At 37.8% G+C, this 571,329-nt stretch overlaps 4 protein-coding genes and 2 long non-coding RNA genes across 20 annotated transcripts; 1 reads left to right on the forward strand and 5 right to left on the reverse strand.

The window, feature by feature from the left end:
• The first annotated feature begins 28,065 nt into the window (after positions 1-28,065).
• LOC107993834 (leucine-rich repeat-containing protein 24) lies at positions 28,066-342,743 on the forward strand. 9 transcript variants are annotated; one of them, XM_062076331.1, is made up of 10 exons: positions 28,066-28,085; positions 70,989-71,030; positions 111,586-111,646; positions 193,295-193,335; positions 221,184-221,249; positions 279,276-279,422; positions 318,931-318,995; positions 334,537-335,438; positions 336,525-337,047; positions 341,005-342,743. In XM_062076331.1, exons 8-10 carry the CDS (start codon positions 334,548-334,550, stop codon positions 341,871-341,873), a joined length of 2,283 nt encoding a protein of 760 aa, XP_061932315.1. In that variant the 5' UTR covers positions 28,066-28,085; positions 70,989-71,030; positions 111,586-111,646; positions 193,295-193,335; positions 221,184-221,249; positions 279,276-279,422; positions 318,931-318,995; positions 334,537-334,547; the 3' UTR covers positions 341,874-342,743. The 9 variants fall into 9 exon arrangements, with proteins under 9 accessions (XP_061932315.1, XP_061932313.1, XP_061932320.1 ...); XM_062076329.1 differs by lacking the exon at positions 221,184-221,249 and having other exon boundaries at positions 28,070-28,085; XM_062076332.1 differs by lacking the exons at positions 28,066-28,085; positions 70,989-71,030 and adding an exon at positions 98,778-98,859.
• On the reverse strand, positions 204,320-231,628 carry LOC133666263 (uncharacterized). The gene is made up of 3 exons (XR_009830191.1): positions 231,384-231,628; positions 230,736-230,895; positions 204,320-204,746 (listed from the first exon to the last, which is right to left on the reverse strand). It is a non-coding gene; the product is annotated as an uncharacterized LOC133666263 (long non-coding RNA).
• A 2,805-nt stretch (positions 342,744-345,548) lies between the features above and the next one.
• On the reverse strand, positions 345,549-357,357 carry LOC107993815 (xylosyl- and glucuronyltransferase LARGE1). 2 transcript variants are annotated; one of them, XM_017050437.3, is made up of 12 exons: positions 356,329-357,357; positions 355,689-355,840; positions 355,504-355,628; positions 354,647-354,830; positions 353,364-353,908; positions 353,134-353,283; positions 352,615-352,917; positions 352,236-352,432; positions 352,021-352,162; positions 351,815-351,945; positions 351,634-351,726; positions 345,549-351,424 (listed from the first exon to the last, which is right to left on the reverse strand). In XM_017050437.3, exons 2-12 carry the CDS (start codon positions 355,765-355,767, stop codon positions 351,295-351,297), a joined length of 2,079 nt encoding a protein of 692 aa, XP_016905926.1. In that variant the 5' UTR covers positions 355,768-355,840; positions 356,329-357,357; the 3' UTR covers positions 345,549-351,294. The 2 variants fall into 2 exon arrangements, with proteins under 2 accessions (XP_016905926.1, XP_016905927.1); XM_017050438.3 differs by lacking the exon at positions 345,549-351,424 and having other exon boundaries at positions 351,629-351,736.
• A 104-nt stretch (positions 357,358-357,461) lies between these two features.
• LOC107993825 (protein mesh) lies at positions 357,462-364,921 on the reverse strand. Of its 2 annotated transcripts, XM_062076326.1 has the most exons (16): positions 364,446-364,921; positions 363,566-363,807; positions 363,268-363,455; positions 362,701-363,016; positions 362,321-362,489; positions 361,982-362,242; positions 361,704-361,894; positions 361,489-361,634; positions 361,128-361,409; positions 360,585-361,054; positions 360,234-360,508; positions 359,883-360,157; positions 359,646-359,800; positions 359,373-359,555; positions 357,654-357,804; positions 357,462-357,577 (listed from the first exon to the last, which is right to left on the reverse strand). In XM_062076326.1, the coding sequence occupies exons 1-16, from the start codon at positions 364,837-364,839 to the stop codon at positions 357,487-357,489; spliced, it is 3,789 nt and encodes a 1,262-aa protein (XP_061932310.1). In that variant the 5' UTR covers positions 364,840-364,921; the 3' UTR covers positions 357,462-357,486. The 2 variants fall into 2 exon arrangements, with proteins under 2 accessions (XP_061932310.1, XP_016905938.2); XM_017050449.3 differs by lacking the exons at positions 357,462-357,577; positions 357,654-357,804 and adding an exon at positions 358,421-359,073.
• Positions 364,922-365,880: 959 nt separating this feature from the next.
• On the reverse strand, positions 365,881-369,034 carry LOC107993826 (CCR4-NOT transcription complex subunit 7). Of its 3 annotated transcripts, none has more exons than XM_017050452.3 (7): positions 368,823-369,034; positions 368,325-368,419; positions 367,091-367,276; positions 366,856-367,015; positions 366,494-366,770; positions 366,273-366,413; positions 365,881-366,190 (listed from the first exon to the last, which is right to left on the reverse strand). In XM_017050452.3, the coding sequence occupies exons 2-7, from the start codon at positions 368,338-368,340 to the stop codon at positions 366,062-366,064; spliced, it is 909 nt and encodes a 302-aa protein (XP_016905941.1). In that variant the 5' UTR covers positions 368,341-368,419; positions 368,823-369,034; the 3' UTR covers positions 365,881-366,061. The 3 variants fall into 3 exon arrangements, with proteins under 3 accessions (XP_016905941.1, XP_061932321.1, XP_061932322.1); XM_062076337.1 differs by lacking the exon at positions 368,823-369,034 and adding an exon at positions 367,839-368,055 and having other exon boundaries at positions 368,325-368,423; XM_062076338.1 differs by lacking the exons at positions 368,325-368,419; positions 368,823-369,034 and adding an exon at positions 367,885-368,037.
• Positions 369,035-496,882: 127,848 nt separating this feature from the next.
• Positions 496,883-526,748, reverse strand: LOC107995237 (uncharacterized). Of its 3 annotated transcripts, XR_009830192.1 has the most exons (5): positions 526,161-526,748; positions 521,078-521,250; positions 518,678-518,753; positions 517,525-517,875; positions 513,741-516,856 (listed from the first exon to the last, which is right to left on the reverse strand). It is a non-coding gene; the product is annotated as an uncharacterized LOC107995237 (long non-coding RNA). The 3 variants fall into 3 exon arrangements; XR_009830193.1 differs by lacking the exons at positions 513,741-516,856; positions 517,525-517,875; positions 518,678-518,753 and adding exons at positions 496,883-498,678; positions 498,759-498,922 and having other exon boundaries at positions 526,161-526,734; XR_009830194.1 differs by lacking the exons at positions 517,525-517,875; positions 518,678-518,753 and having other exon boundaries at positions 526,161-526,680.
• Between the last annotated feature and the right edge of the window lie 44,581 nt (positions 526,749-571,329).

A 571,329-nucleotide genomic window follows, 5' to 3' on the forward strand; every position in this document is an offset into this window, starting at 1 on the left:
CTAGTATCTCTTTATTTCACATTGGTAAATGGATAAAATAATAGACGTCAAAAATAGGTATTTTAATTCTACTCTTTAATTGTACTAATGATATCGAAATTTGGATTAAAATGATGGTCATGTCGGGAAAGTACAATATTATCCTTCCCGTCTGCATAAAATCAATTTATCCACCTATTTTTGATTTCGCCTATCGATTTCCTGTAGAATATAATGGCAATTTTTGGAAATTTTCGCACGATTCACCGCACGTTCGCCTCAATAATAACATTTCAACTACCATTTCACGGAAATTATTGTATATTGTTCATTTACGTTTATTGACATCTGATTGCTCATTGAGATTTTTATTGATATTTCGGATTTGAATCGAGGAATTGAACCGAAAATTTCGTTTATTTCGTTGATGTCCTATTATTCACCGTAAATTAAAATTACATTATTCAACAATGCGTGTATTCCATAAATTTTTTCTTTTCTTTTATTTTTCTTTTTCCTCCTATTTTTTTTTTTGTTCGAATATATTCGCGTTTGTTCGAATAATCCATACAAAATTAAAAACTAGTTTTTTTATATTTTTTTTTCCCCCATGACAATCAATAGGTCAGTTTTAACAACGTTGATCGTCAGTCGTACAATGGCAACCGATACAATAGCTCGAGCTCTGTATAACGATATAACGATTGCTTTGTTCCGATTTTATACGATTCAATTCATTCATACGATATACTAGTTTATTTAAATTATTAATAAAATAACATATCGCATCCATATTTTCATTCAAATATCAAACTCGATTCAACTTATCCAATCTCCAAGAGGGAGATTTTCATCCTCTGATTAACAATTTCACTAAACTTCCATTGTTTCAAATTTTTAAATTATTACACTCGTTACATTGTACGCTTAAAATAAGAGCCAAGAACGATTCGATCAATCCTCCACTCCTCGTCTTTGTCTGGAATTTAAAAAAATCAACGGCTGCCTCGTTCTTTATCCATTAAAATCAATGTGGAGGAATTACAAGTAGCGGGAAGGGTAGGTGTCGGCTAGACGATGTCTCGTCGGCCCATCTCTTCGTCGGCGCGGGGCGAATTTATGCATTGTAACGCGGTTGCGCGAGGCGAGAGCGTTTCAACGTTTGTTTATAGCAGCCAGACTACTTTCTTTTCCCGCCCTATCGTACCGCGCGCTTCTGCATGTATGCATCTCGTATCCGCGTGGATAAACAACCGAACAGCTTCCCAACGGAAAGCCATTGTTCAACCAGTTTATATACCCTCCCCCGTTATGCTTCTTTCCGACTTCCATAGGGAGGCGGCTCAGCTTTTTGAAGTTACGATTCCTCGTTGGGCACGCTTTCCGTTTTCCCGTTTTCGGAATTTCGAGGCGACCGTTCCAACTCCGCCGTCTCTGTTTGTCATGGTTTACAGGGCAAAAAAAAACACATACAGAGAACAAATACAAATGTGAAAATGGGTAAAAAAATATGGAGGATAGAAGGGGTAGGAAGGGGAGGATTTTTTTTCGCTCGATTCTTTCGAACAATATACTATGTATGGAATAAAAAAGAAGAAGAAGAACGGCGTACAGCGGTGATTAAAACGGTGGCAATTCATTGGATGGTTTTTACAATCGGGGAAACGCACGAAGATGAACGAGAAAGGAAATTTTTAGTCGCGGAAGAGGCTCCACTTCTTTCTTTCTTTCTTTTTTTCGCGCGACAATGTTATGTCTCGAGTCGAAATAGCTGTGTCTCGTCGGAGATGCTTGCTCATCGGTTTCCGCGAAGAGAATCAACCGAGTTTACATGGTTAGTACTGAAAAAAATATGAAGATAAATACGAAAGGGAGATCGTCGAGCCATTTATTTTCGTGTCTTCTTAAGCGTTTATTAATCGAGGAATCGAGAAGGTGTAATATTGTAGAGATTGAAAATATTAATTCGCAGAGTTTCCAATTTTGGCGAGGAAAATAATTCGATTGAATGAGTATCGATTTATTTATTTGCTTTGCTCTTTTTACGTCGCCTTACTTCATTTCCTTCTCCTCACTCGAGTTTAGTAATTATTGCTGCCTGGTATTCAGATCAAGATGAAACCCACTCTATAATTTTCTTTCGCGCGACCAATTTCACAATAAATAAAAAATTCCTGTTAATGAGGGGTTAACGTTTCATTCATCTTTCAAACTTCTACTATAATCTCTACGACATTACATACACGTGACGATGATTACAATTTTTTACCGAGTAAATCTCACAAAATTATATATAACATAATCAAGAGAGAACATTACTTATTATATTTTACACGAATATATATTATACTTTCATTCATACTTTCTCACCTCCGACCAAATACCAGCATGACTCGTCGCGTGACTCAACACATGTGGCGCAGCAGAATGTATCAAGATTTCGTGGCAATCTTCTTGTACGTACTTTCTTCCCATAAATAACGCTTGATTATACCGTCTTCTCGCCCTTTTTTTAAACCGTCGTTCTCAAAATTGGCCACCAAAATAAAAAAAAGAAAAAAAAAATTTCTTCTCGAAATTACTAAAGATTCGTCCAAAAGGAAACACTCTTTTACAGAATTCGTTCCATCTGTGGAACGAGAGGATCCGACAATTTAATTCCATTGTCTTTAAAAATACATAGGGAGCACAGGGCGTTCCTCTTCCACGTTGACGAACACGCGGGAGAAAACGGTTATTCGCGGGGTCATCAGTTCGAATGGGCGACAAAGGATGTCAAAGGGAGCTCTGGCTCCTAACGTTTTCAATTTTCCTCGACTGATGTACAATTTCCTCTGTAAAATCTCCAATAGTCGCTTTTGCATAGCTCCCAACGACGAGCCAAAGACGAACGCATTTTTGCGGCGAAACGACGCGACGCAATCGGGTATAACATTCTCGTTTTCGTTCTTGTTCTATTATTTTTCGAGAACGTTCTTTGTCCGTCAAAAACTCCGCCCTTTTCTTTCGAATATTTTCTTAAAAAACGAATCCAACTATCTCGTATAATTTTTCATCCCCTAAATCCTTTCCATTCTTTTTATAAAGACTTGACTATTATATAAGACTATTATAGATCCATGCTTTCTCGAAGGTATAAGGCAAGTTGATGCGCGAATTAAATTTGTTAATATCACTGGATGGAAGAAGTGTATATCGACTTTTTAAAATAGCGAGGAGACAAAGTGTTTGCAAATGAGCAAAATAATAGGACTCGAGGAGTGAAGATTTCAAAAGTCAAAACCGCGTTAATTATAATTCCGTCTAGACATGGTGCGTTTATAGAAACTATAAATTTTACGTTTATTGCCCCATTGCGCTCCATTTCTGGTCTAGCTCATTGCTGTTTCCACAGAACCTGTAATTTCTCAAATCAGTTCGAACTATTCCTGGGAATGATTTCATCTTTCGTAGGAAAACAGATAATCCATGCTCGATTCAGAATCTATTGAAAAACAGGAGATGTTGTACACGTGCGACCTTGGATGTTGCTGCGCCGATCAATCATTCAATTTCAAGATAGAAAAATAGGGAAATCATATTAAAAACTTAGATCTTACTTTTTCGAGTAAAACTTTAAAGAAGTTTACTCCAAGTTTTTTAGAAATTTCCTCTTAAAACAAGTGCAAGTTTAATATTCAATAAAAAACTTTACTGCTAATATCAATTGATTATGAATTCATCGGTATAATTTTTATTCCTCTTTTCCAATATTATATCACGGTAATATCCTTGTAATAATCAAGATTTCGACTACAAACCACGTAACAAGGAAAAATAAAATTTCAAACCCCTTCTCTTCGAGGAAATCTCTTCATTTCAACCGATCACACACAGAAAGAGGGTGGACTGCGTGGAAAACGCGTGCGCGAAATTACTAGCCGAATCTTCCTACGATCACGTGTCGGAAGATATTTCGAATGATTTATTTGGTAGAGCAGCCGTAACGGGCCGTGGCAGGCTAGCATTATGCGAGGGCGTATACGACTTCCAAGTTCCACGAGGATTCCGATATTTCCACTGCCTCGCGTGCGCCACCATCTCCCCCTTTATGCCGATTTTACGGAGCAGATGTTGTGTCGCCGTTCGCGACCACCGAGCCGATTGCTTTTTCCTAGGTTTTCAGCAACATGGAATACCTTGAATCGCGATCGCGACCATCGTCGATTTCTTTTAGACGGAAGCCGTGGAGATGTGTCTAAGTAGACTCCCGACTTGTAGACACGTTGAAATTCGTGACAGGAGGTTTTTAGTCGCGAGAGTAATATTGGAAAATATTTGGTGAAGTGCGTTTGCCCGTGACAGAGGTTAGAGTTGGATGAGTTTATTTTAGGAACGAGAAATATGAATATTGGGGTTGAAGTCTTTTGGTTAATAGGTGGAATATTTGAATAAGTATATGTAACGTGAATATTGGAGCGAGTGTTAACGATTGTTTGATTTAATTTGGGATTTAGAGTTTTTTGAGTGAAACGTGTTTGTTGATGTTTGAAGCGCGAATATTCAGTTCTTTCAATGATAAAGATTCTGATGGATAGTTTATTTATTCGTTGATCCTAAGTTTATATTTGTTTGAAATATAGTTGTTATTAATACAATGTATTTATTACATTGAATATTCATATTTCAAATCTTCCTCAACTATTCTTATCTTTTTAAATAGAAAGAGGAAAATTTCAGAGTAAAAAATTTCAACATTCTCTATATATTATTCAAATTTAATCTAGGGTTAATTTAAATCAATTTGGAATCCTCCATCTTCTAATCAAATCACAAAGTAACGAGAATCCAAGAAACCGTTTTTTTCATTCTACGAATTTTTATATATTAATGAAAACATACTCTTTCCTCGAAATTTCAAAAAGAGGACAAACTCTATGAACGTCCTATTTATGCAAAACAGGGAAAGACAGAGAATTTCGTCACGAATTCGTGTCGCCTCGAACAAAGTCTATCATTTCGCTTGTTCATCGTGCACGTCACATCCTCCTGACGAGCAGAGGTCCCTATTCGCAATGACACTGCGAAATTTCACTGTAGGTAATTATTATTACTTGCTACGTTGCTCGTTATTTCCACGTAAATTTACCCGTGCTAATTTTTTTCTTTATCGATAATTTTTTTTTTTTCTTTTTTTCTTTTTCACTCTTCATTTGAACGTTCATTGACTCGTTTATAGACTCCGTAATAGTGGGAACGAGATGGTCGGTGTAGAGATTCGCTAATTATGTGAGAGTTTAGGATCGTTTCTATGATGGACATCGAAGAAATCCGATAAAAGGATTCCATTAAATCGGGGGCTTTTTAATTCCACTCGGCTCGCTTTCAATGGATTTCCAACAATGTGTAATGCGAGCAGAAACGCGTTTTATTGGCTGGATATATACTCGATTGGTTAACAGGTAATTTACAGAGATCATTAGTTCCTTCCTAACGTTTTAATGTCGGTATGATTGAATCGTAATTAATTTTGAATGTTTTATCCCGGAGGGGTAAAGGGAAGGTAGAGTTATTTGTATCATTATAGAATAACGTGTTTTCAAGTTTGTTCGAATGTGTGTTTTAATTATAATAAACATCGTATAAATAAAATTTTTGATAACGAAATGCATAATTACGCGATATAAGCTTAATTTTTGCACAATTTATATTCTGAAATTTTACGAATTAATTAATTTTATACGTACCTGTATAATAATAACATAATGATAATAATAACTAATTATAATAATTAGTTGAAAAAATATAAATTATTTGATTTAACTTATATTATTTTTAATTCTCGGATAAAATATCGAAAATTTTTATTTCGGGCAGCCATTAATTTACGAATGAACTGTTTAGGAACTATTTTCAGCTGTCGGTTTAAGTGAACCGGCCTATATTTTAAGAAGAGAAACGGTTGTTCGTGCTCTTCTCTTCTATGATTTATTTCAAAGAAACGTTTTCAGCAGAAAAGCTGGTTTCCGAGGGCACGTATCACAATAGCACGTATTTTCGCGCCTATCTTCTTCAATTTTTCCGTTGCAACATGTGATATAATCTTCTCTTTCGAACGTATAATGTGCAATTTGCCGCTCCAGCGTTTTCTTTCATAAAGGGTGCCATTCATATTTTTCAAACGTTATTCAATTTTAATTCCACGATATGGGAATAATAATAAATGTGAACAATAAGAAAATCAAACAATCAATTTTAATAGGGTTTTACAAAATTAAAATATCTGTTGATAAATTTTAACCATATATGGATTAATATTTCCTTAGATAAGAGAATATTCACTTCTCCATACCATTTAATTTTTATTAATAATACTGAGAAAATTAAAATATAAGATAAGACATCTTGCACATCACCATACAAAAATATAACTCTTCCAATAAAATTTCTGAGTTCCTAGACAAAATCAATATTTCATTTTATTCCAATTTCACTTCATTCTCTCTTATTATATCTCACTCCTCTTATTATTTCATTCTCCTGAAAGAAAATTTGTCCAAATCTTTATTATAAATGTTAATATTATCGCCAACGTGATAACACAGTATAGTAGCGCATAATCTGCGTGAAAAATAAAAATTATCTCCATAGCTCCCCATTTTATCAGTCTTATCCATCAGAAACACACACTTTCCCATCTCAATGGTTTCGCGGCAAAATATGTAATAAACATGCAAAGAGTTAAGAGCTCCATCGACATCAAAGAGCCTCGACACTTGGAGATTTATACGACACTCGGTAGTATCTATCTCTCTCCATCATTGCGTGTACATTTTTTTTTTATTTTGACGTTTGCCCGCGTCGTTTCATTTTTTCTTTTTTTTTTTTTTTCCTCCATCGTTTCGTGCGCGTATCGTTTTATTTCTCGCGCGTTAATGGACAACGTGGGCGCGTTTCGTGGATAATGGACGGCGTCGCGCGGGTCATTAGGCGTCGGTAAATATCATGGAGAGAAAAGCGTCTCTTTCGCCCTTTCTTCGTTTCCTTGGCGAGATGAAAATCGTAGAGGCGATAATTGGCGCTTATCGACCGTTAGCACGATGTTCTTCCTTCTCCTCCCCTCTTCTTAGAGTGTTCCGAGTAAAAATTAGGTAGAAAATTTTATTACTTCTCTGATGGAATATTCCTCCGCGAGATGAAATGCGAATTATTTGCACAGATGTTAATGCGTTCGTGAAAGCATCTTCGAAAAGCATCGTCGATTTCAGTGGCCAAAATCAACATTAAACATTGATCGAGGTTTATTTATTAAGCAAATAATTGAAAGATGCTTCTGACTCGACACCGTCTTGATCCATCTCTCGCTTAACGCAAATCAATCACTTACTCCTGACTCAAATCGATATTTTTGTTTCAATTGTACAAATTTAATAAATAATCTACGCTATCGGTCCCTGGGATAAATTAGAATCTTAAATTTCTATATTCGAACTCTGCTCTGTTCCAACTCTGTTCTGTTCCTCGGAATTGTCAGCTAGCGCGGTAAAAATGTGAAACGACCGGTAACTTCATTGCACGTAAGTGACGACGTGAGAAAGTGTGGACGAGGAAAATCTTTACGATTCACCCCCTTTTAGAAGTTGGAATATTCTTGGCGAGAGAATGGACCATTTCACTGATGAGAATTACCGTCCCTGGATGTCTGCGAGGACCATTCGGAACTCTCTACTTCCCCAATGGAACGATAGTGATTGTTCTAACGTGAATTTTCGTCAATTAATCGCTCCTTCTCTCTTTCTCCCCCTCCGTCCTCGAATGAACGTGTCCCCTTGGTCGTGAGCCGAGACAGGAGAAGTGGAAATCCATTTAGTCATCCGGCTGATTGGATCGTGCGAAAGATTCGAATAGGGGTGGGGTGTATCGTGACGGATTTTACGTTTTCAGATGTCAATCAGATGCGTGGGGCGCGCCATGTTGTATGGCGCCACGCGCGTTGATTCACGGCGCGCATTGTCGACTTGGATCATGGGTGGAAAAATTAGAATGCGAATTGTTTTCGATGATTACGAGAGAGGAGAATTGTGAACGTAAGTTCTGGACTTCGAGCAAAGGCTCGTTCGTTTCGATAGAGTAGTTCATAGCGAAAAGATGATTATTTTATTATCATCCTCTTGTTTAAAGCGTAAAAGAGCTGGGGAGAATAATACCGTGGTATATCATCCGGCCGTTCTGAAGTACGAAAGAATTACGTGGGACGTAAAACACGCGAAAGATACGACGTCTTGAAAAACTCCCACGCGAGCGGCCATGAATCAGAATAATCGAAGAAGTTTGGCGGACTTTAATAACGTGCAAGTTCGCTTTAACCGGCGCGCTACGAGCTTTTCTCGCGAGAGAATCATCGAGAATCATTAGTGCGAGATGTGTAAAAAAGTGTGTCCACGAAAACACGGTCCAACGACATTTTTCACCATCGTTCCAAGGTCTTATAAAAGTTGTTATTATGGAGAATGAAGGAGGAGGATCGCTTTGAGCTTTCAGCTTGGTTGTATTAAGCCGTTTCGTCCGTTAAAACTCCATCTTCCTGCTAATACTCCCTCTCGAAACTCTGTCCTTAGATTCTTGCCTTTTAAAGTCTCGTGCTGATCCCTATCTTTAAGAATTCTCTCGTTTACGCGAATATCCTGTTCTCCACGCATTTTCTGTGTAATTCTGTGTACCTTCTCGGGGTGTTTGTGTTTCAAATGTTCATTCAAACGATTTCATTCGGTGACTTTATCGATGTATAAGTATTTTTATATTATTTTTAAATATCGTCTTATATACCACTTAAGATTAAGATGTTTAATTAAGTTTGAAGATTTTTGGAACATTAAAAATGGTAAAAATTTGGAAAATTTTAAGATTTTATATTATTCTCTTGTATGATCTCTTATATGATTCAAATTATTGTACTATAGCGATATTTTAATATACGCTAAAAGCTGCAAATTTATTAAATCCGACGTTTATATAGAAACTGACTTAGATTTTATAGATCGGTTCTATTTACGCTGTCGCCTCGTATCTTAGGATTACGTCTTGGGGATTTTCAGTACAAACTAATCTGTTTGAAATGGACGTTCGTTCCATCATAGAAACGTAACTGGAACATGTATTCCAAGTTCTTAATCGTTTATCTTTTACTTATCTCGATTCGAGATTTTAATAATCCGATTTCCTTCCCTTTTTACGATACAATTCACTTTAAGTTTTTCACTTCAAGTTATAGATTTAATCTCTGGATCTCGATATAACGATCAAAGTTTAGAATTCATGTCTAAAGAGTTCGACTTTCCTTCCAATATTAAATTCAGATTTCAATGTCATGAACTTCGGGTCTCGAGATCTTAGGCATCAAATCTCGAGTTTAAATTATGATAGATTAAGAAACTCCAACACTAAATATATCGAAAATCTCTTTGAATAAAGCGCCTCGCAAATCCAATTCCCCATAAGAGAATACTAGACGACTCTCGAATGTTATCGAGTAGTTCGATAATGATTCACAGTCTTCTCGAATCGATTAAGACTGTTTAAGATTGCAAAGTTTCGGTGGGGACCAAGAACAAGGAGCAGTACTTACCCCAATATATATATATATATATATATATATATATATATATATATATATATATATCAAACGTTCTCGAATCCTCTTAATGGTTCCTGTAGTCCCAACAGAGACGTTTCCATATTGTTTCCTCGAATCGCGCAATTCAATTTCAAGTTGATCAAGCCACACGAATAACAAATCGATTCGAGTCCAGGTTTTCCAAGTATCGAGATAAGATTTCAAATTTCAATTTTTTTGAAACACCCTATTCAACGCGCGTATTATTATATCTACGGTGAATAAAACCGGTTACGTTGTGTGCATAAAACGAGACAGTCGATTTATCAAACGAAAAATCTTCCTTGCTTCTCGATCATAAAGTGAACGAGAGAGAAAGAATGAACTCGTGAACAGTCGAAATTGTCACGTGTCACAGCGTCGAGGTGCGAGTTTTGCATCTCGACGTATCGTTGAACTCGAGCAAATTATCATCACTATGAAATTACAAGCGTGCTCGATGACGATGAATGTTTAAAGATAATAAAGAGGAAAATTGAATTGTTTACGTATATATTTCGAAACGAAGAGTATTGATAATCGAAGGGGAGCATTTTAACGTTTCACTTCATCTGTAATCTATTAATTAATTTTAACCAACACGCTCGCTCCAGATCTCAAAAATAAAATCAACTACTCTCCTGTTACGTTATACTAATATATCGACCGCCTCGTATTTTAATTAAAACTGGTGTCGATACCCCAGAAGAGTTCAAAGAACGCAAGTGTCCCCGAACCGTCTCTCGACGAACACGACTCCAGAAATAACTCCTCCTCCTCCTCCTCCTCCTTCTCTTATCTTCGTGACATTATTCCCTTTCAACGAGCTAATTAATACATTTCCCCTTCCCTCTCTCCCCCCTACTTTAATAACATCTCTCTTACGTAGCGTTACACACCGCGTTACACACTCGAGAACAATACGAAATTTCTCGATAATATCTCGATAATAATCGCAATATTCTATTCGGAAATAATCGATGGAAAAAATTCTAACTTTACAGTCCCTTTGTTCTCGAAACCAACTATCATTATCATCACCCTTCCCTTCTAGTACCTATAGACAGTTCTTCTCGCGAGAGAAATTACCACTGGCTTCCGGTTTATCGCTTATCCATTAAAAAACGGCATCACGTTCGAATAATAAATCACGAGCGGCCCACGTAAGCGGAGAGAGGCCGACCACTATTTTTCACGTGTATCTTCCATTAACCTCTTCCCACGGACGCGTGCAACCATCGAATCGTGTTTCCTTTTTGCAGGTACACGTGGCTCGCCGGATAATACTCCCGTCTCCGTGCATTGTCGCGGATTTTTGAAACAGGGCGAGAGACAAAATTCCTCGAAGAATTCTGCTAAAACGGGGCTGGATATTTTTTTTTTCCTTTCTTCCTCAGCGGGATTGTAATATTCGTCGCGGGAGGGGGAAGATTCGCAGAAGGTTCTTCTCAAGCTTGGCTTGAAAAATGTTTAGAAAGCTAGCGGGTGGAGTCGGTAGAAATGCGAACGAGAGGAACTCGAGAGGGTTGGTTACGTTTTGCGAATTTTTGCGTTGAAGAAATTATCATCCCTTCCTTCTTCCTTTTCCATCTCGAAGCGTGAGTAAAATGTACTATTTCCTTGCCTTTTATTGCGTGTCGAAAGTACGGTGAGATGTATTATTTTGGGAATAGGTGAAAATGTTGCCAGTCACGGTGTCGTCACGAAAAGCTGCTTGGTCACTCGATTTGGGCTTGAGTCTACCGTAATTAAACTCGCGTCGATCAATTGGCCGATACTTGTCGCATCGTACATGATTTAGTATTAACCTGCCAGGGAGAAGATTGCTTCTGTAATTTTTTCTTTTTTTAAACATCGTTTCTCTCGATTCCTTCCTTACACTCGACCTATGTATATTCGTCCAATTAAACGATCAATAGCGATTTTTATTAAACACTCTCTCGTTTCATCGAACGCAACAGGCATGAAACAATTCTAACAATTCTAACAATTCGTAACAAGCACGCCACACGTGCAACGTCGTCGAATGGATTCGACGCACGGCCATTCGATGCGAGCCGTGACGATTCGTCGTCGTTTTTCGCGAACGACACCGCGAATCGCGAATGCGAGAGACGGGAGAAGAACGAGAAAGAGAGAGAAAAGCTGGAAGTAGGCAGAGAGGAGGAGAGGGGAAAGATCGGCGGACGCGGTTTGAAATTTTCAACGTGCACGTCCACGCCAGCGCACAGTAACCGTGCGGCCAGTTACGGAATTATAATTGCTAATCACGATCGTTATTTGCCGCCACGGATTGAATTCGACCGCCGTAAATCAGCTCGAGGAGCAACGTGATTCCATCCGGCTCCGGTTCATCTGCTCCTTTTTTTCCCTCCCCCGTGGTTGTTCAATTTTCCGCCCTGTCCGGCGTGGAAAGAGGAAAAAGAAGACGGAGAAGAAGGAGGAGAGAAAAAAAGGAGGGGGGCCGGACAAGGTAAACAGGAACAAAAAACAAGTGGCCTCGGTTTTTTTCCGACTGAGGCTGTTGCATATTCATGAACAGCCCGCTCTGAATCGTCTAATGCCTAAAACTTGGAACTCCGAGTTCAATCGAATTGGAACTCGGTCTAATGATGGAATTATCTGCGTAGATGAATCGGTGTCGATATAATTGTTCGAGGATATGGATCATTGGTTTTGTTTCCAAATTATAGATACAACTCAGCGTTTCTTTTTCTTTTCTTTTCTTTTTTTTCTCTGTCGTATGAATCGTGAGAATTTCAATTCTAAAATATGAAATCAAAAAATAATTAATTTTATATTTACCTTTTTTCGTGTGCGAAATTAATAACTTTCAAGATATATCTGATAAATAAATTAGACGTAGATGTGAAATATCTTGGATGAGGACAATGTTGTAATCAGGAAAAAGTAGAGATTAGTAATGTAAAGTTAAAGGAAGATGATGGTACGTTGGGTAGGTAAAATATTAAATAAACGCTTGTCGTTTTCGATTAAATATCTAATTGTGTATTTCGAAAAGATATTTAGAAAATTTATTTATAAATTTTAAACGAAAATATTTGCGCATTCTTTTGTGTAACTCGATCTTATTTTCCCTTGATACGATCAATTTTTCAAATATTCCACATTACGTCGCGACATGCTTAAAAATTCCTCCTTCTACCACTTTATGCCATCTGAAGTTAATGTTTTATGATATAGCGATATAAAACGTTGGGTTATTGCTGAATTATTCGACGAAAACTCGTTATACGGAATTTCTACTATTTTATTTCGAACTTTTGCACGCGTAAAGTTTGACTATTTATTCGAACATCAAAATATAACTCATGCAAAAATAAATTTTTTTATGACATATTTGAATCTTTTATAATCTTTTTCTATTTTTGCAAAAACATTTGAAAATTGTTTTATGATTTTTCAATATGTTTCTATGAAATCCATTCTACGAGGAGAAAAAGAATGAATTAATTGAAAATTTATATCATATATTTAAAATAGTTTGAAGATGCGTTACGAAAATGAAAAATGTTTATGATATTTTTAATCGATGAAATTTTTATCTGAAATTCTGTTTTACGTTTATTTCCTTAGTAAAAATAGTTGAAAAGATATTCATACTCAATTTATTAAGAACAACTAATCAATAATAGTTGGATTCGATTTAAACGCTACAATTCAAATTTGGAAATTGAAAACGAGTTCTTCGATACTCGCTATATATTAGTCATCGAAGACTTTTAAATTATATATCAAACAATAAAATTAATCAATAGTTAGGTAATTTATTCACTAGTTAATTAACTCTTCTGTCAATATCTCAATATTGTTCAATTTATGGTTTCACTAATAATATCAGCACAATGAGAAGTTACAAATTATAGAATTATATATTATAGAATTTCGTTTACAATTTTACGAGTATATATTACCATAATATTATTCCAATGTGTTATTCCATATTTATAGTTTCGTTCATGATATCAGAATTCAGATTCAAAATTTTCCTATTAAAATTACCTCGGACGCTTTAAATAAAATTTAATTCAGAGAATTAAAATTTAATTAATATCTCGCATTTTGAAAGCATAAAATTTTACCCCCTTCCCTATTAATTATTTGATCTTATCTGCGTGAAATCAACAATTTATCAAACCTATATTATACCATACTAAATATTCTCTGCTTTTGAAAAAAAAAATTGAGACTCTCGATGACGTGAGGATTAAGATTGTACTTTTTTCAACAATTCTACCTAATACCATGTATCGCAAAGATCAAGAATATGTGTCGAGTGTAAGGTCCCGATTGTTTGCCTCCCAATCCCCAAATGTAAACCGTGTCCTCGTCGTTCCTCGAGAACGTTGAAGAGTCGGCGACACGACGACCGGTTACTATCGAAGTGTTTACCCTTATATCCCTCTATGTGCGTGTACGGGATACGCCATGAAAATGCTACACTCGCTAAAGATAGGAGGAACTGTTACCGAGAACCGTAAATTCGTCAGAATTGCTCACTCGTAAATTCGTGAGGCATTCGGAGAAAGGTTGAAATTTTTTGGAGTAGAAAGATATCGAGATATAAATCGAAATATACGATCCACGTTTCCCCGTTTAAACGATAAATTTTTATCCGCTTTTGGGCGTTTAAAACATATATTTCAATGACTCGTTGTAGCTAATTCCATTCAGAAGTTGAACGGTCAGTTTCGATAACTTGACGAAGTTATTCAGAATATAATAAAATATATACTTTCTTACGTCTCAATTACGTTAAATCGTTTTCTAATTGAAAGTAAAACTACCGTACACGATCAATTCTGAAAACTCTCGAGTCGCGCGATATTAATTAAACACATTCTACAACGGAAACTTCGAAGGGCAAATGAATTTGAACGAATTCGTAAAAAGCAGAACACCTCGAATCGGCGAGGCGACGCTTCTCGATGGAAACAACTGGAACAGCGTTATTAATCCAAAGATTTCATCGGCTCGAAGCGGGTATATAACTCGCGAATGCTTTGGCCGATATTAATTCGGAGGGAAAAGTGATGTGAATTTTGGTCACGTCGCAAAGCCACGATGGGACGGGTGTTCGACCCTCGTCGACAAGTTCCATTGAAACTGTAAATATCTTGCAGTGGAATTCGATGGTTCGCTTTGCGAAAGTAAATACGGTACGGTATGGCATAAATGTAATGGTTCCTTTGAAGTAGAAAGCCCTCGGAGCGAATTGCGCCCGGTCGTTGCCCGCGTCAAAAGTTCGTCAGCGTGTCCGCGCTGAGGCACAAAGGGGAGAGGGAGAAATAAAGAGAGAGGGATAAGAAGGAGGGAAGGTGGTAGGTACACACAACGTGTGCAGGAGGGGGCCGTTGCTCGCAAGAGTGGAAACACCGAGTGTGGTCACGACATTGCGGGACATTCGAGTGGGAACTGAACTTGATTCGATCGTGAAACGCGAAACAATCGGCCCGCATGCCCGATGAGTTGCGGTGGCTCAGGGATCGAAAGTACGTCCTGTCGATACCAAATTACCGCATTTTCAAACGGGACAGTCCCAATTTACGAGAATCGCCGCCGCTGTCTCGCTGTAACTCTCCCTGTCTCATGGTTTTGCGCCACGTCCGCGAGCTGGCTTCGATGTCTCTTCGACATTTGATCCGCTGTAAACGGACGTATAAACGTTGACATTGATTCGAAAGATTTTATTTTCTCTCCTTTGATTCTTCTTTTTTTCCCGTTAAATTTCTAATAACGATATTTCCTTTGTTTCGAGAGCAAGGTATACACCGCACGATCCCTAACAAACCGGATGTCCATTTTATAGGTAAACAATGAATCTTCCTCCCAAAATTTCTATATTTCATAGCTGCACTCTCAATGGAATCGCGAATCGCTTTCTTTCGAACGAGTTTCTTCACGTGTTGCACATATTCCCTTGAAACCGGTCATCCTTCGAATTTCCGCGACACCGATCAAGCAAAGCGAAGTAAACAATCCCCTAATCCAGGAGATACTCGGGGGGAGGGGGGTCGGATGCCCGTAATTAGTGAGATTCGAAGGGTGATATAGGTATTGGGCGCGTTGCCCGAAGGGGTCAAAGTAGATTTGCGTAGACGCGGATTTCACCCCCGGTCCGGAAGCGCATCCCCTCCCCCCTCCTACCGCTTTTGGCAGCCACCTCTGCCAACTATCACATTGATAATCCCGGCTAATGCCGAAGGAATAATTGAGCGATGCCGTTCCGCACGATCTCCGTTCCACGAACCCGGAATTCTATCCGGATGGGCCCTGTCGGTTCTGGTTTCGACATTCGGCCCGAATGTCGATGTTAAGCTCTCTCTCTCCCCCCCCACGTCCGTGTTTCCACGCCTGCCAACCCGCAGGCCTGATAGAATAACTAAGCATTGAGTTTCAACGACGACAAACAGTTACTCGGAAGTCAATTATTAGCCAGGGGGCGCGGTAACGCGCTCTTCATCCATCCATCCATCCATCCTCCTTCTCTGCTATCGCGTACACCGCTATACCCCCGCGCAAATAATCCCCGTCTGTGTTGGTTTTTACCCTCCGCGAGAGTGTGTACGCCGATGAAATTTTTAAAATCCGTCAAATTGAGGGAAATAGACGCCCCCCTCCTCCGTCTAATCACGCTCGTTACACGGTAATGACGAGCACGCCCCTCGTTTTAACTTTCGTGTCCCGTGTTTTTCATCCTCCAACGGAAGGATAATAAGCGCAATGGATAAGGGAACACGCGATCGAGTATACTTTACGGGCTGTGTGCATTCATTGGCTAGTCGGAATCGAGGAAACGAGGAAGGAGTAATGGTAATGGATAGTTTGAATAGCGGTTTCGACGGATTTTAATTAATGGAATTTTTTCGAAATGATTGGCAATTCGTATGTGCAAGTGTGGAGGAAGTAGTTAAGAAGCGATATTGGGAAAAATCAATTTTTATACTTTTTAGATTCAAACGAGTATTCATATCGGTTTATATTGTAAAAATACAGTGTACAGTGTCAATATTGAAAATTATTTTTTGGTTCTACCAGAACCATCTTTTGAAAGAAAGACGATAATTATTGATTTAATTTATATAATTTTCTTTTTTTTTTTTTAATTTCTTTTGAAATAAGAGATTTTCGTGCAGCGAATTCTATGATTTAAAAAGGTTTTCGCCTGTGCGAACAATGAATTTGATGCTATTAATATTTATAAAAATTTTCTGGGACAATAACGGCCGAGGATTAATTCTAATTACCAGAGAATCTCAAATGAACTCTTTATTAAATTATTCGTTTTTCGGTTCGCGTTAATATTTTTTGATATTATTTCGGTCAACGGGAGGAGGAAGGGAGAGAGAGAAAAAAAAGAAAAATGTATTTTCCTTCTACATAAACTCTCACATTTTTATACGGTTTGTTATGAAAGCAAATAATATCTGGTAGAAATATTTGCCCATATTTTATGGAGAACGAAAAGCAGAGAAGAGATGAAAACAGGAACTCGTGCAACGATAGCCAACTTTGTTTTAAATATCAGATGTTCGAAGTAATGTTGAATGTACATAAATAGAATAACAAAATGAGCACTTAATAAAGGAATCTCCAATTTGATACGCGTTGAACTCCAGCAAGTAGTACTATAACGTTTCCAGGCTTTTTTTTTACAGAAAAAATGCATTATAAAGTTTTAACGATGTTTAAAAACATTGGTTAAATACTTTTAAATTTAAATATATAAATATATATATATGCACATATTTCTTAATTTATAATTTCTTTTTATTTTTTATTTTTTTTAAGTTTTAAATGATTATTATAGAAACAATTCTCTCAAACTCTGATCAAGCATATTTCAATTCACATACACGCAGTACATAACACAATGAATTTCAATGAAAGTAAATTACACGTCCGCAATAAACTGTAAATTTTACGATACAAGTTGGAAGGAAAATTTTAAAACTAATATGTGGCAAACTAAACGATCCTTTTTCTACATCCACCAATATTTTTCCCAACTTAAACACTCATATCGAAACGATTAAAAACAATTATAATAACTTCGATATAAAAATTTTACGTTCTACTTCTCTCTCTTTTTTTTCTAAAATAACATTTTTAATCCAAAATATCAACATTCGTGACAACGAAATAAATATCACTCATTGTCTCTACTCGCTCTCCTCATACAAAAAAGATTTACGATGGAACAACAAACAGATAGACAGAAATACAATCAATATTCAAACATCACACCATTTATCACACTGACCACACACAATCGTTAATCGAAAACATGCTTTTTCCATGCTTTCTCGATGCTTAGAGGCATTCGAGACATATACTTTTTACGATTCCTCCTAATTCTACTCCCACGAAATACAACTGATAAAAAATTCGAAATATCCACGCAGACTTACCGCGCTTCCAAGTTACAAAATATAATCTGCAATCCAAAAAAAAAAGGAAAACGATCGACCACGCGTTAATTATGAAAACGCGAGCGTGCCCAGTAGTATCAGAGACGAATGCTTTTTTGAACGATGCTTAGTGCCCCCAGTCGCTCTCTTTCAATCCGGCCGATGAGCCCAATTGAATCGACGTTTCGAGCGTAATCCAGCTTTATTGGGGAGCGGCGACAAAGCAAAACTGGTTCGTATGCTCGCCTTAATCCCCACGGGCGTCAATGGCGTGAAAACTTGAACGGTTCGAGGCCGTGGCAGCCAGCGACGAAGCCGGCCACTCGATCCGTGGAAGGGGCTCGCGGCCATTCAGTAGTCGCTTTTAACGCTGAAAAGCGCCCCAAAGAAGAAAAGCGGCTGCACCCTCCTCCTCCTCCTCCCTCTCCATCCTCCTCCTTCTCCTTCTAAGGCTCGTTCGCTCGTGAAAGTGAGGCATGCCATCGGAAAGTGGACACTTCTCCCAAAGACTTGGAGAACATCAAGCGTCAAAGTGCTTGGACACATTTTCAGGAGGTAACCATTGGAAAATCTTGGAAAGTAGTACCGCCTATTCGGTATATATTTCTTCCCTTCGAAAGAGAAGATCGTCGTATAGCTCCGTATCCATCGAATCCGCTTGATATATTGTAGAAATGTATTTTGCTTTTTGAAACGTGAACTGTTTCACCGTTTCGAGAACTCGTTTTTAGATATAGATTAATGTTTAAGTTGTGCGTGACAATGGATGGGATATCTGAATCCAATGTTCCTTTCCTGACGTGTTTTTATAGATCATTTGTAGATCAAGAGAAATATACAATATGTAAAATAGGAGTTCAGATTCGCGTAAATGGATTTAATCATACATTCAGTTTATTTTTCGAATTACACAATTAGCCTGTTTGTTTCCATTCGTAACATAGGTTCGTATGATTGGAGTAACGATATGAACACAGATAATAGAAGTTCAATAGAGTATAATTGATCAAGCATCGACTTGGGATATCTATTTACATTAAACGTCGTCCGTTATAACGGATCCATTGCTATTTCTCCAAAAAGACGATTGAAAAAACCATTCAATCTACGTACAACAATAGAGTAGATTAATCGGTTATCTTGGGGAAAGGTCAGATATTTTCATATTTTTCCATCTCAGAGACAACGGATCGCTATTCGGTGGACCAATGATAATTTTCTATTCTCAAAGAAGGAAAGAAAGGAAGGAAGGAAGAGAGAGAGACAGAGTAATAGGGCGCCAAACGATCAGCACTTTCAACCGAGCTCCGGTAAGCTCCTTTTCTCTTGCAGCTTGTTCCTCTAATCCTTCGCTCTCTTCCTCCTCGCGCTCTATTCAACTTCCTCGAAATTCTTTCAGCAAAGCCTCCCCCCTCCTTTATCTCTTTCGACGATGTGCTCGACGTTTAAATACTTTGAGCATAGTTCTCTCGTATGAAGGGAGCCTCGAAGCGTAACTCTTTATCCTCCTCTTGTCTTTCACGTGAATGCCTGGACCGTGATTTTTAGTCGTGCATGCCGCGCCCTACTGCTCCCCCTCTCGATGCAACGACGACTCTGTTTCATATGTTAATTTGCTATTTCGAAAGAAATTTCGACGAATATTAGACTTTGAGGCGCCTCGAGATGCGATGGAGGATGAAACGTGTAGGATTCTTTTTTTATCATCCAAGAATTCATTTTTTGAAAGTATCAAGGAGGTACTAATGCGATTAATATTGCTGGGTTGTAGGATTATAATAGATGTTGCGCTTGGAATAGAAATTTTGTAATTTGTAAATACGATGGAAGATTATTGCTTATCTTTGATTCCGTGAGTATAGTTCAAAGAATTATGACAGGTCGCGGTTATTGACTTTTTAAATTGTCCCTCTTTTGATCTTGTTGTTACACCTTAAAATCTCTCTCGTGCCTTTATTCCGCAACGAAACCGTTTAAAAGCCTCTTTGGACATAATACATTCTCTCGGAAGTTTCATATCAACCTCTTTTTCTTTCCTTTATTTCTTTTTTTCTTTTTTTCATTATATTGTTAAAAGGAAAGATAAATACAGTAGATTCGAAATTGCGTGGAATTTGAATGCACTTCAGAAGAAACTTTGGGAAAAATTTCGAACAAAAAATTACATTTCTACTAACCTCGAATTATGTATGTATAAAACATTACGATTTTTGTAAAATAAAACTTGGGATTGATATTTTTAAAAATTGTCAAAGAATAAGTATCTCAAAGTGAAATTTTAACGTTTCTAAAAAATATATCAATTTTTTAATCTTTTGAAATTAATATATATTCTTTTTTTAGTATTACGAATATGAAGATTAAAAAAATTAGATATGTGTTTTAAATTTTAACTCTGTTTCGTCGTTCTACGTGGTAATGTGCGTAATAAATATTACTAAACGAAAATAACATTTTGTTGATAAACATCTCTATATTTTTACCAAAATATTAAATTCATAACATAAATTCATTTTACGATATTACGTGTATTTCGTATATAGCTAAAATATTTTTCATAACGGGCGATACGATAGATCGAAAAAAAAAAATCCATGAATAAATTAACTCTAGCATTTGATTGAAATCTCTTAAATATTTTTATCGAGATCGTTCACGAAATTTATTATATTGTTAAACATCACAATTTATTTCCGCACAATCCAATAAAAACATATCCATTAATATCCATAATTTCTTTCCCCAAAATTAATCCAAAGTTAATCGAGATAATTTAAATCAACTCATAAATCGATTAACTTTTCAGTTTAAACATCATCGGTGTATCACTCGAGCGAGTTATTCCAATCATCGAGTGAAAATTTTGTGGACAATGTATGGAACAATTTTTAACGGGGAATTATACCCAACATTTTTTATCTTAACGAGGCTTTGTTTCATTCTCGATCGAGTTGCATTGTAAACGCGATCGCTTTAATGGATAGCCCGCCGTATCGAGTCGATAATACATACTATCGTGTATACCTGTTTCGGCCTTCAAGTAGTTGTAATCCTCATTTCGCATATCGAATGAAGTTTTTAGTCACGCGCCGGTACCCGTTCCTCCGCGATGAATAAACTCGCTTAATTAAATTATGCATGAACGCACGCTCGTTTCTTTCCACTCGTTGGCGGGATTTTTTTAAACGAAATCGTATTAAATCGTTGAATCGCGTTTTCGGTTTTGCATCGTTGCTGGTTCTCCACCGTTGCACAACTCGTTTTGTACATTTGATGAAAACGTTCGAATTCCTAGCAATTTTTTAATCGGCGTTCTTTACAGTGACGATTAAAAAGTACGTATTTTAATAATTTTATGAACGCGAGTTTGTACACGTGTACGTATAATACGCATGTATATGGTTTATTTTTTTGCGACAGATGAGCGAGTACTCTTGTTGTGCTTATTACCGTGCGTATCGGATGAAAAAGTTAATTATGGATCGAGAGAAGAATAATCGTAAAGCGCTGAAGTGTAATTAGACGTTTTAGCGAAAAAGTTTTTTGGAATATTTAACGTTTAAACTGTCGACCTATATTCCTGTCCATGAAAGGATACGTATTACTTTTAAATGTAATATTTTTAAAAATAAATTAATATTAAAACGTATTAAATTTAAAAGCGTATAATTTTGTGTCTATCTATTATTTGAATCTCAATAGAATATTCTATTTAACATATCCAAATTTTTCGTTCGTTTATTAATCAATGCTATTAATTATTCCAATATGCTTAACTATTCAATTCAAAATAGTCTTATAGCTCTGTATAATTAATCATCAAACCTGATAAAATATTATTATTCCCTCAAGATACGTTTAACTCTCTTACACAAATTAACTCGAAAAAAAAATACTTTGAAAAAGAAATAACATCGTGATCGCCTCATGATAATTTCATTTTATTCCTATTCGAAGACCGAATATATAAAAGCCGTGATGTATGGTATGCTTGCCCCGAATCCGTGCGTGTAGCCCCCTTCTTTTTATCGCGATTTCGTAAAATTGGTAGGGTCAATGGCTCAGGGCAAGTTCGATTTTAAGCACCGTCGATCGCTCGGATTTTCACTGTGAAATAGAATATTGATCATAATGTCTCCATCCGATTCTATATAAATGTCTTACGATCCCATAACACGAATTCGTTCTGTGTTTTTCTCTATGGCCGCCGGTGATCTCCATGAAACGTTTATTGCCAAGTTAGAGAAATCTAAAGTACGATTATTCGAAAAATTTTTATTGAGCTTTTGGATACGATATTCTTTTATACGAACTTTTACACTTAGAGAAAAATATGGATTTGTTGAAGAGATAATCGTTAAATTCAATGACTTCGTATTGACAAAATCGCGATAAAAAGAGAAATTTCTATGAAGTAATTTAATTCGAAGATTGACATAGGGTATGTAACACCAGTTTTCTTCTATTGCTTTCTTACTTTTGTGCTTCACGTTCTTGCCAGATTACGTTCGATGGAAAAAAGAAAAATTTTACGAAATTTTTACGCTCCTCGTGTCTTTCATTTTGCTCAGCTATATTTCGTTCTCGTTTTTTCTTTCTTTCCTCTGATCCGTTCACGTACCTCCGCACTATCCAATCATCGTTCAATCACTGTTTTTCTATCATATACTCCTCTTCCTCTTCCTTTATACAGAATTTACAATAACAATAATCTATATAAAATTGAACACAATGCGAAGATTTAAGAATTATCGATGAGGGTAAATTTATTACGTTAGTTTCCAGTCTTTTTTGAGAGAAGAAAGAAGATTAAGAAGACAAATAAATTCAAAATAAAAAAAAAATCACGCGCACAATCTAATAATCACAAAATGAAAGGTATATTTCATCTAAAATTATTATTATTCGCGAAGAAGAAGAGTCAAAAAACTCAGAGATCGTAAAGAACGCTTTAAATTCCAATTCCAACAACATTACGAGGAACGTACCTACCGCATCGCGCAAAATGTGACCCAACTTCGCAATCATAATTCGCAAACGAAATTAAAACAGATGGCCTCTACATCAACTCTCATCCCTTTATCCTTTCCTCCCATTTGACACGAAGGTTTTTTCCCACTTGAGTCTGGAATCACCATACGTCTTACCATCATCTTCCGTCGAACAAAACGTCGCTACTCGTTCAAAGAGATTTGCCACGCTGTTAGTTCCGCTTAATTAGAACTCCCAGGTAATGGAACATCGGATCACGGAGGGGGGTGTGCATGTTGGAATTAGCGAACGAAAAGGAAAGAAAGAAAGAGAAAAAAGGAATATGAAAACGTAGAGCGTAGAGTGCGTGATGCCATTATTTTTCTCGCGATAATTAATTGTCATCTCTGGCAGCTGGAAATAAAAAAAGAAAAAAAGAGAAGAAGAAAGAAAGGGCGCGCACCACCTGTCGCGACGAGACGAGGCTTTATATTTCCAATATTATCTCGCCTGTAATTTCTCACCGACGACGATGCATGGTTCGTAATGTTCCTCGAGGTTAATCCTTTTTGCGAAATTATGATCTCCCCAGTCACGTTTAACCGCGGCCAATAGTTTCGTTCCGGAACTAGATGTAGCTCATTTCCAACCGGCTTTATCAACTGTCCAGAGGCGCGAAGATAAATCTGGGAACAGAGCCGGTTGGATGGCGTGTGTGCGCTGACTGGTGATTGGCCATCATGGATGTGAAAAGAAAGGGATGTCGGTGGAAATATCAGAGGAAAAAGGATAAGGATGTATGGATGTGCATGCATGGAAATTAATATTGAAGTAAGAGGAAAGAGATGAGACTGGTTAATGAAAGTTTAATGAAAGATAAGTAACTCGCGAATGTTTGAAATAGAATGTTTATGGAAATATATCTGTAAATTTTCTTGTTATTCTTGATTTAATTTATGTCCCTGTTATTGTGACAAGAAGTATTTTTGTGTAGAAGTATTTTTATAGGAAAAATGAATGTACGTGATCCAATGAATGTGATCAGATCCTAAGAGAATATTTTACGATTTGGCTAAAGAACTTGCAACAGCTTTCGTGGATCCAGAGAGCCATTAAGAATATAACGACGTTCATAACGAAATTGGCAAGAATTCTTTGGCAACTTTCCCAATATCTCAATTGTAATCGTTCTATCATCCACAATTTGCATCACTTTGCATCTCGTGCAATTCGATGATATCGTTACGTGAACCGATGAAGCATTAAAAACTATGCCGAGAAATCTCGATATTTTTACAAATAAAGGATGCACGCAATTCGAAACACAATTTTGAAAAATTTTAATTTCGTATCGATATTTTCAAGAACATACTTCGTTTCAACGGCAATTCAACTGCTGAATCTTATTTGGAATCATCAGTTTCGAGCATCAACAAATATCAGCAATAAAACTTTGATTTAATTGTAATGATACGAAATAATTGTTGGTGATGAAGCACGATCGTATAAATTTTCATTTCATCATCGTCCATCTCTGAAACGATTTTTATTATTTGAGAATGACGGAAATTGTTATCCATCGTAATCTTCCAGAAACGAGTTAACGGATCAAGATGGAAGCAGACTGTCCAAGACTGTCACGCTTAATCTCTCGTTTCTTTTTCGAATAACCGGAAACTCGGTATAGTGGAAGGAATTTCTGCAGGCGTCGTACCTTCTCGAAGAGTAATCCATTCTTAAAATAAGCCTATTCTGGTAACGAAACTCTGTTCTTCCATCTTATATACAACGTGTTATTTAATCAATATTTTTTACGAAAATTCAACGTAACATAATCAAGAATAATAACTTAATTATCTGGTCAAGATAAATGATTATTTTATATGCTTGAATTATATTTCAATTTCTATTTTGTATTTAAATAATGGAAATATTAGCCTCTATCCTTGAAACGTCAACGTACGATTTTTCGATCAAATATTCATAGAGCAATTTTGACATTTACAACTAAAAGGAGGAACCGACAGATCTCGAATGTAATTTCACTTGAATCAAAACAAACTTGTCATCTTATTATTATTGATCTGTTCCATTCCTTTAACTTCGTCATTCAAAATTCTCGCACACAATCAAACATACACACACAAATAGAAAACACATATTCAAACACATATTCAACCGTTTATTCATTTCGTATGAAATTTAATTCGAACCATTCGAACCAAATCTTCCAATTCCACGTTTCCAATTTATCAGCTTTGATCTACTATCGCTCCCGTTCACGCCATAAATTACCAGACACCCAGTATGCACGTACACATGCCAACGAAGACGTGCAGCCGGTCTCGAAGCCAGGGAATACAAGCAGCGCACGATCTCGCGAGGAATGCCACATAACCCCATTCCTCCGGTATCCACCAGCTGGTGGAGCTTGCGAGCATTAAAAATGGTAGAACCGCCACGGGCTAAAAGCTGCTCGCGATACGTGTCCATCTCTCTCTCTGTCTCTTCTTCTCCCTCTCTCCCTCTGTCTTCCTTCGTGATGCTAAATTGGGATATTCACGACGGCTTAATAGTCGGGCCCACGTGCCGTTCCACGAGGACGTGTTCATATATCTATACCCCTAGCTACGTGTAAATATACACACACACACAGACGTGTTAGTGCGGGAATAACGCGGAAACCTGACAGTGAGTGAAAGGGATAAGAGAAGAGAATAGGCAGGATGAGCGACGATGACGGGAAGACGGTGCCAATTCCGCGAGACGTTTACACGAAGGGTATGTGACGTGCGGGAGCCCCGTCGTGACGAATGATCTGTCAGGTGGTTACTTGGCCCCTCGTGCAACCCAAGGCTGCAACAGGGAACTGCAAGGGACGGAGGCTCGAGCGCGCCTCTTTTGAGACCGTGCCAAAAAACACGTAGCCCGTGAATGAAACGGGCGGAATCGCTGCAAATCATTCCGGCATTCCTCTTGCTTCGATAATTCACGCGCGACCGCGATACACCATCACGGATTTCGCGGCCGAAAAAAGCTGCAATTTCGAGTCTTTCGCTCGTATAATAAAAGGTTACATCGAGCGGGACATGTGATGGCGTGATGGCGGCCTGGTTGTAGAGGGCGCGCGAGTTGGACGGGGCGGGGGTTATATAAAAATGTTTATTGGCCGGACGAGGGCAAACAACGCGTTATTTTAACGTTTTTTTTCTTTTTTTCTTTTTTCTTTTTTTTTTTTTTTTTTCGTATGTTACCAGCGCGACGGGTCGGTGAAAAATTTATTCTCGGTGAAAAATATTGGATCGACGATGCGCGTGTTTTTATATAGGCCCTTGAAGGTATCAATAATGTCGCTCGGTTCGGTACTTGGCGCGTTAACGTGGTGGTCGATCAATTTTTTAAACGTCTGCCAAGCGCGTTACGATATTGAGCACGTTGACGAAAATTTACATTTGAAATATAAATGGAATGAATGCGAAATGAATGGTTTCAGCAATGATCTATAGTGGATGCAACTGGTATTTGGGATACGAGCGTATTACGAATCATTGTATTTTGTTCATTTTTATTATTAATTCGTCGAAATCAGTGTGTTTTGCACCAGTGTTGTACGACTTCGTCCCAATTGAATTAATTGTTATCCGTCAATATTGTATGTATACAATATCAATCAGAATTCACGTATTCACTTTCTTAAACGTATAAACGAACAAACGATGAAATTCTGATCTGATTGAACGTGTTTTAATCGAATAGAATATGGGATCGTACACGAACACCTTTCTGTTTTCTCCTATTTGCCTGGATATGCATACCGGAAGATCTTGCTCCCGCTTTCTAGAACTATACACAAAAATCATATTACACTCTGTTCCCTTCTCTCAGCTGAATCAGTCCGATGCACACTGGTAGAAATCACTCGAATGCGAATATCAGCTCGTAGCTGACCATTCGACCGATCTCTCTTCGTGGTATTCCTCGCACGTACATCAGAGAGGTACGATATTGTTAGGCGAATTCGTTTCATCTCCGGTTTTCTACCACTACACCCCCACGCTTCTCTGTTCTTTACGTTTTCTATTCTTCCTGCCAATAGAGCAAATTGCACCAGGGACTTTACCGAAAATGAGAGACACGCCGCTGAATTATTGCGTTGGAAATCAGAATTTCGAGTAGAAGATACATCGATACAACAGAGCTGGCCATGCGAATAAACTGAGCAACGGATCGATATGCCTAAACTTATCAAAATATTCCGGAAACGTATCATTTTATTTCCATCTTTTCCTAGATTTTTGTATTTTATTTTTCTTTTTTTTTTCTCGAGTTTACAACTCCTAATACTTCTCTATTTCTCGAAATATATTCTATTAAATAAAATATTTTAATTAAAAAATCTCAAACGTAATGAAAAGAACACTTAAAATAATTAACGAAGCATTGTATCGCCAATTGAAATTTCGCAGTATAGCAGAGAGCAACGAATCTAACACTTCCTGCGAAGACGTTCCACCATGGCGTTCATTGACTCGAGAGACAATCCTCGTCGATTGGCGCCGATGATTGACATTTGCTTAGCGAGCCATTCCAGATCGACGCGTAGCTGTATATCTTCGGGTACGATCGCTAATTGACTGGATTCTTGTCTGACACACGATTTGTCATCGTCGTTGACGCGATTCTCCATTGTCATCGATCGTTTCCTCGTACTTATTAAGCGATCCGCGGTTCGAGTGGAATTTTGATTCGCTTGTATAGAGATAATTGCATTCCCGTGATCGTGATTGTGAATAAACGATTATTTTTAACTTCGTAATAAGTTACGAAGTCGTTACGTAGTTTCCTCATTTTTAAGAAGAAGTTTTAATACGAATATTTCTTATTTCATGCGCGTTTTGTATTTCTTTTCTTTTTTTAGTTTGTTATTTACATTTAATATTATTGATATATTGAACAATATAATTAACTTTTATTATTTCTTCGTTGTTGTTGCAGGTATTCACTTCTAAGATTATTCGAAGCCTCCGAGCATTTTTAGGGAGATTATTCCAATATTTCAAAGGTTTAAAAATGTATGTAATATTAAATTTCTTTTTCTTTCTAATATATTTAAATTTTTTAACAATATTTATTGCACGAACGAAAAAGGAAGAATAATTATACAATTGATTCAGGAAAGAAGAATTTTTTATTTTTAAAAATTTTCTCTCTCGATCTTTTATTCTTGAAAATTTAAAATCTCTTTGAGCTTGTAACGTTTCTTAGCATACACTGTCTTTTGCGTATATCGCAACGAATTTTATTATGGATTTCAAGGATGCATCCGAGCGTGCTTTCCATTGACCACTGACCAAGATTTTTAAGTAGTCAACTGTTTAATCAAAAATTGAGAGAAATATTCTCTGGTCCGTATTCCAGTTCTGTACTTTCTGAGAAACTAGGTCTTTGATTCGCCTTCTACGTTAGTTTCTTCTATCAATATTTTATGTCAGTTTTTCGTGAGTCGAGCTCTTCCAACTTTTTTCTCTTTCTTCTGAAAAAAGTTAATCCGAATAATTTTTTTAATATCACAACCAATCTCATCAACAATCCAAGGATGTATCATAACGTCGACTATGACTACCAACTTTTTTTACTAAATCAAATAGAAATTGTTCTAATTCTAATTCAAACATCTCTAAATTACGCGTTTCTTCAAAATCTATCTTCTCAATCTAATACGATCGTTCAAACAAAATTTTAACTTAAAAGGTTGGAATAATTCGAGTAAAGTTTGCGAATTTAATAATTATTATAATACAATGTAAAGAATCCTCTCTTCTTCAAGTCTTCATCATCGATAAAATTTCCACAAAGGAGATAAAAATTTCTTTTATCTTTTTTTTTCTTTTTTTATATAATTTCTAAAACAAACCCATTGTACATGTATAACGTGACGATGAATTTTCACGTAGAAGTCTGTATTCAATACGAAGGCTGCAACTCGCGAACGTTAATGACCAGCGGAGCGCTTTTACTTTTCTCTCTTTCTTACGTTTATGGGCAGAAGTACAGCACGCAGAGGGAAGGAACGTTTGCAAATTGTTTGCGGTTTACCAAGCTGTATGTAGAACGGCCAATATCAACTCTGTGTATGCGCGATATTCCTTTCCCCGAGACCTGTGGCCACGCAGGCCGTAAGAGAACCAATATCTCGCCGAAACTCCTTTTCGCCGTGTGCCGTCCCATTTTCAACTCGAAACGCCGAAATGAACTTTTCTCCGTCCCGTTTCAAAGGATTTACCCTCCGAGCCGGGCCGAGTTTCGCGATGCTGGCTCCAGCCTAGGCTCTCTGGATCTCACCTCCACCACGATCTCACGCGCCACCACGTTAACAGCATCCGGGATGGTTCTTCTCTTGCGAATAACTTCGAACTCCGCGTGGCGTGACGCGTGTGTATGTATGTACCTTGCACACGTAATATGTACTCGTGTATGTGTGTGTGTGTACATACGCGCGTCAGCCATTCGGTCTTTAGTTCCGGTTCAAAGGTCAAAGCCTACCAACCCGCTGCCTCGCGGCCAGCAAGGAGATGCTCGAATACATTTTTTTCCACCTCTTCCCTTGTGTTTCCCTTTCGCCGATCTTCTCTTCGCTTTGCTTTCGCATTGGCCGGTGATCGTTTCGAAATATTCGATTCGAGGATAATATTGAAATCTATCCATCCGTTAGATCAATCTCGCAGTGGTAATTTTAAGATATCTTTATTATCTTTTCTTTCTTCTTTATAGGGAAATCGCAGGAGTAGTGCATCGTTGAAAGCAAAGAAAGAAAGAAAGTCACTACGTGGTTAGTCCGTATTATATAAAGCGTTGAGCCGATAGCGTCCGAATATTACCGATCCGATCCGAAGTCAAACACCGGGAGCTATAGGTGAAGAGTGTATATCCAATATTCGCCACGACGATTCTATCCGAACTTGCCCGATTCGTGCCGAGCTCGTGATCTCAGGATCCCCCCTGTATTTCCACTATTTGCATTCCAATCGAAACTTCTCCACGCGCACACGTGGAAATACGCTGTGAGAGACGAACGAAGGAAAAGGATTCGTGTATTCGCCAGGCATTGGTGAATTCGGCTCGATTCGACGAGAACGTATCGAGCGTGTGTTCTGTGTATCCTGTATAGGCGTGCGCGGATCGGTTGCGTGTTTTTACGAGGAGTATCCATTCGAAATGTCGCGCGAGGAGAAGCGCGGTGCGAACGGGGGAGGGGAGTATCGTGCACTCTACTTTATTACTTCTCTGGCATAATTTACTTTCGCCTCTCTTACTTGCACAGGCCACGAAATCGAATCCCCGGCGACGAGAGCGGGGAAACGAGAGTGACGATGTCAAGTGCTATGCGAGTAAATAACGTCCTCCCTCATTTTTCCATCTTTTCGATTCTCTCTTCTACCTTTGCGCGATTAATCGTTCTTGCGATCTTCCATTTTTGCATGTCGAGGTCGAGGGAGAAGATTTTGAACGACAAAAGAGAAAAAATTTTTCTTCGATATATATTATCGATAAATTTGAAACATTCTCCACATCCGGTTTGATTTAAACTTGGAACACTGAATTTTATCTATGGCAGAAAAGATTTTGAATGATATCGAAAATTTCGTATGATTGATAAAACGCGTTGTTCCTCACAATTTTTGAAAATAAAAATATCAAATTATTGCTCCATCCACCGCTTAATCTTGATCCAATTTCACGGTACGAGAAGTGAACATATAATAGGAAAAGAGAGAAATGAAATAACAATATCTTTTTCTTTCATCATAGATTAAAAAAAAAAGAAGCTGAAGAGAAATAGCCGACAACAATCGCGTAGTTCCCCAAGATTTCGCGGCCAGGTTTACAAACGGCCGTGATTTCGAGCGGAATGAAAGTAAACCCCGCCGAGTTGGCGAGTTTACAGAATTACTAGTTTCTACCGGTTCTAAATTTCCGACAACTGCTACAAGGTATCGAATAGTTGGCGAGTCGAGGAGCACACTGTTCGGCGAAGTTCGGTCATTGGTCGATGCGTTCGCTTCTAAAAAGTGATCTAAACCAACCTTCGGCATTCCGTTTCCCTCTCCATTTCCAACTATCTTACGAACATCGTGCCTCCTGAAACGTGAAAATTTCTCGAACGCTTACCTCCCGAAACTTTCCTACCAACTCTCTACCATTATTTACCATGCTTCACCATTTTCATGATTCCATTCCCTCGAAACAGACTTTCCATCGATTGATCATTCAAACGAATATTTTGTCTTCCGTGCTACTTTGCATAATCGACGGTCTATCCTGGCAAAGGGATGATAGACGGTGAGAGGGAAAAAGGGTGGAAAAAGGAGGCGACTTCAAAGAGTCGCGGTAGCCGCGTTAGCATATTTTTGACTCGGTCCTAGAGTTTCCATGCTTCTTTTTCGACACGTGTCCCATATGTTTTCGGTAATCTTGGTGGAAATAGGAGCACGCTCGGACCTTTGAAGGTATTTCATCTGTCAGTGGAGCGCGGTAATCGCCGAGGGAAGGGGTCATGTAGTCCGCGATTAAATGTTGTCAGAAATTTCTTTCTCTCGCTTACTTTAATTAAGTTCCACGAAATCGTATCACCGACCGTGTTAGTACGCGACGACATAATCATGTTCTTTGTCCGTGAAAAGGAAAAGGAACAAATCGTATATCGTTTCCAAATTTTTCCTTCTGTCCCTTCCGTGTCTTCTCATCTGCTTTAATTAATTCTTGACTGTTTTTTTGATACTTCATGCCTTTTGATACCTCTGTTTGTACTCGTACAAAATTTTAAATTCATAAGAAATAAGAAATTTTTATCGCTTGAAAAAAAAACATCCACGAAAATTTAATATTTTACCTATCAAAGAAGACTCGAAGTTCTCGTTACCTGTGTTGATTAAGGTCAGAATGGAAGCTCAAATGAAGATCATGGTCGAAGGTTAAGGTTAAATTAAAATTTTTTAAATTAAATCAAAATTGAAAGAGAATTGAAAAATGTGATAAGATTAGATGATAAAAAATTGAGTATCCTCGTAAATCAGAAATGAGGAACAAAGTTCATTGACCTCGAAGAAGTTCTGGTTTTATTATTTTTTATTTATTTTGATGGCCTAGAAAGTATTAAATAGAATCGACAAGGAGGAATAATTCAAGTCCAATACTCGTTACCGAGCAACTTTGGGTTTCCTAAATTTAATAATCTTATCTTCCATATGGATCAAGTTGTTGAAAAATTAAGCGCAACTTTGTAATTTTTTGATGAAGGAACGGAATATTTTTTTTATTTCGGAGACAATCTACTTTAAAGCCGTGAAATTTGAAAATTTCACGAAGAACGAGACTTGTTTTTAAACGAGATTCTTCAAGAATATGGAGTGAGAATATCGGAGATGCTTTAAAATTTAATTTTGAAACTACTTACAGTCAAATGGTAAATAAAAAAATATAGGAACGAAAAATTGTATTCAAATTTTTAATATATTGAATAATATATTATGTAGTATGAAAAGTCTTTTTTTTATTGAGAATTAATATTTTTAAATAAAAACAAACAAATAAAATATATTTTTATTTATATCTTTTTCAATTTGTTCATAAGTAAACTGTAAATATAAAATTGACTTATTCCATTCTCTCTTTCCATGTTAAATAAATAACAATTGATTTATTTTATCTCGTTTATTAAATTTTTCAGGATTCGGTGTGGGTCATAATATTCAATATCAATCGGTTATTTTTATTGCTTTGCAATAAAAAATTTAATCTACGTTAAAATTCGAGTAAAAAAAAATAATAATAATAAAATAAAAATATCTTATCTAATTTCAATTTTAAAATATGGATATTTCATAAAAATTTCAAAAAGGAATCATTCGATTCGAAACGAAATTTTTCCATTTTTCGATCGATCAATTCATCGTAAACATTATTTCTTCCATTCTTTTATTTGTTAACGATAAATTTTAAAAAAAAGAATTAATCTAATCGATTCGAACGAAGAAAAAATACGCGTCTAAAGGGAAACAAAGTCGATATATCCCCTGCATCGATAAAAAACGTCTCGTAGGATGCAACCGTACCAAGATACCAGGTTTAATCTCGGTTAGAAGCAAACTCGTTACTTTCATCCTCCCCATATCGCATCATTCGTCACAAGAATATTCTGGGTCACGAGTCGGACTTATATTTCGTTTCACGTTCAGACGGAAATTCGATTTCGATATCATGGAGGGAAGTTTCCGGTTGAAATTTTAATGCCGTCCCGCGCCACGAGGAGAAAGATGGATCGCCATCAAGCCTCATTTAAGTCCCGATTAAGAGGGGCTTTCTCGCGCGAGAAATCTCGTAATTCTCCAAAATTATTCGGGAAGAATAACACCGATGGTTTTCACAGGAGAATTTTTCGAGTCGAGCGCGAGCGGAATATGAAACATTCCACGGGCGGAAGCACGCAGGGAAGCGCAATTCCCGCGTGATTGACGCGCAAGTGGCGTTACAAACTTCCGTGGGTAATGTTAATTGAATTCGCGTTGTTGCGTTGTCGATTTTTCTTCCTCCTCTCCTCTCTCTGCCTCCCACTTTTTTTCAACTCGTTCCGTTCGTTTTTCTCGCGCGTGAAAAAGTTGTCACGGGAAATTTCATCGGGAAATTTCCCGTGAAAAACTATTCCATCGGGGACGGTATTCGTTCTTTTGTTCATTCGTAGAACGAAGCGAAAGTTGTTTCGTGGTAGGGGATAATAGTTGTGGAAACATCGGATGGAATGATCGATAAAATATCATTTTCTAATTTGAGGTTGGGTATTAAGTAGAAGTAGGAAGTTTGGCTCATCCGTAATACCGCTAAATTATGAAAGTTCTATGCGCAATATTCGTGGAAAGTTCTGCGAGAATCGTTACAAGTAAGAAACAGCTTCTTGACATATGCACTTCCGAACTAATATCCTGTGTTTAATTTCTTATCTTTGTTACTTGTCATTTTGTTACCCCTCTTACGAAAGTTATACATATTAATAGTCCATGTTTAATAACTTTGCCATTTATTTATTTTTCGCAAAGATATCGAAGAATTGAATATTTTATCGTATATATAAGATATGTAATAAATATTATAAAATAATGTAGAAGATACGAAAAGATTTTTTCATGAGGAAACGATAAAAAGATAATGGGGGACAATGGTGAAAAGAGTAGAAAAGAATTAAATGTATATAAAAATCTGAAATTAAATAACCATTGGAGAATATTTATCTAGATATTTTTTTTATGTTCGTGTCTTTTGGAGGGAATGTACTTTTCGACAAAATTCAGAGAAATAAAGATGAAATCGGAATACGAGTTATTCAGAAGTCAAACAAGTACATAAAACACTTCCCTTTGAAAATACAGGATTACTATTTAATCAGCTTAGCTCGAGGCTCTTATATCGCAGAAATATGATTATAAAGGTCATTAGCAGATAATACAAGGTTTTTTAAGAGATTTACGTCAATATTATTCCAAGTTCTACCACCGAGATGTATCATAGGTATTTGAATATATTCATAAATATTATATTAGATTTTATGTATATTCATTTACATTCTTGTTTGATACACACCACGATCAAAATCACTTAAAATTTGAAAAATATTTACAAGGTTCATAAAAATACAAATAGTATATATTTCGATGAAAACAACATTTAAATATTGTTTACGAATATTTAAGTATTCACTTGTATTAAAATAAAACGTAAACTGACGCTGTAACATTTAAAATTTCAATTGATACGTAAACCAGACGTGTAATTCTTTCGTATTCAACCTTCTTCAAAAAAATTTGAATTTCCATTTCTGAAAATTTATTATAAAAAAAATTTCGTCTCATGTGAATTTTATTTTAACCTGATTTTAAGTGTTAAAATATTCCAATCCATCAATACAGTCTATTAATTAAACTTCGAAACGAATTTGTTAAAATATCGAAAGTTATCCCTCTTATTCAAAAACGATAAACGTCGAAACCTATTTTACACATTTAAAAATATTTCGAAATATTTAAAATATATCTTACCAGTCTGTATAATCGCTAACAGAAAAGATCGAATCCATTATTTATTAAAATCATACTTATTTAATAAATGTCATACCTTTAACTTATACAAAATGCATCTCACATTACACATATATATGTATAAAACATATCTCATCAAAAGTATTTGCCAAGTGTATCTTCATCTAGCAATATTCGGTCATAGATAGCATCGAGGAATTTCTCAGTGGATTCGAGGGAAGCGGAAACGGCGAAGATCCGAAAGTTGAACCGAACTTTCAATATCATTGATCTCATCTATAAACCGGCGCATTTTCCTCTCTTTCTCTCTCTCTCTCCAGGCCGTGGCATATTTCTCCCTTTACTGCGGCCAGATTTCAGCCGGATACATTACTTCCTGTCGGAGATTATCCGTCGCCGGCTGCCACCACCACGTCTTTTACGTGGATCCCGACGAGGAGGGAAGCCTCCGCCTGAAATAAAAGTAACGGAGCCCGAGATTTTCTTGTCCGGATTCGTTTCCTCACGTTGATCACGCCGAGTGTAATTGCGTTTCCTCCCCTTGCGCGGAAAGGACGAGTCGTGTTTTCGCGAAACCGAAGATATAGAAGAAGGGGATGGCCCTTGAAGAAATTGATCCACGGTCATCTGTGTGCTCGCTCGATCGTGAATATTCTTTGCCTTTGGAATAAAAATATGCGGGGATACCTGGTGGAATGGTTCTGATGTTTGAAAGTCTGCGATATAAAAATTATGTGCAATCTTTTCTTTGTTATTTTTTTTTTCTAAGTCGAAAGTTCAGCGCATTGGAAAATGTATGACGAAAAAAAGGTATAACAATATTCGATGAGAAAATGGTATTTGATGTAGGGTTAATTTAGAAGTTTATAAAAGATAAGAGTTTTGAGAGATTATCTTCTATTTTGAATTAAGAAAATATATTAGATATTCTTATATTTTTGCTGCTAAGGTTTAACATTGTAGGACAAGTGAAGTATCAGGAATGATACTGCTTTAGGATTTTCAGCTTCTTAAAATCCTTAACTTGGTATTACCATAAAAGGCTGCCGTTCCATTTAAGAGGATAAAACGAACCTTATAATCTTTTTCACTTCCCGACTTTGTAATAAAATTTATTACTATCTATGATTATACGTTTTCCTCGAAATCATAAAATCGTATCGTCGATTTCTTGTTCCTAGTATTTAGAATATAATAGAGGTATTTCTAGTTGCAACATTCAGTAATTTATCCTCTACAAGGAAGCGTACTTTTTTCTTCAAAGTACAAACCACTCGAAAAATTTCAAGAAATAGTATACTCGCGTGAAAAACATTTCTTTTCGATCGTTTGTTATTTCAAATAATTATTCAAGATTACTATTACTTGCTTACATGACAAACAGATTCAAATTTCAACATTAAAAAACGATCCTTAAGAGAACCAGCGAAAATATTGTTCAACAAACATCAAAGTGTACAAACAAACGCAGATAAATAGAAAATTCTTCTTTCTAATTCATCAAAACATTTCACTTCTATTTATTTATATAACACCCCATAAAACGCAAATCAATCATACTTACTATGACTACCTCTACTTATATTCTTGCCACCTTATAATTACCGCCAAATTTGACGTAAAAATCGCTCGATCGATCACCGATTTCACTCTCGATCAAATTCCAATCTGGAAAGAAAATCTGCTCGCTCGAAACAGTCCGACAATTTGTCTTCGAGAAATGTCGCGATCAAATCGCCAGATTTCAACCCCGTCTTAGAAACTTTCAACGTAACCCACCGTGAAAACTTTCAATAAGAACGGCAAACTGGCCGTGGATTTCACGGCCACCGGAACCACTCTCTCGCGCGATCCTCTCACGAATCGAATTTCGTGACTCGCGACTTCCTCCACTCGCGTTTTTGATTCAACGCTCCGCGTCACCGATCGTCGCCTTTACCTCGCCCACCTTTTTATTCCCTCGAGTCCACCCTTAGCCGCCCCCTGGATTTATAGCGCTCTCCTATCGTGTGCCGATGTGTAGGAGGGCGGAGGTAAAAATAGCGGAACCCTGACTCGAGTGATACTTGGCGGAAGAAATAAGGTGAATTTGAGAAAGGGGATTGGCTTCTGCAGTGGCCATGAAGTGTTCGGGGAATTGGGGATGCAATTTGCATAGATCGTGACGGTGTCACGCGCTAGTTTGTTTGTACTGCATATTTTTCTAATATTATTTTTTCATTTTCTCTCTCTTCCTTTTTAAATTTGGAGAATGAAAGGGAGGAAAACGAATTTGAATTTTTAGAATTTTAAATTAAGATTGAAACGAGTTGGAAAGCTTTGTCGATATTAGATATTTTCGTAAATTTTTTGATTCCGAGGAGAAAGTTGAAGGGTGGATAAAGGTTTGAATTTTTAGAATTTAGTACGCGCAATGGTGATGTGAGAGAATTTATCGAGTAGATATTTTTATAAATTGTTAAATTTAGGAGGAGAAAATCGAGTGGAAGTAATTGGAATTTTTTGAAATAACAATAAATTTTTAACAAAAAGTGAACTTTCGATAGAATTTTGAGAATAAAAATAGTTAAATGATCGGAGCTTGATGTCATATTTTTTTATTATTTTTCTGTGACATAATAATTTCATGTTAAATTATATATATATATCCACAAGAACAATGTGCAAAATTTCGTTTTATTATTCTTTGCTATACGTCATCTTTTCTCGTGAAATCGTTTTCAAAACAGGGAATGGCTCTATATAACCTTGGTTGCTTTACCTTTCCATCTCAATAACTCGACGAAATCTGACAACTGAGTAAAATACTAAAATTGATGAAAACGTATAGTTCTACAAGCTGTATTTGAAAACAAAAACTTCAATGTGTCCCTTTTTTCTCAACTTTTTTATTTGAAAAGTATAAACTGTACTTTTCTTTTAATATATTTCCTTCTTTTTTTTCGTGTTATTGTATTCCAAGCGTATATAAAAATAATTGAAGCGAAGAAAATTGCAGAAAGAGGGTCATCTGTCATATCGTGTAGTACAATTCAAGTAGCAACCCCTCGAGGGATGAATTGATCTTGAAGAGATTATACTTATATTGTCTTTATTGACATTTCTTAGGTATATTATTTAAAACAAAAAAGATGGCATAAATCAAAAATATGTTACGAACATTTCAATCTTGAGGAAAAAATCTAAAGATTTTACGAATAATAAGAATAATTAATGTTAGATTAGTAATTATGAATGTATTAATTTTGAGATAAGTTTAACTTAAAAGCAAAGAAAAAAAGAAAAATAATGCAATATACACTATAGTTATAAAGGATCGAAAAAGATTAAAATGTTATTTGCAAAGATGGTTTTTGAATTCCAGTGTAGAATATATAGACTCTGCTAAGTGGCAATTAACTGAATGTGGGAAAAAAGGGTTAAAAAAGACAGACGATTGGATAGTGATAAAAATTTGTAGAGGAAGAAGATGGGATTGGCAGAAGGATGGAAATGGGAATAAATATTTGATTTATTGTGCAATGGTTACTTCGTTTATGTCGCAAAAAAGTTTAAGTAGATTTTCGATTAAATTTTTAACGTGATTGGTTTTTTTCCCGTACAAAGTTATCAATAATTTTAATCTCTCTTAATTATTAATAAAAATCAAATCAAAAGTATCGTGAAGAAAATTCTTTAAAAGATTTCAAACGTTCAAAGAAACAGGTTATTTCCCATTGCATATTGGTAAAAATATTAATTAACGCTTTCATATTAGACTTTCGCGAAGCAACAATTTATTTGTTTGAAAAAGTAAAACCTAAATGCCGTCTCGATATGCGAGGAGGCCGGACGGATGAGAGAAATTCGTGGTGGAAATTTAAAGAGACGTTCATTTATTTACTCTCTGAATCATCAGGGAAATAAAAGGAAAGAAATATCAATGATGGATCGAAGAGGGAAAAAAACCAGCCTATAATCTTAAGTTACATCTTAAAAATATTAAAAAGAACTTTCTATGCTCCTATTTTTTATTTGTCTATGGAAGTGACGGCTTGATTGGCCTAATTGGAAAAAGTAGTGAGTACAGAACGTTAAAAGAAACAGAAAGAGAAAAAAGTTGAGTACGATCAACGAAGTGATTCGAGATCCTTATCGAACGTTTCAACTTCAATCTCTCTCGTTGATTTTACTTACCATTTCCACCCATCAGTGTTAAATACCCTTTATCACGACACCTCGACCACCTATAAATTCTCCAATTTTCATCCAATTTAAATAGTAGATCTTCCTAATGAAGAACCGATTCACTGGTTCGAAACTGACGACGAATCGAAAAACTCTGCTCTCCTGGATTTACCAAGTTCAGTCTTCTCTCTCTCTCTCTTCCTTTTTTTTCGTTATTTCGCCCTGACCGCACGCCACGACTGCCCCTTCACCTCCGCATCCTCTCCGTCCGCGCTCTTCCCCAGGCTTTTCCGCTTTATTCCGCGAACCTCTAATGACGTTCTCGTTCAGTGGTCTGTTCCGTGCGCTTTCCTCTCCTCTGCCCCTCTGTCTCTCTTCCACAGAGACATCTAGTCTCTCCCTTCCTACTTCCGACTCTTCGCCTCTCCCCTTTACCCTCCCCCTCGCTCCTTCTTATTTCATCGGCGACATGGCCGCTGTGTTCCTTAACCTTTTGTTGCTGCCCTTCCAATTAATCTCCGCGAGAGGAGTAAAACGAAGCCGGAGGATTGCAAGCCACGCGAAGAAGATACCCCTCGCTATTTGATCCGTGATTCTTGGTTCTTTTTGGTGTGCTCGTTTGCCGATACTCCGCTCATCACCGGCCCACTATTCCGTCGCTTTGAACCGGAATAGTTTTCTCGTATTTCAAAAGGAACATTGAATTTTTCGGATAACTAATTTTTGTGATGAAATTTTTGTGCTCGTGCGCGATTAATTTCTGCGACGGGAGCGAGCACGTTTTTGAAAATTGTTGACTTTGGATGAAAAAAATTTCTCTCCGGAAACTCGATGATCGAAAATTAAATATTGAAGGTCGATTATTCGCGTGAGGATGAATGGTAGAATTGAAATAGGAGGTAATTCTACGTGAAAAAATAAATAGGGGGACAGAAAGAATAAGATTCTCTCGTTGGAAGTCTCGTTCCCAAGAAAATCGAATTTGAGAAGTTGTGGAGTGCATACGTCGATATGTAGATCCTACCGTAGTAAAGTAAAGTTTCAACGAGGATTTTGAAAAGGAAGAAGATACGAGTAAAAAAATCGTATTTTCGTTTTATCTCTGCTCTTGACCGGTTATATCCTACGTAATCATAGAATCAGAGGTTAATTGAATGAACCTTAAACGAGGACACTTCATTTTATATTTTCACAGGTAGAATCGTGAAACGCCTCATTTTCCATTCTCAAAAAACGAAAGAGAATAAATTTCAGCATCGCGTGGTGAAGCAAAATAAGGAAAGGAAAAAAAAAAGAAGTGAGATTCCACTGCGAATAAGTCCAATATCGTCGCAACGTAAAGGTCAATCTTTAATTTTAAATGCCCTTACATCCGGTTCCCTTTCTTTGCCGCCATTCTACACCGCCCTTTCCACTTTTTCTTTCTTCCCTCCTTCCTTCCTTCCTTCCTTTTTTTTTTTATTTTTATGACAAAATTGAATGTTTTCTCCTATGAAAGAAGGCTATGGCCCCAGAAAGATAATTCGTAATGCCGCTCGGCTCGGCCGCGTGAATAAGGCCGACGCTAAATACACGCGCTCATTAAACGCTCTTTCGTGGCGTTGCTCCATTTCGCGGACACACGATCTCAAAGGATCTCTTCTCGCGCGTGACCTCGCCCAGACTTCGTTTCCAGGGCCACGGAGGCCGGATTCAGAAGCCAGGGAATTTTTCCATTTAACCCGACAAACATCGTGAACGAAGATCTCGCGGCGCACGAGATCGCCCCCACTAACGATCGAAGTCACCTCCTCCGCCTAATGTTCTCCACCCCTTAGATTATTCACTCGACCCATAGCCGATGGACGATAACGGAGAATGGGCGTGTTGCATTGTAAAATGCGGGCAATCCTTGTGTTGATTCTGGATTTCACCACAGCGTTTTGAACTGTGTGTGTGTGTGTGTCTGTGGGATGAGGCAGTTGTATCGCGGTAAGTGGTGCTTCAACTCTGCGCGACGTAAACTTTGTGATACGTTCGGGACAGTTGAGTGGATGCTGTGTAATGTATACTCTGAATGCACTTTTGAAATTTATGGAAATAATAGTCGTGAAATTTATTTTTGGAAACGATGGAATAGGATGGGATGGTTGGGTTTGGATAGGGTTATGAAATTGGAATGTTGGATATGAGAAATTAAATTCCGTAAATTTTCTGTGTGAAAATAATATAATAATTGAGTTAATACGCTCCCCTCTCTTTTCTCTTTTTTGAACTGTTGAAACTGTTAAATATTATTTGGATTGGTGATAATGTGAGAACTATTGAACTTTTGAGCGTAAGTCACTTTCTGACTGTGCGATTCATAAATCTTTTGCATCCATTCATCCAAGCACACACGCTTCTTTGTACTTGTACGCTTCTTTCATCATAGCCGTGTAGCCGTTCCCGAAAAGCAGGCCCACTTAGAACCTCGGATGGCTACCTATTGTTCGCACCTCAACCACTCGTCTGAAACACTCCTTTTTCGCACCTCTAACACTTTAGACCAAGTGGGTGATGATGTAACCTCGAAATTAGGTTCAATGTCCTTTTCACGTTTAAAGAGTTGGATATCGTTGATGAAGAGAAGTGTCTCTCTCTCTCTCTCTTTTACCAAACGTATCTGCAAGTTTTCCAAACATTTATCCATCGTGCGTTAAATTGTTGCAAAGATCAAATTGTTGTAACTGTTCGCCTCGACAGGGGATGAACTTTGATCTTACCGAGATTAATTAGCCACTCAAAGTGACCTCTTCAACTTTAAACGACGTCGTCGGTGACTGTTTCATTAAAAATAGAGAGCGTGTAAGTACTTGCATGTTTGTACGCTCTGCCCTTAAAACAAACAGAAGGGAGAACAAACTCATAATGAAGAGTCAAGGAGACAAAGGATTTTGCTAAAGGATTTCATTCGTTCGATTTCTTTGAACGATCGATTCACTCTAAACGAGATTCCACTAAACTTGTCGATGCTTGTCGAGCTTATACGGGAAAAATTATAATTATTAACGTCGTTCGTACACGTATTATACACGTATTTCCAAAAAAAACTTTTCAAACTCGTAATTCTGACTCTGAATTCGAGTTTCAACTTTTTAACAACGTACCCAAGGGTCCAAATTAAAAAGCTTGCAACGAATTCTGTATCCGCAAATGTCGACAGGATCGAATGAAAAATAAAATTTTACTCTGCATCGATTTCTATAAAAAAAAAAAAACAAAAATTTCAAATCAAAAATTTCCTTCAAAGGATTTTTCCTTCAAATAGGTTCACGAAATTCGGTTATTTTCGATTATCCCGGACATCGCTTGTCACTTTCTATTCTTTCTTTCTCTCTCTCTCTCTCTCTCTCTTCGATCGAAACAATTTTTCCAACGAACGCGCAATTTACGATCGTGGAGAGATCGTAATGGGCAATTAGAAGGAAACGTGTGTACGCGCTCGGTCAAAAACACGATGGAAAATACGAAATTTCGCGTCGAATTTTAATCACGACATTTGGTTATTTTGATATTCATAAAGGGGCACTCGTTTCCATCAGGAATGTTCGTGGTCGTCGTTATTATCCGAAGAGAGAAAGGAAAAAAAAAAAAAAAAGAATCGATACGCGATAAAACGATGACGTTAAAATATGGGTATACGCGGAATTCTCTTCGTTTCATTTCACGGTCTTTCCACGCTTTCGTCGGTGTTTCAACGATGGCGACACGTCACGACATCTTACTATCAATCTCTTTAACCGAGGATCTCGAAAACGGTCATCTGCATTTTAAAGGGGTGAAATTTCAAATAAAGCCTGCAGAGATGGAATTTTCTTATTCGGAAAATTGTTTCCTTTGTGATGGAAATTATTTAATTGTTTTTTCTTTTACTTCTCTTCTTCTTCTTTATCTCACTTGTCAAATCGTGTTACATTCGGTATCAACTTCCTCTACAGTTGTGGACTCTTTATCGCAAATTACAATTTTAACAATTTTAGAAATATCTTCATCCTTGATTTTAAACGAATTTATTCGTAATGTTAGAAATAGATTGGGATGTAATCTTGTTACGTTTTGCGCGTGTCAGATTATTTTTGCTTCTTTGTTAACTTTATCAAATCTAGAAGATCTGTTTGTTTTTATGCTGAACTGACTCCAAACAAAACTCCAAAACTCAAACTTTTTTGTAACAGTTGCTTAGAATTTTTCGAGAGTGAAAAGTTTGTCAATGATATTTTACAATTTTTGGTGGTTATTGAATTAGAATTGGAATTAGAATACTAAATTTTTATGGAATTTTAATTTCTATTTCTAAATACTTTAAAGAATTTTTCACAAAATTAATCATATCGAAACGGGTATATCGTTAACTATAGAATTTTAGTTCGATCCACGAATCAAAGTTCTCGGATGATTATCCATCTTAGACGTTCGTTCGCACTAATTGTGCCCGACGTAGCTCAAACTTAGGTGATTAGACCAGAGATGTGCATTCTGTAAGATAGCAGAATTGTGCCTTTTCGACAACTGCGCCGAGGACAATTGGACACTTTACATGTCTTGTCAACGAGAAAGTCTCTTCTTCTACCAACTCATTTTTATCCTCTCTATGCGATCATTAGCATTTTACGCTTATTATTCAGGAATATAAGTCATGTCATCATTTTGACCAAAAGAGAACAAGAGAATGAAAATGAACGGTGGAGGAATTTGGGAGACTACCAGTGTAGTCTAATTTTTCTTTTATTACACGTGAAACATTTGATGAATGTGCTCGTATTGAAGATATAGCTTTGTCATCTAACAATTGTTAAATATTTTTAATAATAATATCTTTGGCTTCTTTTTTTGTATATTTTAATTATTATTAAAAATTATTATTAATTTGAAAAGATATTAGATAATAATCTGCATGATTCTTCTCAATATTTTTAAAAAACGTTGAACAAATTTTAAATAAAGTAGATAAAGATAAAATATGAACAATAGATCCAAGAATATATATTATTCGTAGTCTGTTGTAATTCGAATAATATCTTGGTTTAATAGAAAGAGACATTCAAGCTTGATGCTATCTGAAATTTCCTGCTGTAAGCCGTGTTTCTTTGGCCAGATAACGGCCTCAGCATCGGTGCATCCTTTAAATCCTTGATGAAACGCCTGGTCCAAGCGTAAGTACTTTCGTGGAAGCACGTGATTTCAGATAGCATCAACCCGCAAAGACCGAGAGAAGTTGTCAGGATGTTGTTTAGGAAGGTGATCAGACTTAAATGGTGGTCTCAAGTCGAAATTCCTGCACCTCTTCTAAGCTGTCCAAAATTTAGGGAAAAAATTAAATGTAACATCTCTTAACAACTTCTTATTTAAAAAAGAGAGAAATATCGAAACTTAAAAGATTATTTAATTTTCCTTTTAATATCCTTTTTAGATAGATTATGAAGAGAAAATAGAAACCCAAGAAAACTCTCGTTTTCTTCTAATCTATTCTCAGAATAATTCCAGGTTTTTTCTATTTAAAACAGTATGGTAATTAATAACAAAGTGGCTCAAAAGGATATTACAGGTGTACCCCGTTGGCAAGTCCAAGCCTCGATCTTGTTGACCAATGCACCAACAGAAACAAACAAGCATACTATTCAGCTCATTGTCGCCGAGTCCATGGCTATCTCGAATCAGACATCAATTCTGAACCCACCTGAGGGTAGTGGAGAACCAACATGGTCTTTGACCCAGAGAATGTGCGTTCCCCAATGCGTCCAGGAAACCTTTATGACGCCAAAGGATCATCCATGGCGAGAGCAAATTCCTTTCGCCAAAGCAGCTCTGATCACTTTATAGGAAGCCTAAAGCGTATCCATCAACAAATGAAGTTAGAACGTTCCTTCCATCGATTCATAGGAAAAGTACAGGTGTTCGAAATTGGTCCGAGCTATTCGATGAAAATTTTTATTACCGAAAATATCTATAATAAGAATTTAATATTTAATTTATAAAAAAGAAAGAAGGTGACTTTATAACTTTATAATCTTCGAAGATACTGTTATTTAAGAGTTTTCGGATGATACGAAGATTTCTTGCATTTTAAACGAAATTGAATTGGACTACTAACGAAAATATTATAATCAGTCGTAATAATTATGGGTATTATCAAATGTTTCATTCAATTTCTTGTTAACTCAAAGTTGAGACGGATTTCAGTGCGACAAAAAGTTTCTGTCGGAATAATTTAAAACTGGAAATAATTCATTCCGGAAAATTTCCTCGCTATTCCGGGCGCGAACCTCTGTCAAACTTTCGGCCAAAGTACACCATCGCCCATTTTCACCTGTTTTAATGAAACGGCGCCATCGAGTTTCTCTCTTTTCCAGTACACGCTACTCCAAATCCAGTATACTATCTTGATAATACGGTAGAAAGCTTTAACTAATGAATATTTCGATATTCGAACATTCAATAAACATTGAAAATATTTGTACGTCCACATCGATTGAAGAGAAAATCGTTGAATGAATTGTTGAAAAAATTAGAAAATTGAGAAAAAATTATTTATAAACTTACTTAACAGACATGTATTATATGCATTTTTATAATAAACTTTATTTTATGTCAATAAGATGAATATTTTTATCGCGTTTCATCAGATCCAGTTTCTTTATAACAGAATCGTCAGTTCACGAATCGTCTCTGTGCGTAATCAAATATTCATTAACAAAGATTTAAATATAAATGAAAATGCTTTATACATATTTGAGTAAAGGTACAATTTACGTCACTTACAGAAAAAAAAAAAATACAAGATCCTCGAGAAGAGAGAAATTTTTATACTTCATTAAGACATTAAACGAAGTGACAAGTTCATCTCCAACTTATGATATTTTCTATTACATACAATTCAAAATAGAATTCAAAGATGATATTTTATTCAATAAAACGACGACTGACAATCCTCGACACGTGACACTTTTTGTGGGCGTGCAATATTTAACGGCGGAAAGCATAAAAATGCATAATAAAACTTCACTCTTTAAAATCAATCAATCACGCGTCAATCCTCTCAGAAATATTCGTCTGCAAAAAAAAAAAAATATCCCTCACATCGCGATAATTCAACGTTCGCCCATTCGGCTAAAAAATCAAGCCCATTTCAACAACTATATCTCCATAGCCCATCCACGGGAATTAATTCGAAATATCGATCATTCGAATCGGTGGTCCATCTTTTCCCTCTCCCCCTCTTTTCCGATTTGCAACGGCGTTCCGTTTCCAACAGGAATGGAAATTACCACTTTCAGCCCTTTCGCCAACAATGCGCGGCCACCGGCGGCACAAAGAGCGCGAGAAGCATGAAATGGCGCGTTTGACGCGTTTAAAGGAGTTCAATTGGTTCTATCACGCTTCTAAGAGAGAGAGTGCACAAACGTCGAAGCGTCATTGTGGACGTCGAAGCGTCGAGAAGAACGAGATGTGTTCCCTTCCACTTCCTTTCCCTCTTTCTTTCTAAAGTATAAAGGGCGTGAAGTGGACGGAAAATTTAAGACGTGATTCTATGGAACGAATATGGAAATCGATATGCAGAAATTTTAAGATTTATTTATTGAATTATTTATTTATTAATTCGAACGATTTAATTTTTGTTCGTCACAAACGATGTACATGCGATGTTATATCTGGTACATTATAATTAGAGATTTTACAAATTGTTTTATTTTGAATCTGATGAAAAATTAAATTGGCTATGATTAATTATACAAGTATCAACCGATTCGATCGTTTGCATACAAATATTTGTTCCGTGATTCTTAAAATTACTCCTTAAATTTCTTATCTATTTCGTTGGAATATAATTCTCAGCTTGTAAATATCTCTTTCTGGCATATCCCTCGCGGAATTAACAACCAACGTTCACGGGCGAAATTAAATAACAAGGGGAGAGTAATGGCTGATACTATGGGTTATTAATAGCCGCTATAAAATCCATCCATTTTGTTTTCTTTCGCGAATTCTCGAATAAATAATGCCTGCACTTCAGACACTCTCAACTTTAGCATAGCTCGAAGAAAGGATGGATAAATGCTCGAAAATTGAGATTTAAATCGAGATATTTATAGAGTAATGGAAGTAAAAAATTAATTCAAATATGGATTCAAGAAAGTTTTTTTCTTCTTCTTTTCTGTATTATACACATTGTAGGAAGTGATTGAAAGAGAAAGAGAGCTGGAATTAAAAAATATATATATTCTTATGATGGCAATAGATTTTTTGTAATTACGTAACGTCTGTTTTGCAGTTATATAAGTATCTTGAAAATACCGAAGAATTTTATACGAATGATTGATAGAACGTTTTCAATTCCCCTTGATACGCAATTAAGCTTAACGATATCCCATTAACTGTTACTTCTCTCTTGCCTTCTTAATTAAGCTTCTAAGCAAAACAATCGTTACTTTTGTGCGACTTGGAACGCTCAACTACCAGCTTCGAGACGATTAATCTCTTTTCATAGAAGTTTGTTACTATATCGCATTTGTCATGGCTATTTTTTGCAATATGTAAAGAAATTGGCAGACTATTATTGATGATTGCCTACATTTAATCGCGAAGGATAATATTATAAAAATTGGAAATTTAATCGTTTCTTTTTACAATAACGATTGATGAAATCTATGTATGAAAAACTACGTAGATAATTACGCAGATAATCTTTTCATATTACACAGAATTTATTTTTTAATAATTTAGATTTCTTCTATTATTATTCTCTTTTGATATTTCAAACAAGGAAATTTCAAACGAAAAAATTGGATTCTATTTGAAAAACAAACGTAACGTATAATATTATTCTCCATCAATTCGATAATTGACAGATAAGAATAGTTTTATTGACGGAGCCAGTCTTCAAAACATCGTTCGTACAAAGAACGTTTTATGCGGTTTTGTCTCGCTTTGCCTCGACGAATCAACAGATTTTCCTTCCAAAGCAATCACATCCATTAATAGCTATTTCTGTGATATAAAACAAATCCAACGTTTCTGTATCGCAGAAACAGAAACTGAACGAGAAAATTTCTCTCTCTCTTTCTTTCTCTCTCTGAGTTCAGAAGCTTAGAAGCGCTTTAAAAACACACTGTGCTACTTTAAAACCTCTTTTTTTTACCTCATAATTTAATATTTCTTACAAATAAAATAATAATTTATCATATATATAATCTTCAATTTTGAAAAACGATCTCTTTCGTCAAACAAATTCATTCTTTTTTCGAAATTATAATCATTCTATGAGTATGAGATTCTCCGAGAGTTTCATTTTATTCTGTTCTAATTTTCTTCACATATTTAATATATTACATTCCTGACACACGATAGAAAATTTTATTCAAGAGAAGCTCGAATATCTGACCTCGTTATACACGAAAAAGATGGAAAATGATAACGACGATTTAAAATTCTCTATAGACCCGAGACACTCGACGGCCATCGTACAAATGATTTCTATTTCGGTCATACGGCTTCAGCAGCACTACCCCCTTGAAAAAGTTTATCGCCCACAAAGCGCCAATTATCGTGGGATGGAAATAATATAGCGGGATCGTGAAAGAGATATATGTTTCGGTGGCTGAAACGAAAGTTACGACAAAGTAGAAAATCGAATACTTTAGATCCGACTATTGCGTCTTTTATTTACTTCATATCCAATACATTTCTAAATCCCTGGTTCTAAATCTGGATGGAATGAAAATTGTTAAAAGTTATTGTAAACAATGAAATTCGAGTAGATAAATGACTATTGAAATTGAGTAAAAATTGCGTGGTGTAAATGTCCCTCCTTTTTTCTTTTTATCTCTGATTAGAGCTTTAACATCTTAAGTGTTTGATGCAATATGGCAATATTGGAGTAAAAGTTTGGATTTACGGATTGACTTTCTACAGGATTTTGAATAATTATTTCACAAAAATAATTGCCTTTATTTAATATAAACGCGGCCTGATACCAGAATCGTTTATCGAACTTAAAATTCTATCCCGAAAGCATAACGCACCCACGCATGCGCGATTCAAAGGCCTACATTACATAAACTGGCCGCGATATATTCCACAGCCAGCCATACATGGACAGCGTTGCACGGCGTTTGAAAAATATCGCCGGATGGAAATATTTCGAGGTGCACCCAGGTGCAGTTTTGGACTGAAACTGTCGAACGACCTCGACAGAGGCGATCCCCATCAGCTGCTCGTGGAATTGGTCCCCGGAATTTGATTAGCGCAACCGGTGTACGGATACCCTCGCTTCGAAGATTCTGACCACAGTTTCTCTGATATAGATGGTGATCATTGGATCGAAGTTGCGCCTCGAAACACATAGGAATCCAGGTAGACGGTCGTTGCATTCTAACGGCAATGCACCGGATCCATTCGGAAGGATAATATCGGTAGAGGAATAGCAGTATCGCGATATTGGTACCCTATTGGTTCCAGTTTCGCGCGTGATCATCGATCCTTTCGAAGGAATCGCTCTGTTGATATTGGCGTTATGTTTGTCTCGCTCGACGCATTGTTGCAGTCTCTGGTGTGATAATGGTAGCTGTATGTAATGGACAGATGAATTTGCGATTAATCATTCTATTTGGCGAGTGAAGAGAGATAGATTTGCGTGGAAAATATAAAAATTGCGGAGGTAAAGATATCGATTCCCATTCAGAATGTTTTCTGAATATCATAACTCATTCTGGAAATAAATCCACGAATCTATTTTTTTTTGGATGCTCGAATTTGTGATAAATGATTAGATTTTCTTCGTATTCCTTTGTTGATATTCCAAGATGAAAATATCTAATATCGTTTTCTTATTATATTGTCACGCTGGAAATGAGAGGAAATTTTATATTCTACTTATAGTCCATCGATAAAAGTGTACGAAAATAACGGGTCGGATCGGATTCTCAATGGTATCCGGTAACGCGTAAATATCGGAATTTTCGAAGTTTTATCGAATACGATCGCGAGATTGAATTTACACATTTTTTTTCTTATTCACGGTCCATGAATAACCAGCATCAAATCGTAATTAAATTAAATCATAATAAGCGATCTGACTTTCAAAGTTATCGGTTTGAACGGAGCTGACATAAATTCTCAATTCGAATCGTTCTTATACTTGGGGCGCAGAGTTTGTCAAGTAGTCTTACTAGAGAACTCGACCATGACTAGTTCGAAACCAGATATACTTCTTGGGTTCGTTCTCGATATTAATCAACCTCTTCTCGTTTTACAGCGGTACAAATATTTACACGTTTCAATTAATTTGTAGTGCAAGTTTTCCGGATTAAGTTGGCGCGTTTTCCTTCGAGAAGAATCGGGATTTGATTAATCGACATGTTAATTAAATGCTGTTTTAACGCATCCTCCGACTTCAGATATTAATCTTATTGCGTCTTAATTATTTACCCATTGCTATTCGACGTTATTTATCATCTTGCTTGAACTTTAACAGGATTCCTTTTTCTACAGTGTCAACTTTTAATTATTTGCACCGAGTTTTCAAAGGGTTTATTAAGTTTTAATTGAAATATATTGTTATGCGCATTCATAAAAATAAATGTCATGTCGTAATTCGTGATGTGGAAATGGGTCACAAAATCACAATTCATAATTTTATTATATTTTGTTTATAGTTTTCTCGTCGTTTATACTTATTTTATTTATTATTCATCCAGATATTTAATTTGGAAATATTCGTTTAATATTACTGTAAACCGTAATTTTAATCAAAATTGGATATTGCTAAAATTTTTATATATTTGTCATCAACATATGATAATAATTGTGATGTAGTTGAAAATGAATTGCTATTATTTGCTAATAATATTGAATTATCGGAAATGAAAGAAAATTTACCATATTTACATTCTTAATAAAACCATTTAATTGATCTCATGGGTATTTGTTGATGTATTGCATATTGATCTCTGTTTTATTGTAGATGAATAAAGTGAACAAAAACTTTTTTATAAGATATAAAAAAAGAAATGAATTTTTATCTTCTTCTTATATGTGAAAAATTTATGATAAATTTTTATTTTTCATCATTCAATTTTAATTATTTAATTATTCCACTTTTTTGAAGTAACTTGATCAAATTTTCATTCGAGTAATATACATAGCATAGATTAATACACAATGTAACAGTGTAAAATGGAAATTAAAAATGGAAATTAAAATTAAAAATTGAAAATAATTGATTATTCGAAAACTTCAAAGTTGAAAATAACTTTTCTCGTGGATAAAATTAGCATAAATAAAAAGCATTCGAAAATAAATATTCCTTCGACAAGTAGTATGATTTATTAATATAGTTAATAATTTGAAAAATATTATTTTTAATGATGTTGAAAATAAGAATAATTTTTATATTTCTACTGAAACACAGAATACGAAATATCTAAAATAAGAAATTTATTATTAGCTACAACATTTGGAATATTAACGAATGCTTAATAATAATATATCTAGTTCATATATCTAGCTTAATAGTAATATATCATAACATCTTGTGTGCAATGATGTAATCATTGTCAGTAAGAAAATGAAGATTAACGTTCAATTAAAATATTATATGATAAAATCATTATTACAATAAATTTCAATAATAATACTGATGAATTTATATCAATAATAATTAATATTAATAGTTTTGATTAAATGAATATATATATATAATTTTTATAACCAAAATATTTGTAATTGATAATGACATTTATAATATAGAATGATTATTATTCTAAAATTCTAAAATTATTTTAATACGAAAAAGAAATATTATTTTATTTTTGTATTAAAAAAAGAATTAAAAAATCTTATATCCCTTGGATATACAAAAGAATGATACGTGACGTGATAGTATTCACTCGACTTTAATATGTGTATCTAGATTGAATATCAAAGAAGAAACTTTTCTTATTTTAAAGAAGAGAAAAAAGTGAAAGGACGATCCTTTTAAATTCAAGATTTACGAAGTTCGATAACCTTATCAACTCTCTGTTAATATTTTTATAATGATACGAAGAGCTACACCAGTTTCAACCTAAATTTTCCATTTAACATTCATTTAATAATTAATCCATACCATTATCCTAGATTCTCAATATTGACAGAGTAAAAGTTAAAAGAGAATTCTTAAGCAGTTATATGAACGTGTAATGTTCTATAAATCCTACATTCGAAACAGCATTATTAAAACGATGACGAAGAAACGTAACGAGAAATGACAGATTGTTGTTGATTGGCAAAGAATAGAGAAAAAAAAGAACAAGAGGATAAAAAATAAATATATTCGCAAAATTTGTTCGGAGTTGATGTTTTAAACAATATATCCTATTTAAAAACGCGTTCCATACTTTTAATAATATACATTTTGCCGAATTCCGTGATTATTCGCGAGAAAATGCTCGAATTATTTAGTTTCATACATTTTCTCCACTGATGAAAAAAATAACACCGTGACACATCGTCAATCCTAATTTTCACATTGTATTTCTGAAATATGAGAGTAAATATTGTAAATACTTTTTCATGCTTTTTTTTTTGTTACTTCTCTGTTTGTTTTACAGGAATTCCGTTGTGTAACGTTGCACGAGTGACAAAGTAACGTTACCATTTTTTGTTTCGTCGTTTCTAGTCCGTTAAAACAGTGAAGTGATACGGCGAACTGGATTTTTTATTCTGGATTTTTTTTTTTTTTAGGAAAAATTCACGAATCGAAATGAAAATTTTTCTTTCTTATTCATGAGTAATTTTTTGCAAACAAATTATTAATGTCTTTTGCAATGGCTAACTCTATTTTTCTGATCGTGAAATAAATAATCATGCAAAGATTAATCAATATTATAATTTGAAAGAATAAAATCAAGGATTCATATTATCATATACATACTATTTTTCTTTTGTATCCTTGTGATATTAATTTGAATATTTTGAAGAATTTTTGATCATTCAATCCTATTCCTACTACATGATATGACTACAGATAATAATTCTCATTTCAAAAGATACACATACAGAACAATGAATACAAACTTTCCTCATCTAAATCCAAACTATTAAATCAGTTTCACAGTTTGAATGAACACATCAAACTTAACCATTTATCTATTAACAATACTGCAAATAAATAAATATCACTAAATCTCTAATTATAAATAATTTCAAATTGAAAAAATAAATTTGACGATGTTTAAAGCTTGAAAACTCTAATGTCAACAATCTATTTATCCTAACACATCACTTCGAATCATATTCCAGAAATCTTAGAAAAAACTTAGGTTCAATAAAAATTATTTAGTGATAGACTCCATTTTCCAAAAAAATTCCAAAACACATACATACATCAATAATTTAATTTTTCTCAAATCAATAATATCGATTTACTTCACCACACTAAATTACAATTCTCCACAAAATAATGTAAAACGTTATGAAATGTTACTTTTAATAATTCTCCATTTCTTTTTCTATCAACTTTCCCTGCTCTAGGCCCCGAAAGAAAACCGAAAACCGCTATCGCACCGATCAACCACAAGTTTCATAATGCTCGCCGCGACCGACACTATTATTCACACGTTCCTGGCACAATGCTTGCCGTGGTTGCGTGCAACGTGGAGAAAAACTTTCCCAATTTACTACGAATATAAAAATGAATCATACACGATCGTATACAACCCGTTCTCGACAGTTTCTCGCGTTAAACGTGATACATGTCGCGGCCAATGTATTAATTACAGCCTTTCAGTCAACGATAAGGTAATATCCGAACGAATATTTCAAACGTTTCCTCGTCGTGCAACGCTTTTCTCGATTTAAATGTTCCAACGTTTGTTTTTTCTTTTTCTTTTTTTCCCCAACCATTTCACGTTCCATTTTAAGTATGACTCGAAATCTCTATATTCAAGGGATTCAGAATCTAATTTATTTTTTTCTAATAAAAGGAGATTAATTATACGTATATTCTTTCGTGTAATTTTTGTGTAACATTTCGTATTTCGAAGGAGACGAATTTTAATTGAAAACTCAAAGCAGGCTGCTTGTATGATTGTCGTAATAATAATTAGATATGAACCATTGTGCACGTTTTTCTATCATTCGTAAGTTCTATCTTTGTGAATCCCATAAAGCAGGAGTGACGAGCTCTTTCTTCCTCTTTTCGCTCTCAGGAGGAGTCTCATTAATAATTACGTACACGATTAGTAATTCTCTTATTGTATTCTCTTATCAGACAGTCGATTCTCAATTCCAGCTTCTCTCTTTTCATCTTTACGTCACTTCAACTGTTACTTAATCCATTTCAATTTTTCATTAAAATACATATAATGACCGTTTTAAGATCTTCGCGGTCTTATATTTTTTTTTATTACTGTTCCATCATCATGAAGAATTTTTAAACAATTTTTATGAGAACACAAATTTTCCCCCAACTATCCGTTAAAAATTTACCTTACAAACAGAAGAATCATTTCCTCCTGTTTCATTTCCAAAGGAAACATTCCAACAAATCCATAAAATTACACTCGTGGATCAAAAAATTCTTTTGAAACGTGAAACTCGTTGCAAAAGAAAAAAAAAAATGCTGCGCATTCAAACTGGAATACCAGAGATTCGAATTCCGTCCATCTATCTCGCGATTTTTCCGTTTTATCGCGATATACATTAGTCAGTAATTTCAAGTTTCACAAGTTCCTTATGCAGTCGATTCGCGAACAGTGTCGAGTGAAATGGCGTGAAAATTTCCACGGGAAGCTCGTGAAAACGGTGAATGACGAATTAGGAAAAGCATTTTAGGGAAGGCAACCTTCATTGCCGGCCTCGTAACTCACTTCTTCCGTTTCTCCTAGTCTCCTTTCGCGCTGCAAATTACCCCTAATTCATTGTATCATCATAACTCAACAAACGCGCATCCGCTCCTTGAATTTTTTCTTTCTTTCGCCCTACATCGTTCAATTCCTTTCTTCATCTTTTATGATCCTCTATACGAGATTTACGTTTTCCTCGACGAGGAAAACATCTGTATACGAATTGTAAACCTTTTATGTTGCACTGTATTCCGTGGAGATTTAAGACGGCGTAACGGACGGCTTTATGTCGAAGCAGAGCCAACAGTGACCCTTTTTTTTCCCCTTTTTTTCGACATTGTTCGTCCTTACACGCATCGCCGCAAGTGTGTCACGAGTGATAGAATGCCCATTGACGGACTCCACGTTCAATGAAACGTTAATTTGCGATACGAATAGTTGTCTCTGTTGTTATTGTCTTCCTTTTTTTTTTTATCGCGATGATTGTTTCTCTGTTGCGATCTAACGATTGTTAGAGCTTGGTCGACGTTCGATGAATATACCTGTAGGATTAGGTAATTGACCCGACAGCTATGATTTATGACTTTATCGAATGAATCAAGTCGTTAGCGAATTGTTTGCTCTGTTTATTTGATGATTATATTAGTCGATTGTCGTTCAACATGGAACAGAATTATGTTTTCGTTCGTATAGATTCGATGGGTTAAATTAGATTAAAGGGAGTGCAATGGGATTAGGAAAGTTGAATTATTTTATTGCTAATACTGTAACACCTGTATAACCATTTCGTAAATTATAATTTTAGTAAATTTTTAAAAAATACTGTATTGATAAACATATTATATATACACATAAAAAGTTATTAGAATTTGAAATCTTTATTCCAATTCTATTTTTTTAAATCATCATTCATAAAAATTATCCGCATAAACGTGCGCATATATCATTAGAATTAAGATACACGATACGAGAAAAATAATTGACATAGTACATAAGATAAAAACCGACGTAAGAAGACTTATTAACAAGAAAAATAAATAAAACCGGTAATATGATCGATGTTAAGCTTCCCGTTTAATTTCTCTCGAAACAAGTGTCACTCGTTAACGACAGCAGCGTCACTCGCCCATAATTCCGCTTTCCGGTAACGGAATAATTTCCGGCTCGATATAAGCTTATCAATTGTTCCCGACGTTTATAACCTTTTTATAAGCCGGTAATACCCTCGGTTGTCAGGATGGTCGATATTCGTTAGAACACACACACACACACATATACCCTTTATCGTACACACGTTAAGAAGCGATCCTCGTTTTTACAAAGTATATCGATCGAACGACGAGAGAAACAATTTGGAGCGTGCATAATAAATTGCGCGCAAGAATGTGATCGATACCATCGCCGAGCTGGGTTCAGGGTATCAATAAATAAACAATGTAAGAGGGGCGTTAAAAATTCTCCAAGCAACGGTGACTCGCATCCCCTTTCCCCCGTGATCAAATTTTTAAGCAAGCCACTGGCTGCACCTTGGATATCGAGACTCTGAAATCTTCATGACTCTCGTTATCCTTTAATTGGTGGACGATTGGATTGAACGAAGGGGATTTATTTCTTTTAAAAAGAAATTTATTATACTGATTCATTTCTACATATTTTTGACGAGTTCTCAAAACGTGGTTTACACGGATTGTTTTATTTCGTATGATTAGGAGATATTATTACGAGTTCTAAACAATCTTGACAATTCGAATATCATTTCAATTTGAATTGCATTAGTCATACTAAGTTCCATTAGTCTTTTACGATGTATTTATTATTAGTACGCCCAGGCGTAGACCAAGTTTCGCGAGTTTTAACGTAATTTTAACTCGAGCATAGTTCGCCCCTCTCGAGCTCGGGGAGATGGGCCTTGAATAACGATTAAACGTTGACTACGATAATTCATCTTCGAGGGAATTACGCGAATCGCGAGTTGAATTTAATAAGCACATTTTCCTACTACGCTACGGAAAAAGAAAAAAAGAAAAAAGTCGAGAATATCCATCCACAACCGTGATCCGATATATCGTTAACCGATCCGTCAAAGGGATCAAAAATTATCAATTCCATTCGTCACAGAGAAATTCAATTAAAGAATATCCATAGGATTTGTCTTAACCACGCGTTCGAATCCGGTATCCGGATTCTGGTGATTCGACGATGGATCCGGTTGCGGATCCCGTTATCCCAGCGGAAATATATCCGCACGCGGCCAACAAATCGTCTAATCAAATAGATATATGAGTGATGGGGGCAGGGATGAGGCGAAATTGGTTCTCGGCCGCGAGTAAATCTCGGCCGCGTGTCAGGAATGAGACGACAATGGGGTGGCGGGGCGCGAACGCGGGGAGGGTGAAAGCGGAGGATCCGAGATCGATTCCCTTTGGGGATTTATGCGACTATTTTTTATCCTCGATACCTCGAACCTTGAGACGAGAAGAGGCACGGTTACTCCTTACGAATCTTTCATTTCTCCTTCTTCCCCTTCTTCACGAGGATCCTTGGATATTAATGCGACCAACGTAACTGAAAGTTCTTGCTAATTCATTCCGACGAGTCTCGTGAATCTTTTGAGATTGCATATACAAATTGTAGAAGTGTGAATTTATACATACAAAAATGAGGAGCAGAGGATAGAATTTTATCAAGATTTTTCTCTTCTTCTGAATAAATTAAATTTTAATTGTTACGATACTTGATGGATAAAGATTATCAATGTCTATGCTATTGATTTTTCGAGGACTCGATAGGTTGTTGAATTTTATAAATGGAAGATTTTAAAAATCATGATATATAGATGCAGAGGTTAAATTCTTACTTTTCAGATATATATAAATGGATTTGAATAATTTTGGATCTTTTTGAGGAGAGGGAGACAATGTTTCTTTTTACGTACAAAGAATCACTATTTGTTCTCTCGTAATATTTCCACACTTTGTACAAATATAACGAGTCGAAAAAAGTTGGGTTTATCTTTAGCACGCGGCTTCTTTCCAAATTAAAAATCAGAATGGCGAATGATCCTTGCAGACGATTCTCTTTCGTCTACCGTTTTCACTATTTCTGTTCGGAAATCTTTTCGATATCTTCTCTCCTATTTCTTTTTTGAATTTAATTTCAAATGACAGTTTTATATCTTTTTAAAGGTATATGTAAGGTATAGTGTTATCTAGAGTTTTTAAAAAAAAACAGGAAGAAGAATAATTAAAAACTCGAATAGAATAATTTACATATCGAAATAATCCAAGACGATTACGACTTTTCTCTTTTCACCCGACAAAAATTCTATATTTTTCAATACAACCCAAATTGTTCACCTGCGATACGTCAAACATATTACAAAAATACAATATTCGTCACAAGATATTGATGGAATAAATAAATGAACGAACGAATAATTAAAATTTGATCTAACAAAAATTCCATATCCACCGATATAATCCAAATTGCATCTCTGTCAAATATACGAAAATTTAATACGCATCGAAAAAAAAAAAAAAAAAAAGAAAGCAAGAAAAATGGAACATCCTACGTCCATATTTTGTGATTTTTCCACCCTTTAGTCCATTCGAATCATTCGCATAAAGAAATAATCGTAATCTCTCGCTTCGAAATGGAAGTCAGGCAGCAGTCTAGTCAAACCTCGTTACACAATATATCGAGAAACAAAAATAAAGAACGACAGGGTTAGTCGACGTTATATCCTTCCCTGTAACGTTCGTGACCCCTTTCCTCGGACGTGTGCACTTTCAATATTGAACTCCTCGGCCGACTTTCGTCGTTTCTTGTCCCCGATGCACACGAGACGTCCCATGGTCAATCCCCAACTACCCCACATGGCACATTGACAAGGATCTTGGTCGGATCCTGGTGAAGTTTTAACACGATCCATTCACGATCCAATGCTCCGTATAGAGAATTCGAAAATTTATGATCAGGATCGATTTATGATCCCCCGGCTTCCTCAACTTTCGATCCTTTTTAATTCTATACTTTATTTTGCAATTGCATTTTTTCAATCTTTTAAACCTGTTTTTCCTCTTTGATTGTCCATCGATATTTGGAAGTGTAAGGGATATTTTGAAAAAAATGGAAGAACCTTTTCGTAAATTTCTTTAATGTTTAATGTTTCTTTGGTAGATTTGAATCTTTCCAAAGAAATTATTATGTTTTATCGCATTGCATAATTCCTGTCCGTTATTCGAGATGATTATTTATTATTTTCAATATTTATTCGCCACACGTAATTGAATCGCACACACGTTTTCGTTTTTATTCGAAAGAAAAAATTGTTTTCGTCGCATGCACGCGTCACTATTTTTCTAGATTTTTGTAGTTATATTTCACATTTTATTTCTTTTTTTTTTTTACTTTTTTATTTTTTTTCTTTCGTTCAATCAAGCGAATTACACGAAAGGAACCAATGAAACAAAGGGCTCGATACGTTTCGTTACTGGAGGGTTCTTTTTTTTTTTTTTTTAAATTTTCAAGAGCAAATAACAACTTGGATAAAGTTGAAACACGAGGAAAAAAATTTTCATTACTGTTTGCAACGTATTTACAAAAACCAATTAGCAACGCTTCACGCATACCCATTGAAAAATTTATTTCGAAAAAAAATATCAACAATAATCCTCAACATGTTCATATAGCGTATGTCAATCACGAAGTGTCAATACATTTCGCGAAATAACGAATCTACGAAATATGGTACGCCGTATATCGTACACCGTAGCCGAACAAAACTGCGATAAAATAATTAAACTGCAAATTAAACGGCACTAAACGCGTAATTGGAAATTTGAGAAGATGAGCAACTCATTTATGTCCATTTGATCAACTAACTGTTAAATTTTCAGTCAGAATTTTTTCGGTATCGCTTTTATTATTATTGAATAAGATTTTAATAAGTACGAAAAAATTGAACTTGTCTATTTCTTACAGAATCTTAATTTTTTATCTTAAAATTTCTCTTCTCTTAAAAATTATTTTAATTTAAAAACAAAATAAATTTCATCTTGATTTTATTTGATATTTTAGACATCCCACATCCTCGATTAATTAAAAATATTAATTGCGTTACATTTAACAAAGACGATTATACATATTAGAAAGAATTAACAATAATTTCGTTCGTTATATTTCTTTATTTTTTCCAACACGTTGTAAAATTAATATAATCTTTTTAAATGACGAACGTATCAAGAAAACAAACTCAAAAATAAAAATGCTCATTTGCATGTATATTTTATTTTCCTCGATATTCCTTTCCTTTATTCTTCTTTTCAGATTCGAAATTCTGTCGAAAAATTGGCATTAAAAAATTTTACATCGCAATGATCACGCCCTATATTTCTTTCTTTCAATAAAAATTCTTATTACGTTCCGCCCAACTCATCATCCCAACAATAAAAACATCGAAAAGAGGTCAAACGATTCGATCTCGCGTTTTCAATTTGAAGCTTTGCCATCTGTATACATCTTTCTTGTAGAATCTGGCCACGAAGCAGGGAGAATGGCGTAACGCTTTTCGGTAAGAAATCTGCGAGAACCGCCACTTACTTTGAAATCGTTGCATCGAATACTCGTCGCTTATCGTTTATCGTCGCTTTTACAATCGAATTTACCATCTACATCTCTTTTAATGAGATTTTAATATACCTATTAATATACATCCCATGAAAGATAGAATAATATGCCATAAATATCGTACTTGAAAGCTACCTTCATTGTCCTATCTGTAATAAATCTATTACAAATAAAAATTTATCACTTGACAAGCTCGTCAAAACTTATCGATCTCATTTTATGCAATCGTAATTCCAACAAGTCAAATAAAACAAAATAAAATTTTCACAAATTTACGGAGAAGAAGAACAAGGACTATCTCTAATACATCCACTTCGAGCTCATACACTCGATCTCACCCTTTGCAACGACATCCATCCTCCGCCATCGAGTGTCAATCCTTGGGCGAATTCCGGAGGGGAGGAGTGCGGAAAGGACGGACAGGTTGAATTGGGCGGAATGATCGGGCATCGCGCAATTTGATGGAGTATCGGATACCGCTTAACAAACGGCAACTCGACGTTTCGATCAGATACAATTTTGGAATTCGGGATTCAAATTCGGCGGGGGCGAGACATAGAGCGTAGAGCGCGGGGGGTGTGGACGGGATTTATCACCCCGGGATCGGTGAAAACGAGCGTAACACCGCCACCGGTGTATAATTGCCCGTATATCGTTCGACCCATCGGTCGCCGCCTGATAAACGGAATCATCGATCGCATCCCCCCTCATTTTCCGCACGATTTTCGATTACCATTCGACGCGTTTACCGTCAATAGATAGATACGCGGATCGCGATGGACGAGCACGCATCCGTGTACGCGGGTCGAGGACGTTTGACAGCCGGTGGCGGCCGTTATATTGCTCTAGCTTTCGACCAACCCCCCCTCCGCCCTTCCTCCCCCTTCCTACACAACTTCCAAGTAGCCGAATGCGATCGAATGCGAAAAGTTTATGCACGACGATGCTCGTCTCTGCACGGCTGATACGTTTTTATGAGCGGTTTAAGTGTCATCCTCCTCGCCACTCGACGAGTAGCTCCCCGCTCTCCCCCGCTTTTCATCGTGTGTAACAGTTGCGACCGAGTTTATGATTCGAGGAGGGAAAGATCGCGTTCACGTGTCGATAAGTTTATTCTTAAGAATTTATGGTTATTGCATTCGGGGTCATTGAATTCGGAATTTGTCGGTTGGTCAGGATCGGATAGTAGATAGGGGGTGAGCGAGTTCATTCGAGATAGAAGAAAATAGAACTGATACGTTATTATATTTCATATCGGTTATTTTAAGTCGGTATACCAGTCACGAATTAACATCGATCCAATACGGAATATAAATTGTTATTATTTTTCTATAAAATAATTTCTATCTGATTTACGTTAATGTGACTCTCAGACTGTCATGTATTCTAATTAGGCAAGATTCTGGAATGATGAGTTCAAATTGAATTCCAGAAAATTCAAGATCCCAAAAACTTTTTATCCTAGGTATCTTAATTAATAGCTTAAGCAAAAATTTGGAAAAATAGTACAAATTTCGGATAGTCAAGCACCGGTTATTGTGTAACCAGCAAGAAAGTTAAGCTTCTCTAACGAGCCTCCGCTCATCGCGCCACCCCTATGACGGTATAACACGAAGATGAGATTTGTTTTCCCTTCGCGGGTAAGCTTCACGCGATACGCTTGTAATTTTTGCGCCGAAACGATGCAGTTGGGAAAGTTAAATGAAAAATTGTTTCCCCTCCCTCCTCCGTCCCGAACAATACCCGCCTTTTATAACATTATACGCTCGATAAGGAGCGTCCAACCCCCGTGGAAGAGCATACGTGCGTCGAATTTCGAATCTAACGTTACAAAGCTGAATCTGTATCGGGGAAAAGTTTCCACTTCTTTTAATTGGACCAGTTTCTATTAACGGCCCCTGCAAGTTTTCCCCAAGAATACTGGATCTCGGTCTTTGTAACGTTATGCTCTTTTCATTCTGAAACGTAACAAAATTTTCAGTTCATTTGATTATTATATTCACGTGGACGAGGAGGGGCGAGGGGGAGGAAAGTATAAAAATATACCTAAGGTAATAGCGTGGAGAGTAGTATTCTAAAAGTAGAGGGATATAATTAAGGTTCGTTTAGGGTGTCATAAATAATAACCAACAGTCATCCCGTTCCAATGTTTCTAAGTGATCGATCACTCTTTTGGGAAAATGTATTACGAAACAGGGCAAGGTAGAGGCACACGCGAGCCAGTTAAAGTTAAAGCTTTCGTTTCTTAAAGTCGATCTCGATGAGTTTTTCTCGAATACCATCGCAGGGCATAAAACCTATTTTCTATCACGCTTCGTCCACGGTGTGAGCGTAAATCCTCATTTTCCCCCCATTTTTAAAAGGCTAAAACAATAATGGTTGAATCTTGGGTGTATAACGGGGTTACAAAGGGGTTACGTTTATAATCAATCTCAATTTTCCTTCGACCCGAGATTTCAACGGAGAATGGTTTATTGCTTGGTAAATGACGGCGCGACCCGAATAACGGGCGATCCGCTCGAAGAATGCCGTATTGTCGACCGAAAATTCATAGAAATTTCCCCCATTTTTTCCTCCCCCACGCGTTTCTTTAGCCCCAGCTCCGGCCGAATTGCTTACGATGTCGAGTGTTTTCAATTTACCTTTCCATTCGCCTCTCCTCAAACTTTATAAAACAGTACTCCCTCACGATGACGAGAAGGCGTGTATCTTTAAGAGTACTCTCTTGCCATTTTGTCGAGTAGACGCTGAGGAGCGCATAAATTGAGGAAGGTCAATGATTCGCTACCGTGCAGGAAAGCATCGATTCGACGTTGAACATCTTCTTGGGTTGTGCTCGTTCAAGTTGCCACTTGGGTTTTCCAGGATTTCGTTGCTCCGATGTGTGTTTGCAACGGTGATCTATCGTTGATGGGAACGGCAAGAGAGAAAAATTAAATGGAGTAGAGGAGAAATTTTGCCCGTCTCGAATAAAATATTAAGATTTTTTAAGGACATAAAAAAAAAAAAAAGAAAAGAAGAAAAAGAAGAAAAAGATCGAGAGGGAAAAATATAATTATTCTGTTGAAAGGAAAAAAAATTATAAATAAGGTTTTATATTTATATATACATGGTAAATTTCATGATTATTAATAGATGAAAAGATGAAATTATAATTTTAGAAGGAATGAATCGTGCATAAAAAATATTACGATATACAATAATGGCATATGATTTGAACAACAATCAGATCACCACTCTAATATTTTATTTTATCTTATAATATAATACATTTGAAAATATATTTTGTATCCATTTATAAAGCATCAACTAAATTTCAGCTTATCCTTCATTATTTGAACAATAAAATCATGGCTTCATTTCTGTGAATATTTTTATAACACAATATATTTCGAATTATACTTTATATCTTTCTACAAAACGAATAAAGAATTGATTTTCTTTCGTCCTTTTCAATAATCCAGTCGAAACTTTCGATTTCTACAATATTCCTACTAATAAACTATTATTCCTCCATCGTGCATCCATGATTGACAACAAACATTACAGATTGTTATTTTTAAGAAAGAATGTAATGCATCTTTGTTGAATCAATATTGAATCCTGCGAAGATTGCAAATGGCCATAATTGAGTATTCGTGGATGTGATTAAGAAAATGGAATCTAAATTGACTATTGTTTATATTAAGCAAACGTTTTATGCATTTTTGTATTTGTAAATTTCATTTGTAACTCGATTAGAACAATTAACATCTTATTTTCATGACAAATGATTACATTTATAATTTAATAAAAATTTGAGAAAAGCTGAGAAAATCTTGGAAATGTATCTATATATATATCTTGTATCTTTATTGATTCGAATAGATATTTAAATGTCCTCATGGGATATATTATTTATTCGACAGACCGTTAATAATTATTTCCAGATGCTTTTATGTTATTATTACTGAAAACGCGTCAAGTAAATTCAGCAGATCGATCATACCTGGGGAACAAGAATTCACGGAAGAATTCCAATTAACGAAAAGTCAGTAAAGTTCAAGAATCCATCACCGTTCGACCTTGTGCATCTCGAAGATGAATTACGATACGTCGTTGGCCATCGATCAAGAGTAAACTTCCGAAGGCTCGATTGAACTTCAAACTTGGAAACTCTCTCCCTCTTCCCTTCTTAAACACAACTTGTGTGCACCAACACGGCTCCCCTTTAAACGCTGCAAAACTACTTTCAAAGGGATATTTGTCTCTCGGTGTACACTCGATAAACCTAAATCTCCGTTTGCCGCAATTACGATCCCCATTAATTTAACCAACCGCTGATCAAAATTCATAATGTAGTTAACATTTGATTAAAATTCACAATATATAGTTATAACATTGTTCCCTGCTGTACAGGATAATACTCGAGGAATTATCGGTGGATAATAATTGGTCGAATCTGCTTTGCTCCACTGTTTCCACGTTGGCTCATCTCGTCGTAAATCTCGTCGACGAGGACAATCGTTAGAAAGTTAATGGCCATGGAGGATCAAATTTTAGGGTAGGGTATTTACGGCTTGTGGAAGAATAGAAAGAAAACCGTGGGTCGAGGGGATGGACGATTAAATAAAACCTGGGTATATCGAATGGTCGAGCGAGAACGATTGTCTTTTATACAAATGGGGACTACGTGGAACGGACGTAAGTGACAGTTGATTGATTTCACTCGATCGAATAATGGGAGAATGTGCTGGGATTGCATTATCTGTTTCCTCGTTTATGGCGTGTGAAAAAAAATTTGCAAATTTGTTGGCGAAATATGAATAATTTCGAGATAAAAATATAAAAAGGCATCGTATTTGTTATAATATTCTGTAAAAAGTGTTCGTATAGAACTTTGTATAGAACTGTTTGTATTACACAGATATGGATTAATTCGATGTATATTTTGCATATGATTATTTCGATATATCGTTATTAATATAAAATTTATAATATATTTTTCAACGATTCGTTATTATTATCATTTCAATATTTTCATATTATTTCAAAATTTTAATATCGTGAAATGTGATATAAATGTAATATGAATATTATTTATCTGAAGTGTTTACTGAAAATGTTCAAGTAATAAACGGAAAGTTTAGAGTCGTTTAGATCTGTTATTATTATGTTTTTATTATTTTTTTAATGAAAATGTAATTTCTCACGGTAGTGGAAATAAAATACTGCGTCTTTGTTAGTACTTTATTGCGCTTACAATTAATCCCATGTAAAACGATGTCGCGTTACACGACACTTTAGAATTAAATTATCGTGTCGTAGGGGTGGGTTACGTGCACGGAAAGTAAAATAATTTCGTTAGTATCCTTCTTTGATATCGTTTACTGGTTGCATACTAGTCAAGATAAAGATATTTTCTAATAAAAATATGCAAATACGCGTGAAACAATTAACATGGACTCACTCGGATATTAATTTTAACCATTAATTTTCAAATTATTTTCTAATTCATTTAAAACGTTCGTGAAAAAAAAAGAATTCATAGCTCTTCGTGAATCATATTTTCTTTAAAACAACGATGAAACAGCCATTTTTTTTAAATTAAAATTGCATTTCATCTCGAAACACAAATATTCTCACCGTACTATTTTAATTACAATCGATTAACCAACAATTCCACTCAACAGTTCTTTTATTAAAAAAAAAAAGACTCAAAAAAAAAAATCAAGAATAATTTCCCCAGAATGAATAGTATCACCGAATTCTTCCCGCAGAATACCTATTTGCATGTGCCCTAGTACAACAACCCCATTCAGTCATTCTTAATACCGAATTTATTAGCCCGAACTTTATTATTACACAACGTGGCTTCGGTTACATTTTCAACAACCCTTTTATGCGGCCATTAAAGGGAAAATTACAGGCCGCGACAACCTGTCCCGTGTGCAACTTTACACCTTTCCAACATCGCGCAACGATCGCGTGCCCTGGTGCACTTAAAATATTGGTAAGAAGAAGAAGAAGAGAGAGACGTCGTATTTTCTTTTTGGCCGGTGTGACACTCATTAATCCACGCTCGTGGTCGCAAAATTATTTAGACGTTATGGCAGATAGAGACCGCTGTTACGGTCATCATCTCATCAAGAGATCTCGTTGAAGATAATTGTTTCGCATTTACATAGTTAGCCTTCATTGCAGGCCGAAATAACGTGGACGATTAACCCATCTGTGTAATTAAAGTCTTCGTGACAGGAGAATCTTTCAGCTCGGTTTTCCTTCTTTTTTTGTCGTAGTTCTTTTTTTTTTTATCGAATGATTAAAGTTTAACGATAATTTTTTGATAATAGCTGTTCTTCGTTCGTTGGGGAATAAGAAGTTTAATTTAAATTATTTAGTGTATAATTGAGTTTTATTTATCTAAATTGTGTATAAATACATTTTATTTAAATAAAATAAGTATGATAATAATTGAAATGGTATATAGACTGCTGAAATTATACAAGAAATGAAGTAATTTTAAATAGAAATTTATCTCATTTTTCAAATACGTTTCGCACAAAACCGTAAACATCCGCATATTCTATAAAAATATAAAATAATATATTCTCTTACATTCTTAGAAAAATATGATAGGTAGACGAAGGATTGAATTATTGACAAAAAAAAAAATATCACCAACGAAGGAAAAACAATTCTCACTCCTCACTCTTGTCTCGACAAATGTCAATAGGTCACTGAAAGACAATCTTCGACAATTCCCTTTCCTTTCTCATCAAAACTTAACTCGATAAAAAAAAAAAAAGAAGAAGAAGAAGAAGAAACACAAGACACTTCCACTCGAGCATCGTCATCTAACCGGTCGAAAATCCTTTTCACCCCGCAAACAGGGGATTGATTATCCCACGTCCAAAGACCAAGGAGCCATCTCGAGACTATCCCTCTAAACGCAATTAGAAGTCGCGAGATTGAGTCTTGATTTCGTTAGCCGAGGATCTTTCTTCCTGTTGTTTGCCTGCACGATAACAAGATTCCATAAAGATAACGCAAAGCATAGCTGTCTCCACAGGGAGAGAGAGAAAGAGACAGAGAGGGAAAGACCGTATTTTTCATTCTCCCCGGCCACGTGTTCATCTCCCCTCCCCTCCTTTTCCTCCACATTTCTGTCGGTCCGCGGAAAATTGGTTTTCAAGAAGAAGTAATCTCGAGCTCCAAAGAGGTCGAATGTCCCCGCGGACGAGTACCTAATGAAGTGTACGTGAGAAACAAGTCATCGTCTGGTAAGAAGACCCGCGGGATGGCGAGCAACAAGGGTGTTGCGGTGAGAATCTTGGGCCCGCTGGAAAAAGAAGTTCGGCCAAACTTTTCCACAACCCTCGGATCCGCACGTGTTACCCGGCGAAACGACTTTCGGTATCCCAACATTTTCTTTCGGGGGAATCGTCGGCCATTTTCGCAAGTTTCTTGCCCAAGTTTATCTATTTGTGAAACGCGAACGATGGAGGCCAACCTCGCTCCTAAAAAGATGGCTGATCACGTTTCATTAGGGATGGCTGGTATATCGTGTACGTTGAAAATCGTTTGCCAGGGTTAATGTCGGGGATAAGAGAGAGAAGTTTCGTTTTTGTGTTTCGAAGTGGTTGGCCTTTATTTCTTCTGTTTTTTTATACATTGGAAGGTTTTAAGATCGAGACAAGTTTTCGTGCGATTGAATTGGATCGAAAGATAATGAGAGAGAACTATATTGAGTTTTCTGGTTAATTTATTAAATTTTTCAGAAAATTTTCCATCTTCGGATTGATATATATATATATATAAAATTAAATTCATGTATTCTGAATGTTTGAATTTAATTTTAAAAATTTTCGTACGTTTAAAAAGAAACTTATGATACGTGCATACCTGTAGAATAGGGTATTAAGAGAGAATTTTGTCGCCATCCCCAGAATTTGCACGATACTTTGCACCATATTATATAGCTTACCTTGCCGCTGCATTCTCGGGCGTTAAAATTGATGCATCAAGAAAAGTAAGTACGTGTAATAAAATGTTGAAGAGAATGGCCACATCTATAAACCTTATAAGGGCGAGTCTCTGTCTTTTTAATATGAAATAAAGAAAATAAAATTGAAGTAATTTTCCATAACATTTTTTTTCCCCCCCATCAATTTTGATGAATTACGATAATTTATTTTCAAAATGCATTTTCCTGTTAAAAACATAAAAATAAAACATATAAACGTATACTGCATTTTAAAATACCGTGACATTTCGAGATAAAATTGTTCATTGAACATTGAAAAATGTAATGAAAAATAAATGACGTTTTCATTTCATTATTTATAAAACATTTTCGCTTTCGAATATGCATTTTCAGATAAAATATTCAATGAATCGCGTGACCTCATCGTTGTCAAACTACTGATTCATCAGATGCAACAAGCTGTAATATTACAGAGACATTGTGACACCCCCTTCAAATGGACACGAGTTCCATTCCTCGAATATCCCCGAACAATGCTAACTATAACACCCAAGGTTATGAAAGCCTCTAAAACCTCAAATGACACTTACGTTGGGTCACCCCCCTATGAAACTTATATACCGGATGGGTAAGGGCCCCCGTCGAGCTCTCGTGAGGGTCAAGTACCAAAACTCACCCCACTTATCACAATAACAGACCATGGTAAGCTCTAACAAATGAACGTTTCAATCCTTTGATATTCTCATTGAAAATAGAATTTGTAACGCCGTTGGTGGCAGAATGATGGATCGTTTCGAACGTTTCGACCCGTCAAGAGCGAACAATATTAAAAAAAAAGAAAAAAAAAACTGGAATACTGGACGGTGGATTTCTTCAGTTTTATTATTCTTGTATTATACCAGGGAATAATCGCAACATATCACGAGGAATGATGATTAGCGTGCACAGTATCATTCGTGACGTAAAACATTTTAAACCCGCGAATTTCATTATTTCACCTCATCAAAAAACCCACGAACGCTAGATTAAAACGCGATGATGTTCGACTAACCGGCGCAAAAGAGTTGCAAGAGTTTTTTTCCAGGGGTTCAGCGAAAATTGCAGAAAGCCGAGAAAACCTTAAAAACAAGAGGCGGGTAATCACGCGAGTATCGTAAAACCAGTGCCGGTGCGGTTACGCCCGCCACTTTTTCATCCCCGTGTACATTAAAAGAACGCGATGGCCACATGGTTTTTCGCGATCCCGGTCCGCGTTAACAAATCTCTAATTACCGACCGTTCTTTCGACGGCTCTTCTTCGAAATCGTCGTAATACTTTTCATGCTAATTAACCCACTCGTGGCCGTGACCTGCCTCGCCACAGAAAATTCTCGATCGTTACGTTACGTTCGCGTTTACTTTGCTTTACTTTTCCAAGAACGAAAAATAAAAAAGAAGAAAAGAAATGGAGAGAGAAGAAGACACGTTATTCAACAATTCGTTACGGCCCACGATACCTTTGTTCCACGGCGCGTCCCTGTTCCCGCCAACTTCCGGTTTGCAAACTTTAGCTACGTGCGCGCCATAAAACCGGCGAGCCGAACAAAAAGCGACGTTGCGAAACCCTCTTGTCCCCCTTCCAATCCCTTGGTTGCAAGGACCGCCACTCGAAAGTAAATCCAACATGGTGAACAGTGGAACGTGATAAATGCACCACTTCACCGACCGATGATTACCGATGTTGCATACGTGAGAGTTGGCGATAATTAAGCCGGCGTATACGGTTTCGAGTGGCTCGCGAAGCTTCTTCTCTTCTTTCGTTTTTGCAGCTGTTTGATTAACAGCGAGCGAAGATCGAGAACAGGGAGGAAGGAAACCGGGATCATTGATGGAAACGTTTACGCATGGGATGTTTTCTAATTATCTGGTACGCTTCGAAAAAAAGAAAAAAAAAATTGCGTGTTCACGCTTCTAGAATCGATCTTACGAGAGATTAATACTCGGTTAATATTATGCATGGTGTAACGTAGAATTATAAAATTACGTAGAACTTATCGCGATATTTATATCTCATTAATATTAATCGAATTCATGTGAACTCGATAATGGCTCATACATACAAAGATTAATCGATGAATAATAAAATAATAATAATAAAATAGCATGGAATAACGATTAATTGTCTTTTAAGAAACGAAACGAAATTGAGAAATTGTAGAAAGTTTTCGTTTATCGAAGAGTTGTTTAATTGTTGCTCCGTACATTTTCCTCCGAGAAAATTTTAAAAAAGGGATCTTTTTATTTCAGATTTCCATCACACGGGGGAACAAGAAGACCGAGATTCTCGAGGTAAGACGAGGTAGATCATTAACGAGTACGTGCGCGACTCTGATGTGCTTACGTGGCCTAATGACAGCGCTTTTGAAGAAACGTGCCGCGACTCGATTTAGACGTACTATCCTCGCCCATTTTAAAACAAAGGCGATCGTTCTCCGCGTGTAATTCGTCTCTCATATTTCGAAATAAATTTTTTTCCGTTCAAAACTCGGCTATCATATATCCACGTAAACGAAGAAATTAATTTTTCATCGTGCTTCCCCTCGGTAGTAATGCTAATTATTCAAAAAAAGAGAGAGAGAGAGAAAAGAAATAGCAAAAATCAAAATATCACTGTTATGTGCCACGAGTTGAAGTAACTCTGCCATTTTCGCGATGAAAACAAAATAGGGGAAGAACGGATAAAATATGACCAAAAAAGAAGCGAGAGAGAAAGAGAGAAACGAGAAAGAAAGAAAGAAGAAAAAGTGAAAATAAGGGAAACGAGATTGAAATGAAAATCTCCGATTCGAAAGAGCTTTTTATTTAGCTCGTTAATTGTAGTTGAAGCGAATTTCCTCACTCGGCGTCGAGATGGTCGGTTGGTTTAAATTTATTAATTTTTAATGGACCATAGCTGCCGGAAACCAAAAAACCAACTTCACCCTCTCTCTCTCTTTCTCCGCTCTTTCCAACCAGCTCTGTGTTTCTTTGAAGTTTTACCATTAGCCCGTGCTAGGATCTTGCTTTTGTTGTATCATGAAAAATAAAAGTAGTAAGTTTTCACCGAGGCAGGAGTAGAATTTAAAAAAAAGAGAGAAAAGACAAAAAGGGAAAAAAAAAAACATCCTAGACCCGGTTCCACGAGGAACGAGGAAGCCGTTTTCACGAGGAAAACCCTCGCAGACCCGATTCGAAGGCCTCGTCCTAAATGCGCGCTACCTCTCTTCGCGTACTCTCGTCTAATTGTTCGGTAAAAATGTCGGCGCCACGTTGCTTGCGCGGCCATTCGGCTAACCGGCAACGAACCCATTCAGATTGCTCGGTCATTCGCTGTGAATACCTTTGTTGCATTCTGTCGCGATAGAAGCGAGCGTTTCGTATGTTCCCTCGCCGGACAGATATTTGTTGAATGGTGTCCATTGTTGGCGAACTGGAATTTGGTTTTTATATCGATTCTCCTTGGATTATTTTTTTCCTTTCTTTGTTTTTCTTTTTTTTTTAAATATATTTATTCACCTTTCACCTTGTATCTTGGTGGTATTGCTTTATTTCGATTCGATCTCGCAGTCTTAACGCATTAAGAAATTAGCAGTAATCGAATATCATTCGTGCAATACTTTTCGCTTCGACATATAATTACTCGAACGATATATACGATCATACGAATCCACTTAATTATTATCGAGCATATACAATAACAATGATATCCATTAAATCAGCTTAGTGGAACCGGTCATTATGCTAATTAGAATAACAGAATCATTTTCACAGGGAATAATCAAATCAGCGAACGTAATAAATAATATCGCCGCTTAATTCTCGAAAAGCATACTTACATCCACGTCTCTATTGTTCCACGTTATTCTTCGTTCATTCAATCGCAATATATTCGATCAATTATTTTCACGCTTGCCCGTGAATCCGATATAAATATATTCGTATACGGTTACAACGAAATATCTTCCCGAGAAAGAACACGACTCGAATCCAAGAGGATACGAAGAAAAATCTCCTCCTCCTTGCGATAAGATCCTCGACGCGTGCCATCCTATCCCCATACTTCACAAAAATCCGTCAAGATATTGCGCACCATCCACAGAGGCTAATTGCCTCGTTTGTATCTTGTCCTCGGCGGAATGCCGGAGAACGCAAGGAGAATATCTCGAATAAAATCGTCTGTCTGTCTAGCTGGCCGGAGAAATAAGCCACTCGAGCTTCAATCTGTTCCAGTTTACAAGAACTGCGATGTTTCCGCTCCTTTTATTAAATCGCCCTCGCTTGCCCGTTGGAAAAAAGTATCGAAGAGGTGAAACCGGGAGAGCTACATCGCCTGTTTCGTGAATTTGGCTCTCGCTTGCCGAGAAGACGTTGAGAGTGCAAACTGAGAGAGAGAAAGAGAAAGAAAGAAAAACATTCACACGCATACATCCACTGTGTACGCGCGTGTGTACACAGATAGAGAGCGAAAGGGAGAAAAAGAGAGAGAGAGAGAGAGAGCGAGACTCGTTTCGTTTTTCCAATCTTTCCCCACCAGGATTTCTAGGTAGGAAGAATAGTCAGTCGTTTCACAGTGTTATCATACAACGTGGCCAACCTCCCCAAGTTTTAATGAATCGAAAGAAAAAGTTGGAGGCCGGCCATACCTCGGGCAAGGTTAATTTCATCCTTGTTGAAAGTTGGGGAAAAAGTGATGTAACGTCTTGAAGCATTTAATCGCCAGCCTCCCCCTATTTTACCTCGTCGGCTCCTAGGTTTCTTTCCTTTTATTTTGGATTACTTTGAGACCCGAGTAATCCCTTTAAGTCTGCCTCCCTCCCCGGTGTGCGCCCCCCGGAACAAAAATAGCCGATTTATTTTCCGAATTTAGCGAACACCAGGGCGGGGGAGAAAAGTGTGTTTTGCTTTCGGGGAGGAAGGAATTATTGAATCGCGAAGAACGTTTCAGCGGAAGGGGATGAGATTACATCGGATATGATCTTAGTAACGATTTTGATAAATTATTTAGTAAAGGATCGAGCTATTTTCAACGTTGATCTTTCTTCTTGATATTCTTTCTTTCTACTTTGGTTTAAAATAATCGTGAAATTTTAAGTTTAAGTTGTTGAAAATTCTTACTTCTCTTCTGAACAAAAATATTCGAGGTGAGAGAATTGACTTGATTTCCCTTCCTTTTTCTTTTCTTTCCTTTTTTTTTTTTTTAAATATTAGAATACGAAATTAGAGAAAAGATTTTTATATCATCTCGAATACTTTGGACTGATTCTATTATATTAGATTAATTACATTAGATTAATTAAAGACGAAGGAATAGCTGAGTAATAATTATCTTTGACTTCAAGAGAAGTTCTTACTTGATAAATCAATAATTAAGAAACTTCATGTTTGACCTCCTTTTATGATATTCCAGTTCACCGCTGCTCTATATTGTCACCCCTTTCAAAGATCGTATAATCAGCCTCGAACTTTTACACGTTTTCAAAAATATATCATCGTTAAATTTATACTTAAATCTAAATACAATCGTTGAAAATATTCCTTTTCCCGTTCGAACGAATTTATCATAATCCTTTCACGTCACAAACGACAAGGTAATCGTGCAACAGAGGGGAAGGAAAAAAAAAACAAGTTTCAAGTTTTCTCGCACGAATCACGCGGATTAGGGAAACTTTGTCCCTCTTTTGTAAACTGAAGAAACCGTTCCAGAAAGAAACTTGTTCGAACCGCGAAAAGTTCGAACGAGAAAGCGACAGACGGCGGTCGATCGAGCGGTTCGACACCGTTTATGGGAATAAATTTCAAAGTCGAACGTGCGTGTCGCGTACGCGCGCCAATTGGAGCGGAAGTGGCGCGGTACCAACGCGAAGGACCCGTGAATCTCTATCGAGAGTGGAAGTGGGTGATGCAGAAACAGGGGTGGCGTGTACGCGTTCGAGATTTATGGAACGGTGTGTAATTGACTTTCATTACGATGCAAATTGCCCCGGTCACGATACCACGCAAAATAACTGTCTAATTCTTCTTACGAGGAATCTCGTTCCTATATTTCTTTCTTCTTTCTTCTTTTTTTTTTTTTATAACTTCTTGCTTTTTTCTTCTGCTTTCCTCCGTTCGTCGGCGCAGAGAAGTGGCGCAATTAGACGCTATAACTTAGGAGAATTGTTGTATATAATACTGGAAGGTAATTACAGCGAATTGCTAGAGCTATATAAGTTTGTATTCCGAGAGAAATTTGAAAAAAGTTACGAGTTATATTAACTGGAATTGGATTCTCAGAGTCGGTAACGAAAAGTTTCGATCGTGAGATTTAGATAGATTTTAATCGATGGATAGTATGTGATACAATTGTCGATGATTCCTCAATTCGATATAATAGTTCAAGTCGTAATGTTATTACGTTTACTCTGGTGTTTCGCGAGAAGAAAGGGCAAAAACTTCCAATTTCCCTCAAATTTGTTCTGTTTGTACAACTTTTCTTATGCTCCGCTCGCAGATTGTCATTGTTAAATTACCATTAATAATTTAACGTAGAAGTAACGTATAGAAACGTGCACGAAACCTAATTTCGTGCATCAAAACACATTAAAGGGAGCATGGCAGACACGCTCCCTTTGTGGAACGGCAGCATTGCGCTGTCAATAAGCCCATGTAACCATCATGGCGTGTAAGATGCTTGTATTTTTACTTGGTGCTCGGAATATTTTTAACCGTCTGCCTGGCCAAGATATACGAGTGTTTGGCTGCCGTTTTTAAAGCCCTCGCGTTCTCTCCTGTCTCCAGAAGGAAGCAAGGCAATGTGGATCGTGCCGCGGAACGTCTGCTTCTTCGCTTTTTTAGATTAACTTCAGCTCGCACGGAAGACTCGGCGAGTACCTAGCCGGAAACGGGCTCGTCGGAGAAATTCTCGCGGCCTTTGAACACGTTTAAGCATTTTTACACCTGGAAACACCTTTTTGAACGATAATTGAACGGCGAGTTTTCTTATTGGCAGTTGTGGTAATAGTGGAGATTAGTGAAAAAAATTCTGTTTGCAATAAATATTTTCTCGACAATAAATGAAACATATTTATATTGCAAAGATTCCAGAATTGTTACCGATATTATAAAATATTATAAATATTAAATATTAAAATTCTATCAAATATTGATAATATATCTCTTAGAACTATTAGAAATTTTATGAAATTTTAATTCTTAAACGAATAACTCTATTATTACTCTAAGATTATTTATAGTTATTATATTTGTATACATATATTGGGTAAAATAATTAAAATGATTGTTACTTTGAAACTATAATCAACTTTCCAAACCACATTTTTAATCATTATAGATTAATTGTTCTTCTTGTTCAATTTATAAAAAATCAATTACAAAAAAAGATATATATATATATTCAAATTATTAGCCTACAATTTTTTGAAAAGATAAATAATTACGCGTAATAATCGAGTTCATAATCGCAAGATGCAAATTAAATCTTAAACGAAATGGAATCGCGCCATAGAGTTTCGAAAACGCAAAATGATGCGTCACCATTAATCGTAAAATGACTACGTCACAAGAGAATAAGTTCCAATTATTCGCGCAACAAAATCCTAGCGAAACATCGCCGCAAGAGAAACAGAGACAGAAGAGAGGCACAGAGAGGCGTGGAAAGTCTCCACGGGGCCGTAAACGATAATCCAACTGCGAATAATTTTAATTCGATCCCGCGCATTGGATTAGTTTCGGATTAAAACGCGTTTTAATCTTGCCAGGGCTTCCGCGGAAAATTTTACGATCCCTTCCCGCACGAAACCCTTCCCCCTTTCTTTTCGAGTCATTCGAAGCGTGATCCAGTTGAAAATGAAGCCAGAAGACCCGTGGAAAAATAAAAAGGCTCTCGATAAGCCTCGAGCGTGTTCCTCTTCTCTTCTCCTTTCTTTCTTTTTTTTTTTTTCTTCACCTTCTCCCAACCCCCATCGATACAATTAAGGAAGCGCGATAGATCCGAGTTCGAGTCGGAGGAAGAAATGAACTCTTTGACGATTAATTCGGCGGGATCAAAGGTGGAGGAACGGGTTTCTTATCGCTCGTTTCCGGGGAACGCCGTTTCCCTTTCGTGCGGCTCCAATTAACCGTGATTCCTTTCTCGGTCATGCGTGCGTATACGTTTAGGAAGTGGATAATCGTGGCCGGTAATTACGTTGCCGGCAATTTCGTTATTGAGAGAATTTATCGTTCATAACGAGCGTGAAGAGCAAAAATGACATGGGGATTAAATGGTAATTAATTGGATAAATTGGATATTTTCTTATTAAACTGTTTTAACAAGGGAAATTAAATGTATTAAATTGATCTCTAGATATCAGGATCCGATCAGATTTTGATTCACGATTTCTTCCAAGGTTACTTCCACTCTTTGTGTTCACCAATATTTTCTCGATTCTTTGGTTCTTTGATAGGTTAAAAATTTGCTCTATGTAAAAGTAAAATTGTAAATTATAAATATTGGGAATAAAGAAAAATATATACTATTTTCTGAAAATTGTATTTTACTTAACTCACTGACTTAACTTAATCTAATTTTGATCGTAACTTCAATACGACGTTCGTTCGCAAAGGGTTAAACATCATTCCAAGTTCATAGCGGATTGATTTGCATAAAATGGGAATGTATTAATTTATCGATAATCAATTAATCGTACGAGGGAATATTTGGAAAGCTGGAAATCGTATTCCATCGTGACACTATTGATTCTAGGTACTTCTAATGTCATTGAAATCAAAGACGTTCCTACGATCTCGGTCGTGCCACTCCTGATACCACCAAATCCGCCGATTACGAGTGGTAAATCCACACTAAATCCATACATATATACGTACGCTGCACACCCCAGTGTTGTATCGATTAATGCATTGTTTGCATACAGATGTAACATTCCCAACGCTATCAAATTCAAAGACGTTTGATGACTGTGACGTAGCGTTCACCACACCGATGGGTATTCCGATGTGCCCGTGATTACAAGGATAACCCTTCTGACGCCCACTAAATCCTCAAACGTTTGGTGACTGGAGTTACATATACGTACAATTTCAGACGCCTCAATGTCTGTCGACTGTCGCTATTCTCACACCGATCAACTTAACCGTATCCTTCCCGTACTCTCGTCGTAGCAGAGAAAATTCGAACTCGAATTTAATTTTCCTCATATTTTGTTCAATCTTTAAAACATTTTAAACTTACGATTATATTAATCTATTTTTCCATCTTAATATCATGAATATCAGATTCGCGAAAACTCTCAATATTTTCTGTTCCGATGCTTGCCATTGTATTCTCGAGTTCATCGTTGACGATAAAATACATACAGTTGAATAATAAAACGATAAAACTATTGATGTTGTCGTGCACCAAGTCAACAAACTTTTAGATAAATATTGAATTATAACATCACTAGTTCCTGCATTATAAAGCCTCGATAACATCTCACTATCGGCATGCATCTCGATCGCTATCACAGATGATAAACTCGTTACAAAGATGTTGCATCTTCTATATTCCCATTGATACATTGCTACTGACTTACGCCCTATTTCTTATCCCGACATCGTTATCCGCAATCAGCGTTAAGTAAGCATCCATAACCCATCCTATCAATATTCATCAACACGTAATACCGGTATCACCATCATCTCCGTACCGCACCGTATCCGAATAAGAAACCAAGGGGCAGAAACTTCCTCGACTCCTACCATGTCGTCCCATGAATATTCGATTATTAGCAACCGCCCCCTCCCTTAACCGTTTCTTCAGAATGCGTGAGAAAGAAGGATTCACGCGCGATTTATACGGCCGCTAAGAAGACCCGTTGAGAAATCTCCTCCGAGCATAGTTGATTATTTACTTAGGGATGGCGCGTCTCTCATAGGATAAGCCGCGAGCGATGTATCCTTTCTCGTGGTTATAAGGTATGCAATCAACGCGCGTTCGCCTATTCACGGTGGTGGTGTACAGCCCCGCTAGGAAATCCGGTTGGAAATTGGCACGGATTTTATACCGCGGATCGTATTACTCACGGACACGATTTTTCCCTACGAATTTTTCCACGATGGGAATTAATTTTTGCTTTGAAAAATTTCTTTCGGCCCTCGCTCGGAATTGATATTAATTTTGCTTGGGGAATTTCTTTCGGTCGGTGACAATTTTTTGTAGCCTTTGTAGGTTAGGACGAATTAATACCGCTTCGAAAAATTTCCTTCCTAATAAATTTCTCCCCTCAAAAAGCGCGAATCGGAATTAATTTCTTTCTGATTCTTCTTTCTCGTTGTTCGACTCGATTGAAAAAGAAAAAAAAGGAAAGAAAGGAGGAAAAATAAAGGTAGGAAGGATCGAATTACCTCGATGAATCGAGTTGGAATTTTCGGAGGATACGGAAAGGGGACGAAACACGTACAATAGGCAGGAAAATTGTAAATTTCGAGCCCTGCTTCGTTTATTCACCTCGACCGGCCATTCATATTTTCGCGACCTGTTATTTTTCAACAGCAACAATTCCATTCTCCTCGCGTGGGAATACAAAATTCCCGCGGAGTCTTTAACTTTGTACAACGGGTGTAGTACATATATACCCGGGACAAAGCGACGTTCACCGACGCTAATGTACAATAATTCATCACCGGCCCCCCTGACTTGGCTTCCGTAAGTTTTCAACGCGAAACGTTTCCACGCGACAAAAACTGGCAACTTTACAACATCAGGAGAAGGAGTCCAACGCTGGTCTCCAGTTGGTGTCGTCCAAAAGTTCTCGTTATACAATAAGAACGATGAAATTTTCCTCTATCGTTCCAGATCCCCCTTTGTTTTATCCCCCGATGAAAAACGAATTTCGGGGTGGATGGGGAGGGAAGGGATGGAAACGGGGTCGGGAAGAATCAGAGATCGCGTTTCAAATAATTTCGTTTATAACGCGACTTCCTCTTCAGAAGGAGCATTGATTGATTTTATGCTCTGTTTAATCGTGAGATTGCTCTCGTTGATGATTTATTCTGAATAAATTCTTCTAAATAATTTAGATAATTTAATGTTTCATTTTGTAGAATTTTTTAGAGAAAATTCTTGATATTCTTTTTTCCGAACTGAAATATCGAAGCAACCCAACTGTTCACTGAGCAGTTTTTTCTTTTTTTTTTATCCACCCTTAAGATATTAATTTTCTTCTTTACAAATTTGGATCGTTCGATCATCTTTTTGACCGGTTAATTAAATTATTCGCGAATAAGCGTACTTTTGGTAAAACGACACCGTGTTGTCTAAGTTTACAGAAACCATATAACCGAGACGAACGACTTTCATTTCGCCCCGTAGAAATTCCTCTCGCGCCTTCCTCTTCAATATCGCTTAACAGTTACCCGAAAAGCCATATAATCGTGGATATTGAGTGAAAAATTCGTCGAGGCGAGGGGAAACCCGTTGAAATTTTACACGAATACGTTTCTTTTTTGTTTCTTTTTGAATAATGACGCGAAATTGAAGTAGCTGAGCTCACCGATCTGTAAGCCGGTGCAAACAAAACGAAGCGAATTATCCGCATGAACGAGCAGTCGAGAAGCTACGAATTCGTTGATTTCGACATAATGCACGTTCGAACGGCCAATTGGAAAGTGTTAATTGCAGTTGAACCGGATTTCCGCCCGAGTTGTCATTTAACGAATTCATTCCTCCTAGATTCATCCCGTATTTTTCAATTTTACGGTTGACCTTTGCTATCTACGATCAAATAATTAGCCGTTAACGTTTGATCATACTTTTATGATTCCACGTTAAGCTAATTACAAAATTCTATTTTCTCCGTCTCCGTCTTAATTTTATCATTAGCCTAAAAAAATTACACTCTTCGTTCAAGGATTAACGTTGCACACGCGATCGTCGCTTTCATCAAATTCCATACGGTCACGCTATCAAACAATTTTTTTTTCTTTTTTCTTTTTTTTTTTTCCTCTTTTCCCCTCTTTCAATTCGATATTCCCCAACTCAAACAAAGAAACGAGGAGAACAAAAGCCCGTTTCATCGTTTAATTACCAAAAATCCATTGTCCCTCGGATACAATCCTCTCGGATACACCATTTCTATTTCTTTTTCTTTCTCTTTTTTTTCTAACCTTTCCAATCTAATTATCCAATCTCTTCCCCCGTATAACTTTCCCCTCCCCACGGTGTCGATTCTTGCGGATCTTGCAGACTTTCGATTTCCACGTCGTTAAACGCTTTATCGACCAACGAATAGCCATCACTCGGAAGGAAAGTGGCGAGGCGTCATCCCCTCATTTCGCGGTCGGCTTTTCTTTCCTATGATAGCACATCCGCCTAAGTAACGACGCCCCGGCCACGTCCTATGAATATTGACGATCGAGGGTGGTCGACCGATTCATATCCTTGTTTCTAATCGACTCTCTCCCTCTCTCCGTGACTCTTCATTTTTCATCCCCTATCAACGGAACAAAAAAGTTCGCCATCAACCCGACCCAACCTGCCCCCTATCCCGTTACTTAACCTCCCTTCTCAGCTCCCATTCTCAACAACACACACGCCTGTTTAAAACCTACTCTCTCGTCCTTCTCTCTAACGATCAGACGCATCAGCCTATCTGCTATCCAATAAACGTAAACGCGAACGATGAACGATACCCCCTTCCGGTTCCTCTTCATCCCTTTTATATATATATATTTATCCTTTATCCAGGAAGACGGTTTTCTTATATATCAGTGTGTGGTATGTGATATAGTACACGCGACACACAAGGACATAGCTCGATATTTCTACTCATCGCAGTGCGATTAGGTTCCAGAGTGTTTATCATCCTTATCGGTTCTATTCGGCCGGCACGTACGATAACGTCGTCTCTTTCGTTTCCGTATGGTGGAATTCGATGAAAGGTAAGCCACGTTGCGTGCTCGCCGGTGAAAGAATTGGGAACCTCGGCGGCTTCCTTCGAAACAAGGGGGAGGGAGTTTTGCCATCGAATCGACGCGATATATCACGATGTGTCTGCACGCGGTGTCCTCTCCGTGTGTTTGTCCTCTTTGACTCGGTTCAAGCTAGGTTAAGTGACCATTAGGAAGAATGAATGATTAATGACGGGGAGAGAAGAAAGGATCGGTGTTGCTTTTTGGAAACACGCTCTCTGCGAAATCTGTTCGATCGTTTTTATCTTTTAAATCTTCTTTTGAGGTAATTCTCAATGCATATTCGAGCAATTTTTTTTTTAAAAACCGAGGTGATTGGAATGTAGAAAAGGGACACATCTCCGATTTTTTAGTACCTCTGATCAGTATTTAGAAATGAAGTTTGTCTTTTTCTACGTAATCATCCCAAAATCGATCGATATAATTTTATAAGTGAAATGGATATTCGCATGGATGCACGACAGGATCAACGTAAAAATCTGGGAATAAATGGAGGCTTGAATCGACACGCTCGCGTGTCGCCTCGTCGTTCTTGGATTTAAAAAAACGAACTTCGTAACCGACTCCACTTGCCGTTTTATTGGGATCAGGATCTCGACACGCGATCTCTGGATCCGTTTATCTTAAACAGACGAGCAATAAAATCGTCGTTTCGTATTTCGAGATAAAGAGTATATACATACGTGTGATTAATACGCGTGATTGGAAGGGCTGTCTCGTTCTTCTACCTGGATGGCGTGCCACATATTGTTTCACGGTGTTACTCTTTAGGAAGATGCACACGCGCCCTAATCTCCAGCCTAATCTTGTTTCCGATATTTCGACCGCGCTGATCAAACAGATCTGATCCCTATACGGGATTATCGAAGATAAGGGTTAACGGTTCTCAACTATGATTATGTGAGTTGTAATGGAATGATAAGTGGTGAATAATTGAATGACTATTGGTTTCTCGTTAGCGGTGATCCGAAATCGAAGAGATAAATCGATCGAACAAATTAATTTTGAAAGACATTTGATTGGAATTAATTTGAAAATTAATAATTTTTGGTAGTAATGTCGACTTTGTGAATATTTTATTAATTTTAATTATTTTTAAGTCCAAGATTTGATTGAATTTCGCAATGTTTAAGAATGCGATTTAATATTTACTGTTAATACTGTTATTCGAATAAAGCGTTCAATTTCTTTTTTTTAAAAGACATTCGGAACGTAAATAAAATCTGGGAAAGAATGCATCAAGGTTTTGCTGTTTCTTGTTAATCCTTTTTTACTATGAGCGAATTCCTTCCAGGAATTTCCAGGTAGGTCATTCCAGGGATCAGATTGCATACCTGAAGATGACTGGCTTTGTTCAGTTTAGTCTTGTCGCTATACAAGTTAAATAATAATCGAATAATTATATTTGCCTTCAAAATTTTTTAAATAAATCTACTTGCATTTTAAGATATTCCTCCTCGATGATTCCAATTTTTTTTTCCAAAATTTTCAAAAGCACACAATTTAAAAAATAAATCATGGAAAATGATTTATGTAGATCGATCGAAGAATTTCGAAGCAAGCAAATATAGCGACGATGATGCATAATAAGACGATTCGTCGTGAATTTTCATTTCATCCCATTGAAATACTTTAAAAGATTTAATAAGCGAATACCTCGTTAGATTTCGTATTCATATTAACGTTTGATTGACAGACGCTTCATCTCGATCATTTATCGACAACGTGGATAAGTCCGGGCTTTATATGGTTAACGTGACGTACTCGCCAGCCTTTCTAGCCTGTGTGAAAACCGACCGACTTCGCTGACCCGGATCCTTTGTGGCCGTACATCAAATTCCCTCGAATTGGTCTGACAAAATTTAATATAGTACCCCAGTATAGTTGAATTCGTTTTGGCTGCTCTATCATCCGCAAGAAAAAGATGTATATATACTCGTCGCGTCGTTGTGCGCGGAATTGGGGCAAAATTGAATTTAGGCCACAGAGAATAAATAAATAAAAATAATAGAAATGTTACATTTCTCTTTCCATGCAAAATTTTAACAATTAATTTGAAACGTTAAATAGAAATAATTTTTATTATTTCTATTTATTTGTTATAATAAATTTAATAAATATCTTCTTTAATATTTCTTGACAATATATTCTATTCAACCACTATCTCTTCAAATTTCAATGAAATACAATCTTGTCTACCTAATTAAAAATATAAACTTAATATTACGAACAGTTATCCTTCGTTGAATCTTATTTTTTCTTTATCGACGGTACGGAAATATTAAAACTTGTTTACATTACAAAATTGTTTTATAATATTCTCCTTATTTCCCTTCACCTTTCATTTGATACAAGGAAGTAGAAGGAGAATCGATGAAACGGGGCTCCTCTGACAGAGCGAGATGCGTTGTTATTCTTAGCGGATCGAAGCTCTAGTAATTGATGTTGCTGGATAGGTGTGGTAAATTGCGTTACTTCGGTTAAGATAACATCGAGTGTTTGTTGATATTGTCGGTTTATTGATGGAAACATGCCCTGATTGCGTGTTGTCACTCCCCGTTTGGAAAAATAAATATTGCGGGAAGATTTAAATGGCAACACGTAATGGCACTTTGCGAAAATTTATGTATAGTTATTAAAAAAGTTACGAACGATATAAACCTATCCTCGTACGATTTATTTTCTCTCTTTTTTTCTTTCCTTTTTTTTTTTTTTTAATAAAATATTTGACGAAAAAACATATTCACGTTTAATTTCGAATCGAAACAAGAATTAAAATCATAGATATTTGAAATTCCGCAAACTTTTTGACCATATGATTCGCGTAACGTGGTTTTCCACGTACGATGTAACTTATAACCCCATATTTTATAACCGTACACTGTATTTATCGTGTTCAAACGTTTCTCTAGCACCGACATATCGACGATATTCGCGAAAAAAAGGTAGATCGTTTCGAGCAGCATAACTCGTGATATTTATCGATCGATAGGTTTCTACTCGTTTCTGCCCTCAGTACTCTCAATGAAAATAAGTGTTCCGCCAATACGAGCAATACGTGCCTGGAACTAGCGATGAATGGCCCTTTTCGAATCGTGAAACGCTCGTACGGAGTTCTCGTCGTTATTAACCGAGGCATTAGTAACAGCTCGATTTAATTGTACTTGCGCTTAATGACGGAAGGGAAATATAAATATCGTGCGAGATGTAAAGAAAAAAGAAAAAAAAAAAATTGTGAAATCGATGCTAACGCTTGTAAATTGAGGAATCACTTTCACGATGAAATAACGCATGCGTATCATTTATCGTGATATTATTACCGAGGCGACCGCGTTTTAATTCCGCTCTATCCACTAGGAAATGAATAAATATCGTATGAATTTAAATCGTGCCTGCACCGCCGTTGATAAATTGTTATTTTGCGCGCGGAAAAAGCTTCGAATGAGGTAATACGAGATAATTACTTGTGTTAATAGTTCATTAAACAGTGACAAGTTTTAATTTTATTTTTGCCTTGGGCAAAAAAAAAAAAAAAATCAATATCGCACTTCGTTTGAATATATGTATATCCCTGGCCCAGAAATACTGCGTTGAGTCGTGTATGTATATAAAAAAAAAAAAAAAAAAAAAATTCATTTCAATTAAAATTAATAAGCCATATGGGTGAGATATTTCAATTTCGCGAGCTGGTATTCGAAGCTGGCGGATATAAACATTGTTTCAATTTTAACTGGCGAACTTTCGATAAAATTTTCGGGGGAGGGGAAAAAATAATTATGCGCATAGCAATGCTCGATGGTCGTTAAAATTAATACTAAAAATACCGGCGATTAACTATTTTTCCTCTCACGCTGGATTGAAAAAAAGAAGAGTACGTAATGAAAGGAGGAGGGAAAAATACTCGTCCACACTTTCTCGTGAAAATTCGTGAAAAATTTAAACAAATTCCGAATAAATTTCGTGGGGAAGGGACAAGCGAACTATCTCGATAATTTCCTATTAAACACGATATAATAAATCACACTTATGGAAACGAAAGTTTTATTTTTAATTTATTGCAAAAATCAATTTCGAATTTTTATCTTTCTATCTAATTGTTTTATATTTAGAATAAATATAAATATATATATATTCAATCTCTCAATTTGTCATAACAATAACTCAACTCAAAAATCACAATTTCGATCGTGTCTTGATTAATAAATATTAACCATGAGAAAAATCTTAAATCAAAATATCAAGATTGGAAATAACTTAAAAATTGCGAAAATTTCGAATTGGATCATCAAACGATGTCATTATATTTACGTATCAACTTGAATAAAGAAACGGAATCTTCTCGAATCGAAGTCAATGATGCAAGTTGGAAATATTGGCATCGAATGCATTAGAAAAATGATCCATTATCGTGAAAAACGCGGAGATTTCGCGATGGACGTTGATATAAAGGACGATGTCCTCTTCTCTGCCTTTTCGAACAGGCGATAGTCTATATATAAGTGATTTATCGTGAATCTTGTTGAAAATCTTGTCTCCTTTTTTATTATTGATATCGTTTTGCATGGCCAATCTGCAGGGAGAATGTGTCGCATATGCGGTAGAATTTGCATTCGATGCACTTCGGTTACAAAATGAGAGCGGAGAATGCAAATCGGACGATCCACCGCCTCCATGATTGGAGTTTTTATTTCTCGACCTCTGCAATTTCGTTTTCACCCGAAAAAACGGAAGTGAATTAATAGTTGTTAAAGGATAAATTGAACGAAATCTTTTGGATCTTCGAATTTTTCGTAGACCGATCATGGATTTTTGAATGTTCGACGATCGAAATTTTAATTCGATAAAGTTTGTCGCGAAAATAAACGTTTGGTCGCTCGAGCAATTATTAATTTAAAAACGAAAAGAAAGAAAAAAGAAAAAAACGATAGCACGACTTTGTTTTAATCCTATATATGGCGTTGCCTATATTTTCCGTTTTCATTTCCGATAAATGGAAAGACTCGTTTCGATATTTTGAAAAAAAAATTTTGATATAAAATTGGAACGAGAAATTAGCATATTAATGACGATACTGATAAATTATTCTCGGAAAGCTCTTCGTAATTCATTTATATTTCCATATTTATCTCTTCGTGTGTCGATATACGGAAAAAAAATTTTAATCTAAAATTGAAAGAAGGCGGAAAAAATTAAAATGTTAATTTTAACGCATAACGTATAGCCATAAAGGATTAATAATAACGCGTATGCATACGCAACTATGGCAATTAAAAAAAAATCGAGTCATTATTTGCTGTTTCCAAACGAGAAAGAGAGAAAAAAATATGATAACTTTCGGATCAACGTGATACAGAGCATTATAAAATATCACTAGATGTTTTCATCGATATACTACTACGATATACTGCAGATATTGATATGTATTTTTTCAAAAATTAAATTGGAACCGATAATTTGGGGTTTTTTGTTTTTAAAAAAACATACCTACAAAATTACATTCTAAAATTGATTCCTTCAAGCTTTTCAATTAAAAAAAAAAAAAAAAAAAAGAAGACGCATCGAAATTTGTAGCAATTTGTAAGAAGAAAATAGCTCGTAATATCTATATACGCGCCCCACCCTGCACGTTTCATTTTCATTATTAAAAGAGATAAAGGTTCGAGAAGATATATCGCGACATTTCGTGTTAATGGCTCGAAACGATACGCCACGTCAAAGATAGTGAGAATGATAACGAGGTAGCCATTGGGCTGTAGACACAGTTCACAAGTTTTCACCGACCAAGGGAACTTAGATTTCTCGTTTATGGGGGGAGGGTTTAACAACGTGTCGTGTTTAAACAGCTGTCACGTGTTTGACTTTTTGTTGGCTGACCCGATCAAATAAACGTTCCCGATGGTTTCCATATCTAATCGTATTATCGTTGTTTACGCTGTGTAAACGTTCGACAGGATAAATTCGCGCCATTTTTTTTTATCGAACATTTTTCGAACTGACCTTTACCGGGCTTAACTCGATGGGATGTGTGATATAGCGTAAGGATATGGACGTCACGGATTTGTGTCCATATAATGGTCCATATCGATTTTCAAAAGCAAATTTTCACAGACTTTTAGAATTTTTATGTTCGCCGTGTTCTTCTCGTTATTAGATGTTATTATCGGTTAGAATTTATTTTATTATTCGTGAAAATTATTCTTTTCTTAAAAAAAAAAGAATTTTTTTCATACGCAGTTCGTGAGAATTGGAAATTGGAAGCTAGGAGAAAGGAAAAATATAATTCTGAAGACGTTTTACGCATTTCTTACTTTTTGTATTATTCTTTAATTTGAAATTTTATAAATAATTATAGAGAACGTTAAGGAATCTTCGATTGAATGAATTTCCTTCGTTTCTCATTTTAAATGCTTGATTGATGAAAGATAAGATTCTACAAATGAATTCACAATCAGTAGTGCAGTAATCGGAAGAAATTCACGATGACCCAAATAGTTCAATTAAAGCAATCATCCAAGCCGATCCGAGGAACGATTTCTCAGCAATTTCTTTTTATTAATCCCTAATTATAATTCATTTAAGTAATAACATTTTAACAAATTGAATTTCATAAAGATATTTTTCCACTACACGTACAATTATCATTAAAGACTTCCATTCCATCGAATCGACCAAATTATTTTTATTTTACAATTTCCTTGAAATAGTATTTTCAAAAAAGATCTATCGAAAAATAACAAAACATATAAAATCCAAAAATTCTCTTCAAAATATTACAGCGAACAACACGAGTTTAAAATTTCTTAAATATATTTTAAAGAGAATAATAAGCAAAATTAAGAAACTACCTAAATAAATATAAATATAAAGTAACTAAAAAAAAAAAAAATGAAAATAACTCTTTCACCATTCCTATCTGCACTTACACGATTTATTCATCCAACCGAATTTCGACATCGCCCACCATCGCATAAAAATCACAACATTCCCCCCTTCACCAACAATTACACGGTGCATTTAACTCGTCAAAGACGAGCACCACGTAGCCAGGAAATATGCAAGCGCAATAAAAGTACAAGTGTCTCAACCGGAAATGCGCGTCGCCCGCGGTAACTCGAACGATTTACATCCGAAATATCTCACGACTCCAACTGCCTCCACCCTCCACTCCGGTATTATTATTATTATTATTATTATTATTATTATTACGAGAGAAGAAGCGTTGGCCACTACACAATTGCAAACACGACGTCTCGCAATATTCGAAAGCGGGATTCGGTTTCACCGCGTGGAAAACTCGATTAACGGGGATTCGTTCGCATCGAAAAGGGGGTGGAAACCTATGACGAGTGTGTTGTCGAGTTCCTTATGCATGGGAACTAATTTCATCGGTCATTGTAACAAGCTGAAATGATCGAGGTCACGTATATCGACTCAAGATAGATGTAACATTAGAACGTATCGCGTGTTTTGTCGCTCTACGATCCCATTCGGGGGAATAAGTGGAATTTGAATGTGAAAACGATATAGCGAGACACGTGGATTCGAAGCTGAGATCGAGACGATTTGTGAATCAATGGTGATCAAATGGATATATAATAGTTTTATAATTTTGGAAACGAGGAATTAGAGAATGAAAAAGTTGAAAAGTATTTTTCTTTAGATCAGAGAGTATGAAGTGGCCAGAAATAAAGGAAAATGGTGGGAATTATTTTTTATAAGAAATGAGAATATTATTGCCACTTTATTGACGATTCATGAAAGAAAGTTACACGAAACTTTTTGTTAATAACTAAATTATTAAAGTTTGAATGTGTACGAGATAATATTTAATTACCACAGATACAAGAAAGTATATTATTTTTAAATCTGGGGAAAAATATAGAGTAATATCTGTATACATCTCTTGGATAAATTTCTTTCTTAATGTTCTTAAGAAAATGAGATTAAAATCTGGAATAATTTATCCGTAAACAATTTCTTCTTCTTCTTCTTCTTCTTCTCTTCAATCAGACTAAAATGTTTCGCGAGAGATGCGTTATTGATCACAGTTCTTCCAAATTAGCACGATTTGTATCGTTACGTCAAAAGTTTTCGCAATTCAATCGCGCGTCTCTGACTTCATTGATTAAGCCCCGTTAACTAAAGAGCATAGACGCGAATAAAATCACGAGCTCGATCGATAGACCCTGTTCCCGTTGCGATTTGTTTTAAAGGAGTTGGAAAAGAAACGAGCTGTTTCTTGTCTCGAGTGAACTCTCGATACGGATGATTAATCGACCGTAAGGAAAGCGAGGTGTAAAATTATTTTATTTAAATTAGCAACGCGTTTCCCAACGGTAATTGAATTTATCGGAACAACAGCTGAAGGATTCGATGCTTGTTTAGTCGTTTCAAGAGAAATTTCCTTACCTTCTGGAACAGTAGGGTAAACTATAAATTAACGGCAACTCGTAGCCATGTAACTTTGATCGTTTCTTTTTCTAATTTTTACGTGTCTTTATCTTTCTTACGAAACAATTGCATTTACATTTTTTATTTTTTTTTTAAAAACGATCAGAAATTTTAAACAAAGTGTCAAGGTCCCCACTGATTTTGCAATCCATTTTCCTTTTCAAGGATATTTCAAAATCTTTCGCATATTTTTGTCAAATATTTTAAGATATACTCGGAGATAATGAAAATTATAGAGGAAAATATCCGCAAGAAGGTTAATGACGGTTGCCCTACATCGTAAATCGACGATTGCGTATTTTCTGCTCCACAGGAGACAACTAATTAACAAAGTATCATGCCGTTAGCCAAGCTGTAATTAATTTACGGGTCGTCGATTAATTTAACTGGCGTAAAACAATATTCCAACGTTTGTCGTTTGAGATTCGAGTGGGAATATCGTTTGACAACGATGGTATACAGTTTCGAATTACGGACAGAACTCTGTAGACTCGGGAAGAGAGAGAGAAATCGAGGCGATTGTATTTGTTCGAAAATAACTCTTTGCGATCCGTTATTTCGATCGAAGAATTGATAACGGCGATTGATTAACAAGGAATAATAACAAATGTTCGTATCACGTCAAAACAATATCTGGAAAATGGTCGAGGATGATCAATCCGTGAAAATTATCTGATTCGGTCTCGATCGTACGCACAATTTAATTTTTTCTAAATTTTTCACGATCGATGGAAAGAAGTGGATGATGATCAACGAATGCTTTCCGTTTGTTCGTTAAAATTCGATCCGTTAAAAATACACGAACGAATAATATTCGAAACGGTACAATACTCATAAGTTATGAATATACGAGAGAGTTCTTTCGCTAATATTTTTCAATTTCTTTTTTTTTTTTTTTTTGGATTTGAAATTCCCTTTACGTTCAGAAAAATCGATTATAATTATTCATTTTTTAAACGTTGCATTAATGCATTAAATAACCATCTTATCTATAGCGTTGTACGATATTCTGTTACAGTATTCATACACGGATATAGAACGAAAGATTTTTTATCCATTTTGAAATTAGTTATTATTTTTTTTTTGTTTATTTTTATGCGTTACTCGCGTTACTAGATTCGTCATAAAAATGCTTGCTCTCGATTTTCGAAATATTAATCTTTATGAAAAAAAAAATCCTCCTCTACATCAGGTAACAATCTCAAATCCTTCGTCTTATTTTCCAAGATTATTAAAAGAAAATTATCAAATCGATCGGTACTTCTTTCCTTATCGAAAAAGAAAGTATAAAAATTCTCACTTCCACCAACAACCCTTAAGATTATTGAAAATCTCCACGAAAACAGACTACCGCGCACAGAACACACGCACGCGTCAAGCCAATTTCGTTTCTCAACGTATCACCGCCGTTCCACGCGGCGTACATTTCATGTTCACCGTCAATTTTCGCCCCTCCTCCCCCCTTCTTTTCCTCACACACCACGTCATCTCGACACGATTCGCGTGCATCATATTTAAATTATAACGGAAACGATATTTATATACCGGTTTTTGGCGATCGCACCACGCGCACAAAACGAAAATATTAATATATCCCCGGTTTATCGACCGTTTAAAATCGGCCGAGAGCGCACCGAGGCAAAAATGTTTTGCGCCCGGGGCCGTTATTTTTCACGGCCGTGGAACACGTCCGTGGAAGTTTAATTTCGCGCTCTTTCGGAAAAGACCGATAGAGCGCCTCGGGTCCGTTCAAAGTAACACTGCGAGATTAATTGTCGTGTGTCGTCCTCTTGTTTTTTTCTCTTTTCCCCCTCTTCCTCCCCTCCTCCCTTTTTTCTTCCTTCCGCGTATTTTTATCCGCGCTTGCGCGAATTTTCTCCACGTTGTTTTTCCTCCCCTTTCGTTCTTTCTTTCTCTCTCTCCCTCTCTCTCTTTTTTTTTCTTTTAATTTCCCCTATCCGTTTCGAGTTTCGTTTTTTGTTTCATCTCGACGATGTAAATATTGAATGAAATTGAGCGTCGGGATTTACGTCGCGTGGCGCTCCTCCCGTAACGAGTGTTTATTTTCGCGTTCCTGTCCGTTCTTCCTCCGTAAATAATACGTTTTTATTGCGTGCTCGTTGCAAATAGGGTGAAAGACAGAGAGAGAGGGAGAGAGAAAGAAGGAGGAAGGAGAGAAAAAAAGAGAGCCTTAATGAAGTGTTGCGGGTGCTCGTAATGCAACACGATTAAACCGTGAAAGGGAAACGTGTTTATGCGCAGCTTGCCGTGAAACGAGAGAGCCCAGTGATGTTTCGAGGGTGTCAATTCGAGACGATAGGTGAAAAACAGTTAGACAAAACCGCGTCAATGTTTGGTAATTCTTATATATAGTTCTTGGGAAATGGAAAAATTAATTTACATTTTATATTCCATCTAAATATCCTTTTCACTTCGTCGAAAAAACAGGATAATGAGTGGAAGAGAGTTTGAACAATCGTCTCTGAAAATTAAAGAAATTATACACATATGCCGTGGATCAATTTCTGGTCAATCATCCTCAACCTTTGCCACGAATCGAGCACTTTCAAGGAAGAATGTTTCGTAATTTTTATCGTTCTTGGGAAATGGAAAAAAATAATTTACTCTTTATAGCTTGATTCCAAATGTCCTTTTTTATTTCCTCGAAAAAAACAGGATAACGAGTGAAAGAGAGTTTGAACAAAGTTCGTCGGTGAAAATTAAAGAAATTTTCAAATCAAGCACTTTTAAAAGAAAAATCTCGATTCCCATCAAGGTCAAGAACAACAATGGTAACAACGACAGGGAACCCTCGTCGAAAAATCAGCCGGTAGGCGGTGTTTGCAAGGGAGATTACACGCACGCAGTGTCGGGGGTTCGCGATGCGGGCCACCCCTCGTAAATATTCATTTAATCTGATCTAATCTATACGAACATATTCTGCGCCTCGTGTAATTGTCGGCGAAATTGCAAATCGATATCTAAATGGGCCGAGCCACCCCCCTAGATATTGTGCTTTACAGCCATTGGGCGAACGTGTTCCTTCTGCCTGTGGCCGCCTTTCCGAGAGAGAAAGTCCTTCAGGGTGACGAGCAACTTACGTGGCCCCCCTGCGTCTAACCCTTTTATATCCGTGACACCCCCTAACTTTCGTCCGTGTTTTCCACAGGAGTGGCGCACCGACCAACCCGAATAACACGCGTTCTACCCTTTTGCGTACACAGCCACCCCTATCCTCGATTAAGCGGGTTCGTATCACGGCCTTGTCCCGAGTTGACGAGCCGTTGATTGACGGTGTCTGAGGGAAGCTACGGATTGCGAGATGACTTGGAAAACATTTTCGTAGTCTACGCGTGAAATTTGATTCGATTCGGGGTTATGGAATTGGTTCAGGTTTGAGATCGACGACGAAAATTTAATATATTATAATTATTTTTATTTACGGATTAATCGTTTCGTTGGTTATTAGATTTATTGGAGAAGCCGAGGCGGGAAATGGAAGTATCAGGAAGATTTTTTGGCTTCGGGGTTTAGAAAATTTTAGAGATAAAAATGGACTTCCGTGTTGGATCTTGATGATAGGGCATTTTATTCGATATGGCAGAGGTAAATAACTAAAGTGAGGATTTTTCCAAGGGTTCTTTGTGTCCCATTTGTCGTTTTCATTCTTTTGTTTGGCTCGTTTTTCTTGGCCCTTTTTTCGTCGATTTGTTGGTCCTTTTGGTTTGATCGAGTTTGGTTGGCCGAGCGAATGCAGAGGAGAGGGATTTTAGTTGTAAATTGGAAACACGATACATGGTCGGGGGAGACAAAAGGAACAAGGGGATCGAATTGAAAATGGTATTTAGTCACGACGTTCCGACAACCGTGTCCTAACAATCTCCCTTTTTCCACGATACTTTGTCCATTCATATATACAGGGTGTCTCGAAACAAAGTGTCTTTATTTGTCGAAAGTTTTTTTCATTTACTCGCGTGAACCTGTTGCTCTATTATTTCAAAATTAGAGAAGATATAATTTAATGATATAATTTATTAAACGATTTTAATAAAAAGAACATTGCATAATTTTCATTTATCGTTTTAAATTAACGGTATCTTTCAAAGGAGGATCGAGATTTTAATTTTAAATTAATATTAAACCTTTGAGCAAAGGAATATGAAAAAAATGAGATATATTTATCAATTATACACGCTTTGCCATCTATCAAATCAGAATAACGATCAAATTCCATTATATTTATTTATAGCTTGCATCATTTAAATATTCATCGCGGATTATACGCGTTTCAACGAAAATTAGATAGGAACAAACAGAAATTGGATTAAACAATGATATAGTCTTCGAACATAATTATGTATATCGATACAATATACTCATAATCAAATATTTCGAACAATTGGAAACAAACCTATTTTCACACTTTATCATTATTGTCGTTTTATCGAATACGTATTTACGTATTCATAAATTCGATAAAATATCAACGAAGCGAGGAAAGAATCCGAAAAGAATCTTCTCGTATCGATTTGCTTATCGATCGATCAATGAATCAATAGGTTCATTGTAATTATTTATAGTCGTGAAATCGTTACTAATCCAAAAATAGACAATTTATATTTCGATACGTTTGCAGCATAGTTTCGTACAATGGAAGTAGCATGGTATATCTATGACAGAATACAACTTTATTATATTGTTGTTTCCAATAGTGTGACTGTATCGATGATTCACGATTTTGTTTTTGTTTACTAGATAGCCTTCCAACTTACCTTTTCTAACTTTCCATCCAAAAAAATTATTGTGATATCGAATTGCACGAACGATAACCAGAATCAGGAGTAATAAATATTAAAATAGAATAGCATAAAAGTGAAATATTATCGCGATCAATTATTATCACTGTTCATTTTTTCTTTTTTGCGAGATGAAAAGAGATGAAGGAAACAAGAAAGGTAAAATACCCTGTTTTGAATCTACCGAAGAGCTCATCAAAAACGTATTATCGATTATCAGTATAATTGTACAAGTATAACGTTATTATCGAATAAATGTTTTCAAGATTCGAATCTAAAATATACATGGTAACTAAAGATACCAAGGAAATAAACATGTTTTTCGTATATTGCTACTCAATATCCGCCTTCCAACCAAGAGCTTCCACGACTCGAACTACTGTGATGACGGTGCTCGGAAAATAAACACGTTTTTCGTTCTTACGGCTCGCGTGACACACGTTGCAACTCAATATCCGCTTTTCGAACCAGACACCCTATGTGCACAGTGGACGTTTTCGATCGTTTCGGTGCGTGTTAGGTCCCAAACTGTGCGTGCCTTGTACACACCGACCGCTGTAATGGATTTTAACCCCCTTTCCACCCTAGAGTTGGCGCGTGTATCCAACTAATCTTCAATAAATCTTCGAAACCGTGTCGATCCGTTTACGATCCGAAAAGAGTGCATCGAAGAATTTTTTCATCCTCGTAAAAATCCTTCTCCTCCTTCCTTCTCTGTCCTTTCTTTCTCTTACTTTTCTTCAATCAACGAAAGTAAAAAGAGGAGCGATCGATATCGAGTTAAATATGAAAGAAAAAGAAAAATCGAGCTTTCCAGTTTAGACGATGCCACGATAAACTATATATGTTTTATTGTGTAACCAGAATCTAACAAAGAAAAAGAGGAAAGAGTGGATTTGTTGTAATATCGCGTAAGAAGAGCCTTTTTCCTCCCCTGGGATATAGTTCTGATAACAACTCGGTAATTAGATAGAGCACTCGAATAGTGATCCTCAATTGTTAATACTGTTGGTATAATATCGATTCGAGGGAAACAGAGGCGAGCAAAATATGTTTCCCTTCTTTTAATTAATCAAATCGAAACACCGTTCTAATTCCGATTTTGCATCTTATCCAGAGAGAATTACTGGACATTTCGTCTCTGTTACATACTCCACCCTCATTTGTTCCTGTCACACGTAACAAAGCGCCACACGTCGATCCCCCTGCCTAATGTCAATAACATATATATTACACACCAGAATTATAATACACCGCCGAAACTAGAGCTCTCTGCGTATTATATACATACACACACATATATATATATATACATATCTTATCAAAAGGATCGCATCGCGATCGATAATATAACGAACAAGCAAGGAACAGCAAGAATCATCGAATTCTTCGGGAGATCCTTCGTGGCTCGATTAAAATTTACGGTTAATTTATGGTGCCGTGGCCACGATTAACTGCGTGATATCTAACGTCAATCCAACGTGTTGTTGATATAGTATATCGTGTGCACGATGACCGTGGTAACTCGTAACGCGGCTGCAAATGGCAGCAGCGGAAGGAGGAGAGGTTGGAAGACGAGGGACAGAAGATACAGTTGGAAAAGGGAGAGAAAATAGAGAGAGAGAGGGATCTTTCGCAGACACACCTGTGTACTTGCACGTAGGGAACGTGATTTGTACACAGGCTAGAAGGGGGAAAGAGATCGATTGGATGGAGAGTTGGCCGGGTCCGTTTTCAAGGATTTCCTCGATTGGTATTCCAACGATTTTTATCCACTCGTGCTAACCGATCTGATCCATTCGTGAAGGGGAGGGGAGGGGTCTGCCGCAAATTAGCATTTTACGAGCGACCGTCGGCACACCATACCCTGTGGGGACAATGGAGGGCCGCGTTAAATTCGCCGGAAAGAAAAGCGGAGAGGTGAAAGGGAGAGAGAGAGAATCCATTATCTGGATTGAGGAAAGCCTGATACTGTCGGCTGTTTTATGCAAAACAAGACGTAAAATGCCGGATGCAAATGTCAGGATTCGGAACCCATCCGAAAACGCGGATGGACCTAGGTGGATGGCGGAGGAAATGATGGGTTAACTCTCCACTTATTGCCAAACAGCGTTTTTCGCAGGGTTCACGAAATTTAATAGATCGTAGTAGCATCTTTTCCTCTCTGTCCTTCGCTTTAAGTTAATAACGTTTGTAGACATGTATCGATTTAAATAATTGATCCACGTTAATATTCTATGGATAATTCTGTTGAGAATCTAAAATTTGTCTCACAAATTGAACTGTGTTCCTATGATCTTTATAGAATTCTGTATTACTTTTTAACTATACTTAAATTCGTTTTATAATATTGATTAAGCGTTTGACGATTCTTCGATTATAGATAAATTTTAAAATTTTAAGAATTTAAGAACGAAAGTGACACGAGTTTCTGCAATCGATTTCAGTTGCGTTTAACTTTTAAAGGAGATTAGCCTGTTGCAATTAAATTTGTTTATTCGAGGTCAATTTCCAATTTGATTTCACTCGGTTCAACGAAATTATCCCGTTTCGTTCCGTTTCTGTTTGAATTAAAAAATTATTACAAAAATTTGCACCCAAAATGGTGTCATTCTTCTCATTGTATTGTTTCGAAATTTATTAACCGTTGATCCAGTATCGCCATTTGAGTTTGACGATCGAATCGGTAAGGGAATGTTTAGACACGAGAAATTTTATTTGTACGAACTCGTGAATACGATGTGATAGCGCTGTGAAAAAGTGTATTATTATGGAAATTGCGTGGATTAATAAGCGTGTAAATGACGAAGCCCTGCAGGCCAGCCAAAATAACCAGAAATCTCACGACACAATTTAATTCCCAGTTACTCTCTGATAATTAAACAAATTCTAAACTACAGGGGGTAGAAAAATAAATATTTCAACAAAAATAAGATCCATAAGTAAATATTTGCCCGTGAAAAAATATTTAAAATGATGTTATTTTATCCCAACAAGGTTCGATCGGTTAAATCTTTCGCGCGGCGTTTCAATCTACAAAATCGCATCTCCCTGAAAAACTTACAAATCCAATTTTTCTTACAAACACCTACATTTAATAATCTACAGCCAGGATTCGACGAGGCAATATCGAATTGCTGCTTCGACGAGCGTAAACATTCGCACAAACGATGATGTAGGGGACAGAGAATGCGTTTCCATTTCGAAATTCGTTTCGCTGAAGGCATTTTTGCAACATTCTCCTCCCCTCTCCCTTTACGAAATTTCTTCTCACATCATTCGTTAATTCTGCTTCGAACGATCTGTCCACATCGTACACATCGCGCGATAAAATTCGAAGTTGTTCGAGCGTTGCACGAAGCTCCGTCGCGAAAACAATCTATTGCATCGAAAACATCGAACGTGGCCGATGTATTCGAAGTGAGAATTTTAGCATATTCGCATATTCTTTTCGTTGGTCCATCGTGATCGTATTTTCGTATTGAACTTACGATATTCCAAGAACATTGCACCTTTCATCAGCGCAAAAGTATTATTCTCTTCTGATACTGTTATTAATTAATTGATGAAAATAGTTCAAGGGAATTTTTTAAATTATCGAATTAAATCATTATCGATTGTCCCATCCACGCTACTTGTCCCGTATCGTCTGGAAGAACGAACTGCACAAGTTCATTTATAAAACACCGATCCTCTTTGTTCTCCCCTTTCTTATTACCACCTATGCCATTGTTACGATCAAACGTTAACAGTCACCGTTTAAAAAGCGGTACAGCCTTCTTGCGTTATAATTTATTCTCTTTTCCAGTGTCGGGAATAAGCGAGGCAAAAAACGTCTTGGCGAAAAAAGAGAGGCGGGGTGAACGAGAGAACGGCAAGAAAGATTTCAACGAGCGGCCGTGGATAAAATCTTGAATAACGCTCTCGGTCGCTTAAAACAACAGGTAGATTTATCCTCGAAAAATATTTCCTCTGTTTCAATATTTTAAAAATTCCCTTTCTTCGAACAATCGAATCAACCATCGCGTCAATTATGAGGGGAAAAAAAAAAAATAAAAATTGTGAAATCACGGGTGAATATACGTTTGAACGATTAATTTCGATGTGTCTTGAACGTTTTTCATCCTGAGGCGTAATAAATTATCCCGATCTGTGAAAGACGTTTGTCAGACGAGATATCTGATTGGAAAGAACGATGGTTAATATATTTTTTCTTTTATGGATTTAAACCTAGCGGGTTCAAGTGACAGGATTTTTAAAATAATTGGATATATTTAAGGAAGCTTTGAATGAAATGGAATATTAAAATAACGTAGAGTATATGTACGTACAAATTGGAAAAATAAATTGTCTTCGTATTTTAAATCTCAAGATAAGGAATGTCGAATATGCACAGTTTCAGGAATAATAAGAGAATGATAAGAGAAATATCTTTGATTATTTGTCTATCATTTGTTCGCCAATCGCTCGAAAATCCTATATTTTCTACAAAATTTGATATAGCATATATCTTTTCGATACATAATATCGTTAAATATTATTGGAGAAACAATCCATCGCATCATGAAATTGAACGCCAATGAGACTTGTGTCGGGAAGAAGGGGAAAAGAAAAAAAATGTTCGATCTCCTCTCCTATACCGATTATCCGGCATAAAACTCGAATGAGAAAGGTGGCTATTCCACGAGTTAAATGTGCCATAAGTAATGCATCTCCGATGGAATGTGTAAGCTGGAAAGGGATTACCTTCCCATCCGATGAATTTTATTCTCAGATATCGAATACGCGTGCATAATCTCAGAAATCGTAAACGTCGATATGAGGCTCGAAACTTTGAACTTTCCTCGTCGAAATTACTGTTACTTTTCACAATTTTATCGACTCATCCTTACGTCGTTTCAATCCCATTGATTAGAATTTTAGAACCAGATTTTATTTGTTGGATCATCGAATTATTTTATATCCTGAGATATTCTTATAGAAATTTTATCTTATTATTTTAAAATTTTTAAAATTCAATTCAGAATGGAGGGAAGAAGTTTATTCATAATAAATAAGAGGAATGAAATGAAAACTTCGAGTTTCTAGCTTCACGCTTAAAAAAAAGAAAAAAGAAAAGAAAAAAGAAATCCTCACTTCGCTATGCACACTCGAAGAATCTCGAGAAACCCTCGAAGAATCACCTCGATCCTATTCACACCTTATTCGTTTACTCACTTCAGAATACCCTCGCCGTCTTCTCAGACATTACCAAGAGAAACAGACGGACCGTAGCACGCGACAATCTCGAGAAGCCTTATCTCAGACGTCGTGAGCGCGTGAGGGTGAGTTTTACGTTTCGAACGTAATGCCTGCTAGATCCCATTTACCCTACACATATCTGTACAACACGGAATTCTCGTGAATCCTATTGATTCGAAGCTTCGAATTGCGACACCTGGAACAGATCGTTAGCTTCTTTCTCCAAGATTTAGAGGCGCTTCGTCTTCTTAGTCGAAGCTTCATCGATTTATTCATTTCTTCAACGATCGATCACGAGGAAAGTCGAAATAATGAATTATTTTTCTTCTTCTTCGATATCATTATTTTAAACATAGTCAGTTATGCAAAAATATTTCAAAATTATGTCCTGTTAAAATATATCGTTTACATAAATGTCCCAATTAACCCATTCTTAATTCTTCGATATCGTAATTCGAACGTTTACAATTTTAAAATAAATTTAAAATTCCATCCATGTTATTTCGATTCGGATACTACGCTGCTCTCAAGGCGAGGTACACCTCGCGCATCTTTTAACCTACGTATTATTCTCCTTTTCCTTTTTTTCTCCTCTCTTTTTTTCATTATTAACGAGTCCCGGGATGATATATCATCCGGGGCAAAATTGGCCGCAAAACAAGGAAACCTTCTTGGAAACCCGCATTTAGCAACGCGCGACGAGCAGCCGCCTGTCACCCGGCGATATACGACCGCCATTGGATTTTGCTTGTGCAATAACGCAAAGTCGCGGGAATATTTCTCGTCCTACTTGACACGTGATAGAATCGGCCGAGATGAAAAATTGCGTCTCGTCCCGCCGCGTATGTAACGCGTGCGCGTGTGTGCACGTCGATGGTTGTATGCACGCATCAACCCTTCCCCCTCGAATCGAACACCGTGGACGGGGGTTGGAAAGCCGACCGACACGATGGAAAGTTAATTGCGCGTGAAACGACCCGGCTCGTGACTTGGCTGCTGCCCTTCCATGTATCCACGCACGAACTCGAAGAAACTCGTCGGCGAATATTTTCATTCCAGGTATCTCGCGTGGATGAAAAAAGCGGCGAGATAGGGGCCGGTAGCCGTTTGTTATGCGGTGGCCGTTTTATCAATTGAGTTATTTAGGGGGGCTTTCTCTTGAAAGGGGAGGTTACGGACCCGAGGGAGCGTTGCTCGGATCGAATTGGGCTTAAATCGTGGGAGGGGGGAGATAAGTGGATGGATGTGTATTGGGGATATTTATTGCCTGCAATTACGTCGATTTCTTTGTCGATACTGCCGTTTAAATTCGCGAGTACGCGATTCTGAGGGAAATGAAAATACACGCTGGGCGGATATTTATTGTTCGAGGGTTGTGTTGAATTTTTTTTCGATAATGTTGTTGGATTGTCGAATATTTGTGAATATTGGAGTAAAGAATAAGAGTAATCGTTGTAAGTAAGCGGTGCAGATAATAAGAGGGGATGGATTTTATAAAAATTCCACGTGTTACGTGTATACTTTGAATTTAAAAACCGAGTAATCTATTTCTTTCTTTCATCTTCTTCTTTTTCTCATACACAGAAACTGCAACATTAATTACATGAAATCTAAATTTAAAACCGAAGAAGAAGGATTTTTTATGTTAATTCGCTTTCGGTTTTTACCTCAATACGGGAAAAATAAATTGTTTCCAGAAAAGGGATGAATTAATTAAAATTAATTAAAATCTACTGTTACAATTTAATTCATTTTTTTTTTGTGAGATATACCATTAATGTACCTTTTACCACATTGTGATAATAATTCAAAGCATTTCCTCTGTGGCTAATAATCCTGTGAAAGGGATATGAAGCTAATCTTTGCGTTAATTTATACCGCGTTAAAGTAAAACCCTTTTCATCTTCGTTTCGTCTTTTAATGCAATCAAAAGGAACAACCGCGGATACGTTTAAATTAAATATTAAATTAAATATCATTAAGGAAATGTAAAACAAATTTCGTGAAATAATTTTCATTTATCTACATGTATTTGGAAAAAATATTTATACAAGTATCTTCCACTTTAAAATTCTTACTTTGGTCGATATTTTTATTCTTGCAAAATTTTATTCTACGAAATATAATTCTAAAGAAAATCATCGCCACGAATTACGAGTTTACTATCGCCCCTTAAACCAACAAAATTTCTCTTCCAACTTGGTCAGCGATTTCCAGAGACCAAATGGAAGATTCGCGCGGAGACGAACAAGTTCTAGGATTCGAGGATGAAAAATCCTCGATTTCCAAGGTATCGAGCCAACGCTTCTTCGTTTCGAGGCGACATTTATCGAACGGGTATCGACAAGTCGAGTCCAATATAGGAACATAACTGATTTTTCGTGTAAGCACAATGGAAAAAAGCAAAAAGAGGTTGGCATAGATTTTGGATTCGTCAGAAAGGAATCAAGATGAAAGTAATTAAACGAGAGACAGCTAAGAGGACAAAGGCACGTAAAAATGAACAAAAGGAACCATTGCCTCTGAAATGCTTCTTTCCCAAAAAACATTTGAATTTCGAATATATTTGTAATTCGTCCATTCATCTATAGATTATCTAATCTCGAAAAAGAATCGTTTTCGTAAGAAATGTTTTATCATTACAAATATTTTAGTAACGTGCTTGATTAATGTAGATGAATGGCAAGAACAATCGATTAATCATTGAACATTATTCTTATTGATGAACGTAAGGCTGGTACAATTGAAATAAACGAATTATCATGTCATGGGAATTGTTTCAAGTTTTCGTATTGTCTTTAGAAAAAGCGTTTGTTTCGAGGATTCGCATAGAGGATAAAAGTCACCACTACTATTCTTCGATTATTCCTCGACTATTCCTTTCGTCACCACGTTTCTGCTTTAACTTTGTTTCCAGCCGCGAAACCACGCTATTAAAACGAGCCATCCTTCGACTATGGCTTCTTCCTCTTTCTCTTCGATAGGATTTAACATTATAGCGAGAAACACGAAGGAAGATCGAGGCAAGGAAGAATAAAGATAATAACGAGGGATAATAAAGTCTTTTCACGAGAATTTGTAATGGTGATGACGATGATGAAGTGTTACAGTCTTGCGAATTTTTCACGTATCGTAAAATATTTTTGAAAATCCATTCGACATATTTTTACCTCTCACAGATAATTTTTACAATCAAAATAAATTGCACGTATATTCGTAGACGAATCGGTAAATCAAAAGGTATCCTCTTTCGACCCCCTACTTCGTGCACCGTCCAGTGTATTGTTCCCCAATTCGTCTCTCATATTCTATAACGCTCCATCGAAAGTGTCACCAGGGAAAATCATATTACACTTACGAGGAAGTCGTTATAGCGCGTCGAATATGTCAAGACTCGATAATAAATAACCTCCCCTATAAACTATAACGATTAGGGTGAGTTAACGAGAGCTAAATCTAAACACCATTGCCTCGAGACTGAAGATGAGACCGTATCATATATACACAATTTTTGACAGACTTTCTTATTTTTCCAATTATTTATTTAACACGCAAACTTCTGACAAAATTGATATTAATTTTTATTCGAACGATAATTATCTAATTATTTCGCACGATTGTGATTAACAATTCTAACGTTAATCAGTCTCTTTTTTTATTATATTTATTCAGACGTAATGCTTATTTAATACTTTCTTTCTATTGCCATGACACTTCCACTCCATGTAACCGTGATTCACTGCGATTACAGTAAAAAGTAGAGAGGAAAAAAAAAAGGAATTGCAAGTAGAAAGATACGAGTGAGATTCTTACAGTGGTAATGTCTTCCCATTAATGGTATTCCTTGGAACGATCGTGAAATCCCGGAAGAAAGAGACCGAGGCCAAACTTCCGCGAAAGTTGTCGCGCAAGAAGGCTTGAACAGCGTGCTAAAGGGGGATCTTCTTCCCTCTCCCTCCTTCCTGATTGTTTCTATGTTAATGTTATGGAATCGTGGTGGAAACGATTGTTCGGTGAATCCAAATGAAATCACTGAAATCATCGTTGGTAACAGGCAACGTTTCAACGGTAATTGTATCAATTATAACACATTTGCGGGTTGTAATATTGGAGTAATTAGGATTTTGTAATCAAATAATCGTAGTTCTTTCTTCTCTCGCTTTTTCTCTCTTTTTCGTGGCTTAAGGAAGATTGATGCCTCGTGAAATGCAAATGCACGTTTAATATCGTTTATCTTCGATCTAAATGGAAAATTTTCTCAATTTCAATGAAAAAAGGAAAAGAAGAAAAGCGCTTTGATTTCTTAATATCAGTTCTTTCCTTTCATTTTTTTTTATTATCTCACTTCATCGTTTATCTTCACGCAACCTCTGAATGAAACCACTATTCCCATTCGAGTCCAGGATCGAAGCAAATTGATCAAATCTAGGTTATCCTTACGTGGATGGCGACAACGCCATCTTTGTTCGCCGTTTCTCCGCTCACAATGGCCACTCTATCCCGTCTTGCCCGCTACATCCATCAAAAGTGAATTGCACAATCATGTTACGCCGTAACTTGTAAGTACGCTCGCATTTACGCTCGCCCTGTTTCCTCAGTTGGGAATATTCACGAATTAGATTAGCATTCAGCCGCGCAGTAAACGTGATAGCCTAATCGAATGTCGGTGCGTGCTCGAGATAACTTCGAGGAACACGTGCAAGAATTTCCTGATATCTTCAAAGATTCATCTTATCATCTTATTGCTCGAATCTTTATAAATACAAAAGAAAGGGAAAATATATATATATAATAGATGAAGGAAGATAAAAAGGTAAAGGTAGACCTTTCTTTTTTTTTTTTTTTTTGTTTCTCAAACAAGAGATAAGCGAGAACGTTTTCCCTTTCTACGGATTGCATTTCAGAGATTAGCCGAGCTTTGCTCCGTCGCCAAGTTTTGTTGCTGGACGAGAAGTTTGGAAAATAAAAAATTGAGGCACTTTCGTTGGAAATTCGAAAAATTAAAACTGAAAGAGGGGGGAAACAGCGAGGGGGAAAGTTTCGTTACCCGGCGAGATTGTTTCTTTCCGTTCTTTCGATCCGCTTTTGGATTGGATCGAAATGATTCGCGATGCAAGTTAATCCCGGGAGCAAGAGAAATTGGGATTTAATTTTCAATTTGAAAACAATATTACAAACCTGTAATGCGGGAGATCGAGAAACTTTCTTTAAAGTTCTTCTGGTCCATCCTTTATTTAGCGAGAGAGAGAGAGAGAAAGAGGGGAGGGAGAGGAGGCTTACTGGTTAAACGTTTCATTCCCTTTTTTTTTTTAGTTTTGTGCTTCTTCCGCGGTCATACCTAAGTTTCTACATTTTAATGGATTCTACTAACGAAGATGCTTCTCTTCCTTTCCGACTCTTTGCCATTAATCAATGTTTAAGTTCTCGTTGATGAGTCTCGCTTTAGATTTTTTTTTTCTTTTGTTTTTATTAAAACTGGAAGATGTATCTATAGAAGATGGATTCGAGATTGGTTTGTTAGAAGTTATTTTAATTTAAATTTTTAATAATTCCACGTAAAGTTGTTAGGTCGATTCTAAAGTAATTTTAATTCCATGAAAGTTTAATTAATCGAGTCAAGATCAAGCGATTAATTTTTAATATAAATATTCTTTTTCTGTCGCAAAATATTACGTATACAACAATATTCTCGTTTTTTTTTTATTTATTCAGTAGAAAGTCAAAGTTCTTTTTCCCCAATTCCATCGAGAAAAGAATCTACAAATTTATTTCTTCGAAAATGTTCTATATTCTTCTCCATCGAAAAAGAATCAATAATCCTACCATCTACGATCCTAGATAAAAGACACGAAAATCTAATCAGAAAGGCTAAGAAATAAAATATAAACATACCGAGGAACGAAAGTAAGGGATATCATATATATTTCCTTCTTTCGAAAGAAAGAAAACTCGTCGAAGAAAGAATATATCGAACAGAGCCAATTTTGAACATTATCTTTGCAAAGAAGACATATTTTGTCGCTGAATTATAATAATATACCTCGACTTTTCTCATACATGCTCGGCTCCAATAACGTTTAATAACTTAAACTCTTCCTCAGGATCGAATCTCTATTCGACGAGGAAGGAGTTGGAATTAAAGCTGATGTCCCTGGAGTTATCGAACGACACTTTGTGCCATACGTAGCGACGAATCAAAAAACAAGTCTGGAAACACGTAAAAAACTTGATACCCCCCCATAAGAAGTTTTCTCATTCGCCGAACGTTTCTCCATGTCATGAACCGCGTCCGTTAAAATTATGTTACTTCTCTCTCCTAGCAGTGGCACGAAGACACCTCTAGATACGAGCTCAAACGGAACGAACAACAACAGAGAGGGAAAAAGTGAGAAAGAGAAGGAGGAAGGAACGGAAGAAGCAAGTTTCCGGTATCGATCGACGCAACGGCAAACCCGCACGAGAGAGGAATAGAACGTCAAGTCTCTTCGGTTAGCTCGCATAAATCATTGGCTCGATTGTTAAGCGAAAAGAAAAGTCGAAGAGAAGAACGATTATAATTTCGCCTGGTGAACTCGTAACCCTGTGTTCGTAAGAATCTACCTAAGAATCGATCGAGAGTTTGGATCATTGAAAGATTGGATACGGAGTCGTGAGATTCAGAATCGATAATTAAATAAGAAATATCGATGGAAGTGAAAAGTGGCAAACGCGAGATGAGAATAGAATCGTCTAATCAATTGTATTTATAATTTCACCTGGATCTTCAAAATGATGTTCAAAAATTCTCGATCAAAGTCTGAATCATTTAAGGTTTGACTATCATACGTAAAATCGGATTAAAAGGATGAAGAATCGTACGAAAGAAGAATGGAACGCGAAATATCTGCAGATAGATCACGAAAATTATTCCCATGTCGTGGAAAAATCCTTCAACTCGAAGTTGAGGCTTCAAGAGAGAGTTAACTGTGTCGGGTTAACTGTGAGATTTAAGCGTGAACCGTACCATAAGTTAAAAAGAACGATCAACAGGGGTGACGAGATAAAAGACGTGGAAATAGAATAAAAGATGAAGGAGCGATTTGGAGGCGATCGCCGGCGTCAGGTGTTCCTAGGATATATGTATACAATTCTCATGAAGGTTGGTCTGAGTTTTAAAGCAGGCTAGAGGAAGAGGGAGGTCTGAGCTAGGTTGCAGCTGCGGCTGCTCCAACTGTCGAGTGGATCAACCGTTCCCCTGGTGTAATAACGAGCAGAGGGAGGAAACCGGGTCACGATGCCCTCAGAAATTAAACGTAACAACCGCTGTAAAGGCGTAAGACGCGAATGATTACACGGGGTGGGATTAATTCTCGTCGAAGAATCAGACATGCTCGATAAGAATGTGTCGAGAAGGTGTTTCCTTGAATGCGTTTGTAACGAAGTCGGTTCGTCTCTGATGAAACTTTGTAAACGAATCATAATTGTTGCTTCTGACTCGAGTCAAGAATGTTTTCTCTTCTTCTTCGTTCTTTTCTTTAAAGATTTACAAACGATTCTTCCTCTTCTAACTGTTCGTTATTGTTGCAAGCGAAAGTTTCAAGTTGAAGTTGATTATTCTTGATTGTTCCTTTGATGGATATTGGTATTCAAAATTGCTCAATTGATAAAGGAGGATTAATAAAGGAACATTCGAATGGTTGAAAAATTGGCAAGTTTTTCAATTTCCAGAGATTTCCTTCTCGCTACTCTTTTTTATCCAAACACGAGAGAAACTCCTTCGTATTTGCCTCAACAGTATTCGTACACATACTCTTTTGCACAATAGAAAATCTACAATGCAAAGTCCATCTCTAGCATTCTGCACCCCAGGAACGATCGATAATACCGGACAGAGTCAAAGCTCGAGATCGAACACCACTTACGTATTACAATCGAGTAGCCAATGATACATGGATTCTTTTACGGTTTTGGATCAGCGTTACACTCTTTTGGCAGCGTGCCCATCTCAATGGCGCTTCCATAAGTCTCCTCGAGGAGCGGAACCTCCTCCTCGATACCACCACTCTCGCATACGATTCCTGATGTCGTGACTGTGATAACCAGCGCCGAAATTTTTCAACTCCTGCTGAATTGGAATATAAATCGCCGTCCGTTTCCGCTGGTGACGACCACACCAGCTCGATTAACCGTGCCTGTCACGCGCTGCACCACGATTGCTACCTGGCAATTGCTAAACTGGATGTTATACTCGAGATTATTGCGAATGTTTGAATACAAGAATCTCTTCCTTTTTTTCTCGGTTCAATTAATCGTGGTTGGACAGTTTAGTGAATTCTTTTCGTTAAAAACGTGTCGTGTCTCTATACTGTAATATCCTTGCCTTTAACAGTGCGCGATGGAGGATGAGAAGATGAGAAATAGTAATCGCGATAATTTAATGCGAAGGAATTTTTTTTAGTTTCTTCATTCTCGATATCAATATATTTTCGTATTGTTCGCAATTAAAATGAAAATAATTTGTAAAATTCAATGGGCGCACAACATCAATCTGTTAATTATCATAAATATCATTCACGATTATTAATAATTGATATTAAATTGTAGAAAGGATTTAATTATGGTTATTCAGTTACATTAATGAAATTAAAAATTTAAAATTATTAACGTAACAACGTATTGGACAATTATAAATATTTAAACAGATTATTTTAATTCCTGATTATCAAATCTGAGTTTCAAATAACGTGCATATTTTATCAATAAATCCTGCATACGTGACAAAAATATTTCGATCATATCATCCGATTTATCACAATATATTTCTCGTTCTCTCTTTATTTTTAAACTGACTAAAAAATAAAAAACAAAAAAAAAAAACAAGCCTTTCCTCCATGATCATAAAATGAGAGATCTCCGTCCCACGGGGGTCAAAGTACAAAGAAAATTGACCGCCGAATCAGTATTCACCAGCGATAGAAATTAATTCCTGATCGATCACTATTTCACCGCAAGAATTTTAATAAGGTGGAAGTTTACCTCATCGATATTTTCTCTACACATATATCAATCTTCAACCAGACGAAAATATCATCGTTTCGTTCCTCTTCCTCGAAACAAAAAAAAAAAAAAAAAAAACCGAAGAAATATTATTTCTCTTTTCTTTATTTATTTATTTATTACGACATAACGTGAAATAAAAACGTCTCGTCAAAGACTTCCTTTTTTTTCCGCTCCTCATTCAAATGATTCTCTATATACGTATCCTTGCTCGAGGCGTGCCTGCTCCTCGCACATAATAATCTAGACGAGATAAAACATGGCTTTCGTTGCGTTCCACGTTGGAGAAAATACCGTTCCGGTTTGCGGGAAAGATGTTTCCGTCCGTCTGCAAAGAATATTTCCTTCGTGTACACGGAGCGTTCCGACGAAACCGTGAAACGATGGGTCGTTCAGTAGGAAACTAGTTTACATTGTTCTCCGAATTCACCTTCGTGGAAACAAAATACAACGATAATCGCGACTAAATATTTAAAGACGCGCTGTTTTCTGTTTGATTTATAATCGTTAAAATATGTTCATATTTTAGACTCACCTAAGTTCACTTTTTTTATTTTTTGATGAAATGAACAGTTTTTTTTTTCAACGAAATGATCATGATCAGAACACGTAGTAGATCGGGTATGGTAATATCTTTTTCATCGAGACGTCATTTTAAGGGAGTGAAAATCGAAATGGTTGATGAATTTTAATGAATTTTCGTCCCTTTAAATATAATTTTGTAATGGTGTCGAACAGAGCGAAATTTTAAATTAAAAATTCTTCAGAACGTAATGGTTCTATCACCGTGCTGTGAAATAAAATATAATTGATAACTGATTTCATCCCCTGAAAGAGATTCCTCGTTGCTCTACATGCAATCTATTATGTTCTACATATGTATAAAAAAGTTTCGTTAAAATCAGAATTTTCGAGTTAAGTGAATTTCTCTGTAAAATAGTATTCGAATACTTTCATGAGCTATTGGATATTAATTTAGAAGCTTTATTTTTTCTTTTTTTTTTTGGTTGGATTTGCGATGAAATTTTTTTTCTTTTTTATATGTACATAATAAATGGAATTTATATTTCTTAATATTTTTTGATAGTAACGCTCTTTCAAAATTCTCTTCTACCATTTATTCTTAAGAGAACTTATCTCTAAATATACATTTATGCATACAAAAATAAAGATGTAAATGTTACAAATTATTCAACCAGAATTCTAATTTCCATGTATCATTGCTATGCTACTTGTTTCAAAATATTACGAATTTGTCTATTTCTTTCACTCTTTTTTTTATTACTTATTGTTTTTATTTTTAATCTTATTTATAATTTTTGCTGTGAATTTTAATTTAACAGAGCACAACTCTTTAAAAAAATTAAACATTTTTTATTTTAATTTCATATAATCTTTTTCTAAAATGATTGTATCTAATTTCAACAATTTCTTTCGAACAAAGAATTTTCGATATGGATATTGCTACATTTTTTGTTTTCACACAGAACAAAACATTATTCTTTAAATAACGAATTAACTCAGCTATTCATATAAAAAAATGTATAGCGCACAATAGAATAGAAATCGATGTTATTCTGAATATAAAGCATACAAAAGGCAAACTAATCAACCAATCCATCTAGACATTTAGTTTTTGAAAAATTAATCCCTTACAATTTTTATATTTCACTTTCAATCAAACTGTTTCATTTCGATCTAAACTTTGAAATAAAATTTAAAAAAAAAAATCACAATATTAAGATTTAGAAAACTTACTTATCAATCTTATCTCGGAAAAATGATTCAAAGAACCGTTAGTTAATCGTTACAAAAATCTAAAAATCACACAACTTGTCGTTGAAATTAGAACTTTTTCAAAAAATGGTTGATCAGGTTCAGCCAGCCGAGTGCCTTTTCCACGCCCTAAATCATTTCAATGGGACCATCGATGAACGAAGCCACGGGACACCCTGTACACCGGATTTATTTTCCATCGTGTGTCGAATCGCTGAATCTAACCGTGGCTCGAAATCCAGTAGACAAAGAGGAGGCGCGGCTGGAAGGGATAGATCTGGAAACGCGAAAAATTCCCAACTTTTGAATCAAGTGTGATCAAAAAACGAATTCACGCGAGATATCGAGTGATCACACTGTGAACACGAGTTAACTTCGAACCGTTGTACGTCAATTATAAGCGAAAGAGAATAGAAAACAGAAAACGGGGGGAAAGGGGAAATGTATCCAGTCAACGTATTGGGCGCTGAATGAAAAAAAAAAAAAAAGAAAGAAAGAAAGAAGCGAAAAAAGGGTGAATTATTAACGGTTACGCGTTTCGAGGAAAATTACATCGACGATTCGCACTAAATAGATGATTATCGATACTTTTTTTAATTATATTTTTTTTATTCCAGGTGTTTTTGCTCGAGTATCGCGACGCTTATGCTCACTCGGTTCGAAATCGTGCATCGCGAGGTAAGTCATTTTTTTAATTTTATGAAATATAATCTATTTTTTGAATTTTCTTTTTGAATTTTTTCTTCGAAGATATTTTTTCGATATTGTTTGAAATCAAATTGTGATACGTACAAGAGAATATTTTATATAATATTTTATAATATCACGAGGGAGGATATCCAATATCGAACAATTACAGTCATTGCTAAGAAAACTTGAGCACTCTTAGTTAGCCTGGAAAACCACGTGGATCCACTCCCATGAGAAATAGGGTTTCCTTGCTGTGCCAACAGAAGCATCGATGTCTCATGCCGCAACCCCTTGTGTTCCTAATTAGCCACAAAATTTGTTTGTAACTCAAACGATCGATCGTTGCATAATTTCGCCGTTAATACATCCGTTGATCAAAGATCGCCCGTGTAATTTAACCCTTTTGTTAACCAAAGCTCGGCGAACGTCGCTCACCGCGCTTAAAGGATAATTATGGCCATCCGTCAAAATCTCACGTTAATTTAACAACTCTAATTGCTTGTAGCATAATTCGATATTCCTCGATGATTAAATTTATTAAACGCATAATATAATGTTCCCGTGATACAAACATTTCTGCATGATGCTTAAATATAAATTTTACTTGGTTTCTTCTAATGTTAAAAAAAAAATATATATCGCAAATTTGAATATATAAACATAATATGTATAAACATAAAGAAGAAATTAGGGGGGAATGTTTAAATTTCGATGTATAAAATCGAGCGAATTACCGATTAAAGTAACAACATACAAACAATTTAACGATGCAACATCTCGTGAAGATTTTCTACCCGCGAGACTTTCATTTCCCAGTCCCGCGGAATAAATATTCCATTGATGCACTCGTCGGGACTCACTGTCAATTCGGTGGCCTCTCAAACAATATTTATTTAGCCAGTATCGATTTCGTTGGCATGATATTGGTTTCCCGTACCGTTGCTCTCTCTCTCTCTCTCTCTTTCTGTATTTTCGTGCGCTAAATTTCTGGCCCCTCCCCGCCGTTCGTTTTCACCTATATCCATCGCTATTTCTTCCACAGTCGATCAAAAAACGCGCCTCGGAGGCAAACTAATTTATAAACATTCAAGATTCGAATCGTCATGTTTTCCCGTGCGATCGACTTAATATGGAGAGGGGAAAAAAATTTTTTTTCACCGAGATAAAAAGAAAATATCGAAGGAGAGTAAGAGAGAGAGGGGGGAAGGGGGATAACAAAATCAAAATATAGAAACGTCAAGAATGTTGGGAGGAGAGATGAAAGCTGTTTCCGAGTGCACAATGCTATTTCCGGCACAATGATGGATTCAATTTTCGATAGCGAATATATTCGACTGGATGGATACGATATTATCTTCCGGAACATCGAAAGACTAGTTGCTTGTCTTGCGTTTAAATTCATATAACGTATGGATTAATTTTCTTATTATTAACATTATCGATTAATTAATTATCAATGTGTAACTAAAATATATATTTTTCTTTTACGTGTTATCCTGTTGTACTTGTTATGTAAATTTCCGTGACGAAAATGGAGTAATTTTCAGAGAAGGTTTATTCATGTAAATTGTAGAATGCAAATATTCCACTATAACGGTAAATGTTGACTCGAGTAAATTTGAATACGAGTTCGAAGTAATTGTATACAGATGAACGAGGTATCGATGTATTTGACTTACAAAATATAAGTGATGAAACCCGATGTGTTAAGCGGTTTATCCTTTGAATATGTTTCTTTTAAACTTTTTAAAAAAAAAAAAAAAAGGAAAAAATTTATCGATCCACACATTTTCACACCTCGTAAATATATTTCTCAAAAAATGTTTTAAAACGTTTCATCAAAGGTAATCTTTTTACGACGCAGCAAAAAAAGATTTCATAACCCTCTATCTCTCCCTCTTTCTCTCTCTCGCTTCCTCGCTCTCTCCACGTACTCTATAAAACCGCTATAATATTAAAACAACCTCCCCGATAACGTTGAAAAATATAATTATACCAGCCAGATTTCCCAGAATGATCGCAATATATTTAAAAATTTGCCAAGCTTGCCATCTCAATTTTAGTTGCACTTCTCGCGTTGCACCTATCCCGGTTATCATCGTTGACACGCAAATAACGACGCGGGAGTTAGCGGTTTTAATTAACGATATTAACGCATCCCGTCGTGTGTACTCGGAAACGCAGTACACGCAGAGAGCTCATTTGTGCACCGATAAAGCGAAAACGCGAGACCACGTCGTATTTGTTCCGCTTTATTTCCGTGCAAAGATGTCGACTGATATAGTAAATGTAATCTAAAATTTTCGAAATTAATCTTAGATTTTTATCGAACACACGTGCGTGTCACGCGAGATTTTTTTTTAACGTAGTTCTCTCGTATACGTACTAAACCGCCAGATAGCGTTGTTGTGCACGCAAGATGGCGTACGATCTGCTTGAGAGAATTCGAGTTTATAGATATAGAGGCGAGGTTTGATTGTTTGCCAATAAAACACGTTCGAATCGAGGTTTCGTTCTAATAAATGAGGAATAATAGGTGTCACTGGGGGATCGTCACGCGAGACTCTAACGATTTTATCGGCATATCGGGGGAGAACAATGTAGGCATTCCGCTCGATTACGATCTCGTAACAAAACAGTGGCGTTCGTCTTCGTTAAGCACGATTCTAGCTATTATTATTCTATTCGACGATAAGACGAATATCATTGTATCATTTGTTATATATATATATATATATTTACACAATTTCAAGTAATTAGTGTATAAATGTTACAAGTAAAAGATTATTTCTTATAAATAATCCTACCCAGTTACGATTCGATTAAATCTTTTAAAAAATTAAAAATTAGTATTTACATATAAACAAATTTTATTTTAAAATTGTTAAGGAATCTTTCTATCAGAATTTCAAATATTTTAAATATTTTGTATTATATAATATCTATTAATGTATTCAAATACTCTATGATTTTAAAGCATGGATGTACGTAAGTATGCGTCATACCCTTTCGTTTGATATGATTACGATGTGATTATACTTATGGCTGATTATACCCATGTGTTATTGCCAGGTAATACGCGTATAGAGAGAAATTCATACGGTCGAGGCGCAGTTTCGTCGAATCGACGAACCTCTCGAATCGGATTCCAGGGATTAATTACGGGAGAAAGGTGTATTATAAGAGTGATCATGAAATAATCCAATTTATTATTGCCTATTTATGTACATACATTCATGTACTATGTAGGATACTATGTAATATTTTTTCGAGACTAGTGTACCATAATACCGATACGAGGGTACATCTTCAATATATTGCACGATGAAGCAACGCATTTGCATAACGATCGTCGCTATGGGAAACCAAACTATGCATCGTAAATAATACAGGTTGGATTCAGATGCAATATCTATGAAGTGCACGTTAATTGTCACGAGTGAAATCGATGCAATGTTTTTTTTACCATCGAAGAGTGTTTCGCAATAAAATAGTTTCAAAATTGAAATTTTAGAAAAATTTATCTCCAAAGCATTGAACAAATAAAATATAAATTAAATTACGGTTATCAAATTTTACAGAAATTGTTTATAAAAAATATTTGAAATCTAAAATACACATTGAACACGAGTGACCTGAAACACACAGAATTCTAATTGACAGTTGACACGCATCATATGAATTTTTCCAAGAAAATAAAAAAAAAAGTTTCCATTTCGTTGCATTTTGCGTTTTATAATATACGTTTCTTTTACTTATATATAAAAAAAAAAAAAATCAATATCCATCACCGAGAATCCTCTTCGATTTTTCATATTGAATGTATTACGACGGTAACAAACTTTCTCTCTATTTACACTTTTCTGTCACAGATATAAATCCGTTGTAGACAGACGTAGCACAAGAACGTAGTAAAGAAGGAGTCGCATTAATCGAAAGAAATATCCAGGATACATGGGCTTTCCATTTGGGCAAAGCGTTAAACGTCACGCGTCCTTCTATCAATCGTGCTTCGTCAGTTCGATTATCCCTTGTGTCATTCGATGTGATCTGCGAGCGTTTATGCGTCTGTCCGTCAGATAGGTTTCTCCCTCTGATTGGCTGTAAATAATCGCTTTCACGTCACGATGGTTCCTCGGCCGTGCATCATCCCTCGACATCCAAGATATTACAGTCGTTTCGATACCTCCAATTTTTCGGATAAATTATCCTTTTCCTTTTCTTTCCCATTTTGTCACAGGGGAAACAGCAGATACGTTAAGCGCACGAAAATCTGTGCCACCGTTTATTCAGAGGAATCTTTTGCGACAACCCCGTTTTATTCCCTTTATTTAGATATAGGAAAGGGAAAGGATCGATAGAATCGATACCTTTCTTTTTATAATTTTATATAAAAAAAATGATCGCTCGCTTATTGAATTTTGATGCATCTCCCCGATTATTTTCGATTCAATCATATTTTTCTGGCGAAATATAGAATAAAACAATGTTCTTATTTAAATTTTGGACTGATTAAAAATTATTCGATATTGGTCTTATTTACGTAATTTTAAATATCTTGGATATAATATAGGATATTAAATTTTAGAAAAAAAACCTATGGAAAGACTTTGCTTTTTATATATTTTTTTATTTAAATTTCATTGAACTCAGCTTTCGAAGGAAAAGAATCGCGAGCAATTATTATCGCAATCGGGCCACCGATCTGGTAAAAACAGGAAGTTCGCATTTCGACATTCTCTACACAAGAAGGAGAAAGATGAAATCGTTTTATTAAATTCGTACAAACTATTTCACTTCGTTACGTTCAGATTAATTGGAGATAATTGGGTGATCGAGGACATCGAAATTGGAATGCGAGAGGGTAGAAACGGTGATCTGGCCGAGTTTGCTTCGCTCGAAACGAGTTGCTTGTGCAGTGTATGCAACGAATCCGAGAGCGCAACGATTATCCGTTACACGGTTAATTGTTTCGTGATACTGATAAGTTCGTTGCTGCTTAGATGCACTCAACGATCGTTCTGTGTTACGGAGAGTACTGGGGAGAATCGTTTTAGAGATAGAGCTCTGGTAGTTTCCTGCTTCTAGTTGATCATTCTCTTCGACGTTAAGAATATTAAGGAAACTCATTGAAATAAATTTTTCTTGAAATAACTGTTGATTATTCTTAACATTCCCAAGATATAGTTAATAATTATATCCATGAGCATTTTAATTTTGTTTAAAATCCTTTGAATATAAAATATGTACTCATACAAACTATCAAATTTTAATAATAATATTATATTCACATTCAATGATGATTATGCAATTAATCTAATCAATTAAAATTGTCTATCTAAAATTAAAACTAGATATTATCTGAAGAAAACTTCTACGTAACGATTCAATAATTTTATCACGTCACACGTGAACATCTATCTTAGCTTATATAATCTAATCCTTTCATACTAAAAATATTCTCTCTGTAATCATCTTGCTCCCTAATCTTTCTCGAAATATTACTCACCCATCGTACCGACTATGGGATTTCCATGTAGTCTCAAAGCTACAGGACACCCGTCTTTCAACAACCCCCTTCGACAACACGAGACTGTTGTTTCCTCGATGATTTTGTTCTCTTCCTTCGCCACTCGTTTTACCCAACACGTGAATAAATGGCGCATTTTGGATTTCCTTCTCTCTCTCTCTCTCTCTCTTTCATCTTCCGCTGCTCTTTCCACTTTGTCATCTTAACGCAGCCGTTAAGAGAGGGTGGATGCAACGAGGCCAGGCTTTATATCCGCGGCCAGATAAGAGCGTGGAGGATGCGAAGATTTACATGGACAGTGTGAAATGCAAGCATGCAGGAATGCTTGGATTTTTCGCCACCCGGAAACAAGGGTCGCGCGCGCGGCTGTTCCGATGAGCTGCGTGCTCGTGGAAAAAGAAAGAGCCACGGGAGATTTATCCACGTTAACGTCCCTTCCGCCGCCATGTTGGATCTGTTCTTTACGGCTTGTTCCGTAACTTTAAACGTGATGCTCCGGCTTTCTTGCATTTGATAAAAGATTCCCCTTTACATTTTTGACTATGATTTCTGGGATTGTGTCGTGCTTTCTTTTTTTCCTCGCGTTAAGATAAATTTTACAGTCTTACGATAATAAGTGTAATTAGGGGATTTTGAGGGGATAACATAATAATGAATTATATTTATATATTATTTTTTTTTAATAATATAATGGCATGGACCATAATGCATAGAAATTGGAAAGGAATTGAAAAATCAGTTATGATTTTCAAGATTTTTTCAATTTGTAACAAAAATATGGAAATATATTGGTAATTGAAAAACAATTTTTATTAATGTATCATTAAAAATAGACATATAATTCTTGTATTGTGTGTATATTGGGAATTATAGTTGTAATTGGATTTGCTAGAGTTTTATATGTTTAGAGTTACTTTAAGAATTAACAAGAATAATATAGCATACTACATATATAATATTTCTCAAAATAAGTCTTGAAATGCGTAAATGTTTCAAAGTAATTTATTATTCATATAGATTTATTCGTTACTTCATTATTTTTTAATCATAAATCTATAATTGATTACTTGAGCGATTGACATTAAATTTTGAACAAATAATAAACGTGAAGTGAATGCCAAACGATATAATTTACAAAATAATTCGTCAATGAACGAATACGATTCTTATTGAAGAATCCAATAATATAAAATATATAATATTCGTATTCGCGAATACTGAGTTTCTTTTTCTAGATCAATTTCCATTTATTCGCATTATTTCAAACAAAAAGGAAATTAAAATCGAAATAAATACTTCCAAGGAAGTCGTATTCAAAAGATTAATTTATAGATATCACATGCACAAATAATACATCGCTACATCGACATGCAATAATCCAGTAATACACGTTTCTTAAAAAGAAACAAAGTACGGATCGTAATCCGTATATTACGAACATTTTGCATCCGCCTCGTTATCAATAAAGCAACGGACACGCTAAAAGCGCAAACTAGGTCTTCGACCTAGATTCTTGGTGATTCACCGTGAAATACGAAACTTTTGCACACGATAGCCTATGTCAGCATCAAAGGATATATGGATTCGATCGGGTAATCAGCAACGATTGGCACGATGAATCCGTAGTGCATAAATGTATCGCACTCGTGTATTCGTCATTAGTATAAAGAGATTTTCTTTTCTTTTTTTTTAAATTTAACTTTGTCGAATAACACAGCGAAGCGTAACGGTATTTATATTTCTCGATTCTTCCATTTATTTCTTGAAACGTGCAAATTTATTTTATATCTAATCTTTGGAAGATTTAAAGATTTCGAAAAAATATATAATTCAAATTGCATGTTAAATATTCGCGATATATAAATTAAATGAGAAAAATAAATCGAACAATTTGGTTAAATTCCATGGAGAATAAGTCGATAAAAAATTTCTATTCCATATCCGCAAATCTAGTGCGTCTACGTTCAATAAAATTCTTAAAATTTTATGAATAAATTAATAATAAAAAAAAATTCTGTTTTACGTTCGTAATCTACTTCTCTATCCATAATGTTCATCGTTAGTCACAGTTTCATCGATTACACGATACATACATAAATACCATTAATTACAGACCGCTTCGTATATCATCGAAATCCGAATGATTTGCATCGATGCAAATGATAGGCAGCGATTACAATAATGCAAATAATATCTAGCGTTACTATTTTCTCCAGGCATACCACGTAGGCGTCGTAACCTGTCACCTCATTGTTATTTGTAGATTAATTGCACTATAGCTCCATGCGTATATTACGAACATGTAATATTTAACGTTAATTAAATCGAGGGTATAATTTCAATTCGAACGAGAAATAATTAATAGTATAAAAAAGAGTTTTATAGACGATATAGATCGAAATCTATTCTTTTACAAGTGGCACCTTCCCTCGCTATTTTTATTTTAATTCGCCTACTATAGAGTTGATCACAAAAATCTTATAGAACAATTTATTTTTTGAAGGAAGACTCTCCAAATTTTTATCACTTTCTCAAATACAATTTCCTATGAAATATTTTCCCCACAGCAGGCTAACAAAAGCGTTAAATATATTCAAATATATTTATAATTTAAAATTTGACTTTCATTATGAAATTAAAAAGAAACGAAGATAATACTCAAATTCGAAATGATATTTCATTAATAAAAAAAAATTGCTCCATAATCTAAATACTAACAACATTAACACAACGAAGAATTATTTTCAATTATTCATAATTGTTCATGTTCGAATGGAATCAAAATTTCATCGAATCTATCGTCTCAAAACTTCTCGACAAAAATTTTAGAACGAAATCAAGTACACTGAAGATATTTAATAACCATGTCGTCATTCGTTACTTCGTTTCGGTGAAATTATCCCGACAAAACTTAGAGGAATTCTCCCGTATATACGAGCGCCCTGTTATTAATTCCATTAAATTGACTCGGCCACACGTTTGCGCTCCGCTTAGATTATTTATGACGAGGACCAAGGGATGCCCCCGTATCAGCGGTCGGTAGGGAATCTCATTCGTGTCCGAAATTAGGAAAACAGTAGCTCTGTAATTTCCGGTCGTTGGCCAAACACCGGCGCACACACACTCTTCGCGCGGTTTCAATTTCGCGTACGCCCTCGTCTTATATAGCTCACGCGGTCTCGTATCATTTGCATACAATTAGCCTTATCCAAATTATTTTCGTCCGTACATTTCTCTAATTTTTATTACGTCGTGTTTGCAAGGAGAGGCAATTCTCTCCTTGCGTGTCTCTTATTATTTTGTTTTTTTGTAGTTTCGAAAACATCCATGTAAAAAGATTATTATCCATCATGTCTGATAATTAACGATAATTAATGATAATTACACGTTGGAAATATTAATGATGATAAAAGAGATTTTTGAGAGATTATTTGTCATATCTATTTATGAAGTATAGATTTATTTTTCCTAACCAGTATTTTTCTGATTTATCGAACGATAGATAGAATAAATTTCGTTTCATTCACGCACCCGATAATTGAATAATTATGCATGTAAATACAGACGATAAATATATCATAGAACGTAAATTCACGTCATATACTCTAGGGATTACGTTGCAAACCCCCATTAATATTCTCGCAGCCAATACACGTACATTATAATCGGAAATAAATTTTTATTTCTAAATCTCGAATATTTAAATACATTCCGTGCAATATATTGCCAAGCAGAATAAAAGGAAGATCTCGAAACGATCTTCCTCGCCGAATCCCTCGATACCTTAACGATGTTAGGTATCGTTGCGAGACAAAACATCGATGAAACTCTGATCCGAAACTCGGAAATCGCGACCAATTATACCCGGTTTCGGAATTTACGGTTCGGAATGGCGGCGATAGAAGCGGGGTGGGGGAGGTCACGCGGAGTTAAAACGCGTTCGGAAAATTAACAGCCCGTGGCCGGGTAGTTTATGCACGGGGGCGAAATCGCATTCCGCCCGAAAGTAACATTATTCGAGGCGAATAATGCTTTCGTTTCCGAGAGAAACGTTACAAGCATAATGCACTGCATCATTTGCCTGGGATTCGACCCGTATTTAGCGGTTGCCCTCCCGGCACACATCGGGTTTCCGATTTTTCATTTCCCCAACACGGGAGTTTCAACCTTTAAAAACGTTTACCCCCGATTATTCCCGAATGAACGGTGGATAGCCAATGAATCCAGCCCCAGTAAATACGATCCCTCGCTCCGGGGCCCTCCAACCGACCCCTCCCATAAAAATACACGCGTAGCACGCGTGTTAACGGATCGCTTGTCCCGCGGATTTCGTTTGGAACCCGTATGGAACGAGCGTTTTCGACGATGGAGAGCGCCGCTAATTTAATCGCACCTTAACTCTTTCCCGGAATCGACGCGTCACTCGCAGCTGTGCGCAATTTACGTTTAGTAAAAGTAAGGAATTACCCCACTCCCGGACGGTATAATTAATCCTTGGGATAGAGGGGAAAGCGTCTTAAAGATCCTTGCCGCTCCTCCTCCCCCTCTCGTTGGAATGCGGCCATTTTCGTTACGAGGCGGATGTTGAAACGTTAAAAGCTCGCCGAATAAGCGTCTAAAGCGTCTTCGTCTCTGTGCCTGCGAGTTCTTCATTAAGGTGCAACCTCTAATCTTGCGGCAACGCGAAACGTGGCCGGAAACGTCGCCACTCTATTTCCAGGGACGAGGATATTCTCAAGGTAGCCACGAGGTGGCAATTACCACGTGTTTCGGCGATCCGATGGTGGCGCCGCCACCGAGTTAACCAACCCGGGACGAAATACTTGTGAAGTTAGGTTGGATTGCCGGCAAGCTTTCTGACTGTAGTTACACCGGTGAGGCTGTATTACGGAAGGGACTGTCTGGGCAAATTCTCGAAATACCTGCCAGCTGCCACGGTCAAACGTCAAAGCGGGCTTCCTGTCGCTGCTTCCTTCTCTCCTCTGACCCACTCTCCCCAACTGTCTATTCCAGAGAGTGAACCACTCTCTCTCTCTCTCTCTCTTTCTCTCTTTGGCCTCACTATATTGCATCCTGTGTAAAATCGCGATTCGAAAATATAGGCAAGTGTGAAGATGCGAAAATGGGAAATTTATCTTGGAGGAAATTGATCGATATTATTAAGTTGTAATTTTAGTTCTATATATCTATTTTCTTTTTCTTTATCTGATTTTCTTATTTCTCTATGATTTTTTTATTGACATTTTTATTATATTTTCGAGGATCGTTTTATTCTAAAATTCGTGGTTTAATGTTGAGTAAATTAAAGATTCGTATTTGTTTGTTATTTGATATACAATTATAATTTGATATGAAATATTGATTATTAGGCGAATTCGAATGGAGAAAACAATTCTTAGGATAAAAGTAATCGAATAACAAACTACTGTTTCGGATTTTTCATACGGATTTGGAGAAATTATAAAAAGATTTTACGAATGAATCCGGTTATAATTTCTAGAAATTCGATAAAGACTCATATAACTTGACAATGCGAATTTAATTTTCATCTAGCATCGACTTTCATTTTACGGTGTTCGAAATAGATCGAGTTGTGATTTTCATTTGATTTTAAACTTTGTATATTTTTATACAAGTTGTATATCTTAAAATTTGGAAAATCATTTAAACATTATTTTAAATTTGAAAAACATTGCTGCTCGATACAGAGAATTTCATTTAATATCGAGTTCATAGGTTTGCTTGGGTCAAGAAAGTTCAAGCGATACGGATCACGGATCCAGGAAATGTAGGATCCAGGTGGATGCCACGATCCAAATTCTACTCTGCGCTTGTTGATGTCGTTTATAGAAAAGATTCCAGGTGGTCACGGTTGTGAATGCGAACAACGGAGGAATTGGAGTGAATGATGAAATTGCCGGTTACTCGGTTGCTTTGAGCCACATGACAAGACCTGGTGAATGTTTGGGATAACTCAATAGGACCGGTGATTGGCCCAAGTAAATAGTAAACATCTGTTCGAGGTGAGACACGAGGCAAGGATTTAATTAAATCACGCCACATTGATCCAGAAATACTTTGTTCGATATTGTTTGCAATGTTTCTTATTGTTATTACGAAGTGGAAAAAAGATAAAAAGAAAAAGGAAAGAAGAATGATTATTAGTTGAATCTCTGTTGGAAAAGTTAAACTGATTTAGAATTTCTCCTAAAAAGAGACCTATTTTAAAGTACTTACCAAACTCTGACCAGTGCATACGCTTAATAATATATATCATGGTAAATGTGACGGTGAAAAAGTTTCCGGGGAAACAAAGTTTTGTAGGATATGTGAGAGGAGTTTCTGTGTTTTCGTGCATTCGAACCATGTCTAAATCAAACGAGTTATGATATAGTTTATCTTTTATTTTGTGTCGTAGTACTTCAAATATTAATCTGGAGTCCTTTTTTTTCTCGTAGACTCGAGAGAATATTTAGAAACTTTAATTTTTTTTTAATCAAATACCTTTTTTTCGAAATATTACGTTTAATCACATAATTAAATTCAACCGCTTTTCATTCTCGTTTCCGATTTAGAAAATCTCTGAACTTTCAGTTAAACTTTCAGTTAAACTCTCAGAATAGATATGATACGTTCGTCGATCTAGTTCCCAAATAAAATTGCACGAACAAAGGAAAGGGATAATTTCGAGTGACACGGTCAGGTTAGCAGAAAAGTGTTGGTGAATTTGATATTCGAGTCGCGTTTGTACGATTGGCAGTTCGGCAGCATAATTTAATCTCGTTAGTATTGGCCTCCTAGTGCTTGAACATTGTCGTCACTGTTGCACTCGACGTTAAATTCGTCAATCTAATCGGAAGCGGTTTACACTCGCGTATTGTGCAGTCTAAGGTCTTTTTGAACGATTCTCTCGTCAATTTCCTTCCTAGATTTTATTTTATTTTATTTTCTTTTCATGAACCAAAGAAGAAAATACATTCCACTTCGGTTAATCGCATAGCCTTTCGGTTCATTTCTTTGTATATTCTCTTTTATACTTTTCTTCCTCGCCATTTTACTACGATCTTGATTTTTGCACCCTTCTTTGCATTTTTTCCACAGCTTTCTTTATATTTCTCTTTTAACTTTTAACGGTTAATCCCTCCTTTTTTTTTTGCATCGTTGTTTTATTCATCCTCTATTTGTCTTGGATCTCGAATATTTTTGCTATTTTATCTTTTCATTCTTGCTTTTTTTTTTTTCGTTACTTCGCCGTATTACGTTCTTCCTTTCTTTTCGTTTTTTCCTCTCTCTTCCATCTCGAGCTTTCCCTTCCTCATTTTCTTCTGATACGCTTTTGTCTCGGGATAAAAAAAAATTTGTTTGCTGCGAATATTAACTTTGCATGTAGATATACTTTGCTTTCCAAAAGAAGAGTCTAAAGAAGAGAGACAAAAGCTGCGTTGAAAGTTCCAGTATTTTTTTTAGTATATTTTAAATACAACGAAAAGAAGAAAGAAAGTACATCCCACAGTTTCCTGATTCTTTAAAAAACAAAAAAAATTTCTTCTTGTACCAAAACCTTTTGCCCTCCTCCCTTTCTTTCTTCATCGTTCCTCCTATATATATATATATATATATATATATATATATATATATATATATATATATACTCATTTTTCTCCCCCTCTTTTTCACATTGACCTTATCGAAACAAACGATATTCAGTTTCGCGAAAAATGTTCGAACGCTGTTCGAGGGCATCGCTTTAAATTGTTCGATCAGGGTACGCGTCGATGTTTTCCAGCCGAGGAATTTTTCCGGCCTCTCTCTCTCTCTCTCTCTCTCTCTCTCTCCTTGTCCTTTTCTCGAGAGCGACCGCCTCGTCCCATTTCTTTCATATCCCTCACCCTCGCGCGGTGGATTTCAAACGAGGCGTGATTAAAGATTATCCAGTTTGAACGGAGCGCCGAACTTTCCTCCACTCGTTCTTTTTCCAGAATTAACTAGCTAAGCTTAATAGATAGACAAGATTCCCTGTTCGTGTGATTCGTGAACGATCAAGTTTCGTTGCTATTTGTTTTGTAAACCGAGAGACGAATCGGGTTCTTTTAGATTCGTGTCGATGTTTTATATCCACTTTTTCTTCACTCTCGAGTTAAAACGAGTCGTCTAACAATTTTGAAATTTCAATCGTTTTCAGAAATCTGAAATCGGACAAGAATAATTTTCCAGTGGCGTTGATTCTAAAAGGATATATTACTCGATGTATTTGATGTTATGTTTTGGATAATCGAACGACAAAAACAAAGATTTAAATCGGAGAGACAAAAGTGTTCTTAGTGTTCTTTGACTATCTTGTTCGTATTAAAATAGGAGTAGTTTAATAAGAGTTCAACTTTATTGCAATTGTTTATGATAAATAAATTCTAAATTTTTATCATAGATATATCTAAATCCTTTTGCACGATAAGCAGATTTCTTCAATCATATTATCTATGATTTGAGTCTATCTTCTCTAATTAGAAGATTAAATATCTATAAAAAATATCATAATTTTGTATAAGAATTATATCTCTGTTATCGCGTGTAATTTTATTTTAAATGCATACACATGAAAAGACAAAAGAACGATGTACATAATGAAGTACCACATGGATAATAATACACGCTATATTTAACTCTTATTTTCTAACGACATATTACGCAGATTGTTTTCCAGCAATTAAATTATTTTCGACAAAAACGTCTAGGCCATCAATCAAATTATTATTCAATCAGAATTAACAATGCTTACAGTGACTTTGATCCAAGTAATTAAAAATATGCGAGGTCAGATCAGATCAATTAACGCGATCCTCTATCGCGTCGATTATCGTGAATAATTAATTCGTCCGTTTATTATAGCTCGAGAAATTATCAATTTCGTTCGATTCGCGAATTTTCCAGCTGCCAAAAGCAGCCACGAATATTTCTCGAGTATTTAGACGACGCCGAGTTCCTTCACTTGTCAAGCTAACTTTTGCCTCTCACCCTTTGATTATTCACGAAGAAAATTCACTGCCAACTCTGTCGAGGGATACTTTACAGGCGGTGTTCATTATTCAACCGCGAATTTCCGTTGTAATTATAGTAAGCAACTTACAATCTTGTATTATTTCGATACTCTTCTCGCTCCAATCTTCGTTCAAATTAATTCTATTCGGGTTCAAATTTTGCTTTTCGTATAACTTTGTATACTACAATTGTTCTTTTTTTTTTTACGATGTTTTGTATTACGGATCACGTCTAATTAATAAAAATTCTTCAATTTAGCAATTTGATCTAGTTTTCAAATACAATCATAAAAATATATCAATCATAGGGAAAAAGATTTTTCCCATTATACTCGATACTTTTTCTTTCTTAATAATAAATAACATTCCTTTTACAACACGTTGCATCATATTATATTCATTGATACGAATCCATATATTAGCCGAAACCAGCTCTCCTTCTCTCTCTTCTAAACACATTCGATCCTAATTATCGAATACTTTTACCTCCTTAATTATCTCCCATGGTGTTTCAAAGACACGATACACGTTCTCTCCTCATCTTTCGTCATCCACCGTAAAGCACAGGATTTCGAACAATTCGTCAAAGTTGCTCGACAGATAGAATTTCTCAACGATACTCAACGCAACGGATGAGAAGACACACGAGAAATCCTCGTAAGTTTCTCGTCGTGTATTTTATACAGAGGAACGTAATCGACCACCGTGACGCACGCTCAACAACGTTACACGTTTGTTCTACACAACGCGTAGACTTTCGTTCTGTAACAATATAAACCGTGATACCTGTAATATCCGTCACATCCGGATTACAGATCCGCAACATTATCCGGATAACGGGCGCATCCAACGCTTGTCTGACGGCGGATTACGAATGTACACCTATCCTCCCCCCATTAAATTGATATTATAATTCCTGGATGTTTCGAATGTCTCAGGTATACCTCACTTGTCGCATCCTCAACCGTGGCTGATGCACCGTGGCTTTGCGCGATGAAATTATCGCGAGGGGCGAATCTCGTTCCTCCTCCCCCGCGTAGAAACCATTTTCTGCTGGTAACTCTGATATTGTAATATTGAATTTTGATAGGTCGATGCTGTTCAATTTTGTTGATAAAACCCCAGCCAGGATATTTTGTGTATATATATATATATATACAGGTGTTTCATGAATACGTTATTCCTGATTTTTGAATACTATTTTCGGCGGTTGTGCGGAAACTTTCGAATTTTTTTTTTTTTTGATAAAAAAAGTGGTTTAGTCTATGAATAATGAAAATATTGTTTGTTGTAAGGATTATTTTCTACGGATTGAAATTAGTTATAATTTTCTTTCTTGAGGGAAAATTGGCTGTAATCGTATTCAATTTTTCGAGAATATTTCTGTTTTATATTTATGTAGAAAGAAATAAGATTTTTATGAATACTTTTACAACTAGGAGAAAAGTTCTGGGTTTTTAATAAGAAAGTAATAAGTTGTGATGTAATATTTGATTTTTTATGCATATTATCGGTATACACTTTATTAATTTCTGGCTATAATTGTGATTTTCTTTGCCATTTTACGGTGCTTGATTTCAAGCGGGTATTAAAATTTTAAGTCGAATGCCATAACGCTTCCAACACGTATACTTCAGGATCAACGGGGAAAGCATTTTGCATTAATTTATGATATACTCTGAGATTTCGTGCTGTGGTTGATAATCATCGTGAAGGATGTTATTAATTTTAGAAATTACGGCGATATTTATACACAACACGGTATAAGCTGGAGCATAAAAATAAAAATAATTTCTGCTTGTAATTGATGCTTTCGCCATTTGAAAAATTATTATTTCAAATAATTATAATACTCACTTCCAAAGTGTGAGATATATTATTACGTGATCGTAAATTTTTCTCAATTTTATTCTAAAATGAATATAATACTTTTTGCAAAATATATTTTTAAATAATAAAAATAATCATAAAGCTCGATCAAGTTTTCTTTCAATTTCACTCGTTATAATTATTCAACTCTATAATTTCACACAATTCGACGAATACCATTTTTCTGCTCTGAAATATCTCTTCACTTACATGTTGATTCAGATAAAAATACCCCTCGAAAATATCTTCTCTCGCATCTTAAATCAACCACCATTCGAATTAATATCTGCAAATCACGCAACTTTCATTATTCTTCGAACGAAACCTTTCGAAGAATACAAAATCCTTTCGTTCAGAAGTTAACAAATCCACGTCGAACAGAATTATAGTCCAAACTCTCGGATGCTTGGTAAAAAATTCATTGGCCCAAGACATCGTCGTGATCGCACAATCACGTGACATTATTCCCAGGGAGACGAAGAGTAACGTCGACTTGCATGAGAAATGGCGGTCCAAAAGCGTGACATTCTTCTTTCCATTAACACCGCTAAGACCCTTGGGTCATTTTGATCCGATCGTGTTTTTCTTTCGTTGAAAAATTTCCTAACTTCGAGAAAACTTTTAAAAAAAGTCTCTTTCTCTCTCTCTTTTTTTTCTTTACGCGATTTTTAATTTTAAGAGAATTTTTGCAACAATAAAACAACTTTCGAAAAAATTGTTACAATTAAAATGTCCATGAAACAATTTGCTCCATTCTTTCGTAGAAGAATTTTAAACTTTTTATTAAAAATTGTCAAATAATATACATTCGTTCACTGTTTTCACATTCAAATTCTCCTTCCTAATCTTTTATACGTAAAATTTGAAACTTCTTCCATCGTTTCCATCGTTTCTGATGTTTCTCTCGTCGAACGATAATCAATCAAGAGGATATTTGTTTCGCGCTTATTTTATACGAACCATTATGATTTTAGGTCACAGTACAACGAGTTTCGATTTGAGTTTAATCATCTATGCATTTGGTAACCCATTATGCGAGAACAATACGCGCACGCGAATTCGCTTTCGTATTTGCTTTTTGAGTGATATTCGATGCGAGTTCTCCGAGCCTGTTCATCGATCAAGCTGCTCGTCGATCGCTTGTGTATCGTTCGTGAATTGAATCCATAGATTGAGAAAGTTAAATGGGATTGAGGGTGGAATTGGCACATGCATGTTTTTATTTTAAAGTGGAGAATATATATTTATCATGCACTTTATATCAGGCACTGTTTTCTCTTAATAAATCTTTGTGAACAATTTTATTTTTCTATTTTTGCCACGTTCTTTAATCAATTTTCGTCATTTTAAACATATTTTTAATTTTTATAAGCTTGCAAAAGTTAAGAAAGTCAAGAAACTCAGTTATTTCAGTTATTTAATAATATTATCCTTATTTTTTGGTATAAGAAGTTAGAATTTTATTTATTTGAACCAAACAAGGAATAAACTTAATTAATTAATTAAAATTCCCAATATCTATTTTTTGCACGAATAATAGGATAATTCACATTCACAGATATTTTTTCTTTTTTTTTTTTTTAATATTTTTCAAATCCAATCCTCAACCAACTTCATATTATCATATGCATATTTTTATTTCAATTCTTATTTTAGAACTACTCGTAATTCAAGCTTCACATTGATTATCTTAATCGATGGAAGCTGCCACTCGTGTAAACTCAATTAACTCTAAATCCTAAGTGTGCTGGTACTTGTGGTTAAATAATGTTATACAAGGAACACTTGTTGGTGCTTATCCTCAACCAGTTGCACAGCATTAAATTAGATCGTTACAATAATAACATTCTTCTCTTATACAACGTACAATAATAACAACGACATAATTTTCTTTATTATAATTTAACAAGATACGATAATATTTGAATAAAATTCAACCTTAATAATATTTTCTTTCATTTTTTTACGAGTACTTCAAAAATATCTGCAGCCATTCATTATTAATCCGAGATCCTTTATTAATTTGAGGTTTTCTATTAAGTAAAAAGTTTCTCGTAAAATTTTCATTCATTTTCAGAAAAATAAACGTTAATGTAACACCGAAATATTCCTTTTTAGCTATCAATCGTGATAACAAGATTAAAAAAAAATCAAGATTAGAAATAGAAAACAAATCAAGATTGATATATTCCTCCACTTTCGTAGCATCAGCGAGATGAAAGATGTAGTTAATCTGTTTCTTTCCCTCTCAACTCAGAATTTGATTCACTTCTCCGAATGCTCCAAAATGAAAACATATTGACATCCACATCTTCTTCAAACCTTTTCCTTTTACCAATAAAAAAACCAAAGGAGAATATCTTTGTCCTTTATTTACAAATCGATCTGACGTAAATAAAACGTTTCAATATTACAATATTATACGGCAAAAGAATTTGCATATTCAAGAAAATAATACAAATTCACCCACACACCTAATTATCCTCGCAGTGCATTGCTTAGATTAAAAAAAATCAATTCCTTTCCTAAAAAAATTAGAATCAGAATCCAAAGTAACCGATCAATCGATTCGATTACTATCTCTCAACTACGAATTCCGCTCCAATCCTTCCTCTCTGTTAAAAGTTGAGCCGATAACGCCTATTTTCGAGCACGTCTTCTCACTGCGAAAACCGGCACAAAGGGAGATCGTGCTCCGCTTTAAAGTCTGCTGTGAATTCGATGCTTATGAATTCACGATACATATTCCGAGGGGAGCCGGCCGAAAGAGCGAGAGGGCAGAATGCGGAAGGGAGAAGCAGAGGGGGAGACAGATAGAGGAGCAAGTTCGTAAGCTTTAATCGTTAGGGCCAGGGTATTACTACGCGATTCTCGAGTATGCGCTTCCTGGGAAAGCAGCGTAATCCCGATTTCATACTGTTGCATGTTTAACCTGCGTGCAGTGTTTAACGATGCCATCGATCGGGATAACACAGTCTGTTAACGAAGAACGATCGTGTCGCGAGGGTAAAATGCAAAACGATGCGTGTTTGAATAGGGACGAAGGCTCGATGCTCGATTATACGCAACTGTCGCGATTTTCGACACTTGGCGATTTCAGTTTGTCCACTGTGCGTTGTTTAACCATTTGGCTCGAGAGAGAGGAGAGGGCGAGAAAGGATGATGGCTCGTGTTTGATCCCTTCGGTTAAGGGATTCGTAGAATCGTAGGACGAAATGTACGTCTCGTTTTTATTTTCGAAAAATAAAGGTTTTTTGAAATTCGTTTTTTAAAGCAGTTCTGAGAATTGAAAGAAAGTTCAAGAAAGAAACAAGAATTGGTTGTTTGTAAGTTTCTGTTGTAAGATTCGATTATAAATTTGTTCGATTTGATTACACGATTGAATAATTTTGTAATGAAAATTTAAATTTATCACGAGGAGGAAATATCTTTCTACTTTTCTGGATTAGGCGAAAAAAATCGGTGAAAAAGGATCGAGATAAATGAATACGAATGATGAAATTTTAAAAATTACCCGAATACCCAACGAATTCTTTGAATTTTGGAATAATTTTTGGAAATTTGGAATCATAAAAGAACGAGTAATTGATATAGGGATTACATTGAAAAATTTTGGAATAATTTTTGGAAATTTGGAATCATAAAAAAATGAGTAATTGATATAGGGATTACATTGAAAAAATTACACGAAGATTCACAGATCCGTTTATTCTTCTTATAAATTCTAATATAATATACCGAGAATAATTACTGTCCATCAGATGAAATAATAATAATCGAAAAGTGAAAAATGGAAGTTATTTCATACAATGGGACGTCGATTATTCGAATATCTTATTATCCTTGTATCGATCGTATTATCCGAACAATAGTTCGCATCAAGGATAAGCTATTATGTTAGTCGACAATGTGCCGGAATATCGCTAATTTGCTACTTTGAATTTTTTAGAACGAAGAATAAAAGAAAATAATTTAGGCAAAAAATGCGTGATTGAACAATGAACAAAAATATGAAGAAAGGATTAAAACGTACGTATTCAATTATTCAATTTCGAAGGTGATAATTAGTTCATTGAATTCACTGCATTAACATTAGATATATCTTTAATATTTTCCATCGATGATATCGAAATATATACGTATAAATATTATTGGAAGATTAACAGATTAAATTTGTATTTAAAATTTGCTTGATACTTCCGATTGAATGTATAATTTAATTTATATTCCTTTGTTATAATTCATCACGAAATTTATTTAAAAGATAAAAGTGATATCTATCCTTTCGCGTAAAATATGAAAATCGAAAATCGAATATTAATTAATCAGCTATCATATTTGAGACGCCTTCGTGATAAATCATTTTTATCGGGCCTCTAAACAGATTCGTCTTTTTTTTTCTTTCCTTTTGAGGATATATATATATATCTTGAAACCTTCGAAACGAAATATGTCACTCTCCATCGATATTCCACGTCAAACTCGGCGCGAAAGAATAATTTTCCTCTGGCTCCAACTGTCAATGGAGATACACTCTTCCAAACAAGGTTACTTGTTTCACTTACGTGACTCAATCTGTGTGTTTCTTCCCGCAAAATGGATACGGTTTATCAAACATAACAATCGCCCCTCTGACATTCGTTGCGATGGAATCTCATTCAACGAATTAGATAACAGAGAGAGGAGTTAGGAAAAAGAGATGAAACGTTGTCACGTAGATTTCGCAAAGATTCTGACATAGAGTTTTGCGAATAGATTTCTAGAATAAACTTCGAATCCCACCTAAATTGATTTTCGTCAAAGTTTTATCAAACGATTTTCAATTTTACGATACCAACATTCCCATCGTTCTTTGTAAATCTTTGTAAATCATTTTCCCGAGATAAGTAGATATCAATCGAAGAACAAAAAATTTAAAATTTCCATTCACAAAAAGAGTTCAATTCAAATGATTTAAATTTACATTATCATAATCAGAAGCCAAAATTAATTTAACGGATTATTTTTATTTGACTTATTTTTATATTCAATGACTCGACAGAAATGAGTACTTTGGCTTTCGCATGATTCGACATGGTAGAAAACAGATTAAAAAAAAAAATTCGGATCGAAAATCGGATCAAGCGAAATCCGTAAAAAGGGAGATAGGACGATTGAAAAGGGAGTTTCGAAACGCGAAATTAAATAGGAGGCTAAGTGTAATCGGGTCGACCGGTTAATGCTCGTGACCCACCGGTCCTTTCCAAGCTTTGGATGGAAGCGGGTTTTCGGGCGCGGATAATCGGCGCGCTAATCTGGCGGTAAGCCAGACGCGATATTCCAGTTGTAACCACACCTCGCCATGCGCCATCAACTCCACCTAATCAAGACTTGGTTGGTTAAGGCCAAACCAACAGTCCGTCAAAGTGAATCCATAAGCCTTATAATTTTATGCTCGATCTTATCCTCTCTTTCTCCCTCTCCTCCTTCCTCTCTCTCTCTTTCTCTCTTTCTCTTCGTATTTTTCTTGACCGTGCCACGTTTCATGATTTATGGATACCCCTGGGAAACGAGATGCTGCTCCAGAATTCATATTTCAGACGTCGAGTGACGTCATCGATGTCGCCCAACTCGGGAAGATGAATATTCGGTTTCGAAGGAAAAATGAGGTTACGAGTGTTTGTAATACTTGGGATTTTTCAACGGAGGAATGAGCGTACGGAAATTTTGGGCGGGAAATTGTGTTAAATTATGGATCGTGTTGATCGATCGCTTAGTGTTCCTCGCGGGGGAAAGTTTCCCTGTTACTTCGAAACTCGCGTGGGAAATCTAATACGCGGTCCTTGATAGAATTTACAATGCAAAAAAATATACGTGTTGCATTCTTTTCCTCTCTCTCTCTCTCTCTAATAAAGAACGATTGTTAGAATATCAATTTTCTGGATCAAGTTGGATAGGCATTTTGACAATAACATTTAAAATAATGTCTAGAATTGTTGGTTTGGTCTCGACAAATCTTTGATACATTATGGATTTCTAATGAAATTGAGAGAGATTTCTTTCTCTCTTTCTACAAATTTATTTTTGATTAATTTATGTATTTTTAAGTTAACGTTGAAAAAAGATCGAGAAATCGTATTTACGATCGTTAGAAGACGAAAAGATATTCCGTTTTATTTATTTCCGATTCAGTCAGTCGAACGAGAGGACGATTTTCGTAAAATTAACGAGCGAAGCGAAGCAACATTTTTCACTGGGCTACAAATTTTGATAGACACAGGATTTTTCTCGCGACGAAGGCACCCTTTCGCGAGCACGATTTACGAGGTCGCTACCGGATGTAATGTACTCTAAAAAAAAAAAAGACCATAGCTTCAGTGCTCCCGGTATCTCAGTCTCATGAAAACTGCAAGTGGAATAAACTTGGGACTCTTATCCCTTTAATCACGAACTCTTCAGTAAAATAGAACATTTTATCCCCTGCAAGAAAAACTATAAATATTCCTAAGATATCAATACCGTTGCTTGCAAAGTTAAATTGTCGAATGATAATTTGAAGATGTAAGAACATTAATTTTAATCTTACTTCCAATTTAATGTACCAAAGTGATTTTAACAATATGAAATCGGCGAAAAATTATATCTATTTAAAACTATTTAATTACAAAATGATATATGCGAAAACAAAATCTTTACAAATCTTTTGGAAAAGAATCGACTTTATATAATTCAAATATTAATTCCATCTAAATATGAACGTAATGCGTATCATTTAATATAAATATTAAATCGAAAACTTGCACAGTAAATTCTCCAACTCTGCAAGAAATCCTCTTCAACAAAATGTTTCATTCGATTTAAGCAAAATTTGTCTGCAGATATAAAACTTGATAAAAATTAAACAAAAATGACAACTTTGATTAATTCTCGATCGAAAATTTTCGAATTTCCACGGAACAACTCTCGATAAAATTCGATCCCTCTTGAAACGGAATTCTTCGATCGTCCAAGCAAGAACTCTCCGCGCGTATACAGCACATACAATCGAGCGTACAAAAATGAAACTTGGACGGAATCAATTGTTAAATTTTTGAATTTGAACGGTCCATCGGGTTCGATCCTCTTTCGAGCAAAATTCCTCGATCCACAATCACGACGAGCAAGAACTCTACTTACGACGAGCGACCCCTGACCCCTTTTTCCGCGCATCTCGTGGATCGCCCGGCATTTTCGCATCGGCAACCGGCCATATTCCCTTCACGTATCCAACAGGTTCCAGACTTTTTTTCCCCGGGACGAGTTCCACGGATTCGTGGAACGCCACCCTCGAAAATTCCGGTGGCAAGTTTTTATTGTGCCGTTACGCTCCGCCAATTTTTAACTTTAACTCCTCGTATCGCTATCGACTTCGAGCTTCGAGTTGCCACTCTATCGATGCGAGATTTTTTTTTTTAACATTAATCGATCCAAGTAAATCGAAAGGATAACGATTTAATCTTCGATTCTCCCCCCTACAAAATATAAAACGATTTCCGTTGTTAATCTTGCTTCTCTTTATGAAATTGCGCATTTAAAACCTCGGATTTATTTATTTATTTTCGTACCGTATGCGAGAGTGTATACATGAATATATGTATACAAATGTATAGAGTTATGAATATTTTTATACTTTTTTATATTTATATTTTTGCAGACAATTTCTCGTATGGAACGTATACGTTGAAACAAGTGTTAAATATTCGAATTCTTTGAACGAGGAGGATCGAATCACGTTTTTTTCTGAAGAATCATTCGAGTATTCTCTTCTCTTTCGATAAGTGAATGGAGTAATTTCGGATTAATTAGATTTGCCAATTCGAAAATCGAATGAATTTACTTATCTTTTTCGTTCTGTACCCAATCTCACGATTCTTCGATTCCCTTCGAACAATCATCATGCAAAAATCTATACATTATCGATCAATTATTCAAAAAATTCGTTCCTCTTCGAGGAAACGGATGAGGAAAAAACGGTTCGATTGAGATTTGTCCCGTGGTTGCAGCACGCAACAACATCGTTACAACACGAGACACTCCTCGCTCGAGGAGGGTCGCGCATCGATGCATTGTTACGGAGAGCGCATCGTTACACCCATGTTCCCTCCGTGTTCCTCCGTATATATATACATCTTTGGCAAGCATCGTGACTCTCCAACCTCGTTGGATTTGTCGAAGCGTGCCTCCTCCTTTTTTTCTTTCTTCTTTTTTCGAACTTATCTCCTTTCGCCCCTTCAAAATCGGCCATGCGCTTTTTCGCGTCCCTTGTTGATAATTCGAAATTTCTTTTCGAAAAATCTTAAAATCTCGTCTTCTGCCGTGTTCGATACAATTGTGAGGAAAATGAGTCATATCCCAGTTGGAGAAAAATTGGTTGAGAAATTGTAAGCGAAAAGTTTAGAGAATTGTTTGTACTTCCGTTTGGAATGGAAAATATTCGACGGTCCTCGAATGTTCGAGAGGGGATATTAATTCGAATTATTTTAAAGATAGTTCTTCGAGCGGAGGAATTTGGAAACATCGTTGTTTTAATCTTTTTAAAAAGTCATTCCTAGGAATACAATTATATAATAGGAAGTTGTAATTCCATCTTATTGTTAGCGAATACCTCGGATTCCCCGTTAGAACGAAAAATAACAATGTAAAAATGTAGAAAACAATGTTTACTTATATTTATCCACTGGATACCCGTGGAACCAAGCAAGTGAATTCTTCTCGAATATGATATTTTACGTTACGACGACAAAAATGAAATTTTAATAAGAAGAAAATTTATTATTATTATTATTGTTGTTGTTATTATTATACAGAATCATTTCATATTCCGAATTTCATATTTTAAAAGTTTTTTGCACGATCGAATGCACGAGTTCGACGCACGATTTCACTTAATCATCCCGAATTAAATCCGAAAATAATTTTTTCTTCATTAAAGTTGATTCGAGTACGATATAAAAAAAGAAATATCGAAAAATTTTCATAAAAATACCGATACGTGATACGTGATGAATGAAAAATACATCGATCCGTGTTTTCACACAGTACGACGTGCTTCGCAATTTCGATGCAGGATACACATCTCATCCTCTTTTCCTTTTTTCCTTTTTTTTTTTTTTTTTTTTTTTTTAACCGCACGGATACCGTGTATATCAAATTTCGAGCAGAGGAGGAGGAAGCATATTCGCGCGCGAGACGAAATACTCTCGGCTTAACTCCCGTTGGCATCCGTACTTCGGTTGGGTTATTCGACGCCGTACCGGTGTACCAGTAACGGAAATTGCTAACGACGGTCTTAAGGATAATCAAAACCGTACACGCCGGTTATATCATCATCGTCGTCATCATCACCATCATCATCAAAAGCATGTACTCTCGCTTCCAGCCGCGAAATTATATTCGATCGATCTTAAAGGGATCTTGCGACAAAGTGATACCCACGCGTCAACGATAATTAATATCGGCAGGAATCGTCCTTAATTACACGATTATTACTTATTTTCTGCACGCTCGATCAAAAAAGTTTAAAGAATCAAATTTTGTGATTGAATTTTAAATTTTTAAGATTTTTAACGCGAAAAGATTTTTTTTTTTTTTCAATTTTTCACGTCGAGCCCGATTAATGAAAGGAATTAGGTGGATATTTATCGAATCGATCTCTTCGAATTCGAAATAATCATTCGAGTATCGAGTTTTCGTATCGATAGTTAGAAATAGTCGGATTTAAATATGAATTACGAATATGATGCCATCGAACGGATGTAGGTTACGCGATAAAATTTGATGACTGCGAAATGTTTCCAAATATTTGAACTGGGAAAAATTTAAAATTATCCGTTCATTTATTTATCGTGACAAATTTCAACCGATCCGTTGTTGATTTCCTAAATATTCGTAAATATCTGTAATTAATATTTGTTAGATGTTTATTATATATATTTTCATTTTCCTTTTTATATTTCTATGTATTTTATACATAAAATTTTAGTATTTTATTATATGCACATATATTATGCATATATTTTATGTATATTAGCTTCTTTATTTTATTTGCCATTATATATGTTCACCATCATTTATTCTGTTGAGAATAATAATAATAATAATAATAATAATAATAATAATAATAATAATAATAACAACAAGAACAACAACAACATACGAATTTACATATTATTAATAATAATATAATAATTATAATAAACCAGGAAATTACAATAACAATAATAACTGATAATTTACTGATTCCCCGTACTAAACATCATTTTTTCATTCAATATCAATTCATCTGATTAAACATCCAATCGACGAAACTCATTTAATTTTTCTAATTAAAAATTTTCTTTCGACTAAATCATCTTCCAATATGTACAATAATAATTTGTATTTTAATGTAAAATAATAATTTGTTTCTCCTATACTTTCTCAATACATTATCGAGAATGAATAAAAAATTATATAATTTTATTTACATTCATCTATTTCTCTTCCCTTGGTCTTGATTATATCACAATAATATATACGTTAATATAATACATTCAATCTCCAAATCATAGAATCTAAACACCTTTATATTTCGCCACATCTGCACAAAAAATAAAAAAAGAAGTCAATCAAACCATATAACATATATAACCTACATCTATCTATTTTTCGTTCCAATTTCCAAACCTCACGATCGAACATATTCACGTAACACCTATATACTCTTCTTCATTTCTCTTCGAAATCTCAGAATCCAGACTCTACTCTCCACCTTTACGTAAAAATAAAAAAAAAAAAATAAAAATCACATCGAACCATTCACAATGCAATACAATGTTTCTCTCCAAACCCGGCCATCGCATCTCTTCTCCTCCTCAAATTATATCCCCCTGGTTTAAAATCGTTCTTCACCAGGTCAGCCACGTCTCCTCGCCACTCGCCTCGTCGACAAGAAAAAAAATCGATGGGGGGGAGAATGGGCGGGCTCTTTGAAAGCGCGTTACCTTCTTCTTGCCTTATTCAACATGTCTGAGACGCGTTAAGTTTTCACCGTACACGGAACGAATGACGGCGCTCCGTTAACGTCGTCCTCGTACCCCTCCTCCGCCAACCCTTCTCGCCCCTCCTCACCAGGAGGTTCCTCCTCGTTCGAGAATCGTTGAAAGTTTCACGAGGATCGGTCTCTCACGTCGCCCCGTGTTTTACGCTTCCTTTTACGACGCCTTACAGCCGAGTAATCGCGTCCGAGAATTCGAATGCATTGTTAACGAGAAGCTTATTGAACGACTCCGGCTGTCTATTAGTGTATTAGCAGGACGGATTGCGCGCCTGTTACGTGCCTCCATTTACGAATAGGCGAAAACTTGGAATTAACAGAAGCACATTGCCCCTTTTTTGCAATTCAACTTATTTATTCTGTTAATTTGATTGGCTGGATTTGGAAATTTTGGCCAAAGGGGAACGTGTTTCGGGGGGTTGCTTTCGGAAATTGGGTCCTTGTCTTTGTTTGTTGAACAACTTCTTAGCTTTCAGTTTGTTGTTTAAGATTTTCTTTTTCTTTTTTCTTTTTTTTAATGGAATAATCGAGATCAATAAATATTGGAGTAGGAAAGGTTGGTCGATATCTGTTGTGAATTTTTAATATTGGTTATTATGTATAGCATTTTAATCTACGAATGCGAATATTTGAAAAATATCGCGAGTGGAAGAAATATAGTAGATGAATAAAGCTTTAATACCTTCTTGCATGGCACAACTCAGAATGTTGCCATGGCGTGCTATTGCAAAGCAGAGGTAGGTGAATGAAAATCGATTGAAATATCGACTAGTAAAGTTATAGAGCAGAGGAAAGAATGAAATTGGAGCTGATATAGTTCATATAATTTTTATAAATAAAGTATGGGTTTAAAGAGAGAAGTTTCTAACTAAATTTTACAATTTTTAAACTTTGTTAATGGATTCAGAAATAAAAAATAGAAATATAAAAGTTTTTAAATTTTGTTCTATGTTTTATATTCGATAGATTCCGTTTATTTAATAGATGTTCTGCTTTGGCAATTAACGAAGTAGTTAGTGACTCAGTGGTAACACCGGTTATGCGTTAATGACAACACATTACATCCTTATGAGAGTTTTCGAAATTGAACAGATTCGTGAATCGTGATTTTGCGTTTAAATCAAAATTATTAATTAGAAATACGAATTTCGAAAAATAAATAACATTTATATATCGTATATTATCGTAATAATATATTTTCATAGTTGCAATTTATTGTATAAAGTGTATAATTGTTTTCTTATTTAAGAGAAAATTCTTGTTCCAAGGAACAGCAAGTATGAAATTTTATAAGGAATAAAATTTCTTCGAATCGAATTCCATTATATATAAGCATTATTTTTTCTCTCTCATTTTACTGAGACGTTTAAAAAGCTTTCCAATAATCTTTTCGTAATAATTTTTCATAATAGAATCCACAATACAATTATACGAAATGAAAAATTAAATCTAGAAACAAATCAATTTCAGTTGGAACAATAAAAATAATTTATCTCTTTAACAGAAATTATTATTTTTAAATTAATTCGTTTTCTCTAATTAAAGAAAAATAATAATAATAAGTATTAACGTTTCTCTCGTTAACATTGATCGTTACAATAACATTGATCGTTAGAAAAAAATCACTTTTATCTCAAACACGCACACATACGAACACAAAAGGCATCGTAACGTCTTCGGCTATCGTTTAATCCAATTGAACAATTCTAACGTTGAGAGAATTTCGAGAACCGTGGATGAATCGACGCGGACGTAATAGGTTTAAACGCTCGACGACAATACTCGTCGGTGTGTTAGACCATTAAGAGGCTTTCGAAAGAAGTTGAACCGGCTTGGATCTAATTTAGCATCATTAATTACAATTGTCACTGTGGTCGTGGGAACGGTCAGCCCTGGGCGCACGTGACGAAAGCGCTTACTAGACTAGTAGTAACTTCTGTTGTTGGGAGCACAATAGGCCGAGCTAGTGGCACTGTGCATTAGTGTCGCAGTGTACGTACTTTTTAGAGGTGACGCTACTGAAAGACACAAGGGAATAATTGCCTGCTACTGGATGTGTACGTGCAATGAAATTGTAATTGCTCCACGCCATGTGCTCTTTTAAATAGTTTGCGTAAGCGTTGATCATTTTTTTTTTTTATTATTAAATCATTTTATATAAAAACCCATGCTTGTATCGCGAAAAATAAAAATTTTTCCACTCGAATTATTTCTAATTTATCAACATGCAGTTGGTAACAGTTATTAGTCTGAAAAGGGATGATTCTATGTAAGAAAGATAATTTAAAATTGTAGAATAAAATTCTTTCGCGTAGAAGCTTTGCTTTCGAGAAAATTGGCTTCAAACATACTTGATTATAATAATTAATAAATACGATTTGTTTCGATACTGGCGAGATAATATCATTAATTAATAATCCTTCAGAAACTTTGATACGATTTATTATAATTAGTTTTTCATTAAATCCATAGACTTTGTTCTTTTAATCATTGCTATTCTCCTTCATCCAACAAGAGGAATGATTTCGCCAGTTTAACATCCAATTGTTCTCTCCTCATTTTGGAATGTTAGAATTGTTATAATTCGTTTAAAACGTAAACCTTTGTTCTTAAAATTCTATCGCGATCACGATTCTAGAAACGTAGATGAAAATAGAAAACGATACAACTATTTTTCCTCGATTATTTCAACTGGAAAATTTTAATTTCACATCATCCTCTTTAATGATCCATTTTAATGTATTCGTACGCGTGTTCGTTATCGAGAATGTTTTACTATCCGTTCGTTAGAGTAATTAAACCGGAAGCAACAATCTAAACAACGTGTCGCTTCCAAATTGAGCGACCTTCCTTCCACACGTCGCATGTATATATGTATAACTCGCGACAGATTTCGTACTCGAGATTCTCTTTATCGTATCTTCAATCCCAGTGCGATCCCAGTGTCGTTCAATTCTCCCACGATCCTCTCCAATTTCTAGAAAATAATTTTCTTCGCCCGCCTCTTTACGAAACAGGGCCCCATTAATAATTCATACGTCGTTCATAAGTCTCGAGAAGATAATCCGCGTTTAACTTGGAAGCCACGATTCAATTTCCATTTCTTATTCATTGTTTCGCGGGATCGCGTTACTTTGTGTGCCAGAATCACGGAACTCGGTTTATTTCCGGGTTTTGACGTTCCTATTTTCCATCTCGACCAACTCGTGTTTTCCTAGCCGAGCTCAAGCATCAAGTCGATGGAAAAGATATAGCGAGGTTGTTTCGTTTGTTTGATTGTTTACATGTTTTCGGGATCGAAACGAGTAATTTGAGATGATAAGGAAATTGTAGTTGCATTTACAACTTTATTCTGAAACAGTCAATGTGTCAATGAATTGTATTCGATGGATTAAAAATCGAAGAGATACTGTAATGGGATGTTTGACGAAGTCATTAAAATTGAAGAAGAAAAATAAAAGAATTTAAAAAAATCTAAAAATTCTTCTTTCACGTGAAAAGTTCATTTCGTGTGAAAAGTGTATTTATTCGAAATTTTTTTCTCAAATAATAGCAATTGCTTTAAACGTAATGACACGATGTTTCAAGAAATAACATGATTTCTAAAAAAGATAAATAAGAAAATAACGAAACGCAAGTGAGTTTCCATTCACGGTAAGATTCAAGCCTATTAGATTCCATAAAATGCGTGCATACAATTCTAAACACTCTGTTACGTTAACAAATCTTATCGTTTAAATGATAATTTACAGCTTGGCTGTATCTCTTCCAATTGGACACCGAATCGAAGGAACACACATTCGACTCGAAAAGACATAGAAGGCGAAGAGTAAATTTCTTCCTCCCCCTCCCTCCTCCGTTCATTCCTTCGTTTCTTCCCTTTTGTAATCGTACAATTGCTGGTTAAGCAAACGCGAAAATGCACGGGAGTAAATTATGGCCGACGACTCGTTGAATTTGAACACGGGAAAACGCCGCAGTTGCGCTTTTTGCTTTTGCTGTGTTTCGCAGCACACAAACGTGAAATACCGTGCTAATTTTCGCCTTCGATTTCGTGGATGCCGTAGATGGATAAATGCAGTGAACTTTACGTATCTTTCTATAATTGAAAATTATTTATGAATTTTTGGAGGAGATCCTTCTGTGTTCAGAGGACCACGAAAGGTGTGTTCTTCATGGAGTTCGAAATTGAAATGCACGAATAAAGTTATTCAAATTGAATCTTTATTTATATTCTCCCGATTTGGATAAGTTTGTTATATTCAATTTTTGAAAAATATTCTTTAAAAATTGGTAACATGTGGAAAATGATGCCACACAATCGTTTAATTACCGTTTAATCTTTTGTATTATAATTGTTTCCGAAAATTCTTGAGAAAAATAAAATTGCCAAAAGCTTATATTGAGCATAAAGAGTTAACCAAAGATTTTGTAATGATTAGGAAAAAAGTCATCGAGTAAATTACAGTCTGACGATTCTCTCTATACGTAATCATCAAATATATTTTATATTATATTTTGCACTATGATTTCTTTAAAAAAAAAATCAGAATGCAATTATAGATATATATGGTTGATACTTCATTGCTAAAACGATGAAAAGAAAATGGAATTTATAGCTTTCTTCGATATTTGATTGCATATATCGAACCTGAACTTTAATTAACTCTTTGGATTAAATGGAAAGAGTAACGAATCTTGACGACACCAATTCCAACGATTGTAATGTATTTCATTCAGTAATCACGTTCCATTTGTAACAGATCGATTCAATTAACACAAATTCTGAAATATACCCTCGCCTTTTGACCTCCTAATTGCAAATCGACCAACGTTAAAATCTCGCAAATTCACAAAATAAGGTCAGTTGATACACATTGGTTTCGACGTAAGAAAAAACCCTGTCGTTCCAAATAAACACGTATTGTTTAATTTGTATTAAATTACGCGATTGCATGCGACTAATCCGTGTGTAATAAAAAACCGTGGAGATAAGTATTGTGCGGTATTCGAGCGGTCATTAAACGAAATTATCTTTAATGAGCGGATTTTCAAGTCCTTTCGTAAATATAAAACATTTATATAGATTCGTCAACGAATTATAAAAAACGCTCGTATTTTTCTTTTAACCATTAACAATTATATCCATCTTATTAATTTACATATCAAAGTCTCGATCTCATTTATTCAGTAATTTTCGTGATTCTGTAATACTCTTACCTGAGATATCTATATCTATATTAAACCAAAATTATTTACTTATGCGCAAAATAAAATTTTACGATTAAACAAACGAAGCTTGAATAAAGATTTCTCTTATTCTTTAAATACTTGCCACATTCCATAGATCTTTTTATAGATTTTTCAGAATCATTCCCTTCACGCACAATGCCCGTTCTAAAATTAAGAAAATTAAAAAAAGATCCACAGAAGCGTACCAACATTCTCCAAAAAATCCACCCCCAAACTCTCAAACAAATTTTCGTAACGATCTAATAATTTAATTTCCATTTACACGAAACTATCCCAAAACCTAAAGCTAATGCTGTTTCTCGTTTCCTTATATGTTTCTATCACTTCCTTTCCCTCTTGTTCCTTCTTCTGGGGATATCGAAACAAAAAACGGGTCCTCCAAAGATCGAATCCATGAATCGTTGTTCGTTTAAGATTTCAACAGGTTGCGATCGAACACGTTAACGAGAAGAGGAAAGGGGGCACGAAAAAGGGGAGAAGGAGTTGGAAACCGAAGGACGTTGCACCTGAGGGAGCCTGCTGGGTGAAATTTTCAATTCGAGCTTTAAAGGCTCGAGGGGCTCGCATAAATACGCGATGGCAGGGAAACGGGAGAGAAGGTGCGCCGCGCATACAAATTCCCTGCTCGTTGTCGCTTTCTCGTAATTACCGGCCAAGCAAAGTTGCCTTGCCCGTCCTCCCCCGCCATTTTTCGCGAGCAACTGGAGGGGGACGCACACGAAATTCCACGTTCCCTGCGTTATTTTGCTCCCAAAAATACTCCCGTTCCGTCTTCTTGTCGTACGAGCTCTCCCCCCTCTTCCTACGGTTCTCCTCGAGGGTGCTTTAAATTATGTAAGAAATAAACAGCACCGAATGCTGCCAACCAACTCTCGAGCCAGTATATTTTCGCAGTATATTCTCGGCGTTACGAAGCGTTTTCCGTGATTAAATCGTGCTCGTGTTTTGGCAGATTTTCAAGATTTTGTCTCGTGTTTCGAATTTCGCGCGTTCGTCAACCGATAGCTTTTCAGGGTATGGATAATGCGATTGTAATATTGACGGTGAATAGACAGAGATTATCGTGATAATATTAGTATAAATGTAGTTTGGTAGGCTGAGATGAATGGTGGGATATTTTTCGATTCGATATAAAAGTTGAAATAAGTGTTATAAATATGTACTAAGTTATGCAATTAATGTTAAATCTTGTAATGAAATATTTATCCAATTTATAATTTCAGGTTTAAACGAAATAATAAAATTTCTATACTATTTGAGAATTTTTCTCGTAATGTATAATGTAACATAACGTTATTATTAAAAATTAGATTAATGAATAGAAATAAATTTTCAAATTTTGTACGATTTAGAAATCAGGATGATTGATTTATAAATATTTAAAATTATTAAACGACCTTGTTGATTTATGAATGAGAATGTATACACAAATAGCATCGACGATATCCAATGTAGAATGAATCAGAAGTCTAGGTACGTTTTTTCTTCTTTTGTCTCGTTGAATTCTTTTAATGGAATTGCTTTTGCTCGGATTGGAACCGTTCCGTACAGCTATTAATCATTGTAATACGGCATTGAAAAACTAACATATGAAAGATTAATAGGGCAATGTCGGCTGAGTGTGCTTTTCGTCGAGAATGTTGTAATGCGGAAGGGTTATAAGATGCACGCAGAGGATTGGAGTTAAGGAAGAGTTATACCCTGCAGTTTGTGTTCTTTGGATATTTACTAATAGATGTATTTGCTGCTTCGAAGGGATGAATGTTCTTAAACAGATGTTTTGAAACAGTTTTCTTTTCTGTGAAATTAAATTTTTTAAATTTAGATAAAAGTTGAACGAGCAAGCGTTAATCGTGATATCCGCATAATTCTTAAAAAAATGTATCAATGATGTATGAGAAAAACTGATGAAAAAGATGTAGGTTTTATTAGAAGAGCCGAAGGATTTAAATTTAAACTCTACATTGTTGTCTTTTTGAAGTGGACGGTTCCAAGTGCGGGGAACGAATGTATGCTAAGTAAGTGGGAAAATATGATAAACTTGCAAAAACAGTAGATGGCGGAGACAGAATACACGAATGGCATGTTACACGATTCAAAGCTGAATGTTTCTGTTGATTTTTTAAACATTAACATACGAATCAAATTATACGATTTAAAATCGCGCGTACTAACGTGAATACCAAATAAAGATTACATATTTTCTCCAAAAAAAAACCTGATTTATATTCCATTATTATTTTTATAATCGATACATTCAATATTCATAAAATTTTACATAAAGAAGGAGTAAAAAAGAAAAGGAAAAGAATTTTTAATCAAGATCGGTTTAGCTATACTATGAAGCTTGAAGGAAAAGAATAAACAAAATTTCCTTCGAGTTACGTAGCTCCAAGAACCACACACAGATCTACTTAAGTATTAACTCTTAAAAATTCAGTAAGCTAGTTTCCAAGCGACCATATGGTATCCTTTAAAGTAAATCCGCTTAAAATGCTTCAAACCTTCGAACGTTCATATAGGAGATTCCAAAGACCCCGTATTACCGTGCAAATATTTATTATTAAATCTCTGATGGCGATATAACGAAGAATGAATTTCAATGACGATTAAACTAAGATTAATTCTATCTAGAGATTGAAACATCACCATTTCTTAGCGGGTAGAAATAAAATGAAATAGTAGAAATGAAACGCAACAAAGATGACGACGAATCTCTAGCGGAAATTGAAACGTGATTGCGTGTACAGATTTAATCACCGGATGATCTATGGATCTATATAAAAAATAAAAATTCCTAAAACTCTCGCACGACCGAGATAAAGAACAGTGGTTATCGAAATTCGATAGAATTTAATATGTCGGTAACGAGCAGGGCGAATTGGAATCTTACTTATTCTCGCAATGTATTACTCGAATAACAAATTTTGAAAAACTTGAACTCAATAATCTTAATTTATATATGTATACAGTAGCATTAATATCGTATTATAATGAGAAAAATATAAATTAGAGAGAAGAAAAATTTTAAGAATTAAAATAAAAATAGATATAGTTCTGATGTAATTAAATTTTTACAACAAATTTCCAATTATTGTTTTATGTTCATTCGAACAATCGCTGTTGTAACCCGTTCAGTAATATACGAATGCCATTTCGCATTTTTTAAATTTCGCGGGTAATAATTATCACGTTGAAAGATATCCCTCGTTCGAACATACGACTGATATTATTGTCGTTGTTTCTCTCGAATATTTGAAAAATATTTAGAATCAATATTCGGAAAATATTAGAAATTCGTTGAATTTATTTGTTTGATATTCGAGTTCGTAAAACTTGAGGATATCTATTGAATTTCGTTGGGAAAAAGTTAGATTAAATGTTGAAAATGGATTTTTCTTTCTCGTGTTTTTTCGTTGAATATTTCGAAATATGGATACGATGTGAATAAGAATATAATTTTTTTTGTAAATTGAAAATAAGAATTTTTTTTTTCTCTCTTAAACATTGCTCCAACTCAGAATTTTATTTAATTAATTTTACCGAGAAAAGATATGAAATATTGAATAAAATCTTAATTGAAAAAAAAGTATATAATTTAAAGAAACTGTTATATTTGATTCATATTTTATCCCGTATTTATCATCATTCTTGCGATTAGAATTAGAAAACGATCGATGTTTGATTCAATTATCGCTCGTTTCTAAAATTATTGCAAATTTCTCGCAGATATATATCATATATAATATTCTTGCAAAATTATAAACGACATAATGTACGTTTCAGTAACGATACAAACATAGGACATTCGATATTTTGCACGGTGAAAATTAGTTCGTCGAGCAACAGTTAGGAGTAAAATATATGGCCGTGCATTATAACATCGCAGAGAAACGATTGAATATCGAATGCACCGCGATTATTTTCGATCTTCCTTCTATTTCATCATTTCTCTTTGCTTTTAATTAATGAATTTCTGAACGAATTAATTAATTAACAAGATTTCCATTTTATCACACTTTGTGACCGTTCGTTATTATCGGAGCAATAGAATAATGAGAGAAAAAGAGTAAGAGAGAGAGAAAGGAAAAAAAAGGAATAAACGTTCGCGCGAATAAAACTCGTAAAAAGTGATGATATTTCCTATTTGCATGTCATTGTTTTCATCCATAGTCGATCGGATCTCGCTTTGAATAAGAATTTATCGCGTACAACCGTTTTTAAAAATCGGTTACAAAATATCGCAGTCGAGCGCAATAATCTGTTGAAATTATTCGTTATTGATCGTAACTCAATAATAGTATATCTTTCCCCGATATTTACAAATTAATAAATGTCCAATTAAAAGATAATAAAAAACGATAAGTAAATAGATTTATAATTGTTTACAGAGTGAAATTGCATAATAATTTAGTATTGAAAAAAGGGGGACGAAAAAAAGTCGAGCGTAAACAAAAGTGCAATAAAATGTAAACGAAAAATAAAAAATAAATAACATACAAGGAGAATGTGAAATGAAAATCAATGAAAATAATTTTTTTTTCAAATTTTCCCTACAAATCCCTATCATCTCTTATAATCTTTCTGTATAAACTCTTCAATTAACATCCCATAAAAATTTTATCTTCCATACAAAAATTGCATCTTTCGTTCCACACGCCGGAAGAAAGAAAATCCAATCGTGCATTTTCAATCTCTGAAATTGAATTATCCATATTATCGCACGATCCTTTAACCCCCAATTACCATTTCGCATCGTTCCAATCGCTCCCTCCTCCCCAACATTTCCAGTTCAAGATGTATCGCCATTTTCAATTGGATTACGTACACACGGCCCCCTGTACACAGGCAGAGAGAGCTCATTCCGATCAAGCGGATAGAGTGCGCCCCATATCTATCCGGTTCAAGCGGACTTTCCTCCGCTCTTGGTGTACGCGAGGAAGGGTAAGGATCAAGTGCCATTTCCTCGAGATTTAAACTAACAGCCGGTCAGGCAAGTGTCGTTTTCTCTTTTCAACGGAAACAACGCATACGTTTAAACAACTCGTAAATACAGAAGCAGAAAAGAGGGGGAGGGGAGATGAAGAATATAAGAATTTTCTTCTTCTACGTCGTTTATTTAATTTAACACAGGTCTGTTCACTTTCCTCGTTAATCGAACGACTCGAAGACACATTCGACGTTTGAGATAGTCGTTTTCGCGATCGAAAATCTCGTTCCAAAGCCTGGCTGGTCGTTCCTAGCGACGAACATTTGCGATAACGGATTCGAACAAAAATTCGGGCAATCAAACGAGGTTATTCGGGAATTAAAGTTTTCGTACGGGAATAATTAAATGTTTTTTCTCCATTTGTTCATCCACTTTGAATTTACGTTTAAATTAGATATTATTCCGTTTCTTCGTATATGAGAAATATATATAATATAAAATGCGCGCATTTATAAACTTTTTCTGGATATTTTTCGTCACGTTTGTACGTGATGTTGGCTAAGTTACTTAACTCAATGAACTGCATGTAATCAAACTCGAAGCTCGATTAATGTCGATAATCTAATATCCGTTTGATATCCGCTTGATCTATCCTGACTCCATCTGTCAGTATTGTCTCTCTAGAGACTAATGAATCTTAGGATTCGCTATCTACTCTCGAGCCCTCAGCCTATACCACAAGAATCCATTCCATTCGAAAATTCATATTGCAGTAATCAAGAATTGGATGGAATCGTTCCAGACTTTCTTTAATCCATGTTCTAATCAAAAATCTGCGCCAGACAGTTTTTAACTTTCCAGAGATTGATGCGCGTAAATCGAATGAAGTCGCGATTTCGAAAACAGCATGGAGGAGAGATTAGAGAGAGAGAGAGAGAAAGAGAGGGATGAAACGACGAGTTCGAACATGTGTACAACCCTTAGCGATGGATCGCGTATATCAGACCGCAAAATCAACTGACACGTTCCGCCATCGCGCCATCCATCTAGAATGCAAATCCTATCTTCGCTTCGTATTCGAACGGTGGAAAATGGCCGCTGAAAGCTGGACAAATACAGGAAGTTAAAGACCGAATCGAGCTACCGATTGGCGGAAATCAAGTGACAACGGGCCGCGCATCTCGACACTTGGCTCTCGAGCGAAAAACGTCAGCCGAATCGAGTCAGGTTGAACTGGATCTCGGTTAATACGCGTGATTTTTGTTTTTCTTCCTTGCCTCTCTCTCTCTCTCTCTCTCTCTCTCTTTCTCTCTATTTTCCTCTTCTTCTTTTCGTTCCATCCGAACTTGTGATCGAACCACTTCCTATATTCGCCATCGATCCATCGATTTTCTTCGGGTCGCGCGATGGAGAGCACGGAGAGTCGAGATTCGATTAACATTCGAGCCTGGAAAATAGCCAATGAAAGAGCGATAATTCGATTATCGGCAGAATCCGGAAATTTTCGGACGGGGAACGGGCCCGATAATGAAAAACAAATGGAAATTTAGGGGAAAGGGGATCTATTTTTAAAGATATTGAAACGATGTTTCGCGTTAATAAACGGACCCACAAGGGGTCATTCTTTGAATGAAGTGAAGTGAATTTGGTGAATAAAAATACGACGATAGAATGACGAGTATTTAGCTAATACTTGAGTTTACGGACGGACTTCGAATCTCGGGAAAAATATAGAACGAATTATAAATTAGATCGATTCCAATTCCAGTGAAATTCAATGATTTCTCGAACAGAGAATAATTAGCCAATTCACACGTAGAGTCTAATTAAATTGCCCCGTATGGAATGAATAATATTTCATAGATATTTAATTTTAAAAGAATTCACGCCGCGCCGATTAAGAGAGCATTAGTAACTTGTTTCTTTAGAAAAATCTTCAACAACACCTAGAAATATCGAGCACAAAACGATCTTTTCAGCCTCTCGTCGCGGCTTACATCGAATAATTCTCGGCCTTGAAATTCCTCCCTCCCCTCAAACAAAAGAGATAAATATCTTCAGAAACCTACTCGAATCCGTCCCGGCCAGACGAAGATAGGAAGCGCTGAGGTTAGAAAAAGGGAGGGGAAAAAAGAAAAAAGAAATCGTTGGAAAAGTTGGCGCGAAGAAGCTCGGCCAGATAAGCTATGGAAAAGGGAGAAGGAATGGGGAGAAAGCGTGCATTTAACGTGCTCGTGGAGAGAAGAAACGGAGAGAAAGCTCGGCCGATAATCTTCTCGTTTATATTACTTTACCGGCGCGCGAACTTCCTCTCCTCCACCACCCCTTTTCGCTCTTGCACCCGGCTCGATGGCGACGCAGCTTCGAAACGACAATAGTCTCCGGTTCTTTCATATTCCATGGACGAAACGAACCGCGGGATAGCGAGAGACCACCGGTGCTAATGAAATTTCTCTACCGTGGAACCGTTTTCTTTCGGCAAAAAGTGCTGGCCAATCCGCCATCTTGGGGAATGAACGCCACACGTGGTTTCCGTTTTTCGAATTTTTCGTTTCTTTTTTCTTTTTCGCCGCTGGGAGAACATTCTCGGTGCGTTTGAAGGTGAAACGGAATGGAAATTGGGAATTCGTGTTAATCCCTCGCAAAAATGTCATTTGTTACAAGATTATAAAAGAGATATACGTTTATAATCTACCAATTTTTTATATTTTCTTTAGTTAGTAGTTTCTTTAGTTTCTTTTTATATTCGACGCACAAGAAAAAGTATATAAGATAGTATTCTATAATATGTGTTTTTGAAATTCCATACAATCAACAAATATACTGAATTCCAATTAAATGATTAATTAAAGTATTTTATCGAATGTCGCTAAATTTATCGTCCTCGAATAAGTGGCGATAAGTCGTGAGAGGAAAAGGAAAATAGAAAAGGGGTAAGCTAGCGCGAGGCGAACGATCCATCGATCATATACCGATCGCTCTTGAGACGGGATTAATTTCCATGCCCCGTGTTACGGCCGTTCAACGCTTCTTAGATTCACAATGGCAGGGCTTCACTTCATAAATTCCGTGCACGCCGCTCTCCGAGGAAGAGTGCCGCTTCTCTCATTTTTCTCTTTCGCTTCTTCCACGACGTCGAGCGTTCGTGTTTTCATTTTCCTGGATTATCGAGAACTGATCGGATGAGGAAGTTATGAAGGGCACAGGTGTTCGAGATTAGGAAGCTTCTCACTCTCTTTCTCCCTATTTTTATCCGCCCAGTTACGCGATATCTTGTCGTCGATCCAGGGAAAATCCTCGTATATTCGCGTGTAATACGGGAAGAAAATTCATCGTTAATTTTATATATTATTATTATTATTATTTATTAATTTGTAATAAACTATTAATATCGTTCTTCGTCGGTCCACAAAACATTGTTCACAATATCATTAATATCATAGCAGAATATTGATAATCCGAATTTCATTATCCATTAACCAATTATTACGATGCAAAATAAATACACGTATTTGAACTAAAGCACATATGAAAATGTTTACGTTTCGGCAAATTACGTTTCAACGTCTAAAAATGATTCATTTAATGTTTCATAATGCTTTCTTATGAAACACATGGCAACTTGATACAAAGTCGAAAAATATTTAGAATTGAAGAGATTAATTGCATTTCTTTGGCAATAACTAACAACAATTAATTAGTAAGACTTGCATATTTTCGCAAAAATGTAAATTTAAAAAGCTTCTCTCCTAAAGAAAAACTTTTCTACTATTTTATTATTTATTCTAATATATTCTTTCGCGTGATAAACATTTATTGTTTAAAACTTGTTTCATGATGTATTCAAGTCAACTTCGTTCATCTCGATACTTACTCATTTTAAAACGAGACGATGCAATGTTTCTATTCAAATTCCAAAAACTGTTTCACGAAAGCATATTCAATGGCCGTACGTTATAATAGCTTATTTAATTTTTCAATCTCGCATTTGCATCGCGATAGTGACGATTCGACGGGGTGAACGAGAGTTATCACGCATGGAAGAAAGAGGCGGGTTCCTCATCGATCGGTGTGCTTGAAACCACCCCCGGTTCTCGCCGATTAAAGACCAAAGATTGGCGTTAACCGGCGTAATTAACTCGTCTTAACGAACTTACTATTACTGTGTTTATACGTTAACGCGCCGTGGAAAGGATTATTATTGGCGGAATGCCGGCTTTGAAACAGATAGAAAGGAATTGGATAAACGGCTCGCAGGGTTTGCAAAGTTGATCGCGCAACGAGGATTGCTCTCGCGAGGATCTTTATTAAAATTGAGAGGATTAATATGTAAGCATCGAGCTTTTTGCAATTTTCCCGATAAACATCGAACATTTTTATAAAAATATAAAAAGGATTATAAAAAGGAATAATAAAAGGATAGGAAGATTAAAAAGGATTCCGTTCGAAGATATTCGTTAGATAACGTAATAAAGTAAGGATTAATTTTGAAGATGTGAACATCAGGATCGATCCTACTTCGATAGTAGGAAATTGCTGTAAAGTTGAATTCAATTTTTTTGAGATATTCGAACACTTTTGAATGTAAAATTAAAAATTCGAATTGCGAGTTGCGGTGAAGAAGAATTGTAATATCCGAAATTAAATGTTCATCAACTTTGAATTTTCTTTTTTTTTTTTTTTTGTTCCCCGATTTTCTCTTCCCTGTGGAATAATCCTTTAAGTAAAAACAAAATTAACATTGTGGAAATAGGATAGGAAAATGTAATAACTTCCTGTAAAAGAATCTGTTTTCCATCTCTCTTCGATATTAAGTCATCTTGAAATTGTCAGAGTATATTCTTCTCCACAGGCAGTAGTATTTTAAATTACAATAATTAAAGACTTCAATAACAATGGAATTAATTCAACATTGTATAATTCTGCAAAAGCACGACCAACATCGACTTTCTTTTTTTTCCGACAACTTTTAATTACATTAAGATTCATTCAAACTGGTATCGTAAAAAGAACAACGTAAAAATATATTCTTCTAATTCTAGAAACAACCAACTCTATTAAACAAATATCACAAATAAAAATCCCTGCTTTCCACACTTTTCAAATATTCATAAATTCGAAACCAGTATTATACGATTCAAAGGAATCTTCTTCTTCTTCTTCTTCTTAAAAAAAAAGAAAGAAAGAAAGAAAGAAAAAAGAAAAAGATTCAACAAGAAGGAAAATTAAATTCAAAAGATAGAGAATCCAGTTTACTATTTTCACTATTTTCAGATATACGAACACCCGTGTGAAAGGGTTATGCAAATTCTATTTGTTCTCGAAAGAAAACGTCGCGAAAGAAGGGTGCATTACATTTCATTTATCCCCGTTTAAATTACCCCGCGCGAGAACTATCCCCGAGGCGTTATTCCCGTTCCAGGGCGACGAGCTGGAAGCAATTTTGGAACTTCTAAAAGAACCGAGAATTCTCTTTTTCCAAGAAAGGAAGAGAGGAAGATAGATAGATAAAGAGAAAGAGAAAAAGAGAGAGAGAGAAGGAAAGATATTTCTGAAAGAATTCGTAACACTCACCTCCCCTACTGTCTTTCGATTCTTTCGAAACTATACCGCGAAACAACACTTTTCCTTTGTGCGCTCGCTTGGAGATTGGAGGGAAAATGTGTCGTTCCTTCCTCCTTAATTCATTCGATTAAGACAGGAAAGGAGAATCGAGAGGAACGCGTGAAAAACAAGGATGATACGCGAATATGAAGGTGGAGCAAGGAGGATGGAAAGAATGAAAGAATCGCGCTAGAATAAAGGGGGGAAATCGTTATGGAGCACGATTTCTTTTTTTTCCTTTCGTTCCTCTCATTTTTATTTCCTTTTTGGAAACTCGCCGTGGTAATCGAGTGCTTCCAATCCCCGGAGTTTCCTCGAATTAGTCCAACCTCTTTGCGAAAGTCGTCGACTCGTAAATGGTTATTGTCGTGTACTCGGGGAAACCGAAACACCCTCCTCCTTCGAATCTAATTGTTCAATTTCGCCGTTTCGATGGCGGGATTTCACGAGGAATTTTTTTCCGGCTCGAAGAAGAAATTATCATCCGTATCTCAATTATCCATTTTCTTTCGTGAAACTTGTATAAACGATCGCGCTTATATGTAAGTCTTAAACTTTTATCGTGATTCGATAAACACAGGTAATTTGACAGAGAGGAGATATCTATAAATAGTTATAGCTTGTACATATATATATATATAGATATGTTTAAACTTTCAACTTTGTCACTTAGGACTGGCAAAGTTCAGGAGCATCTTCAAAATTTAAGACTAAAACGCTTCCGAGAGTTGAATCCGCGGAACTCAAAATACTTTCTTCTTAAATATTAACCGTGAACTACATTCAACTTCCTTCTTTGCCTCCGAGAATGTCCATCTTGAATCCCAAATGTTGGCAAAATAGAATCTCAATGAGAAATTTTCTTTTTAATCTTTTCTTTTTTTTTTTTTCTGGAATTTTTTACATCTCTCTGTATAAATCTTCGACACGGCGATCGTGTACACCCGATAGCGGAAATTATCGTTTCGTTCGAGCTTCAAGCTGAAAAATAGCGTCGTCATGACTTCGCGATGCATCGATCATCATTGAATTACGATCGAGAAGAGCTTATATTCCGTTTATAATTTCAAGCCTCGGTTATTCTTGAAATTCTTCGATTCGAAAATTCCTCTTCGGAATATAAATTATACATTTGATCGGAGAAATCGTTTCAATTAAAATTAAAAATTAATCAAAATGGATTCCGACTCATAAACGATCTCTATTTTCCGTCCAGAAGAATATTCATTTTCAGGGTAAATGAGATGCGAAATTGCCACGTCTCTCTTAAAATTATACCTCGATGATAAATCCTGAAAAGTGGTAACAGTAATCGTACTTACGTCATATAACTTTAAGTGAAACGAATATCGAGTTAACGCCGAGTTTCCACGAACGGTACAAATTCTAACGATTGATTAATTCGAAACGTAAACGTTTATCACGGGATGTAGCCAATTATACAACAGTCGTTCTGTAACGTGAATTTTCTCGCGTGCAACTCGTGTTCGTGGAGGAAAATGCAGTGAAATCGATAAGCGGCTCGAAATGCGATAGCGGAAGGTAGCATAGCACACGTGGTTGCACAGTAAACGTCAGAGTGGATGGTTTTTAATAATTCGTAACGCGGGTCGTTGCGTTTGAACGAAGATACGATATCGTACAGAGATTGCACGTCAAAGAGAGATGATGATGTGCAAACATTTAAATGCAAGAAATTTGGTATTACCTGTGCGAGTCGCATATTAAATGGCGAGAATTAGATCGGTTTAACCAGTTAAGAGAAATTGTTATTTTTCTTTTTCCTTGTTTCTTTTGAAAAGAAATCGAGATTAAATAAAAAATTGAGAAAATTAGATAAAAGTTACGATTCATTTCGTTCGTCTAACTTAATTAAGTCCTTGGTTTCTCAAGTGTTATCAGATATTAACAGGAATGATTAAATTCTTAAAAAGATTTCTTAATGAAATGGCAGAGACAGAGGAGATTATTTAATTAGAGAAATAACATTCCGTTGAATGTATACGCACATATTATATTTATCTTTTTCAGTATCTCGCTTGTATGCACAATAATACAGATTTGTTTGTCTAATAAAAGTTTTACTTCTTCTGCCGTTTATTGCAATTATCTCGCGTAATATCGTACGTGATAAAGCGCAAGTATGAAGAGTTTAGTAAATCAAATATTTTGTTATGCTCTTTCTTTCATTAAGAATAAATTTATCATTTTCCGAGCAGACGATTCTTCGAAATTCCCTTCGTTATTATTCTTTTATTCGTAAATCACGATCGATAAATACCATGTTGAAACTCTTCTTATTATTCTTTTCCACTTTTTCTAATAACCGTCTTATCTTGATCCGTCTCGTACAACCTCGCCTCGTCCAAATATAATCCTTCATACCTCGGATTAACCTCAGCGAAGTCGTCAACACCGTTACATCCTTGTCACACTCCATTACATCCATTCCGGTAAAGTAGAAGCAACTCATAAAAGTTTCATGCCCGAGTTAAAATATCTCACAATTAGCTACCATAATTGTATTCCAAGAACACCTTGCAGACGCGTACACACACACACACACACACACACACGGGGCTCCGCAGTCCGTTAACAAGTACTGCGAATGTGCAGTGGCGGTCGCGAGGGATGTACGTAATGAAGAAAGAGAAGGAAAAAGCAGGGGAAAGAAAAATGCAAGCGTAGAACGAAACGGAGGAAAAAGGGGAAAAAGGAGGAGGAAGAAACGGAAAAAAGAGAGAAGGAGAGAGAAGAAACGAAATGCGCCGGACTGCGGGTAGAGGAACCGGGGTAGAAAACTTGTCGCGTCTGATCCCTTCCGCTTTATACGGGGTGAAAACCGGGTCAAGAAAATGCGGGGGAAAAATTCGTCTCTGCCTACGTAGACGTAGATTTTCCTCCTGCTCGTGGAGGAGGAGTGGAAACTGGGCCGGCCGCCTCGTTATCGAATACTCACGTTCCATTTTCTTTTTCCGCTGTCAGTGTCGTAGGACACGGTCGATGGCGCAACGGGAAAAAAAAAAAAAAAAGAAAAAGAACTACTGGCTACACACTCGAAGTTGTTGAATACTTAGATAGAGAACTTCGATTCGAGGAATATTTTTTCTTCGAGAGAATACATGTTCCTCGAGAAATTGAAGGAACGAGAAAGAAGGCGGCTTAGAGGGGGTGGTAGTATGTAAGGAGTGGCGAGAAGGTTGGATGGAAAGCGGGTTGTTGGGATCTAGGAATCTAGAGGGGCCAAGTCTAACAAGACGTTGCGATTCGAGATAAGACAAGGTTTGCTTATGCCGTGGCTCTTCCTCGCGCCTTCAACCCAACAGCTTCATCACGCGCTTGATAAACGAGCTGGACGTTACCTAGAGCGTGGGAGGGGAAGGAAGAAGGCCAGCCGGTCGGTCTTCCTTGGCCTTCTTCCTTGGCCAAAGCAATAGAGAAACGTCGTGGCTCATGGTCAGCTCGAACCAGGCGTACACACCGGAGAACGGATCACGAGCTGGTGCACTACACCTACACCTACACCTAGCTTCCTCGATTCTCTTGCCCGGTTCATTCGACTCTGAATGTTATGCTCGATTCAGCATCTCCCCTCGTTCGACCGTGTGCACGCGCGCGGTTGTTGCATGCGGTTGCATGTCGGGATGCGCACCTCGAACGGGTGAATGATGGATCGAAGCGGGTATCCACTTGTATATCCAGCCAACCTCGCTCGGCTGCGGCACAGCCACCTCTGCAATGGCCATTCTGTCGTTATCGCCGCTGAGATAACGATACAGCTGAAAGCCGGCCGTTCTTCCTTGGCCTACGTCAGCCGAGAGATAGAGCATGCTCGCCTTGTGCATCCTCTCTTTCTCCTCGTCAAGCCCCACCCACGCTCCACGCCACGCCACCCATCCACCTCTCTCTCTCTCTCTCTCTGTCTCTCTTCTCCTTTTTTCTCCATTTATAGGCAGATGTAGCCTCCTCCTGCTAGCTGGTTCTTCTTTCGTCACATCGAACACGCGAGAGCAAGGTTCATCGAGAGTAGTTGATCGCATTGTTGTACGGGCAGAGGAATGCTCTTCTTTCGTCTCGAGTGAAAATCCATATCGCGTACGCGTGGTAGACATCATCCCTTCCCCTTTCCTCGTGTATGTGCAACCCCCGCCGACCTCTTTGGATGGCTTATCGCCTCCCCATCGCTCGCGTGGTTCGTGTGGCCTCGGGAAAAGACGTCCATTTCGAGCCTTATCACGCTTATCCGCAGGCTAGGCGGATCCTTCGCCTATTCTCCAACAAGCCCACCCTTTACCCTTCGCAACCTTACCCTTTCGAGCGATCGAATCGACACCTCTAGACGCATCCAACTTCATCCACTCGCGGTGCTTGGGTTTAATGGAGAAACGGGAGATGGGAGGAGGAATCGAGATCGACGATGAATATAGATTAATTTTGGTCGGTGTTTCATTTCTTTTTTTTTTTTCTTTTTCAATTTTAGACACGGAAATAAGAGGACTGGCGATGGAGGAAGCGTGGAAGGAAGGTTTATACGTTTTTACGTTGGAGGAAAATGATGATGGTGATGGTTATTTTCTTATCGAGGCGAAGAATCAATTTTGGTTTTTGGCAGGGTTTTTAAACAGTTTTAAAGATTTTTGAGATGTTTCTAATTATATTAAGTGCATAATCGATAACTTTATAGATTAATCACTGATATAACAGAAAGTAGTTTACGTAATGTAACCTCGTTGCTGAAGTATAATTACGTTAGGTATATGTCTCGATTATTCTATAGATTAATCACTTACCTATCAGAATATAGCGTAGAGAAATTAATTTAGTATTATCGATTTACCTTGGATCGCCTTTTCACTTTACCTCAAATTACAAAGGATATTTTAATAAATTCTACTGCATAATAATAACTTGCCAGTTTATGCGATATTACAGCCTGGTTGTAAAAAAAAAATCCGACAAATTTTACTATGAAATTATTTTTAAAAAATTAATAAAAATCGTGGAACGATTCGATACAATCTGTTCGAAATCGATTTCGTAACGTGGTTAAAATTGTCTTTGAGGTAAATTATTAAAATATTAATTCATCGATTCATCAATTTTTCGCTCGATCGATCTTTCTTTCTCTTTTTCCATATTCATTTCCACCGCGTTTCCATCGCGAATCGCTGCGTTTCCAACGTAATTGCGTCAAATCGTGTGGAATCGTGTTCGACGAGGTAGCGCGGCCGATAAAAAACGCAGACTTCAATAAATTCGCGCAATCCACGCGGGAAGAATTTAAACATCGGTTTTCAGGCGCGCAACGATGAACGGGTTAAGTAATGAGAAATTGTCATCAATCTCTAACTCATTGCGAATTTAAACGTTTAATCGAAACCGAGGCCAATGACTCGTGAACATTTACGAACGATTTTCATAAATGCATATATCTGGGCACATTTATTTCATTAGAGATCGTGCTGTTATCGTGCATTTTGCAACAATTTCACGGATCATTCGTTCATCATTGCTAGCTCATCGACGAATCTAGTTTTTGCTTGTGGATTTCGCGGACGAAATTAACATTTTACAGAAGTTACAGGCCAGGGATAGATATGCGGATTTATACGCGATGAATTATTCAACTAGTAAATAAAAAAATATTATATTATGTAAAACATATGCTAAATTATGTGAGATATATAAATGCGCACGATGCATATACCTTTGCGAAATATCGATAATTTTATTATATCGCAAAGTCGTAAATAAAACTTCAATTTTTCGTGTAAAAAAAAAAGAGGAGAAAGGCGAGAAGAAATTAAGAATGAAAAATTAAAAATCACGCTCAAAAAGTAAAGGAAAGCATGCCATTGAGATCTGTTTTCGTTTTTTCCCTACATCTTAATCAGTTGCCAAGATACAAGGACGTATTATAGTTAACATAGATTATGAATGGATCCAATGACCTACATTTTTTTTCCTGCGTTCTTTCGCGTACTATATTCTTCCAAGAATCGCGTCTTATCTGAAGTTTGGGTTAGGTCAGTGCAGTAAGAGATCCGACAAAGACGCAGATGGTAAACAATCAAATATTACTCTTTTCTTTACACGACGATATCTCGGAAACGAGAAATCGTATCGAGATAATTCGAAAAGCGTTTTAAAGAATAAAGTTCCAAGCATCTTTCGTTCAGAGGCCAAAAATTATTATCTTCGAAGTTATAATGGTTTAAAGTTTTCCTAATTTTAATAGAATTTAATCGAGTTTTAAGATAAAGTACACGATCGATGCGTTATTTTAGCTTGAAAATTTATAATGAATATTGACAAAAAATTGTATCGATAATAACAAGAACCTTGATAATCTATCGATGACTAGCCTTGAACGAATAAACTTGATCGCAACAAACTTCGAATAAATCGTCTACGTATTTCAACCTATTTTTCTGCATTTAAAGACCGATAATAAGCCGCAAACCCATCGACATGGAACGTTTTAATGAAACTATTATGGCGTTTCACCGGTCACCGATCGTCGGTTTACCAACGATAAAATAGTTAACCGTGACGCGTGATCACCGAGTTACGGTAGCGGCTGAAATTCGTCGCTTCCAATAATCGCCTCATTAATTTGTCCCTCGTAACAAATCCGTCTCCGCGTCGAGGTGTCGTTTTGCGGCAACCATAAATGGTTGTTGTTGTTAATGCACAAATTCGCGGCTACGCTCGCCCGAATTTTTTCGTTTAAATTTCGCCACGCGTGTTGCAAAGCGACTGACATCGACACACGGTGAAGATTAAAACGATTGAAAATTTTGAAAAATTTTCTTTTTACAAAAATTTTAAACAGAGTTTTAAATAGAGCAGATAGTGAAATTTATTATTAATCGAAAAATTAAACTGGAATTTTTGCAATATCGAGATATTTTTAATTTAATAGTAATAGAGGTTTGATATTCTAAATTTCATTTTAGATTTTAGATTTAAATTAATTAATTGGAAAATATAGGGATTGTTCAATCAATTTATTCGTGTTTTATTTTACTTTTTTTCTAAATCACAATTTTTTAAAGAGCTTAATGACAGATCAATCGCAGAGAATGATAATTTTTCAATCGCTAACTCTGTTTCGCACTATAATAGCTCTATCCACGATATAAAATTTAATCGCAATTCTCATCGCATAATACAATGTACACTGTTTCTATTAGAATTTCTTTTTCATTAAATTATCTTAATCTTACAATCGCATCTAATGATTCATGCAATTCAGAAGTAATTATTTAACCCCTTATCACAAGAATCTTTGCGTTAGAGAAATTATTAAATTGTTGGAAAATGATGGAAGACAATAACAAAATATGATTCAAAGAAATCATGTATCAGTTAAATATACAATTTACGTGATTTCCCATAATTGACCATTGTTTCAATTAAAATAATTGCAAAACGATAACAGAATTTCTGTTCTAATTTCGTCATGTCATTTTTCACCTCTGCTTTATCAAACATGCAACATTAACATATAATTTCTTGCATTACATTTCGTAGATTTCGTGTTATGAATCGTAAGAATATATATTGCTCCATAAAATTCTGTTTAATAATCTTTTTTTTGTAGTTAATATACATATCTTGTTTATATAATATCACTATGTTACGCAGATTACATATTTATAAACTTATTCAGAAAATAAATGGCCGAGGTTGATAATTGAAATGTTAAGTCATTATTTCTCGTAAAAATTCTAACTTTTCCATATATTTTTTCCACCTACCAATAAATTGAATAAAATAAATATTATTATTAACTTGGTATAAACAACAGCTTGACGATTCTTCGCTTGGATTCATTGAGATATCAACGAAAAACACGTAATTATTTACCGAGTCGATGATACATTACGAACGACTAGAGATAAAGTCCCGTTTTTTTCGTCGTTGAAAATTTCACGAGGCGTTTACGAAATAATCACGGTAAAACGGCATAAATATGAATGAGATTTATAAAGCTCCTACCACCGGCTAAACGGCGCGCGTCCTGTTTTCATTACGCGATCTCTCGCGACATTCGCGATATTTTTCTCGTTCGTCGAGTTGTTTTCAATGAGGGAAAAGTCGATACACCGGTTCCCGTGACATTTTTCATCGCGTTTATTGTTGCGTTTGCTTATTCATCGCTATCGATGCGATAGCGATTTTCTTTTCTCTCTCTCCCCCCCACCCCTCCCCTCTCCCGCCTCTTTTAATTTGCCTCACGCTCTCATTTATTTTTTAATCGGCTTCCCTCCTCCGAGAGAGGGAAGTGGGGTAAGCTCGTTTGTTCAATTGCTAACTCCGAGATAACGAACGTTCATCATTTAACGAGATGAATCAACCAGCTGAAAACGAGCCATGTTTTTCAGCGAACGCGATTTCGCATGTGATTTCATCGGTGAAGAATTTTTATCTCGCGGAGATGAAAGTAATTGGGATTTTTACCTATCCGCGTATAGAAAAGATTTTTCCTTTCTTTTTAATTTTGCGAATCTCGAATTGTTAATCCGCTCTGAGCTATGTTCGAATATTCGAATGTCTTTCTGGTTATTTCCCAATAGTTTCCAATCGTTTCAGTAAAGTTGTCAGTTTATGGAATCTGAGAAAAGATTTATTCTCTGCACGCTTTTTATTTGCAATTCGAATTCGTAGATCTTCGTTGCGAAGATCATCAGGAAATCAATTAGACTCAAGGACTTGGATCGTCAATGTCTCATTGGCATGATATCGTCTTTACATTTACAGGGATGGACTCTGTTTAACTGACCACCCTAATTACGATAGAGGGCCATGTTTATTGGCTTGTTCGCCTGATGTCTATCATCATACAAGACAATTTCACCAATCCAGGAATAAATTGTAAATCAGATACCGTACGCGATATTTTCTTACGTATTGATTAGAAAAAATTATCGAAGATTCATCTTTCGCTTGCAAATTTGTTCATGCTCGTTATTTATTGCCGATTATTACGATGAAATTGTTACTCGCTCCAAATGTATATATATATAATAAACGTGTTTTATAAAATTTTGCAAGTTCGTGGAAAAAATTGGGGAAATTATAAATTGCCCTGCTTTCTTGCACAGCAGAAAAAAGTTTAACGGTTCAGGTAGTTATTAAATTTAGACTTATCGAGTTCTGTTATCAAGCTCACTCTTTCAAGGATGGATAAAATTACTCTAATAGCCATATGAACCAGTTCTACGATTTACTTTTCCTAGAACGCTTTTCTTATTGCTACAGTTTTTTCCAAAGGAGGAACAGGAAATTCCACGTACGTATATGTATAATTCCCTTTCAGAGAGCATAAACGTATAACGTGTACTTTCTATTAAACAAATATATAATTTTCTCCTCATCCACCAATCTTTAATGCAGTTAAATTGTTTTGTGCGTATGAATGGAGAAGGAACATCGTGATTATAATTTTTTCGTTGAAAGATATGGATATAATTATCATAAATAAATTTTACTTTTTGATAAAATTTAACAACATTGTGAGCAAGATACAAACGATAAAATATAAATACAGTGATTTTCAATCAAGCTTTTTTTTTTAAAAATTCGCAATATGTCGAATCTATAAAAAGTTGACAAGTATCGCTTTTTGCCTATTAATTTTCCTCCAATTTATGCACATATTTTGATACTACTTTATGCAATGTTATCGTTGAAGAAAATTGATCGTTTATGCAAATAACTGTTCTTACTTGTACGTAGCATTGCAGAAAGTTTGCAGCATTATTTTTTCACTTATAAATTATTTGCAATGCAAATCTCGTACACTTGTTTAAATTGAACACGAAACATTATCAATCACTCTCAATCGTAAAAAAAGACTGTTTCACTTTTATAAGAAGGCATCAAACGCGTTAATTCAACAATTTCATGAGAAAAACAATCCTTATCGGTGTTCATCTCTTTCTGCAGGAAAAGGAAATTAAATCTTCTCATCTCTTTGTTCTGATTTTATCATGAATTTGCGGACGCCCACGATCAAAATTGATCATTTTCGACACGAATCTCAGACTCGTCCAAATATTATTTTATCAAGGATCGTGCGTCACTGCCCCCATTCGACGAACAGATTTCATACCTCGAATTACGTGTATCGAATCGGTTTGTCCATACCACTGTCCATTACGTCAAATACCATTGAATAATATCCTCTATAATATGTGTATATATATATTAAACAGATCCGGTATTTTCGCGTGTACGCTTAGACGTTTCACGTTGCGAAGATATTCGGCTCAGTTATGTTACGTATGAAACCGTGTCACTTCAAATTTGCGAAACGGCTCGTCTAAGATCCGACAGCCGAGAGAATTCGTAGGAAAACCGTACGGTGTGTGTTCATATCCGAATATCCAGCAGAGGAAAATTCCACGGGGAGAGGAAATCGTTTCATAACGTGTATGCTCTCCGATACGAATGCGGCCGATCTTGCGCGACCCGAAACGGTCAAATTAAACCGGATAACCGGCATTCTTGAAGGACAGTTTCTTGAAATTTACAAACGTTACGCACGGGTTTACTGAAGAATAGATTGAATGAAATTTTTCCAAAGATGGAATAAGAAATCTTGCAGAAGGGACGATAGAATGCGAATTCTTATAATATCGATCGGCACGTTCAATTTATAAACGATTAATAGAGGATTTTAGTCGAAAGACGGCCTACTTTACACCTCGCCAATCGACAAATCCGGAAAAAAATTCGATTCACCGAAAATTCAACACCCTTTAATCTTTCCAATATTCGCCCTCGGCATTAGGGAATCATTTGCCCGTATATGCAATACACGCGCACGCGTGTTCCAGCACACAAAAAATAATAAAACCCCGCGAGAAAAACCAATTACCCGTCCAACACGTCCGTAACTTTTCGAGCTATATTTGGGAATAAATCAACCGAGATCAAAATTCCTCTGTGACACACACACACACACACGCGTTTCGTACACAGGATCGAGCAGATCTTTAATTTCCCAAAGCAATATGGCGTCGTCGTCGTGTGGATACCCGATACGCGCCCTAATGGATCGTGATTTACACGATGGATCCGCGGTTTATCCATCTGTGCTTTCACGTATCGGCGGATCCCTTTCCTTCCTTCCGGTTTCACGCTCTATCGCCCCCCCTCCCCTTCCCCAAAACGGAAACGCGGCCGATATCGACGACAGTCGCGCCATTTTATTGCCCTCGATGCCTCTCTCGTACGCGAAATAAAACGCGGGAGGAAAAAAAGAGAAAAAAGAAAAAAAAAGAGCAGCTTGTTCGAACAGCTGTTAACGACAATTGCTTCCTCTCTCGCCGATGGATCGTAATTAGAAATGAGGGAAAACAAGTTCCGCCACGATTGCTGCTCGATCGTCGAGAATTAACCGCCGCGATACGCGCGCGATCCAGTTGGCGAGAGTTTCCTTTGAAGCTCGGAGAGTTTCGGAGGATTGAACAGTAGCCCGGATTGATAGCGAGGGGAGGGGGAAGGGATCCAAGTTCAATATGTACTCGCGATACCGAGTGAAATCTAATATAATGCGAAAGGTTCGTTTCGTGGAATTGGATTAATAGTTGCGCGGAATAGTGGTGTCCAATTGGACGAGTTTGTAAGATACTCGGATTGAATGCTTAAACAGATTGTTATTTACGGGTGGAGGGGGAAAATTTTTTAAAAAGGAATTCTTTTCGAAGAGGAATTCCTTTAATCGCTTACGTCGCGTGAACAAGTGGAAGAGAATCGTTTTGAATTTCGATAAAACGTTATTATATTTTTTTCATGAAGATAATTACACAAATTTTCCTCGTCAAATCGTACTTATCTCTCTTTTCCTTTCTGTTATATATATTTATCTTTCTAAATTAGGAATGAGAGAAAGATGAAAAAGCGAGAAAGGGTAAATTTAACCGAGGCATATTTTACTGATTGCGCTTGTACACATAAATCCACGCTCAAACCCATCGCTAGTTCATCATTATTGGAAAGGGACCGACAATTTACAGGGGCAGAGTGTCAATCGGATACCGGCGCTTAATTCGCTTTGATTCTTACCCTCTTGCGCGCGGCCAACCCCATTCGTCGGTGCAACCCTCGTGCGATCAACCCTCGCCATCGCGAATTTCATAACCTGGAAAGAGCAATCGGTCGAGTACGTTCGTAACCATTTTCTACCGTGACCCATTTAGATTTTTATTCGGGGGAACATCGCACACATACACGCGTGACGAAAGTTGTACGTAGATGCACGATTTTTCAACGCCTCTTTCGGCCATCCCGATTTTTATTTGCGGTCTGCGGTAAATCGGGGGAAAAAACTTTTGCAACGTTTGCCCGGTAATATTGGAATAATTTTAATGGCGTTAAAAATTTGTCAGATATGATTCCGAAAGTTCTCTAGAGGAAATTTTATTTCGATGTTTCTGACCCGATTTCAGCGATTTTTTTGACGACATTACATTTTCGTTCGAGATTATTTATTTTTAATCGAGCAAAGGTATGAGTAATGATGCACAGAGATAGATTTAAATTTATTTTCGTACTTGTTTTAATTGTATTAACGTTATAATTATGAAACAAATCCATTTAGGGGATTAAAAGTGCCGTAGGGCATTTCGTTTAATAATAAATAAGAGGGAGGATGTAATAAATCGAAAAATTGAATTTTTGGAAAATGTTAGTTCACGAAAATCAAACTCTCTCCTCTTTAAAAAAACAAGGAAAAAGTTTCAACATTTAATAAATAAGTATATTTTACGAGTGATAAGATTTAAAAAAATTTCACTGAATGAATTTCCATTTCAAAAATTGATGTAATGAAATTTTATAATCGAAGATATTCCTTAGATAATGAAATTAATTGTTGCGTGTAAGTAGAGACGAAAAAAAATGAAAAATTTTTAATAGTTCTAAATGAATTTTGAATTTTGAATTATAAAATCTTGAAAATTGTAAAACTTTTATTCATATACGATATGTGAATCTTATTTGCAATATATATTATATGTAAATTTTATAAAAGCAAATAAGAAAAAAAACTTTAATTCGAAAGAACAAGCTTAAAAATATCTTAATTCGTATTTCGTGTCTTAATATCGTTTCACATTATTATCGGTGTTATTAGAATAATTTCGAGGAGAAAAAATATTGATTTAACAATTTTCACTGATCAAAGGTACCAAATGTAGCTACATCTTTTATATTCATGAAATGGACCTATATAATCGCTTGATTTTAACATAAATTAACCAAAATAAAAATAAATAAACCAGATCACTCTTTAATAAAAATTCTCTTGAACAATCACGAAATAAAAAATCAGTATTATACCAGTTTTCAATTCTATTCAAATGTCTATTTATCTCCGCAAAATAAAAGTCAACAACTTGTAATCTCTTTATAAACGAAGAAACTTTCCATTCTGATAATACTAAAAAAATATCAAAACTCGTTCGAAACTCACACAAGAAATATACCCTCCCCGATAAAGGTGATTATAGTGCGTATTGACCGAACGGCACTTAAAAAAAAAAAAAAAAAAAGAAAGAAAGAAAAGAAAGAAAGAAAGAAAAAACAAAGAATATTTCTCGTCCCAAGAGTCAAAAAGTCGTTTGATCCACACGTGAAATCGCGGATAGAGAATTTTTTATATCCCACGTCAAAAATCTGAAAGGAAAATTTGAATATCGTCGGTCTCGTGCATAATTAAACCATGCACGCTCTCCCATCGAGGAGAGAGGTGAACGGTATACAGACCCGTATTCACGTGGCCAAATTAAGAGCTTTGACGTACAGAAAAGCTCACTTAGTACCGACTGACCAACTACTCTCGATTGCCCTCCAGTCGAGCACACTTTTTTCCCCAATAAACCGCATGGTACACGCGTGGCAAATGTAATGGCATAACAGCCTGTTAAATTGTGCGGTATTCGTTAAGCATGGAACAGATGCTTGTAAAAAGGATCAATTTGCGAAAGGATTGGTCAATTTTTCATGCGGAAAATAACCACGATCCGATGGAATAATACGAAAATCGTTTGAAAAGGGTGGAATAATACGAGCACGAGTTTTCAAAAGCGGTTTCAATTGTCGTTTTGAAAACTGTTCGATTCTAATTTTCGCGATTCGCCGAATTTAATGAATTTTTAATCGAAACTTTTTCCGGTTTTCGTTCGAAGAGGATAAATTTGGATTCTTTTTTTTTTTCCCCTTACTTGAATTTTTAACGTGTCCATTAAGCTTTGAAGTGCCGACGATTTAACATAATGTTGCAAATTGAAACGGATCAGTATTATTCTCATTTATTCTTCTACATAACAGTATATAATCCGAATAAATTTTTTCCAAAAAGAAATTTTCGATATAAAAATATCCGGTTCGATTATCAATTAAATATTTCTTAACTATATCTTAAAAACAAAACATTCCAATCCTAATTTTTGCTTTTACATTAATTTAAACGATAATTACTTAATCCACGTTTCCGTTTCCATTTTGTTTTCAAATACGATTCGCACGTTTTACACGCCCATTTAAACGATAATGATTTTAACAAGGATACGAAACAAGAGACGTGAAAAAAAAAACCGGATCCTGAATCGGCCGCCTTTTTCCACGAACCACGATTCACGACGGCCTCGCGATTCTAATTCGCCGTGGTCATTCGTGACGCGGGGGAAAATAGGTTGGATTTGAATAATAATTCTCTTACGTCCGCTTCACACTACAAATCCGTGCACGGACATGCAAATTTTCAGTAACTGTTTTAAAATTTGTGCCGTCGCGAACGGCTCGTAAAATTTTATACGTATTCGACCGATTCATCCCTCCCCTTATACCTCCCCCCCTATATAATATGTTAATGACGCATCGTTAAGCCTTAGCCTCACGTGAAACAACTTATTGATCTTCGCGAGAAACTCGATCATTTCCTCTCTGTGGTGGAAACGAAATAAAGAATGGAGAGGAAGAAATGTTATTAAACATTCGTAATTTCCGACGAGACGACAGAAATGATTCTGGAATTGGAAAAAATGACATAGATGATCGGAATTCTTTATAATACGAGTTCTCATTTCTGACTAACCTGTATCGTAAAATTTCATCTCGTCGAACGTGAGAGAGGGAAAAAGGAATCTTCAATTTACCCTCCCACAATAAACATCTCGAGCATCAATACCCCTCGCATCCTCGAAGAAACGCAGAAATAGAAATTAAACGCGCCCCTCCACCTCCACCTTCCGTCCATTCCGATCCATTTCGATTTTTCGTAACGCAGAAATAATTTTCAAACGCGACGAACGCACATTTTACGCACGTGCAAACTTCGCTTGGCTGTTTCTCCCTGCCAACAACGTCTCCATTACGTGGTGGATCCCCTCGACAATGGGACGGTTTTATTGTCGCGATCCGCAGTTTGGCAATCACGGTTCGGGTATCGGTGTCGCGGAGGAGGGAAGGAGGGGGACGGTACTAGCCTTTGTACAAACGTGGCCGATACGCGTGGTACACGCGTGCAACCGCGCCACCCTTTCGCCACCGTTTAACCGATCGATCCGGGTGAAATAGTTGTGCACCCCCGGTATGTGGGTCATCCGCTTAGAAAGCTTCCGTTTTCGAACCGTATCGCAAATTTCCCACCGTTCCAACGATTTTCACGCGCCGGTGTTTCGCTGGGTTTCTATTGGGGAGAGGGGAGGGAGATATTTTGTCTCCCTCGTGTCCTCGTTAATAAGGATGGCGAGATAAATGTTTGAAAGTGTTTCAACCCAATTAAAAAGTTCATCGAGATACTTTCGGATTTGTTAACTTCATTGAAAAAGGAGACTTTTTTTCTTTCCTTTTCGCAAAAATATTCTCATACATTCCCGATAATTGTGAAGTGAAGAATAATGAAATTCGTAATTTAAGTTAAGGGGGGAGAATGAATTTATGGTAATTATTTTTATAGCGTTTTTAAGAATTATATTCATTAGAATTTATTCAGAAATATATATTTATTCATTTCCCAGTCAGTTCCATATATTCTATTAATTTTATTTCTATTAGATTAATAATTTTGCCAATAAATTTCACTCTAGCAATTTTTCGTTCAAACCATTTGCCAAACAATTTGTCTCTTGGAGGCCCTCATCGAACGATCGACGAGCAAATGCAAACTTGACGAATCTTTTTCTCATTTTTTCCCTCCCCCAATCGATCGGCGTGCACGGAGACGAGAATAAAAAGTGGCTCTAACGTTTCCGACCTCGTCGCCAGCCGATGTTTGATTCCACGCGTCGAGGATTACCCCGGCGAGACTCGCACAGATCCTCGCCGTCTCGCGAACAAAACTCGACACGCATCCACAGCGGATCCACGAGAATCGAATTCAGGATTGGAAAGCGATATTTATTACAAGAGGGGCGCCATTTTTATCGTGCCACTCGGTAAAAGATTATCATCATACTCGAGGCGAATTCTATCCATCTCTTGGAAAAAGAAAAAAATACTTTTCTTCTGAAACTTTATCGTTTCCCCCTGTAACTTTTCGATTCGTTTTTATCATCGAGTGCACGGCTCGATGGCCATGGCGGGGTCGCGCGAGACCCGTTGTCTCGATTGAATCGTCTCGAAAAAATGGGTCACCGCGAAACAAGGTCGCCCTGCGGCCGTGAGATGGGACCGCTTAAAGAGGCGAGAGACGGTGATGGAGATCGAGCAATTCAATTAAACAGACAATGAATAACTTTTCCAAGTCGTAGCAATCAATTATAACTCGCAGTTTAACCCTATTATCGATACTTGTGTATATAAGTTATACATCTAATTATCGTTTCCATATTTCGATCAATATTCGGTTGAAAATATTATTGGAGAGCCTTCTTCTTCTTCTTCTTCTGTCATTCGTGATCTCTTTAAACGATTAAACTCGTCGGTTTTGGCCGGTGATGACCCGAAAGGGTGTGTCGCGGAATGTCAAATGTCGGTAGAAGATGGTTGTTCCACCATCGATGCCCTAATCGATATTTAATACTATTTACACGCGCGTTTCGTCGTTTCGGCCGGTGTCGTTGTTTCACTCGCAATCATTCCGCGATTTCCACCGTCCAATGACAATCAACATTTGCGCAAATGCTACGAATCAGCAACGTAGCCTGTGATATCGGGAAAATTGTTGCCTCCACGGTGAATGACAGGTTTCCGGTGTAGGTATAATTGTTTCATGAGGAGGAAAGAGAAAAAGAATCGCGCTATTCCTTTTTGCGAACGTCGTTTCGATGTCGTTTTGTTTCACTCGAAGGTAATTTCCGAATTTCGTGTAAACGTAATTTAATGGGCCAAGGATCGATGAAATAACAACAAGCTTTGGATCGATAAATAGGTGGAGGGGAGAGGGACGAATAGAGAAATAGAATTATTCGAATACGCGGAATATTTTCGCGGATAATCGTTTATCGTTTAAGCCGGGCTTTGAAATAATATCGCATCGTGTGATTTCCGTTGTTTTGACGTCGTATAGATTGGGACGTGGGATATGTTCGATAAGCTTCGATACAATAACTGCGTGTCCTGTAAATTAAACAAGATCTCCCGTGATAGCAGTTATGCAAAATGGTGGCAGCGTTTTTTGCGTATAAATTTGGAAAACGCGAGGAGGGGAAAAAAAAAAAAGAAAAATGAGAAAAATATTCATGTAAATTCATAGTTCATAATTCTGATTCAATTTCCCGCGCAACATGTGCGGGTTTATTTTTTATCCTGGATCCTGGATCCATGTTTATGACATATTAATCGTTAGTGAAAATGAAATATCTGCTTTGTTCCAATGTATTTTTGAAAAAAATTTTTTTTTATTTAACAACAATAATATCGTATATTACATTTATTTAAAAGAGAAATTCTGTTCGTCGATACACGATTATACGAAAACTTTTAAAATTCTAATTTTATTTACTTTGTTTATCCTTTATTCGTTCCATTCATTTCTAACTCGTAACAAGAAATATTATATCAATCAAGGAATTACTTACTTTTTATTTTTCATAGATTGAAATAAAAATTATTATAGAATATTCTCCTTCAATTATATTACATTATACTAAAAAAATCACCTTCTTTCTTATAAATAAAACTGAATGAAAACGAAGAATGATTTCTTTTTTTTTAAAGCAGCCATTCACCTTAATCCAAAGACCATTCTTTTTCTCGCCTACCCCTTGACCTTCGCCTCGTTAAATCCAGATTTATAGGATACCATTAATCCCCTCCCCGTCGAAGCTAGCAGCCACGTTCGCATGTTTCATGCTACGTTGAGTAATCAATTGGTTCGAGTATGATTAGCTCGTAAAGTTGTGTTACGGTAGCACCTTATCGCGGCGTCTCCGCGTTGTCTGTACGTCTGAGTACGTTTAACACTCGACTGGCGTAGAGATCTTAGTGTAATAATTGAGTTATAGCTCGAGTATAGATGTTGGTACATCGACGAGCCGAGGATAAGTCGACTGGCTAATGGAATTCAGTTGTACCTCGTTACGTGTTATTTACCTTCGACAACTTTGTCATCGACAAAGTTCCCTCCAACATATTATATTAATTATTCTTTCGTGTTCTCACATTTACGTGCAAAAAGTAAAAAAATAACGAATAAATAAAAGAATCGTAACAAATATCGCGCAAATAGTTCCAACGTCGAAAAGGAAATTTGAACGCGTAATTTTTTTATTTTAACTTTTTTCTCGAATTATTTCGAATTATTTCGCCACACTGACTGCAAAAAAGAATTAACACGAACGACTAAATACACCTCGAGCTCGTACACGAATTTCTGTTTCATTTCGCCTAGTCTCTTTTATATGCGTGCCACTCGAATGTAGAGAACCGTGCCTGAAGCAAATAACTGGCGGCGTAGCGAGTATCGATTGAAATTCACTGGAAGTAAAAAAACAAAAAGGAAAAAAGAAAAAAGGAATTTCATCCTATTCAGGGGAATGTTTCGTCGCGAATGATTCCTCGAGAGATCCACACGCGTAAATATCGTGCGTTGTGTTTTATCGTTCGTGTCCTTTTCGAATATTAAAACCGTTTATCGAGGCCCGCCCTCTATATTACTTTCTCTCGACGCGTAATACGGGTCTGGATAGATGAAATCGCTCGATGTATCCATATTTTCTCCTCTTATTCGTTTCCATCTTCGCCATTTTTTCCGGGATATGATTAAAAAGAAATCGAATTGGATTTAAATAATTCGAAGTAGAAAAATAAGGATATTCTGACAAAAATTTACAAAATGTACATTGCGTGTAAGAAAAAAAAAAGGACAGAAAATATCGAAAATATAGTATTCGTTTCGTATTTTGATCTTTATACCAAAATTTTCGATTCGATTTCTGATTTTTAATAATTTTTTGATAATTGAATTCTAAGTTTGGAATATTAATAAAAAAAACTATGTCGAACAACGGATTTGGAAGTTTTTTAACGACAAGATAACAAATTTTTAATCCCATGCATGAGTAAATCCAAATAAAAAAGAATCCAAACATTGATATAAGAGTTAAAAAATATAAATATTTATTTAAATTCTACGTCTCTAATCGCATCAATTCAATCATTTGAATTCGCAGTGATAAATTCTGCGTAAATAGAAGGCAAATTCCTTTTGAAATCACATTACGTTCCAGATTCAAAATTAGGAATTTCAAAAACTTTCTACATTCGCCGGATACACGCGCATCGAAGGAAGAAAATCAGCCAATTTCTCCGTCTATTTTAACTCCAGCTAGCTCGATCAGCACGAAGCAGATTGAAGTTGCGGCGAGGCCCGAGACCCGCGTACTTGTTCCACGCCCAATCCACCGGGCTGATTTTGAATTCACTTTCCAGACGAGATCGCGAGCCAATTCTTGACTCCCACCATCCCCTTTCCTCTTTGAAATACTTAATCAAAGCGGAAGAAAAGAGCGGGGCGAAAGGGCGAGAAGGATTGATGAAGGTTGAAACGATACGACTCCCCTAAGGTGATGATCAGCCGCCGATAAACTGAACAACGCTCGGCTACAACCCTCGAGAAACGAATCTATTATTCGACAAGGTAATTATACCGCTTTTAGGGAAGGTTTAAAAAGAAACATTTACCTTTCGCAAATTCTGCTTCGAGCTATTGATTTTACACATACAAACACGCACATCAACACATACACAGGCCGTTGCTCGCTTCACTTTTTCCATCGATACAATCCTATGATTACTTAACGAAACTCGTAAATGGGATGTGAGAGGTTCTTTTCACGGTATAATTAGTTGGACGGGGTAACGGAATGGAGGTTAGGTTTTTAACCAATTCGCCAATTTCGAGCATATTGGAACGAGGAATTTTTGTTAATTTTTTTTTTTTTTTTTTTTTTGGATTTTCACGAACAATTTTTTTTCACAATTTTCGAGAGAGAGAAAATAATAGGATATTCAATTTAATAACAGTTATTTCGCCCGAATTTTCTTTAACTTTGTTAAATATACGTCAGGCTGTGAGATATATTTGTTATTAAATAGTAGACCGAATGAAAATAAAATGGAAAAATGTTCGCGATATTTTTTCCCCCTCGATTATTGGAATGTTGTAAATCGATGTTTCGATAGATCGACATCCACGATGGAATGAAAATTGACGGAGGATGTAAATAGTAACTGAAATTTTAAACACGATAAAATGAAACATATGACACATTTACATGGATAAATTTCAACTCTCGCGCGATATCCTTCATCTCAAATTAATTGATAAATTTTTGCCTCGTTTTTCCAACGATTGCCAAAAATAAACCGTTTTGTTTTTCAAATTTTTCGATATATTTTCCGCGAATGTAACTTACCAGAAATTCAAAATGAAAAATCTTTCGTTTATCAAGAAAAGAAGAGAGTGAAAATATTCAATAAGATTTTTTTCTCCTACGTGTATTCCTCCTTTTCCTTTTTTCCTCTTCTTCCTGTTTCAAACATTCAATTGAATTGTGCCTTGTGATTTATAGAATATTGAATTTTTTTTTATTGTGTACGTTTGCTCTCTTGAATCATATGCACTTCATTTTAAAAAATGACGAACAATTCACAATTTATTTCACTCTATTTATCAGGAGAACGTTAAAAAGATTTATTACCTTTATGATTCGGGATTTACGTGTATTTTTATTCATTTGTTGACGCAGAAGGACTAAAATAAACAAACTACTTAATGACAAAATTCGATAGAATTTTTTGGGATAGCAAATCCGTTCTAATTGAATCCGTTATAGACAAAAAAAAAAACTTTACCAACAAACCAACACAACTGAGATTGAATTATCTTACAAAAATAGCCTCCGTCAAATAGCATCTTTACATCTATAAATAAATACAAAAAAATAAACAATAACTAATTACAAGAACAAATATCCTTAAACGATAATTAAAATTCCCTTTCCAAACTTTCAAATTTTTCCAAACCTTTGTAATTCGCCTTCATTACTCGATATTCTCTCACGAAACTTTTTTCAACCATTACTCTACTTCAAAGAAAATAATTCCTCCGTTATAACTTCTTATCGCAACTGATCAAACCTCTCTTTCTCTCTTCTCAATTCTCCCCCAGAATCAACCTCCCTACGCCCAAAATCTCGAGAACATTCGAGAATTCGATTCTTGGACTAAACGGCGATTTTCCATAGGGATCAGATGGTGCACGATGGCGCGCGTCCTATTCCATGGCGTCCCAACCCTCTCGTATCGATATTTATCGCGTTTAATACCAGGTGGCGCGGTTCACGTTAATTGCATGGCCCGATGCGGTCACGTGCTTACGTGTACAGTGATCGCATCGACGACCCCTGGGATAGTTCTCGTGAGAGGCGTGCAATCAGGGAACAGCAGGAGGAGGAAGAGCAGGAGAATCTCGCGGCGCCTTAATCCTTTCTGCCTCCGTTCCCGATAGAACAACACAGCTTGTGTAGTCCGGCGTACAATTAGCAGAGCGGTAGGAAGCTAGAGCGAGAGAGAAAGAGAGAAGGAGAGAGAAAGAGAGGGAGAGAGTTGACAGCTAAGCACCGTTCCGTTTAATATGTCTACTTAGCGGCCTCCTCTCCAAGTGCACGCCCGTGTGAACAAAGACGATCGATCACGGATCGGTTGTTAAGGGTGGAATGCGAGAAACCGAGGTGACGAAGTTTCCGTACAGATGGGACAGTTTTAGGGAGAGGAGGGGGGGAGTTGGGAAGGCAAATTGAAAATCGATGCTGGTGCACCGGTGCTCCTGTTGTTAGAGGAAGGGTTATCTTGGGTTAGGGTGGAATCACGTTGCTTCAAGAAATTCTCTTTATTTTGTATTTAACGTATATTTAACGTATCGACGTGATTCTCGAGATTTCTCGAGTTTCGTTGTTCTCGGTAAAAAGGATGGCGTTTGTGCATTCGGATAAATTTTTAATTGAATTCGATTGAGATTTCGTATAATTTTTTCGTACGATATGGAAAAATAGGAATAGATGAAACGTTCAAATATAAATACACGGTTTAATCATCGAATGATGGAAGTTTGCTTTGCGGGAGCAAAAGAAAAGGTCATCAAGAATCTGATCAAGAACCTATTCTGTGTTAAGATCGAGCGTGCAAATATTGGGATAAAAAAAAGGGACAAAAAAGATCGACCAAAATTAAAATGGAGTGCACACGGAACAGTGGAACGTTTTAAAGAAGCCCTTTAACCGGGACTCGAAAAACGGTGAGGATTAAAGGAGGAATTTTAAATCGAGGATCGCCGGGCAAGGTTGTGTCCTAATTGTGTTCTTTAATTCCTCGAGTTCTGAAAAAGACTTAGACTGACGTAATTAGCAAAGGAAAGGGGTTAAGTCTAATGAAACGGTGTAAAGGGGATGATGAACAACTTCAAGGGTTGATACGTCTGTTTACCTGCAGCTCGCTGCAAAGGTGTGTTGACCAATTCGATTCTCGTTCGTCACTCGTGTTCGTCCTCTTTGAATCTTCGTTGCTCATTGATTTTTCAATACTACGTATGTACGTGCTTTCACGATCGTTGGTACAAAGCTAGATAAATTTAATTTGTCGGTTAAAATTCTCAAGAGAATAATTCATTGACTCCTTGCAGATTTTTCTTCTTGGAGATTTAACGAAATGATTTTTCATTTTCTTCATTTTATGTATTTTCTTTCCCCGAAATTTATAAAACGAACGGCCTCAAAGTGTCGGCGAGTTATGAATTATGTAATTAAGGAAATTAAAGGAGAACTAGTGTTATTAAGGCGATTCGGTTTACAATAGGATTAAAAGCCAATCCTAATGGACGTTGATTTTAACACGTTCGAACAATGTTATTACAGGAATGTCTATTCAATATAACGTATGATGCATTATGTGTATTTCAGAGTGTTTGTAATAATATTTAGGAAGATATCAGGAAGATAATCTCGTATGATATCGAAGTATGATACCATGCATCTCGTATGATGTTAAAATTATGTATGTAACAGCATTGATAAAATAATTATTATTTTAAAATTACTCGTTAGCAAAAGAAAGAAAGTTTTACATTTTAAGAGAAAATAAAAAAGCGAACGATAAAATTTAACGTAACGTTTATAATCATTTTTATATCTCTTGTAATAATCTCTTGAACGAACTTCGAAACTATCGATAGATATTTTTATTTTGAATATATTTATGAAAAAAGAAAAAAAAAAGAAAGAGAAAGAAAAAAGGAAGGGCAAAAAAAAAAGTTACAATTATATATATATCTCGAAAAAGTTTCGAACCATAAATCCGAAAATTCACAGAATGTAATTTCAACGAATTCACATTTCACCAATCCCTTTATTGAAGCGTGCATACCACTCGATCGATCGAGGTGTATTGAAGCCACGATTTAACCGCGAAATTTAATAACGAATTTTTCTATTTTTCATTCGCGTTTAGCTCGTCCGTCACTTCTATTCTAGTATCAAAGAACCTATCTCGACAAGTATTCTCGAGCGGGAGGAACCAAATGAAAAAAATCAAAAAAAAAGAAAAAAAAAAAATAATCGATCCTCCTTGAAAAATCGAATTTTTCGTCGTCTATGGTACTCGACGGAGTATGCTAAATAAAAAAAGAATTAATCGTCCACAGATATATATCCACACACTCGCAGATATACTAGAATTCCCTCTATTTTCACGTGTTTACATCGCATTTACGCTCAACGATCGAGCACCACAAGCGACAAAAAAAAAAGCTTTCTCGATTTTTTTTTTTCAACACGGGTTAAACACGGGTTATGAATTTTTCAATAAATATGGAATTGCTCTGTTTGCGTTTTAACGTTTTATTTATTATGGATGCGCTCGTTAATTTTACATCGGGAAAAATTTTTTTTAGCCAATATTCGATATGTTCGTTCGTGTTAAATTGATACGCGGTAAAGTAAATGATGCGTTTGAAAAAATTCTCGCGTTTCACCAGTCTCCGTTTTCTTGGAAACATTTTAAATTATTCATTTCCCTATTGAATATATTATACGATGTATTATTATTCCTTTCTTCTGGAATTTATATAGGTTAAACACGATTGCATTTCATTCCCCCCCTCCCCTTTTTTTCTTTGTCAAACGAAGTGAGATTACATTTATGAATAATTATACAATAAGAGATATCGATAAGATATCTCGTAACTTGTGCGTGGAATAATTTTCACAATCGATGCATTTTTTACGACGTACGTATAATGCGGATTCGTATTCCCTTCCATTTTTATTTTCGATTAGAAGTCGCGAAAGTTTTCATTCTTTTTTTTTTTTTTTTCAATTTTTCAACGTGCCATTAAAAAAGATAGTGCCACGAAAGATAAAGATCGAAGCGTTTAAAAAAATAATTCACAGGGAAACGGAAGAATTGGAAGATCGATTGCAGCTAAAGATAAAATGGCGACTATCTTTCATTTTCGTTTCCGCTATGCACTTCAAAAGAATCGGGCTCTATTCGACGAAAAATTTTCTTGGCAAGAGATACACGGACATAAATTAAATTAAAACGATTTAACGTGATTAAGGGTACTACGCTTTTATCCCTTCGTCGATACCTCGTTACACAGTGTTCGCAGTGATACATGCCGGTACTTTTCTTAGAAAAAAGAATTTTCTTCGAAAAGTATAGTACAACTAAAAGCCAAAGCAAATCCGAGAGGAAACAAGAATTTAGAATTCTCCAATCTATATTTACCATTTATAATTATATTTCAAGATAATTCTTTCACCATATTTACCCACGTTTTTATATTAAAAAATAACGTCGTAGAATTTTTACAACCGATTTTCATATAACCGTGTTGTTTGCGCGCTAGGAAATAGTACAATTTTTAACTTCGTTATTTTTTCCATTCGTAGACGTATGCGTGTATGTATGATAAAGCAATACACATAGATAGAACAAATCTAACTAACGAAAATACAGATGATAAATTCGATTTGTTACGATTCGTCAGCGCGACATCTGTCGATGCATTTTTATAAAAATTACATTTTTTCCATCTTTCGTCGAATCGTGCACCCTCTCCTGGTATACTAATCACCATTTCAGAAGAACGTTGCGCGGCGATAACGCGGACACCGTGTATACAGATTATGTACAATACCAATTACAGGCTTTGCGTAATGCTAATGTAGTACGTAAATGGTGCGAGCTAATTACCAGCATCAATCCTACGCATAATACTAGGAACACCTTGTCTATACGTGATCATCGATAAATCATTAAATTGACATCGCTCTTCTGTCCAGATAAGTATTCATTCTTGCCATCTCTCACTATCGCGATCAATAAATTATCGAGCACGTACGTGCGCCTCATAAAATATTATAAAATGCACGAAGGAAAAATAAATGAATAAAAATAAAATTAAGAAAAAGATGGAAAAATAATGGATCCGTCCTCTTTATTTCTACGTCTTTAAGCCTCTCAGCTGGATTTACAGGGGAGTCGAGTCACGGATCGTTTAACGACGTTTTCAACTTGCGATGGACTTATTACGGGCGGAACACGTCACACCTTTATGAAATAACGTTGTTCAACCCATTCCCGGGACGACTATTCGCCTCGTCTCGGGGCGCGCATTAAATATTTACCGGGCGAAATATGTGTCAGACTTTCACGCGAGTTATTTTGCATTTCGAGCCACTTGTACCTCGCATCCCCTGTTTTTCACTCTTCGTTCCTTCTTGCCGCTTCTTCGGCTGTTTGTGCGCCCAGTCGCTCCTCTCTCGCCGGTAAAGCGAGGCTCGCTCTGCGTTCGGCTTGATAAGTTTAAATTAAATTTTCGTTCCCCCTTCTTGCGAAAAAATCATCCGATATTTATGTTTAAAACCGCTTCGTGGCCATTTATCCTATTCTTATCGATGTGATTCGTTTGATCGATAGTTTTGTGAACAGTTTTTTTTCTGTTCCTTTTTGTTTTCGAGATTTGAAGGAGATAAGATAATTGACGATTGATTTTCCTAGAGGAATTTTCGTATTTATGATGTATTTTCTCAACTTCTAGTTTCTAGATTTTTATGTTTTTCTAGAATATTAAAGGGAAGCGTGTCAAATACGAGACACGTTCGAATTGTATTTCATACTTGTCGCAATTACGAGCGTCTGCATACAGGGATAATTTGCATGGAGTGAAGGGGACGAAAAGAGTGGGAAAATGTTTGAAAATATCGCAAACAAATATATATGCTAACGAATCAGGCACACGGAATAACTAGGTAAATGCAATTGCTACTCCGAAATTCTCCTTTTTTCTTTTTTATTCGGAGTATACCATAAATTGCAATTTTCTGAGACTTTCTGTCATGCAGCCATACTCTAAATTGACTTTTTCACGAAATATATGCCCTCGTTTATTCTTCAGAGGCATATTCACACATGTATATTCATCAAAGCAAATTAGTTACCTCTTGAAATGTAAACGTGTCTATAAAAATATCGAACTATCATATTACTGAATTTACATCGTTTAATTAATTATTAATTTAATTATTAATTTTCCCATTGATATTCGATTAATAATTTGATATTTTGAATAAACCGCGTTTTTCTATAATACGTCTAACGGTATATTCTTTGATCATGGCTGATGTAACGGATATAAAATCTTTTTTATAAATCTTTATTTTCCCATTCAATTCTTATTCATTGTTGAAAAACATTTTTCCAATATCTCAAATATCTTCGAATAAATGTTTCTAATTCGTGTACACGAGGAAATCACATTTCTTCCAGAAAAAGAAAAAAAAATTTTGTTCAGAAAGGTTAACCCAATTCCAAAACCACTTATCACGACCACCGAAATTCTTCCCCGATTTTAAACTAGCGACGCCGTTAATTCTTCGAACATAAACGTCGCCCTAAAAATGCTAGAAGAATTCCAAGCATCCCGGCCGTTCCCGCGGCCGGCAAAACAGCCGGAATTCTATTTTGGGACAGAGTGCACAGTGTCGCATCGTATTGCATGCCTGAACTCCAAGCTTCTGAGCGAACTCGTGAATTAGAAATAACACAGGCGCGCCTAAGCAAGCCTATGACATCCAACGGGGGATATTTTAGCCGACCTTCTCGCCGCTACGACACACCGTCACGCCGCCCAAACTCCGGAAATTCAACTGCAAGATTGTGGGCATGGAAATCTCCAACCACCGTGTACCACCGTGCTGGAATTTCAAAGTGTTTTAACTAGGGTCGCGTCGTTTTAATATCGCTCGAACGATTAAAAGTTCACTTCATCATGCTCGCTTTAATTTCTTTTCGTTTCTAAATATTTCGTTTTTAAATATTATTTTAATCGTATTCGCGCGTTTCCCCGTATAAAACAGTGTAGAAATTTTATGGGAATTGAAAAAGATTTAGTAAAAGTAAAATTGTATTCAATCTTCAAAGTGAAATATTTAACCTGATCTCTGATCAGATTTCTTTAGTCACGTCCATTGGAAATGTACAAATTATATATCTCTTTGTTAACAATGAAAATTTTTGAAAAATATTGCTTGCAATTATCCTAAAATCAATTGACAGGTGGTTCTCTTATCTTTGAAGCACTCTCTATATATAAAACTCCAAATATTAAAAAAAAAAAAAAATACAAGGATAACTACAGTTCTCGAATGGTTATTCACAAATGAATGAAAATTTGTAGAATTTCGCAGTTTCACATGTCGACTTACGCATACGTTATTCGTTTCTATCGAGTAGTAGTACTTTCTGCAACTTGTATTTACCCAGGCGCTGTAAAATAAACGAACGTATATGGAATCGACGTCGAGCAACCACAGAATCGAAATTTACTCGTCACGGAGCACGTCAAAGGGATTCTAACGTTGATGGTGATAGACGTGCGCGGAATATTTGCGAATCGAGATTCGCGTATGCGTTATCGCTTTTGCTTTTTCCACGATCCTTGATTGAACGGGCCGATAAATAAAGGAACTTGCATTTCGCGTAGTAGAAACACGATCGTCGAAAATTGCTTTAATCCTAAGGGGTGACTGCTTGCTGCGAAACTTGTGTCTTTAAATCCAGAAGGAAACTGATTCGTTGAAATGTCACGGTATTCATCTGCAGCCCCGAGTTGGGAACAAAGAAGATTCGAGTGGAAACGTTAGGTTGTGTTGATTCGAGGGTAATGTCGATCTTTCGTCAAAAGTCGAAAGTTTCGAAAGACGTTTGTGCCCGTTACACGGTGCTGTGCAAATTTTAAGAGTTAATGGACGAATGGAAGAATGCTCTTGGAAACTAAAGTATTTAATTTTGGAAAAAGTTTATATTAATTTTAATGTACATTACGAATGTATTCCAATAATAATTCCAATATATAAATTATAATAATTTATTTATGGAATGATTGAAATGTTTCTTTTCTTTAACTGTAATCATTAATACTTAGGAATGATTTCATATGAACATATGATGTAGATTCGTCGAGGAAATGATTGAAGTTCAGTCTCAAATCATAAATGAATAGAGAGAGAGAGAGAGAGAGAGAGAGAGAGAGAGAGAGAGAGAGAGAGAGAGAGAGAGAGAGAGAGAGAGAGAGAGAGAGAGAGAGAGAGACAGATAATTTATTCAGGGATTGATATATATATATATATATATCCTCTTTCGAACAATTGACATCATTATGTAGATGTAGATCGAAATGGAAATTCTGCTCGCTAATTGCAAATATTCCGTTAATTTGAAACTATCTATGAAAATTAGTATCGTACCATCGAAATTAATTCCTATATATTTCCTATATATTTTCCTATATAATCTAGGTAGATTTCAGATTTAGACAGTGAAACGAAAATTCAAAAATAATTTCATAAATTTTACCAAAAGATCGAATCAAAGAATTTAAAAAGGGAAAATTCTAAAATTATTATCGTTGCTTACGTTCTGCACAAATTTCGTTTGATAATATACATATCTGCTGAAATATCAAGAAGAACAAATTGTCTAAAATCCGACGCTCTTTGTTGTAATATTAACCGTGTTGGTGAGCACGATATAGTGATATGCTTTTCTATAATAAACATTCCATCCAAGGTATATTGGCCTATCATTAAAGCAGCAAGCTTTTCCTCAAAGTTTACGCATAACACTGGATAGGATGTTCACGGGGAAATTTTGCAAGGAAAACTCCATGAAATACTCAATTTTCTTTGTAATAGAGTTAGCTGGCTCTAAATCTTTTTGTATTTAATAGAATTCGTCGATATTATATTCGTTGACACGTATATAACGATAGCCTTTTAAAATTTTCATAACGAATTTTAGGAAAACGGTGTATTAAAATTCAGTTGAATTATTTTCTTATAAAGATTTATTAATAATTCGAGTCTCAGTGATATTAATTTAAATTTAGACGTATCATCATATCGAAATGGAACATTGAACGTTCCATGATTGATGCGAAATTAAAATAATTAATATATAGTGGAAAATTAATACAAAATATGCGAATTAATATAAAATATTGCCTATATCAATTAAAATAAAAGGTATCGAGAAATGATTTAAAATTGTCAAAGACTATTTGTTCGAAGCGTTTTAATTAAATTCCATGGTATTGATCATCGGTGACCTATCGTTGCTATCAATCTATTAAGAAAATTCCTTCTGCCGAGTTGTCTGTTTCGTTCTCAATATTATTACAATTATGAAAGACTTTATATATATATATATAAAAATAGACAAAAAAAGAATAAAATCATAAAAATATTATTGTGCGAATTATATTAAAAATGATTATAATTAGAATATAATAAATAAATTGTATATTCTAATAGATAAATTAATTTTTCGATTAAATATTGTTAAAATTTAAATCGCTATTAATTAACTGTTCTTTGTGATTTGATTATATCTAATTAAGTTAAAAATTTCTGATCTATCAAATCTAAAAATCTAGAAAATCTCTGATGAGATATTAAGAATTTAATCTTCACATTCATCATTATAAGGATAAAGTAAAAATCATTGGATATTCAAAGCATTAAAAATTTTCAAAAAGTTTAAGATATTAGATCGAAGCTCAAAGTCGAGATTTAAAGAACTTTATAGTTTTATTTTTTGATATTGTCAAGAACTAAGTATCAAGTCTAACGATTATCAGATAAACGATAAACAAAACAAAACTTTCTCATTTCTATTTATAAAAGAATGATAATAAATGTTGAACAATCACTTCTACGAATTTATCTCTGATATACAAGAATTAATTAAACTATAAAGTTTTAATTCTGCTATTATTTTAGCAAATTGTAATTAATATAAAGTATTCGAAATTTAGATATAAAATATTTTTTAAGTATATCATTTATGCTACCTGGAAAATATAATTCACATTCTAATTAACAAAAATCTCTTAAAATTCTCTAATCTCTTAAATTTCTTCTCTCTCCGTTCCAAACATCCAAAGAACAACTAAAATTTTCAATCAATTAGAATATCCTTAAAAAACATTCACAAGACACGAGCGACATTATACCATTATTACAATTTCTATCAACCTTTAAAACAATCAATAACCATCAATCATCCCACTAATTGAATGTCCTCTAAAATTCTCGATTCCAGTCTAAAAAACGTTTCAACGTTTAAAATTTTCGGTCAAATGGAAAAACTCGTTTCCAGAAGACCGGATGGAACCGGCGTTTCTTCATCGGGTTTCAAGTTTCCTTCGCACGCAGCTATGTACAGAGAGAAAGAGAGAGAAAGAGAAAGAAAGAGAGAGAGCGCAATCGATCCAATGCTCGAGGCTCTCGCGGCCCACCGCCTCATTCTTCTCTCGAATCTTCACTCGAATCCAGTCCTCCATGCAATTTACGTCTCTCTGCACTTTGCGTGGACGGATATTCCAGCGAACTTCTTCTCCTCGACCAGAGGCTCTCTGCTACGTAACACGCCTACTCGTCGTGTAAAATAAAAGTTTCAGAGTGGAACCGGATGCCTCGTACGGATATCTGTATACGTTTATCCTCGTCGACGTTTTACAACGACCGGATCACTGCTGGCGAATAAACGTGTATCGCGATAAAAATGGTATTATATCTGCTTAGAGATATTTTTGAAACGCGAATATCAAGGGAGATGAGACTGCTCGTTTTTGAGTGTGTTTCGATCACCCTGGATCGTGTTTGAAGATCGAGTTTGAAGATCGTTGGCATAGGTCATTCCTATTTTTATAAAGGGCTACCGTTTACGAACACGTGCGGCTATCGGTGAATCGATGCATAACACGTGTACTCGCATCCCAAATTAATCTCAGTGGGAGATATGTGTTTGGTTAGAAGAAGATCAGTTTGGTATTTTTGTTATTTAGCGGGGAATGCCACGAGATTGCTTCTTGTTTTCATTGACTGGATTTTCATAGCACGCAGCAAGGATTTGTTTTCTATGTTAACAAAGTGATGCATGTGATCTTTGATTTATATAGTTTTTTTTTTAAACTCGTTTGAGGTTTATATCATCGTAAATCATGATCTTTATCCTCTCGATTATGCTACGTTTGCCTTTGGATTTTTAAGATCTTTATAAATGGAATTGAAAAGGATTTTAGAATAAGCGTTTGTCGAAAAATGATTAATGTTAGATAATATATATCTTGGAAAGAAATCGAATCTCAACGATTGACGAGAAAGTAATTTTAACGAGTAAATTCTGCTTAAGTTAACTTAGATTAACATAGATTATAACAAGTAAGTCGACATTTAAATAATTGATAATGAAATATCAAAATATTTGTAATTGCTCACTCGATGAATCATTAAAAGAAAAAAAAACGATCAAAAATAGGTCGTCCGATAAGGATTATTTTGATACATTCGAGATATAATTTTCATACGATAAGAAAAATATAGTATTTAAATTGTTACGATTAACATATTTTTTTCTTCGAGTGACACAATTCTAATTCTACGATAGTGTAAAAACTTTTAACCTCAAGAATCGTTATCTAAAAAAAAATCAAAAACTTTGATAAAAATTTCGAAAGAAAAATTTCAAAGCTTATCTTATTTATACCGTCATTGATTAATCTAATCTATTAGCTGTATTACGCGACGTTCAATCTTATACCACGTTTCCTTTCTTAAATACAACTGAACGATTGAATGAAGAATAAAGACAAAAAAAAATAGCGTTCCTAGAAAATACGTGTGCATCGCAGACAGCGTGAAAGCGTGGATAAGATAGAGTTTTCACAAATGATCGTGCTCAGTGACGGTGAACAGATAGAGGACAAATAGGAGAAACAGAAGGGAGGAGCAGAGGACCGGCCAAGTTTGCCAATTTCGCGGTGCGATTGAACCCGGGCGGATGTGCTCGGCAAGACGTGAGTAAGCCGCTTTATTACCAGCCGAGCGAAAGTTAAGCCAGCTTTTCAAACCCCTCTCGAATCTTTCTTCAAGTATCGATTAACTTCTCGACCGCGAAGGCTTAAAGCGCCTTCAACGCCTTCGACAACGCGCGCACAGCTCGGACAGCGCCGAAATTTTCGCAAGAATTCATTTCCTTTTGGAAGACTTTAATTTTTACTTAACCCGCGCAACCAATGTGTCGATAGATAAGTTGACAAAGCGATAGATAAGTGCCAAAGAGAATATTTCTCGTGCTTTCGAAAAGTTTCGTTCGAACGAACGAAACTTTGGAGCGCTTCCGTATCGTTGATCCAACAAGATTCTCGTATTATTCCGTTTGAACTTGAAAATGTAATATAATTTCGACTCGGCACGCAGAATTTTAATGAAAATCGCGCGTTACAATTCTCCACGCGTGTTTCAGGAAGAAGTTATTTCACTTCTTCTCGGTTGAACATTAATATTAAAGTGACACCTTCGATTTTAAATACGATATAAATTTTTATAGAAATTGTTGAAATATAAATTGAAATGCTGCTTCGAGAAACACATGACTTATATATATATATATAATCGAATGTTATCGTATGATAGAGTAAAAGATAACATCTGAGATAATATCCGCACCTATTAAGCAATTGCACAATCGTTACAAAATCGCAATTTGTAAATGTATACATATGTAATGCCAAACTGAAAGGGCAAAATAAACGTGAAGTAAAAATTGCACTTGGAAAGATTGGAGCGACGAGATATACGGTTTCAAAAACGTATGAACGCGCGATGGATCGATGGATCGGGACGTAATAATTTAGCAAAAAGGCGAGAAGATAGGAAAGGGTGGGCGACACCTAGGTGGAAGAGGCGAGGCGTCAACGACGTGCCGGAATCCAGAGAGTATTCGTCGAACGACCACCGATGAAAGGAGAAACTTCGATCGTTTATCACGCGCGTTTCGAAGCCGAAGTTTCGCCCCAAGTTAAACTGTTTGGACGAGCACGAGGCACGCGGATTATGGATCCAAATCGTCGATTGTTATCGTCCACGTCCTCCCCCACCTTACTTTAATCCCGCGCGTCTTTTCGACAAAGCTTCGAGACCCCGCGGTTCCCTCCGCAAACTCCATTCACAAACTCACGTTCCAACAACGAATTAAATTATACAATTCAATCAACACCGTTTTTTTTCTCCCCTTAATGGCCATTTTTCCTTTATTATCCGCCACTCGACGCTCTCCTCCGCGCTTCTTATCCTCCAGGAACACCTCTTCCCCCTTTTGAAACACCACTTCAGCTACCCCGTTCGAATCAATTGAACGAGTCGAAATGAGCGTCGAAATGATCGTGTTTTATTCAGCGCGTTCTTACTTCAATTCTATCTTTTGTCCTTTCATTGCCACTCCACGTTGGTGTTAGCGAGGTGCGAGCGCGAATATCGTTGAGTGCGAGGATTGTTCGATCGACTTTGAGATTCGATATTCATTGAATAAGAAGTAAATTAAATTCAAAGTGTAGTGAGAATGATTGTTAGAGGGGCGAATTTCTTGTAAAATAAGTGGATAAGAAATCTATATCCTATATTGAAATTTTTCGAATTCTCCCGATGTTTAAACAATGAGAAATACGATGACGATAAAAATTGTAACAATAAAAATTCCATAAAAATCTCTCTTATCAAGGCACGTCAATCTTGCTCTATTTCCTCTCGAAACTTTTTCTGTTTACGTCTTTACGCCTTCCTTTGCGTCGAAATATTTTTCCACGAGCAAACGTCGTTCAGCAAGGAAAGAATTCCTTGGAGGAGGGAAAGAATTCTAAGGCATAGCGGGTCGGCATAGCAATTAATCAAATCACGGAAGAGGCGTGACGCCGACTTTGAATATTCAGCGGGTCGAAAATCGCGTAAAAAAACGACGATACACGTACGTTTAATCAGTTGATGACTTTCTCCACGCACTCGAATCAACGTTGCCGCTTCGACCTTCGTGGCCTCGTTCCTTCCTTTCAAAGCTGACCCTCGTAGATAACGACGGCCTGTCCACGCCAGGAAATCGGTTACGACTTCCGATGAACGACGAAAATGCTCGATTCTCGAGTATTCGAATTAATCAATGATTAATTTTAAAGTGTTCGATGATGAAATTCATCATACTTTGCTTGATATTTTTTACCTTTACTTTAACTTGATGCATCAAAAATCTTGGAACGTGAGCAGAAAATGGATCGGCAATAATCTCGATTCGTTGCGAAATATCTAGATGGAAATTCCGATTCTTTCCAAAATTCGAGTTTTCTATAAATTAACGATGATTTTATACCATGTTTTTAACTAGTCGTAAATAATGGACGGATAAAAGTTTTGAAAAGAATTTTAGCAAAAAATATTATAACATTTTGATATGAGAGAAGATTTTTTTTTTAATTATCGCATATTCGATACGTTACGAGTAGATGATATTTCTGATATTCGATGATGTATACGAATGTTGTATTTTTTGGAACATCAATTAAAATGCTTTTGTATAAATTGATGAAATCACGGAGAATTGATATTGTTTAATTATTGTTTACGCGAATGATCGAATTTAACGAAACAATATCGGGATGCGGTAGTTATTTTGCAACAATAATAGTTTCTTGTATGCAATTAAATAGCGTGTATCGCAACTTGTCGACATAAATTTCCAATTATTAAAGCTATTTCGATATACCTGCATAAAATTTACATTCACATCTATGATAAATATAGATCGATGAATAATACGATTTCTGGAAATTCGCTGATAAAACAAATATATTAATTAATTTCCATGAAATTTCAACGATAAAACAGTTAATTTGAAAAAGTAAATTTTAACGGTTAGCACGGTTTAAACTCCAATTATAGTATCAAGTGCCGTTGCAAAAAGGACAATCCTTATTCGATTATCAAAGTTAAGCTGTATTAGCCGTACAGCTGAAATGGTCAACTATCCTCCTGAAATTCCGCTATTATTATAGTTATTCCAACAACCGCGACGATAATGTTATCACAATGAGTCTAATAAATCGAATAATTGTAATGAATTATCATATAATCCAGGTGATATTAGCATTTATAAAACGCAATATTCGAGTATTATTTCTTCATAATAAGCGTAAATTTTTTTTATCAATAATACATTTCTTTCTCATTGCGGAAACATCTATTTACAATTATGATAAAATAAAAGCGTATTTAAAACTCGAATTACGAGATCTTTCAAACGTGAAATATATATTTTTGGGATATATTTTCTTTGAACGTGAAATGGAAACGTAATTTCATTTGCGTGAATGGTTGCAATTAATAGTTTGATTTGGTTGAATTGTTTTGATATTTAATGTATCGAGAGAAATGTAAATATAATTTACATATAATTCTTCGATCAAATATATTATTTTAATTATTACTTAATTATTATTACCGGTATCGATATTTCGGTTTCCAATTCTTCTTTTTTTTTTCTAAAGATCATAAGTATAGAATTAAATAATATTGTTAATATTGAAATATTATAAATATTATGTAAAAATATTTATTTGATAAGAAAAGTTACGAATCTTTTTTCTTTCTTTCTCGTTTAATCCTTTATTAATATGAAATTCATATTATATCTTAATTTTCAATTGTGCATAGTTGGCAGGTGTGGCGCATGGCAAATAAAGATATAGCGCACTACGAGCAAAGTCTGCTCGCCTGCAAACAAAGAGAACATCCAAGTTCAAATATCGTGGTTATTAAAGTACACACCGTTCAAACGTGAAACGAACAGAACAATTTACAATCCTTTGATAAAGGATTGGAATTAATTTTATTTATTAATATTCACTCGTCGATCAGCATGGAAAGAGACAAATAAAAAAAATCAGATCGGTTAAAAAATTCAAATCAACGATTCTCGATAATTAAATCGTTCAACGCTCAAACGAACGATTCATCGGCGTTCAAGCCTCAATCTATCGATTCTCTCCCTTCCTCGAGCTTTCAAAGATCGTTTATACCAAGTATAAGAAGAATTCCTCGACAGACAAGCAATTTTCCCTTATCTTGCTTTGAGAAAGAAGTTAAATCTCCGATAACACTTCTTCTATGTACAACTTCTATATACCAATTCTTCGTAAAGCGAACATTAACGATATTGTGAGTGTTCTTCTTGTGAAGACTCCTTAAAGTGGAATTTCCTATAAACGTCAGTCATGTGTATCTAATCCAGACTTAGCCAACTTCTACACCGCAAACCGCTAATCACGAGTTCCAATCACTAATCTGTTCCCTCACTTACAAATAAGACAAAGAAATACTTATTTCATCTCTGATAATACCAATCCTTGATGATTTATATAAATATCAAAATCACGATCGGAAGAACAGAGCAATATAGACATTAAATTCAATGATTTATTCGCGTATTTTAAAACAATTGCATTCCTCCATTCTAAAAAAAGAAAAAACTAGAAATCGACATCCTTGCTCACATCCCAGTCGCTCTTCTTCTATCAAATCGCGCCGATCTTAATTACATAACCTCACAGTGGGGACGATGCGCGCGAAATTCGAGCGCTATCTACCGAGCAATTAAGCGGTGGTGAAGAACGGAGAGAAGCTATTAACTCGGGCCATCCTTGCACCTCTTCGACGAGGCCTCTCTCTGGTTTGTTGCTATACTTTCGCGATAATGGTGAATTAATAGAGTAACAGTTAAGGGGGGGAGGAAAGGGAAAAGTTTTCGATATCCGTCCTTCGCCATCTCCTTCGTCGTCTTCCTCGTTGTCGTCGCGAGGGAATGCGAACCGCGAGACGGTAGACGATTAATTAAGGAAACCGTTAACTGGAAGGGGGAGGGAGGGGAGGAGAAACCGACTTATCTGCGACGATTGGCTGCTAAGTTACCCAACGGAGCAAATGTTTCAGAGTTTCAATCAGCTTCCACCCCTCGGCCCCGCTCCGCACCACGTGGAATAGCTACTTTGCAGTCGTTGCCATAAGACGCTCTTGAATGCGATTATAATAAATTCTTCTTTGAAAGTTGCCGAAGCGCTCGAATCCGCTTTCGATGATAATGGATGAGAGGAGGGGGCGGGGTGCTCGGCTTCCTCGGATCCAGGGATTACGATTTGCGTGACAAACCTGGCAGATTTTTACCGAAGACGTTGGTTAAAGATCTTTAAAGGTGGGGGGATTTTTACAAGAATCCCTCGATGTGATTATTTCAATATCTGCATATGGATGTACGTAAATTTAAAAAATTAAGAATGGGAATTGAGAATTAGATACACGTGCATTCTTATTTTTCTATTCCTTGTTGCATGAAACGACGACTTTTATTCGGAAGCCGAATAACCCAAGCTAAAATATTTCAATTTGATCCATTATGATTGATAATATATCGAACATTAATAAACTGCATTTACATCTATCCATTTATTTTTCTTCTGTTCCAGATAATTGTATAAACTTGTTGTCGCGAGAAAACTTCATGCAGGTACGTGATACATACATCGAAACAAATTAATTCGCGATAAAGAATTACGAGCAAGCACAGCTTTTTAATTTTATTAAGAGAAACGCTTTACCAATAATAAAAAAAAATAACGGGAAATTTTTAATTTAAACTTCGACACTTCGTACAATGGATATTGCAAACCATGAATCTATCCTCGTAACGCTCTTAAAGGACGCCAAAGTAGACAGTGAAAAGTTTCGCGAAATAATTTTCACTTACTCCCGTTTCTATAATCTCCCTCCTCCCCCTGAAACTTGGCCGCGTTTTTATAAGTTTAACCCCGGGTATCCGTCTTCAATCTCGCTAATCCTATAAAAACTTTCGCCGAATAATCCCCCTCCCCCGACTCTCTATAGAAACGAACAATATGACCAAGTTAATATTATCACTTTATAAGCTTCGTGTTAACAAAGATCGCGGAAAGTAGAAAAATTTAAAAGTTTGTTCCGCCAACGATCGGTCGCCGCGTCGAATTCTAATTGTGGGCGAGATTGGAAGCGGCGGGGCGATAGAAAGACGATTATCCGATACGTAAACAAGAAGGGCGGGTTCGGATATTTTATTACCCGTCGTCTCCTTTATCGCGGTCTTAATAATAACCGTGACCGCGACAAAGGGGATCGTTTTTGAAAGCTTCACAGTCGGTGAAAACGCGTTGTCGTTAAAACAATTTGCAAAGTGAAAATCGTAATGAATAACGTATGAGCCGTGCCGGGCTGGTTTATTTCCGTGTCTCGATAACACGGTTCAATGACGCACCGCGCATTATTCCACGCATCAGTGAGAACGAATTAAAACTTTATCTCTCTCGAGCCACGCATATGCGGGGATATCCCGTGCGTTTTGCAAAGATATAATGTATTCGTTGCTGCGATTCGTTGTAATAAAAAATTATTTCCGCGCTATTGTATATGTATATACGTGGATGCTCCAAGTTAAAAATAAAATAATAAAAAATATTCTATTTGATTTTTAATATTCGAGTTTGAATTTAAAATTTTATGTTAAATTTTCATTAGAAGATTTTAAAATTCAGCCGGATTATTTGGTATATCAGCGTTCGAACAAGCTCTAAAGTTACAAATTTGTTATTAGAGAATTACTTAAAAAAAGGTGAATGACAAACATAAGTAAGGATTAATGTAAAAACAATGGACGATCGTGATTGAATCTACCCCAAGAAAATGGACGATGTTTCGAGATAAAAATGATTCGGTGAATGCTTGTCAAAACGTGATCGTACCTCGCGCAAGATCTGACGAATACTTCTGACATTTTTGAAAATGCGGTTTCCTTACGGTGCGCGATATTTTTGAGGAAATACGATCGAAATACGTGAATTATTCAAATATCGGTGGCGCTCTCTGTCGAGATATTCGACAAAGTGCCGAAAGCTATCGGATAAATATGAAAAAAGAAGAAGAAAAAAAGAAAAAAAAAGGATGGTACGGAAAAAGATGAAGGAAAAGAAACGAAGATTTATTTGCGGGTTCCCTTGATTATAGCGAGAGGACGAAGTTCGAGAGAAACGAAGCCGTTGATGCTGTATTCCATTGAACTTTCGTATCAAAGTGGAAAAGAATCGTCTGTTGGACTAACGATGCAGCCATAGCTGTTCCAAATCTCTCGGATTTATTGGAGAGAATATTTCCCCCGGAATACACAATCGTCGTCGAAATATAATAGATCTTCTAGCAGAATTGACTAAACGTTTGGATGCAATTATCTTTATATATAATAAAAAAAAAAATCTTAAAGTACTTTTACAGGCAAAAAAAAACTCAAAAGTATCTTATCATTTTATTTCTTATATTCAATCGCGATTATTACTAATAAACAGTCACCAATGAACATTTCAACGTTCGTATTTTCAAGAAAATATCATCCTACTTTGAACGAGACTCGAATTTTCCTTCCCTCCCTTCTCCCCCTCGTTCAAATTATACGTTTCGATTGTCGTAACGCGCAAATTTTTCCGACAAAGTTTACGAGCTACGTCCGTTCCACAGCTATACTTACCTGTAGCACAAAGTAGCATCGCTGCGAAGAAACCATTTCCAACTCCACTCTCATTACTCTGCCTATTCCCGTGTTCCTCTGCGCGTCGTTTCGCCCTTAATCCAGCTCGAATCTCATCGGTTCCCAGTCGTTTGCAGGCCGGTATCCCCCGTGTTCCGTGCCTCGTATATTTTCGTCGGCGACGTTTCTTATCTGTAAGGGGAACTGCACAGATTCGCGGCGGTAAACAATGCCTGAAGCCGTTTCACGGGTCAAGGAGCCGCGAACCGGCCAGGTGAGCACGTGCTCGAGAAAGTCACGTTTTCGCACGTGGGGAGGGGACAACACATTCATCATAAAAAGCTCGTTACAGCACCACTTGTTGTCCGAGCCTCAAGCCTTTCGACGTGTCTACTGTGCCACGAGTGAGTGGCTTCTCGCTCGTCTGAGTGGCGTCGTTTTCTACCTGGCAAATTGAGGATAAAATTGCTCGCGGTGGATCACTTCTTCCGTATCCTCGTTCCATCGCGTGCTGTTCTAAACGTTGTCGAGAGAGTTTTCTTTTCTTTATTCTCTCTCTCTCTCTTTTTCTTTCTCGCCCCTTTCATTTTCTCTCTCCACAATTTCGTTAGAGATTTTAGTCGACGATGGTACGATATATTTATGAATTGTTGTTTTTTCGCACGATACAACATTTGAATACGTTTTCAACATCCTCTCTTTATCTTTGTGACGTAAGAATATATATATATATATCGAAAGGTAAGAGGAAATTGTAGCGACGAATAAGTATAACAGCGGTCGGGAAAAAGTAACGCGAGCATAACTCACACGCGACGCCATAATGGGGGGATTCTAACGTGGGCTACTCGAAGGTCAATTCAGAAGCACTTAGCGCGCCACGAAACGGATCCACGGGTTGATAAATTGGACCCGAAAGAGCCAACATCTGTTCATGTTTCGAAACGAGTTCGAAAGTTCATCGCGAAGCAACGGCCTCTGCAACGGTACGTCGACCGGATCTGATCGTTCGTGCGTGCGGTTTCGCGTGAGAATCGAATTTTTTCCCCGCGAAACTAAGATTAATATTGGCCACAAACAGACGCGTACGGGATTTTTCCCCTTTTTTATCTTTTTCCTTGTTTTTCACTACACGAAAATTCAAGTGAAATTTGAGAAAATAGTTTTTTAAATTTTTAATTCTATAATACGATGGTATAAATTTTTTCATTTTGTTCTTGTCATTGATGTAACGTCGTTGTTGACGAGTATCGAAGAAAATTTAATATTTTGATATATTCTATAGTTAATCAAGACAATTATTTAAAAGTTGAATTTACAAGAATAACAAGATAAGAAACAAAAAGAGATTAAGTAGAAAGATTCGATTATTCGAACATAAATGAACGGTATAATAATTTTAATCAATACAACACATCGATCGATGAATTTCATTAAATGAATCATCGAACGACAATCAAAGAAGGTTTTTATACAAAGAAAGGCTTACTATAAATGTGAGGGAAAGAAAAAAGAATAACGATATTAAATCCAATCGAAACTTTGAAAAATTTTGGAAACACGTACACGATTTGATTAAATAGAAGTTTAGGTTTTAAACGAGAAAAACAATAAAAACGATGAAAAAGAATAATTGCACGATATTCGATACACTTTGCAAGATAAATCTACACGATTTATATCATTTCGACTAACTCTTGCCAATCATTGCACAACATTTGCCCGAACGTTCATTTCCAGTATACGAAAATGACGATAAAAAAAAAAAAAAATAAAAGTTGAATCAATATATCATCACATCCACCCTCCCCCTCGATGTTTTTCCCACACCCACCATACGATTCCCGATTTTCTCGTTTATTTACAACAGATATTAATATCTCTAATTATCAAGCAATCCGTTATTTACCCGACTTCGTATTATTTGCACGATTATATTTAATGAACAGTCGCGAAATATTGATTCGCTCGGTCATTTTCGACGTTACGCTCACGATTCTGTCCAAAGGCTTAAAAGGATCACAGTTCCAACGAATATCGGGTAAATAAACGAAATGGAAGAAGGAGAAATGAAAAAAAAAATATTGTCAATTTCGAAAGAAAAAAAAAAGGAAAAAAATAAAAATAGGATTAAAAGATAATAGAGATAGAAAGATTTACGAGAGGTAGACGATTCTAGGCGGATCGCGATCCCTCGCAGCTTTGAAATCAGTGGGGGATATACGCGTGGCCGTGGCAGTCGTAGACTGAGCTACGGTTTTTTTGTTTTTTTCTTTTTTCTTTCTTTCTTTCTTTTTTCTTTTTTTTTTTTACCATCCATTTTGCCAGCGCGACAGAACAGGCCACAGGCGAACTGAGCCACGCTGGATGGATATAAAATGGGTAACGCGGGTGGAACGATAACGCAGAGCCACGAACGCGTTCCATTTTGCCTGAATATCGAGTGGCGGGAGCGGGAGCAGTCGACTTCTCGATTGTGTGTTATTGGGTGCTTTCGACGCGCGTCCGATTTCCACCTGGGACGTCGAAAGGGAGAGGAGGAATGGGGAAAGAAAAAAAAAAAAGAGGAAAGAAAGGGGGAAGGAACTTTTCCCCTTACGCGTTCCCATTTTCGCGCAACGCGCTCGTGCTCGGAAACACGAAGGGAAAACGAGAGAAATAAGACGAAGTTTTCGAGTGGCCGACACACAACGCGAATTTCTATTCTTCGAGCTCGTACACTTCATACGGTCGTGTTATACGATGCGTATTTTTTTTTTCTTCTTGCCTTTTTCTTTTCTTCCTTTTTTTTTTGGAAATCTTTTACGGAACTGTTTCCTTTCCACCTTTGTTTCGTTGTTTTTTTGTCGAACGCGCTTTTATATGGCAGCTGTTGCGGTGTAAAAGTAATTTTAACAACGATACGCTGAAGCTCTATGCCTCGGTTGCCGGATTTTTGTTGGATCTAGTTAACAGATTTTGGTTTGAAACTTGTTCGTACGGATGAACGCGTCCAGTTTGGCTTCTGTAATATATGTTTATTTGTATCAAACTAATTCTAATTCCTTTAATAATAAAATTACTTGAAATATTGGACGCCGATACGATCGTCTTATTTCTTCATTACGCGATACTGAAATATCTTCTATTCTAAAAGATTTCCTTATTTTTCTAAAAATTACTTTCCCTACAATTTCACAAATAATCAATCAGTTTGGAACGCGATTAAATATATAAAAGCATCGTGTACGTATCAACCTAATAATTTAATCCATTAAAACTAGCCTCTAACCCTTTTCAATTATAGATGCAGGTCATTTATTTGATGTTGTACACGAGATTGATTTTCATCGGCCGACAATGTGCAGGCGTCTCGTCGGGTAAACCTTTTCGATAAATAAACGCGGGACAAGCGTGGCGACGACGTCGACAAGAGTGACTAGGCTGAAATTCGGGCCGAACGGGACAGAGATTTGACGTCAATGAGGAGGGAGGGGGAGGGGAAACAAAGTAAAGTGGAGCACACCGTTTCCTTTGGTCTTCCTCTCGTAAATTTTTATCGACTCGGTAAACTTTGACCCTTCGACTGTTCCACCGTATCCCCGAGGAAGCTTGATTAACCCGGCAGTGATCGCGCTTTAAATGGTAACCGTGGCAGGCTACGTCCACGTGGCCTCTTTTCCTCTTCCTTGTTATATCGGGTGTTTCGAAAATCGTGATAAAAAAAAAAAAGAAAAAAGAAAAATGAAAAAGAAAAAAAAGAATTCGTTTTCGAGAGGAAACGAATTGTGAAATTTTCTGTGCTGTTGAAAATACGGCGTATGTATAATCGATTTTTTTCGTAAATTAATAAATGTATCATAAATCATGATATTAATCGAAGAAAGGTGATTCTTAGTGCAAAAGGAAGTTAAAAATGTAGAATGATAATTGTCTCGTAAATGATTTTACTTAACTGTATATACAATTACGATGGATTATTGAAAATTTAAATTTTGAAAAAAACTATTTTTATTAAAATCGTACCATATATCCCGAAGATAAAATTAAAAAGCAACAAAGTTCATTTCAATAACAATATAAAATAATAATTAAAAAAAGAAAAAAAAAGGAAAGAAAAACTACACATATGCAGTTCTCGAGAGTCGACTTTAAAAATTCCCCCTCTCCCAGTCATTTCGGTATAAAATATTTTTCGTTTCAATTCCAAAGTGAATTTTCATAATTATTCCATCACGATAGAATCTAGACCCGAAAATTTTCAATCCTTTTAAAAAAAAAAATTCATCCCGGGACTCTCCACTCCCCCCGTGATCCCAATTGCGTTAATTCCATTTTTTCGATGCGAAAGAGAGATCCTGTTTAAAGGGATACACATAATGCATATATTTTTAGCGAATGCGGAGGCGACAGGTTCGAGCGCACGAACTCTCGATTCATTCCATCGGAGAATTTCATTATGCGCCGACGCCATTGCTCTATTTACATAATTTTAATGGATCACAGCGAGGGAATTGAAACACCTCGACGCAGGACAGGGGAGGGGAGGGGAAGCGACAGTTGAGAAGCACTGGAGCCGTGGAACAAAGATAAAGTAGCGAATGAAATGTTGGCGGGAATACAGTCGCGCCAAATTTGGAGAGGAAAATGAAATGTAAACTGGGACGCGGGGCGTTTATTTTCCCGTTCTTTCGCCTCGTCCTGCCGCCTCCTTTCCTTACCTTCTATCGCAGCTAAACACTAAAAACGAGCACGACAAAGAGGTCAGTTTTCGCGGATTAATTATTTATCCGGTTGCCTCATTGTCGGTCAGAACGCTGACGAGTGATCTCTTTCTCTCTCTCTCGCGTAAACCGCAAAACCGTGAAAGCATGCGCGATTAAACGAAGTATCTCTTTTGTGCACCGTGTCTGATAATGTATTTTGCATTTTGCAAGGGAGAGATTTTTATTTGATGAAAGGTGAAAGTTTTTCTATTGCATTCTTCGAATTTTGAATAGTCGAATATGATCCCTGATGGTTTCGTTTAAATTTTAAGAGCATTGTGTGGATCTGAGCTTTAACTTTACTTTAAACAATTGAGCGAATATTTTTTCCGCACAAATACGAGTTTTTTTTTTAACAAGAGCTTCGCAACATAATTTTCACGTAGTTACAATTATTCACGTATATTTTCATTAAAATGAACGAACATCTTAAAGCGCACGTGCTTCGTCAAGTGAACTTTAAATAAAATTGTCAAACTCGTTATACGAAATTCTGCAACGATTTTCTAGTTAAATTATCGATCCTGAAATAACGAGATGCGCGTTCCCGAAGTACGTTCGAAACTCTTGAGATGCAATTTCTTGCGAAAATCACGGCGACCATCGTGTCTGTCAGACGTGTAGTTTTGTTACTTTGATCGAATCTTTCAAAGTTAATCGAATGTTAATCAAATTAAAATATGTCAAATATATCGTTTAATAAAATAATCAAGTATAAAGGAGGATTCTCGATTCGTCGAATTCTCGACACTAAAAATTCCAGATTTCGTCAGGTTTTAATAGCTTTTCATCCCCTCTTCTCCCATCTACCTTCCTGTGTAAACTCGGCTCGGCACAATACACGAATTAACAAGAAAATCATCAAGAACGGCGATCAAAAGACCGTGGAATACGAGGTTGAATGCACGAAAGCAAGACAAATGATGTATGTGCACAAGAAGGAAGTATATCATTTTGGATAGAATTTTCAAAAATTCGTTTTTCTCCAAACTTTCGTATACTTTCCTTTTACGTTCCAAAATATCTCTTGTTACACTACACCTTTCTATACTGCGTCAAATTTGCACATATTTATCGCTTCGTGACACATTTGTTTGATGCCAATTTGACTGATCCGGATGCTCGAGAATCTAAGAACGAGATATCTTCGCAATTCCACCCGTTCGCGAATCCATCTCTTTAATCCTCGAATGACTTTTACGAGAATTGAGAGAGTTGTAATCTCTCTGATATTTTCTGATACGCTGACGCGAGATATGCTTAAATTGAAAATGAAAAGAAATTCGTGCGTCGAGAGAACGAGTGTCACGCTTTCTTTTTTCTTCACAATCGCGTTCAATCGCGTAAAAGAGAAAGGTATATAAACGGTGTAATTAACGAAGCGATCGATAGCTTCTTTCTAATTTCGACTACTTAATCTTTTTCGTGACTTTCTTGAACATCGATACGAGATCGCGGTTAATTTCAAACTTCTTCGAGCCATTCTTATCGCCAATTCGCGATGAGATAACGAAAACGGCCGCGAAAGCGTTCACGCACCGAAACCCACGATATTCCGTTGGCTGGGGCATAAATTAGTGATTCAAACCGGTCGAAGCATACTTTGGTCATTGCGGTATCGATTGTGACACGCACGCGATACGTGCATCGCACGCAACTGGAACTGGAAACTTTGTAAAAATGGCAGATTTCAATTAAATTTTTAATAACGATATATTAATAAAGTAATGAGTTCTTTATTGCGCGTGCACACGCATATGTATGAACAATAAAATAATAATAATAACGTTATTAATAAATACAATTATTAACGATCCGAACGATATCTCTTTCTCCGATCTTTTTTCCCCGATTTCTCGCGAAACACTGTGCATTTTTTTAAACAAACCTCGTCGTGGATACAAACGAAGGACGGAAAGCGAAAGAGGGAGGGGAGAAGAGAAATTAACTGGAAAAAGAAACGAACGACAAACGATGATGCTTTTCGCGGTAACAATCTGACACGGTCGTTCCTACACCATTGGCCCCGTTTCTATGTTCGCGGAAGCGAGCACAGACCGCCCGTGGATTTCCACACGACGGAGGAATGAGTAATGCCTAATTTGCATATTGCGTGTGACTTTGTCTTCGACGTAACACGAAGTTTATTAATAATGCAATGGACGCGATGCGAATATGCGAGAACGACGAGGACGCGTCGGTGGAACAGCCATCTTGTATTTCTTCCTTCCTTTTCCCCCCTCTATATCTCTCTCTCTATTCTTACTTATTTATCTCTTTTTTATATATTTTTTCTTGCGATTTTCAGTTCAGCAGCGGAGCAACGAGCGGAGAAAAAGGAAACTGTCCTTCATTTCGAGAAAATTCGAGCGGTTTTTTTTCTTAATTTTCCATTCCTCTCCGTGTTTTCTTCTCTCTTTTCATTTTCTGTGTTATTTGTTCATTAATCAGTGAAATTGGATTTCGTTAATATTAAGTTGTATAATATATGTATGATATATATATTTTTTTGTATAAGTTTTGAATAAAAGATACGAATAAAGTATCCTTCCATAATATTATACGTTGCAAATCCTTGTGTAAGGTCATGCACCACCGGATTCAAACTTAATATTGTAATGCTTCGCCCGGGAAATACGTGGCTGCAATGTTGGTTAAGAAGCTCCGCAGGAAGCTTTCAAAAAACAACTTACACGCTTGTATAACTAGTAACAGCAGAAAGTTACGAAAACCTTTCTTACAACAGGGTTCAAAGTGTAACTTTTGCCCTTACTAAAGTTTAACCTCTAATTTCATATTTTCTTCAATATCCCTCGATTTTCTGTTCTCATCATAAAAGTACACGATACGCATAATTAAATGAAAAGTTAAGAATAATATCAAAGAATGAGATATCACATGTTGACACTTTTTTTTTTTGATGTTTTTACAAATTCTTAAAATTATTTGACGCGAGAAATAAAGCTTTTTGATAAATCTTTTTAAATATTAGAATATTTGATACCAAGATCTCATCGACAGCGACATTAATATAATCGTTCAATTAATAGTATAAATTGATTAGTTTTAAATTTCAAAAATTAATTTCCATTATTTTTCCAAATTTTACGTGTATCGGCACAATAAAACTTTTTAAAATTCATCCGTTTAAATCTCGAAGATTTCTCGAATAAAATCGCGTTACATAGAATAATTCATCATCCCGAAAAGAGGGGCAATTTTACTTCCAGAGATGGAGATTTTCGATACAATATTACCAGCTGCACGAATAGCTAAGTTAATGGAAGAAAATAAAGGGTATAGCAGGAGATTTCAATAACCGATGAAATCTATCGGTTGATCCTTGCCTCGAAATACCTGTTTCATTCACCGAGTACAGTTACTTATTTCACGCGTCGACTCACCGCGACGTACGACCTCTTCGTTCGTTTCTTTTTTCCATGTTTGCGTCTCGTCACCGAGGTCGCGGTCATTCAGAGGCATTCAAACACGACTTTACGGTTCGTACGTTGCCTCGAGCGCCTTCGAAGCGTGTGTCAATTCGTACACGAACGACAACGTCGACTATGCTCAACGAGAGAGAAATAAGTCGCGAATATTTCGAAAATCGAGCCAGTTATTTGTTTTCTTTTCGCTTCGATCGATGCTTGGTTTTTCCATTCCTTCTATAAAAACGAGGATACGAGGCGAGAATTGTTTCTCTGTTATTTCCCTGATATTTCCACGATGGAATTCGGTTTTATTCTTATCCGATGTTTCGATGTTTCGAATAAATCTAAAGATACGTATGTATGGGACGTGTCGTTTTATCCGATAGAATAAAAAAAAATTTTGAGATATTCCCGAGAATTTGTTGTCATCTACCGGTGTTAGGATGCGTTGTAAAATTTTACGTAATAGCTGGTACGATATCGTTTATGGAAATCAGTATAATCCTTAGAATTTTACCTGCTTATTAGTGTAGAATTCTGAGAATTCGATAACGAGAGTGAATCAGACATCGATAATCAACGCAAACGTGACGTGTACACGTTGATACGTTAAACTTTAGACTCAGGAAGACAAAGATGGAGCGTAAGCTCATTGTTATCAATTGTTCACCTTGCGAAGGAAACACGATAAATCCAAACAGCTGATTAATCGTATTTCTAAATACCTTTTCTGTATCGATGATTATAAAGTGAATTATAATACAAATCTAAATGTAGATTCCAATTTCTTTGACCTCGATTTTACATTTTCTTTTAATACGATTAAAAAATATATTATTACTTTTAAATAGTAATAAATATATTTCTCTAAATAATAATAGAGTGACAGAAATATGTATCTTAAATATATATCTATCGCGTATTTTATGGTCATGATATATATTTATAGTTCGTTTATCGGATGGATTGCGTAATTGGATCCAGAATAAACGTACCTTTCACGTACTTTTCTCCGATGTGGGCATCAATCCACGTTGATCGAGCATATTGTGTCAGACACCGTGGCCTCTCGATCCCGATCATTTGTCTCGAGCAAACCGTCGTCGCCTCGACTCGTTTCCAATCTAGGAATAGGGATTGGATATTGGTTCGTGATCATTTCGAATCTTTCCACACTGGGAGTCCTCAATTTGTTCTTTAAAAATCAGAAAGATAAATCGTGATTTGTATACATCTGTTCTCATCTTGGAAAAAATATTTAAAAATTAAGAATTAATAATTTATCTTTCATTCTCGTGCGATAGAATCATCGTGATAATTTTTTAAATAAAGAAATTTTTTTTATTGAATATTTTCAATGCAATAAAAATAAAATACGTAGATATAAAATATCCTAGATAAGATCATGAGATACGGAATTTCTCAAGTTTGAAGGTATAGAAATTTTATAGAAAATATGTTCGATGTTTCTTTTCCTTTTACGCGAAAGATGTCTTCGGGACATTGTAAAATTAGTTTGCGCGAACAATTGAAGCGAAGAATACGTTATCGTGCTGATATTCAGCTCAAGAGTTGGTTAACAAGATTCGTAATATTTGCATATAACAACGAGCAGTAGTGTACAATCCGACTCTGTTGCATCTATAACTTGTTAATGTTGTATTCTCTCAGTTCTGTCTGCGGTATTTCGACATACTTTACTTAATATTGATTTTCTTTCCTCGACGTTAATTCTAGCTGAAATATGAGCGAATATGCCTTGGTTATTTATGAGATACGCACCACCATAAATATCCAATAAATATAACATTGTTATCTGATATTACAGATTTGAAACTTTTTCATCCAAAGATCAATTTTTATTAAAAAAAATGTATACATAGTTGTACTATATCTTTCATTTTTTTTGTTGTAGTCATAATATATTCAAATACAATTATATCGGCTAACAATTATTCCACTGCTAATAATTTCAGAATCTCTCTACTTTATAGTAATCATGCTGGATACTTTACGTGCCATGTGCCATGGGCAATATTGTAAATAAATACAAATTTCATCAAAATTAACCGAGCAAATTTCAATAAACTTGTTAAGCAAGATTTATCAAGCTTATGCATATACCTTAGCTAACTATTAGTTGTTCTAAGATGAGAGAGAGGACCATCGATTATAATCGGGTCTAATCTGCTTCGAAGCAATCTATTCATGAGTAGCATTATTAAACTTAATGTCCAAACACTTTAATCATTCCACGTTAATGAAATTAAAATCTAAATAAGAAATAATCCTTTGCCTTGTATTTAATTCTTTAATTACCTTCAACTTTCCAATAGAAAATTTATCGATTCTTCCTTTCATTATTATTAAACTGTTCGAAGGAAACTTATATTATTTTCTTCTATCTTATATACTTTTCACATCGAATTATTGGGTAATTAAGCATTCCTTTTATTATTCTTCTTCTTCTTTATTTCCACCTATTCTTTTCTCACCTATCTATCAACGCTCACGAATTCTTCAAATTTATAAATTAACAATTTCACACACTCGCTTCATTCATTAATATTAAAATGAAACCAATATCGAATTAACGAGAGAGATTGGACGACAATGATGGAACATGTTTAAAAGGTTGAAACCTCTCATAAATGCTTTTTTTTCAACCCGGGTAATAGATCGATCAATCTTCCCGAAAAAATCCTCTCGACCACTCTCGTGATAGAGTATCTCGAGACACGACGACTTAAAAATGAATCTCGTTTTTAAAGAATGTAAACTTGCCAGTTTTTATCTCTTTTCGCCGTTGGCTCCTTCCCTCGGCCACGTTTTATCTCTTCCGCTTTTCCCGAGGATTAATGGAGCACCTTCCGCTGGTACACTCGGATGGCGTACAACGTCAACGCACACGGGATGATTCGATCGTCGTAATGGAGTTCGATGTTCGTATGTTCAAGTTTCGGACAGTATATGGCTGTTAATTGGTTAATTAATTAACACGCGCAAACAAAGCAAACGCGCGCGCGCATCCTATTGCAACGGTATTTTAAACTAATTATCAGGCCCAACGTGTTCTATTGATCCGTCATTCGTGTATTATCGTGTGCTAAATATACGATAAACTATTATGCAAAGTTTTGATGCGCAAAATGCATCATTATCGTGAACATGGTTGAATATAACGATTGGATTTCGAAAGAAACTAATTCCTTTTGTTATCTTCTGGAATATAGAATAATTATTTATCCATAATTTTCATTTTCACTTTGGTAATATATCACAATATAAAGAAGATTTCGATTAATTTCAAATATAATATCTTTATAATATTCCTCTGTGTAGTATAATGCTGTACTACATTAAGTATTTTCATATATATGTATATATATTTATTTATTTAATCTAATTGAGGAGAAGGCGAACACGAGTAGTATTTGTTTATAAATCTGCACGATAACAGCTCGCAAATAATTCCAGTGACGTTGAAAATCGTCTTTGCAACGTTGTTGAAAGGGGGTTGGTAGATCTTCGAACGAAGAGCGTTAACTTCCGTCTTAAATGTCTTAAGTAGCAGCTCTAAGGTTTTGCCAGTGCTTGAACAATCGATAAACTTCAAATCAAGAGCGGATTCTTCGAATAATGCATAATACTCGATACTTGGAATAACGAATAATATCCTTCGCTATCATAAAGAAACCATTGAATTGTATAAAAATTATATAACTATTTAATAACAGGTAAATGCTTTATTCGATCGTGACGGAAAGAAAATACTTTATTCTTGTTGTAAAAGAGTCTTATTGTCTCGATAATTTTATGTAACGTATATTTAATGAAATAAAATTTAAAAAATCGATTCACGCAATTCTATAAATTAATCTGCGCGACGGAGATTAAGTAATATCGATACGAGAGATAAAATGATACAATGGTAATTTGTATCGATATATTTGTTTTAAAATTGATAAAATAAATATCCTTACGAATTTAGATTCCAGATTAATGAAATGTTGAAAGGAAATAATAATACTGTAGTAGTGATTCGTGTAGTCGTAAAGGTAAATAATGAATGTTAAATTAAATAATGTTAATTTAAATATAAAATATATTCGATAATTAAAAGATATAAGATAAAAGAGAAAAATCGCAGGGTTTTAAACAGAACATATGCATCATATGGATAAAATATTCACGCGATTAATAACAATTTGTATTTACTTACGAGTAAAGTAATATCATAAAAGAAGAATTATTGGTAAAAAGAAAGAAAAGGAAATTGGCTTCGAACTGAATTGCCGTGTAATAAGATATACTCGTCTTTGAGTCGTAAAATATTTATGGGTGGCTGTATGCCAACCCATTTTTCTACGAGTGCCACTTTGAGCATCTGTGTATTCTTCGATCCTCCTGTAAAATCGTGGCCGAATGACCAACAAAGAAATTCTTTATTACTAGAATCATCTCAGATTTGAGAGACGAACTTGAACGAGATATTAAACACAATTTAATCTACGAAAAATGCGTTATATCTTCCGTTAACACAAGTATTTCGATCTTATTTCCTTGACGTTCGAAAGAATTGATTTTTCTAAATATCTTAACGAAAATTCACAGTTTAAGGTGGCAAGATTGTTCCAAAATCAACTCTGTTGGTCGCATAAAGCTGACGTAGCTCCACAGGAACTCAAGTGTGGCAACCATCTATGGCTGACTCAGCGTCGCGTTCAATGTTAATTGCATTATTCCGTGCAAAAATTCGCTTTATTCCCTCCCCAAGTCCTTGCTTTCGTCGAAAGCAACATTTCAAGAAATCTCCCATTGATCGATATATATTTCAAAATACTCGATTAAACAAAAATCAGAAAAAAAAAATCAATATCACATCCCCAATAATACTGTTCCGTTTCTTCTTATCGATAAGCATCCCATTATTTTCGGTTCACGTTCTTTCTCTTCCATATGTATCGCAAACGTGGTATCGAAATGTGCATTGCATCGTACGACGATAAAGATGACTTCTCGTTCGAATTCAGAAGAAAAATTGTGTGTTCAACGAGAGCTGGTCGAGAGAAATATGAGGAGAGAAAGAGAGAGGAAAATGAAAGACAAAAGCGTTGGAAATGGACGATCGATATCAGGATGGAAACCTGTGTATAAGAGGGTTTGTAACGTCTAAATGAAACAACGAGGGGAAAAGAAAATTCGACCGTGTATCAAAGCTCGCGTCCCATACGTCTACCGCGTTTCTTTTCGATTTATCATCCCTGCTCCACCTGCCCTTTCTCCATCGCGAGAGAGGAGGTGCGAGAGTCGTTTCTCTTCGATGTTTCCCCTTCTCCTCCTCCCCGTTTTGACAAGAGAAATCTCGATGCATGATCGAAATACCGACGAGGCCAACGAGATTCGTTTTTCCTCGATAAAGACGAATGTGGATGACGAGGTATCGAGGTTTCTCCATATTATTTAGAGAGAATGTTCGGGATGATATCGTCCTTCCTTGTTAGAGTAGAGGAAGGGGCGAATCGATGATCGATAGAGAACGAGGAAGGAAATGAAATTTCATTTTGCACGACTTTCATTGTTGGCTACTATTTCCACCGAAACTTTATATCTCGAGATGTGTCGATATCCGAGTATTGGCAGGGCAATCACCGCCTAACCAACGTTATTCTTTTTTCTTTCTTTCTTTTTTTTTTGGCCGAGTAGAAACGTATGGATCGTGTCGAAAACTGTGTATACGAACCGGGCGATATCAAGAGCAATCGATCGATCGTGTTTTGATAGAAAATAGATTTGGATAATTAAGTGGTTCCCTTTTTTCTTTTTCTTTTTTCTTTTGGGGTCTTTTAATTTCGAGGATGACAATCTATTTCTTCTCTTCTCTTGATTATTTCTCTTTCGGATACGTTCTCGAATTAAATTTCTGCTCATTTCCGTTTAATTTTACTAGATATCAGTCAATTTTAATTTGGGGGAAATTTTATTTTCGAGGATAATGTAAATGTGCCAATGATATGTGGAAGCGTTAGACAGAAAATTGTGTGTAGTGGTTTCTAGCCTCTCTCGCGGCGCCAAATCAATCTTGTCATTTTATACAATGACTTCATTGCACGCGTCATTTTTATCAACGTAAATGTCCTCTATACGTTATCCCGAAAGCCTGTCAAATACAAATCGAGGGGATCGATGGTGTTTAAAGACTCGTGGCAGGTACAGGATGAAGAATGAAGGAAATTACACGTTCGTATTTTCACAGATATCGAAATTAAAAAACTGAGAAAAATCGTTAGTCCTATCAATAATAATAAACAAATACAATACACATTGCACGTTCTTCCACGTTCAACTTTCATCTCGCGACTTGTCCACGCGAGCCTCCACCCTTTCCTCCAAATTGTCCATCCTCAACCATCGAATCCATCCGCGTCTATTGCTATAAAAAAATAATCAGCGCGACACTTTCGATTTTACGCGGCATCCGACGTAATCACTCGAACGCGCACGCATCTGTCGCGTATGATCTTTTTTTTTTCATCCGCACGCGACCCATCGATAGCCCTTTCCACCCCCGGATGCCAACAAATCGGGGAATACACGGTCGAGTAGTTGGTCGAATTATCCGCGCCATGATCTCCAGGTTGGAAAGGGTATGCTTAACGCCGCTTATCTCCCGACAAGGTTCATATCGGTGCCAGGATCTAGGAGGCGGAGTCCGGAGCGATCGAGGAGCATTATCTTCGCTGTTCGCGCCTCATTCGTCACTGGTTTAATCCCGACTTTTCCAATTGTGCGGTGGGCATTATCGCGGACATCGATCGGCGGCAACGTAAATCAAGTCTTGTCGAAGAGAAAGAACAATTTTATGGCGTTATGAAAGATGCACATCTGTTTTCCAGTAATGGATGGTCGCGATAATAGAGATAACGTGGCGATACGAAAGTTCGCAACGATAAGATTCCTTGTGAAATTATTATATCATTCCAAGATATCGTGTAGGTTATTTCAACTTTGCAAAATAAAAATAAATTCGACGATAGGCGGAACAAAAATATTAATACGGATATATAAAGAATTTTAAAAATAATCTATCTTTAATAATCTGTCACGATAAAATATCAATGTAATCTTGAATCGATAAAGGTTAATAAAATGTCTTGATTAATAGTTTCAATGTATTCGTCATCTCCTGTATATAGCGTGAAGCGAGGTGGCTGGGTGCTCGAATCGATGCGAATCGGGGCAAGAGGTCGTACGAGTGGAAGATGGATACTTTAGTCAGACAGAACAAACGGAAGGAAAAGGCGAAGGGAGCGGATTCGAGGAAACGCATGCATCGTGAAAGGCAGCGGAGCGTGTCGAGTCGACACCGATCGCGTATCGATTTCCTCTCGCTTTATCTCGGTACAATCAATAACCGATTTTGACCGCGGCTTTTATTTGTCAATTTTCTACTTTCTAGCACCGTTAGAATATCGATCCTCGGATGGGTTATATATATATATGGATTCGAACTATTTACTCGATGTAGATGGTTTATGGTCGAGAGAATCGTAATAACTGTACAAGGAATTTTACCGCGACTTTTACAAGGGATGCTTCATAAAGTGTAATTATATATTTTTAACTCTTTTTTTTCTTTGAACCCTAACGATCATTTTGTTTCGTCGTAAAGAAAACGATAAAGATCTTTATCTTGATTTCCTGATGCATCCTACGTATACGCACGTTTGTGTTCGTTTTACGATTGTCAAATACTAATGCATGCTCGTCAAACGCCGCATGTTACTCGAATGCAAACGAGGCTCGAGTATTACGTAAATCGCACGCACGCGCGAAACTTTAGTACAATTTAATTGGCCAAGGTTCCACGAAGATAGAAGAATGAAATTACACCTCTTTCGATCCTTCTCCCAAGAGAATCGAGCGTACGATTCCGATCGATCGCTCTACAGAAAATTACGTGGTCCTTTGTCCGGCTAGGTGACTAGTTGTATTAGTTCTGACCGCGGAACAGACTTTGTATATTAATAAGCAACAACCGTTGTCGTGGAAATGTATTATTATGTACGTGTTATAAACGTGCGTGGAATACACAAATTCGCCACGGAATTATATATGTATATATATATATATGTATTAATTCAAACTTAACGTGAATTCGATTATGATAATCGTTACAAAAACAAGGAGAAAGAGCTTCTGCATTTGTTAATTTTTTTCACTATTTTTTGACTTCAATGTTTCAATAATTCCATCCTCTACATCGCTGCAAATTCTTACATTTGAGTTTTCTAGGTAACATTTCATTATTTTAATTGAACGATTGTTTGACGAAGTTATGGAGTGTTTTAAATCATAACATGTTCAATTGCAATCAATATACCTCCGATAGGTTTCATATTTTTTATTGCACGCTTGTTATTGCGCGAATCATAATCGCTCTATTATTGTTTTGTTGTTCTATATATGAATTTCAATTATTAAAATTACACAATAATTTTACGATAAATTATAAAACGTAGGAAATTATAAAATCTCGAAAGATAATGTACTCATATGGACGTGAATTTTTACAAATTCTTCCGTGTCGATAAAGAGAAATGGATTTTTCAATCGAGAGGCCACGAATCAATCGATACTTGGAAAAATTGGATTCGTTGAGAGACGTTGTTAGCTAAATGAGACGGGCGATTTGGTAAAATAAACGAGCCATCATTTCTATCCATGGTACCGTTATTTAAAGATTAAAATGTAAATACTCTTTCTGCGCACAGATTTCGAGAGAATCGATCGATACCGCGGCAAAGATGACTCGTCGACGAGCTATTCATACGCGAGGAATTACCAGGCATTTTTCAGCAACCTTGTAATTTATAATTTAACGAAACGGAAGTGGCGCAATGCATGTTACTCGTTGATGAAATTTTCAGAAAAGCGCATCCAGAGATTATTCCGAGCGGAGATTATAGTTGATTTATTATTAAAAAGGAATTACACGATGTGTCGTTAAAGATTTTATTTATCGATACAAACTCTTTCGATTTTTCTGTGTTTTCAATATTTTTTATTTCCATTTCTAATATTTTTCTAATATTTTTTATATTTTAAATCGATTTTATCTTCTTCGTCAACAAATTAGATTCGATCAACAATTAAAGAATATTAATGTTCGGAATATTGGAAAATAATGGAAAAAGTTTTCGCATGAAAATTTCTATATTTTAATAAGATTGATTTATCGTGCTATATATAGAAATCATTCTCTATATTATTAAAACTTCTTTAAAAAATTTTCAGCAATTAAATTAATAGCAGTATTTACTACTTTATTTTGAGACAGAAAGTAAAAGTGTCATTTTGCTTGTTATTTTATTTTAATGTACTCAGAGAATTAAAATTGAATAAATAAAAAATTTATATAGAGAATAGAAATATATTTTAAAAAAAGAAGAATATAAATGAAAAAGCAAACGATATTTTTAGCTTACTTTCTGAGTATACACATGTCTAGTTCAAATTGAATTTTCATGGCCATTCACCGTGCTGAATTTCACCAATGAATAGGTGATGGTATTTTTTGTCAAATTGAACAATTAATACACAACAGAGACTATTCGATGGTATATCAAATACAAAAATATAGAAAACAACCATCGAGATATATTGTTCGAAATATTATTCATATACAATTATTCCTTTCTGTTATATATTTTATTAAAAAATTTCATTTATTAAAATTAACACTTTTTAGCATTTTTTTTTTTTTTACATCTAACTTGTACTTTATTCAGAAAACGATTTTATTTATTAAAGAAAGAAATTTGAAAATTTCCTATTAAGTAATAATACCTCGAATAATACAGTATTGATAAAACCTTTTCATTAAAATATCAGAAAATAACGTTTCCATTATTCATAATTGAAAAAGGAAGAACAATCGGTCCTAAAAGCATCGAAATATACATCGACATATACAAAAATAATAGATAACATATATTCAAAAAAAAAAAAAAGAAAGAACCAAATAATAATAACTAAACAAATATCAATAAAAACGTATTAATTAACATCACTATAGCTGCATATATCGCGTTCCAATAAACTCGAGAAAACTTTTCTGAATTTCCAGACCAGATTCGTTATATTTTTGAAGTGGACATAATCGAGAAAGCGAAACGGTATAAGAAGAAAGAGAGAATACGGGGGGACGTGAGAACCACTGAACCGTAATAGAACGTGCTCTCTTCTCTCTGCAGGCCAGTGACCCGTGTGCTCACGGGACGCGAACCAGCCTCCTTATCAATTGTGTCATTATAAAGTTAACGATCTTGCTTGTAACAATGGCCAGCCCGTATTGAAAGTCTCATAATCCTTCGCCATCTTCTCTCTTCGCCGGATGTATCGTTCGTGTCGTTCGATTTCCCCCGGGCCGGAAGTCGGTGTTGCGATTCAGGACCCCGCCAAGTCCGACCGTTTCAAGCCCGTGATCAATTTTAAACTGAAGACAATGGCCTCTGTTGCGGAATCGCCGCGTCGTCGATTATCCCTCCGATAAATACCGATCGAACCGCATTTCCGCTAAGCTTCCACTTCGTCCATTTCCTTTTTTTTTCCCTCCCTTCCTTCCTTCCTTTCTTCCTCGAATATTTAAATTTTATTATTAGGAGTGTAAATGTTCATAATTTTTGAACATCTATCTAAATATATTGATACGTCGTTCTGCGATTCTATCATAATTATAGGTACCGTGGAGTATTTCTTTGAATTTGCGGGGGTGGATATCAAAATACGAGATGTATTCAAACTTTTCGGATTTTTTGTAATTTGTCATACGAGAGATTGCACGATGATGAACAGCATCGTTTAAAAATTTCGATCATATACTTTTTACAGGTTATTAACAGATAGAATTTTGTTACTGTTCCGCTCCTATTTGCCGCGCACGATTACGCTTAGCCATTGTTGCGTTTTGGAATTCAAGTTGGCGAGAAGATAAGAGACTCGCTAAAAGCAGAAGTTAATAGGTCAGGTTATCCTCTCTCTCTCTTTCTTCCCCTTTCTCTCTTTCTCTTTGTGCGCGTTAAACGGCGTGGCGTGATGGATACGTCTTTGAAAACTAACGCGTCATAATCATGACCCTCCAGTTTCCAGTTGTTAACCTTACTCTTTTGTTTTCGCTGTTTAACGAAACTCGCCGGTTGATTTTCAGCAAAGCACTTAGTTCTCGTTAAAAGTTCATTAATTTGATTCATCCATGAAACGCCCGTGCACGAGCAAGAAACCGCCAGAATATATACATATACTTCATTGTTGAAACGAGTCTTCGAGCTTCTTGCCCGGATTCCCTTTAGTTGGATCATTAACTGTTTAATAGTATCAGAGTTATGCTTGCATGTCGCTATTTTAATTAAACCCTTCTCGACGATAGCTTAATAAATTGTCTTCATTTTTCTTTTATTTCACAGAATTAAACGGTAAATCCGCGACGACAAATTTAAATTTCGTCGTGTCTTATATCGAGAATAGGAACAGATTTATTATATGTATTATAAACTGTATTATATTTTTCATTAACGTAATACTCTTAAATTATAGTACTCTCTTTCAATTATTACATATCAATGTATCCACTTTGTTCTCGAATCTCGTCTTCATTTAGATTTTCATTTAACGCAATATACATGGTTATCAAGAACAAATCATCGCTTCACTCCTCGCTAAAATTAACCCCATCAAACAGAATCGAGATTGTTCGTTCGTTCAACCGATAGAAATCACGCGCGAGTCACGTCATCCGTATTTTTACACTCTTACTTATATATCGTTCTGTCACAAACACGTATCGTTCGATGAATATCCTATATATTATAATACAATTACAATTGAATTTCCCATTGAGAGCGCGGCTTTTGAGTATATTTATCAAATAATCGCGGCTTTTATCGCGACAAGATTTGGCCACCATTATCCGAGCCACGATTCTCTTCGCCCTTGTCTACCCTCCGAGTTAGTAGCTCGTTCTCCGGGATGCAATCCGGCGTCGGGACGTCTATCCGACGGTCGCGATTTCAGCACGTATCCGCGGCTGCAAATTGCATTTTGCACGGGTGTAGCGCGATTATGTGCACGTGGCCCGGCCGTACAAAGGCGTATTCAGAGACCGCATTATGTGCCGGTCTCTTGCATCCGTCGACAACAGCGCCGTGTCGCTGGGACACGAACACGGGGACCAGTTCACGTGTCACACGGATGCACGCATCCGTGCATCCAGGCCTGCGCCGCGATGGGAGAGGGTTTCGAGCAGGGTTCCAATGGGTTTCCAAAACCGACCTTCTTTTGTTGCGTTTGGATTCGATACTTGTTGCTCGGCTTGCACGCCATCCTCCCGAGCAGCTGGCTCCGTTTATCGCGCAACGATCGAGCCACGGTTCCGTGAAATTGTGCGAGATGTTTGTGCCTTACGAGTTTGGGGATCGCGTCGATATTTAACTCAATCGCGCCATCTGGATCTGCGCTGCGGAATGGCAATGACAGGTCTCGTCGAGTTTGAAGTCATTTCGTATGCACAAGCTGTTGAGAAGATTTCTCTATTTCGTGGAATTTTCTGGCCTCTATTATTCGTGATGAAAGTTTAACGATTTTAGAGGATGAAATTTATTAGGGGAGGAAGTCGTAGTTAATAAAATGAAGGGTAAAAGATCCGCGTAATACTTCTTAACAATATTAATTTTACACAAGACTGAAAGGGATTTGTGTCTTTCGTCAACAAATTTTTTTTGTTTATAACTCTTTAATAAAAAACGGACGGGCAAAGACTTGTAAGACTCAAAAGAATTTCTTTAATAATATATATATATATAAAGATAAAAGCAATTGGAATATCCGAGATTATTATAATTTAAATTGGAAGAATATTAAAGGTATAAGTAAATTAAAATAATAATCCTTTTATATCTCTATATATGTCTACGAAAGAACGAACCAAAATTTTCTATTAATTTCTCATGTTGTAAATAATTTGCAACTTACTTGATTACGCTACGATGAATTGACCGAATCCGTATATATTTCATCGAACAATTCAAAGAATTTTGACAATTATAACTCCACTGTAAATCGACAAAAACATTAGAATATATAAGAAAACTTCGCTCGACTTGAGATACACGCGTGTTTCAATTTCTTCCAGTTAATATTTGTAAATTATACGCGCGTGATGTAACGTTATCCACAACGTTGCAGCTGCTCGAATCAAATATTTAAGTCGACCAGAGTGCTGAATGTCTGAACAGTCGCATTTTCGTTTCGCAAAAAAGAAAAAAAAAAAAAAAAGAAGAAGGCAGTCGTAAAAGTTGCTCGCGTCGTCGGAAACATGCATAATGCGGATTTAACCGCGTGCAAGCTTTTTAGAAAAGCGCGAAGGTGTCGCGTATCGATCCTCGACCCTCGCTCGTTCGAATTCAAATCAACGTCGAGGAAAATTGTAACTTCGTTCGTCGATTCGTGTTAAATTATCCTATCCGTTCGTCGAGTTGCTTTTCCGCCGGAACGAGCAACCCTCGAAGCACATGGACGTTTTAACGAGACCGGCCCCTCCCCTCCCTCGTTTCGATCCTCATTTCGAGATGTTTGGCGTCCATTAAAGACGTGAAAACAGTCGGTTCACGGAAATGTTTGCATTGTTAGTGGAGAAATTTCGTCGCGACGTCGTACTTCTTTCGTGTTCCTGTTTACGTTCATGGGATTTGCAGAAGCTTGATGTTAAGAAGGCGAATGGAATAAATATTGTGGAAGTTATACGATAGTTTTCTTCTTTCTTTTCGGCTTATTGGGAGGGAGATTTGAGATTTTGGATTTGAAGAACGTTATTGGTAAAGTTTTTAGAAGTTACCAGTGTCAATAAAGTAACTTACTAAAAGAAATAAAGTTGAAAGTTTTAGTAGTGGAACAAGTAAGGTGGAAATTGTGAAATTATCAAAATGTTTAAAAAAAGTTGATAATCTTGTGAATTATCGATTTGTATTGATTTTGTTGATTGATAAATATATATTTTAGGAAAGAATACGATTAGAAAAGAATCGTTTTAGCTTCTTTTGAGAAAAAAAAATATTTCACAGACAGGCAAGAACCAGTTTTAATCTTTTCAAACTCCGTTTCTAATTTTCTGTATAAAAGTTTCTTACTTTAACGTTGTTTGTTTTTAATCCATTAAGCATAGGAATTAAACTTCTTTTCCTTTACGTGTTTCCTTTTCCATTTTAACTTTCTTTCATAGAAGAAGTTAGAATCTGGTTAATGAATTTCATTGTGAGAAATCTTAACGTTGTCGGTATTATTGACAACACAAATTGCTACAATTGCTTTATACAGTTTTTTCTTCGAGTTCGTGAAAGTATTAAATCATCCTAACTTTCAATTCTAATTAGAAGATCTATTTAAAGATCGTGCAAATAAAACATTTACACTACAATGTCTAATAATGCTATACTGTAAATTTTTACAATTCCAGCCTCTAATTAAAATAGGAAGCCAAAATTGCGTATTGCGTTTATCAAGCAAATGAAGTTGCACACTCAAAATAATGACTACTCATTTGAGGTGCTCTCACGCATGTTCAAATAACGTTTAACGTCGAATTAAATCGGCACTTAATTATACGAATGATTTAAATATTTAATATTGCGATAAATCAATACAATATTTACACGTACTTATTCTCGCAAAATAAAAATTATAGCTTTTTTTTTAAAAAATTCAATAGCTAACTTTTGAATTAATTTACAAAACTACTTTTAATAAAAAAAATTTATCATCAAAGAATCTCATATTTTAATCTCAATTTCCAAAAGTGAAATAATTTAATTAGTCTCATCAATATTTATATATTTCGTTCTTTCAATCACTCGATCGAACGGAAAAACACACATGTGTACTATATTCAAACTATACATATCACCACCATTCTCCCTTAAAAACTCTCACCGGGATATTATCCTCGGTTGTCTCGCCTGTCAGTCGTTTCCACCTCTTTCTCGACGCTACATACCGCAAAGTCGCGCACACATCTCCCGTTTCCCCTCTCCGTAACCCCTCCTTCTGATCCCCGAGGTTAATTCCGTCGGTGTTCGTGCACGAATCGACATTTACATCGTTTCGCTCTTAACAGGGTACGCTCCGCCGTATTATTGGCCTCGCCGAAAAATAGAATTCGTTTGTATAAATCGCGGCTACGTTAACGCGTCCCGTTGTCCCGTTCGAAATAAAATCCGCGTTTTAAGCTGGCCGCGCATGCGCGCCAAGAGGAACGGGAAACAACGGTATATACGATCGAAGGAAGGAACGTGGAATCCGAGAATAAACGAACGGCAATATCGGTCGAACAAGTTGCTCTCCGCAGAAATTGAAAATCCGCATTCTATGCTCGCTCCGAGGATAAACGTTCCTTATTCGCAGCCATCGTTGATATACCTCGCACGTTGTCCGATCGTCGACGTCAGTGTTTACCGAGAAACGAAAGTCTTCGAGAATTCGGAGATGTTGGCAGCCTTGGAAAAATTCGCCTCGTAACTTCTCGTATCTGGCTTCCTCTCTCTCCCTCCTATTCATTCCGATTCGACGCGTTCTCTGTCCCCCTTTCGGTTATACTATGTCATTCGCTTTGATCTCGGGGTAGTCGCGAATATGCACACGCGAATTCACGCGCGTGCCTACACGCAACCGCATGTTCGAAGGGAAGATTGCAGAATTCGCGGAATTAGACGGCGCCGAGATATACGTCGAGGACGGCTTTGCGAGTTGCATGCACGATCGTGGTGTAAAGAGGCCCTTGGAGATGGTGCGAAATATGCGGAGTTTCGGAAGTTCTTGGATGGTTTATAGCTATGTAATGTATTTGGAAATTGGAAATGTGAAGGGGTATCGTTCAAATTGATATTTGAAAAATATTCGCTAAAAAATAACTAACGTTGATTATATTCTATCATTCTAAAAAAATTATGAACTTAACTTTTAACGTATAGCATAAGATTTTTATTATTAATACTAAATGTATAATAGTAAAGATTGGAGCAATTCTTAAATAATTCGTTCGAGATTATTCTATCAACTTTAAAAATAATTAAACCATTGACAAATGTATACTCTCTTGTTGAAATTGTTCTTTTGTAAAGAAACATTTTTACAATTTCTGTACCTAATTAATCTTATATTTTTTCGCGCGAATAAAATTAACTCTTCTCCAAAGTTTTCTAAAATAAAATATTAAAAATATAATAGATCGTTCGTAATATAACGTCGAGAATATAAATGATCTAATCCTCGTATTATAGAAAATATCTATTTCAAATCGCGCTTTCTATCAAATCTATTTGCTTCCAAACTCACTCGGCACAACTTTATTGCAAGCGAGCACGTTTGTGAATTCATGAGAACAACCGACGTAAGCGAATGAATGCATGGAACTGCCTGCTTTATCGCCGCATTATACGATCCTCGAAAAAAATCGCATTACTTACGAGATGACCTAATAATATTATCCTCGAGCTCTGGTTGAACAACGATCGGAATCGCGATGGAATAGGGCACGCAATATTCTCAAGCGTTTGCGGTAAGCGATCCGGTCTTCGAATGCATAGTAGATGTGTGTGTATTCGAGTAAATGGAATTAATGTTGTTATGGATTAGTGAGGAGCGGTTCTATCCGAAGAATTACGGGTATTTATTCGTTCGAAAATAATTAATTGAATTTGAATTTGTGAAGTGTATTGTGAAAAAATGATGATTGTTAATGCTTTTCTTTTGATTTTTTAGAATTAGAGTTATTGAAAATTTGAATGAAAATGGAAATTCCATTAAAAAATTTCACATATTATAATTTTAATAATCATAATGTAATTTTATAAAATTCTTCAAAATTAAATAATTCTAGAATTTTAATAATTTCTAAGATTATAATGGATTGCGTTACTGATAGTTGATGCATTAATTATTTTTCGGCATTTCTTAAATTCTTAATCTTTCGTCCTACAATTTTTTTAAAAAGTTCTTAAGCTCTTTGATAACTATTTAACGTTGAACGTTAGTTTGTTCGGTTTGGACAATAATTTGGATAATATTATATATATAATTTGCATTTAATAATACCTCTTGGTTTGAAGAATTCGAACTAAAGTTAGAGTTGAAATTAAATTTCGTTAAATACAAACCGTTCTTGGAAATTGTAATCCATTTTACGATTGCAAGAAAAAAAATCAAACTAACATTTTATATTATTCAATTGATATCGTATTATTATCGTCGTTAGAATAAGAGTAACTTAAAATCGAAAAAAATAACAAGATATATCTTTTCCCCTCTATTTTTGTTAATTATCCGTGCTAAATTTCCTTGAGATTTATATTTTTCACTAACTGGAATTCTCGCTTATTAAATCAATTAACAAAACCTTCTTCTTTTCTTCTTTTTAAAAACCTTCTTGAAATCTTTATTCAATATTGTTTTATGAAAAATAATTTCCGTGTTCTTAATAACGTTCCACGAACAAAACTTATTATTTCCGTGATTAAAATCTTAATAACAATAAAAATATATAATATAAATGATAATATTTATTTATGTCTTTTTCCTTTTCCAGGTTGGTACAATATTCGTCGCACAAATTTAGAACACAATTTTCCACGTTGTAACATTTCACAATTAGGTAAGCAGAAGTTTCTTCAAACATATAACAAATATGGTTTCTTCGATATTTCTTTTCTTTTTTTATCAGAATTTAATTTCGTTCAATTTCTCATAGACATTAAATCACGCGATTTCAAAGTATTTCCAACCGTGTATCTCGCAATTCATCGGAATATTCTTTCAAAACGATTCGATTAATTGCAGTAGTTAAAAAGGGAACGTGATTCGATCCACGGCATCATTTTCAACTCTTATACTCGCACAACTAGTTCTGTAAATTAGCTCGACAAAGGTAACACGACGATACACGCTCACTTTCTCATCATTTCCCTTTTATTTTTTTACGCATGATGCGTCAATTCAACGACGATAAAAAATTTTCACGCGTAAAAAGTTGGAAGCCGCGCGTCCTACCCAATTAGGAGGGTTAACGACGCCGGCCTATAACCGGGGCAAACAAAAATATCATTTTAAACGTTCCCGATATTGTGCGCATCGGCGCGTTTTATTTAATTAAAATTCTACAAATCACGCGCCAACCCCGTTCGCGCGCTCATCAACCCGTCTCTCTGCCCCTCCCCCTCTCTCATTACCAACCCTCTCTTTTTCCATCTCTTTGGATGCGTTAATTAAAACCGGCAGTAAGTTAATTGCGCGTTTTTTTCCACGATCGTTTTGACGAGAGGCGGCTCAGCGTCTCGAAAATTTCGAAGGCTCATCAAATTACACCCGTTAACGTTCCACCCGAATTTCACTTCATTTTCCATCTTCTTTTTTCTTTTTATCTATGTTTAAGATATCAAGATTGGACTTGTAAAGAAAAAAAAAAAGGTTTCGTTCTTGTGTAATTCTTGCGATGTTACGTTGAGGGTTGAGGTTTCTTCATTCGTTCGTTTAAACGATAAACCTCGATCAGATGAATTTATATTGAAATTAAAAATGTCAGAAATATGAAATAGATATTTGTATAAGTTGATGTTGAAGAATGACAGTATGTATAATCCGTGAAGATGGAAGATAAAGTTTTCTTTGTAACGTTTAATATTTGAAGATATTTCAATTGAGAAGTCTCGAAGGATAACCGGGGAGAATATAACAGAGCCGGGTTTCTTGACATTTGTCGCTATATTACGCGGAAGATGAGACTTGTAGTTGGTCTTTTGACATTCCGGTGTCTAACCTGATCTGAATTTCCAAGGGAGACTCTGAATACAGAGCCCTTTCCCCATCTCGTTCTTATTATCACGTGATATCGCCGGCCGCTTTCTTTGTACACTTTGTCTCACTATTTGCCAATATCAAACTTTCAGATCAATCGATCGAAACACTGCTTATTATTCACGAGCGAAATTTTGAATGCTTCTTCACACACGACTTAACAATAACAAAATCGAATTGCGTGAAAAAAATATTTCTTCATTCAATCCTTATCCTAAATTCACGAAAACCTCTTGAATACGTAAAAATCGATCGATCTCATTCAAACGCATCGTTTCGAAAAAAAAAAAAGAAACCCATTCAGCACGTCTCGAGCCGAAAGCATTCTCGTCTATCCTCTAATCGGCAGCGAGCGAATATTGCCGGAGACGTTGACGTATTTCGTTATTGAATATTAATCCTCGTCGGCTTATCAAACTGCCTGCTCTCGCGAAATACGAACGGGCTCGTTAACTTTTGAAATATCGACACAACCTCGACGCATTCGAAATCCTTTCTTCCATCGAAGAAGAATAGAAAAAGAAAAAAAGAAAAAGAAAAATAAAAAGATGGAGAAAAAAAATATATTCACTGGAGAAAAATACGATATTATTTGGATCGTTCATTTTTAACTATATACCCAACAAGGAAAATTGTGACGAATGAATAATAGGAGTGAAAAATTGATTTTTCGCTCCTTCCCTATTTTCCGCCATTTTGCTGCCCGGTGAAATCGGTGGATTAATCGATAACCGGCAAATATTTTCCTTTATTCGAGGTGAATCTGCCCGTTTGCTCGATTTAATTGATTTTAGGGAAGAAAACGCGCCTTCTCTTCTCTGGAATCTCGATTCTGTGACATTTTAACGCAGCCGGAATTATTCATGTCACGTAGCCCGCGTTTTATGCGGTATTGACGCCCTTTCCTTCGTTCCCTTTCCCCATCATCCATCTTCATTTTTCTTTCCCTGCGTATCTCCGTCTCTTTTCATCTTGGCAGGGGAAGAAATCCGCCCACCACGCGCTCTCCTCGTGAAAAAAAAGAAAGACAATGGCCGCGGTTTTATTCGTGTAATAGGGTGTAGCTCGTACTGTGGAGAGGGTTTGTTCGAGAAACGAGATATTGGATTCTCTTCTGATTAATTTTATCGTTCCGAGAAAATTTGCGGGCGTTAACGATAATGGAGTTGCTTCCAAAAACGACCAAAGTTATTACGTTGCGATACTTCATCCCCTGTTTCAAGGGGATTCGTTCTTTGTATTCTTTTCGAGGGACGATGTTTAGGTTTCGTTCTTTGTATTCTTTTTATATTGGTATGGACAGAAGATCGAACAAGAATGAAGAGATATATTTGAGATTTATACTGGGTTGATGATTTATAGATGCCAAAAATCTTAGGGTACTTTTTTGATTGTAAATTTTAATAGTACGTACTGTTTGTGAATAATATTTTTCATCGATATAAAAATCGTGGTTATTTCCAATATGTTTTTATTTTAACCCGACTAATAGATTCAATTAATGCATCTATTCCGGGTAAAAACTTGGAAAGAAATATTAATAATCGTTTTCGCAAATATTTGCAATATTTAAAGCTTCGTTATTTTATCATTTTTATCGTTTCATTCCTTCAGTATTATCGTATTATTTGTTGAATTTGTTAAATTGAGTTGAACGCTGCTTTCGATGCTTAATTAACCGTTAATTGATTTCTGTATTTACAGAGAATTAAACAAAGCGCTATTCATCATATAACATCTATCTAAAATATTCGAATAATATGAATTTAACGTTTCGAACTTATACGATTAACTTGCTCAAATTTTACATCGGTCATTTTAAAATTGATCGTCCACCTTACTCATCTTAATACAATGAAACTGCTCTATGAAAATATTTCATCACTTCATCGAGAACCGTGTTCGATCGAACACATTTAAAATTAAATTTAATTTTATTTAAATTCAAAAAATATAATATTATCGTATCACGTTCCAAATCCAAGTTTATCAAGTAATCAATTTAACAATCACACCCGATTGCCATTGAAATTCTTCTCGTTCACCGAGATAAACTCGACTTCCTCCCAAGATGGCAGGTAGCTGCGCAAACCGGAGAAAGTTTGGAAGAAAGGTGAGCAAATCTCGGTTCGGTCGTGCACGAAACTCGAAAATAACGCATCCTTCGTACTCGTTACCGTACCCGCCGTCAACTAATTACGACAAAAGGGAATATATGTTACGTTACAGGGATTATGAAACTTGTGTTGTACTTGCCTCCGTCAACTAATTGCGACATTCTAAGATATATAGATATCCACGCTTTCCACGAACGAACGAGTAAACCATCGCCCAGGCTTTCAGGCCAAGTTTCCAACAAGCGTTTTGTACACGAGTGTACACGTAACGGGGGTGCACGAACAACAGGAAAATACAGAGACAGTCTCGGTCTCTTGCACCTAATTTAAATGCGAACACGCCTCAAAGTAATGCTTTCCCGCGCCGCCTCGATAACACCGCCCTTGTCATCGGTTGTAGTTGCTTGTTCGGCAGCTGTACGACGCTTGGCGGAAACAAAGCTTGTCAAGGGCCTCGAAAAGTGGCTCGAGTAATTGGCAGGATTTAGTGGAAATTAAATAAATTCGAAATATTCTCTCGAGTTCGTTCGACGATATTTCTTGGAACAATGTTGTTTTATTTCTCGCGTATTTCCATTCCAACCGGATCGAGATTCTCTAAACGTTGGTTAGAGAGAACGAGATTAAAAGTTTAAGAAATGAAAAGCACCGTCTATCAATATATATCCTGCCGCTTCATTCATAAAAAATTTAAACGCTTCCAACGTTACGCTTTATACTACGTAAAACGCATGGCGCGGTGAGTAAAAAGCTGTGAGAAACAAAATACGACTGTGTGAAAGAAATAAGAGCAAAGAGGAAAGCGGAGCGTGCATGTTGTGTGCGGGTACATAAACGAAGAGGACTAAGACGAGGAATAAAAATTATTCTCGGGGAAAGAAATTTACGAAAAAAATGGTAAAAACACCCTATTGAATTACAGAGTTGCCTTGCCATTCTGGATATTTTAAACACGCGGAAGAAAAATTAAGAGAGAGAAATTAAACGTGATTAAAGCTAAGGGATAAAAATTATTTTCAAAATAAATTTTCGAAATAATTATAAAATAATATACCGAATTAACGAAATAACTTCTTTTATATTTCTTTCTACACATACACATATATTTCATCCACGTTTGTGGAAATCAAAAAGAGAAAACGTTAAATTAAACGTAAGTCAATAAATAAAAAATATTATCAAGAGAGGGAAAGAGAAATGAAAATTTACGAAATAAATATAAATCATAGAATAACGTATACGCATTTCCTTAACTTTTAATCATCCTTCGTGTTTCATACATAACCCCTCCCCCATCCCCTTTTGTATTTCTTTCACAACAAGGCAACTTGTATGAACCTACAGTTCCCATAACGAACTGCACTTTTAATCGTAGTTTTTTTCACCATCCTAACTCACCCCCTGCCCCCCCTACGCGAGTTACAAATGGTTTTCTAAGCACCGTCGGAGTGAAGTTACGCTTTAAGTATAAAAATTCTCATTACTCATGCACCGTCGGAATAATCCTGTGGCAATGTTTAAGCCGCAGGTTCTGGAAAACGTAATTCTTCCCAATGTACATACACGTGAATACGGCGCCGTCTGAAGAAGTTTTCCTGCTGGATATTTCCTTCCTACGTGCGAAACGCGAGAAGAAAATAAAAGCGATGGAACGAGATGTAATTTTTTTCCCCCGGATTTTTGAGAGGCCTCCAGTGAGGGAGATCTACGGAGATAGAAAGAAAGAAAGAAAGAAAGAAAGAGAGAGAGAGAGAGAGACGTGTACGAAAAAACCACCCTACGTTTTTTTCACGCCGAGAGGAATTCATTATGGTTCAACTACCACCATCTTGTCGCATTTCTTTCCTCCTATTATTTCCTCCTCTTCGTCTTCCCCTTCCTTTACACCATTTATTATTCTTCCATCTGGTTTTTACATGGTTATTAATTCGATATTTGTACTCGAAGCGATATATTTGTCGCGCGAAAAACAGTAATTAATGTTCGCGAAAAATAAAGCAGGGACGCGCTTAATTTCAGCTAATTTCATCTTTTTAAAAAGAAAGAAAGAAAAAAGATGTTACACCGTTCTCGTTCCCATTTAATTCTCGCTCTAATATCCCTATTCCCTGTACTCGCCTTTAAAAACCAACGTTTTAATTAAACTTTATTCTATCCATCATCTGTCTCTTTAAACAAACCGGGCTTACTTTTATTTCCTGGTTCGGTGTTACTTCTCGCTCTTAATTTCTCGCAAGCGATTCCTCCGTCGTCGAGGAATAATTTCCGATCATCCATGTAATAACTTTTGAACTCGATTTTATTATCTATGCGTTTTCTATGGAATTTAAGCATCCGCTTAAGCAGAAGAAAATTTAAAACACGAAACGCGCAGTTACCTCGGCTAAATATTTGCGACGACTCCCCTCTTCTTTTTTGCAATTCGATCGATAGGTCATGGAAATTTTACGATCGTTGTACCTTTTATTATCGCGACCACCGACCCCGTTTTACGAGGCCAAATCCAATTACCCACTGGCCGAACCGGTAGCAAGAGCCCCGTGTCCGACCCGATTAGCTCTCGCGTTTGCTTCTGTCGTTTACGAGATTATGTAAATCTGACCACGATCCAGCGGTAACGCTGCGGTAAAAGAGCGATTGAATTGTTTTTGGAAAGTTTTCGCGTCCCTGCCGCATATGGTTCCCATGTTCCGCTAAATAGGAAACGTTTAGGATTATAGAAGTTGATCGAGATGAAAACGAGTTTGACCGTTTCCTGTTTTCTTTTAACGAGCAATCTTAACAGGTAGTTAAAATTAATTGGAATATTTATTAAAATTATTAACAAGAGTTAAGGTTATTGTTCGTTTTTCTTCAATATATCGTGAAATATTCTTTTCACGCATGGAAATTTTGTAATTATAAAGCAACTCTACAAAAGCTTAATAGTGTCTGAATGTAAGACTTTCTCTCTGGATACTGTTACGTAAGAATTTTAAAAGCGGTATTAAATTCGAGAAATAAATCAATTTGAGTCAAAGGGGGATAAGTTGATTCGAAGTGTCGAGGAGTCCGGCCGTGATGACAAAGAAATTTGTTCCGAGAAATTAGTTCTGAAAAACGATTAAAGGAATCGAGGTCGTCAAAGGGTTTCAATTTTAAAGTTTGACTCGTTGCTCTCTTTCGTGGTATTGTATCAAAGTGGACAAGGAGACGATAATGAATCAATTATTATTAAAGTTTAGAAAACAATATTTAATTTTTTTTAAATGTCATAAAAATGTGAATAAAAATGTGAAATAGAAGTAATTTAAAATATTGTAAGATCCTTTCTGTAAGAATCATCGAATTTTATCATAAAAAAAATAAAAATAATATTTTAAGCACGACAATATTTTAAGACCACGACAAGATTAATTTTAATCAGTTATATCGACTATTGATAAACTTTGGATTTGAACGAAAATAAATTTCTTTTTGAAATTTATTTAACAACAGAGCCATCGAATTAATTTTTTTTCTTTCTATTTCTTTTTCCTTTTTTTTATTTCCCCTTTTCGAGGCACGAAAGCGCATTACAAACTTCGATTATTTTGTCTGAATCTCCGGAGGAAACATTATAATCCCTCGTACAGGAACCAGATTTTTTAATACAACGTAATCAAATATTAAACTCGGCGGAAGAGCCAATTGGGATTTCCCTGCGGAAGATAAACCGTCGGATATGAGAAAAAATCGGTGTTTGCCCGATCGATTTTGCGCATCCCAGTTATGTATTAACAGCGTCGATCGTTCCTCGAAATTGAATCCCTATTTCAATGTAAAAAAACGTTCCTTCCGATCGAACGCCACGTGTTCAATAGAAATTAAAGATACAGATACGGGAAATATTCCTTCCATGCGTTTTCCACCTATTGATCTTGCATTCAACCGTGCCCATTACCACCGATGGAAAATATTCCACGAAATACTGTTTCTCCCTGTGGAGGATGCCGATTCCCTCCTACTTGAGCGCAAAATTCACCTTTCCACGGCAACCATGCTCGCAATTCTTTTGTATTTCTTCTTATGACCGGGAATGGAATTGAATTTTTGGGGTAAAAGCTTATTCTCGATCGTGAAATTTCTATTGTATCACGCTTTTCATTGGCAGACCTTTTCGAGAAAAATGCCGTTCACTTTTTCGTTCATTTGATTTAAAATTATATTTCTGGATAATACCAATAAAGAGAATCTTATTGCTTGAAAATTTTAAGGATATGCAAAATTTAGTGAATAAATTTAGTAAATGAATTATTTTTATTTTGATTGTAATTTTGATATGTAATTTAATATTTAAAAGTAACCTATAGCGTAATTTAATCTACTATATTCGACGTTAAATTTTTTTCTTTCTGAAGTAACGTAGCGGGTATCATGAGGTAATTACTATTCACCATAATTGCAGTTAAAAGCAAGTTAATGTCCAAAACCGACTATCAACCTGCTACACCGACCTAACAAATTACTTTACGGCCATTCGAGTGGTTAATGTGGTCAACCTGATCAGTTAATATCACGAAACAATCCAACATTGTGGCAAAAATTCCAGAAAAAACTTTACGTAAGAATATAAAAATTATCTCTACAAAATTATCTCTACATTTACAGCAAAAATCGAATTAATAATTAATTTAAATTAATTATTAGGCACAATTCATCATCTATGAAGTAATATTGCACACGAAAAAAGTAAATTTTTAATCAAATCAGTGGCGAAAAGTCGATGAAAGAAAATCAAAACGAATGCAACAATGAAAATCAAAACATAACTAACGTCGCACGCTATTGTTTTAATCTTTCACATATGTCGATAGTACACAATGGAACGATGAAATATTTTTGCGTATGATGGTTGGAATTGAAATTCGAAGTGGTTGTAGCTCGTCATTCCACTACCTCTGACCACCGGTTTTCGAATCTTTAGGCTTTCAAGGTGGATGAACATAATTCGATTTCACAGTAGACCGATTCGTTTGTTGGATTTATATCGTTAACAATAAACCATTCATGAAAATTGAAGTAGAATCAAAAAGATCTGACCATTAATCATTTAAAAGGATTGATTGATAATCGTTCTGCTATTTTCAATATATATTAAATTCCTCTTGTTATCAAATTTATTCATTATATTAGTATCATTTTCTCTCATACATTCAATTAAAATTATTCAAGAAATATATATAATTCCTTTAATTAAAATAAACAAGTTTATTTTCAACAAGATATTTTTATAACTCAGATTACCAATTCGAATGTCCATCGAACTCGGTTAAGATGAAATCTAAAATTTACTACGTAACATCCTTTTATACTCCTTATACAAAATTCAAGATTATATTATTATTTCATCCTCGTTCGCAGAATGAAGGGATAAAGGAACGCGGAAAAGGAAAAGTCCGGCATTGCTGAATGCTTTCTGAAATCACGACTCGAAAGATTAATATTCTCGTTTCATCGCCTCTCTCTGTCTGAAGAGGTATTCAAAGATATCCAGCTAAGATTTCTCTTGGACTTCGCTACTCAATTAGAACTCGAGTAACTAACAACGGGGAGTTCCCTCGAAACGTGCTAGATTTCGTTACCTCGAATAAATGAAAACAACGTGAAACTCAGACGGACACAGAGAATCGGGTGAAAAGCGGAATAAAGGGAAAAGTAGGACGAGAAAAGGACTGGATGATCTCTTCATTTGATACTGCAATATCGAGTAGCCGACAGCAATTTTATAAACGCTACTTTTTTATGCGGTCAAATAACGCCGACTCGACACAATTTAACCAATTCACTGGCCTTTCCCCGATGAGAACGAAAATATAACGTCCGATTTCCGAGTTACTGTTCAATAAAACCCGAATACATGGAAAAAGGGGATGGAAGTAGATTGAAATATACAATTATACGGATGAATGGAATATTTTGATCGTATGGCTATTAAATTCGAAAGGGAATGATAGATTGAATGAATAGGTTAATAATATCTTTAAATTAAAAGATATGAGATTTTTTTAGTCGATAGAAATTGATTTTATAAATGTAAGAATTTTTATAACCTCACAAATATTACTACGTACAATAAAATATCTAAATCAAAATGGATTTATTGTATATAAGTAATATAAGTTTATAAAAGAAAAATTCAGTGTACGTACCCAATTAATTGTAATGAATCATCATCATTAACTATCTAATATAATCACCAAAAACTTTGAATGGTTGATAGTTTGTGAATATTCCTAGGCATGGAAATTAGTCTTTGTGGTTGCCTGTGCAATGAATTGCTGCAGGGATTCGCTCGAGAATATGAATATACTAAAAAAAGAAACAATAACAATAATCAGAATACGTCAAAGAAAAAAAATGAAACGAGAAGAAATAATGAAAGAAAAAAGAAAAAAAAATAAATTGAACGAAGAGAAAAGGTTATGATTCGTATTCAAAAGTTTTATTATTTGATAAATGCATAAATAATTAACAAATTTTATGTCTGCTCTTATATATTTGTTGGCATCGACATTCGAACACGTTTCTGCGTTCTATGGCGGTTAGATGTATGCATATTTTCAACGAATAGCATCGTTAAAACTGATGCGAAAATACCTGTCACGAGATGTTTGGGATTCAGAACGATTGAAATCAGAAGACCATAAATAGAAACAGAAAAATTATAGAACGATAATCAACAATTGTGAAATCATAATAACAGTACGCATTATGAAAAAAGCAAAAAATAACGGTCTTCGATAAGCTGTTACATTTACAAACGTTGAGTGTATCGCGCAAAGAAAAAAAAAACTAACCTGAATGTTTTTGAAGAGTGAGGAGATGGCTAAAACTGGTGGAAAACACAACGAGCAGAAAAGAGCGTGCGAAATGAACCATGAAATTAACGAATGGCTTCGAATTCATATCCGTGACTTCCATTTTGCCGGCCAATTAATTATTTAAAACGCTCGCACCGGTGAAAACAACACAACACTGTAGATACTCATATTCGCGCTTGCAAGATGGATGACAATTCTGTTTTCCACTTATTGTCGCTCGCGTCGACTTGTACATCTATGCGCAGTTGCTCTGCGCACACAAATTCCCGCCAAGAGTAGTGCTGTATTGCTGCGCAATTAGAGTGTTTATTTTTGTTAATATTATTCCGAAATATTGGATTATAAGTTATTATTATTGTTATTGTTATTAATCATCGATTATTGTTAATCATAAATCAGGGATTTACAGTTCAAAGTGAGTTCTGAATCATCAATAAACATAATAATATCGATATATAAGTGGTACTTCATATCTTAACTTTTGTGATGAAAAATCAATGAATATTATGTAAAAAAATTTTTGATGAATGTATATTATGAACTTTTCTTGATATTCTAAAAGTGTATTTATAGTGGATAATTATATGAAAATGAATGGCATATTTTTGGTAATAAATTTTCCTTCAATAATTGTATTGTACGTATATAGGTTATGTTACATATATACAATAATATATAAATATTACAGGATACTTGATTGATACATATGGATCATAGAAAATTAATTTTCCATGTTGCAGTACATAATACAAGATGTTAGAAGATTGCATACAAGGTATTTGAAATTTAATATTGAATTTCATATAAAATATCCAATATTCGATACTGTATATTTTGATAATTTCATATTTCTTATTGTTACTTTATATTCTCTGATGAGATGATTTAATTCTTATATCGTCTTGAATCAATTTATTGCGATATTTAAACTATATATAATTTCTTTCATCAAAGAGATACGTTTCACGATTTTAAAAGATATTAGATTTTATATAGATCACAGAAATCTTAAGAATCTTATTCAACAATATAGCTGTCAATATTAAAGTGAAAAACGTCTCGCCGCTTTTTACGTCTTTCAATAACTATACCATGTCGGGAAATTGAACTTTTAATAAGAAAGACGTGAAATGAGACATAGTCCTCATTGATCATACGATAGCGATTAATTAATAAAATTATTCACTAGAATTCCATCAATTTTATAAGCAGTATTATCAAAGATTTGGCGATTTAATGTTATAAAATTGAATGAATCTTATAGATATGATATAAAGTACGAATCATAACCTTTTTTCTTGAAAATATAGCTTCAACAATGATTTTATAGTATTCGATCTTTTTATCTCTTTAATTTTCAAGTTGTTACATTTTCTATTTCAATTATCATAAAAGTATAATATTTTTATGACATAAAATCTTTATTTGAAAAATAAGTAATCTCAAAAAAAAAATTGAAATATATCAAAGAGAATGTAATGTGAACTAAACCAAAAATAAATCTCCCGTTATATATGTATATTATTTATGCTTATTCGAATCTCTATCGATCGCGATTGACCGATGAATGAGGCAAAGATTTTGCAAATCGACGACAATCGTAGTTCAGGGATCCCGATGCTGGTTACCAGTTATAAAACAATAAACGGAGCGAGCAATTTCGTCCGTATGGACGTTCTGTTTTCCACGATTCAAAGCTAACGAGCGACGGATGCGAATCGACGCACTGCTATTTCAGATATTCAGTCGTACTGCAATCGACATTGTCAACGTCACGATAATATCCGATAAATAGAACGTGTTCAGTACTATTCTCGATTAAATTATCGATGGATAAATTATTATTTTAAAAAAATCTAATGTCTAATATCGAGTAGATATTCGGTATGTTATTATTGAGAATAATTTTTCAATTATATATTCTACATAGTAAAAATTTCTTTTATTTCAATCGTATATCTTATTGGAATATAACTGATGATTATTTTAGTACGAATCGATATCGTATAATTAATCGACACAGTTTCCTCTCTAATTCTGAAAGAATTATCTTTTTGAAGAACACATTTTCCAGTTTTATCTTACGAGTGAAATAAATTTCCTTTATTTTTTGTGAATCATACTTTATCTTTCGTTTTTCCATAATTTCTATAATGAAATACAAATCTAAAGAAGATTTATTTATAAAAGCTACGTATAATTAATATTCATCTATTAAAATTAAGTAAAATTCAACGCCTTTACAAATTTGATTTCTATTTTTCCTTTAGTTTTTCATTGTGTTCGCTTTTAGCCAGACGTTTCATAAACGAAACGCATTCAGAATCCATGAATCGGTTCTCTCTCTGAATGTTTCGCGAATGCACACGAGCCAAGATGAAAACGCTAAATTAAAAGTAAGATTGATCGTGCGTTCGTTGCGTATGTCCGTCAGTTTTGCGGACCGCTTTTCCAATCGAGCGATGAGGCCGATATTGCCTAAACACGGCCGTCCGTTTCCATCAGACCACGTGCCTTTCGATTGAAACTGCGCCGATGAATTGATTCCAGCCACTAAAAGCACTCAATTTGCACGGATAGAAAACAGGATCGCGTGTCCGTCTATCATAATTACGCATAACCACGTTAATAGGATGAATGGATTTTATCGAACTTGGAAATTAGGAATTTTAATTTGAGAAATTGAACGTGAACAATGATTTTTCTTGGTCATTTAAGGCTAATAGAAAATATCGAATTTATCATACTTTGTTATATTACGTATTCAATTTAAATAGAAATAAAATTATTTTAATAATTATTTCTCTCTGATAAATGTCCGTGTGGAATAAAATTTTGATGGTATCAGTGTGTCTCCGTATACAGAATAAACTACGGAAGAAAATTATTTTCGTTCGAAATTTCCATTCCAAATAAAATTATTTTAAAAGATTACTGGATATATTATAATTTCATTTTTGCATTTATATTATCCGTAGTAATATTTATTTGGTACATCGAAATTAGTCTATATTTTTCTATTTGCAGAATAAGTTTTATTATTTTGATATAATTCTGTAAAAATATCCATTGATAGAATTTTCTTAAGGAAATTGTTTAATTTCCAAAATATATCCAAAATATGTCAAATATAAAAATCGCACAATTTATTCATATTTTTCACTCGAGTTTTCCGATAAAATTCAATCTTCTGTCTATATTTCCATCGCTTCGTCATGCAGTTGAAATCCTCTTCTATCTTTCTTATCCTCTCCTATTTACCTGAACGCTTCGCTACAATGCAATGTTGCTTTGACTTTGAACCAAACCTTTTCCTTCCAATTTGTTTCATTCATCTTTTCAATGGTAGACCAACAAAATACCGGTGAACTATGAAATTCAAAAAGCAAATCTTTTAAGATTTATACCAAATGTGCGATATCACGAAACGCTTCGTGTACCATCACGGTCGCAACTTCTCAAGATGAAAAAGAAGAAAAAGAAAGAATAAAAATTAACATACAAAATATAAGTTATTATTCATGAATCTTTAAAATTACATTCCAACAGAATCTTAATCAAGATTCCAAAAGATTAACAATACATACATCTGTTATCTCGCAACATATCGGTAAATTTAAACCTCTGAGACGCTTAGTTCACAGTTTCTATGTAAATTCTCGAGTACAACAAAAGTTTTAAACTTGACGAAACACATTGCAAACAAGAGCGAAAATTAATCTTCCCAGACCATTTCCTCTTACAATTGATAAAATCCCAAAGTCCAAATTCCAATAAAGAAATAAAGTAACAATTTTTCGTCTGCAAAACGTTTTATTACAAAGGGTTTGCCTTTGGATTAGATTCAGAAATAGATTGTTCCAAGCAGTTTTCAAAGTGAACACGAAAATACTATCGTTGAATTTATTATCGAACACGTTCGATTGCCTTTGTGATAGGTAGTTACAGAAGGTCACCAGCACGAAGGAAGGGGCAAGAAGTATTCCTCTTCTTGGAATCGTTCAACTGCAGAGCGAAATTCAGTTTTCGCTCTCCAAAGGCTCGCCCCAACGTTTTCCTTTGTTTTCGTATAAATCGGTGTGTCGAAAAGTGTTCCATAGCGACGCCGGTAACAAATAGGACGAAGGCAGATGCATAAAGGTACACAAACGGTAAACGCATCTCGCGCGCGGAACACAATTTCGAATTGTTTGGAAAAAGGATCGACGGAAATAGCGCGACGTAAAACATCAGGGATGCCGTTCCATATCGAACATGATTTCCATTTTAACCGACTACAATTTCGTCTGGATAATAATTCTATGCGCGTATAATCTTCCCGCGAGGAAGATTTTTGATTTCAGATCGGAAATATACATATTTTGCTATTACGGTTTGTACGATATCGAAGTTGGAAAGCTGGTAAATTCGTTCCAATTCGCGTAATCGTAGTTATTCGCTCCACGTTATTTTTCGTCCTTTGTTCCAGCTAAAATGTCGAATAGTAGTTAAAACTTTTGATCGTAGAACGTAGACGGTAATCGTTTATTAATAAGTCGATATGAATTTTCGAGCATTTTAAAGAAACGACGATCTTTTGCACGAAATTTAAATGTTGTTAAAAATCAAAGATTCTTCCAAATCATCCTTTCTTCTCTTCTATTTTTGTGTTTCGTATATCGTAACAAAAGAATGATCGCAAACATATACGCGGTTATACACGTTACACGAGCATTAATAAATCATATCTCCCCTTTTGTAATCCCTTTCGAGCCGTATCATATTCTATCCAATTCTTCGTTGCTGTCAATAAAACGTAGACACGATTGGCAGAATGAAAAATTCGGAAAAAACTTTTAGACACACGACTCCGCGAGCTCTTTCATATGTTGATAAGAGATGATCAATAACCTTCTTTGACGTTTCACTCAACTTGTGAGATGACGATTCCATTTCTTCAAAGGGCAGAGGATATATAAACGATAGCTTTGACGAGTTCGCGTAACGTGGTTATCGAGTAGGAAGGGGCAAGGTTTAAAGTAACCCTCTGCTGAATAATATATCCGATTTCCGTGTGCTCCATCGTCAAAATATTTCACCATGTTTGCCCACTTCTCCTCTCCCCGTGTAATCACGCGTGAAAGGCTTTAGGAAACTTTTAACGCTTCCCCGTTTTCGAACGGTTTCCTTTTCGCCCATTCGATGCTCCCTACTCGTGTGTAAGTACATTAATATTAATGCCACGGGACTTGGATTGCTCATTCACTGGAATAAATCTGCTCCCTTAAAAAACTGGCGGTTGAAGAGAATAAAAACTTTTGCGCTCATCGAAATTTCTGAATCCTCTTGCGATCTCTTTATGCGAGATTTCTGTACCAAGATTTTTACATTTCGCTTATTCTGTTGTTCTGAATATTCGATGAAGGATATAAGAATTATTACATGTCTTGTTTTTACGTGTTTGTTACGTGGTATAACAATTAGACTTAACGTGCAATTAGTAGAATATTTTTTTTTCGAGCGATGATCGTTGGATGATCGTTCCTTCTTGCCAAGTTTAATCAAATCCCGTCGTATCCCGTTAAAATTCCATCGCACTGTTAGGCAATTTTATCTTATACGACAACGAAATAAGATAGCGGAGGAAGCTTTACAAGTTCCGGTGCTTAGCTTATGCGTCGAGGGATTAAGAGCTTGGAGTCAAACAAGAGGCCGTGCGTCGAAAGGAACTTAGGAGTTTAGGATTAGAAAGTTCACAATGAATAATAATTGATGACTAATCGGAATCGTAGGATCGTCGATCAATCGAACGCAATTACAATTACGAGAACAGTATAAATCGATTACGTAAACGATAGAAATAAACGCTTCGGTTAAGTTTCTATTATGATCTAAATCCAAAAAAATTTTAACTATTAAAATAAAGATAATAGTGTTCAGACTTCTTCAAATTTCGCACGAAAATACAATAAAAGGATTCGAGCATTAAACGCGTCTCGAACAAGCAAACTCTGAAACACGATTTGGCCAAATCCAAGGAGGATCGATCGGATCGCCTCGATTATGAACTCGGCTCCGACTCGAACGATTATTCCTGACAGGCTTTTGTCGTCTTTCGAGGATGGATATCCGCTAGTCCTGGACGCCAGTCCAGAGGTTTACGTCGGATGACGCGCGACCTCATATACGCGCCGAGGAATGCGACGTTGAATGGGCAGAATTAATGGGAACGACGGACTCCGTGGTAATAACCGAGGAGAGGATTGTTGCTCTCTTGATGAGTGGCCATTGCCGCTCGTCTTTCCAGAAGAATCGCCTCGTTCCTGCTTAAAAATCGTATTAATCCCGACGTGAAACAATGAGGGTGGCACACATGGACACGGGGAGGAAATTGGCTAATTGGGGGCCAAAAATTTTCGAACAGAAACCCGTGCTTCGAAGTTTCGTTGATAAGTTCGGGAAAATCCTTTAAGCGAACGAGGCACGCTGCGTACCAGGTGGAAGATTCTGGTTTCCTAGCTTTCGCAAGTGGGATTTTCTTGTGTGAAGTTTTCGGAAGTAGGATTTACTCGTATAGTTGGATACTACAGGGGCTTTCGCGTTACTTTTGGTCTAGGAGCTCCATCCATTGGATGGGAATGATCCAGTGGCCAGATGATGGAGATGTAGAGACTTTTTATTACATTAAACTCGGGAATAAGAATTTGTTGGTGTTCTGTTGTAAAAAGATAGATTTTTTTTTTTTTTGAATGAAAGTCAAGATCATTTCGTCTCCTTAAATTTTAATTGGATTTCACAAACTGTTGTTCGCGTAACAAGAGATTATTATATCTGTATTTTGTGAGTTATTTTTTTTAAATTCTTTTTAGGATATGGATCTTCTTTTTTTCTTTTTAGATTTTGTAATTTGATACTTGAGTTAATGAAATATTTTGATGCGGGAAACATTTTAATTTCCATGAATAGAAAAATTCATTTTTAATTCATTAATTCGTTTCTCTTCACTTCATTCACGATTAAGTAGTTTTAAAATTAATTTGAATAATTTAGTGGAATGAAATTTTTGATAAGGGTTGAAGAATTGGGGAATTTCCAATCTCCAGAAATAAAATTTTCTCTGCATCATTCACAATTAGAGAATTCTAGAGCCTGTCGTTTAAATAAAATAATTAAATTTAATTCTAACAAGAGAATTTTTGATAAGGGAAGAGAATTGATAATTTTCGGAAATAAAATTTTTCCTTGATTCTTATTATTCGGGATTAGTAAATTTCCAGAAACTGTACTTAAAGTTTATATACGTGAATCAAGAACCATTTTATCTTGGATTTCACCCAACTCTTTCAACATCTTGAGTGATTTATCGAGAAGGAAAACTGCTAATTAAACGATTCGATTCCTTCTGGGACGATTCTCAAACGATTGCCAAGTTTCTCGAACACTTCTCGAATCGTATCGATTGTCTTTTAAAAAAATTGCATGCTTTTTCATGGAACCAATTTTTTTCCTCTTTTTTCGTTTCTTTCAGAAATCCACGCGAAACTAACGAGAAAAATTTTACGAAGGTATGCGAAACGAGAATATTTTGAGGCAATTCGCGCATATATTTAAAACTTTTGTCGTATTAATAGAAAGAAATTATTCTACGTAAACGGCCGTAAATGGAATTTATCTCGTTTTGTTAGATCTTATCTTGATTCTTTAACGACGTCTCATAAAAAAGAATATGAAATGAAAATTAAAATTTTTGCGTATTACACAAAGATGATAAAACTTTTGAATAAAAACTTATTTATCTTCCCCCTCTACCTCTCCCTAAATGTTATGTAATCGGTAAATACTTGTAGTACTTTTCCACGTATTTTGAATATTTTTGTTTGCACATTTAAGTTTCGCATAAATATTTATGAATATCCCCAGTTTAACTACGATTTATCAAATGAATTAAATAAGCAGTTAATATTATTGAATATAAATGCATTGCGGCCCGTGTGAAATACGTTATCGTTAAGAGATTAATTATTTGTACAGAGTAATAATTCGTCGAAATAATAACTAATGCAGTATTGAATTATTATTTTTATAATAGTATTATATATATTATAAGGATTATGTAACATTTAATTAATAACATTATATTCATTTAAATGGTGAAAACGTTAAAACATCTCGAAAAGGAAATTATTTCACTAATGTAAAATCGTAAAACCAAGACAAATATAATAATTTTTTTTAAGTAATCGTCTTGCTCCACGGAACAAACTATGGTAAACAGTTTTTAACTAACTGCAAAACTCCAAAGTATCTTATCACGGTGTAATCTACTTTTCCTCAAAACCCTAATATAAAAATTAAACGAAGATAATATTAAGTAACAAGATTAATGAGAAAATATCAAAGACGTGGCAATATTAAAGAAACAAAATTCCAAATTAAAAGTTTCGATAATAATTGCAAATTACAGTAAAAATTTAAAAGAAGAACGAACAGTGAACCAATGCATTCAAATCAAATTCCATCGCATAACAAAAGCGAAGAAATATTCCCGAATCTGCAAACGCAATAAATATAATCCCCGTTCGTTAAATCCACTCTTTCGTGCAATTCACCGTGTTCCGGGTTCTTCAACTCCAAAACCACCGTTTCCCAGTCGTCGAAAATCGAGTCGATCGCGTAATAAGGTTAATGGCTCGATCCGGATCGAGCCTCGGAGTACTCCTTTCTTTTCCCTTCCATCCCACGAAATTGGACGTCGGAAATCGGGTTTAAGAGGCGCGCGCAACGTTTCACCGGTGCAGCGTCAATCGCGTGACATGTCGCTTTAATTATCCAACATCGTGGAGAGAACTTAGTTAAGAAATTAGACGTTTAAGAGAAACGCGGCATAGCTTAATCGTGTCCCGTAAACCGAATCGATCGATCCCTCAAACCGTTGATTAAATTGCACCGTTGTCAGCGTGACCGAGCTTCCGGATCTTGATAATTCTTTGTCTCTTTTCTCGGTATATCGTCTATAATCGTTCGATATCGGCAATATCTCAACGAGGCGAGGACCAAACTTTAATCTCCACTCGTTAAAATTATCGATCGGAAGGGATTCGTTGGGAGAGATCGGTGTGGAATACTAGATCCAGATGGCGTGGCGGAGATAAACGCGCTTAAGGCGAAAAGACGGGGGACGAGCACGAGTAGTAGGGTTAACAAATCGGTGTACATCGGCCTATCGGAAAGCCGTTCAGTGTAGGGGAATATATTGAGGCAGAGGAAGGGGGGGAAGGACCTCTGATCAATATGGAGACGATGTTACATTTGTAACCGGTTCATGATATTGCGCGACATGTTACGCTTGCCTTCGAAAATGGTAGATCGTTGATCTTGAAGGGTGATTTGAGGATAGATTTGGGTTTTTTCGGTGGAATGATATCTTGGATGGGGGAGGATATTTTCGGTCGATGGCCGTGATTTAATGCTCGTGGGAAAGAAGGGATTCGAGATCTTAAAGAATGATGCGGTTTAGAAAGTATCTTTGCAAATGTATCGAGTCGATTTTGTGGATAAAAAGAAAACGTGGTTTCGATAGATGGTTTGTCTTTTTTAAGATGTTGTTTCTGGACACTTTTATGTCTACTCCTATGGAAAACGGATATATTCGTTGTAATCAGACTAAAAGCTTTGGCTGTTTTCGAGGAGATGTTAGGCTTTTCGAAAGGTATCTCTTCAGCTATCCGATTTCTCCGTTATTTTTGGGTTATTATTTTGAATAATAAGATTTTATTGTAAATCTATTTCAATGATTTTTACGTTTAAAAATACTGTCTTTCGATTTATCCAAATTATCTACATTACATATACTTCGAAATCATAAATCAGAGAAAAAGGAGCGACCTGTGCTAAGTTCTTACGACAATATTACACACGTTCGAGGCTCTACAAACATTTCCAACTAATACGAACTTAGAAGAGCAAACAAATGAGACAAATAGAGATAAGAAGACGAACCTTTATCCATATTTATGATGCTTGTGAAGCGAAATTGGGAGTTAGAGAAAAGGTATACGTCACGCAGAAAAGTATCCGCGAAAAGTTAGTCCTTTGAATTGCAGTGGTGATCAGGATATCATAAATAACCATGCGAGGTTGGCGAGGCGAGGGGATAGCGTCGTCAATGTCTTTCGAACGAGTTCCCGTTGTTTGTTTCCTCGGAAAAGAAACTATGGGAACGTAAACTTTCTTCAAAGAGAGTCTAATGTTCCGGGGAAAGTGGGGAGGATCAACTACTTCCAAGCATTGATCTCTGCGAATGCGGAGTCGAGCGCTGAGTCAAACTCCTTCTTTCTTCGAGTAGATCTTTTTTTTTTTATTTTATTTTTCTTTGCACGAGGATCGAATTTAAAGAAATCCTTGTGCAAAAGTTCCAAATAAAAAAATAAAACATCATTTTCGATATAAGAAATGGAAATAACATTGAACAAAATCATTCTATATCGATTAGCGCTCCAAAGATGTCGAAAGTTTAGTCAACGAGATTTCTAGGTTTTATAGGTGAAGAGGCTATATAAGGGAATTTAAGAAATTACGCATACACGTGTGGCTTGACGTGCAATTTTGTAAATATTGAAAAATATCGAAGAATCGGCCATATCAGAAAGTGATCGAATTATCATAACAACCGAGGAAATTGTTTTTAGATGAATGTTACGTTTGCCGCGAGGGCAAACAGGAAATCTAGAATCGATCGAAACCGCAGGTGCAAAACTAGACGCATGATAACACGCGTGTACGTTCTTGAAACAACGGATACCAACGCCTGATGGCCGGTTGTTCGAGTTTTTCGATGGAACCGCAACCGTGTTGTCGCAGCATTGCGCAATAAAATCAATAAACGACGATTTGACAGCCGGCGGACTTTCTGCAGACCGGAATCGAGCTTTGATTTATTTGTTTATCCCAACGACAGACGGAACAAACGCTTTGGCACAATATCGCGTTGATATATTACAGTGTGATACCCTGTGGTATTTCGGCGTTTCACCACTACACACGAATATTATTTCAATTATACTTTGCTCCAACGATGCGCCATAACGAAAGCTGACGTTTCTATATATATAAAATTAATCAAAACTGGTAGCGATTTCTTTTCACGAATCGTGTTTATTTCCGAAAAGTATAATGGCACGTGATACTATTGTGTTCGGAAGCATATGGTTTCGGGATATCGTTGATTTTTCCTTCTATCTCTCTGGTAAATTGTAAATTATTTAAATTGCTGTTGGTTTTTTAATTATCTCGATTGTTAATTATCGCGTACAATTAACTCTGGATATCAAATATGGATTATGAATTATTATTGAATTAAATTTAGAAATTAATCTCGTATCGTATAGAAGCTTCTTCTATCTCGAACATTTTTAATGATTAATTTGAATCAGTAAAATATTTATTTCGGTTATAACGTTTAATTCGTTATTGAACGTTTAAATTTTCTTCGTGGATAATGCGAATTCTCTAGAATCTTTTGGACTTTAATGAAAAATTAATCCAAAATTTCAAAAATCTTGTAATATAATTGCTGATCAATTAATAAATTTCACTTAAACTCGACAAGTCACATATAAAAGTATAAATTTTTAGAGCCTCTTACTCTTTCTATTTCGATTCATTTACAAAATCGTTTCGAGACACCCTGTATATCGGTCCAAATAGGTGAGTTAGAGTCCATAATAAATACATATGCTCGAAAAGCAAACGCACATATTTCACTCGATTTCATGATTTTGCAATTTCACGCCCGAGGAAAAAAATCACCGGGTTATCCGTCAAAACGGTCGGTTTTCGATTTTTTTTTCCTTCGTTTTCTTCTTTTTTTTTTTTTCCTATGCACACTGGTTATCCATCCGCTAAAATATCATGGCACGAAGTACGTTTCTCGCCGGTTTATATTGCGGCGAGGTGTAACGGTACGCTCGGAAGTCGCATCGCATTTGTTATCTGTACGGACGAGATCCTTCGCGATTCGCGTAACACCAAACCGTTTGCTCCGGTTTCTCAAAAAAAGAAAAAAAAAAAAAACGGCGATCCATCAACCGTGAAAGCGTCGCGAACCCGACAAAATCAAGGATAAACAGAGAAACTCGAAATCTCTAAACCCAATTGCGTTCACGCTCACAGTTAATTAACAGGGGGCAAAGTTGAGTGGATATAATATTCACGATGGTTAAAAAAAATCGTCTCTGTTTGAGGTCGATTAAATTTTTATATTCGATGCAAAAGGAAAAAGGAAGAAGAAAAAAGTAACCCTGAAATTTCTTTTTATTTTATTACGATTTCGTGATGACAATTTCGAATTACTTTTAGACGAAATTATTCTGTTCTATCAGAGCGATAAACGTGTTGTATCTACGTGCATCTCCTGACTCGAGCGGAAGCCGTGTTCGAGATCATCTAAGGATCGCTCGCGTTTACCGATCCCAGTCGTTAATTTAACATCGGTATCCGGCAAACGTAACTTCCTGACGGAACGTGAATTAACTAATCGACCCAATCGTTTGCGCGATATTCTCTGAAATCTCTGATTTCGTATCTTTGATTACGATGATCGTTGAACGTACAAATCGATCGAGTTTCTAGATCTGAAAGGGAAAATTTCCCTCTAAGATTTATTTATTTTCGTATCGCTCAATAACTTTATTCTATCCTATAATTATATCCTTGTAATCGAGTTATTGCAAACCGAAATAAATGTTTGCTCAATTAACAACAATATCAAATTTTGCGTATCATTAATATCGATACCACGCGACAAATTGACCGCCAAATTTCCCCACCCATAATTTTCTCACTTCCTATATTTGCGTGTTGACTTCCCGATTCGCTAATAATTTTATCCAACCTATAATATATCAAAGTCGATACGTGGCTGCATTAAACGGTGGCACTTTAAACCGAATCAATTTCCCATGATCCATTTGAAGAGTATTTACCGCGCCCGTTCTAATAAATATCACCGGGACCGACAATTACGCGTATTCCATTAGCGAGAACCATAAATTCTTCAGATTAAACCCCTCCATAAATCGAGCTCCTCCAAGCGGATCTCTTTTGTTCCATCTAATTGCTTCACACATTCGCACCGACTCGCGAGAGTCTTTCTCTCTCTCAAATTCGATAGATGGGTGAACGAGCCAGACCCACCACCCCCGCACAGTTGCTGAAGCTTCCCCCGTACGAACACTCGTGAGAGGGCGAATAAGATATTTACATCGGCACATTCTACTACTCGCGTTCACAGCTCTGTCCGTGCGGTTATCTGGCTGTGGTTGGCCTTCTTGAAAGCTGGATAACTACCGACCAGTTCGAAACTAAACGACCAAGTTTCCGGGACACTGGTGATCCCCTGGCCAACCAACTCTCATTTCCTAGCGCGACAAAGTAATCTTCGTCGGAGGGGGAAGTGGAATTAAAGGGAAGTTATAATTAAACACGTATTGGAAAGAGAGAGAGGATGCACAGAGAGGGGAGGGATATAATAATCGGTTTCGCTCTTTTCAACAAGAGTCCTTCTTCACGAGGGCTCTTCTCGTCGAAGATCATCAGCTTTTGTGCGATTCAATGTTTTTCCGGGACCCGTTTGTCGCCACTGAACTTCTCTCTTCTCCGCTTCCTTAGACGTCTTATCTGCCGGACTCCTAAGGTCCCTTTCTCTTTTCCGCTTCTTCTCTTTGTCCGCGTTTCTTTCAACCCCCACTCTCGCTCCTCTTTCTCTTTCCCTTATCTCCGCTTGTCGTTCACCGCCCACCCCCTCCACCAGCTTCCTCTCCCTCTCTCTCTCTCCGTTATGTTTCCTCAGTTATTTCAACCTCCGCCTCCCGAGGCAATTCCCTTTCCGCCCGCCGCGTTCCTTCTCACCCCCTTCTCTCCCTCCCATCCAACGACGTTTCGCGTCGTCTATCACTTTTCTTCCGCGTCTGGCAACCCTTTGTTCCCCATCCACCAGTCATCCACCGGTGCTTCTTTCCCTTGGAACGTGCCGCGATTCCCGCTACGAATTTCGATCACAAACTTTCGACAATCTAATTATTCATTGCGAAAAGAACAAAAGAGTGTTCGTTCCTTTTCAGAGAGTTGTGGAAACGATTAGCCGAAAAGGGATCGCGTTGAACAGGGGGCAAGAAAGAAGTAGCAAGACACGACGAATGAACGAATAGATTCCCGTCAAGAGAAAGAACATAGCGAGTTCCTTTCTCTCTTCCTCCCTTTCCCCAATTTTTCAACACATCGATCATCGACCACGATCACGAGTTTACTTCTCAAATCGATCTTAATTTCCAATCACCTAGAATCGTCGAGTCGATATTCTGAAATCAAATTCGTCGCCCTACGATAACGAGATGAGTCGGCAATTAAAAAAGGATCGCCTCGAGGAACGGAGATCGTTCGAGGGCCGCGTTACACGTTAATTTAGGAAGTAAGAGTCAAGCGGGTCGACAAAAGCCGCAGTCGAGGGAGCAGCACGCTCGAGAGACCGTGGCCCAGCTTTGGCCGATTGCCCGTGTCTTTAGCCCCCTTCCATCCCTCCCCGTTATCCACAGGCTGAGCCTCGTCGTTTCTCAAGGGGCCGGATGCTACGATGCGACGTTTAGACGGAAGGGACGTGACGTTAAATGGGTACACCTAATATCCAGCAACCGGGCTGAATTATACGACAGTCCTTACCGCTCATTTAGTATTCCGCGAAGATAATTTCACGTGAATCCATTAGGCAGCGTGCGCGAGCAGGCGTTAAGTTTCACCCTTTCCATTCAGTCATAGGCGGGCGGATGCTGCAGGAAACGCGGCCGAACGAGGAGGGGCGGGAGAGGAGCGTATTGTCGCGATGATCCGCATCCTCCGTCCGTCACCTCTGTCTGAGGAGTTATTACAACCATTCGTGATTTAACGGAGGGTTGATTATTGAAAGAATTCACGAAGTCGGCCGATCGAAGAGTTTTAATTGAGGAATTAAATTTATTGTAGAAATTCGATGGTTTGCAATCCTTGAATTGTTTTTATAGTGGAGCTACTTGTATTTTTGGATGTTTTTCTTTTCGTTTTAATTTCGTTTGAATTATTGTAGAAGTAATTTTTTATCGAGCTTTTTTTAATAATCGAAAAGTTTGGTTGAAATTGTTCTAACGGCGTGCTGCTTTCTATTTTCATGACAGATGATAGATTATTTTTAAACGAGTATAAACGATTATACGTACGATTGTCCGGTATATTGTATTTTTAAATTTCTTAACGTAACAAGACAGCTTTATTTTCTGCCCGTGAGAATTTATGCAAGACACGGATGTTATTTACAATATCAGTATATAATTTGTCATATGAGGAAATTTGAAATGGTCTTCAATGGATTTATGCGCATAACTCGATATACTTTCTTTCGTGAAAGAATTTCATTCACTTTTTATAATTCATCTTGTAAAAACTTGTACTTTTTTGTGCTTTATAATATTTAACAAACATTGGAATCACATTGGATAAATGTTGAAATACTTGGTATTTATGGAGCGTATTTTAATAAGTTTTAATAATAAAACGAATACTTTTGATTGCACTAAAAATATTGAAACATGTTATAAAATATTTGCTTATAATAAACTGTGTTAATTAGCTTTTAATAAGGAAAAGAAAAAGTTTGCCAACTTTATATTTTAACTTCTTATTATCTACAGATAATCTTGTAAAATATAACAACGTAAAATAAGTAAAAATTTCCATAATGGCGAGAAACTAATTAGCCTTTTAATTAATTTAAGAAAAAGTCTGATAGTTCTATTCTACTTAATCGTTGTATGCATATTATTTCTAATATTGTTGAATAAACTATGGGTTTTAAATATTATACCAAGAGGAATATAAGAAAGAGACTTAATTAATTTTAACTTTGATACAAACATTCATCGTTTCATGTTTTTTTAATATCTTTTTGATTCATATTAATTTCAAAGATAAAATATTTTATAAAATTCTATCGGCATAAATTTTTTTTTATTTCTGTTTATATATCGCGCTTGTAAAAAGTAAATAAATGGAAATAAAGTGTAAAACTTTTCAGCATAGATAAAATATATGTAATATAAATATAAAAAAAACCTAATTTTAGGGATTGATATCGATAAAACTTACACGCCAAACTACCTATCGTGAAAATTGCATCATATTTTCCAAACATTTTCCACGCTCGTCCAACTTTGGTAATATCGAAAAATGAACAGCCTGGCGAAAATTTGCAAATTTTTGACTTTTCGATATAGTATGAAACTTTAATTTGACCAATTCGTAAAAATACGAAAAACATTCGAAAAAAATATCTTAATCCCCTTATTTTATTTTTATCCTGAACATTGAAAAATTGCAGATCAAGAGAACAAGATCCAAAGAGAATCAAGCCGTTCGTTGTAATTATTATCAATCTTTCTCTCTCTCTCTCTCTTTTTTTTTACTTTTATTAAACGATAATAACATTAAATTTGGTTTTTAAACGAGCTTAGTAAGCACTCTGCTTAGCTAAGGAAATTCCTATTCCGATATGACGATATGAATTTATCGAATCTTAGTTATTATATTATATCGTTAAATTGCATTTTAATGAGCACGATAGAAACTTGAGAGATACTATTCCAAGCATTTCCAATAGTTGTTTGTAATATGAGCCTATAATATATCGATGTGATAATAATAGAGCCGCGAAACAAAGGAACGTACACAGGTTTAATGTTGATAATAATCTTAGAAGACAATTTCGATCAAATTAAATTTAATTACCAATGGAAATAATCCTATAATAAATGAACCATTAGATATATGATTAATTTATTGATCTTAAGATATGAACCATATTTCGATTGAGAAAATGAATATAATTCATTCAATTTTCATTTACTTTATTAATTAAATTGAGATTGGCTTAAATTTTACTGTCAATTATCTGTCACAAATATTTAAATTTCTATTAAGAAATTTTATAGTTTGGTCGTATTAATATCTGCATCGAGAAAAATTTGTTTGTATTAATGCTAAAAATGGACAGAAAGAAATTATGAAATCAATCTATTTTTTTTTTTTTTTTTTTTATAATACATAATACATATTTCCATCGTGTTGTAATAAACGGCAAAACCTCAGCACTGCGATCAAGATTTATAGTCCGACAATAAATGCACGAGATCTCTAATTCAGATGCATTCAAACAAGCGCGCAGGTGTGCATTTAAGCAAAGACTTCTAGTCCCTACTTCTATCCCCGGTAAACCTCACTTATACCAAAACCGCACCAGCGATAGAGAACTTCCCAACACCCCAATTACTTCTTTCAATCCGACCTCCCTACTTCAATCTTGCCCAACAAAGAGTCGCAGCAATCTGTCTCTCATAGTGGACGCAAAAAACCTCGTCTCTACCCCTTCGAGGGGTAAAAAAAACCCTCGAAGCCTCCAGCATCGTATATACCTTGGCATCAACAGGTGTAGCCATCGAGGCTTGGAACGCGACTCTTTACAACTCCCGTGTGTGATCTCCGCTTAAAAGATCCCTTAATCGTCGATAAAGGCAGCTCTCCCCCTCCGTCTCCCTCGTTCCCTCTCACATTTCAGTTCAAGAATCGGCCCGATATCGGGATAAAGCCACTGTTGGAACGACATTCGATTGTCTTTCCTCTTCCCTGCATCCCCATCGTTGGCCGAGAGTTATATAGTGTATACGAATACGACGCAGATAAACTGCATAAAGCCCGTTTATGTGAAAGGAGAACCTTCTTCCCTCTTCGTGTCGGAACAACGGAAGCGACCGTGGAACGGAAAAGATCACGGAGAAAACGTGCACGATAAGTTTTTCGCTCCGTGTCCGGCCCCTTTCACGCTTCCGCGGAATCGAATGCGTGTTAAAGAGAATCCGGAAACGGATTCGTTATCCCCCCACCCCTGGATCAAACGAAATGCTCGTGTGGTCACGTGAGCACGCGCATGCGCGTTCACTTATCACGTTTCGACGATGAGATACATCGTCGTTTAGCGCAAGTAAGGGTATTTTTATAAGGGATGGTTTCAATTGCGATAAGATGAGGCAAAGATGTAACGTTTTTCGATTTAAAGAAGTTTAAGAAGTTAGATTCGCTTGATATAAAGAACACGTGTCTGAATTTTTAAATCTATCCAAAATATATCGAGTTTTCAAAAAATTTGGACGTACGAAATAATTTTCCATATATTAGGTTAACGTTCGATTCACAATTTTTCAAACTCGATATTCGGAAACGATTACGTTAAACGGAAAAACATTGTTCTCTTCTGAATTTTGCACAAAGAATCACTCCTTAAAACTCCGCCAAACTTCTGAGAGAGCTTTATATATGCTCAAAATGAATTTAATCGCGGCGTGTCTGGAATCGAAAGGGTCTGAACTCGAATCGTGCCAATGATCGTCTCATAGTGTATACGCGCTCACCGAAACTTTTATGCGCGGCCTCCAGCGAAATTGAATATTTGCTCGAAGCGCCGGTGGATTTGATTAACGCACAAAAGACCGCGTTAACCTTCGCTCTGCCGAGTATTAAAAGCGATCCAATGGTTAGCCTCTATGGCGATCGTTTTTGGAAAGATAGTCGGTGTAGCGTAACCGGTGTTCCCATTTTACGATCGATTTTCATGGTAGATTTGTCAGCTGGGATTTCGCGGTAGTGCTCTTTGATCGGTTGTTTCGAATTGGTAGCGTATCGTATGGCGGTATTTCGTGGGTGATTCTGGAGGTAATTTGCGGAAGGCAAAATGCTTGACTTTGATCTTGTGTGTAAACTTGTACTGCGTAGAATGTGTAGTAATGCAGTCGATGTAACTCGGTCGAGTTTTCGATGTTTATCACTTCTATGAAGTTGGTGGTTGCCTGGTATTGGAAGCTTGCGCCTGTGTAAATAAAGGTTGGGAGAATGGAAATGAGAAATGAGGGAGGCGAAGAATGCAAATGTATTTAAAGGATTCTTGTTGAATTATTAATAAATGCTATGGATTACAATGTTCGCGCCTCTCCTCCTCTTTAAAATTCGATCCCCTTCTTGTTGCCGAGTTTAATAGATTGTGCAAAGAAATTTCATTACCGTGTTTTCTCCCTTAAAAAATACACGGCTCTGCTTATTTATCTTTCTCGCCGCTTAATCTTCTATTTCCTCGAATCAATCCGCTTTTCATCGAGGAATGAACCGATGTGTCAATTCTGAATGCATCGTATTCGCGCTTAAAGGTAAATAAAAACTTTGTGGAAAACAACTTTACGACTTAATAACAAGAAGAAAAAACACCGCGTTATCAATAAACACGTCAATTCCTAATGGAACGTTCTTCATCGTTACAACTTCAATCGATCCTCATTAAATTCCTCATCGAACAACGTTCCTCGATCCACACTCAACGGTTCGTATCAAGTTTACCACCATACCTCAATTCCGGATACCTCAAACTTGCTGCCAGCAAACAAGCGGGAGAACGCAAACAAGCAGAGACTCTTCTCATTTCCCGATATTATCCCTCATCGAATCGATAATCCAATCTTATTCTTCAGAAACGTAACTTCGTGACTAAATTGCGCCTCCTTTTGCCTCCTCGCCACCTCCTCGTTTCGTCGCTATTCACAATTAGCATTCATAATTTGGTATTCATCCTCGATTGTGATTAACATTCATTGCTCGACGATCAAGAAAATCATCGCCCACGTCACGATTACGATTTCATTTCATGCTTGCCTCTGTCGAACGATAGAGACGAGATATTATTTCGTCCAGTTAACCAGTTATGGCCGGATTAATTCATCATCGAAACTGAACGCTCCCGTTAATATACACGTAACTCATTAAATCGTCACTCAGTCGCTGTTATTGCAATGTTATACACTGCTACGTCGTGGATAATCGAACGGATGATCCCGGAAAAAAAATTTGCTTAATCTGTTTTTCTAGTTAGGAGAATGTCGATGCGACTGTAACTCGTTCGTTCGTTTCCCTGACGTGTACCCAATTAATCGTGTAATTAAATTAATAAATTTTTCCAGTTTTTGCTGAATGTAATAAAAAGTTCTTTCCAAGTTAGAACGATCTATATATTTAATACGAAAGATAAGTTTGGTAAAATTATTTGTTACGTGCAATTTGATACGATCTATTTTTAGTCATACACGACAAGAAAGGATACATTTGTGATAAATTGCTAAGTAAATTTATTTGGAAACTAAGTCTTGTAATATTCCATAACGCATTAAGCTGAACTTTTAGGTTATTCAATATTGTGTGATGTAGCTCACATTGTAAGCTGTAAAATTTTCAGCCAGAGTTCAAAAGCAGGTCACCGAGCTACATTGTTCAGGATTACATTCACAGAGAATAAACAAAGAATCTTGTGTATTCTATCTTGTGTATTAAGAAAGATCGAACGAAACGATAGAGGATCCTCGATATAATAAATCCAAAGGAACTTATTTCTTGTTGAATAATTATGTATTTTGTTCGTATTTTCATATCGTATTCGAATTTATCAAGAGCAAAATCTTTTTCTGACTCGACGATTTCGAAGATAAATTTTACACGTCGTCACTTGTGTTGCGATTCCCGATTGCAAAGTGTTATTAACATTTGAAATACAGATTAACGCTGATGATTAATTAATGAAAACGTATCGAGTTTAGAGTCGAGATATTGGTCAACAAACTGCACACAGCTTTGTTACCAGAGAATTATCGATACACGATAGAACTGTTCGTGCCAAGCAACTTTATCGGATATCGGTGATTTCGTAGATGTGTGTACAAACTCTACGAATATCGAGAAATCACCAAGGGATAGTTGAATTTTAGTTAACGGTGCATGCAAATTCAACGATTGAACTGTTTGCAACTTGACCGTAAATTCTGTTTACATTAATATTTTGTCGCGAAGGAGAACAATTAAAAATTTTGTAAACAGAAGTCTACATTTTTTCGTTCTATATCTATATGATACGAAATTATAGAATAAAATTATAGAGAAATCTCACGATAAATAAATACGCGATGAAGGATAGAGTTATTATAGATTCAAACGGATGTTGGTAGATCAATTAGTTCAATGGATGAGTTGATTTTAGAAGTCAGTTCGTTCTCATATCTTTTCGAAACGTCGAACACGATATCTTGTGAGAATCGAAAAATCTCGTTCCGACTTATTTCCCCTCTTCTCGAGATTTCTTCTTTCTCGCGGAGGATCAATATTTTCCACCCGCTCCACCTAATTTCCTAGGTGTTCCAGTCCCTAAGAAAGTGACGTCTCGTTTATCCAGACCGAGGATATCTGTTAGAAAGATTGTTGGATGCCGTCTCGGAGATAAGTCGTGAGATTCGTTTGACATTTCCAGCGCAATCGATCCGAGCGAAGAAAATGAACTTAATAGAAGATAGATGATGAACACGTCACGTCAATCGTCAATCGTCACGTTCAGTTTGAATTTTGGCTTTGAATTGATCGGATCTTTAATCGACGAATAATTCAATTATTCGCTTTTATATACTTTCTTTCTCGATTAAATAAAATTGCTTTTCTATTATGTATTATTTTATATTGTGCTAATCTTTCGTTATATTGAATTAATACAATTACGTCGAGCAGCTTATAATCCAATATCTCTAAATATCTGCGAAATAATACGTAGGGGGGTTGGTCACGTCATCATCGAGATCCGAAAAGATCCGTTTCCGTGATAATAGGATAATAAGATAGCTCTCGATCAATTTCTCCATTATTGTCAACGTCCTCGATCTCTCTTCTGATCTACGCGACACACGCCTCGTGTTTTTTCGTGAAAGGGAAAAAAGCGAGGAGGAAACAGATATGAGGGACGTCTCGGGAAATTCAAAGAGGCCTGATCCGAGTTTCGACTGAGAGACGAACGGAGAAAGATGCACGGACAGATAAAAGGGAAGAGATAGGCGAGGGATAGAGAAAACGAGGGAGGAAATATCGGTGGGAAAAGAGGAGGTTGGGAACCGGTATCACCGTGGAAGATAGTGGCGCACCGCGGGAAATGGAGTACGCCAATGAAGAAGAATGGCCGCCAAATTCTCGACAGGTTCTTTATTACTTCTTCGCCTCGAGTTCGCCCCGCTTCGAGTGCTTTCAAAAAAAAGGAAGCGTTTCAGAGCCGGATCGATTCCGGCCGAATTTCTTCCGTCTGTCTGTCAGTCGGCCTCTCTGAAATCTTTTCTAAAAGCGTCAATCATCGCCCTACGATTCTTGTACGAAAATACAGTTTCGGTTTCGTCGCTCGTGTTGTAACAAATCCCGTTTAACCTGTCGATTTATGTCACAAACGCGATTTCGTTTCGTGAAAGAATTAGATGAAAATGGAAAATTCGCTTTCGAGATATGCATATTGAAATAGAAATTTATAAAAGTTAACAAACGAATTGATCGTTACTATATTTTTTATCTTTATCTTTGTTTGGTTCTTATGCAAACATATTGTAAAATTCATTGTTTATTTATGTACGAACATTGTCTGTTACTTTTTACTTCCAACATATTCGTACCCCAAAATAGGAGATAATGAGAGATAAGAAATACAAGTAAATTAGCAAACGATTAGTTTATATCGAAGCATATTAAACCGATCTTGAAAGGAAGCAAAACGATCTAATATTTCCCGTTTTTCCATCGAGACTCGACTATTTATTCCTTCGGTCATTATCTGTACATCCGGCTTGGCTCAACTAACCGGTGTGAATCAATAAAGGTTAACGCCGTGGGCGAACCAATTATATTTCAATACAGAACGAATTGCAGAAGCTGCGAGTCATTCCCTTACGTGTACCATCCATATTTCCAACACCCTTGCATCCCACTATCCTATTCTAAGCGAAGTTGCATTTAATTACACGAGGACAATATTGTTTCTACGTAAATTCTCTTCCCTTTGCAACACATGATATCGCTTTAAATAACCGCAGGCACCTTTTCTCCTACAATCGATCTACATACGTCGACCTATTCTCCCCTTCTCATCTCTCTCTCTCTCTTTCTGACACTTCGCACGGGTTCTTCTCTTCATCCCCTAAATTATCGTCCAACTCGTGACCGATTTTCTTTCCTTCTTTCTTTCTTCTTCTCTCTTTTTTTCATCGATAAACGTTGCATTATTATCAAGTTATTTAATTATTAAGAATTAAACTAGTGTCTAGCTGACCGACTTTCATTCTTTCCTTCTTTCATTCTTTTTTTTTTTCTCTCTCTCTTTTCCGACCGATGAACGTTACGTTATCGTCGAGTTGTTTAATTATTGCGGATTAAACTACTGACCCACTTTCGGTTTTCCTATTTTCTGCCTTTTATCTTTTCCTTTTATCGATAAAGAATGCTTTATTGTAGAATTTAGTTGTGGAGAAGTTGTAAAAAAAAAAAGTTTTGAATTCAAAAAATAATATTATTCGAGTCGAGAAATTTCACTCGTTCTCGAATGAGTTTAAAAATGATTAAATTCTTTTGTGTATAAATATGTTTAAGAAATGCGATCATGTTTAAATAAACATCCAATTATTTAATTCAACGTTCATATTATCATATTCATTTTCCTTTGTCACGGATTTTTCATTTCTTTATTATTACAACAATGCTTATAATTACTCGGCTTAAGTATTTGTTATGTACAAAAACTGAAAAGGCTTTCTTCTCGCAAAAGGATCTTCTATCTTTCCTCGAAATAATTAAACGTCTTTCACTTTGACTTTTGTTAATGATGATTGTGAAAATTAATGATATGAATATTGTTTCTCGTAAAATGATTTCTTCTCGAGAAATAAGAACGCAACAATGATACGACGTCATATTGAAAACCTTGGGTAAAAATAACGTCTTTGAATTATAAATAAACTTGGAATTTAAAGTGTAATTAGATCGTTCTCTTATATTTATAAAGTTAAGTAATATGAGTCAGTATGTAACAAATAATATTAATTAAAAATTATTTTATCGAAAATTTGATTTCTTTCTATTCGAAATCTCTCTATTTGAAAGTTTCTACAAAAGCGTTATCTACCTTTAATGGCTCGCTCATTGACTCGAAAAAACCGATCCAAGGACTTGGTCGGTCTTCGAGCTACAAAAATGAGCAATCTTGGGTTTTCTTGTCCCAAACTTGAGACGTCCTTAAGATGAAATCTGAGGCTAAAAATCAATGTTCTCCAACGTTCTTCTAGCATCGAGCACTCTTACTCTTGTAACGAGTTTCTCTGCAACGGTATTGGGACAGTTTGAAGAATTCGTATATAAAACTAAGATAAATTATGATAAATCGAAAAGGAACCGCGTTCACTTGATTCAATTCTACCTGCCACTGGCATCACGTACGTTCCTTTTCATTTGTTGAAAATATTTTAGACAGTATTTTGTGATTAATTATTATACCACTTCTAGGGAAATTCTAGAGTATTCGAACGACAAAACAATAACGTAAGATGTTGGCTACTACAATGGATATTTGCGTAATTTATGAACTTTTAACGCCTTTTTAAAGTCGTCTCGTTATATTCCTTTATTGCTCGTACAAAATTTAGAAGATTGATGGATGAATTCAATGAGAGATAAATGAATCTGCGATAAATGACAATCTTTGTAATTTAATTTTAATTTAGCCAATTCTTTGACGTTTTCAAGTGCAACATTTCGGTTTTTTTTATTGTCTTTGACGCCTCGAGTTTATTTAAAATTTCAGACGTTCGATTCTTTCCATTTTTTTTTAATTTTTGTCACAAATTAGAAATTAATTCAGAATGAAAAATTGAATTGTAAAATTCTAAAATCTCTCTTATTATTTTACTTTCTTACAATATTTCCAACATTTTGTCTAATTTTATTGTCGGTATGTTCAAAGATAAGCAAATTAGTGGGATATTTCATAGCTTCGATTTTCGAATTTCTCGTTTTATCGACGAAAATATTAATAAATATACGCATAAGAGCGAAAATTACGAGCAACTGTACAACTTGTTTGCAAACACGACATAATTTGTTTTGTCCCACGATCATAGTTGCTTGGAATACACACACGAATTCCGTGGACAAACTCTCAAATCCTCGCTCGTGATATAATTAAAAGCAATCACGTTACGAACATTCGTTCCCAGGAAAACGTATTCGATGTACTTTCGTAAACGAGTTGTGATCCAGTTCGTTTCTATCCAATTTCTGATCGCGAAAAGAAAAGAGAAATCTCCAAAAAAAAAAAAAAAGAAATACATTGCGACGTTCGTTGTTCAATTTTTATCGTTTTTCTAATTCTGATAACGATTTTATCATCTACAATTATAATTGCACGAAGATATTGCAATTCTTACAAATTAGATTTACAAAATAGAAATTAGAAATTAAAAATAGAGAAAGATTAAAAACTACTGCGTAATTCGTAGGATTCTAGAATTGTGTCCCGTATTCGATTTAATCGGGTTTCGACCTAGCTCTAATAATGAATAGTAATGAACGTTATCACGCGATCCTCATCTCACCTTCTGATGCGTATCAATTATTAATTTCAAACGTTTTCTTTCTTCGCTTTTTCGTTCGAATTATAATATCTTCCAAGTTGAGTCAATAATCGAATATTTTTTTCAAAGAGTTTTAAAGTGACAATGATAATTTATATACCAGAGATTCACAAATACGTCACCTATTTGAATTATTAATAACAGTTATACAAGACATGCATATTCAACAAATTTTCAATCTTGACTTTTTTGATGAAAGACAGATCTTTGTATTAAAAATTAGTATTTTTGATCGTTCTTAATCCATTGTATCGAGATTTTCCAAATACCCTTCGAACTAATTGCTTCTATCGATCGACTTTCTCTATAGATGAAAGAATTACCATTTTATCCGTTTTTTTATTCGTATATGGGATGCGCGTTGGATATCTTGGATCAGGTTTTTTTTTACTCGGGAACCAAGGGGAGAAGAGGGGGTGGGGGAGGGTTGGATGTGTTTTGCATTAACGATCGCAAGACAAACTTCCACTGCACGATCACTTCGAACCTGTAACGCAACACCTGCTACACGAACTTCAATACTCGTCTCGTGAGTTACTATACCGCTACTTCCGCTTTATTGCCACGATGAAGATGTTCTTAGTTTACGAGATCTCTAAGGCAAAGATAAGAAGAAGGATCCCGAATGCCACTTCGAGCGTTTAACGCGGAGGCAAATGTTGCGACATAGTTTAGGCGAGCAAGTTAGTTTCCTATTTCTCTTTAAATGGATGCATTAATGAGAATTCGTATCGTAAAGTGTAACATTCCTTCACCAAGAATTATGATCGCGCGTAACCATATCGATCAATCTTAAACCAGTGATTATAAATCTGGAAAATACAATCGATTTCAATCGAAGCGTGAATTTTACACGTGACTTGCATTTGTGCGTCGGAAAAGATTCTAAAAATTCTTCGTCCTTCTTTATTTTATTTATCTCTTGTTATCATTGCTCACAATACGATCCCTTCCCCCTAACTTATTGTAACTTACAAAAACGATCCCCTTTATCCGCGTTTCCACCCCCTCCTCCGACAACAATTCCACACCAATTCCAAACTTCCCATCCCACGATAGACCGATGCATTAATCCCCGGAAAGAAAAACTGAAAGCGAGTTCAGCTCGAACAAAGATCCCCCCCTCTCCGATATCGTTTCTTAGATCATCCGTTTCTAACAGCAACAAAGCGTCCACCCTCCCCTCCATCGTATCCCGGCCGCTGATCGGGGGGTAGTCGGGGATGGAGCGGCGTCAAAGGCCCGACTGAAAGTGTATTCCGATGTTGACGGTGGCGTTCCATCACTGTATGCTTCCGTTCGCTATTTCCGCCATCATCCATCCCCTTCCTTCTCCCACTTCGCCGGGGAGAACGTTCCTACGCGCAAACAATGCCCCACCGAGGGCTCTCTCTCCCCTTTCGTCAGATCGCCGGCGCAAAAATGAAAGAAATCCTCTTCTTTAAACTTGGAACAAAGTCGTCCTACATCCTACGGAATCCTTTTGTTCTATAATTGCGTGCTCGATTATGATAAGGGACATCAAACGGGGGAGGGAGGAGTCACCTTTTCTTCTTCCCCTCCTTTCCTTTTTTCTCCTCCTTCCTTTTCCTTTTTCTCACTCTTATTCCACTCTTATCTCAATAAGCGTTCTCTCTCTCGATCGCGTCGAAGAGAATGGAACGAGGATTCGAGTACGTGTTTTCCTTCTCTCTTTCTCCATTCCTTTTAACCCTCCCTCCCTTCCAGAGTTATATATCCGCGGATAAATGAGGCGAAAAAAAATCGGCGCGATTGGAAACGGTCGTAGAATGGAAATGAATTTCTTATCGTTTAGAGAATGGGGGGAGGGGAGTAGAAAAGTTGGACTAGTGATCGGGGACGCCATAACTTGGCCCCGCTTGCTGGCTCGTTCTCTTCGTTATTTACGTAACGTCTTCGACGAAGGTGAAATTTCCTGCCACGTCGAAACTCTATTTCGTTCGGTGATTTAAGGATCTCGATAAAAGGTTTAAGAAAAAACGAGGAAACGGCGATTTACATTCATAGTGCCAATGGCTGGCTGGCTCGTTAGCGAACGAGAGGTGAAATTTTATAAATTTTCTAGAATAGAAGCGATCTTTTTTTTTTTTAGATTTAGATTTAGATTTGAAGGTAAAGAAGGAGAAAATGTGATTCAAAGACGATGATCGGGGAAATCTGTTGTAACGACAAAAAAGCGATGAAATAAAGAATGTTTCCAGCCCACGCTCCTCACGGGCAACTTATCAACGTCAATAATTTGCATCTAATCTTAAAGTTGAACTCGAGGAACAAGAGAAGCAAGAAACACAATCGAGGAAGCTATGATCGAAACCTCAATGTGCAACTTTCTCTACATTGCTCAACTATTACTCCATGTATGGATAGAGAGATTATATCCATGAATAAGACCCGAGGGTTGTAACCTCTTCTTCAGTTTGACCGCACGTGTCGTTAATTTATGTCAATGGCTATTCGGAATAAGCACAAAAGAATAAATCATTATCTATAACATTTAGTTACTAAAACCTCGATAATTCTCTTCGCATTCGAATTTATTTCATTTCCTACGAATGATTCATCTACGTTACCACGCATTTTACCAAGCAATAAAATTATACAACGAGAATTCGAATCGAACGAAATGTCGTATAGAATGTTCATTTTTTTTTTTTTTTTTTTTTACTTTCGTGCAATTATTTATACGGATTATTTGATATCTACAGCAAGTATCGAACAATGGTTAAGACAGACTGGAAAATATTGCACGAATCAAGTTGCAAGCTTTGAAGATTCTTTATCCAACGTTGGATTTAGCCAAGAAATCTCGTGCCTTTGAGCAAAAAGGATTGCCAGGATTCGGGATAATCTGGAAATCTTTCTGTAAGTGTATAACGTTAAAATGAAATTGCGAGTATGTGGGAGGGGGGGAAGAAATATTACGACGGAAGGAAAAATATTGATTCGTTAGATATCCGATAAAATCGGTTTGGAAACGGCCCCCATGAATTCATCTTCCTTTTCGAGGAACAATTCTATATACGAATACGAATCGAGATAAAACTAGTATTGGACAACAAATTTTCGTATTCTCTTTGTAGAAATGGGTGGGGAAGAAAGAGGGAATACAATCGACCACGGGATAAACGCCCTTTGTACGTATAATGGTATATATCAAAAAACACAGAATGAGATTTTTGGGCTTTGAGAGAGATTTTTTTTTTTTTTTTAGAAAATGCAATTTAAATATTTGGACGGATTGTGAGCATATTATTAGATTAATCGAAAAACTTTTTCTTTTCGTGTAATAATTATTTTGATTAAAATAATTCTATTGATTAATTTAAAATATTTACTTTATTATTAATGATTATCGTCGATCTCGATCTAGCAATTTATTTTAAATTTTTCTTGTGATTTTCTTTTTAAATTAATCTGAAGAAATTTTGAAAAGGGATAACCAATCTATTAGATAAATAAATCTCGAAAATGAGTTTAAATTCTATCATGGAAAGGATATTAAAATACCGTAGAAAATGAATAAAAACGTTAATTAAATATTTTTTGCAATTTCTTCGAAAAAAAACGATATGAAATTTTAAAGATCTCAGTTTATCATAGATTTTATATTTAATAAAATTTATTTATTTATTTATTTTTCTTATTTTGGTTTATCTGACTTAATTTAATAGCTCAATCTCAATTTACATGCCAAAGATAACTCTTAAAAGCCGCGATAAACGGTTTAAAACAAGTATTTCAGGCTGTACAAGATCGATACGCTTTAACGTATCACAATCTTTCAAGCCTTATAAAATATTTTATAAATAAAATTTTATATAATGATTAATTTATATTGCCTTCAAAAATTTAAATTTTTTCTTTTCAACTTATCGTGAGAAGCATAATAATCTTACAGATTTTTTTGAACAAAATAAATTAATTGTAAAATTAAGATTTGCCATATCCATTCATTTTGTAATTATACAATATCCACGTGCCTTATATTTCTCTATTTTTCACTTCTTTATCTTCTATTTTTTCTAAATCGCTCCATCGAATTCGAATAATTTTCATCCTCAGTAAAATTCCATTCCATCGGAATTAAATTTTAATAAATTAACTTGTCTAATTGAATTCTTTCTTATCCACTCCATTTATACTTAGCTTAAACTCCTTAATATAAATAAATCTTCAATTTTATAAGAACAATTTTCAACAATCATTTCAACAAATTTACACTATCCAATGATGCACAATCCTCGTTTCTCCTCAAACTCCGATCCAAGATCTATCCATCGGCTTGAAAGAAAGAAAAAAGAAGAAAATCTCGTCGCTTTCACTTCATTCGCTCGAATTCCATCTCCCTTTTCATCGTAAACCAACTCCCCTAACCCTTTACCGCGCGGCCAACCCGTATCCCCCCGAGGGATCGCCTCGATGGACTCTCGTGGAAAAAATGCGTGAGCAACGTGACACGGGTGACCACGGATATCGATTCGATCTCGGTTCGACTAAATGCCTTTGGGAGAAGGCGAGGGGGGGAGTTCTGAACGACGGGGCCACGGTTAATTAATAAGCGCGCACCGGGACGGAACTAATTGCCTATCGTGTGTAACGGAGTCGTTGACAGGCTCGATAAGTCGTTGTCATCGTCGCGACCGTAAGGCGTGGGCGGCTCATTGAAAGAAGATCAATGCTGAGCGGGTCTTCGTTCCGGGATCTGTCCTCCGTCGGGGATAATTCGTTTCTGAAGCCAACGAGCGCCGGCTATTAAGTTCAATTGTCCACGATTAATTGGATCAGTTGTTCGTTTGTCCACGTTTGCGTATGCGTGAAGAGATATTATTTGATAAATTTCTTTAAGAGTTCGAATCGAACCACGAGCAATCGATATTCCTTATTCGAAGAAAAATTACCTAAAACGTCAGTGACTTTTAAAATAAATTTATGTGCTTGGAAAGTTAGAGAATTAGAATTTTAGTTAAAGAAAATATTTTACTTACTGTTATCGATTTAAGAGTAACAACTATATTAAGCATTGTGATTCATACGGCCTCGCATATTATCTGAAAAACATATTCATGAGTAGGTAGATGATTTAAAAAGGATTTCCCTTTCTGGTATTGAAATCCTCGGCCCATGTGTTGCCACCGCTTGCTCGTAAATCGTGATTCTTTTTGCAGCGAGAAAGTTTTTACGTCCATTTGTATCCCAAGAATCATTCAAACGCGGTTACGTTATACGAAAACCGTTGAACGGAACTGTCAAGCATTCGTAATTCTTCTCTGTCTCTCTCTCTCTCGTTCTCTCTCGTTCTTCATTCTCGGTCGAGAAAGAAAAGGGGATCTTTAACGCGTTTCTTTTATCGCGTCGAGAATTTCGAAACACTTGGTCGCAATCTTAGTCTCTGTAAAGAATCGAGACCTTTCTCGCGGAAATAAGGATTCTAAGAAATGATCCGTTGGATTCTTCGAACACGAGAGACGTTAAATTTATTAAAGGAGAATCCTTGAAAAAGAAAGTTGAGTTTCTGATGAGCAGATTGCAGAGCAAGGATTTACGAAGGATGATCGATTATCCGTTGCTAATTTTAAAGATTAATGGATAAAAATGAAGATTTTAATTTTTAATTTAAACATTCGCATTCGATCGAACGTACAGATAATTATTTATTTCTCAATTTCAAAGAATAAAACTCTTATTACGACATCGCAAATTTTTCAAATTTCTTGCCTTTTTTTTCACACATAATCTCAGTAAAAGTAAGTTGGAGTCGTCTGTCACTGATCTATATCTACATAGAATATTACGTATTCGTGCCTCGTTCTTCGCCCGAGAGTTAGTTACCCTCATCTATCCCAGCGTTCCCCAAAAGGCGAACTTTAAAGGTGTTCGATGGAAATATCGATGGAGACCGGTAACCGATCGCTTCGAAGCATCCATCCAGTCCGTAGAACCGTAATTATACCGGCTTGATCGAGTAACAAGTTGGAGCTGACACAGTGGAAGCGGAAGATTCGATTCGCCCCTTCTCCATCTCTCTCTCTCTCTCTCTTTCTCTCACGCGCGCGAAAACGGTGTAAAGGCAAAGGAGCCCTCAGGTTAGGATGCTTTATAAGAGTCATCAGGGTATCAGCATTCACTCAGGGAACCGCCATATTAAGCGACCGGCATGGCGCATACTTTCACACAATTGATTCGTTCCACGGGCCCCGTTCTTCTATATAAACCGTGAAATCGAACAGTGCCCTCGGCTGCGAGAACAATGGGAGGACTCTCTTTCTGCGATTTCTCTTCTCCCTCCTTCTCTCTCTTATTTTCCTCTTTAATTCTCTCTTCCTCCTCTTTTCCTTCTGCCAGAGGTTTTTCTCGTTCTCGTCTTTCTTTCTTTCTATTTTACTCGGTCGATCCCCTCGTTCGTTCTAACCTGTTCTCGCCTTTGTACCGAACATTTGCTAGGTTTGGTTTTCTTTTCTTCTAATCTCGCGCGCGTCAATGCTGACGGTCGCTTTGAACTTTTCCAATTTTCAGAGCGATGAGATTCAGAGCAGGAACAGAGCGGAGGAATTTCCGGATCTAATATACGGGAGATACGTAGCTTATCAGGGATTTGTTCGGATATCATTAGGGCATGTTGTCTTACGAATTACGGATGTGGTTTTTTATCATTTAATTATGGAGGAATGGAAAGAAATTTAAGACAAGGAAAGTGTATGAATTGGCAATCGTTCTAGATTTATGTAAATATTGCATATTACCTGAATGGTTAAATTAATAATCGCGTAACGGATTGGATGAAATTTACGATAAAATCTCATACATGTGTTAATAAACAAAAAAAGTAGGGCGATAGTAATTTACGCTAATTATGCACGCTAATTTTGTATTCATTGCACATCTTCTTTTTTATATGCTAATGTAATATCGTAAAATTTATAACTCAGAATATGTATATCTTAGGGGAGGTTAATTCCTGCCAACAATTTCATTTATGCGAAACAAAATTTAGTTCGGAAGTTTCAATCATAATTAGCCCGTAATTAATATTTGTATATGCACGTGTAGAACAACTTTTAACGAAAACACGGGAGAAGAAAAAAACAATAATAACCAGATAATTACGCGTAAATCGTGTATAACATTTTATTACTATCCTTAATTCGCACTGTCGAAAAATATAATCCAATTATTCTCGATACGTTAATTTCAACGCAATCATAATTTCATAAATGAACCTCGTTCGTTCAATACGTTGAATTTAACACATCCTGTAACACGACTGTATAATCCCTATAATTCTTCCAAAAAAAAAAAAAGGAAAAAAGAAAATATCTAATCATTCCCGTGATCCTTGTGACGGTCTAATAAATTATTTGGGGGCCGCGTTTACACGAATGCATAATTAACAAATCGAGCATGGAATTTGAATAATTTAAGCAGTTTGCCAGAATTTCAAACAAAGCTCGCCGTGTCACGCATACGAATTTAGCGAAGCAATAATTGCATCGGGGGAGGATTTGTTAATTGAATAGAAACGCGTCGCGTGGAAAGCACAAAAGCGAGTCGGTTAATGCTTTCACAGTGATTCGAGATCATCACAACGTGTATAACACTCGCGTGTTTATGTCGTTGTCCCTGTTATCGTTCCCCCGAATCGAATTCAATTTTTCGAAACGAAAGAAGAAATCGCCACGTTTGTCGGTGTTGTATCATTAACAGACAACGGTTACGTAAAATTCTTCGTTTCCACCGACATTATTATTCGCTCCCGGAGACAACAAACGCGGCTAATTACGCAACCACGCGAGCCGCTAATCGCACGTCCACAACACGACTTTTATTAACGATCATTTATTATTTTTTCCCCCCCTCCCCCCGTTTTGAAACGTGTCACGAACAATCGTTACTTTCATTATCGATCCTGCTTTATCCGGAAAGAAAAGGGTATGCAACGTTTCAACGTCAGTGTCGAAGCCGACCTGTCAGTTCGTGGTAATTAACGTGTTTATTTTCCCGATTGATCGAGGGAGGAAATGAGAAAGCTTTGGAAAAAGCAATGGAGAAATAAATTTGCTCCATTCCAATGGCGCACTGTCAATAAGAATAATGGTGGGATGGGATGACGTGTATGCACTTTTTCTAATTATAGGTAATAATCGAGAATTAAAAATTTAATCTTGCAAGATTTAACTCAAGGGATCAAGATGATTCTAAGTATATTTCTGTAATTGTTGGGACGAAATATTTTTTCAAATAATATTTTTCACCGCGTAACGCCGAGAAAAGTATACGAGGTACGAGGAAAAGTATAGTGGAAAATTCCAAGTTTATGTCACGCGACATTGAACGAGACTTAACCTGTGTCTCCTTCCATGTATCAAATTATTCTTTCTCTTTACAATCTCGCCATTTCGAGATTCCATTAAATATACACGACGCGAAAGAAGAGAATAAAAGGAAAAAAAGAAATTGTACGAAAAAGCGTGTTACATCCGGCTCTTTTTCGATGCGGTTGCATCGCGCGATAAAATAAACCGACTATTAACTACGCGCCATTTTATTACGCTCAGTCATCTATCACTTCTCGAGTAAAAAGAAGAAGAAAAAAAGAACCAAGGGCATAAAGTCGGAAGCTTTGTCCACGAGTTTTCGTCGTGTCTCTCTTCTTTAATGGTTATTCTTAACTTTCGGCCAGTTTTTTAAAATATGGAGTGACGAGAGTGTGAAACTTTTGATGGAATGAAAAACCGTCCTCAGTTCATTGACCTACAAATATTTCCAGATTTCACGAGTCTTTTAATAAATCTCGACGTAGAAACAAGTTCTTGCTTGTGGGATCGTTGCTTGTTGATCGTCGATAACGATCGAGCATAAAATTCGCTTGTGATGATGTAATTGAAGAATTCTAAGAATATCTTGACTGGTTAAGGCTAGATCCGTTAGGTTAGATAGTGTTGTGACTAGTAAGAAAGAATTTCTGGTATTGTTTGTTCGTCGAGCATAATACCGGTTTAAAGGATACATTATTCTGTAACGTTACAAGGATAATTTCAATGCTATTCATAAATTTAAATGTATGCTTCAATATCGACAGTCGCATCGAAACAGCTTAAATAAAAACTCGATAGAGTCAAATGCTAATTTATACGTATTACGTGTAATAATTGCAATAGTTACATTTCGCTTAAACGTTGATCCAATTAACTCTGAATTTTGATAATAACAAAAATATGGATAAACGAATCCTGGCCAATGAAAATTTAATCCAACAATTGTAATAAATTCAATTTTGTACCGTTGAAATCGAAACTTATCACAAATCTGAATTAGAATTCAGCATTAAACGATAAGGCATCGCGATCCGAATCTATTTCTTATATGTAACTCAATTTAGGCCTAATCTAGCAAAGCTTGGCCTAACTAGAGACCAATCCAAACTCGGCTCGGACCTAATTTCAGTTTAACACAGATCCAAACCAAACCCAACTCTAACTTATTTCAAACCCAATTTCAACCTAATCTAACCCCAAGTCAAACCTAACTCCAAATCCAATCCAAACACACGCACACGTGGAAAACCAACAACAGTACAACTTGTTGATCCTGTCTATTCACGCGTGAAGTAAGATTAAGATTGTAATTAGTGAACTCGAACGAGGGACGATACGTTTAATTTGAGAAAATTATGCTCGTGATTTAGGTAATAAATTCTACGCAAAGAAATATTTATATCGCATCGATAAAGGATACGTTATTATTTAATTTGACATTTGCAACGGGTGGAACGAATCTCCAATTAGATTCTATCTTTCTTTCGTTCGCAAAAAAAAAAAATAAATAAATAAATAAAAATTTATATTTGGACGATAAGATTTTCGCATCGAGGGTGAAATCCGATGAAAATTTAATTCCTCAACGTCCCGTTCTCTGCGGTTAACCTTGCACGATATTCACGGGCGGCGGCGAACGTGGCGCGTAAGCCACGAGAATGAATAGGTTTATACATGGCTGCATACTCTCTGATTGAGTCGATTCCTCGTAGCCCAGCCGTAGTGGCGGTGCACGCGTTCGCAAACATACGAGACGTATACAATTAGGCCAGCCCAATTATCGTGCATTCCATTCTACGGTCAATCGTGGCCGAGTTCGAGGCAATCGCCACGCTGTTCCTTCATAATCAACGAAACTCGGACCTCCCTTAGTTGTCTTCGTTATTCCCTACCCCTAATCGCCCGTTGTTGCAACACGTACCAAGTGTCTCACGCGTGAAGCGAAGAAGAATGTTTCAGAAACTGATTTCGCGTTGGTCGAGGTTCATTTGAAAGGATTACGTGTAAAATTTCACGTTCTAAATTATATTTATTACTGGAATTGGATCATACGTACGAAACGTTTCATAGGAAGAATATTTCAGAAACTAATTTTCGATATTTCGTATTAGAATGATAGCAATGATTACGGATGAATATTATCCTCGGATTCTGAAAAATATTTCTCATTTATTATTACATCCAGTAAACGTGTTTTTATACAGTATAAAGTGCAATTATCCTCGTCAATTGGACGGCCAAGACGGGATTAAAGCGATATAAATAAATGGAGTATTTAACATTCATAGACACGAGGTTTCCCCCTTCCCCTGTGTCCAAACGGAGTCCATTATCCGGCTTTGCGGGGATTTGGAAACATTTTCGACAGCGCGGTCGTCGTTACCTCACCCCTGGCTATGTGATGTTATTAATACAACACCTTTATGTTTCACGGATCGCGATGTGAAATATAATATAAAGGACGCGTTTACGTGTGTTTAATTCCGTACGTACGGCCAGCTATCGTTTGCATCAATACCCAGATATACCCGGCCATAATTTAATAACGGTAATCGCAGTTTGCCATGTACGATTAATTCCGCTAAAATGGCGCCGGCTATCTCTCGGCGCAATAATCATCGGAATCACGATTAGGGGTGGTTACCAGGGCTTATACGGACGATTACGCGCAACTTATTATTACGTGTAATAAAATGCGTCGCGTTTTCGCGTGCTCGACGTCTCCCTCGTCCCCAAGGGGAGAGGCTGCACCCTTTGAACGCTTGCGCCTTTGAAAAACACGTCGATCGATTATGTCGTTTAGTCGCCCCCCTCCCCATATTCCTTGAAAGTGGGTTGATTTCGTCGTTCGAACGAGTTTTCGCTTTGATCGATGGGAATGAGATATTTTTTTCGGGATAAACGTTTCCTCTCGAAACGTGTTATATTTACATATGATTCGTAGGACTTAATTTTTACGTTGTTTTCTTTCTTTTATCAAGGGATTAAAAATGATCGTAATGGAGGTAGAAATTAATCGTGTCTCTCTGGTTTTAATAAATTCTTGGAAAAGGAGTTGAGTTGTTTGTTGTTCGTTGTTATTCACAGAAGAAGCGTTAATTGGAGATTTTGTTGAAGCGGGGAGAATTGATTTTTTTTCCTTCATCGTTCCTTCCTGGCGATTCTCTTGCCAGTTCGTTGCATGCGTTGTTTCGAGTGTTTTCTGATACTGCACCGAACGAATGGTACTTGTAGATTCCTGTAAAATTTATCTGTATAATTAATAATACACAACTGTGAAAAGTCAAAGAATATCGATAATACGATGCAATATGTTTTTTTGTTTCTTTTTTTTTCTTTTTTCTTTTTATAATCGTTTCATGTTAACCGATTAGTCGAGCGGAGTATCGCAGTGAATAAATACCAATTTTAATTGCGATTGTGTTTCGCTTAACAGAAATGAACGTGTAAGCTGTAATTACTTGGAAAATCGAAGCGATTGGAATTTATATTCTTTAAATAGGATCGTTTCATCACGAACGCGCGCGATCGTGTTTCTCGATTAATCTAGTTAAAGTGCGACAAATACACGCGATTCCATTCCATGCTTATTTTCCGTTTGTCAATTATGAAACGATTAAATTTAATCTGTGGAAGATGCAATAAAATTTAAGCATACAATTATATGCGATACAAATGCATCGTATCGATTCATCGCGAAAGTGATAATTCGTCAATTAACGTATCTTTTTTATATCACTTCAATTAATCAAATAAAAAAAAAATTATCCTCCCTATGAAATATTAATACATTGATTGCCGCTAACGTGATATTACGTTTGAAATGAAACTAAGATAAACAATTATTCTACGTGCAATTATTCTAAGGAAAATTTTTTATAATTAATGATATTTTACAATTTTTATCCTTCATTAATTGCGAAATCTCGTTTTTGTTTTAGAATTTCGATAAAATGTTAATATAATTTCGTTACAAATTTACGAATTTATATCATCCTTCATTAATTGATCGATCGATCTTGAGAAAATTTTGATTCAATCGTTTTTGAAATCGAATGTACAAAAATATGTATCTACATATTTATATAATGTTAAATAATTCTATTTATCTTTTTTCGTTGGAAAAAAATCTCGGCCCGAGAGAATCGCAATTCAAATCAGAATCAGTAAACACAGAGAAGCGGGGAAGCTTCCTATCATACGTACGAAGCAACTACAAACGCGCGTGACTTCTCATCTACCTATAAACTTGATCCAATAATTCACAAAGTTCCTCCCCCTGGCAGCTCTCCTCAAAAATATCTGTATTCCCTGTATCCTCGTAAACTTAATCCTCGAGAAGTCTCGACAAAGATATCGTAAGGAAGTCACGTAACGTCAATCTAGCCCGTAATTTTATCATTCGACCGCCCTATTTCGTGGCCCTCCAATCCTTTACATTATTCATCGAACATATACTTACATATACACGCCAGTACATATGTATTCTATATCGAACTTCGATATCCACATAGAAGAGCGCTCAGTTATCCAGAAATTTAACCACTGATTCTTCTTCACGTGTCGTAATACATTGGCAATATTTTTATTGATTATCCAACCTCGTAATGATTTTCTTCCACTTATTTTAGCGTGTATATAAATACGTACAAATACGCGATGGTTTATTGTTTATTTACAATTAACCGATTTAAATGATTCAGCGATACGAATAAAAAATATTATTCGTAAAAACTAAAATTTCTCAAAAAGTGGATATATTCGTTAAATAAGCTACATAGGGTTTTAACGTATTTGCACATATTTATACGTATATTATGTCGCCAATAGCCAATTACACCTCGATCACCACTCGCAGCCGTTTTATCCGTTTCGTCGATTCAGTTCGATATATCTTCGAGCGTGCGTCTCGATATATACAGCTCGATTTACGACTGATCCCAGTCAGAATTTCATTTCAAGGAGTCGCGTCGGCCGTCCTCTGGGAGTCGTGGAACCCAAACGCAGACAGAGAGAAAGAAAGAGAGAAAAAGAGAATATGTGCGCCTCGCATCTGCGTGAGCCGACTTTTCGGCAAATTTAAAGGACCTCGCCCCTTCGTTCTGACAAATTTTCCGGGGCGATCATAAAAAATGATTTAGAGATGGGAGGGGAGGGGAAGGTGGAGCAGCCGCGCCTGGAAACGTGATAAAAATATATTACACGCAAGTGGAGAATCCGTAGAGAGGGTTGGCCACCCCGTGAACCATGCCCCTTTATCTATCGGACATCCACCGATCCGATTTCCGCGTGAACACTAAACTTTCCATGCATCAATCGAGATTAATGTCCTGGCCAAGCGACGCTATCCGTCTTCCGGTAGCGCGAGGGACACCTCTGGCGTCTCTTTTACATAATGTCTTGTTCCTTGAGCGACGCAAGATTTCGCACAAATCCCCTCCCCCTCGGCTGCGTCTTTAACCTTTGAAATATTGCTTTCCTTCTCGGTTTCGTTGAACCGCCATCTTACGGTGACGTGGATCATATTCCACGGTGAGGAATGATGGGATAGCTACGAATACCGGTTTCCTTCGTGCCTATTTTTCTTTTCCGGATTAACCGTTCACTGAGGAATCGATAAACTTGAGAATTTAAAGAATTTCTCTTCCCTAATATTTGCTTGAAATTGAAAAGTTTCCCTCGAATATTAAATTCTTTGTGTATCCGATGATATAAATAGATACGAGGCTTACGAATGATTTAGAGCTCGGTTCGGAATCGAATCTCTGAGATCAAGAACGATTGACAGAAAAAATGATGTAACTAATTTGAAGATATAAGGACAGCTTCGTCCAGTAACTGCAAATTTGTAATTACATCGTACGTTAGAACGTTATATCTCCAAGTTTAAACCTTCCGCAAATTCTCTCTCCACTCCCTCACTCGCGAACAACGTAACGTGATAATCTACCGATTCCACCTTCCTATCTTCCTACGTGTCTTCCTCCCTATCTCACGTACGACTAACTCCTCGAACCCGCTTATCCGTCCACGCAACTTACGGCGCCCCCCTTCAGCAACAAGTAAAATCCTCCATAAAATCCCGTGCGCCTTATTTCACACCGGCACCACCCCATCGCTTTAATCCGATATCTTTATCCGGACACGATCTACCTTTCGTTCGAAACCGTTTCGTTCGGTTCAAGTTTAAAATTCACTCGCACGTTCCATCCTTCCCTTCCTTCTCTTCGTGATTCGGCCTCTAAAGGTCCGATCCGCGGGAAACGGGTCACTGTCGTGGCTCGACACTCCAGCAAACCACGACAAGTGGAAGCGTGGCACGCGAGCCTCGTGACACATTGCGGGTATGCACAAGATGCGGGTACACGGTGCGTGGATATGGAATGGATCGATGGGGGAAGGGGATGTAGTGGGGGGAAATTGGGATGTATCGAGTTTGATCCGTGAAAGTGGAATCTGTCAAAGGTGGTGGTTATAATTGAAAATAATTCGGATCGATTCCTGCGTTTCGGGGGGTCTTCATTGTTGTCTCCATTGTCACGAAATTTTATATTTTAATGATAGGAATTATTTTCGTTTCTATAAAATGAATTTTTCTCCTGGAAATGAAATTGTATATTTGAGGATTGTTATATTTATCGATAATGCGCGTTACGATGTTCGCGATATTCGTGTTTAACTGATAGTTAAAATGTGGTTTTAGATTATATGGTTTTGTAGGGCAAGAAATAATTGTCGAATATAAATTGTTTTAATTTTACGTTATTAAATATTTTTATAATTATTAATTATTGGTATCGAATTCTCTGGTCTGTGAATTTTGTGTTCGAAATAATTATTTCCATCATCCAAGGATCTGTCAGAATTAAACGGGAATTAAAATAATAACAACAATGAAAATATTAAATTACGAAACTTAAACTGATTTTTTTAATAAGAATTGACAGAAAAAATTTTTATTAACTCGAGAATAAAATTTAATAATCATTTATTCAACAAGTTTCTAGGAAAACTACGAAATTTTCGAGCGTTCATATTAATAATTAAAATTCCATAAAATCCAATTATCATTTCATTCGACAAATTCCCTCCTCGAAGTCCGGCGCAATTTTTTTCCCCTCCCAACCCCCATTAAAACAGGAATACCAACTATCCCAGCCACTTGTATTAAGCAATCGACCGTGTATATCGCGTTACACCGAGATAAGCCGTTATACAGTCCGCTTCCGTGATGCGTTCCCTGTCATGCCTAACACGAGGTCGCTGCCGAGGGCATTTATTAGGGGTGAAAAAGGGAAACAGGATTCCCCGATCCATCGGGTCGTGTATCTCTTCGAGAGTGGAGCGTTGAATCCGGCGTTATGTCGCTATCACCAGCCGAGAAATATCTCGTAGTATACGTTGCGGATAAGAAAAGAAACGTTTCGTATGAAAGAATTACCAGATAAGAATGGGCGGCCCGAATCAGCGCTCGCCCCTTCCCAACCAGATATAAACGCTTGGAATTCTTTGTTGCATAGCGGCAGTTTTAGCGGCGTCAGATAACGCTAACCCATAGTAAATTCCGCTTCTTTGCCGCCCCTAAACACGCGCCTCTGGAATTTATTCGGCCCCGTTCCACCGTTTTAACCCCCGTCTTGTGTGTCAGCCAACTTAATTCGAACAGTGTTCTAAAGAGAGTAATTTATCTTACGCGCGTTATATTTATTTTGTTAATTTCGAACGGGGCTATGAGTTTGTATGAGTTGTATCGTTTCTAGAGGATATTTATTGCTCGTTAATTTTTCATGTTTTTTTAAATAAATGCCAAAAGCATTTTACGCTTATAAATTTTATAAAATTTCAACTTGCGATTACTTGTGATTAGATTAATCTTAAATTATTATTCTTTTGCAGATACGTGTTGCGGTATCGTAACATCATTTTAACTTTCATCGTGGAAATTTCTTTCTTTCTTTTTTTTTTTTTTATCGAGTATACTTTGATAATATGTTTCTCTAACACCGCGACGAAGTTTAATCAAAAGTCTCCAATAAAGTTTCTCATGAAATATTCGTGGAGCGATATAACAAACGATTCAATGATTCATCAAGTCGATATCGAATAGGTATTCATGGGTCGCGTGAATATTGCGTGGATCCCAAAAACGATTAAAAATCGTTCGTTTATTCGATTTTGAATTATTGAGTACGATCGAACGGGAAAAATTTGGCCCATTGATCGCGAAAAAAACCGATTACTCTGAAACGGGTTGATAAATAGCCCAAGATGTTGCTCTCTTCCGTTTGTTTTTCCATCGGAAACCATCCTATTATTATTGATGATTATTATTGATTTATAGAGAAATAAATGTCTTTGAATTATTACACGGTTTAATCTCACGGTTTAAACGATGTTCCGGCTCACTTCATACGTTGAGAAGATAAAACGCGAGGGGATTGTAAATTCATCGGGTACGATTCACGGAAGTAACACGTTATGAGCTAGGAAACGATTTATCGTTTGGCGTGAGCGCGTGGGTATGATGAATCCAAGGTGGAACAAGGTGTAAGTACTCAATAATATATTACTTGATCATTTGTAAAGAAATATATTTTACAATTATCTTTAATATATTGTTTTTGACGCGTGAACGAACATTTTCAATAAATGGAATCGTCAAAAGAAAATAAAAGATGATCGTTGAAAAAAAAATTGGAAAATTTCCAGATACTTTCCCGCCAATAAAATCTTCTTGATTTAATAAAGAAGAATAATTCTTAATTACTCGTCGATTCATTCTTAAATGAATGGGACAACAAATGAAAAATAAAAGTTTATTCGGGTTAACGAGAATTCGCGGGATATGATCAATTGTTCGAAAAGTTTCTACACCGTGGGAGGAGGACCACTTTTATAACTCAGTGAAGCTGAATCAATAATCGATCATTTAATCGATTTTTGTCGATTGTTCTTGCTATTTCTTTACGTTTGCATTTGAAACTTCTTCTCGTCGTATTTCTGCGATCCTTCGTTTTATCCCTTTGAATCCTCGAATTATTCGAATCATTTTCAATCGAAATTATCTTCGTGGAAAATTTATCCATTTAAAAAAATTTATTAACTTATAAATTTATTATATCATTTGTGTAAATTATTTAAATTTTCCGTTATCTAGAAAAACGAAACGAATTTTCAATTTTATCTAAATTGAAAAGGATATTTAATACCTCTTTTGATATCGAAAATTCAACTTGCATTGAAGACATATTTTAGAGACAAGATATGGATCTTAGTTTGATATATTCCGCGCCCCGATGAACCGAAATTTGGCGCGGCTGCAATTTTATGATTTTCAGGATCAGCGTTTTACAATTAACGACCGAGAACGTGCTTCACCTTTCAACGTTGCCCCTCTTAACGATCCAAGTTCGTTAATTCACTGTTTGTGACATAATCTGGATCCCACGAATATAAGAGAAATTTAATTACGTTTAACAAAATTGCAATACATCTTGCAAATACATCGACCAAAAATTATTTTTCAATTTTTCACAACTTTTATTTTTATTCTTCATATTATCTTATCACGTTATCGAATTTCAAAACTTTATCTCCAACGAATTTTCATTTACAACGCTCTACGAGCCATCTATAAAACTTAGATAATTTCATTTTCAACAATTTTTTAACTTTTCCTCATTTTCGAAAAAAAAATTAAGGAACATGAAAAATCGAATGAACGGTTTTACTAGCGAGAAACTTTCTCTAAAAATGATGGGATCGAGTTAAACACGAACCTATCTTCGATAATCTAAACAACCCACAAATTTGCACCTCCGTGTTGTTTCTTACGGTTGTACATTGTGGTTCAATAGCTTCTCGATGCTCGATACCGGCCTTCTAGATAACAAATGGCCATGAACCTCGTCGTCCCAGGTTATATCTTACTTCACGGTGGATGGGAGACAAAGCGTTTGATTATCGTTCCTCCTCCTATTATTACCTGACCCTTTCAAGAAAGATTTTTCTTTTAAAAGTTAATGCGATAATAATAATAATAATAATACAAAGACTGTAATTTGAAAAAAAAAGTGTTGGAAGATTTTTTATGTTTTAATTTTAGTAAATAAAATAAAGTATTTATAACATATCAATTAAAAATTATATAAAAATGTAAAAATTAAATTTTAAAAATTGGGGATGAATTGTTGGAGGGAATGGCAACAAGTAAAATATTAGCAAGATCGTGAAAAATTTCATTGTCGAGAAATTGTAGCGCGTAAAAAGTAATGAACGAAAAACGGGGAGAGGAAAGTTCAAAGAAGTTTAAACAAGTTTCATTCGAAATTAACTAGCTTTAGCCACTAATTATAATGGTTCTCGTAACGTGGCGCCCCTCAAACTTTTTGATTCTCTCGAGTCCCTTATATCGTTTTTATCAAACTTTTCGATATATAAAAAAAAAAAATTGCAAATTATCGCAATTATCATTCAATATTGAAAATAATGCAGAAATATAATCATCGTCTAAAATTGATAATTAATAACTATCCGATTAATTGCAACTATGAAACATTTATACTTTTATAAATTTCACACTCAACCAACTACAAACACATTTTTCTCAATCATTCCCCTAATCTCAACGTATCCTCACGTACAAAAGGATAAAAAAGGAGCCCCCTTTTGCGGATCATTGGCATAGCCGCAATCCAGACTAATTTACCAGGGACATTCTCGTTGGACCCTTATGAATCGTCGATTGTACATTTCCCATTGTGCCCATGCGACGCGTCGCCGTCCACGAGCCTTTCCACACGCACACCGCATCGGTGCTCAAGTATGGAAAAGAGTAAGATGCTTTCTCTGGCTAGGAGGAAGAAAGAAAAAAAAAGAAAGAAAGAAAAAAAGGGGAAGAAAGAACTGGTCGCGTAAAAGGTGTCGAGGGATGAGAGTGGTACCGCTTCAAGAAAGGGTTGTGTACTCCAAAGAATGCGATACATAACTTACGAGCACACGGTTGCACCTACGGCTGCTTCTACAGTCACCGACACAGGCTTCTACCCTTGTGTGCGCGTCGTCACCTTCGCGACGTCAATGAACCACCCCTTTTAAGGCTCGCCCCCTGTATATACCTCGCCCGCGTTTAGATAACAACCGTGCCACGCTTATACACGTCCCTTAAGTACGGTTTCGCGTATACAGTAAGTACAGCTCCGTCTAACCTTACCCTCGTCGCCCCTCGTTGTCATCAAGTACGCTGAATTTCGACCATAGCCGACCGTACCACTCCTCTCGTGTGTAGAGAGGAGTGTTCCAAGTCGGGTGATAATGTCGCGAAAATGAGACGAGAAGGAGGAAATATTTTTTTCGCCATTTCGGAATACATTTTTTTTTTTTTTTCAGAAAGAATCAAATTCAAAGATTCGACTGATTTGGGAAAGGAAAATTTCGATCGAGTGAAAGTGAAAAAATAAATTGGATTATTTTTGCGTGTACTTTATTTCTATTTAATCTCGATCCACTTCGAAGCAAAGGAATATCGTATTCTATGTATTTTTTTGTGGATTCAATCTTTGTATATAGATTTCGTCGCGTTGTATTCCTTTACTCTAAAATTGCGGAGCAGTTTCTTTTTCCGCAGCCATCGATGCATTTCGACAATTCTTTCTCCCGTATATATGTACACCATTTGGCTATGGAAGCCGCGAGCGAATTGAAAAGACTATGGAGAGAAGGAGGGAGGAGGAGAGGGAGGGTGGAATGCGCCATTCACTTAAGGGGCGCGTATACGACGATCTCGCATACGTTTCGACGAACGTGCGGTGAGATTTGAATGTCCGTTCTTCGAGGAATTGCGCAGATAACGTAGGTGATGATCGCATTCAGCATTTTTTTCGTGAATATTTTGAGATTACGCTTGTTTCTCGAGCTTGATTTTCCAAGCTTGAAAATAATTTCATTCGATACAATTTTTGGAAAGAAATGATCTGGTAAAATTATTATTCGCAAGTATTTATATAAATATCGTGGTGGTTTCGTGGTGAATTACATTCATAAAATTGCTCGCATTCGCACCGTGGAATAGAATAACGTCCGATTGATTCGTGCATTTTTCCCCTCCCCCTCCCGCTGACAGAGCTGATCGACTACCTTTCCATTCATTCATCCAGGCCAATGATAAACCATCGTAAATCAATCTTCTTTTTATCGTCAGCTTTCGTTCATTTTCCTCTGTATATCGATTTACTCGCAGTCGGTGCCCGATTGACCCCATATTCTCTTTTGTTACGTCTATCTGCCGTGCTCTTTGTGCAGCGTGACTATTTCAACATGGGTCGCTGCCATGCTCGCGCGACAGCTAATAACTTGCAGTTGCTGCCCGTTTTTTGCAACTGACAGTTCCAAATTTGTCAAAAACTTCTTTGTCCCCTGTTACATTTTTATGATTGCCTATTATTCCTTGTAACAGAAAAAGGAAAAATAAATCTGCAATTTGATTAGTTACATAACGTATTTATTATACATTCGATTATATATTGAATTTATATGATGAAAAATTGGCTGGGATATGACAATGACAATATTTATAAATATTTTTTATAAATGAAAAATTTTTTTCAAGGTAAATAAATTAATTTGATTTCCATTGCGTTGCGTTTCAACAGGTGGTGAAGAAATGATAATGCAAACTAAAAGTTTACACAAATTACACAAACAGGAATATTATTTGAATATTAGAAACTGTATATACTTTTAAATTAGGATATTAAAAAATTCAGCAGAATTATAATTTCTTTTTTAAATTTTTATTTTCGATTATCGTTATTAAAAAAAGAAGAGGGGAAGATTAAATCACTTTAGCCTTTATTCCTTCGTGCATGCATTATTTAACACGACGAAGACAAATATCAATGTTCGCAATTTCCCAAAAACCCGAAAAACCTGGCAACTGATGAACAATTTCACGGTTGGGCTGTAAATAAAGCCCTATTTCGCGCGTACCTTAAATCCAAATTAAAAGAGGTCCCCGCGGCTCGTTTCGCGGTCAGGCGCGAAACTTTTTAATCATGCACGACCACGGCCCCCGGCAAGTTTGGTCGAAGTCGCGGGAAATTAGTTCGGGCTGATTAAAGCGGAACGCGTTACAGGGTGCAATTAAAAGTGACGTGAAAAATGTATAGCCTGCGTTAATTATCGTTCGGTGACGCGTGGCCGTATCAGGAATTTAATAATGCGATTCGCGACAGGTCGATGTTACCTGACATTATACACACAGTGACTCGTGGGATTTTGCGCGGTACGCCTCAATGGGAAGAAAAATTCGAGATGTGAAAAGTTTTATTCTAAAATTCTATTCTATTCGTCGTGAAATAAAGTATAGATTTTAATAAGTTTGGTAAACAAACTTTGATCTCGAGATGATTTTTTTTTTAATAGTTCCAAGATCATTAAATTGGACAGTGTTGCGATTTATTTGTTGATCCTTGTTCATTAAAAAATTATTAATCTAATCGAGTCCAAATTCGATACATATAGCTTCAAATCGAAATTAAATCGAAATTTTGTTTTTAACCGATTTTTTAATTGGATTTGAACTGATTCTCTTAATCCGGCCAGCCACGTCAGCCTGTCCCTGTCAATAAACTTGATTAAAATTAACCTGACCCGACCTGATCTGAAAATTGTTTTAAAAAAAAGTTTTTGTTAATAACTTTTTAATGACCGCCAAAAATAAAATCTTCGCGACACACCGTTCCAAATGACTTTGATGTATTAAAAAAAATCTAAGAATAGTAGAATAAATAATTAATAACTTTTAACCAACGTATCGTGTTTTTAAAATTGAGGCTTAAAGTTTCTTTTTTCTTTTAAATTCAAAAATTACGATTTTCATCACACTCTTATACCCATCCGTATCGTAAAAGACTCGGTCCTGAACTGAGGCTGATTTAATAAAGAGCTATCCGTCTTTGGTGTTTCAGTGTCACGCGTACACGGGGATTGTCGGCATTCACGTCGTCGAGGAATCTTCGAGCCGGCGATCAGGAGCGACACATTGATGCGACGGCGATCGATCCGTGGACCAAGTGACGAGGCACCGACGCGCCGCCAAGGAAATCTCCACAGACGTGAGTAGATCTGTTACGGTAGATTTTCAATAGAAATATGTCAGTAGCAGAATAGGTATCTCGTTTTTTTTCGAATTTCGAAAGGGGAGGAGCACATGTGAATTTATATGCGCTCACTTGTCAAATATTGAATATTAAATATTTTGAGTGGTTTTATAAATCGAATTATAAGATGCAAGAATTTTGTAACGAATATTATTTAGATACTACCTTCTTTTTTTTTTTTGTAATTTTGACCAAAAGTAATAGAAATAATTCCGTTTAACGCGTAATCAACGTAAAATCATTTCTTTTCCAATAAATTTGACGAAGCATTTCCGCTAATTCCTTTTCTCTCTTCGATATAATTTCTCGATTAATTCGCTCGAATCATCCGTAAGAAGTAACTCTGAAAAATTAATTCAAAAATTCAAATAAGAAAACCTTCAAAAAATCTATTTAAGTACGAATTAATACGATTCCTTTAAATTTACTCCTACCTCGAGTTTGATTCAAATATTTTCATTGTATAGCAATTTCAAAGAAACATTCACAGTAATTATACTCAAGCTAGAAACCCTTGAGATTGATAATTCGATCTTTAAATATTCCCCTTCGAATTCCCCCGGTTATTTTAATCGATATTGAATTACGCTTAAGAGGGTAGCTACTGAATAGCCGCCGTTTCAACAATAATCCATTCGGTTACATTCCGTAAATTTAAATTTCAATCTCGAAAAGTTGAATCGACCGAAGGTTACGATGGTTATCGATTCGCTCAAAGTATCGTTTCCCCGAGCACGTCGGGATAGCCTTCATATAATTCTCCACTTTCTTGTAATTCCGCCATTCGTTACACGGCTCCATTTCGCCGGTGTGAACGTCGCGATGGCCACGGAACACGGTTATGAATCCGAATGTGAGCGCAAACGAGAACTGTGCGCTGCGGTGCACCGCAGCTTGCCCAGTAATTTCGTGCCACGCGTGTTCCCCGTATGCGGTGGGTAATGTAATCAACTCTTAACAACCCGTTTCTTTTCCCATTCCCCTGTATCGTACATTTCTGAAAAGATACTGTGGATATTTTTCGAACGATATTTCTTACATCGGATAACGGCTACGTTCAAGGAATGATCTGCGTTTAAATTTTGCGAGCAAAAAGTCACGAGAATAACGACGAATATCTCGATAAAAGTTCCTTTTCATCAATGATATAATTCTATTTTAAAAAAGGCACCAAATTAATGTTTTTTTTACATCTCAAAAGATCTCCATTATCGGATCACTTTCGAAGCACTTTCAACTTCGAACTTCGTTCTCTCGGAAAGAAAATGAAGGGAAACGGGGATATTGCAGTGCGAAACCGGTGAATGAGGATATCAGGCGGCCCTCTCTCGACGAGCTGAAAAGCTTATGGAGTGATCGAGGGCGCGAGACGTATGCACATGCGTGCGGTAATACGCACAGCGTGATTGCGTGTTGTGCGACTCGTGGACGCGTTTATTCTCCCGTTATGTTGATTACAATCCGGCCGCGTGTGTATCGGTCATATATGACCGATAACGCATCTGTCTCGCATGCCTGAGGGCGCCACGTGCGCGCCAAACCCATTTATTCAATTCCGATCGCGTAAATTTTCGCCCGTGCGAGAGCGAATATCCTCGCCGATTTTGTTGCGAAGGATGCGGTTTCCGGCCGGTATTCAGGCGAAGCAAAGTTGGCCATCATCGGTGGAAATTGAATGCATCGAACGGAAAGGGATCGCGACCAATATAACGCGAAACCGTGAATGTTATTTAATCGATTTGGGCAAACTCGTGGTAATTTCGCTCCGAGTCGAGCTATAAATCTTTTTATAAATCTTCTTTTCTCGTGCGGATTTCCTTTCCCCCCTCGAACAACCCAATTTTAATCCCATCGAAAATTGTATTTTCGCAAACTGTCGATCGATTCTCGTTTCAGCAAATTTGAAACTCGAAAATATTTGTCTACTGCTCGATAGAGATAGAGGGGAAGAAAGAGAGATCGAAGAAAGGAAGAAAAAATAGGAGAGGTAAAAAAAAAAAGAAAAAAGAGATAGCACCGAGTCATTGATCACGAAATAGAGGGAGAGTGTATCAAGGATTGAAAAGGGAACATCCGGTGACCCTGTTTCTCGAATCTTTTGATACGTAGCAGCGTGGATGAAACGGGTGGGATGAACCCCCCGTGGAAATACGGCAGTGGGTAAATGGGTTTCCCTTGAAAAAACGTACGACCAGGTGAAATCGACATTACAGGCCAGCCGACGGAGCCGGTTGTTAATCGCGATTATTCCGGTACCGGTATATCGATCTTCCAACGAGCCGATAGCTCGAGTTAATTGCGATTATTTCGTATTGGTACAGATCATTCACGTCGTGGTTGGTTGATAGCCGCAGCTAATAGCGATTACGTACCGCTACTACGTGCTGTTATCGATTCGTTTCGTTTCGCTGTCGACAAACCTGCTGACTCCATTTTGACGACGGTAGAATTGGGATAAGTGAGCCGAAGATTGGGCACGTTGCGCGAATTTTCACCGATAGTTTATAGATAGATGGGTCGAGAGGCGAAGGAGAAATATGGAACTATCGAATGGAATCTCTTGTCTAAAGATAGAACATTTTTAAAATAATAACTTGGACGAAATTTTGGAACACAAATTCGTGGAACAATCAAAATATTGCAGCTACCAATACATATGTATCTGGAAAAATTATATCACAAGAGTTATAATAGTATCGAGGCATCTAAGGATGTTGATTTTCAGTTTCTTGAAATTTTTTTATAAAACATATTTTGAGTATTCATTCGGATATTTGCTATTTTCGTAGTTCCGTTCGTTGTACGATATCGTTGTAAGTTACTGCAAATACGTTGGTGAAAATCAATCTGGGAAAATTCGGGTTGGACAAGAATTATTGGGACATAAAGATACGTATCATTCCGTAAATCAGGTCAAATACGTCATACGATTCCGCTGGAATCCTTTCTCGAATTTCCTACTATTCGAATTCGTTGTTAAATCGAATGATAAAACAAAAAGATTCGCGCCCATAAATCGTGCGGATAATTAACTTAACTCATCACTTACTGCATCGATTTCAAGTTCGAAGCAAAAAGTAAAATCGAAGCAACGACAAGCCTTCTTTTGAGATTCTTTCGAAATAAAAGACGAAGCTTCTTTTTTTTTTTTTTATTTTAACTCGTCAAGAAAGCCAATTCCACTTTTCCGGCAAGCGGCACGCACATTAAATTCTTTACGAACCCTGAGCACAACCGGTAATAGTTATCTCCGTCGCGGCTTTTATCCCCTTTTCTTTTGTTCGAAATTATATTTTCCGTGGTTAACGGCCAAACTGGATTTGCTGGTTGGACATCGACCGATATTTTTTTTCTTACCGTTCCACGGATAAAGGGTGAAAGCTACACTAAACTCGAGCCAATTTTACAAGTGCCGCTATAAACTTGTAAAAGCTTAATTCAATTCTACGACTGGAAACGGGGTCGGTGTAAGGATAAAATATTTACAGGTGACGACGCGTGTAACGTCGAAAAGTTTGCTTTTCTTTATATCTGAGGGGAGAGGGGTATTTATGCGATTGTGAACAAATTTTTACAACGTATAGAATATTAAGAGAAGCATCCAATGAGTTAAAATAACGTACAAACGCTAAGCAGGCTTTTGAAATGTATAGGCAAGTGTAGCTTTTATTGTACAGAAATTTCGAAACAGTGTGATCCGACTTCCACAATTATAGCTCTCGAATCGTCCGAAGTCGTCGAATCTCCTAGCCGAATTCTTTCGATTCCATTTCGTACGTATACTCTTCGCGTAGATTTCATTTTTCTGCAAAAATCCATAACTCGAGGATTAAACGATATTTACAATATTTATTTATTCATTGAGAAATGCGTATATTTAAAAGAAAATTGAAATTTATCGCGCGAAATTTTATTAACGATTCTATCTTTTATTTCCTTGTAAATCCCACGTGAAATTCCGCGTGCATTGTCTCTCGATATTCACATAGTCGCGAAGTAGCGTGTTTTTGTCATGGTCGTTGAGACCAGGAAACGGGTGCGCGTTCAATGGTCCATACTCGAACGCGTCTTCGTCGACGGATCGCAATGGAAATCCAGCGTGTCGACCGCGGGAAATGTCACCGATACTTTTGTTTATGATACCCGGACCACGGTATGAATCTTCGAGACACATCTCCAGAGATGTGTATATCTCTACGACCCGTTTTCTCGCGTAAATCTTCATTCGGCGAAAACGAGAGGGTGCGTGTATACGATTCCAGCTTAGAAATTCAGATAGTTAAACATTTTTTTTTCTCTATAAATTGTCAAATGATCAAAGATGTCATTCTGTGTACAGTATTAATATTTAATATGTAAAATAGTTTTCAATTCTTCTATCTTTTTAACGTATAAAAAAATATATATACGACGACGAGACGAAAAAGAAGATAATCAGCGATACATGGATCGTGTAACAACTTCATGGTCAAAACAATGAGGAGGACGTAATTGTCAACTGCTATGCGAAATATTTTGGGTGGATAGGATCTGTGTGGACAAACAGATGTTTGTAAATGCTGAATACGAAATCGTATATTTGCGAAATCAAGAGTGGTATTCAATGGAAGATTGAAGGGGGATCGTCGCAGTAAATAAACAACGGCTCCGTTTTCGTCGTACATCATTTGTGACGTTGGACGTCACTTGATGTCGGAGAAATTTATTTCTTTTTGTCGCTGGCCCGCGCCAACTGTTCCATTTGTCACGATCATCTTGAATACGAGTCTTAGTCCCCCTCCCTTTTTGCAAACGTGGAAGAAATTGTTTCGAATGGACAGTGTTGCGCAATGTACGATGATGATCGATGGAATCGTTTTCCTTTGAAATTGTATATCATTTTATTTTCCCGGCGATATATTAATCCTTGGCGGAACAAACAAAATGTTGTACGTTGATATTAGCTATTGTTGAAGGAGAGAAGGTGAAGGGCAATAATATCTTTAAAAAGATCTCTTTCGATATCTTGTTGAAACGATCGTGATATATTTGGACATCGTCTCGAGACGATATTCTTGAAACAATTTTAAAACATCTTCAAATTATCTTCAAAATACCCTTGAAACTTTTCTAAAATAACTCTTCTCGAAATATTTCTTAAAAACGATTCTGAAATATCTCTCGAGAGTATCGAGTATTTTATTTCTCCTTTCTCTCATTTTTCAAATCTACGTTTTAGTCAACGAATATCACTTTCGTTTTTCAAGATAAATTATCACGTTTCCAATCTTAATTTCCCATAATGAAATCCAATAAAAAAATTACCAATATTGAAGAATTAAAAATATTTACAATGCAAATATGAATGTTCTACAACGTGTATAATGTCGAATTAATCAACATGTTCTCGAAGAAGTTTAATCGGTCTTTCGTTTCGCGCTGACAGGAAGTGGAAAGGAGAGGGGAGGAAAGAAGGGACGGGCAGTTCGACGTGCAGACAGTCGGAGCAGATGCCCAAGGGCGAGAGGGAGACAGCTGTTGCAAATTCTAACGAGAAGACATAATCTCACGCTAGATCGACGCGTTTATCTCGAGTGTACAAAAGCGTGCGCGGTGCAATTTTTACCAATCGCCTAACCCTATTATCCAATCCTTTCCCCGTCCCATTTCTATTTTCGTCTTCTCGAATAACCTATTTTTTTTTTTTTTTAATAATTCCTAACGACTTTTATTTTTAACGAATCGATTAGAAAGAGAGAAGAAAAACTCAAGATTATATAAATTTAACGAGGATAGATTTCAAGGAGGAGGACTTTTTTTAACAAAGAACGTTCAATTATCTGAAAAATCTTAATAAAATCGAAAGTTTTAAAATTTATCCGATCTATTTATAATGAGAGAAACTTTACTTTTAAAAAAGATAAAATTAAATCCGCGATAAACAATTATTATTCTAAGATATCGCGCCTATTGTCGACGCTTTTATCCAAAGATATTTATTAAAAGACTTCGCATGTACCTGTCAAATCAACGCCGCCTGGCCTCCAAAATGTTAACACACCTTCCCGTGCCGTGCTCGAAATTTGATGCATGTGTGCACGTTAAGCTGGAAAAATGAGACTCGATAAGAAGTTTTCCATCGCGCGTCACCTTCGTTTACGAAACTTAATTCGAGAGATTCTCAAGGGTTCAAAGGGATCGGAGAGCGATGAAACGCGATGATAAAGTGGCACTGCACGGCGCAACTGTGTTCGATGATATTCGTACCGCGGACACGTTGGTTAAATGCCTCTGTTTGAAAAAAAAAAAAAAGAAAAAAGGAAAAAAGGCTGGGAACGCGTGCTAGCGGGACAGATTCGAATCTGTGGCGCGTTTACGAGGAGCGAAAACGCAAGGTCGTCGAACCGAACCGAATCGAATCGCGTTTCGCGCGTAAATCCGTCACGCGACTCCATTTTCTCGCCCCTTCATCGTCGAATGGAACTCTCTCGTGCGTTTCCATCGTCGAACGCGAGTGTCACTCGTTTGGATAAGATATCTCGATAATACATTCCTTATAATGTAACGTCACGTTGAACACGTTGTGATAATTCGAGAGTGAATCGAAGTTTTCAAGCGACATTTTTTTCCCTTTCTTTCTTTCTCTAATGTTTATTATTAATAGTTATTAATTATTATTATTAGTACTGTTGCGAAGACGAGAAGTGATTCGAAGTAACCGAATGAAAGTGTAATGAAAGTGAAATAGCAGTGAAAAAGAATAATTGTTGGTATACAAAGAAAATGTTATATTTAATCGGTGTTATTGTTAGTTTGATTACGTTATTTTGGGAATGTTGTAGTGTAGTTTTTTTCGAGCATGCATTTTTAAGAGTGTGTATTTATGTGATGCTGATTTTAACGTAGATCGGTAAGTAGGTTCGTTCGTGATCATGTTTTTTTGCAATAAATTTCGTTTATCTCGCTTCCTATCGGTCACTGGTCGTTATCATAATTGCCTTGATAAGATTTCGTCATTGAGCATGCACCGATGCGATGTTTGAACGAAAGGAAATGTTGTGAATTATTCATCGATTGGTGAACCGTGGATAATATATATCAGCTATAAAAGTTGCGGGGGATTTATTAAGTTTTCTCATGGAAATTTTTATGCTTTTACATATGAATTATAGATAAGGGGCGGTAAACGATATCAAATCAGCCGTAAAAAAAAATAATTTCTTACGAAGGGCAACATCCCTTTATTTCGCTCTTCTCTGCAAGAATTTTTAATTCTATTCGTTGTTGGAAAGAAAGATGGAAAAATTGTTTCGAAATTTTAATCGCGTCTTTAGATAACCGTGGAGGAAGATATAATAGATTAAATACGGACGAAAACGATCAAGCTTTTATATTAGCACTTATCAATTCAAATGTCCATCGTGCTCGTGACTCACTCACTTATAAATATCTCACCGGTGCTCCCACTATAATTCGTTTTTTATTGTGAGTGACAGTCATTTCCGAAAGTAAAACACGAGCTGAAAGAACCTGTCAACCGTTTGCGCAGCTTAATTTGTCGGATAGTTTTTCTCTCCTCCTCGATAAAAGATCAAGAATTATATAATAAAACTTTTATTATTCCCAATACTTATTCATTACAATTTCTCGATCAACGTATGAAAGTAATTCCATTTGAGAAACATTCGTCGCATTCTGTACGATGCATTAAACATACCACGCTATAACGTAACTATAATAAATTAATAATAAATCGGATAAAAATCATAAATTCGCGTGTATCACAAAAACGAAAAAATTCGCCAAAACCCGACGTTCAAATCGTCCACAACTCGTGGATATTCTTCTCCGTTTTTTCCACTTTTAACTTTTCCTCAAAACCAGTTGCTGGGCCGACACTGGCACTGTTTTTAATCCTGCCGCGCATCCGCAGAGATCCGTCTCAATTAGCGAGTGTTATTAAACCGGAACAAGGTTGAGCTCGCGTTACAAACTACAAGGAGAAACCGGAAATGATGGGATGGGTCAAGTTAGTTTCCGTAGAAGGTCGGGGGCAGAGAGAAACGGCGAGAAGGGATTAAAATAGAGCCAACCTTCGTACAAGCTGAGAGATAACACCTTGAAATTTCAGGGTTGCCGAATGGCTAATACGTAATGGCCCATATTCCTCATTGGACTTGGTAATAATTCTGACGATGTATTCCTCCACCGCGCGCAGTGTACGAGTGTGCAGTTCTAGCGGTCACTCGAGGAAGATGAAAGTTGTTAGGAAAGCTCGGGTGTGCCAGGACGAGGATGGAGGTTCATTAATTATGATAACAAAAGCGCGTTCCGCCGCAATTTTCAACTTGTTTCGGTCTATATCTATTGTAACTCGCGTATAATACAACATTATTATTTCGTTCCGTAATAGGTGGCGCGCACCACGAACGGCCGCAACCACCGACCGAGCCGACATCGAATGTCGCGCAGGTTGGAAAATGGGCTGGAATTAAATTTGTGGGAATTAAAAGCCGACAATGATGGAGAGTTGTAAATAGCGTTGGAATATTATCGGGCGAGGTTGGAATGGACGTTGATGGCCGCTTGTGGCCCCTCTTTGCCACGGTAATTTAACGATAACGGTGATTCATAAGGTATTAGAAGTTGCTCGATTTTCGTTTCGGACGACACGCCGTTTCGAAATCGATTTGCACAAGTTATGTATAATTTCCCCGTTCATTTTCCATTTTCCAATTTATGTTACTTGCTATGTACGCGTTTCCGCTGTAAAATGAATAAATTAACGTTCTTCGCAGTTTGCGGTTAATAGCGTTACTCGACGCGTCATTAGTTATACACGCGTCTATTAAATTTTGAAGAATGGTGAAAACCACAACTATACTGAAATAGTTATTCCACGTTTCAGTTATTCCACGATAGGTTAGCTCGACGATCAACGAAACTCGTTGAAATATAATTTCCACTTATTTTATTGAATAATGAAATTCTTAAAATTGTAATCCAAGTTTTTGGAAACTTCCATAGAAACCATGTTTGCGTAATACCATGCGTGAATTTGTACGATCAACTTCAACTCGTCCGACGTGCATATCTCTCCCTCGTGGTCGTAATTCAATCATTTATTATCTCGTTAACAAGCTCCTGAATTAACCTCGTCGGATGCTATATTAATACTACCAAAAGAATTGCGAAATTAGATCGCACGTTGAAAACCGCTCATCGCAGAATCCATCTCGTACGACGATCGATACGAAATTTTTTCCCGTCCATTCATCGATCTTTAAATACCCCTTCAAACTTGTCCACCGATTAACACGTTTTAAATCAAACGGTGACGCTCGAATTGGAATCGTAGAAACGTGAAAAGGCACGTCGAGAAGCGAACGATACCGTTCCCGTTGCAATTTCAAATTCCTCCCCTTCCGACATACCCTTACGTCCCATCCCTTACCGCTAATATCCGTAACTGTAATGCACGCCGTTCAACCCCCTTGTTCGGTTACTTTTATCTGTTTATCCAGCAAGTTGGCGAGTCGACGGGCACGAAAATTCGAGGCGAGCAACGGAACAGCACAATGAGGCCACACAACGTATACGTGAAATGTGTCGGCAGTAATTGCCACGGTAATTACAGTACGTCAGTTCGCCGACCACTGTCTGTGTAATACGAGTATAAACGCGGCTTCCTGCGTACATACGTTCTCTACCTCTCTCTCTCTCATTCTCTCTGTCTTTCTCTACTTTTCTCTGCCTCTCTCGTTCCCACGATCTTTCGTTGTTTGTATCCGGGGACGTTCGAAACGAGAGGGAAAAAACTTAACGACGACTCTTCCCCCCTCCCCTTCCAAAGATCGCAGAGCGACGAATATGATAATACCGTTGCTCTAATTCCTCCATCTCTGCTATCGAGAATTTTTAATTCTGAAAAACTTTATTCTCGGTAGATATTATTTGGAAATTTTTATTACGCGTATATATTAAAAGATTATTGCATGCAAGATGGATAGTTTTATATTAATAGGTTTTTTAAAAGTATTTTTAAAGTATGTATTTAATCCTCGCCTACCCTTCCTGTCAATTTGACATATCGCGATAAATGAGTTTGAAAGTTATTGATTGATCATACGAATTGACGAATAAAGAAAAAATTTACTTTTATTATTATTATTATTATTATTATTATTATTACGCGAGAAACGAATGGGAGAAAAATTAAAAATTGACAAAATCAGTCCTTAAAGATCATCCATCCAAAACTGTATTAATAATAATAACAATTAGAAAAGAAAAAGTTTACGGAAGATTGAATTCTTTCTTTTTTCATAAGAAATTGAAGCAAAAAGCCTGGGCCCCGCCACTATCGTTTACGTAGATTAAACGTAGCAATCGTGCAGGTTCCCCGATTCTGCGGAAAATACATTAGGAAGTTTGAAAGGAAGCCTAAGAAGGAAAAACTCGGATCCCCCGATACAAAAGGAACGTCGATTATCCGTAATGGAGTTCGGGGCTTGCGCGTTTCTTCTTCGAATAAAATGTACCTATCTATCTATCTACCTATCTACCCTGATAATCGGAAATCGAATAATCGAAACTCGATCGGAAATAATTTAACTTCCTACTTACGTTCCCACCACGTTTACTCCTGTTCGCGGATTACTTAAATAACTCATCTTATATAACGCGATCCATATCCGATAATTCGCCGGATATTCGACTTCTTAAATTACCCTTAAATACTTCCAATTATCTATCTTTGCATCTTCCACGATCCACTTTTTATAAAGCGGTTCATTTCGAAATTTCTTGACAATTAAAAATTGATAATATCGGCATCCATCCAGTTCGATAACAAATTTACGAGTCCAATCTCCCTCTCTCTTTCTCTCAATCTTCTTATAATCACTTTTAATTCCCCTCCAAGCTATTTTCCTTTCTAATTCCTTCTAATTCCTTCTGCCTCCTTATTGGCATTAATTTTCACAATTTACAGAAGGGGGAAATTCCACAGATTGCTCGTTAATAGAAGACCGCGAAAGAGGAGAAAAATCATGGAGAATTTGCTCTCTCTCAAAATATCTCAATCAAACAAATTCCACGAATCATTGACCGTTAAGAGCGCAGCCAGAATGCGCGACGCACAAGTCACGTTTATATCGCGATTATTCCCAAGTTTCGCGAATTTGACTAGGGAGATAATTCTAGGGAGGATTATCGAATCCGCGTAAGAACGAAGGTGGAATTTCCACGTTCGTTGGTTGATTCCAGTTTGATTAATCGGAACGAGGCGATAATTTCAGCCCGTGTGCGCTCGTCGTTTTACACCACGTTCGACGCCCACGGTTTTATTTATCGCCACGAGAAACCGTAACGTTAAAACGAATCGTCCGCGTGTGTACAGGCGGCGGCCCAGTAAATCATCGGCGCCGTAAACTATCGGGGCCGGGCCTCGCACGTGCGTGAGCATGAATTATATTATCTGCTGCTGGATCACCATTAACGGCTACGTACCTAAAGCAACCGCGATGATATTGTTGATGAGAAATTACGTAGCATCTGTCAAAGGGAAAAGTATTGTTGAGATTGATCGGCTTCCGTGATGTCGTCGCTCGATCGAACGACCTCTTCAACGAGGTTGAAGGATCCTGGAAGGATGACGATTAGATCGGTCGGAAGGGTCTTGTTGTTTTCGAGGAAGGAAGATGGGGAGGAATTGTTACGAATTACGAGAGATTTTTGCTCTTATTCGTGGTGTATCGCAAGATGTTTTTTTTGGAATCATCCTATTCTCTTTTTCGTTCGACTATTTTCATTTCCCAGGAAAATCGAGTTTGAAAATTCGTCGTGTAGTGTACTTGGCCAACTCCCAGAGCGGCAGCTAAGGTTCAAAGAAGAAGATCGAGGTATGAAAAATTTACTAGAATCGCCAATCTTCTATGATTGAATATTTCAAGTCGACTTCCTCCCCGACTTGATTCCAAATTCAAAGTTCTATGAAGAGAGAGATGTTGGCGCGTTGTGAAACATCTTGATTAAGAAAACTTTCTCTTAGTTGGCGGAAACTGTCTGTCGATTTCTCTACCCGAGTTGGCCAGGGAAACATTCGATTAATTAAGAAGAAATTTTCGATCGATCCGGGAAAAAGAAATAAAGTATTTAAAGTATTTAATAACGTGGTAAATAAATTTTAAGTAAATTTAAAATCTCTCTCTCTCCTGTGATTCGCCCGAATGTAAGACAATTTTTTCCACGATGCTCATTAATTTCAACGTTACAATTTTTTTTTCCTTTCCCTCCCCTCTCCCCTACTTATAAAGAGGCTAATTAAACGGTTTCATCCTTCATCAGCAGCGTTTTTAAAGAATGTAACATGGACGAGATTGCGCTGCTCTTTTTTTCGCCTGCTTCCGTTTATCAATCCACTTTGCCCGTCTTTATCCTGACAGTATCATAATTACCTCCATTGCAATTAGTTCCACCATGACCCCGGGAAGCTAGAGATCCTTGGTAAAACGCGAAGGCAAAAACATCGTAATGCATCGATCTTGAGAAAACATCGACGATCCGCTATACGTGCAACGTGATTCTCCATTTCCTTGTTAAATGACTTCAATTATTCACAAGAGAACCGTTTGAAATGCTACATTTAGATTACGATAAGATATCTTGACTTCTATCCTGAACTGTATTTCTACCTGTATCCTTATTCCCCAATTCGTGATACTATAAATTTTTGCAGTCGTATATATAAAGCGGGTATTAAATTATACGAAATATATATATTTATATTTATATATTAAATTTTTTTTAAAAATCAAGTAATATAAATCAAGAATCTTTTTATCGTTTATTTTCAATTCAGACAATTAAGTTGAATCAAAATTCTAAATTCTTCAAATGTAAATTAAAAATTTATATTTTAGAACCGATCGATTAAAATAATTATCCACCCACTTAACATATTTCTAACTTTCCAACTAAATAACTTATTATTTTTGCGTTGTAAGACGAGAAGAAAACAAGACTTCGTTACTCTTTTCTAAGTTAATTTAAAGAACGCTGCCATAATCTCGACAATTTTGACGATGAAATTTTCATCATTCATAAAAAAAAAAAAAAAGAAACATTGATTAAATATTTGAAGAAACCTTTCAAACCTTCCTTTCTTCCAACCAATTATTCCGATATTAAAAAAAAAATTTCCAAGCAGATGTCTAAACGTCGAGCAGAAAAACGATGAAATCGAAACTTACGAAAGACAGAGGCGGTATAATCGCGACTTAATTCGATCAAGGGCGAAAAGAATGGTTGGCGAGAGATTCGGTTAACGACTTTGGCAAACAACCGTGATCGGGAGGAGGGGAGGGAAGGATATGTTTAACGTATGCGAGGCGTGGAGCGATGCATCGAACGATAAGCCGGCCAGATTGGCGAAACGCGCGAAACGTCTGAGCCGTGGAAGAGGCGCGTGGTATTGCATGCGCGGGGCCGGCAATTGAACCCCCATCGACCTCTCGAAATCAGGTCCAATAGTGCTCTGGAAATGGCGAGCAAAGCGTTTCCATACGGGCTGTTGCGAAAACTTGTCGTTCCCCAGCGCAGCGAGGAACAAATTAATTGTCCCGCTATTAGAAAAGAGGCTATGTACGGAAGTTCCAAGTAATTTCCAAGTTTGAAGTTGCATCGAATTTTGTTTTAAGAATTCGAAGAAAACTTTGGCTCGGGAGTAAGTGGAGCGTGCATTAAAAATTCTAAATTTCAATTGTGTTTTCTAGATATAAATTAAGTCGTTCTTTGTAACTATATACATTGCGTAGAAAATTCTGAAAACTTTGGAACAAATTTGGAAATAGAATAGATTTATCGATATCTTTAATTCATTATCGAATTAAATCAATTATCGGAAGAATTTTTGTAACATAAGAATAGAAATATGCTTTAGTTTCCGTTTCAAAGTTAATAATAGTGTTTGTAAAATAATTTTTTTGAAAATGAAATAACAAGACGCTTCTTTTATTTTTATATTCGTCCCAATTACAATATTTAATCCAACGTGTAATCGCGAAAAGAGAAGGGAAATTTCGTCGAAACGAACACGTTTAACTAACGTCTTTGTTCATGGAAAGTTTAGCAATAAACTACATTGCAAATATGATCTGTTCTTTTTGATATTAAAATCGAACCGAAAGCGCGGATATTACTGTTACTTTATTCTGTAACGGTACGTACAGCATCTGTTAGGATATTAGCCTTAGTTGGAAATGACCTGAATAGTTTAATCCGACCGGTCGTCTAATAGGCGGAAGAAGACTCGAAAGACAGTTTAACGGATTAATTATGTTCTTTTCTCGCGTTTTATACGTGGTATCCTGTTACGGATAATTTTCAAAAATTCACACGATTTTTTTTTTCTTAAATTGATTTCGATTCGATCGATTCGATAATCTATATTCAATTCGTTCAGAAGTAAGTTCAAATTCTTTTATATTTGACGACGCTTCGTTATTTTCATTTATTTTTCGTCTAGAATGATCTATCATTCGACTGCGCCATGTGTCTAATCCCACGTATCCCAACATTTCCTTAAATGCCGATTCTACAAACAAATCCGACTGTTCCCTTCGGTGTAAGCTGTTCCAATATTGGCAGAGGGGATTATAAAAAGAGGCGGAGGGGGAAGGAATTCGAAGTAATATTCCACGATTTCAACCTCGTTTCAAGAAGTGGCAGGGATCCTCTCTGTTTCTTTAATTATTCGTTCCTTACACGTTCCTCCTCTTCCAGTTGAAAGTTATTAGCCCCAGCCGAAACGGATCGTCAACCAGCGAATTAAACCAGCGAGGGTAAAACTGGGGTAAGGCCGGGGGATTTAATAAAATTGCTCTCTCGATACGTGTTCGTAGCGGCGTGCAAATTAATTACGCTGAATTATTACGCTTCAAAATTGTGATAACAATAAAATGGCGCGCGTTGATTCAGCAATCGAGTCCTCCGCTTACGTTTTAAAATCCAATAACATATTATTAATTATCGTATCGGATGTGGTCCACCCGTGCGAGGATCCGCGTACCCCTGTTCATTATTACAGATTGTGCATCGGAAATCGCGAGCGGATGACTGCAATTACGATTTCATCCCTTCCGTTGCTCCTCCAAATTTGCACCGATAAATAACGCTACTTGGTTCGTAAAAATGTGAGCGGAATTCGGGTTTGACGGGTGAAAAAAAAAAAAGATTTGGGATAAACGGTTTTGTTATAATATTTACAAATATCGGTGAAGGAGGTAAATAGAATTTTTCTGGAAAAATCCTGTTCGTTCGAAAGTATTTCACATTAATCAGTCTGTGACACGCTCTCTGATTGAATATTATTGAACGATCGAAGACGAATTGATGGCGTGTATACGATTTTAATCATTTTCTTTCGATGTTTTTATACATTAATATTCGTCGAGCAATTAAGCTATTTATCTAGAGGTGGAAAGGCAAATGATAAATTGATTTCTATCTGCCAGGATAATTAGGATAATTTGTCACAGATTATGGATGTATAATTCTATAATTATGGATGTGGTGGTGTGATAGTAATGGAGCTTGAGACTATTGGACTTGAGTTAAGAAAGTTAATAAAATTATAGAGACGAGCAACAGAAAGAATAGAAAATCGCTGTGAAACGATCACCTGTTGTGTTTTCCCTTCTATAGATTCACAGAGATGGAGCTCTACTCGTGCACACAATACATCTTCGAGTCCTGTGCGCCTAAAAATTTGAACATCGAAAAAGCAAAAAAAAAAAAAAAAAAGAAAAAATTGGGATGAAAAACGTGAAAACGATCGTGCACTCGCGATATTAGCCATGGAAGGCGATCGTGGAACACGAGCCATTAGTTGCGAACGAGTTGCAGGCTTCGATATTGTTGGATGGAACGAAAGATATACGTGTGCCCCTCCACACGGCAATACGAGAATGCATAGAGTAAGAGAGAATCAGAATCAGGAGACGGGCGAATGCTTAAGCGATCATAAAAGCATCCATATCCTTCTCGTCCGCTTTTAAATTCTTTGGTACGCGAGAACACGCGATATTCTCGAAAGAACGCGTCTACTGCATAAAAGTTTGCTTGTTTTTTTTTTTTTTTTTTGTTTTTTCTTTCGCCATTGTCTTTCGGCCACGTGTATGGGAAAATATCGAGATATTCGTGGCGTAAAATGAGTGTGAGATCTGTATGCAGAGATCGGAAGAGGCATATCTGTTTGATACGCTTTCGATTGAACGACGAATTTTAGATGATTTTTACAGCGAGTAGAGAAAACAATATAATATAAAATGTAGAAAATATTGGTGATGTATGGTAGAATTTTAATAAATACCGTTTCGTATATTTCATACATTGTTTGCAATTTTCTTATCAATGATTATTACCGTTCGAAATATGGAAAAAAGAAGTGAAAATTCTTGGTAATTATTTTTAATTCTAAATATAATCGTGTAATATCCCAATTGATTTGATCGTAAAACAGATGCCTTCAAAGATTGACGCGTACTCGAACCGGATCACGCGATATTCGATAGCATGACAGGATTGAATAAATTTAACTCACGGGTCCGGTTTTTCGCTTCAAGCTCTCTGAAATTCTACCGGCTAACTATTTCTCAACCGTTCCCTCCTTTGTTCCCAACCGGCTCTCCATTCGCCGATAGCGAAGCTGGCTGAAAAAAAAAAAGAAAGGAAAAAGAAAAAAAAAAGGTAACCGGTAACCTTGACAGTCTAATGGAATTTCGATATTATACAGTATAGGTTTCATAGCCCGGCATACTCCATAATCTGGCCGGATGCATAACTACCCCCTCCCTCTCTCCTTCGACGTATCGAACTTTCGTTCAACTTTTCAGAATTTTACGAGATTAAATACTCGAGGCTCGGATCAATTGCTGCTTTTAACCTCTCCTTCTCCTCCTCCTCCTCCTCGAATATTAACCTTCCCCAAACTCTTTTTCCCCTTCCTTTATATACAGCACATACTCTTGCACGAGCGTATCTTCGTATGATCGACGCGAGACTCTTATCATCTCGATTTTATCGTCTCGAAGTACGAGGAGGATCAAAAAAGGGAAAGGAAGAAAAGAAAAAAGTGAGCACGCAAGGAGAGCGGAAAAAGATGAAAAACTTTTCGCGCCTCCAAGTGTTGCGCGCCCCTTTGTGTAGGCGGCCTCGACTTAAGTAGTATCTTTTCCAGCGAAGCGTTGAATGTAAACAGTACGTCCCGCGGCCGAGTATCTCTTTTTAAATTGCTTTGTGCTCTCATATTCACGCGCGCGTAAAGATCCTTGGTCGAGTGGTCGAGGGGGGGTTGTACGGCGCGAAGAAGAAAAAGCGCGGCGAGTTTCTTCTTCCTCGAGTGAAACGCTGTCGCTTTCTATTCGTAATAACGTAATAGTTTTCAATTTTCCACTCCCTTTCACTCTTCCGCCTAATTAACGAGAAAAAAGCTTTGGTGTGGCGAGCCGATGGAACCGAAATTCAAAAGTACGCACCACCAATCCTCCCCTTGACGCGACGTGTCCCATCGGCCGTGAAATAGGGAACGAAGGGAATGGAAAATTGCACGGTTTCGCGCGTCTCGTTTCGTTTCGGGGTTGAGGATCGCGTGACGTTTCGCATTTCAAACGTTCAACCGAATAAGATTAACGGGGAATAAATGTGGAATTTGCATTTCGTTGTCCGCCACCTTCCCGGTTACCAGCTACGGAATTCCTTGGGATGACTATACCTCGTTCGTCTTATTCCACCACGTGGTTAAGCTGATTCGATTATTCACGCTTGTCACCTTTTCGCGGTGAAACCTGTGGCGATACTTCCTTTCGCTTTTTTCCATTATTCGGGAAGGAAGGTGCTCAAACAAGCAATATTATGAATTTATTTATAAGAATTGTTGTTATTATGTATTTTTATCGATCGTTACGTTCAATTCTCAAAAATATGGGCAGAAAATAAAGTTTCCAGAGGATTGAAAACTTCGATTAAAAACAAAATTAATTCGAATTATCTAAAATAATCTTCCTTCCAATCTAAAAATTATTCAAGGTATCGAATACAAATCGTTCGAACTCGTTTCCTCCACCTTTCGACCGGTATTATATCTGCCCTGCCCTCCTTTTCTTCTGCCTCGCCCCTCAAACAGAGACCCTTATCCTTATTTGATTGCACTGTCGCTCTCTTCGACCGAAACGTCGAGGCGATGCGTTTCTGGTCTCGTCTCGGCCGAGTTTTCACGATTTATTTGCTCTGGGCGAGCACGTGCGTACACCCACGCGTGAGAAAAGTCGCGTGCCAGCCATGTGTCCTCGCGCGTCTCGTGCGCGATTTCAACTTTTCAACGCGGCTCGCTCGTAAACGGTGTGCCATAACGACTGTGTTATCTCGTCTCTGGAATATTAGGACGAACGTTCTAATCTCGTGAATAACGAATAAAAAGGAAAGGCGTAATCTTTGGGTAGGTCTTTGGTTAGGTAAAATGTGTTGTAGTAAATTTGATGTTCGTATCTCTGTTTGTTAAGTTCGAAGCCAATGTTGCGTCGATTAAAAATTAGAAATATCCTCTCCCGTAAAAAGTGTCGCGATTACCTCGAGTTGGAAGCTTGAATTTGTGACCATTGCGTATCATTATCTCAGCCAACTACTCGCAAGTAGCAAAACTTATTCCACGGAATTTAAGTTTGCATTTACTTGGCAATGTGGAATTAAACAATGATCTCACAATCGAGGAATTCATGAATTCATGGGTTGGAACAGGTTTCGTTGTTACACCATCGAAGGAATGCGGAATCCTTTGACCCCCTCGAATAGAATATTCCGCAATCTAGGATTCAGGTAATTCGAGGTTGGTATCTAATCTTAACTATCAGAAATACTAACGATTCCACGATCTTTGGATTATCTGACTTTTCACATTTCTTTTACGATTATTTCCATTTTGATTATCAATGGATACGTTACAAATTATAAAGATATTGTTATTTTTCCTTATTTATTCTCAGAATTTTCATTTCGTTTTCGCGCGAAAATGTCCGAATCCCAACACAAATAGTCAACGTCGATATTCAAATCAGACTTGAATCACACTTGAAACAAAGAGAAAAAAGAATAAAAATAAAAATAACGCATCTTATTCTATCACTCGATTATATCAATTAAAACAATCATTTTGTAAAGCAACTCTCGACCATTTATTCGAACAGACTTACTTAACCAATAGTTGGAATCATTGGACAAGAAGTCCTAAGGGTATTTCCGCGATTGTTCGAATTCCAATCGTTTGCAAAATGGCCATCGCGTGTCCATTCACGCGAGGAGGAGGATTCGAGTGGTAAGAACGCTTTTCACCTCGGTTCGGAATCCTAGAATCTCGGTGGACGCCAATTTCCACCATGATCCGGCCATTATCGGGGGAGGGGATAATGCGCGATTCGCATTCAAGCGCGATCGAACGTAGCGGGGCGGCAATTTCGAAAAGAGGCGGCGGAGCAGACGTGTGCGAGCAGCTCGTTGTAATTTCGAGCGAATTCTCTGTGGCGCGTAATAAACCCACTTACGGAAGACGATGCGACGCGCTGGCTATCGTGTGTCATCGTTCCGTGTCGCGTAATGGCCAGAAATAGCGCAGACAGTTTCCGTTCTGGCCGCATCTGTCGATCCAGAAGATTCGCTCGTTGAATCGTTTATTTTTCTCAACTCTCCCTTGTCTGCCAATTGAGCGTCTCTCTGCAGCAAATTTCATATCTTTTGTTTATGATACTTATTAAGGAAATCGTTTTTCCGATGAATACCTAATTTGGAGAAAAAAATGGTGCAAATAGTAGGAATGTGAATCTTACAAGGATCGAGATTCGAGCAATAGGACAAAAATAGAGAGAGAGAAAGAGAGAGAGAGTGTGAGGTAAGATTAAAAGAAATGACGATAAATAATTGTTTGGAAATTTTTTCAAATTTTTCAAGTTTTCCTTTCGAGGAGCCCTCCTTGGTCTTTTTTGGGATTAAATGTGCGTCACGTTTGCGTTAATTGTTTTACAGCGAGCGTTAATCAACTTTAATAAAGATCGCTACGTGTGAAACAAATTTTCTACTCGTCACACTAGGAAATTATAAATAATTTACGAGAGTCAACGAGTTTCGACACTGTTTTATGCGAACGTCGGATACATCGTGGATTATTATGTTAATATATTCATTCATTTACGTGTATATATATATATATTGTTTACCTTGGTTCGAGACGATTTGCGCTATCATGATTTATTCAATCGTTAAATGCTACAACTAATACTAATTATCGTTTCACGAATTAACCGCCGACGGATAATTTATTTAATTCGTTTTACCGATGTCCTCGTGGTACTATTGTGTCAGTTTCCGATAATTTCCCTGATTAATGTTCGGTTAGGATCTATTTAACCAACGACACGGAAGTCGATTTGTCTTTATTTCAAACGATACAACAACAGCATTGTTTAATTGCGTTCAAAATTATTTTATTTTATTTGCATATAGATCGTGTCTATATTTGAACAGTTGAAATTTCATCGTTTAATAAAATATCGCTCTTCCTATATTTTATTGCGTAGAGATTTTTAATTTGTATATTATTTTATTTTCATTAAAAAAAGAAATATCTGTATTGTTTGTTGTATCGTTGTTATCACCGAAGTTTTTTTTAATCAGTTTTTTTTTTTTAATTAAATGAATTTTACGAGGGAACGACGAATATGCGAGAAGAAGAGAGTTCATAGTGTAATTGTTACACGCTATTTTTAGGAAATTTAACGAAACTGTTTCGAAAAAGCAATTTAATCGAGAAATATACCGATGCTGGATAATAATTATAATATATATTTTAACGGAATGTAAGAATACGAATACAATTGTTTACTTTTTGAAAAAAAAAACTTTCTATTCCAAATAATACATATCGTATGAAATTTCAAATTGCAAAATTTCAAATTGCACTTTTCTAACCCGGACGGACCTCTTCATTTCTCCACACTTTCCCTCCCCCTGCGTGGATGTCGCGTCATGTCCCCGTCTAAAAATCAACAAAAGATATATATATATATATACCACCACTACTGGATAAACTTGCCATGGGACCACGGGCGCATGATTGACATGGTCATTAAGCCAAAGTTCAAACGCAGCCCAGAGACTCGACGCGAGATGCGTCCGTGCATCTCTCGGGCTGTGCGTGTGCATGATCGTCTGGAGGGGAGGGATGGACGATGGGTCAGAACGAGACTGCGAGCAGAGATGGAAAGGAGATGGTGGCGTTGAGCTGTACGAGCATATAAGCCACCAGCAGATCGGAGGATTGGATGGCCGGTGTCCGGAAAGGGGATGGGAGGAAGCAAGGGTGTTCTCGATATGATTAATGCTTAGCATGCGTGCTCATATCGTGCGGAGGACAGCTGTGAGTGACTTGGCCACTCCGCCCAAACGACGTCCGTTCGTGGAGGGATGCATCTGTGTGGCGCGCGCACGCTCGTACGCGCCACGCATCGCCCACGATCCGCGACGCCTCGCGATACTGTGTGTCCCGAATGTGCCCGGCGATGTTCGACACGTATTAACTCGTATTACACCGACGGTGGAAGGAGGGGTAGGGCGTTTCCCCCCTCCATCCGCCCAGAGCTTCTCCGTCAACCGCACTCACGCACTCACGCGCGATCAGCTTAGCGTGGCACGCACCGTCCCTGCGTTTCGTGCTTCTCCCCGAAGTGCTGCTTGTCTTTCCTTCTCTTCTCTTTGTTTCTCTTTGTCGCGTTGAGCGCCACGGCTCACGGGAGGGGTGTGGAGTACCGATTTAACGCGTCACCCGTTTACACGTTTGACGTCGAAAGGGGTCAGCGTGCCGTTAAAAAGCAACGTTTACGTACGCTGCTACTACCACTGTTGCCACCACTACTATTACTGCTACTACTAGTATCGGGCCGGCTGCTCGCTTCTCTCGTTAATCCCCCCTGTTTCCTGTCGGCGTACACACACAGGATATCTCCCTCCTGCTCCTTCGCGCGCCGTGTAAACTTTTGTCGAGGTTTCTCTCTTTCTCTCTCCTCCCCTTCCTCCTCTGTTGTTTTCCTTGCCTTTTTTTCTCTTCTCGATTTTCCCTCTGTTTTTTTTTGTTTTTGCAAGTTTGTTGGCTCTTTTCTCTTTCTCTCTCTCTTCGTTTCTTTTTTTCACACGCGTGTTTTTTTTCCGTTGAGAATAAAGCGGATGATTGAATACGGCGACGAAAGCGTCTCTGGATTCAGACGCTTGTTTGTGGTTTTGGATACGAACGAATTTTTTATTCGATCAATTTTTGTCAGAATGAGGGGTAGAATTTGAAACGAATGAGATTTGTTCTGGCTCGCTTCTCCTTTGGGATCCGTTTCAATTCACGCCGATGCGGTTTAAATTCTCCTTTGATGATCATCTTACTTTCGTAACGTTGAAAAGCGACTTTGCCTTCCTCCATTTTTTCCCTCGAAAATATTAAAACGCCTCGACTTTAAGTTCAACCCATGATCTCCTCCTGCGGACAAACTCCTTTCATTAATCACGCCAATGATCAATCCAGCGAAACGTTCGATTAATTCCTCCGAGTCGATTCATCCCCTCCATTGTTGTCGAGTATTTTGCATCGCGTCGTTACGCCTATAAATACGTAGATCGAACGTAGGGAGGAAGGAAGGCTGGCGTATTAATCGATATTACACTTGCATCAACTTCTCTGGGACAGGCGGATTTAAAACGGAATTCGCTTCGACCCGCTTTGGGGGTGGCGAGTTCGAAACGACAAACGAGGCTCGCTGTTTTGCCAACGCGTTCTCACGAGATTGTGTTGTGTTGGATGGAAAAATTGCGGCCGTAATTACGCTGCTGCTGCTGCTTGTTTTAACGGCGACGAGGAAAGAGAGAAAAAATGGTATCGATCCGTAATTCAAGGGTGCAGGTTGTTATACGGGATACAAAAGAAGAGTTTTAAGGCTATCAGGAGGTTATTACCTCTCCTCGTCGCCTTTTTTATGGAAGACGCGTCGTTATGGAATATGGAAATATGGAGCGTGAATATTTCGCGAAGAATAGGATAGCGTGATTGGTAAATATTTTGCAGGTGCGGATTGGTGAATTAAAAATGTGATGTAACGATAGATTATTGATTGAAATTATAATCAGAGACATGGAGCTTAAGTTGGAAATTTGTTAAATATTAGGTTCAATCATAAATGTTATCGATCGAATAAAGATTCTTTAAATGTGTCTTTCAGATTATGGAAAGTATTTTTTTTACTTCTTTTTTATCGTTCTGTGTTCATTCATTGAAATTACTCAATTTCAACTCGAGGCATATTTTTCTTTCAGAGAGATAAAGGGGTCATCAAGTTTTGTTTTTAATGCCACACTTTATATAAAGAATGATTACGGCAACTAGGCCAAGTTGTATAATTGAATAAGAAGAAAAGGAAAATTGGAAAGGAAAAAGTTTGCATAATTTAATAAGCTTAATCTTTCCGTGTCATCACTTTTTTTTATATATATTATATATATATATGTATGTGTGTATGTGTCTGTGTGTCTAATTGCTGGCTTTTCATTAAATAGAATTATTCCTTTGCATAAATCGATTTCTCGAATCGTTTGTGGTTTAAAAGATAACCATTTCAATATTAGAAATTATTTACTTGATATGAACATAAAATTTTAATTATTAATTTATTCTTCATTTCATTTAAATTCATTAAAATAACGAGGCATTCCAATTCTTCTGAGGAATTAGTCGACTATAAATTGATGATATTCGTTTAATCTAGCCTCTCGATAAAATTCTTCATTTTTCTGCAATTCTTAATAAAAATATTCTAAATTAATAAGCTAATTCAACGAGTCAAATTAATATTGGAACAATGAACGATTACGATATAAAGTAAAAATTTTATTTTTTATTAAATTTAATAAAATATAATCGCATAATTGTAATTATAATATACTATTAACTTCGTTTAAGAACTTTAACAAGTTTACAAAATTGATTAAAAAAATCATATATATATATATGATTTTGCTAAAATGAACAAAGTAAAATGTCATCCCTGAATTCTAAATTGATTTCAAGATGCAAAATAGCGTCGATCTTGGAGAAAGAGAAGCTCGGAATATTCTTAAACAAATTGATATCGCAGGCAAGTGCGGCAAGCACGATGGAATGGAATTCATACAATGTGTATTGTTCCATTGCCAGCATTTTGACACGGTTATCCGGTAGAATTATGTCATTAGGCTGGTGAAGTAGGCCATCTTTTTCAAGAGTATCCTCGAAACGATGCGCCATCTAGCGCTCTTACGCCGTCAACATAAACTACACACAAAATCCATTTAAGCGGGCTCGAGTAAAAAATTATTCGCAAAAACGGGAAGAGTTTCAAACACAAACGCGAGACACAAACAGCTCCAAGAGCTGGTTCACAATACGCTCTAGAATAATGGAAGAAGAAGTAGAAAAAAAAAGAAGAAGAAGAACGAAAGAAAGTTACGAGACAAAAAAAAGAAAAGAGAAGAAAAGAATTATTATTTTTTTCGTTCTCCGTGTATTCTTATCTTCGTTTTCGATCATTTCTCGCGTTTCGTTTCAAAGATCGATTCGAAAAAAAGATTTACAATTCCTTCGCGTGGAAATTGTTAAACCGTGCGATGTAACGATGGTTATGACGAAGACAAACGAAAACTGGCCCGATCATAACTCGAACGTAAAGTTGGAAGGATTTCGTGCAACGAGGAAAATTATTACCTCAAAACCGTTCGCGGTTACTGTGCTACTTTGTTTGTTATTAGCGATATCTTGAAGAAGTTCTCCATTTTCCGAGAAGAGGAGATCGATAGAAAGGTTTTCGACGAGTCAGCCTTATTTTGCGCGTGTTTTATTCCCTTCTTTTTTTTTCTTTTTTTTTTTTAAATGAGATTGAGTGATTGCTAAATAAAAATTCGTTTCTCCGATGTGGATATATAAATGGTATTACGAATAAAATACATATTGTGGAACGAGGAGCGATAAAATTTTATTAGTTCCGTGCGAATTTTTTCCTTTTTTTTTTATAGCAAGATATACAGATATATACACGATTTAGTAATTTATTTAGCTTGAATTTTATCCGTGAAAGAAAATTTATCTCTCTTAAAGAAGTGAAAAGATATTAAATCGGCATATCATTCGATTTCTTCGTAGAAATAATAATAATAATTTTTAAAATATAAAGTATTTTTATCTAATCAATCGTACGAAGCAGAATGAAGTCCTATTCATGTGCGCGCGATAAGAAATGAAACGAAGAAAAGCATAGTTGTACATCGTATATAACTCGTGGAAACTTTGAAAAATTATAACCGGTACTCTTTCGATCCATTCATCCCGTGATACGAATGAGGGGAAAAAGGACGAAAAAACACGCGACTTTGGTCATTCAATTCAACACTTCTCTGACGTACGTGCGTTGCAGTGATACTGGTATATAATTAAAAAAAGTCGATGATCAGTTTCGACTAATATCCGTTGTAAAGGTATTTTAGCGTCGGAATTGAAAAAAACGTTCGAACGGATTTTTCAATTCTACAATAACAATCCTTGAAATGATTTATAGATCGGCCAGTAAAATTGGAACGCGCGCGGTGGCGATAATAAATCTAATATGACAGATTTTTTGCGAAACGCATTTATAATATATTATTTTTCTTTTTTTTTTTTTATTTTGTTCGAATGGAAGAAATTTTCTTCGAAAAAAGGAACTCGATAAATTAAAAAAGCCTGGGTTATAAAAGGGATGAAGTTAATAGAGTTTGGAAATTGATTTTATATATATAATTTTTTAAAAGACAGTAATAACGTTTTGTGTCTTAACATCCTATAATCTTGTTATGTATCTTGTTGTGTATACCGACTATCAAAGAAATTAGAATAGAAGATTTCACAAAGAGCCACAAGAGATTATTGATCACGACGACAAATATTGACGATGCTTCCCGCGTTGTTACTTCCTGTATTTTCATTCCTTCGCGTATTTATAGTTGCTACGTGTAAAACAAAACAAAAAAAAAAAAAAGTAGAATATACGTAAAATCAAATATTTCTCTTACAAAACGTTTGAATAGTTTTTATACCAAAATCTAGTTTTAATATCTTTGAGTCCATTTAAGAACAATAAAGAATTTCCATAAATTTAGAGATGTTTAGAATACAGGATCTAAGAGTCGTGAGAACGAAAACTAGATTTCTCGATAATTTTGTCAGCGAAATGAAATTTCTTCCTCGAAATCGAAGCGGTCTCTCCTAGGTCTCTCCCCGTTATTTTCTACGCGACTGTTTCGACACACAACTCGATAAAACAAATAAACGATCGAGAACGTGACCGGAAATCGAATTCAACGAAATAAAAGCGACTTTCCTTACTGGATTAAACAGCGGGAACGACGAAAACCGAGCAATTCTAATTGCAAAAACAACTTGAACGTGTCGCGCGCGTGTATTTATACAATAATCCAATACACGTTGGTGGAGATATGTGTGTGTGTACACATCGGAAGAAGGAAGCATTGGAAACGTAGTTTTTGCGCGAAACACAAATTTGTTGGAACGGGGAAACATTAGATGCGAGGAGGGAAGAAAAGAAGAAAGAAATCTGTGCTTTCTCTGTCTTTCTTTTTATTTCCTCGGTTGCTTGCTAAAAAGATCTTAATTTAATGGCTTGTTTCTTTTAACGCCCTGTTGCCTACATTGTTTCTTTATTGCGTTAATGCGAGAAGAAAATGAGAGAAAATGCAGAAAGTTAGTAGTTGTGAAAGCTACTTTTATCCAATTTATTTAATTTTCTATTTATATATCGCCTAATAAGATAAAACCTCGAATGGAATTGTTTAGATCCATTTTAGATCCACTTCGAATATATTTTGAAATATTTTCAAAAAATTCAGGATACCCTGTACTTACGATAATAAAAATCTTTCAAAGTAATATTTTTTTTTCCGCCAATATTCGAACGAATATTCATCTTGCCTGCATTTCCAAAATATTCTCAAACGGTGAATAACTAAAAATAGAAAAAAAGTATGGAGGGAAATATTCAAAATTTCGACAGAGCATGTAACGAACTCGCAGCTTATTACTTACCATCGTTTGCATCGGATATATGGTAACTTTTACACGAGGGACAAATAACAACTCGCGAGTGCGCGAACATCAAAGCCGATTAAACGCTTTCAGCCGCGACACCATGTAAATTTACAGACGCACACAGATTGTAACATCGAAAACCGAATACGATCGGTAATACGCTATAGATGACACACAGAAACTTTACCATTGCACGGAAACTTGTTAATCCACCCATTTACATTCAATTCTAATTTTTATTCCGTTCTAAAAAGCTTCTTCTAAAAATCTTTGGAAAAAATGTAAAAATTTTTATCAGAAAGAAATGCAAGAAATTTTATTTCCTTGGAACACGATCCCGTTTGTACATAAAGGGGTTGAACCGAATTCTCGTCGAATTACGAATAATAATAATATAAGTATGTCGATATAGCGTGTCGTTTAATGCGCGATGACCTTAATTCTCGAGAGCACGCAATCGTGAAAGTGGAAAGAATGGGTGTAGAGGGCAGGTAGATAAATAAAATTTCGTGAACTACCCTAGTTGATGTCCGTGCGGATCTCATTCACCATCGCGTAGGTCTCTCGAGTCCAGGTATAAGTAGAAACAATAACCAATCAATTAACTATACTCCTACCTCTGCGTACTATCTACCTCTTCAAGGACCGAAGAAGGGAATTCCTACCATACCGAGTGTCTTTGGAAGATAGCCAGTTCGATCCTAACGGTGGTAACAAGAACACGCGTGCGTGCGTGGGTGTAGAGAATGCGAAAATTCTTCTAAAAATAGATTACGATGGTGCTCGAGAAAAATATTGAGTATAAACGGGATCGAAAATATTTTCGATGTCATTAATAATTCAATGCCTATTTGTCGTAAATAAATATAATATTCGCGTATTTATAAAGCTTATTTATCGAAAATTATTGATTTATCGGTTACGATACGCAAATTTGAACGAGTAGCAGCGTCGTACGCTGTGCAGATGTTGATTTCGAGTTGACATTTTTTTTCCTTTTCAATAACTAAAAATATATTTCGATACATGCACCGTTAGTTCCAAGGATTCGACGTTATACTTTCTTGTAACGCGATCCTCGAAAATCTGTGTACAAACTATGCAGCGTGCTGGCACAAATCCGGGTGGACGCGTGGTGTGGAATATCTGAATAATACAGTCGCGATATTGTGTTTAAATTGCGGCTATATCGCAGCGTCTGACTTCTATTTGAATATTTGACGCACGTGCCGCGTGTTTTCGTGTCTATATATATATCTATAACAAAATGTGTGGATAGTATAAATCAAATATAGAATGCACTATACATGACCAGTTGCAGAGGTTGACTTATGCTCCGTTTGGATGTTTGAATTGCGAATCTTTACGGATCGCCGGATCGCGTAAGTTAAACAAAAATATTTCTCTTGCTAATTCGTATTCCGAATAATAATAAATAATGATCAGATCTCGTATGCTCTCGTAAAGTAAGCTTGGGTCTTTCTTGTATTCCATTAGGCTTATTGAAAACGTTATTTCGTTAGTGTGAAAAAGTATGACGGCTCTGTAATAGAAGAGAAGTGTAAGATAAGTGGATTACAAAGAATCGAAGAGGAGGTAACGAGTGGGGCCAATTTTCCGATACTTCTAATTGACGTTCGTTTAAATCAATTAAAAAAAAAAAAAAAAAAAAAAGAAGGAGAAGAGGGAGAGAAAAAAGAGCTCTCCGTAGTAATTGGCTGAACCTTCTAAAATCTGATTTTAACCGCGCGAAAGTGGATGGAATAAAAATCGTTTCCGACGTTCTAACGAGTTTAATTATACTTTTTCCTATTCTTGTCCCGAAAAAAATAACTAATATTTATGGACCGATATTCGCAATATCCTCTTCGGGCGCGTTCATCGTCCCTCTTCCACTTTTTTTAAATATTATTTTAATCTCGACGGAATAATCTAATATGAACGAGATATGAAAATATCAGAAAATGAAAAAAATTTGATGAACGGTAAAAATATAAAAGTTCGATATTTTTGAAATAAAGAATCTATTTGAAAAAAAAAAGCGACTTGAAATATTATACGAATATTCGAATCAATTTAAATATTAATTCCCCTATGGTTTAATTTATTTTCCGAATCCGTTAAAAATATCTTTTTCATAGATATTACGAAAATTCTTATTTCATTCGTGTATTAATATAGATAATATAGGAAATATAATATAATGGTGATAAAAAAAATTGGAACTCATGGAACGAAAATCGTGATCGTTTTAAATTTAATTCGCTCGAATCTAACCATCGATTCCCTCGCAGATTGTACATATCGAAGGAAATTCTTCAAAGGGGTGTGCCATAACACGGAACCATTTAAATTACCCTTCTCGAGGAGCAAATCGCGTTAAAAACAGAGAAGCTTTTGATCCATTGCCAGTCCATCCACTCCCCTCCCCTATCCCTTCACGAGATACTCGAGATAAATTAAAAGCCTCGTATTAGGTATGAGATCTCGTTGAATGGAGAGAAAGGGAGGGAAAGTGGAGTAGGGCGAAGGTGGATAAGGTGGATAATCGAGGATATCATCGCGGTGATCGAATTCGATTTGCAACGTGCGAGGGTTGGGAAGCGGGCCAATTGAAAATAGTTCGATTTCAATCTAACCTCATCATCGGGGACTTCGATGCTCCTGAATAAACACCGACTTTTCCTCGCGCACGCGAATCAATTCAATGGAATAACCGAGGCGTGTTTAAGGGGGAGGGGGAATTCGAGCCGAGTAGAAAAGGACCACCATCGTTGAGCCCCTCTTATGGGTTGCCGGCGCGAAAATTCGAACTGGGAAAAATCGGGCGAGAAGAAAGGAAGCAAGTCAAGGGCCGTCGACTTTTCTATCCGGTTGAATAAAAAGCCGCGCGACAAGCAAACGAGATGGAAACTCGCCGCTTTCTTCTCGGCGTACGCCCGTATCGTATTCCGGTTTAGCCGCGAGGAAGGAACCGTTGGAAAATCTTGTTGCGCGTATCTATCGATAAAGCACCCACCCGACTTCTTACTCGATGCAAGAATTCTCTACGTCACTTCGAGAATTCTCACGCGATAAACTCACCCGTAATAATCCTGTATTTATCGAACAACCGGTTATCCTCTTATATCTTTTCTTTTTGGTTAACCATCGAATAGAGTTCTCCTCTTTTATCAATTTTTCGTTACGTTCGTAAGTACATACTTTTAAAATAAAGCAAAAGTTCGTTCGTCGTCACGATCATCATTTACTTAAAAAAGGAAGAATTATAATTGATCAAAATAAAGATTCTTGAAATTGTGATGACACGGAAAATATCAAAAAAAAAAAAAAAGAATACGTCTTATTAATTAAATTAAGAAAATTATTTCATATCAATTCTACTGACACGAAGATTAAACAGAAACGCAAAAAATGTGATCGTATATCTATGTATACGTATCGACGAAGACCAATGCAATAATTGTATATCAAAAAAAAAGAAAAAAAAGAAAAAAGAAAAATTGTAAAAACAAACAGAAACAAAAGGTACAAAACTATTATGGTCGATGTATTGTTTGGTGTCTAGCGATAGAAGCTCGCGCCATTAGACCGCGTTGTGTTTCGACTCCGACAAATATTTGCCAACGTTGTAACGGGAAGAGTGACATAGAACACTGGTGTGTGTACACAATGGAAAAACTAGACTTCGCGATATAGGGATCGATAACCATGACGGTTATTTATATCACGCTCGTTAATCCGTGGAGCGAATCCGATAATGCGTATAATTCGGGTAGATCGTTGCCAAGGTTGCTCGAATAACCGGCGCAAGATGGACGACGTCGAAAAGCGTGATGTCGTCCAATCTGCCAGGCTGACGGCACGAACATCTGTAACACGGCCGCGTTAGGAAGAGACATGTGAGATATACGGCGGGGTCTCTGTGATTGTCGTATGCCGTCCCAAAGCGAGGAAAAATCTGTTTTGAACGAAAATGGTTAAAGAGGAAAAATGGAGCGTGTTCGTTGAAAATTTTATCGGTTATCGTGTCAACGCGATACGGTGTCGTGGAATTATCGTCGTTCGGAATATTGGAAAGATGGTAGAATAAAACGATCAAGGAGGTGAACACGTGGAGGTTACGTGTCGTATTTTTACTTAGGATACGAGTTTATAATAATGAAGATAAGATAAAAGTTTTTTAAGTCGGATGGAAATTTATTTATGAACGAGTATTTAATACGATGTATTATAATAATTTTGTAGAATATGAGGAGAGCGATATAACGATTCCTATATTTTATTCTATTATTTGGGACGAAGGGAAAGTTTCAGTGGCGTACTGAAAATACATTGCACGTGTTAACTGATGAACGTGACTGAAACGTGAATGATCATATGAGTTTTGCAAAGAATAAAAGCGTCTACTATCAAAAGAGTTGCTTTTGCACAAAAGCTTTGTAATTTCCGTTTGCTTTACTTCGTCGAAAAGGCGCGAAGCATCACTGTTCAACACGAGATATTCACTAATCACTAGCTCTTTGGAAGACAGAACTTTTCATGCTTTCCAGACAACAGCGTTATGTCAAGCAATACTATTGTTCATTATCGTGCATTGAATACTTTTATATTTTTATTACGTCCTTAATTCTCGTATTTTTTTTTTTTTTTTTTGCGATAACACTTTAATTTCTGTATGCATTGCATTTTTATTGTTTATATATATGTATTCAATATAATTCTTTATAACAGAGGTATTTTTCTTCTTTGAGAGAATATTATGATTTACAAACATTATTTTGCCATTTTTAATGCCATGAACAGCATCGACAAATTCTTAAGTAGATAACGTAGTTGAGAAGTTATGGAGAAAGGAAATGAGAATTAAAAACTTTCCTCTGCTCAAAGCGAAGTCTATCAAACTTGTGTTTAATGAAGTAATTATATATTTTAATTAAAAATCTTCTTGGAAACTCAAAAAAATTCCAATACTACATTAATATTAATTCAGTACATCTTATATTCTTATTATAAATTTCTATATATAAATAATTTTACTTCCCAGTATAATAAAAATACTACGTAATAAAAATAAAAAACTTTTAACGCGTATGCAGTTAAGATAAAAATAAACATATGCAAATACATTCTTTCTATATCCGCTCTTTATAAATATTTTTCCCTAATCCCTTCCCATTACCAGTTGCTTATCCTCAAAAAGATTTATGCACACTCGGAATCGCAAGTTAACCTCTCCATACACGTCGGTCATTTTCCTCATCGTGCTCGAAAAATCTCCTCTGATCGCTGTCACACGGTCACGGCCAACGAGCACGACCACTCGAACATAAACATCTCACGATTTCTCATCCGGCGAATAACTAAACAGGGAGGAAAAAGCTCTTATTCTTCTCGTTTCCTAATGGTTATGGGTCTTGCGAGACTCCTGCGGCGCATAAGTATGCATTTCTACATCTTATTACACGTATAAAGTATCCGGTTTAACGTCGCGCTTTATTCTTCTTTAATTTTCCCCATTCGCTCTATCCTTCTTCTTCCGTCATCTTCTGAGAACCGCCGCTGGCGGCGCCACCATCTCCTTCTTATTATCCTTCCGCCACGTTTCGTTCGTTCCACGGTTTCGTTCGCTTTTGTTCCACGATAAGGAGCAACGGCTTGCTCCTCCTGACCTCTTTCTTTCCCTTTTCGAGCCGGCAGAAATAATTTAATTCGTATTACGGCCGTTACGGAGAAGGCAAGAAAAGCAGCGCGTTGCCGGCGCGTAGACGTTTCGCATTTGAAATCGAGAGAAAAAAGGGGGATCCCGCGTTAGGTTGGTTACCGGCCCAGCCTCTGCTGCCGCTGCTGGGAGGGGTGGGTGGCTCTTTTCACGCGGCGAAGAAATAGCCTGAAAGAAAAGGGAGCTGCGGTTCTTGCCTCGTTATAGACGTTGCAGACTGAGATGTTGAGAGAATTCCTTCTTGATGGAATATGTCGAAAATAGAAGATTTTTGAATGCGGCGGTAGGTTTCGTGGTGGTGCATTTCCGTGTATTTGTAAATGTGCCAACCGCAGCGATAAAGTTTTGTTCCATTGCTGCTCTGTATATGGGTTTTGTAGAAGTTGTAAGATACGAAGTCTTCGTTTCCTTTGAGCTAACTTAATTTTCAATTTTTCCTCCTTTGTTACTTACTATTCCTTTTCTTTTGCTTGCAGTTTAAAAGGGAGGCTCTGACAATAGAAAGCTAGCGTCATTGTTTGAAATTTTTATTGTAAAATATGTTATTGGAGAGAACGAGCACGAGTGCGAGATAGTGCAATTTCAAAAAATACATTTTAAGAATTGAAAAGAAATATTTGAAAGAGATATATGAATTTTTCGATACGATTATTTTATTCGTCGTTTAATAGTTATGATAGGAAATAGTTGTACGTTTATACATAGGAAATATCAAATGTGCAGAAATATGCAGAAATATCCAAAATAAACAAGTTTTTATTTAGATTGCATTTCTTTAGTTCTGTTTATGGAAATATGAATATGCACGAACATTTGCAGTGTAGTTATGAAACAAGCTACATATAGATTTTATCACTTTTTTATCGGTCATCAGATATTTAAATTTCTTTCAGAAAAAAAAAAGAAAAGTAAAAAATATCTATTTTTATCATTTATTGAATGCTCGATTCCTTTACCTATAATAATTGTCAAGCACTTTATTTCAAATTCAATTCCCCGTGAAATAGCACAGTTATAAAACAACTGAAACTAATATATATATATATAATAGAATGGAAATACCTTCGCATGACAATAATTGGTTTCATGATATCCATCGACGAAATTAATAAGAGAATTCGGAACAAGCTGTGTATCTTTTTCAATGACAGCCATTCTCGATAGTAAATCACGATAATTAATTATCAAGATGCAGCAAAACTGATGTTTTTGCTACAAAGAAAAAACGTATTCATGCTTAATTTTTCCATTTGATAACGAGAAATAATTTATTTAATTATTAATCGCGAAAAGATGAATCGAAATTTCTTTTCAATTAATAGTTATCTTTTTCGTATTTTCTTTTTTTGTGTATTCTTCTTTTATTGTGTGATGATATATTAGGAACTAAAAGTTGCTGAAATTGAATGGAAAAATTAAAGAATGAAAAAAAAGTATACAATAGATAAAAAAGGATGAAAATTGAAAATGAAAAAAAAAAAAAATTAATTTTCTCTTTATATTCATTTCAATTAAGTAATATCAAGGTATGTGTCTATATAAATAATGTCATTATGCGACTATATAATATTACTTTTTTATGCAAATGCACGATTATAAGAAAGCTTTGATCGAGCAACGCACGGTTGGACGATAATTATTAAAAATTATCAAAGTTCTACAAATGTTGATGAATCTTGAATAATTAATGATTCTAGGAAAATTACTAGAGAACGCTGAAGAGAAGTTGTGCGCTGCATTATACATATCGTATGTATAATAAAATCAGTGTGTTCAATGTGAATAACACATAAAATCACATCTTACAGTTTTCATTCTCGAATGATTAAAAATTCCATATTAAACGCAATTTTAATATCGAGTCGTTCGATCAATTTTTTCCCGCCCTCTATTAACATTCTTTGATCAATCAATCTGAATGTGCAAGATAAATTATGAAACTAATAGAAAGTCTTTATCGTCGTAAAATCTTCAATGTGAGAACGAATAGATTTTTTTAAGTTTAAAAAACATGAAAAATCATCAGATAAATCTTTCTTTTATGCTTAATAACATAAATTTATTTTAATAAACAAATAATATCTCGAAAACTTTATTCAAAATTAATTATTCATTTCAAAACTAATTTTTCGAATTTCGTATCGAATTCTTCAAAAATTTTCCACATCAATAAAATATTTCATTAAAATCGGTACAATCTTTCTCAGAATTCGATTTCTTACGAGTTTCGTAACAATTTATACAACGACGAAAAATATTTTCTTCGATATTTCATCGGGACGAAGAGATTCGACTTTAACTCTTCTTTTTTCCCGAAACACTCGGATTCCCCTAATCGTATATCTTTTTCTCCGCACCGCGTAGCAATCGAATTATAGGAGGCGCGTGTGAAATTTATCGAAGATGACAAGCTCCAGATGACAAATTAGATTACAACACGAGACAATGTATCAACGTGTCCCGAGCAAATGGCCGAACTTTTAGGGCGCGCACAATTGCCCATAAAGGCATGCAACCCGCCCAAACTCTCTCGACTTAAGAAATCTTTATCTTTTTTCCTCGTGCAAAAATGTTTTACAAGATTTAAATTTTTCATTTGATCGTAAGATTTATTCTTTCATCGGGGTGGAAAAGATGCAGCACGGTTATAAAATTTGGAAGAAGTTAAAGTTTACGAAAGTTTTAAGACGAAAATACGTAACTTGAGATATGTTTCTGAGATCATTTTTGAGCGAGTAAGATTTTTGCAAATGACTTTTTGCAAAGTCTGAGATGAGAGATACTTCTATAAACGTTTAACAGGATCGTTTGGATCATCGTCCCTTAACTTTAACGACTTTAAACTTACGACTACGATATATCGTTTCTACCTAACGATTTTAGTGAAGTTGATACAAACTTGGGAGAGAATGTTTGGAGAAAGCGGAGAGAAAAGTAAGGAAGAAGGAAAACGAAGTCTGTTTAAAAGAACTGGACAAATGAATGGTCAAGCCTAAGACAAAAGATTTATTTGGAGCGGAGAGAACATGTGGGGAGAAAGATTGCTGGAAATTTCGGTGATTGCTTAGGCGGAATAAACCGAGCGTGTCTGCGAAAAATATTTATGGCATGAGACATCTGGTTGACAGACGTTATGTTATGGATATTTTCCCTTGCACTTTGCCGAAATGATGGTCCTCAAGATTTTATGAAGTTTTGTCGCTTATGAAACCCTTCGTTGCTCAATTTTCTCTCCTCGATCTCGAGGATAGATCTTCTCGAGGATAAATAATCTTAAAAACACAAACGAGCGAAACGATTTGCGATTTATAGCGAATCGATGATTGAACGGTCGTATATATATGGCATATTAGCTTGGTTATTTTTTTTTCTGCGAGAGTATAAATAATTTTAATGAAGATTAACTGAAAATATACTTTTCATAATATATTAATTAAATTCTTTTATATGTTAATACTATTTAAATACACAAATATATATTCGAGGTATTCGAGGGAAAAGAATGGTCCCTCTCTTCCAATTCAGGGACACAAACGGCAGCAAGGAAAAAACTGCAATAAGAGTAGAAGTAATTCAAGCGTCCGTAAGGGAAACGTAAAGTATGCACCACTGCACGTCTTTAGAATATTAAACATTTTCGGTTTGGTATAGGTGTGCGTGCCTCTGGAACTTGGGTTTAGATTACTCTCGTAAAATTTGTCTCCTCGCTCCCCTTTTGATTTTGCCTTATAAACGAATGCTTTCGCCATTCCTTGAAAACAGTCGATTATAAGAAGAGGCGAGGGGTGAGGATCCTTGAAAGACCTCGAGTCTTTGCCAGCTCACGTCCAATCAGGCTCGATCGATAATTCTCAGATGGTATTCGTGATAGCGCATTCAATTAATACGGCTGCGAAAGTGGAAGCACTTTGTTATGACTTTGGACAATATCCGCGACTCTCCTATTGCATGTCGTACTATTGTACGGATTCTGGTGGATTATCGGTTGTGGAAGTTGAAGTGGTTGTAATTTAACGGTTCCAAAGTCTTGACGATAATTTCTGAGTTCATTTCTGATGGGAATTGGTGCTGATAAATTTTGGAGATTGAATTGAAATTCGATGGAATTGATGCTACTTTTTTTTTTTTTTTTTTAGGTGTTAAAATGTAGAATACAGAATAGAATTAGTGATACATTTTCTTTTCATTTTTTTTTTCGTAGAATGAAATTGAATTTATCGTAATTGGAAAAGCGTTCGAACGAATGTTAATTTCTATGTAATTCGATGGAGAAATTCGATAGATAAAACGAACACGTTTGTCAAACCGGCTAATTAGTATTAAATATTTGGGAAATTTTGTAGATATCATCGAAAAGAGTTATCCTATTCTGCTGTTAAAATATTTTATATTATAATTATTCGAAATATAATCTCATAAAGGATATTTACCTGAAAATATTTTATTTAATTTTTGTCTCTATATGTACATTTAATACAAATTTTACATTTTTGTTGAGTATTTGAATTTATAATTTTCATTTAAAGTAGTACGCGTAATTTCATAGGATATTTTAATTTAAAAAAAAGCATATAAAAATATTAATTTTATCGTATGAAAAAGGAAAAAGTCATTAAAGCACATAAATGAAAGTGTTCTCTTCCATTAATCATATTATTACATAAAAGGTGGATTAAAATGCAAGAAGTTTCTTATAATATAACGTGTTTAAAATTCACTCTAGCCGTATTAAGATAAAAGATAGCAGTTCTCTATTGTTCTACCTTTAATCCTTATAAACTCTTTAAACCTTTCCTCTTTAATCTTTTATCTTTTGTTGTCTCCTCGTTAACTTGTTAATTTTCTATAGTCTATTTAATTTGTTTCATTTTTTAATCCCATCATTTCAAGGATATTAACATTGCTAATTTTATATTAAAAATTTAACATTTCGGGTTAACTACTTGTCCTATATTCGCCTGAAATTTTAATATTTTAAAAAGAATTTAAAAAGAAAAAAAAAACGAACATCTTATCTACCGAATACCTCTCGTTCCTTCCTCCCGCAACAATTATGCACAACACAAACGAGATCCGCGTAAAATCTCAAAATCCAGATCCCCAAGATTTATCCCTCGGTATTAATCTGCGGTGAAAGATAGGACTGGCTATCCAAATAAATCTTCCCCAACTTCAAGAAAAAAGAGAGCTCTCCAATGGGCCTCGATTTTCTTATCTTCCTCTTCTTCTTCTTCTTCTTCTTCTTCGTGCCACGCCAATGGGTGGCACACCAGTTCCGTTCACCTGAAGTTTCTCGACGCCTGTCGTGGTTCCGTTCCAGTTCTCAAGACAAACGATCCCTCGCTTTACCGCGTCCCCATCTTTATATCGAGCGAATATAGCGAATATACCGACCCGATGTGTCATCGATTTTCAGTGGCGTTCCACGGCGAGTCACACTCGCGGAAAATTTATCGACGATCGCGCCTCCTCGATTCCAACTCGATACAGTGGACACGCATCGACCATAACACGTATCGATACGCAAACTTTTCCGTTTACCGGAATAGAGGGAGGAAGGGAGAAAGAGAATGTTATGTCGCGGTTTCCGCGAATATTCGACGCGCTAACGTTAAAATTGAAAGCGGTCGCCTCGAAAAGCGGCTTACTCCGCGCATAACTCGCGAATAGATTTCTCTGGCTGGCCTCCCTTTGTTACCATTAATAGAAAGGTTTTTTTGTTTCATTGTTTGTCGAACCGGCCGACACGGTATTCGCCCATTCCGTGTTTCCACTCTTCCATAATCGGAGGGGGAGAGGGGAGGAAAAATCGTTTCCCTTTTGTCCACGTGGATAGAATCCGCCACCGGAAATCCTCTTCGTCCTCGATGAATTATTTACGCGAGTCTAAGCTAAAAATTCTTGTCCCGAACGGGGGCAAACGAGGACTCGACTCGTGTTTGCTTATCTTCTTTCGTCGGGGGGAGGGAGTTGCTACTTCTCGAGGATTAAATTAGATGGTACGCGTGTATCGGGAGCGGCTGTGGATTCGGTGGATTACAGGAGGAAGTTGTTCCTTTCGCAGGTTGTAATTTGGGAAAGTCGATGGGTTATTTATTCCGTTATTCTTCGTGTGGAATGGAGCGGGTTATGTTCTTCGAATTCTTATCGGAGTGGATGAGATTTGTTAAAAAAGAAAAGTAGTTCGAAGAATGGAGTTTCTTAATGAAACAGTTGAATTAACGTTTTTCCAACGATTTATATTCGAGTATTCGAATTCGTAATTTAAAGTTTTACGCATAATAGTAAAAAAAAGCATGTAAAAATATTAATTTTATCGTATAAAAAAAAGGATAAAGTGATTAAACGAAAGTGTACTCTTTTATTAATCGTATTGTTACCTTAAAATGAAAAAAGTTTCTTACGATGTAACATTTGTGTAATCTTTTCTAACGTAATGCATTAAAAGCATTATAACGTAACACGATGAAATAACACGATGAAAAATCACGTTTACATTAATTTATTTCAATTTATTCGTTCTGTTATGTATTTAGCGATTAATCTCCTCCCTTTTGTTTCTGTTGCAGTACACTTCCTTGGCAAAGTGACGCTCAAGGCGGTCACGGATTTCTCGCTCCTGTCTAAATTAAGGGTAAGCGTTCCTCACATTTACATTTATACGTTAAGGTTGTGTTGCGCTCGCCCAATGACCGGTTGGAAAACAACCGGTTCAAATTTGTTCGGGGTAAGTTCGCGGCCTGGCCGTTTTCACCCCGACGGTTTTCCTACCCTGAAACGATTAAGTCGATAAATTTCAAAGTTTTCCTTCTACTCGATATCCAGCCAGGTATTCGTATTCCTGTTTACCCGCCCTGAGTTTTGCTTCTCTCTCCCTTTCTCTCTCTCTCTCTCTCTCTTTATCTCGTCTCTCGTGAAACACGAGCGGCGAGGTTGATTTTCTAAACAGTACAGCGAATTCTTTCTTTCCTACGAAGAAAAAAGAAAAGAGAAAAAAAATTAGGTAGAAAAGTAGGCAGAGAGGAGGGCTCATTGTCGGTGATTGTTTGCACAACTTGCAACTTGAAAATCGTATACGGAACTAGCGATGATATTTTTTTACACCGCGCCTCCCCCCTTTTTCAGGAAATAAGATAATCGAGAATCGCGAGCGTGCATATATGCCGAACAATTTAACCAAAGCTCGATCTAAAATTTTCTACTGGCGGGGATTGCTATCGCTGTAATGCGGTCTGCGAAATGGAATTTCAGCGAATTTTTTTCTTTGTGTCGAGTGTATTAAACGGAATATTAGCGAATATTTTTAATCGATATCTGATATCAATCTTGAATTTGAAGTATCGTATCAAAATTTTTATCTTCGTTTGTTCGTTCGTTCAGGATCAAAGATAAAGGGGGGAAAAAAAGAAATTCTAGAACGTGTTAGAAGTAAACTAAAAACATTTGTAATCCATTTTACCTGTTCACTGTATTTCTCTGTCATTTCTGATATTAATAATTTAACACGATTTTAACAGCAACGCAAATACCAAAATTAATAACCGTTATAATAACGTGTTGATTATTATTGACGAGATCTCCTCGTCAATCCGATAGCTTTCGTATCAGAAATCAAATATGACGGAACATGCTGAAATGTAACATAATATCCAATCGTGTCATTGATGAATTCAATTTAGGAGATTTGCATACCTCCTGATTTGCTACAATTCTGTTTCATCTGATAATAAAAATAACACTTTCATCCCCCATTTCTGTGATTTACCATAAGAAGCGATCTTATATGAAATGTTATTTTAAAAATGATTTCACCCCGACAAATAATATTTCGCGGAGAGGGGACAACTCGTGGTACGCGTTCTGTGAATATTTCACAGAATCAGAAGTTTCTCATTTGCGCGTGGCTGATAAACCGGAACTCTAATAGCGACGTCGAGAGATCAAAGGATCTCGTGAACGTGAAAAAAAAAAGAACGCAGGTTCTCTCAATCTTTACCTTCCAGCTTTGAAAACTAAGTTTTGCTTCTGGCTGTTCATTATGAAAAGGAAGAAGAAAATACCGCGCTTCCTTAAGATGGGATTTCGATATTCTTTCTTTTTTTCTTTTTTTTTTTTTTTTTTTACGCGGTTAAAGTTAAAAACAATAATATTATAAATTGGATTATTAAAGCAGTTCGTTATACGTGAAAATAAATATTTATCGTTTCCCTTCGTGAATATTTGTATATCTAAATAATCCGCGTTGCTACACATCATTCCACTCTTCAAAAAAGTTAATCTTACAGAGATTCAATCTCTTTCAAATTTATTAGGAGAATGGAACAACAAGCCGGGAATAAAAGATTCAAGGAGGAAGGAAATTCGATGACAGGGTCTCCTAATCAGTCAACTAGAGTTTCTGAAATTAATCTCAAGCACGTCGGATACACCTTAAGAAGTATCTTTAACGAGCTTCTGATTAACGTCGCGACGAAACGACGCGGTAGCTCGTTTCCCGGATGGTTTACACAATCATCCGGCTTATTTGAAAAGTTTACGCAATTTCGTGTCGCGACACGTGGCCTGTAAATATTCAGAAAACTTAGAACTGACGGGTGCGCCACGAGACAGGAGCGAAACTTGCGTTGCCGCGACACGATTCGATATCGGAAAGAACGTGAAGTGCATACCTGAATTCCCGATTCCGGTCTAACTTTTCTACGAATTCTTTTGTTTATCTAACTCACTTCGCCGTGATTCTTTTTCTATCTTTCCCTGTCTCTTACACAAATGCAGATCTCGTTTCTTCGAGTATCCGCCAGAGTATTCTATTCCATTTGATTTTACGAGCACGCTTTGGTTCAGCGATCGCCTTTATTCATTTCCTTTAAAATTTATTTGACTTTTGGCAATTTGGCATTTCAACTTGACTTTTCTTGGATAAAGAAATGGATTTTTCAAATGGATAAAACGCACAAAGTTTCTCGACAATTGATCAAATTTTGTATCGATTCAAAACTTCTTAAATTTCTTCTGCCTGATAAATGCTCCATTTATAAAAGAATTTTCTCTGGCAAAGAAGGAGGGGAGGGAAAGAAAAAAAATAGTAATGAAACAAGCGATGTAAAACGCGATAAAAAATATATTTTCGCGTGATTAAAGGCTCACAATTTCGATAAGGAATTACATTTCACGACAAAGAAGATTGTCGTCGATATAACGATTTCCAATGCAATTTTAACGAGATCGAGAATAATAGGGATGTTCTATTACATCATACGGCAGAAAATACTTGTTATCCTCGACGTTCACCATCCTCTTGAATTCTCACGTATTTGCATTTATAATCGGTTGGAAAAGCGAATGAAAGATAAAAGGAGAGAGATAACGAAGATAGCTGCACAAAATTTATTAATCATCTTTCCAGGCTATCCAACAATCCATTCGACATAAAAAATTTTGAAAAATTATAATATCTCAGATCTTACCAATATTATAAAGTATTTAGAATTATGAATTATTTAAATTCAATAAGTTTGAAGAGGTCACTTAAGGATGAAAAGAAATTTTGTTCCTTTGCTTTCTATTATATCTCTATATATATTTCTATTATTGATCGATTAATGTAAATTTAAATTTACATTTGCATAGTAATAAAAAAAAAAGAAAGAAGCATAGAAATATTGTTGATAAATTTTCCAAATGAAAGGATATTTTTTTAATAGTACTTTTTACTTTTTTTTACTTGTAAATCCACCCCTTTCGACTCAAGAACGAATCCGCCTCTCATATTTTTTCCTACCTCGAAAGAAAATTACCAAGAACATAATGTCATAGCAAAGGCTTTAAATCCTTGATATTACCGTCAGATAAATGACCTTGCAACCGAAGATTTACGCCAGCAGATCTCATTATCTGGCCCGTTACCATAACGTGCTCATTATCGTTTGTTCGTAATTTTCTACTTTTTTTTTTTTTTTTTTAATGAAAGATTCTCATTACGATTAAAAAGTACGATAGATCAGTCGCTGAATTTTTCATTTCATGTAATATGATCTTTGACAGCAAAGAACAAAGATCTAAGCGAATTTTTCTCTAATTACCATTCTTGGAAATTTATGTTGCAAGACTGTGAAATAAATTACGATGACCGGTGAAATTGAAGAAAATTAATGAAAATGGGGAAAGGTTTGATCCATCAAATAATCTTGTCTTTTTATGAATGTTAAATTTGTACACGCTTGTATTTTATAAGAAAATTTATAATGGTATTCCATCGTTGACCACGGTCAAATATATATATATTGTAGATCTATAATAAAGGATTGAAAGAAGAGAAAGAATAGGATAAAAAATAATGATCGTCTAATTTAAAAAAGTAAATCACATTCCATTTCTCATTTCCCGCAGAAATTGCCATTGTCACGTTATCATTTTGATACGTTGAAATTTATTAGTTTCTGGAATTGGATCAGAATTACGAAGCTTGATCCGATAAATTGAAAAGCCAACATCACTGATATTTATAAATCACTCAAAATTTCGTATCCGAGGTATAAATCATACCGATGAAAAAGTTCCACACATTTTAATTCCACATAATTCGACCGTGTTATAAAAGTATCAATTCCTCTCGAATTGAATATTCTTTAATTATATTTAAACAACGCATTTATCAAAACGACCCTGGCAGTTTTATTCTCGTATATCGTATAGTAGCAATAGTTTCGACAGATGATCTATAGAAAATTCACTCCTCTTTTTTTCTTTAATCTTCAGCGTATCTACATTCCCAATTTTTCGAAATTTGAATTTTATTAAAATCAATCCTTTTCCTACTAAAATTCTAAGTATTTATATAAAATAAATAAATACATTCGTTCGATTCGTTAAAATTAAAATTTGTTAAAATTGGATCATTTAAAAAAGATAATCCTATAATCCCACGTTTCTCTCGATATCGTTCAATTTCTACATTGAGTAACTTTTTTTTCTAAATTCGAAAAGAAAATGACGATTCTTTCTTAGACGACAAGTTATTCTTAGACGAGCTATCCTCCATACGTTCCAAGCATTTCAACGAACGGGGACAATACATCCTGTCTTTTATTACCTTCTTACAAATACTCGCTTCGTATATACTGGTTTCGATCGGACAGTTCAAGTCGATCCCCGAGGATATCCTATTAGATGAATAGAGCCGCGTAATCTTAGCAATCCGCTGATAAATACGAGTTTCCTACGGAGCACAGCTGTGTCTTGCTTTGACATCTGTGCACTTTATTATATCGCGGTGTCTATGTGTTCATACGGATAGAGAGATAGGAAGGAGAATTATAACGTCGCGCTTCAATCACGTCAATAACAAAAGCTCGCCACTATTCGTCCGATTAGTTTCGCAAGTTTCTTCGTAATGTGCACAAGTGTGTTCAAGAATTCACGGTGAAACCGGTTGTAAAATGTAAATTTTTTTTTGCGAAAGAGAATTATTATAGTTATATTGTGTCAGTGAATTCGTTATCTGAAAAATATTTTTAATAAAAGAAAAAATCGATGGTTTTGAAACAATAATATTCCATCAAATCGAATGAACACGTTTCTTTTTTTCCTAATTTTCCAAAAGATTGTAGTGATCAGTGTGTATGTCGTTTTATGTCGTCGTACGTTATAAGTAGATATTGAAGGGATAAGGAAAAAAAAAAGGGAAGAATATCGAATTTGCGATGTAATCTTCGTCTATTCGACAACAGTTGCATTTCGTTTGAATTTTACAACCTCATTATGATGTTCCCCCGATGCATAATTACGGCAACGAAATATGCAACTTTGTGTCGGTCAAATATCTTCTCTGTGGATGCGTTTGAAAATAGGGAAGCGACGTGTAATTTCGCTCGCGTAAGTATATATTTAGCTGCAAAATTATGTATTCCTTTGCCCCAAATTTCGTTTCTACGGAAATATTATATTTACTTTTGTATCAAAACCTACTTCTAAATATACTTCTGTATCATTCGTTGCGTCAAAATTCATCCACTAAAGAAAGAAAGAAAGAAAGAAAGAAAGGAAGAAACAAGCAACTAACATAACGTTTCATCATCCTCTCGTAAATCAAGATTAACTCTTCGAGAAACTAACGAAAAAAGCAGCACCCCATTTTCAACTTCCATAAACTAAACAACATCAGAAAGAGTTTCGGCAAACACGGGGAACGCATTACGTATTTCTTAATGCACACAACGAGCCATGTTGTTTTCACCACCCTATTCATTCCCAATTAACACAAATCTCAACGTGTTACCAGAAAAATTTCCCCCTTGCCTCTAACCCTTTCTATATAAACTTATTCGAGTAAATACATGGGAAAAGGGTGGATAGGATCGCCGAAAAGAGGAGCTATATGATGACCCATATGATCCTCCATCTGCGTAAATACATATAGGTATACGTGTGCGTGTTCCCTTGGCGCGACATCGTTCTTCCTTAGAAACCTCCCCGGAGACGGTTGTATCTCGTAATCACAAGCAGTATTCTGCCGTTTCCCTATATTCGTGTGCGCACATGGTTGCGTTCCGTGCGTGTGGCCAAACACACGTCGAGAGGTTTAGTTACATAAAGGGTGTCGTCCCGTGAGGGGGGAGGCAGCAGGTGTAATATCGACTCCTCACCCATATTAATATCCTGCTTCGAGCCTTCTGGGGTGCCGTCTTGGTTTTCCCCATATCCCTGTCGTATTACAGGAATACGAGCCTGTAACCAGAAGCGGGCGTAATGGCGGAGAGCCTGCGCCCCTACCGCCATCTACGCACGTTTCTTCATTATACCCATTTCGCACATGCGTTTGCGGACGTTTATGTACTATTATATAGTTTGTTGATTTATACAAAGCGAAGGTGGAATATCTGCAGGATTATTTAATGATCAATGGATGGATTTGTTTGAATGAACGTGCATGGTTTGAAACGATTTTTATCACTTTTATTAAAAAAAAAGAAAATGGTTTTTCAAAGTGGTTTTGATAAGTAGTTGTGTAACTTCTTCGTGAGTAACGTCGTTATCTTTCGGTACAATGGGGTTCGTATCGTTCCTTCTTTTAAAATAATACATTAATTGCCTCAATCGTTAATACGATAATTAATTAATATCATAAAATTGAAAGCAAAACGGGAAGATTCATCGAGCACATTACATCGAGATTTTATTATATTAATGAAATTAATTAAATTATACTCCTCAAATACACTTTTTTTCGAGAAGGATGGTTATTCCATTTAGTTTTCAAAATCAATAAAGGGGAAAAAAAGAACGTGGAAAGATATCACTTATTTTATGACTCACCATTTATGACATAAATTATAAATACGACTTTCCCCATCGTGTTATGGATATTATGAGATTAGAATCGAGATAACAACCCCTGTTCTATTAACGACCACGTTTGCCCTTTCGAAAAGGGATCGTGGGCTCACGTGGTCATAAAAATTTGTCGAGTTCGCGCAGACAAAAAATATGGGAATAATTGCGGAAGTATTTCGTGCAGGGGTCGGCGGCTACGTATTATCAACGTACGTATTATTCGTATTATTCGAACGGAGCCGGCGTCGGCGGTATCGATATTCATTCGTAATTAAGTATTAACAGCTTATCGGTGGAAAGTGACCCCGCGTGGAGAGTTCAAACTTCCCTTCGCGCTTTGTCCGCCGCCTCTGCCCGTTTCTCATTTATAATTAGAAAGTCGATTACGCGGCGCCTTTACCATAACGATACGATCCCTCTTAAAAAAATAATTCCAATTCTTTTCTGGAAGCATAAATGAAATATCTATACACTTGTATTTTTAAATTCAAACGTTCTTTTAAAAGAGAAAGAGAGAGAGAGAATGATTTAACATTAAAAATATTAATAACAATATCGATTATTTCCAAAAGCTTAAATATTAGGCAAGGATTACTTAATTATCCGGAAGTAAAATATCATCGATCCTTCATTATTCTTCGACAGGAGAATGTAGCTCGAAACGAGGTGAACGTTCGCGCGTGACATGTACCCGGTCGAAAAATGATCAAATTATGAAATATCTTTCGAACCCTTCCATAGTGCATCGATCGTTCGATACTCCTCTCTATTTTTCGATACCACTCACGTTGAACACGGAGAATATTCATTATTGGATGAATAACGTATTTTCTATCGTTAATATACAGCGGTCCATTAATTTTCGCCTGGGGCTACAATTATCTCCCGGATCGAAAGCTTCCCCGATTTTTAACGGAACATTTCGATTCCAGGGATACGCGTTGCCTCCCACTGGCCAATGAAAATATTAAAGTACCGAAAATCGTGGATTTTTTGGTCGATGAAATATCAACGAAGTCTGGATGATATTTGAATTCCGCTTCTGTCGGTGACGCGATGTGTTTTGGCCTTTTGAAATCGGCTCTCCCTTTTCTCTGAAACAGAAACGTTTCCATTGTTTTTGCATTCGCTGCGTACGTGATAAACGACCGTTGTGGTGTGTTTAATTATTGGATGTGGGATGTGAAATGGTTATTCGTGTATGGTTCAAAGTTATGAGCGGAGATATTGCTTTTTCTGAATTTTTTCGTTTTATCTTTTTTTTTTTTGTTGAGTTAGAAATATAAATGAATTTTTTCTACAATTCTGAGATAATTGAAAATAAATTGTAAACGGAATTTTTGTGTATTTTCGATGTTAAAAAGTTGTGAGAAAAATTACAATCGTATTCATAAAATTTTAATCATTTTTTTTTTTTTTTTGGAAATTTACATTCAATCGATATAAAATTTGTTATTTTATTATCGCAACTTTATTTTGCAACATAAATTTTAACAAAATGGACAATAATATAATTAATTATTATTTTGCTTCTTAATAATATATTAATATTTTGTTTCAAATAAATGTATACTCTTCATCTACGAGAAATTTACAATTTGGAAGAATAGAAGGACTCACTTTAGGGATGATAAGTTTCAATTCTCAAGAGACATCTCGATCCTTTATTGAATGTAAATCTGATAAAAGAAAATTGCAAAAAATAAGAATCAATTTTAAAACACATCCCAAATATAAATTGAAAAATACCTCTCTGAAACCTCTCTAATTCTTAAATCTAGTTTTCCTTTTCTCTATATTTCCCATTTAATTTCCACGCCGACTCTTCCCTAAAACTCATCCTTTTTCCCCTCCAAACTATTATTTCCGATTACCAATTTATGTTTCACGAGATTAAATCGATGATATGTGGCGGAAACACGATGTTCGAGCGAAATAATATAATCACACGAACACAGGAACCGAAACTCTCAGTTTCTCCATGGTTCACTTTCGACCGACCACCGATTTGTATCCCGAGCAGGCAATTTAGTAAAAACTTTTCCACTGGTGCCGTTTCGTTATTACGTCCCTGGTGGTGGATCCACTTCGAAACTGAATCTTCCCCAAGTTCTCGTCCTAACTGGAATATAATGTACCGTATATAAACGACGACCACCTCCAGGAGAAGGATCCCTCAATGGATCTCTTCTCCTGGAATCGATTCCACTCCTCCCTCGCCCCCTCACGAATAATTACCACAAATTTATTTCGCTCGTGGCTTCGAGATCAGTTTCCAGTTTCGTGACTATGTATGAAAATATTCTCGATCGAAGTTTCGCTTAATACAAGGAACAAACACTCTGCAACATTTTTTTTTTTTTTTTTTTTATGTCATCTAGAAGGAAAAGAATCGATCGAGTGTGAAGCTGTGAAGACTTTTTAAAAAATTTTTTTCGTATTATATCGAGATATAATATATATTCGATTGACTCGTTTCATCCATTTCTGGGATGGGATGAAGCTGTCGTTCTCGCTTTAGATCCGTTGCTCGGTCGATAATGTTATCACGTAGACGAATGGCGCGGATATTAAATAAAACGAAACGGCGCCATGGTAATCGTTTTCGAGTGCGGGCTTTTCAAAAAAAGGAAGAAAGGATTCGTTCCATGGTTTGGATGATTTAATTGGCGCGAGCGATCGGCTGAGAGGAAGGAAAGCTCTCGATTCGATGAACCGTTTAAAGATTTTTATTGCTGAAGATCGTTCAAAGATTTTTATGTATCGTATAAGTGGATTTTTAGAGGATTTGATGCGAGATTATGAGAATCGCGTGAGATTTTCTGTATCTAGGAATTTTCAATTATCAATCGGTTACTGTAAAATGTTTAAGTAATAAGTAATATAAATTGTATGTCTCGATTCGTCATTGGTTTATCGAGAGATAGAATACTTCCATTACGATTCTCCTGCGTTTAAATTAAACATCGCATGAATTAAATGATAATGATAAAAATAATTATTAATAATATAAAATAATTATGTATAACGTAATCAAATTTATTCATTGATTTTGATTCAATTTTAATATTATACTTGTTCTTATCAAATTATATTGTTGATTTCGTAAGAGATTTTCTTTCTTTTTTTAAAATTTCAACAATTCGTTCAAAATATCTACATCATTTGATTCTTAATCAATCAACAAAATTCGAATATTATTATTTTTGGAAAATAAATCTTCTTCTTCCAATTTTAATTTTATGAAAATTGATACATCGAACATCAATTAACGATACGTATTCACCTATTCACGAATGAATTTCGATGCACAAGCGGATTAACGCACAACAGGTTTCCGAGGTTCAATTTAATTAACATATCGATATAATTGTATCGTGAAAACTAGACGATGCGCAGTTGATGATTGACCCGAACGGACGCTTGGCATTCATATCGTTCGAACGTATCTATGACAGAGGCAATTGATAGGATCTATAATTGTTTGGCAAACCAGCGATCACCTCATAATTCATTGGTCGCCGATTTCACGATTACTCGCAAAATAGCGGATATTAAACGAGAAGATTCTCCTCGATGAGAAGGAAGGCCTTTTTGCGTAAAAAGATCCGGTGATCGGTACTCGGATAGTATATTTGTGAATCAATTTCGAGAAGAATTTGATGAATCGTTGAAAATATTACGAATTCTCTTCAGAATTTTTACCTCCTAATCTTTTTAGATTTTCCAAAAACTTTTAAATTTCACTCAAAGGATTAATCATTTTCCTTTTTATTTTTCCATTTGTTTTTTTTTTTTTTACTGTATTATCGTAAAAAACTTTTCTTCCAAATACAATAACTGACTAATAAAAGCGAACTTTTGGGGGATAACAATCTTATTTATAAACATGATGGGCAAAAGTGATGGATGAAGTTTTTATTAAAACGCAACAGCAGAAGATGCAACGTGACCACCAGGCGATTTTGATTGATAAGGTTTAAAATTTGAAATTCTGACCGGCGAAGGGGAAAAAACGCGACCTCTTCCCTGTCTATGCAAAGCATCGTGAGAGGGTTGGACTTGCATGCACGCGTGCCTACGTAAAGGACGTATGTCCACGTCAAACTCCTTCCGAGTGTGCACGTTCTGGAACAAGGCACGTAGTGGCTCCCTTCCGGCCAGTGTTTCCAAAGGACACCACCACAGTCTAACTCTGTCTCATTTTCCTGCAACCGCCTCAGAATTCACGCTCCCTATTTCTCACCCTCTCTCTATGAACAGGACGTTTTAGAATTATGGGTTTAGTAGATGAGATTTATTAATTGATAAAGAGAATAGAATTTTTGCTTTATTTTTTGCGAAGTCTTCTTATTATTATTTAAATCAAAAAAATATGATATTATACGCACAAAGTATCGTTTCCTTCGTATTTTTTTTTTTTTTTCGAAATTTATTATTCCTCTATCATTAAAATATCTTTTGAAAGTTTGAGGAAAAAATTTTTATATTTAAAATTCTTCTTGAAACTTGAATATTAAAGATGTTTCTTCGATTCAACTTTCCATGCTTCTTCAAACAAGATCATATATTCTTGACATTGTGAAATATTTGTTAGAATATTGTCACAATATTTGTCTTTTTTCTCGTGTAGGCCCCGAGGTTACATGTATAGATATATATATATATATACACAGAAGCTATATATATAAACTCTTTACTTTCGCCTTATGCATATCTAATGTTCTCGTTGGCCGGATATTTACAAGTCAAATACCAGCGATCGATACGCGTTAGAAGGATCGGGTGAAACCGACGCAGAGGAGAGAAAAACTCACGATGAGAACCTTTAGCGCGAAGAAAATACAATGAAGAGAAATAAGAAAATAAGAAATAAACGAAAAAGAGAAAGAAACAGAAACGTGGAGAATAAAGTAATGAAAGAAAAAAAGAGAGAAGAAAATTGAAGGGAGAATACACAAGAAATCAAAGGAAATAACAAAAAATAAAGAAGTAAGAGAGAAGAAACTTACAGTGAAAATTTCAAAAGTAATAATGATAAGAAGAAAACCGGGGAAGAAATGTAAAGAATGATGTAACGACAAAAAATTGACCGGAGGAAAAGGAGGGAAATTGGAGAGAAAAAGCTGGCGCTAAGAAATTTCCAGTGAAGCGAAAAAAAGAAAAATTATGCGAGAAGAAGAGGAGGACGAAAAAAAAAACACGAGGAACGATGTACCTCAGAAAAATGGGACACGCAAAGAAGAAGCGCACTACCGTATTTATTTTGTCTCGGAGCGATGGTTCGCCGCATATCCCGGTGCACAAAAGAATCGTGCCTCCAGTTCTTCGACGATAAAGTCCAACGGGGCTAAGGAAGAGGGAGGGTGGTGAACTACGGGAACCATGAGTTTTCCGTTACGGACGGAGACTTCAAAAAGTTGTTCAGCACGAGGCCAAGGAATTGCACGCGACCCGTGCATGTAGAAACTTCTCGCGATCCAAGAGATGGGGGGAGAGGGTTGTACTCCCCGAAGGATCTCGATTCCCGGATGAAATAAATACCCGAAAGTGGTTCCTTCGGGTATCCTTCGGCGTGTGTCCTCCGTTTGCCTCTTTTCGTGGTTAATCGATCCAGTGAATTATCGATTCCAGTAAAGTGTATATTTTTTCGTGTTGAAATCGAAATATACCTCGATATATCGAGACAGTGGTTTCGAATAATCTTTCAATTTCTTTTTTCTCTCTCTCCTTTTCTTCTTTTTCTTGCGAGTTACCAATAAAAGATTCGTTGAAGATTTTATCGCTCAAAGGAATTTTTATACACCTTTGTGCTCTTTCTTAACCAACTTTATCCTTTAGGAAACTAATTTCGAGCAAGAAAATTTTCCGTCAAGACGTATTGCAATCTTTTGCGTTTAACTTTTGTCTCCTCCTTTTGTCTCTTTGAACGTTACTCTCGGTTACTCTGATTCGTAAATAAAATAATCTTATTTGACTCTATTACTGTTACAATGGTATCATATGCATGATAAAGGATGCGTATCTTTAAGTGTTGAGGAAATGTAATAATTTGATTTCTTATTTTATAGCGTTTTCACTTCGAAAAGTTTGATTATTTTCGTAATAGTAATACGATATTTTTTTTACAAACTTTGCTTAACAACCTCATATATTTTAATAAATAATAATTGTACACACAATAATAATTAACACAGCTCTAATATCGAAATGAAAATTCTTTCAGTTATTTATTCATGTATTTTTACATGCTTCCATCGGAACAAAATAGAGGAATTATTGCGCGTCTCTCAATCATCAGCACAACGAGGATTGCAATCTTCGAATCGCATTATTTATCGCGCTACCAATAAACTGTCTGCCAGGCTCAGAATATAAAAATGTCGTAAAATTCCGTCTTAATTGACAGCGAATTGATGTTACGTGATAATCGGACTGGAATTGAAAAAAAAACGGCGTTATCGAGAGGGATTAACGCTCGACATTATTCGATACGCAACCAGAGGGAAATCTATAATAATAGAGAGAAAAGAACAATCGTTGTTTGGCATTGTCGTTCGCAAAAAAAAAAAAATAATTCCAACGAATGGACGAATATTTTTAAACAACGATATTCCCTTTTATGCTCAAGAAAAATTCGCGATTAATAATACGAATAGGATAATTATAAAAATAATAAATTAAAATCGAAGAAACAGGATACGAAGGTTACAATTATCTCTAACAATCTCTTGAGAGAAAGCAAAATTAATCCTTAAAAAAATTAATGTACCATTTTAAAAATAATAAATCGGAGTCTTCCTTCCCCTCCTCAGAGAGAAGATTTCTTTTTCGTACACAAATTTCCCCTAAACATCCTTCTCGCTGGAGAATCCTCTCCACTTTCGCTCGTATATCAAATTCTGTTGCTCCCTGTACACCCCATTTGTCCCAATTCAGGCGAAAATAGTCGGGAACGAAAGTCAACCTTGATGTGCAACGCTTGATGCCAACCAATTACACGATCGCGTTATAAATATTTGATCAAGGGGGTATCGGGCACACGCAAGCTATTCGATAAAGGTCGAAACCCTCGTGTCACAATGGCGAAACGAACGATAACCAAATTGGGATTTGTTCGCGCTCCCTCGTATTTACCCCCTCCCCTTTCCCTTTTGGGAATCGGCGATAACGCGTGTACCGAGGGGGTGGATAACCCCGCGGAAAGAATCGATGCATCCAGGCGCGCGTTTACACGCCATTCCTCCTCCTCCTCCTCCTCGTCGTCGCCTCCCCCGTCACATTCGCCGGAGGGAAAATACGTACCCTCCTCCTCCTCCTCCTCCCTTATTTCTCCCCGTCTTTCCCTCCTTTCTGCAAGGGAGTTTCGAAATAAATTCAAATTGTAAGAGCCCGTCTGAGGCACGGTTTGTCGTCGTCGTTGTCGTCGTCGTCGTCGTTGTGCTCAGCCCGGGCTCAGCCGTTTTCCCCGACGACCTCTTCTTCCGCCCCTTCTTCTATCCCCCAACAGGGGGAGGGGGGGGGGGGGTAGAAAATGAATTGTGCCCGCCGGTACCCTTCCACCGACGGAAAGAGAGTAATTTGATGCACAACCTCGAAACTCCCGGACGATAATAAAAGGGTTAAAGTGTGCGCTGTGCTCGGCGTCGTGTTGTATTAATTTAAGTTCACCGACGAGCGGAGGGGAGGGGAGGGGGGATGGAGGGGAAAAGGGTGTATACACACTAAAACGATATTAAGTTAAATTACCAACAGCCCTGGGTGCGTTGGCCTTCCACCTTCCACGACTTGGTTCGGAGATTAACGAAACGAGGCAAGGAATAGGAAGAAAAGAAAAGTTGAAGGTCGGAAAGGGGGAAAGGAGGGAGGGGGGATGAAGGAGATGCAGACAACAAAGGGAGATGCAGACAGGTAACGGTCGAAAGTATTGCGCTCAGTGAGAGTGGAGATCAGGGGAAAGTTGAGTTTCTTTTTTGTTGACCGCGTTTCGCCCTCGCAATTCGATGTCCTGGGGGAGGAGAGGGGGATAGGGATTTTGCCGTGGATCTTCCCGGTTAAAAATGTTTTTAATTAAGATCCCACCGCCTGTTAATGCCCCGCGGAGAAGGATTATACGCAAGAAATACTAATTGATGACGACGTGTTGTACGGCGGCTCGTTGCACGAGGTTAATAGCTTGCGGTTGTTGCACATGGGATTGACATCGAATGCGTTTAGCTAATTAATTTGTTGTTAGGGAAAAGAAAATTGTATACTTTGAGTTATAAAGTAACAATGCAAAAATTGGTATGTTATCGAGTGACATTAAAGTTTTGAAAAATATAAAACCGAAGAAGAATTTTACAAGATAAATCGTTGGATGGTTAAAAAAGAATTCGCAACTTAACGAACGAAATATAAATATCTAACCTGTTATCCGGCTATAAAGATTTCAAATTGGCCTTGTATATTGAAATTATACCTTGAAAGCTTTTAGCAATCTCCATATATCATCGCACAGCTTGCATTTAATCTCCCGTAAAAAGGGAACTACGCGCGATAATATCAAAAGCTAGGTTTTTTTTAAACCGAAATATACTTTTTATCTTTTTTCTTTTTACCTCGTTATCAACGATACAAACACACGATTATGATAATTACATCAACAATTTTCCCTTCCCCGATGATGAAACTGGACAAAGATCCAGCGAAAGTGGTACACTTTGTAGTAAAACTCTTTTAAACAGAGCCAAGAGCGATTAAATTATATCCGATCCCATTTTCCACCTCGAACAAGGAAACGCACACCCGTCCATTCGAACAGGTTCTAATCTTGGGCCCTGTCGTGTTTCATTTGTTAACAGAAATCCTCGGGATGGAGCTAAGAACGGCGAAACTGTTACTCTACTCGACGCTAATGGTGGTGGTGTGTTGGAGCCAAGAATATTGGACGGCTCAGTGTGCATCCTCGTGCAAGTGCAGATGGATCTCCGGGAAGAAGGCCGCCGAGTGCATCCGGCAGAATCTCTCTCAGATACCTGTCGGCCTATCGCCCGAGATCCAGAACTTCGATCTGACCGGGAATCGTATCACGTACCTGATGCACGAGTCGTTCAGCCGGGTGCATCTGGTCAACCTTCAGAAGCTGGTGCTTCGAAAATGCGAGATCGAGTTGATCCACACGGACGCGTTCAACGGTCTGAAGATCGTGATCGAGATCGATCTGTCGGCGAACAATATTGGGACATTGTACCCGGGCACGTTCGAGGAGACTCAACGGCTCAGGGTGTTGCTGTTGAACGACAACAAGCTGAAGGTATTGGAGAACGGTTTGTTCCACAATCTCAAGTATCTGCAGAAGGTGGAGTTGTCGAACAACGAGCTTGAAAGGATAGACGACAAGACGTTTCGCAATTTGCCCGAGTTACGCTCGTTGACCCTGGACGCGAACAATCTGAGCGCGTTGAAGGTGCAGAGCTTCGACACGCTGCCCAAACTTGGCAGCCTCGAGCTCCACAACAATCCGTGGAATTGCAATTGCCGCTTGAAGAGATTTCGCGATTGGACGATAGAAAAGAAACTGTACACGAAACCTACAACGTGCCAGCAGCCGGAGAGTTTGGCAGGGAAGATGTGGGACGAGATCAGCAGCGACGAGTTCGCTTGTAGGCCGGAGATATTCACGATCGGCCCGTCCGTGAAGGTCGAGGTCGGCAAGGGGAACGTCACCTTCTGGTGCAGGGCCTCCGGGATCCCGCGGCCGCAGGTAAGACGGTCTACATCTACGTTATCCAAATTTTTCGTTCGTGGAAAGGGCGGAAACAGGGTTTAAGGAGTAGGAGTAGAGTGGAGACGGTAAAATATTGTAAAGCCAGGTTAAGTCGAGGGGAGAAACGTTGATTGCGGTAATCCACAGTAACTTGCAAACGGTGCAATCTGGCTGGAGGCAGAGGTTAGAGAAGAAGAGGTTAGAGAAGTTCGGTTGAAAAGATTGCAAGGGTTGAACCCGTGTTGGGAGAAGTTAGATCGAAAGCTTCTAAACGATAAATCTCGTTGTTATTTTCTAATTTTTATTTCCTATTGAAATATGCTTTCTTTTTTTTTTTTTTTTTTAATATCTGTTCTTCCTTAATTGTAATCACTTATAGGTTTGCAGTATATGAGATTATTGAGTTGTTTTTGTATAAAGAACGAGTAAGCAATTGTAATACTACTTTCCTTTGATATTAATTCTATTTCAACTTCATATTTTAGTAGATAAAGACAATACTTTGAAGACAATAATATTTATTTCTGTATAATAATTATTCTCGACGGTTGACGAGGTCCGTGTGAACCGTTAATTGAAAACCGTGTCACGAAATTTCCTTGATTTAACGAAAATTCTTTGACTACGCGAAGAATGACACGCGGCCAAGTAGAAAGCGGAAGGTTCAAAAGATCAGAAAGAGAAAATAGTGGTCTTTTGAAATATCATCGTACAAACGGGGAACGTAGTTACGCGAACCTTTGCGTGCAATAACGAAGTGCTTTCGAATTTTCTACAGCATGAAAACTAAAAATTAAGAACATCCTTACAATCTTTTCACTCGTACGTACTTACACACATTGCCAGTATACTAAAATAACGTCACGTAGAATATATAGCGACATAAATGACATAATCCTCGATACGCTTAGCCAACAGCTATAATCCATTACGTTTCATCCATAAAATGGTAAATTATATCTCGCAATTCGTGTCCAACCTCTAGAAGAAAAAAATCGATTAAAGTGCAATCGCATTGCAATAACATAAAAAAAATGAAAAAACATCTTCGAAAACGATACGATATTCCCTGTTTAATTTCAGCTATCTTGGGTCCATCGGTCGCGAGTAATAAACAATCACACGAGAAGGCACAACGGCGAGAAAATCTACATCCTGAAATCTAACCACGAGTGGCTGAACCTCACGATACCGGACGTTGCGCACTCGGACAAGGGCGATTACGTCTGTTTGGCGAAAAGTCCGGGCGGAAATACGGAGAAGAACGTGACCCTGACGATCGCAGGCGACGCCCTAGGCGGCAAGGACAATATAATCAGTCTGCCCCTCGCCCTCGGCTTAGGCGTGACCGCGTTACTGCTTCTGATCGTCACCGTAACCCTTTGCGTGTGCTACTGCCGTCGCCGTCGTATCAGGCACGACGAGAAGAGCCTAGAGGCCGCCTCGATGGAGCACCACGGCCTAGGCGAACAGGAGAAGTCCCTCATCACGACCATAAATCCCGTGGTGAAGCCACCCAGGCGGTACGAGGCGCCTTCGGTGACATCGCACGGCACCGAGATGACGGAGCTGAATCGTACATTGCTCGACAACGACTCGGTCTTCGGTCAGTACACTGCCTACATTACTAAACAGTGCGTGGCAAGGTGCTAGCTACTAACCATTTGTTAGCTTCCGACCGGCGATTACGCTTGGACGACTTACGATGCCTCGACGACGATGGTGGCTCGCCTCGCGTGCAACTTGGACGAGCACGAAACGAGGAAATCGAACGAGTAATGGATTTCCGAGTGTGATCCCTCTTTAAGCTTGTTTCTTTGCCGCAGTTTTTACGATAACTTTTGAACTTTCCATTGATCCGAGTGTCGATATCTAATAGGCAGATGTCTCTTTTTCTTTTTTTCTTTTTTTGGAATTTTTTGGAAGATATTTTGAGAATTTTAGAGTTCAATGATGAGGATTGAAGTTGATGATAATGTAATTCAAGCAAGGAAAGTAAGAATGGAGGATAATGAGAATATTTTTTAAATTGTTAATTTTTGCTACGAAATAATTACAGTGGAAATTATGTAGCTAAACTTCAGAATTTTTCTATTGGCTGTTTTATTAGGAATCGTAAAAAAAGAATATAACAGAAAAAGTCTCGTAACACGTTCTATGCAAAGTAAGAATAATAAAAAGGAAAGAATTGTTATATTCCTTCCAGGAAGTATTCTTTTAGTTCTATTATGTTAGTAAACTAGAAATGTACGAAATATACGGAAACTTATGATGAGAAGTCAATTTTAACTAAGCCAATAGTAGCTTAATTACATACTCGACATCTACCGACGAAAAAATCGAAAGTTTTATTCAAAAAGTAAAGTGTCAATTTATGCGTAACGTTCAATCTAACTTTTTCATCCAGAGCATTTTTTTATCTTTAAATTTTCTTGAAAAAAAAAAGAACTCCCAACCTTTCTCTCGCTCAAACTCTAAAAACTAAACTAATGTCAAAAAATAAGATCAAATATTTTAACACTTTGAGTATATACGTTTCATCCATGATAATACATTACAATTTGCAATAGGACAGAAATTAAAAAAAAAATTCCAGAAAAATATTATGCTCAACGTTATATTTTATTTAATAAAACATCGCGAAAATTGAAAATCGACAAGAGTTGAGATACCACATCCTCTGTTCATTTCTGTATACAGCGGTGCAGCTTATTCGTAGCAGAATCATCCTGCTCTGATATTGACACGGAGATCGATCAACGGGTGTACACGAACAAAGGAATTTCACCCTCCCCCCAATAACGGGGGGGTAACACCGAAACGAAATCCAATTTAGATATTGTTAACGCTCGGATCATTAATCTTCCGATTTCCTTCGAAAACATTCGTTCGCTCCCGGTATCGTAGCTATCGTCGCTAATTAAGGGGCGGAATAGATTAATCGAATTGCACGTATATGGAGAGTGTATTTAACTTTAAGACAATCGTGTAGATCGTATTAATGCTGGCGAGGTTTCGGTAATCCCTCCCGTGCCAGATAAATGAGGCGCCATCGATCCTAGGTTACCGACTATCGACCAAGACTATCGCAAGATTAATGAGAGCGTGTAACGTGTGACGATGCAGAGAGAAAGGAAGTGAGAAAGGAGCGGAGCGAGAGTGCGTGCGCGTGAAAGAAATAGAAAGAGAAAGGCACTCGTCATTTGCGTCTGGTCGTTATCGATAGCGTCCCCTCCTCTCCGCGAAAAATCTTGTTTTCCCGGAAAGAAAACACGACGCATGCGGGATGCCTCTGTCTGACGGTCGTTAATTACACACGACGTGATCTAATCGCCGTGTTTCACGGATGTATTCGAGAAACGATTATTTTGATAGACTTGTAAATACATCGATCGTTCAAACGTGATGGATAAATTCTATTATAAACGTTGACGCGTCGAACAGAATCGAAGTACTATTTTTGTCGTTAGCTTTAGCTCGCACGTCTGCTCGTATCGTGGCGACGTCGTTGTACATAAGTGTGCATAATCTTCTCGCAGAGAGCGACGATGACGATAATAACGGCGATCAACGAGAAAAGCGGAATGTATTGCGTTTATATTGCAGTTCGATTTGGCGCCTGAATTCCGTGAACCGTGAAAAGTGATAAAGAAAGGAACGAAACGTGAGAGGGAGCGGTCTTTAGCTCTAAATAATGGAAATACAATGGGAAACAATGGAGCTGATAATTGTGTACGCATATAATGGTGATTAGAACGATAAAGGAAAAGGAAAGTGCGCGGTTCGCAACATTTGCCTCGGCTCCTACAAAGGGAGAGAAAATAATCATTACACGATGCTCCCCTCTGAATTAGCAGACTGCCCTTTTATCGAGAACGATAGAGACGATTCGTGCATATTCCCACCACGAACTACGCGTATACCTACATGTATACCTACTTACACGTACGCGATTTTCCGTCTCTTTTTCCCTGCACTTTCAAAGACAGTAATTGAAATTGTCGAGGATCTCATATCTAAACAGCCACCTTCCGCATCTCAACTACCTCCGTGTACACCGTGTACCCTTTGTATCCGCTGACGGAAGGTTGTGCAATCTTTTTCTTTCCGCATCCTTGCCCTACTTTCTCCTCTCCTATCGAACAGGACTCGAGTAAGTGAAAAATACGAGCTCCGATAAAATTTCTATGATTACCGCTCTTAGTTTATGGCGCCACCGAACATTTCACGCGATATACGTAAGGCCGCTAAGGGATGGAAAGATTAGAATTGCGATACTGCACAGAACTGGTCTATGAACTCAATTATAGATACGATACAAACGCGCACGGTTATCGTTATATTGGGATTCGATCGAAAGTAACGAATCGGATCCTTTGTCTAATTATCTTTCCGGCTTTATGTTACAACCACTTAGGAATACTTGTGCATAGATAATATCCGAGTGAAATATGCATGGTAAAGAAACGATACTAAGTAGGTATATAATGTAATACATCAATATCGATCCACATTTCATTTTCTTGACAGATTCGTTACACGGGGGAGAGGGGCGGTTTGAAGTCTCGGTCGATGTTTAAATAATAGCTTCGAGCAGGAGCCGAGCGAAACATATAAGAATCACGACCCACTTTTCTGACGATGAAATTTTATCTCGAAGGGTACGATCGATTTACCTGTCTTCGAGATATAAGCCGTGACAGCTCTTGTATATTATATAATCTTCCTCGATAGTGGTACACGATATTTGACGTAGTTCCTTGGAAATGAAGGTATCAAACCTGGATATTTTTTGTCATTATCGGACTCTCGACGAATTGCGAATTTAACGTTTTAGTTATGGGAAGAGCGTAAGACGTCTGTCCGGTTTGAAAGAAGCTTTCTCGAGGAACGCTTTTTGCTTCGAAGGCATACTTTGAAAAAGAATATTTGAAATCGGTATCGAATGCTGCAGTTCGAAGTAGGAACAGATGGGTTAGGGATTGATAACAATTTTACGATACTCTTTATTACATATGTTTTAGAATTAAGTTTAAACTTTAATTTTATCGTTACTTTAACATTCTTTTTTTTTCTATACTAACATTTCTAAATTTATTTGCATGTGATTTTGTACTGATTACTTTAAACTTTCAAATGATATGTGGTGAGTCAAAATGACCTATGGTATTTGGATGGTATTTAAGCTGAATTAACTCTATAATTATATATTTTCTGAATGAAAAAAAAGAAAAACTTTCTCGAATTTCAGATCATTTCGCGGTTATCGTAAATAAATAGCGCAAGAATTCAGAATCGACCGTATTTACACCATCTATCCACGTCCTTGTACCAAATTGCAACTAGATTCAACTCGAAAAACCGCAAGACGTATCGTTCTCGTCTCAACTGTACGACCCCGTATATTACACAGTTATCCAGATGTCTCCCTTGATTGATTCGGCGATGACTACTCCCCTCTTTCTTTTTTTTTTCCTCTTCATTTTTTATTTCATCATCATTATCGCGTCTCTCACTTTTCTTTCTTAACGTTCGCCCTTCTTTTTTGTTTATGTTCTGGCAGCTGATGGTATCGGTGGCGGTGTCGGCAGCGGGGTGATCGGCGGCGTCGGCGACGACGAGAGGGAAGAACGAGCGACGCCAGAGCTCGAGAGCGGGACAGGCACCTTATGCCGCGGAGGAGGCGGAAGCTATCGCCAGTATCCGCCGGATTTGTTGGCCTTCTCCGGGGGCCGGGGCGCATCTCCAACTAGCCAGGCGTCCACGGCGCCGGACAACACGCGTCTTCCGAGTCAGCACGCGACGCCCACCACGGCCGCGTTCGGCTCCCCCTCGAACCAATATCCGGCCGCGTTCAAGACCCTGCCGCACAACCGTAGCGTCACCCCCTACGGAATCACGAGCTCGACGATCGCGCCCGTGATGCCCCGCCACGGCTACGTGACGATACCTAGGAGACCAAGAGCGCCCAGTTGGAGCAGCGGGCCCCCCACCTCGCCCACGGACGGATTGGAGCCGGTTTACGACAATCTGGGGCTTAGGACAACCGCGGACGGTAGTTCGGTGCTGTCGTTGAACAAGAGTCCTGAACCACTGTCCACGATGAGGAATAGGCCTCTGCCCGGAACGCCGGCCTCCCATTACGGCACCATACAACGAAGCACCCCGAACATACTGACAAGCAGCCCGCTCGACAGATCCGCGCCCGAGGGCGCGGCTGAATGGCCGTCCAAGATCGCCGACGAGTCGACGGACAGTACGAACCAACTGCTTGGACAACAGGCGCAGCAGCAGCAACAACAACAGCAACAGTCGGGCAGTAGCAACACGCTTAATAGGAAAGTGCCACCGAGACCACCGCCGAAACCCAAGAAGAAGTCGACCAACGGGCCTCTTTACGAGGACGAGGGTGAGGACGGCACGGAAGTATGATCGATGTACGTCGGCCGGCGAAGATGAGGCCGCGAGGTCGTGGCCGTGGTGAGCACAAGGGACGCATGACCGAAGCCACAATAAACCGGTAGTGCCTTTCGAGAAACGAGTTGACGATCCAGCGCCCGAGGGATGTCGAGGATCGTCGATAATACACGGTTGGAGCGCGTTCGGAGGTCCGGCCGGCAAATGTGCTGACGAACGAGCGTGCGAGGGCTTCCAACATCCGGTGATGAGAGGGATCGTAGATCCGCCGGAACATAGCGGCGAAACATCTCGGGCGAGACGCCTTTTGCCGGTCGTTCTTTCTTTGCTCGTCGTGTTCCCTCTGTCTCTCTCTCTCTCCTCGTGTATTCCTTTTTATTTATTTTATCGCAGGGTTTTTTCGCACGCTTGTTACGGAACATATCACGTACGTGTATATGTGGCTCGTGAGATCGATATTTAATTATCTGAAATAATTGTCGGTGGATAATAAGAGCGAGGGGAACGATGAACGAAAATTGACTACTTGTTCTTCTGGATCGTTTCATCATTTTTAGGGGAAAATTTGTTTTCGATTGATTGAATCTCGACGGATTCGATGGACGATCGTTACGAAGGTTCGTGCTTGGTCTCCGGATGTGAGGAGGGAAATAGTGTAGAGATAACGTCTTGTGCCGTTGGATGAACGTTTATCGGACGGTCTGTGTGTAAAATACAACGTAACGGGATAATTAGCATTAAGGATAACGTCAACAGACGTTCGTCTTATTTATTGACGTGCTTGTTGCATGCCACACATTCGAGCCACATTCACATCGTGTGAACGATCCATATTATTTTATACTATGTCGAGATGATCATGCGATTAATACCTCCTAATTTTTATTTCTCCTTTTTTTCTCTCTCTCTCTCTCTCTCTCCCTTTTTTTTTATTTAAATTTTGTACACCCGCCGACGTGCCTGCGTCAGGCATTTTTACACGATATTTCGAATTTATTAGTGTTATTTTATTATCTCTCCAGGGGAGTGCAAAGCGATGCTTTGGCTGGCTGCTACTGTTAGATTTAAGATTTATACTTGTTTTTTTTTTCTATATTTTTTTCTTTTTTTTTTTTTTTTTAATTTTATATTACGCATTGGTACTTGACCGCATCGAGCGGATATCCGTTTTAACGATACGTAAATCGGAATCAAGAGTAAACAGAGAGACAAGAAACCACACACGTATGGTTTCGTATTGTGTAATAAGATCAATGATGACGAAGATGTTAAAAAGTGACTTGTTTATAGTAACAAAAACGCGTATGTAAATCTTCCGACTATATTCGCTCTTGATGATAAAATATCACTCAGATTCAGTTCCAAATCTGAGTGATTTAATCCGAGGTCGGTAAATCGGTATAATTCGATCGGTTCCATAGATTTTCGTCTCTTCGATCCGTGAGCCACGACAGCATCATTAATTTTATCGCGAATATTAAAGGAAACCGAAACTCGTATTTTATCGTGTTGAAACCCTCTCCGAAAGCACAGTACTCAGAAATATTTTAATATTTGCGCGAGGCCGTATTACTTCATCTCCACAAAGATGGATCTCAGCATTGACCGCGTTGGCGAATCGCCGAATACGTGTTGTAAAAAGGATCATCGTACATCTTGTACATAAAATGTATATTATACTACTTAAGAGATTAGTCTGTCTTCTGATCGTTCGATTCGAATACGCTTTTGCGGAATCGTACGTAAAAGCACACACACACACACACACAACAACGTTTTGCACGAAAGAAACGTGTGGCGATACATAGAGGCGAGGCACGTCTATCTTCGAGTTAGGGATACAACAAAGTGATAGACATACAACCAACTTAGACCTTTTAATTAATTAAAAAAACGCTGTCGTATACGTGATGCCGTGAAAATTGCAAAAATTGCGAAATTCACGCGCATAATTGAAACGGTTCAATTTAAATTTACTCGTATAGGAAGTTACTAAAACTCTGGTAGAGTTGTGTGGAATCATGCTTGATAAATTTCGGAACGGGATCGAAAGGATTTGGGCGAGATCGGCCGAGATAATGTTGCATTGATCGGAATCCCGAATTTTCGGCATGATAATCGATCGGCTCGATAATTTTAGCCAATCGAATCGATAAAAAAGTATATACTGCCATATATGCTTATATTCCGAAATATACGAATATATACGAATCCAATCTGACCCAGCTTTGACTCGATCTCGGTCCCGAAATCGTTCTCCGAACTCGGAAACTCGACGAGGATTCCACAAACCTCTCAAACGAAGGGACAAGGCTACGCGTTCAAAGCGATCGATCGTGAAATTTCTTTTCTCCTGTGAAACACGCGGCTCAATCTTCCTTTTCATCGATCTTCGATAACTACGATTACGTTCCCCGGATAGGTTCTCCACGTTTACGGGGGAATTCTCGCGATAGTTCCCGGCCATCGATCTCCCACACGTCGAACGAAACCGGTTGACCGAAAGGCAAACAATTTTAAACCGATTCAGTTTCCTTAATGGCCCCGCGAATACGAGGGAAAAAGAGATCGTTCTTGGACTAAACATTTATAAGCCACAGGAACTTGTTGTACTTTCGATACGCCTTATCCGGGTTTTAACGTTCCACGCGACTTTATCGACAAGGGAGGGGGATTTAAAGATCGATCGTTCGCGCAACTTGTTGCGATCACGACGTGTACCGATTCCGATGTAATTCTGTCGAGAGGAAATTTTCCACGATTTTATAATATTTCTAACAAACGGCTACTTAACTTTCTTTCGATCGCAAACGTTCGACGCACAAAGGGACGCCACGAACAATCGAAACATATTTCTTTATTTCTTTCGTGAAATATCCGTTTAATTTCGAAGTTAAAAACGAGCGCACGTTTAATGCATAAGGGATTTTGCTTTTGAATTTTTCATTATTGGATTTTTCTTATCCGAAAGCGATCTCTTAATTATTTTAAGCAGCACAGTTTGCACAGGATAATCTGAATTTGCTCGTTAAAAGCACAGGATATGTCACGTAATTGAAGGGATTTGAACGTTCTGTTTGCTTGAAAATAGGACAAATGGAAGAGGAAAACGTTGAGTGGTATAAATTTTATCCTTTTACTCGAAAAGGGAATACGTGTTCTTTTTTTTTTTTTTTTGAATACGGATAAAAATAATACTTTTTCAAAATATTTCAAAAATTACAAACTTTTCTACCATTATATAATGATCGAAGACTGGACGTAAAATAGGCTGCCTGAAGATTAATTTTAAGGGAACAATCTATTAAAATTTGAGATTTTTTATTTTAATAATTTTTAAAGTTTTATTGATTAACGAAAAGAACAGAAAAACAGTGGGGAAACATAAACATCATCACACCTCTTTTTTATCTATTTTCAACCAAATAGAAATAACAGATTTCTTATATCTATTTTGAAACAAGGAATCTTTCGATAGATAAGAATTATATACTGACATTTATAAATTTCGATGGACAGATCCATGTTGGTGGATGAAATATCTTCCCCGAAAATTGCAACGCACCTAAACAGTATTACGAAATAAATCTCGGAGGACGATGACGCGATGTCGATGGGACAGCGCGGAGAAAATCACGGCGCGATCGTGTAACTTCGTTTCCTCGGCTACGTTCTGACAAATAATCGATCATTTTGCAACATAAATGCAAAATAAAAAAAATAAAAAAAGAGAATAAAATTAAAATTAAAAAAAAAAATAGGTGCCAATGTACAGTTATCTCCTAATCGTTTTGGAAGCAAGAGTATAAGAGACGAATAATTCTTTTTTACAAGAGGAAAATTTAACGGAGAACAAACGTACGTGTACGTACACTTAAATATTATCGCGGTATAGTAAATATTCACCGTGGCTAATTAATCAAAGAAGAGATCTATTTATCTCTATTCTTTGTAATTTCAAATTATTTTTACTACCTGTCTCGAAATCATCAAGTTATCTACGACTCGATGAAATCTAATTTCACATTATCCTCCGTAACAATTTTCACAAATTTCATATTTTATATTAAAGTTAAAAATAAAGTTGGAACTTCGCAGATCTGCCACGCGATATTCGAAGATTTCTCAGACGACTTTGAAAATCCTCTCGCGCTAACGTTTCTATAATAAAGGGACACGTACGAAAGAAACGTAGGAAAAACGAGTCATCCCCAAATCCTGGTTCGCACAAAGAAAGCCGCGACCTCCTATCGCCGGAAGCGAGGTTACACGAATATCGTCGTGATATATTTTAAGCGGCCTAGCAGAGTCGCGGTTCGTCCGATCCAATCGTTCTGCCGTGCCCTGTAAATACACATACACACGGACTTTAATTGCACGCTAATTCACGACGTTGTTTATATGTAAATGTGGGCACGTTCGAAACAAGCGCGGCAGCGATCGGTTGGTACGGCGCCACGAGTATATTTTTGTAATTTTGTATTTTGACGTGTTCTCCGTATATCGCTTCGACGCCCACGATTATCGCGCCGGGGAAGATACTTTCGTCTCACGTTTCCAAGGAATTAAACCAGGATCCGTCACGTTTCGGGCGTCAGAAAACGAGCGGTGAAATATAACGGGGCGGTCGTCGGATTTCTCCACGATTTCTCCACGCCATCATCTCCTCTCCTCGTCCTTTAATTTCCCCCCCGTCGCGTATGTGCACGTTCTCGACTCAACTTGATGTCGAGATTGGACGACTCCATATGGATTCGAGTTGGCAAGATTTCGTCAAGGGTTGCTTCTCTTTTCTTTTCTATCTTTCAATGATATCCGATAAATCCAGTTTTGAAACCGAGTTAGAGGAAATAAAATTCAAAATGTTATATTTGTTCGTCCGGAAATGATAAATCTTCGTAATCCTTTAATTTTTCAGAGACGTTTATTTACGCGTGAAGGTTCGCATAACGTCCACTCGGATATAAATTAAGCGGAAACAGAACACCTTTACCCATTGTTGACGAGATTTGTTTCCCCGCGAATCTCGTCGGAACACCTCCAATCCTCCAATCGCCCCCGTCTCTCCCCATCCAAGTAACGAGAGTATACGCGAAAATAGAACGTGTCGTACGATCCCCTCAATTATATATATGGGGGGAGGGGACCCCCGTACGTACTATTAGCCGTGGCGTGTTTACCAGGGATGCGCATGACGAGGCAGCGTCACTCGCCGTGTGCAATTATTATGCCGAGGATACTTTGTGCGCGCAGTTAGGCTGTTCGCATTAATGAGCGAAACCCCCTTTGACCGGGGATGGAAACTTGCTGCAATAACACGGTTTACGCGTCACCCTGCTCCTCCTCCACGCTCCTCCACCACCACCCACGTCCCCTTCGAGACGATCCCTTCGCCCTCCTCGGACAGTTTTTTTTTTTTTTTTTTTTTCAATCGATAGAGGCATCTGTGTGGCAACTCGATGCCTCGTATATCTCTCTAACGACTCTGCGTATCTACTGTGCCAGGTATATATCCGCTTGAAGTCATTGCAACGGGACTTAAAGGGGAATTAAACTTAAGGGAGGGGAAATAGATACGGGAGAAGGCGCGCGGGTGGGGAATGTAAAAAAGGATGGTGTCTAAAGTCCGTGTAATTGCGAACACGATCTTGGTGTATTTTTAATGAGGCGCACGCGAGATTTTTCGAAGGAAACGAGAAACGGAATGAAAAGGCAACTCGCGACAACACCTTTAACGGAGATGAAAGGACTAAAGGTATCGCGGCACTTGTTACTTGGGTTTTCTCGTTCAATTATGGAATTATATGGAGCGTCTGTGTTTCTCGTTTGTCGTTGTCTCGTGTACCACAGTCGATTAGACGAGAGTTAGTTTACGGTTTTTAATTGGCAGATAAAGTTTGCACCGCGCGTTGTGGAAATATTAGGAACGATCGATTCGATCGATTGTTTGCGGTATATATTGGTTCAGCTCGACGATCATCATCCCGTGGGAAGAAAGGAACAAGGGTGAGCAAGAGCGTGATTTAATGTGAGATTGGTTTAGAAGTTACTGTACCCGCGACCCTTGTCTAAAAACGGGTATTTACGCTGTTGAAGTGAATTTCTATGGGCACAATTGTAGTATCGTTTTCCGATAAATGTAGATCCCATTTCCATGATTTTTTTTTTTTTTTTTTTTTAGTAATTTATAGGCACATTCTGTCAAATTGACGTTGACAAGGTTTCTCCTTATTCATCTTGTAATTGTCGATATTCTTGACAAATTTTGATACACTTTGGGGGAAAGATAATCTATTTTGTTGTATTATACATTAATCGAATCGTTTGTTTCGTCGAAAAATCGACCAGTTCTATTCCCCGTCTCATGCTGCCGGAAGAAACTTTTACTGATAAGAAATATCGTTGTTGGATTATTTTGTTACATAGATATACTTAAAAATCTCGTAGCTTTTTGATCCATCTCATTTTCGAAGCTCCGCAATAACACATTGTTATTGTTTCCATCTATCTAAAAAGAAAAGAAAAAAAAAATTAAACCGATTTTTAATCGACGATTGCGAATAATCTTATTTCTGTCATGAAGTATTAACGCGAAATTCTTGATCTGCAATCATAAAGATGCAGACGAGTATACCGTCCGATTTACAAATCCGACCATACTTGGAGATTAGATGCATAATTAATTTGATAAAATTTAATTTCACGATCTGATACGAAAGCATCTGAATGGGAATGACTGGATCAAAATGTATTAGATACCTCGAGACAATTTCAAATCGATCGTTTTTATGAAAGATTTTTATAATTTTTATAATATTTATCTGCTATGAAATAAAAATAAAAGATAATTTCGATCAAAATAATTTCTTTGATTTCGAAAATACTATTATTGACGAAAATGTAATAAAATTACACATAATATAGGGACAAATATAATAGTGTTTTTTTAAAGATTAATAGATTATTGTATTATGGCACATTTAAATAACAAATTCGACAGTACAAATAAATTTAGTTAATTGTGAGGGAAATTTAAATATCTCGCTAGATTTATTCCAGAAATAATGTATTCATTCGAGAAACATTCGCAAGACAAATGAAACATGTTGAATTCATTCCAAAAAAGGACGATAATAATCTTCCTAATTATGCTATTTCTGTTTTTTGAAATATATTTTTTAAACGTATTCTTAAACGGTTCTTTCAAACGTAATGAAATATTTCATTAAAGCGAAAAAGTTCATAACAATTAATTAATTCTCGGAAATGAGATATAAAACGCTGATCTGATATGGTCGAGTATATAAAAATTAGCAGAAATTATACCAGTACAATAAAAATATTAATTTTCTCCTGAAATTAAAGACCATGAAAAATAAACGATAAATGTGAACTTTTAAATCTAATTTTCGAGCACACAAATTACCGTATGGTAACGATATATATTAACGATTATATTATCGTGTGAATCATCTAGATTTAAGTGTACCATATGCGTATCATATGTTTAAATATCGTTCGTTTCTATTGTACTGTAAATCGCGTGAAATTATACATTGCATTTATTTACTCATCGATCTATCGTAACCATTCTTCGAAGACTGACACTTTTGAAATTGAGAAAATTGTGTAATTTCATTTAGCTTTAGTTCTATAGATTTCTCGATAAGGAATTGCGTTTGTAACAACAAAAAGATTCATAATGACGAAGTGAAGAACTCGAAATGATGCGATTTTCGTTCCAAAATAATTTCCTTAATACAATTGAACTTTGAAGATATCAAAAGTATACTACAGTTATAAATGATCCACGTTTCGAAAAAACGTATAAACGCTTCTAGGGGAAGATTTCATCAGAAAGTGTTAAACGAGAAGATTTTGGTGTAAACCAGCATTGTTGATATACTAAATTATAAAAAATTTAGAAAGTTTTCCTAAAAAATATTTCTTTTGACTGTGGGAACATGGATCATGCCATTCTGTATGAAAAAAATATATGTATATCGGTAAAGATATGAAGGAGCTTAACAAAAGAGACAAAGATACAATAGGTTTTTTCCTATTTATGGACAATGCTGGTCACAAGTCTAAGATCAACTGGTTACTCGAGATTATTTTTCAGAGTTTTCAAAAATATTTGTGACATAAAGTATAAAGCATAGATTAGAACTTTATGTCTTTTAAAAGTGGAACAAAGAAATACGAAATAATATAAATATAATAGATATTACTCGTAAATAATCTCGAGTAATCAATTGATTTTGAAAAAATTATATTGCGAATAGTTCTAAATAAAAAAAAATATTATAATAATAATAATAATAATAATAATTGTGCTTTCTCGATTGATCGCTGAAGTCGTGTCCTAATCATCGTTGAAACTGCCTAACTCATTCCATCGCCACTTGTTTAAAAAATATATATATATATATATATTATAGAAGGATTTTCCACATGTATACTGTAACGTGTAATGATAATACCGTGCAGAATGTAAAGCATGTTCCTGACGAAGAGTTGTTAGGGCGCCGTTTTCTATGGATCCAGCCGCGTCCAGATTTCTCAGATATTTGTACGCGGATTTTCATGGGGCCGAGTTATGAATAAATGATGTTTCATTAACATATTTTCGTATCTCGTACAGCTCTAAGTTGTACAGGATAAGAACGCTTTAAAGTGTTTTTATCGTAAATAGGGATTATTATAAATGTAAAGGAACTATGTTTACGTGTCACGATATAGGTGTAAGAAAAACTCTCTAGGGAAAACGTAGAGCGATCAAGATTTTTTCTTTTACTTTAGATTCTAGATGACATAGGAATGTTAAGGATGGATAATCGAGGTAAAAAATCTTTGCGAACGATGATCATGTCTTTTTTTTTTTTCATTTTATTATATACTGTCTTTTTTATTAATATTCGTCTTATTATTATTATTATCACAGCTATTATTATTAGATATTATTATTAAATAATAATTAATATCGTTAATATTTAATATTCCTATCGATTTATATCGCTATGTTAAATTGTTATTATTATTGTGATCGTGATTATTTTTAGCAAGTTTTATCAGAAATATTGTACTATTTGCTTTCTAACGTAATTTAGTTTTATCATGTACAACATTTTTGGCCGATTATAATTTATACGCCATTGTCAATGTACTATCACTGTAAATACTATACATATTTTATAAATGAAATATTTAGCGTGACTGTAACATTAAGAGAATGTACTGAAAGCACCACTCTGTACACTCCACGATGGTTAAATTTTAATAAATATTTCCCAATCCCATTATTGTCTATTTTCAATTAATAATTTAGAAGAATAGAGGAAAATATATATATAATTTTTTAAATACATTTTTATTGAGAAAATAGCAATAATATCAGCATTTTCGCAGTCGTTCTTATCATTACAAATATAATTAATTATTTTTTGGTTTCAACAGACTTTAATATTCTTTCATCTTTGGTCATTTTCTTTAACTTCAATAATGCATTCTCACCATACTTTGACATTAATTCTTCAACGAATTCATCTTTCAATTTTTTTAAACAACTGAAATATAATTATAATATATATATTATAATATATGCAAAGTTATGATTTAATCACCATTTAAATTAAATAGAATAGAATGTTAAATAATATTAATTAATATGAAATATTTCCATTTTTAACTTACAAATTCTTCTTTTTAATTATATATTTAAGAATTTTGATCTTTTAATTATTTTAAATATTATATATATATTTATTAGCATTACCTTCTATAAATAGAGTCAGTTCTGAACTTGCCGATGTCGAGACTAGGGGCGTGAGGCCGATGAATAATGAATGTATCCGGTAAGACAATGTACCTATATAAATCTTCAATTTATGGCATCGTGCTATAATGCTCGGTGTTTTAAAATCATTTAGAAAAGATATTTATAAAACGCCTCTTACTTATAATTCAATACTGTCAAATGCGTCAAATAAGACACCTTGTTCCACCCAAAACCAATGAATCTGGTGTCGTAACGGGGCGCTAATCTTGAGACTACGATATACGGCTCAAAATCTGGTTCCCAAGAAACCTATAATGACAATAATTTAATAATTTACATTCAAATAAATTCAAATAAAACGATCAAACTTTTTAATGTACGTACTTCGTATGGTTCCATTGTATTACGCCAATAAGTATAATTAGTGGCAGCATGACCCTGGGTCCAAACGTGATAACGAAAAGTATATAGAACACCGCGCTTTAAAAATTTCAAAAGTTCATCCTTGTCAGCAGGAAAAGTGAATCTAAAAAACGTGTATCTAATATGTATTACGCGATTCTTTTATTTTGATTTTATAATAAAAAATTTAAAAATACCTATAACGCTCCGTTTCAAAGGCTGGAACGATCAAAGCTACCTTATCTGACTCGCTAATATTCAATTTAACGATATAATTCATAAGATTTTCGTGTAATCTATATTGAGGCAGAAAATCGACATCCAATTGAAAGATGTATGGGGTTGATATATATGACATCGCAATATTTCGTAAATAATTAATTGGATAGAGTTCCTAATGAAAAGAATTTTATATAATTAAATATTTATACACATACATTAAATATGTCCTTTTTATTTGTTTCTTTTAGTTTAAAAATTATGAAATTATATATCTCGATTCAATTATATATATATAACTAACGAATAAACTTTGTAATATGTGTACAAGACATAAAATATCCTGGTTAGACATACCCCATCCTTGTAAACGACGTGGTATGCGATGTTCTTCCTGTTTCTCAACTCGATGGAACCGCGTACGAACTCTAGGAAATTCTGCACTTCAGCATCGGTGAGATACAGTGCAACGCTTATGGTACCGGGCCAATGTTTCGATAGGTCTTCTAGTAATGGTATTCTCTCTACGCTACACTGAGTTATTAGAGCAACATCCGCTGGAGTATATACATTGTATTCATACTCAAGAAGGAAAGGATGAGTACGATACAACATGGTAGCACCTTTTGTGAAATCTCGACAAGGACTTGACTCATTATACTAAAAATTTAAAATCTTAATTGATTTATAAATTATCGAATCTATAGTAAATGTACTGATCCTAATATTTTTGTTTTAAACAAAAAACAAATTAGAAAACTTAATGAAAATAATCTCCAATCTTAAAATTTCTATTATCTAGTAATTAATAATCAATCTGGTAATTAGTTAGTAATATATAAAAATATGAATCTTTCAATAAAAAAAGAAACTTACTTGAGACACAGTTTCGTGTTTATCACAACCAAATAAGCGTCTACGTAATAAATTCCCGTCCATCTCGAGGAAAACTCTATGTAACTTACGAAATTCGTTAATATGCTTATTATATACATCTTGTTTGCGAGGAGAATTCCAATGAATAATCTACAGAAAATCGCATGATAGAATAAAAAAATTCGTTAAAGATTGAAAAATGAAAAAATATTTTTAAAACAAAATCTTACGCTTATTTGACTAGTGTCACGATAACATATATCGCTAATTGTATGATCGCTTAATTGAATATTCCACGTGCATTTTATTTTATATACGATAAAAGGACGTTCTTTGATAACGGCATTTATTATATCCTGATCAGCTAAACTAGTTTCCGGTATATGGGCCAGCACACGCTTCGTAACAGCTTCCCACAGGCTCGTAAATTTTCTCTTACGAAGTTGTTGCAAGTGCATTAGCATCACGCCAGTGTTAAAGCCTCGTCCCAATGCCGGCCATGGTCGTTGACCGTAAGACAATGCCTTTATGTACCAATGACTCTGATTTTCTGTCAACCCTAGCGCTTGATCGCTCGAGAACTTCTCGAATATATGCCAAAGTAAACTAACATCGTTCAGCACAGTCACATCCGTGTCGAATACAAGCACTTTATCCTCCCGCATCGCATCCGGCAGAATTAATTTCAAAAGACCGTAAACACCGGAGTAATGTTTGTTCGGTATCCAAGATACTTTTGGTACCCATTTCTCTGCTTTGTAATAGGTTAAATTCACTGAAATGATCGAAGGAATATATTTTAATACAATTGTTAATAATAGATATATAAAATAATAATAATAATAATAATAATAATAAATTGTATACATATCATCCGTTCCTTAAATAATACGAATTTTAAATTAACGTTTCGTTCAAATTTGTCTCACGTTTAAACGACAATCACAATAATCATTATAATTAACGTTTGTTTGTTGACTTTTGTTGTTGACTTTTTTCACACGATTTTCATTGTTAATAGGCTTATATGTGTAACGTTAATTTGTAAGAGGAAAGAAGATTTAATTCAATGTTTTAAATTAAGGACAATAAAAAAAATCGGATAGGCTTTCATTTTATAATCGTATTGAGGTTTTAATAAGTGACCTAGGTTAATTATAGATGATGTATATTGAAAGTGATATCCTTCTAAAAAAAGTAAATGTACAAAATGAAAGCGAAAATTAGTTGATGATAGAAAATCGATAAGAATGAAGATATTAAAAATATTCTATTATTATAAATCAATTTCTCTTTTTGTAACTATAATTTACACTATTGCTAAAAAAGTAAAATATAATATCTTAAAGTATTATTTTTTTCTTAAAATCTTCTTTAAAAAATTTTTATTTTTTATAACTAAATATAATTTATTTTAGTAATTTATTTTAATAATAAATAAAACGTCGTATGTAATTTTAAATTTTTATTCAAGCAACGGATGAAAATGTTACCATGGTTAATTTTTACAAACCATGTGGTAAATCCCATGTTTGGAATACAGTTGTCAAAGTCCTCTTTGCAATTTCATCAACGAGCAAGTGAAAGTGCAAAGGTTTAGTGCGGTAGAATAAAACGGATTTTACTACTGTCACCAGAGCGAATGTTGAATTGTATCCGGCGCACACCATCGCAATATGCACGGTCTCGCATTTTACCTTAAAATAAATCGCTAACCTTCAACGTTTCTATGTTTTTAATTCTGTCAAAATTTATTTTATTTTTAAATGAAAATGATATAAAATGATTCTTAATTGCATATTGATATTTTAAAATATACAAAGGAATGTTAGTCTTTAATGTATTTTAAAGTAAATATAAATTGCAATATAATATAACAATTATAATTTTACTACTGAATAAATATTTATATTAGAAGTAAAACATTTCCGTGTTTATTAAATAAAATAAAAATTTTAATTAGAAGCATCGCAAATAATTTCTTTAATTTTAATTAAAATAGAAAACTAAATAAATATCTTTTTCTAAAATTTAAGAGAAAAAAAACAATTTAAAATACAATTAAAAAATTAAATTTTTTCATTTTTGAAAATGAAAATAGATAATTTATCATTAAAATTTTTAATTCAAATTTTATATCTATTATTTGTTATATAACTAAATTAGTTAATCTCATTAATTATTATGATAAAACTAATTATAAAATGACAAAGCTAATGATGATATACAATTAAGAATCGCATTTAGTAATTGTATTATATTATATAATTCTCATAAAAAAAATAAGTTCGTTGTGGATAACGGGATATCTTCTATTTATAGAAACTCTTTTTTTTATTTTCAATCAAGAAATCGATTATAAATTTTTACCTCATTGTGATTATTTTCTAAGCGCAACTTTTCGAAAGTAGTTATATGTGGACTTGCTTTTTCTATATTCACGGATGATCCCAATTTACCATTAATTTTGAAGGAACTGATTTCGGCAGAAGGAACTATAATAATATATGGCATATCAATATCAAGAAGTAATATAATAAAAACATGAATATTACCGTTTAATAATAAATACAGGTAAAAAACTGCGGATGGTATTAAAACACCGAACAAACATCCTACCCATGATCGAGCCATTGCAATATGACAGACATATTTCCTGATTCGTTGAATGATTAATAAATGAAATTTATCGAGCTAATTCCAATATCTATAAATAAAAATGTAAAATTAATGTGCGATTAACGAACAAACTGCATCTTTAAATTTTGAATAATTTTAGAATAATTGAGAATTAAAATATGTATGTATTCTTTATGGTTTACGTAAAACAAGTTATAATTATATCATGCTTTTTGTAACCATTCAATATTTTTATTATTTCCCATATATAAAAACTATATGGATAAAATTTATTATATATATATAATAAAATAAAAATATTTTTTAATTGTTCTGACATTATTGCTTTGTTATTATTACCTTTATACGTAACGTAAATTAAATTTAAAAATTTTATCTAAATCAAATTACTTGACATGCGCGTATGACATATGGAACAAAAACAAAAGGAATAGGTTAATACGATGTGATACAGTAGAATCGACTTGTTGAAAATAATAATACTAAAATACAAATAATATAACTGAACATATAACTGAATTATTGTATGATATCTGAATGTCTAGAAATACATACCTCTAATGTTGCAATTTTTTCTTCGATTGTCACGCACTTAAATCCATGCTCAAACTACTTTGAAAACCGAGTTCGAATATGATCAATTTTATATGTGAATTTATACACACGAATTTTCTCAAATATTGGCACTTGTTTGCGCTTCAATGAATCACTGTTATATCTTGGAATGTTTACTGTAAACCAAAGCAAATTCACGTAATTACAGTTACATACTTAGGAACAATGACGGAACAGTATGCATTCTAAACACTTGAAGCAGGAAATCTAACATAAATAGTTTAATCACTGAATAACGCAGTAATAGAATTACTACTCAGCCCGCGTAACACAGTATGAGATGTCGAACAGTCGGTAACTTATTATGTAGTTACTTACGTCTGTTAGTAGAGGGCTACAATTTATCTACAACCTGAAGTTAATCGAATATATTATAATATTATATTTAAAACTAAATGGTATCCAATAAATCTTCGCTACGTGCAACAAATATTCGTTAAATTGTAAGTACGTACACAACTTTTGTACTACGTACACAATAATATTTTTCAATAATATGGATTTATTTAACTATATATGATATAATCTTCAATTATATTTATGATAAAATTATCGTATTGAACGTTGTATTAAAATTCCTATATGTACATATATATTTGTTAAGTATAATCGTTAAGTATAATCAGATAATTATATGTATACATATAAAATTTAAACAATAATTTTCTATGGGATTGTATAAAATTATATTTTATAGTCTGTTCTTACATTTTATGAATTGTATAAAATTGTAAGTGCATATCGAATTTTTCATATATATTGAATTAAATATGTTATTGATGTAAAAATACTATAATAAATATATATTCTATCTTGCACATAAAATTTATATCATAAAATATATTTTGAAGATAGAATCGAATTTATTTATATTAACAAATAAATGCTTTAATTTGTGTCTTTAATTATTAACTAAATGTATAATTAAATGTATTAATTAGTAAATTAATTAATTAAAAATTAGTTATGCTAAAATTATTAAATGCTAAAAATAATTTCCTAAAATAAATATAATATCCTAAAATGAATAAATGAAAAGAATATACTATTTAATGATATGAAGTCATAAAAAATTTTTTTAAAAAATATATAAATTATTTAATTTATTTCTGTTGCTTTAGGAAATGAAACAGATTCTTCTTCTTCTTCTTTAAGTTTTGATAATCTTAAAAGTTCTGTATTTTTTGACCTATAGAAGAAAATTTTAGAAATTAATATTATAGGCTAAATTTTTATTTATAATTTTTTAATATTAATTGCAATACCTATTTAATGCTTCTTCTTGTTCTCTTTTTTCTCTCTGTCTTTTTAAAACTCTGAATGCCACAAAAACAATTAGAAGTAAAACTGGAATTAGGCAAGCAAGGACTATACCAGTTGTAATACCTGCTTGACGTGAATCATATTCTTCTTGACCTGTGATTTTTAATATAATTTATATTATTAATATAAATAAAAAAAAATTAAAAAAAATTATTTTGATTACTAAATAATGAAAAAATTAATAATTAATATAAAATTAATAAACAAATGTAAATATAAAAAAGAAAGGATAGAATAAAAAGGACAAGAATAATAAAAAAAAAGAAAAAATAATATTTTTGGTGGAAATTTCCATTCCACTAAAGATTAATTAATTATTCAAATACTTTATCAAATTTATATAATAAATGCATGTGGAATAGAAATTTCCCAAATATTGAAAGGTATAGAAAAAAAAAAAAAGTTTATTACATTGCATGATTTTACATTAATTAGCAAATATTTTATACAATAATGTTATAATAAATTTCATTATTTAAATTTCAAAAAGATATAACATTTTAATTATATATTATGTATTATGTTTTATAAAAGTATAAAGGTTATTTATGATATTATAATGTGTTGTATTGTTTTATAAATGAATATAAATGAATATTTCTATTCCACAGCAAAAATAACAAATAAATACTATTTAAATTTTCTTATTAATATTTGATATAAAATTTAATTAATATATTTTGAATAAATTTAATTTTTGTGCAAATGATTTGATTGCATGCGATTATTTTAAATACATAATCGCAATTATAATTACAAAAATCTATAAACATTTTCTTATACAAAGGGAATGTTTTCAAGAAGTTTAATGTAATGATTTTTGAAATGTTAAGTGTGTTATATGAAAATTATTTAAGTAAAAATGAAATATTTTCTGACGCTATTAATGTCTCGTGATATTTTGTCAATTATTTTACACGTCACTTTCTTTACTAGGACTTCCAGCCTTTTTAGATTCTAAACTTTTTTCCAAATCTGTCGGAGAACTAGGTTCTTTTAAATCCCAATCTTTGTCTTCGAAATCAACATCCGGTTTGTTTGGCAAAGGTTCGTTAGTACGATATACTTTGTCATAAGAAAGAGGTTTTTTAACCCCACTTGGAGGGCTGTTACTAGTATCGCTAATAGGTGAAATTGGTCTATCGTATATTTTTAACGGTGTGGCCTGTTTCGACAATGTTGAATCATTGTCAATACCAGACCCGCGTTCAGAATAACGCCACGATTTCACGGAACTTTCTTGCTTTTGATTCTTTCGTATATAAAGAAAAGCACCAGCGACACATGCTGTTACAGGGATTAAAACGGCGCAAATAATGCCCATTGTTGTCCATGCTGTACGTTGAGTATACTCGACTTTACCTATTTATGTAATAGCAAAATTTTTATTTTTCTTTTTTCATAATTTTGTCTACTATTTCAATGATGAACTATTATTTTCAATGTACAAAATGCGATGATTAATACGATTTTTTAAAAGATAAAAAATGAAAACAAAAAATAAAAAAAATGAGCAATGGATTGAAAGCAATGAATTTTTATAATTTGTGATACTTTGTTATATTAGCGAGGCATGTATTATAAGCATCGATATTAAATATATATTAAATATAGATATTATTTTAATATTATTTAAATATAAAGTCAATTCAAGTACTCACGTAAACACTCTGTATATCCATATTCTGGAATATTCCAATAACCTTCCGGAGTACAAACACGACGTTGATCACCAACTAATATGAAATCTTGATTGCATTCAAAAGTTACCTTTGTACCTGGTACGAAAAAGAAATTACTTTTTCGTCCAAAACGTGGCGTTTCTAATACACCACATGAAACAACTGAAATAGGAAAGAATAAAATATAAAATATACAAATTAGAAAAATAGTTATTCATCAGTTAAAGTTACTTAAAAATATTTATGACTCACCTGTTTCTTTCATATTAATTTCTCTTATTTCAGTATATGTATTATAATAATTTTTTGTAAAATGAGCCATGTCACGATTAAGCGACATAGCATAATCATATCGACACTGATATGAATCTCCGCAAAGATCAGCAGCTCGTTGTATATCATACGATCTGCGAAAAAGTAAAATAATTTTTTTATTTTTACAACTAATTCAAAATTTAATCATTAGAAGAAATATTAAATAATATAAACCTGTTAGAAAGCAATATTTCTTCAGGCGTTTTTCGCCATTCAGGATCGAAGGTTTTGTTAAAATAATAACTTGAAGTTCTACCAAACTCTCTCTTGAATAAGGCAGCTCCTCTAGCATCGTCTTCTTTGTCTTCCAATATCCAATGAATTGCAAAATCTTTGTGCACAGCCTCAAAATGATTCAAATTGGACGCTGCTACTTGTTGGCCATCTGGAGTTATCAAATCATCTGCGATATCAAAGTTCCATTTGCCAAACAATCCTTTGGTTTTATTCTAAAATGATAAAGATAAATTTATAAATACAATATATCATTGAATTATAAATTCATGTTTTTTTTTTTAATCGTACCAAATATGTCCAAGGTAAATAAACTCTGGCTGACATGTATCCTTCGTTTTCGATCACTTCTACACCGGCACCAGTGTCAAACATAATGATCACTTGACTCTGATTCAAAATATACGTAGGTGTATAAACGACCACGCCAGTAAAGTGTTGGAATTTTATAGCTGGTCTATCGAAATATACTGGTTGTTTATTCGCAAAAACATTGAGACGATATCTCCATTGTGCGTGTTTAGGTCTTAATCGAACTTCTATGGTTGCAGAATTGTTTCCTCTTGCTGTATTAAAAAAAAATGAAGATATTTTTAAAATTATAGAATTTCAATAGAATTTCTAAATTTTTATTGTTTTTACCTGCTATAGATGTTAATTGTGTAGCTTTAACTTCACCGTATATGTTATTTGGTACTTGTTCAAATCTTCCTTGGATATCGAGCTTATCTTTCAAGTCATTTACACGCACTAAAACGAATTCTCCCTTCCCATTAAACGTGTATTCCAAACCATCGAATGTTGCGATATGGGGATCACCAAATACCGTTGCAATAGCTGGAGATTGATATGCAATGCAATCTTGACTCGGTCGTCTTTCAAATCTGAACGTTTCACAACCGACTGCATGTTCCTCTTGCCACATACAACACATATAAAATGGTATCACGTCATGATACCAATGCGACAAAGTTGGAACCTTATTTGCCTCATCCCATGGATAGTAGCCCAAATTGTGTGATCTATGTGGCCTTGAACCCCATTGCTGATCATACGTCAACATCAGATAACCATTTTTATCGTAACAACATTGTTGCTCGGAACCATCCATACTAAAATGAAGATCTTTCTATATATAAATGTCTCTTATAATTAAAAATTTATTTATATAAAAATATTACTTACTTTGGTGCACCTGTTCTCACACAATGATGCGCATGCATATTGTACATGCAATCCAAATTTGCATCTTTATCACAATCATAATCCGGAAGGAAACGACCTTTATCAGTTAACGCATGCTTCAAGGTACACGGACATAGAGATACTTCTGCTGCGAAATTCTTCAAATATCTGTCATTCATAATCCATTTGTCGCAAAGTCGTTGAGACCATTTCGTTCCATACATTCTTTCCCATTGGGGAGCAAAATACCAGCCCAATGGAATTGGTCTACTCCATAGATTTCTATACGAATTTTTGATATTATCCGTATAATTTTTATAATATATATATATAATTATTTTTATATATATGATATACATACGGTGTGATATTTAAACCAGTATGTTGCTCTGGGTCTGTCAAATTAAGTTGAAGAAATCCGAAAGTCATATCTTGTTGATAAGGATTGTTTTCATCACGGTATGTAGCTGGTCTAATAATGTAGTATCCCAAATTTGTGTATGCTCTCTACAATTTTTTAATTAGAAATTTTTTTTCGAATCTATTATGAAATAATATTCTGTATATCGTATGTACCTCCAAAGTAGTGATATATTCGAATTCAGGAGTAGTTTTTGTTTCACGGTATCCCCATAAAGATATCTGCACTCCTGCGTTCAAATTACTGGTTAAATTGTATGGAACCCAAGTAATTTTTATTTCTGCAGGATTTGCTTGATGAACGGAATTCGATACAAAGATCTTCTCTGCCGCTGTAGCTGGGGTCTCTAATAAAATCGAATAGAATAAATATTTATTTATTAATAATAATCGATAATAAAAGATTTTAATTAAAATTAAAATTTATATGTTACCAATGAAATATTTTCCTTTCCAATCGTAACTTTTACTGTCACCAACACTGATTGCAAATCTAATGTATCCTTGTGCTTTCACAAACGGTTGAACGCAAATCGCTCGGTTTTTATCGATCACAGTACCTATCACCCATTCGTTCTCGAACATGCATCGAATTTTTTCAGTCTCGTTGAAACATGGACCAGTAATATTTACAATTGTACCACCCAACATGTTTCCACTTTCGGGCGCAAATACAAGAGGCAAATTTGATCCAGCTATAAAACATTATTATTTTATACTTACTTAATGACATTAATATTATTAATAATTGTTATCTATGCGTTCAATTTTACCAATATCTTTATTGCAGACTGCAGGCAGTATTATTTCATCTATTCTAAACATATGACGTCCTGGAAAGTTATTTGCCCATCCTCTTCCGGTCAAATCACGGATGGATGATCTTTGAGAGTAAGGCTTGTATTCGTAGCTTTGTGTACCGTTTCCAGCGTTAAAACCAACCTAAAAAAAACAATTAATTCTTACGTATGAATTAATTTACACCATTTTAAAAAAAAATTAAAATTAAATAGTGAGTGATATTTATCAGAATTTATTAAATTATTTCAATTCAAAATAAAAAAGGAATAAATTTAAATGATATAGTAAGAAAATTTCTGAATATATTACATTATTGAATATAATAATAGTAATATAATATCAATGAACTTACGAATGCTGGAACTCCACCTTCACCGCGCGTAGTATCACCACCAGCTTCTGTGTGACTGGTCCATTGAATATCCAGATAATTAAATATCACATAGGTGTTCACTTCATCAGTGGCTAGGACCATTTGAAAAGTGTTAGTGATGTACAAAGAATTATCGATACCACCGGTGAAAGACATATTCTTCCACGTTACTATAACTGCGTGTTTAGGCTCGAAAGCATCGGTACCAATAATACCCTCGCGAATATCCCACTTAAGACGTTCGCGCATTTCGACTCCAAATTGATCTTTTCTCGTTTGTAAATCTCGTTCCATTCTATAAAAATTAATTTTATAAATCTATTTTAATTTGAATCTATAAAAATTTCATGATAGATTACAAAACATCGTGTAAAACATTCGAATTATCAAGATTAATTAAATAAACGGATTATCTTTATCAAAGTTAATCATTTTTTCGAAGAATCGAACTCCAATCATGTATTTAGCGATAAAGTTGATTAAATACAATTTTTTCAAAAATTATTTTTTTTAATTATTGGAATATTTTTATTAATATTAACCGACCTAAAGTATACACCTGGTTTTCTCTGATCTATATCTGTTGGCCGTATTTCTCCTATGCGACATTTACTGAAAAATATCCCTATAAAACTGGGATCGTTCTTTTTTGGCCAATCTTTAACCGGGAAAACAAGAGGATATGTATAATGTACCGGAGGATCACTAAACTCTAAAAAACCATTCATTGATACCTGAAATGTATAAACAAACATAACAAACAATTTTTTAAAATACTATCAGATTAGATTAATGGTAAATAGTCAGAAATCATTTGATAAGGGAATAACAAATAACAACGTACTCTGGTGTAATTGAATCTAAATCCAAAAAAGGGTAATTGAAAATTGAAATTTTTATGTGTTTGAGGTGTCGAAGCTTGGATTTCCTTTTGATAATCGCCTTCATTGTTGTCACCTCCTTTATCGAAAAACCAATACATGAATTTGGATCTGATTTCTTTCAATCTTGTCTCTGTTAAAACATAATCTGGAACTGAATCATCCGAGCGAGGTGCATATCTGTCTGCTTCCGCTGAATCGGAATCTGTAAGGATAAATGTATTTTAATTCCGATATTGTAAATATGATAGTAGATGTAAAATGATAAATATAATACTGTAAATACTATAGTTCCATGCATTTATATCTAAATTGCTCAATTTAAAAAAAATTCAAATGCTACTAATTTTGATGGATTTTCTATTAATATCGCTCTTTATAAACAAAATTAACAAATTAAATATTAGGGTATTACATTTACACGTACGATAACGCAATCATGGATTAAGTCGAATGTAAATGAGAATCAAATGAAATAATTTTAGTTCAGATATCAGGAATGTAGAAGATGGATTGGAAAGCGTGTTACGAAAGCTCATTGCGATATAAATTCAATGATTCATCTCCGATTCATGTTTGAGTGAGTAACTGATAAAACAGATAAGATTCTTTATTTAAACTATATAATAATACTATAATCATCTATCATTCTAACATAAAATGAAATCAAATAATAATAATAATAATAATAATAATTAGTGTAAAAATTTATCAATAAAAAATTTTTTCATTCAATTTAAAATAAATTTTTCTTTTTTTTTCTATTAATTTATATTTTTTGAGAATTAAAAGAGAAAGAAGAGAATTAATAATGGTCACGCCTATTGATATCAAAATACTTACCGTATCTTACATATTTTGAAGCCGGATCAGTTTTAGTAGTAAGGCCATAAGAAATGATTTCTTTATTAATTGTATTTTGTTGTTTAGAATTGTCATCAACATTAATTGGGACTTCCTCTTTTTCTTCTTCGCTCTTCTCATTGTAGTCGATTATATCTTTATTAAAATCTATTTGTTCTGACAAATTATCAAACTCTGGTGATATTTGTTTATTATATTCATTATATTCCGGGGAGATCAATTCTTTGGATTGAATATCGTCTAATTTAAATGCACTCGCAAACGTTTCATTTTCGATTTGCACCGATACCTGACTGGTCAAGAGAAAAAGAACGCACCAAAAAAAGATAAATTTTGGAATTGCAAAAACATTAAGATAGGACACATTCCGCATTTTTAATGAGGGTAAATGAACTGATTTGTCTAATTTACAAAAAGAGACTGAGCTTGATTTCAGGTAACGAGTAATGATAACAGTACTGATATCAGTTATATTGTGATAACGCGTTTATCTTTTTACTACAAATGGATAAGGCAACGTTATAATTTGAACGAACAAAATGAAGGGCTACTGCCCTACTTTTGAAGGATGCAAAACGCTCTTTAAATGAGAAATTGGGAATTGTTTTATTATTTGTCGAATAATACGGAATATTAATCAATGGATTTTTTTTTTGTTATTTTTGTTATATACAATCAATTAAAGTCATAATTTTTTTAAGTAAGTTGTTTATTGTATTTTCTGGAACGACGTGTTATTTACAAAAGAAATGTGTTTTGCGATGTCCATTTTTAAAGTGTGGCAGAAGATCATTCTATCTTTAGTCTCATAATTGCGTTTCTCACAATAAAAAATATGTAGTATAATATAAGAGATCCTACCTGAAAAATAAATAATAATAATAATAATAAAAAAATTTTTTTGCTAATTGTTTTCTATAAAATCGGATTCATTATAAGAATTATAGAATTTTGTTTTCAAATACTACATATTAATATTTTATTCAGTTGATCTAAAATTGCACAAAGCGTAATTTTGATGAATATTTATTAAAACACTAAATAAGAAATCAGGCTTAAAAATGTACTGATCTATAAATGCATTGCGTGATAAATGTACATATGAACACTGATAGATGTACTTAAACAATGCAATCTTGTTTTTTCTTAACTTTTTTTTTTGTTATACTTAACCAACCTTCCATATCCCAATAGAGATTTTGCAAAATTCTTAAAAGTAGATTTGTTTCCTTTTTTTTTCTTTTGTACTGCAATTGTATCTTGTATACCAATATTGTCATAAACACTTGTAAAGAAACTATATTACATATTTTATGTTGTTCAGTATTGTAAATATTTTCGATTAATAGCACGTATCACAGAAGAGAAACCTACGAAATTCGACTCAAATTCGAGGATACAAAAAATGCACAAATATGAAAAAATCTTCCTATAGTTTCATTTTCAATTAGTGATATTTTATAATCTACAGCAGTGATTTGAATGTAATATTGTGAATATGAACTATACGCTTGATCATTAAGTGAAACATTATTTATAACATTTTATTTGTAATGAAATAATCTGTTCCGACTGAGATGTGATAGCTTTTAACATTACGAAGACGAAGAATTATCTCCATTACTGTCTAGATATCCTCCTGAACCATTTACAACGAATGATGTTCCCAAACCATACAAATGACCACAATATTTTGCATCATCAATGTTATCCTCGAAAAACATCTAAAATTAAATTTTTTTCAACATTATATATCTATAATATATTTTTTAATACCCATATTTTTAATTGAAAGATTTTTTTTACCTCTCGCATTTTAAAGAAAACCATTCCGGTAAGTAACGAATCCGATCCAGCTTGATGTTGTGGCCCAACTCTTTGAATTTCCAATTGTTCTGCTACCTCTTGTAGGCCCCCTTTCAAATTTTTGCAAGATTTCATTAAATACTGTGAATCAAATGTTACATATTAAAATTATACATTTAGATTTTAATGATTATGGAAAGTAATTATTTAAGAAAACATACTTTTACATCATATATTGTTGGAAAATATATCCTAAGAAGTTCGAAAAATTCACTTTCTTCCTGCGGTAAATTTTGGTCTGTAAGAAGTTTTAATAGATAGCCAAAGTCGTAACCAGAATGAAAGGATAACCATTTTATGTCGTCAACAAGAACAATTCCCGATGTCATTAATAGTTCAGCAAAATCTAATGGATCAATGCCTTCTTCTTCGTGTTTTTTGAATTGTATACCACTGTTTTGCAACATATCTATACTATCTTGTGCATACATATCTTCTCTATAAAATTATATATACAACATATTATTATTATCGTATTTTATATCTTTGTGTTATTCTATATCGAAATATATCTCAAACTCACTGTAAATTAAATTTGAAATTAAATTGCCATGTCGTATAACTACCACCAGGTGTATTTCCCGATTCGTCGAGAAATGTAAGACCGAGTTGAATTATTCGTAAGAGATCTACATTACATCGTAATAACTGATACTGATAATCAGCACTAGTTCTGAATTCACCTGTAATAAAAAATATATATATTTTATTTTAAAATTGAATAATTATTATAATATTATCATTTTATTATATTTTACCAATGGGCCTAGCAACTACTCCAGGAAATTCAGTGTCCATTGCAATATATTGATACTGTTGTACGACTTGCCGAATTGTTCGAAATTCTTCTTCGAGATTATGACCCCAAACATCTCGGATCCCACATTCTTCATTACTGGGCATAGTCGCCCCACCCTTCTGCTGCCCTATAGGGTTAGTTCCTCCTGAAAATATATAAAAATATAAATATTATTTTACATAAGATAGATTATAAATTTTAATGTAATTTTTCCATATAATAATTTTCTCTCATAATAACACATAGTTAAATAATAATAATATTTTATAATGCAATTAATTATTTCATTTTAAATTGTGGGAAAGACCATTTTTGGTTGGTACTATTTGTATAAACACTCTTATCAATTGCCTTGAGTAAGCATTAGTTCTTGAATAACGCAAACTGATTACACACAGGTATAGACCAACCATAAATGAAGATTGTATTTTAATAATAATAATAATAATAATAATTATAAATTTTTTAATATACAGTCAAATCTCATTATGGAAACAAAATTTTATTATTTTATTATAATCAATGGTCATATACCTTATGTTATTATTGATTTATAACTTATTATACAAAGATTATTTATCATCAAATTATACGAAATTATAATAAATACTATTTATATTTGCAATATTTTGAAGTACTTTTTTTTATAAATTAATAATTTTATTATTTATCTTACAGAGCCTACATAATGGCTCGTATAACTGCACCTTCTATGATTTGTGCATTCTTCTGAAATTCTCTGAAAGCGCACACCTTTTCTTGCAGCAACAGCGACTGAATATTTCTTGGGAACTTCATTGCATGTTTTAATCTATTCTACTACTTTCAAAGAGGACTTCAATTATGTAGTTCTTCTGGAAGGATGTTTGACGTAATATCATCCACACAAATCCAAAGTACTTTATCTATTTTGCTTCACAGTTCCTGCAATACGTATGTGCCACATTCATTATTTAAATGTCATATAACTTTGGCATATACCTTTGGTATTCATTATACAATCAATTATTATTTAACTTAAATAAATATATGTCAAGTCCAACACTTCTCAAGGCTTAATTTGACTTAAACTTTACTGTAATTCCTGTTGATCTAAGATGAAGTTACAAAAATATTATATGTAAAGCAATACATTTGTAAAAAAAAAAAGAAAATATTTATATATTTACAATGTATTGTAAATTAATACATACCGGTAGCTGAGGGCATAAGGTTAGATATTCCTGTCGTCACCGGAGCTATTTTTATGTTTAATTCCCACTGTCACAGTTTTACCTTCTTCATATCACTGTAAATATACATATAAATATTATTATATATTAAATAAAATTTATTATATAATATATAAATTTAAGTTTAGAAACATTATTTTCATATGTAAAAAACACGAGAAATTAAAAAATGTTAAATAAATACGAATTAAGTGATCGGTAAATAACATTTCAATTTAAAGGTTAGAAGTCCGCGCAAATATGTATCGTCATTTAATAACGATCTTATAGTAAATAAAAATATCAAAATACAATATTAACATAAAACCTGTTAAAAAAATAATATTAAATAATAAGAAATAATTTTGGAAAGCATTAATCCCTAAATAAATGTATAGATAAAAACATAGGTTATGTATTTCAGATAAACAAAAGCAACTTGTTTAAACGAATGTGAAAGAAATAAATGTTATAATATACCTCTTTGTATGCTCGTTTTTCCACACGATGTTTTGGTATGTCTTAAGCGAAATAAAGCTTTGTAAAACACTTATCGCTCTCTTAAATCTTCTGTCACACTGCAAACAGGTTAAACGAGTGTCCAAACTCAAAGCAGCAATTCCCTCTATATACTACCTGAAGTTAGGGCGCCAAAATTGCCAGAGCGGACATCTTCGTTCGTAGTATTGTTAAGATTACAGACAAAATATAACACTAGGCTATAGCATTATCAATTGAGGTCCATAAAAAGTTTTCCTATATTAATACATTCTGAATATTTTGAAAATTAATATAATTATCAGAATTAAGTAAGAATTTTAGTATCTAGATATAGAGATTGGAAGAAAAGATGAAGAAATATACTTAAAAAAAAAATTATATAATTTATTTTATATATTAAACGGTAAGATTACTTTTAATAGTATGAATTTGTGCCAAAGTTAGTTTACAACGCTTATAATATATTTAATTTAGTAAAATTTTAAATTATTTGAAATTAATTTATGAAAGAAAAAATAATTATGTCAATAATCTCTATTATCATTATTTAGTTTATTGACAACTTGGGCTTTAAACCATTGTTTTCATTCCAAGATTGTCCTTCTAAAAATATATTATAAAACCTAGAATATAATATCTATAATTTTTTATATTAAAGATTAAACATTTTAAAAGATAATGAATTGATATATCGTGATTGTACGCGCCAAAAGTAAGTATAGACAAGGAGAGCAAATAGTGGGAGAACAAAGATAGGATAAAAATTATGGAATCAGCGCCATCTCTACAGTATATGAAACTAATATAGATAAAGAGTGCAAATAAAAAAGGAATAGAAATAGAATAAATATCCCTTAACGCTATCTCTTGAGCACCAAGGATATCACTTCAAAGTTAAGGTAAGATAGAGCGAGAAGTATCAGCGCCATCTTTTGAATATCTATCTTAACTTATCTTTCCAAGAGATATTTTTAATACTCAAAAGATGGAGCTAGCAATCAATTCTTACTTTATTTCTGTCCTTTTCTTACTATTTGTTATCCTTTATTTCTGTGTTTCATTTACGGCACTCTAGAGATGGCGCTGATTTCCCAATTTTTATCCTATCTCTGTCCTTCTTCTTCTATTCACTCTCCTTGTTTATATGCTACAATTACAATAGAATTGCATGTATTCTAATGGAAAAATATACCGAAATTTGACAATCTCGTGACAAATTTGAAATTGATTTCCATCCAAATTTGAAATATTTTTGGCAATTATAATTTCAATATAAGAAACAAATATGTGTGTGTTCACGTCGTTGTTCACTTATCACTTCGTATTAATAAAAATGACAATCAAAAGCCGGCAGGAAAAAATAAAAATAAAAAAAAACTCTTGCAACTTCGATATGATTTTAACAATAAAATATTTTTATTTCTTATTTTTATTACGATCGACTATCGACTTTCACGAGTTATACGCAAAAAAATATTTTCTTACCTTGAATCAAGCAAAAATATAAAGTTATCGATTAGAGATTCGGCAAAATGTACAGTATGTAAAAATAAATTCTCGAAAATAAATTCACGAGTTTAAAAATCTTTAATCTATAAATTTGTACGAATCATTACTTCTAATGTACCCTACATTTCAAGCAAGAATACAAGAATTTCAAGGAGGAAACACGGTGAAAAACGATTTGATTTCCATTCTCTTCGAGCGAAGACGACGTATTAATCCGAAGTAAAAACGATTTACCCTCGATGTCGTCTTGGTCGGGGGGGCAGTTTCGAGTCCAGAATGAATTGCGAATGGATCGAGAGACAATCGCGAAGGGAGGAAGAAGAGGTGGGCCGGGTGTTCGCCGGTTGAAAGGAGACGGTGGCGGTGGTGGCTATAGGCGGAAGGGGGAGGGGGGTCGGGGGTGAGAGGGCTAGTGGAATGGCCTGAACTGGACAGCACGTGGACTACCTACTTTTATATCGCTCGGGAAATAATGGGATTCCCATCATGAAGTGGATTTCCCTTGGGAGCCAGTGGACATCGATGCACGCGTCAAGAGATCCTACACCACCATCCCCGCCGTATCCTATCGGTCTCCTGCAGCCGACCGACGTTCATCGTGCTGGTCCACCCTCGCTCGTTCACCTGTCTGATCAACCCCACCTATACCCCGTGTCACAACTTGACGTGTCCGCCTGATTTTCGAGAAATCACAGATACTCGACAACTTTACGTTGAAAATCTTCATTGATTTTATCTCGTCTGAACATTTGAAAAATACGTATATCGAATGGTAAAAAAGACAGACGAATCGAGAAAGTAAAAAAACGTTAGACTTATTATTTATACCTACATTACACGTACATCGACACATTTTCGTGGCCCTTAATGATATATTCGAATTCGCGAATTTCTATTCTACACCGTTTCGTCATAATTCGAAAATCAATATTAATCTCGTGAAAACGAAAAGTGAAGAAAAGTGGAAATTCGGGATGGGCATCGATGGTTGTCTCGTGTCAGGGGGGGTACACTGCCATCGATCGCGGCGAAAGAAAAAGGCGGAGTTCTCCGCGCTTGGGGCGCAACTTGATAAAGGATTCCATCGGTGCCGGGGCGGTAAGGAGCGGCCAGTATAAAATAAATATGTGCGACGGCCAGCGGTGTTCCACCTTCCGCCCCTTTTCTCGATCCTCCTCCTTCAACGCCTCAACCCCCCCTATACACCTCTCGTTTCCCGCTCCGGGGGCAGCTCGCAGCGGCGGCGGAGGAGGGCGTTCGGAACTCGCGCGTGTTGCCGGGTAATTGATTTCTTTGATAGCGGCCGCACGAAAGGAACATTGTAGATGCTTCGGGAAGGCTGCTGGGCAAGGAGGGGATGCGAGAGTCGTGGTACCGTTCGCGATCTACCATCCCCTGGATCAATGGATATCTCTGCGCCGGACAAGCCCCTCCAGCTCGCCGTCTTCCCTCCCGAGGATGACCAATAACAAACACCGGCACTTCTCTCTCTCTAATGGAGTTTTTACCGATAAAAAATTCACTCGGCTTCCTCCTTTTGCCCGGGGAACTGGCCGCCTCGCTTCCTCCTCTTCTCGGCCACCGGCCGGCTCCCACCCGATCCGACCCACCCTCCTCGCCCACCCCCGACGACGCCGTCCCGTTTTCTAGGGGATACTTACACGCCGACACCTTTGGTCTGTTACGATGTCTCGTCGAGAGTGGCCCGCTGGCGGTGTGCACGGCCGTTCAAACGGACCGTTATAAGCGAGGGGGGAGGGTGATGGGTTCCCTCCCCTCCCGTCTCGCAAGACTGCGCCACGACTTTTCGGACGCGAGCAGAGTTGGCGGAGGTTTGCGAAGCTTTTTTCTTTTTTCTTCTTTCGTGGAACGAGATGAGTTTATTGGATGTACTCTTTTTTAGAGTCTTTGAGACTATTGAGTACGAGTAATAAAGGTTTTTGAATAATAATGTAATTTCGTAAAGGTTTGGCGATTATCAAATTATTTCTATTAGTTTCTGATTTAAAACTTATAACAAAATATATATATATTGCAACCATCGGTTAATCATAACGTCTTAAAGAAGAAATTAGAAAAACGTTGCAAAAGATTAATGCGGAGATCGTTGTATACGTTACATGTATCCTGATATATTAATTCGAATAAAATTCAAAAGATTAAAAAATGGAAAGCGAATTTGCTTTCGTCTGTTAAATTCGACTCTGGAAAATTCGAAAATCAACAAATATGCTCGGAGAATCATCATCGTCCATTGAACCAAGTCGGCCGAGAGACCGCCGAAGACGAGATAGTTTGCGGTCTGAAGATGGAAAGGGTTGGTTGGCTTAGTTCGTGGAGCAGCGAGTTGGTGGTGCTGACGGCATGTATCGATTGTTCCGCGATATAATGCCAGCCACGCACATATGAGACCGCGGCCGCGCAAACCCCCTCGCCGCACAGGGGATGAATTCGTGTGTCGAACAGCGCCGCGCCGCGTCTTTTCCAGCATGTTTTATTCCAGCCTGTGTGCCCCACCAGTTGATACGTCCCGATCTGGCGAGGGATAGGTAAGTTCAGGCGGCGCCGTCGTTTTTCGGTGCCGCTTTCACCCCTTGCTGTCGCCCTCGTGCGAAAAAGAGGGGTGGAGAAAGAATAGGAGGAGGCCCGTTTTTGCGTTTGCCTTTCCACGATTCTTTTGTCTTCGGGGACGGCGGTAAATTGGCGGCGTGTCTATCTATGGATATTTTACTATTTCGAAGAAGGGCGAGTTTGCGCCCTTAGGATTTCGACGTAGAGACAAATCGATGGAAGTTTGAAGACGTACGTGTTTGGATAAAACACGATTTGGGGGTTTGAGCGGAAAGTTGATTGGACACGAGGATTGAATATTTTATTGAGTTGAGAGAATTTTATTGATAATATTGATATTTGAAAGTGAGAAACGTTGTTTGGACAACTGCTTGCTCGAGTTTTTAGAATTTTGGAAACAGAAGAAATTATTTTGAAGAGAGAAAAAGGGAGCATATAAATAATTGTCAATAATTGTAATTAACGGATAAAAGATAAATATTCTTGAGAATAAACTTGAGATCAATAATTAGAAATATTCGTATGCTAAAAATTAAAATTTTACTAATAAAAAATACTTACAAACTAGAATAGTTTCAATTCGTTTCTTTCAAATGTTTCGATAAATAATTTTCAAAGATTAAAAAAGAAAAAAAATAAAAAAATAGAAAAGAAAAAATAAATAAGAGAGAAAAAAAAAGAAAGCGAATATCGCATCAAACTTTCACGTATGTAAATTTGAAAAATCGATGATCGAAGTGGTGGCGAAAACGATCGAACAGTTGTAGAAGCTATTTTAGATCGAATGGTGGAGTGAGCCGTCGAGCAGCCATCAGGCTGTGGAAGGTCCAGCTTGTCGAGGGAGTCCGTGCTCGAAGGAGGTCGACAAGCGAGTAGCGTCGGCGCTGCCCTTGCAAGCTTCCTCGTGTATTGATCCTCATAATTCGGGGGGTTGGAGGGTGTCGGCGGGGTGGGTGGTTGGGAGGGAGGGTTGAAGAGGGTTGAGAGACGGCTGGCGGGGCTGAGCCCCACCTCGACGGCCGAGAAACGTATGCGTTCGGGGGTGGCTGGAACGGCGGAAGAAAGGAAGGAGCAAGGAAAACCGGAGTAGGGTGACTCCGACCAATAATAATCCGGCCGTGTTATGATAATATCATATCATAGCTCGGCTCATATCGAGCCATTTTATGATTGGAGGTTGGCATCGTCCAATGAACTCGCGCCACCAGCTTCGTTCATATTCATACGTGAGGTCTTCCTCCACTTGGGGGGTAAGTTGAACTCTTGGGGGTAACTTGAGAACCCAGGAGTTCTTTGAAATCTTATTGGTATATTATATCATACTGGGAGGAGTTATAGCATCGGATGTATTTTTAAGTGGATCGATTGGGATAGTAATTTTGATTATTTTTTTGTCGCGATAAGAAATTAAGAAATAGATGTAAGAGTTTGATCCTTGATTTTTAGGAATCGTCTCTATTGTTGTTTATTTATTTTTTATTTAAAAAAGGAAAATACGGTTTCGATGATTTGTTTGTTTTATTTCCTCCTCGATTTGTAAGAAAGGTAGAATACCTTATGTTTTGAGTAAATATAAAAATTTTTTTAGAGAGATAAGAGAGTAAAATGAACATTATAAAGAGGAAAAAAATGCTAACTATAAATTTGTTTCCCTATCCTTTCGACTTAAAGCTAACTGTTCCCGATGTTTAGGTATTTGAATCGATCTCGCGTTACAATCCTGTCACGCGATTCAACAGCGTGATTAAATAAAATGTTTTCCCGAAGAATTCTTGCACTTTTTCCCTACTTCATCAGTAAATTAATTTATTGCATTATTATATATCGACTAACTTATTTACAATATTAAACGTATTTTTGCACTACAAATATTTTTGAACCTGTTTAAAATTAAATTTATTATACGTTATTATTATACGTTAACCGACTTAAGTATAATTACTATATATATAGAGAAATAAAAATTAAAACGTTTCTTAATTTTCTAAGAAACCGTTTATTGCTAATTAAAGTTTGACGTCTTCTCGATGTTCTCGTCCAATCGATTCCAATATAGATGCGCCATATAAAGCGTAGTAAACAGTTTTATCGAGTGATATCAACGGATTAAAAATAATTTTCATCGATATCGTTACCTTTACGTAAGGACAAAGTTCTCGTCTGAAATACCATTCAGACGAAATCCCTTAAAAATCTATCTCGAAACAAATATCTCCTACAAATACATCGAAACGATATTTATCGTGGAAAAATTATACCCCGAAATCGCGACTACTTTCGCGCGGAGACCGTAAACCATACACACCACTCTTCTCTCGTTTCCACTCTTTATCCCTGTCCCCATCAAATACTCGGGTCCCGGGGAGTAACGTAAACGCACCCCCTGCAACAATTCAACCCCAAAGACACCCCCTACCTCCCTCCCTTCCCCCACCCCCTACCCCCTCCCCTCCCCTCCGATGCATGTATTCTAGAAACGGGACCGGGGTGGCCGTTCTCCTTTTTCCCATCGATATTTCTTCCCTCCTCCCCTCCCCCTCCCACCCCACCCACCCCCCTCACGATAAAATTCAACCTTTCAGCCGGCCAGTGTTTTACGGCCAATAGGAGGCCGGCAAGAGAATCGCAATACACGTAGCTATGGCGTTTTATTGCCGCTGGAAATGGCCCCGTATATAGCTTTCCGAGTATGCTATCGGAGGTTATTGATCCCCGCGTCCGTCAAGGAGTCCCCTGGTCTTCCAGCCGCACCGCCATCCCCCTTTCAGCCGCTTCCTCCACCCTCCAACTTTCCTCCTCCTCCTCCTCCTCCTTCTCCTCTCCCCCTCCCCCCCGAAAAGAAGAAGAAAGCTACTCTATACCAGTCGCGATCATCTCGTCCGCGTTGGTGTGCAGGCCGCATTTTTCAACGGGATCCGGGCGACACGTCGCGTTCGGTCGGGTCCCAGACGCTGTGCGCGGCTGTGTGTTTGACCGGCCGTGGACCGGTGGAGCGGTGGACGGTGATCGGTTCGGAAAAGGGTTGGTTGCACGGCTCTGTCTCACGAGAGAGAGAGAGAGAGAGAGTAGGTAGATAGGTTGAGAGAAAGCCAACCCGTTGGGTGGACAGAAGAGGGATGTTGAGAGCGAGCGAGTGCGCGTGCGCCCCGCGTACTAACCCACCACAGTTTCTTGTCTCGTTCGCGGGTAAAAATTCAATATTAATAACGAGGCGGGGTGAAGGAACGTCCGCAATGCGCCACCGCCATAAACCCGGCGATACGCGTTTTTTTGGCCCGCGAAGTCATAAGCCTGGCCAATGGCTGCGCCCCGGGGGGAGGCGGGGGGGAGAGGGATGAGCGCGATATGATGGATTTATGGATCTAATAAAAAGCACACGCGGGATTGGCCCTCGCGGAATATGACGGGCGGGGCTGCCGACACCCCGTTCAACGCAGCCACAACCGAGTCACCCCCTCGTCCAGCTTCCTACCCCTTGCGCGACCGCGAGAAGGGGAAGGTGCCCGGTGGTGGGGATGCAATCCTGATGTATTTCGCCTTCTCCACCCTTCTTGCTTGCTTGCTTCCTTCCTTGCCATCCCCTTCGCCTGGGTACAGGTGAGACTCGAGACTCGAGGAGGGAAGGAAAGGGGAAGAGGGTGAGATCGTGCTTTGCTGTGGCAAATGGACTCGACGGTTTGGGCCAGTTTTCGCTACCGTTCAACGACTGTCTACCGGCGCTCTACCTTTTGCCCACATTCTCCACGGCTTTTTTGAACAGCGCGCTCTTCCAAGAGAAATTTTTTTCACGTGTAATTTTTTTCTTTTTTTTTTCTCTAGAGACACGTGCATCGACGCTATGTATTTTTTTCGATACGTTTAATTTTAAATCGATTGGGTAAAATTCCTTACCCATGTAATGTAAAAATTGTTTTGTCAAGATTTAAATCTTTGTAGATTTTGCATTGCGAAAACGAAGAACGAGTAAAAGATAGAAGTTTAAAAATGGGTATATTATTATTTTGTTTTTATTTTATTTATACACGATTCGGTAATTTTTTAATATCCTTGAAATATTATTCGAGATAATTCGGTAAAAAAGAAAAGTACGAAAACACGTTGCTAGTTATTCAGGACGCGTTCCTTTCATTTAGATCGTAATCACCGGCCAGAATTAACGATCTCTCGGTGCGCTTATACGTGGAAGGGCAATATCCCCTTTGTAGCCCTTCCTCTCTCTTTTTATTTCGTTTCGCGCGGAAACTTCGCAGAAGCGAGACCCCGTCGCTGTATCCTAAACTTTCTCCTTCTTCCTCGAATTTGATTGTTGCTGGGAACTGATGGCCACTCCATATCGATTTTTCCCTTTTACCAATGTGCTTCGTCCGCTTATTTTCTATCACTCCTCGCTTTCCTCCACGTTCTTCTCATTTCTCTCTCTCTCTCTCTGCCTCTTAATTTTTTCACACGATATTTGTGTTCCATGTTTTTTTGTTATGTTGAAAATCGTACGAAATGAAAAGTAATTTTTGAAAATTTATTTTGCATTTTTATTCTCATGAACTGACGATCTTGCAATTTCCATTTTTGGTGTTTTTTAATTTAAAAAATTCTTTGCGTTCCTCATATCTAATTGTAATAAATCATTTCACTAATAATATTTTACACTTCAGTATAATCAATAATATTATTAATCATCATATTTGTAAATTCCACTTGTGATATTACAATAGTTTATCTTGAAATATTAATTATTTCTACTTAGATTTAAATTCCAATTTAAAAAACGAAACGACGATTACACATTTAAAGAAAAAGAAAAAGAAAGAAGAAAAAAGAAGCGAAAACGGTCGCGGACTGATCTCATTCGACGCCTCGCACAGTGAAATCTTGAAGCAAAAATCCGGCCGATTAAAACCCCCGGAAAGAACTTCCCCTTATCTACGGAGGACGGGGAGCTTCGAGCAAACTTGGCCTGCCCTTTGTCCCGGTTTGAAGGTGGAATTGTGAGTTACTCGAGCGTGGATATAGAAAGATAGACAAACGATGCCGGCTCGTCCAGCGATGAGGGTAGCTGGCTACAATCCGGGGATGTTTCGCCGAAGATGGGGTGGAACTTGGGCAGATAAATAATATGTCCGTCCCATTCACCAGCAGGGTAATTAATTCGTATAATATGCCGCAGTTAAGTCGGTCATCTGTTTCTCCCTGCTCGGGGTGGGGAGAAGCCACCTCTTGCCGCTATTTCGACGCTCAAAGCTTCAACGACACGATACGAGCTGGATCTCAAAACTTGGAACAATTCCAATTAAATTCTTAGTCGGAAAAGGGAATTGATTAAACGAACATTAGTAAGATGATTTATATATAAAGATATTTCTTGTTTATAGGATGGACAACTTTTCGAATCATGTATATTTTCTTGAAAAATAGCGAAAAGGAAATGCAATTCTGAGATATTCATCGAAAAGATAAAACTCGATGAAATTTATTTAAAAAAATCCATAATTTTCAACATTAAGTATCTACTCATAAAGATTTGAAAATTTATAAAAAAAATCTTCCAAATAAACATAGAGTAGATATATATATATATATATCAGTATTTTTCAAGTCCCTTCATTTATCTTTCCCCCCTTCTTCCATTCCAACACTCGATAAATTAATCGACGATTAATCATTAATATCGTATCGAGATTGATGTTGCTAAAAGTTAACAACATATCGAAAAGAAAACGCGTTAACAAAGAATCCCCTTCAACCAGGGTAGGAAGAAGCAGGAAGAATCAAAAGAATCCCCATCCGGCGAAGCCAGCCCCGAAACTCCCTCCGAACTCGTCGTATCTCGCTTATTTATCAAGCAGGTCCTCCACGACAACGGGCGGGATAAATCTTTAAAAACGGTCCGCGTTCACTGGGGGCGTCGGCGAGCATAACTCACCCCTATCTGAAAATACATAGGTAACTCTCCGGTTTAGAAGTAAACTGTTTACAGCGTGTTTCTCGGTCCGCGGGCCAACCGTCTCCCTTCCTCCTCCCTGTCCTCCTCTCTCTCTCTCTCTCTCTCTCTCCCTTTCGTTCGCTCGGTCGCTCTTTCTTGCCGGAGAAAGGGTGAACTCCACGTGGCGCTCGGTGTCGAGGGTAACAGGGGGTGTGAGCCGTTTCAAGCCGCGTTATCTAAACGCGTCGAGTTTTCGTCGAGGTGTGGACGGAGAGGGGTGGCGTTGCTTAGCTGTTTATTCTTCATAGCATTTCGAGCAAGCTGAATGCCCAAAACGAATCAAGATGTAACCATGAGGGAAAATTACTCGCGAGAAAGGATGTTTCCTTGGATTTTGGCCGCTCGATATTTGTTTATACGTTTTTGGCGAATTTTGGGCGTTTTATGTTTTATGTTCAAAGTAGTAGATTTCGTGTAAATCATATGAGGTGCGCGTAGTTATGTAATCGTGCGTGAAATAAAGTTTGAAATTGTATTATGTATTTTGGATTATTATAGGGAAATTGGATTTCGTTAATTTTTGTTACGAATTAACGATGTTTGGGTATATTGGAAATTGGGAAGAGGGAAATATATTTTTGTTGCTTTTATTGTTATTTGAACAAAACGTTTCAATTATTTCAAGCGTGATAAATAAATTACGAAACGGCTCGCATTTTCTCTGTTTAATCCCTTCGCCCGAGTCAATCCGATTGACGAAGCAATTGAAGAAAAATTCAATTAAAACGTACCGATTATTATATAATGTATAATTTCAATTTTTTTTCACGAAACTTACTTACTATTATATTAATAATGGATTAGATCGTTTATCGACACCGATCGAATTATCCTATTTCTGAAATTACATATCATCAAACGTTAACACTATTTCTTCGCATTGGGTCATAAAATAATTTTTCACTTTCATTTCCCAACAAAAACACATCTAAATACTTAAACACTTACATTTAACAAAGTTACGTACAATTCAGAATCGCTAGACAAATGAATCTAATTAACAATGCTAATCCCTCAAAATATGATTACAAATAAATCCCATCCGGATCAGATCCAGGGTAGGCAGGGGTAGGGTTTGTTTCACGGCGGGATGGGGAGATGGGTGGGTGGATGGGTGGCCGAGTCAGGGGGTGAGTAGGAGCGGAGAAGCGGCTCTTTAATGGCCGGATCTCGGAAATTGTGCGCACATATATCTGCTGGCAGATTTATGAAAGTGCTTTTCTTCTGAAGTGGGGAAAGCTGCTGCGTCGCCGCGGCTGCCGCTGTTGCTGCCCCTGGCTTTGGGGTTGCAATGGCGCTGGAGAAAGAGGAAACTCTCTCCTCGTCCCCTGCCTCTGCCTCCGTTGGTGGTGGCCCCGGCGAAGGAGAGGGGAAAACGTACGCTTTACACCCTTACCCCTCCTCACCCCCTGGATCTCTGAAGCTGCGCGCCTTGCTCCCGGCTCCGCCACCCCTTCGGCTCCGTCCTTCGCCCATCTCACCAACCCTCGCAGTCCCAAAGACTCTCTCTCTGACTCTTTCTTTCTCCTCCTCCTTCTCCTCCTCTCCCTCCTCCTCCTCCTCCTCCTCCTTCTCCTTCTCCTCACCTCCTCACCGGCCCTGAGAGCTTACGTCCCTCTCCTTCTCGCCCCGTTCGCGTCTGTTTCCCTCCCCGACCCCCTCCCCGCTCTGTCTCACATCGGTGTAATTTTCCAGTGGGAGATTTATGCGACATTAAGGTGTGCGTTGTATACCTTACCGCCACGCCGCCTTCCGCCGCGCTGATTTATCGAAATATTTGCCGAACGATACTGCCGCCGTTATTCTCGCGGCGGAGGGAGGGTGGGGTGGAGGAGGAGGAGTGTTCCTCCTCTTCTTCTTCGGCTTATTCGGTCGGAAGCGATCCTCTTCTGGACGAGATACCGTGCCGTATTCCGCTCGTGATTCCGTACTCGTGAGTCCCGCAATTTCGCGACACATCATGCGACACGTACGTTCGGATACGCGTGAAGAATCGAAATTCTTAAATGGGCGAAAGTGAATTATTTTCACAATTACGGATTAATTTGGGATTATTAATTAATCAGGATTTTCAATAGAAGTTAAAATTGCGAAGATGTCGAAGGAATTAACGTTTATGTGATTATTAATTATTTATACATCGATAATATTGATCGAAGAATCGAATTATTTTCCATTCGCTCTCCATTTTATGATCACGCGATATAATCGTTCACTTTTGTTCCTTCCCAAAGCCACGTTCCCATTCACAAATAGCGAAACGTATTTCTTGGAGAATCGGGAAAACGGTGGCGGGAATAATCGTGGCAATCGTTCATCCACTCGATTCACTTTCCCCGGTTTCCACCGCATTCAACCGGGGAGAGAAAAGATCGGCGCGGATCAAAATCACCGCCCCGTGCTCTCGGAGGTATCACGCGGAAATAAAAATGGCAATCGCAGTTTGATTTCCGCTACGGCCGAACCGACCCCCGCCCCCTCTTCTTCACCCCTCTCGCCCCAGGTTTTCTCGAATACGGAGGGAAGATCGCTCGTTTGAATGCATCACGAATCTGAAACCGGGTGTAAGTATAAAACAAAGGCTGGATCCGCCGCCGCTTCAACCCCTCGGCTGGTTTCCAGGGATGTGCTCGCTTTGGGGATGGCTCCTTCGCTTGATTTCCCGATGCCGTGTATAAATTGATACGCCAAACGCGGGGGTGGGACCGTAAAACCGCGTTTCCCTTTTTAAACGGCCCCGATATTCCGCGGGGGATGCGGCTCAGCGCCGCGTTCCTGGGGGGTGCCGCGTAATTTCCTCCCATTAAGGCCGTGCTTCTTTGTGGACTCCGGCCAAACGTATTTTCCGAGGTGAAAAATGACGCGTTTAAATTTTTAATCACTTTCGAACGTTGGAGAAACACTTTCGCTTGGAACACATTTTTCAACGCGATTGTAATAATCGTGTTTAAATTTGTAATTTCATTTTAGGAGAAATTTTAATTTCAATTAAAATGAATTAACATAAATAACAAGTTCATAAAAATAGTCTTCATTTGTATAGTATAAACAAAATTTGTTTCGAAATATAAAAAAAAAAAACAACTTTTATTCGTATATATTTACTTCTGTCTATTGAATAATTATTCTTTGAGACTTTTTTACGGATCCAAAATTTATTGCTTTCTACATAGATACAAGAAGATCGGAAGAAGGGAGATAATGACAAGGAAGGACAAAACGCGGATTCGGCGAGGCATTAGAAACCGATCGCAGATGGCGAAGATCATTCGGTGAGCGCAAAATTTACCAGAGCAGAAGTAACAGCTGGTGTGCTTGTGACAGCATTCCCCTATCCCCTTAACCGAGCCTTCGCAGCCTTGCGTTTTCACCGCAACTCACCCTCTTCTGGATCTTCTAGACGTTGCGCTGTACTTGACATTTGCAATTTTGCTGAACTCTTGGAAAATTATAAGTACAGACAAGAATTCTGTCCTCCTGCGATGGTTACGGGCTACATCTTGCGCGTCTTTCTTCTTCCTATCTTCTTCTATCAAAACTTAAATAAATTTATTCGTGTTGTATATAATTTCAACGAGAAGGAAAAATTTTAATGAACATCGGTTAATCGTAAAAGAGAATAGTTTATGAGAAAGAATATTATTATTATTATTACGATTATTATGAATAAAAAAATATCAAATTAAGTTGATCTTTTAATGGATGATGATATTCGTACGAAATGGGTGGTGCGTGTAACTCGGTTATGAAACCGAATATGAATGGACAAAAACTGGAATGTTATTGGTCCGTTGGTCCGTCAAATGGAACCACCCTTAGCAGTGAAATATCATATCTCTCCGATGATACGCCCTCGCGGTATCGCTCCACCCCGAGGGACAATAATTTAAGAGCAGCAGGGGTTGGCCACAACCGCCATTGCTGGAGAAAAAAAAAGGTAGAAAAAAAAAATGAAGATCTACAGCATGATAGCATTAAAATTGTATACTCTTATAACATTGTTATAACGTTATTTAAATTAGATGTAAAATGCTATCATTAATTAATAATATATTAAAATTAAATTTTTTGCACGGACAAAAAACTCAAAGATATGCTTTTAATTTCTTTTATCATACTCGAAGATTTTTCCATCGTAGCATACTTATTTTTTCAATAAATATTGATAATAATAAATTATTGAATAAATGAAAAATGCATGCATCATAATTGAACGGAGAACGGAGGAAGAGCAAAATCTTGACGTCACCAAGGAGAAATCTTTGGAAGTCTTGGAGGCCGCTAGGAATGCCAACCCTCCAGCCTCATTAACATCTTGCGTTTCCATCAACCCTCAACCCTTTCCATTCCGTAGTTCAAGGAGGCCGTCTTCATTCGTGCCAACTTCCTTTCATATCTTCGCGTAGGGAATACATTCTTATGTATTTATTATATTATACGTGTGTAATATGTTTTATTTTCATTTATTTTCATTCTCAATAACGATTTTGAAAATATATAACGCAATTCTCTTTCGTAGTATGCAATTTCGGTGAAATGTTAATTTTTGTAATGCATCTTATTGAAGTTCAATATGAAATCCTTTGGTATTTTCTTCTTCTTCTTATTTTTTTTTTTTTTTTTTTTACTTATAGAATTGAGGACAAATATTTAAATTCGACATGAAGGTTTGCAGAAAGGAACAAGGATTTTAAGATTGTCTGTTGAAAGTGTCATCCTCTTTCAGGGTACTCGAGGATTTTATAATAGATGAGGATCGTGCCTGAGATGTTCAAAGACCCATCTTCAATATTCAAAGATGCGACTTCAATATTCAAATTGACAGAAGCTTGCGGATGGGGGAGCACAAAGTCGGAATGTACCAAAAGAAGATGTTATAACGACATCTTGATGAGATGTTTTACTTCGTTTATTATGTAAGAATATATATATATATACATTTTAATATACATTATCAAATCAATATCTGCTTACATTTTATACCTTATCGATTTTGTTCGTTCATTAGATAATTTTAATTTTTTCTTTAATATTATCCCATATCCATAAAAATTTCAATATATACTTTATAAAATACACTTTAAACTACCTATCATTTTTACCACGGTATTTTTAAAATATTAATTATATCGCAGAATTGTTTCCACACCTTCAGCGAACGAAAAAAAAAACCGAGAGAAAATTCGTATTTTGTTCCTCGAAAGAGTGCTCTCGAAAACCCCAAAAGCGTTCGAAAAGAAGAAAGGAAAAAAAAAATAGGGGCAAAAAAAGAGAGAGAGAGAGAGCTGAAGTGGTGGAACACAAGTCCACGTAATTCGACTGTTTTGCGTATCCGTTGACCGAGAGCACACAAAGTGGAGTGCGCTCGCTCGTTTCGAAGGGTGGTAGGGTGGAATCAAGTCGAGTACCGTGGTGGAATCAGCCTCGGCTGTTTACGTTGGGGAAATCTTACTAAAGAATGGCACGGAAAACTGGCGGCCAAGAAAACCAGCTCGCATCTCATAACGGGGCCGTTTCCTTTCGCTTCTTTCTTTCCTTCTTGGTTGTTAGGAGCCGAGGAGCGAGGAGCACGAGGGTCGAGGAGGGTGGTAATTATGCTACCGCTGTCCCCGGATAATATAAAAGTGTCCCCTCGAACCCTGCCTTCTTTGTAATCTTGCATAATTTATTTTCCCGCTATTGTTCCTCTCCTCGGTCTTGAATTTTTTCCTCCTCCTCCTCCTTCTCCTCGCCTCCACCTCCGCTCCGTCAGGGGAGCGGAGCTTAATTCGTCAAAGAAAATTCGCGGACAGGAATTCCAACGCCGAATTTCTTTCTTCGTGCAAGAGTTTTCGTTTTGAACTACTGATGTGTAACCGCGAGGAATTAATTGGAATCGCCTCCCCCCTCCTTCCTACCCTCGACTAAGAATTTTCATGAAATCTTCCCTCTTTGAGTCATCGTTTTTTCGAGAATCAAAGGAAGCCTTCCGCTGAAGAAAGGATTTTCACAAATATCGATTCTATTTTCGAAACGAAATCCAACGAAAGAATCGCAACACACGATCTCTTCCGAAATTAATGAAATTAATATTTCAAATTCAAATTAAAACGAATGATCATAATCCCAACTTTTGTAAGGGAGCGAAAGAAAGAAAGAAACGTGGGGGAAGATCGAGAAATCGATCTTCAGATTTTCTTTTTTTTTGAAAATCAATCCCGAGCAATCAAACCGATCGAATGATCCGCCGTTTTCGAAAATCCGTCTTCCATCTTGGTGCGGGGGATCCGGGCGATCAGCGGGACTCGTGTCTGAAAAACGCCGGCCAGTTTATACAGAGCAGTAGAGCAGACAATGCACACGAGGCAGGCGACCGGTCGCTATCCGCCTATTTGATGTTAGTACAACAGCGGCGCCGTGTTTGCGTTGAGGCCCATATTGATTGCCACCCCTGTCGCCACCCCTCACCACTGCTACACCACCGATGTCCCTCCCCCCCTCCCCACCTCCCCAGCCCCCGTACACCTCGCCACCCCGTCCGTCCTGCACGCTGCATAGAGAGAGCTACTACGTTTCACCGTATATACCGCTCAACCGAAGCCCCTGTGCAACGAGGTTTGGTCGGCAGGTATACCAGCAACTAGTTACTACTACGTCAGCCGGCGATATTAACAGCGACAGCATCGTTGTCAGCCGCAGTGCTGCGCCGGCCGGGATTAACATAAAGCTAACGTTACGCTCCTCCCTCTCACGCAGCATCGAGCCTCGTGTGTCTCATCACCGGCCTACTCTCCCGCCATCCACCGGAAATCCATCCTTTCAAATCTTGAACACCACCATTTCCGTCCACGAATTTTCGCAGAGAACCTCTCCCTTCTCTCTCTCTCTCTCGGTGAGGCTCGATGTAGAGGGAAAGACACTATCCGCGTTGGATTTTAATTGGAATCGAGAAAGGAGCCGTTCGAATCTTTTTCCTTTCGTAATCATCGCTGGATGGATGGTTTAGTTTGAGCGAGAGTATATTATGTTTCTCTTTTAAGAGTGTACTTTTTTGAGTCGTTATTGTTTGTGTTTTCGTGGATGGATGCTTAAATTTGTTAGATATTAAAGGTATATATATTTGAAAGTTTGTTATTAAAATTAAGAAAGAAAAGAACGAATTAATTATTACGGGTGTATTTGAAGAAGAAATGTATTATACGCGATTTTGCGTGACGTGGCTGACCACGTACAGCCCGATCCCCTTCGAAGCTCGTTGCGAGTTCGTTCAGTTTCTTGCGTGGAACGAGTGGAAAAGAGGGCCAACTGAAGTCGTAGTCCGAGGCAATTGATTCCTTAACGAGTTTGCTCCCGTGGCGGCCATAAGCGATCGACCGAAAGCCGCATCAATTTTGATGCTTCCTTTTCCTACTCGCCCGTGTTATCTCGAGAGGCTCTTTGCTCCGAATTTGCGTGCTTCTTGATTTCGAGAATCGTGGGAGCCATTGCTCTAAATTCTATCTCTCATTTAACGTTTTTCATCAATGTTTCATCAGTTTCGAACATACTCTTGTGATGTGATATTAGCACGATAAATCGAAATTAAAAAAAATCAATTTCAATAATATCGATAATTTCTATAAGTTAAAAAATTTGTAAAAAAATTCTCATCTACACGTTGAAAATAATCTTCTGTATTTATTTTCCAATAAACAATCGAATTCTTCTTCTTTTTGAATGGAGTATATCTTGCTATTCATATCCGAACGAAACTAAAATGGAAATTCGTCACTTTAAAACGTCAGATGGTATTTAGGACGAGCTCGTATCTTTTAATTATTTAGGTAAATGGGCGAGCGTTACGTTAGTTATAAATGCGCTCACCTCTCCATGCCCGGGCAAGCTTTATAACCCTAAAACAGCTAAGTTGGAAACAGCAGCGCCTGTCGTATAAACTGTAAAGGGATTTAACTTTCCTTTCACGATGAGATTCCTGTTAACCGGCTCGGCCCTGCCCCTCTGTCTGCCCGACGAAAATTCTAGACAACCGGCCCTTCTATCGCGCTAATCCTCCGTGTCGCGTTGTTGCCCGTTGTTTTCCCCGGCTTTCATATCCCATTAGCGACATCCTCCACGAATCGTCGAAAAAGAAGTTAGGCACCAGCCTTACTCGTGAATACTGGAAACGGTGGTTGCTCGAACTTGTTTTTCTCAATCTAATCTTTCGTTCGACGACAGTGAAAAAGAATATTAGGTATTTTTATCAGAGATTTCGATATTCTTTTGGATAAAAAGTTTACTCGTTTGTGATGATTAAATTGCGAAGAAGAGTATTGTCGGCTACTCTTATCGAGAGACGAATTTGTACGTAATCTTCATCTCTCCCTAAACTTATTTACAAAACGGTTCCTTCGAATCATATGGAACAAAAGCAGCTTGAAATTGAAGCGGTATAATCAATAACTTAAATATTACACCCAATAAATCAAAAAAGCAATTTCTATGCGATTTAAAACCTCGAAGGATCGAGTTGAAACGATCCGAGCCGGGCCCACATCGTCCAATGAAACAAACAATTGAGGAATAAATTCGCTGGGCCAACACTTGGAAGTGAAACGAAAAATACGAATAATCCCCCGAAAGGGGCGATTGAACGGAACGCGGCGGTGGAAAATGCCACCGGTTTCTCATCGAGTCGAGTCCCCATCGAGCCCCTAATAACGGATCCCTAACGAAGCGGATGCCATAAGGTCTGCGATCCGGGGACCGGTGCTTGTTCCCCGCAGCGTCGAAGAAAATGACGCGTGGGTGACAAATCAGTCGATTGAGCCGCGATACCCTCAGCCGGACCGGGCAGCGGTCGAGGCTCGAAGGGGGGCTTGCGGGGCTGGATGGGTAGCATCGGATTCTATCTTCACGTATTGATCAACGCCTCGCCACCCTCTACGGGGGTGAAGCCCCGATCGCCACCCCCGCAGTTGCCGGCCGCAGCACAGGCCACTGGACCGACCGCCGGACTTGCTTGCGCGTGTGCGTGCACCATATAAACGTGCCTCATCTCCGTCCTTTCTCCCTCTGCGGCTATGTCTGTATGCTCTGCGTGCGCGTGTACGCAGTGCACGTGTGTGCGAGACACGTACACTCGGAGACCGAACAACCCCGAGTGAACCGACTCGACGTAGAGGCGACGTGGAAGAGAGGAGTATTGGTCTCTTCCGAGAGTTCTTTCTTTCGTTCTTTTGTTGTCCGAGAGGGAGGGTGGTCTTTCGATGTGTGAGGCTCTTTTTTTTCTCTTCTTCTTCTTTTTTTGGCTCCCTTTCTTTTTCACGAATAACGAAGTAGCGGCTGTACGAATGGGGTGAGAGGGTGAGAGCGAAGGGTGTCGGGGATTGTGCGTTTTCGAGACGACTCGAGGAGAGAAAGCCTTCTCTCGTGGAGAAAGGTGAGAGTTGTAAGTTTGTAAGTGGGGCGAGCGTCTTTTGCGGGGATCGTCGGGGGGGATGTTTGAGGGAGAATTGTATTTCGTGTTTTAAATGATTGTTCTCCCGGTATTACGACCGGTGAGATCGATCCTTGGACGTGGAATCTGGGGAATGTTTTGGAATAGTTCTGGGATATGGGATGGGGAGACTGGGTTTCGAGGGTGTTCCGCAAGTTTTAATCTTATCGGGTCTATGTTTTTATGACGGGAGATGAGTTTTAATCTTTTCTAATATTCGAGGAAAAATACCGATATATATTAATAATTTTTTTAAAATTTCTTATTCCTTTTTTAAATAAAACAAACAAATATCGGAAATATTCTTACACGGATACTGAAAGAGATATTTCAAATGTGCCCTGTTGCATTAAGGATATGCAACGATATGCAAAATTAGCGTCTTCGAGCTAAATAATTTGTTCCTTCTTAATCTTAATTTTTCTCCGACAAGTTACATCCGATCGGGCGCGTTCGACAAAAATCTTCGGTCCGTGGCGGTCATCGGAAGCGACAGAAGTCGAAATTGAATTGGAGTGAAATAGAAAAAAAAAAAAAAAAAAAAAGAAAAGAGGGCGAGAAACGTTTAAATGCAAAATACACTTCAAAGCCTTCGCGGACGGAAATATCGAAAAACCGTTATCGTGACGAAATGGTTAAAAACAGCCGTTTGTCGTTACAATGTAACGAGTATTTCGTTGGAACTGCAGCCCGGTTCCCTGTGTTGCGATCAGATTGAAGCACGGCTGTGTTCGTGTGGGGCCATACAAGCGCGACCACCGCTATTGCTTTTTCCTTTGTTAATTACGCCGCGGCGTTCAGTTACGCCGCTCGGTTAAACCGATTATCGTGGAAATGTTATTGTCATTTTGCAGTTGCTGCAACGAGACAGCTTGTTCCTCAGAATTAACCGCAAAATATTTCAGTCTGCTCGATTCTACCGGATTAACGTTACGGCCCCAATTTGACCGGCGGCCATCACTTTTACCACTTTGCAGGATAATAATTGAGAAGCTCTCTGAAAAATGACTGTGTGTAATATCTATCATTCCTCTTCCTTCGATAAATTATGTACGATTCCTTTACTTTCGTCATAACTTTTAATCTTAAAACTTAAAGATTAGAACATCTTGAGTCTGTTCATCTTGAACTTTGGAATCTAGATCATTCGCTAGACTATTTTAATTTTCTATTATGAGAAAAATATTGAAACGCGTTAAATATTTCGACGAGAAGAAAAAATTAAAAATTTTGTTTGAAAATATTGTTACGAATTATCTTCTCCGATATAATTCAATTTTTCTGTCGTGTATATATATTATATATACATAAATTTTTATATTACATATTTTAATAATTTGTCACTGCCGAGCTGTTCATTTCGATCTAAGAAGAATTATCAAGACATTTATGGAGGTAATTAGACATTTCTCCGGAAATATTCTGGCGGAAACGAATTAATTAGCCATGGAATCAACGTCCAAACTTTTGCGCGGTTCGTTCTCACGTAGGAAACGGAGGGAGGGCGCTTGTTTTCTGTTCGGAATCTCGGGACAAACGAGTCGCTCGAAGGTGCAAGGTTGATCGTGAATGCTGACCGGCCTTTTTGCTCGCCGTAAATTAGATTAGTTTCGAAGTTTACGGGCCGAGACTTGCAGAGGAGCGGTTGTAAGGTCGAATGGAGAAAGATTAAGAAGGAATTGCTGACAAATGAGTTACGTGTGAGGACGACGTAATGGGAATCGTTCCGTCAACTTTGTCGAAACATTTGTTACGTGGTATCTTGAAACAACCCGAAAAATTCATCCTAAATACGTAATTTAGCTTTTCTTTTTACAAGGATAGACTCGTAATCGAGGTCACTGAACACCGTTTCGTATAATATTTCATACAGATCACTTTAAATCGTAATTTTGAGTTATATTGATCATAGTGCGAGGTTCGCTGAAAAAGATGATATCGAAAAATTATTACAAAGATTTCAGAATCTACGAAGAAAAGGAAAAAAAAAAAGATTCTCGAAAGTACGATTAAACAATCGTACATCAGAAACCGCTCAAAGGTCGCAATAACGGGATTCCGTATCATCTCTTTTACCCTGATCTTTTTCCACGTGGACAAGCCTTCATTATCGGGTAAAAAGATCGTCCGTATCGTCCCCGATCGAATTTCAGAAGAGCGGCCACGCGAAATTCCGGGTATTTCGTGGTCGCCGGTCATAACCCTGTAAGAGAGAGAGAGGGATAACCAAGATGGGGTGGATGTGGAGGCACGCGGAGCGAAGAACAGAGAAGCCGGAGGAGGAAAAGGAGGGATTAAGGGGGGAGGAAGAAAGTGGAGGAAAGAGGAAGCAAGAAAGAAGGAAAAGAAGAGAAGGCACTCTCCTCTTTCCTAATTCCTTCGAGTTCTCAATAAGTCGAGGCGAGGGTTGGGTTGGCGGTGGGCAGTGGCCGGTGCGGGTTATTGGATGGCCGCCTCGCACTTGTCACCGGCGTGTCGCAGAAGACGAGGCTCCGGTGTGGAGGGGGGTTGTGGACGAGGGGATGTGTGGCGCGGGGGAAGGGCTTGGTAGGAAGGCATCATAGGCATTCCGTAAGACATACAGCCTTCTCCGGCGGACGGTCGAACGGAACAGAGGGGTGCTGGTCACTGAGGGTGACCACCGCGTCAATACATGGGGTCGGAAAAAGGGGTTGCGCTTGCGCGGACCCCATACACATTCTAGCTAGCATACTTGCTGACCGGACAGTTTCACAAATCATCGGTGTGTTACCGAATGTATCTCTCGTTGTCGGACTCGTGGCCCGGACGATCGATCTCTCGGCTGCGAGTGAAAGCGGCCGATAGATTTCGCCCGCTGCCACGAGAACCGATCGGCCACAGCCTGATGATTACCGACTTTTTTCTACGCCGGCCACGCGATGTGCTTTTTGCCACGATGCGTTCGAGTTTCTGGTATTAATCGTGGCTTGCCTCCATGAACGCGTGAACCTTCGTTTTCGATAAATGTAATCTTTAAGATTAGGATTTCTTGGGGAGAAGGCTAGGGAACTTTGACAAACTTTTTTATTCTTTTTTATTCTTTACGAGCGGAGAGAAAATACGTACAGGATTCAAAGGTAATATCGAGTGAAATTCGTGTCATGTTATATCAACAGCGCACAAATTAAATTTATTAATCTTCTCGTTATATTTATCGATTGAAAGATGAAAACGCTTAACAACGTGGAAATGGAATAACGTAAGAATAACGATTAATACAATGGGATAATTAAATTTGACCCCCGTCCATTTGGCCAAAGTTCCATCAAACTGCAAACTCAATTTCTCGAAGACGGTAATGTTCGAACCGATCGATCCTTTTTATCTCCTCATCCATAAATACAAGCAGGCGCGGTAAAAGAGGGCGCAATATCGTCGTGGTAATGTTTCTTCATTAGCACCAGGCAATCTTCTTTATGGCAACAAATCTTACGCCTCCTGGTGACGCTGTGCCCGCGCGCCCTTTTTTCCCAGCGAGACAGCCATCTTGCAGCGTCTTTAGCCCTCCTTTCGAGACCGGTTCTCCTTCCTGGTTTCAGGCGATATATGATGCGAACCGACCAGTGTTTCTTTCCACGGGGCCACCGTCTCCATTTTTCACCGCCGATGCCCTCGCGGTTCTTCCTGCGCACTTCCACCACCAGCCATTACGGAACTTAGCAGTCGTTAAACCGGGCATTGGATTATTCGCTGGGCTTATGGAGTTTTCGACCTTTCTTGAAATTTACGGGATAAAGCTTTCCTCGTGCAATTCGGAAATGTATTTACGCGTAATCTCTTCAAGAGGAATTTTCATCGTTTAAGCTCGAAGAGATTTTAACGTCCGCAAAAATTTTTATTATTCTCATTATCGATGTATCTTACAAATATCGCGAAGACGTGCTTCAAACTAACTTTGTGCTAAAAATCGTAACTCGAAATACTCGATGCACATTTTAAACAACATCTGCTGAAGTGAAATTTCTTTTAGGATTTTACCGCAAATATTTTTCAACAATTTCCCAATTGAAGAATTAGAATCTAAAATGTGGTTACCCATTAGCTAACCAAGAAGAAGATACGAATCGCAAGACGCGATATAATCAGATCCGAGCGGCCAGGTTTGTCCTCCGGTCATCTTACGTCCATTTAATTCCTTTAATTTAGCGGAGGAAACCGTTACGGCTAACACTAATGCCGGCCGAGGTAGCAAGCAAGGAAACATAATGAAGGTTCATGGAGTTTCTTCGTTCGGTCCCATTGCCCGCCTCTTTTCCCAGACTTGCAAGGTTAACGTCTAATCGAATTATACGTGGCAGCCACATTCAACCCTGTCCGAATCGCACCCTAACTCGCTGTAACTGGACGGCGCCCATAACGAAGATCATCTTCTAACTTTCTCCGTCCAGGTTGACTTTTATGCGCCACGGGAATTGTGCGACTCGAGCCGGGCAATTTGATCGCGGTGTATCTCGGGGTTCCCACGTACGATCAACGGATCGTTGAGAAACAGGAAGAGTAGAAAATTCGTACAATTTTTATATGAGAAATTTCTATCATATATTCGTGTTTTTACCGACTTGGAGCATATTGTGATATGCGGTATATATTGGAAAAATAAAAAAATCGAGAAAGATATTTTTTTTCAATTTTAAATAATTAAGAGATGTTTTTGTATCGCGAAGATTGTAGAGATAAAAGAAACGCTTGCTTGCTTCTGAATTTTAGATACTTTACACCGAAATGAGTATCATATGAGATAAGATAAAATACTAATGAATGTATATCGATGCGGAACGACAATAACACTTGCAGTTAGGTATTGCGAGGAAGAGAAAGTAATTTTCCACCGCTGTTTGGTCTCCAATGATAGCAAAAAGGAAGTAGAGATCTCGAAGTAATTCTGTTCAACCACCAGTTTTACTAACCATGTTATGAGTCGAAATACGCGTTGGAAGCGGATAAAATATTCCGAGAATCGGAGCGAGCGTCGTAAAACAGTTCAAAACTAGTTGAAATATCTTTTGATCAATATTGATTTTCCTTTGGAAAACAAGGAATAAAAAATCGATAATTTATTTTCGTTATTAATTTCGCTTAAAAAATTTTTCAAAATTAATTTTAAGAAGCGGTGAAATTTTGTATACCTATAAATGGACAATAAAGAATGAGGTGAGTTTCAAAAACGTCGCATAGCCTAATGAAAAATTCGCATTGTCACGCATTGACACGCGTTTTCTAATACGTTAAAATCGGGACAGATGTGGCATATGAGACTCGATTGCAGGGGGTGTCTGGTGACAAGATTTCCGGGGGGTGGCACCCCTGGCCGATATTCGCTCCCCTTCCAACCAGTATTAACTACATTTATACGCGTTGTCTCAAATTAACCCCTGACTCTCCCATTCATTTTACTCGCATCCCTCTATATCCGTATCTATCAGGCCGAATGCTCCCAGTAATATTCGCTGCATGCCTATTACCATTAGAATACCGAGGCGAAATAGGGTTCTATGGTTTCGTTATCGAGTCGATTCACCCGCTCCTCGTTTCATTCTCTTCACATTTCCTTCTTTCCTCTCCAATGTTCTACCAACGTTTCATCGAATGGTTTCAACGATATATATTCTCTTCTCGATATTCTCTAGAAGATGTTTCATTTTCGCTCGTCTATTTCTTAAGGAGACTCGACCTGTTCAAAAAACGATAGAAATCACGATGCCAATGTAAAACGTACACGATGAATCTTGAATCTTGATTTCTCTAACACTCTATACAAATATAATGATCAAACTGATCAGACACAGTTATTATTCTTCACCGAATATTTCATAATCGTTAAAATTTCGATTAATATTCATTCTCTCATCCTGAATAATCCACGAGAAAAAAAAAAAAACTTTACTAACCCGTCCATCTTCCCATCTTCCTCTCGAAACGCCTCGTCACTAGTCCTACGGTCCACGCGTAAGCGACAGAGGATCGAGAAAGGACCCGTTGTCCGCTTAATGTATTCAAATCGCATGCCTCCGTCCCCGTCCGCCTGGCGTCGATATATTAAATGGAAAGATTGCAAATTTCCCGACATAAAGTGGCCAGCGTAAGTCTAATGGGGCGAGGGCGAGGGTGGCGTGCCTCCCTCGAAAGAGAAGAAGAGAAGAAGAACTGTTCTCGTGGCAGACGTGGGAGGGTGCAGAGGGAGGGGAGGGGAAAGGAAAGGCGCGAAAGAAGAGTGGAGGGAGGGGAGAAAGAGCGGGGGTCAATCTGAGGCTAATCAAATCATGCAGGATCGGTCGCCGTGGGGGGTTGGCCCCCGTCCACTTTGTTATATTGGCAGCAAAGTGTCCCGACGCGGGAGCAGATTGCTTGGCCGCGCTTTATTAATTCCATCGGCGACGACCACGGGGCGCCTGAGCGCGTCAAATCTGGCCGGTCACGTGACTAATACGGGGGCGTCGGGACGCGGTGTAATCACGGCCGATAATATACGCGCAGCCGCTAATCGGGTCGCCGTCGTTTTTTCTCTTCGGAAAGGGAGACCGGCCGCATGCTTCGGGGGAGGTGAGAAGGGTGAGAAAGAGATGAGCTGCTTTTTTTCTCGTTGGGGTGTATTTTCGGTCGGGGGAGACAGAAGGGCAATCGTGTCGAGGGGACAGGTGCGTCGAGTCGGTTAGTTTTAGTTTAGAGGAAGAATATTCTGAATGAGCGGTTTTGATCGTAGGTGATCGTAAAAATTAATGAATTCGGTGTAGAAGTAATACCGATTTTTTGGTATAATCATGATTAAAAAATAGTACTCGTACGAAAAAAAAAAGAAAAATTAATATTAATGGATTTTCTAATTGATTGATTAATCTTATTTATCTGGAGCAATGGTATAGTTCTTTCAATCCAGACTTCCGATGTTTAGCAAAAATAATATAATAATAATAATTGTCAATCGAACAACGACCATATGTGATCGATTCTTAAATAATTGAGATAACCAAAATTATCCTGACTCTTTAATTAAAATTTGTACTATTCGATCTAAAAAAGAATTACATTTTCATCGTGTATAAAGCTCGAAAATACACACGAAAAGATGAAACTATCCAAGTTTTGGAGCTCGACTTTTCCCCGAATAGAGTCGCAATTAACGAGGTTCGTGTCGTCGAGAGGCTCGTCTTCGTGCATATCCGCGAGAACGTGGCTGGCTCGGCTCGTGGAAGATAAGCAAAGCTCGATGTGCCGTTGCATATTGATTGACGGGCTGAGGGGATGAGGAGGCGGTGAAGAACAGGGTGAAACGGAGAACGGAGCAGCCGCCGTGGCGGGGAGGCAGAAGGTGTAATGAAGCACCGCGCAGACACACCGCCATGAATATTCATAATCTAATACCTGAGCTGAACCGAGTCGAGGCGGGGCGAGGTCTCATCATCTAGGCCTTCTGCTATATTAGACATCAGCGAGGGTGAGTAGACGATTTCACGGCCGCGAAGATACCCGCCCGTTAACCCTTCCCCTCTACCAAACCCGTCTACGTTTCGTCTTTTATTAATCCATGCCTCTGCACCTTCGATACGAATGTATTTGTTAGGGGTGACGTGGATGTCGGGGTAAATAAATTAACTCCATTCGAGATCCCGTCTCTGAACTGAAAATTCATTATTTCGTTCGATTACTTTTTCTCAATTTTTCTCCAGGCATAAAATATGTATACCTATTTCCACGTCATTTATCATTTTTCTCTCTATAATAACTCAACGATTAATCATCCAATCGATTGTCTCCATCTATCGATCGATTCCCTCCAAACTTTCTTTCCAAACACTCCAATACTCTTCCCTTTTCGAAACGATCAGCACGCGATCGTGAGTGAAAAAAGCCACGTCAAAAAGCGTCTTCCATAAAGTGCCACCCATCGTTCTCCGACTCGTCACGTAGCCTCTCGTTTGCATATGAAAAAGTTGTAAGCCTCGCGCACTTCTTAAACTCGGTTCGATAGATCGCGGGTTCGCCCCCAGCGTCATCCAGCCAATATCTGCGCGATATTGCCGTTTTATGATAATGTTATCAGCGCCCGGGTTCCCGATGAGCTAGCGCGATACCAACACAACCGCGGTTGCATCGTCACCCACACTCATCCACGCGTGTACGTGCCACGTCGGCGGAGCGACACACGTATATGTACGCAGCCCGGTTTCATCAAACCGGGGATTTAGTAATCTGCCGAGATTTATGAACGCCGGTTCATCCCTTCGTTCCGCCCGGCATCGTTCCTGCTGATTGTGTCGCGTACACCCTCCCCTCTCCCATCTCTTTCATGTCCGCCACCTCGACACTCGTCTTCCCTATGAAATGAAGGCACCGCCGCCTTCGATCCTTCTAGATTTTTATCGTGGAATCGAGTCCTGGCCAAGACGCTTCATCTTGTTTGGGGTGGTGAATGGAAGGCATCGGTTCCTCGAAAGTTTGCACTGCCTAAGAAGAGATACTCGAAAATTTATTTGTACCATGATATCCAGGGTAAAAGAAAGATTGAAAAAATTAAAAATTCTTCTAACGTTCCTTCCAAAAGCGAGAATATTTAAATAATCCATCTTCCTTCTCATTCATCCTTAAGAAGAAGCTTACTCCAAATAAAATTATAACCGCAAGTTCGTTCAAGAGAAGAAAACGCGTCCGAGGGGAATCGGAGTGCTCGATTTCTCCGGGAACCGGTTGTCTCCCCAACATAATCCCCCCTTCCCAAAAACCAAACAACTCCCCGGAAAAGCTCGTGTTTCGGGGCCACGGGTAAACATAAATAGTGAATAAAGTTTGGCCCGGTATTGAGCCGCGTCTTCGGCCCTAATAAAGTATTCGCAAAGGAGCGAGGGTACGGTACGGCAGGGGAGCTGGAAAGGGTTGAGGCGAAGGGGTTACAGGCAGAAGCCGAAAAAGGACAACGCGCCGCGGCCGCAGAAGAAGCGGGACGAGGAACGAAGTGGGAGGGCGAGAAGGAGGAGGAGGAGGGATTTTAGTTTGTTCAAGTAAATTATATTCAGCATGGTGGATGTGTCACCCTCTTCGCATCCCCCTTCGCAACCCCTGATTTTCGACTGCGTCCGCAGTCGACGCAGACGCGAATTACACCCACCCCCTCCAGAGTTACCCCCTTTCGCGCGGCCCTCCCCCTCCTTCCCCCCTTCCACCTGGCGGGATTCCCTCCTTGCCTTGTCATGAATTATTAATTAATTGTTTCAACTAACGGCGTAATTTATTATTCAGCTCTCTCGCGACGGGAGCCGCGCCGATTCCGCGAGCGATATCGGGGAAACGCGAATGGAAAATGGCTTCCGGCTGGTTGGATTTATGGCGCGGGTACTTAGAACTGTGCCTCGAGCGCCGTTTCCTCTGGGATCGTGTGCAAAGGTATGTGGTAAGGAATAGGTCGGGCTTAACCGGTATGGAAAATGGGTGGGAGAAATTATGGGGTTGCTGTCGGTGATTCAGACACGTTTGTTGAAATTATAGTATTATATCACGTATAAGACTGTTATTTGTTTATATATTCGTTATAGTGAGAAAAAGAAATTTAGTTTCTTCTTTGTAATTCTGACATACTTGTTTGTTTATTTTTTAGTACGCTCTGATTGCGAGTATACTTCATAGATATTTCATGGAACGAGAGTATCGAGGTTTGAGAGTAAAAATTATAAAATTGTTATTTTTTTAACTCGATTTCGAGCTCAACTGTGTCGTAAAAGCACCGCCCCTCGAAAATAAAATTACGAAATTGCATACGATCAGAGTTCAATTTTCGTCGAATACGAAGATTTATTCCCTCGCAAGAAAAGAAAAAGAGAAAAAAAGGAGGATACAATCCATTCACTCTTCACTTTACACGTAAGAAACCATAATTATTTGAACGCACGAAACAAGTTTCACCTGTTTGCGGCCGTGAGCCGATCGTGACGCTTGCTTGAGCAAATTAATATTTACCTTCCCTGACACCCCAATCTACGAAGGCATCGTGCTTTCACTCGCTTATTAATGGATATCCCACCCTATCCGGTATCCCACCCCCTAGTTACCTCTCTCTCTCCACTCTACCTTGGCAGACACGCAACCCGCAAACTTTGATAACCGAGCACCCAATTTCCGGTTGCGGTTCGCTGACTGGTTACTCCGAGTACACCGGACTCATCGGTGTGTTAAGCTTAATCCAGATTGACGTATGTTAATTCGCGTGACAATCTGCTTTGCTTTCTTCACAGGTAATAATATTATTACAGGTATTCTTATCTGTTTTATTTTTTTATCGTCTGTTTATCATTACAAAAAATTATCTTACCTTTGCATATTTCATACATTTTTATATAAATTTAACCTTTCTCACGAAACAATTGATATTTAGAATTATTACATATTAATTATTATATATCCTGCATTATTAAGGAGATTCTAATTTTCCAATTTCAAACATTTCTTCGCAACCCATTCAATTTTACAAACATACACATCACAAGACGCATTAATCTCCATCCTCTCGTAATCCACGGCATCTTCGAGTCCATCGGTCTGCTAAAATGGAATAAAACTACAATATACTCATCCTCTTAACTCGATCGAACCCATTCCGTTGCAGTACCGGTTCGCGACGAATAACAACGTAATGTTTCATAGTTGCAGAAAACGCGTCCAACGGGCCATAAATTCGGGGCCCCTTTTGTACGTCAATCAGCCGTGGATCGGCAATAAATGTTTCAAGTGCGCGATCCGAGATGGGACGGGCTCGAAGGCAGGAAGGCCACTTTCACCGGGGCGAAACGTTCGCGTGACGTCCGCCATCGGGTCGCTGATTGTTTGAACAAAGCAGCATGATGAGCACCGGAGTCCCGGTGTTGGCGGTTTACGTGACGCCGGCCATTACGCTCGAACCACTTAATTATAATATCGCCCAGAATTAAACTGTGCTCGGCGCGAGCACGTACTTGTACCGCAATTATTGTCGAAGGGGCAGGAGGAGGAGGAGAGGCCGTTCTACCCCCTCCGTGTTATTACCGGCAAGCAAAACCAGGCGGCGAGGTTCGGTTTTCGATTCGAAGACACGTGATTCATTCGGAATGAAATGGCGGCCGATAAATCGGGAATCGATGCTCGGCGAGGACGAACGGGCTCGGTGAACGGGTTATCCAGGACTCGTTAAAAAAGTGATTTATCGGCCGTGGATCGCCGTGGATTCGAAATGGAGGAGGAATTTTCGGGGGAGGAAATGAGAAAGTGTTAGGAGAATTGGAATTAAGAGGAGAGTACGTAAGTGCGTATTGAATATTATAGGTATACGATATAAGGTAAAGTGGACGATCGTCGCACATATAAGCGATTCGAATCCTTTTAAGTATTCCAGTTTAGTATTATTTTCGGATATTATTGAAAAGTAAGAATATTTGGTGTAGAAATATTTATATCACAAAAATATTTAGAATGAAATTAAAAGAAAGTCACTCTCTCGGATACAATTAATCTGAATGTATGCCGCATATCAGCCTGCGAATAAAATCCAAATTTGTAAATCAGAGTTTTTCTCTCGCGTAGTTTTTCGATAGTTCTTATCTCTTTCGTTCGGCCATTTTCACGTCATCGAGGGAAAATCCCACGTTCCTTTTTTTTGAAGCGACAGGATGTCGTGGGCCGAATGGAAGCCGGATGATCCAGAGATAACAGGGTGACAGTGGGCATGAGAAAAATTAGCGATGTACGCCTGTAATCCCGCTCAATGGGAGTAGGACGTATCGAATGGCCGATCCACGTGACAGGAAGCGTGTCGAGAATTATGCTACATCCCCGACTGCGCCGCGCCAATAGATCATTAAGTTGTACTACGGCTGTATTATGACAAGACACCCGTTACGCAGGGGTGTTCCGCCGGCTGCCAGCCAAACGCAGGGGTGGGGAGAGGAGGGGGTTGCTCGCTTTTCCACGTCGTCACTCCTTTTCAAAGAAGCCACCTTTTTGATCGGCCGACTGGGACCGTTTAACACGGGGCTTTTAGCATTTTGCAGACCTTTAATTTCCCTTTTGCAGATTTCTCTCTCCTCGGCCCTCTTCTCTTTCTTCAGCGTTCCATTCTTTCTCTCCCTCTCTCTCTTTTATTTTTCTATGCGTCGCCTGATTATACAACGATAATATTTTTCTCTTCCTAGGATTAAAGTAACTTTTGAATTTCGATTAAAGGAACAACTTTTTTTCTTTTTGGTTTTGGTTTTCATCAACGTTACTTCGTTAACGTCTATCAAGAAGAACAAGAAGAAGAAGGAGGAGAAGATGATGACGAAAGAGGGATGCGAACGTCGGTCATACGCATGAAAGGAAAACGGATCAAGGTTCGAGGTGGTGGTACGCGTGATGGATGGGCACAAACGATGACCGTCCACGCGGAAGTTAAACGTATATTATGTAGATTAAGGGTGTTGAGGATCAGATATACGGGGCATTTAATAATGCTGTTCCTTGTCAAAACACGCACCGTAGCCAACTGAGGGTATAATGCAGATAAATTGCTCCGTGGAGAGAACGGGGGTAGGGGAACGAGGGAAAGGGAGGGGAAAAATCGGTTAAGAAAGAGAGAGAGAGGCTGTGAAGGGTGGATCGAGGATGACTCCCCCCTCCTCTTTCGACCCTTGTCGCGACTATTATTTGTTACCATCAGTGGATTGTATATAGGGGTGTTTTAATATGAACCCGATGCCCACACCAAAGATTTGCGCGTAACTGTGCAAACAGCGGGTGATCCCTGGACCCGTGGATCCGTGAAACTACCCACGGATAGATAATATCGGTGGTGACAGTTTCCAGAGACGGCGTTACGAATCGATTCCGATTGCCACGGTTGGAAGATGAAATTGTCGCTGATTTTAAACATTTTTGATTAGAAACGATTAGATAGGTGGAAAATAACGCAAATTAATCAATTAAAGCGAATAGATAAGTAAATCTGAAACTTTTTAAACGGCGAACGTTGATTTTTAAATTAGATTTTATAAAATAAATAAAATAATATTTAGATCCATTAGAAGGAAGAATTGCGTTTGCGAAGAATCAGTTTTCACAATGTTGAAGTGCACGCTAGTTAAAGCGTTGATTGCTGCATTTAACTGAACAACAATATTTATCCGAATCGTATTTTACTCTTCTATCTATTCAGAATTTTTTATTTAAAATTGTATAACGTGCATACTTCCACGAATCACGAATATCATCGAGATCCTTTCCCAAAAAAGAAACGATTCGTTCAAACGATCATTTATACTTAATATTATTTTCGTTACTTTTCCATTCAACATTTCATCGCACATTATTATCATTATACGATTTAAATTTTTCCCAAATACAATTTCGATCGGAGCATCTTCATTACAGAAGAACAGCTTTCCACCCGTTCAAATATTTCCATCGACAGTTCCACTTAATTGCTATCCGACAATTCAATCAAAAAAGGAAAAAAAAAAAAGAGAGATAGGCAGAAAAAAAAGGAAGGGGGAGGACGGAAAATTCAAAAAACAACGTAACTCAATCTCTCTCAAAACGAGCGTCCACGCAGCAAAACGTTTAGCCGCGCGTTCCCGTTTTTGCTAAAAAATCCCGCGTGGCCGGGGATTGGGTTCAATGCGTTCATCTATTTTTCATTCCGACCGGTCCGGTACCGGGTGGTCCGCCGGTGACAATCGGTGATCACAGCTTTTCAGATGGCCTGGAAAAAGTTCGAATCGGCCCGGACCGAAGAATTGCGCGGCGCACCAAAAATATTCAATGGACGAAAAAAAAAAAAAAGGAAAAAAAAAAAAAAGAGCCCGTGATTACACGTTCGCATCATTGTGACCGGAGTTCGATCTTTACAAATTTTTTCGAAACAATGGCCCGGCCCCCGGGAGACCGTGGATTTCCACTTTGACGTCAGTTTTGACCAAATATTTGCCGAACAAAATGGAAGTCGCGTATCCACCCGGTGCCCATTGATCGATTCTTTATTTCGTTCTCTTCCTCCGTTTATCATCGCCCATCTCCCTCCTGCTCTCATAAATCGGCGACGAGGTGTTTGAAGGTTATTCCTTTTAATTTTCATTACGAATTTATGATTATTTATTCGCCCGTAATTTCTACTTCTCGAAGTAGAATTTTGAATCGTTGGATTTCTAATAATGTTTTGTCTGACGGGGAAGTAACAAGTGATTTTGGTTGCACGAACAATGGGTTTAATACATTCTGAGAGATATCAGAGAGGGAGATTTTGGATCGATCGGAATGTGAAACTGTTCTGGAAATGACAGTCACTTGGCTTGGGACAATGGCAAGGTTCGTGCAGGATAATTCGCAATTCGAAATCTGTCGTCTCACGATCAATTTGAAGTTCAAAGTTTGAAGTTCGATGTTTCAAGTGACAAGTCTGAAGTTTGAAATCGATATCTAACTTTCCACGTGATATGGCAATTTATATAATTCGAGTCAATTTTTTCAACACGAGAATACAAATCTCTTGAAAAGTATTTTAAAACGAAAATTGAATCAATCAAACACGTGATACGTGTGACAATTTTTTGACATCAACGAACAGTGTTTTAACAAAAATAATAATAATAATAATAATAATAATACACGTATCCCATTTTTCCGATTCAATAAATTCAAAAAAGATATAGAATAATCGCCTTTTCTCGGCCACAATAAATTTCTTCCTAAAAGGAACAATATTGGGTCGTTTGACCCATGTTTTTGCGAAATATCTTCACAATCTTACCACTTCCACGAAACATGGAGATGTCGTTTCTACGGAAGTTGAGGCGCCGTGATCGGCGAGCGGAATGCATAATCAGGGCGGATTGCATTAGTACAGTTAATTAGTCGGGCACAATGCTCTGATAATATTATAGAACCGCGACAAGCAGAATTCAACTACTCGGTTATTCATGTCGCACTCCAGTCATGCCCGACACGCTCGGATAAACAGTGTGCCGGGGAGCCAGGGCCAAGATTGGCGAATAAGGGCGAATTGTCGAGTCGTTAGCTAGTTTTCCGTGTTCCCAATGCCGTGAAAAGCTGTTTCTGTTCTTTCACAGACGAGTCCTCGGTCTTGCGGCATTGTTCCTCGTTCCCGCTCTTCGAGCACGCACTCTCGACTTTGGATTTGTTTTCGTCTCGCTGAACAACTTTCGCCTCAGTTCGGCCGCCAGTTTCGGGGAACATCCACGCGTTGAATTTCAATTCGAACTCGATCCTTATTTTTATTTATTTATTTATTTACTTTCGAATATTCCCCTCAAGATCGATCGAGAAGATTTCTTTCAATTGCGAAGAAAAGGAATTTTCCGTGAACGGATGTAATACCACAAATCGTTCGAGAACTACCTTCGAAAAAATAGATATTGCGAAATTTCACGAGAGATTTTTAGGAAGGAAAATGTTTAAATCGAAACGCGATCCTCCGATACGTTGGAAAAATATTCAACGTCGGGAAATCGAACAAGCATCCCCGCTCGAAGCCCATATATACATGGACCAGGAAAAATAGAAACGGGGCAGGGACCTGGCGGTCGGTCGACGGGGAGAGGAGGGGGGAAAGGATTTTTCATTAGGGCAACCTAAGCCCCGATGCGAAAGGATTAATAGAAGTTATAAAGTAGAGCCCGAAGAGGTGGAGGAACATTACGTGACCTGACTCCGATCGAGTCTTTCTTCAGGTTATATTGCAGGTTCCCGTCGTTTCTCATTCACCCCTACGGCTCATGCGCATCACATCTGACCAATAGAATCGCGTGGTCCATCTCTGCCGCTGACCAAACCCCTTGACTCGTACCACTCTTGCCCCCGAGATACATTCCCCGCGAAGAAAAAAGAAAGTTTGAGAACGCCACCCTCCCTCCTCCCTTCTCCTCCTCCTCCTCCTCCTCCTTCTCCTCCGCCTCCTTCTCGCTGCCCGCCGCGAGTCGAGTGTGTATTTTCCAGAGGAAACCTCATCAACTCCATCCAAACTCCATTTCTAAGAACGGAATTGGAAAGCCGTGGAATTCATTGGATCCATCGTATGGCGACACACAGGGTTCACAGGGAGACCGGAGGGGGATTGAAAAGTGTTGCCTCGCTGAATACATCTTTTTCGTATTTAACCTTACAGACAGCCGAGACCGAGTAAATTTTATTCCACAACGGGCAGCGGAAACAATCTCGTCCTCCTCCTCCTTTTCCTCTTCTCCTCCTTTCTTTCTTTCTTTTTTCTTTTCCCGGGAAAAGAATCATATCATCGTGATGTATAAATTTATATCTCCTTTCTCAAAAAAAAAAAAAGAAAAAAAAAAGAAATCCACCGCGTGTATAATAATTTATAACGATGGATGGAACTGGTCATGCTCGTCCTCCGTTTCGCAAATACATCAAACAGCAAAGAGTGGGAGTGGAGCAGGGAGGGGTGACGTGCGGAGAGAGCGGTCTCAAAATCGCATCCAATATGTCCATCTTTTAGCGCGACGTGGACGCGAGCCGGCCGCCGCGCAAACAGATCAATGCTCCGCGTTCCAATATAAACAGTATTATTGAAACAAAGCGGGCGGGAGGTGTAGGACTGCTGCTGGACTGCTGGAAGTTTGCTGGCGCGAGTGGTTGTGCAGAGGGGAAGGGGGGCCACGGGGCTACCGTGGAGGATGAGGGTTGATGTTTCTGCCGGGCTGCGGAGAATGAACGAGGGGAGAAGAGTTATGTTGCCGCGATATTGTACTGCGCGGCACGAGCGAATCTCTAAGGGTGGTGGAGGGGAGGGCGGTTGGCTTCCTGTTCCTCCTCCTCCTCCTCCCCCGCCACTGCGCCCCGCGCCTTCCGCCAACGCTTCGATCCTTTACCCAGACGGCTTCGCGAAAAGTCCGCTGTCGATGTCGTATTATGCGTGTCATGGACCGTGGTGGATTCCTCGATGCGAGTAGAACAGAGAAGCAGTGCTCGTTCGGTTTTTCCTCGTGGAACGATATTTTCGATCCGTGCTTGGTAAAAAAGAAAGAAAGAAAGAAAGAAAGAATGAAAGAAAAATTGGGGACTTGATTTGGAAGGGGAAGAAACGTTTTCAGATAATTTTATTCCATCTTTGAAGGAAAGACCTTTGTTTGTTATGGATTATAGATATATAGATGGATGAAATATGACTTGATTATTAATTTCTCGATGAACGATTCTTTGTAATTTGTATTACTTTGTATCAAAAAATATTGTTCTGTTTAATTAATTAATGATTGAATTCTTTTCGAGGATTAGAATGGAAATTGAATAACCAGAAGATGGAGATACATAGGGAGAAACGAGTATCGAGTATCTTTGAGCGACAACTCGAAAAGTTTCTCGTGAAAATAGAATTATCATCGAAGCCGAGTAAAAATTTCAATTGGAACGTTACGCCGTTGATAACGAGACGTTCAAAGAGGAAATTCGTAGGAATCTGATAGCGGAAAGAAAAAGAAAAGATCGACGATGCCAATTATTCGCCAACATAGACGTCTCCGAATTGGGCTGATCAAAGTGAAAGTTTTCCAGTCCATCTGGGATCAGGATGGACAGGACGGTGCAGCACGAAGCAGCCAGTCAACCAGGGTGGCTGGTGGTTGGCTGGACGCAGTCAGCTCGGTGTGAAATTAGCGCAGATGTCGCGGTGACGGCTCATGGTGCAGCTTCTCTGTTCATTTTCCAGGAGACTGGATCGGAAAGGGGACGCAATTCCTGCGAGTCTGGATTTTCAGTCGCCGGTATTAAATGGCCGTTGACCCAATTAATCCTGCCCGAGGAGTTAGCCAAGGAAATGTAATTCCATCGTATTATTGTTGGTAATCGGTAAGATGTATCCCGACCAACTTTCCTAATAGACCGCTCCTCGAGCGATAATTTGAAAGGAACGTTCCCATTTCTAGCTTAAATTATTATTTTAACAATTTTATCTTGTGTGATAAATAGCGGAATTGATCAGTTTTCCTAGAAAGAAAATAACGAGATAAAAGTTGAAAGGAGCGGCGCGAGAGCTCGTTACTTTTATCGGTAAAACGAAAATGATATAAATATTTTTTTTCGTCAAAAGTGCGAAGGATATATGGAAATATTTATATTACCGCAGAAAAAATATTGACAGGCCGATATTATTACTCGGGATTTTCTCTGATATCCCCTATCATAGAGAAAACAAGAGGCGGCAAAGGGTTGAACAAATATTAATAAGTCGATCGAAAGACGACTAGGGTTGTTACACGTCAATCTTTTCTTACGACTTCCCTCGAATTATTGAATAACGGAGAAAATATATTTTCGTAATAATATTATTCGCGTTTGTATACCATACGTCTTGCACTCGAATCGATAAAATAACGATCTCGTCCCTTCGTTCCAAAAAAAGAAAAAAAAAAATCCATTACTGAAACGACATTAACCATCGAGAAAGACGCGCTTGATCTCTTAATGGCGAGCATACTTTTAAAAAATAAAGATCGGTGAACAGAAGTTGAAGAACCACCATTGTGAAAAAAAGTCATCTCTTTTTGAGCGGGCGATATCAGGTTCCTGAGATCGCGTCTACTCGAAGCTCGCCTCCGAGGGTTGAACCCTCGATGCTGAGCCTCGCATCTTCCCGACTCCGCCTTCACTGCCGCTTTGATCAGGCCACAACCCCAAACACCCACTATTATGGACAATCAATCCAAAAAATGGAGCCGTGCCACCCCAAAAGCTGACCACCACGCCATGATTATGGGACCCTCTTCGGTAGTAGACCCTCCAGGGATGATCGGCGAGATCACCTCTCGCAGACGGAACGTTTATTCTCCTAAGTAAACCGGTTAACGATTTCCCTTTGTTCGATTACTCTGCAGGGTAAAGAGGGGCCTATTTTTTTTACTTTTTTTTTATCCGTATTCGATGGACGTTTAACGATAATCGCATTTGATCGCATCGTCGTCATATCATTTCGTTGTTATTAGAAAATAATCTCTATTTTTTTAATATCAGTCTCCAGATTGCAATAACAAATATACCGTTTTAAAAAAAATTTATACGAAGAATAGTACATACTTAAAATCTCTTTCCATCGAAAATGACTTATTGTTTTTATCAGAGAAACAAGGTACATCTTATCCGTCTCTGCGATTCAGCGATTCTTCAACCAATTCCTGAACCGAACGAACGAAGCCGGGAATAACGGAAAGAAACCCAGTCACGATTGTTATTGCAAAAGCGGCACGGCCGTCTTTCTTTCGTTCGTTCGTTCTGTAACAAGAATGACCGCATTATTCAGGACGCGTTTGGAGCAACATGGCAACGAGACCGGATAGAAGGAGGGGGTTGCCCAGAGGGGTGAGCAATCTCCTTGCCGCGTCTCTGCAGCCAACAATCCGCGTCGATAAATAAAGGATTGGCTGCTCCTCGGTCAATATTGATTTTTAAATTGACCGCCGAGCGAATCCGCGCCCTTCCCCCCCACCTCCCTGAAACCTTCGCCCGCCGCCACCACCCACCGACCGACCGACCGACCGCCAGGGCTGCCCGGCAGAATCTATCCTCGATCAGGAGGGTGTACACGTATTTGTACGCGTTTGTTTGTGCCGACTCGTCCATGTCTCTCTCTCTCTCTCTCTCTCTCTTCCTCCCTCCTATCTCGAATCACCCTCCCTTGTTAGTCCTCCCTTTCTATCCTCCCCGCACCCTGTTTCATTTTTCCGTCTCCCTCTGGCATTCTCTCCTCGTGAGGGTTGAACACACGCGTGCGCTCGTGCGCGTTATAACACACGGCTCCCTCGCATCCGCGTCGCTCGCTCGCTCGCTCGCGCGCGCGTGTACACATACGGGGGGGGGAGGATAGAAATTCAGTCGGGCATCGGTCGCCGGTATACACGGAATTTGATTATAAATAAATGCGAGCGGCAGCGTAGCTCCATCCAGCCAACCATCTCGCACGGTGTACACGCCGGCGGGGGTGGTTGGAAAAGGGGGGGTGGCGGTGGTGGTCCACTCCGTTGCATCCATAATGCAGAGACACGGTATGTTTGCGTTCCCCTAAACATCCCCCGTGTGTGTTCCCGGATACTTGATGCTCGGTTTGTCCGCGGGAATCGGCTTGGGCGCCCTTCGAAATTCTGCGATCGCTGTCCAAACCGATACCGAACCGAATCCCTGATTCCTCCATCCCTTCTTGCACACGAGAGATTGTTTAGTTTCGAATTTTTAGGGGGGAGGGAGGAGGGAGAGAGGCCGGTTGGTAAATTTTTCCGAATCCACCGATGCGAGGAATAAGACGATGATTTGTTTTGTAAAGGATCCATCTCTTTTTTCCTTTTCTTTTTTTGTTTAAGTGAAACAATGTAGCGAAGTAAGGATTGTAAAGTAAAATAATAAAGAAAGCTCAAAGTAGAAAGCTAAAGTATTATTATTATTATTGTTATTGTAATTTTGGATCGAATCCACGAGAAATTGGTTTGAACTCTCTGTCGGAATAATACTGGAATGTTCGAAGCGTAAAAGGAGGCGTGATCGACGACGAATGAGGTTATCAAACGATCAGGCGGCGGCAGCTTTTAATATAGGAATTGACTTTGGTGTCGCGAACTTTCCCCCTTGGAAATTTTCGGCTGGAGAGGGAGGGCAACCCGATTATCGCGGGCATTCACCGAGAGATGGCGCGGAGGGGACCGCACGGAGCGGGGCGATTAAAGATTCTTTGATGTTCTCTAAAATGGTAGCGCTGAAAGGCGACCTTGTCCCGAGCAATTCCGGCAGGTGAGGCATCCCGTCGCTTTCTCGCACGCAGGGGGTCCCTACGGTTCATTTAATTGTGGGAATCCGAACCTTACGGGGAAACTTCTGAAGCCGCTTAATAACTTGGGAAATCCTTATGTACATCCCACGGCTGTTGCCCCACAACCGCACAAATTGAAATTAAGACACCGCATCCGGTCAACCGGGGTGTGGATAAAATTGCTTGGAATTCGAACCTCTTTAAGCGTTCTATTCCAATATATAATCCCCTGATTAATAAATAACGAATAGATATAATTTGATTGTTTCACGATTGTTAAAAGAAACGATTAAATTCTTCGAAAATGGGTTTTGTGTTTTTTAAAATCTGCGACGCGAGTGACCCAACTTGGAGGCAAAATAATATAGCCGAGAAAACTGGAAAAACTCGAGAGCGACGTCGAATAATTGGACTAATCCTTCCATCGTCGAACTTGGCGAATAAAGACGCTATATTAAAGACCAGCTCGAATACAATCGAACCATTCCTAGAAACTTCGTTCGTCGACGAATCTTTTCCTTCTCTGTTCGAAACGCGAGACCCCCCCGTCACCGGTCCAGTTTTTCAGATAACGCAGCATTGTTGCGGCCCTGCTGTTGCGGGGATGGCAAAGAGTATGAGAGGGTGTGTGGGGGTGCAGAAAGAGGGTCGAGGAGGAGCAGACGGCGGCTGAGGAGGTAGAGAAGAGCGTGGAGGCGAGGAGAGAGCGTGGAGAGAGAATAAGAGCACGTATACATCGAAGGGTGGCAGGGAAACTGAGGGGGTGAGAATAGCACGCGCACACAGAAATTCATCCCTGAGAATCGAGGCTGTGTGTCCACTAGTATGGCGGCTGCCCGCTCAATGCACCCTCCACCCTGGTGCTGACCGACGCCGGGCGTCGCGGCGGCCGGCCCCTACACGCCCGTTGCCATAGAAACGCGCTGTCATTAAAGCATCGCCTTATCATAACCGACGCGCGGCCTTTCTCTCTCTCTCCCCCTCCCCAGCCGCCATCTTTACACCCTCTCGGCCCTCCCTGGACACCATCGCCCACCCGTAGTCTGCGGAGCCCTCTTCCTCTCCCTCCTCCTCGGGGACCTTCGCATTCCTCTCTTTCCAATACTCTCCTACGCCTCTTCCTCCTCCTCTCTCCATCCTTCTCTCTCCCTTCTTCCTCTTTCATCGTTCCGTGTACGTGCTGCTTGTGGCCGGTGGTCACGTGCGTGCCGATGACGAAGGAGGGGAGTTCTTGCTTGCTCGCGCCCTTCGCATGTATCGTCGCCGATGTCCTCCACCTCCGTGGACCCCGACCAACCCGCCACCGCCGTCGCGAGGATTAGTCGTCTTTGATGAGTTTCCGGAGGTGAGACGCCTGTTCTTTGCTCCACCGGATGGCCAGGCGTAAGAGATGGGGCGCTCTTGCTTCTTTTTTCTCTTTTTCTTTTCTTTTGCATCTCCTATTCTCGATCTCGCTCGAGATAAGGAGCTTCTTGGGAAATTCTTATTACTGTTTTCCGAGAATCGCGAAAACTTGGATTTCTTCCTTTTTTTGAGGTAATTCGTGGAGCGGAGAAAAAGCGGATGATGGATTATAGCTTGTTGCCTTTGTTTGTTTGATTTTGGCAGATAGATTATAGGGATAGGATTATGAATCGAATGTTAAAAAATTTTTGATATTAAACGGTCGACTAGTTTTGACTAAGTATCGAAGATAAAGGTAGAAAATATTTTTTCTTAATCTCCGGAAAAGGAAAATTTGTGTTCGGATCAAAATATTTTGTTCTTAAAAAGTCGCTAGATTGTTGGGAATGTTATCGAAAGTTTTCGAAAATATATAAATAACGATCGAATAAATAATCTTCAAATATTTGGTATTGAAATTCATCGGTGTGCGGAGAAGCATGCCCTCCATTCAACACCCATAACATTAACCGCTCGAGGAAAGGGTCTGCCGGAACTGCGAGCCGGAAGTCGAGTGCGTTTCTGTGTATCTCATTAATTTTATTCTATATAATATGGGGCTCGTGGCGACGCTGATTAATGGAATCGAGCAGCAGCTTCAGAAATACAATCCTGTAGCCTGTTCGAACAAGTAACGGGTATCTTTGATTTATCGCGCCAATAATCCAAATTCACGAATCGAACTGTGCAGAAACATTAAGAATAATTAATCGATGTTTAGCGATTGTTTCTGACGAGCAATTTTTTCCTTTTCGGATCGTTGAGTGGAAAGTTAAAGGTTACTTTACCCTCTCGGGCTTCTCGAAGAGATATGTTAATGAATATTTATTAATATGTAAAATTAAAATTTATCGGCGTAGCAAAGTTAACACTCGTATTGTTACACAATTCAACGTTACATAATTCTCACGATTATCAAATATACTTGGTTAATATTACGAAGTTTGTGACCCAGTAGGGAAAAGGATAAAACCACGAATTAATGTAAATTGGAATGAAATTAAGTCACGAGCGGACTACTAATAGAACTCAAATGGGAACAGGAGTGAGAATTAAACAGAGATGAGCTAAACTAGACTAGAATTAAATCACAATAAGAACGCTTATTTGTTCTCGCAGTTGGTTGAAAATTTGTTTTTAATCAAATATAGCCTTCTCACAAACTTTCATAATCTTTCCATTATTTAATATTAGAGATTTTTATAAGGATCTTCAAAGATTAATCACAAGAAAATTCACAAAGAAAGAACGAAGCAGAAATCTCCTTTAAAAAAATATTACGGAAAAAATAACGGAAATATAAATTTTCCTTTAAATTGTCAAAAAATCATAATTCGATAAAAACTGATTCATAAATTTCAACAAACAGAGATAAATAAACTATATTTCTCACGACACAATATATCCGTTAAAATCAGTGGAGCAGTGGAATGATACCGCGGATCAATTTTCACAATTTTGGGTACACGGTAAAAGAGTTAAGAACCACACTATTCCCAAACTTCCATTCTCTGCCTGTACCGTGCATACTCGTCGGGAATACAATTGCGAAATTCTGACGCAATTGCAACACACTGGCGTATCCCTTTTCCAGCAACGTTGAGAATACTACCTATGCACGTATCTGTGTGTATGTGTGTGTGTCATTCTAGAACGTATTTGTCCACGCGACGGTCTTACCCTTTGCCCTGAAACCTACGACCCCGTAGGATCCTCTCTCCCTCTCCCTCCCTCACCCTCTCCTAATTCTCTTCTCCTCTGGCTACGACGCAGAAAGGCTCGCGGCCCTCTACGAAATAACGAGTCTCATTAATCCAATTAACCAGTAAATAATGGGATAGCATTTTCGTATTTACGAGAGAATAGTCGGGCCGGTCGTAATGGAGTTTTGAGCTGACTATCAATATATTCTTGCCGGCCGCGGGAGAACAAAGTGCGGGTCACTCGCTCACTTAGTTAACCCCCAGGCGGATGGGGGTTCCAGCCCCGGGGACATCAATTTCGTTTCCTTCTTGGCCCGGGTAAATCTGATTTTCGGGGCCGCTTCTTTCCGCCCCGATTTTCATCTACCTGCTCCGTTTCTCGGCCTGTTTCAAAGTGGGCAGCGCGTTCGTCGTTGAGAAATCGATTTATACGCGATCCTCTCTGACTACCGTTTCGTCATTCCAGATTTTATGCCTCGAATAAATAAAATCGTTACTCGAGTCGAATGGAGGAATAAAACTCGAGAATCAAGGAGAGAAGGTTAAAACTATCAGTGAAAACTTAACAAAATTGATGATTACGATAGAAATTTTGTTCGCCAAATATATATATATATATCGAAATGAAAATCTTTAAACAGAGGAATCGATAAAACTAACGATACTTCCTCCAGAGAGTGGGAGAGGAGTGAAGGAAGAAAGAGAGGGGGGAAAAACACCCCGACGTTCTTTAATGAAAATTGTTTACACCGTTAACGGCGATCTCCAGCCGTTGGAGAATTGATTCTGCGTGGAGGCCAGGGGTGGTTAGCTGGCAGCACATTCGGCGCACGTTTTTCCTTTAGATCTGGGGGGCATTAAGGATATCCATTCGCGTCGGCGAATAGAAATTACAGCGGACCACGTACCCCGGCCCGCTCTCATGATTTGCATATTCGTTTGAAACAATATCCTCGGGCGGGGTCGTCTCTCCGACAGGTCGGCCAGGAGAGGTAGGTGTTCGACTGTTTCAATTAAAATAAGCATACGCCGTTGGCAGCCCCCTCCTCCTCCCCGCCGCGCCTCACGCCCGCCCCTCAACGCCGAGAAACGAGAAGACGGGAAAAGAAGATACTCCCTGCCGCCACCCGGTATATTGCTCACCATCGGCGAGGACTGAATGCGAAATCGACCGGTGAAAAGTCGGGAATATTAATGTTTTTCTTTTCCCCGCCCCCTTGCGAGAAACCCTTGATCGACCCAATGATTTCCCATCGATGGATTAAATTGCTTCCTCGCTGAACCCGCGGCGGTGAAACTTGGGGATGTTGCAACGACGCATGCTTAACCGTCGAGGATTTAAAAATATTTAAAATTTTTCTTCGTATCGTTTGTCATAAGCAGTGTATAATGCGTTATATCTCCCCCCCCCCCGATTTCTCTTTTCCTAAGTAAGTATTTCCTTTCTAAAAAATTTCCACCGTATCCCTTCCCTTCGAGTATCCTTTCTATTTTTTTCTCTTTTCTACATAATAATTTTTTCATCGTTTCGTCCCTGTAATTCTATAAATTTCGAACAAGAGATATCTCTCGGCTAATATTTCTCCTCCGGGGAATTACGGCGGTATTTTACCATCACGTCCGAAATAATTTCAACGAAATAAATACGATTTCTAGGCCGGATATACAAACGTATGCGAGCAACAAGAAAGGGGGATACGATTTCCCTCGGAAGTAAGGGAGGTGTACGTGTATGTATATACATATATACACGTTTCAACGAGAGGAAGGGGGTGAGCGGAGAGGGGGAGGGCGTCGGGGTGGTGGCAGTCAGCTAATATTTTTAGACACCACCAACCCCTAGCCGGCTCCTCGATGCTCACCTCGTCACCCTCCCCCCAGCACGTGTATATATAAGATCCTTTAAATGGGAAATCGAAACGTTTCGGAGATAACTCTCCTTGGGCGAGAATGTATTCAAAATGGCTGCCACAACGGCTCGAAGCGTTATGGATGGGAAGGAGATGGCGGGTTACCCCTCTATGATGATACGAAACATATTCCACCCTGAAGATCCCGAAGGCTGCTCCCCCATGCTGGCTATAAAATAAAATTCATCGCCTTCGTCCCTCCGTGACGATTTCTCAACCGAACTCGAAGATGGCGGTCCGCAGCTACTACGTTTCACCAACGTTTCTTTGAACGGTAGAAATGAAGCACGAGTGATATTTTTCGAAACTCGTTGAAATTTTTTCTTTTTTTTTTTTTCGAACTTAATATCATTTCTCTCGAAAGATATCGAATATGCAATAATGGAAGATAATTATTGCTAGTTTATCATATGAATTTATCGATTAGAAAATGAATGGAGTTACGAATGCGTGTTATATAAGTTATAAGAAAGAATCGAAGATTTTATTTAACGATTCAATATTCTACGATATCTTTTTTAATTTATATAATTCTTAATTTTTAAATCTTACGCGATCTCCTCCGAGTGGAACCGAGAAAGATGTAAAGATTTTCAAAATTACTCGTAACAACGAGACGTCAAATTTCAACCCCTCGTGAGAATTTATTGGTAACGTGGATGTAAAATCGAGCAGAAACAGCCATGATGGCTCGTCTATTCCAGATAACGCGGCTGTCGAACGAACTGATGCCTACTACTTCGGTTCGGTGATGCATCGATTTCGCCGCGAAATCCTCCCCTGCCCTTATTCTCGATACAAAGTCGAGCGCGAAAAGCGTTCTCCCGAGTGAGCAGGAGTAGGAGAAAGAAGAAGAAGAAGAGAAAGAAGAGGAGGAGGAGAAGGAGGAGGAGAAAGGCTCTCACCTCCTCCCGTTCACTTACACACGGAGAAGGGAACACGTAGGTGGTGGTGGAGGTTGGCTCGCCACCCCAACCCCTCATATATCACGCTGACACTCGTCTAACTATGTCTCTCCAGATTTATCGCGTTTACCAACCGTGCCTAATATCGCGCAACGTTTTCACGACGCCTTATTCGAAGGGCTGTTTTCCACCTAGCGCCCCCACCCCATCACGGTGTCATTGTAGATCGTGTTGGAATGCAAGAAGCCGGAGGGTTATAAGCTCCCTTCCATTATTACCCCCGTGGACAAGCCTGTCTCCCGCTGCATTTGAGGGCTGACGATTTTTCTTTCCTTCTCAATTTGTCGGTTTCTTCAAAATAACCTTCTTAAAAGTAAACTCTATGGAAACGATTTTTTCCGATTGTCTCTGTTATTGTTGTCGTTGTACATTAAACGAATTCGCAGTAATTTTCTTTCTTTCTCTTGTTTTTCTTTTTTGAAAAATATTTCCGCCGAAAGAAAAATTTAAAAAGTTTCATAAGCCCATTATACGTTATTAAGATTTGCACCGTAAATATGAGCCACGACGCTAATCCCTAACACTTCCCCTAATTCAAAACGAGATCGATACAATCGCGACACGGTCCGGAGACAGGTCCATTTATCCAGAAAATAATCCGCCGATAGGATCGTCAGATCCTGTATCCTGTATAAACGAGCAACGTCGTCCAACGACGGAGATTAAAGATATTTATGAGATGACGATTACGTTTTTATCCGACGATCGGGGTATCGAAAGGGGTGGTGGCCTCCGTTTTCACGACAGACCGAGCGGGAAATGCTGCTCGTCACCGCTCGTTCATTTGTCTGCCAGTTGGTTGCTGCCTTGGACGGAAAGCAAGGTTGGACAGCGAGTTGGAAACATGACACGGGCCACGGGTTATTAATCGTCGCAGCACCCTCACGAGCGAGCGAACCATGTACATTTTGGATTTACGTGTCGTTTAATATGCTTACCTTTTTTCGGATGATTGTATAAATTTTATGATCGATTAGATGAAGCGATAAATTTTATTTTCCATTCGAAGCTTTAATTCGAACAATTTCGAAGATACATCGCGATCCCAATAATCTTCTTGCGATTAATCTTCAATAAGATTGTTCAAATCCTTCGTATTAAATTATCCAATGATACATAAATATATATCATAAATATAGATTACAAGGTTTAATCAGAATCTAGAATTAAGAGAGAATCTTCTGCAATTTCTCTTAATTATTTTACGTACATTTTTCGCAAACATTGTATCTTTTCATCTTCGCGTTCTCTTCGCGCCACATTCTACAACAGCCGTCAACAGTCAACGGACTGGTAATAACAAGACTGGTAGAAACACAGGAAACGTTTCTCGAAAACGCGATAGCGTCATCGAGCAGACGCTCGGGGCTTTCCCGTGAGAGCAGATACGCATGTTAATGCAACAGCATGCTCGTTATAATAATCTGCGAGCGGAATGCACGTAGCCCGGTCGCAGGTTGTCGGTGGCGGCGTTATCTCGTGCATGGGATCAGGTCCGATGGGGCCGCGAGACTGTTCCTGTAAGCCGGTTATCTAAATACCGTAAATAACAACAAGCCCCCGTAGCTGGCCAAGGCTGCCGGCGGGGATGAGCGTCAACCCCTTTGTACAACCCCTCCCACGATGCTTATAACGCGCGCTTCCACGTGCCTGAAACGACTGTAACGATTCCTACGAGATGGGGAACGCGTGGATCAGGGTATTAGAATCAGTAGATAATCTTCTTTTTTCGCCGTCTGCAAATGGCGTTGGCCGAACCGTTTTTCTGCATTATTCATTTCTTTTTTTTTTTTACTGCAGGGGTAGAAAGTTTCAGAGCTTTCCTTTGCTTTTACGAGGAAGGAAAATTTTAATTTCAATTCGATCGATCTTTAAATCGTTTCGTGAAATATAAGATTACAGGTGATGTGAAATTTCTTTTTGGAGTAATAATTATTCCTCGTTATTTAAACGTTTTATTTTTTTGAGATATATCTTCTTCCATATCTGCCTCGATCTTATCTCAATATCAGCCTCCCATGTATCTCTTGTTCTCTTGTTAAGCAACGACTGTCCCCTAATTCTAATATACCGCTATCTCGATCACGAAATTTAGGCAGGCGAGTCAGAATTATTGCGATCGGTTGGCTTTTCTCAGGCTCAAAGGATTTCGGGTTATTACTCAATGTCAAAATTCCAAGCTTCGGGATATGCAAGGATTAAGACGCTTATCCAATGTCGGATCACGATATTTTTCACGGGTCGAGATGTCTGTCGTTTTTTAAAAAAAAAATACTCTCCAATCTTTCGATTAAAAATATATATTCTCGATACTTGATCCACAACGAGATACTGTCATCTACATTAATACAATCAAAAAATTACCCTTAATTTAGATCCTCGAAACGTGTTACAACTCCGATTACTTCGTCAATTTTATGACTGCCCCCCTCCGCCCACGTCATTATTCCATCAACCCGATGAAAATACCCTCGTTCACCTCGAAGCGGGCAAGCCGAGAGGATCGAGAGCTCTTTGTTCCCACAGGATTCAGCCATTCGTTCGAAACAAATACAGGATGACTTGGAGGCGACTCGGTGATCCGATAAACTGATAGATATCCGGCCTGCACCACTATAATTAACGGTGACCCGGCCGCGACCCGGCGGCAATTTCAGCAACCGGCCGATACGACGATCATAATAATCGCGGTTAAATCTTTCTGCTTGTCAATCAGCCGGCCGACACACTTGGAGCCCGGCCCGCTCCAAGGGTTTGCGTGTCCCGTGTTGGATCGCTGCACGCCAACCTAACGTCGATGCTCGATCATTAGGGCATCGTCCATGTTTCCTCTTTGCGCGATGTGCCCTCGCGTGCGATAGATCGATGCCCGTGGCGCGAGATCGGGCCAGATGGACATCGGGACCTCGGCTCGCCTTTCGATGCCCCTAATTATTTCGATTTGCGTATACACACCGGGGGCCTCGAGGTCATCCCGCAGCCTTTCATTTCCCCTTCCCCCTCTTCTTTTGTTTTCCATCCACCGCGAAATCACCCCATGAAAATTGGAAAAATTGATCGGCTCCCTTATTCTTGATTAACCAGACAATCAATCGAAAGCGTAAGAGATATTTGTTGTTACATTTTTTCTTCGAGAAGATTGTATTCGATATGTTCCTTTAAATCGTTCTGACGGTGGTCTCGAACGCAGTCGAGCGGTTGACAATTGGAGGAGGTAATGAACGAGTATTCCGTAAAGGTATTATTGCATCAGACGAACACCGGCGAGCTAAGATTTCCTAAGAGAGCCTAAGAAGAAAAATATTGCGAAAGATCACAACAACCTATAGATGGAGATCTCAAGCGATCGATTCAATTGAAGAAAAATACAAACTTAAAAGATAAAAATTTTCCAATCATTCGCACTATTAGCTACTCTAAAATGCAATATCCAACGAAAGGATATCCGTGTAGTAATTAACAGAAGAGGAACACATTCGAGAAGAGGATTCGTTGCTGCTTTCGTTTCGCTTCCGATTTTTATCGGCAGGAAGACAGCGGCTAAGAAACGAAATTCGAACTCCATCGGAGCGTGGAACCCCGATGCACCTGTTTGATCTGCGCTGATTAGTTTCATTTTTACGGCGGCCGCCTGGTGCAACACGCCCCGCGCCGCACACTTACCACACTCGGCCTCGAACCGGCCGAAATTGCGTAATTTCACGCATGCGAGCTACGCTCGCCGATATCGCAGATTAAACTGTTTAGAAACACGTGTAAGAGGGTTGTCGATCGGCATCGCGCGTGAAACGTAACCCAGCGGATCCTGCGCCCGGTGGTAATCTTGCATCTGGCCGGGTATGTGACACACCCGGGAACCGCATCGGGTGGCGGGCTCGACATGGAAAAAAGTCTGTTGGAATGTTTGTGACGTGTTGCCAATTAAACCACCGTTCTGAAAATTGCTTATCCTTGTCCCGCCTTCCCTCGATTGTACCGGTTGTACCTATTTGTCCAATTTTAGAAATTCGTTGTAGCCAACGTATTTGTAGAATTAGCGGACAAATTTTTCCTGATATTTCTACAAGTATAAATTACATCCGTAACGTGACGTAACATTTTGCACGTTTATATATATATATCCTTCTGGTTATTTCAGCAATTACAGGATAACAATTTAATCGAGTATAACAAAAAACAAGCGTTGCAAAATCGGTGTTTCTATAAAATTCGATAGGAGAGAAGATAATTGCGAACGTTTCGAAAATTATGGGAAGAGGAGAATTCGAAGTAACGGCCGTGAAAAATTTCTCTCGATGGAAGATTAAACTTTTCGCATTCCTACGTTCTCATAAAGCCCCGTGGAATCGGTTGCCGGCCCGCACGGGGATGCTCGCGAGCAACTGAAAGGGAGCAGCAGCCGGGGAAAAGTTTTCGAGGGTTGTACTGACCCCTGTTCGCTCGTTGTTAATATTTAGGGTGGTGCAACGCCACGAACAATGGCCGGCTGTCCCTCAAACGAGCGACGGGGTATGTCTAACGTTAACCTGTTTCAGTTATACGGCGCCGCTCGCGCAGTTTTCCAACCCCCCGCGGACACGAGCAGGGGTCGCCTTCGCTATCCCTAAGCTTTATGATTAATGGATCTGGCGCATATTAGCGCCCACTTGCCGCACCCCTTCGCGATTTACATTTCGAATTTAATGATCCTCCCTTGAGGCTGATTGACTTCTGTGATCGTAAGACTGATTTCTTGCACGGACCCCCTTTTCTATTCTGGAGTAATTATCACCCTTTCAACCCACGGATTTCCAATGCTTGCCTCGTTTATGGAGTAATAGGAGATGGATTCGAAAGAGATGCGTTTGACAGATGAAATGCGAATTTATTCTGTTATTTCTCTGCACAGGGTTCGACTGTAAATTCAGACAACAAGTAAATCCGATTGTTCGATAAATAATAAACGCGATTTCGAAGAAACGTACGCTTCGAAGGATTTGATCTGACGAAGAAGATTCGAATGGATCCTTGGGATACATTCACCCAAAAATTCTTGTAAACGATGCCGATGCATTTGATGATGGTACGTGTGGCGAACGATCGCTTGGTCAGCAGATGGACCGAACTGACCGATGCTTTCAGGGGAACAATAAAGTTTCATGCACATTGTATCCCACTTGAGTGTCCTATTGTCGTCTATATATATAAATGTATATATATATAAGCTGACCGATATAATTGTAATTTCACCCACGAGTCGATCCGGCTGCTCTTCAATTTTCTCGAGGACCATGAACTTTTCTCGGATGAATCACAGCTGAAAGTAGTTCTCGATCGATACTCGGACAATATCTCCACGAATGCTGAGGACAACATTTGATATTCGATATCTCGAAATTGCGTTTCTCAAAAGTGTAATACTTGTTTCTTTGGTCAATTTAATTCGCGAGAATAATAAAATCTATATATATATATACGATTCAATTCAAGAAAAAAAATATTGTTTCTATAACAGGATACACTTTGTTGATATTCAAAGCTCAACAATAAATTCTACGGTTGGATTTTGAAAAAAATCGCTGAAAAACCGCTCGGATCTCGAAGCCTGAACGAAGCGAAGTTCCAGTTTTAAAAACGCTTGGATGAAGGAACGAAGTCCTCGAGACGGGATCGGGAGTGGCGCACGCGTACGTGAGCCGATAGCGATCAGCTATCGGGACAAGTGGTGAAACTGCTGCAATATGAAAGGCGACATCCCTAAATGGAGCAGTCGGTTGTGAAGGCAATATGTACCGCTCATGTGGCACGCGATTGCGCTCACAATGTGTTCCCATATACGGTATCGGTACATGTGTTCCGGTCAGTGGTTCTTCTCCCTCTGGTCCAGCCTGCCTTTTCCGGCTGTCGGGAGCTGCATTCCTTATTCGATGCGCCTCTGTCCACGTGCACGGTGCTCACCTGTCGGCCCCGAGAGAAACGCGCTCCGCGTCCACCGCCTCGATAAAATATCGCCGATCGCCCTCCGTTCCTGCAACTACAGCTGTCGGGAATAACAACCGGCGAGTGAACGATAGCGGAGAACACGAAAAAGTAGAAGATCAACGGGGGACACACACTCTTTCTAAAATTCTCTATCTCTCTCTTAACGACCATCTCCAACGGAGTAAGCTCTAAGCTGCTCTTTCTCTCTCTCTTTCTCTCGGTGCTTTAATAGTACTTGGAGAAGGAATCTAAGCGGTTGCATCTTGAATAAGTATTATTCTTCTTGGAGAGGAGCGAGAAGTGTTCGCTTGCTTCGAGGCTATTAGGGGGATGGTGAACATTTTCTTGTACTCGAATCAATTTGTTAATTGCTACTCGTTGATCAATGATTGGACTAGAGATTGGATTGTTGTTCAGATCATTCGAATTTGAAGTCGGTGATTGAAAGGTTATCGTTTAAAAACATCCGGGCCAATATTTTTGCCCTCTGAACGAATAATTTTTTTTGCCGGTGAAAAATATGCAAATATTTGATGATAATTGGCTCTATTGTATTCTATATTTTTTATTCTTTTCAAAATTGCGGCCGGTTCAATAGGCAATAGAAACGTCAATATCCATTGTTTCCGTACGATATCCTACGGCGTCCATTTCCAGAGAGGCAAACAGTCCGGGTATTATGCATTATAATGCGGTTTGCACAACGACGAAAACGTTTGCAACGTTTCTACCTACTGCCACGAATTACGTGGATATTCCGTTTCCTGGTCACCCAAGCCAAGAACAGTAAATGCAAATGCGATGGGTTCCCGCGTGGTTAATATTAATGAATGAATTTTCTCTTCGCGCCTTGGATCGCGCGTCCTTAAATGCGATCTTTGAAATATCGGTAACAGGGAATTTGGATGTGGAAGTTATTGCAGGTTCGCGCATAATTTTCGCATTAACGGAGCACACGTTATGCGCAGCAAGAACATCCTTAGAATCTGTACAGAGAATCGTTTCTTTTCTCTCTCTCTTAGTATCTCATTAATGCTCGTTCTTATCGATATTTCGTATTTGAATTTTTCATTATCCTCCGTAATGTTAATGCACGCGTTTAAAATTTAAATATATTTTCTAATTTCTTTCGTATTTGACTCACTCAATTATATGTAAATAAAACTATATAAAAATAGATCATAATGAAATTTTAACGTTTCAAACATAAAACTTTTTCATATATATACACATATATAAAATCTAATCCTACTAGGAGACTTTAATCGCGAATTCGTTGAAAAAAGGAATCGAAAGAAAAAATCGATTCCCTTCCACCCTTTTTCCACGAATTACACGATAAAAAGAAAGAAAGGTAGAAATTAAAAAGAGGAGAAAGAATACCTTGGCTGGCTAGACGTGGACCAGCTGTTCGGCCACGACGAAATAATCGTAATAGAATTGTCAAAACGTATCCGGCCTGTTATTTTACGGGGGTTGAATCCGATCCGGGGGAGTAGGAGTAGGTTCTTCGTCCCCGTGATCCGCGTAGAATCGTTTCCCCGGGGGAATTACCGGGTATTATATCGAACTGGAAGGACGTCGAGATAGGGGCCCCCGGGTGCAAATGGAGTGGCCTGGCGGAATATGCTAGTGTCACGGGGACGCTTACTAATACCACGGATTATACCGGAGGATATCTGCACGGTATATCTTATTCGCGCGATCGCTTTAACGCGGCTGCATCTTTCCGCCCGTGAATTAGCATAGTGCGATAAAGCCTGGCCAGAGGAAGAAACATGTAGATGAGCTTTGGACGAGAGATGCGACGGAAACGGTAACGAAACTAATTCGAGCGTGCAAACATATAGAGGAGGGCATTTAACTTCTATCGGTTTGTAACGACCATCTAATTCGATCTATCTTTTCCTAAAATTATAATTTCGTAGATAATTCCCTCTGTTAATTCGATCGTCTCGATTTTATCTATCACGCGTTCGATTTACACTCGATTCGAATATATTTTATTACAAATTAGGGTTAAATTATAAGAAAATTATTCAAACTCTTTATCTATCGATTCTTCCGAATAATAACCGAATAAGGGGAGGGGGAAAAAGCTCTGTCTTTGCTGCGAGCATTCTTCGAATCTGGCGAGAGTTTGGAAGAGGAAAGGGTGGAAGGGAAGCGCGAGGTTTTGGAAAAGGGAAGGCAGGATGATAAATCAGTATAGGAGTTTTCCGGCACCGATGACAAACACAATAAGTCCCAATTTCGGTCATTTATATACGCTACGGCCGGGATAATATGACGCCGGATCCTTTGTGCACACACGGGGTGGGGAGTTTGGAGGGATACACACGAGTGACGTCACTTACAAGGACATAAATCAAAGCGAAGGACCAGAGAGAAAGAGAGAGAGTCCCGGACACCGACCACGCTCCCTCGGGAAGGTCCTCTTTTCACTCCGCCTCCGGAATTCCGCGGACAGGAACTACCTAAGGGTTGGCCCACGCGCCCACGCGCAAAGTAGGAGGGTTGAAAGGGACTTTAAACGAGAGGGGCAAGGTTTTGCTCTATTGCGGGAAATTGAGGAAGATAGAAGCGATAGCCGGCCTTCTATCTTTCGGCGAAAGTATTTCTCCTTTACGGAGGATGCCCACCTCGATTTTCGATTTCATAGATTTATCGCGGGAAGAAAATGGAGATGGATCTGTCACACATCGATGGATTCATTGCGAGGAATGTGAAAATTATCGATTGTTAATTTCACATTCGTGAAACATCCGTGGAGAGACATTTCAACAGGCGAATATTACAAAAATGTAAAAAAATGTTGGGCTTGCTTATTTATGAGCAATTTAATTTTGTCGCTCTGCAGAGACAATTTGCCTCGTTAAACATTTTTCTATACTTTTGTAGGTAAAAAATATCCTTAGGAAATACGCAAATCTTTTTATTCTGCTATTTAATTGCTTTAAATTATACAGAGTTAATTTTTTAAATCCTACTTTAAAATCTTAATTCTTCCTTCTTCAACAACGGTATCTCTAAAAAAAGGAACGCGACGCGGAATTTAAACCCATCCTCAAAGAAACAACCTCTAAAATTTCACGATTAATTTCCTGATTAAAAGAACGAAAGCGTTCTCAGGCAGCGAGCGAGCGAGAGAGAGAAAGAGAGAGCACGAGGCGCGTAATCAGCGATAAAACACTTGGCTGAATTCACCAGCCACCGTCTACACCGGCGGCGAATTAAACCGGGCCCATTATCTTATGATAATTCGCGCGTCGGGGTTGAAATTAATCGAGTAACTACAATTTCATAATGGCCACCGCCCTTCTTCGACCCCAGAGCGGAGGGTCGGAGGGGACGATCGTCTCCCTTTGCATCTCTCTCTCCCTTCCTCCCACCCACCCACGAGGAACGCTTCCCTCCGTCGCGCCCGTATAACCGGAATGACATAATTGAATAATATAACGCAGCGCGCAGCCACCCTTCCCGGGGCAGAAACTGGAACCGCATCGAGCCGAACCGAACTGAGTAATGGTGGTGCGAGTCGAGGACTCGTGGGACCTCTCGTCACGCATATTTCATTACGCGATCCGGCAACGATCCCCTGCACAACGATGCCCTGCGCCGTTGCGCCTCTCTCCCGTCCCCCCACCACCCCGCCACGGTCCAGCCTCGGCCGTGAATCGAATCCGGAAATCAGCGAACTTAATTAAAGCGCGTCAAGTGTCGGTTCCGTTTCTTTCGGAAAAAACCTTCGTCGAGCAGCGCCGCTCTTTTTCAAATAGGGTTTCAAGGTTTCGATTTTTCCAAGGTTGAAGAGGGAGTTGCAAAGAAAATTTTACCGATCAAAATGATTTAGAGAGTTAGAAATGTGGACGAAGACGATATTCGAGTATAGTAGTTATGTTTAATTCTCTGTTTGTGTTATGAACTTTAACAAATTATAATTCTAGCTTACAAGATGATTTTAAAAGCAAATATCGTAATGCATTAACTTACTTTTATATTTAATTTTATAAAAGCAATTTGTCACACAAGAATAGTAGATATTTGACGTATTCTCGATTTTTCAACCGTGTGAAACCGTAGAGCACAGAACACCATCATAACTGCGACAGTTCCACTCGAAACAACGGATCACCCAATAATAATTCTGTGTCTCCCTCGGGGAAAAAGTTACTCGAGCCGAATTATCGAAGTGGTTGAAAGCTTGCTTTTGTTTCTTTTTCTTTTTTTTTTTTTTTTTGCCTCGATGTTCACCCTCGAATCCGGCCCGATCTCGATATGATTGCGCTTCGAGAAGAGAAAGAGATTGGCGTGAAAGTGCACCGATTATCCGCAAGCCGATCGCTGATAAGACGAGGAGTAGCTTAAGTGAATCGTCAAATCGTTTCTCCCATCCCCGAAGGGTGCATAGGACACATGTATCGCATGCTATGCAAACACCCCTTCTTCGTGCTTCCATCTCCCGTTTCTCCCAGGGGGGTGCCACCGCACGTTTCACCCTCATATTCCTTCTTCGTCGCTATTTCGTGACCGGGACGTCATCGTCCCATTGGTAAAAAAAAAAAAGAAAAGAGAGAAAGAAAGAAGAAAGAAAGAAAAGTTGTGTTTATCCAGCTGGCGTATTTAAATGTCCGCTCTAACGCGGCGTAAAATTATATGCAAAAATCCCCATAAAATATGTAAGTCCCCTTAATGCACCGGGAAATTGTCGCGTTACGTTACGCCCTCTGGGATTATTACAGCTCGCTCTCGCTTATACACCCCCGACTCGAAGGGTGAATGCATACTCTCCCTTCAAGGGGGGGGTTTAATATTGTGCAGATTTCTTCCGAAGTTAACCTTGTCGCGGTGTAGATTTTTTTTTGAAAGTCATCGAAGAGAAGGTTGGATTGAATATTTTGTAGTGAATTGGATCTTAGAATTGTAATAAAAAAAAAGTAGACACGAAAAACTGATCTCGGATAAAAACGACGAAAATGTTTAATTTCAATGAGATATTATTTTATTCGTTTACTTGTTTAATATCTATTGAAATTAATTTATAATTTAGAAATAATATAGCTAAATATTTTCTCGATTTTTATCCGGATTTAATTACATTTTTGGGTAATAATTCTATACGTGCAAAAAAAAAAAATAATAAGTAAAAATAAAAGAGAAAAGGATTCGACGGATGCAGAAATATCTCGTTCCTAATTAGTCGGTTGGATATTCTTAATATTTGATCCGTCATTGGCTCGTTTAGAGAGAAGAGAAGACCAATGATAGAAGGGAATGGGGGGTCTCTTTTCTTGCACCGATTCGTCATAGAATGTTATACCTGGAATTTACACGTTGAAAGGACAACGTGGCGAGATGTGTGGTCCAGTAATTAACAGTGTGGGGCCCACTGCGTGGTATTCGCTCTTGGATTTATATACTTGACCCATCATTCTTGTTATTTTTTTCCTTCCTTTTCGCTGACTGTTCCTCTTTCTTAAACCGTTTGTTATATCGAACCGTTTGTTACAATATAACAATCTTTTAAATTTTATTTTTTATTTCACATTTATTTCGACGAATAACTATACAAAATTCTTCTTTCAAAAAATGTTTCCAAAACATTTCGATCCACTTTTCCAATTGTTTTTAGTATTTATTTGCGAAAAAAAAACTTATTCGAACAAGGAGCCCTGAAATTAATTACGCATCTCGATTTAATAATATTATAAAAAATTATCAAAAATAAATGGAACTACTTTTATTCTCCTATGACTCTTATTTCACTTTTATTCTCTCTCTTTCACTAATGATAGTTCTTTAGTCGATATTATTACGTTCATATCAAGCAATTTACGATAAGCATCGGAATATCAGAAGGGTCAGAATGCAAAGCAATTTGTAGGTAGCAGCCAGCAGGTTGTCAGGTGTCGATGGGGGGCCGAATATCAGCGGGGGTTCCGCTACCTAACAGTAGTAAGGTTGCCGACGTCGCTTGTTCCACGGCCCCCTGCGATCTTACACGGACCTTTATCCTCGACTTTTGGCTATTTTATCTTCATTTCGTTCAACACACTCTGACCTTTCGCATCCCCGTGTGATGTATTTCGATTACGATCAAAAAAATGTAATTAACTTGAACTTTTACATTATAAAACTGTTATCAAAATTTTACAATTTACCAATTACCAATGATTAATTCTTTTATATACTTTTAACTGCAGTAACTTTTACGAGTAACTTTTGCAAATTATAAATTATTGTTAAAAACTTTAAGCAATGACTGTATACATATATAGAAAATAAGACAGTTACAAATATATATATATATTATAAATAATGAACTTCGTACACAAGGTGACATATATCCGTGGAGAAAGGACAATGTCTGGATAAAAAAAGAAAAAAGAAGTCGTCAAACTGTCCAGTGACTCCATTACAATTTACAGGCGAGGCAAGTCGGTACGACAAAAAGATAATCTCGCTTATTGTCATCGTATAGTCGTCGTGCCTCGAGCTGTGTAATTAGCCGTGGGCTTGTGGGAATTATAAATATTCAATTGGTGGTAAATGGAAAAAGAGGTGGGACGCGAAAAAGCGGACGTGAAATAATTCGATTACAATAATCCGTGGCCACCGGTGACATTTACGTTGCCCGACTCCATTGTGATGCGAATGCAAAAACGATGTCGCACGATATGTTTATTACCGAACACCGGATGGGGATCAATATTCATAAGCCGATCCATTTGGACCCGGTCTGGCGATCGTCCACTGTGCAGCCCGGGCATTATTATTTTAATCAACTTGTATAATGTCTCTGCAAATTACAGGGTGACCAGGACTTAATGACCGGAAGAACTATATTGCAACGGATGAGGAGTCACCGTCGGACCGGAAGCCATGATATCAGTGCGATTTTTGCAGGAATCAAAAAAAAGAAAGAAAAAAGAGAAAAAGAGAAAAGATTGTGAGAAATATGGAAAGAAAATTGCCAATTGTATTTAATACGTGATCGTTATCGATTACAACAACGAAGGTTAAGGTCAAGGTGAAATTATGCAAATTCTTCTCCAAGCGCGTGTCGGTGAACGATATATAAGCAGTGACGAAAGACCAGGCGAGCGGATTCTCCGAATAATCGAACGAATGTAATGAAACATGGCTCCTCAATCGATATCAACGTCGCCGCCACGATCGAGTATGATCGAGAAACGCAATCACGGAGCCATCCAATAAAAGAGAGAAACGTCGAATCCTTAGTTCCATCTTTCGTTCCGTCCGTATTGACGCGAAATTATCAGAGACAAAGAACGCCAACCGGGAGGGGAGGATGAGTCTAACGCCCTCCGAAGTAACAGGGAGAGAAAGAGAGGGAGAGAGAGAGGGAGGGGGAGGCCTTGTCTCATTTTACTTTACAAGAGGGATTTAAAAACGAGGCACCGTTTGACAGCTATTGCCGGTCGCTCGTCTTCCTGCCGGGCTCCGAATTAAATTTAAAATATACAATAAACAGGGAAACAATCAATAATCGTGTCCCTCCGTCGTGTCGTTTGATATGTAGGTAATTAAAAGTCGTACGGATCCCCCGATCCCGGAAACGGAGGGGTTTAACCTTAAATTGTGAATAATGACACCGTCCCTTTATTGGACAATTCCGTTAAAATCGTTACCTGAGATCCCCTGCCTACTCGAGCCGAATACGTTAACTCGCGAGGCCATGTTTTTCCGCCATTTCTTCTTCACGCCGTTTCGTGCTTCGTTTGCGCAATTTTTTTTCTTTTTACCCTTGCCCCCCTACCGTTTGGTAATTTCGTTTACCACCGACGACCCCGGAAGAGGCGTCCTCCTCGCGAGTTATAAGTTAACGAGGTTCGTCACGAACTTTCTCATCTCGTTTCCTCCTTTCGTCGCGCCCTCGACTTATTCCAGCGAGGTTAAATTATTGTAATTGGGGATCTTTTCATTTTTCTTTTTTTTTTTCTTTCCTTTTTCTTTTTCTTCTCTCCCCGAGACTCGAAGACTCTACTCTTCAACCGGGTTAATTAGTGAGAAACGAATTGTCGAAATTTTAGAATTAATTTTCTTTTGGAATTGTTAAAACATTTCGCACGGATGCCGAATAATTGAATAATTATTAAAACGGATATAACTAAACAAACTACTTCTCTCTTCTCCCGTTTAATTATTCGAAGGAACTTTTCGAGCGGTAGTACGCTTATCCATAAACGTGATAATCAATCGAACAAGTTCACGTCTCCATCCCGGGTTGAAGAAGCCGGTTGCTCAGCTGGAAAGTAACAAATTTCCAACAAACACGAAACGAATCGTGGCAAGTTTTTCCGGTAACTGCGTGCTAAGAGCGCAAAACGGCACTCTTAACCCTTGGGAAGGAGGCACGGTGTGTACACTTATCGGGTCGATGGGATCGATTCGAGGGATCCGTTCTTACCGATCGATAATAAATAACGAGCACGCATGCGCTTCTGGCGTAGACTTATTTAATAATTTATATTATGCGCGTGCACATAAATCGACGGCCCGGCGAAGAAAGGAATGATGTATGGGATAATTTGACGTATAGCGAGGCCACCGATCGTACTGGCCATGTACGGCTGAATGACCGACTGTAAATTACTGGCACGTCGCGTAAAAACAACAGGGCTGGCTGTCCGGCCTCCCTTGACCGACGTCGACGTCCATCGGCGTCGATGCCTCATCGACACTCGAATCCCCATTAACTGCGGCCTGACGCTGAATCGAGTTCGTCCTGCAAGATGCTCGCGGGGATTCAATGCGCTCCGATTGACCTTTGTCTGCCTCGACACGGAGGGAAAAAAGCGAGATCGACTCGAGGATTATAATTTCCTTTTCTTTTATCGTTGATTTGATTAATTTGACGATCGCGATCAACAACGATGCGATATCGCCAATATTTACTCGATTTTTGGGGAAAATGTATAACGAAATTTGAAGAAAGGAAGAGCATAAGCTGTTTTTAAATACGAAACACGTTCGATCGAGATGAGTTTTGTAAATTTGTTCAGGGAAATTTCATATTCTAATTTGCGAATTGTACGATGTCTCGCCCAAGTGAGGAATATCTCTAATTTACAGGGATTCTCGTAAAAAATTTTTTGCATATTTATAGGAAGCTGCGGGGCCTATTCCGCGTGGAGCTTTTTGCTCGGGCGCGGGACCACCTCGGAGATGAAGCTGTCCTCCATTGGTGAGCCTAACCCCTCTGACCCTCGTTTTTCGCGTTCGATCATGTTCACCGGCTGTTTCGCACAATTCTCACGCGCGCGATCATCAGAATCGGGGACATTGCAGAAAGAAACCGCCGTCAAATCGTCCAAAGCGGGAACAGAACAGAACAGATCGCAGGAATCGCAATAAAATGAGCACGAACCCCTTCGAAATTAGGGAGCGCAAAAACGTTGACGGCACTTTCGTACTTCGGCCGGCGACGAATCGTTACCATCCGCTGTAAGATACGATGATACGAGTTGCGTTTGAATCACTCATTAACGCTTCCCTTGAAATTTCTGTTTAACCAATTTTTCCAGATTTGAACAAGGTTTAAGAATCTTATGACGATCATTTGGATCATAAATATTTCTCATGGAAATTTAATTTCAATTTTCTTTTTTTAAATCACTAGTCAACTCTCTTTGTCCCTAAAGAAATCGTATTCTATCATAATTTAATATCCGATAATTTATTTAACTCGCATCATTGCGACATCGTTTCAAATCTATATTCTACATCTCAAAAAAAAAAAAAAAATAAAAAAGAGAAAAAACAAATGGCAAAATTAAAAGGAAGAATATTAATTGAACATTCGAACAATGGGCATATTTGGTGGAAGCGATTTCCGGCAAACCGGTCGCGGATGGCAGATCGGTCGAATAAGGAACGGGCTAAAGAAGCTTGGTTGGACGATTAGGTGGTCGAAAAGAGTCGGTGCAATCACTCAAGCACGCCAGAAAGCGTGGAGATTTTCATTTGAGGCCGGCGATCGAGAGCCGGAGCGCCACCCACGGCGCCCCGCCAGGACGATCGAGGATTTCTCTTGATCATTTCGATCGCGCCGGCTCGCCTTTATGTGTATATTATGTATTTATTATGGCTGACTACCAGGAACCGAGCGACAAAACCGGAGGAGCTCGGGTCTTTTGCTTGGTCCGCGGTCCTCGTTCCACGTACCGTCCCCCCTCCCCCCGTTTGACTCATTAATTGACACCGTGATGCTCGTCCCGCCGATCATGGTGGTCCAGCTGCCTTTAACGAAACGTCGATTCTCGAATACGATCCAACGTCCAGGAAACCCCGCGAAGCCGAACAGCCGGAGGAAAAATAAATTAATAGGAGGAAAGTTGGCAAGAAAATTTTCTTCTCCGCGACGGGTTAATTTTATCCGTTTCAATTATCTTATTTTTCTTGGTATCGAATATTAGGATATTGTTAATAATTTAAATATTGTACGAATGGATTAAATTTGTGAATACGCAGGGGGAAAAGTTCATAAAAGAAAATTTTCTAATTGATACGAGAGATAATTCTGATTTGAACATTCTATTTTTTGGATTTTAGCACGAAATGTTTAGCTATTATATTTTTCGTAGTTTTCGAAAGATTGATGGATAATAAAACAAATGCAAATGTAACACGTTCGTGTAAAAGTATTTCGTGTAAAGGTTCGGAAACCAAAGGAAGGTGTACGTGTGAGAACCGAAATTCGCAAGAATTCCGTAGTTGCAAAAATTCCTCGTGTCAAACAAACACATCTCGTGCTATATTCAAAAAGATTTTACGTGACGCGAATTCGGGATATCGATAGTGATGGACTTGAAACGTTGCGACTTACACTTATCCAGGACAAACAAGTATCTATTTAGTATCATAAAAATTTTATTAAATCGAAAATATTACTCGAAAATTCGCAATGATCACTCAAATAGACATCTATTGTCAAAGCAACCTATTATTAAGATTAAGATTAAGATTACTCAGAATCTTCGATATATAATCATTCGGAATATCACAAACGATCATTAATTCTTAGAATATTCCATTATTGAAATTATTCCCCAAAATTTTGTATAAAAATTATTTAAAAATTCACGAATGATCGAACGAATGAATGGTTGCTATTCACCGATCGATTTCGTTGATCCGGTGTTTCCAAACGATCCTCTACTACCAAAATTTCCGAGTGCTGCGTATCACGTACGACGCCCATGGCTCGATTCGTGCGTTTTCGAGCCGGGCCCCGTTTATGGGGCAATCTGTAAGCCGTGGACGATCTGTGACACCGTGTGGAACTGGGCCGACGTTCATAACGCATTTACATTCCTTTCAATGTCGCACTACGTCCACTGGAGGCCACTGCTTCCATTGGTATTCCGTTACTGCTTTCTTCGATTTATCGGACGCCCCTATAACTACCATAAGCTCCACGCTCGGAATAGAAGAGTGAACGATGCTTGGGAAAAATTCGATCAGCCATCGATTTACCGCGATGAGATTGTTCCTCATAAGAGAATGATTTTAAATTTGGAATGCATCGATCTTTGGACGAATGAATTAAGAATCTGGAGATCAAAAAATGGTATTTCACTTTACTTTTCGTGTTAGAATCGACGCTTCGCTCTAGAACTCGAACTCGATAATAAACGATAAACACGTTCTTTAACTCGTCACGCTATGATAAAATTATAGATAAATTTGACGAGCAGGGATTACAAAAAAAAGAAAAACAAACAACTAAGAATTCGACCCGCAAAATCGAGACGATGCGTGTTTCATCAAAAGCGTGCCGCGCTTCTCGACTCGAGGGCCGGCGAACTGTTCCTGAGAAAGCTTAGGGATCGTATGAGCCAACACGCGAAATTTTTATGATCGGCCAGGGACCGTGAATGAAGAGGGAGAAGAGGAGAAAATAAAAGAAAAACGTGCGGATGAAGGATCGGGGCTCGCGTAAGTATTCAAAGATCGATCGAAACTCGACCTGATTCTCGGAAGAAATGCTCGCGGCCGATTGTTATTCCGCTCGTAGCCGGTGTAATAATAAATTATGATTCTCTTTTGAAATAGGTGGGTGCCAGGCGGATTCCTAACGGGGCCGGGAGCCCCATATTTACGATTATAATGTCCGCATAGCATTATTTCGATCTGGGAAACGCGAGCATGACGGAATGCCACAGGCCCGTCATGTTGCCGCATAACAATACTCGCGATCCTTCGCCGCTATTGTTATTCGAATCAGATATGAATATGATTCACGTGTTCCGATCCTTTCGATACGTATATGTATGATCGATACTGGACGAATTTTTTTCTCTCTTTCTCTCTCTGTTTCTTTTTTCCTCTCCTCTCCTTAACACCGCGCCACGTTTCGGAAGGACTGGATCGACTTTGCACGGATTCGTCGTGCGATGTCGATCGAGGATTACGAGTTGTATGCACGAAGAACATTCTTCGAGAGAGGAAATTAGGAGAACAATGACAATTTTATAATTATACGTGGTTTATAGAATGGATTCGAGATAGACGGAACAGAATTTCGTTTGATGTATGGGAGTTGTGCGGCTGAGGAGTGATATTCGAAAATATAATATATTGGCAAAGTAATTTTGGATGATTGTAAAATCACGAATAATGCGGATCTCGTGGTCACTGTTATTTCTTTGTTTTATTCATTCACCCAGCAATTTCCTGATATCTGAGTGTCGCCCCGACTTCGAATGAGTCGAAAATCGAAAATGTCGGTTCCAAATGTGTCTCAACCACATCTGAACAACGTTCGCTTCGTATTTCTTATCGAAAATCAGTATTCCTGTCGTTCATGTGGCAAAACTTGCATTTTTATTTATACGAATTGACCGAAAATTTAAATCAGTACGCATGTTCTTGAAAATACGATAAAAAAAAAAAGGAGAAGGAAAAAAAAGAAGAAGAAGAGGAAAATCGAAAGAAGATCGTAATAGCATATTGAAAGAATTCTACGATTCAAATTGATTTCTTCTTCTTCTTTTTCTTCTTGTTGATTTCTAAAAATATTGATCTCTTAAATGACAATGAAATGAACAAGACTTCGTAAAGTTTTGAACTTTTTAGAAAGAAAAGTTGAAACACTTATTGACACACAGGATCTTCTCACCCTTTGATTTCCCAGATGTAACTCTGTAAGAACTTCTTGAAAACAGAGAATCGAGTTTACATTTCTTTAGTACTTCGAAAGTTCAGTTAATTGCAATTGACACTAGTTACAACTGAGTTAAACAAGTCAAGACGCGTTTGTTATCGAACAATTAGTTACAGTTAGGATCAAAAGCTTCGATGTTACAGCTTTAACTCATATACTCGATTAACGTTGAATTTCACGTTGAAAAATTCTTGCAGAAACCTATCTATCTATCGCTTAAATTAATTAGAAATCCAAAATACGTGATATGCGAATGTAATTTGACATTTGACACCATTTATATATTATTGAATCATGTTCTTTATTAGCTAATCGATTTGTGAATCTGTTCAATTATATTCTTCACCAATTTATATTTAACTTTTAATCTGTCACACAATAAACGATGATTGTCACAATGATTTAAATTATTTTACTATGTATTATTAACTTCTGATACCTGATGACTCTAATGAACTGAAAATTCTTGAATTCATGAATTTCTAGAGTCTTTATTTTACGAATTTTTCAAATAGATTTTATCTATCGCGATAAATTTAAAGTATAATACTTATATAAGTTTAAGAGTCAAACGATTTACACGTATTATAAATGAAAGATTCGGAGGAAAAGCCTTACAAATTTTTTTATTTAAACGAACTTATTTCATTATCGTTAAAGTCTAGAAATAGAACGCGTTAAAATCCTCCGTAATAGATACAAAATCATTACTTATCTTAGAAAGAAAAAATATACACAATATACATATATACATTCTCACCGAGCCCTTGAAATATAAATCGTACGCTATAAACCCGTATACCTCTTTAAATAATCGAACCGCGCTCGTCCAACGCGCCGACAAGGCTAATTCAATTTCCCCCGACACACCGTTTTTCCATGTACAGGGCAATCACTCTCGGCCGAGGCGACGTAAATACAGACGCATGAAAATCCAGCGGCAATGAGGCCTTAACGATCCACACAAGACACGAGATCGGTGGTTTGCTCGTTGCTCGTCTAGTCGCCTAATTGTAATTTCCGAGGGGCGCGCGATGCATTAGAACATGATCACGTATGTATGTGACACGTCAGCCGGTTGCGACGGTGTTCCGTGTCCTGCGTGGGAACCGTCCAGGTCACGCGTCTAAGATCCGCGAGCGGAATCGCCAAGTGGCCGAGCATCAGACATCGGGTATAGTAGTCGCCCTATGGAAAACGGGCAGCCGGTCCCTCTCCGTGATATCTATGCTTTCTCGAGTGCACTCGAATTGTCACGTTCGCGCTTTAAAGAACGAGCTATTTATTCCATAGCCTGTCCGCGTTCGCGACGATTCATCGAGGTGACGTGACGCGGAATACGGAACTTACGACCTTTCCATTCCCTAATATGATATTAGGTTGGTGCATATCATCTGAGTATCTCTTTTTTTTTTTTAATAAATAATATTTTAATACAATTTCTGGCCCAAAAATTTTTTCATCTTTATGACTGTAGATAGAGAGATTCGGATTGTTTCGTGATGTGAAAATGATTGTTATTTTTCATATTATTATTTCTATATTATGTGAATTTAAAATTAAAAAATAAAAATTTTAGAAATAAATATCTGTCTTGTCATATATAAGAAGATATACTTGGAAATTTCTTTGGGAAAAATTAAATTATTTTGACAAAGACAGATATATGAATTTGTAATGAAAACTGCTTAAGATCAATGGAAATCATCGAATGGAATGTTATTAATGATGCTCGATGGATACAGTTTCCTACTTAAATTTTAATATTTAAACCGGATACTGTCAAAACTACTCCTTTTGTATGTTCCAGTCATGTATTCAGATGTAAGAAAAGCAAGCAGCGATATCATCTAAGAAGCATAAAGAGAGAAAGTCATGTAAATGGAAGCAGAAAGGATTGAAACAAAACTGAAGACGCATCCAGAGTAGCTATACGAGTTGAATATTACAGAATGTAACACTGTTGCGCGGAATATTTAATGTCTGAAAACAGGTGGCCGTAACTTTGCCAAAAAAACGAGAAAGAAAAATGATGAAATGTCCCTTTTATGGTTGACAGATGCTTTTATATATTATGATACATAAGAAATTTTTATGTGATAAAATATATATATATATGTATATATTTTATTATATAAATATAAAACATCTATTATTATTCAAAACATAAATCTGCTTCATTTCACTTTATTTTAAAATAGTAAAATTATTAAAATATTATTTTATAAAATATTACCTACTTATTCTATTACCTACTTATTAGTTAAAATTATTATGCCAGAGGGCACTAGGAGCAATATATTTTAGCAAAATATATATATAATAAAATACTTTGCATATTTTTCTTGCAAAAGATTTAATATTTATATTTTAAATCTATTACACTTACCGTCACGACGAATTTTCAATCCCTTTTAGAGTGACGAAAATTTCAAATAGAAAATCTTCGAGATTGTCGTTCATGCAGATCCGCCGATCGTTAGAAGCAAGTTTATCCTGGAATCCCTTAGGGATCGTTTCTTGCATCCCCGTCAGCTTGGACGAAGGGGACGATTCGGAGTTTTGCACATAAATCTGGTCTACCTACGGTGTTCTGGTTCCTCTTGGGACTTGATTCCAGGACAGTACGGAAAAGGACTCCAGGAAGACTTCTCTTTAGAAGATTGCTGGACACTCGTTATTCCTGTCGTCGAGGAATCTCGTTTTGAACTTTGTTCTTATGCACTCATTTATGCACTTGGAAAACCATTTGCAACATTATATATCTTTTTTTTCTGCCTTATTGCATATGTCATTAATATGATATTTCAATAAATAACGAAAATTACGAATCATTTTGGCAATGATTAATCGAATTTTATTCTTTTAATTTCTTTATTTTTTCAATCTCCCACTCAAAATGAAAACAATTAAACTTGTAGAGTAACTTTTAAAAGTATTATGTATAATTAGAAATCGAAAAGATTTTAGAATTTTTTTATAGGTTATAAATTCTAAAGATTGTTATTTACATCGAATATGAAAGAATATTTAAATATGTAATGAAACAAATATTTCTAATATTTACTTTTGTAATAAAAACACAAATTTTGTACACTTTAAGAAACATCACTTATTATTTCACGATCAAAATTATGAAAATTATAACTGTTATAGTGGAACGTAGGTAAAGTACGAAGTAGACTAAACTCCCGCGAAAACTGCCTTTTTACGGGAAACGCATAAAAACGTGCAGGCAGTCCGTTGACTCGCCGAGAGATGGCAGTTAGCAGCCATCTTCCATGGCTTGACTATACGTAAAAAATTGTGTGATTTAATATTCAATATTTAAATATTTGACATTGAGTGACTCAAAGTTGGATAATGTGAATATAAAACGAATGTTAACTTTTTTGATTACAATATAAATTGTGCGTTGTGAGTGCATTTCAACAAGTGATTTATTATACGCATTCTGTTATTGTAAATAAACAAGTACGAGGTTAATATTTTAAAATATGAAATAAACCGTTTAGGATTTTTAATTGGAGAATATAGTATCTTTGTATTTTCTTTTCTATTTATTTTTGTTGAGCATATAGATGATAGAAGTTTTTACTTGATATTTTACGTAATGTATATCTATAGGTATAATCTACTTTTTAACGTACTTGTGTTACACTCGTTAGACAATTCATCATGGCCGATGCAACGTTCAAATAATATGGAATTGAAATAGAACGAAAAAGTGATAGACTGATTTACAGCACGAATGTTATTTTAGTTCCAACTACGTATGCAAATGCACATTTCCTATCAATTTTTCTTATTTTTTTCATTAATTTTGTGTATCTTATTGTTTAATGAGAGGATTGAATCATCACAGTTTCTGAAAATTTAATATTATCAAATTTTCTGTTCATTAATTCGCTAAAAATTCGTGGCGCCATAGTCGCGATTACGTATTCTCGATCGCGTGTTCTCTGTCGAAACGAATTGTAATTTTACATTAATATTTCTAAAATAAGTGAAATTTCTATTAACTTGTGAGTTTAACGTGACTTTTTTCGAGATATTTTGAAACAAATTTTGAAAGTTCGAACTCATCGATTTCATATCAAATTTCAATTTACAAAATAATTTCCGAATCTCGTATATAACCTTACATTTCTAATTACAAAATATTTGATATACAATACGATACAATTGCTAATATCCAATATTCAAAATTTCTCGGTAATAAAATAAACTCTATCAATTAATAATCACTCAAAATAACTAATTCACAAAGATACTTTATTCTCCCATTCAACAATGGAATTTTCGAAAATACCTCGTTTGAAATTCAAAACTCGCATACCCTTCTCGAAACTGAATTCATCGATTTTTCAATCAAGCCAGTCTATTAACCATAATATGCCGGTCAAATGGTGAACTCGTACGGTTCTCGGTTCGGTCTATATATACGCACCTGCGCCAGACAAATTAACCGGCAGCGAATGCGGATTAGAACAAAGGAATTTCATCTTCGCCAGCAGTTCATAATCTCGGTGGAAGTCCGCGAGAAGTGTGTGTCATAGGCGTCCTCGAGGAAGCGTCGGCGCCGCGGGACGACGGGCGTGCCCCTTAATAAATGACCACGGTAAGTGCACAGACGACGCGCACTAATAATTATAGCTTTGTTCCATCGCGTACACGAGCAGCCATCCAACGATGCAAATTAACCGGCTGGCCATTATTGATGGGCCTCCGGCTCCGCTTTTGCCCTTTATTCGACAAGCTGGAAGAAAGTCGGGAATTAATTTTGGAAGGTGGTATTCTCTGCGATGATGGAATTTTCACTTTTATTTACACTTATATTCACTTTTATTAATTCAATGTTTCGAACTCATTTGATTCGACGATTGCAAATCGAATTTGTGGCTGCTCGTTTACTAGCGGGAGCTTATTAATATTATTATTTTTATTGTTTTTCGATTTTTATTTTTTTGTTATTTTGATGTTTTTGGGATTGGAATTTTAAGTTTCAATAATTTTTTAATATTTTCTCTCAGAAAATATTGTAATTGTAATTAATTTTTGAAATATTATTAGTTACTTTAGATATTAGTTTCTTAATAAATCACTTAGAGCTTTGTATTTATATACATATATGTATATCATAAGAGATAGGTAGCCAAGAAGGCAAACTTTTCTCGCTGATTCTCGATGATTCAGGTTGCATGATGACTAAGTCATATTTCAAACCATTCAATAACTTGGATCTTATAAAAACGCTCGAGACGTATCGATTATGTTGTCGGTTGGCTTTGAGTTCTTTCTTAAAAGCGTTTCTTCTTTTTATTGTCCATTTTCTTTTTCAAGTATATTTCACGAATCGATGAGACCTCCCTATGAGAATTCATTTTATATGATTCATTTTTCAAATATTAAAAAAAAATTCTTTGATTCATAATTGAGCCTAGAAAATAGTTTTATAAAAATAAAATAGCGAAATTTTATATTAATTTTGGAGAATAACAAGTATTTTTTTGTTTTGCAATTGAATTTTAAATATTTCTTATAACTTTTTTTTGATCAATATACATTTTCGAAATTTTTTCGAAAAACAATTTATATTGTTCACTATAATTATTCAAATCTCATTTTTCACTCTTTTCAATAAATCATGCATTTAACATTTTATTCCATACTTTGGAAATCTCAACACTTGTGATCACTCCAGGTAGTATAAATCTTTATCTGAACGTGTTCATTATCGAAATAGAATTTCATTCAGTCGAAATATTTGCCATTTATATCTTTAGTGGTTCTCATCTGGAATATTTACTGTTAAAAAAATTATTATAAAATTATATATTATAATATATAAAATTTTCATATTCATTAAAAAATTAAAACTTTTCATTCCATTATAAACTTTTCCACTATCATTCCCTTTTTTTACAATCAAATCAACTTATCACCAATTTTAAAAAATTGCAAATATTTAACAAAAAAACGAATAATTGTATATAAATTGTTAACCATCTGGTCTCTACATTGATTATGACGTTAAACAATGACGAGAGAGAGATTCATGAGACGACGACGAAAGATCCATTTTAAAAAGTAAAGATATATTCGAACTTGAAAAATGTCGAGAGAGAGCTTAATACGTAAATCCGGAAGATCCGGGCAACAGCCGCAGGAACAGTTTCCTACAAGTCCAAGCCCGAGAGGCGCAGGTAACCACGGAACTCTTCGTGTTTAACGATAGGATCGGCGTTAAATCGTGGCCATCCGTTTGGCCGACGTGTCCGTCGTGTATCTCATAAATCGGCCGGTCGACGAATGTAATTTGACGTGACAAATGGCAGATGTATCGATAGCAGCGGGGCTGAAAACACGCGGGACCATGTTCTTCATCCGTGGTACAGAGGAGGAAGGCTGACCTGATCAGCTTCACGTTCGAGTTATTAGTGGAAACGTGATCTGTCCTCTTCGGGTGGCGAACCCGTGCTTTTTTGCCGCAATCGTCCTTTTTTTTTTTTGCATCTCTGCTTCGACTTGACGCGGATATAAATAAATATAAAAATGAACGTATGAATATTTATAAACGGTTGTCTTTTTATTTGTGAAGTGGAGCGCGCTGAGTAAGTTTCACAAAGTCGTGGGTAGATGTAAATGTTGATATGGATCTTTGTTAAATAAATGCACGATGACGAATAATGATTTTCGATCTCAACAAATTCTGAGTTTATTAAACCGAGACTTTTTCTGGGTTTATTCTAATTTTCAATTGTGGATAATCATTTCGTTGTGGATGGACATTTTCGATGTGTTAAATTTAGATATGATGATATACGTCTGTAGCTAATATCTAAACGTCATTTGTAAAGTTTCTCTGGATCAATTAAAGATTGCTTCTTATCGGTCTTCAGCTTTTAACTTTCGACAAGGAGGAGCGAGGTTAGCCGACTTCTTTTTTTCAATTTAGTTAATTGCTAATGACAATGACTGGTCAGCGAGTACAAACTATTTAAAAAGTTTTTACCGGTATATAGATAAATTGTCTATCCATTAACGGAACCAGTGATCCTCTGATCAATATAATAACTCGATCATCCTCTCCAATTATCCACCAAAGCTATAAAATTTCCATAAATTCCGTCTATCCAATAACCCAATTTTTCTTCAACTCATCTTGATTTTATGCATATCTACGCTAGATCTATCTTCTTCGCTTGAATTACAATCGATAAATTAATCGAACTCTAATCGAGGTCGATGAGAAGCATCGTATATCTGCATAATAGGTTTTGAAGCAACGGCGGCGAGATAAAAAAGGAAAAAAAGAAAGAGAAAAAGGAAAAAGAAGAAAGAAAAAGAAAAGGAAGAAACACCGACGGGATGAATGAAAGACTCGCTGACGACTCGATGATGACTGCGCGTATATCCGTTGTTCGGCGTCCTTGAAAAGGAACCATTCCTCCAGGTGTCGGTCACGGATAATCTCGGCTACTCGGTCGTCGTAACGAGCGGATCGAACTCGCGAAAAAAAAGTTCGTATTCCTGTCAAAACAGCCATATAACCGGCCAACCTTTCGTTTTTTCGTCGCTATAGCTTTGTCGGAAGCGCTCTCAGCAACGAAAGTTGAGATATTCGTTCGAAATAATCGCTTCGTCATTATCGGGATCAATTTTATAACTGTAAGATAACTTTTACTCTTTAATGTAATTGATCTTTGGATGATTCGCATTTTTTTTTTCCTGTCGATTATTCCTTATCTTCGTTCCCCTTGGCTGGAAAGGAATTATCGATTCGTAAAAAACGTCCAACGCTTTTAATGCAAAAAATTTTTTGTTTATCAACGTCTGCTCATTGTTAATATTCCAGACTATAAATATAATATTTATAATATTTATAATATTTTACTTCTTTTCATTTCCGATATAGATATTCATAACATGCTAACACGTTGAAAGATATTCCTTAATATAATCTTCTTAATATTCAATTATTATAATTAAAACCATATTTAAAAAGTGTTAATTATATATATTTCACGGATGTTTTTTGATGTCACGGGGAAACTTTTTCGAAAATTCCAATTGTTTTTTTTTTTCCTTTTCCTTTTTTCTTAACTAAATTTCCAGAATGCGATTACAATTTAGGAATCTGTCATCCACCATGTATCTAAAGATAAATACAGAAATAGAATCTCAGAAAATAAAATCTCAATCATCGACGATAATTACGCGTGATAATTAAATGGATACAAGGACAATGGCTGTATAATACGAGAGAGGTTAAGTGAACCCAATACAATATCGATGCGAATCGCGACTCATTAACATGACAATTCTAGCGTATTTGATACCTCGGCCGGCCTAGTCATAATTAAAATATTATGAACTTCTGATGCGTTGCGAGACATGACATTTGCTCAGCTAGATCCGGGGACCGGAAGCACGGGTATCATGACACGATAGGCTTCGTCGCACTTATTCAATACCGGCGCGATTCAATAACACCGGTTGATACCGCCCCGTGTATGTACGCGAACCACGTGTAACTCGAGCGCTATTATGCGTTTTTCGAGCTATGGGAGCAGACCCAGTCTCTCAACCAGTTATTGACACTATCGTGACTCGAAATCTGCCTCTGTGCATTCTTCCATGAATAAGTTGGACACGGTTTGCACTACTATTACCAAACTATTATCAACAAATATCCTCCTCTTCGATATAAACAATCCTATATAAACGCAAATATCATCTAATCGCCACCTCCGTAATTTCCAAACTCCGTGTCGATCAAATCGATCGACAGTCCCCAAAGGTATTTGAAAATCGATGCGAACGTGAGATCCCGCGGCCGAATTCTCCGGAACGAACGATTTCTCCGTCTCCAGCGTCGGTGCACGCCTCGCATCCCCGAAGAAGAGTGCTCGAGGGATTAGGCCCGTCCGAGTAAACGCACGATTGGCAGTGGATGCCGTCGAAGGAGCGGTCTCTTCAACGAGACACTCGTGGGCCGGCTCGGTGAATTGGAGAGGTTCCGGTTCATCGGATCGCCGATTGCCGTGGGGTACTGTTGCTCGCTGCGGGGTGAGGAGGGTGGAGGCGCAAGAGGTAAAACTCGATGGGGTGGCTGGGGTGGAGGAGAAGGGAGGGATCACTTCCGCTCCACGAAGCGCACTAGAACACTCCGCGGCCACGTTCTCTTCCGTTGATTCGTTAATCGTCCGCATTGTTCACGCTGGGCTGAGTGACGCGGGGTCAAGTGGCGGGAGAAAAAGCCGAGAGCGTGCCACGGGGGCCCTCCTTTCCCTTTAAAGGATGAGTGACGGTTTCGATCGTGGAACGGCCGATCGATCGCATGTTGAAAATGTAGTGAAGAGCCGGCCGAAAATTGCTCGCCGTTCCATAGATAGATGGCTGCGGTCCAATTTTCGTTTGGATAGGGGAGGAGGGGGGAGGAAAGATATTGTAAAAGCCGCGTAAAACTAACGCGCGGTTATGTACGGGGGATTATAAACGCGATGGGCTTGGACACTGTTTGACAGGTTAATGAGGTTGGGATAAGCAGATAACGATCCTGGACTACGTTGTGCAGTGTTATTAACGTACAGGTTATTTTGCAATTGTTCCGAGTATTAATAGTTGAACTCGGAGAAAAAATGAATGGCGTATCCATAGTGTTATTAATTATGGGACATCGAATGTTATCGAAACAGTTTGATCAAGAAGAAGAGAGGAGAAAAGAAATGCTTTCGATAATAATTGTGCGTCTTTGAATACCTAATTAAAAGACGAAAAAGATTCGAATCGACCGAGTTTTCTCTGAAACATTTATATTATATGATTTCATCGCGAAACGATACTTCTTCTCGTTCCTTCTCTTCCTCCTCGAAGTGTCGACCGATCGCGGGAGCTTCGTCCCGAGGCGAGGAAGGGATTCAATTTGGAAAAAGACGGGGAGGCTCCACAAATCTTCAGAGTCGGTCGAAAAAACCTGCGAAGAAATTAAAAGCGTCAACCCCCGGAGAAACTTTCCACCGGATAGTACTTCCGTACGTTCCATTCCCCAACATCCACATCTCTTTCTCTATTTTATCCTTCTCACTTTCTCTCTCTTTCTCTCTCTTTCTCTGTTTCCTCTACGACCCTTTGATTCAGTGCGCGGCCGAACAACCGAATCTCGACAACAAAGCGAGAAGAGAGCAGCGGCAAAAGACACTCACCGCTATGCTATATAAAGTCGTTCACCCCGATTCAGATAATCTAGTGTCTGCGCACGGCTGCCGGCCAACCCGGGAGTGATCCGTGATTGTATTAATATCACAACACGCCCCGGGTACGTATTTATACGTCCTTTATCTTACTCGCTCGCTCTATCGCCGCGAGCTCTATAGTCGCGGCGTGAATTTATGCGATCATCGGACCGTGAGTAAGTGAGATTCGATGAGAAATCGGCGATTCGGATGGTAGCCTTTCGTGGTATTAATTAAAAGTGGATTCAAAGTGGTTTAAAGTCGTCCAGAAATTGCGGATTTGAGAAATGCGAGCGGGTGAGTCACGAGAATGATGCACTTGTACTCGTGATTGTATATCTGATCACCGACTTTCACTGATCGTAGGAAAATTGAGAGAATTCATTCGTCATTCGTACACGTTATTACGAAATTTATTTTTCTTTTCTTGCTCCCGACCTATTTCTAATTCCTAGAAGATTCGTAATTATAATATTTTTCAATTATTATTATTATTATTTCTTTTAATTGTTTTCTTGCTCTTAAAAAATTGTTTAAAAAATTACAGAATTTATAATCATCAAGTTTAACGACGATTCTTAATTCTATGAATATGAACAGGAAGATTGAATTGTTATTAAATTTGTCGTGCGATTCGCGAAGCCGAATGCCGATCGTTGAAATAAGATAAAAGTTCTCAGGCAAGTATTAAGGAGTTAAATGTGTCAGCACGGAACTGGCTTTACGACACGAACGCGACTAGTAGGTTGACGTTGAGCCAAGTCGTGCACATCTCTCTTTCGATTAGCACGTTTACAAGCAGTGCCCTCCTCCCGTTGATTAGGCTACATAGAAACTGGACTTTCCTCGTGTAAATATGACTAAATTAAACGAAGAATTTTCCACGGTTTAGAATATAATTCTAAATTTGTTTTTATGCGTATCCAAGTTCTTAATATCGTTTCTTATTATCAATTTATGGGAAATTGAAAGGACAATTTCAAGTAAAATTTAAAAGATACTCTTTCGATTTCAACAAGTAATCACGTTGTTCCCTCACAATCGGTATATTATAATATTTTTCAAATACAATGTTCACGCATCGGTTAAAATGCAACGAGAAAATTATATACGCGTGCGTGTACGTATTTCTCCGAGAGGTTAATAACGAAGAGGGAAACGATGTACTAAACCATAATACACAGAGTGACTCAAAAATAACCCATTCCTTTGGAAAAGAAAGTTCACAGAACCGACGATCGCGATCAATCGTGGTGGGCAATCATCGAATCAGAAATCTACTTTGCCTTTGAAAATACACAAATCTATCTAAAGTACCACGGACACGTTCCAAACACCGCGTCCAAACATCGACCGTTTTCTTCTCGAGCCTTCTTCATCCCCGATCGATCGTCCGCCTCGAGTCAGAGCTCGTACGAAGAGAAGAATTTTCTTCTTTCAAAGAAAAAAAGCGACCATCCATCGCGTCGATCGGCACGAGCAACCAAGCAAAACCGGCCAACGCATCAAGAGGGAACGATTTCAGAAATGATCCCGGTTTAAGATTAAGAGGGAGCGCTCTTTTCCCCGAAATTCTGTCCATGTTTGGCCCGGCCAGACAGAAGAAAGCCGCGGAAAGGCAGAGGCGGCCGCATATCGCGGGCTCCGATTGGCTAATTGGGAAACCCAATAGTTCTAAATTAATCGGTATCATTAATAGCACGCGAGCCGCAGAAAGAGCGAGAGAGGGACAGAGAGGGCGAGGAGGTTAGAGGGATGCGCGAGGAGAGGGTGGCAGCTAGAAAGAGTGAGGAATCGAAGCCGGGAGAAGAAACGTTTAAGAAGTCGACCCGGCATTCCGAGAGCGAGAGACCGGGCCCTCTCTGTCGACCATCTAAATTTATCCTAAACGATGGATGAACAATGGTTACATAAATAGAACAATATGCGTAGCAGCCGCGAACCGAGTGAGCGGAATTCGTTCAAAAGTCACCTCGTCTCCGCTCTTTCGCCCCCTCTCCCCTCCCCTCCCCGAACTCTCCCTCCCTCCGCCGCCTCGCGCATCCTCCGCGAGGCTTCTTTTTCGCTCCGTCCTCCCCCTCCTCGTCTTTCGTCGCCCCTTTCGCGCTCGTTACAGGGGAAAAATGCGAACGCGATTCACTCGCGTTTGAAAATCGCGCGCGATGACGGAGCCCCGCGAGACGCGGTATTCCCGCGAAACGAGATCTTATCTCTCTCTCTCGTGTACGAGATGTCGATGCACCGATGAGTAACAGACTGTGTTTAGATTTCGATGAACTTGCTCGGTTGTGTTGCTCTGGGGATCGTAGGATTATGCGTATTAGGTAAGGGAAGGGTTTATCGATCGTCGAAAGAAAAGATATGTTCGTCCGAACGTTATATTGCGAGTAGAATTCGGATGTAAACATTGTCGAAGATTGGAAAAGGATCGAAATGTAATTTTTTAAATTTGGTTTGATGATAATTTTTTCGCTTTTTGAAATTGTCGATTTACATGTTTGATTGACGAAGTTGAATCTTGTCGAAAATTTTGCGCGAGGATATTTATGCAAGAGAAGATTATTCGTTGGAAAATTATAAAGGCGAAAAGATACCAAGATTTTCATCGTCCGGTTTGAAATTCTGAGTCAAGCGTATCGTATAAATTATTTGCAGGCGTAAAGATCGTTTGGCACAGCGGCCAAGTAACAAGAACAACAACGAGATGCTGACTGATATCGACAATTATAATTGAAGCTTCATTGATCGCACAATGTATTATTGGCTAACTAATAGACTCGAAGCTCGATGATCGATATTCTCTTATTCTCCGATACGATAACATCCGTCTTTGCGGTTACTTTGAATCATCGTTATACGAGAAACGATTTATTTATAAGAATCTTAAGAATCGTAAACTGAAAGAGAAAAAAACAAACAACAAACAATCTTGTATTAATTAAAAACAACTAACGTTTCTAATATTTTTTTTTTTTTTTTTTTAACACTGCAAAGGATAAACTCTCGCTTATGTACGAATTTAAAACGTTTACACTTCGATACATTTCGATATCGCACGTTCCACATTTTAAATGCGATCTGTATTCCATATCCCACGTTCCAATATCCACGTTAAATTAAACAACGCAACAAACACGGAAGAGAAGAACGAAATATGGAACGATCCTGGACAAAATTGAACGTTTCGATGCCAGTTCGCTATGAACGATTCGCGAACGGTTCGTACTATTCTCGGCCCGGCGTGTGCTTGTAAACAGAAAACTTTATTGCACGACTAGCCCACGCGGAATTTGATGGATCTCGGGAAACATTCCGGTCGCTTGACGATCGATTCTGCGGCGCGTCGATGAAAAATGAAGTCCGCCTCGTTGAACAATAACCAGTCTACCAGTCGAGTGGCCAGCTGCTCGATTCCGCCCTGCCCGGCGACTATTATTGGACCTGATTTATCGCGTATTTGCACAGGCAGAATTTCATAGTTTCCTAGGATCCAGCCCCGTAGTTCGCGGTTCTGGTATCCGTTTCGCAAATATCGCCAAGACTTTCACCGGGATGGTCGTATCCATCGTAAATTCCATTTTAAAAAAAAAAATACCGTCATCCTTGGGGGATAAATTTAAGTTGAGATTATAGGAGAAATATATTCAATTTTTTCTTTTATCTCTACGTGCATCGGAAATCGTCTGATTCGACAAATTCGTTTCTTGACGAACGAATTGTGAAATTCAGAGTTGAACTTGTTTCCTCGTGTGAAAATAACTTTTGACGTTTTATAATGTAACGTGGATGCGAATGGTTTAACAAGTTTAACGAAGTTGAACTTTGAAGAAACTTTCTAATGCATAAACAATCTAGAAGAATCTCTTTTCTCTTCCCTTTTACATTTCACCTTTCGTTCCACGAGAAATTCTGCATTAGCGAAAGCAAATTGGACGATCCACTATCCGATTGCCGTGAGCGTGATACGTGATAAAAATGAATAATCCGGTTAGTATCTCGATAAGTATGCGGGCGGTGGTACAGTTCTTATTAAGAAAGTAGGAAGTCTATAGGTAACCGATCGAATTTCTACTTTCTTACCGGTGTATTTCATCTCATCGTTTGCCAAGTCTTATGCTCGGCCATCGTGCCAAATACCTTCGTTCCATCTATCTTTTGGCTGGCAGACGGTACACGGATTCGCATTATTTTTATCTGGTCATTCACAGTCCCTTTTTCAAAATCGAATTTCACCCGTCTAATTATACGAACTCGAACGAAAGTGATGATAAAATTAATTGTAATCCCCCACAAAATGGAATTCGTATCATATTTCGAATTATTTAACTAGCTTTCAATCTTTCATTTTATATAAAAAAGATATTTTGTAATTTGCACTTTCTACGTAGGAAGATAACCTCACCTTGTAAACGTACTGATAAAATATATTTCAGAGAAAAAGAAAATTGCAAGGAAATTGGTTAGAACGCCACTCACGATCTTCGCGATCCACATTCTTGATCAAAAATCTTCCAAATATATCGGGTCGATAATTAATACGAATAATATCCCGAGCCGACTTTCAAAACCAATTTCAAGCCTGCCAAACACCGCTGAATCACGTGGTCTGAAAAAGGCCGCATCAAAGGTATCGCATTCCTTTCCCGCCATTTTTTCTTTCCTCTCCTTTTTTTCCTCCCCCCCTCCTTCAAACCGAGTTATCGAGTACGATTCAAGGCAAATAATAAATCGCGGCCAACCGAACGAGGAATATTCGATAAAGAAGAGATCGATCCTCCGTCAGTATCCGCTTTTTTCCCGCCGGTGTTACGAATTCTTTTGTTCCGTGGACGTGTTCCAAGGGCCCCCGGGGGCCCCGCCGTAAATTCGATGGGAGGTCTCATCTCAGATGTTCACGCGTTTCACGGGCCCCTCATTTATTACGGCCGATCCAATAAGCAAATCATGTCACGGCCTGTTATACACGGATCCATCGCGGAAATGACGTCGGCTCGTTTTCACCAATTCCCGAGGAACCACGCGGAATACCACTTCCTTCCTAAGGGGGGACAATGAGAAGCCGGATCGTTGAAAAAAAAAAAGGAAAATAATACGGTTCGAAGATAGGATTTCTGTTTTGTGCGTTCGTGTATTGTTGTCGTTCTCGGCCGGATGGATTTCTTGGGAAAATTATAGGAGAGCGGATTTCGATTTTGCGTGATTGTGGAACATTTAGGAAAATAACGAAATCGAAAGATTTTTAATCGGCTGAAATTACGAAATGTGGATGATTTGCTTTTCGTTTTTCCGCGTTCGATCCTCGATTTTGTTTTACTTCTATATTTGGAAAAATCGGAATTTTTCAGATTTCTCGTAAAAGTTTAAAAGAAATAAATAAACACGGTATCGGTTCGATGGACTATTGTACCATTTTTAAAATACTCGATTAGGAAAGGAGAAATCACGAGTTGTGAAAAAAGAGTAGTTTCCCTCGAGAGGAATATTTTAGCGCGTGGAAAAAAAGGGGACGAGTTGCCCTCGTGGTCCAGGGGCTGAAAGTGAAAGTCGGATTCGGTTATTTTAACAGAGGAAACATATTTCACTGGGAGCAATTTACAACCTTCTGATGTTCTTGTCGAAAAAGTTATTATCTCGTTTAAAAATAAATACATTCATAAACGTTATATCATCATCTCAATTTCTCCGAACTACCAAATTTTCTCCCGTTCGAAAATTTGAATCTTCTAACTTTCTCTTAATTTTACCTCATTATCTTCGATCTTCTTACGTATGATTGAATAAATTTCAATAACATTATTTCCGAAAAAATCTTTATACTTATACTATTTTTAAAACAATTCTACGATTTCATCGATTTGAAATTAAAATTATCATTTCCCCTCGTTCCCCCCCAAAAAAGGAAAATTGTCCGATCCAAAACTTTAAAACGGACATAATCGATGGCACGATGTTCGGCAACAAAGTTGCACAATGGTAAACAAGCACAGTTATCTGGATATATTCGAGGCGGAACAGTGGGCGGTTTTGAGATCGATGCCCGCGAACGATCATTCCCGAGGACTGATCATCGCGTTAAATCCTGATTCGGCCGGAGGCACGAGGGAGTAATCAGAGCGGTGGAGCAGTTAAATAGCATCGCAACCGCGACCGAATTGTTAGCACGTGGAACATGCAAACGGTCACGTTGCTACGGGCCACGAAATCCGTTTCCAAGAGTCTGCGAGTCCCCCCTGTTACGCGTTGTTTTCCTACGCGTTGTCGCATTTTACACGCGCGTCGCCCAATCCGAGGGGCAATTTGTCTTCCAGGGGGTTACGCCGGCCGCCCATTGTCGCTTCGACATTGTCGCCGATACAATCTTCATTCACCTTCTTTCTTTCCGCTTATGTCTGTTTCCAATTTCTCCATTACTGTCCGGCAAATTTCATCGGGCTGTCGTGGCAAATCGAGAAACCGATTTCCTTCAATAGAACATCCAAATTGCCTATCTTATGCAAAAATTTGTACGTGCTTCGAGATTGAAATAAATGTTCGTAAATCTCTCTTTTTACGGATTTTCTGTCTTCGGAATATTTTTTCTAGATTCCAGATTTTCTAGATTTCTGATAGCAAAGAAATAATACTTTGCTATGTAGCCGAGCAACGATATTCGAAATTCGAATATATTTTAATCTGGTGAAAAAGCACCAAGCTTTTTTCGCCCTCCCTTTAATTCTACCTTTCAACCGCGTTAATTTCCCCCTCATCGAGCGCACACGTCAAATCACCGTTGTATATTTGTTAAGAACATCAAACAACGTCGCCGGTCGAATGCAGGCCGAACATTAACAACTATTTTTATTAGCGGTGTACAGAGTGCATTCCAAAATACAGGCCGGGTTGTTTGCATCCGAGCAGATGTGTTCCGGGTCCGCGTTGATAACGGTTTAACGCAGAGAAACGCGGAGGAGAGGGGTTGGGGAGGGGGTGGAGGTGGGTGGTGATCCGGGGGTTGGTTGGCCGGGCGAAGAGGGGCGGGGAGGAGGGCGAGGATGGCAAGCACGCGGTTTGCAAGCTTTGTAAACGATAGCCGACCGATCAATCGGCACCGTCAAATTGTAGCAGCCGATTCTGATTAGATTTCCAATTGTTGACGTTATTCGATGCCGGCCGACTTGGCTGATTGCGTCTGATTATTCTCGTATGCACCGTTTCGTGGAATCGACCGTTTTCCGGCTGTAATCAAATCAACCGTGCTGCTTTGTTTAACGAATCCTCGTCGCAGCCGACCTATGATGGCCCCTTTGTGAGATCGTGAAAAGTCGTGAAAAAGACTTGCGAGTGACGAGTTTAATCACGCGTTTTTCTCGATTAACTTGCTACATCGCTCGTCTACTCCTTACTCTCTTTTCGCCAACGTGTCCGTCCAAAACGTACACGCTTCTGTGTCGAATTATTATCGATCGATTATAAGCACGATGTAAATTACGATCACAAATTTCATCCGAATTGTTCGATATCTCCTTTCTAATTTATTTCGAATACGATACAACTCCGACGGGATTTCGTGAAACGTAAAATATTTACATTTTCCCTTTTTCTTTCTTTTTTCTCAACAACACGCGTACAACAAAATTTACACGGATTACATCGATCGTGGGGATACTCGTGGAAACTCGCGTCCTTATATCCGTCCCTGGTTAAGAGGGTTGGACGACTTTATACATTGTTACGATTTTTCCGACCGATCCCGGGTAGGCAATACGCACCACGGCGTGCATCACGGAGCGGGGAAAAGGTGTAAAGCAAGCGGAGGTAGACAGATCTCAGCACTTATCGGTCTACGAGATACCCATTAACGAAACTAAAAGCCTCCCCATATATCTCACTCTTCTCTTTCTCGCAACCCTCTCTCACCTTCCTCGCCCACTCTCCCCCTCCCCCTCCGTAGGTCTCTTCCCCTAAGCAACCCTCATTTCCCTCGGCTCCTCCATCCTTGAGGTAGACACATCACCGTTCGTTGTTTGTCCGAGGCTTTTGTTTTACTTGTTTGATATATATATATTGGCCCTTTTCCCGAGCTCTCGGCTCCACAAGGGAGGGAATTTCCACCCCTTTGCCGGGGATGCCGTGGATCTTCCTCGAACGATGCTCCATTCCGCGATCGCTGAACACCCTTCCGAGGATTCTCGTAGATTTGCTCGCGTTCGATTTCGCTTGTGTCGAACTCTGCGTTGTTCTCTCTTCACTTACGAGATAAGTGTGTACGATTTTGGTTTTTTGATTTCGAATGTGGATGCAGGTTAGTTAGGATATTATAAAATTTCATTTTATTTAACTTATTTCTGTACGTGTTTTCGTGAATTTGAAAGAGTTTGGAATAAACCTGGTAGGTTTTTCTTTGTATTTGATAGTGAAGGTAAATATTGTTCGAATAAAATGTTTTATCCATGTGAAATGTCGATATATCTTTACTATATTATTACGAAATTAGTTTAGATAGCCTTGATAATAATTTAATAACTTTTCCCAACTTTTCGATACAACAATTTAATTTCTCTTACTTAAATAATTTCGTTAACGATACTTTATTAGTTATACGCAATTACGCTCGGCTCAAAATTTTTACAGTCAACCGCGAGATCGTTAGATGCATCTATCCGTTCCCTGGACCGATGTTCGACCAATTTCCATGCTTCGGGAAATTGTGAACCATTCGGGTTTCGGCATGAACTCACGAAAGGAAAACAAATATCGAAAACCAATAAACGATAAGCTGCTAATTGGGAGTCGAGACGGCGCCGGTCGGGTCGACGTGACGGTGCTGGACATCCATCGATTTGAGTCTCGCCATAAACCCTCTATAATAATCGAACGGATCGTTAACGAAGAACGTATCTTCCCCAGCCGTGAAAATTCATTCGGGGGCGATAAATCCTTTTTTTCTTTTTTCTTTTCTTTTTTTTTTTCCTTCGACACCTACGGCGTGATTGTTTACCTGGTATTTTAGCGAAGAATACCTTATACGCCATGATACCTTTTCAAGCTCTTAAGAGGGGATCGTCGGTTACGGAGCCAGGTTTAGGTGTAACAGTTTCTGTCTTATATCGTATACGTTGTTTTATGGAATGTAATTTATTTATATCGAAATTATATATCGAAGAAATTATGACAATAATTTTTCAATCGTTCGAAATTATCGTTGCTTGACGATGACAGACGATGGAGGAAAATTCTGAATTCTCTCCATCGAAAATTTATCCTTATTAAGATGTATATTCGATAATATTTGTATTATTATTTTTTTAAAAATATAAAAAAGGAGCAGAGTCACGATATCGCAGACATATCTGTAACACAAGAACGAGCATGTAAGCGCCAGATTTAGAAAGGCGAGCACGAAATTAAGAGGCGCAGCCACACGCTGCGGCGCAATCTGTCTGGCGGCTAAGCCGCGACAAATTTTTCATAGGTACTGGCCCGTAAGTTATATTTATGACTCGTCCTTAAGGGGAACGCGTGGCCGCCGTCAGACGCTAATGAGCGCCGGGAAGCGTTGCAACGTGTCGCTCTCGTGATGACGAATGTTTCCAAAGATCCCTGTTGCGTGTCCAATGGGGATGAAGATGTATAAATGTGGAGCAGAGTCGCCGGAGAAATGAAAAAAATTGATAAAGAGTATAAAAGAGTAAGCAATACGAAAATAAAACTTGCCTCTTGCTTTCGAGTATTAAAAAAGAAAAAAGAAGAAGAGTGAGAATAAAAATCGTCGAGAGTAAAAATTAAACCCGGTGTCCACTCGATTTCAAATTTTTTCGAATTGAAATTAATTTTCATCGCGTGCACAATTATAAATCTGTTGATACATTACGAAACGATTTCTATTTATACCCACAAACACTCTTAATAACCAGGAAGGGGAAGCTCTCCGATTCGCGAGCAAAATTAAACCGTTCGCCGACGCTTTATCATTTCATCGAGGCGATTGTCGAAAGATCACCTTTGTCCCGATCCGAACAGTTACGCGATCTAAACGATTATCGAGCTCGTTTGTCGGACCAAAGAGGCCCATTTACATCCTTTCCTATTCGGAATAGATATCAAAGACGAAAGGGGGTACGGGCCATTTACTACTCTATTTTCGAAATAGATTGAACGGGGGAAAAACGAAACTATGCGATATCGGGGAGAATCTGCGAGAGGAGAAGTATTCCGCGCGCAACGGATGATACGATCCATCCTACTGATTATCGGGATCCATCGCGTTTTACAGGGTTCGTGCGTGGATCGGTCGTGGGGCCGGCCGAGAGCATGTGCCTTCGCGATACTTTATCTACGGACATGAAGAGGTACTCGAGAATCGTTTTCAGAGTAATTGAAATGGCACTCGAGTCGAGCCGGTACGCCTCGATATGAACGAGGGACTCTTTCGAGTGGTGCCTCTATCTCGCCTGTTCATCGGGTGTAATATGTTGACGTTTTTCGCGCTGACACGTGCCGTTCCTTTCCGCCACCATGCTCGCCCGTCATCGTCCACGGATTTGAATTGCGACTGATTCGAAAGTATCTCACCCCTTTCGACGCATCTACTTCTCGTCGGTTCAGAATTGAGATTATCGGGCCAGGAGCTTAAACTTTGTAATTTTATCTCAATTTTAGACCGTGTCATACGTTAAAACGATAAATCCGTTAATGATATCGAAATATTCCGAGGAGAAGTAAACGGAGCAGAGGAGGAGGATAGAGGAGAGGAGGTAGTCAAGGCACAATTTTATCGGGAAAGCTCTTCTCGATCAATTCTCGTGCGCGTTTTTTCAGCGCCAAGGGACCAGTGTATCGGAGGTGGTCATAAAAGATGCAGGAACCGATGTCCGGTAACAAGATTTCCGGCGGAGATATAGCGGGGAATCGACGCTGAAAGCGAAGAAAGCGCGATCATCCACGAGTCTGTCGCGTACGTGTTCAAAACCATGTCCGAGTGGTGTGCGGCCGCTTTAAGTAAGGCCATCAATGATTCACCCTCGAGATGCCGGGCGACACGATGCTTCCCGTCGATGAAATTCCCGATTTTCACGAATTTCTCCAACGTGACGCGAATTTTTACATCGGATCTCGCTTCCTCGTCCCTTCGACTGCTTCAAATTTCAGCGGAATTTATCAAAATATATATTTCGAAATATTCGAATAAATGTATATATTTTTATTGTTGGAAAGTTAACGAGGAATCTTAATTGTTCATTGACGATGGAACATCAATTTCCCGCAAAATATTAGGCGGCCCGAATGTTAATTAAAAAATCAAATTGAATGGAAGATATATTACAATCAGTGGAGGAATGCATTAAACTCTTGTCTCTTAATTGTTAAGAAAGTTCATTACGGAGACACGCATATGGATTACCCATGCCATTATCCATGATATAAAAATGACTGATCGAAACTCATTGTATTCTAATCTGTTCTCTCCGAAGAATTTAATCTCACCATCCGAGTATTTAAAAAACAACATAACACGTTTCTACTCGAGACGTTCCCTACTCGAGAGGGACTTCTTCTTCTTCTTCTTCTTCTTTCTCCTCCTCCTCCTTTCCCTCGCCAATTCCATCCTTCTTCCATCCTTCGCGCAACCGCGCCACCACACATAGGCCATTTTACGTTCCCCCAGACCACCAATTGAAACACGCTACTTTCACTTCGAAAACCTTCGAGCAATCCCGTAAACCCATTGGCGCACAATGCAATTTTACCGACGCAAAATCCAACGATAAAATAAGACATTATTCGACATAATCCAAATAGACCGGAGCGAGACGAACGTATACCTACGTTTAAACGAAAGATAGAGACAGAAGAGATATACAACGAAAGACAGATAGAGAGAGAGAGAAGAAACGACAATTCGAGGATGGAGCGTACGCATTCGGAATGGGGGGTGAAGCGGAGGAAGAACACAAACACGTAGCCACGATACAGAGGGCGAACGCCGGTGAGAGCGTAACCGGGCTGATAACATCTCTAATCACGACGAGGCCGGCCCAATCAGCTCTAATCCTGGCCTCTGTATCCATCCAGGAAGGCTGTATAGTCGACGGGTTCCGGGAAACCGTCGCTCAGCCCCGATCGCCCCCTCTCTTTCTCTCTCCCTCTCTCTCTCTCCCCCTGCCCACCCCCGAGGGAAACTTGTGAGCCGTATAGAACATCGCGTACAATTCGTGGCTATAGAGAGAGAGAGAGAGGCTGGCAGAGGCTCGGGGGATGCAGCTGCACCGACGGCATCATACACTGCCAACGCCGTCGCTGATACCGTCGCTCGAAATTACACGTATTGATGTATACAGATTGCGAACGGTTACACGGCCGACGGTTTCTGTTCCGTTTATGTTTCGGGCGTGTTGGACCGATCGAAACCGGTTATCTGCCTCCTCTGAAGCCCCGCGTGTTGTTTCGCCCCCTCTGAATCCCGTGTTGCTTTTCTTTACTCACGGGAGCTTGCGAATCGAACCGATCCACGACATCTGCGGATACGCGGAACGGAGCTGCGCGTGTGTACGCGTGTATGGTTAGTGGTAGTAGGTTTGTGCGTGGCGATTCCGTGATAGGGTCTCTTTGGACTTGACGGGGCCACGTAATAAACTAATCGCCGGGTATGCTAAGGGACGTTTCGATTCGAGTTTATAAATAGTGCTTCGTGACTCGTGATGTTGAGAGGACGATGATAGGGAGTAGAGGAAAAGAAAAGAAATTGGAATTGGAATATTTTCGATCACGAGCTTCTGTTCTCGCGATGGAGTTTCTCTTAGGAAGTTTAGGACAAACTCGTCCATCTTGCAGTGTTTGCAGTTTGCTCTGCGCGAATTGATTCGTCAGGGGGTGATAGAGGGTCAGCGTGAACACCTCGAGGACTCGAGTCTCTATCCCCATGAGAAACGGAAGACCAACCCCCACCATGATCGTGTGCCCGAACATGTGGACTCGCAATCATCATCAGCGTTCCGCGATATTCTGCCCTTCTTTTCTCTCATCGGCTCTTGCCACTCGATATACGAGAATTAGAACTGTTGTTCTGAACGTGTAGGGGTTGAAACATCTGTCAAACACGTTTACTCTTTCCGAATGATTGGTGATCAGTCCCTCGGCCTTCTCTGGATAATATAGACAGAATTGTAAAAGGAAGAACAAAGTAATTCAAACATAATTGAAACAATGGAAAAATAAACAACCAATTCAGATATATCACAATAAACATTGCATAAAATTATATTTCCATATCAAAATTCATACTCTTCTCCGATTAATTAAATTAGCTGTTAAAATTGAAATAGGAGCTAATCGAGAAAAAACGATACTTAGGATAACGTTAGGAGCGAGAGGTTTCCATCATCGAGTCCGAAGACGGAGGAACATCTTCTAACGAACGAATTCTCGGAGAGAGAAACTCGGCACTTCATTTACCGGGTCGGTATCGTTGCTGTTTGCCAGAGAGTGTACCATCTGGCGATTCCCTGACACCCACGGATACTTCATGAAAACCACCCTGTCCGAGTCTAATGACGTATAACGCGTCCTCCGTCCACCGGCCATACACTTACGTCCTTTCTCCTCCGCTCGGCCACTAGGATCAAGCGTTCGCTTCGTTGAATCCAGGACTCGTCCGGGGAATCGTTCACCCTCGACCTTAATAACGCAATTACCGTTATTGCTGAACTTTAGAGAAGCGCATATGTCGGCCGCGTCCCACACGATGGGAAAGTTTTCACCACTGTTCACCATTGTTCAATTCTTCCGTGGAAATTTTTCAAACCTATCCGAAGGTATAACGAAACGAAATTCACGAAGGAGTAATCAAGGAGTATTTTATAAAAATGGAGTGTTCTAAACTAATAGGTAAAACGATTTCAGTTTCATTGGTAATATTTTTCGCGAGGAGTGAAAAGAAGAATTGCCAAAGAAGATAGACAATGACGAGGCTCAACGAGGAATCAAGGTCGTCTATTTTGCACGATCGCGCGTGCAAGATGCGCCTTACCGTTACTCGATCTGCACGTTCGTCACGTGGCCATAAGAGCTTCAACATTTGCGATAGTTATCGTGGCTGGCCGTGCATCGAATAAACTGTGAACACGGTTTGCGGAATTATCGAGGCATATTACGAGGCGCATGACGACAATCCCAATGGAGAAAAAAATTCCCGACTCGGCCGATTCTCATTCAGCGGGGAAACACGCTATCCGAAATGAATTATATCGTTGCAAATGGAAAATATGATTCGATGCATCGCGCATAATTAAACAATCCCTCCTTTCTCCACTTTTTTTTTTACACGTATCTTTGAGAATTTTTATTTCGTTTCCGCGAAAGAGAAATAAACTCGCGCTTTTTGAAAAATTAAATGAGTAACGTTACACGGGAACTCAAAATTTCCTTCAATTTCATTTAACGAAACTCCATTGTAACTTTAGCAAAGCGTCTTGTGCCGATTTATTCGATTTACATTCACAAATACATAAAGAAAAATATCCAACGATCTCTTCGTCCCCGACCAATTAAATCGTGCAACTCTAATGCTATTAAAATCAACGATAGTATTCTCAGATTGAGTTCGTGGGAGTCGGGGAACACGCGAGCCGGGATGTTCGTGGAAGGAAACGGCGAAGATGAGAGCAGGGACCGGCACGACCACGTGTTTTTAATAATTGATAATCAGCACGGGAGTTTGTGAGAATCCACGGCTCTCAGAACTGTTGCATAAACGTGCTGTTCTTTTCTCGTCGACATCTGTTTATCCGGCCGAATCATCGGGAATATTAGATCCGAGCCGAATTCCAACGTTCCGTGTCGAATGATTCAAATTTTTTTTTTTCTTTTCTCTTCATTCCTCGAATTCTTCTTCCAAACGTCATTACTCGATCCAGTGTCATATCCACTGGAATAAAATTTTGAATTCTCGCGCTAATTTCGAGTGAAAGAAAAGAAAGAAGCGAATCGATAAAATTTTTCTCAATGCGCGCAAATTTCTCGTCTCTCGTCCCGGCCCACTTTTCCTCTCGCGACCAGGCCTTTTACCGTTCGCGCGCCTTCGATTTCCCTTTCGCTTCGAGCAACTAACGCGTGTCGAGGACGCGTTATTCCAGAAAAAGGTTCAAACTCTCGCAAAAAACGCCACTATACTCGGTTAATTCCGCGGAGATAAAAGCGGAAGACCACTACCTCGGCTCGTTTGTTTTGCAGAGGGTCAAGGAGGGGGGAGGGGCCTCGAAGGCGAGCCCGCGAAAGTTAAGGGGCGGGCGATGTTGCAGGCTTTTTCGGGTCTGGCCGGCCACGAGTAATCGGTTTAATAGACGGTCCAATCGAGAAAGTTAAAACCGAGTCCGCGGAAAATGGCCGGCATTAATCCCTTTTTCGGGCTTCCGGCATGAAATGAGATTTCTGCTAGTCGGCCGACGTGGACAGATTTACACGCGCGCCGTTTCTTATACGTGTGTGTGTGTGTGTGTGCGTGTACGTGTTCACGTGTGCCTCATACGATGGATTTAGGGTGTAGAGAGAAGTTCTCCGCACCCATTAACCGCACACTTGCAAAGCCCTCTACAACACGATTCATACATTTTCCTGGAGGATGAAAAAACAGCCTTCCACGGATCCCGGACGCTCGAATCCAGCCCTTGTCAGGGTGCAGCCAGGATACTTGCTAAGTCTAGGTCCCTTCCATCCACCGTGGTTTCCTTGTCCCTCGATGAGGAGATGGTTTTTAGCCGTTCCTCCCTCGATACGATCGAAATGATTCTCGTTTCTTGGAAGATCGTTCCAGTAAAATCGTTCCACGAGATTAATTTTATGTATAACGTTCTCGAGGGATTAAATATACGCGCTGCTTTATAACGTGAAAGATTATCCGAAAAAGTATTGAAAGAATTTACACGGGAAGAATATCGTCCGACGGAAATTTTGTAAAATTGCATTATAAATTTTCGCATAAAATAAAATATTCAGTTTTCGTCGATTAAAAATTGAGATCGATATAATATTTAAAAAAAAACGATGGAGTTATCCTTGCAATTAATTAATAACCAATAAATATTCAAATGCGTATATCGAATATCTACATATCTCTATTTACATACAATTTTTTTGTATCGATATATCCTACTCAAATTATCAAAAACCGTATCGTTCCGTAAAAACTCGCCTCCCCTCCTCGTCAGCAAGCAAGCAAGCAAGCAACCAGAGACAACCACCCAGACACGTCAGCACCGATACGTGGAACTAATTCCAGGCATTTACCACAAGCTTGCTTCTCGCGAAGATCACAGCAACCCTTCTCTGAGAGGCAACGAAGATAGACACATAGGCTGTGTGGAACAGCACGCAGATCGGAGCGAGGAGAGTCGCGTACCAGGATTTCAGGCCACTTTGCGTTCTTTTACACACACTCACACACGCATACGTGTATACGTGGTTTCTGTCCCTGCGGGGACGACGGCCCCTAGAGGGGACGCTAGTGTGAGAAATCGATGAACGCGATCGAGAGGTAGCCGCGAGAGGTAAAACAAAATCGCAGACAATTCTTCGGCGTGTTGCGTCCCTCCTTCCTCCTCCTCCTCCTCCTCTTCCTCCTCCCCCCTCTTTCTGCTTTATTTCTGTCCAGGTTTCTTTCTTCCCTTCTCTCCGTGGGCTCCAGGGTGATGGAGGTGGATAAGCTGTGGGAGGAAACGGGCGTATCCCCACCCCTTCCCGATCTATACGTGTACGTACAGTACCGGCCATATACAGGGTGTTTTTATTTTCGTACCGATCGTTTCTATAATTCCCGGGGAATTTAGGATTTTTGGTCGGATGAGGTAAAGGGGATCCTTCGATCCTGGGATTACGTCTTTGCCCGGCTCGGCGGTTTAAATGGCGCTTGAACTTTAGTGGATCCGTTGAAATCTTTTCCTTTGTGTTTTCCGTGTCTCTTTCTTTTTTTTAATCTTTTTACGATATCTCGTTTTGCTCGTATTTGTTGAAAGGCGAGGCAAAAAAAAAAAAGAAAAAACCACCTTGAAAAATTTCCAAGGGAAGAGCGTCACCAATCGACTTTCCGCGATGGAAAGCGATCTATCAAAGAACATGTACGATGTAAAATTGCTCGTCCCTAATGCTAACTCCATCTCGTAATTTATACAGATTCGTTCTAAAAATAAATTTAATTCAACTGCAAGTACGAATGATTTATAATACAATTAAAATCTTTCGTAAAAACTTTCGTGACTTATTTCACCAGAAGACAATTATCTTGAAAAAGGAGAAAATTCTTAAAATTTTCATTTACGACACCACCACCGACTCCTCCGCCAATTATTCGAGAAATTCAAAATAAGGAATCGTCGCGCCATATATGCGGTCACTACCGCATATACACGCTTACATACGTATACGTACATATATACATATATATATATATATATATATATATAAATATATATATACGTTTCTATACCTGCGCACCGCGAATCCCTCGCTTCCCTCCGCCCCCCGCGGCCTCTTCGCGTTCCTCCGCAGACCCTGGCTGCCTTCGTTGGCTCCTAATTAAACATCCAGCTCGCTCGAATCCCCGAGTCGACTTGGCCGTCGATGTTCCGATATTAGTCCCCCCTCCTCCCTTCCCCCCGCCCCCGTTCCTTACGCCACTCACCCCCTTCTTGCGCCGACTGCCCGGTCTCCGCTTCCCACCCCCGCCTCCCTGGAAATCCCACCGCGTGCACGGAGTAAGCAACGCTCTCCTCGCCTTATAAATAGATTTCGGGAAGAAGGAGAGGAAAAAAAAAGAAAAAAAAAAAAGAAAGGATGAGACGAGGGATCGATAGTCCCCTGACTGTGGCGGATATCGCGCACGGGGATGCACGCGTTCCGAAGGACTTCGTTCCTTCTTGATCGCGGATTTTCAGGGCTGGTGTTCTGCAGTTGAGTTTAGAATTAAACGTAGGATGATAGACTTTTTTGAGGTGATAAAAAATTTGAAAGAGTCGAAAAGGACGAGAGGGGAATTTTTTTTACGCAACTTTGCTCTACTCGACTTTGCATCGATGTAAGATTGGCTGAGGATGGTTTGAGAAAAGTGATGGAGAAAAGTGATTTCTTTTCTGCAACCGAGTTTCGTGTTCGCTCATTAGAGCTTTGTATACCAGCTAATTACGAGTCGTGTTAACACGATATAAATCGTATCGAATCATTTATTCGTTCCCATTTATTCTTCTTCTCGTCGAATTTCACAAGAGGCGTTTCTTCCTTCATCTTTCGTCCTTCATCCCCCAAACCCGTCCTCCCCTCGCGAAATTAATCCAGAGTTGGTTGCAACGTAACAACGCCCGAGTCGGCGATCGCAGAAGCCCCGTGTTTCCATGCCCGTTTCTTCGCATACGTAACATTCTGCGATGCTGACCGCGCTGCTACGTGGCCGAAACTGCTTGCTTGCAGCCACAGTTGCAAGGACACGCGGTGCAATACCATCCCATGAGCCACGGCCAGCATTCCCCGTATACACGGGAGAGATAGGGAGCCGGGCGGAACTGTGTCCAGGCCCCGCACCCGGATCCGGGGGCAGTAACAGGGACGGCAACAGCAGCACGCGGAGCATCTCAAACACGATCTTGTATTCCAGGCCTGGCAGCGCCTACGAGCGAGAGAATAGTCATTAACTAAATAACGGCCTGATCCCCGGCATCCTGCCACTGCCTCCGCTTCTGCCCTCCCCCTCCCTGTTTCGCCGCCGCGCCACCCCACCCCACCCCCTCGCCGCTCCACCGCCATGAGGGCGGAGGAGAAAAAGAGCCAACCAGCCAGGAAGCCACCCACCACTCGCTGCAGCTGGATGTTATCAGTCGGTGAACGTTTTACAGCCAATGCGATGCCTTTGCAGCTCTCTCCGATGACTTTTTTATTGAGCCGGAATCGATACACGCTTTTCTCCCTTCCACGGGATCCTTCAGATTTTCGCCGCGGGGGGAAAAGATCGCGGGGAGTTTCGCCTTTTCCGCCTCCTCGAGGAGGAGCCGCTCAGAGGGCGCGCTTTCCGCGGAGGAATCCTCGCCTCGTTGGAAAAGTAGCAAGGGATCTTTCCGACTGTTTTTCCTTTTGCCTCAAGTTTGATTCGACGTTGTTATTGGGATTGTTCGTTTAACGAGGAAATTTCGATTTCGCGTGAATTTAGGCAAGTTTTCGAGTTTTCTTTCTTCGAAAGAGTTTTTCTAGCTACATTTTTCCGAATCTTTTCTTCGAGTAGTAGGATCGCGTTGGGCCCGTTTTAGTGGGATTTCGTGGATGGACGATTCTAACTTGTAGTAAAATGGCGGAGTATGAAAACGTGGAGTGCAGAATCCCATAGTTTCGTCGCGTTATACCCCTACGTGTCGGATATTCGCGAGTCTCGAAGGCCGCGAAGAAGCGAGGAGGAAAGTGGCGTCGAATGGCGGTAGGAAGGAAAATGCGGCGGGAAAGTAACGCGAGCTTGCACACGTCGACAATAAACACGCGCCGCTCGTGTTTTCTTCCATTTGTCTCCTCATAAATCCGACATAAAGCAAGGGAAACGCCAAAGAAGCGCGGGTTTTAGAGCAGGGTAGGTATACACGTCATACCTTGCTGAAAAATGAACAAATGTCGTGTCATATAATCAACCTGCTTTTAGCCAGGACGCTTTTAGCTGAATGGATGAAAGGATTGCCATTGAAACGTTTTGTTCTCTTGCAAGGGATAATTTTTATATCAGTTGAGTTTGATTGCTTTTCGTTTGACCTTCGAGTTTGAGAAAATTGTGAAAATATAATAATAAATTTTTAAAGTATCAAGTCTCTCGAAGAGCGATTCATTATTTTCAAAGATTGATATTAGGAAGCCTGTATACAAATGATAGAAACGTCTTACTGCCAGTCTAATTGCGTTTCCTGGACGAGTAGTTCTAGTGTTTTGCGGGTGCTCGAGTTAACTGATCTCCGTCAGCTATCCGATTTAAGGACTTAGTTAATCGGTTAACCGATTCAGTTAACAGGTGCTACTGGTTGAACGGATAACCACGCGATACCGGTATCAATTCACACATTAAAAAATCGAAACCTACTTTTTAAAGTATTTTTACCACCACGTATAACCTTCTCTCTTTAGTTATTAGTAATAAAATAAAATAAAATAAGAGTAGAGTAAGAACTCCACCCTAGAACTCACATTTTTATTCTTTCCTTCTTTCATATCTCTCATACAATACTCCAAAATAATCGCCAAGCAGATATTTTCTTCCTCTCGCTTCCACTCCTCGCGACCAACCCGGAAAATTTCTTCGATCCAAATCGACGCTCTCCGTTCATCCGTCCATCCGATCCATCCGATCGAATCGTTATCGATCGAAAGAAAAGGAAAGAGAGAAGGGAAGAGGGAGAGAGAGAGAAAGAGAGGAAAAAATCGCACCAATTTCGTCATACCGCTTCCAGTCAGAAGCGCATGCCCATTAACTTTATGACGACGACCGCGTCCGCAGCTGGGCCAACCGGTTTGGCCCAATCTCCTAAACAATTACGTCATTCCACGGGATTGCATCCAGCCCATAACTGCATACGCGCATATTAGGCCGGTTCCGCACGAGGAACGCGACGAAACAAATGGCGTGCCGTGGAAAATGCGAGGCAAATCAGACAATTTCACGGCAGATAATCCAGGATGGATTCGCGATACGCACACAGGGGCGCGGATACGTGTATACGTGTGGGGAACGGGGACGCCGCCGCCGTCGACGTCGACGGCCTCTCGAGTCATTTGGGTGATGTAGAGAGATCGAACGTTCCTCCGGCAACTGGATGGGGATTGGAAGTGGAAGTGGTGTAATACAGTGGAGCGGGGAAGGTAGCGGGGAAAATGTAGGAAAAGGGGCACGGATTCACGGAGCGTTATGATTTGCGCCGTGTTCAGAGTTCCGTCAATAATTTTCCGGCAAATTAAACTCTAAACTCTTCCTTCTTCTCCCTCCTCGGCCCCTCCTCGCTCGTAATTCTCGGAGGGAAGGGCGTCCTCGGCGGGCTCGCTCGGCAATGCAAAAACTTTCGATTCATCGGCCTTTCGTGATCCAAGGTAGGGGGTGGGGGACGCCCTTCCTCGCTCCCCTCTCCCACCGATTATTGCATCTGTCACGAGCGCATACCGCGATACGTTCACTGTAATTAGTTTCACTTCTTGTTGGCTACGCCTGAAACTGTTGCTCGCCCCCACCCCAGGAATTTTAATTCGCCCCCTTTCGAGTTATAGATCGTGCCCGCGATACTGTGTCGCCAGGATGTGTATACGACACTCACGATTTTTCTAAAAAAAAAATCCCGCTTATCGGTGGATTAATCGATCAACAATGGAAATAAGTCGACAATTCACGATGCAACAATCGTTAACGAAACCGTCCAACCTCCTTTCAAGAGACCTTCCCCTCCCTCTTCTTCTCCTCTGTCGCAAAGACGCGTGTTCGCAAATTCGCGTGCCCCGTCCTCTCTATAGATAGATCCAAGATCATGGAAGCGCGGCATGCGACAGAGTACGAGGACGAGAACGATTTCCGCCGGTGTGTCGTCTCTCCTCGATCATAAGGGGAGAACGGAGAACGAAAAGAAAAAGAAAGAAAGGGGGGAGAAGAAAAGCGAAAAGGTGGGAACGAAATCGAGAACGGGAACGTAAGAGAGGTACGGAATGGAACGAAGGGGGCGGGAGGGGTGGAAAGCCGTTCTCCTCCTCGTCTACAGTGAATCCGGCCACGTGCATTGTTCCGCGCTAATTTTGGACCCCGTTGTCGCTTTGTGCGCTCTGCCTCTATAGGCGGATCGGGAGCGGATCCGTGCGCTATCTTTCCACGTCTCTCCTCTTCGCACGAGGGCTTCTCGCGCGTGTGCGTGCGAGACGCACGCGTAAAAAGGCGAGATCGAGAAGGGGGGGTCCTCCCCCTCGTGGACCCCGCCGATGAAACAGGCAGGGATTTACGACCGTGTTGAAGCGGTCTGGATTGTTTCGACGTTTATAGAGTAGCTCACCACGCTCACCGCCGGTTAGCCCGTTGTTCCGATGACTGCGCTACTTTCGGAGGATCGCGACCGTGTGTAAATGGCAGCGGCTGTCGCTAAATGCTTTCGCACGCGATTCCTTGATTTTCCCTATTCTCTTCTTCTCCCCTCTTCTTTACTTTTTGCTTCGAGATCGCTCGATCGCCACTCCTCGCCGAGGATGAGATATTTGCGCGCCAGGGAGGTTGACATTTTCCATTATACGCTCGCCGTTCTCTTTCGCGCTCTTGATCTTGGAATAGAAACAAGTTTCTACAATTATATTTATTTCAGCTTTCGTGCCTCTCAGTTTTTACACGTAGCGGTTTCCGATTTATTTTATTCCAGGTGTCTCGTATCCTTTCTCGACAGATTCCCTATTAATCGATGTGCGTGATAAATGATACTCGTCACGTGTGTAAACTATTTTTTTTTTTTTTTCATTCTCAAGTAATACGAATCCATAAAAATCTTGCAATCTCCTCCTATTTCGATTAATTTTTCATTTATATCGACGTTTCACGGTTATGCGTGAACCGCCTGCGTTTAAGAACCAATAAACCCTCCTACGCGGAATAAATTCGCGCTCGACTAACTCGAACACGGTTCGTATCGCGATAAAATCCATCGACGTAAGTAACGAACCTCGCCCGTTGAAAATCAAATTTTACCTTCCCACGGCTGCATCTTTCCCGGAATGGGAAACAACGTGATAGAAGATGTCCGGTCAACCGGGGGAGGGGACTCGCCCCAAAATACACGCCCACGTAACATTGTTTCACACGATATCCGTATACAGGCGATCGCATAAATAAGTCAGGTTCGAATCGCGGCGTGTCACCTAGTCCACGGGGAGAAGGCGTCCACCCCGGAAATATGAAGGAGAAAGAAGAGAGAGAGAAAAAGTGCACGGTGGATGGAAAGAAGAAGAAGAAGAAGAGGAAGAGAAAAAACAGAAGGATCCGTTTCGACGGTCCCCGTTGCCGGGGAGAGTCCCAACAGAGAGAGAGAGACGTGAATTATCCGTGCTCGTCACATATTCCTTTTTATGTGTCCCGCGCCATAAACAGCGAAGGTGAAAGCGCGAAGGGTGAGGAGGCTGGCGAGGAGCAGTTTTTGCATGGCCTCCCTCGAGGGTCATCACTCGCACTTCGGGGGTAGTCGGTGTCCAGTTGTCCACCCTCTCGGCCATTCGATCCTGCCTGACAACTGATATTGCGTGATCTATGGCCCCGAGCATTGCACGCCTGGGACAAAACTGCCTCCCCTCCCCCCTCCATCCCCGTACGCCCTCTCGACACCCCCGTACACTCGGTCTTCCTTCCAACTTTCCACCCTCGTCAGGAGGAGGATCGCAGCGGCACCGTCGCGCCACCCGGGGAAAACCGACAAAGTAATAGATGTCCCCGGACCGTCCACTTCGTCAATAAAAAATCACGGTATAATAGAAAAAAGAAGCGTCGAGATGTATCGCCGCTCTCGAAAGAGAGAGAGAGAGAGAGAGAGAGCGCGCTCCTCAAATATTTATGGGGGATGGGTTGCTTTGAGAATCCGCGGATTAACCGGAATCGAGTTTTCCTCGATGCTTTTGTACGGGGATAGCTTTTTGAGCCATAACTCGTCTGTGTTTGATTTGATTAGAAAGATTGGTCGAGATGGAAGGAATTTGATTCGTTCGTTCGATCGCGAGAGAGAAGGATTTACGATTTGCTGTTTATTGGTTTCTTTTTTAAGAAAGTTAGAATCCTATGGATTGGAATCACTGGAACGTCGGATTTCAAGCGAATTTTAAATGGTGTTATTTTATTGGGTTATATTCTTTTGATTCTATGATTTAAGGAATTTGTAATAAACAGCGAATAAAGTATATTTGTGTGTAATGGTTCATCGGTTATGATCGGAATTAATTTCTTTTCTTTTCTTTCCTTTTTTTTTTATTTTACATTCCGTGCACGATACTGTAATAAAATTTAAATTGTGCACGGTATTATGGCCAGTCTTATCTGATATCTTGTTAAGAAGTACTATAATTGTCTACGATGTTTCTTATTTAAATTCGAGTTTTAGAAATTCATGACCAATTTATTCGCCGATATTTGGGAGCAGTAAAATATAAACTCTATAATAAACTGCGGCTACGATACTGTGATAAAATATACACGGTATTACGACCAATATTTTGATCACTCAATAAAAAAAAAAAAAATTATCTACCATCATCCGTTTAATGAACGGTCATAAAACTCCACGTTGCCGCGAACTCGTTCGAACTTGGTGAAACGATTTTAATGGAGATTTTTTCGAAAATTCCTTGGCTCGGCGTAGAAATCCCATGGCGGCAAGAATTCAGGATCGGGGCAAACTCGTTTTCGTTTAAGAAGGAAAGTGTAGTCGGGTTTAGGAGAGCCCTGGTGCCCAGAAAGCCTGGTGAAGAAACGTGGGCGAGCAGTGTTCCACTGGGACCCACAGACTACGATACATATTATATTACATACGATGGGTCAGCAATGAAAACTAAGTGCATATGAGAATCCATGGGGTTGTTGTAAGGCCGTGGACCAATGGGCGGAGGGAGGGAGTGGGAGGAGGAGGAGGAGACACGACCGATATCGGGATGCGAAATCGAAAAAGTCAAAGTCCTTATTTCATGATCAGAAACGTTTCGAAGGGCGAAACTCGTTTCGACTTTTTATGAACCACCGCTATAAAGACGTCGTCGTTAATTTCGCCACGGTGAATTATGAACGGTGTTTATTCTATCCAATGTTTCTGTCCTTACGTTTTATAAGTGTATCTCCGGGATGCGGGATTTACAACAAGCGAAACGATTTGGAACAAAGGAATAATTTTTTTCCTTTCCCTTTTTCTTTTTACCATTATTTCGTTACAACTAATCCTTTAAATCAATTGAAATCTTCGCTTGCAGTTTCCAATTTGGATCCAACTTGAAAATTAAGAATATTTTGAAAATTAGAATTAAGTATGTACTTAAGAAGAAATGTCCTCTAATTTTCCAAAAAAAAAAAAAATAAATAAAAGTTACGATCTTTAAAAATTTATGAAAAAAATTTCGAATACCTCGAAATCAGAAATATAATATAAATCGTATTTAAAAAGATTCATTGCACCCCTACGGTTCCAAAACGTAATAATTAAAACAGAGAGACGAGAAAAGATCTAATCATTTCCGGCTGAGCCGAGCCGAGCCGAGCCGAGTCGCTCCAACCGAACGCGGTTCCTTCAAATCTCTCAGATTTTTTTAAGCGTCCGTCAAAATTTATTCGAGGGCCTGTTAAATGGCCGGTATAAATAAATTAATGCAGATCGGCAGGGCAGTCCGGGCAGTCCGTGGGACAGATGAAACGTTGAATTTTTCATGGCCGATAAGATCTTCCGTGGCGCATCCACATAAATGTCTACACGAATTCAGCCCGGGGTGGACGGGGTGCGTGGTTTCGCACATCGGAACGTCTACGCCTTATGGCGTGTTCATGGCATATGCAGTTATATAGGGGGGATGGAGGGGGAGGAGGAGGGGCGAAAGGAAGCGACCGTGCCGGGCCCGTAACCTTTATGGAAATTTCGCCTCATTCCTTACGCAAGCCTGACTTATGGACTACATTTCGACGATCTATGAATCTAGTTAGTGAAGTATTATTCTAGCCTCTAATAGTTGGTATTATTCATTCATGGATGGATAGGTTATACACGATAGCTTCGATGAATATTTGAATAGTTTTGAATGATTAAATTAACGTGATGCAAATAGAGCATTCGTTATATTATTCGTTTTATAAGAGCGTTTCTCTTACGTGAAAAACATATATATATATATATACACACACACATGATAGATTAAACTAGAAAATTTCTGTATATATATACGATCGATCTGAATGGTGACTCAGAGGATCGTTTCTATTGGTAAGACGCTTATTATGATTGCCTCCCGTTTATCCGTATCGTTCATGTAACAGAAGAATAATCGTCAAATTCGCGATAAAGAGTGCGGTTGGATTTTCCCCGCAGCATTCGTACTTACCCTCGGATGAGAGAGACAAGTTCGCACGTGTTGAGGATCAAGAAGATAATTCTGTCGATAGGGATGCAATCGTCGCATGAACACAATCTTGTTCGTCGAAATATATAGGAACCCAGTTAATTTTACAAGATAATTAAACATATCATATTCCTTGTCCCTCGTTTCAATCGCGTCGTTCAATTTTAATTATGAAAAATTACGAATAAAAACGCGCGTACACTCGGTTAGTTCAGAAACTTCTTCGCAATGACAATCGAAGCAAACACTACACGCGTCTTATCGATGTTTCGCTCGATATCCCCTCGGAGAACGAAACGTTTCCTAAGGTCAGGCCTTGGAACAAACATACACCAGGTTTAATACCAGATTCGAATTAAGGAGGGGGGAGAGTAAGATCTTAACCATTTACAAGATTCAATAGAACAACTTACAGTTGCTCGATCCTGTGTATCGAGGTATCTCTCTCTCTCTCGCGTCGAACCCCTTAGAAGCCCCGCGCATTAAGTATACTTCGTCGTATATAAGTCTTTGGATACCGTGCGCGGACTTGGAACGTTTAAGCGCTTTCCAGCACGATCAAGCAACCGGCCTGGAACTAGACCCCATCTCCCCCCTCCCTAGTTCCACTATTGGTCCCCGACTCGCGCAACTAGCGAGAGTTCCTCAAGTCGAAATTCTCTTCACAGACATCCACCTTACCACCAGGCGTCTGCCAATAAAAGCTCCAGAGTCCTCCACAGAAAGAGAGAGAGAAAGAGAGAGAGGGAGAGGGGGAGAGGGAGAGTGTGTGTGTCCGGTGTAACTCGGTGATCTCCAACTATCCACCGGGATTACCAACTATTCTCGAAGACGGGGCCATCGGGGATTAGAGCCGCCTCTCCCTTCCGACCAACACGCCTTTCCATGGCCATCGAAATGTCTCTCTTCCCGTCTCCCTCCGACTGCCTCGGGTCCTCTCGTCGTTCCACCAGCCGTTTCGAGCTGGTTCACCGGCGACTATGCCCGCACCAGAGAGCCAATATCAATTATAAGAGAAGACAAGAGCCCCGCAATCACGGCTGGCCAGACCTTAACGGATCAAAGGTCTTCCGGCTCGCGGTTCTGCGGGATCACCAGTTTTTAGATAAGAAATACTTCAATTAAGGCCGGCCCTCTCCTCGTTATAGCGCAGCTTTGTCGACAAGCAACGCTATTGCACCGGGATTAGTCGAATATAAATCTGGAAGGGAGGTGCGGGAAGGGGGTGGACTCGACGTGTATCGACCGAAGAGGAAAGTCTGGCGGTCCTTTTCCGTGAGCTACGGAAGATCGGGGAAGGAAGTTGGATTAATTTGCAGTTGGAAAGATGGCAAGTTGAAGTTTACGTAGCTACGTGATGTTGCAAGGGGAGCTTGGGGGAGCTTGGAAGTTTAAGAAATATATATCTTGAGATTTTTAAGTTTTAAAAAGAGTTTAAAGATTGTTTTTTATTCCATTTTTAAAATTGAAATTGTATTGTGGAGTATAAAGGGGAGGGAGGAAGGAGAGCATACGGGGAATATTTAGATTTAATTAATTTGTCGCGATTATTTGTCTTCGGATTTATTCTAAGCCTCCTGAGAACGTTTTCAGCGACTACGACGCGTTCAGTTTCACCCTATTTCCGCACCCTTTTCATACATGTCCCTTCGGCCCTACGCATCTGACAAGCCTCGTCTCAGCCTCTCGATATTCGAACATAAAAATCAACTTTGTCCCGACACGCCATAGGGGGATTGGCATTCCTCTCCACACGCGTCCATCAACATCTATGAAATATTAAACAATAACATCTCTCTCTCTCTCACGCTCACGTTCCAAGTTTAGAGATTAAACAATCTCACCACGAAATACGATAAATTTTCCTTTCAATGTGTGATCGCTATTTCGCGAAATGAATTGACGTAAAAAAAAATTAAGCAAATAAATGAATAAACAAAACGTTGGTCATAGCTTCGAAACTCGACGAGTCATCGGCCACTCATAACAACGGCTCGAAGCGAGGCGTTCAACGAATCTTGTCTTAAGTTTGAAATTCCTATACAAAGAAAGGTTGTACGATTCAGCAGAATTATTGTCTTCTTTCATCGTGCGTTACCGCGTAATTGGCCGCGTGCATTAATGCGCCCGAAGCCGCAGGGACACGCGTCGCATTTCAAATTTCCCGCCGTTCCGTGTGAATTTTTAATACGCGTCGGTTCAACGAACGACCGCGGCCGCTCGATCGATTCGTCCCGAGAAATGATTGGCGAGCTTTAAATTGTCCCATAAATATAACCAATGCATCAATAATGCATCGCCTCTATCAATATATGGACAGGGCAGGACGGAGAGAAGAGAGGTTATGTATCAAAGTAATGGCGGTCTGGCTGGTGCCGTTCCGGGGGGATCACGGCGTTTCCGGGGGAATGCGGGGCCCCATATTGCGGCCGGAATGTTTCATCAAATATTTAGGCTGCACCGTGCTGCTATCAGATACGCTTCAAAATTCATGTCGATTGCCGCGCCATGGTCGCCGATTGAAAACCACCCACCCGCCAATGTTAACCGTTCCGTTCGCGATATTGCCTCTCTAATCATTACCGATTGCTTTATAGCCTCCAACCATTTTTAACCGGCAATCTCCGATTACGGATTAACGATATTAAAAAAAAAGATGTCACTCTTTTCTTTTCTTTTTTTCGTTCTTCTTTTATGTGATCAAATTCGAATCCCATCCTCGTTCGTTTCGGATCAGACTTTCGCGAGGGAGAAAGTTTTTTGGTTTGGAAGCAATCGGTCATCATTGGAACACTTATCTGTGATCGGTCTAACCCGGTTGCCAGTCGGGGAGGATGCGCAATCGGTCGGGTTTCATGCTCGTCATACTCTCACGGCGCTAAACGATCGAAGGCTTAACGAGTCGCGATGCAAATGGCGCGAATTGACTACCCAGGACACGCGTGAACGGGGCGGCGATCGGCGGATATTGAATTCCAAATTCCTCGATTATCGGTGCTCTATTTGTTCTACTAGCTTGGCATCGAGGCACGTAGCCGCGATCGGCTTCCCGCCACTGAAATATGTCGTTTGCGGTGACGTGAAGGTACGCGACGAGTGCGTCGCATGTGTAATTCCTACTTAGAGCCGGCATTACGGTAATATACGGCGCATTAACCAAGTTTCTACCTTCGACTCGCTCGACCGCCCTTTCTCTTCGCCCTCTGCCCCCTTGCCCCACCTCTCCTTTCTAGCCGATGAGCTTCACGTGTTCGTTTCATCAGGTGTGTTTTCAGCCTTCTCGCCGGATACGTTTCTGTAAAATGAAAAAAAAAACGAAAAGAAAGAAAGAGGAGTATTCTCGGCCGTGCGAGACCGGTGCCCGACACGCGTTGGCCACATCGAATTCCGCTTCCTGGCGGACGACGATGCGCCGTTCTCATGCCACTCGATGCCCAATCCGAAAATTATTCCTTTCTTGGCCAAGTCGAATTGCATACATTCGACGAGATTTTGCTTTGTGCTTCGTTTCTTCGAATATCGGGGATCTGAAATATTGGGAACGTTAGAAGATATTTATTTACTCGTTTCTCATTCATCTTTTCGATATTTCGCTATCATTAGATCGTTACTTACCGTCTTTGATCGACTATTTATATATATATGTCTTCTAATTTCGAACATTTCTTGTTTTTCTTTTTCCTCTCTGATTTTAATAATCCAGAAAAGTGAATATCGATCTTGGAGATAAAATAACGCGGTAATTGCAAAAACTGTTAAACCGAGGAGGAAAAAAATAATTTCGAAGTTGAATCGTGACCCGTTTGGACCGGTTAACCGTGCGAAATATGGGAAAGTCGATGCTGTAAAACGGTGTATCGATGGAAACGCCTATCCCGGGGAAAAAATATCAAAGGCGCGATGCAGGCAAAGCGCTCGTCAATTCTGAGAGGGAAACCGTGTATTCCATGATTCTACGCGGGCAAGCCACATCGTATTACGATCCGTCTGTCTGGCACATATTCCCTATATATGGAACCATACCATAACTGTTTGTCAAATGTGCTTTTTTGCCCGGAGACTCTTCCCAACGGGGACTTATAGGCGAGTATCGGCATTGTCGTTGTCGATCGATCAAATTTCGCGCGCTAACAGGTGTCATGAAGCCTGATCGGTGACAAGAACAAGTTTTTCTACTCAGCCATTTTTCGACAAGAACGCGATCGAGCAGCTTATCGATCATGCGAAATGAAAAATATCCCGGGAATGGGACCAGTTATGGAAAACTTCGAAACGTGCCGCTTGTGTTTTCGAATAAATAACGCAGAGGTAAGTAAACGTTAATCCCGCGTTGCAGGAATTCAATTTTTTTTTCCTCCTCATCTTCGATTCAATCGTGTTTTTCCACTGTTTTTTTTTTGAACGCTCGTTACTTGAAACAACCTTAATTAATAAATTTGTCAAAGAATGGACGGATCGAAATCGATAAAATCGATTAAAACGAAGAAAAGCCATAGGTGTACGAAAGACGCTAAGATCCGACATTTCTCCATAACGAGGAATTATTCACCTGTCCATCGTTTCACGGTTAAAGCCGTGGCGATATAATTTCGGTATTCAAGCCGCTCCTTCATAGTTCAGCCTAATAGGCGGCACGTGAACGGAAAGCAAACGAAATTCCCACAGCGAGCGGGCAGCAGTCATCGTCCGAGATCCAGTACAACGTCTCCCGCCGTCATCGTGTTATTTTCCCCTAAAATCCAAGCCTGACAGCCTCGACCAAAGAATCTTCATCTTCGGCGAACGATAGCTGTCCAAGCCGGCCGATCCTTCGCTCGCATTCCGATCCTTTCACATGCGTGGAAGGAAACCGTGCGCCGCCAGGACACGTACAAGGCTTGCACGGTTAACGTCGATATATTGGACGGTTGACGCGCTACCAGAGGGACGTTGAAACGTCGTTGAAACGAATGTGACGTTTCCCTTAGGCCACTCAGAAACGTATGAACGTTCGTGGAACCCATTTGCATGTACGGGCGCAGAGGATTTGAATTATTGGCTTGGCGGCCGTGATCATTTGTAATGTTCGAGTCGCTTCTTCTCCTTTCCTCGGCGGCTGCCGCCACGTCGGTTCGCGTCATTTGGAATATCGATCGAAAGCTCGAGAGCTCGCCGCTTTTAAAATTGAGAATCGAGTCGAGGAAGATTAATGTAAGAGATTCGGTGACGTTTCAGGGGAGGAAGAATTTGCAACGGCGAAATTTATAATTAAAAAGGATTTAAAAAGGATTTCCATTTCTTTCTCTTTGACTTTTCTCGTTTTTTCTTCTGTTTCCTGAACAATCCAAGAAGAAGTAGATATGTTTCTTTTTTTTTTTTTTTTAATACCTTTAATATTTTGATATCGCGATGATTCGTTGAAGAGGAAACGATAATTTCATGCGTGAATTCGCAGAGGATACTCGGAATATATAGATTGTGCACGGGTTCCATAGGGTTGTTACGAAATAAATGAGTCTCATTAGATATGAATTCCGTGATAATTAAAGATTCCCTTAATCCCATCATGTTCATTCTTTACTTGGAAGCACGCATGATGGCATGTGAGCATATGCAACAATTGCATCGTGCATCGACTGGATTAGAATCCCGGGTCATTGTGATTCCTCGATTCCCCGATTGGAGAGGAATCGTAATGACGGGTCACGCGCGCTTTTCGTTTTTCACTGTAAACACCAGGAACGGTGCTACGTGTTTCGTTATTCGAACATGCGACGCCCCGAGCTGCGTAAACGATCAAATTACGATGACACGTTGACGTTTAGAGTCGAATAAGAATCGAATCATCAGCTCTTGTAATATTTTTCTTTCTTCTTTCTCTCTCTCTTTTTATCGACGCAATTTAAATCTCTACGAAAACACGGTTCGATACTTCGATATTCCGTTACAAGAATTATTAAAAATCGAAGAAAGTTGCGAGAAAAATTTAATAATCTATTTTAACCGAATTAAATCTTCCAACCTTTTCTAAAACACGAACTTGAAACTTTTCCAAAACGTATCGAGCATCTCGTGTAATTACGCGCGTATCTAATCGATCCGCGTGATTTTCAACGTACTTATCTATTATTATCTTAAAAAAAAAATTATAAAATTACCTCTCTGATTCAACCTCTCTGATCTATTTCTCTCTAAAACTTACAATATCAAGGATTTCGTTACGCGCCGAATTACCTCGAAAACGAACTATTTCAATTCCACGAATATCGAATATTTCCAAAAATTTACGAATACAACTGATAACAAACGTTAATGAACGAATCGATGAGAGAGAGAGAGAGAGAGATGGATATTCCCTCCAAACCACGTTTCGAAAATACACCGTATCCTTCCATTTACTAAATCATTCCATTAACCGGTCCAAAATATTCCCACCCCCCGGTGGCCAAGTATGGCCGACTTTAATGACCGTGCTTAAGGGATGAGATGGACGAACGGGTCATTTCGCGAGGACATTTATAAATGACATAGCAGCGGGACCACCGCTATAACCCGACTTGGCTGCCGCCCTGTTCCGGCCAAAGAGGAAGCGGGGAGGGGAGGGGTTGCGACGCCGTGGTACACAAGGGGGGAGGGGGAGGCGAGTGGTGGTACGTATCTGAATCGGCCAGGGAAACTCTGAGGATAGTGGTTTTAGATACATACCCGTGTACATAGTTGGTGCACACAGAGACGCGGCCATGCACATTCGGCGGAGGTTGCTTGGTAATGGCTTCGGTTTATTAATGACCGGTCAGCTGAGTTAGCAACCGGCGTGTATTCCACGCGAGCCGCCACCCCTGCGAACGCAAGCCCACACCCACACCACCAGCCCCGCGGCTGATCGTAAAGCGCGGCTCTATAGAGCGAGAGAGAGAGAGAGAGAGATGAGGGGTTGAAGAAAGCTGCGCCGACACGGAGAGAATCGCGTTTTTCGATCACACTCTTGCGGACGAATAGTACTCAGATCGAGTCTGATCGAGCTTATCCTGCGGTTTGAGGAAGGGATATTAATTATTCGATTCTTATTCTCTGTTATTGTTTACGTATGTACGTATCGGGTGATGATAATTTTCCGATTGGATGTATATTTTAATCGGAGGTGAGTAAAATGGATTAAGGGAATGACACGTGAATGGAAATGCGAAGATATTAAAAAATAAGTAAATTAAAGTGGTAAATATAATTGAAGTATTTTGCAGCGTTTTCCTTCTTTTTTTATTTCGTATCGATCTTTTCCCGAGTTTTCCACATAGCTATACATATGTTTCTCTAAGTACGGTATTTTACAGATAGAACTGTGGTCAATTTGGGCTAAGATATTACCGTTCAAACTCCTTTTTCTAAACGGCTAATCCGTTACACCTTATTTAAGCTTACATTGAAGCGTATATCACGTCCCTTTCCCTCACTTAGGAATATCTTTTTCTTTTTTTTTCTGTTCAAATTAAATTTTCTTCGTTTCTCAATTCTCTTCAAGTATTTACGTAGCAACAATTTTCCGTGTTCATTTTTTTACAAATAATACGGAATATTCGAACTTTCTTTGCCGGCGTTCATTATTTACTGTAAATGATTTAGGCTGCTGTCGAGAGCGTTCTACCACTACGCTAACAGTTTCTTCGTAACCAGAGAAAAAGCGACAAACACTAGCATCCCACCGGGTGATTTCTCTTTGGTGATTAATGATTATGAGTCCGGTATATTAGATCCTTACTATGTAGCCCCTCCGAAGTATCTGGACTCCACGACCACAAATTACCTAGCAATGTCTTGATTGCGCCAAGAAATATAGAACGGCGGCCATTATTCCGCTTTATTTTTTTCCTCTCGGAAACCCACGCAACCGCCGACGACTTTGACTCTCGATACCATTAATTTAACCGTGTCTTTGTTTCGCCCACTTCCGATTATCGTTAACCGTATTGGCGATAATAATAATATGATTTAAACCGATTGAAATTCTATCGAGTATTCTGTAAATATTAATTTCTATATTACATTATATCGGAGATTAATCATCAGAGAAAAGATTAATGTTCGTTCGTTTTTTAGAAATTTGATTCGAGATAAAAATCAAAATCAATCGTGACAAGACGAAGGAGAAGTTTGGAATATTTCTTCTTTTCTTCTAGACATTTTCACGCACAGATTTTTTTAGGGGGTGGCGCGAGACTAGGGGGGTAAAATTAAAATTGGACATCAAGACCTCTCTCGAGACCGATAAATCAGTCGTCGAGCCGACGCGGCACCGACGAGAACCGAGACTTCCGTCAAAATTCGCGGCACACGTGTCGCGAGCGAGGCTGGCCGCGTCGCATTTACAGGGAAAATCGTCTGCACGGATAAGTGACGCGATATGGCAGCTTGATCAGGTCGGCCGCATCGCGCATATTCATGGGCCACGTCTTTCTAATGAAGCTGGAATACTCGTCAGGCAGAGGGGAGATTTCTATCGAGCGATAGGATTGATGTCGCCGTGAGAATTTCAGATGAATAACCTTGCATTGTGACGGCACAATGACACCACGATCGTTTGCCAGCGAGGCCTTACCGTTATGCTGCTCCGCCGCGTCCCGCATAGCAATTTCTTCTTCTTCTTCTCCTGCTTCTTGCGCTTCTTATTCTTCCCTTCTTTTTCCCCTCTCTGTCTCTCCTTTCTTCCTTCGCTTCTGCCGTTTCATTTGAATAAGCAACCACCACCAGTTCTCTCCACGAGTTTTTGTTCCTCCACGATTCCCATTCGATTCGATATCAGCCCGAATTCGATGCTAATATTCCTTATGATATTAATTTCGATAGATTAAATTCGTACCGATAAATCTGATTATTATTCCGTATCATTTAATTACAAATCTGAAACTATAACGAAAGATCCTTCTAAAAAAGAATTGGCAATAGCGTTCGATTTTACGCTGAACACGTATCGGCAGGTCGCATCGACATAAAAAATACGTGCGAATCGATTACAAAAGTATCATCCAAAGCACGATTCGCGGTCACCTTTCCGGCCTGTTGTCTTCAACAACAAGAGGTGTCTACCATCATTGTTATTGTCCTGGCTCGGCCGACAGGCTAATTAGGAATTATTTACCGTCGACAACGTATTTGCGAGCATCGAGGTGCTCGCACGTCCACCTGCCTGGGCTCGCGTTTTAATTTGAGCGCGAAAGGGCGTGAGCTGGAATGGAAAAGCGGAAGGAGGTTCTCGAGGAGGGCTGGCTGTATTCTGGAGACGCGTTCGTTGGATCACGTAGGTATCGCTCGTTCTCTTGGTGCCCATCGTAAATATAGCAACGGCGCCAGATACAGTAAATTTCGTAGCGCCACGTCAGCCGGCATTGTTTTTGAGAAATTGGAGTCGCGGTCTGGCAATCATAAACTTGGCAAGGGGATGGGGCGGCCGCGTTTGTATATGATGCAGCTCCAAAGTATTCGAGTACAATGGCTGCCTTTGATAGGATGCTATTAGTGACGCCGTTTATTTCGTGTCTCGTTCGTTGGGGGATTTGGAACGAGTTTGAAAGGAAATTACTCGCTTTCTCCCTGTGGCTGAGTGATAAATTCTCGAAAAATTGAAAACTTTTATCGGGTGCATCATTGGTACGAGAGAAGTTTAGAAATCGATTTATCGATCAGTTGAGGGAATTAAAATTGGTAAGATAGGGAAGAATTTTGATAAGCTTTGGAAAAAGATGTAACGCTTTCGAAAAGAAAACTTGATGGTTAAGTTGAATCTGTCACAGTTCGATCGGTTCTCTCGATCAAAATTCCCCTGCAGCGTCATTTGTCGAATAAACGTCTCGAAACTTGAGGAAAATTTTGCTCATAGTCGAGCTTAATTAATTTCTCGTGGGAAACGTAGCGAATTGAACTCTCTTGATAATGAGAACAACGCAATTGCACCGAAACGCGGGGAAGAAGCATGGCTGGCTGAAATAATTGTTACATAAATCGCGGAAAGTTTTGGTGATGTTGAGGCACGAGGAAGTTTCTCACCGCACGTATAAAGTGTTCTTTAAATGCAAATTATATTTAAATTCGGATTATAATTAATTTTATATTTAAGAATACATTCTCGATCTTATCCTCACTTATCAATACTTATATATCTATTGTAAAACGTTGAATTTAAAAAAAAGAAGAAAGAAAGAGAAATTCAAAGAGGAAATAATAATCCGAAGGAAAAGCTTTTTCTTGTTCTTAACGATCTGTTCTGAACACCTTTGAAACGTTTCGACAATAAATATTCAAACAGCGGAAATTTCAAAGGACAAGATTGCACTTCAAAACAACGTATTTAAATTACATTCACTTTCTAGAAAATTATACTTTACATAACCTAAAAGATATCTAACCTAAGATATTTAAAATAACGAGCTCGAGTCGCGTAAAAAAACTTGGTTCCGTGAATAAATAGAGAGCGTTCCAAATATAGCGATGCAACCTCTTGGAAGAAAATCCGGTCAAAGAGTCATCCTTCTCTATGTTTATAATAAGTTTCCTTATTCGCGCCGCTCGGATGGAATGCTATTCTACAAAGCAGTTCCCTTGGTGAAGCTCGGTGGTAGCATCGCGTATAAACGCGCGCGAAGAATGGAAGTCGACTGTTTGAGCACAAGGAATGAAATCTACAGTGCGGTAAATTAAAGTGGTCTGTTTTAATGCTGTTATAAGAATTACTGCGCCCAGCCAGGCCTGCCTCTTAAATCTTGTCCAGCCACCTATCTCGGCTTACTTCTTATTCCGCTCCCCCATTGTCGCGGATTCTTCTGTCTTCTGTTATAATTGCATTAACACGCCGAACGGACCGCGGTGAGAAATACTTGGGAGAAGCGCCCGCGGTAAATTACGGACTTTCCGCCATTCCGTTCATGCTTCGATGAGAAACTGATACAGTCTCTTCTTACTTTGTTTATTACGTCATTGCGGTAAAAGTTTCTTCTTGCGCTCCTTCCTTCCACTATTTCCTTTCTTCTTTGCATCTCGTTCTCGATAATATATCTATTATCTATTTTCGTTTTAATTCATCCGTCAGGTATTTTAATAATGCGATTATTATTTTGGAAATTTTTAAAAAAATTCAACAACGCATTTATTAACTTTTTACATTCGCTAGGAATAATATTTAATTATCCATAAATTTACTGCGGAGCAAACGAAAATTATTAAATATAATAAGAAAAATAATTACGTAAATATATATAAAATATAATACATAATACCTTTTTTATTTGTACGTTTATAAACTCGGAATTTTTCCAGCTTTCAATATTACCCATCAAAAGTTTTCTTACAAATTTCTTTATGGAACGTTCAATATTGATATTAGAAGAAACAGTAATACAACGAACGAGGAAAAAAATATACATATATATCACAATCTCGTTTCACTCGATTCACGGATGGAAGGTTGAGAGCGTTGGCTGTCGCGGATCACGGAGGAAAATCAGGATTCCCTGGTAGTTACCGAGTCGCGAGATTCATCCGAGAACGAAGGTGGACGAAGGCAGCGTGAAGCCGTCAGCCGAGACATAAATAAAGCGAAATTTAAGGGCGCGTAGTCAGCCAGCCAGACGGGCAGGTAGCGCGCGGGAACGGGGCTGAAGTGTATAATTACCGTTGCGCAAGTTGGCGTAGTTCTGTTCAGTTCGGTTCCAGTCTGCGCGCTTGAATTATAAGTTGCGAAGGAAGACACGAATTAGGCGCGGGACCTTAGGTTCTGAAACGTGGAACGTTTCCCCGGATAATCTGCGTATTAATTTCGCCTGCCACGGGGGCCCCTCTACCAGTTATCGTCCAATTACCTCGTCTAGATAACTTCTTTTTCTTCTTTTTCCTTTTTTTTTTACGGGGGACGCAGAACGAATACCTTTAATTGCGAACAGGTTGAGATCAGTCGTCGATCGGGGTTCTGTGAGAATGAATGGGAATGAAAAACGTCCCTGCTTTCAACGACAGTTATTATACAATTTTAGAGAAAAGAAGTCGATTTGGGAAGAAAGTATGCAAATATGTAAAGATTTCGTTGCGAAAACAAAGACACGTTCGATTTAATCCGGCGTAATAACACGTGTCTCGTTCGAGTCTAAATGAAGAGAAAGTTTCATTTTCTGAAAAAAAAAAAAAAAAAGAAAAATCCTTCCACTCCGGGATCCCGAGCTCGTGAGCCGTGACACGCTCGGTTTTCTCGGCCATCTATCTTGACCCTCTCAGGGGCGACCTCAACTTTCAGACCGAACTCACCCTTATATCCCCGTTCAAGTTGGAGGAAACGTACGACGTAGCCGCGGCCTCTTTCGTCGCGTCGATTCCCGCGGCGAACAAATGCGCGGCGTCGTGGCCCCGTGTGTATCTGTCGAAGTGGAGGAGAAGAAGCGTTCGGTAGGGGGTAGGGAGAGCCGCTAAGTGACTAATTAATCGGCGATAGCCTTTCACCGCGCCGTTATTAATGCCCCTGAAAGTAATACACGCTTGTGGTAGACCATTAAAACGCCAGAGGTGAATTTACAAGTCGCGAGGCGCTTAGTTTACGACGACGCGCTTAGGCCGGGTAGCTCGAGGCGTTGGCAACGATCCCTGTTTTCTTGTCGCGCCTTACCGCCCGCTTGACACGTTCGACCCGGGACCTGGAACCACAAGGCCACGGCCCTGAATTCTTTCGCGGTGAACACTTCGCTCGCGCCGCGTTATGGATACCGGATTACGCTTATGACTTTATCGTTCATTTCGAATCCGATCGAGTTACGCATTTTTCCTGCTCAAACAGCTATTCTAATTATATGATTATGCTTGGATCAAAATTTTAACTTACTAGAAGAGTTAAAATACTTGATAGGTTTGCAATTTTTCTAAGAAATTCCAATGCATTTAGTTTAATATAAATTATATTCACAATGTTTCTCAATGATCGTATTTACGCGATTAATGGATGCAGAAATGTTACTTACTGATACCAATTAATCATCGAAGGAAAATTGATCAAATGCATTCGTTTGCGCAACAGCGTTTTCGCGATTTTTCACCGAGTGAAAAGGTTCTCAACGCGTTGAGATATCGCAGACCAATATTGCAATATAAACCACCAGAATGTCGTTGCTTTTCCCTCCCTCGATCCTTCCAATCCTTTCTTTCCTTGCACCCGTCTCCTCCTACTTTCCTGTTCCTCTTCTTTCCTCGTTCCTTTGCCTATGCGCGTTGCCTCTTCAACCGTGCGAGCATTCCGACTCTTTACCATGTAGCGCGCATACTTAGATGCCTCATTCTGCTCGTTTCATTTCCATTCTGCTTTGAAAGAAACGTTTAATTCTTTCGAAGAAGAACGATATTTCTTTTCTCTTTTTTCGAAACACACCGTTCTAGCTCAATTTATGTTACATAAATTATCATTATTACAAATGAATGCGTGAAAAGTAAAATATTTATGCTTATTGTTCGTTGAGGAAACTATAGAAAAAAGTTTTTTCTCCCGTTAAAAAATTTAAGAACCGAAGGATGCCAGATTGATCGTTCCTCGTTCGATTTGCGTGTTTCATCAACTTGAAAAACTTGGCTGCGAAAAACAATGTGTGAAAAAAAAAAAGAGAAAGAAAAAAAGAAAAAAATATTTCTTCGTTGCAGAAAGCTAGCATTGGCATGTTGATCAGCTGTCGGAACGTTGAAGCGGCGGTTCTTATCTCTCCACCAATACGTTGACCTATCGAACTGGACGACAGGGGTCGACCATTGATCGGCAAACTCATGACTTTTCGAAGGCAGCGGATTAATCCGTACGAATCTCGATCGTCCCGGTTCTCGGTTCGGTCATCTTCTGCTGACGCCCGTCACCGCCGACATTGAGCGAGATAATCTCCTGATTTCTAAACAGGCTTCGGTGAATTTCTGATATTCTTGCGGGAGCTGTGTATTTAAATCGTCCAGCGTGGATTTCGATGGTTTTTTTTCATTCATCTTTGTCGGTGAACATCGATCCGCGTCAATCCATACGGAATTGTATACAGTGTAGCCAGATTATTCCTTCTTTGTTTCGTCTTTTCTAGAATACACCTCCGTGTCGTGTAATATATTGATTAATATAAATAATTCGTTGTTCCCTATTTCGTATTTCCACGATATTTTTACTTTATTTCTCCTACTTTATTCATTCAGATTAATCGATAATCTAATTTCCAGTGGGAGAAATTACAATAAATTTAATGCGCTATATCTTTTCTTTTCAATCAATAATCGTTTAAATAACTTTTCGTGATTTCTTAACAATCTCTCAAATATTTCCACTATCCCTTCCAACGTACAAAATTTCACTTTTTCAAAAAAAGAAACACAAATTGATCGACGAATAATCGTTCCAAATATGTTACTTTATATCATTCACCGTCGTTTCAAATACCTAAATTCTTCGTTCTAATCCTATCAACATACAATTTCCTGCACTTGTTCGTATGCGTACAGCGAACTCACCGTCCGTTCATTATCCGAGCTGGACGAATCAATTGGATCGGCGGGGGATCGTTAACGGATTCACGGAAGAAAGCACCTGCCACCCCCGCCCGACTTTGGAATCTTTCCCTGCGCCGGCCGGTGATGTATGACGGGTCGGCCGAGGATTTATGCCCGCGTCGCGAGCCCGCCAACGGTCCATTTATTCGATATCGGAATATGGAAATATTACCCCGCTGATGTCTCGGGTTACTCCGTGGGACCCCTACTCACCTTGAATCCGTAATACTCCCATGGGCGAAGCCCGCATATCCGTTCCCTCCACTGCCCCACGCTCCTAATATTCGCTCTATCAACCGCGAACAAGTTTATATTTGCCACCGGGAAGTGTCACTTTATAGCTTCCCGCGGAACCCTGCCTCGCCCTCGTTCCGCCCCTTCCAAGTAAGAAGGAATAGGAAAGAAAGGGGAGAGAAAAATACTCGTCGATAAGGGAATGTTATATATATATCGTTTCGGATGTTTGCCACGGATTTTTTCACGGTGGCTGTTCGAAGGGGAGAACGTGCATAGGTACATAGGGTGGTCTTCGATTCGTGGTATGAGAGATTATATAATACGAGTCGAAGGATAGATTTTTCTTTGGAATATGAAGAAATGTTAATTGAACGAATAATTGATCTTACTGAATCCGAATATACGATATTTTTAATAATATAATATCAAGGCTTGTTTAATATTCTCCGCAGACGGAGGGATTAGGATTAATTAAATTGGATCAAGTTATTAAGCTAGTCTTGAGGATCCACGCTATTCTCCGTTTCCGATTTATTTCCGAATCTTTTCGTATCGAGAATCGCAGAGACCACCCTGTACATGTTTGAGTATATATATATATATATAGATACGTGGATATGTATAAAAGCGAACGCCTTCTTGCCGGAATATGAAATGAAGCGTCGAGCTATACGGGCTGTGACCTAATCGGGCCGAGTGAAACGCGCGCAGAATTTCGCTCTCGCTCCATATTTTTCAGCGAGCCGGCTGTCGGTCACCGTGACCGCTCGCCGTTTTCTGAAATGAAAATTCTCGACTCGAGCCGATACCGAGTTGCCTCTCCGTATACCATTCTCTCCCTTCGCCAAATCATTTTCCGACCGTAACCGTTCCAATTTTTGTCTCCAAGCAGGTCCAATTATGACATTTGGAATAGTTTCTTCGCAATCGAATATAAAGTTTCGAAGCGAACGGAAGAAGGTTCGTGAAATTTTGAAAAAGTGGAAGGAATAAGCTTAATGCTTAATTTAATGAAAATTCATTGATAATTAATTATCTTAGGAGCGAAAAAGGATGCGATTAACGGCAGGTGATTTGCCGAAAGTGTCGCATGCGAAATCGTGGATAGAACGTGACCGGCTCCGGCGAAATATTCGATCGCACGGGTTCGAAACTCACGCGTCCTGTTTGATACGGATCAGCCGGGCCCGGGACGTGATTCGTTGGGTGTGTACGTGACACGAGCTGCGCACGGAGATATGGTGGTTTGCCGGAATATGGCACGTGAAACATCGGATCCTGAGTTTATGCGCGCCAGTTCCCGTGCCGGCTCGGGAATAACAATTTTCATGTCTCACGGGTTGCCGCGACTGCATTCGTCCGACTCTTATATGTTTCTTCTGCTCCCCGCGTTCGATGCCCAGCGAGGATTCAAAATAAAACTCGATAATCGCACTCTTAATCGTTTGTTCGTCGAGGGAGGATGAGAACGAAATTTTCCTTTTTTTCTCACTCGTTTAAAATTGAACTATGCAAGATTAATGAATAGACTCGTTGAAATCGATGCATAATTTCGTCCTTTTTTCTTTTCTATTTAAATAGAATTTCAGAGGGGGCACGATCGAAAGTTTCCAAGTTTCTTTTCTTTGAGTCGAAAGCTGGGATCGGACGAAGCGTGGTCCGGGCTGAAATATATGATCGAGATTCGAAAAGGCTAATAAAAGTATGGAAGGGAAGGAGGCGGAATCTCCCTTCGGACGTTATGGCCATAAATGAAATAAAATGATATTTCCTCGATAAGAAGCGGTGGCCGAGCAGAGGAAAGCCGTTTTATTCAGGGGCGAGCAAACACGGTTTGGTTTGGCCGCCGGGACGGGTCAGTACCGTGGATGTCTAGGAGCTAGGGAATCTTGGAGCACTCCATCAAGTCGAAGGTGATTTTGGCCCGAAGCCGGTCGTATGTCAAACCTCCCCACTCCTTTTTTATACCTTATATCGCGCAACGAAAAATATTATTTCAGCGTCGAATCGCGACAATTTGATCATCTTTCGATTCGATCGATATTCGTGTTTGAAACTTGGATTAAATTTCATTCATCTTCACCGATAATTCATCCATTAATCATAAATATTAGTCTCTCGATTCGAATGTGCGCTTTTTCGGGAGAAAAGTATTATGTAAAATAAAAAGTTGATAAATCGTTTCGGATTATTTTTAATCGAGTACTTTTTTTCACTATAATTATATATTACTGTTAAATCCATGTCAACAGAGGAAGAAATTAAAAATTTGATATCATTTTTAACGTCGTATCCCTCTCGTGTATACATCGCGAAAAGAGAAGCATCCTTTCGAAGACAAGTCGGCGTATTGGGTTACCTCGGTCCGTCCCTCCTCCGCAAGAATACTCTACAAGCATAACGTTGAGTTTCTAACGAGAGCCTAATTTTTGATCTTAACCATCTGCTCGGCCGCGTGATGATACAACCTGAAGATAATTCGTGTATACGCGCGCGCGAGAGAAAGTGAGAGACTAATCTCGCGGTGATATCTCCAAACTGTGGCGCATCGAAATAAAGATTCCGTTCGTACGGCCAGAACGTTGTTTAATATCACACCTGTGCCTCACTTCTTCTACGCCCTCGATGAATCATCGCGCCTAAGTGTCTGCTTATCCGCCCCATCGGTCCAAGAATTTAAACTCGGCGCAATTTAATTTTCGCTTCTTCCAATAAATATCAAATCTTTTACGCGCATCGTAAATCCCCTCCCTGTTACAGGATTTTCTTTATTCTTTGCTCGTTGAACGCGTAATAAAATCGTTGCGCGGATCATTTTGTTCGCGTAAAGATCCCTTAAAGATAAATTTTTACAAGAAAATATTCGATATACATACTAGAAATATCCACTGCGATACATCGAACCGTCAATATCCGATAAAATGTGAGAAATGGGGATGGTTATTCCTTACATCTGACTTACGTGACGCAATAATTATTTATCGTCGACGTAGATGAGATAAGAGATCTCTATCGCGTGGAAAGATCCTTCGATTTTTCGATCCGGCGACAGATGCCGTAGATTTTCGCGGGGCCGGTCGAATTATTATTATCGTCATCCCGGTGGATACTCCCCGCAAAAGCGGAAGGTATCATATCTTCCGCGCGACGTGACCGAGCCCCATCCATTATTCTTTATCTCGTGGAGATATAAAAGAAATGCATTACTTATATCAAGATTGCTGGCCATTCCTTTTGCGCGAGATTCCTCTTACGGCCTCCTTCCGCTTCACCAATACTGAATGATACGTATGAAACACTTTATCAATTCTAGACAATTCCATATCTGGACGCCTGGTATATACCGTTACAACATAGAAGAAGTTATCTCGTAAGAATGGAGGACGTCATCTATCGCTACTTTTTCCCATTCGTTCTTTTTTCTTTTTCTTTTTTTATTATTAAGAAAGAAGTTCGATTCAGAAGAAAGATTCGGAAGTGGATTCATTTCTTTTTCTCTTTTGATTGTTTGATTCCAAGCAGTTAGAAGTTTTGTCAAAAATTATTCAGATTTAATTCCTTAACTCCAATTATCGAACTATAATAGAAACGAAAGAAATATAAATTTCTGTTCGAAAAAGGGACGAAAGCCTAACGTAACATCAGCTTTAAACGGAATAAGGAAAGGAACGTTAGTAGACTTACTCATTTCCGACCCTTCCATCTCCAGTCTAGTAGCCAGCGAACAATTCGCCGATCTACAAGACACTTAGGAACGAGGGAAAATGGGAATCTCCTGCAGAAAATAACTGCCTATCTCCAGATGCCAGCCGGGAGGAGCATTATCGTTCGCCGGATTTTGACACTCGTCGAAGGAAGTGTCGCTTCCTGGATGCCTCTTTATTGTTGTTAACGAAGAACGTGTCGATCTAATGTAGAAACCGTGTCGCAGTCATCGCTAATTTTCCCTCAACCGCTTGACCCCGTTAATCGTGCGCCTCTTTCCGCGCGCCTTTTCCCCGTGATTCCGCAAAACCTCCTCGTTATACAAATATTCGAAGTGGATTGTTCGTCAATAAACAGCAACGTTTCGATCAAATGATATTTGACGCTGCTTCGATTTTCAAATTCTTATTAGAAATAAATACTTATTTTACTTGTTCTTCGATACTTTTTATTTGATGTTAAGTATCAATTTTATCAGTCGAAAATTTTACTTTAAATCTCTACTTTGAATTATTTCTCAGTAGAAATTAATTATTGAATTAAAGAAAATTTTCCTTCGTGAATGCAGCAAATTAATATTTCTCCAAAATTACGGATAGATATTAGTTAGGGCCACGACTATTTAGCACTGGCATTACGTAAAACGCAATGAGTCACCGAATGACTTCCTGCACCTGTTCTACGGGAACTAGTATTCTGGCCCCGAAACACGGAATTTCAAAAGGGTATATACGAAGGAAACGGAGGAGGATACCAGTGATGCCAAAGTAAATATCGTTGTTCTAACCGTTCAACGTGATTATTAATCAGCCAGGCTTTTTCAACGTATTTCGAAAGTCGGCAGCGTGAAATGCGCCGTATCCGGAAAGGGGAAACGTTCACTAGGCGCATTCAGCATAGAATCGTGTAAAGGAAGCTGATATTTTTGTACGACTTTTCATTTTGACCCATTTGCAAAAAATATTTACAAATGTCTCTGTTATCGAGTAAAACGTAATTTTAAGGAGACTTCTTTTTTCTTTCTTTCTTTCTTTCCAGTTATACGGTAAAATAATTATCGAAGCGTGTCCTGTATCGGACGACATTCGTGCGAATCGCGTGGACGAAAACAATTGCGGCAATTTATATAGGAAGAATCACTTTTGAGAAAAAAAGATCTCCTCCCAATCGTAAACATCGCATTAAAACCGATCTACATCGTCATAATTGGCGAACGTTGTGCAACACACCGGTGAACATATCAGATAAGCGGAAGTGAATTAAAGCGTGTCCGCAATTACGCGGCCTGGGGACTCGCTGCTTTCTGACCGTGATAATTATTTCGCGAGAGAAGTTTTCGAGTGAAGCCCGAGGCGCGATCGATCCCTCGCGATGATAACGATTCTTATCGCGAAAGGCGGCAAATCTACGGTATATATACATATATATATGTATGTATATATCGCCTTCCCAAAATGCTTTCAACGTTCCGCATAATTTTTTCGCTTCGAGCTCTTTTCAGCATTACGTAAAGCAAAGCGTATATAGTATGTATTTCTTTCAAATCCCTCGAGCTATGCTTCATTACCCAAGTTATGTGTTACGCAATGGGAAACGAAACGAATTTAAAGCGAAAAACCTTTCCGAAAATAAAATCATTTGTTCCAAGAATTAATTAATCGATTCAATCGAGAGGAATTGCGTTCAATTGCGACAATTTTAAATAATTCCTAATTAAAATTCACGAGATGTGATTTTAAATCAATTCGCTTATCACCACCTGATTCCGTGCCTCTGTGAATTAACTGAGAAGAAAGGACGAGGAATAAATACAAACTTAACCCAGGCAGATTTTACAATTAATATCACAAATTCAAACCCCGCCGCATTTAAATTTAAATAACGTCCACTTCAACGATACCCGAACCCCCTTATCATCGAGCATCTCACACCTTGCCCCCTCTCTCGCTTCGCCATTCACACTCACCCACCCTCCGCGCTCCATCCAAACTTGGCGCGTATATTTTCCCATCCACGATCTTGGAACCTCGAAAGGAACACCAGTTCCCCACAATCACTCGGGATCCCGCAGGGAGACAAGGAAAAGGGCACGTGCACGTCCTTCCCTTTCTGTACAGGTAACGCACCACCTGTACCTGGGACGGTATTAATAATATTCAAGGTGGAAATTAGCGTGTCTCGGTTGTAAAAACCGCGGCACGCGCCCTCCTGGAAAACAGGTGATGGCCGCGGGGGTGGACTTGAACGAGACACGCCGCGGTGAAGGAACAGGAGAAGAAAGAAGAAGAAGGAGGAGGAGGAGGAGGAGGTGGCCAGAGGTCAGGTGCAGGAATATGAATTAGAGAGTTTCGATTCGCGCTCGATGCGTGCACGTGCTCGCCCTCGCGAGAGGTTTTTATCGCGCCGCGGGGCCCAGCTGCTTATCCAGGGGCCCATGCTCTTCCACTTACTTTATCGCCGCTCTTTCGGCGGAGATAGCGAGCCTGCCCACCGGAAGTGGAATTTTAATTCGCTGGCCGTGTAAAGGAGGATGCCCGCTGATACCTGGGAGGTGACTTTTTCTCTTTTTTTCCCTTCCTCTTTCTCTCCCTTTATTTATTTCCGCGGCGTCCATCCCTTTTTTCCTTTTCTTCGAGGAGGGTTTGGCCTCCTTTGTGCGTACGCGCCAAGATCTGGACGCCGGTACGCGCTCTTGCTACGAGTGTGTTCTTTGGCAACGTTTACTTTCGCGGCGTTCTTGGCAGCGATTACGATCGGCCTCGGATGAAATTGGTTTTGCGCGTGGATGAAACCGGGTGTGGTTTTTACGGTGTGGCGTATGACGGGGCGTGAGTGGAATGGGAGGTTTGAGAAATTAACACGAGGTGGATTTAGTTGGCATCTTTGATTGTTTTGGTGGAGTTGTTTGACGGAGTGGAGGATAACTCGTGTTGATGAAGAATAACATTACTTTTCTTTATGTCTTTTTTATATTGGAATTAAATTCAGAAAGAATTGAACTTATCGTAAAAATTTTATAGAGCGTAAATTGTTGGAAAGTCGATCGATTCCTCGTGTGATTCCGTCTTCCCTTCTTTCGGATTTGTAGTTTATATGAAAATGTCCATTTTTATCCTGAAATTAGAGAAATTAGTAGAGATAGTATCTTTGGTATTTTAAAGTAAATAGATATTAAAGATTAATTTCCACGTTTGTTTATTTACCCAATTTTATCGTGATTGCATTTTGTTTAGAATATCGTAAAAATTACTAACCCGATAAGGGCTTTTTTCTAGGTTTAGCTCGCGACGACCGAACGTTTATTTCATTTGAACGACTATAGACGTCCAATTACGCAATTACAGAAAATTGCTGAGCAGCATTTACTCGTCAAACTGCCCGCATTATTCCGTATTCCGTATTAAGTTTCCATAAAAGTCCAGTCTTGCGTCACAAAACTGGACAAATTGAGCAGCAGCTATTTGCTATATAACATATTATAGAAGATTAAACAAACAATATATAATACGCGTACTGTCACGTAAGAAAGAAAAGAAATTACACAAAAACGTATGTACACGTATGTACGTAAGGAAAATTATATTTTATTCGCACAATTTATTAAAAACCTTACACCATCGTTTCCACCGTCAATTTTCGAATTTTCAAAAATCCGCTACAACTGCCAATACAAATTTTACCCATTTTTTTCTTCTTCCTTTCTTTTTTTTCTTTTTTTTTTTACACGATCGCGCACCAACGTTACCAATCCCAGGACAGAGGAGCGGATATCGATCGTGAACGAAAAAAATCCGAAGAATGCCCATTTCTCTTCGGATCGATACGCGCTGGTTTCGCTCTGGCTATGCTCGTTGCCATCGTTCGAAAGTGCGTCGCAATAAAAGCCAAACAATATTCACACTCGGTCTTCTATCACCGGAACAACCCCTCAAAAGCAAATATGCACGGTCGAGAGCGGCGCGGCAACGGGAGAAACGAGGAGGGCGGGGCGGGGGAAGAGGGCGAGCGATAGAGGAAGAGAGAGGAGGGAGGAGAGGAGAGAGAAAAAAGGAGGAATAGAAAAAAAAAGGAAAAAAAGAAAGAAAGAAAAAAAAATAAATAAATAAAAAAGGGTGGAAAAGAGAGCGAATTCCCCCATAGCGAGCGAACGAGCGAGCGAGCGTCCCGCCTGTAAATTTCCCAAACCCACACCCACCTCGCGTCCGCAACTGGCCGCGCGTAATCGTAAAAAACCGTGGCGTATCGGCCTGCTATATACGTCGATATAAAAATCGAGCTGTCAGGTGCGTGCACGTACAGAGTGGATTTGTTAAGGTGCAGCAGGTTCATAAATGGCTGCCCCGCCTCATCCGCTAACCTGTCGCCCGCGTGTATGTACGCAAACAGCGGCCGGAAGCGGCCGATTTGCCCTCTTTTAACGAAATGCCCGGCTCTGACCTCGCAGCTATATAATATCGGCGCAGCCACGTGAGCGCATCGGGCATCGCACATCGAGCATTAAGCGCAATTATGCGAGGCCCACTAGCCGCGCCGCTATGGGCATCGTTAACAGTGCTTCGTCCAAAGCCTCTTAAGGGCCTTGGCGACGAGTACAGGTTCTTTCTAGGAGAGCGTTGTGCGTGTACACGCGCTCAGGTCCCCCGAGCAGGTGTGATGGAGCGGAAAGTACGGAGGCAGTATATATTCTAGGTGGATAGATCTAAACACGAGTAAACTGGGACGATGTGAACTCTTCTGTATCCTGTTTTTTCCCCGTTGTCACGGAATGGAGTACGAAGTTTAAATTTAATCCTGCTTCTTCTAGGTGGAGAAATTTTTATTTATAATCGATTCAATCATTTGTGTACGCGAATTTTAGAATTGTACGTGTTATTGTTTGAAATTATAAACACGAGGTAAAAACTTACGTTCGATAAGAATATTCCTTGTTCGAATTCTCCCACCGAGGAGAATCTCCCTCTCTCTCTTTCTCTCTGGTTGCCCATATACGTAAAAGAAAGAAAAATAAACGTTACAATTTGCCTTCGTTAGCGGGATAAAAGCCAAGACGCAAATTAATTCCCAACGGGAGGGAAACGAGGATCCCCATCCATTATCAGCGGGTTCGCGCGATTGTTTGTTCCGAGATGCACGGCCAGGCTCCTTTCCACGGTTTCCGTCATACGTGGCAGCGTCGGAAGTGGCGGGTATAATAAAATCGTGACACGTATCGTGCGTGCCTGCAAAAACATATTTTTCATCGCGTTCCAGGAAGTTCGCTTATTAAGGGGCCTCTCGGTGTTTCTCTCGCTCGACGCGGAGGGCCGCGATCAGCCAGACACCTCTCAGCCTTAACCGTCGTGTAAAACGTGCGACGAATCGCCGCCCAGACAAATGAGGCAATAAATTCCCTTGGATATAACCGAAAGTTCCGCGGATCAAGCTACGTCTACCACCCGTTTATGCATCTCGAAACTTTCTTCGAAACCGCGCCCTCTCAACTGCGCGAATTCTAACGCGGTTCGTCCCAAGCTCGTGTGTGTGTGTGTGTGTGTGTGTGTGTGCGAGTTCGCGAGTCGTGTCCCGCGATCCTTTTCCTTCACCGATCATTTCAACTTCGTTGCTCGATAAAACAAGTTGTTGAAACTTCCGAAAAAGGGAATTTTGAAAAATCGCGTACTCGAGCACTTGGGTGTGGTAAACAGATTTTTCAAGAGATTATACGAGTTACGTTTGCTACTTCGGTTTTGTAATTAATTTTGTAATTCGAACGTGGATGTTTATTTGGAAATTTGAAATGAAAATGGAATATCGAAACTTTTGGGATAGGTCGGAAATCGGTATTAATGGATATATCATTGGCCCGCTACTGCGGTTAATTCGCTTTCACATCACTCGAATTAATTTTGAGACCGGTATCAGGGAAGATAACACGGAAACCCCATTTGCGTAATCTCGTGACATCACAGCCTTTGCTTTGAAATTCTATATTATTTTCTAATTTCGACGAAATTTTCGTGACAAAGTCCGCTGATTTCTTGTGTCTTGCGTTTCATCTTTTATTTCGGGCAATATTTGAAATCGATATTAAACAAATTTGAAATGAATTTTTTGAAATGAATGTTAAAAGTCATTATGATGTACACATAATGTAATAAAAAAATAGGATACAAGCAATGTTTTACATTGTAAAAATGCTTTTTATTAAATGTTAATTTAATTGTTACGATATTTAACATTGCAATAACGATCATACAGGTACCAGTATGAATGGTATGAAATAATTGTAATATATAATCGGCAATATTTTAGTAGATAATGCAATGAAATTGACGACTACACGAGCAAGGAAGATTTATAAGAATCAAAAAGAAAAAGAAAAAAAGAAGAAGAAAACGACGATTCTTAACAAGGCACACGTTACCAAACGAATACATCTTTAAATGATCGATATGCTTACATATATTTTTAAACAAATGTCCCATAGAATTCCACAAAGTATAATTTACATGAATAAATAAGTAATGTCTGTGACAAAGTGATAAGTTCTTATCTAGCCATGCTCACCTGCACTACTCGAATACTACACGAGTATTTTTCAAAGAAACCCACCTTATGCCGGTTTCCAACGTGATCATTGGGACCCTCGACGCCATTAATGCGGCGCTCGCGACGCGTGTACGCTCACAGGAAATTGCTTATCTCGACTAGTCATTGCCAACAATTTCCTTCTATTAATATTTTAATTGTGATACTTGGAAACGTTTAAGTAAAAGAAATTTGAAATGTAAATTACTTGAATTATTTCTCGATATCTATCATCGAATCTTTATTTTTAAAATCGCAAACTTCCCAAAGTGATTTTGTAAGCGGTTCGGTATAATAAAAAGAACTACAGTGTCGATCGACATACAGTTAAACTTAAAGTAGCTCGTAAGCGGCGCACGGTTTAAAAAAAAAAAAACTTGGAGCTGTTGGCGTACAAAATGAGTAATTTCCATGAAACGACCACAGTCACGATACTTCTTGCGATCGTTTCCAGGCTCGATAAAAAAAACCTGCGTCTTACTCTCTTCGTTTTCACAAGTTGGAAGTCTTTTTTACTCGATCGTTGAACGAAGTGAGGAGTAATTGATTAAAAGGTAATTAAAAGGTAAATCACGATTAAAAGTAATAAAATCTTCTGCATACGATTAAATAAAAGTCAATCGACAATGAATATTTACTTGGACCATTTTATCTTGCTGTTAAGTAATGAATAATCGTTTAAATTAGGGTAACAAGTGCGGCAAAAGTTTGTTGCAGAACAAATCTATATAAAATTAGAGGGGAATAAATCGGCTAAAACTGGTAGGCAAAACTAGAAATTTCACGTTTGACGTATCATAAACACAGGTCCATGTTCGAGATGTTATGATATGGACCCTTTTCTTGTCACACGGCTTTCCCATCAGAACGCCGATTTTACGAGGAAGAGATGTAGAATGTCGCGTGCTTGAATCGATCCAGCCTGTTTTTATTATCGTTATGCCAGCGTTTCTGCTTTATGGAATAATCAAAGCGCGTGGCGAGGCATTGTTCGAGACTCGGAGCGTCGTATGATCGACAAACTTTATGCAAAGACGGTTGAAAAGTAATGGGATAGAATGTGTGAAAAAGTAGAAACAATGTTGTACGTTTGAATTTCAATCGATTTCTTGCTTGATAAATATATTTTTTTTCTTTTTTTCAAAGAGCGATAGAATGATGCTCGGAGAGAATGATATATTAAAGAGAATATGAAAGTAACAAAATTTTCTATGTTATGTTAATTTGACGACCAAGTGAAAACGAAGTTTGTATTTTAATAATTTTCGAGAACTATGAATTTTGAGAGAAATAATTATTATTTGATTTGATGTAGCGTTTGTTCGTGCTCGATCCCGTATTTTATATTTCTTATCACTGCCCACATTTCACCTCAGCCTATTCTATTTATTTTACCTCATTTATGGTGACCTAACACTTCCACGAATCTCGTCCTTCGGCTTTCAACCAGTTTTGAAGCAGATTCTCAGAATCATTTCATTCAGTTCCTCGTGTTCCCATGAACCGTAGAAAGTGGAATCACTAATCTTTAGATACATATCTGATATTTACGTTAAAAAATATTATGGAACGTCCGATATAAAGTGCCTTATACTTATTTTCTGCAGTCATGTTAAACGTAAAATAAAAAATGTATATATATATATATATATACGTTCCCTAAATCTGAGGAATTTCCAATTCCAATGTAAATAACCGCAACAAATTCCAACATTGATCTATTTTCTATTCTTCACTTTTACAATTTCACGCCGAACCGTATTTATTTTATCGCCACGCTTGTTATCGTTATACAACAGAATTTACTAGAACCGGTCTAGTTGTAACTACTGATTTATAAAATGATCACCCAATTTCTTTGCCTCCTTATTCTCTTCCATTTTATTATTTTATCGTCCAATTCTTTCCCGAGTCATTTAAATCGGGCAACGATTCAGAACCTCTAAATTTAATAGCCTGTTGTGTTGTTCACCGGTTATACCATCTATTTCGATTGTCTAATATATCCTCTTAGCGCCAAAATCGGTCGTTCCGTTCATTACACACGAACGCCGCTCCTTCCTTCACTGTGCGTTCCTATAGAGAGAGAGAGAGAGAGAGAGAGAGAGAGAGAGAGAGAGAGAGAGAGAGAGAGAGAGAGAGAGAGAGAGAGAGAGAGAAGAAAGAAAAGAAAAAAAAGGGAGAACGCTTTTGCAGCGTGTAAATCGTTTCCCATGTATACCGTTCTAAAAGCCAGCCAGTTTTCCGAGACGTGGGCGCAGACCTCGCTGTAAATCGAATTTTGTGGAATTCTTCGTAACACAAGAGCGAATCGGTTTTATATCGCACCGCGAAAGGATGATGCGCGTCCGATTTTATTGGGTTCATATTTCCAGCCTGGCTCTCTACACTTCGAGTTGTACTTTTGACGAAACGAGACGTTTATAGGGACACCGTTATTCGATGCCTCGATATGCAAATGAATGCATTTTTTTTTTGTTTCTTTTTTTTCTTTTTTTTTTTTTGTCTTTTTTTATATACCCCTTCCTTTTACGAGTTTTCTCGCGTTTTCTGGATATCGTTCGATTTACACCTTTTTTCCCCCTTTCTGTGTACACGTTAAATTCCATCTTATACATTAACTCGAAACGTTTCGGTACGTTTTCTTAATTCATTTTTGGAATTATATGTAATTTTAATTTAAATTTCAAATTGCGTATCATTGTACGAATTTATCATATTAAATTTCTTATTTTCCGTTAATTCTTATTCTCTAATTGTCAAATCAAAGAAATTGCACTTTTATATCTCTATAATAATTATAATTTTGTTTAAAAAGAAAAAAATATTCGCTAGTTTTAACTTTAAGGGGGAACAGAATTATCCAGCACAAAGTTAACAAAGTTACCGAAGAAATTAAGTAAATCCTCTTCCTAAATTGCATCGAACACAAATAAAATACTATCATCTTCGTTCAATCAACGCGAACAAGATCCAAGGGCCCAAAATAAAATATTTCACATTTCATTATTGATTCATCCAACGTGATCTGAAAAAAAAAACATATTATTATATTTCAAAGTTCCAGTTCTTTCGTCAGTATCGAGAAACGCAAGTGTACATGGTCACCTTCGTTTGATTCGCGCGGCGACGTGAATGAGAGGCGGCCGGATAATAAGGGTAGAAAATGAAAATCGTAAGAGCAATATACGTGGAGGGATCGCCGAAACGTATCTGGCTTCCGCGTGGCTTTCACCTTTTGCAACAGACAACGCAGGTTGCGGTAATGGCACCTGGAACAATAACGGGCCGGTTTAACGCCATAGAGTTGTTCCGCCGACCGGGGATCCGCATGCATTAGCTACAGTGAGAACTACCTAACTCGAGAGCTAGATGAGAGGATCGGTTTCGATGGTATCGGCCTTTGCCACCCGTGGCTTCTCTTCCGCTCTGGAACCGAGTCGACGGCCCCTCCTTCTCCTCCTCCCTCCCCTCTCACCAACGTTAAATTAGCAACCCGTTGCCTCGATGACGATGCTCGAAACCTAAGGCCCGAATTTTCCCCGCTTTTCAATTTTAATTCCAATTGTTGTTCTCCTTTTTCCTTCCACCGAGTTTCGTAGTTATACAATTTGTAACGCTTGAAATTCAACAGAGGAAGTATATAATATTTTTGAAAAGTATTTTCTATCGATGGTTTTCTTTTTAATTCGTCAACAAAAGCAGACGAATCCAACGATTTTCCCCCTGTTATTAATCCAATAATAATAAAAATCACGGAGGAACGCGCTTTCACATCCTGTCTCGGAATTATTCAAAGTGTCCGCAATGATTTTTGCGCGGTGGCGTAGTTTCGTGGAAACGAACGAGTTGGGGAGGGGGGCATTGAAGAGGGCGGTTGGATATCAGTGACTCTCGTGCAAAGATTCTCCAAGATGGTCCGCATAATACCGGCATTTATAACAGCGGCGTATCTACCCCTTCCGCGGCGGCGTAACCATCTTGGCCCCTTCTTATCGTGGCACGAATGTATAATAAGCAGCGTCACAACCCCCGTGCGTTCACGTGTTTGATCTATGATCTTCCGGCGATCGTATCGCGCCACGATGGACGTGGAAGGATGGGCCGTGGGGTGGGAGGCAGCGAAATTCGCTTTAGAAATCCCTCGGAGTTACCTGTTTCATTAAGTGGGCCGCGTATCTGGGGGAAATCATAAGCGGTCGGGAGGCGTGTTCCACGAAGTCGGCGAGACGCGACGAGCTCCTGTTTGTTTCAATTTATATGTATATATATATATATATATTTTGCGCGGCTCGATTTTCTTTCCCCCCCTTTTTTTTTTTTTTTTTATTTTCTGAGAGTGTTACGCAAGAACGAATTATTTATATTTTGGGAGGGAATAAAGTCTTCTTTAATGACGTGGAATTTGCTTCTTCGAATTTGAATTGTAATTTATTTTTGGAATTATGAAGAATTAATTAAAGAAGGAGTAAACGATGGTTTAATCGATCCAAACTACGAAAATATGTTCAATTTTGAAAGAAATCTTTTTAAACCAGTTAATATTTTTGTTAAAAATCCATTGCTATTTCTGTAAATCAATATTCAAAGTTTAACAACTTCGTTTCACGTGTTCGTTCCTTAAATATGCTATAACGTACTCAACCTTTCTATCCGCCATTTCCGAGACCCGAAGTAAATTTAGTTACGACCGCGAAGTAAATTGATGGCAAGAATTAAGTTTCAATAGTATTTCTCGCTGATTCATGTTTGTTAATTTAATAACGGCATGTTTATACGCGGCATGTGTGGTCGTAATTCATCAAACAGGTTCTTTGTTTACGGAATGTCATACAACACGATGTTCTCATTCTGATTTTAATGAGAACATTTCCTTCATTTTACATCGTCTCTGCGAAATATCATATTTTTTTTTCTCTTTTTTTTGCTTATTTATCGTTTCTGCGCAACTTAAAAGAAAAAAAACACGTTTCTAATTGTTTCATAAATAAACAATATTTCGATTCGCATCAAATTTTCCTTACAAGAAAAATATCACGTCTATCTGATTCAGACGATCTGGAAGACATGCAGAACATTTAAAAAAAAATAATCTTTCAAAATCCATTTTGTTGAAGGAGTAAAAGACTCTCATGATCTTTTACTCACGATCTTCACTAATACCTCGCATGACACAAAGATCGAATTTTTTTTTTATTTAAAACTCGAGTTTTATACATAATATTTTATCGTTTTTCGATAAGTCGGTATATCATCAATTATAATCTCTCTGTAATCATTGAATTTTGTTGTTACTTAAGAGACGACATCCCCTCTCTCCTCTCCCTCCCCTCTGCTGAGAGGAACAGACGTTGAAGGGCCGAATTCGATTTTAACCACTGGTTATGATTCCTGGGATCCGTTCGAGGCGCGATCGGTTCTCTCCTATATTTTTCTGCTTCGAAATAATAATAATAATCGGGTGCCTCGGACGTTTCCCCGATTCGTACAACGAACGCGCGTCGAAGGGAACGCTTAATATCACGCTGTCACACGGATTCGAACGGATTTCTCGGACAGGCTTTCTATTAATCGCGCCAATTATCCATCCCCCCACTTTTATCTCATCCTTTTTCGCCACCTCTCGTATCCCGGTATTTATACACGGGATTGTTGTCGTCGTGAGGAAGAAGAAGATCGCGCGGGAGAAAATATGCCGTTACCTATCTTATTGAAGGCGTAAATTTTGAGGAAAACTCGGTTTCGAGCTCGAAGCTATTTGCCGCGATCTATAAATCTTGTTAAGACACAGGTAAGGAGTAATTCTTTTGGGAGAAATGCTTCGGTAGTTCTCCTCTAGATTCTGGGAAAGAATTTCTCAAATAAAAAGAAAAAAAAGAAAAGAAAACCCAAACTTAAAACTTAAAACTTCTCTTAATATAAACTAACGCGTCATCCTCGTCTTCACTCCTCTCTTCGCTCCCAATAAATACACAGCGTATAAATTACACGCTTTCCAGAAGGGAATATTTAAGTTCTAAACGCGTCTAAGACGATCCAATTGCCCGATAAACAAACCTAATTAACGCACTCGAACGCGGGAATTTCTCAATTTCAGCGAACTGAGGGGTAGAAAGGGCAATTGGCAATATATATATACATATATAAAGAGGGTCGCGAAGTAACGCGATGCCTGGCGGGGGGTTGAAACGATATCTAGCAATGATACGCGTAGACAAATGTGGATCCGTTGCAGAAGAAACCATACGTGAAGGCCGGGCACGAGGGTAAATTGGACCGCGGACCGGGGGTTGTCGAGTGGACAAGGGAGGAAAAGGAGGAGGAGGAGGAGGAGGAGGAGAGGCATCTGGCTCCTTACAATTAAACGAAGCCTCGGAGAAGCCCTCGAAACCGAGCCATCGCAGCGGTCAACAGCTGCGCATTCTGAATACTAATTCAGAAATGTTTACACACCCGCGTGCTGCACCCGGCACCCACGCTCCTCGCCGACGTTGTATGCGCGCGTCGGAAAGAAGAAACTTTCGGATGGGATTAGCGCGGCTCGTCTGGAATTAATCGTAAAATTAAATTTTTGCAAATTTCTTTCTCACGCGAAAAAGTGTGAATCTTCGTTTCTTCTCGATCGAATCCAACGAAATGTACGCTTCTTATCTATCGGATACTCGCTCTTCCATGGCTTATTCCATCCATCCCCTTCCTCTCCCGAAGATTTCGCCTTAATCATTCATCGACTCGTTCTAAAAAGCGGCCGACTCGAAATCCGTTTCAGCCTCCCTCGGCCAGGCTTGCACCCTCATCTCCATACTGATTTCACGCTTGTCATGGGAGGGGGTCCCCGGGGCTCGGCCAAATATTTATGAAGATGTAACCGTTATTTTGATAAGCGGCCTCGAATTGATATCGGTACCCTTTTCTAGGTCGGATCGAGGGGCCGACGCCCAAGTGCGAATATAAACGCGTCCGCGCGTCTCCCCCGAGGACACGGCCAAGATCTGCTGTTTCAATATTGGGGTGGCGGCGGTCTTCCAAACATATACGGGGAGGATACGCGAAAAACCCATTCCAAATAAACTTATCGTGTAATGATCTTTTTTTTTCCTCGCGAACGTTTCAAGATTTACACGCATTACTCGCGCTTCTGGATTAGATTTTGTTGCTCTTAGGATTTTCGAAGTTCTTAGCGATTCGAAAATGGATCGAGATAATTTGGAAAGAAGGGAACATCTTGGGAACGGATTTTTTTCTTTTCTTCTTATTTATTTATTTACGTTGCTCGACTCTTCTAATTCTAATTCTCGCGATGAAATTTTTTAAGTTTCCTTTCTACGTATACGATATGCGTGCACAATAATATTCCACTTCGAACACGCAAGATGCAGATCGAATCATAAATCGATGCTATTTTATGTTCGCTACATACACTTCCCAAGAAATGAAAGGTTTCTTAATGCCCGGAAGCAAGTCAAGTGAAAATATCTTATCTTGCTTTTGTCCGGTTGCCTTCGTTATTTTAATAGAAAACCTTGTGCAGACACTTTCAACGGTACAGAAACATTGAGTTTATCGACAGACTATCCCGATACTCTCCCTCCTATTGCGCCGTCCAAATAATCCGTCCAAATCTTCTCCTTTCTTCTCATTTATCATGCTCAACTCTGTCGCGTAAAATTTTAAATCTCGCCGACGCCCCCCCACGGAGAGGGAGAAGGGGAAAAGGGGTTGGAAAATGACATGCATTTTCATAAATTTCGCACGGGTTAATACTTTATGCATGCAGAATCACGGATTTGTCTCGGTAAGCTGAGAATGTCCACGTGCGAAGGTCCTGCGGAGGATCGCACCCACCACCCTTTTTTCCGACCCCGCCACCAGAAACGGCACGCGTGGGGTGACGCTGCACACGTGTGCGCCGAGGGTGCACCTACCCCTGGAATGGCGCAAGGTGCTTATTGTGCACCGACATTCGCCATGGTGTTTTATTAAAGCTACGGAACAATCTCGTTTTCTCCAATTGCGCGTCGAGTTTTCGAACGGTGTTTGTGCTGGAAATATTTCTAACGGGGCGGCGAAATATTCTAGAGAGAAATATTCTAGAGAAATAATAAATTGCAATTCCTATCAACAAATTGTTTGATTTAACAAGATTAATCGAATATGGATGTCGCAGCGAATGCAAATGCAATTCATTAATCATCCGGTGTATATTTTATTTTTCGCAGAAAATTTCAATGAAAAACTGCGTATACTTAATGTTCCATAAACGTTTCACGTTCTTCTGACGCGAACAAGAAACACGCGATCAAAAGAAATCATTTATCGTGTCGAGCATTGATCGATAATCACGCACTTTGATGCATCATTAATTAAACGATTATTTACACAATTAGACGATCGTGAATATTCATCGTTCCATTTCTCGCAGCTTAAAAAAAAAAAAGAAAAAGAAAAAGCGCTTGAAAATTTTTATATTCATATAATTAATATCGGTACCATAATAATAGATGATGATATAAAATAATTCTCGTATATTTTGACGAATTAAAAGAATGAAATAATTCTGTAATCCGCGACGGTGTTTTTCAAATTACTTTTCACTCGTATAAAAAAAAAATAAATTGACACGGACTAATCGTTTTAATCGTTCACAGAGGAGCCTAGCCTTACCTTGCCCTCCGAATGGGCCGCGGAAGGGTCGGTTATCGTGTTTAATCCTGGATCGCTTTTCAAATTCAAACGACATGAAAGAAACGACAGTGATATGTTCCATTCGAGCGCAGTTTCAATTCGACCCCTTCTCGTTCTCCTCCCTTCCCTTCCCTGCTTCCGCGCGCGCGAGAACATATGTACTTTCGTGAATATGAACTACCCCCTCCCCTAGCCTGCGAGTTAACCGGCAGCCCAGTGTGCAGTATGTGCGAAACGTTTCAACGCGACGAGATCCACCGGGTGTCCATTCTCAAAGGAACGAATTAAGGACGCGAAACACTCGTAATTGCGGAGATTCCAGGGTCGAGAGGAAAAGAGAGAGATAGAGAGGTCAATATGGGGGCAACGAGAGGGGATCGATGAAAGATACACACCCTTGTGCGTGCGATGGTCTTCATCGAGTGGATGAGAAACAGGGCGGACGAGAAATCAGCGATATTTCAGCCGATAAAAAAGTATCCCGACTGAGCCTTTAAAAGCTCGCGTCGATAACGCTAGGGACCCTAGCGTTCGATTGATCGCCACCCACCTATCCTTTTTCTCCATTTCCATTACTTTTTTTCTCCTCGCTTGGTTTTGCGCTTTGCTGCCGCTTGGTTTGCGCTCGAGAGTGAAACGATGTTTCAACGATGTTCCTCGATGCGTCTTTCTCACTTTCGAAACCCTTCCCGTTCATCTTTTCGCGGGAAAAGATACATTCAGCGATTGCTTTTCAAACTAGGATAGATACGCGATTTCAACCAATTATGTAACTTCTATGATCCAAATATTCAACAAAATCGTATCGTCCTCCGACCGATCCAATTCCAGTAATCCCAGAACTCAGAAATGAAGTTTAAATAGGAATTTTCGATATTTTGTTATCGTGAGCCGATTTCTCACATACTCTCTCTCCCGATACCGCAAATCGTTCCCCTTCGAACGAACAGATTTCGTCGCGAGGGAGAGAGAGAGAGAGAGATGATGATTAGTTTGGCGAGAATGGAGAAGGATCGAAATGTAGAGTACATATGCTCTATATCGGCCTGTATATGCTCTATCCGGTGGAACGGCAATCGGCCGTCTCCTCCGCTGTTCGCCGCTGTTCATGTAAACAGTTAATCTAAATCCCGAGCAAGCAGCGATGTAATGTTATGCGGCGCGCAAGACTCATTATACTTGTAAACCAGTCCGAGCCTCGACCACAGCCCAAACACAAGCGCGGCACGGCCACGTATCCTCACGTATACACGCGTTTTCACGCACAAGTGCAGCCATCTGCGCGGGCGTGCGCGCGTATCCGAACGAGAACGCGTCTCATAGCTTCGCACGGCCTCAAGCATGCATTCGGTGGCCGGCAAAATGGATGGTTTGAGCGGGAAAATCCTGCATTTTAGATAGCTTGAGCTCGTCTCCTCTACGTTGTACGATCGAATATAATGGGATTTAATGACTTTATTGGCAAGAATTTTACGTTGTTTTTGTTTTTTTGGGGGGAAGGGGTGAGAGGAGGTGAGAGAGGAGGAGGGGAACACGATAGTTTTTAAAGAATTTTGGTAAAATAAATTTAAGTAGATTATTTATATACGTAATTATAGTATTACTGTGAATTCTTAACGTTTCTTAGATTTCAATTATCATTGAATAATGAGCATACCTACATCTATTTATCTTATTGCGTAAAATAAATTTGCATTTCTGACACGATTGACTAGAATCGTAAATTATTCGAGATATTATTTTAATGAACATTTATTCGAGCAAAAGAAAGATATCATTTGATAGTCAAATTTCAGAAACGTTTCAAAATAGAATGCGTTATTTTTCTCGTTGAAACTACGATGCACGGGTCGGATTAAAAGAAGAAGAAAAATTATTCGAAAAAAATTATTATCCTTTCCAGCGAATTATTCCTTTTTTCCACTCTGTGACGCGTGAAAAAAAATTCACGCGTTTCCAAATCGCATCGAAACAAAACCGTGCATCTTAAATTCCTCTCGATCAACGAAATACCGGTTCACGTGAAAAATCGAGCAACGCGCGAATTATCTATCGCGAACGAGGTGTAGGGACCGTCTCGTACATCGGTGTGCAAATTAGCACGGCGCACAACATTGCCTCGAAAGAGGTCCGTTGCAACGAGCGCCAATCAGAGCTCTGTCTGCTCTACGGAACTGGAACGTGTATAATACCCTAATACACACGCTCGAAATTTTTCACCGGCCGATTCCTCCATTTCCACGCCACGTTTCCTTCCTCCTCTTTTTCCCCTCCTTTCTGCCCGACGACGACGACGACCCGGTTCCGCGCCGCGCCGAGAACAATGCCCGAGATCCGACGCGGATAAATCGATTTTTACGCGACATAACTTTCATACCGTCCGCCCTCGCGCACCTCCACCCCCTTTCCCTCCTCCGACCGCTTATATACACCTCCTCCAACGACCCCACCACTGGCCCCCGTTTGCCGAAGCTTCGACTATTGCCGGTTCTCTAGCAGCCGGTTCTCTCGAGGCGTGAACCCGTGGATGAAGTTATGTTTCCATCGGAATTAGCAAAGCTAATTCGACCGTTCCTCCACGGAGAGAGAAAGAGAGAGAGAGGAGTTCCGGTCGCGGCGAATCGTAAAAAATGACATTGTGAAGTGGTAGATGTGGAGAAGCTATATGTTTTCTTCTTTTTTGTTTTTTTCTTTCTTTCGATAATGGAAAACGACGTGGATGTGAGACGGAGAAGCATTAATCGAAATTTCGAAGTTTTGAGTCGATAAAAGCATTTTTAATCATTAAGTCTCGTTTCCTTTTTTCGAAAATGAAAGATAATACGACATTGCCACTGGGATGGAAAAGCATTGGAGAATAAATTTAGACAGAATAAATTTATTCAAGGTGATTTTGAAAATTCGATGATGGATCACGGAAGAAGATCAAATATTTTTCTTTTTTAAATCGACAAGGGTAACAATTCGATGTTGCCGTTAATATAGGAGCGAATTTTACGGATATATCTAATTAGAGTTAAAAATTTCGAATATCTTTCATCAACCGTGTTTCGAAATTTGGAAATGCAAATTTATAGACGGATGTTACTACACGCAAAATGGAAAGCCTTTGCAAATTAGATTTCTCCTTTGTTACGCAACATTCCTATTACCCGTAAACTCCTTTAATTGCAATATTATGAAACATTATATAAAATAATCGTCACGAGTAATTATGCACATCTATATTTCGATTAGAAAGAAATTCAAAACTCAATGCAACATCTTCTTTTCCAAAAATTCTCTCTCCCCCCGCACAATTTGAAACGTTCAAACCTTCTTTTCTTGTTTATCGAGATTTTGCAAAATTCCCATAAATAATAAACAACGAATCACTGCACGTATATTTCAAATAAAATAATTCAAATTATATGATAATTTCTTTTTATCTGAAAATTTTAAACACTCTTCTTCAACTCTCCTCTTTATCAAGATTTTGTATAATTCGTGTATCGTATAATTCGTTTCAAAAGATTCAAATTGAAAAGAAATATCGTAACTATGCAATATTTCCCTTTTTCTTTTTAATTCCTCGATGCAAAATCCTTTCTCCCACAAAATTCTAAACTCATTATTCGCGAAATAATAACCGTCGATGCCGTATTGGCGTGGTTTCTCGAGAAGAATTGGCCAGAAAAGAAGGGGGACGAGATTTCTATGACGATTTAACGATTTCACCGAACTGCTCGTAACGATTGTACGGCTTATTAAATTTGCCGGTGAACGGAGCCCACGCGGTACACGTGTCTCATTTTCATTCCTCCATGGAAAAAATAAACAGCCCTTCCTCCCTCCCCCTGCCAATTATGCAAATCACCGAATTAAAGGAATCATCGTGGCGGATGAGCACGAGTTGAGGTCTGAGAAGGTGCCGAAAAACGCCCAACTTTTCGAGCAGATGTATCATATACGATTTCTACTTGGTCTACTGGGTCAAAGGGTAGTCAAACCGACTGGTCGGCGGATCTCGATGCGCGATATAGATCTTATAAATATAGATGGCCCAATATGGGCGCCAGATTTTCGTTTCGAGTAGGTTTCTAACTGCCATTGTGCTCTGCCCCCGAAGTCTGGGCATGTGACCTCGCTACAAGAGGAGACGCTTGGAAACCGTCTCGCCAAATTAAGAAAATATAATAATTCGCGGAATATACCGATTAATCTCCGTTCGAGATTATTTGAAATTCGAAAGTCGAGACGGATTTATTTTAATTATTTGCGGAGTAACGCTTCGATTTGTTGCGAAGAAGATTTTAAAATAAGAGGAGAACAAGTTTTTTCTTTTTCAATCGACAATCTAGGGAGCGAAAATACGTCGGTAAGGATTGTTATCACTATTATTATTATTATTATTATTATCAGAAAAATATATTTATCTCGCCTCTTCCCATGCGGTGTATCATATTTGCACACAAACGTCGAACAGAACCCTCTCTCGCGCACTTGAATCATATGTAAATTTCCATAGATCCATATCTCCGTAGCCCAACAGCTAAATATCCCAAGCCTTAACCTCGGCTGCAATTGAGCTTGATCGAGACCATCGACTTCGAGGAATTCTTAAAACGAGAAGAAAGATGGAGAGGAGAAGAGAGAGAGAGAGAGAGAGAGAGAGAGAGAGAGAGAGAGAGAAAGAGGGAAAAGAAAAAGAAAGCAAGCAGAAAACTGGGAGCTATTGACACGATTCTGCACGCGATTGTCCGCACAGTTCCACGAGAAATAAGTCCGCCTTGTCGACATTCGCATATTACGATATTATCAATTCAACGCGATGCATATGGTTGTCACTCGCCCGCATCTTCTCATGGGGATGTATAATATCCACTGGTGAATACATACATGCATGAATAGACAGATACACGTGCATTTGAATACGTTAATATACGGCTCGGCCGGGCACGGACTATCGTACGCACAACACGTGTACGTGTGTGTGTATTACGCGTATGCGCGCGTGTACACGCGTATACACACGGGCAACGTTTTGTTTCACAGAAGTATTCTGTGCCGCTCTCTGTGTTTCTAGCAAATTGAATGTATAGGGTGTTTCAGAACTACAAATTTAACTGTTTACGGTCGAAAGGCAATTCCGCCTGCATGCTTTTGCTAACAACCGCCATTAGCACGGGTTCAAATTGTGGATTTTGGAAGGTCAATATACAGGGGACTCGTTTAGCTTGTTGACCTTAAATTGTTTGAGAGAAAAAGCTTTTGCGTCGTAAAGAAATGACTTTTTGAACGATCGGGTTAATTTCCGCGGTGGGAATCACCAATGATCTAGGATTTCGTTTCAACGGCCAAGTCTCCGATCTCTCTGTTTCTTATTATCATTTTGCTAGTCGAAGAGGGATCGAGTCTTGGCCAGTTTATTTATTTTACTTTTGAATAAAAAACGACGAATAATAAGTTTAAAAAAGAAGAGCCATTCTGGCTTGATTAACTCGTCTATTTTGAAAATTAGTTACGATTTTTTTTTCTTATTTTAAATTGTACAATTTGGTAATTTGATAATTAAATTGACGTGAAATGCTCGTTTTAGATACGTAAATTTCAATGTTGTAGAAAAGATCTTTTATTACTTATTCTTGTTTAAGAATAAGTGATAACTGCAAAAGTTTAACGATTGTTGTTTGCTTATGTTTAATTGTTACTGTTTCTCTCTCTTCACATTTTCCCGGGTTTGTAGACGCGTACGGCATTTAAACTCGACACAAAAAGCAATCCTATTGATTACAATGTGGCATACGAATCGAGGGGGATGGCCGGTTGGTGAACGCGTACCAGAGATATTTTAATGATCCGCGTAATGATTATAGTGCATCCGATAGACACTGACTGCATTGTTATAATGCAAATGCCGCTGTTTGTTGCTCGAATGGGAAAAGTTGTAACCGGTGTTTTTGGGATTTGTTTGCCGGTAACCGGCGTTGTTTATGCTTTCATGAATATTATCGCGAATAACATCGTTTCACGAAAATTTTCTTTTTCCATTTTTAAATGGCATCGATTTTAAAAATAAACATTTATATCACGAAACGATATTTAAACATATTATTACACAAATTCTATTTTCCGAATAATTTAATTTGCCAAAATTAAATGCAAGAGCATCTTTCCTTATTTTTCACAAATTTACGTTAAATTTTCTTCGAATTGAAATTTATAACATCTTCCAACAAGCTAATCAATTTTCTCTTTAAATATATCATTCCGTTTTAAGAAGAAAAATGAAAAAGGCATATCTTTTGAAAGCGCGCGAAATATCATTGAATAATCAATTTTTTACTATCTTCTAAACGTCTTCAAAATATTATTCTAAGAAGACAATGTGAGTTATCACTCTGATGAATAAAAAAAAAAAAGAAAATCATGCGTCTTCCATACGCGAAAGAGCACGTCTCACAATAAAATTTCTAATACCTTAACGGTGATCGCATGTTCTTCCGTTCTCGTCTTTTAAACGCGGCCAGATGTCTATTGTAACTCAATGTTCACCCTCAACAGCGACAGCTGTTCGAGTGGCGCCGTTTCCATCGGACACTCGGTATATTTCACGGACGACACGAATTAGGAAACGGCGCAACTAACGCGGCCATCAATTACTATTAGCATTACTTATTTTTGGAAAGTCACATATGGTCGGCAGAGGGTGACATCATCTCCTTTTTTCCCTGTCTCGTCAGTCCCGCACGACCTTCGCATTATTCCTGTTTTTTAATACGCTCGCGACGCGTGCTCTTGTGGATGCGCGGAAAACGTTCGATATTAAGCCCTTTGATTCATCAACGGCGTAGTTGTAGTGCGTAAAGGAATGCTCCATTCTCACGAACAGGTTAACTTAATTTTTGTTAGTTATTGTTTCGTACGTCACGATTTTTCCTTTCACGAATTGAAATAACGTCGATCGAACAATCTTCCAATTGCTTTCAAAGAATAACGGTGACGTTGGAACGAGAGATTTTTTGCAATTCTTTAAAAAAAAAAAAATTATAGAATCGAAATAAATTCACGAATTAATTGTAATTATAAAAGAAGAATCGGATTATCTTGAAGTAATAACAAGACTTTCGCTTACAAAGCTTCACTTTGCTTTCGCTAGTTACAAAATACCGCAGCGGCCTTGTTATGCACGCAACTGTCACTTTGTTCCCTCTTGTTTTGCAACAACGCATCGGTGACACGACACGCGGTCCGTGATTCGTTGCGCTGCGGTCGCGAGCGCATTTTGCATCGCGGTAACTTGACAAGCGGCATGGTTGAATAGTCTAAATTGCGTTTGGTACGCGATTCCTACTCGTTCCTGGTCTATTCGACAAATCCCACTCCTGTTTTGTAAATATATTTATTTATTTTTTAATAACTCATTTACTCTTCGATTATTCTTTCGATTGTTGTAATTTTTATTTCTCACGTAACGCCACGATAAAAAATTTAGAATTTAGAACAACGAAGCGTTTGATCGAATTTGATCTTGTTAATTTATTCATTTATTTTTTTTTTTTTTTTTTTTTTTAATTATCTCTTTCCATTAGTAAGAAAACGTGTACTCTTGTCTTGACCTCGCATGACCTTGCCCTTAATCCCCAGTTTCACTGGAAATGACCATTCGTTCGCTATTCAATCGATAAAACTCTACCCCCTACTTGCTTTTCTACATTCGAGTCGATTCTGCTCCGATCGTGATATTCTATATCAGATTACATCTTAATTAAATTAAATAGATTCGAGGAAGTTAGCTAATTGCATTATCCCGTACCGGCAAATGTATTCATAAGATCTTTAATATAAAATAAGACGAGAATCCAATTTTGCAAATGTTCCTTATTATCTTATATACTTATTCCATGTTTATTAAATTGAAACGTATCTTTCGTATCTCCCTATATTATAATAATTTCAAAATATTTAAAATATCACATATCGATCGTCGAATAATTTTTTAATTTCTAAACTAGATATTATCTAACATCATATCAAATAACTTGAGAAAGAAAATTTTATTTTACCGGAAAAAAAATATTTTTCTTATTCTTAAAATTTCGTACCAACGAATCATTCTTGCAACACTCTACTCGTATGTATTATTCTCATAATACAATAAAAAAAAAAAGGATACTCGTAATCACATCGATAATTCAATAATCATCGAATAGAAGATAGTGAGATGTAAAGCACGATCCAATTCCACGTGAATCCATCGTGTTATCATATGCAATAACAAAACATTATGGTTTAGCACATAATGCTCGAAAGTCGAACACACGTTCTTCATCCCCTGTTTACCTCACGCGAGCTCCTCGATCCCCCTCTACGGGGAATGCTTACCCTTATTCGGGTGATCCTCGCTACCAGCCAAGCCCTGCTAACCCAGGGTCGCAACCCTGACGTGTTTCGCGCTGGGTGATGAACTCCAGACCCGGGGTTACCTTATTTACACTCACCCGTATCGTTGGCCTGGCTCACCCCTGTCGCACGCGGCCATGTCACTTGGCTTTTTCACGAGACTTCGACACGAGCCACTCGCGTGTCGTCCTCCCCGACACTCGAATTCCTTGGGTCGCTTCAGAATTGATGTTTTTGACACGAGGTATATATTTGACGCGTGCTTTCAATATTTGAAAGAAAATAGAAAATCTTCTATCTTTCTATTTTCTTCTTCTTCTTCTCTCGAGTAAGGAATATCGAATAGTGAAATTCAATCCTTTAATCTTTCGATTTTGATTGTCGATAACGAAATTTTTAATATTAATGATTATTAAATTACTGTAAGTAGTTCGATTCAATTTCAAAATTTTGATTATTGCGAAACAAGTTTTCATGTAATTTTAGATATTGTAAATAAATCAGTCGTTTTTATCATTTTCACAGACAGCGATCGATCGATAATTCAGCGATTATAATGAGATCCTCTGTCGACTTTTTTTTCATTTATCATTGCCTGGATGAGAATCAAAATTGATGGCGCCAGCTTCTTTGCGACTCGCCGTCTGTAAAAATCTTAGCGACAATCCATGTTGTTTCTTCTTCTTGGCTTTTGATCTCATGTTCGTAATCTTACATCGAATTCTTCTTCTTTTCAATTTTAACATCTAAAAGGATATTTCTTTGTATACGTTATACTCGCATTTTCACACATTATCGAAACTTAATATCAATATCTTAATATCACAAAATTAAAGATTACGTATATACACTCTTTCCGATTCTCTTATTAATTACGAACGTTCAAATCGCACGAACATCAAATAGTATCTGCAATATAAAAGCCAAGAACAATGATCGAAAGCACATTAATTCATCGGTCCAGTGAAGTTGACACGGATGGATCGGATGATGAGTCAAAGTATAAGCGAGAATTAAGAGGGGTTGGAAGACGGAAGCGAGATTGCCTTTAATCCAGAGAGATTTAATACAAGCGACAAATTTTGCCGGAGAATTAATTGAGCGCCGCCGGCGGGATTGGCGGCGCGCAGATTATTGTATACCGCTTTAACGAGCCGGGATTTGACGTAATGTTTCCTGGAACAACCCCCTGGCCGGGTATGCGCAGTCATCCTGCGATTCACGATCGTTCAATTCACGATTGTCTCGCCAGTTGGATATAGTGTCGTGGAGTTGCCTCTAATTGCTGGATTAAAATTAACATCACGGAACTGGACCTTACCAATGCGGTAAGGTGAGCGTGCGGTTGAACAATTCAGCGATTCGACGATTCTTCCACGATGTTTCGAAAAGTTTTTAAAATATTTAAATAAAGAAAAAGAGTTTTTAGATATTTAAATCTTTCCACCTAAAGTAAAAATAGAATTTTAATTGAATTATTAATCGCATTAAATTATAGAAAAGTAATTTGGACGAAAAATAAATTTTGTTATATATATTCGGATAAAATTCCTATTACTATATACTTCTTCGTCCAATAGTTTCTCGTTCGTAAAAGAAATAACGAATTATCGGGATCAAATTGCGAAAAAGGGAAAAAAAGCTAAGTACTTTTCACAGTAAAATATCCCACGAAGATTTTAAAGGGGAAAAAAAGAAAAAAGAAAGAGACTCGAATCGATATAAGCTGAAGAACAGAATATCTACCCGAGAGATTAGAAGAAAATCAAGCTATACGCAAGAACGCTTTGAAAACGCGATCATCCTCGCGGCTCAATCCTCGGAGGATCGACGTGCGGCTCGCGGGATGGAAAGGTTTCGGGGTGATAATTGAATCCAATCTTCCGTAAAATGGGGTAACGGTGATATTTTTGAATCGAATAAAGGGAGAATCGTTAGAAACGGCTGCTGGAAACCTCGGCGAGGGAGGTGAATGAGAAACGGCGGGCCGCGTATAATGGCCGACGATAATCCTGTCGCGCGGATTAATTCGCAAATATTTCAATCTCGCGACATAAAGGGATGTAAATTACATTTTTGGTCGAACGCCCCCGGAGGGTGCACTGTACAACAGTTTCAACCTGGCCTAGGAGAGGGTGAACAAGGGGGTGGGGGTGGAATGGGGGAAAGGAGGGGAGGGGAAGGGGGGAGAGCTTGAACGAGGCTGGGTGGAGGGGTGGAAAGGGCGATACTCTCTCTCGTCGAGTGCGAGAACCGGGATAATCGTTTTATTAACCAAATAAAATCGATGATTGAATGAGGATAATCGCGTTCGTGGAACCTCCCTTCCGCTTCGAACCCCCGGGAGAATTCGCCTTATTGACACAGATGTCACCATCGGATCGTTTTATCGTAGTTAACGAGCGCGAGGTTTTTTTCGGATCCAATTTTTGTCCCTGCCCGCCCTCCTTCCTCCCCCTCCTTTTTTGAACTTGTTCAATTCATCGGCTCGCTCCATTATCGATGCAATTTTGAAATTTTTACGAAGTTTTTCTTTCTTTTTCTGGACGTCAGTAGTGAACGCGGGCAATAATTATTTCTTTTGATTCATTGAACGATATTCTGGGATAACTGTTGAAAAGAAGGTTATACAAGTTATCACGTTCGCAACAATTTTTGTGAATAGTAAAAAGAGGAAGATTATCCATCTTGCTTGGAGTATATTATAGTAAGATAGATATCATTGAGTTACGTTAAAGTATTATTAAAAAGGCAATGTGAAATATTAAAAATTATTATGAAAACTGTGATAAGTTTATTAACAAGTGGAAATCGATGATGGAATTGATGGAAAATTTGAATTTAGAATACACGAAATGCAAAATATTCGAAATGACAATTGTGTTGCCCGAGGAGTAGGACAAATCTCTTTAGCCGCGTTGGTAAAAATTTTATTTCGCGGAAAATATATTATTCTTAATAGACGCGACTATTTCTCTACCTCTGCGCACAAGTAAATACACATCTCTCTGTACCCCGTTCTCTGTGCACGTGGAAACGTACCACGTTCCCCGTCGGTTTTCGTGATTTACGATATCTTGGTAGGTAACGATCGATACGTCTTTCACGGATGTCGTTAACGTTTCCTGAGAGAGGAGACCCGTAAAGCCGGCCCACGACGAGTCGACAATGAGAACGAGACTTATTGATCTATGACGTGCACGCGTCGCAGCCGGACCAGCTGAAACGACGGAAACTCGGGGGCTGACTTTCACAAATTTTCGGAAAAGCTTTACACGGATCAAGAGCTTCCTGCCTCTCCGACCCCCTCCTCCTCCTCCTATCTGCGTTGGATAAATGTGCTCCGCTTTTAGAATCGAACACTCAACATCGTGTGCGGTAAGCTCCCGACATTAATGTTTCAATGTTTCGGAAAGTGATTGAAAATAAGCTTTCGATTGTTGTTGTTCCATTCGCAAGGATTGAAATTGTGTACGTAGACGCTCGGAAATTAGTGGATAATCGTTTATTTCCCCTCTTTCTTTTTTAATTTTTCTTAAAAGGATGTTATATCAAAAGTTAAAAGCATTGTTATCTTTTTAAACGTAAAGAAATATTCTAAACCGATTGGGAAAAAAGTGTTGTTTTTTTTTTTAAATAGAATGAATAATATTTTTAACTAAGGGATAAAAGTTATTGATTTGATTAATTTCAATCGAGTGATTAAAATTTAAATAAACTCCAGCGTAATTCGGATTTCCAATTAAAAGGGCATATTGAAGATATATACAATTTTCGATGACAATCCACCCCCTCGATTATAACTCCGCATAAATAGCGTACAATAATAGCGGCGCTATTTGCGAGTCGCGTGCGCCTTGTATATACAAAAGTACAATGGGGTGCAGTTATGACTGTAGAAAAGGGCGCGAACCTCGGGGGTTGCACGTGACCCGGCAGCCCCCGTGTTTTGACAGGCCGTCGACACGAAGCTTCCGGCCTCCGCACGGAAACAGCGACTTCCGAAAAGATTTATCGCGATGCCACGTAAGCAGGGGATGATTGGGGATGATAATTGCCCTTGAACTTGTGCCTTCTATTATCCGATAAAATTTTCATTCGCGACAAATGTATTCCGATGTTTTTGCGACACCTTGTCTCTGTAACAAATAATTGAGTAACAATTTGAGAATATATGGAGGGTAATATTTTTAGAAAATTATTCTAAACCTTCTGATTTTTAGGTTTTCGTTTTGCCTTTCGTACGATCCCTTTTCAAAATTGTGAATTTTATAATTCAGAAAAGATTTTTTTCCATAATATTTAAATTTCCAATTTTAGTCAGCTCAATAGAGGCAAATAAATGTTTTCCTTTCGTTAGTTAACGTCACGTAATGTACGTGCAGGCATCGCATTTCTCGAAACGGCAGGCCTATCTATTAATAGATAGTCCCATAACGGCCATTACAATATCGTTCTCTTCAGTTTTCTGGGAGACAGAGGGTAAAAATAAGAAAGGATAACAGCAGTGTCGTGTTGTCATTAAAGACCGTAATGACGGTCTTTAGTGGAGGATAGGATACAAATTACATACGTGTCTTAATAAATCAATGCATCGCGCCTCGAAAAAGATCATAAAATTCATAAAAAAAAGAAGACTCGGGAATAAAATCATGATCGTACTAAAAACTTTGATCGAGTTAAAATTAAAAAAATGTTTTCGTTAACGAAAAAAAAAGAAATCTGCGCATTAAAACCAGAAGCATTTAATACAAATAAATTAATTCCTCTCCCTTAAAAATTATTTTAATAACCTTTATCATCTTACCGTTTGCATGGACAAGATTTTCAAAGGTCTATAGCAATAAAATCGTGCAATATAAATCTCCTTTAATGCCCGAGAGTATCACGCTTTGCTTTCTGCAAGAGAGTAACCGCCGTTCGTTCGTTCCTCTTTCCTCTTCTCGGCTCGACACAATATAACTTTTCGCCAATACGACGCATTTTATTGATCCATAGCCGCAACCATCGCGAGCCACCCTTGTTATTAACTTTTTGCAGGTGTAAAGTTACATTCGACGATTACGGCGTCGCGTTACGGGGTCTAATTATCCGCTTCTCATCGACGAAGAAGAGCTTAAGCCGTCATTACGTAAACTTATCCCTCTTATCATCTTTTCTATGGAAAAAAATCATCGTAAAATTTACGTACAGTCGTTTCTTTATGAAAATTATGGGATTAAAATGTTTGTCTGTGATAATAATTGGAAATAAGATAATAACGAAGACTCGTACGCAATTTTGAGATTTTATATTGAAAAACAAAAGATACGGTTTTTGATCAAAAGTTTACGAGCATGAGTAGAATAATTATACGAGTTGATTAAGAGAACGTCGTAAGTGATTTAAAAATAACATTGAAATATTTGTTTCGTATTTGTTTGTAAAATTTATCGTTTTTTTCTTGGCAATGACGAATGGTTTTTTTTATACTTTGAATTCTCTAAAATTGATCGTCACACCAGTGGAAATAAATTTTCTGCGTGTATTTCGAATTCTATAAGCTTCCAAAGCAAAGAAAAAAGAAAAAAAAGGAAGGGGAAGAGACGAAAGAGAAAATAGCGGAATTCGTTGAAACAAAAGCGGTCGTTTGAAAAAACCCAATTTCCCTATACGTGAAAGTCTATAAAGTTTCAAAGCAAATAAAGAAAGGATGGAAAGGGACAAAATAGTAAATAGTAGAATTCGTTAAAACAAAATGAGTTGCATACATTTCCATATAGGAAAAATTGGATTTTTTCCAATATAAATTTTATAATTTATCAAGTGAAAACAAAAGAAAAAAAATTCAAAAACTAATCAATCACGTTCTCCCAACATTACTATTCTCACGTTATATACAATCTCTTTATTATTAATTCATTTAAACTTTCAGTTCACGAGTCAATTGAGATCATTAAATTACTAAACTATCGAAATACTTGATTTGTCGACTGGAAATTTTAATCCTTGATCAAGTCTGTTATCAGTCCCAATATCTCAATTTCTTCCGAAGACCTAGAAAAAAAAAAAGAACACGCTGAAATTCCTCAAAACAAAACCACCCTCTCACCCTCTTCACGAAAATCAGGTGGGGAAACCTGATTTCCCTATACCTGAGTTGAAGTTTTTCGAACTCGGGCGGAGGATCTTGGCCGGCTTGTACACTCGCCATAAGTTAACCGGCCGTTGTAGGTGGAGGATATCAATTCCCGTGGTAGTAGAACCCGCCGATATTGCCGACCACCATAAAACGATTATTGTCGCGGAATGTATACGGTTATGGCGGCGTTATAACCTCCCGAGACTTGCAGCGTGCCTCGCCGATGGACACTGGGCCGGGGCTTAACTTTACACCCGGCACTTTACACATTGTGCGCCCGGCCCGCGACGTTTATTACGACAACTTGTACAAGCGAGCCCGATTTATCGTTATTTATAACGAGCCGGCCTCGTGAAATTAATATTTACACGGGCCGCGGATACGTCCACGGCCAAGGTGAATTTTATTTAAGCCCCTACAAGTGGGAGTGGGGTACAATTAAACGGACCTCGACAATGTTGATTTCGAGAAACTGTGAATGGAAGACGCGTATATATCTCGCCGCTTGTAAAACCATAAGTGCCGTCCAACGTCCATGCGAAACTCTATTTCTTCGATTATTGTCTCCGAGATTGAGATTCTTCGAGGATTATTCGTTCCATGATCTATTTTTTCTTTTTTTTTTTTTTTTTGGATACCTTCGATCGAGTTGCTTTCAAGTAATTTTCATCAAGATTTGATGATCGAAGTACACAATTGATCGATAAATGTATACATAACTCTTGGAATAAGTTCGATTCGAATGCAATAATTTCTCGATGCGAGATTAATATAATCGTTACATCTTGTACTTTTCAATCGGATTCCAACACGAATATTTTATATCGGCGAGTTATATCGCAATGGTGAAAGAGAGAGGGAGGCTGCATCTCCTCCATCCACCTCCCGTGCATCTCGTCGAATCGTCATTAAACCCCTCGAAGCATGGAATTCGGGGTTTCCACGGGATCGAAACCATCCCTCCATCAGCTTCTTTCCAATTTCCTCTCCGCGCCACCGCCGAAAGCCGCCTCTGATCCGGCTACAATTTCACCAGAGATACCGACATTGATCCGTAATCCTGCCGACAATTAGGTTCGTGCTTAGGTTCGCCGTTGCCTCTGCAAAGGGTATCGCAATTCCATTCATCCGATAGCGGCGCTTGCAATGATCCGTGCGCGCGCGCATCGAAGATGAGCAGCAGGATAATAAGATGCGAGGGAACGGTATCTTGAAGTTAGCTCGGGCGGAAGCGGTTCGATCCACCCCTCCTTCATCCCCTCGCGGGGTGAACACACCGCGGAAGCAAAAGATTCGAGATTTACGAGCCGGGACATTTACGGGCGCGTAAAATTTGAACGGCTCGAACACGAATTCTTCCTCCTCGGATGGACTTATTTTCTTAAGTGGGCGCGGATTTTTCTGCTGCTCCATTTGCCAGTTTTGAAATTTAATAGAGATTTTCCGTCACATTGGTTTCGATCAATCCTGTACTTTGATTTGGCGGATATTTTTGTAGAAAATTTCGTCCCGAGTTCTATTTTAGGAAAGGAATATATAAATATATCATCTTTAACGGTTTGAGATCTTTCCTATTCCCTGACATTGTCCATCACGGCAAAAGTTTCAATTAACGAATATAAAATCCTCCTCCCTCTGTTTTCATCGTAAAAGTAATTAATGATCTCTAAGAAGCCCCCTGGTTCTCGTAAGCTAAAGTTGCACCACGTTCCTCGTTTCCCCGTCCATCGTAAATTGAACAGGCCGCGATAGCGTTATTGATCGGCAAAGTGAAATGTTTCGAAATTCCTAGGGCCGACAATTTATTAGATTTAATAAAATGAAACGAGTTACACGGATATATGCGTATTTCCCGTGGTGGGTGGGCGGAAGATCCGACGAGCGGGAAATATAGCGGCCATTAACGAGATTGCCTGTAACGCGTCTTCGTATCATATGCTTCGTGAACAATAATTGTATCGATTTTAATAACGCTCCTTTATTCCCGAGAATCGATGTTCTGAATCGAAAAATGTTAAAAACCTTCGAAATTTATAATAGGTATCAATGAATATAAATTTATATATTATTTTATATATTTTATATTATTAATATAAATTTATAATAGATGGAATGGAACAATGGAAAGTTGTAGATTTCCGAACCAAACTTTCTAACTTACTTTACAAAAATCCAACGATATTAAAGCGAGACGCATTCACTTTCTATTGTTGCCATTCATATCTAAAATATTACATACACGTGACATAAGGAATCTTGGGCGTTGCGCGATATAATTCCAGCTGTCGCGTCGTTTTGAAACGCAAACAACGGAGAAGAATTCCTTCGTCCCCCTCGCTTTCCACCCAGCCGGGATTCTAGAGAAACGCTCGTAGAGGAACGTCACGCGTGACGAACGTCAACTGTCCTTCCCTGAAAATTGAACGATACGGAATTAACAACAACAATGACAAAAAAAAAAAGAAACAATAGATGTAGAAGGAAAGAAAGGGGGGAAAAAATTAAAAAAATTTCCAAATCGAAAAATGCTTATACCGTCATAGCCGCGACACGCCGTGCCCCATCCCTCCTCCCCCTCTCTCCACCTCCCGTTGCGTCCGTTTTCCCCGCATTTCCAATAAACGCCTAGAAACGATGAGGCGTCCGCGCGAGGAGGCGGAGCGAGCAGATGGAATAGCACGAATTGGAAATAAAATGCAGGAACGATTGGAAGTAACGGCTTCCCGGTCCGCGGGAACATCGTCGATTTTTTCGAACGAGGAGTCGAAGGTGAGAGAGGGGGGCAACCCGCGAGGGGGGTTGAAAAGCGTTCGGCGCGGGGGAGGCCGAGGGGGAGAGATGGTTGTCCGTGTCGACGCGTGCGAGAGGCCGCCGCCGCGAGGGTGGCACAAGCGGGCCGAGCGAGAGAGAGAGAGAGAGCGCGCGCGCGAGAGAGAGAAAGGATCGGACAGTCGGAGTTGGAGATCGGGGGGGAGGGGGGCGGCGGGGACGGTTTTTTCCAATCAAGCAACCTGCTGAATTTGTTTTTTCCCCGAAACGTCGCTGCCGTTTCAAAGTTATTGATTGCCATCCGGGGGGCGGAGGGGGAGGAGGGCACGGGTTCCGCGGGGGGGATGCGCTGCGGAACGGTTTGGGTATATGTGGGGGCGGCGGTATAGGTACGAGCGGGGTGTGCTGTCGCTCGTTTCGTTCCGTTTCGTTTCGCCTCGTCCCCGTTTCGCTACGTTACGTTACGTTTGCTCGGCCGTGCATCTCCTCGCGCAATATAGGGGCGGAATAATAATTACGGCGGCGAGCGGCACGCGAGGGGCGGACGGGGCGGCGAGGGGGAGAGAGAGAAGGGCCGGATCGCAATCCGGTTTCAATGATTGCGATTGACTGGAATCGCGGAGAGGGTGAATATCGGTCGTACGCCGCTCCTGCCTCCCCACCGATGACGGGGAGGACGACCCGTTCCGTTGTTCCCGATGATTTTGAAGGTCGAGTATTGCACTCGGTCGAGTATTGTATTCGGTTATTGGAATTGGGATGGATTAAAATTTTTCGAGATTTTTTGTTTTTTTTTGTAGCAAGGAAATTAAGGTGAGATATATATATATGTACGGTATTTAATGGTATGTAATGGTAGATCGTTGTTACAGATCGTTGTTATCGGTGAGGAGAGAGGGTTCGATAGTTGTTGATCGAATGATTTGGAGGATCGAGTTGCAAGCGTACCGTATTTGGTAGTTGGAATTAAAGTTGAATATGATAATTCATTCTTATCTTCTAATGGTCGGAACCGGTTGTTCCGGGTGAAAATCGAGTTGTAACTCGAATTGGATTATTAGGATGGATCGAAATTTTTAAACGCGTTCTATATTTAAATATAGATCGTTCTTACTATCGATGATATGGATTCAAGCGTTGTTCAAAAAGTATTTTGAAAATGGGAATATGGATTGAAAATTTCGAAATTAAGGGAAAAAGGTATTTTAAATTTTTATATGCATATACGGAAATGTGGTATATAAAAAAAAACGTAGAAAAACATTGTTTTGTATGCGAGGCGGATCGTCAATATTTACTTGCAAGTTGGATCTTCCTTCACGTCAAATTATGCAGTGCATTCGATGGTATTGCATTATAGGTGTTTATTATGCATCATGAGTTGATCACTGAACAAGCAGTTAACGCACAGCTGCAGAACGGGCAACTGTAATTTTACCGAAGGTTTTACCCAAGCAAAAAGAAACGAGCATGCTACCGAACACTATTGTTCTTCTTTCGAATAAGATAATAGTCGAATGTGTATTAATAAATGAAACTCGGGTATAAAATCCCACACGATGTTTCGAATCGTTGTATTTGAAATCACGTTTCGTGATTTCAAAATTCAACACTTTTTAAATTAACATGCATCTACTGTCCGAACTGAATCGAAGAAATGAAAGCTCGAACGAATAATTTCATTCGCAGTTTTATTTACTTTTACTTCTATCTAATTCACTTCGTTAAATTGAGATACTTGTTTCTTATCATATCTAGAATTATTCGTTGAACGCAGTACAAAATTATTATTCGTACGCATGATGTTACTTTCTTACTACAACTGTTCTCTCGCAATGTCCATAACTCGCAACAAGTGTAATGACGATGAGAAAGAAAAAGAAAGAAAAAAGAGAAAAGAAAAGAAAAAGATATTTATTTATATCAAAGAACCTTCCAACCACGATCCACGGATAAACGTCTCAAATTGCTCGCATTAAAATGAAGCATCCCATATGTATAATAAGATCGCAATATATTCAGTTCCAATTTGAAGCAATAACACGTATCGTCGCATGATCGCGATTTACCAGATCCAGTTGCGCAGGCAATAACCGTATTGCCCGCATGTTTTAGCGACGGTTTTCGATCCCGTTTCGCTTTCCTCGTCCCGAAGGTGAGACGGTTTTTGCGAGGTTTCTGGGCAAGGAAACAATTGAAAATTACCGGCAGTCCGTTTGCATCCGTAATGAGAACTGGCTCCCCCATAAGGAGGCGGTCGTTAACGACCGCGGCCGTATGAGGTAGACGAAGCGGCTCGGTCTATAAATTTATTGCCGCTCCGCCATTTTTGTCAGCATCATTTATACGAGTCGTAACGAGATTCGCCTTTTTAACTCGTTAAAGCCCGGCGGTGCGGCGACAATTCTATTGCAAAACGAGCCACTCTCGTGCCAGGACTACGATCGCGAGACGAGACCGACCATGCGACTCTACTCTTCGTTCCTCCACGTCCATAGCCGCCGCGGACACGTCCGATTCCGAAACCGTTTCGATCCTCGTTCCAAATAAAATCGTACAAGCCGCGCTACCGATCGAACCGCGCGGCCAATTTGTTCTCCTCTCCTCTCCTCTCCTCTCTTCTCTCTCGTTCAAATAGACGAAGCAAAGAATCGTCGATCGACGCTCGTTCTTTCGACATTCTGCTCACTTTTGCTCACCCGATCGTAAGCTTAATTCCATCGGTAAATAGCTAAGCCTCTCGTTTTACTGCGCCTCCGACACCGCTGTTGCGCAGATTAATTTTAAGACTGAAGTTTAAAAGTTGAAGTGAATAGGATAGTGTTGGAAGAAAATTATTTTCTAAAGTACTCTTCTTGTATACACATTTTTTTTTTGTCCCTTGTATTTAAAGCAAAGAAGCGGAATAAATGAAAAGAGATTATGATTTAATGATTTAATCATCGCGTGAAAGCGTGATGACAGAATAATTACTTTCATACACGTCTTTTTCGATTACAACTTAATGCTATTAACGCGATAAGAATCCTTTTTATAAGCGATAAATCAATCGTATAATGCCGACAGCCAGCGACGTAAAGCCATATCGCCATCTCGGAACCTTGGCTCTGGGTGGTTAGCGCATCGTAAATTAATTCGTGTCAATTAAAAGACCGTTAATGGTTCAAGTTCTATTCAACCGTTGACCGACGCTGAAAGAATTTTCTAGAAATCAATTTCTCTAACAGAGAATTCTTGCTTCGGTCTTATCTCCGTTTCATGCGGTTTTATCGACGTATCGAATATTTATTGATACTATGCATAAGAATAACGCTATGATACGTAAGTGTCATACTTGCACTTAATTAACACGTAGATTTTGTAATTATTGAAATATTTCTGCCTCTTCGTAAGATGGGATTTCTTTTCTTTTTTTTTTTTGTTTTGAGACGTGTATTACTTTTGTTACATTTATCGTCATAAATCGTAACATAAAATCTCTTTTAATAGCTTTGATTGAACGAGAGTTTATCCGATGATATTTAAATTTTCTTCCGATAACGATGATAATGTGATTAATTTAGAGATTCTTCGATTCTTCTATTTTTTTTTTCAAATTTGACGATAATCTCCAAACTGTTTTGTTATTTATTACTATTTTTCTATTTGCTTTCAAGTAAAATACAATTTCGTGTCCTCTTGGCGTTCTTTCAATTTTATACTATTATTTTTAGCGGTTAAATCAATCGTTAGATTTTCAATTTTTTTTTTTCCTTCCTAATTCTTCGGCAATGTTTTCGTGTTTGTCACTTTGTTAATTCTATTTTTAACTGGATTTATGTTGTTTTTAATTAAACAAATCTTTATTTTTTTGAATTTCAATATATTTGAATGGTAATGTGAAATGTTGTGCTGCACGAATGCGTTAAACGTCATTCAGTTTTTGTAAAAGCAGGCGGAGAAAGTAAATAAATACATTCAAAAAATAAAGGTTCTGTATTCTGTACTATCGTTTTTCATCAGCAAATTCTTTGTACTCTCGTTCGAATAAAATTAACACAGCAGAAAAACGTGACACGGTCAAAAGTGTAAAATGAAACAAAATGGGCAGTGTGTAAAAAAAGAAAAATTACCACTTCAAAGAATACAAAAGGATATTTTGTGCTTTGTACGTGCGCGAAACATATCCTACCGTAGGTATTTTTTACACTTCCAAATATCTCTTTTATACCTATAAAAAAAAAAGTAAGAATCATAGAAAATATGAAAAATACTAAAAAAACTCCTTCTCCTCGTGGAAAATATTAAAATAAAATAACAAATATATAATAGTTAGAAGCCAAATAAATAAACCGAGATCAACAACCAATAAGAAACGTTGAAAAATACTAGACCAAATTAAATATCAATTATTTATCTTTCTTAACCAAAAAAAAAAAAAAAAGAGAGAGAGAAGAAAAATTTAAATCAAATCCAACAATCCTTCCAAATTTTAATTCAACGTACTCGCGCAAAATACCAAAGAATTCAAACCTCGACCGATTATAACAAATACATCTCTCCACACACTCTACCTTCGAAATCTGAAGCTAAAAACGCTCTCCTCCTCTTCTCCTTGTTGGCGAAAATTTCGAGTCCTCGTTACTCCTCGAAGAATCGCGGAGACCGGGCCAGCCAAACTTCCTCCAAGGTCGTCGTGGTCGCCGGCACCGCCGCTGCCGCCGCGAAACCGAAGCAAAGACAAGTAGACATTCCTGCCGCGTTACATCGCGACGTAATATACAGTCAGTCGGCTTTCCTCAACGACAAAGGCTCACTGGGACGACTGACAAAGGCGCACACGGTAGGCCGGCATATTAGGACGGTATGCGGTGTCCGCTCTCCGCTCCGCTCGTATATAATAATGCGGCCGCGGGGACCGGATCCGAGCCGGGGCTCCTCCTCCCCCTTCGGTCCTTGCGTCACCGGATGTCATCACTGGGACCCGGCGCTGATTTACATCGCCCCGTAGGAATCCTCCTCCTCCTTGCCGATCCTTCGCGCATAAAATATGCTCCCGTCATATCGTTATGCCCCGACATAACCGCGGCCGACCGACAAAGGCCGCCTCCGTCCCCTTAAGTGCGCGGCGGGAAATTTGAATTTGACGAATTTGGAAAGAAATCGTTCGCTAAAGAAATTTAACGATAGACGGAAAATGTTGCAACTATTATGTATAGAAAATTTCGAAATATTATACGCGAGGGAGCGTGTTTCAAGAAGACTTTTCGTACCTTTCTCTACGAAGCATAGGCTCTCTCTATCAGAGACTAATACGAGGATTCGAAGTTATCCACCCTCTGATCCTCTCATGCTTCGAAAAGTCGTGCGGAGAGGTCGGTGAAAAGAGGGGGAGGGGAGGGAAAAGAAAAACGGAAGAGAGAAAGAAAAGGAAATAATCAACTTTGATCGACGCATGGTCGAAGCAATTGGTAAAACTCGTCGCGATCCCGTGGTACGATGGTCGGGATGCAGAAACGTTCGCCTTCGATACTCGCGTTCTGGTTGTCCCGATGGAGAGGTGTCCTGGTCGGATTGAAAGTGCACGCGGACAGAGATAAATCGTTTCATCGATGGATATCAAAGGACCGGGATACCGGATCCAACCCTCGCTCTCTCTTTCTCTCTCTCTCGCTCTCTCTCTCTCTCTTTCTCCGCTCTCTCGACATACCGTGGCCGTGCAGAGAGCCATTTGTGCGTTAAATCGAAACGCTCTGTGGAATAACGCACGGATCCCGCTCGCGACAAAGGATATTACGCTTGTTGTTGCCAGAGTGTTCCTCGTTCGTGGTGGTGCACGGTGTCGCGGACTGGCTCCAACCTTTTTCTTGTGTCTCGTGTGGATCTGCCCCGCTCTGATCGGATTTGGAAATGTTTACCGGACGTTGCCGGCGATCGGTTACAGTTTGTTCAGAACGATTCGGAAGGTTGTCGGTTTTTTTTTCTTTTTTCTTTTTTTCTTTTCCAAACCGAGCGAAAGAAAAACTTCCACATACCGTGAACTTGCGATGATTATGCGTGTGAATTAGAGAATACGTAAATGATAATTCGAAAAATATCTGAAGAATTACTTCAATACAATCCACGGTATAACGAATCATCAGGATCAAGATAAAATTTTCCCCAAGATCGGTCTCAAAACCATTGGAAAGAAAAAAATTGTTGCCGCGAGAAAACAATATGGCGAAGAGGAGGGAGGGGGGTTGGGCACAGTGTAGGTGTTCACGCTGCATCGAGTGGCCGACCTTCGTGTCGTGACGTCGGCGGCATGGCCGTTTTTGCGGGGTCGGGTCCGAGCTCGCCATAATACGATTATAATATGACAACGCGCTTTTAATTCCCGGCATGCCTCTCCTCGTGCGCGCAGCCCTATTCATACAGGCCGCGATACGTTTATAGCCCGGTCAGGCCACGTCGCTCGCCGCTGCCACTAACAGGTGTCTCCGATATGGCATGTTGTCCCTCGTGCCAACCCCAGCACCCCGCGTCGCGAAACGCCATAACGAGCGTTGACACCGGCGTACCCGCTTTTGCGTACCCCCTTTGCTCGTTCTCTCCGCCCCGCCAACAACAATCGACTCCCCTGGATTTCGGAGTCGATGTTCCAAGTGTTGCATCCATTTTTTCGAAGTAATTTGAGAATAGAAAGATAGAATAGGCGATAGAAAGTTTCGAGAGGCGAAACTAGAGACACCGTTTTCGTTGAGAATATGTATGGTGGATTTCTGTAACGAGTTAACTTATTAAGTTTGACGAGAGGTGATTCGGAATTGATTCGATTGATAACATACGGCTGCTGAAGAAACTGACACTGGAGCTGTCGATTCATGAATTGATATCGAAAATATCGAGTTACTCATCTGACCTGATGATCGACGCAATCTTATTAAACTTGAATTGGATCGAACGGTTTATTTTAGAGCGCATCGTAACATCTAACACAATGGAACTAGCTAATCTTCCTTCTAACTTCCTTCCTCCTAGATATTTACAATTAATTATTCACATTCGACACACTCTCGACCCTCCCTTATCCAAACCGTAAAGAGAAACACCAACGTTCGGGACGAAAGACGGGGATCCCCAGAATTTTCTCAGAGAAAAACCCCTATCCCAATTCATCGTCTTAAAATTGACTATTCGTTGATTTCCCCGACACTTTCGTACTCGTGCTGCTCTTTCTTAAAGAGAGGTGGTTCCCGAAAGGGTTGGAAGCGTTCTCGTATTCGGTTCATTGTCGGGCCGGATGAATAACAGAGGCCGACTCGGCCGGATTCCGTGGTCGAGAAATATCTGGATCCGGGTATAAAGGACAGGTGGCAAGCCCGTGGAAGACAGTCCGCGCACAGCTCTCAGAGCTCCGGTGCCGAAGAGGAGAGGGGCGCATATCGGGTGGACGGATGACAGCCGGGGAGGAGGGCTCCGGATAGATAATGAGGCTGACGGTGGAGCGGAGGGGAGGGGGGTTAGACACCGGGATGAGAAAAGCGGGGAACACGATCGCGAGGATGGATTCCTAACCTGAAGGAGAGCAGCATCAGCGGATGGAATCAGCCGGGGCCTAGACGTCCTGGTTGAGTGCAAAGTGTAACAAATCCAGCTTTCACCCGGGCCAGACAGGGAGACAATTTATGTGACGCATGTTCCGTTTCGTTTCGAAGGCCGATCCCCGATGCTGCGACAACGAGAAGTCACTCTGGCTGTCTGCCTCTGCGAGCCTATTCCCCGGCTTCCACGCTTGATTCCACGCCACGGTGAAATCCCACGCGGTAAACTGTGATGGGTGTCCTGCCTCCTGCCGCATCCTTGCCCTCCCCTTCTCCTCCTCCTCCTCTCCTACCGATGCTCGGCCTCCCAGCTGTACTTCGGATCATCCGACGATCCAAGGATCGTTAGCGGTCTGCCAATTTTTCCACTCCGCGCGCCCTTCCGTCCGAATTATCGAATTGGTTCGAGGGAAAGTATACAGTTGGATCGAACGGGCGTGAATCTCTCGATGACGTTCTCAATCGTTTCTACGAGGATAACCAAGATTATTGAAATTGTCGATTTGATGAAAATTTATCGAAATGATATTAAAAAATTCATCCTCTGTATTTTTTATTCGGAGAAATTAGCCTATTATCGAATGGGGGAGTAGGACAAACGTAAGATAAATCGGATGAAATCTCCCTCTGTTATAATATCTTCGAATTAAATCTTGGAAAAATAAGTGGCCGAATATAAAGTCAGCGGGGCACTAATTCAATCTGAAGAAAGCCGGCTCGCGTCAAAGCGGTGGATTGTGCGTAGGAACCGGCCGTTTGTCAACAGGATGCAGCAGCCCTGGAACAGGTTTTCAACGGTAATGGCGCCTGCGCCCTGTTAATTGGTATTTATTATAATTGGTGCTCATACTTGGTCACGGCGCGAGATAAGCACCGACGAAGGGGATAGACGGCGACTAAGCCATCGCATTTTGGGGACAGCCGATGATAATTCCATAACGAGTTAAAGGGGATCCACCCATTAACATGGGCAAATGCGTGGCCCGTAAAAGTGACGCTGGCTCGTGGGAACCCTCAAGAACCAGATCTCGGAAGGATCTTTCACGCCCAGGTAGGTGCCAACCCTTTGGGGGTGGGCCTTTTGGAAGCCGAAACGCGTCCTGGATGGGCGTGATTTGACGTCTCGATGCGAGCTGCTATAATTCACCCAGCTGGCCCACGTGGAAGCTGGCCGGATGTGGGTTAAATGGGTGAACTGACCACCTTCTCCATCTTTGAGACTGTTATCTCTCTCGTTCGGAGACGGAGCGTAGAGAGGAGAGGGTTGTAAAGAATTTTTTATCGTTTTGGAAAGTGAAACGTGGAACGTGGAATGTGGTTCTTTTTCTTTTTTTTCTTAAGGAAACCCTGTTTGTCGAGTTATCGAAAGTCACTCACGTAAGCGGAATAAAAAACGCATCTCGAGGAATATTTTGTAAATAAGCCCCAAAAAGACTTCCTGAGAGATGTAAGAAAACGATAGAGCAGAACGATTCATAACGCAATAAACAATAAAATATCGTGTATTCATATCAAAAAAAAAAAAAGAAAGTAATTTATGAGACACTTAATAGAAGAAGTTTTAACTAATTTCTCCATTCCTCCATTCAACAAACGTTTATTAACGTTCACTCGAGTTTCAAAATGAACGAAATCTCGCCCAAGATACGAGATATACGCAATATAAAACGGTTCACCGATCGCGGCTGAAACCGACCGTTACCACGGGACGTGCAACGATTCATCCAAAGGATGGTCGAACGATATTTAATCGTACCGTTATTGCTCCACGACCGCGAGCCATTAACGAGCAAATCCTCTCCGTTGATCTATCTTCCTTCGTCCTCTACCTTGCATCACGATTCCTTTCGAAAGAGAAAGAAACGTACACTTATGAATATTTAACGAATGGATTAGAGGGAAAAGAGAATATATACGTGGAAATGATACATCGAAACAAAAAGAAAAGAAAAAAAGGGGGGGAGGAAGAGAAGCAGACACGAAGAAGGAAGGCCATTCCAAATATTACGTACCTTTATCACGGGAGTGCATTAGATCCAACTAAGGCGTTAGTTTATGAGCGATGCACACCTGTGCCAGCGGTATGTAACAAGGATGAAGAAAAGCAACGGTATCGGAGCGGAAGGTGTTCATAATCGTGACGTCGCGAATGTTCATAATGCCATACACGGGGCCAAGAGGAAACTTGAATGGGAGCTAATTCCTGAAGCTGTTATGGTCCAAGTGTTCTTTATGGCGAGCCGTATGGAATGGAACTGTTTTCTTGGGATCGGTGCGCCCGGTTGCCGGGTTAAGAGGTAAAACTGGTAGAACTTGGCGGTTTCGATGAATGAAGAAGAGACCTGGCTGGAAAATCGAATCCGCAAAAAAGATATCGGCGGATAGCCGGCCTTCCTTATCGTGGTTTCTTGGGATCTGATGGCACTGGCAGGTGCGCCGGACGGGATGACTTTTTTCGCCGGTGCTGATTTCATGGTGACAATTTAATAGATAGCGATAGATACCGTTGCGTGACGATACTTGTAAGGAATCGTATCGGTTTTTGAGCCTCGATGACACTTTTATATGGTTATGTTTTAATCATTACATCATTTTTCTTCAACACCGTTCGTAAGTAATTTCACGTGTACAAGAAATAATATATATATATAGAGAGTTTTCTGTCTTCTCCTCGTCGATAAATATATTTAATTTATTTTTATTGGAAATATTCGTGATTGATTTGAAATTTATTGATTAAGAAAATGTTGATACATCGAATATTGTACGGTTTTATAAGTAGTTTATGTAATTTTATTTTATATTGAATTAATAGGAATATACCTAATATGAATATTAATAGACATTTGCATAACGTTCTAAAATTACAGGTATCGTTCTACCTAATATTAAATGTTAAAATATTTTGTAAGAAATTTGAATTATAAAATATATTGAAATTATAGAAATATTTACGTGTAATCTTATAAAGTCGCGTAAACTGATTGTAAAAGTCAAATGGAAATTGTTAGTCAAATAACGGTTATGATGATAGTTATTAAAATTTTAAATTAGTTATGATTAAATATTTATACATCTAATTTATTTATTTTAATTTAAAATAAAAATTTGCATATTACATATAATCCTTTAAATCATATTGAATCGAATTGATTCCGTCTACGTTCAATTCTCTACATTTCTATTATACCTGCGTACTATTTTATCTAACATTCCATCTGTAATTTGAAATCTACAAAATCTAAAATTTTAATAGCGTATATATATTTCTCTATATAAACGGTATCTTAACAACATGCTACGAGTATTACTTCCTTCCATCCATTAAAATGGAAATATGATTCTATTGCAAAATTGAAACAGTCAGAATTTCAATTTCTTTTCCAAATATTCATTTTCTGTTACGCAAAAATCTAATAATTCGCGACAATATTCACGAAACGCGAATCAAAAATCAAAGAGAAATAAGAAATAAGATGGTGAAAAAAAATTACTTCCTGCTTCGTGTTCGTTTTCGGTCCAACATCCGACCGATACGTTTCCTCGGTGTCCCTGCGCCTTTCATTTTGCCCGGTTGTTAACGATTTCCAGTAGCAGGTGAATTACGATCCGCGAACGAAATCTACGACGACGACAAAGACGACGTAGACGAGTCTCAGGCCACGACATGCAGCCCTCCAATCAAGAGGAAACGTCGCGTCGTGGAGACGAAAAAGGCGGATACGGGAGAGGAGAAAGTAAAAGGCGGGAATTGGCCAAGTTGGGAGAGAGGGAGGGAGGAAGCGTTGTTGAACCGAGTTTCTGAAAAGGATCTGGTCCATATAAATTAGCATGCTTGTGGATCGGTCGTCGTCATTTCACGGAGATGATCATAAATAATCTTCGGATTATTTGGCCGAGGAGAGGAAGAAAGCCGACTCTTTCATTTCACGGCTGTCTTCCGGCACGAATTCTAATGCGGTGGACACAATGTATATTTGGAGAGAAGTTTCACAAGTAAAATTGTCCACCGTGGAAAAGTGCACGGTTGGCTATTTTGAAATGACAAAATAGCGGGTGAATAGGTACGTCAAAAGTGGTGGCAGCCAGCTACAACTAATTTGCCCGACAATGCCGGCGCTGAATTTGAATATCGTTTACCCGGAATTACGCCTCTCCCTATGCGATTCCAAGCTTTGAAACCCTCTACCTCTTGGAGGGAAGCGTGTCTTTGTATGGTAAAATCGGTGCATATATTTCGCCAAGGTGACGGAGTTTTAGAGGGAAATACCACGCTTCCTTTATTCTTTTGCGCGTGATAATGGATGCGAGAGTGGTGAATTGTTGAATGCTGAAACGTTGAAAGAATTTTTCTATAGGGCAATAAGGAGGGGGCTTGTTGCTTGCTCTGTCTCTAATTATTTACCGCTGTTGTTAGGTATGGAAAAAGGTGGAACTAAATACCACGATTAAAAATGCGCGATGTAAATCTTTTCCTTCTTATCCGATCGAGAGAAACGATAACGTTTCACAACAATTTTCGAATTTTTGTATACCTTTGATACGTTGTACGCCTATTTCTCCCGTATTTTCATATTTGAATTTTTCATAAACGAAAATAAATATACCTATTTGTTTTAATCAAATTAAGAGATAACTAAAAATTTACTTTATCTAGTACAACTACAAGTAATCGATACGATACTTTCGAAATCGACCAACTATCGATATATCGAATATATTAAATATATTATCGCTACCTGAGCCTTTTTATTAATCCTATCATTAAAAGCTTCTGAGATATTAAAAGATCCTCTTGAAATCAACGATCTCAAACTCTCAAAGAATTCCATTGCTCTCGAATCACCCGTCTCGCTGATCGTCCCAAATACCCCACAAATACGTAAAACACGCTGCGCTCGACCTGTTCGACTCCTCTTGGCGAGCGATCGCCTTCCACAAATCCGCTAACGAAATAAAAAGGCGTCTGCTGCGGCCCGCGTGGGTGTGCGGATCTTTGCGGCGCGCCGGCGTTGGAGGGCAGAAGAAAATAGGCAGCCAGGCCTCGGGCACAGGTGGAACGAGCCCTTGGCCTCTACGGGGCCCCTGAAAGGCTAATGAAAATATAAGTTGCGCGCGATAGATTTGAAATAAAGGGCGATGGCGGGGCTTTGAGGCGGGAGGATCTCCGCCTTGAATTAAGTATTAACTAATATCAGAGGCCGAGCGGCCGAGGCATTCAGGCCAAGTTTTCGGCCTGTTCATTGAAAGAGGCCGAGGCTTCGACGGAGGATGGAGCGAGATGGAGGGGGGGGATACAGGCAGCGGACGTCAGGGAGCGGTTTCAGGGAGGTCGGCTGAAAGAGCCGCTGAATGAGGGATGTTGTCGAGGCACGGGTGGAGGAAGGCTGGTCCAGTCGAGCTTGCAGTCGAGCCTCGGTTATTTTCGCGAATTAATCGATTTTGGAGGGGGGGAGTTTGTTTTTTCGACCGGACGGGATCGGGCTGATTAGAAGTAAATGGGAGGATTGTTTCGTTTCCTTTTTACTTTTCTCCCTCTTCTTATTTGCCTTTTGATACGCCACGTCTAGAAGTATATAGATTTATTATATTAGAGTTATATACGCTAAAGATGAAAAATATAGATGAGCTATCCTGATTTCTTGGCGATTCAGCTAATCGGAAAGTTGATCGAAGTTTTGTGGATCGTTCGCCCGAACTTTGTTAAAATTCAAATATGACGGCCAAATGAAAATTCTTGTCGATTCTCCTCGCATAATCGCGCGCAATTCACAAGGGTGGCACACTCGTGAGCTATGCACGTATAAGTCTTGCCCGCGCTATAAACTAATACCGAAGTTAAATGAATTCGAAATGATCGATAAACTTTATCATTGATCAATTAAACTTTGTACCGTGTGAGTGACGTGCGCTGAGACAGACGGGAGAGGGTGGATACGGAAGGGGCGGTTTATTTAATGAACGCTAAATGCGGTGCCAGAGATGTCGACGACAAGGGCGATGAGGGGTGTGCCCCGCCTCTTCACTCGCCTTCTTTTTTTTCCTCCCCCTCCCCGCCCCCCATCTCTCCTCTATGAGCCAAGTTTAAATTACAATTTTTTTCAACGCTGGTCGAATAATTTTCCCTTAATTTTTTTTTTTTCTATCTAATGGTAATCCCCTCGATGGCTCTTCGACAGCATTTTTGTTTTGTTTTTAATTTGAAAGTTTCTCACGGAAAAGAACACTTTATTTTAATTACCATTTCATAAATAATTTCGATCAAATGTTAATCTCAAAGTCATAACTTTGAAGTTAAGTAGACTTTTTCTTAACACACGAACCTTTCCGCTTAACAACATTCATAATTCATGAACGTATCAAGGGAAACATTTCATGCAATAAAAAGTTCATTATTTTAAGTGATTACCTTTGAATGCAGTAATATAAACTAAGTGCGTGTTTCTTGTATATATATATATATAGTTTAAAATACAAATAAGAAATAGGATTACGTGCCATATGTGCATCAATTTTTGTTATTTTTAATTTTTAATTAGTTCCTGCAATAGATTCATTATGTCACCCCTTCAATTCTGAAATAAAAAAAAAAGAAAAGAAAAAAAATACCTCTTACAAAATAGAAATGGAATTTCAAAGAAATTGCAAATCTATCCTTAATTTCACCTGAAAAAAGTTACATATCCTTAAATTGTTGATTTTATTTAATATTATATTTCTGTAATATCTATTGCATACAATTTCTTTTTTCTTTTTTTCATGAAACCCTTTTCATAAAAAGTATACAATACGAGTAAAAAGGGATCACGCGCTCATACTTAAAGTTACCATCATACAAGTCTATAAAATGCTCGAACACGGCTACTGTATGGAAATAGAGGCTGTTGACAGCCGGTACACGCCCGGTACACGACATATACGGAGCAAATTCGCTGTTTACCCAGTCGACCAGGCTAAGGGCTGAGGGTCGGGGCTCGAATGAAGATGTAGCTTCGCATTAGACCCGATATGTGTTCGGTTCGCGTGAGCCTCGACGATATTCCGTGTCCGATGCGTCGCGGTACCGCTTAATACTCGCTAATAATTCCTGGCAGCGTCTGCTCTTCTAATTACACGAGGATTCGCCGACGTGTGCTCGGTACACATTGATTATCGAACCTCGAGTAAACACGTTGCGGTTCCGCTATTGATCGATCTTTGATAAACGAAGATAATTATATATTTTTGTAATTATTTAATTTCTATTTCATCTTTTCCTTTTCTTTTTTTTTTTTTCTGCGTTATTAATTGTGAGAAAAAGTAGAACGAAGCATTATTTTAATTATCAGGATTAAATATTCGAATTCGTGAATTCGAAAGCATAGATTGCAACGAAGATTATTTTATTTTCGTGGAAACTGAGAAATTGTGATAGATATTGCCAATAATTTCGAGATTTTCAATCGAATAGATTTTATCTCAACTTTCAACAGCTTCTTTTTAACTTGGAAATGAAATTTAAAGAAAAAGAAAAATTTCTTCGAAATTATTTAACACGAATCATAGGTATGAAGATTGAAATTGTGTTTGTGGAAGAGTCACCAAATTATTTCAAACTCATACAATATGATAGTCGAACTATTTGACAAAGTTGTGAGAGGCATTTCTGAGCTATCTATTAATTCCAAGCAGTCCTTCTTGATAGAGACGTTGGCCGGAATTAGGGTAGACTATTTAAGGTATACAAACTCTTGGTTGCGTGCTGTTCAACGATATTCCCTATCCAAACTTGCGGCGAGGCCGCACTTAACACGCGCATCTACATATCTCGAGCGCATTCCCAACCTCGTTCTCCGTATATCTATAACACAAAAATTACTCGATTCATCGAATAATAGAAATTTTCTCTTAATAGAATAGTTTTAAATAGTTTTGCAAAAGCAGAATTGGAAATCGAGAAAATCGATGAAAGATTCACGACTGTGAAATTACCGATTGATTGTCAATCACATACGTCTCAAAGTGTAAATTAACGAAACTAAATATTGCGAAAAATAAGAATAGCCGTATAACATATATAACGAAACTCTCGATATAAATAAACGTACGAATTTATAACTGGAGATTGGTTGCAAGAAAGCCTACGCTCTTGAATTTAGAAACAACGTTCTATGCAAAATGCGTATAATTAACCGAATAAAGTTCCGAATATAACTTTCGAATGCTATTATCAAATAAATTCTTCATCCGGATCAAAAATTAACGCATCGTAAAGTAGAGACGAGTGCGATTCATCTATCATCAAAGCCGAGTATTTTCATTTGTGTATAAATGGAAAAGAAGGGCGAAATCTAAATATTTTCCAATAAAATCTTTTCGAATAAAATTATAATTTAATGATCGAATATCGAGTTTTATTAATTTAACCATAATTATTAGAATCGATATCGAGAGGATCTCTCTCTCTTCTCGAAAACTTATCGCCTCGATTCCATTCTAAAACATTCCAACACGCACGGCATATTAAACAGAGCAGCGAACAAGTTCGCTAAAGTAAAAGAGACCCAACGGTTACTCCCATAAACACTTATATTTATGATTAACATGGCCATGTTTTGATCACCTAGCTCAGTGATTCTCAACCTGTTTTTGTAAAATCTCTGGGAAAAAAAGACCCAAAGGAATATATATATTATTTATTTTCTAGCTAACAATTTCTATTCTTTTCAAATCCTTTTTTCTCACGTCGTACAGAGTTGGAATTGTTTGTTTAAAGAAATATATCGATAACTTTGGAATATTCGAATTGGAAATTTGGAATCTCTGGAAAAATTGACTGGGAGACCCTGGTCTAGCGAGTCGTCCCCCATCGGTATGGAGAAGAAACCTAAGCGTGCCTTTTTAATTGTCAAACGTGTCTCGAAATGAATATATTAAGCCGTGCTCGTATCTCGAGAGTGTTATTATTGCCTGCGTTCGAACGGTTTGCCGCAATTATACGCATTTTATTTCGCAGTCGAGGATTCGCGTAATCACTCGATCTGGGCTGCGACGAGCCACTATAACCGGAACGGGAACGGAAACATCGAGAAAATAAGGAATAAGCGTTGCGTATTTTGTTCGCATAAGAAAGGTGGTATGAGCGAAAGATCAGAGCAATAAGATCAGGTGTTTTAGTTTAGTGGATAGATCAGTTTATAAATACTGCTGTTTTTTTTTTTTTTCTAGCTTACATTATCTCTGTTTCAGTCGGGATGATAAAATATGCTATGCGATAATTTTGAATTTTGATTACACGTGTAATTATCTCATTTGCATCGTGTTGTTTGTTAAATAATTAAATGGAGATAATTTTATATACTCAATATTTCTCTATAAAGTTTGTTTACGTTTTTGAAAGAAATATTTTTCATTTCGATGCAAATGCGTTGAATCTAATTTCCATAAGGAAAAAAAAAAAAAATTAGACATCGCGTGTTTCCTCTCTCTTTTTTTTTCTTCTTCTTCTTCATTTTCTTGATAACATTATGTTACATGGCAATTAAAAGTTATTCGAGGTAATGAGATACAGATAATAAATTCCAGAATGTATAATTGAATTCAATGTGAAATAAAATATTCAATATGAAATAAAATATGTATCTTGTATCCGGCTCTCTCTTTAAACGTTAAAAAAAAAATAAGTTGTTACGATGATAAATATTTTAGATAAATTGTAGATAAATTGTGGCCGATTAGATTCTGTTTACGTAGAAATCGAGGATATAATAATTATGAATATCGTGTCTTTTACCGTTGTAAAATCGTTCGATGCAATTAAATATAATTGGATATTTCATAAGTTGCAAATATTATATCCTGTTAGATATAGTTCACGTATATGAATCAAGAATGAAAGCTACGATGAGTCACGAATTAAAATTTCAAAGAGATAAAAAAGGTCTATATTCTTGGGATACCAATTAGCGAAAGTATCTGCTCCTTTCGATACCATGGCGTGGTCATTAATTAGAAAAATTTATAGCCGTCAAGGTAGGATTATTACGTGACAAAAAGTCTCACGTACTGAAATAGCAAGCATATGACTCATATCAGTTGGAATACCAGAGTTTTTGAGGAGACAAACAGATATTTCTGTGTGTTAAATTATTTATAAAAATCGTTCCAATTATAGGACTATTAAATTTTATAATGAGGATATTTCGGGAATCCTTTCATTTTAATCTTATGTATGCGTACAAGATGTGGAAATATTTATTGTTGGTAAATAATATACGAATCGTGTCAAATCAATTAAGAAGATATATATTTAGAACACGTCGACGTTCGTATTTATTGATCGATCAAATGCTAAAATTATCGATTACTCATATTGGAAGTATATCATTTCCTATAAATATAAATAATTCTTTAATTAAAACTGTAAAAAGTCATATAAAAATAAACGATAGATTTTTTTCTAAAAATCCATACATTGATTTATTTCAATTTTTTAAATGTTCTTGATAAAAACTAAATTATATATTTATTTATATAGTTAAATATCTCAGATGGAAATGTAAATCCAATGATTTCATAAATTCCAAATGAATCAAGAATTATAAAATGAAATTTTATATTTTAAGTTTACCGAATACTAATTTGTATAACTTTACTGCATAATAGATATAAATTTCGAATAAAAATAAAAAATAAATATTGAGATGTAAACATGATAATAAACATCAAATATTATTTTAAAATTAACAATTTCATTAAAATTAAAATTAAAACATAAAGTACAATCTTACAATTTTTCGCTATTTTTTCTCATTCATCACACATTCATTCCAAGATCATGTACTAATCATTGATACGTAATACTACAAATGTGTGTATTGCACAAATAAGGAAAAAGGAAATTATTTTGGAAAACTTACTTTCTTTGGATATATACTTAAAATTTAAAATTTGTTACTTTCGTTTAAATTTAAATTTATCGATATACGAAATAAATTTTTAATTATAATATTTCATATATAGTACTTATGTAAATATATTAAATCTATTTCAAATTGTGAAACTAAAATAAATAATACGGTAGTTTCTAACTAATTAAAATTAATTCAGTTCACTGACGGATCTAGTATAATATGCGAAATTAAAATTTAATACATTGCAGTTTAAAATGTAGTCAAGATATTATAACTTTATATTACGCCTTGTAACGAAGACGTTCAAATGATAAAAATAATCTAAAATAAAATTTTTATGAGGAATTAAGAAACTTTAATTTATATAATTGCTTTTTACGAGCAATATAATAAAGCAATATAATAATTGATTTTAACGAGTAAAAATAAAGTAAAAAAAAAAAATGATTTTTAATAGAAAAATGTTAAGATGAAATTACTAGAGTACTAAATAATTATAAAATTACTGGATATCTAGAAAATTATTAGACCCGAAAGAAAATAAATCATCTTTTAATATGAAATATTTTCGATCAATTCCAAATATTCATAATCACCGATATTACAAGACAAATCGATACATCGAGGAATTTAACGAGGAAACGTATCAATTTATCGCAATCTAATTTTTCGATCAAACATCCATGCACGTTCCTCTACGGCTTTTTCAACATTCAACGAACAACGACCTCCGTATTGATTGTCTCATACTTTAATGCCTTGTAGCTATTACTGTAAGTGGTAAAACGCCATCAATTACAGGTGAACATTACGTTTCTATTCTCCTTTAGCCAATTTCCCTTCCCTTCTTCGTTTAATATCAGCGATTGAGCAAGCTGCAACTGCTCTGAATTTTCGACGTGTACCACGTATGAGCCTTTGATTGAACACGAGTTTGACGTTATCATTCGAATGCTTCATTTTCTCGCGAAACAGTTGCTTGAAATTCAGTACAGATCTTGGATCTGGTTCAATATGATACGAAGCTATCGACATTAACACGAACCAATGTTCCACGAAATTTTTCCCGCTACTTTGACCTTTTAATGTATTCCATTCATGGAATAGTACGTGTATAATATCCAAATGATACATAGACAAAACGAGAACATCTCCAAATATATCCAAATTTATTATCACGCTTAACGTGATCCTTTACTCTCTAACGATCGATATTCATTTTCCTTAACCGTCCCCATAACCAGAAGCGTGTCTCAAACTTCTTAACACGGGGTGTCTCGCTACAAACGATATCAATTCGTATATCAAATATCTTGGAAAAGGCTAAGAGCATTTCGTAGTTCAAAGTTACTATTGAACGAGAGGAAAGAGAAGGAACTCTACGTCTTCCTCCGCTCGAGCGCCAAAACCGGCGCGGCGCGCTCGAAAAGCGAAACTTTAAACCGGGCGCTTCTTTCCTCCTTCCTAGCAGAATTCTCCGATTTCGAGGGGATGTTAGGCCTGTACACCTGCAACACCGACTCCTCCTCTCCTCCTTTCCTCCCTCCTCCTCCTCCTCCCCAGCCCACCTCTCCAGCCACGATCGCCACCCCAATCAGTTGGCTCTCTCCACGTTCTCTCCGCTGTCCCGCAGCCGCCGCGGATGTCCGTGTAGGTGTTAACGCCGATCGCGCGCGTGTGAACAGGGCCTCGTATAATATCCGAGGGCCGGGCGTCGGAGAGAGTGTCGGTGTCGGCATGTCGGTTGCGTGGGCGTGCGTTTTATATTCATCGCGGAGGTATCATTTTCACGGGAACTTTTAAAAGAAACGTGCGCGCGCGCGCCAACTCGAATAAATAATGCCGCGGTGTTAAACTCTTATCCGAGGTCGCCGGCCGGTGCGCATAAATAAGGCCTGCGTGTAAAACGCGCCATCCTTTTCGCACCTTCTCCGCCTCCCTTTCGTTTCGTTCCGTGTCCGCTTACCAGAGGCGCGGCTGTCTCTGTCGCCAGCGCCACCGCACGAGCGTGGTATCCTTCTCCTCTCCTCGCTCTCGTTAAAACCGTGAGTTCCGTTTTTCTTTCTCGTTTCCACTCGTTTCCTTATTTTTTCTCCCCTCTTCTTCTTCTTTCTCGCGAAGAAACGAAATTTTGATCGATCATCGGACGTTTCGTTCATCGTGCCATGTGATTTGTTGGAAACGTTTTGATAGAAGTTTAAAGTTAAAAGGGGCGGCGTATGTTTCCGGTTCATCGGAAGGAGGGAGAATTATCGTTTTGAAAAAGTTTTAAAAAAATGAAAAAGGAGGATAAATTAAATGTTATCTTCTCTTAACTTTTATTATTCAACTTCGTAACGTTTCGTGTAACGTTCAGCCTCTTTCTCGGTTTATTTCGTGTCTTTTTTCCATTGCGGAACAATTTATACGTTTTATGCCGAGGCAGATGTACGTATTCAAGCGGAGCATATCTAACATGGAATAATTTTCAAACTTGAAACGAAGGTACCTCCAAGTGGCGAGTCAGGAATTTTGAAAAGCAGGCTTTTACATTTTATATATGCATTTCTCCCGTTCCTTCCATTTGTTTCAGTGTTCTTCCAGTGTGTAGCTACGTCCGTTCACTCTTTTTTTTATCTTTTTTTTCTTTTTTTCTTTTTTCTTTTCTTTTTTTTTTTTTCCTTTCTTTTTATTTCTATTTCTCCGGCTTTTGATCCTTATATTTCCATCATTTCCTCCGTATCATCGTTCGCTTCTCACGTTACTTTTTCAATGCATCTGCATCCTGCTGCTTCTGCGTTTCCCTCTCACAATTACCTTTCGCTCCATTTCAGTTATACATTCCTATCTCTCTCTTTCTCTCTATTCCCAGTCCACAGTTTCACAGACATATTTCTGCTCCACTTTTTCATTCATTTACACTCGTTCCTGCTCGTCGATTTTTATCCCGGACGGTGTACCGGCCTATTCACCATACACCGGGGTCTCTTGTTGCTTCTCTCGTTTCTCCCAGAATCCCTCGATTTTTTTAAATTACCGCTTTCGCGGGAAAGGAACAGGCATTCCTTGATATTTTCCCCGGGAACAACATCAGGATTCAAGGTGAATGGATTTGCATTGAATATTTTGACCGGTTAACAGTCAACAGTTTTTATCGTGCGCGGAGAAACTTTCTTTTTAACGATACTGAGACGGAAAGAAGGATGGAAAAACAGCCCGCGATGCGTTTTTAAGAATCGTCTTCCGACTCTTTATTTATTTGTTTTCGAAATGAAGATGAACTTTTTCCTTTCTTTCGAGAAATATCATATCGTGAATATCGAACAGCCATTGGAAAATTTTCAACGAACGAAAAGTATAGGGATGGGTAAACTTTTTCTTTAAATTTTGTACGAATTCACCGATCGAATAATTCACGTTTTCAATAATAAACGTTTCCACTTCTGAATGTTAAACATCGACCGTACAAATCTAAATTATAAATTCTTATCCCGTTTGTATTAAGTGAAACCCAAATACGTATGTGTCGACCGATACGCGACAATCTTTTCTAAGTGTACCACTAATTCATCGCAATCTCTTCTGCGTAAACGTTCACGAGCAAGGAACACACCGAAAACCCTCGATCGAGTTCAATTAATTATTCCTCCTTGGAGAGAGTGGCCAAGGTCGCGATTATCTTCGGTAATCGGTTGGCGGGACGCCAGGAGGAGGGGGGAGGGGGCCACCAAAAATGTCCCCGAAAATTAATCGGGATGCATAACAATTTTATCGCGTCCCCGTGTTTATTGGGCCTTTTTTTTTTTTTTTGCTCTGGCCAACTCGCTGCGGTAGAAAATGTAAAAATTTCGAGCGGACATAATGGTCGGCCGAGTACGGGAATCGGGCAGATCGTTAAGTTATGGGGCCCATGGAACCGGACGTTTTTCTTTTGTCTATCGTGTTGCGCGGAGAAATGCAGCCCGAGAGATAAGGTTCGTTAGTGGGCGAAAGGTTAAAAATAAGCCGGCGCGGAGGGCAGCCCGTCATAAATCTGGCAATCCCCGGTGAAAAGCCGACTCTCACCCCAAAAACAGGGATACATCCTTAGCGAGGAGACGAGTTCGTCCGGCGAATTCGATTTTTTCTTTCTTTTTTCTTCTTTTTTTTTTTTTAACGAGCGCAGCTTTACGCATAAGCCGAATTTTTGCACGGTGTTTCGGACGGAATTTGTTCGTTTTTTAATATTTAATCCGGGGACGAACGCGTTTCGAATTTCCTGTTACGATTACGTATAATCGAATTAATGTAAGAATATTTGTCATTTGAAAATTTAAGTTTCAGAATTTTGAAATCGAAATATCGCGAAATATTATTAAGATTTTGAATCACGATCCGTAGTTTTGTAAGGATAAATATATTTCGTTTCAAGGTGTATATTTAACTATTGAATGATCATGGGAAGATATAAATTTTTACAAATTTATATCTCCTCCCTCCATCGTAAATCGTACTCACCGATTATTAGTCGCGTTATAATTATCGATTCTTGCCGTGCAATTTTCCTCCGTCCAAGAAGAATCGTCTGAGAAACTTATCAATAATCCCCTTCTCTCCATCCTCCCTCGAAGTTGCCAACCCCATTGGAAGGAGAACTACTCCAGGATATTGACACGTATAATGCAATTAGCTGGCCGCGATCTCGAACACGCTTCTGGTGGTGGCGAGGGGAAGGTGTTTGAAGCTGGATAGGGGGAGGATCGATCGTACCCTCGCTGCCCAATAATTGTAATTAGTAATCAACACCATTATGCGCCTACGGCCATCAGTCTCTCCCCCTAGCAGTCGCCATTAAGGCGATTGTATGATTTTCTTACAACTCTCCTCGTTCGCATATTTCTTTTCGCCTGTTTAACCGTGCCCCTAAGGGGGAGTGGGGAGAAAAGAAAAATTCTTTGACGATTCTCCGGCCCTCGAGGAGGATGGAGGGGGTTCCTTGGTTTTTATCGAGGAAGCGAAACGCGTTCGGCTGGTATAAAAAGAAGGGGAAGAAAGAAATTTTGCTGGGAAATGGAGATGTTGGTATCGGAGGAAGGGACTGAACGAGCAGGCAATTAAAATGAAAATCCGATTAGCATTTGAATTTGATGTAAATGAATTGAATCCGATGAGACGAGCTAATCAATTGTATGATATTTATGAAATTTAGAAATTTGGTAAAGATTTAGAAAGTAATAATTTGAACTACTTACAATTTGCATATTTCTTAAAATCGAATTTCTTCGAGATTCTTCAAGATGAAGAAAAGATAGACTCCATCGAACTGGAACGATTTCGAGACTCGATTCCACCCGGATGACCCTGAAGCTGTCGTACCGTTGCAAAAATTAATTATAAGTCTGCGCCGATAATGAATGTTTGTCTCGGAAAATATGCCACGTCATTTATTCTTATTCTTCGTTATGCTTCATTGCCGTCATAATGAAGGAATTAGGAATAGATTATCTATCTTTCTACACTTCTTTCATTCACAGTTTAAATCGGTCTACGAATTATTCACACGATTTTTTCATTCACTTCGATAATTCTCTGGAAGCGTGATTTTGCCGTTTCTTTTTATTCCCGAAATCAATGATTCGAATAAAATTCGATGAAACAAAGCACAATTTTCATTCTCCTTCTGAAAGATTTCTAACTCAATTGTAGAGTCATCATCAATTTGATCCAAATATAAACATCCACGATAGGTTACTTAACATTTTGACTCGTCGTTCTAAAATTTGAAAAATAAATAATTTGACATCTCCATCGCTCTCCATTGAAATTTATTAATTATTCGAACGATGAAGAATATTGAAAAAGGAAAAATTTTAGGAAACACGAGAATCATTGCGGGGAAAACCGCGAGTTAATCTAAATTTACCAAGTCTCTTTCCTCTTCCCTCTCTATCCGCTGCTTCCATAAAACAATCCTCGGTAGAAGGGGGGCACGAAATGACGTTGAATTTTTCAAGAACGAACAACCTTTGCTTTCAGAATCCTTTTTTCCTCCCTTATACCAGGCCTATCTCTCTCTCACACACACACTTTCTCTTTCTCTCTCTTTCTCTCTCTCTCGTTATTACAATACAGCCTTTCACAAGGACACGATATCCACGGCACAAAATAGCTTCTCATCTCCGGAGGAAAGGTAATTTTCCTTGCTACCTCTCCTTCCCTCTCGGTCCTCTTGGTTTATACAGGAGCGCCGCTATAATTACGCTTAGTTTTAATTAACTTCGCGTGAATTTAAACATTTATTTCGGTGGATGAGTAGAGGAACGCTGTCTCCTCGCTTCGAAACATCCCTGAGATTGCTGACAAGGGGTGGACTCGGATCCCTGGAACGTCTTTGTCCGTGGAAAACGTTTTTGGGAACTTTCTCAGCCCGGATTCTGTAACGATTGTATCAATTTCCTTGGTAATTCAGATGTCCTTTGTTTGTCTCCTTAATTGATTTTTAATTTTCATCATTAAGGATGATTTTAAATTGAATGTAAAAGATTTCGAAGATTATGATTACGCGTTTGAACGCGTTTGTTTTAAATAATTTTATATCATTTACGCTTTAGGAATAATATCGATGCAATTTCTTGCAATATTTATATATATTACTCTTTTCGTTTCGTTATATTAATCTATCCCAATTCGTTTGTTCTTCGTTCAATTCTTTAATTATCTTCTTCGTATTCAAATTAGAAATGTATTTAGATATCTCGATTTTTGTATCATCATTTCTCTTCTTATATTCTCCAGTGTGATCGATGATTGACTTGATCTACGTAACAAGAAATAAACATCATTTTTTAAAAATTCCAGCAAACTTGGAAAAATAATAAAAATAAATAGACATTACGAGATCTACTACGTCTAATAAATATATTCCATACAATATACCATCTATACTGCCTATTTAATAATTAAATAAAAAATTACATAAAAAAGTCGCGCGATGTACAAAATACTATCCACGTAAGCACATTAATTCGTGTTAAAACAACCGAACCAAACAATCTCGATCAAAAAGCCTCTGAAACCGCCCAGGGTTCCGCAAATAATATCCCAGAAATCAGATTGGCCTAATTACGCGCCTGTTATTAATATTCTTGGCATAGGCCCGCAACCACGCGGTCTGATTATTCCCGAAAATTATCGCGCGGTGTCCAAACGTTGGTAGAGAGAGAGAGAGCCGAGATCCGGGCGCATGAGTCCGGCGAATGCCATTATTTCGAGGCCGACAGACGTGTCTGGCCCGGACTTAAATGGGCTTGGACAATCGGTGGCCCATTAGCTCGCAGTCCGCGCCATTAAAATCAGACACCCCTCCCCTTCTCCTCCTTCTCCTCCTCTTCCTCCCCCACCCCCTCCTCGAACCGCTGGTCTCGGGCGTAATGCTAAACTCGTTACCAAAATTTTCGGAGCTGATGTGCTCAGCCGGCCGTGAGGAAGAGGCAGCGAAGGGGACAGCCCGGCCAAGTGGACATCAACCGGAATGGCCGAGAATTACCAACCGAGAATTCACGACGATCCGTTCGATCGATGGACAGATTTGATCAATCCGAGTACGAAATTACTTCTTCTTACGAGTCGATTTTCTCGAGATTCGTAATTCGAGCTTAAGGAAAGATGTTGCTTCCCTTTCGCGCGGTGTCATTGTCGTAAAGGGAAATAAAGGTTTTGTGGATAGACATTTGTGCGAGAAATGTAAATGTAAATAAAAATTGAAGAAGAATGTTCCATCGCGTTGGTGAAAATTTTTTGTTTCATTATATACTTGTATTGTATACTTTGTTGTTATTTACTTACACTTGCTCGGTTTCCTCTATATAATTCAAATTACATTCGTATTGTATTTATTTTTGATACTATTAAAGATGTAGCGTACGTTTTACGAGCAGAAAAGAAAAATATTGTCGCTCGTTTCGAGCACGAGCGATCGAAATCCGAGCGAAAACTGGCCAAGAGAAAGGAGGGTGAGTCGGGAAACTCAGGGAGGCCTGAAAAGCAACGAGCGAGCGTTGTAGCGGGTGGAGGAGCATTACGGACATTAGATTGGGACACGAGTGCAATAAACCTATCTGTATAATCTGCCCTGCAGGAATTAACAGCCCTCTGAAGGTAGCCACTAACGAAGTAATTCACTGGATGAACGTCGGGGGTGGTGGGTAGGGGCGAAAGGAGCATGCGGGGGTGGAAACAACCGAACCCCCGTGTATATAGGACGGTCCAAAATTGAGATTTAGATCGAATCGCTGCTTTCAAAATTGATAATGGTAGATAATTGGTAGGGTGTCAAAAAAAGGAACATCTGTCATTTTTGAAAACAATTTCGATCGAAATTCTAATTCTACAAGAATTTTCTCGAATCGGAAATGAAAAATGACAGATTTACATAAATTCGTTAACGACGTTAATGACGATTGGAATGTGATTGATATATTTTAATTTATATTTTCTAGGACTCTTGTTAATCTTATTATTCGATAATTATCAAAATACAGTTATTTTTTGAAAAAATAAAAAAAATATGAATCAATGGATCGGAAAATGTACGGATTAAATAAGTGCAGAAGAATAAGTAATAATTTTTTTTTCTTTTCGCGAATACATTCTTCTTATATAATTCTTGATCACGCGTCAGAGATAATGGCAATTATCCTTTTTTCCATAATTTTTGAAATTGATCGCAAAGACAATGATGTAGGCTTTTGTTAACATAAACGATAATACATTGCACGCCATTTGAAAGGCATTGTAGTAGAATTGGGATCGAACGAGAAATAGAGAGGGCAGGTAGATATAATAGCCACAGGGAGCTGGAAATGTGGGTAATTGCTGACTTAGAGCCTGCCATTTTCCTCATATAGTTACAACCGCGAAACCCCCTAGCGGGCCACAATTTATTTATGTCGATAGTTTCTTGATTTGTCGACTCCTGCCGCTCATTTATATCCTCCTCGAACCAACCATATATACATTTCGCTTCAGAAACGTGTTATTCGTCCAAGTTTCCTAAGTTTTGTACATGTTCTCGGCCTGAACTCTTCTTCTTTCGAACGAACGAAAAGACTATATATAGAAAGACAAAGAGAGAGAGAGAGAGAGAATAACATAGAGTTACTTTTATTCAGCCGAGAGATGCAATATTACGTAACCGAACCCTCTAAATAAATTTCACATGGTATAAACATTATTAAAAATTTAATAGGAACCGCAACATTTTTTTGATTAATCTTATGAATAATTTAATAAAAAGAAAAAATATCGTATGCTCAATGGATTAATTATTGGCAAAAGAATAGAATAATCGATTAAATTTTCCAACTACAAAGCTATAAGCTATTAAGATTATCATCGACGGACAAGAAAACAACTAGTAAAACAACCGTCGTAACTTAGTAAATTATTATCCTGACGGAGTATAACTTCTGACTGATCGCCCCCTCCCCCAATTTTTCCACTTGACACGCGGTCGACGCCGAAGCAGAGCCAGGTTCTGGTTCCGTCATCGTGGTTATTAGTCCGTGAACGAAAGGGTTATGAGGCACGGGTTATCTATCAGTTAGACAAGGAATTAGGCGTGTCAACACATCGGGCTAATTGATTATTGCGACACGACAGGAGCAAAGCGCCGCAGGCCGCACGATCATCAGTCATCTCGCCAAAAAGACAACGTTGGGGAAACGTTCGAAACGGTTCTCCAACCCGCTATAGATAATGTTGCCAGCCACGTGTCCGGAGATTATACTCTTCGAAAGACGTTCGTCATTTATCTTGCTGTTTTCCGGAATAGGCGATGCGTGTAACAGTCGATGACTATATGACTTTATGATCATTTCAACCGTGCCGACCCGACGATGAAACGTATTTTCAACTTAAGACTTTATCTCCTTTCCGTTTTAGCTATTACGTGTTAGAGGACATTATATAGGGGACATTAATATCCAGATAAAAATTCTTATCTATTCCTTTCCGAGGGAACTTTGAAACTTTCGCGTGACATTCTTCTCTGTATCATTTTGTAATACGGATGAGATTATTAATAATACTTTTTTTTTTTTTAACGCAATCCATAATTTTCAGTCATATGATTTCGCAATTTGTATTCCAATAACTACTATATTCATCGCGGTGCAAATATCGCAAAATATTTACATTTGCAAATATTCACTGGACTACTAAAAATCGAAAGGAAAGCTCAACTCGTAAAATTTATCCACGAACGGCGTATAAATGCTAATTTCACGTTCTCACGACTAACCATATTGATCGCAAATATCGATATCTGGAGTACAAAAGATAAACTTGGATATAATGAAACGTATCTCTTCTCCCTGAGAGACAGAGTTATTGTAACTTGAACTCGGTAAATATTTTCACTTTTCGATCGTCGAGTCCTGGGAACAAAAGAGAGAGAGAGAAGAGAGCGCGTCGAAAAGAGCGGAAGGGGTGAGCCTGGTGAGCGCGCCGCGGCCACCGATCCCACCGATTCAATTTAAATTTCATCGAGTTTATAGCCCGTTCCGCTCTCCCTTATTCGGTATAATTAATTTTTCAATCGGGAAATGAAGAAGCCTTTTACGAGGCCGATGGATTAGCGGCCGGGGCCCGGTTACGTCACTTCCGAGGCAGCCAATGGAAGTCGGCCGTGCACCTTCGGTTCCCCGTTTTCCAGAGGAGAGTTCAGCTTCGCATAAGTTTACGAGCGTCGACGCTTTGCTCTTATTGGCAGATCTCTTCTCTGTACGCGGCTCGTAACACTTCGCCTTTACAAATCGTGATAAAGGCGGACGTTACGCCTCGACGTTCTTCGACGATCGGTTTTACGGGGCCGGGATGCTTTACGAGCTCACGGAATTCAACGACGTGTATAAACCGGAAGGGAGGAGGAGGATATATGAAGATATATATATATAACGAGCGATGGTGAACAACGAAGCCACTTTGGAAGCGAACGAGTGATTGTACGTTGGAGATTTTTTTTTTTTCGTTTCGAAAGAAACAAAATCTTGGAAAACACGAGGATGGAATTGTACAGGAATATTTTTATGGGGGCATTTTAAAGGGAATTTCTAATATCGAGTGAAATAGAATAAAATTCTAGATTTCTGTACCGATATTTGAATCATTGAAGAAGATTAAAATGCTACGATATTTTTATTTTTCTCTAATAATCCAAAGTTTCGTAATGAGGATAATTTTTGTTAAATTTTATCGTTTTCTGGAAGATTTTATTTTTTTTTTTTTTAACAAAATATTTATGAAACAAAACTTTGGAATCGAACGAGTGATTGTACGTTGGAGATTTTTTTTTTTTTTCGTTTTGAAGGAAATGAAATCTTGGAAAACACGAGGATGGAATTGTACAGGAATGATATTTTTATGGGGGCATTTTAAAGGGAATTTCTAATATCGACTGAAATAGAATAAAATTCTAAATTTCTGTACCGATATTTCAATCATTGAAGAAGATTAAAATGTTATGATATTTTCTCTAATAATCGAAAATTTCGTAATGAGGATAATTTTTGTCAAATTTTATCGTTTTCTGGAAGATTTTATTTTTTTTTTTTTTAACAAAATATTTGTTAAACGAAACTTTGGAATCGAACGAGTGATTGTACGTTGGAGATTTTTTTTTTCGTTTCGAAAGAAACAAAATCTTGGAAAACACGAGAATGGAATTGTACAGGAATATTTTTATGGGGGCATTTTAATGGGAATTTCTAATATCGAGTGAAATAGAATAAAATTCTAGATTTCTGTACCGATATTTGAATCATTGAAGAAGATTAAAATGCTACGGTATTTTTATTTTTCTCTAATAATCCAAAGTTTCGTAAAGAGGATAATTTTTGTCAAATTTTACCATTTTCTGGAAGATTTTATTTTTTTTTTTAACAAAATATTTGTTAAACAAAACTTTGGAAGCGAACGGGTGATTGTACGTTGGAGATTTTTTTTTCGTTTCGAAAAAAACGAAATCTTCGAAAACACGAGGATGGAATTGTACAGGAATGATATTTTAATGGGAATTTCTAATATCGAGTGAAATAAAATAAAATTCTAAATTTCTATACCGATATTTGAATCATTGAAGAAGATTATTGAAATACTATGGTATTTTTATTTTTCTCTAATAATCGAAAGTTTCGTAATGAGGATAATTTTTGTCAAATTTTATCGTTTTCTGGAAGATTTTATTTTCTTTTTTTTTTTTTAACAAAATATTTGTTAAACGAAACTTTGAAAGCGAACGAGTGATTGTACGTTGGAGATTTCTTTTTTTCGTTTCGAAGGAAACGAAATCTTCGAAAACACGGAGATGGAATTGCACAAAAATGATATTTTTTGAGAGGCATTTTAATGGGAATTTCTAATATCGAATGAATTAAAATAAAATTCTAAATTTCTGTACCGATATTTGAATCATTGAAGAAGATTAAAATGCTACGATATTTTTATTTTTCTCTAATAATCCAAAGTTTCGTAATGAGGATAATTTTTGTCAAATTTTATCGTTTTCTGGAAGATTTTATTTTTTTTTTTTTAACAAAATATTTATGAAACAAAACTTTGGAATCGAACGAGTGATTGTACGTTGGAGATTTTTTTTTTCGTTTCGAAAGAAATAAAATCTTGGAAAACACGAGGATGGAATTGTACAGGAATGATATTTTTATGGGGGGTATTTTAATGGGAATTTCTAATATCGAGTGAAATAAAATAAAATTCTAGATTTCTATACCGATATTTGAATCATTGAAGAAGATTATTGAAATACTATGGTATTTTTATTTTTCTCTAATAATCGAAAGTTTCGTAATGAGGATAATTTTTGTCAAATTTTATCGTTTTCTGGAAGATTTTATTTTCTTTTTTTTTTTTTAACAAAATATTTGTTAAACGAAACTTTGAAAGCGAACGAGTGATTGTACGTTGGAGATTTCTTTTTTTCGTTTCGAAGGAAACGAAATCTTCGAAAACACGGAGATGGAATTGCACAAAAATGATATTTTTTGAGAGGCATTTTAATGGGAATTTCTAATATCGAATGAATTAAAATAAAATTCTAAATTTCTGTACCGATATTTGAATCATTGAAGAAGATTAAAATGCTACGATATTTTTATTTTTCTCTAATAATCCAAAGTTTCGTAATGAGGATAATTTTTGTCAAATTTTATCGTTTTCTGGAAGATTTTATTTTTTTTTTTTTAACAAAATATTTGTTAAACGAAACTTTGGAATCGAACGAGTGATTGTACGTTGGAGATTTTTTTTTTCGTTTCGAAAGAAATAAAATCTTGGAAAACACGAGGATGGAATTGTACAGGAATATTTTTATGGCATTTTAATGGGAATTTCTAATATCGAGTGAAATAGAATAAAATTTTAAATTTCTGTACCGATATTTCAATCATTGAAGAAGATTATTGAAATACTATGGTATTTTTATTTTTCTCTAATAATCCAAAGTTTCGTAATGAGGATAATTTTTGTCAAATTTTATCGTTTTCTGGAAGATTTTATTTTTTTTTTTTTAACAAAATATTTATGAAACAAAACTTTGGAATCGAACGAGTGATTGTACGTTGGAGATTTTTTTTTTCGTTTCGAAAGAAATAAAATCTTGGAAAACACGAGGATGGAATTGCACAAAAATGATATTTTTATGAGGGGCATTTTAATGGGAATTTCTAATATCGAATGAATTAAAATAAAATTCTAAATTTCTGTACCGATATTTGAATCATTGAAGAAGATTAAAATGCTACGATATTTTTATTTTTCTCTAATAATCCAAAGTTTCGTAATGAGGATAATTTTTGTCAAATTTTATCGTTTTCTGGAAGATTTTATTTTTTTTTTTTTAACAAAATATTTGTTAAACGAAACTTTGGAATCGAACGAGTGATTGTACGTTGGAGATTTTTTTTTTCGAAGGAAACGAAATTTTCGAAAACACGGAATTGCACAAAAATGATATTTTTATGAGGGGCATTTTAATGGGAATTTCTAATATCGAGTGAAATAGAATAAAATTTTAAATTTCTGTACCGATATTTCAATCATTGAAGAAGATTAAAATGCTACGATATTTTTATTTTTCTCTAATAATCCAAAGTTTCGTAATGAGGATAATTTTTGTCAAATTTTATCGTTTTCTGGAAGATTTTATTTTTTTTTTTTTAACAAAATATTTGTTAAACGAAACTTTGGAATCGAACGAGTGATTGTACGTTGGAGATTTTTTTTTTCGTTTCGAAAGAAATAAAATCTTGGAAAACACGAGGATGGAATTGCACAAAAATGATATTTTTATGAGGGGCATTTTAATGGGAATTTCTAATATCGAGTGAAATAAAATAAAATTCTAGATTTCTGTACCGATATTTGAATCATTGAAGAAGATTATTGAAATACTATGGTATTTTAAAGTATTAATTAGTATATTTTTGTAAAAATACTGGTATACATTTTTTCATAATGTGATTTTTATCAATAATTTTCACAATAATTTACACAAAAATAATAAATTTACTAAATAATATAATATTCTTGTGATTTTACCAATAATTTTTACAATAATTATACTAATTAATTAATTTTGTAATAATTTGCACAAAAATAATCTTAAAAAATCAACTTACTAAATAATAAAATATTCTTGCGAGGAGCGAAGTGCGACACGTCCGTTCCGCTCCGTATACGAAATACGACTGAGTTAAATCGATATTTTGATTTCAATATCAACAAGCGATATCATTGTCGTTTCCCGTATCGCGATTCATAACATTCCATATTTTGATTTTCGAAGCTCGTAATATTATCGGAAGGAAAATATATATCTGGAAAGTATACGGGATACTTTCAGTTCACGTTTTTCTCCTTTTTATTATTATTATTATTTAAGCAAATAATATCTTCCATTGACGTTCAACAAAGACATTATAATGTTACTACCTGACTTCACAATGGCAACGTTGAAATGGTTTTATGAAATACCTCCAACATTTTTCATCCGAAAGGCAACAAGTTTCACTTCCAGTCAATCGTACATTTTTCTTTTTTCCTTTCTTTCTTCCTTTCTTTTCCCGTGAAAGCGGATCAACAATGTACTGCAAAATTTTAGCGTAAGAATCAGTTTCCGAGGAGCACGTTATATAAGTCAAAATTTATTGCAGTCCTAAACGGTGCCGTCAAAGGTAGCAGTCCGTGGCATCCGGTTTTACGATCCGGAATTGAATGCGTAATTTACAACGTCTTCGCGACAGTGCAGCCCTGACAGCGAAGACATATTTTTTTCACGTGGTTTTTCATAATATTTTACCTTAGTGGACCTTAAATCTGTCGGAGTCGACCGACTTTCAAGGTCGCCGTTCGATCGCCGTCCCCCTTTCTCTCTCTCCAATATTACTTTTCCCCAAAGATTCCCCGATGATCGATCTCGCCGAACGTAATTCAAATAGAATTCCATAGCTGGTCTTCGAAGCTATACTAGCGTAAGATCCTCATCGATTGACAACACTTTAATTTTAAAATCGTAGAGACTATAAAAATTACTTAAAGGAAGAGAGAGATTGAGAGAAATTTATTGAAAGAATCGCAAGAAATTATAAGAAGATTCGCTGCGAGGTATTTTATCGAACGACACCGAGTCACTTACACTTAATCCTCTAAAATTTTACTACTCACTCGATATTCGAGATATAAATCGATATCCAAAAAAAAAAAAGAAACGAGCGTGTCACTTTCGAACGAACGAAATCCTCTCCGAAAATACCTAAATCGAAAGAAACCGATAAATCCCAGACCCCTAAATCTAAAAAGAGGGAGAGGGCCCGAATCGCTATAAATCACCGCGAAACGTACCATCAAGCATCACCAACGGGCAGTGGTAGACAATACACCCCTCCCCTTTCCCTCCTCCTCCTCCTCCCCCTCCCCCTCCCCCACGCCATTCTTCCATTTCATCGAGGATCCCCAATAACCGGAAGCTTTACGCGCGAATCGAGCCGGGGCCCCGCGTCCTGTTATCCCTCCGTTCCGCTTTAATTAAACAAAATACACCGTATTTGCATAAGGCGCACGCACGCGGTCTCTCTACGAAGCGCATAGTTAACTCGAAGATATGGCGGACAGCCGTAATATACGACGGACGAGGACGAAGGGAAGGACGTCGGGGCCCGGGAGGAGGGGGGAGGGGAGCAGCGAGGCAAAAGAGGAGAAGAGAGGTGAGCACAGGTGAAACGAGGCCGGGGATAGAGAAAGAGAGGAAGGAGAGGGAGAGGGAGATTCATCTCTCGAAATTGTATCGGCATCTGTATAGCCATTAGCATACTGGAACTGACGTATCTCGAAATGTTCTCATTAGCCGAAATTCATGGGCGGCTTCTACGCCCTGGGCCCCTTGGGCCTCGGGGCCCTCGGACCTACAGCCTCGCCCAGGACTGACCCGACAGTTTTGTAAGGTTAACCCGGTAACTAACCTGACTTAACCCAACCGGTCGGGGAATGTTAATGGCATCCGACTTATTGACGAGACCGGCCCTGGGCCGTACGGGGGCCCACGCCATCTATCCCCCCTCTCGTAATTACGTAAACCGAGTTTACGAGCTCACGTGACATCACAATGGCCGGATGAGCGAGAGCGCCGCTTTTGCTGAATCGATGGGGGTTAATAACGAGGAGGAAGGGGTGATATGATATTATTGTTGGAAAGGATTGCCCCGTCGTGGCTCGTGTCTCGTAAAAGTACCGGATGGGCCTGGCTTCTTCGATATTAATTTTTTCGGTACGTTCAGTCGGAGTCAATTTGTGTTTGCTTTTGCGAGATTAAGGGAAGTGGAAATTGTGGAGTCGCTTACCGAGCAAAGATAAATGTGTAAGAGAAGAGGAAGAAGATGTGACCAAATTGAATATGAAAAGAATGTTTCAAGGAGGAAATGTAATATGATTAGGTAATAAATTAAGTAAATGTATCGGAGTATATAAAGATTAAAGACGAATGATAATTAAAAATTGACACGTGTACAAATCATTTATTAATAATTTATGCGTTGCGTTATAATTTAAAAAATATATATATGTATATATCGCATAAATAACACTCATAATCAGTGACGGTATCACGTAAGCGCGTGTGCATGCATTTAACGTGGATGTATTTAACATAACGTATGCGTGATATTAAAGCGCGATCATTGCGAAGTTCAATAAATAGGAATAATATTTATTCGTGTCTTACAGTTCGCAAAGCATATTATTATTCCATAACGTTTTACGTATGGGTTTATTCACGTAAAATATATACTTATACAGTGATGAAATATTCGTTTAAATATCGAGATAAGAGCACCAACCTCATAAATGCAGCATTTAAATCACCCAGTACATTAAATTCAATATTACAAGCATTATAGCATGCTCGAGAGTCATATGAATAACGAGATAGGGATCAATGATTACAGAGTTACCGCCTTGATGAAAATGAGTGCATTAATAAAACAAACGGGTATTATAATTCATATTCATGTCACATAGGTACAGGTGTGCAATATCGAAACTATTGCCATTTAGTCGTTGCGAAGAAGGTTAAGAATAGGTATATAGCTTGTTCACTTATAGCATTCTTCTGTTATAACAATTATAAAACTCATTTATTACATTTTACGTTTGTCAAGTCATTATAACACAGGTGTTAAATGTAATTTTTACCAAGAAGATTATGCGGCTTTATTGCGATAAACCTTGTAATATTAATTATAAAATTAATTTGTTAAATATTGATTTTAAATGCCTTTCTTTATGACTTCCTTAATTTAAAATTACAAAAATCAGATCCAATCAAAATTCTTTTCTTCCGCGGAGACTACACTAATATTCACCGATTCCAATTTAATAAAAATATTTCAAACTGGTGCACGCCTAATTCAAAAGTACATTTGCAATCGCGCTTTCTCGACACTGTGAAATAAAAAATAATATATTTCCACGTTGAAAATAGTAATAAAATTTTTTCACAGAATGTACATTAATATTCACCGATTCCAATTTAAAAAAAAACACTGAAGAACCGCTGCACGCCTAATTCAAAAATACATTCGAAAAATCGAAAACAAAAATTACCGCGTTAAAGATAGAATAGAATTAAAAATAGAATAAAAATAAAATTAGAAAAATCCACTCGACAAGATTCGATTTCGACTAATTAAGCTCGGAAGCCAAAATTTTTCGGATCGAAAAAATTTCAACTCGTATCGAAGTGTCAACGAGAAAAAAGGAAAAAAGAAAAAAAGAAATAAACAAAACGACACCACTACTCGTCTCTATCATCCACATCCCATCTCGACCGCACTTCCTCCCATTCACCTCGCCGAGCCTCCACATTTCCTCCGCGCGGTCATCATACCCGCGAGGAAAAGGGATCCTTCGTCGACGAAGCGGGAACGATGTATATAGCAATACGCCAAGCGGAGGAGCCGTGGCCGTCCAGCAAATCATGCAGACCAGATTGTTGGCAGATCCTGTCAACGAGGACTTACAGTTACGCGGCCGCGGCAAGGAGAGCCTCCTGGAATGCCTTTATATGCAAATGCAGAAGGATGGTGAAGGCTGACCGCGCGGCTGGAGTTTAGGGATCGATTCGCAGATATGAATGCTCCTCTCGAGTCGGTGGCTGCCGCTGCCATTACCGCTGCGACCGATGACGGATGAATTATTAATGACCTATGGGAGAGACTGCCGAGAGAAAGAGAGAGAGAGAGAGAGAGATCCATCAATGAGTGGAGGCGAATGCGCGACGACGCCCGGCGTCGTGCTTGCGTTAATCGCTTCACCGATATCAGGAAGCGGACACGTCGATCGGGGAATTCCTACGTCCTCTCATCGCTCCTCTCCCCACCCCCTTTTCGCTAATTGTGTTTTTATAAATCGTGATCGCGATGCCGGTGCCAGGTTTTACCGCCAGGTTGCTCGAGGTTGGAAAGGATCTTGCTCCTTTTTTCTCTCTCTCTTTCAGCAGCGTGATGGAAAGGTTTGACGTTGTAGAAGAGTGGAAGGTGAAACTGGCGCGGGAGTGGTTTTCTGCGGCGAGGTGGAGGATGGTGGAGAGAACCGGTGGCGAAGATTGATCGCTCGTGGATCGTTTCGTGATACGTTTCGTGATGCGTTGTTCTGCGACACCTGTTGAGAAAAATGGGTCTTCTCGTAGAGAATTTTGGGATTCTTAAGTTTTACGTGGTGAACGCTTAACGAAGGGAATCAGATGAGTTTTTAAAAATGTTTGAATAGATATTGATGGATTTTATATGATATACAAGTGTATGTATTTATTTGTAAAAATTTTATATTTTGAGATTTATCTTATTCCAGTTATAATCGGTAATAAGAATCGATGGTAAACTATTTCAATATCGTACAGTGTATCCTTATATCATTTAATTACCATATAAATGGATATTAATTAACGGTATGCAATTTTATATGAAAACTTATACGTATTGACTATTATATCCTTCATTAATTCTTCTTAATCCTCGTATACTTGTAATAATAATAATTATTTACCATTTATTATGATTCCATTACCGTTGAAACTAGTTATTGCTTTTCAGTCAATTAGATCTGGTCTAGACTGATCTATTCTCCTTTCCATTTCCCGGATATTAAGGTGTAATAAAAAATTAATACTTCTGTATATAACAAAAAACATATACATCAAGGTGTATAGAATAATGATGTTTTTTCTTGCGTTAATTAACGTCAATCATTTTTTTTTTTTATGCACACTGATCTGGAATTATTAAATGATAATTGCAAACATGTAACTTATCGATTTATTAAAATTTATTATCGTGTTCATTCTCGTATCGAGTGAGAGGAAAAAATTGATCACCATAACTTCAATATCGTAATAACAAATTAATGAATTAACGATAAATAATTTTAATATTCTTTTCAACGTGAATTTTTTACATAAATTATATCTCGCATGCTTCGAAGAAAATACCGAAAAATACTTGGAAACAAGCGCATCGTTACATAGGTAACGAGTAATGAAATAACGTATAAAAGATACAGCATCTTAAAAATAATGTTACACAAAAATACGAAAAAAAAAATGATAATTAATGAAGCAAGATCGCGCATAATAATAAGAAAAAAATTAATTCCGTACTCAAACAAGATAAAAGAAAAAAAGAAAAAAAAAGAAAGAGAGAAGAAAGAGGGGGAAAGAAGAAATTCTCTGCCACGGGGATAAAGCATGCATATCAGAGTCGAGGAGGGAATCGTGAAAAAATGCCGGAGGAACAGAAACCTCGTCGTGGGTAGTCATTAGCGTACACGCGAAAGGTAATCCGTGGCGCGATCTGTCGCACGTGTCGGCCACGAAGAAGAATAGAAAAACAGTATTGGAGTCACTTTGGCCGGGGGCAGGTCGACTGAGATGACTGCGAAATGACAAAGAGACGAAAGAAAGAGAGGAAGAGAGAGAGAGAGAGAGGTATCGGCAAAAGTATACGAAACCAAGTTGTGGCCGCCAAGGCGAAGCACGTGTCCGCTTCGAGGATCTAGATGTCCTGTTCGACCGACACGTTCGTCGCCGGCCTCTTCGTGAAATGCTTCGCTAACCCTTTCCACGAGGAACGATGACTTTTCCGAGAAAGAGAAAAGAAAACGAAACGAACTCGTTACCCATACGGATCGTTACACTCGCTCGATCCGTGTTGCTTTCGCAATTGGAGATGTGAAGTTTATATTAATACGAATGAGAGATCCTATTGTCTATGGAAGGAAACGTTACGTGTTTTCGAGAGTAAGAGGAGGAGGAGGAGGTAATAATAATAATAATAATAAATGTTCGGTCGAGATAATTTTTTGACTGAACATTTTGTTGTTCAATTTTTCGTTTCTCATATCCTTTGTACTTCTACCTTTTTTTCTTCCTCTTTTTGAATCTTCTCACATTTAATTTTAGATTTTCATATCGTTAATTTTTTATATTATGTTAATGTAACGAGTTATGTTAATTTATTCATATTAGTACTGTTGCTGTTTATGTTTTTTTATATCATATAAATAATTTGAAATATGTATCCGATGCAGTATCTTTATTGTTTCGTCTCAGAAAAAATATATTCGCATATTATATTGGCATATTTTTAAGTGTGAAAATTTAATCACAATATCACGAAATCTCGAATTTTATATTTATAACATTAACAAAATAAATGAAATTTATATTTGCGAGGATATAAATGGGATCGTTAATAATTGAATTACCGATCTCAATTGCTTTTTTTTATTATTACATAACGTTGTTATATAATAACATATTAATATTTGTTATCGAAATGCATCGATATTTATGCCAGATGACATCATAATCCCTGATAGATATGATGCATGTTCATTTAAAATATATTTATGCAGTTCTTGACATATTTTTTCTTAGCAAAGTCGCTTAAGTAATATGGACTCGTTATATTACAATTCGAAATAAATATACACGATTTCAGATTTATAATGAAATGTTGAATTAAATATGATGAAAAACGTACTCATCGTTGTAATGGAAAAAACGTATATACGAACGTTTGTTATAAATTGATTAAAAATTAAAAAATTCAATATGAAATAATAAATATGAAATAGCGTTAACAAATATTATAAACAAATTTATTTTAATATCCTTTCGATAAATAATCAAAAATTGTAAACTGAAATTTGATATTGAAATAATCTCATTTAGAAATTGAACGACTTCTCGCTTGCCCAATAATATTCAAAAAAAAAAAAAAAACAAGCACGAACTTCAATCTCCAAAAAAAGATCACATCCCAATTTTGCCCTAAGCAATTTTATTTAATAAACGGAAAACCGTGCTTAAGGAAGATCCTCCACTTCCGGGGAAAAACAGCGTGTGTGCGCACACACGGCGAGAAGAGGAGGAATCGGGAGACGAAAAAACGAAGAAAATTCCACTCACATTTTCGTGGCAGACACGCATAGTCCCCGAGTCCCGGGACCAGTATAACCAAGGAATATTCACGAACGAGAGAGGGTGGTTTACCCCTGGCATGGCATCGCGGCCAATCTTATGGAAACTGCTGACAGCACGTCTACTTTGCAGAACAGTTTACAACCCTCGCAACCCCGCCGTAAATATCAAGAATACCCCGTGCATATGTTGCGTCGCGCAGTCAAATTCTGCCCCGGCATCCCTTCCCGGTCGGGAAATTTCGGATGGAAATTCATCCGGTCGACCCCCACGTTTCTTTCTTTTTTTTTTTTTTTTTTTTCCTCGGTGTGTCCCGCGTTGCCGCACGTTTTTACGTTTCCTCTGGGTTTTGCCGGTTCCATACGGTGTCATTACACACCCCATAAAGCAGCACGCCATCGACCGGGACGCTCTTCTGCCACCGCTAGAAATTCGGAAATCATTGGAATAGTCGTCGAAGCTGGTGTTACTTTATTCGCTGTATCGGAACAACATGCAATGTTTTTCACCTTTCTTTTTCTGTTCGATGGAAGTGTGATTAATGTGTCGAAATTAATAAATCGCGGCATTGATTTTAAGGAAAAAGGAGGAGTGATCGATATTATTGTGGAAGAAAATTTTATTTAAATATTAAAGTAGGTATCCAATTGGAAAAATATTCTATCATGGAATATTTTAATCTTTATTTGTGTCACTGGAAAAAAGTCTTTTCATTTTGGATTAAATTACAAGTTATGGAATATTGTTATGCTATATATGTATATATATATATATATATATATAATAATTGTCGTCGAAGATATGTATTCAAGAACCTTTAATAATACACATGTCGAAGAAAATTCCAATATCGGATATTTCATCGTCTCGAAAAAGATACTACATAATATCGTAGTATCATCGTTTCGTTTCATTCCATATGCTTTTTGCGTTCCATTATGCTCGACTGCTATTCTAATATCAAAATATTCCTCTAGCTGCTGTGCAATTCATTTCTTCCCTCCTTCGTATATATCATGTACATACATTTCCTTGTAACTGGATGGAATATTAATTCAATATTAATACGCAAGGATGACACATGGTATTATGCTGATTCATATTTTGCAACGAACTGTAATTTTCTTGTTATTAAATGAATCGTACGTAATCCATAAAAATATAATATTTCTTGAAATTAAATTCCATTTGTATAACCAAACACATATGCTAACGGACTAGAGAGATCATTTTGGTTAAGATCATTGAAAACCATATAGAATAAACCAAATATAATTTATTTAAATTATTCACATATACTATATTAATGATAAAAAAGATAAATATAATTTTTTTAAACCGATCACCAAAAATAATAATAGAAAGTGATACAAAAGAAAACATAACTAGTTCTCCCAATATAAAATTAACATTTCTTCGCCTTCGTAACTTCTCGTTCGATCATCGAAAACACGATTATTTATTTGCAAAGAAATTCCATAGTCGGGAAGCCATTCGAATTCTCTCCACCCCGATAGATTTCCGTTCTCGAGCCATTTAAACTCCATTATCGCGAGTATCGTGAGGGGCATAAACAACCATCAGCCGTAAAAACGCGAGGCTTAACGCGCTCGCCTGCTCGTTATGCCTATAATTCCACCCTCCCCCCTCCTGTGTTCTCCTCCTTCCCACCGTAGGTAACACCGCCTCGAAAGCGCCCATTCAGCTTTTTTCAATTTGAGGAACGTGGGTGTGCGCCACCGTCTTACGGCCACCGTGGTCTCCGCAAGATCGAAGATACATCCCTAATGTTTATGCAATGGCCGCGTCTCTGGCGTGCGGAATTTTTCGCGTGGAATTGCCGCGCGATACGGAATCGCGCGTGTTGACGACGTATACGCTGCCCAATAACGCATAACTCCGACAGATCGGATCTTCCTCGAGTCGAGCGAGGATCCCTTCGACTCGGAATGCGAAACTTTCGCGCGACCCTGTCCCTTCTTCTCTGTGAGTCGAACAAACACTCTGTGAACCGAACCCGCGGTAGACGTGGAAAAATAGAATGAATAGGATAGGAGGATGTTTCGATTCTCGAATATTGGAAATGGCCAAAGCGCGTAAGTGGCCGCGTGTTCCGCTTTGGAAAAAATTACGATAAAAATTGGGATTGATAGGAGGATGTTTCGATTTCTCGATATCGGAATGCTTTTAAAAATATTATGATAAAAATTCAGAATCAAATATATCATAGATAGATATCGCTCTATTATATACATGTTCTTCATTTTTTTTTAAACTTCTGAGAATGGAGATACGTTCATTACATATTTTACCATCGTGAAACATCGTGTTAACTAAAGATAGAAATCAGATTCAATAAATTAGATACCATGCTCGTCAAATCCCACTTCATATTCACCGGTTCAACCAGGATCAAGTTTCAACAGCGAGACAATCACGACGGGAATCGAAAAATCGTCGATAATTTACCCGACAAAGAAGGAAGAATCCCGGAGAAGCGAACGGATTGATCATTACTCGAGAGCCACCCCCGCGATCTGGGCGCAACTCCTTCCAAATCGCATGCAGGCACAAAAGAAGCGGGCGGAACAAAGATACAATACCTCCTTGGTCCGTTCCAGCCATCCCTATTCACGTGAATGCGCGATTACCGACCGATTAATAGGGCGAGCAGGTTTGCCAAGGGGTGGCCTGCGTATATGATTTAAAAGGGGGCTGCGCGATGGTCCACACAATGCTCCATCCGTCCGATGCTCACGTTTCCTAACAGCGCTTGCCCAATTTCACTCAAACAGAAGCCGATTAATTCACGGCGTCCAATTTAATCCAGACCTTTCCGCCACCCCCTTCAACACCCTCCTTCTCCTCCTCCTGCTCCCCTCCTCCTTGCCTATTATACATATTTTAAACTGTCAATCTCTGTTGGACGAACGCCGCGCCTGTTTCGGATTAGACGTGTGGGGTCAGGTCAGATTAGCACCGAGGGGCTAACAACGAGCAAGGACAAAGAGGATCGAACCCTCGACAATCTGGAGATCTCCTTCTCGTGACCTTTTCGTGAACAATATCGATATTCGTGGTGATCGTGATTGAGATTGGAATATTGCCGAATTTTTTCCATTGATGTTTTGGAATGGTAAGGATTTAATTAAAATTGGCCGATGATTGTGTGAATTAGATATTAGATATTAGGTGTTGAGTCGAATTGGAAAGATTGGATTTATTTTATGTCTTTGTTATTGATTAATTTATAATTTATTATTTTTTTTATTTTTTTTTGCTTTTATTCGTACCAGTATTGTTAGTCTGAGTAGTTAAAAAATTAAACTGGATCTATGATAATTTATTATAGGTATTAGCTAGTAAAAATTGAATTAATCCGAATTCCACAGTTATATATCGTACACGTACCAAACATAAATCTATGAATCTCTAATTATAACAGCTACGTTAACGTCTCGCTTTATTATGTTCTTCTTGATGATATTACGTCAGGTTAACCCAACACATTCCAGACCAGTGACTCTCTGTTTGAGGAATTTCGGAACATTAAATTTCCCGCTCCTCGTAATGGAAACAGAACAATTTCCTGGAATAAGTTACATAATCGAAAAATTAAACATTGAAAAAATGCTACAAATCTTATAAGATTAAACATCATCTCCTAAATATCTATTTTTCCAAATAAACTTGTGAATAACACGTACGATTGAAAATATAATTTCCAAGAAACAAATATTATTTTAACAAATGATATTCAATTATTTGCTTCAATTCCTTTCCCAAACTTTTGAATAATTTTAAAAAATAATTTCCCTTTTATATATCCCCCCAGAAATATTTCTATTTAAACATCAAAATACACGAAATACAGCTTTGCACCCTCCTTGATTCGAGCGAAGAAAGTCGTGAAAAGTCGCACCCTCGCAAGGTGGAGGCTTGCGAAGAGTCACGTGAGAGCCGGTGGCACGTGCAAGTGTACCCTGGCTCGTTAGCGGGGTCAGGTGAGGGGGTGAGTTAGCGGATTAATAACGCCTGGCACGAGCCTAATCAGCCGGTGTAGGGTTCACGGGTGCCTGGTACATCGTACCCCCCCTCTTCCGACAACGCAGCCGACCCCCATAACAATATCATATTCGGCCCTCCCCTGAGTTATTAACCTCTAAGGTTACCGCAGCCACCCTCGCAGCGCCGACATAAGCCGCACTTAATTACCAGAAAAGCTTAACCACCGTCTGTTAAGCCGCGTTCACAATGGAAACAAGCCCGAGAGGGTCAGTTTTCGAGGTAGTTGGCCCTTAGTTGACCGACCATTCATTCTTCCTCTTTTTCAAAGCTTACGTGGAATTCTTATACTTCTTAACTTGAACCGTTTCGAATCGTCAAATATTTTATAACAATTTAATATTTAGAATATAGTAGAATTATTTTTCTGTTTCAAACGAACGTTTCAATTTAACATATATATTGTTTATACGATGCGATGATCGCATTGAAGGTGATATTAGGTATTTAGATTATGTATATATTGCATTCAAAGAGCGATGATTGTATATATATATATATATAGCAAGAGAAGAAGGATGGCTCGGATATGATCCATAACGGAAAATAAGGTCATGGCTGAAACGCAACAAAAGTAAGGAAGAGGGCATGTCCCATGAAAAATGAGAACGTAGACATGTTGCGGTTGCCTTATGAGGCTCAATGAAAACTACGCTTTCAACGCGTTAGCCTCGTTTTTCTTCTTTAATAGTAAGGAAGAAACAGAAATACCTGCGGAGAATTATGAAACTATAGATTGCACGACAAACGTTTTTTTGCCTGGCTACAACAACTTTTCTTACTTGTCGGCTTTCAGTGTACACGATTTCTCATATCTCTTTATTATCGTTGTATATAATGGCAGATGTAGCGAATTATTAATATCGAATACCATACCGGACGACCCACTTTGCTCGAATCTCATAAATAAGTTACGAGCCCCGTATTCCCATAGTTTCGCCACGAAAAACTCGAATCGTTCTCTTACGAACCGTAACGCACTTGTGCAATTGAATTGTTCCATTATATATCCAGTACATAATATCACAATAACAAGTAAATGTCTCTAATAAGCATAATATTAATTCGAAACTCCTTCGTGATTCCTTTCCGTTCTTCGAAATTTCTTCAGAATCTTTATCGAATCCAAAAACCTATTTATTTCGTCTTGAATTCGGAAAAATCTGAGAAACCGCACATCTTCCCACCCCTTTCCAAAGTCCATGTCGAGAGCTAAAAAGCAAAACTTGGAAAGCTATTCGGCCGAACAAACACACGAAGAAGCTTTCGAAAAGCAACGCGTTTCGGTGTCCAACGCGAGAGAGACATCGTTCCGTATCTGAACCCCGCTGCCAAGTTTCGCGAAAGTTAATTAATAGCCGGTTGGGTGGAAACGGTAGTTTGGAGGAGATTAGGGGCGGGGGTGGGAGGAGGGGAGGGTTTACCTGTTGACAGTAACGACGCCCGGCGAAAAGGGCTTCGAAAGAAAAACGCCGATAGGACGTGTGTTTACGAAAGCTGAAATTCTAACGGGCGGAAAAGGGGGCGGTTGGACAAGGAACCCCTCCCTCCCCCTCCCCTCCTGCGCTCGTCGAGTGGCCGCAGCGAGGGCAACGTTGTCGAGCGCAATAAAGACACCCCCCCGTGCGGGGGTGTAGTTGCAGCGCGAAAGTCGGCCCGGAAGGAAACTTTAAATTGGAAAAGTTTCGGCCGGGCCGTCTCGGGGCAAAGCTGCAGAATGCTAAAAAATAAGCGCGCAACCTTCCCCTCCCCCCACCCCTCGGCCATTATCTCCGGCGCAACCGGCCGATCCGTTTTAAATTTTTACCCGCCGCATTATTTTTCACCGTTATTTTCCTCCCCACTCGATTTTCGCGCCTTTTCTTGATCTTAAGCTCGGATAAGCTCGATTGGATAAATTCTTTCGAAATTTTATTTTCGAATTTTTTTTTCCTTTTGATTCAGGAGATATTCTATCCGATTCCTTTCGATTAATTTCTATTTTCTGAATTTATTAATTGGTTGATTAAAAAGGAGGTAGATTTTTATCTATCAAATTCTTCCCCAATTTTTATTTAAATTTCGATTAATTATTTCGTACGTATTTTAACGCTTATTATTAATTAATTATATAATTAGGCTAATTCAAATAAAAATGATGGCTGAGAGAAACGAGTTAGATGAATATCTCTGAGACTATCTATCTGCCAAATCTATCTAGCATGGCACACTGCTTCTGTTACATTCACAGATTCAGTCTGTAAATAAAAAAGAATTTAACCTTTTTATAAAATAAATTTTATAAAATTTCATTTATTCACTTCCTCTTTCTCTTTCTCTCTCTTTCTCTGAAAGAATATAAAAAATTATTACGTTGTGATAATTAAATATATTTCGTATCTACGATATAAAATTTTTAAATTTCAAGAAACAAATATATATATATATATATATATATATATATATATATATATATATATATATATATATATATATATATATATATAAACGTTTTAAGAAACAATATCCAATATTACACAATTTCTTTTTTACAATCTTTATAAAATATCGCGTGACAATTCTTGTCGGATTATCGGAAAGGAAACAACAATATATATTGAACGTGGAATTTAATTCCCCCGTTTCGCAAGTCGGTATTCATCGATATATCGGTATATCAGCCAGGTGAAAGTAATGAACATAAGTCATACACCGGACGATCATAAATAGCCGATATTAACGTTGATACGCGAATTAGCATAACCATGCGCCGGCAACCGATCGACGTCTAACCGGGAGCCAATCGTCAGATCGTTTATATCATTTTCTTCCATCGACTTTGTTGTTCGTATGACTTCATGACTCTGTACGGGTTCGCAAATCAATCGTTTCCGTCTGCGATACCGGCTCTAAAGCTCGATTCACAACGGAAATATTTTCACTTTGTTGATCGGTTGAAAATAAAGAAGAATTTAATTCACCAGGATTTTGGACGCGTGGAAAATTTGATTAAATTTTTTTACTATATGTGCGATTAAAATAAAAAAAATATATGTATATTAAAGAGAGAAATAATTGCGTGTAATATTTTATTATTGTATTGTTGTATATTGAATGAATTTATCTTGCAAGTTGAAATAATATTTTTAGTAATAGCGAAATTGGAGGTATTAACTTTTGGTTTGTTGAATACAGCCGCACAATACGAATTTATTCAGTTTAAATTCGGTTACGTAGTCGATACGCCATTTGGGTACAAACAAATGGCTCTATTATGTTCAAATGGCGATTGCTAAACTAACTTAATGTATAGGGTGTCGCAAAATTGTAGATACAAAGTGAGACGAGCAATGAAATTTAAAACGAAAATACATATTGTAGATAATTAATCGTTAAGTGTATTAAATTACACTTTCAGAAGAATATATTTTACAAAAGTATAAATATCTCGATGATTTCAGCTCAAATTTCCGCTAATGATCTATTAGAGTGTTGTAATACGATTCTTATAAATAATTATAAGAAAAGAAAAAAAGTATCAAGGATTACATTTTATTAATCGATGCACTTTCGAAAGTTCGATTCGAATCATATTGCAAAATTATTTGATCGGGATAAAAACTGGAACAATTCGATAATATATTATTTGCGAGTCGAATATATCTGTTTTTACTAAATCATAGCGGCGATTAAAAATTCAGTCGGCGTCCTCGAAATGAAAAACAATTCTCCGCCAACATAATTTCCACCGTGGCTATTTATTACCGAATATATCATTTCGTAGCAGACTTTATTTCCTCCGGTTTAACTACGCCGCGGCTTAACAAAGTAGCTTACGGTTATAATAAACAAGATTTATAATAAAGCATTGACTCCTGGGGCTTGGATTCCATTAAAAATATTGTTTTTTTTTTTTTTAAAGATCTCATTAAAGATTTTTATTTCGACGAAAGAAAACAAATTTAGGTTATTTTAGAAATATATTTTTTATAGAAAACTTTAAACGATACTTGATTATATTTTTTTATAAATTGAAAATTAAATTACAAAAATTTAGATTAAAAAAATTTTATTTTCATTTAAAGCGTTTCTTTTTTTATCTAAAAATCGAGACAAATGCTATTCAATTTGTAATTTAATTATTAGTATATATATCATATATTATATATTTATGAGCAGAATAATATGTTAGTATTTATATTTTAATTTATGCATAAACAATTATCATATCTAATATGCAATTTATTATATAAAAAAATTAGTTATATAAGTTCTTCTTCCTATCTGTATTAAATTATTATTCATATATAATTATGCTGTTTGTTTATTATAATAACGGAAAAATTTTACATGATTATAAATTCATCTGGTTTCCTTTGTGGCTATGATTATTCAAATCAAGTAAATAGAATAAATTTTTTTTTTTTTAATTTAAAGGAATTTTATATTCATATTTTATAGTATCATAAGAAATTAAAAAAAATATATATTAATACTTTCGGAATCAAATAAGGCACAGTCTTATATAAAATATTGGAAATATTTCTTCTTCGATTAAGTTAATGCGATAATATCAAATATTTTTCAAGATTAATTTAATTAATTTTCATTTTTAAACCATTAAAAAAATTAATATGTTTCTATATTTTAAAGAATTTTATATTTTGATATCTCTCTTTTTTTCATATATTTCTTGGTACATTCTATAAATTATAATAAAATTTTAATATAACTTAATGATAAAGACGTAAAATAAAATAACAATGAATAATAATTTTTTAAATCAATTTATGATTGATTGGGAAATGAGTTATAATAGAAAAAATCTATCTAATAGCTAATATCTAATAGCTAAGCTGTTTGATTCAATGATACATTAATCAATATGTTTAATGTGCACAGCACATTAATCCATTGTTACACGGATATTGAATCCATTCGTCAGTTCATCTCACAGTAGCCAATTGTCAGTAGCGAAATATCGATTATAGATTCATAATGCGTTAGGAATTTTCCTTCCTTAAGAACTAAATGATATCTAAGTACTTCTTCATACTATTATAAACACCTCCTCTCGTGAATGATCAATTCTTCATACGTAACAACATTTGTATTAATTCACATAACACATACATCATTGATAATCTAATTCTTCTGAGAATATCTTGCACAACATCATCGGCAATAATATTATCACAATAATATTACTACGTCGTTT

Source organism: Apis cerana, linkage group LG6 (genome assembly GCF_029169275.1).
Source record: "Apis cerana isolate GH-2021 linkage group LG6, AcerK_1.0, whole genome shotgun sequence".
Lineage (NCBI taxonomy): Eukaryota > Metazoa > Arthropoda > Insecta > Hymenoptera > Apidae > Apis > Apis cerana.

Bases quoted from the DNA above. Each gene is read 5' to 3' on its own strand.
- LOC107993815 (XM_017050437.3), bottom strand. From the start codon at position 355,767: ATGGCTCGATCATGGGTAGGATGTTTGTTCGGTGTTTTAATACCATCC. The intron at 353,284-353,363 runs GTAAGATTTTGT...GATTTTCTGTAG, and splicing joins GTGACACTAGTCAAATAAGC to ATTATTCATTGGAATTCTCC. The intron at 352,433-352,614 runs GTATGTCTAACC...TCTTTTCATTAG, and splicing joins ACGTCGTTTACAAGGATGGG to GAACTCTATCCAATTAATTA.
- LOC107993834 (XM_062076331.1), top strand. From the start codon at position 334,548: ATGGAGCTAAGAACGGCGAAACTGTTACTCTACTCGACGCTAATGGTG. The intron at 335,439-336,524 runs GTAAGACGGTCT...GTTTAATTTCAG, and splicing joins CCGGGATCCCGCGGCCGCAG to CTATCTTGGGTCCATCGGTC. The intron at 337,048-341,004 runs GTCAGTACACTG...ATGTTCTGGCAG, and splicing joins CGACAACGACTCGGTCTTCG to CTGATGGTATCGGTGGCGGT.
- LOC107993825 (XM_017050449.3), bottom strand. From the start codon at position 364,839: ATGCGGAATGTGTCCTATCTTAATGTTTTTGCAATTCCAAAATTTATC. The intron at 362,243-362,320 runs GTAAAATTGAAC...AATGTTTTATAG, and splicing joins AGTCTGCAATAAAGATATTG to CTGGATCAAATTTGCCTCTT. The intron at 361,895-361,981 runs GTAACATATAAA...CGATTTTATTAG, and splicing joins GAAAGGAAAATATTTCATTG to AGACCCCAGCTACAGCGGCA.
- LOC107993826 (XM_062076337.1), bottom strand. From the start codon at position 367,929: ATGAAGTTCCCAAGAAATATTCAGTCGCTGTTGCTGCAAGAAAAGGTG. The intron at 367,277-367,838 runs GTGCAGTTATAC...ATATATTTTCAG, and splicing joins GAATGCACAAATCATAGAAG to GAGGAACTAACCCTATAGGG. The intron at 366,771-366,855 runs GTGAGTTTGAGA...ATAATTTTATAG, and splicing joins AATTTCAAATTTAATTTACA to AGAAGATATGTATGCACAAG.